Genomic DNA, 530,693 nt, shown 5'->3' with positions numbered 1-530,693 from the left:
AAAGGATTCTCAGTTAAGAGTTTTCTCATCTTGGTTCATGAACAACTACAAAATGAGGAATCCAGCACTTACACATATAAAGAAAGAGAAGGTAATAGAATTCTCTGTTGATTTTGCAGCCTGGCCTTTAACAAGATAGTGGTTTTACACAGCAGTGACTAGAAAGAAGGTTGAATCAAAATGACGCATATTATAAATCTGAGGTTTTGCTCTAGGTCCTAAGAGCTAAATGTAAAAATATCAAGGACAAAATTTATGAAGCATAAAAACGACAAGAACACTTGTCAAATTTAGGATTTCTGAAAATCAATGGGTGTCCCATGCAGGCAAATAATGTTGATAACACCTGCTCACAGAAACTGTCAGCAAAAAATGTCAAGAACACTTGTGGGAAACAATATTGTGAATAATGTCAATAACAGCAAATATAAATATATATATATGCACGACTTGCTTATGGCAACTATATATATTCCCAATGAAAGTTCATAGAACATATATGTCTAGGTTCTAGGTCAGATGATTTGCAGAAGTATAAGGAGTATCATGCATGCAATTTGAAGAGAGTTTGGCAAGAGCTTGGTGCATGCGATTTGAAGAGAGATTGGTGAGATCTTGATGCATATGATTTGAATATGTTGAGAGCTTCATTATTATTGGGTTTTTAGTTGCAGAGAAAATGGGAGCCTTGGTGAGTTTGTTAAGAACAATCAGAGAAAGAAGAAGAAGAGGTTAGGGTTTTAAGCAATGGGCATTTAAATGATGACATTGCCTTTAAAGATGAAGAGCTCGTTACGCAAGCAATTATTATTTTTAGCAACCAGCTCTTAATATTCCTGAACTTTCCTCCACTTGGACAAAAATTTTTTGTGTTGACATAGAACCGCCATTATAACAAGCGGTTCTATACCAGACCATTGGACACAGGAAATTTTGTGTTTACTTAACATCCATGCTGGCCCTTTCTCCAGCATGGCAGGAAAAGTGGAAGGCCGGTAAATATTTTTGGAAAGATGGTATTTTTTGCAATTTTTAAAAAGTGGAATATTAGTTAAAAAATTCATCTACGGTAAAGATGGGTAATAAAGTTATACTTTTGGCTCCAAAAACTACCACACCTTATTACAGAGAGGATTTCAAGATTTTGGTTGGGTTACAATGATGATGGTTGGAGGCCGAAAAACATTTCCAATTACGGTTAGAGCTTGAATGATTCTATTTAATGACACGAATAGGTAAGATTTTGACAATGTGTCTGGCTGGAAGAAGGTTGATGTTGTTGGTGAAGGTAGCCTGGCTAGTCTTGGTAATGGATTTGGTGGGTGCAAATACATTTACGCGCACTCTTCTGGTTGATCCACACCATCTTCTACTTTTGAAAGATATATACACTAGTTAATAGGCAGCCAAGTGCTAGATCAAAGGCGCAGAAAAAGAGCAGGAGGGCTGGAATGAATGGTGGTGGAGTTTCGGCAGTTCAAAAAGAAAGTGATTGGGTTTGGTATAGCCATCAATAGAAAGAAAATAGAATGACCTATTATAATGTGGTCAACTTCATTTGTTTCTTTCCATTAGCAATGTTAGATTACAAGGGTAAATCTAGCATTTGACATCATATTAAGGGTTAAAGTGATGATTTCTAGATATAGAGGTTCAAGTCACACAGGGTAACAATTTGAGGGCCCCGGAATTGCATGCCCTAAGAAAAATGTACTTTTGAAGAATCTAAAACACGTGAATTCCAACCCCACATAGCGCACGTGCATATTTGGCAATATTGCCCGAAGAATGAGGAACAAAGATAAAAAAAAATAAACAAGCCTGTACTTGTAAAGGTTGAGGGATGCTGGTTTTCATACATAGCCTTAGCTTACTATTTCCACAACTCGAGCATTTGACTTTCCAATCACAAAACAGCAACTTACCATTGTCACCAAAGTTACAAAAGTTCAACTCACATAATAAGGCAAATGATATTAGAAAAAAAAATGGTTATCATCAAATTTCCCTTCCATTTTTCACCATTTATCATCACTTCACTAAATATCAGAAACATACTATCAATTCTTCCGATAAAACCAGATTGCATTTAAATATCAGAAACATATCATCAAAATAAAGCAAAAAGGGAATACAATTTTTCCGGTGCTCCTTTACCTTTTACTCTTCCTCCACTAAATCCAAACTCCAAATACAGAGCAGAACGGCATTCCACCAAATAAACAGAACAAGTAGTATATATGACTCTCATAACTACAGTTAGAAACTAAAATCAGATTGCAGAAATTAATAAGTGAATTTTTCCGATAAAACTTTACGCAAAAAAGAAGCAAAAAGAAAAATTTGTTACGAATAATCTGAAGTCTCACAAAAATCAGATGAATGTATATTGGATGCGTTTTTAGGCCCACCTCTAGGGTTCTTGTTCCTGCCTTCCTTCGCCACCGTCGGCGGTGCCCCGCTCACTTTGCCGGAACGGGCTCGCGATCCACAAGCTTTACCTGCACATTTTCAAGCCCAAAACATTATAACAAAAATTACTGAGATTCACAGCACGAAATTCTCAACAATGAGGAGCGATATGTAAAGAAAAAGGAAAAGGACAACCAAACCGATAAGGGAAAGAACGAAAATTAGCTTACCCATCGGAGACGGTATCAGGTCTTTCCTCTTCGGGTCCGGCGACAGCGACCGAGCGAATACCAAATCTACGAGGGACCCTCGGTGGGGTTAGGGTTTTGGAAATGGTTTCTTTATCAAACAAAATTTCTGCCGTTCCAATTTATATAAAAAAGATGAAAAGATAAAATTACGTGTAATACCCTTCAGATTTGAAATAATTGCAAAAATTATATTTAATGTTTTATAAAATACAATAAATACTCATTAGATTTAATACTATATTGCAACTTTATCCTATAATTAATTAATTAATTTTAATTAAGTACTAGTGGTAAACTTGTGCGATAGATGAGAGAATTTAATTTAAAAATAAAAAATTAAGTTTATTATTTTAAATAATCCTAATAGAATTGATAATTATAATTTTTTTCTCTTAATACTCAATCTTTTATTAAAATTTAAATTTAATTAATTATTTTCTATTTAATATGCTAATGGTGAACACTCTTAATTTAATGTACCGTCATTCAATATGTTAAAAAATAATTAACACATTAAATAGGTTAATTGGTAAAATACTTATAAATTTTTTATTTATTATATTATATCTATTTATAAATAAATATTAAAAAAATTATAATATTCGTTTTTTTATTTCTTATATTATAAATATAAATTAAAATTCTAAAATGTGAGTAAGAATAAATTTTTTAATAATAACAAAACTTTAAAAATATAAATTTTGATTTCTTCCATAGTTTTAAAATGTGATATCTTAAATATTAATTAGCATTGAAAAATTCAAGTGTTTGACAACCTTAAATAATTTTTTATGAATTTGTTAAGATATCATATTTTCAAGACTATAATATAATTATTAAAGTAAAATTAATAATTAATTAATCACTACCTTTGATTTAATGTAAGTTTTTTGAAAAAAAATTCACCATTAATTGACACTTAACAAAATACTTTGTGTGATTATCTTATTTTAAGATTATATGTATATAGAATAAAGATATAAAAATAATATTTTAAATAAATGAACAATTTTTCTATTACTTAATTAATAGTTCAAGTAGTCTATTAATATTTCTCAAAAAATCTATGCAAATTTAATATAAATTTTAAAGACAAAAACAGTTTGATAGATTTTTGGAGGGAAAAAAAATTTACAAACTATTATACTTTAATATAATATATTATATATTATTATATATTTAAGATAAAATTTTATTTAATGGACAAATTTTTGTGTGTCTATTCATATTCCTCATAAATAATATTTATTTTTGATTTACTGATGAATTAATTAAATATTTACATAATAATATATTGAAAAATCCATGATTAGCATTGAAAAACTCATGTATTTAAATTTTATTATTAATTTTATAAAAATTAATACTTATTATTTCAAAGCAATTGAAAAATTTAAATTATTAATAAAAATTACTAAATACAAATTATTAATACAATAAGTACTAAATATAAATTATTAATACAAGTTTTGGGAGGAAATTTTTTTTTTCAAACTATCTTACTTTTATATATATAAAGATAAAGATTATATATTATTATATTATATAAAAATAAGATTTTATTTAATAGACAAATTTTTGTGACTTAATTAATACTTTAAATGTCTATTCATATTCCTCATAAATAGTATTTCTTTTTTATTGATTGATGGATTAATTAAATATTTAATATTCACATAATAATATATTGAAAAACCCATGATTAACATTGAAAAACTCATGTATTTAAAATTTATTATTAATTTTATAGTAATTAGTACTTATTATTTCAAAGCAATTGAAAATTTTAAATTATTAATGCAAATCACTAAATACAAATTATTAATGCAAAAAGTAGTAAATGCAAGGTTTGGGGGAAAAAAATTTTTTTCAAACTATCTTACTTTTATATATATAATATAAAGATAAAGATATTATATATTATTATATTATATAAAGATAAGATTTTATTAAATGGATAATTTTCTATGATTTAATTAATACTTTAAGTGTCTATTTATATTCCTCATAAATATTATTTATTTTTGATTGACTGACAAATTAATTAAATATTTAATATTCACATAATAATATATTGAAAAATCCATGATTAACATTGAATTAAACTCATGTATTTAAAATCTATTATTAATTTTATAGTAATCAGTACTTATTATTTTAAAACAATTGGAAAATTTAAATTATTAATGTAAATTACTAAATGTAAATTATTAATGCAAGTTTTGGGGGGAAATTAATTTTTTTAGACTATCTTACTTTTATATATATAAAGATTATAAAATAACTAAAACATTCTTATATTTAAAAAAACTTTATTTATCATTTTTCTTTTTCTTAAACTCTATTTTATATTTCTTTTATCTCTCTCCTAGGTTGTGTTTATTAATCAACATATAAATTGAAAAAAATAAGATATGAAAAACATTCTAAACTTTTATTATTTTTAATATGTTTGTTAAATTTATCTGGCCATCATTGAAAAAGATGTCACGTAACTTTTTATCTGGCGTTTTCCAAACATGTTTATCTTTACCTCTCTAGATAAGTATATATTAAACTTTATAGATAAGAAAAAATGACGCATATGTCTTTCAGTACATTTAAAAAAATTTAACAAATAATTTAATAAAAATATTAGAATGCTTCACGGTCTTATCATAATTAATTATTTTATATCTTACTTCGAAAGCATTCAAACTTATCTTGATACAACTTTATCTTACTCATTTTAACAAACATTATCTTAATTTATTAGAAGCGACAACAGTCATTTCTTTTCGACAACTACATTAGTTTAAAGTGGCAGCGAACCCTCCTTTTCAATTATGGTGTTTCTCCACCATCATTTCTTTCTCTTTATTTCTCTCTCTTTCTCTTTCTTAATTGAACCTCTTTAATTTGCAAAGACATATAACTTTTTAATTTGTATATAAAGGTTTGTGATCGTTCAATTTGGTTTTTCCCCAACGACAATGAGAAAGAGAAAGCTTTGCAATGAACCCATAAATCTCTCTCTCTCATCTCCAAACTTAAATTTGAGATTATTATTCATTTCGATCCTAAATTTGGATTTGAGATATGTATAGGTTCGTGATCAAACATCATATTATTGCAAGTCAACATTTATTGATACGAAAAACATCCCATGTTGGATCATGTTAACTAGTACAACACATTTCTACTAAAATATGAAAGTTAATCTCATGAATGAATTGATTTTCTAACATAACAATAAAAAATAGTGTAAGAAATTTACATGATAAGGTTGACTCCAATGGGTTTGCCAAATCGCTTGCCAAGCCAAATAATATCGAGCCAAACAAAAATTCTCACCTCTAATGTTGCTTACCATTGCCAAAATCGCTCGATAAAATTTTGGCAAAACCCAAAACCCTTGCCAGATTTGGTGATCGAATTCGACCAAGCCACCATTGTCATCTCTCCACCACAACAGTCATCAACGTCATAAAAGGCTTGACCAAACGCGGTAGAAGACAAAATTGGCTAGAGAAGACAAGTTGTAGACACGACGAAAGATGAAATCGGGGCGACGACCACCAGATCTGATGGCAACAACGACTAGCAAAAACGCCATCGATGATGACAAGTAGAATGAGCGGCAATGGGTGCGTTGCGTGGCGTGTAGCTCATCGTCTTGCACATATTTGGATTTGTGCTTTTGGGAAATTTTTTATTTATTTGCATATTGAATGAGTGATATTATATATTTGATTATTGACTTTATATATGTATGTGCGTATTGATTATTAATTTTTTGTATGTGTGTATTTGATTATTAATTTTGTGTTTGCGTATATTTAATTATTTTGTGTATAAATAATAAATTTTTATAGTATTGAAAATTATAGACGAGGTAAAATAAATAGAATTGAAGTTTATTAATAAATAAATAAAATAGGAAGTCAAATAAAGAGGAGAATAAATAGTGTAGTTAGAGCAAGTACAATTTTCAAAACAAAATTAAAATATGGAGTAAATTGTATATAATATAATAGGAGTTGTGTTAGAGTTAGCCTAACAAAGACACTAACACTTATTATTCTTCTAAATTGTCAAAATGATTTGCTTAATATGGGTTTTACTTTAATACACTATAATTGAATGAGAAATAATGAGAACTCATGCTTCAAATTTGCAACTACAAGTTCTTAATCTCTAGCTTTACTTAGAAAAATGACACTAGGAGACACAAGGGACATTGACTTTGTTATAATTTTGATATTTTTGATAAACCCTTTTGCAACAATAAGTTCTTGCTCTCAATTTTTGTCATGATGGTGATAGGGTGTAGAAAGAGAAAGTGAGGGAATGAGAGTAAGAGAAAGAAAGATGGAAGTGGAAAGAGAAAAAAAAATTGACTTGTCCGTCGTCCATCATCGTAATCCATGAAAATGATCTGTCATAGATAAAACTCATCGTAATCCATGAAAATGATATGTCATAGATGAAACTCAAACCCAATTATCCTTGTCTTTTTTTCTCTCTCGCACAAGCCAATTTGGGCTTTCTCTTGAATAGAAACCCAACTTAATTCCATCGTTTTCCCTATAATCTAGACTAATTTTTGAAGATGAACCCATATTTAGTTCCTCATTGAAAAGAAACCCAAGTCTTACCTCCATGTTTGTATACTATTCCCACATATATCTATCTTTCCATTTTTTTAACTTTCTACTATTTTTTTCTTTCCATGGAAGCCAACATTAATCAACATTTATTTTATTCTTTTAGTTTTTTATTTCTATAATTATAGTTGGATAAGTAAATGAAAAGTCATTTTGGTCATTTAAAAAAACTTAACAATCAATTTTTCATAGCGAGAGAAAGTCTTTACTCATTTTTAAAAGTCATGAGACTTTTCTATTAATCTCAACACATGGAATTTTGTGTTTTATCGCCAAATCTTAGGGTATTGAGTTGGATTTATCATGTTATATAACTAACTTCTACATAAATTTTAGTGAAAAAATCATTCTATTTTGGTGAAATTTCCAAAACCCAAACCCACAATAGACCTGTTAATGTATTACAACCCTGTTTAATCGGCCAAACCAACCAAGAGCAAACGTAGTAAAATAGAAACATAAATGAAACCCTCAAAACACAACTCACGCACACTGAATAACAACACAGCGAGATACGTGTTTGGATTCCAAAGAATCATACTCACGGCAGAGGCTCCGCCTCTAGTTAATCCACTAAATAGCTTTCAATTACAACCAGATTACAAGATCACAACAAAAACAAAACGTATTGCAAATACATAAACTGAAATCAAAAAACAAAATACAAATACAATAACAAGTATAGTATATGTTCTACCGATCTCAAGATCGTGTTAAGAATCTGATCTATCAGTTACACCAAAACTCTCACGCCTTAGGCGATTCAACAACAGAGATTAAAACAATACAACCTTACCGTGTGATCTTACTACAAACCAAAGTCAATCGAGTGAGAGAAGGATTTACAAGCAAAAGAGAGTCTCACTTCATGTGCGTCGAAGATAGGGTTTCAAAATGAAAGAGAAAACGATCTTAATCAACTAGGGCATGAAGTTGCCCTTATATAGCAATAAGCAACCAGGCTAGACTGAGGCAAATTGCATGGGCTGCATGAAAAAAATGGACTTGGCTCATAAACAGATCTCGGCCCAATGGCTTTTGGCCCACAAAATAATCAACATAACATATGCACATTTAAACTTCAATTAAATGTAAGTAAGATGAAACCCAAATGCATATATCAAAATGCAAACAGAATGCACATAACAAATAAAATGATAATACATTTTGAATCATAAATCCTAACAGGACCCATGACATGTTTTCCAAGTATTCACTCGGTAGCTATCTCTTGAGCCATACAAGAAAGAATTGAGACATTCCATAATGGGTAAGCTAATCGTCATTCTCTTTCTCATCAATTTAGTTTTCTTATTTCTTTTTTTCTTTACATATTGCTTGTAATGCATACTGTTAAGCTCAAGGGTAAGTAAATACGATTCTGATGATAACAAATTTTTTTTTATAATATAAATATATTTCTTTCTCATATAAAAGTAAATTTATTTTGAATTAAAAGTGGGTACAAAGAGTAAATTTATTTTGAATTAAAGGTGGATTGTCTTTAGACATGTTTTCTTATTTTGATAATTTATGTCTCAAAAATTTATTGATAAATGCATTTCTTACTTATGCAAAAAGTATATTTATTTTGAATTAAAAGAGAATTACTTTTAGACATGTTTTCTCTTATTCATACAAAAAGTAAATTTATTTTCAATTAAAAAGAATTGGTTTTAAACATGTTTTCTCTTACTTATGCAAAAAGTAAATTTATTTTGAATTAAAGGAGAATTACTTTTAGACATGTTTTCTTGTTTTAATCATTTATGTCTCAAAAGTTTATATTTGAATTTTCGAATCTTGAATTAAAGAAGAATTATTTTTAAACATGTTTTCTCTTACTCATGTAAAAATAGTAAATTTATTTTGAATTAAAGGAGAATTATTTTTAGACATGTTTCTTATTTTAATCATTTATATTTCAAAAGTTTATATTTAAATTTCAAATCTTGATTTCTCATTTAAAAAGTAAATTTATTTTGAATTAAATGTGAGACATGTTTTTTAATTGGTTGAGAAAGCCTAAACATTTTTTAAATTTTAAATTTTATATTAACATTTTCTTTAATGACTAGTGTGTTTGAAATATGTATATATATAAGGTAAGTATGAAGGCTCAAGGTAGAACAAACTTAATGAAGTATTCAAACAAGAGTGAGAATGTTCAAAGTACTGGAAATGTGTTGGTTGGTGGAATTCTCAACTGTTTGTGACTTGTTTGTAATTGTCTCTAGTTGTAAATGCGTTATTTTTACTCACTTGTTGTGTGAGGGATTTGTATTTGCTAGTAGTGTGATAGTGATTTTTGTTTAGGCAGGTGATTGTATGTTGGTTCTACCTCTGATTAAAAATTAGTGTTGATTTTCCTTAGTAGAACTTCAAGCTAAGTCTTGAGAAAGAGGAGTAGGCTCTTTAGAGCCAAATCTCTATAAATTTTTCTTGTTTTGTATGGTTGTGTGATTTTACTGTTTTCAATTCTACTACAATCATTACATATTAAGATCACAAATTTAAGAGTTTTCAAAAGAAATAAAATTATTAATTTTTGAAAAACCCAATTCACCCCACTCTTGAATATTTTTGTGGGCAACACATACAATTTCAAGCTTTGAATATAAATAACTTTTGTTATGATTTATCATAGTTGGAACTCATAGGTAAAGTTTGAGGATCACAAGGCCTAAAAAGTAACAAGAGCTTTTTCTTATTATTTCAAGAGCAAGAACCTTTTTTCTCACCATTTCAAGAGCAAATACCATTTTATTTCAATCCTTAAATCCTTTCAAAGTGACCAAGATTTTCATGCTTATCCCATTTATACTAAAAAATCACCACCTTGATCATTATTTTCTAGTCGATCTTGTTGGCGAAGCATCCTTAGGCCATCGATTGCCTAGCCCTATTACTATTGCAGCTATCACCTCAACTACAACAATAAGTCTTTGTTGTGTTCACACTACAAGTTCTAGAAATTACACTTTTATCTCCCAATTTTTTTGAATTCGTCTTGGCCCTTCTACCTAAGCCCTTAGTTTTCTCATATTTTCCTTAAAACCCAATTTACATGCACCCATATCCTTGGAAAATTGCATTTGCGTCTTTATCAAAGTACCTTTGGGATGGTAATCCAAATTACCAAAACATCCTCAAGCCATTTTTCTTTTTTAAAAAATCTCCATATCTTATTTTTTGAATATTTCTTAAAAATTTTGAGTATTACACGTTCTCCATATTATTTTTTGATGAATTTTTCTTAAAAGATTTTAAAAAATTTTATAATCACCATCGACGTCAATTGGATGAATTGAGAATTAGGTTACTTCAAAACAAAGAGACAAAAGTAGATTAAATTAGATTCTTTTTATCAAGAGGTTCCCCTTCAAATATGTGTTCAAATCAAAATAGAAAAAGAAAAAATAGATCTGAGTTCCTTTATGAAGAGAAATTCCAAATAAAAGACAAAGTGAGATATAGGGATAATGACGGAGAGACAAAAAAAAAAAAAAATAATAATAATAATAGATGAGAGGAAGAAAGATAAAGATAATTGGGTTGTTTCCTCATATATGATTGATTGTATCTATATATATATTATAACAAAATAGCCGCCAAATCTTTTTTCCCGCCGATTTTCAGTTTCTATTTTGATATTTTATTATGTTTTGTTTATTTTTTTTCTTACCCAAAATAGAATTTTTGTAGATCATTAATTAAGTCTAAATTTGTGGAAAACATGTAGTTCTTGGAATCTGTAGATAATTTTTTTCAGTTGAAAAATGCTTGGAAAATGTGTAAGCATGGTATATGAAGAGACAAAGATTTAATCCATATTATTAATATAAAATTTTAATTGAAATAAATTACAAAAAAATAAAAAAAATTAAATAAAAAAAATCTTGAAATATCAGGTAATACCATCACATACCGATTGCCAAGTAAATTTTTTTAAAAAATAAATTTAATTTTTTATTTTATTTTCCATAATTTATCTCTCATTATCTCTCAATAAAACCACCACTCAAAATTCTAAAACTTTTAATTTGTTTCAAAATCATGCAAAAAAAATACAAATCTTATATATGTATATGTTATTACTTAATTTTGAAAAATAATTAATTGGTAGGTTATGTTAAATTAGTTATTTAGGCAAAATTGGATTATTTTAAATAAGTCGTTTAAGTTATTTTGACAAAATTAATATTTTGTATAGATTATTTATATTTATCATATGTTGTTATATTTCTTTTGAAAAATTTATTATGTTTTATATTTTTATTATAGATAGCAAGAATATGTGAAGTCATATATAGATAATTAATTTTAAAATTTTGATTATTATTATTTATATAATTAATTGATTATTTAAATTATCTTTATTTTTTTATATATAGTTTAATTAATTTAAATTTATTTTTTTATAATCTTAAATGTTATAATTTTGTATATAACTTAAATATTATAATTTTATTTTTTAACTTTATTTTTTTGGTTGCTTTCTTAAAAATTTGACCTTTTTTAAATGTGGTAATTAATTGCGAGGAGGAATATGTAAAGTCATATATGGATAATCAATTTCAAAAATTTTAATATTATCATTTATATAATTAATTGATTATTTAAATTATCCTTATTTTATATATAATTTCATTAATTTAAATTTATTTTTTATAATTTTAAATATTATAATTTTATCTTTTAACTTTATTTTTTTTGTTACTTTCTTAAAAATTTGACTTGTTTTGAATGTGGTAATTGATTGTCAGGAGAAATATGTGAAGTCATGTATGAATAATCAATTTCAAAAATTTGATTATTATCATTTATATAATTAATTAATTATTTAAATTATCTTTATTTTATATATTTTTTAAATTAATTTTAATTTATTTTAGTATAATTTTATATATAACTTAATTAATAATTATCATTTATTTAATTAGTTTAACTGTATTTTCTTATTTTGAACTAATTAGTTTTAACCATGTTTCTAGTTTGTCAATGTAAACGAATTATTTATTATTATTTAGTTTAATTTTTTGGAAGTCGTCCCAGTATTAAAATTCTCAATTAATAGTTATTTTTTAACTTTAAGTTTTCTAAGAGAAATATGTAAAATTATGTATGGATAATCAATTTTGAAAATTTGATTATTATCATTTATATAATTAATTGATTATTTAAATTATCTGTATTTTATATATAGTTTAATTAATTTATTTTTTTATAATTTTAAATGTTATAGTTCTATATAATTTTATAGTTTAATTAATTTAATTTATTTTTTTTAATTTTAAATGTTATAATTTTATATATAACTTAATTTATTATTATCATTTATTTAATTAGTTTAATTAGGCTTTTAGTCGTCAATCAATTAATTTTAATCGTGTTTCTTATTTACCAATGTAAACAGATTTTGTGTAACAACTTAATTTTTTGAAAGTCATCCTAACATTAAGTTTTTCAGTTAATAGTTATTTTTTAACTTTATTTTTTTTGCTTTTTTCAAAAGAATTTGACCTACCTTAAATGTAATTAATTGTCAAGGAGAAGAGTGAAATCATGTATAAATAATCAATTTTAAAATTTTGATTATTATAATTTATATAATTAATTAATTATTTAAATTATATTTACTTTATATATATCATTTAATTAATTTAAATTTATTTTTTAAATAAGTCGTTTAAGTTATTTTGACAAAATTAATATTTTGTATAGGCTATTTATATTTATCATATGTTCTCATATTTCTTTTGAAAAATTTCTTATGTTTTATATTTTATTATCGATAGAAAAAATATGTGAAGTTATATATGGATAATTAATTTTAAAATTTTGATTATTATCATTTATATAATTAATTAATTATTTAAATTATTTTTTTATATATATAGTTTAATTAATTTAAATTTATTTTTTTTATAATTTTAAATAAAAATATTTTTTATAGGCTATTTATATTTATCATATGTTATCATATTTTTTTTGAAAAATTTATTATGTTTTATATTTTTATTATTGGCAAGAAAAATACGTAAAGTAACTTATAGATAATTAATTTTAAAATTTTGATTATTATTATTTATATAATTAATTAATTATTTACATTATCTTTATTTTTTATATATACAGTTTAATTAATTTAAATTTATTTTTTTATAATTTTATATATAGCTTAAATATTATAATTTTATTTTTTAACTTTTATTTTTGTTACTTTGTTAAATATTTGACCTACTATCTTGAATGTGGTGATTAATTATAAGAGGAATATGTAAAGTCATATATGAACAGATTTTGTATGGATAATTAATATGTAAAATTATGTTAATATGAACAGATTTTATGTAACAGTTTAATTTTTCAGAAATCGTCATAACATTAAGTTTTTTAGTTAATAATTAATTTTTAATTTGTTTTTTTTTTAGTTGCTTTCTAAAAATTTTGACTTATCTTGAATCTGGTAATTAATTGTCAAGAAAAAGATGTGAAATCATGTATAGATAATTAATTTTAAAAATTTGATTATTATAATTTATATAATTAATTGATTGTTTAAATTATCTTTATTATATATATAATTTAATTAATTTAAATTTAGTTTTTTAATTTTAAATGTTATAATTTTATTTTTTAACATTTTTTTTGGTTGATTTTTTAAAAATTTGACATGTTTTGAATGTGGTAATTGATTGTCAAGAAAAATATGTGAAGTCATGTATGGATAATCAATTTTGAAAATTTGATTATTATCATTTACATAATTAATTAATTGTTTAAATTATATTTATTTTATATATAGTTTAATTAATTTAAATTTATTTTTTTATAATTTTAAATGTTATCATTTTATATATAACTAAATGTTATAATTTTATTTTTTAACATTATTTTTTTTATTACTTTCTTAAAAATTTGACATATCTTGAATGTGGTAATTGATTAACAAGAGGAATATATGAAGTCATATATGGATAATTAATTTTAAAATTTTGATTATTATCATTTATATAATTAATTGATTATTTAAATTATCTTTATTTTATATATAGCTTAATTAATTTAAATTTATTTTTTATAATTTTAAATGTTATAATTTTATGTATAACTTAAATGTTATAATTTTATTTTTTAACTTTATTTACAAATGTAGTGAAGTTTTTAGTGTGATGAAGTTGGTAATTAACCTTAATTTGATCTCTAAGTGCACGTGTATGCTAGGAGTAACATTTTTTTTATAATTTTAAATGTTATCATTTTATATATAACTAAATGTTATAATTTTATATTTTAACATTATTTTTTTATTACTTTCTTAAAAATTTGACATATCTTGAATGTGGTAATTGATTGACATGAGAAATATATGAAGTCATATATGGATAATCAACTTTAAAAATTTGATTATTATCATTTATATAATTAATTGATTATTTAAATTATCTTTATTTTATATATAGCTTAATTAATTTAAATTTATTTTTTATAATTTTAAATGTTTTAATTTTATGTATAACTTAAATGTTATAATTTTATGTATAACTTAATTTGCAAACGTAGTGAAGTTTTTAGTGTGATGAAGTTGGTAATTAACCTTAATTTGATCTCTAAGTGCACGTGTATGCTAGGAGTAAGGTTTTTTTTATAATTTTAAATGTTATCATTTTATATATAACTAAATGTTATCATTTTATATTTTAACATTATTTTTTTATTACTTTCTTAAAAATTTGACATATCTTGAATGTGGTAATTGATTGACAAGAGGAATATATGAAGTCATATATGGATAATCAACTTTAAAAATTTGATTATTATCATTTATATAATTAATTGATTATTTAAATTATCTTTATTTTATATATAGCTTAATTAATTTAAATTTATTTTTTATAATTTTAAATGTTATAATTTTATGTATAACTTAATTTGCAAACGTAGTGAAGTTTTTAGTGTGATGAAGTTGGTAATTAACCTTAATTTGATTTCTAAGTGCACGTGTATGCTAGGAACAAGTCAAATTAGTATAGTGTTTAAAGTTTTAATGTTTGCAATGTGTTAAGAATGATTACGTGCTAAAACATGTTCTAACGTGTTATGCTCACCTTTCTCAACAGCAAGAGTCTGATCTTTATTGAAAGATTGAAAAGACCAAAATTGAGTGGAAAAATGTACTTCATCAATTTTCAAAATTTAATATTTATATTTGTAAAATAAGTTTGAGGATTCCTAATATGTATGACATAAGTACTAATTAATGACATTATATTCTAAATTTCTTCATCTAATGATGAAGTTACTATGTTGTTGAAGTCGGGTTGTAAGTTATACATACATTGGAAAACTATGAAAGGTGTTTTGCCAAAAGGGCTTTCCTTGACGATTTCTTGACTAATGCAACTAAGAAAATTCAATTGATGATCAAGGAGGAGGATAACTGAAAAAAATTTATTTGATTGGTTTCGAATTACAATGTTTTTTTTTTCTTTGTTATGACCTATTCCTATAAAACTTTTGAGGTTATTTTGTTAATTGCTACTGAATTTTATTTGTTGGCTTTTGTTATAATTTCTTACGTAAGGCAAACTTGGTTTGCTAATTTTTTATTTCTAAATATTTTGGTTGTTGTTGGATTTATATCTAGGCAATTTATTTGATCTACATGTTTTTGTTTTCTTTTATTATTTAGTTTTTTTTTTTTTTTTACTGATTCACACTTATGTATTTACTCATTTTTTATATTCTTTCACTTCTATTTATTTGTATATTTTTTTTAGTCCACTAATTTATAGTGGGTGTTTAATGTTCCTACATTCTTACATGCATTCTTTTTCTTTTCTTTTTTCACTGCACAAATTATTCTTTGTAGCATATTGCACGAAAATTTATCATAATTGAGCTATAGTTTAATAACACATACAATATTGAAATCATAATGAACGAGAAATATTTTCAATCAAATAATTAATAAAATGAATCGAGAAATCACCATTTATACTGAGTAATCAATTACCTTGCTACTGAGAGTTCAAAATAAGACATGTCATATTTTTAGTATTTTGTGCATCAAAGTGAAAATAGTGTGTTAGAAATAGTAGACGTTAACCTCACTGTAATAAGTCACGAATACTATAGACGTTGGATACAATCTCTAGTTAAAGGCACACATATGTGTTAGTAAAAATACCATAATAAAAGCATAAAAAATGTCAAAAAATAAAAAAAGGTCAAACAAAAAGGGGCATACATATTCTGGAATAATTAAATAATTAATTTTGTTATATGTTTGTTCATTTCTCATGATTGCAACATGATTATTTTCTACTTCTTTATTATGATGTTAATTTATTATAATTACTAAATTATATAACTTCCGCATTAACGATTTTTTTTTTCTTGCGATATCCGTGCATCTCACGGGTGATCCACTAGTTTTCCATAATAACGATAGTGGTTGTGGCAGCAAATCAATCTCTCATTCTTTCTCCTTTATTCTCTTTGTTTTTATTTCTCTTCTCCATTCACTTTCCTTTCTACAACCCCAATACCAATATTGAATTAACACATCCGACTTGGATATTTCTTATGGCTTGGCCAGGGAGCACATAAAACTACTTTCATAATGTACTTCCTAGCTAAGCCTAGTGTTCAGGCAATGAAGGAGAGCAACATCTTGAAATGAACGAAAAACAAGTGTCAGTAGTTAACTAAAATATCAAATAAGGCCCCTTTTATCTGTTCAGAATTACTGCAGAGGCATGGATGGTAAACTGTATCAGCAGCATTGGTTGCTTCTGCCCAAGTCTGTCGCCACCTCATCTGCACATTTCCTGCCACCATATTAGCCCATTGGTTTGCATCCCCATCTCACCATTGTGGCTGACCCCACGTGCATCAGAGTGTGGTTGCTGCTTTTCTTCATCTGCTGGTAGGATACGAAGGATCATGTCCTAACTGGTGCATAGCTGAGCTAATCTGAACGAGTGTTGGCATATATCCCTCGGTACATGTGCTACCGCCATAGCAATTGCCAAGACCTTCCATCTGCAATACCTAGTATGCAACAAAATACAACTTAGAAATGTAACAAAACATGCATAATGGATATGTAGATTAAAAAAACAAGAACCCCATACCATACCAAGTTTGGCCTCTTCGCAACTGAATGCGGCACAATATGTGTATGTCAATGGGGCTTGGGCCATGCACATTGTCTATCCCTGCCATGGTGCTATAGTTATGTAGCTGTGGGTTGATAGACTCAATTCCTCTCTTCTTCGTTGTCAGATTCTTCTTGTACTGGTGGTCTGTATTGATGAGGAGGATCTCGTTGGTGGTTTGGTCGAACCTTCCTCTACTTTGTCTTTGGAGATTTTTATGGCATTCTGATGTGGCACCAACTGAAATTACTAGAATATCCCTACGCGCTGATAGTCTCACCTGCCACGCGGATCACCTGAGAGATCGACACGTGGCAAGTCAACACTCCGGAGCGGAGTCCGGGAAATCCAGGCCGAACCGCAAGACTCGTTCCAACTTGACCGGGATTCTCGGGAGTCGTGCCCACTCATCTCGGGTACCCTAAAACGGGTTCGCCTATAAAAGACAAGGACTCTCGTCAGGTACATTAAAGCTCTACAGCTCTCTCATTTACTTCTACTCGCATTTACTCTACTAATTTGAGTGTCGGAGTCCACCCCGGGGGATCCTAGCCCTGGCCCCCCATTGTCTTGCAGGTTCTACACCCGAGGTCCGACACCCCCAAGTTCGAGGTTCCATTCCTGAGATCCAGTCGCAGAGGTAGCACGTGGTGGTCGATCTCAAAAACCATAATCACATTCCATGAAATCTTCTTCGTTTAACTGGTTGCCTATATATGTCGATGTGAAAGGTGTTGATTAGCATGTCAATCACGAGCATCATCCCTGGTACCATTGATCCCACTATCATCACGAACCTGCTAGCGTCAAGACTTAAATTGGTAAGGAAGTCGTGAACCTCTGGGAGTTCCCAGGTTGAGCTCTCCTCTTGAGCTTGCGACGTCACCCATAGGAACTGCACCACCCCATCACCATGTTTGGGATGGTTTCCATGGCCTCTACTTTGGTTGCCACTAGTAATGTGAGTTCCCTGGTTGAGCTCTCCTCTTGAGCTTGCGACGTCACCCATAGAGCCTGCACCACCCCATCACCATCTTTGGGATGGTTGCCACTGGTAACGTTATTGCCCCCATTACCACTGATACTTTTGTTGCCGCTATTGCCTTGACCAGACCTCATCTAGACTGGCTTATAATTGTGATTAATTAATTAAGTTTTTTGATGCACAGGATCCCCTATGAGCGGCAAGTGCAGGGAAAATTCTATTTGCAATCATACGTTTTGCTTTTCACAACCCATTTTTAATATTCCTAAAATATCCTGAAATGAAAACTCATATTTGCCCTTCATTTAAATCTTTAACACTCAACCACCCATCATTCCTCTTCATGCGCATTCACTCACTTTCTCAATCACGATCACCATAGCCACTTTACTCACCCACTGAACATCGCACAACCACTATTATTCAATACTTAACATTACGTAACCACTATTATTTAATACTAAATATTGCTCAGGCTAATTCTCCTCGCCATAACCAATTACCAGTACTATCAGCAGTTACTACTAGCGATGGAAGATTATTATCCATTATTATTTACGTAGAGTTTGACGAAGAAGATAACGAGTATTCCTATTCATGTTTTGTAGAGAAACAACACAATTTACAACATCTATCACTAGTTCAATAACATAATTTACATATATATAGAAGATGGATGAATTAAAAAAATAAGATTAATTAAAAAATAAAAAATACGCCTTGAAACCTACTCGAACTTCGGGGTTCGGGGTTGGGGGATGCCCCCGAACCTCGGGATTCGGGGGCTAGGGGATGCCCCGAACCCCGGTGTTCGGGGTGTTCGGGAAATCCCGAATTTCAAGATTCAGTAAGCACCTCGAATTCATAGATTCGGGAAATTTTTTTTCTCCCAAATCCATAAATTCGAAAAAAATAATTTTTTCCGAAATTATGAATTCGGGAGAGTTGCATTCCCGAATTGCATTATATAACATATTATATAATTAATATAATGTTATATATGTTATATAATAATATATAATATGCATACTATCCATTCTCTCGAACTTCAGGTTCGGGAGAATGTAAATGTGTATAATATATTATATATTATAATACTATTATATATATTATATAATATATGTATATTATACTATTATATATTATAACTATATACATATATATATAATGATTTTATATAAATAATTTCAAACGTATATAAATTATTCTGAATGATCGTGCCCCAAATATTTGGATTAATATTATATATTTTTTTGAATTAATGTTGCTTTAATTTTAATTTTTTTTAGTTAAATACAAATCGTAATAAAAATTATATTTATTTTTATTTATATTAAATTTATGATATTTTATTATAAATTAAATAAAGTTAATTTAAATAAAATCTAACAGCAAATACTAAAATAAAATATTATTACAATGGGATAAAATTATTAAATAAAGTTAATAAAATATTATTACAATGAGGTTCGGGGAAGGCCCACCCCCCCCGAACAACGAGTTTCGGGGGGCTGGGGCTCCCTCGAACCCCACTGTTTGATGTTCGGGGGAGCTAATTGCCCCCCGAACAGCGGGGTTCGGGGGAGCCCCAGCCCCCCGAAACTCGTTGTTCAGGACTTGGGGGTTCCCTCGAACACTGAGATTGGGTTCCCCCGAACGCCTAGGTTCGGGCGGTAACCAAGCATCGGCCGGCTTCTAGAAACTCCGATGAGTCCCAACACTATTGCATCTATATGAAATCAAACTAGAAGTCAAAATTTTTATCTGGTTATGCGATTTGGGGGATTCCAACAGGCTATATGAGACAAGCAAAGTGGGCGAGGCAAGCAAAGTCGACGGCGCTGTCACAGAAGAAGAAGAAGAAGAAGAAGAAGAAGGAGAAGAAGAAGAATAATAGGATTTGATGCGTGTGGGCGTAGTTTTTAAGGGTTGAGTATGTGGAGGGTATATTTGGCATGTAAATGGTTGCAAAAAATAATAAGTGTGGCTGCAAATAGTAAAATTTAATATTTTAATTAGACTGGTTACGAATAGCAAATTCTATGGTTGCAAATAGAATTTCCCCAAGTGCAAAGCACATGACTCAATTAATTAACTAGCGAAGCATGGGTGGATTAAAAAATCTATTTTGAAAATACTAAAATTTTAAAAAATTTATGTAATAAAATTTTTATATAATCAAAAAGTTAGTACAACAGGTTTTCAATAAACTTGTGCTCAACGAGATTTTGAAATAAAAAAATTCATTTATAGCAGAATTTACATTTATTGTGATTGAATGATTGTAGAATGTCATACAATCAGCAAGGAAGTCATCTTCCATTTTGTTACGAAGTGGTTGAATTCAATTTACTTCATTATTGTTGGGTTTCTCTTCTGATACTAAATTAAATGTGGAAACTAATATTTGGATTTGTTTGAAATTAATGATAAGATTTGAGTGAGTTTGGTCTTAGATTTATAAAAAAAAATTTAATTCGAGTTCAGAATTGCACATTCTAGATTTTAGGTGCGAATTATAAATTTTTTTTGACCTGGATTGTTATTAATTTTTTTTTACACTAAAAAATTGAATCTGATAGTAAAGCTCATGACAGCTCACTAATAGACCCGCTCCTGTAGCCAAGCTTTCTGATACATAGGCCCCGTTTGTTGCAGCTTAATTAAAGAAATTATAGCTTATAACTTCTAAAACTTATAATAAGTTGTGAACCTGTTTGCTGCAGCTTCTCAGAAGTTATAGTTAAGTAGTTGTGGTGTTTGATATCATAAGCTGTAAAATAACTTATTTTTGTATAATTGTCCATAATACCCTTAGTAGTTATAGAATGATAATTTAAAAATTAATTAATGTATATGTATAAGTTTCAAGTGTTATAAAAAAATTAATTAAAGTATAAAGAGAGAGGAAGATGACGAGAGAGAGTAAGAGATTTGAAAATGGAGATGGCGGTGGAGAAGAAAAATCCATGATTGCGTAGATAAGAGGGTAATTCTTTACTAAAAATAAGGGTAAAATTGTCATAAAAATGTAATTATTTAAGCAGAAGTTGTAAAAACTGAAGTACCCCAACTTTGAAAAAATCAGCTTCTACCCCTTCTAAAAGTTAGTAGAAGATATAAGTTATAATTTTATAAGTTAAAACAAACACTACATCCCAACTTTTTTGAAACTAGAAGCTAAAAGTTACAGCTTTTAAGTTGCAACAAACAGGGCTATAGACTCTACTACAAGTGACAAGTGCAGAACATATGATTCGTTAATTATAATATCTAAATTGACCATTGAAAATATACTTCTAAAGATTAGGGATAAGTAAAAATTTTTAATCCAATGAAACCCAAAATCCAAAACACAAACTAAACAAAATGACTTTGGGTGAGTGGGTTTCTAAAGTTGCTAAATCATACTCGATAAATTGTTTTACAATATCACAATTTAACGATTTAAGTTGGTTTACTATAATTAGTTTAAGAGGTATCATATTTTCTTGTTCAACCCTATTATTCATTTTCAAAAATAAAGACCTATTATTATAAAAAAAAGCTCGTTATTGTGAGTAACGAGTCATGCATATACTCTATTTAAAATAACACATTAGAGAATAAATAAAATTTAACCAAATATCAAGCTTTATGAAACTTACTACTGAAACTAGCTAGAGGCAGTAGTAAGTTTTGATCGTGTAAATTTCATGGATATGATTTGCAATAGTTTATTAAATTATTTAAAAAACATGGTATTGAGTTAAGGAAAATACTAGAAAACTCGACAAGTTTATCGAAAGGGGGGCAAAAAAACTATTTTGCCCCCACGCCTTGCTCTCTCCCTCCCCCTTCCATGGATTCTCCACTGCTCTGTGTGTCTCCCCTATCATGGCTATCGCCTCGCCTCTCCATCGCTCCTCGCTGCAATCGCCTCGTCTCCGTCGCCTCTCTGCCATCACCGCCTCATCTCGCCCGCGATGGTAGAGATGCGACGGAGGCGAGGCCAGACGATGGTAGCGAGCGCGATAGAGAGGCGAGGCAGCAACCATGGTAGGGGAGACGCGCAGAGCGGGGGTAGTGGCTTGCTTTGTAAATTTGTAAAGTGGACATGGGCAAAATTGTCTTTTTGCTCCTTTTTTGTGAGCCGTTCAATAGACTCGTCGAGCACTGTAGAACGACTTGAGGTAACCAAGTTAAATATTTATCGCCAAACACACCTTAAGTTTCAAATTGCAACCCATATCCATTTGCCAGAAACAATACCTACTATTTGCCGCCGATTTGTCCCGGCGGCTACTGGCGATGGCGAGCATACCCAACCAAGGACTTCGACGCCTCAACTCTCGTCCATGGCTTCCAAGCTTCCTCGCAACTCCGCCACCATCATCTTCACGTTCCTTTTCTTCAGTAGTCGCTCTCTCTTCGTCCTCCATCGAAGGCTCAGAACAGACTCATCAATCGGATAACCTCGCCGAACCCTACGGCGGTAAAGATACGAGGGCGAGGGAGAAGAAGAACAACACCGAGTCGTCGTATTTCCCGAAGAGAGGGCAGACTCTGGAGCTGGTATGCGAGAGCCTCGCCTTCAAAGGAAAGGGCGTTTGTAAAGTGGCCGGCACTGGCTTCGTCGTCATGTGCGACCGTGCCCTCCCCGGCGAACGCTTCGTCGGCCGCCTCACTCGGAAAAAGGACAACTACGCCGAGGTTCGTCGCCGAATGTTTTTCTTTCGCTATGTTCTCTTTCGATTTTGCTGAAATTCGGAACTATGATATCTCTGCCCTGGCACGAGAGTTCTGACCTTTGTTTTTCGTGGAGAGGTTGCTGTTTCTTAGTTGAAATTCACTCTAGAGTAATGGGATTTTCTTTTATTTTCTTCGTGCCACAGTTCGATGTAACTCTGAAGTGGTTATATTCCATATGTTCAAACGCTGTAATCATTAACAAAGCCGTCAATTTCAGTAATTGTATTGGCAGATGCAGAAGATGTTCTATCTGCATTGAGCTATAAGCAGTGCTGATAATTCCCAACCCCATCTCATCCTTCATTTTTGCTGCCAGCAGCAGACATGTGGTGCTGATCCCCCTCTATTCTAAGCCTGGTTGGGTTTCTCTGCTCGTTGGAGGTCAAAGATCACATTCCAACAATCTGGGGCTAACGTTGCCTTTTAGCTAGAATATTGAGATTCTCTCGTCTTCTTTGTGCAACAAATAGGTTTGCATGTGTAGTTAAATTCCAAGAAGAAAATTTATTTCACAATCATGAGACTGGCGCTACTTATACCAAAAGATAGACCATTTGAATTGAAGGTTATGCTTGGATGTACCTTTACTCCTGGTCCCGATTCTACTCCATTGGCTTTCTCATTATTCTTGTGTTTCAAATTAGCAAAAAGGATGAAAATACTGGCTGTCTACTTATATTTATTTTACTGGTCATGTTTGATATTTCCTTACTGTATAATGCTATGCAATATAGCTAAATTATTTCATAGCTCCGTTCCCATTGATACTCTCATTCATTACAAGTGCAGGTAACTAAACTGAAGACAATAACACCTCACTGGGATTTTGTGGAAGCCCCATGTGAGTATGCTTCAAATTGTGGAGGTTGTAAAACTCAAAATCTGTTGTATGAGGCTCAAATCAGAGCTAAAGAAGAACAAGTGCGTGATTTGGTTATACACGTGGGGAAGTTTCCTAATAAAGACTTGGAATTTTTTAACATCATGAAGCCCATAATTCCCTGTGATATCCAATTTCATTATAGAAACAAGGTAAGTTCAGATTACCTTTGTTTGACTGTTTGATTTGGTAAAGTTTCCTAATACAGGTATCACAAACCAATTTGTGGCTGCTTTCTTAAAGGGTTCCACCAATTGCACTTGAATTCTCCTAATTTTTATGTCATATAGTTCACTTACCATTACCTTTTCCGTAATCCAAAAAGAATTTTTTTACATTTAGAAGAGCAGCGATTGTGCTTTTCTTTCTTTCTTTTTCATTTTTTTTTGTTTTTATATTTTGTGCTCTGCAGATGGAATTCTCATTTGGTAGCCAGTCATGGCTACCCAAAGACATGTTACAAGAAAAACAAAGTGGTGCTGCTGGCTATGCATTGGGACTGCATGCTCCTGGCTTTTTTGACAAGGTCCTCAATATCAATAAATGCTTATTACAGAGTGAGCCCGCCAACCAGGTATGTGATGTGCTATTTTTCCCCTTGAATCAATACATGATCAACTTCTTTTTTAATACAAAACTTTGTTCTCTTTGTGTTTTGTGCCAGACGATAGTTTCAGCAAGAACTCAAGGGTCATGTCTTAATTAGTGTAGTTCTACGGTTACTACCCAGTCACAATTTTTGTTTTAACTACTGAAATGAAAATGCACAACTAAAGTCATTGCTACAATTCTGCTACCATGCAGAGATTATGTCATTTTGTTTCCAATTGTTGGAGATTGAAAGAGTTGATTCTCATATAAAGCAATGTAAGAACAAGATAAATTGCTGAAAAATGATCATTTTTGCGGGGACCAAATATATTGGGCTATACGCCGTAGATGTGAACATGAAGCTTCCACATGCCATGATAAAATTATCCAACTCTGCTTTGTGTGTGTGTGGGGGGGGGGGGGGGGTTCTTTTTTCACTTATTATTATTATCTGTTATTATCTGGTTCGTTTTAATCTACCAGGGTAATGGTATATTAGCATAAATTCTATACAAAATCTTCATACAAAATAATGTGGATCATCGATGACCATAATTACAAAAGCAGACCTGCCACATCATTCTTGTAGCAGTTGTTTGTACATAAAATTTTTAAGGACAAATAAGACATCCAAACGTTGCACTAGGTTTATGAAACTAATCATACCTGATTCAAGTCTCTGGGTTTCCTTGATGTGGCTATTCCCTGGTGAAGATCTGGAATATTCAGCTTGTCAGAAGAAAGCGTTGGTGAGGCATTCAGGTTGAGGAATAAAACTTAGGATGCCCTCATCATCTCCTAGCTAGCAGGGAATATGGGACAAATAAAACATTTGTGCACTTCTCCTCTAATGTCATCCAGTTTATGTATATCATATCTGTCTCCTGACATTATAATTCATGATTCGGGGTACTCAGCAAGTGTGGCCATGGGCAGGGAATGGTACTTTCTTAATTTATATGGGTGATGAAAAGCCTCAAAAATTGAGCTCAAGCATTTAGTGTCTTAAACATCTAGCTGATTAGTTTATACAGATGTCTGGAGGTTTTGTACACAATACTTGGCTTAAAGTCTGTCATTTATAAGATTATTGATAAAAGATAAGATAGAAAACATCTGCTGCTGTTCGGAATGTACGAGCAAATTTTCCTGTTTCCCGTCTCTCTGATTTTCATTTCTGATTTATAGGTTCTAAAATCTGTTCAAGATTGTTGGCGGGATCCAAAATTAGGCCTTTCTCCATATGATGTTCACTCTCATGCTGGATTCCTTAAGCATCTAATGCTGAGAACAGGCAGGTACACTGAATTCTATTATTTCTCCTATGGTCATAATTGCTTCCATTTCAACCATTTAAGCATGCTTTACTTTTCCATTCTTTTTTGTATGCAGATTTTTTTTAAATATAAACATATATGGGCTCCAGCAGCCTCTGTGTCCATTTTAACTAGATGATGGTGAATTTTTATACTGTCAGACCAGTAGAAGAAAATTGTGACAAAGAAGAGTAAGAAAAAATAAGGAGGTGATAGAGATCAAGGACGATAAAGGTGTTCTAGGATAAGGAAAAGAGAAATATAATGAAGTATAACCACACAGCATAGTCCCAAACAAATTGGGAGACATATATCTTATATCAATATCAAAACTAATTTTTCCAACTTGATGTTTCATCAGAATATGTGCGACATAACATGTATGCATATTCTGACGAGGTTGCATGAAAGAGGATATCATTGGATCCCCCCCCTCCTCCCAAAAAAAAACCTTTGTTCCTTTGTTACCACTTACTGCAGATTGAAATATTCATTGAAATGTGGTCTTTTTTGTACCTTTTCCATAGATTGCATGTGCATAGAGCTCTATGCAATGTTTTTCTCTCATCTATCTGCCTTCTGCTGATTTTCTTTTCTTGGAATTTATATAACTTCCCATATCCTTCCAAATTTAACATGCCAAAGCAACAATTAAAAGAAGCTAACACAGAATTAAAATTATTTTCCAGGGATATTGATAGCGGTCTCCATGAACTTATGGTTAATTTTGTGACTTCATCCTACAAACCGGAGCTCCTAAAGTCCCTTGTTGAGAAAATTTCATCCATTCCTGAAGTGGTTTGTGTGACACATCTTTTTTCATTTAAAGGTCTAATGGAGTTAAAGTTTCCAATCTCTTGGTTGAGCAAATTGTTTTTGGTGTTTCTACAAGCTAAAGTACCCTATACTAGGTTTTAACTGCTATGATTAAAATGTGTCAAGGAGGGTAAAAGGCCTTCTTTGTCCTTTCTTATTCATGCATATTCGATTCTGTCTCTCCAAATGCAGAAGTGTAATAATGCTATAAATCTATCATTTGTGGGTGTATGTGTGTGTGTTTCCTTTCTTTTGGAGTTAACATGCTTAACTTCTATTCTTTGAGTTCTTTGAACTTATTGTTTTCAAAAAATTTAAAGAACTGGAGATCCTTGGTCAAGTAAAAGTCATGTTTTAGATGCAAGTTATTTCCATTTGCTACTGCTATTAGACTTGCCAAATAATAGTAATAATAATAACAGCAATAATAATAGTAACAATTACAATGTTATGTTTTGCATCGAGTATAGAAGGTCTAGAAGAACTAAAAAGAGCCCTGATTAGTCCCTTGCGACAGTTAGTTAGTTGTTTGTCTAACGGTAGCTTGTACTTTAGGGGTATTTTAGGTATTGACATATCTTTTATATCTCCTTGCCGTCCCAAATATATGTAATCGAGGACTGCCAGTGCTCCCAATCTAACATACAACAATAGTAAATGATAGAAGGCCTCTGTTGAAATTAGCACTGAAGTTTTTTATCAAATATAAATTGTTGGCAATATTCTTCTTTCAAATCATGGAGTTTCAGTGTTCCCTGGATGATTAAATTGACTAGCGATCTATCTAAAAGCATGGCGATAGAAACCCAAAAGTTAGGATGTGATATTCCCATTAAGTATTTGGGAGATAGACACAAGGCATAAAGCAGTATAAGCGCATGCTCATTTCTTCTATGCATACTCTCGCTGCAGATATTCTAGGGATGCTGGTTGTTATATCTGTGACTTCCTGTTTCTCTTTTATGTGCCACCAATCTTGTCGTTGCAAGTTCCAGCACCTTGAGGTTTGAAAACTTTTTTAGGAGTTTGCCTTGACTTGTATATTGGATGAACTGAAAATGTTAACATGTATATTTGGCAACCCCAAAGTTACAATGATATAGGAGGACATTTGAATAATTTGTCAAATTCTAACTAATATTGGAGCTGGACCACTATTAAAAACCAAGTTAGCCAGTCCATTTATTGACACCAGACTTGTGTCTTACTGATGTTGCCTTGTCCATGTCCAATTGTATCTGTGACACATCAATATTAGCAAAGCTCAGGCCTGCAACCATGTAAATAATCCAATTTCTTAATTCTTCACTTCTTGAAATGCTTTTTCTGTTTCATCACGCTTTGACTAAGCTAAACTAACTTGGCATTTCTATAAATTGAAAATTCAAGTTCTCTAGTATCATGTGACTGATGCTATGACATTTTCATAAATTTTATGCACCCGGTCCTTGATAAAAAAAAAATACCATCATATTTTGTTGTAACTAATGCCACATCCACATGATTCTGGATGATGTTTTCTGTATAAAATTTCTATTTGGTAACATTCTCCTAAACTGTTGATGTCACTAGTCAAACCATTGTCTTGGATAATCATTTTCTGTTTCTTGTTGGTGCTGACCAATAGGTGAGCATTGTAAACAACATAAACTCCTCTGTTGGTAACACCTCTGTTGGTGAGGTTGAGTTCACTTTATATGGCAAGCCAACCATCACAGAGATCCTAAGGGGGCTTACCTTTCAAATCTCAGCCAATTCTTTCTTCCAGACAAATTCGCTGCAGGTAAAATAACCCATGATTTGAATGTTCTGTCAGTCTATGGTTTCTTGTGTTTCATTATTCCTATTTCTTTGTCATTAATATTTATCACATTAAATGACCTTAACTTCCAGGCTGAGGTTCTTTATGGAATCATTGAAGATTATGCTAATCTCAGAGGGGATGGCTCAGAAGTTATCCTTGACCTCTTTTGTGGCACAGGCACTATTGGCCTGACACTTGCTAAAAGGTAACTTACATGCTCTCAGTTTGAGATGCGTGATTTTGCAGGTCTTAACACTGCTTTTGACTCTACTGGTTTTTATAGGGTCAGGCATATTTATGGCTATGAAGTAGTTCCTCAGGCTATATCAGATGCTCTTCGGAATGCAGAGCTGAATAATATCCGCAACACCACATTTGTCCAAGGGGATCTTAACAAAATTGACGAGAACTTTGGCAAAAATTTCCCAAGGCCTGACATTGTCATATCAGGTTACCATTTATTATCTGATGCCTTGATTACCTATGCACTTCACTTTTTTTTTTCTTTTCTAAAATGTGACAACCATCTTGGAGTTCCTAAGAAATTTCCATGTAACAAAAATGTTCCTTCGGTGAAGATTATTAACATTAGTTGTGTTGCCATGCTGTACAAATTGATTTCATAATTTCAACTATGTAATGAAACACAACTATATCAATTATTTTCATTTATTGTCATCTCATGGAATTTTCTATATAAAGATGATGTACCATCTCATCATTCCTTATGGATTTGTATTGTCAACATGACTTTTAGAAGTCAATTGACATTATGAATGCCGTGCCACTGACTACAAGTAAGTTGGTTAGGATAAAGTGCAATTGATGTTAAAGGGTGGTGAAAATTATTAATGTAGAAATGATGTCCTTTAAATTTATTTTTTGAAGTTAGAATAGGGACCCATACTGCCTGTTATGCACCGAATGCTTAAGTTCCACTACACTATTCATTTAACTGCTAACAGTGCATTTAGCACAGCACATGGTTATTAGGCATCCCTAGTGCACTAGACTCCCTGCTTTATAAGGTTTGGAGAGGGTCGTATTTGTACGCAACCTTCCCCTTTTATATATATACATATTTTTTTCTTCTGCTAAGTTGTTTCTATATCTCAAACCTGTGACCTTTTGGTCATAGAGAAGCAACCTTAACACAACACATAGGAAGTTCCATAAATTGCACAGCATAGTTTGGTTCAAGACTTAGTCCGAATTAGGTTTTGAACTTCCACTTAATTTTGCAAACATGTAGCACTCTGTTGCCTGCCCTTTTTTTTATGTGAGAAATTCTGCAGATCCCAACCGTCCAGGCATGCACATGAAATTGATAAAGTTTTTACTGAAGCTTCAGGCCCCCCGGATTATTTATGTGTCCTGTAATCCTGCAACATGTGCACGGGATCTCAATTACCTCTGTCATGGTGTGGTACGTATATGTAGCTTGCCTTTTCAGCAGGGATTGCACCTTTATGACTTCAACCATCTGAGTCTCTTTTAACACTTCTCAGGTGGAGCAAAATATAGAAGGGCGCTACAGACTAAGAAGTCTGCAGCCCGTGGACATGTTTCCTCACACTCCTCACATCGAGTGTGTTTGCCTTCTGGAGCTCCGATGATCCCTTTTTGAATTCATATGCTAATTGAACTGGTTGGTTCTAAATTCTTTCCCGCTCTTTCAATATTTTGCTATTTTAATTTTCTCATTTTCTCAGGCATATTATAAGAATGTCTCAAAATTTATCTTCCCAGGGAGCTGGTCTCAAGCCAATTATGATACTTGAACATGAAAGCGACTAGATAAAAGACCGCCATATGGCTCCCTTGAGGTAAAAATAACTTCTAATGACATGTCTGGTCTGCTTATTACGTCGGAGAAGTTAGTAGTACCATGAAGTAATTATCCGAGTAGTTGCCGGTGCAAAGTAGAGAACTTGTTGGGGGCATCAAGTCATTATAGCCAGCTTACAACAGAGTGTTATTCTGCAGAGATAGTAAAGAACTTGCAGTGATATTCCTGCAACTTTATCGGCTTAATGGATTCTGTAATCAAAGCTTCTAGTTAGTTGGATTAAGGATTGTGATTGTTATTGTTGTTGGCAACCTTAGTTCCACCATTGAAATCCTCCCAGTAATGCTGCCAAGTTTTGATAGAAATGGTTGAATAGCTATTGCCTGATAGGCATTCTAAAGTGTGTTTTTGGTTATGTGGGAGTGTTAGGTTGCGTTCTTTTTGCTTTTCAATTTTTAGTTTTAAGTTTTGAATTTATTTTTAATTTTTTATTTTGGTAGTCTGTTTTTAAAAAATTGAAAATGCGTTTTTTTTTTGTTATTTTGAAATACTATTTTTAAAAATAAAAAATTAAAAAACGCGTTCTCTTTGAAATTTTGAAAATATTTTTTTAATGATATTTTATTCAATAAATTTGATTATTAAGTAAATTATAAATATTTAATATTAATATATTATTAAAAATATATATACATTTTAAAGTTAATGAATTTTATAATATTTTTTTATTACAATAATAAAATATGAATAAATAAATAAATAAATATGTTTTGATTTTTGAGTTTGTTTTGGATGAAAACACTCAAAAATAACTAAAAGTTGTTGAGTTTTCTTTATAATTTTTTTTTATTTTCAAAAATACATTTTTAAAAATAACAAAGAGAATACGTTTTCATTATTTTAGAAAATTAAAAATTAAAAATAACTTGAAAACAATAAAGAGAACACAATCTCAGGCTACGTTCTCTTTACTTTTCAATTTTCAGTTTTAAATTTTGAATTTATTTTCAATTTTTTATTTTGGTAGTCTGTTTTTAAAAAATTAAAAACACGTTTTCTTTGTCATTTTGAAAAATTATTTCTCAAAACAGAAAATTAAAAAACGCGTTCTCTTTGGAATTTTGAAAATAATTTTTTAATGATATTTTATTTAATAAATTTGATTATTCAGTAAATTAAAAATATTTAATGCTTATAAATTATTAAAAAAATATATACATTTTAAAGTTAATGAATTTTATAATATTTTTTTATTATAATAATAAAATATGAATAAATAAATGTGTTTTGAGTTTTGAGTTTGTTTTGTATGAAAATACTAAAAATAACTTTTTGTTGTTTTGAGTTTTCTTTATAATTTTTTTTTTGTTTTCAAAAATGCATTTTTAAAAACAGTAAAGAGAATGCGTTTTCATTATTTTAGAAAATTAAAAACTAAAAATAACTTAAAAACAGTAAAGAGAATGCAACCTTAGTTTTTCAGTTTTCAATTTTTTTTTTGTTTCTATTTTTATTATTTAAAAAATAAAAACATAAAAGAACGTTTGAGTACTTGTTTTTGTTTTTAATAGTTTTGAGAACTTTACCACTGTGACCAAAGTTTTGTAGACGCGTTGGTTTGGTTGTTTACAATCTTTGTGTTTTTTGTGTTTCATTTACCTTTTCTTTCAGCTTCTTTGTTTTCAAAACCAAAAATAAATAAAAATTTAAAATCACATTTAAGTGTTATTATATAAGTTTTGTTTCTTTTATGAAATTCATTCTTGAAACAAACAAAAATAACTTTTTGTTATAAGTTGTAACTTAATAGTTTTGAACAAATTGTTATTTTTAGAGCCATAGCCTAATATAGCGTGAGATTTGTGGGGGTAATCTGGCCTTCTCACCATGTAGTTATTGTTTAATTCATATACATTTATTTGAAAATTTGATATATTTTTATGGATCATGTTATTTGTACATTATTTATGTATATCTTGGATTATGCAATGCACATAAATGACATAAATACCTCTTGTCTTATTGCGCCTCACCACTTTGGGTGAGGGTATTTTAGACATTGATACATCATTGTGTAGCCTAAGGTGTACACAATGATGTATCAATAGCATTTTTCTATTTTTATATGATATTATAATAATTGGGTGATAGTCTAGTACTAAATAGTAAGTGTAATATCCTGCATCAAGTGATAGGAATGACTAAAACAACTTACCCTGATGAGCCTACGCGAATTTCCCAGGGGGTCGCCCATCCTTGAGCTTCCCCAGCTCAAGCATGCTTAATCCAGGAGTTTCTTGTCTACATTCAGCTCAAAAGGTATCCAACTAGTGTTGTTTCCTTCCTTAGTTATCCTCGATATATACTACCTTCTCTAGGGAGATTTAGTGAAAAATAATTAAGAAATGTGACAAAATAATTAAAGATAATAGGTGAAATAATTAAAAAATGTGAGAGACAAAGTAAGGTGTGGACAAATAATCAAAGATAATAGATAAAATAATTGAGAAATATGTGAGACAAAGTAGAGTGCGAACAAATAATTAAAGATTATGGATGGGATTTAGTGAAAAATAATTAAGAAATGTGACAAAATAATTAAAAATAATTGGTGAAATAATTGAGAAATGTGGGAGACAAAGTAGAGTGTGGATAAATAATCAAAGATAATGGGTGAAATAATTGAGAAATATAAGAGACAAAGTAGGGTGTGAACAAATAAGTAAAGATTATGGATGGGATTTAGTGGAAAATAATTAAGAAATGTGACAAAATAATTAAAGATAGTGGGTCACTACAATTATACTAAGCTTAATTCAACCTTTTATAAATAGAGAAAATTTAAAAAATTGGAGAACTTAAATTAGAAAGAGAAATGTTGTAAGAAAGAAAGAAAGAGATTGTGAAAAAGAAATTAAGCTTGTGAAAAAGATTTGGAAGAAAGGAGTAAAGAAGAGAAATTTAGGTACATCAAAGAGAAACTTGAAGAAAGTATTACAAGGTAAGTGTAAATATCTCAAATAGATGGAAGTTGATAATATTTTCTTTTATCTTATTATGTTTAATTTTTTAAAAAAATTTAAAAAAAAAATAAAAAATCATGTGTTTTATTTTATGAATTATTATGGAAGAAATTTATGGAGAATATGAAAGGAAATTTTTGGGAAAAAAATAATTTCTAAAATGTGCCATGTGATTTGATAGTATGCCTATATGTTAAATACGATATACGTTCAAAGTATGCTTGGGCATGTTGACATGATATGATGTGTGCATATGTCACGTAGATGCATTTACATAATATGATGATGATAGGCATATGTTCACGTGTAATCCATCGTTGCTCATGCATCGCATATGTTTGAGAGTACGGGCGAGTATCGCTGCTTTACCAAGGGTGCACCCATACACCTTGGCTTGGAAAGAGCTAGTCGTAGAAAATGGTAAGTGGCATATGAAGTATGGATGTCCGTCGGCTCAAACAGGCCAAATGACAGGATATTATGCATTTACATTCATACATAAATATTATACTCTTATTTAAATGGCTGACCATCTAACTGGGCGATGCCCCTAGAATATTTAATGTTCCAGATGGTAGTCATAGCAGAAACGAAAGAAATGAAGGCATGTTATGGCACTCGTTGAAGTGCGTAAATGTATCGGTTATGCATATAACTTGTCATGTTTATGTCCTGCTATGTTGTCCATGATGTTGATTATGATATTTTCGGCATGTAATATCAAAGGATGATCATGATTATGTTTAAATTAGAGATGGCAAAATGGGCCCGGCCTGACGGGCTGGCCCGGGACCAGGCTAGGGCCAGCATTTTGCTAGCCCATTTAAGGCCGGGCCGATTTGGCCCGGCCCGCTTGGCCCGACGGGCCAAATGGTGGCGGGCTAAGCTGGCCCGCTAATCAGCCACAAAACCCCCCATCAGCCTGCGCCCTTCGCTCTCGCCCTCCATCGCCCTCGCCCGCGCTCCTCGCTCTCGCCCTCTGTCTCGCCCTCACCCTCGCCCTAACCCGCGCCCCTCGCCCTGGCCCTCGTCCTCGCTCGCCCGTTTGGCCCGCGGGCCCATGTAGGGCCAGGCTAGGGCCAACAATCTGCTGGCCCATTTTTAAGCAGGCCGATTTGGCCTGGCCCGCTTGGCCAGTGGGCCACTTGGTGGCGGGGCGGGGAAGGCCGGCCCGTTTGCCATCTCTAGTTTAAATACTAGTATGTTTGAGAATGATGTTATGATTTTGTTATGTATATGAATCTACGATTTTGATGTTATAAGCTTGTTAAGTATTAGGTTATGATCTATCATGTTTTCGCTATTAATTATGGTTTACCCCAATGAAGAGAATGAATATATATATATATGAGGTAGAATTGATAAAGTAACTATTAATTAATAAACGTCAGGGTAAGAAACTCTTCAAGAAGAATGGGACGTTACAGTCATGTAACATCCCGCATCGAGCGATAGGAAGGACCGGAGCAACTTACCGTTATGGGTCTATGCAAACTTCCCAGGGGGTCACTCATCCTTGAGCTTTCCCAACTCAAGCACATTTAACTCAGGTGTTCCTTGCCTACATTTAGTCCAAAATGTATCAAACTGGTGTTGTTTCCTTCCTTACTTATCCTTGATATATACTACCCCTCTCTGGGCTCTCGAGGTATTACAGTAAATACTAGTGAGTTTAGAGTCTCCAGTTTAAATCTAATGAGTTAGTCGTTGCCCAAAATTCATTGTGGTTTTTGGCTACTATTACTTGAGTTTAAAGATGATAGGACTAATGATGGTGACACAAAATAAAAGCCTAATAGAGTTTACTTAATTTCTTAAATCATCTTCTGACATCGCGTGAAGTGTATGTGTAAAAAACACACATAAAAAAACTCTTAAAACAATAAGTTTTAAGTACCCTTGAGAGAACAAATTTCAACGACCAAAGCTGGGCTCTCAACTAGGCGTAAGAACTGAAATTGCTTGTTGAAAAAAATCAAACTGGTTTGTTGGAATTTATTAAATAAAAAAATTGATTACAATCCTTAACTTCTAAATATATTTATAGAGTTTGGTTCATCCATCTAATACTTGTAAACAAAATCTAACTAGAATCATCCAACTAAAATTCTAATAGAAATAAAATCCTAATCAAACATGAAGTAGAATCCTAAAATAAGTAAAATCCTAAAACTTATGAAGTTTCGCTACTATTCTGATGCTAGTGTTTAGGCCAATTCTAGGTTGCCTGGTTTGGGTCGGGTTGGCCTTGGTTTTTGATCGATAACCACATCATTCAGCTCCACTTAAGAATAATTCGTTCTCGAATTATGATTCGGGTATGACAACTTAACATTCGGTAAATACAAAAAAGATAGCAACATTGAATATTTTGGAAATACCCATATAATTAGGCAAATTCACAACATAAATATTGTCATTGATCTTCTTTGTAATCTTGTAATAATCATACTTCTTTGGCTTGAGCTTGTTTTGCTTTCTTATTAGAATCCGTTCATTCTTCAAGAATATTGTCCGGCTAATTCTATCCCGCAAGTGGACGGATCGTGACAAGTAATACAGTGATGAATAGAGTGTCGTACCCACGAGGACTAACTTTTGACGTTTACTCTAATTGATCTAACCTTAACCTAACACACACATTAACAAAGAATTCAATTGTAATAAAAACTAATTTATGAATAAAAGATGCAAACAAAATAATTGCTTTGATTTAAAACTCACAAGACTAAGGCACTAGGGTTTGTGAATCCACCGTCGACCTCTATGATTCAATTATTCATTACTCGGGTGTTGCTATTCCTTATCTTAGGTTGAAAATCGATAATCCAATTACAACCAAAAGCCTCTCTCGATGGTCATTTAGTTCTATGTATATATATGAGATTAACTATCTTTAGTTAACCTTCGAACATATAAACATGCATTCAATCACGGAGATCATCACATAATGATTTCATAGGGCATAACGTTATCTCTACCTATTATCGGACCCTACGTTGTTTGCTACCATATCTAATCTGTATTGAATCTCTCGAAAGCAATACAAATCACAAATAAGTTTCAATGGTGATCAAGCATCAAAACAACATTATAAACATAACAAACAATCAACCCGGATAGATAAGAAAATAGCAAACCAAATAACTTTAAATCAAACCATTAGAAGTCGAGGTTTCATCATTCACCCTAGCTATAAACACTTAGCTATGCATGCTCTCAATCAAAAGAAAAAGAAAAGAGTTGGAATCCATAGAAAAGAATTGAAAAAGAAAAGAAAAATACAACCTAATAATAAAGTCTTCAATCTTCTGCCCACTTCTCTTCTCTCCCCAAAAAGACTCCCAAATCTTCCAAGAATAAGTCTTTATATAGTCCTCTTTAGGTTATCAAAGTCCTGCACCTTAAAGGAGTCTATTTCTCTTTTATTTGGATTGAAACGGGCTTAAAACGGCCTTTTCCCGAAGCTTTGAACCCTACCGCGGTATGCTTGTTGCTGCAGACCCGTGAGCTCCAGAAACTAATTCCTAAAGCGGTCCTACAGCGGTATGCATTCCGCTGTAGGACCATGAGCTCCAGAAAGCAATTCCTAAAGCGGTCCTACAGCGGTATGCATTCCGCTGTAGGACCGTGAGCTCCAGAAACTAAACCTTATAGCGGTCCTACAGCGGTATGCATTCCGCTGTAGACCACTAGCCTTCTTATTTAACCTCTTGCTTTATCATTTTCAACTTCTTGCTCTCGATACTCTTTTGATTTCTTTTAATTTGATACCCGACCATGCCTCCAAGCTTTATTTCACTTCCATAATGCACCAAAATAACTCTTTTTGCTCCATGTCCGCTTTAACACATGCTCCACATCTACATAACCATATATAAAACCAAATCAAGTAGAAATCATGCTCATTGAATGTATAAATGCTAAGTTTATAGACCAAAATAAGTGTATAAAAGACACTTATCAAATACCCCCAAACTTAGACTCTTGATCGTCCCGAGCAAGATTATCGACTCAAATATATCACCCCTCAAGTAGAGAATAGTTAATATTTCAAAATCACTTACAAGTTGGACAACCTTCAAGGTAGTTTCAGATTTTTGTATCATTCATAATTCACACAGAGTTTTCTAGTAATGCTACACAACTGTTTTGGACTTATTCCATGTTTTGACGTGTGTGTGTGCAAATCCTGTCAGGTACAATATCATGCATAAGGTTGTTGGTATCTCGACCCTTTGATGGTCTTGTACACTTTCTCGCTCGTAATATGCACTCCACCCCCAAACTTGGTCTTTTCATTCAGTCCCTAGGTGCTCTTAATCACTCTTTTCTTTCTTGTTCAAGTTTGGTTGAACTCAGCTAAAAATGGCGTTGTCTTGGTTTGTGAAGACTCTCTTTTATTTTGAATGCTTCGACATGCTAACATCTACTAGACAGTCAAACCCACCAGTTTTCTCAATCCCTAAGAGTTACAAACATCGGCACCATTATTGAGATTTTTTTTTTTTTTTTTGGTTGAACGAGTGCATTTTATGCTCCATCTTGTTTTTTTTTTTTTTTTTTGATATCTTATGTGAAGCCTTCACTCCATTAAGCTTTCTGAATGACCCTTGTAACGAGCTTTCAGCCGATGACTCCCAAGCCAGATGACCACGGGGCACCAGGTTTTAAGATACCTCTACGGGCATAATCACTCAAGTCATTCAGGCTACAAAGAAAGGTATAAGATATATGCAGGCTCAAATTTAATTTGGTACACGACATAGTGACATAGGGATGAGATCACTAGCCTATGGTCATTGCCTAGCTTCTCTTAGTATGTCTAACACATTCCACACAAATTTTAATATGCACGGAATCAACACATTCCTCAACATTTGCCATCATAGCTCAACCTTCCCCAAACTTTTCTTTTCATAATGTTTGATGATTGAGTTGCTTATAAAGTTGGTTTAAGGGCGAAAGTCTAATTGGAAACCTAGCAGTGTAGTCAACCTATGCATTGAATCTTCTGACACATGTGCTCAAATTAGTCTAACATGGATAATGGATCTCAAAACGAAATGAGTAGCATCACTATCTTTACTCTTTGCATCAAAATGGTACCAAATAAACTTCATCATTGATGGCACGTCTACCCAACAAAACAAGATAATTTTTTTTTTTTTTTAATAAAACCATACAACTAGACCGTACGACATATGCAAGCTGCCCATAGTGAACCTCCCCCCAAACTTAAACGTTTCATTGTCCCAATGGAACAAAGAGAAAGAAAAGGAAGGAGTGTACCTGGACTATAGTGTCAAGGTTGTGATGGTAGATAGATCAACACATGCTCGTTTTGAGGTATTGAAACTTTCGGCAATGGAGTTGCCCTTGTAAGCAGCTGGTGTAGGATGGCTCTTCAATTGCATTATCACTTTTGAAAATGTACCTACAATGCACAAGTTTGAATATGAGAATGCAACAATGAATAAGAATGACATGAAGTAGACAGAGTCACATGGATGCCCAAACTCCCCCAAACTTGAACCTCACAATCCCAAACTTAAGGTGCAATGTGCAAGTTAACATTGGCTGGGGTATTTTATCAAAGACCAAGTGCATGCTGTTATGATGACCTCAACATTGTTTTTGTGCAAAAATCCTAAAAAATGACACCCTAACCTAACTCAAAGTAAAGAAAAAAAAAAATGCAACATGCCAATAAATGAAAAAGATAGGAAATTGGGTTGCCTCCCAATAAGCTCTTGTTTAAAGTCATTAGCTTGACTAAGCCTCCATCTTCAAGGAGGCTTGAATCCTTTTTCCATCAATATTTTGTGGGTGCCATTTAATGAACTTATTCCTTGAATGTTAGCAACCTTTAATCCAATCCCCTTCTTTTGCTCCTTCAACACCCTTACCAACTTTTCCTTTTCATGACTTGGTGGCTTGGCTTTTGAAGAAGAAGAAACATCCAAAGAACACAGTTTGTCTCTTTTTGATGGACAACCTTTTTGCTTCTCTCCCAAAGAGCCCATGACCACAACCTTGTTCTTAGCATCCAAACTTTGTTCCTGCTCATCAAAAGAGTTAGCAATGCAATTTTCTTTAAGGTCATCAGGTCTCTCTACTAAATCAACAATGCCATCTCTCATTAAGACTTCTTTTTCATTGCCATTAGAATGTTTCATAGCCTTAAATACATTAAACATAACTGTCTCATCATAAATTCTAAGACTAAGTGTTCCTTGCTGGACATCAATCAAAGCTCTTCCTGTGGCAAGAAAAGGTCTCCCTAAAATTAAGGACATATCATAATCTTCTTCGATATCCAGAACAAAAAAGTCAACAGGAAAAATAAATTTATCCACTTTTACCAAAACGTTCTCCACTACTCCCCTCGGATATTTAATACTTCTATCAGCCAATTGAAGAGAAACAATAGTGGGTGTTGGTTCTTTTAATCCAAGCTTCCTGAAAATAGAGTAAGGCATTAGATTTATACTAGCACCCAAATCACATAGAGCTCGTTCAAATAATAAACTACCAATAGTACAAGGAATAGTAAAACTCCCTGGATCTTTAAGCTTCGGTGGTAGTTTGTTTTTCAATATAGCGCTGCTCTCCTCCGTTAGCATAACAGTTTCATGCTCCTCCAACTTCCTCTTATTTGATAAAATTTCCTTCATAAATTTCGCATAGCTAGGCATTTGAGCTAAGGCATCAACAAATGGGATGTTTATGTGAAGCTTCTTGAATACCTCTAGGAACTTCTCAAATTGCTTATCCAGTTTGTGTTTGCGCAACCTCTGAGGGAATGGAATTGGAGGAACATATGGCTTAACCGGTGGTGGAATTACCTTCTCTTGTTCAGCTACTACTTCAGGCATTTCAAGTTGATCCGTTGTCTCCTGAACAATACCATTTTCTTTTACCACACCTGGCCTTTTAACATGAATTTCTGGTAGTTGCACCCCACTCCTTGTTGTGATTGCATTTACTTGCTCCTTTGGGTTAACTTCTGTATTGCTCGGCCATGTGCCCGGTTGCCTTTCCGTTAAGATTTTTGCTAGTTGTGTAATACCCCGAGAGCTTGGAGAAGTTAGAATATATCGAGGATAGTGTAAGAAAGGAAACAACACCAGCTGGATACCTTTTGGGCTAAATGTTGGCAAAGAACTCCCAAGTTAAGCGTGCTTGACCTGGGGCAATCCAATGATGGGTGACCCCCCTGGGAAGTTCGTGTAGGCCCATCAGGATAAGTTGTTCCGGATCTTCCTATCGCTCGATCGGGTCGTTACAGGTGGTATCAGAGCCGACCCTTGGCGAAAGCGGTCCGATGAGGGCGGGGAGTGGCGCCGGGGCTTGAGGGCCTGTACAAGGAGCGGCTTCTGGCAGGCTTCTAGGATGGCAGCCCCCAAGGGGAGAAGGTCTGGGACCAGTTGTAAGGTCGCATGACGAGGACGTCATGTGCTCAAGGGGGGGAGAATGTAATACCCCGAGAGCTTGGAGAAGTTAGAATATATCGAGGATAGTGTAAGAAAGGAAACAACACCAGCTGGATACCTTTTGGGCTAAATGTTGGCAAAGAACTCCCAAGTTAAGCGTGCTTGACCTGGGGCAATCCAATGATGGGTGACCCCCCTGGGAAGTTCGTGTAGGCCCATCAGGATAAGTTGTTCCGGATCTTCCTATCGCTCGATCGGGTCGTTACAGGTGGTATCAACATTGTAAGCACCCCCGCCCGGATATCCCAGCCACCCGGACTACCCGAACGGGAGCGCCTACGGGAGGAGAAAAGAATGAGACACCAGACAAAGACCACCCCGGCATGCATACACAAAAATGAGAACAGCGGAAGCAAAGCTCAAGACATGCATGCACTATGGGTACCCCGCTAATACAGCGGTCACAAGATAAATAAATAAACACAAACTCCTGTGCCGACATACACAAGACTCGAGAAAACACCTGGCACAGTACAAAATAATAGAGCAAATTCTACTTAGACATCAGAGTGGATAGGGATTGACGAGACTGCCTGTACACCACACCGACTCTGCCGTTAAAGCTGACTCCCTTGCTATGGCCCACGTCGCCACTACCTGGAATGATGGAAAGCAAGGTGAGTCGAGAGACTCAGCAAGCATAAGGAAAAGAAAGGCTGTAGGCTGAGTATAACCAGAAAACTCTCCCCAAAATAAACCCCCAGGTACACACAAGCCATGAGACACTACAACACAACAGCTCAATAGCATAACAAAATAAAAGCACATACCGGTCCTTGGGGCCCACATAAGACACTTGGCACCCAAGTCCCATACCAACCTGCCGCTGCCCTGAAAGGCAACAAATGTCTCCACAAACCTGCGCGCGCTGTCCCAGGCCGGTACTCCCGTCACCTGTATCCGTCGGTACTCCCGACAACCGAGCCATAGGCTCCCTCGGAACGGTACTCCCGTCCGAGAACTAAATACTACCAGTATCCATGCAATGCACATAAAAATGCAATGGCGTAGTGAGCATCAACGTGATACAAGGCGCCCATACATCCAGGCATCAGGCCATGCTCCGCCCACATAGTAAACCACACGCCATGCATATGCTCGCGGTGGATGCAACCTAACCAAACTAGAATGTTCGTGTCCAAGCATACTCAATAAATGAATATCCCAGCATGCGTCCCGTACCCATGTGCATATCAAATCATGAACAGTAATACAAGATATCTAATCATGCAGTAAATCACATACCGGTAGAGCTAGTCAGCAGTGCCCGGCACCGGTCAACGGCCAGTGACTAGGGGTGTCCACCCGACGGTCCACATCAGGGCCGTACCATAGTCTACCCCAACGTCACCAACAACCGACCCTTGCCCCACTGCTCGATAGCTCTAACCGAACCATAAATAAATTTGAGAAAAACTGTAAATAAATCCAATAAAATCGTAATTAAACCCTCACGTCTAGGAACCTAGTCCCCAAACTGGTTCAGCATCATTCCCGAAAGGAGTGGGGGCGGTACAAACCCCCGTAGGCTCACAACGGATAAAATTATAGAAGCCTCGAATTTAATTTAAATTAGAACAAATGAATAATAATTTAACAAATAAGGTTAGGAGCCGAATTAAAGTAAGGGAGAGAATAAAGTACAGGAAATCACGGGGTCTTCCACGGGAATTAAAGATCAGGAAGAGAGGGTTAAGAGCTTGCCTTTACACGGCCGTTCCTTGCTTTTCTTGCGCACCCGCTGCGAAGTAAAACGTTCGCTGGCAATAAATAAAATCGCAGCTTTAATTAAATAAATCTACCGTGTAATATAAATAATTTAACCGTCTAAAATCCCTCGTAAGCGCACCACAATTAATATCTCAACGAGTCTCATATTTATTTTAAATTAAATCACGCTAATAAAGCCAGCTTAATAAATTAAATTTAAATCAAACGACTCCAAATTCTATAATTAATAAACGAGTCGAAACAGACGAAGGGAGGGTATAAAATACGAGAAATCACAGGGTTTCTCACGGGAATTAAAGAATACGAGGAAAGCATTAGGTACTTGCCTGAAATCAGCTGATTTCGACCTCACTCGAGCTCCCGATGCAAATTAAATCATTTCCTAGCAAATAACACAATCGGGACTCAAATTAATTAATTTTAATCGCGAAAAATTTATAATTAAAATATAACATGCTTCTATTAATTTTTACCCACGTACCTGATCACTTCCCTTGTCGAAAAATCCCAAAATTCCTTTATTTTCCTCTTATTTTCTTCTCCTTTTCTTTTTCTTCTTCTTCTTCTTCTTCTTCTTCTTCTTCCCTTCTTCTCCCGCGCACTGCTCTGCGCGCCCTCTTCTTCTTCTTCTTCTCTTTCTTCTTCTTCTTCTTCCTCTTCCTTCCTCTTCCTTCTTCTCCTTCTTCTTCCTTTCTTCCCGCGGCCGCTGCTTCCCTCTTCTTCTTCTTCCTGCAACCAGCGCACCAGTGGCGCGGCCGAGCTCCACCGGCCGCCGCCTCGACCAGCGGCACCACCGGCCAGCCCCGCCTCCAGCTCCGCCTTCCACGACTGTGCGCGCCACCGCTGCTCCGTGCCGCCGCCGCTGCCGATTGCTCCGTGGCCGCGGCTTCTTCAAGCCGCAGCTGCTCTTCGTCGGCCATGGCAGCGGCTGCCATGGCCGATTGGCCTTCTCTCTCTCTCTCTCTCTCTCTCTCTCTCTCTCTCGCGGCTGAGCTCTCCCCCTCACCCGATCTCTCCATCTCTCACTCTCAGCTCACTCCCTCTGTCTCTCCTCTCTGTTTCTTCTTCACTCGGCCAGAAGCTTCAAGAAGCTTCAATTTCTTTTGATGCACAGCACACTAACACACGCGCACAGCCACAAAATTTTAAAACATTAATTTTAGTTAATTAATTAAATTTAATTTCAATAAATTTAGTTTACACTTTTATTATTTTTATTATTTTTTTTTTTTTTGGGATATTACAATTCTCCCCTCCTTAATAGAATTTCGTCCTCGAAATTCGCGTTTAATCTATCTCCTCAAGATACGCTCGCAACGCTCATGATATTACTCAACAACATCTCGAGGACATTTCATATCATCATTTTCCAGTTCTCACAAGTCCAAGTCCACGACATATCCTACTTGACTTAATACAGTAGCACATCTCCCTAATCCATCACTGCAAGTGAACCACGATATGACCACTAATATCTTAACCAGCTTAAAGAACATCATTGATCATATTACTCATAACCACAAGGTTCTCCTATTACCACACCATAACTCAACCGTTCCCCAAAGCTATCTCGACCACATATCAACCTAAAGGCAACTCAAAATTCAGCGATATTCAATCCTAATGATAAACTGACTCGCAGCACCAGGCTCAATGCAGACGCAACTAATTCCGGATACAACCGGTAGTGACAGGAGTGGAGCCACCTCTTTGTATGTCAAGAAGCTAATACTCGATAACGTGACCGGAACCTGCCACATACTTACAATCCATGGGAACATGGAAACGATACGACATACTCAATCAAGGATTCAGCAACAATATCCTTTAGTCTGACTTTTGCCAACTGATTCTTAACCAGATACACATCATTTTCTCGGCAGTACTTTCTCTCATAATTTGCCGCGAATGCTCGGGGTCTCGTTCATAAATACGGGTAGCCGTTTAGTCAGGACTATCAAGGAATAAACACTCTCCACTCAATACATCTCGGAATCTAAAACGTCACCAGATCTCCCCTCCTTATAGGAATCAAGATACCCAATTGCGGTTTATTCAATGACCACCAATCCTAAGTCTTGTCCTTGCTACTGATCTTAACTCCCAATAGCTAATTGGACCGTACCTCTTCTTGACCGTTAATTACGAATCCTGAGCTCCTCGAAGACTCAATAGGCTAGCTAGAACACGAGCTCTAGAACTGGTGTTATCAACTCCGTAGCCTACTCGACTGATAGCACATCACCGTGTCAACAACTGTTCTAATTCCTAAGGCATCTCATAAGTCGCCTCAAAAACGAAAAGCAACTTAAAGATGTGGTTAAGCGTTCATCTGACTGGCATAACAAGTCATCTCATGTTTCTGCCGATGTACCACTTGACCAGCACCCAAAGGAGTCTCATCTCCTCTCTCGGTCAATAATCCGACCCTAGGGCATGTGGTCCGTGATTAGCACCGCGCGTACTCCTAGCAACTACTATCCTTGCAGCAGAACCCAATAGTTACTTAGACCTGTATCCAATTTCGGCCGTGGCCATACACCGGGGTATCTCCCACAACACCAAACGTAGAGGGGTTTTCCTTACTTCTAATTCACATTATCACGGATGCACCACGATAGCCTAAAACACCTGTTACCACCTTTACTTTACCCTATTTGTTACAGAACCTCACAGCCTTAGCTCTTTGTCACGCCAACCGCGACGTCACCTGTACTCCGCTCCACTTGTGAAAACTAAACACCTACACACCATAGCCAGGTCGTGATGCTAAATCTCCAAATAGCATAACCACTGTAAACTCCAAGTTCATAAGTCCATAATAATCCCTCAATAAATTCCCATCATAGATCTCTCTTGGGACTTCGTATTAATGTTCCAATTTATCCTTCTAGATTCGATTAAACTTAGGGTGGATGCCCTAAACCTCCAAGAAAATGCAAACCCCTCAGAACCTCAATTTACCTCCATACCTCATCAAATAACACGTCTCTCGACCAAATATGTACAGACAATTTAACTGTTACACACGAGCTACCGCATTACCCAACCTTCAGTTTCTCATCTCAGTACACCCTATACACATCTCGGTACCTACGGATCTACCATTTACCATCAGACTCCTATAGCACATTTTCCACCATGTGGGACCTTCCCGTACCACCCCTAGCAAAATCCAATCATGGACCTCCATCTCACATTTTACCATGACCTCATCTCTCATGACATTGACGCTAGCCTTAATAGGACGTCGACAACACCTAGCGAGACCAAGGAACTCCAGACCTCTTTAGAAAACACCTCAGAGTTAGCCCGGCAAATCATCTGCCAAGTAAGCTAAGTCCAACAAGTCCCTCCGGTGGTTATGACGACACCCTCACAGTGGCTCAGACTGACTGAGTGTCAGGTAGTGTTCCAATCCTGGGCACACTCTGTATCAATCCCTAGTAAGGCTCCCATCATTCATCACTGCTTTAGTCAGTCGCCTCCACATGTCTTTCATGTGCTCGCGGGCGAACATGACTTGTCTCTCTGACAGTCCCCAAAAAGATCTCGTGGATCATCTCTTGAGACAACTCTTCAAGCCGATACACATAACCCACTAGGTACTCCTCTTCGTCTTGCCCGCCTCCCCATCCAGAAGCAAACTCCTGTTGCCACTGACACCATAAACAATGCAATTCTGGGAAGGCATCCAAATTGGGTAGGGGTACACTGGGATCTAGGCCTTCGGGTTCCATTGGGAAAACTCAAAATCTGTATACATCACCAAACATCAGGCAGCTATATTAAGGCGAAACCACCATCTTACCCAAACACCTAGGGATAGGCACACGTCCTAAAGAAATCTCATTCATGCCACTTCACGGTCCCTTCCTAACATGCATTTATCACCCCTGCACGAGTATAAATTGGGACACGATCTCTGGCTCAAATAAGCAAAACTCAACTTAACGCAGCCTGACCCTATTTAATTAGCCTAAACCTCCCTAACTATACCCGACAACCTTGGTGTACAGGAACTTGTATCAGAAAATTGACTCAAATTACGCTCTGATACCAACATTGTAAGCACCCCCGCCCGGATATCCCAGCCACCCGGACTACCCGAACGGGAGCGCCTACGGGAGGAGAAAAGAATGAGACACCAGACAAAGACCACCCCGGCATGCATACACAAAAATGAGAACAGCGGAAGCAAAGCTCAAGACATGCATGCACTATGGGTACCCCGCTAATACAGCGGTCACAAGATAAATAAATAAACACAAACTCCTGTGCCGACATACACAAGACTCGAGAAAACACCTGGCACAGTACAAAATAATAGAGCAAATTCTACTTAGACATCAGAGTGGATAGGGATTGACGAGACTGCCTGTACACCACACCGACTCTGCCGTTAAAGCTGACTCCCTTGCTATGGCCCACGTCGCCACTACCTGGAATGATGGAAAGCAAGGTGAGTCGAGAGACTCAGCAAGCATAAGGAAAAGAAAGGCTGTAGGCTGAGTATAACCAGAAAACTCTCCCCAAAATAAACCCCCAGGTACACACAAGCCATGAGACACTACAACACAACAGCTCAATAGCATAACAAAATAAAAGCACATACCGGTCCTTGGGGCCCACATAAGACACTTGGCACCCAAGTCCCATACCAACCTGCCGCTGCCCTGAAAGGCAACAAATGTCTCCACAAACCTGCGCGCGCTGTCCCAGGCCGGTACTCCCGTCACCTGTATCCGTCGGTACTCCCGACAACCGAGCCATAGGCTCCCTCGGAACGGTACTCCCGTCCGAGAACTAAATACTACCAGTATCCATGCAATGCACATAAAAATGCAATGGCGTAGTGAGCATCAACGTGATACAAGGCGCCCATACATCCAGGCATCAGGCCATGCTCCGCCCACATAGTAAACCACACGCCATGCATATGCTCGCGGTGGATGCAACCTAACCAAACTAGAATGTTCGTGTCCAAGCATACTCAATAAATGAATATCCCAGCATGCGTCCCGTACCCATGTGCATATCAAATCATGAACAGTAATACAAGATATCTAATCATGCAGTAAATCACATACCGGTAGAGCTAGTCAGCAGTGCCCGGCACCGGTCAACGGCCAGTGACTAGGGGTGTCCACCCGACGGTCCACATCAGGGCCGTACCATAGTCTACCCCAACGTCACCAACAACCGACCCTTGCCCCACTGCTCGATAGCTCTAACCGAACCATAAATAAATTTGAGAAAAACTGTAAATAAATCCAATAAAATCGTAATTAAACCCTCACGTCTAGGAACCTAGTCCCCAAACTGGTTCAGCATCATTCCCGAAAGGAGTGGGGGCGGTACAAACCCCCGTAGGCTCACAACGGATAAAATTATAGAAGCCTCGAATTTAATTTAAATTAGAACAAATGAATAATAATTTAACAAATAAGGTTAGGAGCCGAATTAAAGTAAGGGAGAGAATAAAGTACAGGAAATCACGGGGTCTTCCACGGGAATTAAAGATCAGGAAGAGAGGGTTAAGAGCTTGCCTTTACACGGCCGTTCCTTGCTTTTCTTGCGCACCCGCTGCGAAGTAAAACGTTCGCTGGCAATAAATAAAATCGCAGCTTTAATTAAATAAATCTACCGTGTAATATAAATAATTTAACCGTCTAAAATCCCTCGTAAGCGCACCACAATTAATATCTCAACGAGTCTCATATTTATTTTAAATTAAATCACGCTAATAAAGCCAGCTTAATAAATTAAATTTAAATCAAACGACTCCAAATTCTATAATTAATAAACGAGTCGAAACAGACGAAGGGAGGGTATAAAATACGAGAAATCACAGGGTTTCTCACGGGAATTAAAGAATACGAGGAAAGCATTAGGTACTTGCCTGAAATCAGCTGATTTCGACCTCACTCGAGCTCCCGATGCAAATTAAATCATTTCCTAGCAAATAACACAATCGGGACTCAAATTAATTAATTTTAATCGCGAAAAATTTATAATTAAAATATAACATGCTTCTATTAATTTTTACCCACGTACCTGATCACTTCCCTTGTCGAAAAATCCCAAAATTCCTTTATTTTCCTCTTATTTTCTTCTCCTTTTCTTTTTCTTCTTCTTCTTCTTCTTCTTCTTCTTCTTCCCTTCTTCTCCCGCGCACTGCTCTGCGCGCCCTCTTCTTCTTCTTCTTCTCTTTCTTCTTCTTCTTCTTCTTCTTCTTCTTCCTCTTCCTTCCTCTTCCTTCTTCTCCTTCTTCTTCCTTTCTTCCCGCGGCCGCTGCTTCCCTCTTCTTCTTCTTCCTGCAACCAGCGCACCAGTGGCGCGGCCGAGCTCCACCGGCCGCCGCCTCGACCAGCGGCACCACCGGCCAGCCCCGCCTCCAGCTCCGCCTTCCACGACTGTGCGCGCCACCGCTGCTCCGTGCCGCCGCCGCTGCCGATTGCTCCGTGGCCGCGGCTTCTTCAAGCCGCAGCTGCTCTTCGTCGGCCATGGCAGCGGCTGCCATGGCCGATTGGCCTTCTCTCTCTCTCTCTCTCTCTCTCTCTCTCTCTCTCTCGCGGCTGAGCTCTCCCCCTCACCCGATCTCTCCATCTCTCACTCTCAGCTCACTCCCTCTGTCTCTCCTCTCTGTTTCTTCTTCACTCGGCCAGAAGCTTCAAGAAGCTTCAATTTCTTTTGATGCACAGCACACTAACACACGCGCACAGCCACAAAATTTTAAAACATTAATTTTAGTTAATTAATTAAATTTAATTTCAATAAATTTAGTTTACACTTTTATTATTTTTATTATTTTTTTTTTTTTGGGATATTACAAGTTGCCCAATCTGATTTTCAATATTCTTAATGGCTGCGTCCGTCTGGTCACTTCGTACTTGAAGCTTTAAAAGTGCTTCCTCCCATCCTTCTTTTTCCTCTTATGGCCGCCCTTGTTTTGGTGGATTTTGGATGTTCTGAGTATTACCATAAGAAAAATGAGGATGATTCTTCCAACCCAGATTGTATGTTTGTGATAATGAGTTACTCTGCTGCCTTTGAAAATTTTGCTGATGTTGAAAATTCTGTGCATAAGCAGCTTGCTCCGTGAATGGTGGATTTATGAGCAGCAGACATCCAGGCAATAGATGAGTTGCTCCACAAGTTGCACATATGGGAAGTGATCCTTGCACCATATTAACATTCGAAGTATACTTTAAGGCTTCCATCTGCTTTGATAGTGCATCAATCTTGGCTAACATCAATGTGTTAAGATCCACCTCATGCACTCATGCTACTCTTTTATGTGAGTTTCTATCTGGCCACATCACCAATTGCTCACTCATTGTCTCGAAAAGGTCATGAAGCTCCCCGGCTGATTTGTTTCGGATTGATCTTCCTATTGTAGAATCAACTGCAGAGCGGCTGTGAGGAGTAAGTCCAGCATAGAAAATGTGATTTTGAGCTGGTAGTGGAAAACCATGACTAGGACACTTCCTCAATAGCTCCTTGAACCTCTCCCATGCTTCATGAAAATTTTCAGACTCAGCTTGCTGAAAAGTTGAAATCTCATGCTTAAGTTTGGTAATCTTGGCCGGTGGGAAGTATTTGAGTGTGAACTTCTGTACCAAATCTGTCCATGTAGTAATACTACCCGGTGGTAATGAGTCTAACCACTCTCGAGCCCTATCCTTCAGAGTGTGAGGGAAAAGGCGCATCTTGAGTGCCTCTTCATTAATTCCTTGATACTTGAAATTTTCACAATATTCCAGAAACCGAGACAAGTGATAGTGTGGATTTTCCTCGCTCATTCCATAAAATGGTATGTTGTTGGCAAAGAGATTGATCACATCTGGCCTCAACTGAAAGTTCTCATGCCCGTAGGAAGGATAAATTATACTTGACCGATTCTCAATTAGAGGGGGCATCATGAAATCTCCCATCAGAATGTCTCTTTCATTAACTTCAACAGGCTGTGCCATTGAAACAAGTTGGTTTACGTTGTCACCCATGTTACTCAGTTGTTCTTCCCTCCTTGCTCTTGTTCACGACGCCTTTGATGGAACGTTCTTTCTATCTCAGGATCAAACTCACAAATATCCGAACGTTCTGAACGGCTCATGCACTATCTCAATCCCTGCACACACACACAAATTGAAATAGCTTAGCCCAGAAAATAATGAAAACAAAATATAACAGTTAAAGCTAATATCAATCAAAGAAATAATCAAAAGAGTTAGTCCCCGGCAACGGCGCCAAAAACTTGTCCGGCTAATTCTATCCCGCAAGTGGACGGATCGTGACAAGTAATACAGTGATGAATAGAGTGTCGTACCCACGAGGACTAACTTTTGACGTTTACTCTAATTGATCTAACCTTAACCTAACACACACATTAACAAAGAATTCAATTGTAATAAAAACTAATTTATGAATAAAAGATGCAAACAAAATAATTGCTTTGATTTAAAACTCACAAAACTAAGGCACTAGGGTTTGTGAATCCACCGTCGACCTCTATGATTCAATTATTCATTACTCGGGTGTTGCTATTCCTTATCTTAGGTTGAAAATCGATAATCCAATTACAACCAAAAGCCTCTCTCGATGGTCATTTAGTTCTATGTATATATATGAGATTAACTATCTCTAGTTAACCTTCGAACATATAAACATGCATTCAATCACGGAGATCATCACATAATGATTTCATAGGGCATAACGGTATCTCTACCTATTATCGGACCTTACGTTGTTTGCTACCATATCTAATCTGTATTAAATCTCTCGAAAGCAATACAAATCACAAATAAGTTTCAATGGTGATCAAGCATCAAAACAACATTATAAACATAACAAACAATCAATCCGAATAGATAAGAAAATAGCAAACCAAATAACTTTAAATCAAACCATTAGAAGTCGAGGTTTCATCATTCACCCTAGCTATAAACACTTAACTATGCATGCTCTCAATCAAAAGAAAAAGAAAAGAGTTGGAATCCATAGCAAAGAATTGAAAAAGAAAAGAAAAATACAACCTAATAATAAAGTCTTCAATCTTCTGCCCACTTCTCTTCTCTCCCCAAAAAGACTCCCAAATCTTCCAAGAATAAGTCTTTATATAGTCCTCTTTAGGTTATCAAAGTCCTGCACCTTAAAGGAGTCTATTTCTCTTTTATTTGGATTGAAACGGGCTTAAAACGGCCTTTTCCCAAAGCTTTGAACCCTACCGCGGTATGCTTGTTGCTGCAGACCCGTGAGCTCCAGAAACTAATTCCTAAAGCGGTCCTACAGAGGTATGCATTCCGCTGTAGGACCGTGAGCTCCAGAAAGCAATTCCTAAAGCGGTCCTACAGCGGTATGCATTCCGCTGTAGGACCGTGAGCTCCAGAAACTAAACCTTATAGCGGTCCTACAGCGGTATGCATTCCGCTGTAAGACCGCTAGCCTTCTTCTTTAACCTCTTGCTTTATCATTTTCAACTTCTTGCTCTCGATACTCTTTTGATTTCTTTTAATTTGATACCCGACCATGCCTCCAAGCTTTATTTCACTTCCATAATGCACCAAAATAACTCTTTTTGCTCCATGTCCGCTTTAACACATGCTCCACATCTACATAACCATATATAGAACCAAATCAAGTAGAAATCATGCTCATTGAATGTATAAATGCTAAGTTTATAGACCAAAATAAGTGTATAAAAGACACTTATCAAATATCATAACTTCATTTTCAACCTCAAATACCTTGTGCTTCCTATGCTTATCAGCTCATTCACCTTATGCAACTTTTGCTTGACATCCTCTTGAACCGCTTGAATTTACTCAACTAAGTCACTAGCTGTAACATTGAAACCTAGTTCCTTTGACAACTTTACCAAATCCAATGCATGATTAGGAACTTTCATGTATACAATAGAAAATGGTGATCTTTCGGTTGAGCTATGCACGATGTTGTAGGCAAATTTCGCTCGAGCTATGATTAGGTTCCATTGTCTTGGCTTGTCTTTGCAAACACTGCGAATCAAATTTCTCAATGTACGATTCACCACATCTGTCTGTCTATCAGTCTGGGGATGCACTGTGTTGTTGAAATTCAAAGATAAATCGAACATCTTCCACAAGATAATCCAGAAGTGACTCAAGAACTTTGCATCATGATTTGAAGTAATAGTTTTAGGGACTCCATGTAATTTAACAATTTCCCTGAAAAACAGTTTGGTTGTATCTACTACATCTGTCGTCTTCTTGCATGGAAGAAAGTGCGTCGTCTTGGAAAATCTATCAACCACTACAAAAATAGAATCCATACCTTGTTGGGTTTGCAGTAGACCCAACACGAAATCCATAGATAAATATTGCCAAATAGCATTGGAAATAGGCAATGACATGTAGAGACTGACGTTAGAAGATTGCCTTTTAACTGTTTGACATATATAACACCTAGTCACAATAATAGAAATATCTCTCATTGCTCTTGGCCAATAATACCTTCCCATAACAACTTCAATAGTCTTGTACTCATTGCCAAGATGCCTTGCTAAGCCACCACCATGCAAATTCCAAATAATTTTCTCACAAAGGGATGTGCAAGGGATGCACAATTGATTTCCTTTCATAAAAAACCCATCATGCACGTGGAAATCTCCTGACAATTGTTGAGACATGTATTGTTCCCACACATGTTTGAAATCATCATCTGTTGCATATAATTCTTTCAACCACTCAAACCCAACAATCTCAACACTAAGGGTCTTGATCAAATCTACACGCCTACTCAAAGCGTTCGCCACTCAATTATGCTGTCCTGGCTTATACACAATTTTATATGAAAATTTATCAACAAAAGCAAACTATCTAGCATGCATATCACTCCTTAGCTACCTTTGGCTACTCAAGTACTTAAGAGTTTGGTGATCCATGTAAATAACAAACTATTTGGCAATCAAGTAATGTTCTCATGTTTTAAGAGCCCTTACCACTTCATAAAATCCCTTATCATAAGTAGACCACTTTCTTCTGCCTTCTCACAACTTCTCACTGAAAAATACAATTGGTCTCTTCTCTGGGGACAACACAACACCTATACCCACTCCACTCGCATCAGACTCAATCTCAAACAATTTTTCAAAGCTTGGCAAAGCTAAGACAAGAGTGATACATAACTGCTCTTTTATCAAGGTGAAACTCAGCTTTTATTCTTTACCCCATTGGAACTCTTCCCCTTCTTGCACTTAGTAATTGAAGTCATAATACTACTAAAGTGTTTGATAAACCGCCTAAAGAAAGTTACTAACCTATGGAAACTCCTCGCATCACTAACATTTTTAGGGGTTGACCACTCTCTGATAGCTTGCATTTTTTCCTCATCTACCTTTATGCCCTCTTTACTTACAACAAAGCTTAAGAACAACAAGCTCTCACTCATAAAAGTACACTTCTTCAAATTAACATAAAGTTTGTTTTCCCTCAACACCTCCTAAATATGCCCCACATGTTCATCAATAGACTTATTGTATATCAAAATATCATCAAAATCCACCATAACGAATTTACCAATAAAATAACGTAGTACCTGATTCATTTGTCTCATGAAAGTGTTCAGTGCATTGGTTAGTCCAAATGGCATGACTAACCACTCAAACAACCCATCTCTCATCTTGAAAGTTGTCTTCTACTTATCTCAAATAACCACTTTTAAGATCAATTTTGATAAAAATCACAACCCTATCAAGTTGATCAAGCATGTCGTCGAGCCTAGGAATTGGAAACTTGTACCCAATAATAATCTTGCTGATGGCTCTATTGTCAACACACATCCTCCAACTCCTATCTTTCTTTGGTGTCAATAATACTGGCACTGCACATGGACTCATGCTAGTTTGAATGTGTCATTTTCTCAACAATTCCTCTACATGTTCACGCAAAATCTCATTCTCCCTATGACTCATCCTATAGTGTGGTAGGTTAGGCAAGTTAGCACTAGGAATCTAGTCAATGCGGTGTTGAATATCCCTCATAAGAGGTAGCTCATTAGTTAACTCCTCAGGTACCACATCATGAAATTCTTCTAACAATCCTTGCACCTCCATTGGAATTTGATTCATTTTCAGTGGCTCACTCACACTCTCTCCCTTGATAACCAACAAGTGAACCTTTTTGGTATCCCTACACTCCATGTGCTTATGTGTAATAGTAAGAAAATTTTACCCCTTCACTTTAGAAGCTTTGGTTTGGTTCTTTTCCACTATAGGTAACAAAGTATAATGCACACTCTCTTTTTCAAGCTGATATGTGTTCTTCTTACCCAAGTGCTTAGCATCCACATCAAATTGCCAAGACCTCCCAAATTAAATATGACAAACATCCATATCAATAATATCACAATAGATTTCGTCAGAGTATTTACCAATAGAGAAAGACACCCTGCAACGTTCATCCACACATATTGTAAGGTCCCATATTTGAAACGAATAATATATATAACATGTTCTGTTATTTCATTAACGTTAGAATAGTCATATTTAAAGATTTAGAAGATAGATTGCCAACCTTGGTAAGCCAAATCGATGTAGGGAAATACCCAGTATATAAACACCCAAAAAGAAAGACATATCTATGGCAAGTGATTTAAAGTAGGATTTTTGACACTGAAAGAAACCAAATCGGAGACATTTTTCAGTACAGTTGAGTTTCGGGATGAAAAAATTGAATTATCGTAGGAGATATATGGGAAGTCAACGGAAGCCTGAAGGGGCTTTGGTTTTATGTGAAGAACAACCCTTTAAATGGTTTCAGGGAAAAACAAAAGGATTTGTGATTAAATATAAATTCGAGGATTTAAGTTAATTATTTTGGGGTAAAGTGTAATTTTTCATAGTCAATGGGCTAAGGATAATTTTCAAAAAATCTAAAGACTTGAAGGCAAAGGGCCAAAAGTGATAGGGGTGAAAGAGAAAGGACCAAATTGCAATTTGGGCATGAAAACATGCCAGAAAATTGGGAAAGCCGGTCGGCTGCCGGCCATTGGCGTCCCATCGCCGATTTGGGGAGTAGGCTGGCCATCATGACCCTAGGAGTAGGTCCAGCGACCTGGGGTGACCTGATTGGTCGAAAAATCGGTTGGAAACGATTATAAATTGTCGGGTATGGCCGAGTTTGGTTAAAAAAAATTGGGTTTCTAGATCGTTGGTTTTGGGAAGAATCGAAAGGAATGGTTAGAGGGCTTTCGATCCTAAGGTTGCAAAGATTGTTTTTGGAAATTTTGGAGTGTTTTGGTGTAGTTTTTAATGAGTTATAGGAGTTGGCCAAAAAAATTGCGTTCGTTGGAGCCGAGATTAAACCAGCCATTTGACGGTGATTTGGCCAGAGGTTTGAGCTGAGGGTGCTTCCAATGGATTCAGGAGGTCAAGTAGCCCATGGATGAAGAAGAAATCATGAGAAATCGAGGCATTGCAAGTCGCCGGCAGCGAGCAAGCTCGTCGAAGAAAACGCATGGGTTGCACGCGAGCGCTAGACGCGTAAGGTAAGGGAATTCTGGAAAAAAAATAAAAATGGAAAAGAAATAGGAAAAAAAATTAAAAATTCAGTATAATAGAAATAAGATTTTTATGAGTTATTGTGAAGAAAAATTGAAAAAAAAAAAAGCGTTGAGGAGTTTTTATTTTAAGAGAAATAAGGTTTAGGGAAAATAGGAAAAATATGAGGAATTTGAGAAAGATTTCAAAAAAATAGGAACATGATCTTATGAATTTTCGTAGAGGAAAATTGGAAAAAAATGTTGTGGAAGTATTTAATTTGGAATTATTTTGGAGGAAAATAAAGAAAATTAGAAAAAATAGGGATAAATATAGGAAAAATCCAAAATGTTGATTTGGTGGAATATTTATTGATCAAGAGAATCTTTGGCTATAGGATTTGGAGATTCGCATGTTTTTTTAGATCGACACGTATTTCAAGGTAAGACACAAGTATCGAGGTAGCTCGATAAACTTGAGAATGTAAGTGATACTACTCAACTGGATTTAGTTTATGAAAAGGTCTTGTAAGTGGTTCAATCTAAAAACTCAGTTTCATGCAAACGTTTTGTTATCATGTTGTCATGTCTTGGTATATTATGCATCATGTAGAGTGCATTTACATTTTTTTATGATGAAATATGCATATGAGCACGATGAAATTTACTGTCATACATTACATGGGTTTGGGATTAGGGACTGACGTCGTTGCTTTGCCAAGGGTACACCCATACACCTTCGTTTGGCAGGAAGATTGTAAAAATTAAGGGTAACAGTTGGGTGCGATCGACCCAAATATAGAGTAATGATGTTATGTGCATTGCATTCATACACATGCATTAAATTATGTATCCTTATTTAGATGATTCAGCATCTAATATGGATCTTGCCTCTGGAACATTCAAACATTTCAGATGAGGTTTGTAGCGAATGCACATAAATGGATGAGATGTAACGACTCAAGGCGTCATGGATGCAATAAAGTTATTTATGCATTTTGGTTTCTATATGAAGATCCAAATATTTATCAATCATGTTATGTTTTCTGTCATGATAAGAACTTATGTTTCATCGGCAAATCAATTTGTATTATGGAGGATGTTTAAGGAATGGTCATGTAATGTTGTTATGTCTCGATGTATGTTCAAGTTCGATTCTTAGCTTTCACATTTGATGTTTTTGATGATTCTTTTTCGAGATAGATGAAAATTTTGGAATAGATATGAGCAATTATATAGTTTAGTCGTAATTTTAAATAGAAAAAAAATTATTATTCTAAAATTGTCCTAAGTTATAACACGTCCGAGAAAGTGGGGTGTTACACATATGCCACCAATTTCTTTGATCAATCCAATCATGTAAGAGGTTGGATGTTTCTCAGGAGTTAGTTACATCTTTGTCACCACATCTCTTCCTATGATGTTCTCCTGACCTTCGCTATCAATAATCAACTCAAAGATTTTTCCTTTTATCGTACACCTTGTGTAGAAAAGCTTATGTCGCTGATTAGTATTTTCATTCTTTTGAGATAGCATTAATTTCCTCACTACATAGGTATACTCTCCATGTCCATACTTTTCTTCGTCATCCTTCCCATCAAGCCCGCAATGTACTTCATCTTCAACAACATTTTCCTCATCCCATTCTATAATATTAACTAATTTTCTCCTTGGGCAATCACTAGACTAGTGCCTAACCTCATTGCACTTGAAACACTTTAAGAGAACATGTTTTGCTCAAGGGTTCTTGGATTTTGGAAGATTAGAAGTAGTACCTCGAGTGTTTCCCCCAGTTGTAGCATTATTAGGGTTGACTGTATTAGGTGGATTAAAATGTTGCATTCCCTGAACCGACTTACCTCTATCAAAAGTTGCTTGTTTATTTTCATTCTCGCTATACCAATGATAGTTGTCGTTACAGGCTCTCTCACTCAACGTTAACTTAGTCTTTAAAGCTAAGTTCATTGCTTCTTTCATACTCAAAACCATCTAAACCCCAATTTTATCATAAATAGCAGTCTTCAATCCATTCAAGTAACGAGCTGCTTGTTAATTGTCACTTTCTGACAATTGGTTTATTTCCTCCAATCTTAGAAACTCAGAGGTATATTCATTCACACTCTCCATTCCCTGTGCACATCTTTGATATGCTTCAAACATGTATTATTCATAATCAGGGGTAAAAACCTACCTTTTAACAGCTATTTCATTTATCTCCATGTCTGAACTGCGTGTCAGTCTTCCCTCAATCTCGTCTCTCTCAATCACTCCCACCAAACATATGCATCTCCTTTCAATTTCTAAGCCACTAACTTGACTTGTTGTTTATCTGGGATCTCCATGTATTCGAAAAATCAGTCAACCTCAGTGATCCAATTCAGGAACCCCTCAATATCAAGATCTCCACTAAAGGTAGGAATATCAATCTTTAGTTTATATTCACCGTTGCCCCAATAGTTGTGCTGATCCGCATTCCTCCTAACCTCTCTACCACTAGGGTTAGCTATTGTTCGATCAAGATAATCCTCTTCATCGTTATCTTTAATCATTGGTCTTCTAGGATTAACAAAGACATAATTAATGGGTGGTCTTCCCGCTCTGGCTTTATTCACCTCATTATTCAAGTTCATATCATCATCAACTCGTAGTAAGGCGCCTAATTGGTTGCTGATTTGCTCCAATTACTGCTGGATGGTACGAGTTACTTCCCGTTGTTTTTCGATTGCTCTCCAAATCATGAACAATCCCTAGTCACCGCCACGAGGCTGGTTGCTACCGTTATTTTTAAAATTGGTCATATAATTAGTTGGTTAACCATTTTGATACCACCTAATGTAGCATGTAAGGCGTGTGTAAAAAACACATACAAAGAAACCCTTGAACAATAAGTTTCAAGTACCTTTGAGAGAAACAAATTTCAACAACCAAAGCTAGACTCTCAACTAGGCGCAAAAATTGAAGTTGCTTGTTAGAAAAAATCGAACTGATTTGCTGAAATTTATTGAATAAAAAAATTGATTACAACCCTTAATTTCTAAATATATTTATAGAGTTTAGCTAATGCATCTAATACTTGTAAACAAAATTCAACTAGAATGATTCAACTAGAATCCTAATAAAAATAAAATTCTAATTAAATATAAAGTAAAATCTTAAAACAAGTAGAATTCTAAAACTTATGAAATTTCACTATTGTTCTAGCGCTAATATTTGGACCGATGTTGGATGGCCCAATTTGAGTCAAGTCGGCCTTGAATTTTGATCGGTGACCACATCATCCTCTCATGATCAATTGAGTGAGTATAAGAGGTTGTTTACTCCTTTACATCTAGCAATACACACACACAGACACCCCGCATTATATAATCACTAAATAAACAAAGGGATAACTAGTGTAATTTCTCATCCAATACTCTCCCGATTGGGGTAGAGTGAAATATTCTCATTGCTTGCTTAATCAATCACTCAATTTCTTCATATTTACACAAGTTAGTACATGACCAGAAGAAACATTAACATTTTAAGTGCATTTCCAAATGTTACAAATAGAGAACAAAGAAAGTACAGAGAAAATGGTAAGACTCCTGTTGGGTAGCCTCAGCTGAATGGAAGCCATTTGCCACGATCCTGAGACAAACTAGTCGTGTTGTGTCCTTTCTTCTTGTATGGACCGGAATATCCGGGCAGCCGACTCCGACGCTGATCTCGGGTTGTGCGGTACAACCCGGATCACACGTGTCAGCTGCTCAGCGCTCCGAGCCCCCTCCGGCTGGTCGGAATCATGAGCTATTGGGGCAGTGGGGAAGAGAGGCAGGGCATCAGCATGCACCCTCTCAGAACCGCTACTGGCTGTACTAGCCTGCAATTCACTCTCTTTTGATGCATGCAAATTCCCAGCACAATATGAGTTCGCCCCACTCTTCTGGGTTGACATGTTAACTGAGTTCTGATAGGAAGGAATGGAGACATCCATGTCTTCGGCGAATCGGTTAGCCTGCCCGTTCTGCCTGGATGTGGCAAATGGATTCATCCGGTCCACTGTTCCAGTGGAAACTACAGGGTGGTTCATCAATGGCATCCCGTATGGTGGAAAGTAGGTCTGACCGAGTGGAGGATTGCTGGGAAGAATGCCAATCCCTTGCTGGTGAGAGCCAGGAATGCCGTAAGCCATGTTCAAGAAATCTCCGCCTGCTTGAGATAGGTTCACCGGCCCACAACTACCATAAATTGGTGCCATGAAGCCGGCTGCTGGAGGGCAAGGTCCTGTGCAGGGCTTGTAGACAAGTCCTTCAGAAGGTGACATCACAGGAACTAGCCACTGGTTTCCGGGTGCTGGCTGGAAGCACCACGGTGCTGGTCTAGATTCCGTGGCAGCTGATTCTGGTGGTGCATTTGGCAAATAAGTTTTGTAATATGGCTGCTGAGAATCAATTATCTTGTTGGTATCACTGTTGAGAGAAGGAAGATGAGGCTTCGCAGATGCATTCTCTGCCAAGCAATTGGTGTCGGGGTTGCACTTCTGAGGATCATCACCCAGTTTACCAATAAAATGAGGTGCTTCTGGTACCTTATCAGGCTGCAATTTCTTCTTCATAGGTGAAGCTGCAATTGAGGGCTTTCCCAAGAAGAGTTTACTTTTGAGCAATAGTTCTGGTGATGCTGCAAACAACCTCTGTACCTGTTTAGCATCACAAAAACACACAGCTCTCCTTCCTCAATAGTTGGTCAAAAACTAAGAAAGAACATGCTATTTCAAAATTACCCAGCACTTAACTCACAAAAAGTATAAAGGGTGTCCCTAGTGCACGAGACTTCCTACTTCAAAAGGATCAGGGGAAGATCATTCACATGCAACCTTCCCTCGTTTTTGCAAAGAGGCTGTCTCTATAACTCAAACCCGTGACCCTCCAATTACAAAGGAGCAACTCTGTTGTTGCTATCAAGGCTCACCCTCTCAAGCCACAAAAAGAACGAAAATAAATAAATAACTTAGGACTTCAGCTGAGAAAATATGGGTTACCTTTATTAACCGATGCAACTCAAACACTTGGCCTGCAAAAACTCTCTGCTGACTGCATATAGCATTGAAGTTGGCTTAAGCACTTAAAACCAGATATTTAAGGAAGAACAGAAACACTCGTGCAAACAAATATTTCACCACTTAAGAAGCATCAGATGCAATTTGCATCCATTTCCGTATCAGACAATATATAAACCGTAAATATGTGGTCTAAAATGAGCAGTTTTCAACCAAAACTCTTGGTGATATATTCTTTAACAAAATACTATAGAAAATTTATACTAAAAGGATAAACTGAATGTATTGCAGATATTACAGATCACAAATGGGAAGAAGGGGTTGCATGACAATTTGTTCACCCCCCCCACCCCTCGCATTTTCTGTTCACTATCTTGCTTCTAGGCTTTCAAATAAACCAAATCCCTTTTAATGCACAACCAGATTTCGGTTTCCAATTTTCTTACCTTGTCTTTGTGTGCCAACAAACTACCTGTTATTTTACGAGGGCTGCAGCGAGAAGGATACATTAATAAGGTCTTAATTTGTAAGCTAGTAACGATTCAACCTTTTGACCATAAATGGGAAAGCATAATTACCCTCAATCTCTGATTTTCATTTTCGAATAAAGCATAACTTTAGCTAGATTGATTAAGCATAAAAAGTCAGGAACTCACACAAACATCAAGGGATGACACTTAGGAGTCCAATAATAACCCTCTAACTTTCAGAGTTCAATTCCCTTAATGGAGTCCACAGGAGGCTCTATATATTGTTAGTCCTCAAACTGCTAACCAAAGAAATAAGTTAGTTCCGAACTATTGGTCACCAGGACCAGAGATTGAGACACCTACAATTCTTGATCAAAATTTGTAAGTCTGAAGTGTACAGCCAGTATGATTATAACTTCCTCCTTCCCAGCTTCACATGGCATATCCACCAAGAAATTAGGAAAAGAGCAATCAGGATCAGACCCTGACCATATTCCCACTTCAGGATAGCTCCACAACATGGCATGAGCAACAGTTCTTTAGAAACCAAAAAAAAAAATATTTGTCCTCTCACTGTCTTGACCAATTCAAATGAAGGAAAAAGCTTGCTTCTTCTAATATTCACCTGATTAGATGATGATAATAAGACCCAAACTTACATTTTTAGAATCATTTATCCACCATAAAAGGCATTTTAAATATTCTCATTATTAAAAGAAGACATACATGGTTATGCATTAGCAAAAAGATAAACGATGAAGGTTGCACTTGGGCACATGCCAATATGTGCTAACCAAACTATGCGCCTGGATTGAGCAACATTCACCTTCATTTGCTAATAAAGTTCAACGGACAACCTTACACAAAAGATTGGTGAGCCAGAATACATTAAAGACTGGAAGGGGGTGGTGATATTTTTGTGGATCATCTTAGGCACCCTGTTGAGGGAAAAAAGAAAACACACATAGCATAATAGCAGCCTCGCAAACTAAATATTAATGCCCTCAATGGGACTCTTCAAAATACTATATCCTTTTGCTGCCTAACATGAAGATCAAATTTCTCAGCTTGCTTATGATCAACATTTGCATTCAATTTTAAAATAAAGTCACACGAACATGTTCAGGAGCTTCTTTTGTCCTTTGTTATAAGAACCAGATGCACTACACACCCAGCTTCATATTCTTCTACGGTAAAGGTAATATTTATCAATTCAGATTATTCTCAACAATTAATTGATTAAAAAAAATCCACGGTATGTCATGTAGCCAAGTTCTACATTTTTTGCAGAGAAAAACTCACAGTTCGTAACCAACAATTAGATTAAGTTCTTGTCAATCTTAAAGGGAATGATCACAAATACCAAATTTCTGGATTCTTGGAACTACCCAAAAGAAAATAGCAAATAACTTACACTTAGCATTACAGTGCCAGGAAGAACCAATGTAGTAAGAACAGGGGAAGAAAGGCCAATTTGGTCCCTTAACTTTTTTTATTTTGCTTAGCCTAGGAATTTTTTTGGTTGGCTCGAATTCACCCCCTGTGTATTTTTTGAATAGTTTAATTTAGGGGTGAATATGAGCCCCCCCCCCCCCCCCCCCCCCCAAAACAAAAAAAGAAACACTAGCATTTCAGGGGCGAAGTAAACCATGTCGAAAAGTTCAGGGGTGAATTTGAGCCAAAAAAAGTTCACGTCTAAACTAACCAAAATCGAAAAGTCAAGGGGTTAATTTGGCCTTTTTTTTTTCTCCTAAGTACAGCAATATGAAACAACAAAAGAAAAATCCAAAAAAAGTAAAGTAATTTTGCAGCATGGTTTTCCACAAATTCTAATCCACATGAAAGTTTCAAATCAAAGGAAAATGGCTAAATAGATGGTTCAAATACATGGAGAAATTAACACGTCAACTGAAAGTCTACAGTTACTACATATTTAGGTGCAGCGTGCATTCTGCTTCACATAGCATGCAAGATTCCTTCATCTCAGTATTGTTAAGTTGTAGTGAATTTACAATTATTCATCTTAGCATGCATGATTTCTTCATTTCAACATAGTTCAGCTGTAGGAAGATGTACACAGTTACTACCAATCATAGATACTTACTGAGAAATGGCTCTTCTTGCCCTCCAGAATTGTTTCTGACCAATGACTCCAACAACATCATCAGGGGATATCTCAACATGCGATATAGAGTCCACAATGGAAGTGTCTGAGATATCAGCATTTCTGTCAGCTTGTCTTACTAGTAAAGACCCACACTGATCTTCATGGCACCCATTAACCATTTCAGTTGCGTTAGGACTTCCATGGTTGTCACCATGTGAAGTTTGGGTACATGACAAACCATCCCTATCGAGAACATCACCTGTAAGGGCAATTTTTTCTTGCAAAGCTCTATACCCCTGATGTAAATCACGTAATCTGCTTGAGTTGTCAATTAAACTTCTTCTCTTTTCTTCACTCAATGATACCACTCCTCCCCTTTCCAATCCAGAGATTCTATCCCTAGCAAGAGGACTCGAAGATGAATCTAACAAAAACTTATTATTACTGGTCAAAATTGGAATAGGCCATCTGGAATGGTCTTGACAACTTGGGAACATTTTTGAGTCTCCTTCAGTCTGATTCTTCCCGTGCTGCTTTGGCATTAAATCTGTAATGCTAGTTTGCTTCAGCTGCTTTACATTACCAGTTTGAAGATGCCTGTTTGGACTTGAGGTGGTGGTTTTTTCTTTCTCCATGTCATGCTGTCCATTACTAAAATTCAGAGTACTTCCCGACTGGACAAAAGCTAAAACCCTAAAATTATCCTCCTCTCCAAACTTCTTTGCAGATGAGTTTTTGGAGTTAGAGGTACAGTGTACTTGAGGAAAGCTAAAGTTGGCTGTCAGTGAAAAATTCCCTGCAGCCTTTAAAGCCTGACCATTTGTAGGTTCCATTGGTTGCCAGTCAACATGCATGGATGTTGCATTCAAGTTCATGCCACCAGAAGGATAAGAGTGAAATCTCTCAGCAAAATTAGAAGCATCAGGTGAGTTGCAGAATGAAGAATACATACTCCTTTTCTGGCCTGCACCCTACAACCATGCATCAACTCTTGTAAGCTGAAAATATAAGAGCACCATACATCATGATCTTGGAGAACCATATCTTTCCATCTCAAAAAAATAAAAAATAAAAATCATGTCGCCCAAGTGTTCATAGCATAAGTAGCCTTATCGCAATAACAGAAATAATTGGAAGCCACAAAACTAATTTACACAGATGCTGATGCTTGTGAAAAGCGAGGGCAAATTCTCATGAATTGGAACAACTTACAGGAAAAGAGTGATCAATGAGACAATAAACAATTGGATCTACCAAAAGGAAAGAAGTAAAAGAAGAGGGAGAAAGAAGAAAAGAAACCGTGGATATTAACCATACATTGACATAAAAGGAAAGGGAAGCTTAGCCACCTGAAGGTCATTGTAGTAAAAAAAGAAAGGGGCGGCAGCATTCAAGCCCCTATCAGCTCCCAGGCATCTAACTGATCATGTAATATAGAAATTGGGCATTTCTTTCATTTTTATTTTCAGCTGAAATATAAATTGAATCACAGAAGGGAAAAACATCAAAACAAAGCCAACTTAAATTCAAGTAAAATGGGAAATCAGTGAACAACACAATTTTTTAAAGCTGCAATCACTTTTAATAAGGTTTGAGAAAGGACGAACCCAGACCATAATCCCCGCCATTGGAGGACTTGCAAACAATACCAATTGTGAAGTGCAATAAAATCACAATTCCGTAGAGAATAGGGACAGTACTCAAAAGGGAGGTAAAGAAAGTGAAAAACAAGAAGGAAATTAATTAAAATAGTATGGGAAATGAAAAAAAAAAATTCATTCATACACCATCTAGCAAGCAAGAACCACAATTCCCAACTCATAATTGGAACCAAAGACAGGAATCCAGAACAAATGGTATAAGCTTCAATAATCTTGGAAAATAACAAAGGAGGGCAAATAATTCATATGTTAGACAAGGTCACTGCAAACATAAAATGCATTAGATGATTAGATGACAATTATAAAATCCTTTATCCTGAACAGGCAATCAAATATGTCATTCATGGTTGAGAGCTAAAACACTATAGAATCTTGAATTCACCTGAACAGATGATGTTGAGGGGATGAAGCAGCCACTATTGTTGGGAGGAAGGGGCAACATTGACCCAGATCCAGAGGTAAATGCCTGTGAAGGGATACTGAGCTGTTCATAAAGAGCCATCTTATTCCTTGGAGGCGCTTTTGGCCCTCCTTTGTCTGCATCACTGATATGGAGCCTAGGAAACATAGGACCCATAAGCTTCTCTTCTTCTTTGGCTCCTTTCATTCACCTTTTTCTCAGTCTTTCAAGACTTCAAACCACGAACCCACTTTCAAAACAAACTTCTCCTGTCAAACGAAGAGCTTGATCCCACGTCAACCCTTTTCCACCAAAGCCCATCACCAGAGACACAGACTCGCTTACCCAAAGTCACAAACAACCAGACTCAAACCACCTCAAGAAAACACATCCGTTGGCTGGACATCAAAAGCCCACATCAAAACTGTTATGAAAAGAACCAAATTGTAACCAACTGAAGATATCAGAAACTGGAGCAGCAAATCAAGACAAATAAATAATCTCCAGTCAACAAATGACACAATTCTAGCGGAACCCAGACCAGACGAAACATTAATTTTTGTAAGCCAAGCAACAACAACAAATGCAAAGGAATCTCAAGTGAACACCATTTCAGACAAAACCCAAATTTGACCCACCTCAAAAGATCAATCCCATGAACTGAAGACCAAGCAAAATCAGAAACACGCTTTCACAATCACAGAATATGATAAGACAGAAATCTAACACTCTCAGAGAGAGAGAGAGAGAGAGCGAGAGAAAGGAAGGGGAGGGCCGGGGGGGGGGGGGGGGGGGGGGGGCTAGTGGAGGTAGGGATGGAGAAGATAGATTCAGCAAGAGAAAAGGATTACCCTGGAATTTGGGAAGAGGATCTCATCAACAAAAGAGAGAATAAAGATGGTAAAAGATGTGGGCATCGCCGGACCCAAGTGGAGAGAACTGGAAGATGTTTAGGCAAAAGGAGTGCCTTGGGCCTAAAAACAAACAAAATGTGGGCATTTGATTTGGGACACTGTGACCCAGTCTCTCTCTCTCTCTCTCTCATGTAGCATTTGCCAAACCATCTTAATGCGTACCCACATGCAACGATCTCTACGCCTACAGTACACACACACATTTGTACAAAGCTCGGCCAATCTTTACCTAAAAATCCGTAAAAATCCTTTCCGAAAAATCGGGTCTTTCTTCAAACATCAGGCAAGTTCTGTTCTTGCAGGTGGAATTGCAGCGCGTAGGGAACACGGTCCAACGGTATCGCCATGTTCGTTGCCCAAACTCCAAAGCCTTCTCGCGATGCTCTACAAGGCGCGTTTGGATGACTCTGGTCCGCGCTCGCTACTGACAATTAAGTCTCCTAACATAGATAATATTTAAATAACGTTCAAAGTCATTTATAGTTACCTGAGCTAAATTTAAGTCCAAATTAGTAACTAACCCCAAATCCAAACCAAATTGACCCATTACAAATATGTTAGGGTTCTTGTGTTTGCAACTTAGGATTCCTCTATTGCTCATGCAACTACAATTGGTTGGATGGCAAGTTAGGGCTCGATTTGGTTCAACATGAATGTGAAAATCTTACCAAATTTATAATGATTCGATCTGGAATTTAAATTTAGTTCTATTAATAAATTATAAAAAGTGGTTGATATTATTTAAGTTTTGGTAAATTATATTTAAATCTCTTGTAATTTGGTTATTTTAAATGGAAAATGACCCTATGTGGCTTAAAAAAAATTATAAAAATTCTTATAATTTACATTTCTTACTCAAACACCCCTTTCGTCAATATAAAAATATCTTTAAATGAGAGACGTCTAATCAAAAAAATTAAACATAAGAATATTAAATATCTTTTAATTAACCCTTTTTTTATACACGTTAAAATATAAATATTAAATTGACTCAAAAATACAAATATAAGAGTGTAATCGAAATAATAAAAAAATTGAGTTATCACATGAAAAAAAATTAAAGTACAAAAGTTAAATTAATTCAAAAATAAAAATACAAAAGTGTGATTGAAATAATAAAAAAATTAAATAATTATTAAAAAAAAAAAACGTAAAAGTAGATAGGCCCATTATTTTCCATGCTTTTGCCAACTTGTATGAATTTCTTCCTCCATCTTAATTTTGTGCCAATAAGATTGTACAATTTTTCATAAATATTTTACTAATCCCACCTCAATAACGGCCTACTTTACCTCCTTTCCAACCAAATGCCCAAAACTTCCTCTTTTAGCTTTAAGTACACAAAATCTTAAAGCAAATTCCCCTCCTCTTAACCACTATGTATATTACCCTTTGGCTTTATAGTTTTTAACTTTATTTAGATATCCATTTACCTTTGGGTCAACCACTTTTCCCACATTATTACATTAAAAAATATTATTTAGATACCTATTTACATATATAACTACTTGTTGAAAAAATAAGATGAGAAAATAAAATATCCAATCACACTCAAACGCAAGATATTTTTACATGAAAAACCCTAAAAGGAAAAAATTACAGCCATCAGGACGACAGAGAAAAAATATCACTATATAGTAAAGTTTACAATTACAAAACTCAATATTTTCTTTTCAAACCCAAATCTCAATTATACCTAATTTCTAGATCTCACTGATATCTCACAAATGATTTGCACTTTGAATAATAAGTCAAGCATCATATTTATAGACTAGTTTATTTGTTCATCAAGCCTAATATTTTCTTGCCTAATAACAATTAATAACTGACTAGTAAATAGAATTACACACTAAACAGGAAACCAATATTAGGAATAGAAAATAATCTTCAAGATTAATTAGAATTTCTCATTGAAAATCGCAATAGATATCAATGTAACGTGTCATTATAAATGTTAAATTTAATGTCTAAATTACATTTTCATAATTATATAATCTACAAAAAAAAAATTGAAAACTCAAACTTGTGATCCACTCATTTAATGTCATCTTATTTTAAGAATTAATATTTTGGGAATATTTTTTTATTTTATAAATTTTTTGGGTCAGGTTATGGACTCAGACTTGTGATCTGCTCATATAAGTTTGGATCTATTTAATTCATAAATCTCACTTAATGGATGATGGATATATGAAGATATTTGTTTTTTTATATAAAATATATTTTTTGTCCATAATAATTAGGAGATAATCTCTCCCATCAAGAGATTGTCTATAAACACAGTCACTTTCCCTTGTCATCTTGAGTTTGATAATACAATTTTGCAAGACTTCAATTTTTATTATTTATTTTTCTCAGATTCATTAAAGATCATTCTCCTAAATAACGTTTAGGAAGATTTATCTTTATTGGTATCATATTTTCACCCGAATTCTTATGGTTGGTTTAGTTTATCAAAGCAAAAACTATGTGCATAATACTGAATTAATTTAATTTGTATCTCATATTAAGAAATTCAAATTTTTAATTCGTTTTAAATTATTGAATTTAAAAGAAAAATGGTTTTTTGGTATCACAACCGAAAAATTCTTTAAAATCCTTAAAATAACTTTTTAAGTCACAATGACCTACGTATGAAAATAAAAATTGTTTATTTTTACTAAAATAAATGGCATGCCTTAAATAAAAATTTAATTCATTCGATGGGTATATTATGCTTAATGCATTTGATATCATTCCAAAAGAATATCTATGCGTGCTTTTAGTACTTCATATATATAAACACGCATAGCATCTACAAAACATGACATGCCACAAAAAAAGAAAAAATGAGAGTGCGTTCTCTTTGTTTTTCAATTTTTAGTTTTGAGTTTTGAATTTATTTTCAGTTTTTTGTTTTGGTAATCTGTTTTTAGAAAATTGAAAACGCGTTCTTTTTGTTATTTTGAAAAACTATTTTTCAAAACAGAAAATTAGAAATCGCGTTCTCTTTCAAATTTTGAAAATATTTTTTTAGTGATATTTTATTCAATAAATTTGATTATTAAGTAAATTATAAATATTTAATATTAATATATTATTAAAAATATATATAGATAGTTAATAAATTTTATAATATTTTTTCCTATTACAATAATAAAATATAAATAAATAAATATGTTTTGAGTTTTGAGTTTGTTTTGGATGAAAACACTCAAAATAACTTTTTATTGTTTTGAGTTTTCTTCACAATTTTTTTTTTTTTCAAAAATGCATTTTTAAAAACAGCAAAGAGAACGCGTTTTCATTATTTTAGAAAATTAAAAACTAAAAATGACTTGAAAACAGTAAAGAGAATGCAACCGAAGCTTCCAAAATTATGTTTCAAAAACTTCATTTCTTTTCGAGTTGTTTGGCTCGCTTAGAACGTTTGTATATTCAGAGGACAAATCAAGTTAGAAAATGAACATTTTAAATGAGAAATTTCAAAAATAAAATATTTATATAAAATATATGCATGAAAGAAAATATAAATTTATACTCTACACGATATCATTTGTGACAACATCAACATGCTTCTAACAATTTTCTCAACCAGCACCTTAAGCAGTTTTTGGAAGGTCCCCAACTATGTCACATTAGGCCTAAATGGTGTAGAGCAAACTAAAGTGACCATAAATGATCATTTATGCATAAAAAAAAAAGTTAAATATAGTATATTTTTAAAATTAATTTCTCACACAATATGAAAAATTCACGAAATAAGAATTTTGTGGGCGAGAGAAACTCATCTTAGAGTCTTTTTTTAGAAGATCTCATTGATGAAAGCTTCTTCTTTTGGTCATTAGATTTCCATCTTCTTTTCTTCCTCTCTATTTTTTTCTTTTTACTTTCATCTTTTATTCACTTGTTTCAAGTCTCTCGAGTAGCAAGTCAATGGGGATCAATAGTCATCCCCTTGGAGCAGCGAGCAGCTGGCAGCTCCTTGTTGCTATCGCAGAGATGGGCCGCTTAGACAAACAAACAAGAGCTCTCTCTCGTCCTGTGGGCCTGTTTAATTAAGCTGGATTTGGGCCCATTTCTGTGAGGTCCAAGTCCACTTCGCTTCAGGCCTATATTTCCTTTGAGAATCCAATCTTTGGGCTTGGGCTTGGGCTTCTCCACATTCCTTCACATCTAAGTGGTGTTTCCACCTTCTATGCCGCGTTCGTTTTAGTCTCTTTGTCTTTTTTTGATAATTTTTTAATATATGTAATTAGAAGAATTAAATAAAAAGTTAATATACATAATAATGATATTATATAAGAGAATAAAAAGGAGGGTGGGTTCCATTATTCTTGTTTTAATATTTAAATAACATTTGTTAACCAATATACATAGTGAAAAATCTAAAATATAGAAAGTATTTCAAATAAAATTATTTTTTATTATATTTATTAAATTTTTTAAAAAGAAATCACATGATTTCTTATCTTAAACTTTCAAGATAAATTTATCTCTTCCCTCATTCATATAACTTATCTTGAATTCTACAGATAAATTATCTTGATAGAATTTTATCTTACTCATTTTAACAAGTACTACCGAAAAAAAAAAAAAAAAACTTTCTTGTGAAGCTTAAATTCTAAACCTTAAGCTTATTTGATTTCAAAACACACAATTTTAGAAAAAAAAAAAGTAAAAAAAAGGAGATTGGGTTGAAAAAAGTAAAAATTTGATTTCCTCTCCATACCCTTCCCTTCCCCACAATCCAAATCACCCGGTTGGTTGTGTTGTGACATAGAAAGTCACAAGGTCTGAGTTACCATTTATGTTTTTTGTTTGTTGATTGAATATGTTATTAGTTTACAGAGGGGGGGGGGGGGGGGGGGGGGTGCAGTAATTTGCATTGAAAGAAAGGAAGGGAAGGGGCAACTGGGTTGATAGAGGACAGTCACAACCATCCAGTTCTAGAAAATGCTGGGAAAGCGACGGGACGGACCTGGAAGTGATGACGCCCCAATGGTGTGTCTTGTCTTCGCCCAAAACGCCATTCAATGCGTCACAATCAACTGCAGCAGAGCAGTACTACTTCATCCATTCATGTATGTACGTGCATCAAATCAACTGAAAACCTCGCCACCACTTAAATTTTTTTTTCAAAAACCTTTCTCCCCACCCCCTCATCCGTCTTCATCCATCGCCATTAATGGTCTTTCTTAAAGCTCCTCCTCTTCCAAATCCATGCTAACACTCTTCCCCCCACTCTCTCTCGTGCCGACATACTGGGGATGGAATTAGAGGCCGTACAGCAATATCCAGCGCAATGCTCTGTGATTTCCAGTTGAGATGGTTCATGCTCTCTCAGCTTGACATTTTATCGAACAGATGGCGGACATAATAAATTTGATATGAAATAAATGTGCCAATTACAGGTAGAAGATCAGACAGCTGCCAGATCAATCCACATTTAATAATTATAATCTAAAATTATTTTGCGATGAATAATGATAGGAGCCATCATTGATAATATCGTCGTCAATCATAGGTCATACAGTACCTCTCCAACAGATACAATGTATCATTATATTCTCTGTCTATCACTTCTTTCAATAAGAATATAACACAAAAGTGATGACATTCATGACTCTTATCATTACTCTTTTACGATAAATAAATAATAATTTATTTTTATTTTATTTTTTAATTTGGTATAAAAGAAAAAAAATGATAATGACAAAATTATATTTTTATTCTTGTACTTTTATATTTTTTTATAATTATTTAAATTTTTTATTATTTTAATTATATTTATATATCTATATTTTTTAGTCAATTTAATTTTTATATTTTAATTTTTTTTATAACAATATAAATTTTTTATTATTTCAATTACACTTATAAATCTGTATTTTTGAGTTAATTTAATTTCTATATTCTTTTGTGTAAAAAAAATAAAATGAAATGACAAAATATAAATTACACTTTATTTGTGTCAAAATAAAAATGATTAAATTGTTTCAAAAATATAAATCTATAAGTGTACGAAAAAATTTAATTATTAATAAAATTAAAATATAAAAATTAAATTCAAAAATATAATCAAAATATTAAAAAAATGAATAATTATAAAAAAAAATACAGAAACAAGACAAAAATATAAATTTATCTACGATAATTGATGAGTCTATGTGGTCCCTCCCAGGTGAGCTCCCAATGGGATGGAGCCACGTGTGAATAAGAGCCGGGGGTTCACGTGAGTGGGTGTGAAATAATTGGAGGAGCTGTGGGCCCCACGTGAAGAGCGTGTTGCCTTGGGACCATGAGCCGAGCCGACGGTTCAAGCTGACGTCACCATCCAAGCCGACAGCCGACAGCTCATGTCCCCGTTAGCCACGGTAACGCGGGCGTAAAGAAGCGGAAAAGCGCATTCATTTCAACGAGCATTTTTTTTTATAAAAAATATTATAAATTTTTAAATAATTAATAAAATTTATATATTTAAACTATTTAACAAACTATTACACTTTCCCTAAAGAATCATGCCCCCCGTTGGAATGAATTTTTTTTTTTCAAGTTAGACCCGTTATCGGGAGTAACAAAATATAACAAAACACAATACTCTCGATAATATGTTTAATTCACTCTAATTTTTATTTTTTATACTTATTTTTTAATATTTAAATAAATTATTAATTTTTTTCAAACTCTTTATTAATAGAGACGAGATGAAACAAAACACGTTATTTTCAATAATAAATTTGAACAAATTAAAAATTAACTTAAGTATCAAGCAATAAATGTAGAAAAATGATGAGTATGATGAGAAATTAGAATAAATTAAATGTGTTACTCTTACTAGCAAGTTTAATTTTTTAAAAAATTTGGAAGAAATATAGTAATTTACTAAAGGTAATAAAAACTTAGAAAGATGAAGGTAGAACCCACTAGATAGGGTAGGGAGAGGGGGTGGACCACTGTATATTGTGGGCCGAAAAGGGTCAGCCTTTCACACAGAGGTCAGCAAAGGGTGGCCCAAATTGAATTTTGTCAGCTAAAAGAATGTAGTTTCTGGTTGATCCATTCAAACATTTCATCCACTCTGGTCGGTTGCAACAAATTAAGGGTTTTGATTCCTAGTCTTGTAGCTGCTCTCATTCTAATTAATAATTATTTAAAGATTAATTTAAACATCAAATAATTTATGCGTTGAAAATTCACCTGTGCCTTAATCAATTTTTTTTTTTTTCAAACAAGTCATCCATCACTCGAAGAGGTCGTCCATCACTGTCATTTCAACTCGAGAGAGGCTAAGGCACTGTCTATTTTTCATGATGATATATCCAAAATGATGAATGACTCTCTCGAAATGGAATGATTATTGATAAAAAATAAATAATGTGCATTACTTAGGTGTTTCTTTTGAACAACCAAATTACCTTTTATAATGGTAATACTTTTTATGATTAATAAAATTACTTTAATTAGTAGTATATATTCAAAAATGTGCTCGAGAGTATTGAAAATGAGACAATTATACAACAATTTTAAAATATTAAGACTCGTAAAAGACAAGTATTGAGTAAGTTTTTAAATTCTTTTGAGAATCTTTATATTATGACTTTGTGTTATTAAGATATTTGTAATATTTATATAATACATAGTTTATCACTTCACTTTCTTTATCACCATACAATTTTCACTTTCGAATCTAGAATTTTTATTTTACTATCAGATAAGATTTTGTACATAAAAATACAATTATCTTTTATACGAAACTTAGTGCATTAGAAATCTTAAATTTTGTATACTCTATAAGTAATAAAAAAATTATACATAAATAATCATAAAAGGTTAAACCCTAATTAAAGAAAAAGAGATTATGATAAGATGCTAATCCTAAATAAGAGATGATGTTGAAAGTGAGAAAGGAGGCAATTAATATTATGCTATGGGAACCCATTAATTCACTGAGCTGCAATGATGGGGGCCATGTGATGTGGGCATAAGGACTCAGAAGCCAAATCTCTCTCTCTCTCTCTCTCTCTCTCTAACAACTAAGAGAGAGAGAGAGAGATGCATATCAAGCAAATTCAATTATAAATTTGAAAAAGGAAAATAAATTATTATATTATAATATATATATGGAGGATGTATATATTAATTAATTGGTGAAAAGACAAAGTCCTAGCTAGGAGCAAGTTGCTTGTGTTATCTGCCCTTCTGATTTCTTTGCTTGCCAGCCAACTGTTCAAATTCTTTTCTTTTCTCCTTTATACAACTTTTATACATATATATATATATATATTTTTTTTTTTTTAAGGTTTGGAAAGTAATAATATTTTTTTATTTTATAACTCTAATTATATCTATTTTTATTTTAAGATTGGTAAAATTATTAATATAACCAAAATATCGATGAATTTTCTCACTCCATTTATTCATCCAACAAGTTACCTCTAGGGTACCTCTAGGGCACAAGACAGTCTCCAAGGCACATGTCAAATAGTTGGATCATGATAAGTTGAGATTTACACCAATAGGTCATGGATTCGATTTCTTGTCTTGCATAATGAGCTAAAGTCTTTATCTGCGATTTATCTCATTCGTCAAAATCGAGAACATGAGCGACAGAGGACTGCGCAAGGGCGATAATCCCAAGTTACCCCTAAGGTATAGGTCGGGCAATCGATATGCTAGGTTCAGACCAGTGGGTCGTGAGTTTGATTCTCACCATACGCAGTGAGGGAAAGCCTCACACCTGCGATTTATCTCTTCTGCCATAATTAAGGGCATGAGTGGCGGGAGCTACGCAAGGACGATCATTCCAAGTTATCAAAATCCAAGGCCCCTAGGGCATAAGTTGATCGATCAAGCAAGCGATATGCTGGGTTTGCACCAGTGGGTCATGAGTTTGACCATCGCCCTGCGTAGTGAGGCAAAGCCTCACACATTTGATTTATCTCCTTTGTCGAAATCGAGGGCATGAGCAGCAGAGGCAACATAAGGGCGATCATCCCAAATTATCAAAATCCAAGAGCGAGAAATAGCCCAATTTCACTTAATTTGCTATATGATAAAGAGTGTGAAAGAGAGAGAAAATGTAAAAGTATTTTTATCGTATTAAAATTTTTAACATTTGTGCAGTAACATATAAATAGAGGTATGCAATCAGTTATAATCGAACTAAATCGATCAAAAATCACTAATTGGACAGAGATACAATCGAATCGAATCGAGTCATCTAAACTAACTGAAATCAAAGTAGCCGAATTTTGAGCCGTTGTAACCGAACAGAAATTCTTATCAAAAAAATCGAACCAAACCTAATAAAAGAGGATTGGGTTCGTTTAGTTCGATTTTTCGGTTAATAATACTAAACAAATTGAAATAAATAACATAAATTTTGGGGGGAAATTCTTGAACCCAATCGAATCTAATAATCGAACCGAACTGAATAATAAAAAATCTTGAAGGAAAAAATCGAACCAAACCATTAACGGTGAAAAATTGAACTAAACCGACAAATTCGATCGATTCAGTTCAATTAGTTTGGTTTGTTCGAACTCTTGTTCACCCAAGAGAAAAAATGGAAAAAAGATAGTTAAAGTATCGAGAGGGGCCTATCGTTTCTCAAATATGATAGGTTTCTCCTTTTTTTTTTTTTATTAAATTTCAAGAAGAATAAGTAATTTTAATGCTTTATTTTGATCCACATGGAGGGGTATGTATTATTTAATTTTATCTCTAATAATTTGTCTATAAAAGGTAATGATGCTGTGAGAGACAAAAGTACTACTTGTCCCTCGTAATTGGCCTCCAAAAGTTAATGTTTATTGATTTTTAGAATCAAAGTACGACTTTCTCAAATAATTATTTATTAACCCATATATGTACATATAGTAAAGATGTTCTGATTAAAAAAAGAAATAATTTATTAATTTTGATAAAAATAAGCGATGTATGTGTGGACTAATGAGAGATTTATGAGAAATTTTGAGAAAAATTCAGAAAAAGATCCTAAAAAAAAAATTTAAGATAAAAGGATCCACCCAATAAATACATATCGACCTAATCACGAAACTTATAAAAGACAACCCCATAAACTAAAGGTAGAGCATAAGCAACAAAGGAAAAGTTTTACACAAAACGCTTGAAAGGCCTTTTTATTTTAGAGGATTTTGAAAGAGTCTTGACATATTCTTTTAAAAAGGTATCGTGATAGTGGTAAAGTCTCCCAAAAGAGTTTTCCATGGGATATTTCAAGAATTAAAAGTAGTGTTGTACCTGAGATTTTAGGGCCCTAAGTCGAAATATAAAAAAAGCCCCCGAATCACATTTAAATTTTATTTTTTATAATAAAATATAAAAAAAAAAATATTCATTTAAACAAGAGCAAAATAGTGATTTACAAATTTTCATATAGACACAAGGACAAAAAATAAACAAATATTCATTTAGACACAAAGAAGAGAAAGAGAGTTCATTCTGCAGATTTTGGATTGGGAGGAGTGATTTATATAGGGGCAAAATTGTCATTTAGACACAGGGACAAAATAGTCATTTTCTCTCAATTTTATGGGTCCCTTAAATTAACATAATTTGTGGACCCTAAGACAATGGACTCATAAATTACACTATAGGTTCGAGCCTAATTAAAAGAGCAAACAAACATTTTCAAAAACCTCTTCACAACTCACATAAAGAATAAAATTTATTCATAAAAGTTCAAATTTTAATCAATTTCAAAATACGAAAAATAATTATCAATAAACCTCCACCTCCCCTATAAATAAGTGAACCTTCCTTTCACAAATGTAAGTTACTCTTATTTGAAAAAGTGCTCTGCCAACTCTTCCAAATATAGGGATTTGATTTAAGTATTAGAGTGTATGCAAGAAAAAATATCTTATACCATCTAATCATTTGTTTTCTAAAATCTTGACTAATTAAATACAATTATCTAATATTTAAATTTAATATTATATCTAGACAAAAACAGTAAGAAAATATCTTATAAAATATTTATTTGACGAGTCAACTTTTCACGAAAATAATTCATGCACCTTCACACACACACGCGCTCATATATATATATATATATATATATATATCGACTTTCTAATCTGTTCTTAATTTTTTATTTGCCCCCTATTTTTTAAATCTTGTAAATATGACTTTCTAATATGTTCTTAATTTTTTATTTGTCCCTATTTTTTAAATCTTGTAAATATGATATTCTATATATATATATATAATATTGAGTTGGCTTCTCTTATAAACTACTCTTCACTAAGTTTAGCCTCAAAGATGAAGCACAAGGCATTGAGCTTAATTTTTATGTTTGTCAATGGACCTAGTCTAATTGAGAATTGATTCATTTATTTAGGGTTTGTTGTGTTTATATAGATATATATATATCATCAATATATATATTCGGTTATTCAAACTTTGGTACCAATATGATTAAGATTCATATACTTATTTAAAATCTTGATTTATAATATATTTATATAAATGTATATTAATTATACAAAAATGATAATAATAAATGTACATAATTAAATTAGATCAATTAGCCGATTATGACCAATCTATCCCAAAGACCCGGATTCATTAAGAGTTTGGTTGTTATTGTCTTATATCTCAAATTCATTTAATTTTCATTTACGTACTTGCACAAAATAAATCCTAAAGTGACATTTCTCTGTGTTATTACAATGACGTAAATTTATCAATAAATTTAGTCTAAATTTAGACCAAATTCAGTTCGATCTATCTTGGGTATAGGCTAATGATATCTAATTATCTAAAACGAATTCCAAAGAAAATATGAACAATCGTCATTAATGGATATTAAAAATTTATTAGAATTTTTAATTAAAAGGGTAAGTCTAAAGTTGAATGACACTTGTACTTAGGACTAATTCCTACCCTCCACTCTATTTATGAAGTTAGATTAGATCATACTGGTTAAGGCAAATTAATAATTAGCTACACATGCAAAAGAATCGGCAATACCTTTACTAGGGTTTTAGTGACAACATATATCAACCTCTTCACTCAAAGAGCGCGACAAACCACTAGCTAGAGCTCAAATGACAAAACTAGGTGACCCATAATTAAGAATCCAACTCGTCTTCTTTCACTAGACTAACACTTGGATGGTTGGTTAATGTAGTTAGGTCTTGGGAGGTGAAAGTGAAAGTTGATGGAAATTAAGAGCATCGATGGGTAAGATGAAAACTATGATTAGTGGAAATTAAATGTTGTTGAAAACAGAGTGATTTCTGATAAAGATGCTCACTCTCACTGCAGCAATGGCCTGAAACTCCAGAGAGTCAGAGCGCATGGAAGGGCATGAGCAACCAAACCAAAAAGGGGCTCACAGCTTTCCCCACTAGATTAAACTATTCCAAAATTTGCATTAAACTAAGCACACAACAAAGCCACTGGATTGAGAAACAAACCTTTCTTTAAGATTCAAACAAATGCTCATCTCTGAAATCTCATGCTCCCCATCTGCACAAATATACTCTTACAGCCCCACCAAACTGACCAAAACGCCTTATCTTTTTCCCAAAAACCATTATTATATCAAGCCCCCCCCCCCCCCCCCCCCCATCCATATATATTTATGTATGTGTGTGTGTGTTTTTTAAAGTACTCGTAGCCATTGTAATGTGTTCTTCCTCCCTATATATGCAAGTTTGTTCTTCATCCAACAAACACAATGCAAGAACAAAGATTGATCCTTCAAGGCGGCTTATATAAGTAAAGGTTTTGCTCATGTATATATATATATATATATATCATTGTTTAATTTTTGGTTGTCTTGTGATCATTGTAACTAGTGCTGCAATTCCTTTCTTATTTACTAGACTTTGAAGGTGATGGCTTTTAGATTGCCATATATAGCTATGCCCTGGGATAATTGTTCTCTTGTCCATCTTTCTTATTTGTTTGGGTTCTATTTTTTTGTTGACTTTGGTACTTTCATCCCGTCTTCTGTTCGATCCTATGGTTTGCAGTCCCAACGATCAGTTTGGCTAATTAAGCATCCTCTTCTCGACGTTTATTACTTAACACCCAAAAAAAAAAAAAAAAAGTACGGCAGTTCCTTGGCGTTGTCTCTACTTGGATGTACATATATATATATACATATATGATGGACAAAGTTAATTTAGTTGCCAAAACTGACGTTTGCAGTGGCTGTTTGTTTGTGTTGATGATCACAGATTTCATTAAAGATGGCGGTTTTTGCTGGCACCAGCTAGTCCAGAAGGCGATATACAGCTGAGGTTTGATCAAACTTTGTTCGTTTAATTTGCTTCAATATTAATTATTAGAAGCTTCACCCCCCCCCCCCCCCCCCCCCCAAAACATTAGTTCCTCCATTCCCATTGGCTTCTTTTTCCCGGATCTGAACTACAATTGGGTAAGTAATACTGTTTCATATGTGAATGTAAGAATCGTTAGTTTCCTTTTTGCATAATGTGTTCAAACCATGCAACATTTGTGATGGTAAATCTTTATACACATACATATTCTGCAGTCGACCGATTCGTATTGAAAACTAAGGCATTAAGCAACATTAGATGGATAGTGTTGGTTGGGATGACATTGAAGAGAACTTCATGGCTGCCTCCAACTCCTCAAATTGCCTCTCCAATGGCGGCATCTTCTACCCAATCCATCCCAATTCAAGTTCCCAAATGGTTCAGCAGCTGCCGCAGGCGACGGAGCTGGAGCCCCGAGAAGCCATAAGGGTGGCTGCCGAATTTTGCCCTTCTCCTCTGATCAACATCAACTCGTCACTGGATGGCCTCATGGCTGCTGGCCTTTGCTTGCCGGAAAAACTAACCAAAGCTTCATCATCAACAGGCTCTCTAGAGTCACTTGATTGCTTGATTTCGGCAACCAACAGCAACACAGACACCTCAGTGGAAGATGATGGGGTCTCCATGATTCTTTCAGAGCCCAAAAACTTGTGGAACTTTGGCTCCATTACTAACAACAATAATATTGGTGCCAAGAGAAGAAATGCTGCTGATCATCCAAGTGAATTCAAGTTTGGAGGTAACTGGTCTTACTTCGATTGGAACAATATCGGTTTCCAGCTGATTTCAGAGAACAATCCACCGAAACCGAAGAAACCCAGATCGGAGAAGCTGGGTCCGAGCTCGTCAAACATCAGTTTCCAGCAGCCGAGTTCGTCGGTGTCGTCGGTGGAGGAGCCGGATTCGGAAGCCATTGCACAGATGAAGGAGATGATCTACCGGGCGGCGGTTTTCCGGCCGGTGAACTTGGGGGCGGAGCTGATGGAGAAGCCCAAGAGGAAGAACGTGAAGATATCAAGCGACCCACAGACGGTGGCTGCGAGGCTGAGGCGGGAGAGGATCAGTGAGAGGATTAGGGTTTTGCAGAGGCTGGTTCCCGGCGGGAGCAAGATGGACACTGCATCAATGCTTGATGAGGCTGCAAATTATCTCAAGTTCCTCAGGTCACAAGTCAAAGCCCTCGAAACCCTAGGCCAAGCTTCACCACCATATCCATTAAACACCTTCCAGATTCAGCCCCATTTTCCACTTCTCCAAACAGCTCCTAACCCGATTCACCACCCCGAGAAGTACTGACTCCAGGGTGGCCATTTTTACAGAGTGAAAACTGTTACTTGCATATCGTAATTTTGTTAGAAAAAGACAAAGACCTTCAAATCCGACCGTACAAGTCTTTTTTTAACACCTATATATAATGTGTAAGTCTCAATTTTCACTAGACGAGTACTATGGCGACCCTAAATTAAAACCCATAAAGCAAAACCTCGCCCTTATCCAAGAACATTCAGCCACCCAAAACCCTAAAACTTGCAGTGCCATGCCATCATAACCTCTATCATCAGGTCATCATCAAGAGCAGAAGACGAGCATCACTAATAGCATAACATGTTTTAATCATAGTTAACTTTGTGATTGTAGCAGAAATTAATCAGTGGTGGCGGTAATTATGCCCCTATGATTAATTGAGATCAAGGGCTGGAAAAGCCAGTGTCGGTTCATAACTTTTGTTTAACAATACTTTTGAATTAATGTCAGTTTGGCGTACTTGATGATGATGATGATGATGATGATGATGACAAGATGATGAGAAGTAACATAATTAAAACTCACTTTTTTCAAGCTTAATTAATTAACTAACGATCAGCAGAGAGACATTCTCTTAACCTTTGTGAGCATCGGCCAGTGGTCCTGTCTCCTTGATTCAATCCAAAGCGTGCCTCTTGGAAATCACCCATTCCTCTCAGAAAACCTTATTGCCAAGCACATGTTTATCCTTCTCTTTTGGCACATATTGGCCTTTGTTTTTACGTGCCCTATTTCTATTATATACATATATATAATATGCATGAAATTAAAAGCATATTAATGTACCCATCTACATATCCAGATCTTCTTACCATGATCATGAAGTGGGTTCATCAACTTTTCTACTTTTAATTTCGCATCTAAGGAAGTTTGAATGTCAATATAGTAGAAGTGACCAGCCCGTCTATGTATTTTGATCGCTTTGATTAGGATGATGTTTGATGAACTTTTTGATATCTCAGTTTTGAAACTTGGGAGTAATGTTTAACCAAGTTCAAACATTGATCATAGAAACAGTTTAATCTAAATATATCGATATCATGAGATTAATTGACAAACTTCTCAACATTTTTAAATTTTATTCGAGAGATTTGAACTCTAATACTGTAGATCCAACCAACCCATCTACATGTACCAATTTTCCTAATCACGAGATCAAATGATAAATTTCTCGACATTCAAGTTTCTGCTCAGTGAGATTTAATCTCAAAATATAAACCCAATTAATTAATCTTAAACTCTAAACCCCTAAATCCAATAAATTCGTCTACACATACCCACCGATCTTACTTTTCAACATCGGGGTTGGGGAGAGGTTTGAGCCCTGGTAGCAAATGCGACCAAGCAATGGGTACATGATCTCACAGGGTGCATTTTCTTGCGCGGTTGGGATTTGGTTGCTAAATATGGAAAGTTCAGTTGAGAAAAGAAGGCGGATCTGTCGCTTGGCTTTAGCTACAAGGTCATTGCCCCAAGCTGATGCTGCTGCCATTCAATTGCGTGTGCCTAAGAGTACACTACTGATGATGAGAACATAACATATTATTGGTTGCCTCCAACGTATGTACAAGATTTTGACTCTTATAATAAAACTGCTTTTGTAATATTATTATGTACATAAATTAAATATAAATACTTTTGTGTGGGTGTTTGTTGGGGAGAGGCTACGTATCTCTAAGATGGATCTTATTTGGATTGTTTATTTATTTAATTTATTTATTGGGTATGAATGGACGGCCCTGATTGATTGTCAAAGACAGATAGCTGTGATCGATTGGCAAATGAGGTCATCATTTCCGCGTATTTGACCTGCCATGAATGAGTGTGGAAGTGTACCAATACACCCAATGACCCTCCCCTAGTGAGGGCCCCTACAACTCTATTCTCTAGTCAGGGTTGATTTTACAAAATATTCTATCTAATTGTGATATTTCGATTAATGTGATATTATAAATTATTTTATTTTTTTATGGGTCACCATGTATTCAAATCTTGAATACATACAGCAGCTGTGGGTAGTTTTTAAAAAAAAAAAAAATTCAAAGAGTGTTGGTGTGAAAGTACAATTCTAGTAAGAGAGTCAGATCAAATCAGTATATAAATATTGATTGGAACCAGACTATGTAAATTAAAATAAGTTCAACAACTAATCACAAAATCTTGGTGATCCTTTCTATCTAATAAATAGGGAGTCTACTTTAAAACCATCTACTCTGCACCCACCACCGAGTACATGCTTTAACCGAAATCGTATAAAGATACATTAGAAATTTCTAGAAAATGCTTACTTATAACCTATCAAGAATTAGCAACTTGTCCATTAAGTGACTTTGGCACTAGACATTCCCCAAATGAATATTATGAAATGCTCTAGTAATAATTTACTTCTCATGATAAATATAAAACTGTAAAGTTCTTTTATAAGATAGCCTGAATTAGGTTTTTGCTCGACAAAAAAGGACAAAAAATATATATTTTTACAAAATGAATGTTACTAGTGTAACAAGAATACTAAAGATCATCTGGTAGTGTAACTAAATAGGCCTAATAATACCATATAATATATGACAAATTGTTAAGCTATACCAACAAAATATGGTCATATTTGGGCCCAGATCTGGCCTTTCCCCACTGGCCCACAACCAAAATGAGCTCCAACCCCAACAAAATGCTCTCTCTATCAGGTGGGCCTTTTTTCTTTTTTTGGGTCTCCAATGGAAGATAATGAATGAAATAAAAATTGGATATGAAAATAAACAGATGGAAGAATATTATTTAACAACAAATTACAATTAACACTATTTACTGTTTCGCTCATATATTTAAGCCTGCTGCTGATATACTCATACACATAAAATCTAGAAAGAAATATATATTTCTTTCATCCAAAGTATGTTCCAACCTTCAACATCTCAAAATATATGTAAGTTTTGAGATCATCATCCTGGCAACATTGAAACGTATTGAAACATAACAGTAGTTCATCGGATATGTCTCAGACAACAAATGATCAATATTGAATTTTTTTCAGCAGCATCTTCTGAGAATATATAAAAAAATTCCACATCCTATGGCCAATCTTGATTTTTCCCATGCCAGGACAAGGGTACCTTTTTGCTCTAAACTACAGTTCTTCCAAGTTTCTCACCAAAGCATGCCAAGCCCATCAAACAATTCACTGAATACACCTAGAGTAAAGAAAACTGCTCCCACAAAATTAGGGTTCTAACCAAATGAAAAACTACCCAACTCATAGCATAAGTTTTCACCAATATCAAATTTCTCCATGATACAGTTAATGAGAAGAATAATACAGCTACCTCAGTACACACAGCATAAGTTTTCACCAATATCAAATTTCTCCATAAATAGATAAAGAGCCTATCAACTACTTAGTTAACAAACAAAACACAAGATATTACAGTTGAAGGACAAACACCACATGAATATAAAACACATATAAACATGAAAGCACTATAACAAAAAACAGGGGGGTCCAAATCATAATTAGGAAATCAACTACTAGCATTGCTGCAATGCCACGCCGTTGTTTGATTCTGAAGCAATGCTGCAATAAGGAACCAACTATATCTTTTTCCCCCAAAGAAACTTTCATTAACAGGAGCCAACTATAAAATCAAAGTAGATTGAAGACCTTGTCACAGTGCAATAAGAAGTGAACTCTCAATTAAATCCCACAATTCATCCATATAATTAGACACGTTGAAAAGGGGGGAAAAAAATCTTTATATGTACCTTCCCTTCTTCATCAGAGCACCAATGGCGAACAAGCCCATTGAATTGATCTTTGTTCACTAGAGGGTCATCCATGCATGCCACCATTTGTTCCGCAGTCATATCTTTATCAGAACATTTGCACTTTATCTCACAATCCCATCTTATCAAGTTTTCGTGCATATCCTTTGTTATTGATTTCTTGGCTACTTCAGTTAGGTGTGGCTCAAAGGTGAACTTTGACTACAAAGAAAGCAGTGATTGATTTTTCGATCAATGAAAAAGCTATATACATCAATCACATGCATATTTGTACCTCTATTATCTCCCACAGCTCATCCATATTGCTTTTTGGCACCAAATTCCAAGCCAGGTAATTTGTGTTGTAGTATATTTTTTTATTATGGACAAAAATGTTTCTTTTTGAAATTTTGATAAAAGTTTCGAAACTTTGTTTAGGTATTTTGAAACACATTTCAGAACACCTGTATATTGTTTCAAAACATGTATATTTTAGACATGTTCTGAAACCTGCGTATAAAAGTTTCGAAACATGTTACTATTTAAGAAGTTCCTAAACCTACTCCGAGTGTTTCGAAACATTTGTCAATATATTATAGAAAAATAATAGAATTCTACCAAAAAGTTTTTGTATAGTTTTATATATTTATTTAAACTAAAAAAAATCAATTTTGAAGCCAAAACATGCAGGCATGGGTGCTTTTAATTGGTCCATCTAATCTCATTTATGAAGAATTGACCAATCCCATCATTCCATGTCAACACCTGCACCAGATAGGACAGTTTTGAAGCAAAGTTTCAAAACATGGGCAAATATTTCGAAACATACTTTTCAATGCTTCAAAACATATGACAAAAAAATGTTTTGTGTCACTTCTTTTCAGTCCAAACAGCTTTTTTTACTCTCAAGTGTTTTTCAAGCTTGTAAGTAGCAGGTTTGGAGACTTTTTAAGGGTTGATGAACTTACTCTTAAGGCATTCTTCCAAAGCACTCAAAGAGATACAAGCTCTTCAACCGCTCAAACTTTTCAATACTTCCCAACAAAGTTAACCATTGTTTCATTCATTCATCTGGGAAAGTAAGATCCATCCTTGAGCTTGTTTTACAATTGTGTATTTACACTTAAATTGTACCATCTTGTTTTCTTGTTTCAAACCGGTTTGTAGCTGAGCCTAGGTTTGAAAAACTACAAGATTTGCAAAAGATTTTGAGGTGAACCATGAAAACCACTATTGTATGTTTTTTAGGGTTTTGATTGATAGTGGAAAAAACCTCCAAAAGGGAAGCTTGGAGGGAGTGTAGGCTAGAATCAAATGTTAGGAACCCAAGCCTAACTTGTGATTATCTTGACGATATATTCAGGAGAATAGGAGAAATAAAGAGAAATGGGAAAGGATCAGACAAAATAATAGATAATAACACAGAGAGAGAGAGAGATGGAGAATTAGACAGAAAAAGAGAGAGAGAGAGAGAGAGAGAGAAGGAAATAGATGGGAGATAGGGAGATTTAGAGAGAAATCGAGAGAGAAATGGAGAATTTCAAAGAAAAGGGAAAAACTTTTAATTCATCCAAAAAGCATCCAATCGACCAAGAGGTTACAACTTTATATAGGAAGCTAACCAATAGTTATTTGTGGTAGTTTCCGCTCCTCCATTAGAGGTAATTGCTCCTAAACACTACCCAGCTATCTCTAATCTATAAATAACTAACTAATACAATTTTGCATAAATAAATAAAAAAATATAACTAACCTAAACCACGACACCAAACCACTATAAAATCCTTTTGTCTATTTACATATTTTGCTTTACCAATGCATCTATCTTCTATATTGCCAAGTAACTTAAAACATTGCATATCAAATATCAAAGTGAGTTTGATTACATAGCCAAAAGCATAAAAGTTTTGGTTTCAATATTAAAACCAAGTTCTTTCAGTTCAAATTATTGCCTTTAGATTCTCATAACAATCACCTTAAATCTCTTTTTAATTTATACAAGTTAAAACTCTAAGTTACAAGATCTTAAAACTCTATTCAAAATCAATAGTGTAAAAGTTTCGAAACTTAGAACACAAGTTTTGAAACATACTCGAGAAGTTTCAAAACATTGTCTTACAAATTTTGGAACATTGAAAGATTATGTCATAGTTTTTGAAAAGTGGACATTATTTTCTAATGAGACAAGCAAACCATTGAATATATTCTACCTAATCAATCACCATCTTTGGATCCTACTCAAGGACAATTTACTCCATGTAGTAAGTACTCTATCCCATTTCTAATATCTCATACCAATGATTGGGATATTCATATTGCTCTTACAAAAGGTGTTCAATATTGTACTCAACATCCAATATGTAATAGCGTCTCGTGCGGTTTCTTATCTCCCTCCTATAGAACTTCCATTTCATCTTTATCGCCTGTTTCTATTCCTAAGAATTGGAAGGAAGCACTTTGTACTTCAAAGTGGAAGGAAGCCATGTGGGAAGAGTTTAGAGCCTTAGCCAAGAATGATAATTGGGAAACTTGTGAATCTTCCAATAGGAAAAAAGGTGCAGGATGTAACTGCATCTTTGTTGCTAAACATAAGCCTAATGGCACAATAGCAATATTTAAAACAACGTTTATTCCAAAAGGAATCACCTAGACTTGTGGAGTAGACTACCAAGAAAATTCTCCCTTGTAGCAAAGATTAACTCTATTCAAGTTCTTTTGTTTTATGTTGCTAATATTGGGTGGGCTTATAAAAACTAGACATGAAGAATGCCATTCTACATGGAGACCTAGGACAAGAGTGTATATGGAGATACCTTTAGGCTTCTCTACTCAAATGACAAAAGGTAAGGTATGTAGACTAATGAAAAGCCTTGTGTGGTTTGGTCATTAAGTAGCATGAAGCAAGCTTTGTATGTCAATGAGTCAATGACATTGACTTGACAAGGAATGCCCTATAAAGCTATCAAAATTGAAAGATTATCTAGCTAGAGAGTTGGAATCAATTTGGGAAGATTATGACACTTTCTTAGAATTGAAGCTGCACAATCTGACAAGACAATCTTTATTTCACAAAGGAAATATGTTTTGGATCTCATAGAAAAAATTGGTACCTTAGGGTATGAACCAACAAAGAAGCCTAACAAAACAATCACATCTTAAATTTGGAGATGGTGATAAGGTTGACCTCGAGGCATTACAGATCAAGGGGAAGGCGGATTTATCTCCCTCACACTCATCCAAACATAGCATACAATGTTAGCGTGATAAGTCAATCTATGCAATATACCCTCACACAACTCATTTGGAAGCAATCAATTGAGCCTTGAGATATTTGAAATTTGCTCCTAGAAACAAATTGTTATTTGAAAAAGATGGACACTTGAGGATAGAGGCCTAACCTAATACTGGGCATGCTCACCAAATGATAGGAGATCTACAACAAACTATTACATGTTCATTGGCAACAATTTGGTCATTTAGAGAAGCAAGAAGCAAATTGTCATAGATCAATGACTCAATCAAGTGTTGAGGCAGAATATAGGGTGATGGCTCATGGTGTCTATGAACTTTTGTGCCTTAAGAAAATCAAGAGAGACTTAACGATACTTAATAACAGACCACTTATCCTATTTCGTGACAATAAGAATGTCATTAATATTGCAAATAACTTAGTTCACCATGACAGAACAAAGCACAGTGAGATTGATAGACACTTCATCAAGGAAAAGTTACACAAGTGGTTAGTTATGCAATACCTTTTGTGAAGTCTGAACATTAGTTGATTGACATCTAGACTAAGGATCTTAGTGGTAAATTTTTTTCATTCTAATCTGAACAAGATGGGCAAGAAGAATATACATACATCCTCTTGAGTCGGAAAGTTAACATCTATAAATATGAGATGATTGATAGTTTCAATCTTTAATTGATTGATAGTTGCAGTTGTGCTATGAAATTGATAGCACATTGACAGTTATGTAATCTTTCCCATTTGAAGTAATAGCAGTGTTTAGAAAACTAGATGAGGGTACCAAATAGATGAGAGGTTCAAGTGTCAGTGGTTGGGCTGAGGTTGTTAGACCATGGTCAAATGAAGATGCATTTTCATCAAATAAATGATAGGCAAAATTTAAAACTATGATATAAAAAATTTAAAGAACTAAGAAAGAAGCACTTGTTGTATAACATATACATGATGGTTCAAAGCAACTGCCCAAAGGATATTTTGAAAACCAACCTGTTTACCATCTTTTATTCAAGAATAACATATATTAACAGGATATTGTGGTGCCACATTGAACTTATTTTGGTGCATACGACTATTCTACTTAAGTAACTTAACTTCTTTCATGATAAGGGATTGTCTAAGGTGTCACTGCAGAACCATTTACATCTTGAGTTGATCAAGCACCAATTAGCCATGTCTAGTAATTGAGTTTACCGTATAGCAGAGCATAAAACTCTCCCACAATTGCATTACAATTTCTATGCTACCTTACCTTGCACACAATCCTTTAGACTACAATCCAAGTAAACATAAAATAAAAATAAATAAATAAAATAAGATCTAGCAATGACTTAATACTCTTGGGCACAAAATTTATTGACAAATCTGATATTCAATAAACCTTTTCTGCAGAATGATTTCGTTACTAATGAACATATATAAGGGGGAAAAAAAGACTCACTAAAACAGTTTATAATTACAAAAGGTTACTTTCATACCACTTCAATAATTTTTTGGTATAGTATTTTGGAAAAAGATCATTGTCCAGTGTCCAATTTAATAGATAGCACCAAACACTTGCATTTAGGCTCATGCCGCTCATCCAATAACTAGATGCCCCACAAAGCACACAACCGCAGGTAATATGCAACCCAATTGATACGCCATCTGTTATTCCTTTTTTTTCCGATTGTCTTCACCCCAACTTTAGAAGATTTTGTAATCAATTTATCAGAAATCTCACACAAATGAACCCAGGGATTGAGAAGCCAAAAGCCGGAAGCCGGGCATTTTTGTAATCAATTTACCTTGATTATGCCTCTGAGAGCGACCCCGACGTTGATGGCGTCTCTGAATCCGACCGGCGCAGATAGGGCTAGTGAGGTGGGGTCTGACGTTTCCGTCTTTGCAGAAGATGAGCTGTGAATGGTGATGGTCTGATAGAGAGGGTTCTACGCCAGGGCTTCGGTGTCCGCAGAGGCTGAAATGGCGTGAGGAATGGGGGAGATTTGGGTGGTTTCAATTCAATCGCAGGTCGCACGGGGATGAGGGTGAGTTTGCTTTGGCTTTCCCCAATCTTCTGTCTGCTACAAACATTTCATTTCCCGCCTCTTCAATCTTCGTTCATGAGTGCAATTTTGTTCACCCCTTTTTAACCGGGTGAACATGACCCTCAGTTCCTTGGGGGTGGGTTAAATATAACAGAGGTGCGGTCAATTGATTTGATATTTAACTAGTGGATCACCATGCGATGCATGGATGAATGGATATTGTAAAAAAAAAAAATATTGTTAAAGTAAAAATTATATAATTTAATAGTTACAATAAATGAAAATCATAATAAAGAAGTAAAAAATAAATAAAATAACCGTGTTACAATCATGAAAATACAACAAAAAAATTATAAATTTTGAAAGATTTCCTTATATGCATTCAAGGGTAGACAAATAATTAAAAGCACATAACTCTATCCCGAAACTATGTAAAAATAAACCTAAATTAACATGTAATACAATAAGCAATGCGTAAAAAATAAAAAAATTACACAATAACAGAAAAAAAAATAAACGATAACCAACCTCTTTATTTTGAAATATGCATTCAAGGGTAGACTTTTTGGGGGGGGGATTTTTACGTGTATTTGTCTCATATGTGCATACCACACGAACCCTCAAGGCCTAATTTTTCTTAGTTGCATTCACATCACTCACTTGACAGAATAGTGGTGCTATGTTACACCAGAAGACCAAATTGGATAAAAAAATACGGTTAAAATTTACTAAATAAAAGTAAAGAATAAGAGAAAATTTGAGAAGAATAATCGAGAAAGGAGAAGAGAATAAATGGAAGAGTTGAACGGGAATGGAGAGGAAGAAGAGCAAGATATTTACTTTCTTTTATTAATTTTTCTTCATTCAAATTCTCCTATTTTCTTCAATTTATCAAATCACATGCCACCATTAAATTTCTCTTTTTTCCCACGCTTTGCCACACAATTTGAATCTTACTCACTTAACATAATTTGCAAAACACAAATTTAATTTGTATTTAATTTCTCCAAGTCCAACATATAACACATCTTCAGTGTAGACTAATGGAAAAAAGGAGAATTAAATAAATGACAATAATCAATTAAGTTGAAAAATAAAATTATGACATTTAAAATTATAAAAAATAAATTTAAATTAATTAAATTGTATGTAAAATAAAGATAATTTAAAAAATCAATTAATTATATAAAATAATAATAATCAAATTTTCAAAATTGATTATCCATACATGACTTTACATATTTCTCCTAACAATTAATTATCACATTTAAGACATGTCAAATTTTTAAGGAAGTAAAAAAAAAAATATAACATTTAAGTTATATTTAAAATTATAAGAAAAATAATTTAAATTAATTAAACTATATATAAAATAAAGATAATTTAAATAATCAATTAATTATATAAATGATAATAATCAAATTTTCAAAATTGATTATACATGACTTTACATATTTCTCCTCGCAATCAATTACCACATTTAAGACATGTCAAATTTTTAAGAAAGTAACAAAACAAAAAGTTAAAAAAATAAAATTATAATATTTAAATTATATATATAATTATAACATTTAAAAATTTAAAAAATAAATTTAAATTAATTAAATTATATATAAAATAAGAATAATTTAAATAATCAATTAATTATATAAATGATAATAATCAAATTTTCAAAATTGATTATCCATACATGACTTTACATATTTCTTCTGACAATCAATTATCATATTTAAAACAGATCAAATTTTTAAGAAAGTAACAAAAAAATAAAGTTAAAAAATAAAATTATAATATTTAAGTTATATATAAAATTATAACATTTAAAATTATAATTTAATTAAATTTAAATTAATTAAACTATATAAAATAAAGATAATTTAAATAAATAATTAATTATATAAATGATAATAATCAATTTTTCAAAATTAATTATACATACATGACTTTACATATTTCTCCTTACAATCAATTATCACATTTAAGACATGTCACATTTTTAAGAAAGCAACAAACAAAAATAAAGTTAAAAAATAAAATTATAACATTTAAGTTATATATAAAATTATAACATTTAAAATTATAAAAAAATAAATTTAAAATAATTAAACTATGTATAAAATAAAGACAATTTAAATAATTAATTAATTATATAAATAATAATAATCAAAATTTTAAAATTGATTATCCATACATGACTTTACATATTTATCCTAGCAATCAATTATCACATTTAAGACATGTCACATTTTTTAAAAAGCAAAAAAAAAAAAAAGTTAAAAAATAAAATTATAACATTTAATTTATATATAAAATTATAACATTTAAAATTATAAAAAAATAAATTTAAATTAATTAAACTATATATAAATAAAAATAAAATAAAAAATTTACTTGACAGTCGGTATTCAACAGTATTACTTAATATCTCAAGATTTCTCCTGATTTAAAAAAGTCTCATTTTTTTGTAATTTATTTTAATTAAAATTTTATGCTAATATTTAAAAATTAATAATATAGATAAATTAATAATATTTATCTTGGCTCTTCATATACCAACATGATTACACATTCTCCAAACACTATTTAGTTATGAAAAAACCATTTACATGTTCCAAGAACTATATTTCCAAGACTTAATTAATAACCTATAAAAATTCTATTTCAAGTAAGCAAAAAAATTAAAAAAACATAATAAAATATCAAAATAGTAATCGGAAATGGGCGGGAAAAAATTTGACGGTTGTTTTGTTATAATATATATATAGATTGGCCCTATGTTACATTTAACTCTTAAGGGACTGAGGGTTGACCGGCTCTATTACATTTAACCCCCAAGAGACTGGGGGTTATGTTAACCCTCGTTAAAAGGGCGAACAAAATCACACTCCATTCATGGAGGAAACCAAATGCACCATCGCCAAAGCGACAGCCACTCCAATCTTCCTTCGTCTCGTAAGTACAACACCTCATCCTCTACTGACGGATCCTTCTTTCGTCGCTATAAAACAACTTCATTGCGCATATGTCATATGAACGCAACATATATTATAATGGAAAATCCTTGAAAACCTGACAGACTTACCGACGACCTTATCGAATGGGAATAAAAAGACAATTTTACCGCATGTCTTGCTCTCTCCTTCCCCCCTATGGATTTGCCTCGCTCTTACTGCTCTCGTCTCCCCTGCCATGACCGCTACCCTAGTCTCGCCGTCACCCTCGCCCGATCGTCATTGCATCTTCAACGACGATCGGCGAGGTGGCGAGGGCGACAGTAATGCTAGGGCAGCGGCCATGATATGGGAGACGAGTGAAGCAGGGACGAGGGTAATTTTGTCTTTTTGCCCCTTTTCTATAAATCTCTCTGTGACTCGTTCTGGCTCTGTAGTGGAGCTCTACTATAATATATATTATAATAAATTATTGTTATAAAATGATTAAAATAGATGCAATAAAAAACAAAAATGATAAAACATTATTTAAAAAAAAAATAAAATAAATTTCATAATATATTCAAACAAAAATGTATAAATATAGGGATCTTTTGTAAATACAATTTTTAATATATAAATTTATAAAAAAATATTTATTTAATCTAAGAATAAATATAAATTTCATAATACATTTAAATAAATTTTAAAACTTAATTATATAAACAAATTAAAAATTTTGAATTATAGGCTAAAAAAATTGCATCTATGGATGGAAATAGACTTCTAAATCAAAAATGCATTTTTAATATTTTTTATGTTATAAAATGATTGAAAAAAAATTAAAAATTGTAAAAACAGCCTGTAAACATTTATTAACATTTAAAAAATATAAATATTTTAAAAACACTGAAATAGCACCTCAAAAAGTTTTCATGCATCATAAAAACGCCATCTATAATAAATTAAAAAAATAAATTTGTTGTAGCAACAAAGTTGTTAAAAATTTAATTATTATTTAGAAGCTATAAGTTGAAATATTGTTCACGTCATTCATTATTATTTAGAAGTTATGCATTTTATTAAATGGTATTTAAAGTATTTTATATTTTGAATTGTAAAAGATTTGAAATAGTTTTATTTTCCTATAATTATATTATACTATATATTATGTATGGTAATAATAATCATTGCTCAAGGATAATAGTTAAGTAACGATAAATATATTATTTTTAGATAAAGTATATTATTTATACTTTATTTTTAGTGAATAAAAAAATTGTATTAATTAATGATCAATATATCACATAATATATTTATTACATTTTATTTTTAACACTCGAATAATTTTATTAGTGTTAAAAATAAAATGTAATAAATTATAAAATAAATAAAATACATTTATTACTATTTAACCATTGCGTTAAGATAAAATTGTTATTACTATAATACAATAATTAAATTTATATGCTATATGAGATAGCTTGATAAAGAAGTAAAGAGTATGGTCTGTGCCGACAAGGGATACTATTAGGCATCTAAATGAATGATGGCTCGATCCATTGTTCAAGATAATAGAATTCTTAAGATTGGCATTAATTTGTTGTCTGGGTCTTGAGTCTTCAAATGGATGTTGGGCTGAATAGTCTTTAGAAGACTTATTCCTCGAATATTTGGGTATTTGACTAATTAGTTTTTAGATGACTAAGTTTTAGAAAAATTGGGAGAGTCTTCAGGAGGTGCTACGCTTTAGAGTTTATAGACGAGCCTGTGACACAAACACAATAGAAGGCACGTGAAAAGCTTTTTCGCACGGGTCATTCAATGCCAAAGTCATGTGATGTTGTGATACAAAATAAAGTATTGAGTATATGCTATATGAGGCTTTGGGCCAATGTTTTTGAATGTGTTTGGATTTGAAGTGTTATGTCTAGGCATTAGAGTGCTAGATTTAGATCTTAAAGGTGCGAACTCATGACACATGGCATGCTTGGGTTAGATTGACTATTCGAGTAAAAAGTCTACGGATAAGGCCGGAATATTTGAAGATATATTTGGGGATAGGATGCTCCAAATAAAATCTTTCGAATTAAATTCCCTTAAAACCTCTTTTAAGTCTTTGGGATTAAGGGGTTGGCCTCGAAGACTCTTCAAGGTGAGTCTTTGGGCTTAAGAGTATGGCTATTCTGAAAACTCTTCGAAGTCATTGGGAGACTTATGCCTAGAAGATTATTCGGGGTCTTCTGAGTCTTCAACCTTCTTGATACTTATTTGAAATTTTGGATTTTTAGTTTGATTTTTTTATGATACCCCCACAATAATAATAACTAAAATAAAATGAAAAAATGATATTATTATTAAAGGGATAATGCTAATAATTATTTAATAGTTAAATAATAATAAATACATATTTTTTTAGACAATATATATTTATTAGATTTTTTTTATTATATCAAAAAAAATTATTAGTGGAAGTTAAATGTATCGTGTTTTAAATTATATAATTAATTAATAAAATTATTTAAAAGAAATAAATATTATATATATTTTATCTAAAAACAATATACATTTATTACTTTTAAACATTACCCTTATTTCAAAAAATAAAAAATCACTTTAAAATTGAAGACTTAATAAAAGTGTAATTTTACTTTATAATATGGTTAACGTCGGTGGAAATTCTATTCGCAGCCATATTTGTACTCTTTGTAATTATATTTTAATATATCTAAAATACCCTTTTTTGAAAACTCATTTTTACCTTCACACTCACTTTCTCTCTCAATCAATTACCCGCCACCCATCTCTTCCAAAACGAAGACAATATAACAAAAAATACCACATATGTTGCAATCAAAAATAAAAAATAAATAAAAATATAACAATAGAATAACACACACATATATATACATTAACACTTGCACTATATACAAAAATATAAATATACATATATATACACACACATATGTATATATACGTGCACATAGACACATATATATATATACATACATATATATACACAAGAAAGAAGCTCAACGGCCATGGCCGCGGAGCTTCAAGAATCACGCTCCCCAAACCCCAATGTTCAGGGGGATTGAAGGCTCCCGAACTCCAGCGTTCACGATCATGGCTGTCTTCATGGGTATCGCTTGCTTCCTATATATATATGTCTGCATGCGTTGTGAAATGCGTATATATATTTACGTGTGTCTCTGTGTATATTTGAATATATGTGTCTATCGTTTTTATTTGTTTATGTATTTCGGAGGTGTGAGGGTATTTTTGAAAAAAATAATTATAGAGAGTTATCACATGACTCAAAAAAAAAAAAAATTTTTTTAATACGAGTAAAAACGTGACTGTAAATAAAATTTTCCTAACGTTAGTTGCACGCCCATTCGCCGCCTCATTTTAGCTCTCGGCACCCCAAATCGACGCCCCGATGTCGGAAACAGAATAAGTTTCCTACAAGGTTTTAACGGGGCAGGGAACCAGCCGCTCAACTTTGGAAGTTGGAGGGGCGGCGGCAATGGCGACGACGCCGATGATGCCGGCTGCGGGGGAGGGGAATCAGGTGGCGGTGCCACAGCCTCCGGGGACGGACATGACGGGAATATGCTTCAGGGATCAACTGTGGCTGAACACATACCCTCTCGACCGAAACCTAGTCTTCGACTACTTCGCCCTTTCTCCCTTTTACGACTGGACCTGCAACAACGAAAACCTCCGCATGCGCTCCATTCATCCTCTCGATATCTCTCACCTCTCGTATGATTTCTTTCTCTCTCTGTGACAATGAAAACCTAGTGTTTCACTGCTTGGAATACTGAAATTTCTAGCCATGCTTGATATTTAAGGATTTTAACTTCGCTGAGTTTTAATTGCAGCTTGCCTTAGTGACTATTCTGTGTTCAAATTGAAGCTCTTGAAATGTTTTTGCCAGTGTGTTTGCCCAATAATTATTATAAAGTGTGCTGATACCCCTCTTCGAGCATATACGAAAACCTAGAAATTAGATCAGAAGCTTTAATTAGAGAATTTGAAAATGCATTTCTGTTTAGGCAATTCAAGCATTTCTACAGTGCCCAGAGGGGAGACTAGATTAAAAGTTAAAGTCTGATGAAGGTTTGTAGTGAACACGGGGATTTTGGATAAAAAGTTACAAGGATGTCATCATTTAGGTTGAAAGTTGGATTTTGTATTTGATGAAACTATTCCCTGGAAATGGCACCTTTTTGGTTGTGTATTTGAACATGGTACATGTTTGTTCAAGCTATCGGCCACTGTTGTAAAGACTTGCCTGACGTGCCTTCCAGTGAAATTAGCTCATGCCATATATTCTTTCTTTCTTTTTAAATAAGTAACCATGACATAGATTTCTTGACAAACTGTTAAGTTTGGATTTCTTGACAAACTGTTAAGTTTGCTTATTAATGAAGCACATCAAGTATCATGGTCATGATAATTCCGGTTGCATGCCCCATATAATTAGGGAAGGCATCACAAGGGATAATGATTATTTTCTTCTATAGGAAAATGACAGGCACAGAATACATGCTGAGTGACGTTATGGAGCCCCACCTCTTTGTCATCCGTAAGCAAAAGAGGGACAGCCCTGAGAAAGTCACACCAATGCTAACATATTATATCTTAGATGGTTCTATATACCAAGCACCACAACTTTGCAATGTTTTTTCTGCTCGAATAGTAAGTCCTCTCTCTCTCTTTCTGTCACATTTTGAAATAATACTGTTTAACTTTGAGGTATATGATGTTGTTGTTCAACATTTGCAAAGACTTGATTAGATGATTTTCAAGTTTTAAGTATCCCATTTGCCAATTCAACATTTTGTACAGTGGCAGCTTCCCTCAGGCCATATTGGTTCCGTGCCCCCCCCTCCTCCCCCCCCCAAAAAAAAAAAAAGAGTTTACTGTCTAGTTGTTCTGTTTGATTTGTTTACAGAATTTTTCTTTACGAGTGGGACTGGCTCCATTGTTCTTCTTTTAATGGGACAACATCTGGTCATTTAGTAATTGAGTTCTGGACATTCTGTCACTGCTTTTTTTAATGGGACAACATCTTTTATTTTATTTTATTTTATTTATTTTTTATTTTTTTTAATGAACCTTGCTTTGGAGATTTCTTTCCAACTTGGGATTTTTGATTAAAGGTCCTTGCAAAATAGTGCAAGTTCTTGAGTTGGATAGTATTTTTAGGAGATTGATGTTTCATTTTTGTTTTATTTTCTCTTATAGGACTTCAAGAGTTTCTCCTGTTTTTGGTTAGTATTATTTGGAAAAGGCAGTTTTGGTCTGATTTCTCATGAGTTCTGAAAAAGCAACTCTTTTTCCATTCTTGTTGCTAAGCAAAGTTACAGATTGCTGCATGGTTGATTAAGTTAAAATTTTAATGCTGCTCTTGATACTTGTCATTGGAACTGTAAAAGGAACTTTGAAGAGAATAGAATTCCTTGATCTTCCATTCCGTGTGTAAGCTAATAAATATACAAGAAATCTCCTAATAATTATCCTAAAAACTAGGAACAGATTACAATCCTAATTAGTAGGACTAGATAACTTTATAATTTACAGATTCACATAAGAGATTAAAAAACTTAAAACAAATAAGGCTTTATCTTCTAATCGGCTCCTTATCCTTTTCTATTTGATAGCCAATCATCCAGCTTTAAACTTCAATCGTTGACACTCCCCCTCAAGATTGAGAATATCATCCATTCCAAGCTTGCTAGTCATCTTTTAATAAATGGTTGCGGGTAACCCTTTAGTTATAATATCTGCAAGCTATTCACAAGATGATATATATGGGGTACAAATCAAGCCACTATCCAATTTTTCTTTGATAAAATGTTTGTCCACTTCAACATGTTTAGTTTTGTCGCGTTGAACTAGATTGTGAGCAATATTTATTGTTGATTTGTTGTCACAATAGAGTCTCATAGGTGCTACCAAAGTGATTTTTAAGTCATCTAGTAGTATTTTCAACCAAAGCAACTCACAAACTCCTAGAGCCATGGATTTGAATTTTGCCTCCGCACTTGACCGGGCCACTAAACCTTGTTTCTTACTTCTCAAAGTCACAAGGTTACCCCCTCGGAAGGTACAATACCCAGATGTAGATCTCCTGTCCACCACTGACCCTGCATAATCTGCATTAGTATAGACTTCAAGTGTCATGCATTCTCCCCTTTTGAACATAATGCCTTTTCCCGATGTTCCTTTCACATAATGCAATATTCTATAAATTGCCATTTAGTGAGTTTCTTTTGGATTATGCATGAATTGGCTAACCACCCCTACTGCATATTGTTGAAGAAAATGATAACATATAGTATACATTTCTGTTTCTATCTAGCTATTGTTTCAGTTCAAGTTTGTTAGTATTCTGTTAGCTTGTTTTGCTGTTAAGGCTTAGTGCCTTCTCTATCAGCTGAGTATATATATATATATATATATATATTAGCTGGTTCATATTTGTAATTAATTAATACAAGATCGAGGCATTCTTCTCTCTACTTTTCTCTCGTTTTATGTTATCATTTCTTACATGGTATCAGAGCCACTGGTCATGGCTTCCGATCTGAATTGCAGCGCTTCATCTCTTCCTCGATCTTCTGCATCTTTTCTTTCAAATTCACAACTCGATTTTTCTTCAGTTGCCAAAGCTCTTAATTACAGTCCGATCAAGCTAGGAACAAGCAATTATTTGTTCTGGAAGGCACAAGTTCTTGCTACGGTTAGGGCGTATGATTTGTCGGAGTTTCTCAACAAACGTACTCCTCCTCCTAAATATCTTCCTACTTCAGAATCGAACTTAAATTCTGAATCAAATCCAATTGGAGAAGATTCAGATGCATCGGTTCTTAATCCAGACTATATGAACTGGATCATATCGGATTAGCTGCTGCTTGGATGGCTGTTCTCAACAATTGATCATGAAGTACTTGCGCAGGTAATCCACTGCGAGTCTTCATTGGAGGTATGGCTGTCTCTTGAGAATTTATATTCTCAACAAACCGTTGCAAAATCTTTCCAGTTGAAACAACAACTACGATCGGTAAAGAAAGACTATGTCCATTAATGACTACATTCTAAAAATTAAGACAATTGGACATGCCTTGGCTGCCATTGGCGAACCTCTAGGTGATAAAGATTTACTACTATCCATATTAAATGGATTGGATCATGACTATGAAGCCGTTGTCAGCCTAATCACCTATCAAATGGATGAAATTAACATTGAGAAAGTTCAATATCTGCTGCTTATGCATGAGCAACGTTTAACTGCTTAAAAATCAGTCCGTTTTGTCTACTGTTAACTTTGATACGAGTAGCTCAATGAATGTTAATGTTGCATCCTATGGATCAAAATCTGGTGATAGATTTTCTAATAATAGAGGTAGTTTTACTCCTCGAGGAAGTGGTTATATGAATAGAGGAGGTCGTGGCCGTGGTGGCAGGTCCGGTGGCTACTCCGAGGACTACTTAAGGATGGTTTGTATCAGTTGACCTCAGCTTTTGATCCAGCTGAGTCCACTCATGCTGTTTTATCGCAGCCTTCCAAGTCTTCAAGTGTTGTTATACATCCTTCTGTTTCTCTTCAATGTAATCGACAAAGTCAACTTGTTTCTGATATGTTGTCTAACAATGTTGATGTTGTCTCTATTAATTCAAAGAATATTGTTCAGCAGTGGCATGCCAAGTTGGGACACCCTGCTTTTCATGTACTGAAACATGTTTTGAATAAGATTCGAGTTTCTTGCTCAAATTCAAATTTAGCATTTTGTGATTCTTGTAAACTTGGTAAGCTACATCAATTACCATTTTCTTCTTGTCCAATAACAGCAACACATCCCTTAGGATTAGTGTATGCTGATGTATGGGGTCCGGCACCTATTCTCTCTACTGAAGGATTTAGATACTATCTGATCCTAGTTTATGCTTATTCACGTTATTCTTGGCTGTATCCTCTTAAGTTGAAATCTGATGTTCTTTCCACATTTACTACCTTTCACAAATTAGCTGAGCTGCAATACAACTTCAAACTTAAAAGCCTTCAAACTGACAATGGTGGGGAATTTAAAGTTTTGTTGCCTTATCTTCGGTCATGTGGTATACAACCTCGGTTTACATGTCCCTATACACACCAACAAAATGGTGTTGCTAAAAGAAAACATAGACATATTGCTGAAATTGGACTTACTCTTCTATCACATGCTCATATACCTCTTAAATTCTGGGTAGAAGCTTTTCAAGTGGCTGTTTATACCATTGATCTTTTGCCCTCAGCTCCTTTGAAGCTAAAATCTCCATTTGAATTACTTTTTCACAAAGAACCCAACTACATGCATCTCCAACCTTTTGGTTGTTCATGTTTTCCCTACTTAAGACCTTACAATAGACATAAGTTTGACTTGCACTCAGCTAAGTGTGTCTTCATTGGATATAGTTCAATTCATGCCGAATATAAGTGTTTGCATCCTTCGGGTAAGATTTATATCTCTCAACATGTTCAGTTTAATCCTACTGATTTTCCTTATTCGAAATTGTTTGTATCATCTATAAATAAGCCTATTCAACCTTCTTCTTCGTGTCCCTCTACTGCTATATTTCATTCTCTTCCTTCTTTTCATTCTAAGAGATCTCGGGTAGCATAGTCTTCAAAGCCTTCTTCTCCTGTCACTCAAACAACACTTCCATCTTTGCCTTTGGAAAACTCTGGTTTTCCTTCTTTGTTACCAGTTTCTTCAGACATACAACAAGGTCCTTCCCTTTGCTCGCTTCCTCCTCGTCCTAAATTTGTACCTCTACCTTCTGTTCATCCCATGATTACTCGTTCTAAGTCTAAACAACTGTGTTCTTCTCCTCATGCCCTCCTAAGTGCTCTAGAACCTAACTCAGTTGATGAAGCTCTCTCTGATCCTCGTTGGACTCAGGCAATGGAGGAAGAGTTTTCTGCTCTTTAACGCAATAATACTTGGGAATTGGTACCAGCTTCTCCATATATGAATTTAATTGGATGTAAATGGGTGTATCGGACTAAATACAAAGTTGATGGATCCATTCTAAAACACAAGGCCCGTTTGGTTGCAAAAAGTTTTCTCTAAACTCCTGGAATTGATTATTTGGAGACCTTTAGTCCAGTTGTTAAAGCTCCTACCATTAGAATTTTGTTCTCCTTGGCAGTTCATTTTGGCTGGGATATTCAGCAAGCAGATATAAATAATGCTTTTTTGAATGGAGAACTAATAGAGGATGTTTATATGACTCAACCAGCTGGCTTTGTTGACTCTAATCTTCCTTCTCATGTTTGTAAACTGAAGAAATCATTGTATGGATTGAAACAAGCACCTAGAGCTTGGTATCTTAAGTTGAAATCTGCGTTGCAAGATTGGGGGTTTTCTAGAGCAGTATCAGATGCTTCACTCTTCATTAAACGAACTGACACAACAGTTTTATTTCTTTTGGTGTATGTTGATGACATATTAATCACCGGATCTAATCCTATTATCTTGCAGAAGTGTATTCAGGATCTAGATGATCATTTTGCTCTCAAAACTTTGGGTTTTGTCAGTTATTTTCTAGGCTTTGAAGCTCATAGAACTGCTGACGGTTTGTATCTTTCGCAATCAAAGTATGTTTTGGATCTCTTGAAGAAAGCTTTTATACAGGATTGTAAGCCTTGTGATACACCTCTGATATCTGGTTTTGTTTTTACTGACAAGGGAGAGCCATTTTCAGATCCTACTCTTTACCGGACTCTAATTGGTTCTCTTCAATATTTGACAAATACTAGACTTGATATTTCTTTTGTGGTAAACAAGCTTAGTCAGTTCCTGTCTTCTCCTAAAATGGAGCACTGGTTAGCTTGCAAAAGGCTTCTTCGATATCTTAAGAGTACTATCGGTTTGGGGCTAGCTTTCCGGCCTATGGAACACGGTCTGTCTTTGATTGTGTTTACTGATGCTGATCATGCTGGATGTCAGCTTACACGAAGGTCGACAAGTGGTGTTTGTGTGTTTCTTGGTTCTAATCTGATAGCTTGGAGTTCTAGAAAGCAATCAGTTGTGGCTCGATTGGTTGGTGAAGCTGAATATCGCGCACTGGCTCAAGGAGTGACTGAAATTCTGTGGTTAAAATCTTTGTTCTCTGAGCTGGGCTATTCTATATGTCATACTCCTATTTTGTGGTGCGATAATATGGCTGCCAAAAGCATAGCAAAGAATCCGATGTTCCATTCCCGCACTAAGCATATAGAAATAAATGTGCATTTTGTGCGTGAGAAAGTTGAAAAATGTGTGGTTGAGATTAGATATGTGCCCACTTTATATCAGGTTGTTGATATCTTTACTAAGAGTTTGCCTCATGATCGATTACAGTTTTTGTGTAATAAAATTGGTTTGCAGTTTTCTCCTACTATAAAGTCACAGCTGATTGTCAATACTGCTGTTATAAAGAAACAAAGGAATTCCAAGTCTGAAGGGAGGTCTAAACTGAAGGGAAATGTTGAAGAAAATGATAATAGATAGTATACATTTATGTTTCTATATGTTTCTATCTAGCTATTGTTTCAGTTCAAGTTTGTTAGTATTCTGTTAGCTTGTTTTGCTGTTAAGGCTTAGCGCCTTCTCTATCAACTGAGTATATATATATATATATATATCAGCTAGTTCATATTTGTAATTAATTAATACAAGATCGAGGCATTCTTCTCTCTACTTTTCTCTCGTTTTATGTTATCATTTCTTACACATATGTAATATTCGGCCGAGTATGAGCTAGGTAAATTAGTCTTCCCACTAGCTTTTGGTAGGACCTCTTATCAATTTCATTATCCTCTGGGACTTCCCCCAATTTATGATTGGGTTCAATTGGAGTTTTAGTTGCCTTACAACCTAGTAGTCCGATTTTTGTTAGCAAATCCACAATATATTTCTGCTGTGAAATAAAGATGCCTTCTTTTGAGTGGGCAACTTTTATGCCTAAGAAGTATTTTAATCTTCCCAATTATTTAATTTCAAACTCCTTGATTAGGCATTCCCTGAGTTTATTCCTACCTTCTTCATCATTTCCGGTCACAACAATATCATCCACATACACAAGTAAAGCTGTCACTTCTCCTGTGGTTGAGTGATGTATGAAGAGGGTATGGTCTCCTTAACTTTATTTATACCCTAGAGTAAGCATTACTTTTGTAAACCAACCAAACCAAGCCCCGGGAGATTGTTTAAGGCCACATAAAGGCTTCTTCAATTTGCACACTACATGATCTTGAGTAGTTGGACTATATCCAGGTGGTAAATCCATGTGAATTTCCTCTTCTAGGTCTCCATGCAAGAAGACATTTTTACATCATATTGTAGCAATGGCCAGCCTAGATTAGCAGCTAGAGATAGGAGTACTCGAACTGTGTTTAGCTTTGCAATAGGGGCAAATGTGTTTAGGTAATCTATGCCATATACTTGAGTGTATCCCTTGACCACTAGTTTGGCCTTATATCTATCTAATGTCCCATCAGAATTATATTTGACTGTGTAAACCCATTTACATCCCACCGGGTGTTTTCCTTTAGGTAATTGAACCAACTTCTAAGTTTGGTTTTTTTCAAGGGTTGCCATCTCGACTTCCATGGCATTCCTCCAATTCTTGGTAAAGTGCTTGGGAATAGGTATGGTATGCAGGCTGGTCAAGAAGGTTTTATGTGGGTTAGATAATTTGGAATAGGACAAAAACATATGCAATGGATGCTTGGTACAGGTCCTAGTGCCTTTTCTAAGGGAAATAGGTCATTCAAGATCACTTTGAGAGATTTCGGGCTCACTCACATGTTCAATAGGTTCGGTTATAGATCTAGAGGGATTGATAGGAGTTTATCTGATGAGATTTCAAGGAGACCGTCAGTGCTCTTAGCAGCAGGTTCAGGAGATGAATTGGATTCTTGGACATGCATAGGGCTAGAAACTAGCTGCTTCTGTCTTGAATAGACCTATAGAGGAGGAGTACTTGGAGTAGGGTCCTCTTGAGTCATATTTGATGAACCCTTAGAATTAACTAGATTAGAATAAGACAAAGAATAAGAAAAATCTAGATTAGGCAGGGATGAAATTGGGTCTCTGTTTGTGACTGTTTGGCTGTTATGAGAATGGTCAAAATAAGGCATGTTTTCCACAAAAGTCACATCAGCTGACACAGAGAATTTTTTTGAAGGGGGATGGTAACATCTATAGCCTTTTTGTGTAGATGAGTATCCAATGAAGATGCATTTTAGAGCTCGGGGGTCTAACTTGCCTTTATGAGGATTATGAATATGGACAAATGATAAACACCCAAATTTTTTTGGTTTCCAACAACTAGGGATATGAATATCAGGGAAGTGTTTGGTTAGGAGCTGCCTGGGGCTAAGAGAGTCAAAGAGTTTGGGAAGGCAATCGATTGATAAGGGATGTGGTGGTTAGAACTGTTTCTCCCTAATAGTGTTTAGGAACATTATGGTGAAAAAAGAGTGCTCTAGTAACAGCCAATAGATGCCCATTTTTCCTCTCGGCTACCCCATTTTGTTGAGAAGTATAGGGACAAGAGGACTCATGGATAATCCTTTTTTGTTGGAAAAAAATTGATAGGGTTTGGTTAAAGAAATCTTTGACATTATCAGATCTTAGTCTCTTGATTTTCACTCCAAATTGAGTACTAATCATGTTATAGAAGTTAGGAAAAATAGTGCTCACTTCAGATTTATTTTTCATAAGGAATAACCATATCACTTGGGTGTAATCATCCACAAACACTATAAACCACTGTGCCCCAAAAATATTGGGAACGGTTGCAGGGTCCCAAACGTCATTATGAATGAGAGAGAATGGAATAGAAGTTCTTTTATTCGATGAAGGATAAGTCACCCTCTTATGTTTAGCAAATTCACAAACTGGACACTGAAGTTTTTTAACATCAAGACCCCTAAATAAAGTTGGAAACATGATCCTAAGAGTAAAAAATGAGGGGTGACCAAGGTGATATGATGTAACAAGATCTAATCTCTACTAGATTGCACCAAACGTGACACAAAATTCACCTTTTCCTTTTTCTCCTACTCATTTGGTCCCTCAAGATAGTATAGGCCAGCCCTAGACTTAGCAAGCCCAATCTGTTAAGAAAGATGAAAAAATGCTTCTCTTCAATCTTATTTCCCTTAGACGGGTATGACAAATTATATACAAAACTTTTTCCTAAATCAGGAGATTCCTAATAAGAAAGATTGTATGGATAGGAAAGTAAAACCAATCCTAAAATACAGCAGCTAAAAAAGATACAATCAATAATAGGAAATATACAACAGATATCTAAATTAAAAAAATACTATCTTTATTTTAGGAAACATATCAATCAATCACTGATTTGCTCTTGACTGAGAATAGGAACCGGATCTGGTCCTTCATTGCTGACACTCCCCCTCAAGATTGGGAGTGGATATCATGCATCCCAATCTTGCCTACCATCTTGTGAAACACAGCAGCCGGAAATCCCTTAGTTAGTACATCCGCTAGTTGCTTATTTGAAGAGATATAAGGAGTACAAATCAAACCATTATCCAACTTTTCCTTTATAAAATGTCTATCCACCTCAACATGCTTTGTTCTATTATGTTGAACCGGATTGTGGGCAATGCTAATTGTTGATTTATTATCACAAAACAGCTTCATGGGTGCTGTCCATTGAATCTTAAGATCATCCAACAATATCTTTAGCCATAGAAGTTCACACATCCCTAGGGCCATGGATCTAAATTCAGCTTCTGCACTTGACCGAGCAACCACAATTTGTTTCATGCTTCACCATGTTACCAAATTTCCTCATAGAAAAGTACAATAACTCGACGTTGACCTCTTATCCACCATGGATTTTGCATAGTCAACATCCGTGTAAGCTTCAAGGGTCATGGTTTCTCCTTTCTTGAATAAAATACCTTTCCCAGGTGTCCCCTTCAAGTAGTGTAGGATCCTATACACTGCCTTTAGACGTGTCTCCTTTGGATTGTGCATAAATTGGCTAACTACTCCAACCGCATAGGCTATGTCTGGTCGAGTATGAGCCAGATAAATTAATTTCCCAACTAGCCTTTGGTAGGACCCTTTGTCAACCGTATCATCTTCCAAGGCTTCTCCTAGCTTGTGATTTGGTTCAATAGGGGTTTCTGTTGCCTTGCAGCCAAGTAGCCTAGTGTCTTTGAGAAGGTCTACTATATACTTCTGCTGTGAGATGAAGATTCCCTCTTTTGAATGAGCTACTTCGATTCCCAAAAAATATTTCAACCTCCCCAATTTTTTAATTTCAAACTCTCTTACCAAACACTCTGTTAGCTTACGTATGCCTTTCTCGTCATTTCCAGTGACAACAATGTCATCAACGTACACTATAAGAACTGTCACTCCCCCTACAGCCGAGTGATTAATGAATAGGGTATGATCCCCTTGGCTTTGCCTATAGCCCATACTAAGCATCACACTTGTGAACCGGCCAAACTAGGCCCTTGGGGACTATTTTAGTCCATACAAGGCCTTCCTTAGTTTGCTAACTACTTTCTCTTGTGTTCTTGGACCATATCTCGACAGTATTTCCATGTACACTTCTTCCTCTAGATCCCCATGCAAAAATGCATTCTTCACATCGAATTGTTGTAATGGCCAGCCTAGGTTAGCAGCCAAAGATAAAAGGACTCTGACAGTGTTTAGCTTGGCAACCAGTGTAAAGGTATCAAGATAGTCTACCCCATACACTTGAGTATATCCCTTAGCCACTAGCCGTGCCTTATACCTATCCAATGACTCATCATATTTATATTTCATTGTGTACACCCACTTATAGCCCACTGGATGTTTCCTTTTAGGTAATTGCACAAGTTCCCATGTTTGGTTCTTTTCTAAGGCTGCCATCTTAGCCTCCATGGCATCCTTCCAATTCTTATCCCTTATTGCTTCAGAAAAGGTCTTGGGTATAGGAATTGTATGGAGATTGGTAAGGAAGGCTTTGTGGGTCGATGACAACTTAGAATAGGATAAAAATAGATGCAGGGGATGTTTAGTGCAGTTTCAGGTTCCCTTCCTAAGAGCAATAGGCCAATCAAGGTCACTCTTAGAAGTATCAAGATAGAGTTCGGTAGATTCAGCAGGGCTATCAGCAGGTATTAAAGGATTAGGAAGAGAATTACCTGGTGATTGGTCAGAAGGATTGGTTAGATTGTAAGTGTTGTCTGTGGTGAGACCCGAGCTAGCCGTGGATGATGAGGCTTGCATAGGAGTAGATTCTGGTCTTGTCTTTGTTGAATATACCTGCAGTGGTCTAGGAGTCTCTGGATTAGGCTCCTCAGATGTCATACCTAGTGGACCCTCTGGAATAGGCAATGATGTAGGGAAGGATGATAGGTCCACTGAAAGAAATGGGAGAATGGTCCTGGTTAGAGGATGATAAGTTCTGTTCCTGAGCATTAGAGTATCCAAAGTAGGACTCATTTTCTAAAAAAAGTTACATTTGTTGACACTAAGAGTTTTTATGAAGGAGGATGATAGCACCGGTATCCCTTTTGAGTAGGAGAATATCCAATGAACACACATTTTAGTGCATGAGGGTCTAATTTTCCTCGGTTGACTGTGGGGATATGAACGTAGGCCACACACCCGAATACCTTGGGGTTCCAACAACCGGTTACATGAAAATTAGGAAAGTGTTTAGTTAACAGTTGGATTGGACTCTGAGACCCAAGAGTTTTTGAGGGCAGTCTATTGATAATGAAGGTGGCTGTTAGAGTTGCCTCTCCCCAATAGTGTTTAGGGACATTATGATGAATCAAGAGAGCTCAAATAATAGTTAAAAGGTGGCCATTCTTCCTTTCGGCCACACTAGTTTGTTGAGGAGTGTAGGGGCAAGATGACTCATGTATAATACCATTCTGTTGGAAGACAACATATAGAGATTGGTTGAAAAAATCCCTAGCATTATCTGACCTAAATCGTTTTATTCCAACTCCAAATTGATTTTTAACCATGTTGTAGAAAACAGGAAACACGTTACTGACTTCAGCCATTGTTTTCAGTAGATATAACCACACTGTCCTTGTACAATCATCTATAAAGATAATAAACCATCTTACCCTAGAAATATTGGGAACATTTGATGGACCCCAAATATCACTGTGTATTAGAGTAAAAGAAGACTCGGTTCTTTTATTAGATAGAGGAAATGACACTTTTTTATGTTTTGCAAACTCACATACAACACAATGTAAATTCCTAATGTCTAGATCTCTAAATGGCTCAGGAAACATCACCTTAAGAGTTAGAAAAGACGGATGGCCAAGTTGATAATGATGTAACCAAACTAGATCTCGGTTGGACTGAGCTAAGTATGACACAAGAGAAGTACCCTCCTTATTGTCCTGCCCACTCGGTTTTGCAAGATAGTAAAGTCTAGCCCTTACCTTAGCAAGCCCAATCATCCTCTTCCTGTAACTCATAGACATTTGAATGAAAAATTACACTGCAATTAGTGTCCTCAATAAATTTCTGGATGAGACTTGTAAATAGTTTAGGAATATGTAGGACATTTTTAAGAGTAAGATGTTCATTGAGAAGAAGATCTCCTAGGCCAGCAATAGTGGTCAGGGAGCCATCTGCCATCATGATCTTTTTGGAGCTAGGACAGAGGTTATAAGTAATGAAAACATGAGGAAAATGGGTCATATGATCTGAAGCTCCAGAATCTAAGACCCAAGAATTGTAGTATGCAATTTTTGAAGCATGTAGGGAAAAAGAAGGGGAAGAAGTACTTGTAAGGGCAAGAGAGCAGGTACTTTTCTCAGCTTTTTTGTCAAGGGATCCCAAAAAATTCCCCAGCCTTTCGATCTTAGCTTTATTGAGCTCAGAACCATCTCCTTGATTTGGATCTTTAGGTTCAGGTTGTTGTTGGCAATTAGCTATATACACCTGCCCTTGTCCTGGATTTCGTACTGTTCCTCCTTTTGGTGGTGGCCTGCCATGAAGCTTCCAACACCTTTCTATGGTGTGCCTAGGCTTCTTGCAGTGGGTACACCATAGAGTGTCTATGTCCACAACTTTCTTTTCTTCTTTATACCCTTTATTAGATTTCAAGGATACTAGAGCAGAATTTTCCATTGGATGAGGTTCCAACATGACACCCGTTCTTCCTTCTTCTGCCCTTATTAAAGAAATTACTTCATTTAATGAAGGTAAATCTTCTTTTCGTAAGATTTGTACCCTTACCGCGTTGAACTCTATGTTGAGGCTGGCTAGAAAGTCATATGTCCTTTCTTTTTCAACAAATTTTTTATGTTGTGCTGCATCCTTGCTGCATTTCATTTGCAAGCACTGATAATGATCCAGTTCTTGCCAAAGGGTCTGCAACAAGTTTGCATACTCTGTAATGGTCTTTGTACCTTGTTTGGTTGCTGCCACCTTTGGCAGTATCTCATAGATTTGAGCCGCATCTTTGATCTTTGAATAAGTCATCTTTATGGCGTCCCATATATCTTTGGTTGTTGTCAAGAACATAACAGTGTCGCTGATCTCTGGAATCATGGAATTTCAGAGCGAGGACATTATCAAAGAGTCTTCTTCATCCCATGCCCCAAACGCCGGATCATCCTCCTTTGGGTCAGTTCCCAGCAAGTAACTAAGCTTTCCTTTTCCTTTGAGGAAAGTTCGAATTAACTATAACCACTTTAGATAGTTCTTACCATTCAATCGGTAAGCAACTTGAAGATTTTGTAGTTCCCCTCCGAAGCCACCATTTTGAGTTCTAGCAGCTGGAATTTCCGAAGTATGGCTGGAATCTGCTGAATCAGGTGTAGAATTTTGGATAGTAGACATTGTAAACTATGCCTTTGAGTGAGGAATGAACATAGAGAAGACTAGAAGAGATAGGCAAAAAAATGTCCCAAGGAATCTGTAAAGAAAGAAACCTAGGACTCTGATACCATGTCAAGAAAGATGAAAAAATGCTTCTCTTCACTCTTATTTCCCTTAAGACGGTTTGGACAAATTATATACAAAACTTCTTTCCTAAATCAGGAGGTTCCTAATAAGAAAGACTGTATGGATAGGAAAGTAAAACCAATCCTAAAATACAACGGCTAAAAAAGATACAACCAATAATAGGAAATATACACTAGATATCTAAATTAAAAAAATACTATCTCTATTTTAGGAAACATATCAATCAATCACTAATTTGCTCTTGATTGAGAATAGGAACCGGATTTGGTCCTTCATTGTTGACACAATCATCTTCTTCGATTCCTGTCTCTGAATTTCACAGAAAGTAGGATAAAAGTTAGCATTGCAATTGTTGTCCAGGACCAGTTTTTGAATGGAAATAAGATAGCGAATAATTTAGGGACATGGAGAACATTCTTGAGTGTAAGATACTCATTGAGACTGATATCTCCTTAGCCAACAACGGTGGTTAAAGACTCATCTGCCATGATTATTTTCTTGGAACTTGAACAAGGGTTGTAGGTAATGAAATAATGGGAAAGAGGGGTCATATGATCTGTTGCTCCAGAGTTTAGGATCCAAGAGTTAGGTTGGGTTATTCCTGAAGCATGTAGGGTAAGAGAGTGAGAGGAAATACCTGTAAGTGCAAGAGGCCGGAGTTCTGACAAATTCAATACGATTCTTGGGAACTGTTCAAGGCGAGTGACAGGTTGTTGTTTCAGAAGCAAATTTTCAAGGATGGGGATTGGGGAGATGGAGAAAGGATTCAAGGGGAAAGGCGATATTCTCAGTAAAAAATTAGATGCATTAATGATGTTGATTTCACTGAAATTCCAGATCCCTTTACCATAGGAATTTTTTCCAAGATCCACGGTGGAAATGATTCCAGTAAAAAATGGAATCCTACCCAAAACCTCTGACTTGCAAGAAGTAGATGAACTACTTGCAAAGGATTGGATAGGAATTGAGAGTTGCAATGAAGAATTCAATACCCCTAATTTGTAGCAAAAAGTTGATAAATCACCTACAGAGAATCAGGTAAGTTTGGATGCCAAGGAAGGAATGGCATATACTGGAGACAACAATGTGACATCCTTGAAAGAGGTAACTGTGGTAGAAGAACCTGCGATTGATGCTAGAAATCAAGAAGTCAGAGAGGTAGCAAAGTCAGATTTGAAGATCTTAAATCTGTTTCTCTTGAAGCAACAAGACTAGAAGACATTGATTCCTTAGGAAAAATAACCGCAACACCAATGACGGAGAAGCTTGCTGAAGAAAAACTATTGGTGAATGGGAGCAAGCAGGAAAAAGCTACAGAGGAGCAAAGGAAACAATTGAAGCGAGTCTATACTGCTCAATTGTTGCATCTGGGGGAAATTACTGATATTGTGGCAGTGGAACTGGTCTTAGCAGAGGTTAAGGAAATTGCTGGAACTAACAAATCAAGGGGAGAAGAGATACTTGGCACGGAGATCTTCAAGGTATACATTTTATGTTTGTAGAAAAAACAAAAGAAAAAGAAGGTCAGAGGAAGGAGGAAAAGGCTGAAGAGGAGAAAGAAAGAAAGAAGAACGGAACAACTAGTGAAAGTTGGGATTGGATGACAAACAGGACAAGTCAATGTGAGTTCTTGAGGACAAGAACTCTTTGAAGGGGTGGGGATTGTTAGGAACCTAGGGGGTATAAGGGACAAATGGGGCTATAACTAACAAAGGGTTGTGTTGTAAGCTGTTAGGGGGTTAGGAGTTAGCTGAATGATTGTTAGGGAGTTAGGAGAGAGCATATAAGAAGGCTTGTGTAATAGCTGAAGGGATTATTGAATAATACATGAATGTTTTCCATATTCTCTCTCTCTAGTCTATCTTTCTCCAATTCTTCATACATCTCCCTCTCGTTCTCCCTCTTTCTGTTTTGTTTCCCTCCCCATTCTGTTCTTCTTCTTCTTCTAAATTCCTATTTAAACCCTAGAAAATCCTAGGGTCTTAACAAACAACTACCTTTTTCTTTCTTGTCAAGAGATTCTAGAAAATTCCTTAGCTTCTTGATTTATGCCCAGTTGAGATCCAAGCCTTCTCCTTTTTCTGATCCTTTTGTTCTACTTGCTGTTGGCTGCCAGTCATATTAGCCATATAGGCTTGGATTTGGCCCCCCAATTGTCCTCCTTTGGATGGTTTTCCATGTAACTTCTAGCATTTCTCTATGGTATGCCTAGGTTTTTTACAAAAGGTACACCATAGAGAGTCTCTATCCCTAGCTTTCTTCTCCTCTTTGAGACCCTTGTTAGGAGCCTTTAGTGATACTAGTGCTGATCTCTCTATTGGAGAGTTGTCTAGCATCACTCCCCTTCTCCCTTCTTCAGTTCGGATTATAGAGATTACTTCATTTATAGAGGGTAAATCTTCCTTACCAAGAACTTGAACTCTTTCATCAAACTCCATATTAAGTCTAGTCAAGAAATCTTAGGTTCTTTCTTTCTCCACAAACCTTTTCTATAATGTTGCATCTTCACTGCATTGGCATTAGTAATGATCCAATTCTTGCCATAAAGTTTGCAGTGTATTGGCATACTCAGTGATAGACCTTACCCCTTGTTTGGTGGCAGCAATCTTGGTCCTTACTTCGTAGATCTGTGTAGCATCTTTCACCTTGGAATAGATGGCCTCCCATGTCTTTTGCAGTTGTTAAGAACATCACTGTATCACTTATCTTCGATACCATTGAATTCCATAGCCATGACATTACTAAAGAATCCTTCTCATCCCATGCTGCAAACATAGGATCTTCCTCCTTAGGACCAGTCCCCAAGAGATGATTTAGTTTTCCTTTTCCCTTGAGAAAAGTACGGATCAACTGGGACCACTTCGGATAATTTTTCCCATTCAACCGGTAGACCGCCTGGAGATTTTGCAACTCTCCTCCATTGCCTGTACTGCCCATTCTAGCAAATAGAACCTTTGTGGTGCTGTTGGTTTCCATCATCTCTGGTGTTGGATTCTTATTAGAGGCAGTAGACATCCTATCCTATTGGGTGAAGCGATAAATGATCAAAGATTGGGAAAGAAAAAAGAAGCCAAAGAGGGCTTATCTGGTGAAGAAGAGAGGCAAAGGAGGCCTTGATTATCCACCTAAGGTGGTGGTAGCTAAGAAAGGCACTGGAGGCCGGAAAAAGAAGCCCCTTAGAAGGCCGGCTCTGATACTATGTCAAAAGGAACTTTGAAGAGAATAGAATTCCTTGATCTTCCATTTCGTGTGTTAGCTAATAAATATACAAGAAATCTCCTAATAATTCTCGTAAAAATGAGGAACATATTACAATCCTAATTAGTAGAACTAGATAACTTTATAATTTACAGATTTACATAAGAGATTAAAAAACTTAAAACAAATAAGGCTTTATCTTCTAATCGGCTCTTTATCCTTTTCTATTTGATAGCCAATCATCCAGCTTTAAACTTCAATCGTTGACAAGAACTTGTGAGAAACTTAAAGACTATTAGCCTATTGGATAGGGTTAGCAATTGGGGTGTGTTAGGACTGATTTAGCTTAACCTCACCCTCTGTCTTCTTATAAGGAACACTTTTTGATGTTGGCGAAGCATCCTATACAATAATTGATTGGATGGAATCATCTTGCCTAAGTAAGCTCAAGTTCATTAGGCTGAGACAAGTTAAGCCTACATGATACTCCAGAAAGGAAAAGATTAAAATTCAAACTACTCAAGTGTATACACAACATAAAATTATTATAAAAAGAATTCCCTAAATGATTATTATTCTTATTATTATGATCATCAATATTTAGCATAAATGCCATTTAAGGTATAGAGATAAACAAAAGTATTTGCATATGGTGTTTAGAAATCTAGAAAAAACCTATGACAATGTTCTTAGAGAAGCTTTATGGAGGGTTTAGAGAAGAAAGGAGTATGAATTGCTTATATACAAGTCACTAAAGGCAGGTATCATGGAGCAGAAAAACATTTCAGCATGAGAAGGAGATACTGGGGCTTTTCCAATTATAGTGGGATGAAAACAAGGATCTACACTAAGCCCTTATTTATTTGTCCTAATAATGGATGGACTAACTAAGCATATCTAGTTAGAGGTGCCATTATATATGCTATTTGCAGATGACATTCTATTGGTGGGTGAGACAAAAGAAGGCATGAATATTAAGCTTGAGATATGGAGGACCACTTTAGGCCGTAAAGATTTTAAGTTGAGTGAAAATTGAACATATGTACTATAAGTTTAGTAAATATATAAATATAGATGTTTTTATGGTAAAACTTGAAGATTAAGTCATAGCAAGAAAAGTTCAGTTCAAATATACTAAATCAATCATCCAAAAAGCTGACAAGATTAGTGAAGATGCTATCTATAGAATTAAGGCAAAATGATTAAAATGGAAAAGTGCATTTAGAGTTTTATGTGATAGTAAGATTCCATTAAAACTAAAAGAAATTTTTTAAAGATAGTTATGAAACCAATTTTGTTGTCCGGCATAGAATATTGGGCAGTAAAGAACCAATGTGCGAAAAATGAGAATTGTCCTGAGATGGACTTGTAGCCATACAAGAAAAGATAAAATTAAAAATGAAGTTATTTGTAACAAGGTTGGAATGGCTTCTATGAAAGATTAGATGCTTGAGACATGATTAAGATGGATTGCTTATGTGAAAAAAAAGATCAATAGAGGCTCATTTGAGGAGAGTGATAAAATGGAACAAGTGTGGCAAAAGAGGTAGAGGAAGATCAAGGAAAATTTGGTGGGAGACATTTAGATATGATTATGGTCATCAGCGCCTTAAAGAAGATAAGACACAATAAAAATGATTGGAGAGCTAGAATCATGTAGCCAATAGTACTCCCTGTTTTTATCTACTCTGTTATATAAACAAATACCAAATTTGGTGTTCAAAGCTCTGTCAGGTTTCTGATTTCTGGGAATTCCCTTCATATATTTTGTTTAAAGAAAAAGATAAAACACAAACTAGAGAAGTTTCCTGACTTGAACTTATGTCCTTCAAGTCACAATAGACTTTTGAGTAACCTTACCATTTCACCAAGACTCATCTACTAATAAGCAAACATCGCTTATGGTGTACTTGAGCCTTTTTAGGTCCCCATAATGCCCCTTTACAACTTTTGTATTCCAAATATGCCCCTGAGGTTTACTTTTGACATCTACCTACCTATACCAAAAATCATTTGAAAGTAAAATTATACCATGTCAAGTTTAAAATTCAAACAAAATCTATTTGAAATTAAAATTATCCCATGTTCAACAAAACATATTGATCAAAAAATTTTAACATGGGATAATTTTACTTCCAAATAAATTTCAAAAATCCTCTTTTTAATTTCTATACCGGTGAGTTTTTTTCTACTTTTTTATCTAATTATTTATTATTATTATTAGATGGTAGAATAAACTTAAAAATACAAACAAATTAAAATTAAAATTATCCCATGTTAAATTTTTTTAACCAATGATACATTTTTTTTATATACTTAATTTTGAACATGGGGTAATTTAACTTGAAATAATGTTTCAAAAAACTAATTTGAAATTATTTAGTATTATTATACAATTTGAAGTTGGGGTAATCAGTAGTTTTATTATACAATTTCTTAGTATTATTAGATATTAGAATAAACTTAAAATACAAACTGTTGTTGTTTGAATACAACAATAATATTTAGAGTCTCGAGAAATCTTTTAAGTCTGTAAATTCCTGCAAGGAAGAACATCATCAAAGGGTGTAGGGTGATCCCTGTGCAGACACTTTGATGTTTTAGTCAGTAGATGGCAGATTGTTGAAGAATTCACAGAGCACTTGATATCAATAAGAATGAATTACTTGGGGGGTAGGGGTTGTCCTCTATTTATAAGAATGGTTTCCTGAAAGAGGTAGGACTTCTTGTTGTTGTGGGATAAGGACTGTATTAGATAAGCCTTATTTGTTGAGAGATTTTTGAAGTGGACATTAGAGGTAAAACTGCAAGTTTCTTCGTAGGATGCCCCACAACTAGTCACCTGGAGACTCAATTGAGGGAGGTTCTTGGCTCTCCCAAGAGGCAACTTGGAAGGTCGACACAGGAGGTCTCTTGGAGACTCTTCCTTACCTAGGAGACTCTGTCGGGTCCCTTGGCCTGGTCTTTTGCCTCTCTTTGTTTATTTTCATTTCCTTCTTTTCTTTTCTTTTATTTATTATTATTTTTATTCTATTTTTTTGTTTATTATGCACATCACAAACAACAGACTAACTTGAAATTAAAATTATCCTATGTTAAAATTTTTTGAGCCATGAGTTTTTCTATGCATTGGTAGTTTGAACATGTTTTATTCTATTATTCAATTATTTATTAAATATTATTGATTAAAAGTGTTAGTTTCCATATCAGAAAGGTAAAAAGAATAAAACAAAAAATTATCATTTTTTTTAAATTTAAACAATCCCCACTCATCCACAATGATGGATGAATGGCAGCAGTGAACGCCTACTTTCTCTCTCTCTCTATTTTTTAATTTTATCATACAATTATTTACTATTATTAGATATTAGAATAAATTTAAAATAAAAAACAAAAAACTAATATGAAATTAAAATTATCCCATGTTCTAATTTTTTGACCAATGATGGTGTCATGGTGTATGCTATTTGCAGATGACATAATGTTGGTGGATGAAACAAAATGAGTGAACACTAAGCTTGAGTTGTGGAGAAACAATTTAGAATCTAAGGGATTTAAATTAAGTAGAAAGAAAACAGAATATATGGATTGTAAATTTAGTAAGAATACAAGAGTGGAGGATGTTATAATAAGATTGGAAGGCCAAATTTTATAAAGAAAAGACCATTTTCGATATTTGGGATCAGTGATTCAAAAAGATGGAGAAATTCATAAGGATGTCCCATATAGAATTAAGGCAGGTTGGCTAAAATGGAGAAATGCATTGGAGGTATTATGTGATGGTAAAATCCCATTAAAACTGAAAAGAAAATTCTATAGGACAGCTATAAGACCAGTTTTGTTGTATGGCTCGAAATGTTGGGTAGTCAAATACCAATATGAGCAAAAGACGAGTGTAACGGAGAAGAGGATGTTAAGATGGATGTGCAGCCATACAAGAAAAGATAAAATTAAAAATGAAGTTATTCGTAATAAGGTAAGAGTAGTGCCAATCGAGGAGAATAGACTAAAATGGTTTGGTCATGTGAGAAGGAGACCAAGAGACACTCCTGTGAGGAGAGTTGATGAAATGGAACAATTAGTCAAAAAAAAGATGCAGAGGCAGACCCAAGAAGACTTTGGGAAAGACATTAAAGTTTGATATGAAGTGTATGAACCTAAACGAAGATATGACAAAAGACAGAAATACATGGAAGTCTAGAATTCATGTAGCCGACCCCACATAGTGGGATAAAGGCTGGATATGTTGTTATTTTATTCAATGTTTTATTAGATATAATTGATTAAAAATATTTGTTTATTTATTGAAAAGAATGTTTACATCACATACATATTTCTTCAAAATTTGAAATAACAAAGCCTATCCATATTTCAAAAAGTTATATATAAAAATATATTGGATTTTTCATTTCAAGAATAGTAAAATAAAATAATTTTTACTGTTGTGTTCTCAAAATCTTTTTGCTTTTGAATTTCAAACTGGGTCTTTGTTATCATTTGATTTTGTTGATAAATTGTAATTTATTTTTATCATCATAACAAATATTTGCATTTACATTTATAATTAATTGTCATATTCTTATGCTTTGTTTATTGTAAAAAAAGTGAAAAAAATTGATTGAATTTTTCATCACAAGAATACTAAAGGGAAATAATTTCTCTTAGCTAATTTCTCTAAAATTTCTCATTTTTGAATTTCCTAATTGAGTCTATGTAGTATTTCATTAAGATTAATATTTTCTGATTTTTAAAATAAACTATATGTATAAATAAATAAAAATTTCAAGAAAAAATTCTTGAATTAGTGTGTGGATAATCAACACACTAATTTATAATTTTACAAAATAAATGTCAATCAACATTTATATAATTTTATAAAATTAAATAATGAAAATATTTATACAAAAATCAATTAAAGATTCCTGTGGGCATCATCACTAGTCTTTGTTTAATATCTGCCCAAAAAACAAAAAGCTAAACTGCAACCATCAAGTGCCACACCTTGAAAGTGAGTTAGGCTTCATTTGAAATTTTCTACTTTTTACTTGCAAGTGCATAGCAAAGGCCGCCCCTCTTGTTATTGTTATTTTATATATTATTATTTAGTAGTGGCTTGCAACATATTCTATTACATTATTTGGGCGGAGTGACCTAACCTTTACCTATGCTAAACACTATTCGGGTTACAACTGTCTCCTCCTCTTTCAGGTGATGCTGCCATCCTTAGTCTTGGAGTTTTGACTTTGCTCACTTTTATGAGCAACTAACAAGGATTGCTGTTTTTGACTCAAAATACTTCCCTAGTTTAATTTTGCTTTGTAAAGTATACCTTGTGTATTTGGATACTGCAACTGCTGCCCACAGTTGCTCTTTGTTTTTAAAACTTTTGGTGTCACCTTATTGAAGAGGCCTAGTCTTCCAAACCATTTGCTGTTGTGCATATCATAAGTTTGAGAGTATTTGGAAAAAAGGCCAGGCTAGAGCTATTATAAGAGCCAGAATTATGCTAGCCTGGTCAAGAAAAAAAAATGAATGTATTAATTTTGTTGTTCAAGTTAAAACTCTGCATGATAGAAGTTTGGTAGAATGGACAATATATAGGAGTATTTTTATTAGGTGATTCATGTGTGGTGCTTATCCATGGCGTTTGACTCTTTAGTTGTCTCTTCATCTTCTTTTAACTTTTTCTTTTAATGTGTTATCTTTGTCCTTGTTCTTCTCTCGTCATTAGTGGAACTATCATTATGTTTTTAATGCATGTAGTGCACATAGCATTTCCCAACTATGATTTGAACCTACAGTTGGGGGAGACCACTGAAGTAACAGCTAGTGATTAGAGAGACAACTGTACTCTTTTATGCATTAAGAATCTTTGGTATTTTCCTAGTAGCTAATTCTTTTCTTACTAAGGAGCCTCATGTATTGGGTTACCCTTTTTAACGAAATTGCCTTGTGTGCTTACTTCATCCTGAGAACTTCTGCACTTCCACTGTCTTGGTGCATTGGTTTTTGGGAACTATTTCATTTTCCCCCTTATGCTAAAAAGGGAAGTTTTAGTGGATAGTTGTAAGGCCAACCTTATTGTATGGTACAGAATATTAGGTAGTTAAGCACCAACATGAATATGACCATAAATAAGTTGGCCATACAGTGGATCTGTTAATACATCATTAGAAAGAGATCATCTGTATAAAGCTGGACTGATGCTTGTTAAAGAGATGCACACGACGCATTTAAGATGGTATGAACATGCGCGAAGAAGAATATAAACGTACCTGTAATAAGAGTGGATGTAATAGAAGATATTTATAGTGAGAAAGACCAAAGAAAATTTGATTAAAACTATTAGGCATGACCTGAGATGTAATGGCCTTGCATCAGACTTGGTCATGAATTATTTTAATTTTTGATATTAGAATTTAGATTTTGTTAAATGATATAGATCTAATAACTTTTATTTATTTAGATTTGAGGCTTGATGATGCTGTAGTTTTTTTCTCCTCTACTGTATATAACCCCTATTTGGTTTCTTTCATCTTTGTACCTAAAGTTGAGGTTGTATTTGTCATTGTAAATTCTGAATGATGATAATGCAGGTGATTACATATATGCACATGCATATTTTTTATTCCCATGAACTTATCACCATGGTGTTTCGTTATGTGACAGGGGCGGGCTTTATATCATATATCAAAAGCTTTTACTACGGCAGCCTCAAGGTTGGAGAAGATTGGAAATGGTACCTTAGCATTCATGTCTTGATATAATAAGAAGATAATCATTATTGTTCAATCCTGAAATTTATAGATGTTGAAGATAATAAATTGAAATTATTAGTTGCCTTGCAGTAAACTTGTAGTAGTAAAAGTTTCTAAAACAAAATAGGGTGAAGGCAAAGGGTAATCCTGATGCACAATGCACCTAGTAATACAAAGATTGGGAGTTTAAATACATGTAGTCTTATCATGCGTGTGGAGAGGAAAACTAAGCGGGCAATCATATAATGTTCTTTGGTGTGCCTTCACGCATTTCCTTTCACAGCCTTTGCAACTGAGTTCTTAGTGATATTCTAACTTAGGCATTAGGTGGATTACTAATTCTATTTGTACATAATGCTATTTCTACCTATATTCAGCTCACTTAACTGAATTTCACATGGTTCTTTGTTTAGCCTATGTAATTTAAGATGCCTGCTATGTTTAAAATTTCTCAGATATCTATGTTTCATAGTGTTGCTTGTGAGTTCTAGATACTGTTATGTAGGGTAAAGTTTGTCTGATAAACATTCAGATGTCTTTGTTGAAGTCTGAAGTAATCACAGTGTTTTAGATTGATTTTGAGATGCCTGTCACTGGTAGGAGTGAAACAAAGTTTTCTTGCTTTTTTCTAACATTTTGTGAAGTCAAGACTGTGGACCATGTGAATATTCTGTAAGGTTTATTTTGTTTCCCATCATAGTTTTTTTCCCATTGAGGTACTGTCACGGTTTAGGCTGGTTATATATATATATTTTTTATATCTGCAAAATTGTATTAGTTAGTTAGTTATAGATTAAATATAGTTGTGTAGTGTTTAGGAGCAATTATCTCTAGTGGAGGAGTGAAAACTACCACAAATAACTGTTGGTTAGCTTCCTATATAAAGCTATAACCCCTTGGCCGATTGGATGCTTTTGGATGAATTAAAAGTTATTCCCTTGTCTCTGAAATTCTCCCTTTCTCTCTTGGTTTCTCTCTAATTCTCCCTATCTCCCATCTATTTCCCTATCTCTCTCTCTATTTTTTTGTCTAATCCTCCATCTCTCTCTCTCTCTTTGTTATTCTCCCTTATTGTCTGATCCTTTCCAATTTCTCTCTATTTCTCCTATTCTCCTTATTCTATCTTCAAGATAAACACAAGTTAGGCACGGGTTCTTGACAAATTGATATTAGAGCACCCAGTTCTTGGCTGGACTCCAGCAACCCTAGCAATTGTAGTTACTGGTTTTTGGAGATTGACCAAAGGTAGTTACCAGCTCTGACATAAGATTTGAGGTGGTTACTGAAATTCTAGAAGCAGTTTCATCGCCTGCCAAAGCAAGATAGAAGAAACGAACCAAGGCATTGGCAGAGGGAACCCACACAAAACAGACAAAAACAAGGTTGGACATCCTAGAGTTGGGTTTGCGACGGACGCAGGAAGAACTGAGCTGTTGCCGAAGAGCACATAGCCACCAACATTGCTACTAGAGAGGTAGTGTAGTCACTGGAAAGGAAAGTGGCTAACATGGGCCAGAGGTTGGATGGGCTCCTGAAGATGTTTTCCAAGATGGCTCAGGCCAGCTTGTCAGAAGATTTTTCTCCAAGAGTTGTGTCAGAACAAATCTTGACACGAGCAAGCATTCCCCCTCATGCTTCCATGTCACAGGAAGATGAGGAACAACCAGCAATAGACCAGGCCATCTAGGACCCTACCCAAGTCACCTATACACACCCCTACCTAGGTTGGAAATTCCCATGTTTGAGGGTGCTAGACCCAGGTGATGGGTTAGGAGGTGTGAGAGGTTTTTCCAATATTATCATGTGGCTGAAAGTCAGAGAATAAACCTTGCAACAGCCTACTTCAATGACATGGCTGATGCATGGTTCCAAGGGTGGAACAAAGTGAGAGATGAGACAAATTGGGAAGACTGTGTAGGACTTTTGTGTAAGGTTCGGTGTGAAACCTATGATAGACACAATCAAGGAGTTTAATAAGTTGAAGTAAGAAGGGTCAGCGATAGACTACCAAGTCTGCTTTGAAGAATTGAGGTCTCTAATGATGAATGCACATCCTGCCTTGACTGAAGATTATTTTGTTTCTAGTTTATCAACGGATTTAATGAGGAATTGAGGCTAGTGGTTAAGATGATGCAACCTGCAACTGTCAAGTAGTCAAACGGGCTGTTGAGAAGGCAAGATTACAAGAAATGGATTTGGAAGCAATCTTTAAAAGGCACCACATCCCAGCAGAAATTCAACCTTCAACAGGTCAGCAATTGGAAGGAAATCTGGGGACTGCAACATCAGGATGGAATCCTAGGGTTAATATTTCAGCAAAATCCCTGGCCATGGATCAGAGGAGGCAACTAGGATTGTGCTACAGGTGTGGAGAGAAATTCAGCCCAGGCCACCAGTACAAAAGGCAATTGCTGTATATGGAAGGATTGGATGAAGGTGAAGAAGGGAAAGATGCTGCAAGGATTGGCTGACGTAGTGGGCTAGACGATGAGATTTCTTGAGGATAAGAAATCTTTAAGAGGGAGGGAATGCCACGGTTTAGGCTAGTTATGTTTTATTTTTATATCTACAAAATTGTATTAGTTAATATTTACCGTTTAGAGATAGTTGTGTAGTGTTTAGGAGCAATTACTTTTAGTGGAAGAGCGAAAACTAACACAAATAACTGTTGGTTAGCTTCCTATATAAATATGTAACCTCTTGGCCGATTGGATGCTTTCAGATGAATTAAAAGTTATTCCATTGTCTCTAAATTCTCCCTCTCTCTCGGTTTCTCTCTAATTCTCCCCATCTCCCATCTATTTCCTTCTCTCTCTTTCTATTTTCCTGTCTAATCCTCCATCTCTTTCTCTCTCTATTATTCTCTCTTCATTCTGCCTGATCCTTTCCCATTTCTCTCTTTCTCCTATTCTCCCGATTCTATCTCCAAGATAAACACAAGTCAGGCCTAGGTTCCTGACAGGTACCAAGTTACTGATCAATTCTCTAATAATCCATCAGTTGTATTTCATGAAATTTAAGTAAACGTGATTTAGATTGATTTTGAGGTACTTTGTCCAGTAGGAATAAGTAAGTTTCTTGCTTATCTTGAGCTACAGTGTCCTGTAGGAATAAATGAGTTTTCTTGCTTTTCTCAAGCATTTAAAATGTCACGACTCTAAAGGATGTAAGCCTTTTGTCAGGTCTATTTTCTTTCCCCTTCATAGTTATTTTTCCCAATTGACCTACCAAGCGTACTGATCAATTGCCAAGTAAAATGAATTGGTGGACTGGTCACCCTTTAATTTTTAGACTGCTTGATCAGCACCTCGGTTAGCTTTTTCATAAATTAAAACCCAAAGCTATTTCAATTTGCAATGTGCCCTGTTTATTGGTTTACACTAAGTCGGTCAACTGTTGCATGTACATCAGACAACCTCTAAGTCACAACTGTTGCATGAGGATTATGAGTTCAAATTAGGTATATTAAATGTACATACTCATCTGTTTTCCATTTGTCATGTGTTCCTTTTTGGCAAAGCATGAAATGTTAGTATGAGGAAAGTTCGATATGGGCTATCTGTTCACTACACAATTTATTATTCTGTCATTCTAATCAATCTCCTATAACTGAGGGATACAGGAAAGATCATCACCAACAACCAAGCTTGTTATGAGAATATGACAAGACCCCAATATTTGGTTTCTTCAATCATTGTGTTTGGTCATTCTACCATCTGAACTTATATCGTTTCACATTTAATTCCACCACTTACTTTTGTTCACAGATCTAATAATATTGTTTGAGATAAGTATAACCCTAAGGTGTATTGTTTAAATTATCTTCCATCTTACATATCAATACAACCTAAAAATTTCCAAAACAGGGTGGTAACACCAGTAAAAACCATTACAGATTGTATAGAAGCTGATGCAGAACATTGTCCTTTTTTTCTTTTTACCCTTTTTTTATCGGTAGAAAATATACCCAACCAACATTGGACAATATTAACATAAACAGTTCACAAAGATGCTTATCCTACGATTGAATAATAGATTTTTCACTGTTCTTATTCATGTTTCCGTACTTGCTAAGCACTCTCTCAAATGCGCATGATGAAGCATGACTTTAGTATCACAATGATTTGTGTGGCATTTAGTATCTAGCAGAGTCCTTTCCTAGAACACACAAATAAGAGAACTGTTATCCATCTGTTGTAATTGCTAATCTGCATTTATGTACTGTGTAAATTTGGAAAATTTTGTTTTTATCATCTTATTAACAACTTTTTAGCGAAGTGATTTTATTTTATTATTATTATTTGTTATTTTGTTTTCTCTTTGCCAACTAGCAAAGTTATGCTTGTGAGTGATATGATTTTCATCTGTACTTGTGGGATCCTAAAGCATGCAGTTATATTATTTAACTTTGTATAAACAATCAACCTATTGAGATATGAGTTTTTCAATGTTATATTTCATGTTTTTTATTAAAAGAGAGTAGTGGTTAACTAATCATATCCTGAAGAATATTGACACATTTGCTACACTATTTACCTAGATACTTAAATTATAATTTTTATGTACATTCTTTGCAGTAGATGCTGAAAATGGGAGCACAGCTTTTGAACCAAAGGTTGGGAAAGAGACAATTGACTTTAAGGAAGTAAAACGGATAGATCATATTCTTGCTTCATTACAGCGCAAGGTACATTGATCCATTTCAAAATCTTTTATCATCATCATTATTGTCTTTTTTGTCTGAACAGTAGGGTAGCAGGCAGCAACCCTGTTGTGACTCTGTTTGAAAGTGACCATAGTTGTCTCTTACTTGTTAGGGGACGTAAGGAATATGCAACATTCTAGTTTGAGCCATATTCTAACCCCCAGTCCCATTAGGTGCAACTGAATCCAATAGCCTTAAATCACTGTAGTAGATGCAAGGGATAAAATTGAAGCCTTGACTGTAAGTAACAAGCCTTAGACCAGTTGGAAATATAAACTTAAATCATAAATAGTAGTCATAGATACAGGGGATGTGCAACATGGAACTGGAAGTGATGAGTGCTTTGATATGTGAAGGATACACGTGTATGAGTCTAAAAGTACCTAGTTAGGAAGTTGTGTTCAGTAGAGTGGAGCACCATATGCTCTTGAATGAAGAAATATTTCTTATCTTCCTTTCCATTCCGTAGAGTTTCCTTGATGCATTAACCTACAAGCCATGGTGAATAAAATTAGCTTCTTCCAAATATTCCTCTTCCTCCAGCAAAGGGGTATCAGAGCCCAATTATACTTCCAAGTTCCAACAAAGACCATTTGGCCAACCACCTTTGTGATTCAAATTTTCTTGGTTGCTTAAATTAATTGTGACAAAGGAATAGAGGAAGGTGTGACAAAGAATTTTCATATCTAAGATATTGAGTAAAGCTCTCAACAAAATGGCAAAGAAGTTGGTGTCATGCACCTAATGTTTGTAAGGGTTTATTGGTATTTTACAGCAGTTGTACTTTGATTAGCTGCTCATAGTTGTACTTTGAACTTTGTATTGGCAGCCTTGTTGGCGCCAAACTTAACTGCCTGGATTAGTACATAAACCTAATCCAGCTGAATGCAAAGGTACCGAAAAGCTTATTTCCAGAATTCTATGTTTCTCTCTCTCTCTTGAGTCTGTTTTCTCTCTTGCCTATTTCTGTTTCCCTCTCTTGCTCTGAAACTTCCTCTCATTTCTCCCTAAATTCTGCCCTAATTCTCTCAATTAGAAGAGAATTGACCTTGTGAGATCTGAGGACCTGACAGTTGGTTGATAACACTTAATCAGAAAATAGAAAAAAAAAGAGGAAAAAGGGTAGTTGTTTGATAGGTCCAATCTTTGAGCTTGGTTTGCTGAAATTAGGAATCATGAAAATTGACTGTTTTATTCCTTAAGAATCAGAGAGCTAATTGGCATGTATCATCTTTTTCTGTATGTTTTGCAGCTACCACCAGCTCCTCCTCCCCCACCTTTTCCAGAAGGCTATGCACCCCCTCGAACTGCAGAAGGAGAGAATGACTCTGAAGCGCAGCAAGCAGCAGAGTCCCAAGTTCCTACAGTTGATCCAATTATCGATCAAGGCCCATCAAAGAGGATGAAAGTTTGAGCTAATTTACAGCACCCATATCTGTAAAAGCAGATTCTTCACCAATAGAAAGAGTTATATCTATCGAAATCAGTTTTCCGTGTCAATATTAATCTAGTTTCTAGCCTTTTCTTTTCTGAGATGGTATCTAGCCTTTGCAATTTCACGTTGTGTTTGTAGTCCCAGTACCGAATTTAGGCCATGAGGTTTCAGTAGAGAATGATAAATGGCTGTGCCATCATTCCAGGAGTGCCCCATGGATGAAGAAGGAGACAAGCATTTTCCATTCATACTATTGCCTGGAAGAAAACATCACCACCTACGTAACCCATTTTCATAATATGAAAATGAAAATGGGAAGACAACTTGACATTAAAGAGATAGATAGATGGGTGCACTTGTGTTCCTTTCGCTCACTGTCCCTAGTTCTGGACATGTAGTGCCAAAAACTAGATTGTCACTAAGTGCCCTTTTCTCTTTGTTACGGGATGGGGAAAGGTGTAGCTTTTTCCTTTGTCGTTGGATGTGGATTTAGGGCTAGGATTTGTATCAAAAGACCATCCGAATGACAAAAGTGAAATGGACTAGGAGAATAGGTCTTTTGATTCACAACTATAATGGTCATTTGAGTCTCACTTCTCCCACGAAATTGAATTTTGATCTTTTCAGAAAGCTAACGAGAGGAAATTTTCACCGAACATGCGAGGATCTGATCACATTCTTATTCATTAGATTGTTTCTCCCTTCGCATGTATGTTGCAAGTTTGGCTAGGTCACTGCCAGACGTCTGAACTAGTTTTGGAGGTGGGTCTAGGACCTAACCTTGCGTTTATGGTTGTTTGTTTAAGAAAGCTGCTATAGTGCTTGCTGTCTGGCATTCTCTCTATGGAAACTGCCCGTAGTCTTGCATTTTCTAGTTGTGGTCGTTGTTTAAGGAAGGAAAGTTGCTGCTATAGTGCTATCTTGCGTGTTTAAGAAAGAAAGTTTCTATCTTGCATTTTTGTCTCTTATGGGAAGTGCCGACAAGAGGGTATTGTTTAGGTTCAAGTCCCCATCATCGTCTGGCTGTTGTTTATGCATAGAACCCCGATTTAGCTGTGGCGCCGTAGGGGGCCATGTTTCTTGCTGGGTACGTGAAAAAGACCTTATTTCAGTGCTATTTATCCATCTCTATTGCTATGAGCAAAGATACACGCATGTTATATTGAAAGGGTAATGCTGAATGAGAGTGTTGGTGTCACCCAGCTGGCTAGGGGTTGTGGGTTACTATTTGCTTTTTTTCTTGCCAATAAAATATCAATGAAGTCTTGTCTTTTTACTAAAAGCTTCACAAGTGGCTGGCTGGCTGCGCTGCACGGGTGTCCTTGTTTATCTGTCAAAAGTTAAAAGCCAGCAATTGGCTCACCAAGCACTGTCATTTCAACTTGTCGAGTCCCAACAAGCTTCAACTTCGAGGATATATTATTATTTTGCTCTTGGATTTCAAACTTTGGCAAGGCCGTGTTTGGACGTCACTTTCCACGTGCTTCTTGGTTTTTGTGCATTAGGTTTAGAAGAGAGTTTATTGAGTTTCCTAAATTTTGTTAGGGTTTAGTGAATTTTTGGTATATAATAATAATGTTTAACATTTAAAATTTAACATTTATTTAGACACATCAAAATTATCATGTCATTAGGTCGCCAAATTCGAGAGTTATTTTTATTAGGCAATCTTATGTTTATAAATAAGATTGAAAGTTAAATGGGTTTGAGAGTTGATTTTTAATTCAACTGGACTTAATTTAATTAAAATTTATTTGATTTAAAATTCGTAATTCATTTAATTAGACTTCATAATCCCGTAATGTTATCAAAATGAGCTAATAATATGAAGCGCACTTGAATTAACTTGTGAGTTTGATTTATTTAATCCAATTTAACTTAAATAAATTTAAATTGGATTAAAATAACACCAATTTAACTTGGGAAAGAAAATGTATGGATAAAAAATGTATTAAATTTTGAATAACAGATTATGTGTAAATTTATATTTACTATTGAATATTCATTAATGAGAAAATAAATTCCTAATCATAAAAAGGTATTCTTTAATAGTTCAAATTTTAAGACTGAAAATTCTTTTAATTTATTTTATTATTAAGATAAAACATGATATAACATGATAGTATTATTATTATATATTATAACATATAATTCAATTGAACTGACTCAAAAATAAAATAACATATAATATAATTGAATTATATCATAATATATAATTCAATTAAACATATAACACTTAATGACATATCCAAAACTATCATTAACAATTAATGATGTCCAAAATACAACAAATGTATAATGCCTATACAAGATGCCACGCTATATGGTGTGTGACTTTTCAGATTCGTTGTCCACTAACAAATAGATAACACCAACACTCTTCATTTATATCTCTCCCTCTTATCTTATGAATGACTCCCTAGACTTCCTGGCAGAGTTCCTACTCTCAAGTTGTTAAGATTGTGTGATTTGGATTTCTAGTTCAAAATTTCTTAAAGATATTCCCAGTTCTTAGACTTGGGGACTATGATTAGTCGATTGATACATGAGCTACTATTATTGTTTAGCATGGAGATGCTAATGAGATAGGGTGGTGAGTCACACATCACATTGCATGGTATACATATAGTAGACATATGGGTTGGTGTTGGAAAAACATCTACTGAATGTGACATTTGCAATAGATCACATGGCTAGAAGATTAATGATTTGTCGCTAGCTCTCGATTGTGTATCTAGTCTTTTGACTAGAGGCGACATAGTGTTTTGTGTACTGATGTCAGGGATTTATCGTTGAGCGAAACTATTCGGTGTAAGAGGTGAGAATGCTCTTTGTGTGGTCTCTATGCAGTGATGTATAGAGGCATATGTGCATCGATGGGATCCATTGACCTCTATTTGTTGGGGTCAAACATCCTATGTGACCTATGTAGCTGATTGTGATTGGAAATTCTCTAGCCAGGGTGAGCATGAGATTTGAAAAAGTTTCAATGTTAGATTAGATCTGACATGATACCTGTATCACACATTGTATTGGATCTGTCATAGTTATCGAGTTTTGTGAGTTTAATCAGTCCATGACTTGCACTCGGTCGGGATGTTAGTCAGTGGAATAACTATAGTGCATGGTAATCGAGGAGCCTTAATAGATTCATATGAAGTTCGACTTCATTTCCATTAGGATATTTTTCTTGAGTTCTGGCTAGATGATACTCAAGATTTTTTAGGGTGCTCTGGGAATTTTGAGAAATCCTCTTAGTAGGTCAACGGGGATTGACCAACATTAAGAAGTTGATATGTCCTGATTGTTACATGGCTGTGAACCTAGAAAGTCATATGCATACCGTGTAATGTAGCGGATTAGTGATTCATTGTTCTTAGTGATTTTCTCATCATTGTTAGTCAGTGATGTTGGTTGCTTGTGTGTGCGAGACTTGTGGATCTATGGTTATGAAAAGCTGTTATCGGATAATAGGGCCTTAGTGGCATTTGGACAAAGTTAGAGCTTGGCAGTTAGAATCGATCAACAGGTACATAGAGCGATTGCCCGTTTGGAACAGTCGATCGATGCTCGCATGTTGTCGACCTATTAACTTCTATCGACCAGTGCATAAGGAAAGTCGACCGCCTAAAAACAATTGACTGGGTTCTTTATGTTGTCGATTGTTTCTGTTATTTATCATGTCTCAGCTTTGTCGCATCAGAGCATTTAATGCTCTGATGCAAGCGATGGGCAAGGCATGCAGAAAAGGTGGACTACAAGAGGAGAGAAGACATGGGCTTGGTAGAAGGGTTGTGTGATAGAAGAGAAGAGAAGTGATATTGAAGAAGATGAAGAGGCTCACGAGCAACTCCTTTTTGCGTCTCTTCTTCCTTGTTCTTTTTTTTCCATTGTCATTGCTCTTGTTCCTGTTTGATGTCTGTTTCTTCATTTTCCTTGCTTGAGCTATGGCCTTGCTCATTCTTGCTCGGAGCTTGGCCGACACAGCTTCTTCATCACTCTCTTCCTCATAGAGAGATCGTTGGACAACCACTGAGCAACTGAGGAAGGGATCGCACATAGCTTTGGGTCACCTCCATCGAGAAGGTCCTAGCACGGCTCTGTTGAAGGGTTATGTGGTAGCTGAGGTATGGATCAACTAGGTCCTCTACACTTATGGAGGTAGGCTGGTCACTCGGGTGCTTGCAGGGATGAGGAGTAGACAAGGAGATTGCTAGAAGCTTGCTGATCAGCGAGAAGACAGTCATTGCGTGGACAATCGGGATCGGATCTTTCTTCAAAAAGTATTCCTTAAACCCCTTATGGCATTTTTTTTTTTTTCATTTGTTGCATATAGATGATAAATATTAAGTCTTGCAAGGACGATTTTGATTTTCGTTGTATATGTTTTATGCTTCTGCTGTGCTATATTTCTATTAAAAAATGCTTTGATTATAACCTTTACACTGATCCACATCAAGTTGGTGGTTTTGGCACATTTTCTACCATTGACTTTCATTTTTAACACCAACTGATATTGCTCGAATTGTCACGAGAATATCTCTATATTCTAGTGATGATTTGAAAGGCCTTGGGAAGCGCCTAGCAATGGTCTAGCACAATATAGAAGGCAATGAAGTCAAAATTCAAATGAGTCTATTACAATTGACTATTACCGTGTAATACAATCCTTCTATCACCCAACGTCTTGATCAAGCGAGATTCATAGTACATTAAACTTACAAAGTCAATAACTATGTGTCAAATCTTATCAGCGTGATTAGATGACACCTCAAGAAACACTTTCTTGATTAATCATATTGTCTTGGCCAATGACTTTCCTATCACACTAACAGTAGACCACATAGGATGTTCGTCTCATCAGTGATGACGAGGGAGACAAATCGTATCCCTGAACACCTGCCTCCATGCACCAACAATATGGAACCACATAAATGAACGTCCACATCTTGCAATTGAATGGTTCGACACATTAGCAAATCCTGCACACAAATACACAAGACAACTGTGTCAGTTCAAGTCTAAGAATTAGTTATATAATTATAACTTGATGACTAGATCATTATCTACAATACCATGTGATCAGTCATTGGTGTCACATTTAGTGCGTTATCCTTTAACAACCATCCACAAGTTTACTAGAAACATTATCATGTCATATGACATGTGACTCACCGTCTCTAACTATTAATATCTCATACTAAACAAGGTAGTAAACTCCGTACCAGTCCATAATTGACTAATAAGAGTCCTCATCCAACTAATCTAAGAACCATGAATATTTAAGAAATACCGTAACCAGAGAATCTTGTCACATATTTTTAACACTTTAGGAATAAGACTCTCAAAGAGAAAATCAATGGATTCATTCGTATAACAAATTGGAGAGTTTAATGAATAATGATAAATTTGTCTTTTATTGATAGGTATACAAAAATATATCAAATGTACTTAAATTACAAGCATGCCAAACATCATCTAAATTTAGCATTATGACACATCACTAATAATGGACCCTTAATCCATCGTTAATCTGTCGCTACCAATGTATATATGTGTGTGTGATATTTTAAATTTAATTTTACAAAAGGTAGGCACCAAATGTCCTATTTAGTTTTTCGATTTGAGCATTTATTTAGTTGGTTCGGTTTCAATTTAAAAAAAAAAATAGTTTATTTAATTTAAGCAATTTGATTACCCTTTGCCATTTTTCTTTTCATTTTTTTACAAGAAAAAACAGTTTAGAACATATTTTAAGCCTAATAATTGTGAAGACAATTGCAAATCTAAGAACTATAATTAGAAAAGAACAAATTGTAAACTGATTGATAATGGAATGAACCCTTAATCCATTGTTAATCCGTAACCACCAATGTACACATGTGAGTGTGTGTGTGTGATATTTTAAGTTTAATTTTACATATTGGGCACCAAATATCCTCTGTAGTTTTTCGATTTAAGTATTTATTCAGTTGGTTTGGTTTCAATTTAAAAAAAGAAAAAATTAGTCTATTCAATTTGAACAATTTGATTACCCTTTATCCGTCTTCTCTTTTATTTTTTACAAGATAAAATAGTTTAGAACATACTTTAAACTTAATAATTGTAAAGACAATTTTAAATCTAAGAACTACAATTACAAAGAACAAATTGTAGACTGATTGATAATGGAATGAACCCTTAATCCATTGTTAATTCGTAGCCACCAATGTATACATATGTATGTGTGTGTGATATTTTAAATTTAATTTTACAAAAGGTAGACACCAAATGTCTTCTTCAATTTTTTGATTTGATCATTTATTCGATTGGTTTGATTTTACTTTTTTTTAAAAAATAATTTGTTCAATTTGAGCAATTAGATCAGTTTGATTACCCTTGACGAGTCTTCCTTTTCATTTTTTACAAGATAAAATAGTTTAGAACATACTTTAAGCCTAATAATTGTGAAGACAATTTTAAATCTAAGAACTAAAATTAGAAAGAATCAATTGTAGAGTGATTGATAATGGAATAGACTCTTAATACCAATGAATACATATGTGTGTGTGATATTTAAATTTAATTTTACAAAAGATGGGCACTAAATGTCATCTTCAATTTTTCGATTTGACCATTTATTCGGTTGGTTCGAGTTTAATTTAAAGAATATATATTATATTCCATTTGAACACTTTGATTGATTCGATTATCTTTCACCCGTATCTCTTTTTTATTTTTTATATGAAGAAATAGCTTATATTATACTTTAAACCAAATAATTGTGAAAACAATTTCAAATCTAAGAACTACAATTAGAAAAAAACAATTTGTAGACTGATTGATAATAGAAAAGACCCTTAATCTATCGTTAATATATGTCAGCATCAATGTATACATGTGTGTGTGATATTTTAAATTTAATTTTAAAAAAGGTAGGCACCAAATGTCATCTTCAGTTTTTTGATTTGAGCATTTATTCGGTTGATTCGGATTCAATTTAAAAAAAATATATTCTGTTTAATTTGAGTAATTTAATCGATTCGATTATCTTTTATCCATCTCTCTTTTTTATTTTTTACAAGAAAAAATAGTTTATATTATATTTTAAACCTAATAATTGTGAAAACAATTTCAAATCTAAAAACTACAATTAGAAAAAAAAAAATTTATAGACTGATTGATAATGGAAATGACCCTTAATCTATCGTTAATATATGTTGGCACCAATGTATACATGGATGTGTGTGTGTGTTTGTGATATTTTAAATTTAATTTTACAAAAAGTAGGCACCAAATATCCTCCTTAATTTTTCGATTTGAATATTTATTCGATTGATTCGGTTTCAATTTTAAAAACAAAAAGTAGTTTGTTTAATTTGAGCAATTTGATCGGTTCGATTACTCTTTACCCATCTTTCTTTTCATATTTAAAAAAAAAAAAAAACTTGAAATATACTTTAAACCTAATAATTGTGAAGACAATTTTCAAATCTAAGAACTACAATTAAAAAAGAACAAATTGTAGACGATTGACAATGGAATGGACCCTTAATCGATCGCCACCAATATATACGTATGTGTGTGTGATATTTTAAATTTAATTTTACAAAAGTTAGGCAAGAGATGTCCTTTTCAAGTTTTTTATTCGAGCATTTATTTGATTGGTTCAATTTCAATTTTAAGAAAAAGATAATCTGTTCAATTTGAGTAATTTGATCGGTTTGATTAGCCATGTTACTTTAAACTTAATAATTATGAAGAAAAATTTAAATTAAAAAATTATAATTAAAAAACAAATTATAAACCGATTAATAATGAAATGGACCCTTAATTCTCGAGTCACAGTCAAGTGGTAAAGAAAGTGGTCGTAAAGAGCAATCATGCTGAACGTTATTATCGTGAGATCAATTCTTGAGAAAAGTAATTTATTCTGGGGGTGGTATTTTATAAATATCAGTGGACGCAATCTTTAACTTTGACAATTTAGGTATATTTCATGATTTATCTTTTTTATGATGATCTAAGTGTGGGTTCGACGAGGAACGCAAGTAATGTCACGTAATCCAAATAATGAAATGGATCCTTAATTTATCGTTAATCCGCGGCCACCAATATATACGTGCATGTGTGTGATATTTTAAATTTAATTTTATAAAAAGACAGTCACCAATTGTCCTTTTTCATGCAACTTGTGCCCGAGACAACTTGTGCCGGCCGTCATTTTTATTAATATCATAAGACACCACCGACAGCCCAACCTACTATATATATTACCATTAACTAATAAATATATCATTTTTATGGTCCCTATCCGATGCTTTTGTTGATTTTTATGAGCCACACCCATCCCCACCTCTCCATTACCATTTTATCTTATTTAAATTAATTTTTTATATTAATTGTCGACGTTTGATTTCGGCCGACCGTGATTCGTTTTGGGCCGCGGTGAGTCAATCCAAAAATACCGAGAAGGAAAGAAGAAAACCCTTCCCCCGACGTTCCAAGCGTGTACACTAGAATCTTTTACGTGGTTCGGCCAGAACGATGCCTAGTCCACGGCCGCCATCTCCTCATTCTCCCAGAGTGGCGGTATCTGATTATATTTTTCTTATCCTCCTCCCTTGCCCCTCATGGTCTCTTTGATTTCCATTTATCTTGAGGGGCTTTTACAATCTAGATAATATATAAAAATACAGTGTTTGTATAATGGGGGACAAATAGTTCTTACCGCCTTCGCAAGACCTGGAGTGGGATCCTCATTACGAGGGGCATGGGCTGTTACAGATAAAGTGATCGGACCCTACCTCTGACTTCTCAGTAGCTTTGCCGCTCATGCGAGCTGGAGGTTTTAGGCGAGCGACCTGGATGGTCCAGCGATCTGGAGGATATTTCAGGAGCTCGTTAGTCGATTGCTCCGAGCTCGTTGGGGGATTACCGGGAGCTCGCCATATGCTCTCTTTACGAGTTCCGGATCTTTGGTGGAGGCTGGACCTTCCTTGACGAGGTCGTCCGGGCCTTCTTGGCCTTGGGTGATTGGGCCGGTCTATCGGACCGAGTCTGGCCCATGCGGGGTGATGCGGGAAATACATATAACATTAATTAATGATATTAAGATTTTAAACACGAAGGCGATGCTTTTTGGGATGATCTTTCTTGTGAAACCCTAACGCTCAATCTCTTAATTTTGTTAAAAAAAATAAATTATAAGATATGTCTTGGAGAGGTCAAATTTTGAACTTACTCACAAAAATAATATCGACATATCACGACCACTCCTTTATTATTCGAGTTATTCCTCGTGGGACTATGGTAATGTTTTCCTTGTTATTATCAAAGTGTTTTTAGTTTTTAAGATAATAAAAATATATTTATTTTCATATTTTTAAAAATAAAAAAAATTAAAACAAAAAAAAAAAAGTTATTTTAGTTATTTTGATCTCATACACGCTCATAATTTTTGAAACGGAAAAAACATTACAGACAAAAAAAATGCATTTTCAATAATTTCAAAACAGACACAAAGAATTAAAAATGAATTTAAAATTAAAACTGAAGAATAAAGAGAACAACCCCTAAGGTGCTCTTATCTTTGTTGTTTTCAAAATGTTTTTATTTTTTAATTTTTTTAAATAGTGAAAACATGTTTATTTTTATATTTTTAAAAATTAAAAAAAACTCAAAATAACCAAAAATCGTTTTGCATGTTTTCATCACAAATAAGTTCCAAAATTTTAAAACGCGAAAAACGTTACGGACAAAAAGAACGTATTTTTAATAATTTTAAAATAAATACTAAAAATAAAAATAAATTCAAAACTCAAAATTAATAACTGAAATATTGAGAGAATAGTGTTTAAAATATTTATTTTTTTAAAATATATTCTTATGATTGAGTTAGTGTTGGATATTTTTTAAAAATAAATAGAAAGAATGGGATACCGCTTCATTCCTTTACCCATTTTAAAAAAATTAACACTTATATGATCCGATCTAAGCCTGATTTCTATGAAATTTTTTTCGAAACGTGATGTCTGTCTGGGCATGGCGAATTTAGAAATTTATGTACGGGAAGCTAAAATTTTATTTTGAGATATAAAATTATACATCATAAATTTTGGAGTGGATTGAAATTTTTTTTGACTGAATTATGAAAAAAAATTTTATTATTTCTTACATTAAAAAATTAAACTTTTATATTAAAAAATTATTTTTAATTGTGAGCTGGCCATGCATGGATCCGCCCGTGTCTGCGTATCCGATGTACTATTTCATGGCCATTCCTCGGACAGCTACAACGTTGGTGACAAGTGACACCTTGTTGCATGTGTCACCCTAAGATTAAGGACCCTTGCCTTCATCGATTAAATATTTATTATGATATTGAAAATAATAAAAAATATATAATATTATTGTTGAGTTTTTTGAAAATAAGAAACAAAAAAAGAGAAAAGATTGAGGAGATTAAATATGATATTAAAATTATTGAATTTTTTATTAAAAAAATAGAGCTATAAGTATTTCTTTAAAATAAGATAAATTAAATATATGAAATTGTGGTAATTAAGGTGGATGGGAGGAAAGATTGTGGTAGGATTAGATTAATTTAATTAGTTTTTTTATTTATTTAGTGTTTATTAACTAAGATATAGTTCAGAAAATATAAGATATGAAAAGTATTATAAATTTTTATTATTTTTAATATGTTTGTTAAATTTATTTAGAATTTTCTTGATATATTTATTTCTCATCTCTCTAGATAAATATATTTTAAATTTTTAAATAATAAAAAATGATAAATATGTCTTTCAATATATTTCAAAAATTTTAACAAATAATTTGATAAAAAAAATCTTATCTTAATCATTTTATATCTTTATCCGAAAAATATTTCTATTTATTTTGATAAAATTTTATCTAACCTATTTTAAATTTTTATCATTTCTAATAAATTTGTTAAACTTATCTGACGACTCTTAAAATAGAAATAATGTAATTTCTGATTTGATATTTTTTAGATATACTTATTTTTCTCCCTTTCAAATAAATATATATTAAACTTTATAGATAAAAAAAATAATAATATATATGTCCTCCAATATATTTTAAAAATTTTAACAAATAGTTTGATAAAAATATTAAAATAATTTTAAATCTTATTTTCATCATTTTATATCTTAATTTAAAAAATATTTTAATCTTATTTTAATAAAATTTTATCCTATCCATTTTAATAAAAGTTAGCTTAATTTAGGTAGTTTAATTAATGTTTTTAGTGAAGGAGTTGACACGTGTTGTTTGTCGTAGACACGTGTTGTTTGGATGGCGACAAGGGAAGATGAGGACGGGCTGCCGGTGAGCCGTAGAAACGCTTGCGTGGTACGCAGTAGATTTGATTTGATCTGACAACTGCCCTCACACCACCCAACCGCCACCGCCGGCCGCCACACCCACATGGTGGGAACGGGCTCTTGAAATAAATACTACCGAGTATTGTTCTTTCTCTGGATAAGAATTGTGCGATTTTAGTATATTTTCGCGGGGAGTGTGCAGTGCCAGGTGTCAAGATCTGATTAGGTGCGGACATGAAAGTCAGGTGGTACAAGCAAGTACGATTGACTGTTTCCCTTTCTGTCCTATGACGTGGCTCCGGATTTTGTGGCCGACGACTCCACACCAAAGGCCGCCGCCGCACGCAATAATTTCTCAGATGAGCGTAAGTCTAACACGTGTAAAGATATTAGGCGGTCAATGTAACACGTGGGTTCCACAGCGCCCCCCTCCAGGAAAAAAAAAAAAAAAAAATCACCGTGAGCGGTAGTATCTCGTGATCGAGCGTGGAACTGTTCAAACCGGCGTGGACTTAGCAATTCCCGTACATCCAACCAGCCCCTCTTTTCATATATATATATATATATATTTATTATGAATAAAATTTGTTTAACTATGAATCTCTCTACCTTTAAAAATATATAAATATACATAAAGTTATTAGACAAACTAAAACTTACATAATGAAATTAAAGGTTCATATATATGTTTGGTGATACATTCATATGATTACTAATCTATTACTAAAAATATAGATAATATTTGTTAAAATGAGTAACACAAGATTATATTAAAATAAGATTAAAATACTTTTCAAGTTAAGTTATAGAATGATCAAAATAAAATTAAAAAATATTTTAAAATTTTTATCAAAATATTTATCAATTTTTTTAAAATACTCTTGAGGACATATGCATCATTTTTTCTTATCTGTAAGTGTTAAAATAAATTTATTTGAAGGAGATATAAATTTATTTAAAAAATCTCATATAAGAAGTCATGCGAGATATTTTTATCTGAAATATTTTTTATATCCCACTTTTTTCAATATATATCCTTGTTAACAAACACTATCTTAATATATTAATCTGTTAAATAATAACAAACTTTGACACTAGATCACTAGACTTGATAAATTGGAAAAACAAATGGTAAGATTATCTCAAGCTAGTCAAAAAAGTCACTTTAATGTCTATATCACTTGTGGAGTGATGGGGATAAAGCAAGAAACTTAGTTTGCGTTCTCTTTACTATTTTTAAGTCATTTTTAGTTTTCGATTTTCTAAAATAATTAAAACACATTTTCTTTACATTTTTTTAAAAAAAAATTATAAAGAAAACTCAAAATAACAAAAAGTTATTTTAAATGTTTTCATCCAAAACAAACTCTAAACTCAAAATACATTTATTTATTCATATTTTATTATTGTAATGGGAAAAATTATTACAAAATTTATTAACTTTAAAATGTATATAATTTTTAATGATATATTAACATTAAATATTTTTAATTTATTAAATAATCAAATTTATTGAATAAAATATTATTAAAAAATTATTTTCAAAATTTCAAAAAGAACTCGTTTTCTAATTTTTTGTTTTGAAAAATAGTTTTTCAAAATGACAAAGAAAAAATGTTTTTTATTTTTTAAAAATAAATTAATAAAATAGAAAACTAAAAATGAATTCAAAATTCAAAACTGAAAATTAAAAAATAAAAAGAACGCAGTTTTAATCTTACACTTGAGAATGTTTATCTCAAAAGACAAAGTCTTCTATTTTATATTAACATAGATATAATTCTCAGTTTAGAGTTAATTTTGTTTTATAGACAATGCTTGATAATTATACTAAACAAATTTAAATAATTAAGTTTTATCCCTAAGAGTTTATTGAAATTATTATAAATTACTAATTTATAAGAAGAAATCCACAATCGCATGTTTAATTTTTAATTTTAGGAAATAATCCTAATTGAATTAGATAATTCAATATTGACTAGGATTGGTTCGCACTCAGTTTTGGAGAAGACTCATTTACTCAAATTGAGCTAAACCTAAATAAAATATCGAGATAGAAGATGACATGTAATACCCAAAAATTTTGTAAGTTATTGCCATTTAATAAATGAAATACTTTTCCAAATTTTTAAAGGTACTCGGGACACATGGCATCGTAGGATTGAAAGTAATAATTAGGGTGTTAATCTCAAGATCAAGGAAGCTAATTAGGTGATGACAAGTGGCATGTGAATGAATTTCAAATCTAAGTAATGATGGTAAAGTTTGAATAAAACACCTAACCTTTACTTAATCTCCAAGTATGGGACACTTGGCACCCTAAGATTGGAACACTTGGTGGGATCATCATGAGGCACAAATCCCAAGTTAAATGGCTTCATCTTGGAGTGACATGTGGCATATCCTGATTTAGCCTTGCTCTAAGGGTAACACTTGGATGAAACTTGTAGCAAAAGTTAAAGGAGTCATCATAAGTAATAATTAAGGTGACACATGGCAAAATGTGGTTAGCCAAGCACTTCTATAAATAGGTTATTGGGGGAGAGATTTTGTCATTTCAAAAGGGTGAGGAAGAGGGATTTTTGGAGAGAAAGTTCTCGAGAAAAAGAGGCGAAGCGCTCCCAGAGATCAAGGAGGTAGAAGGCTTTGACGAGTTTTCGAGCCAGCCTAGTAAACTGGGCAAAATGTCTTCGAAATCTTGAGGTAAGTTCCAAAATTTTTTATAATCTTGTATAGCACTGAAAGAGGAAGGTATATGAAAAAATGGGGGTCGAATCGGAGTTAAAATGGCCGAGTTATGGCCTAAACGGTGGAGAAGGCAGAATCTGACCGAGGCAAAGGGCAGGCGCGTGAGATTCACGCGCCAGAAGAGGCTGCGCGTGGCAGTGCGTGAGGCCTCTTCTAGGGGCGCGTGAGGGCGTGTCCAGCCCTATTTTTCCTTCAAATTTTGTATTAGTTCTCATATATTCAATCTCTACCATTCCATATAGAAATATTTGTCACCGGACTTATGAAATGTCATAATTTGATAGAAAACAGCTTTGGTTTGGGTGAAATTAGCGTTTTTAGGTGAGCCCGAAGGTGAGTGGTTTCTAAAACTGTATTTCTTACATGTTGAGCATATCCTTGAGCATATTGGAGGTGATTGCAAGTGCATATCATGTTTATTTCATTTGATACGCATGTTTCTTTCCATTTATTCATACATCACTACGTGTGGCTTGTGACTAGTTGTGAATATCATGGGTGAAGGGAGTCTTCACTTGGCCGTGTTGTTAGGCCGTGTTACATGATAAGGTTGGCAGGGGTGATTGCAACACCCTAGCGTCACATCCACCTAGAGCATGCATCTCTGCATTTTGCATTTGCACGCATGAAGTTAGTTTTAACTCTCACTTAGATTTAAGGATCTAACCCGAGTGTTCATACCCCTAGAATATTCAAATGTTCCAGATCTGTCAGGCTCGGACTCAAAGGGATAAGGCCTGGAGGCGGTGCGAGTGTAGTTATCTTGTTTTAGCATCTCTTATGATATTGTAGTATGTTACAAGATTTGTACTCTAACTTTGACAATATTTTGTCTCATAGAGAATGAAGCTATGAAGCACGAAAACGGCTCGGAGGTGCCGTTTCGGCGTTTCCGAACCGTTTCCTGTTTCGAAAACGCGAAGACGGCCTGAAACGGCCTTCAAAACGTTTCTGTAAATTGCGAAATGTTTTGGGGGCCGTTTCGCAATTTACACAAAATGTGGGAAACGCGTTTCACACTTGAAACGTGTTTCCAGCGACCATGGTCGCTCACCTGCAGGAGGAAGACAATGGTCACCGAGAGGCGAGGCGGCGGCGGTTGGCGGCGAGGCCAGATATGGAGTGTGCAGCAACGATCGAGGCGAGAAATAGTGTACGACGGTGGGCGGCAACGAGGGTGAGAGGCGAGCGACGATGGTAGAAACACTTCGACTGTGAGAGAGGCGAGATCGAACGCGATGGTGAGGGCAAGAGACTTGTCAATGGCGAGAGAGGCGAACGACGGTGGCAGAGATGCTTCGACTGTGAGAGAAGCGAGACGAAGACGAGGGTGAGGGCTGATGTTCTACCCTTGTGCTTAGTTTTGATGATGAAAAACATATGTTATTAAATCCCTAAGTCATGAATCAAGGTGGTGGTTTTCAACAAAATAAATTTCAAGTGCATTGTTAAAATGAAAACCAAAAAGATTTATGATCTTTTATATTAGTTGGAGATTAGCATAAACAAGTTTTAAGATCTAAAAAGAATCTCCTTAAAATCGTTGGTCAAAACAATTCTAAGGCAAAAGACCAACTAGAACATGTTTTTTAAAGTGTGTTCATTTTAGAAAACTATCTCTTGGTATTTTGATATCTCTTGGAAATGAAATGGTTTTGATAAATGTCTATATGAATGGTTTTTGATAAATGTTTATATGAAAATCAATTTCTACTATGTGGATTATATGAATGAGAAAATGAATTTTTAGTATATAAGCTTTGAAGCAAGATATGAAAACTTATAGAAGAAATATTGAGTATGGTTGAGAGTGATTTGAAAAACTTGCTTGTTGAGAGTGATTTGTTTCAAAATATACTTTTGATAATCTCAACTTGCTTTCAAGATAATCAAAATGAGGTTTTAAAAGAATCGAATAAGGATGTATTGAAAATTCAAGTTTTTCTAAAGAATAGTCGACTATCAGGTTCATTCTGTTGACTTGTGAGCATGTTGATGAAAATTTACAGGTTAAAAATTTATTGAATCATCAACAAATAGAGGAGAAAGAAAGTTCCCATACCTCTAGTGAAGAAAGCTCAAACACGTGCCTCATGGTAAATGAAGAAGAGGAGGTAACCTCTACTTCTACTGTCAATTTTAATGATTGTAATGATATTGAAAATGATCATGAGTCTAGTTCTTCGTATGCTTATGTTGATGATAGTGAGAATGATTTTTCAAATGGAGAGTTATTGAATGCTTTGAATGATTTATATGAAAATTTTGAAAATCTATGTTTGAAAAATAAAACTGTTAAAAAGAAATTAGATTTACTGACAAAAGAATTGGAAGTTTTAAAATCTAAGAATGAATATTTGATTACTTCCAATAAAGAATTTTTAAAGGAAAAATTTTTGGAAGAATTTGAATTGAAATCCTCGAACAGTGCATTAAATGAGAAATCCATTTTAAAAGAGGAGATTTCAAATTCTTGTGATCATGAAATAGGTGTTCAAAATTTTATTAGTCAAAGAGCTAATGTCAAAAGCTCACCTTCACACACCTCTCATGATATTAAATGTTTTTATTGTTGCAAGAAAGGCCACATTGCATTTTGTTGTCCTTTTAAAAGGAAATCAACTAGTGGTCCTAATTTGAAATGGATTCCTAAGGGAACTAAGGTGTCTACTGTTTCCAATATTAAACCCCAAGGATCCAAGTATGTTTTGAAACCTAAAAATGATCATTTTAAGAGGAATGTGCATAAGGATAAAAGGAAAATGAATTTCAAACGAAAACCCTTTGCTACACATCCTAGTCTTTGGTATCATTTTGAACATAAAGGTTTCATAGCAAAACATCCACATAAGCTAAAACAAGTTTGGGTTCCTAAGGAGGAGCTCTATGCTAACATGGGTGAACCCAAGGTGGTTTGGGCACCAAAAGCTTGTGGATAGTGTTTATGTAGGTTGCTTGACATCCAAATGAACTTTAAAGAGAAATCTTTATGGATGGATCAAGCATGAAGGAAGGAGGAAGTGGACAAGAAGATCACTCCTCATTTTGCCAACCAAGTGTAAGAAAGATTTTATTAATCAAAATCTTGGTGGTATGCTTCTATCCCTTAACTCCCTATGCTTATTAGTTCTTGATAAAAATGAATGATATGCTTGCACTCTATTATGTTTTGATATGTGCATTGAGTGAGGGAAGAACGAAGTTTGTTGATATATGCTAGAAATACTTTCTTGATAAATGCTCCTATGCATAACCTAGCTAGCATAAGTCAATTATGTGATAAAGATTTGAAGTATGCTTTAATGATAATTCATGTGAAAATATCTTGTCACAAATAAAATAAAGATCATAGAAAATAGGATAGAATTTGTGCATAGACTTATTCTTGTCTAGTATAAGAGAAATGCCCAGTATAATCCATATCTCAAATATTTATCTATGGCATAATAGACTAAGTCATGCAAATATGAATATGCTTCTATAATCTATCCAAACATGATCTTGTTGAGAAATTGCCTAAAGCTTAAATATGAAAAATATTTGTGAGGCATCCATGAAAGGCTAACAAATAAGTATATCATTTAAGCCTTCAAAACTTGGCTATGTCATAAAAGACTAGGTCATGTGAGCATGAATGTTGTTGACTATCTATCCAACGTGATTTTGTTGAGAGATTGCCTATGAACAAATATGAAAGAAACCACATTTGTGGTGCATGAATGAAAAGCAAATAAATAAGTTTATGCTTAAAAATGAGGGTTCAACCCTTAGGCCTGTAAGTTTACTTCATTTAGATATTTGTGGTCCTATGAGAACTCTAAACTTAGGTGAAAAATAATATGTGCTAGTTATTATGAATGATTACTCTAGGTTCACTTAATAATATTTCATATATCTAAGAGTGAAACATTTAGCCCATTTGAAATATTTTCAAAAGATAAAAGTATGTGTATTTCAAAAATCAGAAAGTGAACATGGCGATTTTTTGAAATGAACAATTCAAGCACTATTGTGATGAAAATGGTATTGGTCATAATTTTCTAGTGCTAGAACAAAATGAGGTAGTTGAAAAGAAAAATAGATCTTTACAAAAAATGGCTAGAATTGTGCTATGTGACAAAATTCCTTTTTAGTCTAAGCCATTAACACCTCATGCTACATGTTGAATGGGATTTTTATAAAGCCTATCTTAAAGAAAACCCCTATGAGTTATAAACCAAATATTCCATATTTTCATGTTTTTTGCAGTACATGTTTTATTCTTAACAATGGTAAAAACTCTTTAGAAAAGATTTGATGAAAGAATTTTCTTAAGATATTCTACTCAAAGTAAAGCATATAGAGTATTTAATAATATGACTCTAAAAATAGAAGAATCTATTCTAGTTACAGTTAATTATGTGAGGGTTGAAGTTCCAAAACTCAAGGAAAGTGGTGATAAAGAATTAGGATAAAGATTTGAAAAATTCTCATTAGATCATTAGAATCAAATCTATCAAATGATAATAAGCTTAATTGCTTAATGAAGAAAATGTAGCTCATAAAAAGAGAAAATCATCATTTCTAAGAGAAAATGTGTGCAAGATAATGAGATCATAGAAAATGTTTCTAGAAAAATTAAAACAAGATCTTCTCATTAGAAATAAGTGTTAATATGATGTCTTTATATCTCAAGAAAGCCAAAAAGCATTAAGAAAGCCTTGAATGATGAAAATTGGTTTATGGCTATGTAAGAAGGGCTAAATAAATTTGAAAGAAGTGGTGTATGCGATTGGTTCCAAGACCTAAAGATCACCCAACCATATGAACCAAATGATTGTTTAGAATCAAAATGGATAAAAGAGGAATAGAGCTAGATTAGTAGCTTAAGGGTATAGTCAAGAAAAAGGAAAAGATCATGATGAAACCTAGGCTCCCGTAGCAAGTCTAGAATCCATAAGAATGTTGTTGGCATTAGCATGCCACAAATCCTTTAAGCTCATCAAGAGAATGTCAAGAGTATTTTTAAGTGGTTATAAATGAGGAAGTGTATGTGGAACAAATTCCCAATCTTAAGAATCCTCAATATGAGAATTATGTGCTCAAACTCTCCAAGGCACTATATTGTTGAAAACAAGCCCCTAAGTCATGACATGAAAGTCCTAGCAAGTTTATTCTAGAGGAAGAATCTAAAAGAGGTCAAATAGATATAACATTATTATAAACCTTATATCAAGGGCATCTTATGAATCTACAAATAATCTATGTAGATAACATTTTATTTGAAACCTCAAACAAAATCCCTATGGAATCAATTTGTCAATCTAATGCAAAGGGAACTTGAGATAAGTATAATATAAAGAAGATGAAGGGATCCTTATGTCTAAGCAAACATTATATCTTCTTAAGAAATTTAATATTTTTGAAAAGCTGCATCTCAAAAGAATTGTACATCAAGCCTAGACAATTATGAGAAATGCCAAATGGTGGAAATTGAGCTATATAGAAATATGATTGGACTTTTACTACATTTGATAGCTACTAGGACGAACATCATGTTTAGTGTTTGCCTATGTGCTAGACTTTAATCCAATCCTAAGAAATCCCATTTTGGAGGCAAAATAGCTAAAAAGAACACTAGTGATCCATGTCAAGTTATGAGAAATTTCCTAGTGTCTTTGTTTAGAAGGAAGTGAATTTCCATTCAATTATCTTTCACTAAAGGTGAACATGTAGTTGCTCAAATCCTATGGATGGAACATCAAGACTATGGCATAAGACCCCACAATATTCCAAATCAAATGTGCCAATACAAATGCTATAGCCCTAGCAAAAATTCAAGGAATCTTGCTGAAAAAGAAAATATCAAATGGTATCATGTCCAAATCTATTGGAAATCAAACTCTAGATAAATCCCCATCAATCCTTGAGTTCAAGTGATTTTATCTAAAGAAGTTTCGATCCTTCATGTCTCTCAAATCTATCATTGGTTAAATCAAAAGGCTTTGCCGTCAATTTCTTAGATCTCAAAAAAATTGATAAATGATATATTCTTGATGGCATATAGTATTCATGTCTTGAATCATTTATAATGCTATTTTTCTTGTATGAAATAGCTTGATTATCTTTGTGTGACAAATGAATACTTGAGTATAAAATCATGCTTTATTTGCTAAAGGATCATCTTGCTTCTTGAAGTTATCTATATGTAATGATCCTATGTGATTACAAGTATGGCTAATATTATCAAAAGACAAATGTATGTTCTTAAAGCCTATCCTTAATATGTCTTGCATTAAATTTGCCATAACTTGTTTGGATTTATGTTTTTGGATGACCACTTATTCTTTGAATATATATGTGAGTGCATGTGGTTCATTCCTCAAATTTATGATCATTGTTATATTTTACTCTTGTGAAAATCATTTGAATTGAGACAAATTACTATTCTATTTTTATATGAAAAATGTCTTTATATCTTAAAACCTCCCATATAAGTTTAAGGGGGAGTCTTTTTCAAAGAGAGTCTTTCTATTTGCTCGAAATGATTTATTTCACTCCTATATTGATCATTTAATGTATATGCCTCTTATATGATGAATGGCTATGCATTTGATCTAGTGCTTTGATTGTTTAAATATGAGTGATTACTTTGAAAGATATAGATTGGCTCTGATATGATCATGAGTTTGCAATATGGTATGAAAATTTTTTTTGGCATCTCATGAAAAATGTTTTTTTTATATATATGACACATGCTGAAAAATTATATGTGTTTGATATTAACAATGTCATCTTAAGGGGGAGCTATCTCTAGTTTTGAAAACTATCTTTACTTGATTCTGTTTATCTCCAATTCCTTTCTATTGAAAAGATTTTGGTTTAAGGGGGAGATTATCTATTTTAAGATTTGTGAAATCGTTTGAAATGTTTTTATTTCAAAATGAAGTTTTTCAAACTATCGTTGGGGGAACGTTAAAAAAGGGGGAGAGATATTATCTTTTGGTTTAAGGAGGTTTCTATTATTTTTTTTAAGTATTGCCTTTTTGATTTATGACAAAAAGGGGGAGAGATTTGTGAAATTGATTTTAAGTTTTGTCATCCTCAAAAAGGGGGAGATTGATGTTCTACCCTTGTGCTTAGTTTTGATGATGAAAAACATATGTTATTAAATCCCTAAGTCATGAATCAAGGTGGTGGTTTTCAACAAAATAAATTTCAAGTGCATTGTTAAAATGAAAACCAAAAAGATTTATGATCTTTTATATTAGTTGGAGATTAGCATAAACAAGTTTTAAGATCTAAAAAGAATCTCCTTAAAATCGTTGGTCAAAACAATTCTAAGGCAAAAGACCAACTAGAACATGTTTTTTAAAGTGTGTTCATTTTAGAAAACTATCTCTTGGTATTTTGATATCTCTTGGAAATGAAATGGTTTTGATAAATGTCTATATGAATGGTTTTTGATAAATGTTTATATGAAAATCAATTTCTACTATGTGGATTATATGAATGAGAAAATGAATTTTTAGTATATAAGCTTTGAAGCAAGATATGAAAACTTATAGAAGAAATATTGAGTATGGTTGAGAGTGATTTGAAAAACTTGCTTGTTGAGAGTGATTTGTTTCAAAATATACTTTTGATAATCTCAACTTGCTTTCAAGATAATCAAAATGAGGTTTTAAAAGAATCGAATAAGGATGTATTGAAAATTCAAGTTTTTCTAAAGAATAGTCGACTATCAGGTTCATTCTGTTGACTATGCTTCAAAATAGTCGACTATTTTTGATGTTCTGTCGACTATTTAAGCATCTGTCGACTATTTTAGCATCTGTCGACTATCGAGTAAAAATAGTCGACTATGCCTTTTGATCTGTCGACTATTTTTGTTCATAAGTTTCAAAAATTTCTTCATATCTCAGCATCTGTCGACTATTGGAATGTGTCTGTCGACTATTTAAATTTTGTGTTATAAAATAGTCGACTATTCGTTTTGTCTGTCGACTATTTCTTGCTTTAGTTATAAAAATAGTCAACTATATATTTCTTCTGTCGACTATTTCTTTTTGCAGGAAGTTCCAACGGCTATTTTTTCAAATCCCAACGGCTCCAAACGGCTATATTTCTCTTCAACTTCGTGGGACACTTATATATACATGTCATAGATGATCAAGAGAAGGCTAATGGACGGAAACGAGATGATCTAGAATTTGGAAATCATTTTATTTGAGCTTACAGTGTTTTCTGTGCTTTCAATTTTATATTTTTCTATGCAAGGCTTCGTTCTATCATTGTAAATCTATTCTTAAGCCTAGTTTTCATTGTGAGAGAACTTGTGACTAAGAGTGTTAACTCTTAGCTTCTCTCTTTCATTTGTATCGTTGTTATTTTCCTAACTTGTGTAGCTAGAGGGCCCATTTGAGTGGGAGGTTGTAATTCCTAGTTTCGGACTAGAGGACCTACTTGGTTTAAGTAGGGGGTTTTAGTGGATGGTTTGAAAAATCCTTAGTGAGGAGCTAAGGTAGTGGATTAGGCTTGGGTTAAGCCGAACCACTATAAATCATTTGTGTTCTTCTCTTGTGCTTGTGGTTTTATTTCATTTATTATTTCAAGCAATTCAATAATCCCCACTTGCATCGAATTTTCCATCAAAAGGATTTCAAAGTTTTAAATCAAGTTTTTAAAATCACCAATTCACCCCCCCTCTTGGTGTGTGCCATAGAACCTACCTGTTCTAACAAGGGCAAGAGACTCGTCGATGGCGACTAAGAGAGGCAGCAACGATGGCAGAGATCGACTGTGAGAGAGGCGAGATCGACGACGAGGGCAACAGACACGTCGATGGCAAGAGAGGCGGCGAGTCGACGACGGGGGCAGACGGAAGAAGTGGCGTGGGTCTAGGGTTTGCAAAATCGAAACGGCCATTGACAGCAAGTTGCAGGTAATACTCTAGGGTAATCTTGTAAATTACATTATTTATAGTATTTTTAGGTTTGCAAAATTATAACTTAATATTATTTATAGTATATAAATTATATATTAATTTCACATACACCCCTATATTTTTTAAAATTACAGTTTACCCCGCGTTTTCGTTTCTTAACTTTTTTGAAAAATACCGTTTTCGCGTTTCCGTTTCCGCGTTTCCCGTTTCTGTTTCCATGCAACATAGGAATGAAGTTTACTTTTCTTGCTGTCTTGATAAATTGTGTGTGTGAATGTTTATTTTATGGAAGTCCCAACATTTCAGGTTACAATCCTTATTGTAGTATATAGGATTTTTTCTTAATGTCCGTGTAAATATTATAGTACCTTATATACTGTCTTGGGTTGGGGCGTTACCTGACATGTGAGAGGCTTGCGTGTATTAGTTGAGTTAAACTTCAATTGTCATTAATGTTATTATTTATGTTTTCTAAAGGGAGTGTCAAGTAGGTCTATGCATTTTTTAATTGAGAGTCGGATTGATTATTATTTTTTAAAAATAAATAAATTTGAACTATGTAAAGTTATTTGAATTTAGATTTGGGGATCGATTTAGATGGTTTCAACTATATGGGGGCTCTTATCATAAATCGACAAATTATGCAAAATAAATATTTTTTTAAATTAAAAATAGTTTACTGAGAAAAAAACTAGAAAAATAATTTAAAATAATGGAATAAAATCGGGGGAGGAGAGGAGTGGCAAGTGCGTCCAAGAGAGTGCCCAAAGTAATGGAAGGAAGAGAAGGAAAGTCACGGTCCTTGACTAGACTCCACGTCAGTGAGCCCCACTCAACCCCTGGTCTTCATTCCGGACCGTCCATTCCCACGATCAGATGTGACCTCCCGATCGATGCTGACTCATCCCTGATGAGGACGTGGGCCCCACCCCCTCATAAATATCCAAGCCGATTTACATACATACAGATTGCAGATATAGATATAGAGAGAGAAAATAAAAAATCTAGAGAGAGAAGTAAGTTGGCAGCAGCGAGAGTACTTTTCGCCTAATAATCGCTGCCAACTTGCATGGCTCTGTACGTATATACATATATCTATATATTATACGTACATAGAGAGAGATAGAGATCCGCACGTATGCATGCATGTATGTATGTATCTATATATGCGTGTATGTCAAACCCACTTGCAAATATAATGAATAAATGAAATTGAAAAAGAGGGGATAGAAAGTTTTAGATTTTCAGGGAAGGACTCGGAGGCTCCAAATTCTCAGGGAAGGACTCGCCGGCTATTATAAATACGGATCTTTTACCAAACCCATCAATGCATCAACTGCTCTACCAGTACTACGTTCCTTTTTACTGCTTTTATTTTTCTCCGATTCGAATTCGCCCTCTTCTTCTTCGTCTTCGACATGACGATCATCATTGATCAGCCTGATCACTTTGGTAATTTCCTTGTTTTTTTTTTTCGCCTGGTTTTCGGTGATTTAATTTTTCTCGGTGTTTCTGAGGATTATGGCGTTTTCTTCCCTTTTTTTCTGATTTTTTTGATCGCGAACTGCCGGAGATCTGCTCGATGTTCGTTCGTCGGTGAACAGATCTGGGTTTTGTTTTTTGAAAATTTGTTGGACTGTGAAGTTGTATTTATTTTCTTTTATATTTTTGGAATTTTGGATCGTTTTATTTATTTATTTATTGAGTTTAATTTTAAATCCAGGCATTGAGGCGGAGGAGAAGATCCAAAACAACGAAAAGGAGTTGGTGTTGGACGGCGGTTTTACTCTGCCGGAAGGCAGTTTTCTGGTGCCGGAGAACAACTCATTCGGCCACGGCTTTAGGTTACCACTCTCCTCATCAAAATCGTTAAATAAAAATGTTAATAAGTTGAACATACGAAAAGGATTAAGCGCTAAGGACTGTTTGGCTGAACGGAAAGCTAATGAAAAGGATGTATAATGATGTTTCTCTCTAATCCCCAAACCCAAACCCAGAGCCGGTAATGGAACTTTGACGATGGACTCCTGAACCAGGCCCAAATACAGTGAGGCCCATAAGTGGCCCAGCCCTTATATGTTCTTTTATATGTAAAATAAAAATCTTAAAAAAAATAAAATAAAATTGATCTAACATGAAGATGGGAAAAACAGGGATTATGATGCGGAAAGTGCAAGGCAAGAAGGTGTGGAGAATTTCTACCGCATCAATCACATTAGCCAATCAGTGGACTTTGTAAGCAGATCTATCTATCTATCTATCTATCTATCTATCTATCTGTCCTAGAAATTTTCATTTTGACCAAACACCACCTTTTTCGTTTTCTTTTTCTTTTTCTTTCTAACTGATTAATTTGTTGGGTTGGGTTGGGTTTAATTTAATTGGATGCAGGTGAAGAGGATGAGAGAAAATTATGGGAAATTGGACAAGGTGGAGATGAGCATATGGGAATGCTGTGAGCTGCTTAATGATGTGGTTGATGAGAGTGATCCAGACTTAGATGAACCCCAGATTGAGCACTTGTTGCAGACAGCTGAAGCCATCAGAAGAGATTATCCCAATGAAGATTGGCTGCACTTGACTGGCCTCATTCATGGTATGTGCCCTAATTGTTCTCACACTAATTTTACTCTGAAAACTGTCACCATCATCATCAACAAAACTGTTGTTTTTTGCATTATCAAGTTTTGTGTTAAAATGTTAATGGGGTCACATGTTGAACCTTATTCATGGCCCAGGCCCAGCCCAATCCACAACATGGGATTGAATTTATTGGGTCAGATGCCATATTTAGGCCTTTATTTGAAGTGGGGTGATCATTGATTTTGCAGATCTTGGAAAGGTTCTTCTTCATCCCAGCTTTGGGGAGCTTCCTCAATGGGCTGTTGTAGGTATGTCATGTGCCATGCCATATCTAATTAAGCTGTGAATCTTTGATCAATCATCCACCCTTCGTTCAGTGATTCTTCCCATTTTCCTTAGCCACTTACCCACAATCAATATCTCAGGTGATACCTATCCGCTTGGATGTGCATTTGATGAATCAATTGTCCATCACAAGGTGCGTCTTCTTCCTAGTTTCTGCCTCACGATTGGAGTTGAAAAACTGAATTTATTTCTCCATTTTAGATTTCTCTCTCACTGTTTGGCACATTTTGGCCTTGGTGGTGGTGGTGGTGCAGTATTTCAAGGAAAATGCAGACTACAACAATCCTGCTTACAACACCAAATATGGGATTTATTTCGAGGGTTGTGGGCTCAACAATGTCATGATGTCATGGGGGCATGATGACTACATGTATTTGGTACTTCTTCCAAGCCTTTTCCTACAACAAGAGCTGTGTTTGAAGCTAGAATTTCCGAACATATGCATGAAAAAGAAAACATTGAAATCTGATCTTTGTGGGTCTCATTCCTGTAGGTGGCTAAAGAGAACAAAACGACTTTACCCTCAGCAGCTCTGTTCATCATCAGATACCACTCATTTTATGGTATGTGAAAACAGAAAAGATGAGAAAAAATCTAACCAAATTAACATGAAGGTTGAGTTGATTTTTGATACAAGAGTTGCTTCGTTTTCATGCAGCCTTGCATAGGTCAGGAGCATACAAGCATTTGATGAATGAGGAAGACACTGAGAATTTGAAGTGGCTCCAAATCTTCAAGTAAGACTCTTCATTTTCCTTTTTTTGTTCAAGTATTACCACTTAGTTTTGTTAGCGCTTAACAAACAGGTAATCACTCTTTTTCTTTTGGGTATTTTTCTCTTTATTTCAGCAAGTATGACCTCTACAGCAAGAGCAAAGTTAGAATTGATGTAGAAAGAGTGAAACCATACTATCTCTCCCTCATTAAAAAGGTAGGTCAGCTCTACATCCTTTCTTTTTAATAGAACAATGATGCAAAAATGATCCAAAATGACATATCCAAAGTATTTATGGTTCGTTTTATTGATTAACTGAATGATGCTTGTTGATTTGATGCAGTACTTCCCAGAGAAGCTGAGATGGTGAGGAACTGGAGCTGCTGCTCATGAGAGTTGGTTGAAGATGGATGGGAATGGGTCCCCTGCAGATTAGATGAGTCATTAATGTCGGGACATGTTTTTGTTTTATTAGGTTTCTCTTTATTTATTATCACTTCTTTTGGGGGGTTGGTTTTTGTTTTGTGAGCTTCTTTGAAGTCAGATGGTATGAGCATATCAGTGTGAATAATGGCAGTATGTTTGTGCAATAATATGCTCTTGTGGAATAATCTCACACACATTGATTGCATGATCTTTGCCACGAAATAGCTGGGTTAGGCATGTACTCAAAGCTAGTCATTTAGAAGTTGACATTTCAAAAAGAAATAAATAAATTTGGATATAAAAAATAAAAGATTTTAAATGTCATCTAAATAGATGTGATTTTAAACCAAGTTATTGTTCTTGATCTTGAGTACAAGCCCATTTCAACCAAACAAAACCATCTCTCTCAGACGAACAGAGAAGAAGAGGGGTCTAAACTTAAAATTTAATGTCAAAGATGCATTTGGGTGGGGATATTTATGTGTTAATTTCAACATATCTTATCCAAGGGATTCAAATCCAAATTGAATTTGAACTAAAAAATATTAAGCATTTAAAATGATACATCTAAGGTGTTATTTTGAATAAAAAATAAATTAATATATACTAAAAATTTTACCAAACCAACTAAGTAAGAATTTTTTTATGGCGAAACTTATATTTTTACCTTGGATTTTTTTGATAGAATTCTCTAGCAATAGCATCACACATACAAGAGGGCGGTGACTTAAGTGATTAAAAATTTTGGTTTAGTTTGAAAATTTTCTACCTCAAAGTAAGGATCTAATGCAAATGATGTTAATTAATAAAAATACTTGACAAGAAAGGTACAATAAAAATAAGAGTAAAGAAGACATAATCAATTTTTGAGTGGTTTAGCCAAATGACCTAATCCATTACTTTAAACGACACTAAAAATTTTAAAAACTTCACTAAATCCTCTTACTTAATCACAAGTAGACTCTTTATTCCCCCAAATTAGAATATACAACCTCTTATTATTAAAGTAGACCCTCTAACACTCTTGTTAGGAAAATACAAAATGATTATAATAAAAAATGATATGAGAGATAAATCTCTCAGTTACAAATTCTCTCAAAAATGATATAAGACTTGAAGCAATAAATACAATTGAAGAATAAAGTTTTAAATGAGAAAATTTTGAAACAATTGAGCACTTGAGAGGGTTGAACACTTGAATACTTGCAATTAATTCTCTAACCCTCTTCAATGCTCTACCAAATCTGTATTTATAGAATTTGACGAGTCATTTGAAAAATTTGGCCATTGATGGTAATTAAGAGCATTTAATGAACTTCAAAACTAGTTGTTAGAGAAGTCTGGAAAAAAACGGTTGACTCATTTTAAGAATTGGTCAATAGGTTAATGTATAAATTTGAAAAGCGGTCGACATGTTAAAAAATAGTTGATCGATTTTTATGTGATGATTATTGATCGCAGTTACCTAAGAGTCATTTTTTAATCAGTCGAAAAGCTATGAAAGCCGATCGACAGTAAAAATAAAAACGGTCAATTATTTCTTAGAATTAGTCAACAATTTGTCCTTAACTTTTAAAAATCTTACTTAACGCTTTAAAACCAATTTTGATAAAAACAAATTTGATTGAATCTTATGACATCAAAACTTGATTCTTCGAGTGCCCTTCAAATATGTTTTGACATTGGAGTAAAAATGTTTGAAATTGATTTTCACTTGAAGCTTAAACAATTTATAAAATGATTCAGATAATAAAAACAAAAACAAAATATCTCTATTATAAAAAAATATTATTTTTTATCATCAAAATTAAAACCAAAATCAAGAGCAAAACAACACTTTCACGTTTTTTTATATGAGCACTTAAATTTTTTATTATTTTAATTAGGCATCTCATCCTACATTTTTTTAATCAATTTAACTTTTTTTTTTTTTTTTTTCATATAACAACATAAACATCTCATTCTTTTATTTACTTTACTAAATTTATATTTTTTAATCAATTTAACTCTTATATTTTGATATAAACAAAATTTAACAAAATACATATGTATTTTATCATTTTATTTTACTTTTTTTTACAAAAAATATAAAAGATTAAATTGACTTAAAAATTTAAATTTACAAATATAATCAAAATAATAAAAAAAATTAAATAAACATACAAAAGGAACATAAAAATACGGGGGAAAAAAATATAGATTTGGCCCGCCCTTCACGGTACAGTGCAAGCCAAGAAAGCATCCGAGCAGTATATCAAGCTTGGCCCTGGCAGCATCCTAAATGATTTTCAAGCAATTCCACATGTAGCTGAGACAACATAATAAAGAGCAAGCAAGCAAAATAATAATAACAACAAATAATGTCTGAAAGGGCTCGCAGGCTCAGCTGAAGCAAATAGTTGCATTAATTAATTTCAAGTTCCAACCACTTTGATATTATAAATATGGAAAATATCTCAAAGATGAGTCAGTAATCAGTATCAAGGAGCAGGAACATCCAGACAGGTAAGTCAATCAATCTGTTTTTCTGGTTCAAAGATTATTCTACACTGGCCAGTTTGATTTAGCCCCAATTTTTTTTATGAAAAATAATACAATTCTAATTTTGCAAAGTCAACATCACCAGCCGCTTGAAATCCAGAACTATTACCCCCTAGCTCAATCAAGACATTTAAAATGTGCTGCCTCATCAGAGCATTGGTACATATATCACCTCACCTGCTTGAAATCCAGAACCATTCCCTCAATCAAGACATGTAAAATGGTAATCCTTTCCAATGTCATTTCATAGTTAAAGCATCTTAGGCCACAAGCAATCCCTACTTGATGCACAAGCTGGTTCCTCTGCTGTGCTACACGCTGCAAGACATCTATCTTACCAGAGTGTGAGAGATTACATTAAACACTTGATCAGGCAGCCATACCACCCGATACACTGCTTGCTTGGCCTTTCCGGTTCCAAATCGGTGACGTCTCAATAAGCTTATGGGGAACAAGCTGTCTTTCCCGCTTAGATAGCTTGCGGAAATTGCTAACTTTTAGTTTAGCTATCTCAGCCTCCTCTTCAGGGGTTATTTCCCTCACCACCACTGTCAGTCTACACTCAGGTCTTACTTTCACCCCACATTTTCCTTTGGCGTGGTAAGAGACTCTCTTTTTATAGAAACCCTTTCCAATAAACGCCTCAGCTGCAAGACATGAGAAAATGTATGTACAATAAGCGGAGTTCAAGCAAAATCAAGAAAGACGTTATTTTCCATCATTACCAACAATGAGGCGATCCGGATCAAACCCATGATTGTGGGTTGCATTTGCCCTGGCTGAGTGTATCACCTGCAAATTAAAGGAAATATTTCGATCACATTTAAATGCAAGTACTTGAGATATTCAGAATTTGCAGCACTGTCAAGAAAGGCACCCCCCCCCCACCAACACCCATCCCTTCGTGCATGAACAAACAAAACAAAAGGACATCGTTCTTTGCTCATTGGTTGGTACTTGGTACACATGAGACCTAAATTACAAAAAATGAATTCAATTATTAGAATAGTTGAACTATCATAAAAATGTCATGCTTCTTGTTATGTTGCTCTTAGGGTCCATTAGACACTAACTTCTTTGATTTTTGTCCTTAAAAAGAAATGATAAAGGTGATTGGTTGCTCACCGTTTTGCTCCAAAGAAATAAGATATTTGGACCAAAAAATGATGTTATTTTACCCCCTATTTCACTATAATGAAAGACATAAGATATTTTATGTTTTGAATCAGCTCTTTCTATATGGTATATTATTTGTCATATTTCAGGAATGTTAATATCCCCTTCTTAATAATGCTACTACAAGAGAAGAGCCGGTCTGGTGCCAAAAGGAACTTTAGAATACCTGGAAGTTGGGAACAGAAATCTCCATATATAAGAAGACTACAAGTTTCCCCCAGAGTTGAGTAGTTATTTTTTCTTTTTCCCTTTTCTTTCTCACATAATTGACATGCATGAGATGTTAAACAGTTTTGCATCACCTGATATACAGTTTTAGAAGCTCGCTTTACTGTCACCTGCAACTGCAGTAATGCATCTTCCACACGCATGCCACGAACTAATGCAGCAACCAAGTTCATCTTCTTAGGACTCTGTTCAAAATAGAGATTAGTAAAATAAAAAGGTAGCACAACAGAAAGAAAGTTCCCTTTTGTCAAAATTTTTGAACCGTTTTGACAAAATATCCAGTTTGACATGTTTTATAAGTACAGAAATGATCAAATGAAATCTTCCAATGGCTTACGGCCCATATGGTAGAATTTTCATTTTCACTATTTTAACAACTAAAACAGAAAAAGTGTTTGGTTACTCAGCATTATTTTCAAAAAATTTCAGAGAGGAGGCCAGTGAGACTTCCAGATTGATCTGGGAGTCCCACCAACTTTGTGACTCCAGAAAACCCAGCTATCAACACCATCGTGTGTTGATCTCTGCCTTTGAAGAAGACAACCCATCCTGCAGCAAGCTTGCACAAAGAAGCCATAGTTGTCATGCAGCATGCTACCATAGAAGACATCACAACAATTGAATGAATGGAGCACTCATGGATTGGAGAACACAACTGTTGTTATTGACCAAAAAGGGAGTCAACAAGTTGTTGGCAACTGAGAGAAGGCTGGAGGAGTTGCTGGAAGCTCCAGAATCTCCTCATTTGTCAGCAATGTTAGGAATAAGTTAGAAGATAAGAGAATAAAAAACTAAAAATGAGCACAAAGTTGTCAAACACCATGTTTTATTTTTTTTTAATTGAAAGTAAAAACAGAAAACTGAAAACCCTATCAAACAGACTCTAAGATCTTAGCAGCTCTACAAAAGCGCAAGCACACCAAACATTCAGTTAATTGGTGTTATTCAGTGACTATTGTGCCCTAATGCTAGATTTGATGACATCTAGCAGGTGTGTAACATTTGATGTATCTCTATACATATTAATGGCAAAGTTATCTTTATTCATTACTCTCCAATTTTCTGTATGAATAAGTCCCTAAATTTCCTGTAAGAGTTTTCATTCTTAAGTTGATAAAAATATGTGACGAGTTTCTCTGATAATAAGATTTCTTAAATGTTCTTGGTCCTTAGATTTTTTAAATTGGGACTCTCATTAATCAATTATGGACTGGCAAGTAAGTTTACTACTTTGATTAATATGAGATACTAATGATAAAAGATGATAAGTCACATACCATAGGACATATGATGCTCGTAGGTGGTTGTTGGAGAACAACGCACCAAACGTGACGCACATAACAGATCACATGGCATATTGGATAATGATCTTGTTATCAAGTTGCAATTGTGTAACTGATCCTTTGATTTGAAGTGACACAGTTGTCTTGTGTATTGATGCGCAAGATTTGCTAATGTGCGATACTATCCAATTGCAAGATGAGGATGTTCATCTTATGTGGTCTTGTATTGCTAGCGCACAAAAGCAAATACTTGTGGATAAAATCCGTCACCCTCATTATGATGAGACGAACATCCTATGTGTTGGGATTACATATGGATGTGCACTGTTGGGATTCCATATGGATGTGTATGCAATTTTTTTTTTTTTTTTTTTAATTTTACATCAGGGATGCACAACAAAATTCTACACAAAGTATATGTAACTTAGATGTTTAAGCAATGCAATATTACATCACATGTAATAAATTTAATGCATACCTAGTTAGAAGATACCAATGAGGTGTAGAAAAAATTTCTACGTGGAGACCTCTTCCTCCTCAAGCTATGGAGGGTCTAGTCAATTAACCAAGCAAGCAACCACAGAACCCTTTGTGGATTTTTTGTGCTAGACAAAATCAACACAAAGGTGAGCAATAACTGTTATCATTCTTCTAATTTAATTCATCACACGAATTCAAAGACGGAATTAAAGAAACAGTTGGACGACCGTTGACAACTTTTGCCTATTTTTTGCTCGTTGAAAACGTTGTGGCTCGCTTGTTGTCTGCAATTAATTCCGCTCGATTAATTGCTCTTCTTGTTCCGTTCCTTTAATCTTTTCAAGCACCTTTGATGAGGGTGGAAATAAAGGGAAATGAATAATTTAGAGTTAGGCTAAATTTGACTCCACAAAGTTGGGATTAAAGAGAAATAGATAACTTTGATTCTCAATATCTATTATCAAATAAAGTCTGCCTTTACTCTCAAAGTATTTATAGGCTAACATAATTTAGCAAGATAAATAAATTCAGAACACTAAAAACCAGACACTTCAACTTTCAAAATGTAATTCCCAAGGCGTCACTTTGAAGCTCCATAACTCTCGATTGACTTGGAATCTGATAGTGCATAATAGCTTGTTGGAAAGATAAATGAGTCTAGTTTCCAATGCCACCAACCAAGCATGAACTGGAGTTTTCTAGAGAAAGTTATGATGAAAACACTGGACACTGCCCAGTTCAGCAAATCTGCCATCTTGAAGCACTACATCAACCTTCCTTTTAATATATTATATTAATTGTCAACTGTTTTATTATTAAATTGGCACCATATATACATATTATAATATATATATATATATGATGAAGCCAAGGCCTTTTGCCTCCATTTTTCTCTTCCTTTATTATATGTATATATATATATATAATATATATACATATACACCTTGCCTCCACTTTCTCTTTTTTATTAATTAAATATATATATTTTATATACATGTCAAGAGATAAAGAGAAGTAACGTTTGCAAGGGTTTAATTAAATGTACACAGAGAACGTTTCTCTGATGTATTAATTTTAATTCTGCCAAAACTCCATTAACACTTAATAATGTTTTGTTTAGCCATTAACTTCTAATGGAGGTGAAGAATAATATACTAGCTCAAACTCACTAATCTGGTCACTTTGCTTTTCGATATGTGACTTTCTAGGTTTACTGCCTAATAGCGATTAGATAACATCAAACCCTTTTTGATGCCAATTGAACACTTCGAACCATCTCAAGAGTCTCTCCATCTTCTCGAAACATTTTGACAGTCCTCAATAGCACCTAACAACAACTCAAGATAATTTAAAAGTCAATGAAATCTATTCATATATAAACCTATTACAGTTAATAATTAACATATAATACAATCATTCCATCACTTAACGTCCCGATCGAGCGAGAGCCATGGAATGATAAACTCACAAACTCAGTAACTATGTGTCCGATCTGATCAGTGTGACTAGATGACACATTGAAAAACTCTTTCCCGATCATTCATTCTGCCTTAGCCAAGGACTTTCCTGTCGCACTAACAATAGATCAATTGAAGCATACCTAGTAAGAAGTTACTGATGAGGTATAAAAACAATTTCTACGTGGAGACCTCCTCCTTCTCAAGCCGTGGAGGGCCTAGTCATTCCGAAAAGCAAAGTGACTAGATTAATGAGTTTGAACTAGTATATTATTCTTCACCACCATTAAGTGTTTATTGAGTTTTGGCAGAATTAAAATTAATACATCAGAGAAACATTCTCTATGTACAATTAATTAAAGCCTTGCAAACTTCACTTCTCTTTATCGCTCAGCATGTATATATAATATATATATGGATATATATTTAATTAATAAAAAAGAGAAATTGGAGGCAAAGTGTATATCTATATATATAAGATATATATATAATAAAAAAGGAAGAGAAAAGAGGTGGCAGAAGGCCTTGACTTCATCATATATATAATATGTATACATATAATACAAAGAAAGTGGAAGCTTCTGTGAAGACTTCATCATATATATATATATATATACACACACACACACACACACATATATGGTGCCAATCTAATAATGAAGAAGCAGCCAACAATTAATATAATATACTAAAAGGAAGGTGCCCGAAATGCTTTAAGAAACAAAACAAGAAAAGCAATTAATTGAGCGAAATTAATTGCAAATAGCAAGCGAGTGTTATGACCCAAGAATCCATAGAGGGGCAATAGAGTAATAAGCCTATAATAGTTGTTAGAGGATATTTTAGCAATTAGTTAGAAAAACATGGGTGTGTTGTGCATGCTGTTAGGAGTCATATATGCCTATATAAGACTATTGTAAGCAGATGGGATTCTCATGCTTGAATTGATAAATGAAATTCTTATTTCTCTCCAAATCTCCCTCTCATTTCTCTCTACAATTTTCCCTCATTTCTATCTAATATCCTCCCCCATTTTTGTTCTTGGTCCCAAATAATTCGGATTCTTTCGATTTACAATCCAACCCTAGGCTAAACCCTAAGTATATGACAGCATTTTTGGCAAGCAAAAAATCAGTAAAATTTGTCGACGACTGTCAGCTTTTTCTTTAATTTTGACTTTGAATTCATGTGATGGATTAAATTAGAAGAACGATACCAGCTATTGCTCACCGTTGTGTTGATTTGTCTGGCATAGAAAATCCACAAAGGGTTCCATGGTTGCTTGCTTGGTGGACTTACTAGACCCTCCATGGTTTGAGGAGGAAGAGGTCTCCACGTAGAAATTGTTTCTACACCTCATCGGTATGTTCTTACCAGGTATACATTCAATTTATTGCATGTGATGTAATGTTGTGTTGCTTAAACATCCAAGTTACATATGGTTTGTGTAGAATCACAATCAATCTTCAAGTTTGGAACAGTAACAAGATGTTTGGACACTTGGAAATTAAATAATTTGAAGTCAAATTTATCTCAACTTGCCTCTTCCAACTCAGGCACAATATCAACTTAAGCATCAGAGTGTTTATCCCTTTGCATCACCAAGAGTAACCATCTATTAATTGGTTGGAGGTATTTTGACCATTGTCACGCAACTCATGTTTTTGTATTTCAATTTTCAATCATTTGAGTTGACTTTACGAAACAAGTTGCAGATTTCAGCAGCAACATTTGGCACCATTGTCTAAAGTCAGGTATCACATCTCTCACATGCATAAGAATGGATGCCTTCTGCTTCAATCCCACTAGGTAACACTCCCTTGAGATGTTCTAATCACCCTTTATTTCCCCTACACTTTGTGGGGTAAAAAAGTTCACCTTCAAGTGTAGTGTTGACACAATTGCTCCCAACATGTTAAAGTAATGATCAGCCAAGGATGACATTGTACGCGCTCGGCCTAAAAGCTACTTAGTCATATCGAATTAGTGAATTGTACTCTAAACAGTATGGGGGAAAAAAATTTGGGGCGGCCAGACTAACATAAAGCTCACAATATTCATGAGTCATGGCAAGTATTTACAAGTCATCAATTGCCATCCTTAACTCATATAGTTATATTTAACAGATATGAACCAACCTTTATCGATTTTGATGATTGGGCCACAGTTCAATCATGCACTAAACTAGCAAGGTAAACCAGTAGAAGAAAAGTGCACCAAATTCAAAATATTATTCATTTCTGATGTTGGCATGTTGTTGTGTTTAGCATATTGATTTAAAGGGTTGAAAGGCTTGATGAACCCTCAAACTGCTTCCGTGTTTTTTATGCATCTCACACTTTAGGGCACCATAAAACAAGAATCAAACCAGAGGACCTGACAGTCTGAGCTCCCATTATGTTGTAAATTTGTAATTACTGAAGAAACATATAAAGGAAACAGCAGATCGAAAAAGAAAGCAGAGGAAGGACAGGAAGGACGATTGTGCATTGTGAAATGATTCAAATGAAGCACTACAACTCTTTATACATAAAATGTAATGGTATAAAAAATTTGGATTTCTTCTTTCATGCCCTCTTCAGATTCACTAGAAGCTCTAGATTTTGTGAGGGACTAATGGATTTTCAATTGAAAAAGTCACAGAACAGTGGCATATCATACCTGTTTTATGCCTTTCAAAACTGCTTGAACCTTTGAAGGTCTAGAAACTAATTTCTGGTCTTCAGATTTTCCACTGTTTAATGCAAGAACAGGTGTCAATGGAGAAGAAATAGGTGATGCGTCAGATGAATCAGCAAGCAACCTCCCTGAACTGTAAAAGCCCTGGAATCATACAAGATGGAACAAATTTGAGGAGCTCTAGAAAACCAAAAAAACAATAGGACCTAGGGAGAATTTATCAGAAGCAATATAAAGAAATAACCAAAGGAGCCTGGGACTAATCTGGCCGATTGGTTTTGATAATCCAATTGTAGGTCAACTCATTCAAAAACATCCCTAAAACCTGAAGCTAACTGATTGCAGAAACATAAATCCTACAGTAGGACCAGAAATGAAAATATATCATGGGAATAAAGTAGAAATAAGTCTTGCTCACTGGCTAGCATGTGTTCTTTAAGAGATAGGTCATAGATCTGTAAGAGAATACTATTAGGTAATCAAACAGTCACAAGAGTGCAACAAGATTCTAAGATATAGAATGCTGTTTATGGTTTTTCTCACCACTTAATTGGTTTCGGTCAAATAAAGGAGAATATGTTTGAATATGATAAAAACTTGTCCAACATGAGGTAGGGTAAAGTGTGTATGTGTGGGTGTAGGTGAGCGTGTGTGCAATGAGTATGTAAATAAGTAAAACAGGTACATGTTAGCATTACCAGCTGTTGTAAATATTGATACAATGGCCTTGAGATGTTTATGGAAGGTGAAGTTTGCAGGCCATATAAATTAGGAAACACCCCTGCAAAAACCTTGCAATGTTATCTCAAAGAAGTAAACAAGATTAATCTTTCTATTTTTTTAATTCCCCAAGTAAATCTTCAACACCAACATATCAAGCCTTAATCCAATTAGGTGGGGTTAGCTACATGAATTTTACCTTGCCAATAAACAATATGATCCAAATGCATAAATTCTCTAGGAACACAAATCCACCAACAAATATGGATATGGAAATACCAGGTACAACAGAAGCCTTTGAGTGATGACAAGAGAAGCTAACAGCAGCACTGTAATTGTGATGCAATCTTTTCCCAGCCTGTCGGAGTACAGACTGCAAATGCCTATGCCAGCCTACCATGATTTATATCAAAAAGTTCTCTTCAAAAGGAGTTTCCAGCTAGATTACTACAAAAGAAAATAGATATCATTGTTTCGCGCCCATCATAAAATGGAATAAAATTAATTTGCAAAATCAACATATGATATCACAGGAAGTTGACAGTAAAGGATGAAAGCCATGAGGCAATACAAATCTGTAGCAACTTATATGCAGAAAAAAAAGTTATAGGACCCTTAAACCCTCCACATTACATCAGCAAAAAGAAAAAAACTCTACATTAAGAAGATACTCAGCATTTAAAACCTTGGGACTGCACTAATATCTTCGAATGACTTTTAACCAAATACCTACAGCGCACAGGACCTTGAACCCTAAAGATTTAAATCAATATCCTGAACAAATTATTTCCAATTGTAGACAGATGAGTAATTCACAAGATATCAAATGCACAGCAAGTATACTCAAAACAGATACATTAGATATAAGTAATGTTTGGCAGGATGTAGAGTGGACTACTGATCTATTCAATCCTGCTGTGTTACACACAAAACTCAAATATCTATTATCCTGGAGGGGCCAATCTTGGCAGGATGCTATCATAAACACCAATGGGGAAGGCAAAAAAAAAAAAGGCCTAAACATGCATCCATTTATATTGGACCGAGTTCCAACTCCATAACTAAAATTCCTGTAAAGAAGATGTCATTTATTCTTGACAGTGGCTGGAGCAAAAGAAATAGGCAATGAAATCAGAGAGAGAGAAAGGCACAACGAAAGGATAATCAAAGGCTTTACACAATGAATAGGTTGAGAGAGATTGGAGGGAAGAGAGGCACAGAGAGAGCTTGACGAGGAGGAGACGCTGAAGGACTTCTGGCAATGGAGTCTGTACTGCCATAGAAGAAGCAATGGAGCATGTCTTCGATGAACTGTGTAAAAGCAACAAGCAAAGCCCATTAAGTGGGTGGCCCAGGCCGAGTCCTAGCCCTAAGGACCGAACACCGAAGGCTCAAAATAGAAGCCTCGAGCCCAATCTATCAATTAGTTGGACCTGGGCCTCGTCATATCATAACCCTTCTTTTCTTTTCTTTTTTTTTTGAAAATATAACTTGCTCCAATGAGATTTGCTGTAACAAAATTAAATAATGTCTTGGAATTTTAGAAATTACACTGAGTGCATTTATTATTCAAAAATTATACTCCTTTATTAGCAATTGAAGTTGTAGAATTTTCAAGATAGTCATTTTATAAAATTAAAAAAAAATTACATGCAAAAATAACTCTATCCACTCTCCATGAAATAGAGGGTATCTCGAATGCCTTTTTTGTTATTTTAGAATAAAATTTAAAATTTTAAGTACCATTGAAGTCCTAAAGTTTTGATTTTTATGTGTGAAACAATTTTTTAAGTTGACATGTAACACCTCAAAATAGTTTTAAAATATTTGGAGACTTAAGGAAATAAACCAGAATTTAGATTCGAGAATAATTTATTTGGCAAAGTGAATGGGTCATGTGATTTAAATATATGCGGATATATGTATATCTATATATATATATATAGAAAGAGAGAGAGAGAGTTTTAATCTCCTAAGTAATGTTGTTTTGTTTATACCAAGCAATGTTGATGTAGCAACTCAAATATAATGATTATGTGAGGCCCGCCTATTTAATTCTTTCAACACAACAACTTGATAGGGTGGGCCCCACATCATTATATTTGATTTGCCACATCAACATGTTGTTTAGGAGATCAAAACTCTCCCCCCCCCCCCCCCCTCTCTCTCTCTCTCTATATATATATATATATTGTAATAATGTATAATATGTGTATAACTAAATATAAAAAAAAATAAAAAGGAAACGGGGATCTTAATGCACTGGTACTTCGCTAGCTCCCTCTAGCTTGAGGTCCCTTTCGATGAAAAAGACCCCACGGTTGGGGGAAGGGGCAAGGGCAGGGATGGAGCTAGGATCTTTTACTTGGGGGGGCTTCAAAAATATTTCCCAACTATAAGCTTCACCAATAGGAGAAAAAAAAAAGGACAAAAAAATGCAAGTTTAACGAGCTTTACATGCATATTTAATATAATTCATTAACTTAAAAGGAGAAAGCAAAAAATACCAAAAATGTGCAATACAAATACCTTATAAAACTACACAATTAATAGACCTGTATATCACAATTAACAAATCACAGTTAACAAAATCCCAACCAGGGCAATTCAAATATTCAATCACAATTAACAATCCCAATCAAGACAATTCAAATATTCAATCACATTTAACAATCCCAGCTAGGACAATTCAAATATTCAATCACAATTAACAAATCTCAACCAGGGCAATTCCTAACTAAATGCAGTAGTCAAATAACAATTAGCAAAAAGCCAAATGCAGTTGTTAAACCCAAAAGTCCTAATTCCTAAACCCATCATAGGTGTTAATTTAGCCAAAACAAAATAGAAATACCCATTAAATAGAACATAATCAAATAAATTAACCTACCTCTAGTCTCTTAGTCTCTAGAGTATGAAGGGATGCCCACTGCCAGCCTGCCAAGAACAAGAACACAACACCAAAGATTGAACTAAAAGATTTTTTGCCACGAGTATTGAACTCGAACACAACGCCAAAGATTGAACCAAAGTGTCCCAATGGCAATGCAGAGAGGCGAGCGACCCAACGAGAGCAAGAGAGCCACAGATGCAACTATCACGAAATAACTGGTCATTTCCGCATTTAATTCCTTTGCATTTTTTAAAATTCCAGCACTACTGTTCGGTAGCAGCTGGTAGGGTGATACACTGCCATTTTGGATGGTTAGGCGTTAGCTAAATTAAGGTGGTGAACGGCTGGGTAGGAAGAAGACAAAAGGGAATATAGTTTGTTAGGAGTTGTACCAGGTGCGAGCCCACCTCTAACAGGGGAATATCCCCCAAACAGCCTATATATATATCTGTACACCTCCATCGTGAGGAACAATCATTGAGAATTATCAGAATCTGTTTCCTTTCTATTCTCTCACTCTCTAAACCCCTCCTCTCGTCTCTCTATTCTCCACTCTTACTCAGCCACTTTCCCTTCACGGAACTCTTACCAGAGAAGGATTAATTCCTTCCTCAAGAGTGGGGTTGTGACATTCTGGTATCAGAGCAAAGATTCTCGGCCAGAGCTCGGTGGCTCAGAACAATGGCGGAAGGAACTCGCATGAAGGACATGGAGACGCGGCTCCAGCAGCTGGGAGCGACAGTGACCGAAATCCATAATAGAATGGATACGACGGAGTTGGAAGCTAACAAAAAACATGAGGCAGTGATCGCCATGGACCGAAGGATGGAAGACTCCATGGAAGGGCTTGAAAGGAGATTAGAAGGGTCGATCGCACGGGTACGTGAAGAGTTGGGAGCTCAAATTCAGTAGTTCATGATGATGTTTACCCAGCAAAATCGGGTCAAGTTAGCTCTAGACTTTCCACCTAAAGGGGAGAATGAACCTCTCTTGCAAAGGGTTATGATTAACCCGGAAGAAAGAGGTCGGGAAGAGTTAGAAATAATAGGAGGAGAGGAGCAGAACCATCACCCTCTAGGATTTCCTATGCCTCGGATGGAAATCCCGGTATTCGAAGGGATACATCCTCGGTGGTGGCTGAGGAAGTGCGAGCGATTGTTCGAATGGTATAACGTCCCTAGAATGCAAAGGGTGGGCCTAGCCGCTGCATACTTCAATGAGGTGGTAGACGCATGGTTCCAGGGGTGCTTGAGTCTAAGGAGAGAATACACCTGGGAGGAATTCTCTGAAAGGTTATGTGAACGCTTTGGAGAGAGAAGTGTGGCGGACACCATTGAAGAATTCAATAAGCTACGGCAAACTGGGAGCGTGGGATCCTATCTCAAGAAGTTCGAGGAGCTTAGATCATACATGGTTAGTCATAACCATCACCTCTCAGAAGCTTATTTTGTATCAAGCTTCATGAGTGGACTGAGCGAGGAACTCAGACCAATGGTTAAGATGATGAAGCCGCGGACAGTTGAACAAGCTTCAGAAAGTGCTCGTTTACAAGAAATGATGGTGGAGGCCTTGATCAAGAAGCAAAGGCAACTGCCCAGAGGAGCTAACACCGGGAAAACTGGTATGGGGACAAAAGGGTAACCCCGTGACGCTAATAGGGGAAGGCCAAATACGAATACGAGTTCCACTCCCTATGGGGAGCAGCTACGTGAACAAAGAAAGATAGCTGGCTTGTGCTTCAGATGCGGGGATAGATATCACTCGGGCCATCAGTGCAAGAGGCAGATCTTACTATTGGAAGGAGAGGAAGAAGGGGAGCAGGACGAAGCCAAAGAATAAGGAGTGGAAGGGGGTGATGAAGAGGATAATGGAGAGATCTCCCTACATGCCTTAAAGGGAGTGGCCGACAACAAGATCATCAAGGTGGGAGGTCAAGTTAAAGACTGCAATCTCATGATTTTAATTGATAGCGGAAGCACTCATAGCTTCCTCGATGAAAGCATGGCTGAGAAGTTGAAATGCCCACTCACGGGAACCATTCCCCTGAGCGTGACAGTTGCCAACGGCCAGAGGGTGCTGAGTAATTTCACCTGCAAGGGCTTCTGCTGGGAGATGCAGGGGGAGAAGTTTGAGACAGACCTGAGGTTGCTTCAACTAGGAGGGTGCCATGTGGTTTTAGGAGTGGACTAAATGAAGGGGGTGAGTCCCATCAGCTTCGATTTCAATAGAATGGAGGTGTCATTTGAAATAGATGGTAGAAGGATGACACTGACCGGGAAGAGAGAGATGGGGGCCTGTAAGATGATATCAGGAAGGAAGCTGCAAAGAGTGTTGAAGAGTAAGTGGAGTCAGATAGCCCACCTCTTCTCAGTGGTAGTAGCCGAAGGGGATCACACAAAAGCTGCGACACAAGGGGAGATGGGGTTGACAGTAAGCACACCCCAGGGAATGCAAAACTAGGTATGTCACTCGGATGCCCTTAATAAATTGTTGGTGGATTACAAGGATCTCCTTAGGGAACCAAAAACTTTACCCCCTAACCGAATGTTTGACCATAACATTAATCTTAAACCTGGTGCCAAACCCATCAATATTAGAGCATATTGATACCCTCCCAACCAAAAGAACGAAATTGAAAAATGGTGAGAACCATGCTTGAACAATCCCTCATTAGACCCAGCCAAAGCCCATTTACTTCTCCCGTCCTCCTAGTCAAAAAGAATGATGGAACATGGAGATTTTGTATCGATTATCGGCAACTAAATGCCATGACTATTAAAGATAAATTTCCTATACCCTTAGTGGAGGACCTATTAGACGAACTTAACCATGCCAAATTCTTTTCTAAGCTGGATCTAAGGGCCGGATACCATCAAATTAGGATGAAGATTGAAGATATCCCAAAAACAGCCTTCAAAACCCACCATGGCCACTTTGAGTTCCTAGTGATGCCCTTCGGGCTCACAAATGCCCCGACAACCTTCCAATCCCTCATGAACAGAATTTTTGAACCCTACCTCCGCAAGTTTATATTGGTTTTCTTTGATGACATACTTGTTTATAGCCCTACATTCGACCAACACCTAGCCCACCTCAAAATCACCCTTGAAATCCTAAGAACCCACCAGCTTTTTATTAAGGAATCCAAATGTGCTTTTGCCCAAAGACAGGTGGAATATCTCGGTCGCCTCATATCAGATGGCGAGGTTAGTACCGATCCCAGGAAGGTGGAAGCGATGTTGTCTTGGCCAAGGCCCACATCCCTGATTGCTTTGAGGGGATTCTTAGGGCTGACCGGGTATTATCGAAGGTTTGTGCAAAACTACGGAATTATCAGCAAGCCACTGACCAACTTACTAAAGAAAGGAGGATTCAATTGGGGGCAAGAGGCAGAGGAAGCATTCGAGAACCTAAAAGGGGCTATGAGCAAAGTACCGGTGTTGGGCCTCCCAGATTTTGACAAACCTTTCACTCTAGAAACAGATGCGAGTGGAACCGGGGTAGGGGCAGTGCTGGCTCAAGAGGGAAGACCCCTAGCCTTCCTGAGCCAAGTGTTGAGTCCAAAACACTTAGGACTCAGCATTTATGAAAAGGAACTTCTAGCTGTGCTCATGGCGGTAGACCGTTGGAGGCACTACTTGGAGGGCAACAAGTTCATCATAAAAACGGACCACGAGAGCTTAAAATTCCTACTGCAATAGAAGCTCCAAACGCAACTACAGAAGAAGGGAATGACCAAATTAATGGGTCTGGATTACAGAATTCAATACCGGAAGAGAAAAGAAAACAAGGCAGCTGATGCACTATCCAGACGTCATGAGGAGGGAGACTTAGCAGCCATAACCACCCTAGTGCCTGAATGGTATCAAGAAGTGATTGACAGCTACGAAGGAGACAGCAGAGTTAAGTCAATGGTGGAAAAGCTGGCATTGGGAGCCCAGGAGGTAGAGGGCTACACCCTGAACCAAGGGTTACTGAGGTTTCGCGGAAGGATTGTGATTGGACAAAACCCGAGGATCAAGGAAAGGATCTTTCAAGCACTACACGAGCCTCCGCTGGGAGGGCATTCGGGAGAACAGAATACTTACCTCCGGGTTAAGCAAGTGTTCCAGTGGCCGAAAATGAAAACAGAGATTAAAGAGCTAGTCCAGAGATGCGATACATGTAGGAGGTGTAAGTCGGAGACAGTGGCCTACCCGGGGTTACTACAACCCCTACCCATCCCCGACCAGGCCTGGACTAGTGTCTCGATGGACTTTGTGGAAGGACTTCCTCGATCGGAAGGGAGGGACAGCATCCTGGTCATAGTTGACCAGCTAACTAAATTTGCCCACTTCATCGGGCTGACCCATCCTTACACGGCTCAAGATGTAGCTAGGGTCTTCTTGGATAGGGTGATCAAATTGCATGGGGCTCCTAAGACTGTAATCTCGGATAGGGACAAGATTTTCACCAGCTTGATGTGGCAGGAGTTAATGAAGTCCCTCGGAACAAAACTAAATTTGTCCACAGCGTATCACCCCCAATCCGATGGGCAGACCGAGAGAGTGAACCAGAGCCTTGAAACATACCTAAGGTGTGTCTGTTTGCCACAGCCCAAGGAGTGGCATAAGTGGTTGTCACTAGCGCAGTAGTGGTATAACACCAGCCACCACTCGCCAACCAAGATGTCCCCTTTCGAGGCCTTATTCGGGTACAAACCACCCCTTCTACCAGCAATGGGAGGAAGCTCTAATGTGGCCTCAGTGGAGGAGTATTTGCAACAAAGGAGGGAGATGACACAGCAGTTGAAGCAAGAGCTAGCCTCGGCCCAAAACCGCATGAAGCAGAACACGGACCGAAGGAGAAGCGAGAGGGAGTTCGAAACAGGGGATCAGGTGTATCTTCGACTAAGGTACAACCACCTAAAGTCAATTTCTCGAGGGAAGGTCACTAAACTTAGCCCCAAGTATTATGGACCGTTCCCTATTGAGGCTAGAATCGGGAAGGTAGCCTATCGATTGAAGCTTCCCCCAGGGTCACAAATTCACCCTGTTTTCCATGTTTCACTCTTAAAAAAGTCGATGGGAGCTCAACCAACAAGTTCAGTGCTACCAGCCCTTCCCAAGGAGGTCAGCGTAAGGACCGAACCAGAGGTTGTTGTCGATAGGCGGGTGATATACAAGCACGGGGCGCCACTCATCCAGGTATTGGTCAAATGGCGAGGGCACACTTTGGAAGACAGTACGTGGGAATACCTTTCGGAATTCCTTAATCAGTTTCCACAAGCGGCCAACCTCCTTAGCATTTCTCGAGGACTAGAAATGGCTAATGAAGGGGGTGTTGTCACGAAATGACTGGTCATTTCCACATTTAATTCCTTTGCATTTTTTAAAATTCTAGCACTATTGTTCGATAGCAGCTGGTAGGGTGAAACACTGCCATTTTGGATGTTTAGGCGTTAGCTAAATTAAGGTGGTGAACGGCTCGGTAGGAAGAAGACAAAAGGGAATATAGTTTGTTAAGAGTTGTACCAGGTGCGGGCCCACCTCTGACAGGGGAATATCCCCCAAACGGCCTATATATATCTGTACACCTCTATCGTGAGGAGCAATCATTGAGAATTATCAGAATATGTTTCCTTCCTATTCTCTCACTCTCTAAACCCCTCCTCTCGTCTCTCTACTCTCTATTCTCCACTCTTACTCAGCCACTTTCCCTTCACGGAACTCTTACCGGAGAAGGATTAATTCCTTCCTCAAGAGTGGGGTTGTGGCAGCAACCTCCCCAACAACCGACCGAGAGTGAGAGAGCGAGGGCAAGCGAGAGCGAGAAGGGGTTGTTTGGAAGAGAAGGGTTTGCAATAGATTTGGGGTTCGGTGCTGATTGGGGGTGGACTTGGATTTTTTAGGCTGAAAAGTCCATTTTTTAAAAAAAAATGGGTTGGCTTCATGGGCTAGATCTGCCCCTGGAAGGGGGGAGGGGAGTAAGCAACGAAGCGCCAAAAGGCTGCTTCGGGTAGCCCCCCTGCAGGTAAAGAGCTGCATTGGGCAGCCTCTTACACCATTAGGGATGGCTCAAAAGCCATCCCCCCATTGATCCCATTAACCCCTTTTCTATTCCTCCTTTCTCCCATATATATGTGGATACAATTTACAAAAAAATAAAAGTTTCAAAAACAAAAATAAAACACAAATCTCCTGGTTTTTTTTTTTTTTGAAAAAAATTATGAGTCCTATAAACTAGATAATAGTCTTCCACTTAAAGAAGTTGAAGCAAATGTAAGAGATGAGAAAAAATAAAGATGAATAAAGAATAAATGAAGGAAAATAAAACTAATGAAAGAAAGAAAAAGCTTGTCATCGAGGTAACCCGTAAGAGATTTGGAAGTTAGGAAGAGTGAGTAGGACTTTCTCTAAATACTAATAGACCCCAAGATGAGTTTTCCCTACCCACAAACTCTTACTTTATGGTTTTTTTTTCATATTGCATGAGAAATTAATTTTGGAAATATATTATATTTGGCTTTTCATTTGTATCAATGATTATGCATGGCCGTGTTCTTTTTGCTTTGTGCCACTTAAGGCTGAGATGACGTGGCCGAAGACCTTCCAAGAGACACTTAGGATGTTGATTGAGAAAGTTTTTAAAAAGATGTCGACATGGTCACAAATGGCATCTAGTAGAAACTTGCATTTTATTTAATGCATGCTTTATATAAATGTTATATTTTTAGGGATCTCTCATTTAGTCAATTCATCTTTAACTTGAGTTTATCTCTTAGAATATTCAAACGTTTCAAGCGAGGCAAGTGGCTCAAAGGGAAAAAAAAAGTTCTTGAAGCATATGCTAAATGTGTTCAACGTGACCAGGGGCGGATCCAGGAATTTAGGTTGGGGGGGGCTGAAATTTAAAAAATTAATGTAATAAAATTTTTATGTAATCAAAAAATCAGTATAATAAATTTTCATTAAACTTGTGCTTGACGAGGTTTTAAAACAAAAAATTCATTAAACTTATGTTAAATTGATTTTGCTCACTATGAATTGAAATACTTTCACTAGTGTGATGATCTCTCTTTCTGAAAAAATATAATAATATTTTTCCTTTCTTATTGTTTCATTCTAAATTCTAAGGATAAACAAACAAAAAATAGCACAATTTAATAATCCAACAATTAAAATATTTAATTCAAAATTTGAGGCAAATGCAAGTCTAATACAACAACTATATTTCTAGAGTTTAAACAAGAGAAGGCAAAAGTATGGTCGATTCAAATATTCAATAACAGATTCACAATAACAAATTTTAGGCTTCCAATAACAAATTTCAGACTTCGAGCCACGCCAATTTCTAAGTTCCTAACTGAATGCAGTAGTCAAATAGGTAAGCAGACACAAAGTTAGCAGAAAATCACTTACTTAAAACTTGAAAAAAGGCAGCGATTTCAACAACAAATCAAGCATAAACAAGAAAAAAAAATATGGGCGAAAAATAAAAAAACTATCTACATTTAGCTATCAATCGAGAGAATCAAACAACTGAAAGAATAGAAAACATACCTGGGCAGCTGGGCTCGAATGAAGCAAATCTGGAAGCTTGGGAGGGTAAAACGAAGACCTGAATCAGAAGCAGGGCATCGAGCAAGAGGGCGAAGCCGACTGGCCGAGCGAGCGTGGGGGCGAGGGCGAGGACGAGCGAAAGCAAGAGAGAGGCAATCAGGCAGAGAGCGAGGGCGAGCGAGAGCGAGAGCAAGAGAAAGGCAGCGAGAGCAAAAGAGGCAGAGAGCGAGAGCGAGGGCGAGGGCGAGCGACAGCAAGAGAGGCGGAGAGCGAGGGCGAGCGACAGCAAGAGAGACCCAGCGAGGGCGAGCGAGAGCAAGAGAGAGGCAGAGAGCGAGGGCAAGCACGAGCGGACGAGCAAGAGAAGAGGAGGCAGAGAGCGGGAGGCAGAGAGCGAGAGGCAGCGAGGGTGAGCTGTGAGCGAGGTCGAGAGAGGAAGGAGAAGAGAAGGGCTTGCAGGCAAGTGGGTGGGCTGGCTGAGTTTGGGCTGGGTTAATACTAAATAATTAAAAAATGTACTCTATAAATTTTATTTTGTTGTGAACTATCCTGACTTCATCCCAGAGCAGCTAAAACATATAACTGCCCCTAAACGTGACACACTAAAAGCATGTATAAGTTTTATTTTAATCAAATCAAATGTATCAAATATGCCAAACTTTTTGTACGAGATAAGTTTATATTTAAAGCACATTATTTTATTTTAGTGGAGATAAACGACTTTTATGTTCATATACTAAATTGTAGTAACCTAAACATTTATTATAAGAGTCTCTAAAGATTTATGTCCTACACGTTTAAAAGGTATTTTTTTTTTGCCTTTTTGAACTCGGTATCTCAAAATAAATAAAAAAACATGACATCCTTAATACAAGTTATGAATTAAACTAGATTCAATTAGTAAAAATGAGCGCAAACAAATACCCCATCTTGATAACATAAACCGAACACAATAGTTTAGATGGAAATGTGAGGCCACTAGAGGTAAGTCTTTATCAGGGCTGTACTTGAGATTCTGAGGCCCTGAGTCGAAATGTAAAAATGATCTCTGAATCTAATGAGTGATGATTGGTGAGCCATTCGACAATTGAGAGGCAACTAGTGACAGTGAACGACGGAGTAAGAGGCAAGACTAGAGCGAGCCACCGGGCACGAGGACGAGCCGACGAGCGATGGAGCGAGAAAGAGGCAACGAGAGCGGGGGCAAGGGCGAAGCCAGGAGTGATAGAGTGAGAAAGGCAAGGCAACGAGCGAAAGCGAGAGAGGTAGAAGGACAAGGGCGAAGCCAAGCTTGCAGAGGGGGAAGGGGTGGGCGACTGGCCAACGAGCCTTTACAAAGATGGAGGATTTCCAATTTTATGGGCCCAAATAATCAAATATTCATGGTCCTGAGGCAACAACCTCATAGGTCTCATAAAAGATCCGGCCCTGGCCTTTATAAGCATCACTTGAGAAAATAATTTATAGTGAATTTGAAGAAATAAATAATAAAAATAAAATGTGAAACAAATGGAAATTTTGGAAGGAAGACGTAAATCACAAGAGTTGGCCAACAACCTTTATGAGAAATGTTTTCAAAACAAGAAAAAAAACTCAATTATAATATAAAAACACAATTTAAAGAGAAAGGGGTTTTACTGCCAAAACAATTATTGTAATAGTAATGTTATTTATCTTCAGTTTAGTTGCCGTATTTTTATTAAAAAATAAATATATGTAAGTGTAAATAAATATATGTAAGTGTCCATATTTATATTATACTTTTTTTTATTTTTTAATGAAAATATGCCAATTATCCAATCTAAATAAATAACATTGCTCTTATTGTAATTTGTGACAAACTAATTGAAAAACAATTATTGAAATCAATTCATAACTAATTAAATTATTCCAAGTTCATCCAAATTAAAACAAAAAATCGTATTTAATGTTCTCATTAATTTGTTCACCCAATATCACAATGAGCCCCACTGGCCAAATCTTTTTAAGTGATGCCAATAGGCCCGATTCCCATTAAGTTGATTCTATCCATTCGCCAGAAATTAGGGAAGTTAAGTGGTCAATTTAGGACAGGTACCTAAAGCTATGGCACCTAATTCTCAACTATATGCGATGAATGTGTATTGTATTAATTATCTGCACAATGGTTGTCTAAGGAAAACTTAATTAAGATCAGTTTTTGGGATAATTGTGACTGAAATTTAAATTTAATTGTGATTAAAATACATCTATAATTGATGATTATCTTCGTGACTATTAGAATATAAATTTATTTAAATATTCCTTTGTATAAATTTATAAATAAGTAGTAAGTATTCAATACATTAGAATTATTGTAGAAATATCATTATTATGGTAACAATATCATTATAAAAATATTTTATTATTTCTGTTTATAATTTTTTTTATTTAATTTTTTATATAAATTTTATATGTATATTTATGTGTTTAATGATTTATTTTGGATCATAAATCCTAACAGTTTTTGAGATATATGCCAACATCATTATCGACTCTAAAAGGAATGACAAACGATTACCCAAGCAAACGAAAGTTTTGAAGGGGGCACCAACGCCATGCTTGGGCGCCAAGCCATTGACCTGGTCAGGAACTAAACTGCAAACTTGAAACTTACTTTCCCACCGGTGGCTGCAAGCCTGCAACTCCCAATGCAATGCACCACTCATTCATTTATCCTCCCAACTACTTTCGCAGCTCTTGCCTACCCATAATTGTGCTTCCCATTTAATGTATCCATCCATTTATAACAACTGAAATTCAAATCTTAAAGCTTGAAAAGCTTTACATCCATCTGTACTGTACGTGCAAATGCATGTGTGTGTCTGTAGTCTCTCTGTGTGTTCTTGTTGATATTTTCCTTAAGCCTTTAATGCCATGGAACCACTTCTATCATGATCTATGAGCTGCCCAACTTTCATCCGCCTCCTTTAACACAGCCTCCCTCTATTGGGTTCACATTTATAAGCCCAGACACCCAGCTTGAAGTACACCATTTGTGGCTTCAAAATGGGTTGTAAGTTTGGTGGAGCACCGCTGGTTCTGGCCTTTGCTTTGGCCCTTTTCACTGGCTCCAGCGCTCAAGACCTGCCAGAAACCCTTGTGCCTGCAATCGTGACATTCGGCGACTCGGCTGTCGATGTCGGCAACAATGACTACATCCATACCATCTTCAAGGCTAATTACCCACCTTATGGCAGAGATTTCGTCAACCAGCAGCCAACTGGGAGGTTCTGCAATGGAAAATTAGCCACTGATATCACTGCTGACACTCTGGGATTCACTACTTACCCACCGGCATATCTCAGCCCCCAGGCTTCCGGGAAAAACCTTCTCATCGGTGCCAACTTTGCTTCTGCTGCAGCTGGCTATGATGACAAAACAGCCATCTTGAGCGTAAGCTAGCAATTTTCTTTCCAGTCTTGTTTTCTCAGGAACCAAACAGTAATTTTGTCTTGTTCGCAATTGCAGCATGCGATTCCTTTGTCACAGCAGCTGGAGTACTACAAGGAGTACCAAGGAAAGCTAGCACAAGTAGCAGGTAACCAGAAAGCAGCATCCATTCTGAAAGATGCTCTATACATATTGAGTGCTGGAAGCAGTGACTTTCTTCAGAACTATTATGTGAATCCTTACCTCAATAAAGTCTTCACCCCTGATCAGTATGCCTCCTACCTCGTCGGCATATTTTCGAGCTTCATCAAGGTGAACATCAATGGAAAATCAGACATCAATTCACAACAAACGAGTAAGTTGAACACATATATATGATATGTAGCTAATTAAAGAAGAATATATAACAGGACCTCTATGATCTGGGAGCGAGAAGAGTAGGGGTGACTTCACTGCCACCGATAGGTTGTCTTCCAGCAGCCATCACTCTGTTTGGATTTCATGAGAGTGGCTGTGTGTCCAGGATCAACACTGATGTTCAAGGGTTCAACAAGAAGATCAACTCTGCTGCAAATAGTCTCCAGAAGCAACTACCTGGTCTCAAAATTGCCATCTTTGACATTTTCAAGCCCCTCTACGACCTAGTTCAGAATCCTTCCAAATATGGTATGGAATCGAACAAGAAGCTCAAGATTTTCTGTTTATAGACCTAGCTATGACGTATTGCTTTGATACCACTTATTAGGGTCGGTTTGTGCATATCACACAATCTCACAAACACGTGATGAAGCCACTTTATATGTAGTTTTGCAGGGAAAAACTAAAAAACCATTCCCATAACACAATTTTTGCACGAACAAAACTGACAACAATCGACATCACTGTTCCAGATAGCTAGTCACACATACTCCGAGACTTCATTTATCTCGTTGTGGAACAATTTGGACATAAAACCATAAAAATTTGGCTACAGCTACATCTAGGGGTGAGCAATATTTTGGTTAAACTAAAATAATCACACATACTCCGAGACTTCATTTATCTCGTTGTGGAACAATTTGGACATCAAACCATAAAAATTTGGCTACAGCTACATCTAGGGGTGCGCAATATTTTGGTTAAACTAAAATAATAGAACCGAATAGGCAATTTGGTTCAAGCTGTAGATCAATTAAGTTTGGTTTCCAAGTTTGACGTCTTTTTTTTTTTTTTTTCTCAGCTTTTTTTGGTTTTTCAATTGGTTGGGTTTTTTCAATTTTCTTTTGGTTATTTGATTTGCACATCTATTTGATTGATTCAGTTCAATTTTTGGAACAAGTTCAGTCTATTAGGTTTGAGCAATTTGATTGGTTTAGTTACCAAAATCGACTAAATGCTCACCCCTAGCTATATCATGTCATGTATATTGGTATGGTCAATAAACAAGGGAAATTATTTATAGGCGACAACTCTAATAAGATTAGTTCTCCTATACCTATCAATGCCCCCTGCAGATTGGGTTTTATCCAAGGAACTCGATCTCTGTCATACTTGAATTTGAGTTACCTAGTACAAGCCAATACTAGTGCATTTATCTTTGTCGCTACTTCCACAATGGTGCAGGTTTTGCAGAAGCAAGGAGAGGTTGCTGTGGTACAGGGACAGTGGAGACAACATCATTGCTGTGCAATCCCAAGTCGCTGGGAACTTGTAGTAATGCTACGCAGTATGTGTTCTGGGACAGTGTTCATCCATCTCAGGCTGCTAATCAAGTTCTAGCCGATTCCTTGATCACCCAAGGAATCAATCTCATTGGCTGATTGAGCCTAAATTCTCTACATTGATGCATGCTAGGCCACAAGACTCTCCGTAATACTTAATTTTCCCATCCTTAGTTCATAGGAGAGATAAAGGTTTGTGTGATGTATTGTTGCATGTGTTTATTGTGTAATAAGGACTTTCAAGAGTCCAAAATGGCTAAGAAATGCACGGGTGAAAAACTATCTTCCCACAGTCAAGAGTTGATGCTTATAGAACAAGCTTGATAAATGGAGGAGGAATGAGAAAGTTGGAGTACTCAAATTTGTTTTTTAGTGTTGTATGCAAATCAGGTATAAAAGTCAATCCAAAACCTCTTTTATACATCTCGCACTATGAACAGATAAGAAAAGGCTTGTATCACTAATGAATAAGATCTAAAAGACTTGTGTTTCAGGCTTTGTAGTAGTAGTAGGCATGGTAGGTTCATATGACCAGTGGCTAGGAGCACATAAACTTGAGTGGCTGCATAATACACCCATCTGCAATGGTCCAAAAATTTGCACTGATCTTTCATCAGTTGGGCAGCTTTTTCAACTTGCCTTGCCAAGGATTTTGGCGAGCTACCATTGTTGCTTGCACAGGCTGCTGGAAAAGAAGAGAGACGAATCAATAGATACCATAGAACACATGTAGATGCCTACAGAAAGGATAGTTTCCCAGCAGATGAGAGTGTCTGGGGAGTCACACACCTGAAACTTCTCAAACAGAGGGTAAAGAAGTTTCCCAATGTTCTTGTTGGAGTTTCCAAGGAATGAAACTGGAGTGAGACCTCTAGGAGCCACCGATGATGCATTGGAGGAAGCTTCTGCAACATTTATATTTTTTTGATGCGTGCAATTACTATAATTGAGCTCTTTAGTAGACACCGGGTTGGGATATTCAATTGGCTGTGAATAAAAGTAAAAGCAGTGAGCACAGTGATACTTATAACAAAAATTCTTCTGCCTAGATAGGCATGAAAGCAGAAAGGAACTTACAAATTGGCAAAAATGGTCAATATAGGTCCCCATTTGTGAGTGTCCTACAGGAGTCTGCAATAAAATTTTCTCCAATTATGCAAATGAAAACCCAAAAAAAAAAAGAAAAAAAGATAAAAGCATGGCAGAAATGATAGAACACCAAATGAAAACTATGAAATTGCCTTACATATGTGGAAGCACTTTTTTGGTAACTCAGTGGGATATAGGTATACGGTGCACCCTCAGTTCTACAAAAATGTGGATGCATCATATATTGACTTGAATTTATGCTTGATAGAGGACTATCCATGGGAGAAGGAGGGAAGCTGTAAAAAGATGGATGGAATTTGGGGCTAGGATTATTTGAATTAGAAGCAGAGAAATACTGCAGATGGGACTGTGGATAGAACTTCTGCTGGCGTTCTTCTTTACTTTGAGCTATAGCCACATATAAAACCCTTCCTTGGACAATCTTTCCTGTCATAAACAAAACTTGGATTAGTGACCCAAAAAATTGCTTCCAAGTGCAGGGAAAAGAGGGAAGGAGAGGAGACATTGCTACCATTAAGTGCATCCAAAGCCTTCTTTGCTTCTTCAGAAGTGGAGAAACTCACAAAGCCAAATCCCTTACTATTCCCATTATCATGTTGCATCACTTTTGCAGAAGTGACCTTCCCAAAATCAGTGAACATTTCTTCTAATTTTACATCATCAATTGATGTATCGATATTCTTCACATACAGATTTGAAGCCCTTACCCTTTCAGTGTGATTATTTACTGTCCCGGGTTCATGTTTTAGAGGCTCTTCACCTTCAGATTTCTTCTGAGCCTTCCTAACAACCAGCTTCTCTGATCCTGACCCATAAATGGTACATGCATTTAAATTAATCTTCACAAACCATTTAAGTCAAAATCAAGGGAATAAAAAGGAGAAGGAATCAACTTTACCTAGTAATGCACCATTTAAGGCCTCCAAAGCCTTCTTAGCATCTTCGTGTGACTCAAAGTTGACAAATCCAGAACCCTTTGATTTTCCCTCAGCATCTGTCATGATGAAGACACTGTTGACCTTCCCACATTCAGAAAACTTATCTCGAAGGGCATCCTGTGTCACATTGTCATCCAGATTTTCCACATATAGATTTGTAAATTTTGGTTCTTCAAGGATATACTTCCTCTCAGTTTTCTTGAGAAACTTGGACACATATCTGAAAGTATATTGAATTGATAGAGTTGACAAAGTTAATACCTGTTCTAAATAAAGAAGGGCTAGAATTTTAACCCAATTATAACAGAACTATCTTAATAAATTAAGTAGCTGTTAGGATGGGTAATTCCTCAAAAGAATGACAAGAGCATAAAGGAGGAAATTATTGATATGCTTTGGAAAGGGAACCATTGAAAGATCATTCATCCAGAAATTGCAACAAATTCCTGACATATAAACTATAAAAAGAAAATCCTGCTGTCAATCTAATTGAAGGAGTAGATCACCTTAAAACATGTGAAAAGATACAACACACAGATCACATTCACACAAAAAGTGATGCATGAAAAAGGAACTAAAGCTTTCTAACACAAAAATTAGAACAAAACATAGTCTTAGTCCAGAGCCGGGTTCTAGATGACATGGTTTAATGAGTAATGCTGATTGATGTTAAAGAGCAAGAAAAAATAACTAAAGCGCAAAAGAAGTGGTTACAGAATAAATGACAGGAGTTCTATGCAAGAAATCAGAAATAAGTTCCAGAAAGAACTTATGTTTGGAGATTAGGAAGATAAACATGAAAAATGGCACTAATGTAGGAAAAGGCAGCAAACATGGAAACCTGCACATGAAAGAAAAGAAACGGAGAACACAACTAGACCAAACTAAACACGAAGCAGAACACATAGAAATATAGGTTATTAACTATTCAGGGAACTGGCGAAGCAAATATAGGTCACTTGGAAGCTAAGAATTCATGATTGGCGAAATATATACAAACACTCACAAAAATGAGAACCTTAAAACTAACCCTTCTTCAATCTTCAACCTCATCAGTGATAATTGATATCTCAACCCTTATCGGTGATGTCACCTTTTGTTGTCAATGAAATAAGTTAATTTTTATTTTTTATATATAATTATATATATATACGTACACATTTGATCAAGATTAAACTTTTTTTTTTTTTTTGTAATTAACAGGAAGGAGTGAAAAAGAACACTATCAACATCAATATTAATCTTTTGTATATTAGGGTATCATGTCAATTACTTGCAAGAAGAAATCCCTTTCCATACCTTCAATTATCAGTTTCAAACGAATTCATTAAATGAATAAATTACTAGAAGAATATTGAACTTTTAATTCTCTTCTAATTTTAAAATAATTTTTTAATAATATATACAATTTATTTTTCAATTTCAATTGTGAAATACAGCTACTTTCACTTAATGTCTGTCATTAAAATGTTGATGTGGAATTATACAGAAGAGCTTACTGTAGGAAGATGTGGCTGACAGCAAGAAGATCTGATGAAAAACATAAAACCTAATTATCCAATCCTCCAATATAGAAAAAAGTTGAAATTCTATGCAAGCAAGTGCAAGTGCACGCACACACAGAGAATCAGTTAATAAGCATAGATCCCTTTTTTTTTTCTAAATATAGATCCAATTATTGCATTCATCCACTAGTTAAAGAAAGTTGAAGTTATAACTCTTTTGCTTAACCAAACTAGAAAACTATGAAAATCACCAGTCCCCAAAAGAGTGTCCGGTCAAGAAACAAAATCTGAAGGTTATTGTGGGCTAATCAAGTCAACCATGATTTGCATAGGAACAAAGAGAAAAAGCCAACAGTGTTCTTACAGTTCTTTCCCTTCAAGCATGGTACCATGGAGAGACCTAAGAGCAGCCATGGCTGAATTTTCTGACTTGAACTGAACAAACCCAAAACCCTTGCTCTTCCCATGTTCCTCGGCCACCTTGCAAGAAAGTATACATCCAAATCTGCCAAAAATCTCCTGCAACAGAGCACTGGTGATAGAAGGGGCAAGGTTTTTGACAAAGAGATTGCCAATACCAGTCTTTCTTGCAATAGGGTCTCTTTGGCACCACATTATTCTCATTGTTTTTCCCTTAAGTTCAGTGTGATTCAGAGAAGTCAGAGCCTTACAAGCTGATCAAAACAGAGAACAAAGCAAACAAACAATTGATGAGACAACAGCCATATTGTAAACAATAAAGTAAAAAAATATCAAAATGACTAGTAATAAAATGAGAATCACGAACCCTTTAGTAATAAAATGAGAATTATGGACCCTCTTAAGAGTTGTAGAGTATGATCAAGTCAAATAAATAGTGCAAATATCTGGTTTCAAGAAACAAAGAGAAAGCGAGGGACAGATTTTGAAGAATATAACACTTGACAATCAATGCAATGATATCGAGAAGATTTACTGGATCAAAGCACAGCAGAAGAAGAAGAAAGTAAAACCATTTTCCAAGAGAATTTAGCAAATTGCCTAACTCACCATTTGTATAGGAATGCAGTAAGCTAAAGAAAAGAGAAGAAAAATTAACCATTCCCTTCAAGAACCTATAATAAGATGACAGATATGTCCAGAAAGCCGTGTTGAAGTGTAAAGGCATAGCCTAGTAAACCATGATCAAGCAGAAGAAATAATAGAAAATCTGGTTAAGAAAAATAGAGTAGAGAATATGTCTATTTCATCGAATGAAACAATAAAGATACAAACCAATAGACATCAAGAAAACCCTAACGCTTTTCTTGGGCTTAAATATACAAATTTATAAACACCGAGAACAAGAATAAAAACCCCTTTCGAACATAAAACATAACATTTACCGAACTCTGAAATGACATCACACTGAATCGGCATGCGGTAGAACATACCTAAACATTCTTTCAATCAAGAACCCTAAAAGGAAAGACCAAGAGAGGGGAAAAAAAATCAAGATGAGAAACATGGAGGGAGTGAATAACCATCAGATGGAGAGAAGAAGTTGACGTAGCCGTAACCAAGAGAGCGGCGGGAAATCTGGTCTCGGCAGAGTCGAACAGAGGCCAATGGACCCACCGGACGAAAAGCTTCCACGAGGTCGGCCGCCGTCACTTCTGGGTCAAGGTCTCCGACGTAGAGCGACGCCTGGAGGGCATTCTCAGATTGCAGCGATGCCATCCACAATGCCATTGATGGAGGCGAAGCCACCGGTCGTGCCGCCATTGTGAACTTTCCGAGTTCAAGAGAGAGAGGGGGAGGAAGCGCGCGCAATCGAGTGAGTGTGTTTGTTATAACCGACGATACGTGTGGGGTACGGTAATTATATTTCCCGCTCGAGGGTGCTGGAGTGGCATACTCGCGGCCTGTTACGAAACGACAGCGTTTGGGACTGGAAAATGTTCCTGCGACAGAAAAGTGATCCAATGCATTTATTTTCATATCTTTTATTATTAGTAATAAGTTAGTTATTATATTTTAATTTTTGTTATTATAATTATTAAATTTGAATTTGTATTAAAATTTAATTACTATTTTAAGCTTTCATAAAATTTTATTAATAAAAATTAGCATAAAATACATTAGTATAAACTTAAAAATTATTAAGATTCAAATTAACATAAATCACACAATCAAATGATTTTAAAATTTATACTAATGTATATTCTATTACTTTTTTAATTAAAAAAGTGACTAAATTATAATAAAAATAAAAATTTTGTGATTGTGATTGTGATAATAATAATTATAGTATTACAAAAGATAAATTTCAGAAATTTAAGATACCCTTTATTGCGGGGATCTCTATCGCTCGATCCTATAATTTTCTACAAGAGAGATAAATCTGAATCTAATTTACAATGGTTGCGCAAAGAACAAATTCGAACCTAAAAATCTAAATCGCTCGGAGTGCTGATAAGTGAAACAATCCCAAGGAACATAAATTTTAAAAACTTTAACAATATAATTTACGGATATATCTTCTACTTTGATAAATGATCATTTGCTTTGATATCTTTACAAAAATAGTACATTTATTTTTGGAATATATTCATATAACCTAAACAATTATATTATATGTGATATAAATTTCTAAATCAATAATTCAACAGTGAACCACCAAACTAATACCCCAATTGGTTGGACCAATTTTAACAATTATGAATAGAAACACAGTAGACCAAAATTAATAAAAAAAATAATTAATTCTCCAAAATATTTAAAGCACTTAATGCAATAACATCATTATTATTACAAGCTTTAATCTTAATTACCGAAGCCCATGGTGTGAATTTTAACAACAATATAGACTTAGATAGAAACAGATATATATATATATATATATTTTGTTTGAAGAACAATTAATAATGAAATGAAATGAGATGAAATGAAAATTTTGTCCCCTCCAAATTGGAGGAGAATGAATGGAAAGAAACACATCTATTAATTGTTTCCATTATATTGTTGCTTAAACACGACTTAAAATTTATTTGTTGGAAAATTTGTCGTTAAGTCACACGGAATATATAAAAGAATAGAATAATCAAAACATATGAAATATTTCATGTGCAAACATTTTGTTATTTAAGTAAGACACAAGAGATTGTTGAATAGTTGAATGCATAAACTTTATTAGTATCTAAGGCGTACCATTTTTAAAGAGAGAATTCACCTATTTATAGAAAAGTATGGAAATTTAAGATAAGGACCCATGGTATTTTGAAATTGACTAGAATTATAGTTTCTAACAATAAGTTATATTATACGTTATATCTTTTGAGATATTTTTGACCATTAGAGTTATTTGTTTGAGGGTCTTTTTGGAAATATCCTGTAGGAGATATCTCCAGTAGAGGAAATTCTATTTGCAACGATAAGGTTTGCTCTTCGCAACCCACTTTTAATATTCCTAAAATGTTTTGAGATAAAATCTCATATTTACCCTTCATTTAAATCATTTACACTCAACCACCCAATATTACTCTTTCAAGCACGTGTATGTACTTTCTCGTCCACCATCGTCATAACTCACCACACCTGAACACCTTTACTCACTCACATCGCTCAACCATTATTATTCAATATCGAGCATTGCACAACAACTATTATTCAACATCGAAGATTGCTAAGCACATTTCTGCTCGTCATAGGCAAGTTAAGCATTGAAGATTATTATAGACAAATGTTTACAGAGTTTTACAAATAAGATAATAACTATTCATGTTCCGGCAAGAAACAAGATGATGAAATCCATGAGGTATTTGAAAATTTGTTGTATTTATAATTTTGTTTATCATCAATAGGCGAGAACCAGGAGTTGAGACACTTGGAGTACCGACTAGAGAATGATCCCCTGAATCCTTGGATTCGGGAGAGTTGATACCTCCCAAATTGAAGGATTCGGGGACTCCTTGAGTATCCGAACCGAAGGATTCGGGAACTCGAGGATGCCCCGAATTCTTTGGTTCGGGGGAGTCAAGTAGTTCTGAATCCAATGATTCAGAATATTTCATTGCTTCAAATTATTTATGTTTTTTATTTATATAATTTTTGTTTATTTCAACAGTCATTTGATGCTGTTGAACCATTTACTAACAATCAGGTATTATACAACTTTCATTTAATTATTATTTGAACAATGCTTTCAAATTGTTTATGGTTTTTATTTACATACCATTTTTTTTTCATTTCAACAGTCATTTGATGCTATTCAATCGTTTACTACAAATGAGGTAACGTAAATTATTAATATTTCTAAAACACACAAATTATTAATATTTATAAAACACAAATTCTCATTATTTATCTGCACAATTACACTAAACACACACAAATTATTAATATTTTTTAAAAACAAATTATCATATGTTGCATTATTTAGGATTAATTAAAAATTAAGAAAATACACGATTTATGTTTAATATTAATTAAAAAAATAATAACATAGTGGTTTGAACCTCGTGATTCGGGGAACCCCTAATCTCCCGAACAACAAGATTCTGGGGATTAGGGGTTCCTCGAACCTCGTTGTTCGGGGTGTAAGTGGTTCTATGAACCCCGCAGTTCGGGGAACCCCTAATTCCCCGAACATTGAGATTTGGGGGTTAGGGGTTCCCCGAACCTCATTGTTCGGGGGGTGAGGGGTTCCCCAAACCCAGCAGTTCGGGGAACCTCTCATCCCCAGAACAACAAGTTTCGGGGGGGTTTGAGGTTCCCTAAACCCAAGGTTAATCCATAAATTTGGAAAAAATCAATTCTCCCGAACCTATACTATTATATGTATATAATATATTATGTACTATTATATTATATGTATATAATAATTTCTCCCGAGTCCATGGGTTCGGGAGAAACTATATTATATAATATATAATATAAATATATATTATTACAAGTATATTATTATATATATTATAATTATATACATATTATAACTATAAACATATATATAATGATTTTGTATATAAATTATTCCAAATGAAAGAGTTTGGCATGTGAAAATTACAAATGGTTAAACCCAATCAAATGCAGCAACATTTTATAAGAATAACTTCATATTACATGCATACATATATACGTGGATTCGAAAAAAAATTATTTTTCTTGAATTCATGGGTTAAGGAGAATTATATTTTCCTAGAATTATGGATTTAGGTGCTTTCAAAACTCTCAAATCTTCGGGTGCAATGATGGGCAGCCATATTATCTCGCGAAAAGCAAAATACACTTGGCTGCAAATAGAATTTTTTTTAAATCTTTCTTGCTTAGTTTCCATGATTCCGACGAGAAAGCGAGGGACTCCAACGAAAAGGGCGGGCGAGGTAAGCGACTCTAGCGAGATGGCAATGGTCTGAAGATAGTTTGATGTGAGAAGTGATGTGAAGAGAGTTTGTTGTGCGTGAGGCCATATTTTGAGGGATGGATGTTTAGAGGATATGTTTGGAATATAGATGATTGTAAAAACTAATCACTCTGGTTATAAATAGCAAAAATTAAAATTTTACTTCCGTTAGCTAAGGAGAGTAAAAATTATGGTTGCAAATAAAATTTCCCCTCCAATATACCTACAAGTCTTCTAGGTCGTCCTCCCTTTCCCTTATGCGGAATCTGTTTAGAAAAGATTTATGGGACACTTTTCTAACGAAAAAGTGTCCTAAAATATTCTAGCGAGGATATTCCATTACTACTTGTTCATATCTTCTCCCAGTCGAAAGAAAGTACTGGTCTTCCATTCCATCCCTTTATAAGAGAGCATCAACAACAGATGGATGGAACAACAATCCAAGAACAAGTTGAATCCAAATGCATGCTAAGTTGTGTTTTATACAGCAGGCTTCCTTAATTTTCACAAACAATCCGTAACTCCTCTAAACAGTTTCATGGTAAAATTGGGAGCCGACAAGCAAGCAATCCCAAACCACAAACAGAAACTGCATTTGAAGGTCTACATTCTATAACAGATATCTTAGGTGTACAAAATCTATCAACCAAAGCTATATATACAAAATGTCAGAATCGTTCAAAGCTTCTGCATATTTCACCACTTGAGATTTCTGAAAGGTTACTGGGCTTCCATGAAGTTGGTTTTTGGGCTGCAAATTGCCAGCGCTATAAACGCTCAACTGTCCAATGTCACTGTTTCTGGAACTACCTCGCGGATCCTTCACATCCTCTGTCAGATTTGCCGTGCTATCGAGTTGCACAGAACATGTACACGAATCCACAGACGTACTCCTCAACAGATTACCTTGTCCATTACTAGAATTAGCCATCATATATTCTTCGGTTGCAGTTCTTCCCTGCGATGAACTCTGACTACGGTGACTCCCCTTTCTCCGCATCAGTCTCCTCAGCTTGCTCAAAATTTTTGATTTGAGAGTATGGGCATTTTCAGTTTTTCTAGAAGAGGAATTATCAAGAGATGAATCGTCATACTCACCGGAATCTGTAACATAAGAATGAGAGGATGATGACCACTGGTCGAAATCAGAGTCTGTAACATTCATTTCCTTTCCTGTCCAGCCCTCTCTATTTGCATATTCGACTATTAGCTGCTTGGCTTTCTGCTGCGACGAGGGGCTTAAGGTTTTGCTAAGGTCCCGAGCAATTGTCTTTCCAGGTCCCGGCTGAAAATTTCTCAGCTCATAACGTAAGCAAGCATTTATCCAACGCAGATACACTAGCTCTTCGACATCAGAACTTCGATCTGCTTGAAGTTGCTCGATTTCCTTCAACAAATCTTCATTTTGACGTCTTAAATGGTGGACTTCTACCTTCATAGCTTCTGCCTATAACGAAAATCAAGATCAAAATAAACCCACCGGGAAGGGAATGGAATGGAAGAAACAAGATGAGATTGATGGACCTGGAATGAACTCAATACCTCTTTATCTTCTAAAACAGCATGTGCAAGAATTTGAGTGCTCTCCAGCCTCTGAGACAAATTGGAATTTTCAACCTGTAAACTGTAATTAGAGCATCTCAATTCCGCAGCTTCCTTCTGCAGATCCTTGAGCTGCTGCAGTTTCACTTGAACATTCCAATTATTTGCGACAGCCTCTCTTTCCTGGTTCTGCAGCTGTCTGACTCTTTGTTGAAGAGTTAAAATTTGTTCCTTGGTCTGTTCAGTTTCAAACTTTAGCTTCTTCTTCAGCATCTTTATTTTCGTTCTTGCTGCTTCAAGCTCTGCAACAACTTTTACATAATCGGCCACCTGTGCCTCTAATCTTCTATTATCTCTATGCAGTGCCTCGATCTTAAGAGTGAAAAGCTTAGCCTCAATGTTATTTATCTTCAATCGGTTTTGAAATTCCATGACAGCAGTTTCTTGCTCTTTAAGACCATAATACTCGAGCAGTTTGATCTCATGGCTCCTCTCCTTCTCTCTAAGAACTTTGACCAAGTTTTTCAGGTTTCTAATTTCTTGCTCACACTCCTCCGGGTAAGCAGGCTCAAGTGCTCTAGGCGTTTCTACATCTGAGGAAGGCATCTCCACATTTTTTTTGGGAGACAGGCCAGCCTTTGTGTCACCCATGTTAAACTCTTTCACAAGGTCATTGAACTCCGGCAAGAGGATCCCATCTTTATCCGCACCATCTCCACTGCTTGGAGAGAGACAGGCAACAGAGCCATCAGGAGGGACCTTATGTTTATGGAGACACGATTCCTCCTGTAACCAATAACAGAGGTTAGATAGGTTCGTACACATTAAAATACAGCAAGCTTGTAAGCAACTAATTCGGCTTTCCCTGCAGACAAACAATGTGATCAGGTCCATATCAAAAAGTAACCTCTCAATTTGATTTCCAGACAGTTGTCTCCCTAATCAATTAAATGTGATGACCATATTAACAAAGTGATGAGGGATACAGGATTTTAGGAAAACTTAGTATAGTTTTCTTTCTCAGATTTCTATAAACAGAAGTCTCCTTCTCTATCTTCATTTCTTCAACATTAAATCAATGAAACAAAACCCAAGTGTCTTAACTACAACATATTAGCAGATACAGGCTGATCACGGATATAATACGTAGCTCATAATTCCCCCAAAAAACACAGGTGAATATAGGTTGCACGGGTATCAAAAACTAAAAAATGACATCAACACCAATTAGAGTAACTTAGAATCACACATCCACAGACAAACATGCACACATCTGTAAACAGGAAAATTACAGATCAATTAAGAATAGGAAACAATAAGCAATAGAAATTTAACAAATAATAATAATAATTTCTGTTACAAAGAGCCGTTGAAAGAATCTTACATGTGTCTCTGAAGTTGCGGTCCGTGATGCCTGAGGCTCATTTTTTATCTCAGCTTTTCCCCTGTCTGTATGAAATTGATAGTCAGAATCTGAACGCAGATTACACAATCTATGATCAAAACCAAGATCAAAACTCAAAACGCACATCAACTTTGACAAAAAGAAATGTACAGAGAAGCAAAACCAAGACCAAAACTCAAAACCCGTATCAATTTTGATGCAAGGATGAAGTACAAAGAAGCAAACCAGAAGAAGGAGAGGCCGGTAGAGGAGATTGAGACCGTTTGATCCTTTTGGCTCTGAGAAACGAATAGAGAATCCCACCGAGAGAAAGAGCCACAGCCACGCCGAATTTCAACAACACGGGCCTTATATCTCTCGTCTCTCTCGACATCATAAATCCAAAACGTTGAAAATCGCGAGACCCATTTGAGACAACCGATTAACAAGCAAAACCCCTCTCTCAGTTCTCGAAACAAATGCCTGGCGACGAAAGACCGCGCGATTCAACCCGGGAAAAAACGGGGAACAGAACGAGAGGGGAAGATATTTCGGAGACGATTCGAACTGCGATTTTGTCTTTCCCGAGAGCTCAAACAGTTGCACACGAACCCGCCCAACATGAACCGAACAAGGCGACAAAACGTTGATCCTTGTCTTGTTCCGTATCGGTTGCGAATTCATCGAGTGCAATCGACACGTATTAACGGAGACGTAAACAAAATAGGCAAAGAGAGAGAGAGGGAGAGAACCAGATTCTAGATTCCAGGCGTTCGAATTGAAGGGTTTAAGAATTTATGCTTTTACTAATCATGGATTAGGAGTGGCTTGCAGACAATAATTAGCCTAATTAATTAAGCACTCTGCCGGTCTGTATTTTTTGTGGCCCTGTATTGCTTCACGTGTATTGACTATATAATAATTAGGAATCGTTGGATTTTCTTTTGTTTATTATTATTATTATTATTATTATATTGGCCATTGTTTTTTTCTTTTTCTGCGTGTAAGACTCTCCATTGCTCGAAAGGTATTAAGAGAAAAAAGGTGACAATTAATCTTTATTTGAAATTCGCAGGGCAAGGGCCTGATGTCAGTGACGTGATACGATTCGCCACGTGCGCGCTGAAGTCACGTGGTTCCTTGCCTTTCGGGTAAGGCTTGTTGTTACTTCACTTGCTTGTTATGCCAAAAAGGCAAAGCGGAAGGTCTTGACGCCACCTCACGTTCTTCATGCCTCCCGCCTGCTTTGCTGATTTTGTTTTTTGTTTTTGACAAAATATAAAATAGGTCCTTATATAGTCCAGTTGACCGCTTATTAGTGTAATTAAAAAATAATTAAGTAAATTATTATATTTCTATATCTTTATATATCTCCAAATCTTGCCTTAATAATTTAAAATTTTTAATTATTTTAAAATAATAAGTATTAATTACTGTAAAATTAATAATAAATTTTAAATATATAAATTTTTCAATGCTAATCATAAGCTTTTCAAAATATTATTATGTGAATATTAAATATTTAATTAATTCATCAATTAATCAAAAATAAATACTATTTATGAGGAATACTAATAGACACTTAAAGTATTAATTAAGTGTCTATTAAATAAAATATTATCTTTATATAATATAATAATATATATTATTTTTATATATATAAAAGTATGATAGTGTTATATGTATTTCCCGCATCACCCCGCATGGGCCAGACTCGGTTCGATAGACCGGCCCAATCACCCAAGGCCAAGAAGGCTCGGACGACCTCGTCAAGGAAAGTCCAGCCTCCACCAAAGATCCGGAACTCGTAAAGCGAGCATATGGCGAGCTCCCGGTAATCCCCCAACGAGCTCCAAGCAATCGACTAACGAGCTCCTGAAATATTCTCCAGATCGCTGGCCCATCCAGGTCGCTGGCCTAAAACCTCCAGCTCGCATGAATGGCAAAGCTGCTGAGAAGTCAGATGTAAGGTCCGATCACTTTATCTGTAACAGCCCATGCCCCTCGTAATGAGGATCCCACTCCCGGTCTTGTGAAGGCGATAAGAACTGTTTGTCCCCCATTATACAATTACTGTATTTTTATATATTATTTAAATTGTAAAAGCCCCTCAATATAAATGAGAATCAAAGAGACCATGAGGGGCAAGGATGAAAAGAATAATCAGATATCGCCACTCTGAGAGAATAATCAGACGGCGGCTGTGGACTAGGTATCGTTCTGGCCGAACCACGTAAAAGATTCTGGTGTACACGCTTGAAATTTTTTTTTGGGGGGGGGTTTCCTTCCTTCTCGGTATTTTTGGATTGACTCACCGCAGCCCAAAACGAATCACGGTCGGCCGAAATTGAACGTCGACATTTTGGCGCTAGAGGAAGGGGCCACTCTGATCAATAGTCATGGCTAGGGGAAGGAATACTTGAAGTTCCGAGGCGGCGGTCGACCCACCTGAAAATCACCACGACCGACCACGAGACTTACCACCAAATGGAGGACCCGTTGCCCCGGCAGCTGATACTCCTTTGCCGCCGCCTGCCGGAGACGCTCCCGGCATACCACCACGAGTCCCTGTCTAGCCTACTGTCCAAATCACTGGGACAGGGATGATCCGGGATTGGCAGCAGCACCAGGAAGCATTGTAGAATACGGTAATGCAACTCGCTGACGCGGTCAGAATTCTGGCCCAAGCTCAAGCACGGGCTGTCCACGACCCACTGGCATCGCCTCGCAGGGTCCGCCAACCGCGGGAGGAGAGACACCCACCCGCGGAAGAGGATATCGGGAATAACTATCCGTCCCCAATTCACCGCTCCCCAGTCCGAGAAAGAAGCAGGCGATCGCAAGCCCAGCAATCAGTAGGACCGGACTCAACTGTGGAAGAGCTGTATTAAAGGGTGCGACAGCTGGAAGAACGACAAGGAGTCCGCAGCCAGAATAATGGCCGTGGGGATAGGACGCCATTCCCCAGAGAAATTGAGCTCGAACCCCTGCCGCGGAGGTTTAAGGTCCCGAGCATGCCACAATATAATGGGGACAGCGACCCCTATGATTACCTGGATGCGTACAACGTGCAAATGGATCTACAGACAACCAGCTCGCTGGCTAAATGTCGTGCCTTCCCAGCAATCTTAGGAGACATCCCCCGAGCTTGGTTCAGGAGCCTTCTGCCTCGTAGCATCAACAGTTAGGAAGAGTGCCAACAAAGGTTCCTTAACCAATACAGGGCTCTAAGGAGGCAGCTCGCGCCACCTTGCCATCTCGCCACCGTATTCCAGAAAGCAAACGAGCCACTGAGGGATTACATCGCCAGGTTCAGGCGCGAGGTGAGTAACGTCAAGGATCCCTCGGATGAAAGTATCCTAACGGCGATCTCCGCCGGCCTCCGAAAAGACGGAAAGCTCTACGAGAGCATCTATCGAACCCCGGTCAAAGACCTGGGGGAATTCTATGAACGAGCTTCCAAGGAAATCCGATGGGAAGACGCCTTCGGGACGAAGAAACCCGTCGGGTCGAGAGAAGAAGCTGGGGGCTCCAGCCAGAATAAGAGAAGGCACAACGGAGACGCCAGAAGAGAAGCTCGGGGGGAGCGCTCGAGCAATGAAGTGTTCAAGCGAGCTCGGAAGGCAGAGGGAGATGAGCGACCTCGTAGATCACAGCGCTTTGACAGCTACTGTGCCCTGTCAGACCCCCAAGAAAGGATCTTCGCCATCGAAAGGAACAAAGAGGAATTCGGGAAGCCCAACCCGTTAAAAACCCCGCGGTGAGTCAATCCAAAAAACTCAGCTAGTTGGAGATCTTATTAGCAGGACTCCGCCTGGCAAAGGAAATACGAGCTCAATTCTTGGAGATCTTCAGCGACTCTCAGCTAGTTGTCAACCAGGTACGGGGAGAATACCAGGCCAGAGACACGAAGATGGCAACATACTTACAGAAGGTACGCGAACTTTTAGACACTTTCGAAAAATATGAAATGCATCAAATCCCCCATTCCCAGAACTCTCATGCGAACGCTCTGGCTCGCCTAGCAACTGCCCGGGACGCAGAATTCTTGGGAGACATACCTGTCGATTTTTTGGCCACCCCGAGCACAGAACAACGAGATGAAACGCTACTGATCACGGCGCCACAAAACTCATGGATGACCCCCATCTTGGAGTATCTGCAAGATGGGAAACTACAGGAAGACAAGCTAGAAGCACGTCGCCTGCGAGCTCAAGCCGCCCGATATTGCATCTACGATGAAAGACTATATAAGAGGGGGTTCTCAGCCCCGCTCCTGAGGTGCATTGACGGCACCGATTGCCAGGCTGTGCTAGAAGAAATTCATGCAGGCCACTGCAGTAATCATGCATGGGCACTCTCTCTGGCACAAAAGGCCCTCCGACAAGGGTTTTATTGGCCCACCGTGAAGCAAGATGCCATAAAGACGGTCAAGAAATGCGAGAAGTGCCAAAGGTTCGCTAAGGTTCCGCGAGCTCTGCCGGCTTACCTGCAGCAGATGAGTAGCCCTTGGCCCTTTGCCATTTGGGGCATGGATCTAATCGGGCCGCTCCCCACGGCTCGCGGAGGATGCAAACATGCCATAGTGGCAGTTTACTACTTCACCAAATGGGCAGAGGCCAAAGAGCTCGCACAGATCACCAGTGCGAAGACACAAGCTTTTACATGGGATAACATAATCTGCAGATTCGGAGTGCCACAGTAAATAGTAACGGACAACGGAACCCAATTCACCAGCGAGCAATTCATCCAATTCTGCGAGTCAATGGGGATTCAAAAGAGTTTCACCGCCGTTGATCACCCCCAGGCCAATGGGCAGGTCGAAGCAGTCAACAAAATAATCAAGCAGACCCTGAAGACAAAGCTTGAGGCTAGAAAGGGGGCCTGGGTGGATAACTGCAAACAGTGCTATGGACCTATCGGACAACAGCCCGAAGCAACATTGGAGAAACCCCATTCTCAATGGCGTATGGGTCGGAGGCTATGATCCCCACTGAGAATAAAGTGGCCAACCACCGAAGGGCCACCTTCAGCTTAGATCGTAATAACGAGCTACTGGCGGCTAATCTGGACCTGCTCGAGGAATCAAGAGATGTAGCTCGCATAAGGATCGTCATTTATCAACAAAGGGTGGCACGATACTATAACAGGAAGGTCCAAATCCGACGTTACAACGTCGGAGATCCGGTACTACGCCTGGTACTGCCAGGAGCACGGGCGGCAAGCGATGGCACCTTAGGTCTTAACTGGGAAGGTCCATTTATCATCAAAAAAAATTTGAAAAACGGAGCATATCATCTGGCAAACATGGACGGTCTCTCTCTCCCACGAGCTTGGAACGCAGAACACCTTCGTCCTTACTTCAGATAAATGTAATCGTTCTTGCCTATGCTCCGTCTTTTTCATTACGAATGACTTTCATGATTCTGGTTATAATTTATGAACTTTCATTGCACTTTATTCTTATTGGTATTCGATTGAATGCCCCCGTAACGAGGGGTCGAGAAGTCATGGTTTGCGAGCCGAGGCCTAAATAACCTAGCCACGGCGCTACGATCAACGGCTTAACCGAGCATTCACCTTGGTCCCTCCCTCAGGTCGTGGTTTGCGAGCTGAGAACCAATCATCTGGACTTTATGTCATGGTTTGGAACCTACTGAGCAACCACTTCCACAAGTAACCCCGAGCTTGGGTTCGCTAGCCGAGGTCCTTTTATCTTGGCTTAAAGCCATGGTCTGCAACCTACCTGGGTGTTCCCTCTTAGTTCAAATAAAACTTGTAGAAGCCGCTGGGTGTTAGCTGAGGCCGTAACGCGACCTACCTGGACACATATCCTGGCCGTACAAGTCAACGAGATAATAAGCCATGGTGTGTTAGCTGGGGTCACTCTATGACCCGCCTGAACATATAACTTGGTGGTACAGGTTGCGCTTTCACTAGCTGAGGTCCTCCTATCTTGGCTTAAAGCCATGGTCTGCGACCTACCTGAGGTCCGTCTTAACTTGGCTAAATAAGACCATTCGCGACCTACCAGGCACACACCCTATAACGAGCTTCTCAGCCACTACATGTTAGACGAGATCACAAGGCCATCCGACTTTACATATATCTCGGCAAGACTCTCGTTATTTCGTCAAAATATGTTGAACGGGGTTTCCTGAAAATTGCCTAAGTATGAGTGTTCGCGCTGATTATTACAACTATCATCAACGAGCTAGTTAAAGAGCGTTAGTCTACGAGCTGATAAAACTCCGGATCTACCTGGACCTATGTTCGAACAGTTCGTTATCAAGTTACATACTCAAAAGTTTCTTATCAGTGAATCTTTCAAAAATACGGGAGCCTTGTTGAAATGATTTTCAAGTTATACCATGAAGAAGTTACTTTCAAGTCACCTCATCGAAATTGGTTCAAGAATCGTTATGCCAAAACCTCGTCAGAGTTAACTTGAGTTCGCGAAGAAATTTGAGGCAACGTGCACAAAATGCCAATTTTTATTATTAGATGAAGCTCACGTTACAAAAAATATATATATATATATACATGTGGGAATCCTAGCTAAGAGGGGCGTTTGGTTCTACAGGATCAACCTCGACAGGGCCAGCTTCAGTAGATAGGGTCGGCTGGAGATCGACCTCGACAGCCCCGGCTGGACAAACCTCGGTAACCTCCACAGGAGGCTCCTTGGCAGTCTCACCAGACTGAGCCGCGGCAACCCCGAATAGCTCGGCCTCGACCTGAGGAGCTTGCGTTGCGACCAAAAACGAGTCAAGGGGACTGGCATCGTCAGCATCTTCCGCGGCCTCGGCAGCATACCGAGCCACCTCCTCGACAGCCTGCGCACCAAAGAAGGAGAAATCCATCTCATGATGGTTCACCCAAAGGGTGTACAGAAATGCCGAGCAGGTGTCGGATCTGGTCTCCCTACGCGCCGCGTCCATCCGCTCTCCGACCTCCGCCCTTATATCGTCAATGGTCCTCTTGGCAAGCTCCTCGCATCGAACAGCATGATCATCCGCTCGTGTCCGCTCCTTCTTTGCCGCCCTAAGCTCCGCCTCGGTTGATTTGAGTCGCTCCTCAGCCCTCCGCAGCTCCGCCTTCGCTCCATTTAGCTCGCCGGTGAGCCCGGATTTGGCTTGCTCCCACATGTTCTTCGACCTGCAAAGCTCCTCGTCGAGATCTTTATTCTTATGGACCTCCATCCTCAGACGCGTCAAGCAACCCTCCACCTCCTTTTGAGTGGCAAGGAGCTCGACCTGGAGATCTTTCTTCTCGTCCGAGAGCTTCGTTATTTCGACCTTTTGGGCGTTCTTCTCGTCCTCAAGCTTCGTTATTTCGGCCTGACGGGACATACTCACCGACTGAAGCTGCTCCTCAAAATCTTTGTACTGAGCTCGGAGCTTCACGGCAGCAAGAGAAGTCTGCAAAAGAAGAAATGTTAGCTCATTAAAAAAGTAGGCTAAGAAACCAAGGTACGAAGAATTCCCACTTACCACCAGGCTGTGACGGGCGACAAAATCACAAAGGGGGATTCCCTTTAACTTCGGGTCGTCGAGGGGCTTCGAGTTCGGACCCAGGAAGTCGGGCATGGAATCCAGGAGGGGACCAACAAAGACCCCTCCTGGCAGGGCCTCCAGGGCCAGCTCCTTCTCACGGACCCTGACCCGTTTGGCCCTGATATCCTCCCCCTGTTGCAGCTGGTCCGATCTCCGTTTCGAGCTGGCGGCAGGAGCGTCTCGAACCTCCACTGCGACCTCCTTCCCACGGGCTCCACTCGAACCATGGTCTCGGGAGATAGGGGGCCGATGCCCCAGCTGCAGATGAGCTTGCTTTGGCTGTTGGGGCTGACGGGGCAGTGTTCTTTGCCGCTGCTCCTGCTGCCCCCCTCCCCACGACTGTTGGGTTTGCTGCTGCTGAGGGCGTGATTGCGGCTGCGGCTGCGGCTGCTCCGACCTGCCATCCCGCTAGCTATAGCTCGGGGTCATGGAGGACGTAGTGCTCGACCTCGCCCTATGACGCTTCGGTTGGAGGAGATCGAGATCAACCATGTTATCGTCTTGGTCAGCTTCCCCTATTGAACTGTTTGGTTCAGCGACCTACAAGCCGGAAGGGAGAATCTCCGTACCCAAGTCCCTGAAATGATCTCCCTCGATAGTCTCGGTGCCAAGAGGAGGGGCGAGCTCGTATTCGCGAAGTAGCTCGTCCGAAAGTTCAAGAATTTTCGAACTCGACTCCGCAGCCACAAGTTTGCCAAGGATATCAGTCTCCTCGGCCGATAAAATCGGTTTCTTCCCCCCAAAATCTGCATCAAAGCATGAGCAAGTTAAAACAAGCACTCTCGAAACAAAGGAAAGATTTATGAGAGCTCATATTCTCTTACCAGGGGTCAGTGCGAAGCTACAATTCCTAAGTAGAGAAAGGGAAGGGCAAGACACGAAGAACCAACTGGACTTGTAATCGCCCACGTTGGACTTCTCCTTTGCTTTACCCTGAGGAAGGGCGGCCTTGTACGGGGAAGGACGAGCCGCCAGGTAATACAGCCCGTCCTTGGCATTTTTGAAAGAAAATAAAAATCTTATCAGTTTTGGCGAAGGGAGAGGAAGCTTGTTTATAAGGAATAAGACGGCCAAAGAAGTGAGTTGGGCATACGAATTCGGTGTTAGTTGAAAGGGGGCGAGCTTGACGTCGTTCAAGAGGGCAATAAGGTACGGGGCTACTGGGAACCTAAAACCAGACTCGAGGTGTTGGGGGCTAATAGCTATGAAATTGGCTGGCGGGTAGGCTGCGTGGGAGCTCGAAGCAGGGATGTATATTCGGCAGGTCCTGGGGAGACGAAACTCCTGAGCACAAGTCATCACCTCGTGAGGCTTGGCCTTGGATGAGAATCTCTTGAAGACCGCAAGATCAGCACTCCCACCAGCGATCTGATCTTGAACCTTCAGCTCGGTTTCCGGAGAGGTCGGGACGGCGACCTCCCTACACCTCGAGCTCGCACCCTCAAGATTTTGGCCCTCCATAATGAGACAATCTTCAGAGCTCGAAGTGTCGTTTTCTCCTACGATATAATTGCAGCGCTTTTGACCTGAATTTCCACGGTGTTGGTCAGACATCTACAAAGGAAAAGAGAGAACAGTCAGGTCGCAAGTCGCGAACCAGACCTCAAGAATCTAGAAAAAAAAACCCTAAAACGTCCCCTAGGTCTTCCAGGCCGAGCACTTCGCAAAGGGGTACCGCCTAGGGCGGAGGGGCTGCAGCCGCAAGCCCGGTGTTCCATGAAAAGCTAATCCTAAGGTCATTGGACCCAAAAGCCCAGCAAACGCCAAACTGAATCGTGCCATTTCTCAAAAAATGAGAACGACATCGATCGAAGCCAGAGAAACCACCGACGGCTAACCAACGGTGGACGGCCTCACAAGAAGAAAAAGAAAGTCACGACAAACTTACCTAAAAGCTGCGCCTGACGTCTGAATGGAGACTCGTACCAAGCACCGGACGAGAACGGTAGACGTCTGAAAGCACGGCGATAATGGAGGCCTCGAGAGAGGAAAGAGAAAGCAGGGAGGTAAAGGTTTGAGGGAGTTTCAAAATAGCGTGAAAGAAGAAGCGGGTGGACACTCCCCACTATTTATACTGACGGCTTGGTCCATCCCAACCGTTGGATCAAATGACGACTTATCACATGCTCCGCATCCAGCGGCCGCACAACAGCTTATGGGTCCCACGGGCGTAATCATGCCCAGAAATGGGGAGGGGGCGCGCATTAAATGCGCTGCCGACAAAGCGTGCTGCATGGAACTACGAGACTTAAAGTGATTGGGCAGAAGTCCGAGGGATGGAAGAACAGCTGGCACGCATCAGTTCCCAGCGCGAAGATCGCGCCGCGAACTGGGGGCTTATGTTATATGTATTTCCCGCATCACCCCGCATGGGCCAGACTCGGTCTGATAGACCGGCCCAATCACCCAAGGCCAAGAAGGCCCGGACGACCTCGTCAAGGAAAGTCCAGCCTCCACCAAATATCCGGAACTCGTAAAGCGAGCATATGGCGAGCTCCCGGTAATCCCCCAACGAGCTCCAAGCAATCGACTAACGAGCTCCTGAAATATCCTCCAGATCACTGGCCCATCCAGGTCGCTGGCCTAAAACCTCCAGCTCGCATGAGTGGCAAAGCTGCTGAGAAGTCAGAGGTAAGGTCCGATCACTTTATCTGTAACAGCCCATGCCCCTCGTAATGAGGATTCCACTCCCGGTCTTGTGAAGGCGATAAGAACTGTTTGTCCCCCATTATACAATCACTGTATTTTTATATATTATCTAAATTGTAAAAGCGCCTCAATATAAATGAGAATCAAAGAGACCATGAGGGGCAAGGACGAAAAGAATAATCAGATACCGCCACTCTGAGAGAATAATCGGACGGCGGCCGTGGACTAGGCATCGTTCTGGCCGAACCACGTAAAAGATTCTGGTGTACACGCTTGAAATTTGGGGGGGGGGGGGGTTTTCCTTCCGTCTCGGTATTTTTGGATTGACTCACCGCGGCCCAAAACGAATCACAGTCGGCCGAAATTGAACGTCGACAGATAGTTTGTAAAATAATTTTTCTCCCCAAAACTTGCATTAATTACTAAAAGTAACACTAATTAAATGCTTGTGTTTTTTAATAAATTAACGATAATAATTAAATTAAAAAATTAACCATGTGTTTTGAATACTATTTATAATATTTATTTATAACTTAATTTTAAACTCAATTAATCTTCTCATCAATTAATGAAAAAAAAGTATTATTTTTTATCAATATTATTAATTAAAAATATTTATAATATTATTTTGATTAATTCCTCAATTAATCCCTCAATCAGTCAAAAATAAATATTATTTTTGAAGAATATGAATAGACAATTTAAACTATTAATTAAGTCATAGAAAATTATTCATTTGTATAAAATAAAAATAATTTTCCCTAGTACTTATTATTTCAAAGCAATTGGAAATCTCCTATAAAGTATCTTGGAACTTTTTATTATCAATTAAATAAATATTATTAATAGAAAATTTAAATTATTAATTAAGTCACATATAGATATATAATTTCTCAATGAATTAAAAATAAATATTTTTTTATAAATATTATTAATCAAAAAATATTTATAATATTATTTTTGATTAATTCCTCAATTATTAAAAAATAAATATTAGTGTATGGGTTTTTCAATGTTAATTAAGATTTAATAGATCACATTTGCAAGACTATGCAAGAAAATTAATACATAGTGAAAGAAAAATAAGTCAAAATTCATATTTTCAAAGTTTTGTTATCATTGCAAAAATTAAATTTTAAAATTATAAATTAAAATTTTCAAATAAATTTTTAATTAGCATTGAAAATTTCATGTTTCCCCTAGAAGTTTTAATTTATATTTATATTTATATTTATAATTTATAAATAAATATATAATATAATAAATAATTTTATTTTAATAATTAATCAATCACTATCTTTAATTTAATGCAAGACCAATGCATGAGTTTTTCAATACTAATTAAGATTTAAGATATTGAATTTTCAAGACTAATATATAAATTTTTTAATATTAATTAAAATTTAATTTTTAAATTTATTGTGATTACACCTCCCGTACATCGCATAGGTGAACACTAGTTGGAGATAAAATTAGTCATTGTATTTTTTAAATATTAAATAAATTATTATAATTTAAAATGATATGCATTTATGATCAATGCCATTTTAGTATTGTCAATAATGTTTTAATTCTATTCGGTGCCGTACTTGAGATTTTGAGACAAACGAAATATAAAATGGACCCTTGAATCGGCCACTAGGGCGACGGAATGAGAGAGGCAGAGCAGCAAACGAATCAGCGAAAACGAGACAAGGAAAATGACTGAGGCGAAGCTTTGCAGAAGGGGAGGGTGTGGCGATTGGGCCTGTGCAATAAACCCTTACAAAGAGAGATATTTCCAATTTATGAGCCTTAAATAGTCAAATTTGTATAAGCCCATAGGCAACCGTCTCGTGAGCCTCATGAAAGGTCCAACCCTGATTCTATTAACTTTATATATATCTAAATTCATATTTTTTATCATATATTTTTATTTTTTTACGTGGTCATTCAATTTATCAAGTTAGTTAACGTGTCAAGCAATAAAAGTCTGGCAAAATAGTTTTGACTCCCATTAAATCTTAATACACAATGTATATTAAGATTTCATCGTGCACCTCGATTACCTGGGTTGTTTTCATAAAATTTAACTTATATGCGTGCTGTAAGCACCTCTGCCCGGATATCCCCAGCCACCAGGACAACCCGAACGGGAGCACTTACGGAAGGGAAAAATAATGAATCACGAGACAAAGACTACCCCGGCATGCATACACAAAAATAAGAACAACGGAAGCAAAGCTAAACACATGCATGCACTACGGGTACCCCGATATCACAGCGATCACATGATAAAGAAATAAACACAGACTTATGTGCCAATATACACGAGACTCGAGAAACGACCTGGCACAGTAAGAATAACAGAGTAAATTCTACTCAACCATCAGAGTTGACCGGGACTGACGGGACTGCCTGTACACCATACCGACTCTGTCGCTAAGAGATGACTCCCTTGCCATGGCCCACGCTGCCACTACCTGTAATGATGGAAAAACAAGGTGAGTCGAGAGACTCAGCAAGCATAAGAAAAGAAAGGCTGAAGGCTACACAAAACCAGAAATCTCTCATCAGAATAAACCCCCAGGCACACACAAGTCATGAGACGCTACAACACAATAGCATAGCATAATAAAAGCACATACTGGTCCTTGGGGCTCACATAGGACACCTGGCACCCACATAGGACACCTGGCACCCAAGTCCCATACCAACCTGTCGCTGCCCTGGACGGTAACAAATACCTCCAGCCAATCTGTGCGCTATCCCGGGTCGGTACTCCCGTCACCCGTCCATGTCGGTACTCTCGACACCTGTCCCTGTCGGTACTCCTGACAGCCGAGCCATAGGCTCCCTCGGAACGGTACTCTCGTCCGAGAACTAAATACTACCAGTATCCATGCAATGCACATAAAATGCAATGGCGTAATGAGCATCAACGTGATACACCGGCGCCCATACATCCAGGCATCAGGCCATGCTCCGCCCATATAGTAAACCACACGCAATGCATATGCCCGTGCTGGATGTGACCTAACCAAACTAGCATGTCCGTGTCCAAGCATACTCAATAAATGAATATCCCAACATGCAACCCGTACCCATGTGCATATCAGATCATGAACAGTATAATAATGAATCTAGACGTGCAATAAATCACATACTAGCAGAGCTAGTCAGCAGTACCCGGCACCGGTCAACAGCCAGTGACTAGGAGTGTCCACCCGACGGTCCACATCAGGGCCGTACAATAGTCTACCCTAACGTCACCAACAACCGACCCCTACCCTACTGCTCGATAGCTCTAACCGAACTATAAATAAATATGAGAAAATCATAAATAACCCGCACGTCTAGGAACCTATTCCCCAAGCTGGGTCAGCATCATTCCCAAAAGGAGTGGGGGAGGTATAAACCCCCATAGGCTCACAACGAATAAAATTCTAGAAGTCTCGAATTTAATTTACATTAACACAAATGGATAATAATCCAACAAATAAGGCTATGCGCCGAATTAGAGTAAGGGAGATGATAAAATACGAGAAATCACAGGGTCTCTCACGGGAATTAAAGAACACGAGGAGAGGGTTAGGAACTTGCATTTTTTTCTAGCGGATTCCCACCTCCTGGCTCAACCGCTGCACAATTTAATACATTTTACTATTAAAACTAAGCTTCGATTTAAAATCCCTACGCGTATTTTCGATAACCTAATTAAATCGATATAAAATCGAAACTATTACGGGAATATGAAGCCACTAAAATTTAGATGGTAAAGAGAGCTTGCCTTATTTTGCAGATTTCTGGCCTTAAATGCTCGCACACTGTAAAATAATATTAACGCTAAAATAAACCAAAATACAGCCTAAAAATACGATTTAATCCATAGAGAATGTTAAATACAAGTTGATTAACTTACCTCGATCTTCAGATTTTCACTTGCACAGAGAAAAATTATTTTTCCTGAATTTCTCTTCTATTTTCTCCAATTTTTTCCTCGTTGCTTCGCGTCTGTTATCCTCTCATTTTTAATCTCCAATTAAGCTTCAATTGAAGCTTTAAATTCAGCCCGAACCCCATGAAAATCGGCCAAAAATAGGGCCAATTTGGCCTTAAAATGCGAGAAACACAGAGGGCGTGGGAGAGTGGCAGTGACTGCACTCTCACCCTGCAATTAAAACACAATAAAAACAAATCATAATAAAACTTTTATATTTTTTTTTATTTTAGTGAGAGGTTTATACTCGCCAGTGTACGAGTGCAGTTGTAGTCCAAATTTAAATTTATATTTTCTGGATGAATCCAGGTCGTCCACTGAGAGATTTATTTATGGCAAAAGAAAAAGAATGTCACACACGCACACGCATTTGGATAAATTGACAACAAGATTTTTTATGGTTTTGTTTTTAGACAACAGATACTAGAAAATAAAGTAAGACAAAAATTGAAATAAACATTAAACGTAAAAATATGAATTTGGATAGTGCTTGAGTTAAGACAATTTCAGTACCAACCCGTTGATTCCCAAATTTTAGCATAAAAAATTAGCAACATTAATTTAATTTCAGATATGAGGGTTTGTTATTAAATGCAATTAGAGATGATGATAGTTCTAGGTTAAGCAATCCCCATACATGATATGCGAGATTCTAATTTAAGCAACCACCATAAATCCAATTGCAATTAATACACAAAACAACTAAATTAATCATATGGGTTTAGGTATGATAGCGTTTCCAGTTTTAGTAACTCTCATACATGGCATGAAAGCTCTAAGTTAGGCTTACGCTCCAATCCAAACCTAGTGATTTTTTAATAATTAATACACACTCATACTGAAATTTAAATTAATGTTACTTATTTAAAGCGCAGCTTTCTTTGGGAATCATTGGCGTTGGACACTGTCCTTGCCTTAACCCAAGATTAGATTTAACTACTCATTTTTATTTGAAAGTTAATTGACATAAATTTAAATGACGTAATTTAAATAACAGAATTTAAATGACAAGAAATTTAAAGGCATAAACTAACCGGCCATTTAGGCGGTAGATAATTAAATGACAAGAATTAAAATTGCAGAAATTTAAAGGCATAAACTAACCGGCCATTTAGGCGGTGGATAATTAAATGACAAGAATTAAAATTGCAGAAATTTAAAGGCACAAATTAACCGGCCATTTAGGCGGTGAATAATAAAGTAATAATAAATGACATAAGAATTTAAAAGAAGAAAGAAAAAAGTAAGATTATAAGAGAAAGTACTAAAGAAAATGAGAAAGAACAAGAACAATTCTCAAAGAGAGAATTATAAGGAAACAACTAAACTTTTATTCAAGAATAATAATCACACTTACAAATGCAATCAAGTGAGCTATTTATAGGCCACAAGATGCAATACAAACCACACAATTTCAATTATTCAATTAGACATAATTATATCTAATGGGCACTCACACACTTAAAGTTAAATGGATTTTAGCTATAATACACACCTAATATTAAATGGATTTTAGCTAAAATACATACCTAATAAAGCATTCATAAAGTTAAATGGATTTTAGCTATAATATCCACCTAATAGAGCTCTCACATAAATAATAAAAATAGATTTCTATAAATTGGTTTTTAATCTTCATTAGGATTAAAAATAATCCTTGGGCCTTCTCCAAATAATATTTTCCATGGGTTGCTCAAATTGGGCCTTAATTCTTCATGGGCTTGAATTCTTCATGGACTTTAATTTTTCATGGGTTTGATTTCTTCATGGACTTGATTTCTCCATGGGTTTGATTTCTTCATAGACTTGAATTCTTCATGGACTTTAAGTCTTCATGGGCTTGAATTCTTCATGCCTAAAAAAATAAAAATAATTTAATGTTATTAATAAATTATATATTATATATATATTACATGCATGCATATAATGATATATATGTATTATATATAATTTTATATATTATTATTATTTACTTTAGAACTTCATTTCATTCATCTTTCAATTTAAATTTACATATAATCATAAAATATATATTAATATCTAATTTAAACCATATTTAAGATCGAAAGAAGGGTATAATTATAATAAAATTTTTACAAAATTAACCACTAATCAGGTAGCGCGGACGCACCAGCGCGCGCCACGTGGCAGCCAAGGGTTGCCCACCGCCTAATCAAAACGGCGCCGTTTTGGCGCTTTATGGCTGATAAAAATCAGCCAATTTTCTCGCGCGCACGCACGCCTCAGCCAAGAATCGATCCCTCGACCCCCCTCATGCACACGCGCACGCGTAACCGCTCGGCTGGCCCTCACCTTGATACATGTATACACATTTAACTAAATTTAAGGTGTCTTACCGCCATTTCCAAAATTTACATTTCAGCTCCCACATTTTCTATCAATTACACACTGGCCAAACTTCACTTTTCTTCTTATTACACTCAAACCCCGAATTCTCCAAAAATTCTACCAAAGTAATTTAGTTAACCCTTTTATAAATACTCCCAATAATTTATTTGAATTTCCTACTTCCTCAAAATTACATAAATAAATATTTTTTTTAATTCTCCAAAAACCCAAATAAATTAATATTTCCTTTTAACCCACAAATATTCAATAATCACCACAAATACAATAATTAATAATTATTAATCATTTTCAAATTTCGAGATATTACACGTGCGGCATAGTCTTAAATTTCATGGTGTTTTGAACAACAAGAAAGCTTCGCATGATATAGGCTAAATTTTCACGGATCTTATCCATGAAATAACTTATAAGAGTATTTTTTATACTTGCATGCATCCTTGTGCCCTGTGAACACAAATAATTGATATTTCTATGATAAATGTTTGAATAACAATATAAAAAATTATGATATTTTATCTTTATACTGCAATAGTAATATAAAAAAAAATATTATATTTAATTCCAGGGTAAAAAAATTCTCACTGCTATCCATCGTATTTGTATATATAGTCTTGTAAACCGTAGGAAAAAAATAATAATATCAATTTAAATAGTAGATCAAAAACCACACAATGAGTGCTTTAAAAGATGAATGAAAACATATTGAAAAAAACTAAACAACCAATAATATAAAAAAATATCATATTTAATTGCAGTCTAAAAAATCCCAATTGATATACATGATATGATATTTGTGTATATAGCCTTGTAAACAGTAGGGAAAAAATAATTATATCAATTTAAATAGTAAATAGTAGGGGAAAAAAATAATGACATTTGTTTTTGCCATGACATTTGTGTATATAGCATTGTAAACAAGAGAGGGGGAAATAATAATATCAATTTAAATAGTAGATCAAAAACTACATAAGGAGTGTTTCAAAAATATTAATGAATAAATATAAAAAATAATAATACATATTGTGAAAACAATAGTATAATTTTTTTTTTGTATTTAATTTCAGTCTAAAAAAATCCTAACTGATATACATGACATTTATGTATATAACATTGTAAACAGAAGGGGAAAAAAATAATAATATCAATTTAAATAGTAGATAAAAAATTATGTAAGGAGTGATTTAAAAAAATAATGAATATATATCGAAAATAATAATACATATTGATAATCCTAACTTAAATGTGTGCAACTTGCCATGTAAATCTTAATAAAAAAAAATAATAATAACGATTTAGATAACTGAACAAACACTACATAAGAACTGCTAAAACTAAAAACGATATAATAGCCACACATTCTGCCGATAAGAGGAAAATAAATATATCACAATAATAATTTTAACTGGTGAATAAATAGCATGTATGCATGACACTAAAAAATTTGCGAATATCAAAATTGTCTAATATATATATGGTTTGACGGTAATACTTTACTTTGACATTTATTAATGTTAACATAACACTTGCGAGTTGATTTACAATTTAATAAGTGGCTACAACAATAAGGTCATTAGACAGAATCAAACAAATGAACACTATTAATGAAGAAGATTCGGAATTAAATAGGATGTAAAAAAATATAATAGTTGTGACTTTTACACACATAACAATGGAAAAAAAAAAAAACTTACCTCACGGTCTATTAAGATTATTTCCAAGGAGTTAATTTGAGACTTGTCTTCGAATCTTGATAGATCCCACTTGCGCACCACGCGTACTTTGATTGTTAGTTAGCTCGAGTAGAATCCACATACTTTAGCATTGGAACAAATGTGCCATTTCAAGACCGGATACATTATTTATGTATTTGATCAAATTAGGTGATATAAAATAGGATTGAACAATGTGCTTAATTCAAAAAAGGGTTGTTGTGAGTATGTTAAAATGAAGTAATATTTCAAATGGAATAGGATATATTTTACACACACATAAATTTATCTGTATAATTACAAATCAGAAAATGTGTGAGTACACAAAGAATAAAAAGTGGGAATTGCAAGAGTTGCATTTTTTTTGCTAGAAAGTAACACTTTTCAATTCTCAATATTAGATAATATAGCAGCCTATGTACAAAAACCGAACAGTCCAGAATCTAAATATTGCATAACACGTTTTCAAAATAATTCAATAACATGTTTTTAATTGTAAGGAGTATTATATCTTGGAAAAAAAAAGAGAAAAACTAAAGGCTATTTTTTGGCGGGAAACAACGTGCTTATCTAAGAAAAATGTTGTTATGACTACGTCAAAATGAAGTAATATTTCAAATGAAACCGGATATATTTTACACACATGAATTTATCTGCATAATTACAAATTAAGAAACGTGTGAATACATAAAGAATAAAAGTGGGAATTGCAAGAGTTGCGTTCCTTTTGATAGAAAGTAACACATAACATTGGTTATTGTTCATACACACTTTTTAATTTTTAATATCAGATAAGACTTTACTAAATAGATATAATCTACCCAGATAGGAAGCCATTTAAGACTCGTTTTATATTATTTTATTATATTTTAATGATATTTAACAAAACAAAAAGATAATTTTAACCTTATAAAAAATCTAAAACAAATACTAAAACTTTTTCACTCATATGCTTCCCTCCTAAAACTATTGCTCAACACATTAAAGCTGCAGATTTAAAGCAAAAAAATTAGTTATGAAAATAGCTATTATTGGTTTATGGCTACCCTGCTGACTAATCTAACCAAAAATAAGCATAGTAAAATAGAAACAGAAATTGAAAACCCTACAACCACAACTCACACACACAAAATATCCGAAACAAAAATACATCATAAAATGAACAAATTTAAGCTGCTATATGCATGAGTGTCATCCATATTACCAAAATCAATAATTAAATCCGAGACAAAAGTACCAATAGATCTAACACTGAAACTTCTTTCTTCATTTTGATTCCCATCAAATAAATCATAGAACGCACCAACAACTTCATCCTTAGTTTTGAATGACTTGTATAAACTTCCACTAAAACCAATCGCATATGGTGCACATTCATTCCGATTGGAATATACCCCAGGTCGATTTCCTTTGAAAACAACATAAAATTTTTTTCTTCCATTTGCAATTCCCAGCTATAGAACGGACATAATCAACACCAATGTCGTTGGAAAGTGTTTCTTCATTCAACTTTCTTTCAAATAAAGCTTGATACATTTCAAAAGCCTTTTCCTCACTTTTGCAAGACTTGTATAAGGTGCTTCTAAAACTAGGCATATGTGGTGCATATTTTTCCTAAGTTGAATAAATTCCACGTCTTATACCTTTAAACACAACATATAGTTTCTGTTTTTTCTTATTTTTTATTTATACAATTATCTATAAAAAGAGGGAGATAAAGAGGAAGATATAGAGATAGAGATTGGATGAAGAAGAAGCATAGGATAAAATAGAAATTTAAGTTGGACTTGGACGAAGAATAAACACATAATAGCTTATTGGAGAAGGCGATTGTTAATATTGATATATTCTAAAAATTCATTAAATAAAATGATTGATTAAAATTTAAACTTTTAAATTAATAAAGAAGAGAAAAAATAAAATTTTGACTTGGAAAGAAGCACATAATAGTTTTTTGGAGAAAGTCATTGTGATTCTTGAATTTATAAAAATTCATTAAATAAGGTGAGAGACTATATTTAAATTTTAAATTAACAAGAAAAAGAGAGAATGAAATTTTAAATTATGATTGAAAAGGGTATTATTGGTAAATAGATTCTATCCGAATAGATTTATTATATCAGATAATAAAACAGTCTATGTGCGAAAATCAAACAATCCAAAATTTGAATATTACATGACACGTTTTTAACTAGAAGGGATATTATTTTTTGAAAAAAAAACTAAATACAGCTTTTTAACAATAAATTGTGTGCAAGAACTCTACTACTTTAATATATATTAAGATTAAAATTAAGATCTCATATTATTCCCTTCGGACAATGTCTTCATTTTATTAACGGCGTTAATTATATCCCTCATCAAATCATAATTTAAAAATTATACCCAAGTCAACATTTAAACGTTTGTTAGGATTATCATTGCATTAGTGAGTTGAATGATGGAGATGGGAGTGACTATTTTAATTATTCAAACAAAGCAAAGGCAAAATGACTAAATTGAACTTAAAATAGAGATTCAGATAACACGCACTATTATGCTTATTCCAAATGTTATTTTAGAATTATAATTTAACTAATGATGTAATTGAAGCCACTGATAGAATTAAAATACCATCCACAACTTTAAAATAACATATACTGACATGATCTTAAATTATTTGAAGTATCTAATAATAAAATAGTAAATTTGCCATTTGACCAAAGCACAATAATAAATTTGACACCTTTATATAATGATGTTTATCATAATAGCTAATATGATTTGATTTTTTTAAAAAATAATAATTTATTTATTCAAATTTGAGCATATTTTTTAAAATTAAAACATATTACACGAGATTTAAAATTATAAATATATTAAGTGAAAAAATATTATTTATATTTATTAATCTACATAATGTAATTAAAATAATAAAAATATTCTTTACATAAGATAGTGAGAAAAGATCGTGTCAAGTGTATAATTAAAATATTACTCATCTAAGATGGTGAGACGCAATGAATATTTTAATTATTTGTATATGTATGTGTAAATTAAGGTGTAACTCTAGATGTACAAATAGCATGATCTTATTAAATGATGCTAATTATCTCATAATTAAATTTTTAAATAATAATATAAATATGAATTTATGATGAAAATAAAATAAAATGAAAAATTAAATATTTAAATTAAAATTTATTCATATATTATCAAAATTAATATATAGCATTTAAATAGTAAATATCAATTATTTTTAAAAATTGCAATTATTGATTATTTGTAATACTTAAAAATAATAAAATAAAGACAAAAATCAATGAAAATTTTAATAAAAAAGTGTTTAATTATAAATCAGACCGATATTTTAACTAATATTTATCCAATCGGTGCGACTCGCCGATGGGGTCGATTCTCATGCCCATGAGTCCCGGATTATACTACATTTCAAAATGTCTTTTCGGTTGCAGTTCCAGAAACCGGGCGCGTCTGGCGAAACGATTCGTGCCTCAGGCGTTTGAACTTGGCGGTCTTCTTCGTGTTTTCAATACTCCTCCCTCCCTTCCTCCCTCTCTCTCTCTCTCTGTGCTAATGGTAGTCTTAGACATGCGAGCAGTCAGAGGAATCTACGCTCAGAGAAACCTTCGCATTTTCAGCAATCAATCACTCCCATCATCTCCCACTCTCCTCTCCTATAAACCCTCCCAAAACCCTAATTTTCCTCGCCGCATTCACTCCGCCAACCGCCTCCTCCGCGAGCAGTCGAGCGCCGAACCGGATGTCTTAAACGAACGCAGTGGTTCGGCTTCCGGGACCGATGACACTATCCCGGAAAATGAGAGGGACCCCGGTGTTTACACTGTCTATGATCCCGCCACAGGCCGTATCGTCACTAGAAGAGGGGCCGCTAAATCCGAGGCGAGCAACGGTGACGGAGATGGACCCGGGGATCGCTGGAGCAGCGGCAGAGGTTTTGGCGTTGTTCGGGGGGCGAATTTGGGGTTTAGGGAAGTTGGCGGGAGCAGGAAGAAGAAGACTAGGTTTTCATGGGTGTGTTCGGATTGTGGGTATTCGGATGGGCAATGGTGGGGGAGTTGCCGGGCCTGTAATGGCGTCGGCACCCTGAAAAAGTTCGTGGAAGGCGAGCCTGATGAACGGAAGAAAAGTGGGTTCGAGGTTGCCAAGAGGGTGGTGGGGTCGTGGTTGGCGCAGAAGTCGGCCGAAGCTGTGCCTGTGAGGTTGATGGATGTGAATCGGGGGATCAATATATCGGATTGGCGAATTCCCTTGTGAGTTCTCTTCTTCTTGGTAGTCTCTGTTGAATCGTGCACTGGTTAATAAAATTATAGGAGTGTTTTTTGTTAGCTGCTATCCAATCTCAATATTGGCTATTTCTGTTTGGCTTGTCGCTAAAGGTATGTATGCCTTCAACGTGATTCAACCGATGTTTTGTAGCACTGAAACCGCAAAAAAGAAAAAATTGCTAGAGAAAATCCATCTTTTGGTGGATGAGGTTGTTCCATGACCAAATGGTGAGGGTAATGGGTCTAAAATGGATGAAATCTAAATGCTGAGGTGCAAAAACTTTTTGGCTAGTTTGAGCTAGAAAAAGCTGTTTGATAGCCTGCTTTCATATGGACCCCATCGAACTTGGTTTTGGATTAATCTTATTATTGGATTAATGACTTTGGCAAAATATGCTTTGAAAAAATTTCAAAGAACGATACAAGTGAGAGAATTTTCAAAACTGAAATTGCATGAGCAGTAACTGGATCAAAAAGCAGAAAGGATTTTTGTGCTTAGATCTGTTTGGATCATGTAAGAAAGCTTTAGAGTAAGGAAGCAGCATTATGATTTATAAAGCCTTTTGCACTGCATTCAAACAGCTAGACCACAAGAACTTAGAAAACTGTTCACATTGGATGCAATTTCACCGCCTAAAGCAGATAATCTCATGGGTGTTAAGTGTTAAGCCTTCAGACTTCAGTGCAAAACTGTCTTTGTTTTCTGATATCATAATTGCAAATGTCAGGTTTTCCATTCCAACTTCCTCAACACTACGGTGTGGATGTTATTCTTTTATTATGTTATATTGGTTATCTCTTGTTTAGGAGAATATGTTCTTCAGTGTATTCTTTTTTGTCAAATAAACAACTTGCTTTAATTTATAAAAGAAAGAACTGCTTTGGAATTTATGTAAACCCTCATTTCATTGTTGAAAGTTGATTTCTTGTAACATTGTTTAGTTTAGGATATACATGGCCCTTTTTAGTTTTATTGTATGTCTGTTTATATATGATGTGCTTGATGTTTAGGCCTGGACTCTTCGGGATGGAAGTTGCTAGGGTGCTTGGTGGGGGTCTTGTTCCAGGTATAAAATTTTCCTGATTGCAAAGTTGCTTGAAGCTTATATTTGACATCTGAATGTGTACCCTTTATATAATATTGTTCTATATTTACAGGGCCTAGCTGGGGAATCAGTGCGCTAGAGTTCCAGTGGAACTTTAGAAAGTTAAGACTGAGCTAATATCTATTGGAGAAAAGCTCTAGTTTAGTTGAGCTGAGGGCTAATAACTTTGTTCATTCTGATCTGTTTAAGAAATTGTGATTATTGAGGGTTGAAGAAAGGGACTGTTGGGGAAAAATCTAGGATCCCTATATGATCTGTTGGAATTTAGGGAGATACAAAATTAAAGGGAAATTGCACTAACAGAAAGAGAAAAAGCACACAAAGATTTAATCTACTTGGTGGCTATGTCCACAATCCCTGAAAGGGCTACAACTCACCAAAATTACATATTTTGAATGAAAAAATGGTAAAAACCTTTTCTTAACATCTGCATAGAAAATTTTAGGCTGCATCTTTTCTCCTATCACAGCTACACTATTTTGCGAATTTCCTTGACAAGCCACTCTTTTGCATGCCTGAGCATCAAACTGTTAGGACCCTAGGTTTTGAATCTTGGATTTCTAGTTGACAGTCATGGAAGAAGAAAGAAAGAGAGGGAGAAATGAGAAAATTTAGGGAGAAAACAGAGAGAAGAACAGAGGGAAATAGAGAATAGAGAGAAAAAGTGAGAGAAGTTAGGGAGAAAATAGGGAGAAGAACAGAGAATGGATAGAGAGAAAATGACAGAAACTTTGTTATCCCAGTCCTCCGTCTCACTTATTCAAACACTCAACCCTCAAGAATAATAGGAAACTATCCACACATGAAAGAGAAAACAGAATATGGAAACAATAGAAAATAGATGAACACACACACGCAAGAAGACACAGAATTTATCCTGGTTCATTTCCCTTGAATGGAAACCTACATCCAGATTATTTTAGGCCTCTTCTCTACTATCTTGAATCACAAGAACAATTACATGCACTGTAGAACACTCTCTCACAGCCCTATCCTCAGGCAATGCAGAGTTAACACAAGATTACAAAGCACTCAATAGCTTTTCTCTCACATGGCATATACTCGCATAACTCTCTCAAGATAGGATGTAAAAACTGAATGATAAAGGAGACCTCACAACCCCCTATTTATAGAACATAAGGGGTGGACGAAACAAGACATAATCGGTCGTTACAACTAATCAAATAACAGAAAAACTAACTAATGAAATACCAAATACATCCTTGACCACTAACCTCCCAAGACTTTTAACTAATCTAAGACAAATGATTTAACAAGCTTGAAATAATTTCTTGATTCTTGATTATCTCGGCACTGTGGTATAGCTTTATAGATAAAGTTATCTAGTAGTTTTATAGAGTGGTTACCATTACTCCACTACTTCTCCATTACTTGATAACTGTAATACTACTTCATAACTGTAATACTTCACTGTAAATAACTGCTCCTAATTGAACAACTGCTCCTAATTCACTCTCATTCCCGACACTAACTTTGATTTGTTCTGATTATCCCATATTTATGCTTGTTAGTTGAATTTTATAAATTCTTATGTGTTGTGAAATTTGCTGGGTTTCATAGGTTCTTTGGTTTTGGTTGGTGGTGATCCGGGTGTTGGCAAGAGTACTTTGTTGTTACAGGTATAAGCTTCATACAATGACAATGACCATTTCCTAATACATGGTGTAAAAATACGTGACTTTGTTCCATTATCTTTGTTTTGAATTAAATTCATTCTTCTCAATTGAACTCATGTTTTGCCTCTTCTTTCACGATAAGTTTATGCTATGTTTTTTTTTTTTAATCTTACTTTTGAATTTGAAGATTGCTGCAATAATAGCAGAAGGGCGTAGCATTGGGGGCCAAGCTCCAGTTGTTTATGTCTCTGGTGAAGAGGTTAGGTTTTATTAAGCAATATAAATAAAATGATTGAGTCTGTGACATGGCTGATTGGTTTCTTAAATTCTTTTTCATTTTCCCCTTATTCATTTTTCACACATCCTATCTTCTTGTTATTATCTCTTCCCCCTTTTGATGGATAATGCTTCCCCTGGAAGCACTAGTTCAGGGGCACCATTTATGTCCTTTACCTTTCTTGATTATTGTTTTCTTCTTAGGCTTTCTTCCTTTTATTTCCTTGTCCTTTTCTTTCGTTTTCTAAGTAAGGGGTCTGTGGGCACTGTTGAAAATGTATAGGCTGTTAGTTGTATAAAATAAAACCCCAGTTTTCCAGAAAATTACTCCAAAAAAAAAGGAAAATTGGAAAGATTGTTCAAATACAAAAAATTTCCAAATAGAAAGTGGAGATTTAGAAAATTCAGTTTTCCAAAATTGAACTAAACTTGGAAAACACTTAAAAATGAGTTTTCTATGTTTTCTTTATTAATTTGGAGATTTGGAGAATGTGGTTTTTCAAAAAATATTTCCCAAACCATTTCCATCTCTTTCTCTAAGACAAGTTACACAAAAGAAATTAAAACATCTATCTCTTTTTTGAACATATGCTCCAATTTTCTAGTTTGGAAATTAGTTTATTCTATTTCTAACATTTTAACATGTTTTTCAAATTTTCTATGGAAAATGAAAACTAGAGATTATAGAAAATTGGAGATAGAAAACTGGAAATTGTTTTCTACAACTAAACAGACTCAATTTTTTTTTTCTTTTTTTAATTTTTGGCAAATTTTGTTTGAATTGATTCAACTTTACTCTACATCCCAGACTAAACTTTTTCATGACACTTTGCAACCTTGTTTGTTTTATCTTTATTATGGCAGAGTGTTGAACAAATTGGAAACAGAGCCGATCGCATGAGCATTTGTACAGAAGAACTTTTCTTGTATTCTAGTACTGATATTGAGGTGCATTCTCTGCCTGTATCTCTTTGATTAAGGCTTATTGGTTTATCTTGTACACTGCTTCAGGCCTGAGGTTGACTAAAATTTGATCAGAAAAGCAATTTTGCTGATAATTATTTTCTTCTAATACGTCACATAGTGAACTGTATGTCGCTTGCTCTCTCTCTTTTACCTCTACCTACCCAAGTTATTTGTATTCAAGTCAGCATGAGTTTCAATTCATGGCTGTTGAATAGATGTTGGGTTATATGATGTTTGATTTCATGCTGTCTGAATTCTACAGGAAAACCCAATTCATAGAAAATGTTCGGTTTTTATTTTGGTGGATAAAATGTTCATTTCATTATGCTGATTTTTCTTCAAATGAGAAAATAAAGTGCATGTAAAAAAATTTAGAAGTTCATTTATTGGTCGCATTCCTTGGTACACTGAAATCAAATTCATGTTTCTCACTACATCCAATTTGAAAGAAGGTGAGTGCTTTTGTAATCTATTGTGTCTTAGTGCAGATATTATCTTGTAATAGAGGTCAGATAGATTTTTAAAAATAGCACCTGTATTTCGTATTAAATGTGGTAAAAAGGAAAAGGCCCCATCAAAACGTTGAACTAATCTTCATGCATGATTTAAATCCCCAACTTTATCTACTAGTATTGTAAAAGCAGGATTGTTTGCTTTGACTTTTTTAGTGCATGTCCAAGCACAGTTTGTCAATCAGTAGACTAATTTTGGGATTCTAAGGTCAATCTGGTTGGGAATACTTTAAAAATTTTTATTATCTACACAAAGTAAAGGTTTTGAATGAACTATTCCCAAGCAGAGAAACAATTTTGGGATTCTAAGATAAAAAATTAAAAATTGGTTTTGAGAAACAATTTTAATTTATAAAAGCAATCTAATAAAAGGCTTTGCTTTTGGAATCTGCCAATTCTACAAATAATGAAGTTACCTTTTACCTTTTTACTTGGTTAGAAACCCAACAGGAATATGTAGCATTCAGAATCTCATATAAATATTATTTGTGAAGGATTTTCATTGATTAAATGTTTTTGAGATAATAACAAAAATCTAGCGATTTGAGTCATAGGGAGTCCTAGACAATCATTGTGTCAAATCTTAAAACTTGATGATAATGAACCAAAGAATTCCTAAGCTTTCATTGTGCCTTGTACACTCATTTAAACATGTTGGTGGAAGATAAAACTAGGGCTGGCTCGTGCTAAGGAATAAACCAAGAGATACCAGATAATCTCATTCATCTCTTCTTATCTCTTGTTGATAATTATCTGTTTCAGTTTATAGTTAATTATCTGTTTAAGTTTGATTATTTAATTTGCTTATGTTGTAATCTAGAGCTATAAATTAGGAATTATCTAAGAGCTGTAAATTAAGAGATATTTTAGGAGTGAGTTCAAGTAGAATTAGTAATGAGCTAGGAAACTTGTGTACTTATACTCAAGGAATAATCTGAAAGCAGTGAGGTAGAATTCAATCAATCTACCTAATTTTATCATGATATTAGAGCCTGACTTGTGAGGTATTTGATTAACAAGAGTTCTTCTTGTAAGGAAACTCTTATACAATGGCGGAAAAACCTCAAACCAACGAGGTCTCCGCATCAAGCCCTTTTCTGGCACCCAGCAGCTGAGTTCCAGCAGCAAGGAATATTCAAGCTCCAGCGGCAACGACAAGCTTTGATGGATCCTCCCTACAAATCACACTCCATAAGTTGAATGGAACCAACTTTCGTGAGTGGTTCCAATCGATTATGCTTGTGATAAAAGGCAAGGTCGGATATTTGACTGGTGAAACAATGCAACCCAGTACAAAATCTGCAGAATATGGATTATGGGAAGCCGAGAATGCCATTGTGTAGAAATAGAAGTATTTTGAATATAGAATATTCTTTGTATATCTTAGAAGGTATGTATATTCTGTGTATATTCCTCTTTCCTTTTTCGTTATTTTCCTTTTGTATTATTCTCTTCCTCTATAAAGAGAAAAGGGAAATCTTCATATTATTCTAAGAAATAGAGAAATATATTTTCTCAATCTTGTTTAGATGGTATCAGAGCAGGAATTAGGGATTAAATCACATCCGTTCGCTGTGAAACCCTAATTTCTCCTATTCCTTTGCTATACCCAAGAAGTGCCGCTGTCCTTCACTGGCCGCTTGTCTCCGTTGCATCCTCAGGCTGCTGCCTCCCTCACATCGGCCGCCGCCTCTGAGATTCGGCCATGTTGACCGTTGCCGCATCTACAGTTGTCGTTGATCTCCAGTGGGTTCCCACCTTTGGAACGACTGTGACCTTCGAGCCTCTCACGAAGGTCGGCTTCCATTAGTTGCACCTGTCATTGTCCTTGGTCGTGAAGGTCGGCATTGCATCACCCACCAGAGCCGCCCCTATCCGTCGTTCGTGCTGCTTCTTCGTCATGCATCAGACGTTTGCACCTGTTGCTGTCGTGAAGGTCGGCTCTGCATCGCACACTAGAGCTGCCTCCATTCTTCGTTCGTGCTGCCGTTCGTTGCCTCTGTCCCTCAGATAAGGTCTGGCCTTCTATTGTTTAGATTGGGCAACTGGGTACCCAGATCCAAGTATCTAGATTCGTGGGTCACTGCTAGGGTGTCCAGATCCGACCACTGTGTACAAATCCAAATCCAGTTACTAGTGGGTTCTTGCTTCTGCTGCCTTGATCTGTTTATTCAACCATTATGACTGACTCTGCATCTTCAGTCATTTCGACCTAGCAATCCCAGTCTCCTTAAGACCAGTTTTGAGTTCCCCGAAACTCCTCCGACTCACATCCGGTACAGATTATGACCATTCATCTCAATGGTACTAATTTCCTGCGTTGGTCACAATTTGTTCGTATGTACATTCGAGGTCGGGGAAAGATTGGCTATTTGACTAGCGCCACATTTGGGATGCCGAGAATTCTATGGTGATGACGTGGCTTGTTAACTCCATGGAGGAAGAGACAAGTTCGAACTATATGTGCTTTTCTACAGCAAAGGAACTAAGGAATGAAGTCGCTGCCATGTATTCCAATTTGGGGAATCAATCCCAAATCTACGAACTCAACTTGAAACTTGGTGAGATTCGACAAGGTAGTGATACTGTCACTATTTATTTTAATTCTTTAAAGCGCATTTGGTAGGACTTGGATATTTTCAATACATATGAGTGGAAAAAAACAGAAGATTGCAAATATTATCAGTAAATGGTCGATGCTAACCGAGTATTTAAGTTTCTTGCTGGACTCAATGTTGAGTATGATGAAGGCCGAGGGAGGATCGTCTGTAGAAATCCACTCCCGTTTCTTAGTGAAGCTTTTTTCTGAAGTTTGGTGTGAAGAAAGCCGAAGATTGGCTATGTTGGGCAAGAAAAAAAGAGCGGTTAAAGTGGGCTATCTGAAAATATGGCGCTTGTGACTGCTGATGCTAATGTTGGTGGATTGCATATTGCGGGTCAACGAAAGGCAGAAGAAAAACCTCGTGTTTGGTGTGATTATTGCAATAAACCACGCCATACTCGAGAAACTTGTTGGGTGCTTCATGGCAAGCCAGCCAATTGGAAGTTTAGATCGAAGAGATCCTAACGTACTGCCCATGAAGCTGATGCAGGACCATTCAACAAAGAGCAACTTGATCAACTTCTACGATTGCTAAAGCTTAATCTGTCCCCTGGTACACCCAATTGTTCTTTGGTCTATTCAAGTAGAAATTCCTTTGCCATATCTAGCTCTTTTCAATCTGTTCCATAGATCATTGATTCAGGAGCATCTGATCATATAACTGGTTTATCGCATCTATTCAACTCGTATATTCCTTGTTCTGGTAGTGAAAAAATAAGAATAGCCGATGGTAGTTTTTCACCTATTGCAAGTAAATGTCTCATTAAACTTTGTGCCAATATTGATCTTCAATCAGTACTCCATGTTCCTAAATTTGCCTGCAATCTTCTTTCTGTTAGTAAACTCTCCAAAGACTCTAACTGTCGTGTTATCTTTTTTGATTCCTATTGTATTTTTCAAGCCCAGAACTCGGGGAAGACGATTGGCAATGCTAGAGAAATAAACGGGCTCTACTATTTGGATGGGGATGTCTTGCGTAATAAAAAAGCTCACGGGCTGAGTGGTATTAGTTATATTTCTGTTTCTAATCAAATAATGCATTGACATCTTAGGCTAGGCCATCCCAATTTTTCTTATTTGAAATATTTATTTCCTACGTTGTTTAAAGGAGTGGATCATTCTATGTTTCAACGCGAGAGTTGTCATTTATCCAAAGATCTTCGTATTAAATTTCTTCCAAAACCCTATAGTCCTTCAAAACCATTCTATTTAATACATAGTGATGTTTGGGGTCCTTCTAAGGTCTCTACTTTGTCCGGAAAAAAGTGGTTTGTTACTTTTATTGATGATCATACTCGAGTTTGCTGGGTTTACTTACTTGCAAAGAAATCAGATGTGCTTAGAACTTTCAAGGATTTTTTCTTTATGATTGAAGCTCAATTTAACACAAAAATTTGTATTATTCGATCTGATAATGGCATTGAATATTTTAATGAATCTTTGGGGTTTTTTTTAAAAGAAAAAGGAATTTTATATCAATCCACTTGCTGTGAAACTCCCTAACACAATGGTATTGCTGAACGGAAAAATTGACACCTACTCGAGGTTGCCAAGGCCATCATGTTTTCTATGAATATCCCTAAATACCTCTTGGGTGATACAATTTTAACTGCTTCCTATCTCATCAATCATATGCCCACTCGCGTTCTATAGTTTCAAACTCTCTTACACTCTTTAAAACAACACTTCCCTCTTTGTTGTATATATTTTGAGTTACCCTTAAAAGTTTTTGGATGGACTTGCTTTGTTTATATTCCTCAAATATTTCGTTCCAAATTGGATCCCATAGCTGAAAAATGTGTCTTTTTGGGCTATGCACCAAATAAAAAAGGGTACAAATGCTTTAATTCTGTCACAAAAAAAAAATTATATTAGTATGGATGTGTCTTTCCTCGAAACTCAACCCTACTTTCCCAGAAATCATCTTCAGGGGGAGCATATTGAGAAAGAAGAAGATAATTTTTTGAATTCTAATGTTGAGGATGATAATTACTTAAAACTCTATGATCCTCATCTTACCATAATTGGTGCTCTGCCCCACTCTGATAAACAACTCAAGGATCTAAATGTTCCAAACATTGTGGAATAGGATGTGTCTGGTTCACAGGTGCCTAGCGTAATAGGATTGGAACCAGGGGGAGAATTTTCACAAATGGATCAAAATATTCCAAAACCGGAGCTTTAGTTTTATACGAGAAGGCAAACCCTAAAGAATATTATCAATCCGAATATTCCTCTAACCATTGAACAATCGACGTCTTCGAATGATGGGCTTTTCGATAGTACTTCTTCTCATGGTAACTCTAAACTCGTTCCTTCAGATTATTCTTCTTTTGACTTGTCTGATCTTGATGTCCCTATTGTTGCTAGGAAAGGAGTGAGATCTTGTACCAAACACCCAATTGCTAAATACATGTCATACCAAAACTTTTCAATCATCATAAGGCCTTTCTTTTAAATATTTCTAACCTGCATGTCCCCAGAACAATTCAGGATGCCCTTGGTGACCCAGATTGGAAGTTAGCAGTCCAGGAGGAAATGAGTGCTCTTAGAAAAAATGAAACTTGGGAGATTGTGAAGAAACCAGAAGGCAAAACAACACTAGGTTGTAAGTGGGTTTTTATTATAAAATGTAAGGCCGATGGGAGCATTGAAAGATACAAAGCAAGGCTGGTTGCTAAGGGTTTCACCCAAACATACGACATCGACTATCAAGAAACATTTGCTCTAGTAGCTAAATTAAACTCCATTTGAGTTCTCCTCTCCCTTGCAGTGAATTTTGATTGGCTACTCCACCAATTTGATGTAAAGAATGCCTTCCTAAATGGTGATTTAGAAGAAGAAGTGTTTATGGATCTTCCACCAGTGTTTGAAAAGAGCCTCGGTACAAACAAGGTATGTCGTTTAAAAAAATCTTTATATGATCTAAAACAGTCTCCAAAAGCATGGTTTGAAAGATTTGGAAAGGTGGTGAAAAGCTATGGTTACATTCAGAGCCAAGCAGACCGCACACTATTCTTCAAGCACGCCAATGACGGTAAGAAAGCAATCTTAATTGTCTATGTGGATGATATAATAATGACTGGTGATGACAAGGGAGAGATTGAAGAGCTTAAGAGGAGATTAGCTCATAAGTTCGCGATCAAGGACTTGGGTCCTCTAAAGTACTTTCTTGAGATGAAATTTGCAAGATCTAAGGTGGGGATCTTTGTCAACCAATGTAAGTATATTCTGGATTTACTCAGTGAAACAAGAATGCTTGGATGTAAGGTTGTTGAAACTCTCATTGAACCCAACTTAAAACTTCAACCTGCCGAGGCCAAGAAGGCGGTAGAAAGGGAGAAATATCAAAGACTTTTGGGTAGACTTATCTATTTATCCCATACTCGACCAGACATAGCCTTTGTTGTAAGTGTTGTAAGTCAATTTATGCACTCACTTGGTTCACAACATTTTGAAGTTACCTACAGAATTCTGCAGTACCTAGAGAGAACCCCTAAGAAAGGTCTATTTTTTAGAAAACATGGACATCTTCATGTAGAGGCTTATACAGATGCAGACTGGACAGGTAGCATAACTTATCGAAGATTTACATTAGGGTACTGTACTTTTGTGGGAGGCAATCTTGTTACTTGGAGGAGTAAGAAACAAAATGTAGTGGCCAAAAGCAGTGCTGAAGCCGAATTTCGTGCAGTTGCCCATGGTATTTGTGAGGTCATGTGGATAAAGAGGATTCTATTAGACTTGAGGATCTCCACTTCTTTTTTAGCTAAAGTTTACTGTGATAATAAAGTTGCAATCTCTATTGCTCATAATCCAGTTCTCCATGATAGGACGAAGCATGTAGAGGTGGATAAACACTTTATTAAGGAAAAAATTGATAATGCAGTAATTTGTATGCCCTACATTCCAACAGTTGACCAAGTGGCTGACATTCTTGCAAAAGGAGTACATAGAACTCAGTTTGAGAAACTTGTGAGCAAGTTTGTCATGGAAGATATCTTTAAGCCAGCTTGAGGGGGAGTGTAGAAATAGAAGTATTTTGAATATAAAATATTCTTTATATATCTTAGAAACTATGTATATTCTGTGTATATTTCTCTTTTCTTTTTCCTTATTTTCCTTTTGTATTATTCTCTTCCTCTATAAAGAGAAAAGGGAAATCTTCATATTATTCTAAGAAATAGAGAAATATATTTTCTCAATCTTTTTTAGACATTGTCATAGCATGGCTTGTGAATTCTATGGAACCAAAGGTTGGACGGACTTATCTCTTTTATCAGACTGCTAGTGAAATTTGGAGTGCTGTCCAAGAGATCTATTCAAATCTTGCAAATACTGCTCAGTGTTTCCAAGTTAGATCTACCATTCGATCCACTAAGCAAGGTAACAATTCTGTAATTGAGTATTTCAATATCTTAACTGAGTTATGGCAAGAGATGGATCTCTTCCTTGAGATCACATGGGAATGCTTAGTTGATGGGAGGAAATATGATCAAATGGTGGAGAAAGAACGAATATTTGACTTCCTACATGGTTTAAATCCGGATTTAGACGAGGTAAGAGCAAGATTGCTTGGAACCAAGCCTTTTTCCTGTATGAGAGAGGTATTTGCTAAGGTTAGAAGAGAGGAGAGTAGAAAGAAAGTAATGCTGTCCAATCATTCAACCAATGAAGGATTATTACAGAATTCTGCCTTGAATACAACTCGTTCAACTCGAGGAAGGATGTCTACTCCAAGTAAAGGTGACAACCAGCGAGAAAAACAATGGTGTGGTTATTGTAACAAGCCATACCATACTAAAGAGACTTGCTGAAAGCTGCATGGAAAACCTCCTAATTGGAAACCTAAGAATCAAAGGAAAAGTGGACAATCAGCTGCCTACATGATGGAATCTGACAAGAGAACTCTAGCACTGGTTTCTTTAACTCAAGAACAACTGGAAGTCCTTCATCAGTTGTTGACTCAAACCAAGATACAAAAGCCTGTCGAGTGTTCAGACAACAATAACAATTCTGTGGTATCTTTGGCCAAACAAGGTAAAATTAGTCATTCTCTATTCTCCAAAAGATTGTCAACTGGTGTTTGGATCATTGATACTGGACCTTCATACCATATGACAGATGATATTGATACATTATCAGATTATAATCCATGTAATCAGAATATTACAGTTTTTATGGCTGATGGTACTAGGACTTTTGTTCAAGGAACAGGGACAACACATGTTGCAAGATTAAGCCTAAAATCAGTCCTTTATGTACCTAATTTAAGATGTAATCTTCTGTTAGTAAGTAAGATTACAGTAGAAAAAAACTGTTAAGTAATAATTTATTCCTCTCATTGTGTTTTTCAGGACATACCTTCGAGGAGGAGGATTGGCAAAGCTGAAGAAAAGGATGGTCTATATCGAATATCAAGGCTTGATCGCCAAGAAGAATTTAGGTCCTTAGTTCTCTCCTCTCTGATTACTATTTCTGGAAATAACTTGATGCTATGGCATCAAAGATTATGACACCCTAGTTTAGATTATTTTCGAGTCTTGTACCCTTCAGTTTCTATCAATAAAATTCAAGGTTTCTCTTGTGAACATTGCATTCTTGCAAAGCAAACTAGAAGTACTCACTCCAAACATACCTATAAACCTTCACAACCATTCCATTTGGTGTGTAGTGATATTTGGGGTCCAGCTAGAATTCCTAACCTAACCAATACTCAGTGGTTCATAACTTTCATTGATGATCACACAAGGACATTGGATATTCCTATTGAAGGAAAAATCTGAAACTTATTTGATATTCAAGAAGTTTCATCAAATGGTCAAGAATGTCTTCCAATCTATTCATATCTTAAGAACTGACAGTGGCCGAGAATACTTGTCAAACCTCTTTGATGATTATCTAAATGAGCATGATATTGTCCACCAAAGTTCTTGTCCATATAACCCCCAACAAAATGGTATAGTCGGGAGAAAGAACCGACACCTACTTGAGATAGCTCGAGCACTTATGTTCACTTAATCGGTTCCAAATTCATATTGGGGAGAGGCGATACTTAAAGCAGCTTATCTAATCAATTGCCTTCCCTCAAAGCCCCTTTAATTCAAAACACCTTTGAGTGTATTTCTCGAGTCTTTTCCTCATTATACCAAAGCCTTAAATCCACTTCCTCCTAAAGTATTTGGGTGTACCTCTTTCGTACATCACAACCAGCAAACCAGTCTAAACTTGATCCAAAGGCACTTAAGTGTGTATTTGTTGGCTATTTCCCAACTCAACAAGGATATAAGTGTTATCATCCTCCTACCAGAAAATTTATTGTGTCATGCGATATTTCCTTCTTGGAAAATAAGTCCTTTTTCACTGACACTAACATAAATAGTGAACCAGCAGATTCTTGGACTTCAATCATATCAGTTCCTCCTAACCCATCCATCTCTAGTTCCTGAACCCCATCCAAGTTCAGTCCCAGGCACTGAAATTGATCAGCCTAACCATAATCACTGTTCAAGCCTAGAATCCATCTCAGAATTCCTAAATCAGCAAGAGGGGGAGAAAGAGGAAATCGGGATTCAACAAGGTGGTCCAAGCTTGCACAAACCTCCTCTTAAGGTATATTCAAAAAGACCTCTAGCACTTCAGGCAACCAATCCTTCCAACCAAGAGGTAAGTCTAAATCAGCAACTTACTGACAGCATGACTGCACAACAGTGTGAAGATGATCTAAGTATTCCCATTACCTTAAGAAAAGGGAGAAGGACATGTACCAAGCATTCTATTACAAATTTCCTTGGGTATTCTAAACTATCTCCTACTTATAAGGCATTTACCCTCAGCCTTGATAATGTTGTTATCCCAAGGAATATCTATCAAGCACTGCAGGATAATAGATGGAGAGAAGTAGTTATGGAAGAAATTGCAGCCTTGGAAAAAACAGGTACATGGAGAATTGTGGATCTTCCTAAAGGAAAGAAGGCTGTTGGGAGCAAGTGGGTGTTCACATTGAAGTATAATTCAGATGGAAGCCTTGAGAGATGCAAGGCAAGGCTTTTAGCTCAAGGGTTCACTCAAACCTAAAGCTTGGATTATGAAGAAACTTTTGCCCCTGTGGTAAAACTCAATTCAATCTGAGTGTTGCTATCCTTAGCAGTAAATTTGGACTGGAAATTACATCAATTGGACATTAAAAATGCCTTCTTGAATGGAGAATTGGACGAGGAAATCTATATGCGTATACCACCCAGGTTTGAGACTGATCACACAAGAAACAAAGTATGCAAGTTAGAGAAATCCTTATATGAGCTAAAGCAGTCACCTCGAGCTTGGTTCAAGAGATTTAGCAACACACTATACAAGTTGGGATATAATCAAGGACAAGCAGACCACACTTTATTTACTAAGATTGGGAGAGATGGGAAGAGAACAATTCTAATTGTCTATGTAGATGATATCATCATCGCTAGAGACAATCATCAAGAAATTCAGCAACTGAAACAGTAGCTCAAACAGACATTTGAAGTAAAAGAGCTAGGGGAATTACGGTACTTTCTTGGATTGGAAGTAGTAAGAAGCAAGGAGAGTATTTTTGTATCTCAAAGGAAATATACTCTAGACTTGCTAAAGGAAACATGCAAGTTAGGATGTAAACCAACAGTACACCACTTGAGGCTAACTGGAAGAATAGAGAAGGAGAAGAAGACTATCAAGTAGACAAAGGGATGTATCAACGACTGGTTGGCAAACTCATTTACTTATTGCACACAAGACCCGACATTATATACGCTGTAAGTATTGTTAGTAAATTCATGCATCTTCCAACTAAAAGACACTTGGAAGTAGCCTATCACATCCTTAGATACCTAAAGTGAACACTAGGCAAAGGGCTATTGTTCAAGAAAAGCCAAGACAGAGGAATAGTCGGGTATGCAGATTCTGAATGAGCAGGCGTAGTGGAAGATAGTAAATCAACACCTGGATATTGTACAAGGCTATGGGGTAATTTGGTAACTTGGAAGAAAGAGCAGGTAGTAGCTTGCAGTAGTGCTAAAGCCGAGTATCAAGCTATTGCTCAGGCAATCTGTGAAATAATATGGGTGGAAAGGTTGATGGGAGATCTTTCTATGCAAGTATCATCTCCTAAGTTACTCTATAGTGATAGCAAGTTAGCTATCAATATAGTTAATAACTTTGTTCAACATGATAGAATGAAGCATGTCCGAATTGATAGACACTTTGTGAAACAAGAAATGGAAGAAGGAGAAATCAAGTTAACCTATATTCTCACTGCAGATCAGCATGCGGATATTCTGACCAAAGCAATGCAGAAATAGAGTTTTGAATCAATTCGAAGCAAGCTGAGAATATTTGATATATATTCCTCAGCTTGAGAGGGGTTGTTGGTGGAAGATAAGGTAGATAAAACTAGGGCTGGCTCGTGCTAAGGAATAAACCAAGAAATACCAGATAATCTCATTCATCTCTTCTTATCTCTTGTTGATAATAATCTGTTTCAGTTTGTAATTAATTATCTGTTTAAGTTTGATTATTTAATTTGCTTATGTTGTATCCAGAGCTATAAATTAGGAGTTATCTAAGAGCTGTAAATTAGGAGATATTTTAGGAATCATAGTTGAAGTAGAATTAGTAATGAGCTAGGAAACTTGTGTACTTGTACTCAAGGAATAATCTGAGAACAGTGAGGTAGAATTCATTCAATCTACCTAATTTTATCAAAACATAATGAGTGGATAACCATATATAGCATAAATAAAGTTCGCCAAAGAGTAGACACTAAATTTAGAGTATAGAATAGAGATGAATTTTTTGATCTAAAATAGAAATTTATACTGAAAAATCAGGTTCATCCCTAGCATAATTTTACTCCTTTAGGATAATTGCCATGTAGACACTTCACAACAGGGATGTGGCTAGATATTAGCAACTCCATGACATGCTGATCTAGAATCCTCTAGATATTTCTTTGTCACGGCCTAAGCATTACAATGGTCTTCTTCCTAATTCGATATAAATTAGGAAGGCATAGAACAAATAACAAGGAACAGAGAGCAGATTGTAGAATGAGAGAGAGAGAGAGAGAGAGAGTTATCTTCAATATTTTGGATGCCCTAATCCATGAGGATCATTGGGGATTTATACAAGATGTTAGGAGGGTGGTTCCTTGCCAAGGTAGATTCTACACTCTTCCATGGTTATAACAACCCTCCACCATACTCTAACCACTTGCATGTGGCTACTCTCTATGCTTAACAAACTTATAACAACAGAAGTTGTAACGGTAAAAAAAAAAAAAAAATCCCATAAACCATGGTCTTTCTCGTGACAATTCTCCCTTCCTTAACAAATTTCTTGTCCTCAAGAAATGCTGAGGAGGTTGGCATACCTAGGAAATTGCTTGAACAAATCGAGTAGATACTCTCAAGTACTGCTATCTGTAGGGTTGTTCTACCATTTTACTAGAACTTGTATAAGTGGTGACCCTTGCTTGTATACCACCCGCCTATCTATTATGGCCTCAGACTCCATTGTCTTGTTAACCTCCTTAGGACGTAGGGGTAATGCAAGTCTCACCTATTGTGTGCCCACAGATTTCTTCAGAGAAACATGGGACACAGGGTGAATTTGTGATTCCTTTGGAAGTTGCAAATAGTAGGCCACCTTCCCAATCTTAACAATTATGGGAAATAGTCCATAATACTTGGGGTTGAGTTTGGACACTGACCCTTGAGTGATGGACTTTAGATGAGGATACCTTAGCCTTAAATACACCTCTTCCCCTATTGCAAACTCTCTCTCACTTCTCCTTCGGTCAACAAATTGTTTCATTCTATTATGAGCTGAGGCTAACTCCCTCATCAGTTGTTGTAATACTTTCTTCCTATGCTGTAGATATTCTTCAACTATTGCTATAGTAATGTATTCTCCTATAGCCGGCAAAATGGGAGGTTTGTACCCAAATAGGGCCTCAAAAGGGGGACATGTTGAGGGAAGTATGGTGGTTAGAGTTATACCACCATTGAGCTAAGGACAACCGCCTATGCTACCCTTTAGGTTGTAGGAAGCAAATACACCTTAGTAGATTTCCAAGCTTTAGTTCACTCTCTCTTTATGCCCATCATATTGGGGGTGATAGGTTGTGGACATGTTCAACTTGGTTCCCAAAGCCTTCATAAGCTCTTGTCACAACAGAATAGTAAAGATCTTATCACGATCTAAAATTATAGACTTAGGAGTCCCATGTAATTTCACCACTTGATCTAGAAAAACCCTAGCCACCTCTTGGGCTGTAGAGGGATGAGTAAGCCTTATAAAATGGGCAAATTTTGTTAGCTTATCAAGAACCACTAATATGCTGTCCTTTGTTTCTGACTTCGGTAAACCTACAATGAAATCCATAGACACACTAGTCCATGTTTGGTTAGGGATGGGTAGAGGCTGGAAGAGGCTCCGGTAAGCCAGGATCTCATATGTACCCCTCTTGTAGGTGTCTCAAGCTAACACAAACTCCTTTACCTCTATTTTAAGCTTGGGCCAATAAAACAATTTCCTTACTCGAAGGTAGGTATTTCGAATCCCAGAATGCCCTCCCAATGGAGACTCATGTAGGGCCTGCAATATTCTCCTCTTGAGATCTTCATTGTTCCCCTTCACCAACCTGCCTTGATACCTCAACATAACTTCCACCAAGGTGTATCCATCTCCCTCATTAGGACCCATAGCCAATCTTTCCAACAATTCCCTTACTTTTTCATCTCCCTCATATTTGGCTATTACTTCTTGGCACCATTCAGGAACTTTAGTAGTTATAATTGCTGAGCTTCCTTCCTCGTGGCACCTTGAGAGTGCATCTGCTGCCACATTTTCCCTGCCCTTCTTGTATTGTACAGTATAGTCCAATCCCATCAGCTTGGCCATTTACTTCTTATGTAGTTGAGTATGCAATTTTTGTTGCAACATAAATTTTAAACTCTCGTGATCCGTTTTAATTATAAACTTGCCTCCCCCTAAATATTGCCTCCACTTTTCAACAACCTTTAACATTGCTAGGAACTCTTTCTCATATATACCGAGCGCCATGTGCCTAGGACTCAAGGCCTGGCTTAGAAATGCCAATGGCCTTCCTTTTTGCATCAATACTGCTCCAATTCTTCTCCCACATGCATCTGTCTCCAAAACAAAGGGCTTGCTGAAATCAAGCAACCCTAGGATAGGTACCTTGCTCATAACCCCTTTTAATCTCTCAAAAGCTTCCTTTGCCTCTTGTCCTCAGCTAAAACCTCCATTCTTTTAGAGCTTTGTCAGGGGTTTATTAATAATCCCATAATCCTTCACAAACTGGCGGTAGTATCCAGTTAACCTAAGAAATCCCCTCAAAGCCCTTATCGTAGTAGGTTTGGGCCAAGCCACCATGGCTTCCACCTTTCTTGGGTCTGTGTTGACCCCATCCCCTGATATTAAGTGCCCTAAATACTCCACCTGACCTTGACCAAAAACACACTTAGTCTTTTTGATAAAGAGTTGGTTAGACCTGAGGACCTCAAAGGTGGTTCTTAGGTGAGCTAAGTGTTGGTCAAAGGTAGGGTTGTTTCGTAGATAGGGCTAAAAAATTCGGTTCATAAGGGACTGAAAAGTGGTTGGTGCATTGGTGAGTTTTAAAGTGTCCATGGTGTGGTTTAAAGGCTGTCTTGGGTATATTCTCGGGCTTCATTTTGATTTGGTGGTAGCCTGAGCATAAGTCAAGCTTAGAGAAGGCATAGTGTAATTCATCCAAAAGGTCTTCCACAAGGGGTATAGGAAATTTGTTTTTGATGGTCATTGCATTAAGTTGGCGATAGTTCACACAAAAACGCCATGTTCCATCATTTTTCTTGACTAATAAAACTGGGGAAGCAAAAGGACTTTGGCTAGGTCTAATGATAGATTGGTGTAGCATCTCCCTAACTATTTTCTTAATCTTTGTCTTTTGGATTGGGGGATAACGGTAGGATCTAATATTGATAGGCTCAACATTAGGTTTGAGGTTGATGGCATGGTCAAACACTCGGGTGGGATGAAGGGTTGTAGGTTTAATAAAAAGGTCCTCAAATTCTACCAGCAATTCATCAAGAAGGTCTAGATGGTGTACTTGATCATGCCTTCCCAGGGGTGTGTTGACTGTTAAGTAAAACTCCCCTTGCATTGCCTTGCTGTTGTGGCCCTCCTCCACTGCCAAAGTAGAGAACAATTGTGTCAGTTGGTTCCCCATTTTGTCGCTGCTGCGCAGCTCCTTATTTATGTAGGAGATAGTTTTGGTGAGTTTTCTTGTGATTCAGAGGACTGCCGTTTTAATCTCTCTTAAACATTTCAAGATCGGTTAAACCATATTGATCTGTCATCAATACGTGTTGCTGACATCATTCTATATTGTCATATCGGTGCATTTAATTCCGGTCGCCAACGTGTCCTACTGGTGCAGACATTGGAAAGTGAACCGTTTTAATATTAAATTCTCTTAAATATTTCAATATATCGATTATACGATATCGGTTGGTAATCGATACATATTGCTGACAACACTCGCCTTTGTCATATCGTTGTACAGATATCGTTTATATAACCGATATGTACACACCGATGTTGAAATATTTATTCACCGATGCAAATGATGTCGGTCAACAAAATCGATTTTATTACCGATCAACATAATCGATATCCTAATAGCCACATTGGTTGATATGAAAGAAGTAGAACTTATCCAAATAATATCGGTTATACCATATCGGTTTTGATATCGATATGTTTGACATATATCATTATAAAAATTTGAATTTTTCTTGTTTGCACTGCTCAATGTCTGCACCGATAGGACTGTTATTTTATTGGACGCAAATGCCCTTCCTGCTAAAACGCGAACTCTTGATCTTGCTTCATTCAATCGACTGCTCGTCCCTACGTAACTCTCGACGTCGCTCTTGCTTCCCATTTTCGTTGATTGCGCCTGCTTTTCAAGTTCTCATTCGGTTACATAGTCTCGTACCATCTCATTGTTTGCGTATTGCTTCTGATGACAGGCTCACGTCGTGTGCCGTTCGAGAAGAACACAAGCGTGAAGATGGTTGAGTCGGCGAATAACAAGAGCGAGAAGAAGACAACAAAAATAGATAAGAAGTTGGAGGTCAGTAAGTTTTTCACCGCCAGAATCACGAGACTTGATCATTTTGAAGGCACCGTTGAAGGCATTCGGAGGACGCTAAATTAGAAACCTCACCTAGAGGAAATGTTTAAAGCATCTGCTTTTAACCAAATTGTTTATGGGGTAGAGGGACTAAAATGGAGCATTTAGTTAGGTCACAGACTATTGTTGAGTCTGTTGAAGCAGACAGACGAGCAAAGATCATTGTGTTTCAGGCTCAGAGGTCAGGATATAAAATTTGGGAGGGATGGGTTTATGCTGATCACGGGGTTGAAGTTTGCAACAGCGAAGCGAAAAATCATATTGAAGGAGCCTTCGCAATTGTTTGTCTGGTTTTTCCCCGAATGGAACCTAAAGATGGGGGTTTCAGGCTCTAGGTTAATTTAGGTGTTTCATCAGGATATTGTTAGCGGAAAGGTGGAATGTTCTGATGACGAACTCTTATCTATATTATATCTGATGATGATGTGGGAAATCAATTCCAAGGTTGCTCGAACGAGGGTGGATATCCGATATTTTCACCTGGCCTCTCACTGGGATGAGTTGAACCGGTTCGCTTGGACAATCGACTCTTTTATCACTACCACAGAGAGTGGCAGAAAAGACATATTGAATGGGTTCAATCAGCAGAGCAAGAAGGAGACGTATTCAATTGGAGGTTTCCTACTCACCTTACAGGTATGATTTTATTTTGTTAAAATATAGAGATTTAGTATCGTTGTGGACTTACCGATACGAATGTGGGTATTGGTAATTAAATATCGGTTTAATAACTGATATGTATAATCGATGATATAAACCGATATATCTGTTATTAACCAATATGTATAACCGATATGTCTACTTTAAAACATTATGCTTACTATATGTCGGTGGAGCACTGATGTGGACTAACCGATACGAATGTGGATATCGGTTATACCATATCGGTAAGTGGCCGATTCTTTTATCCGACATGTCTTTGATTTACTGATATTTATAATATATATGTATATTTTAGAACATTATGCTTAGTATATATCGGTCGAGAAGCCATGCAGACTAGTCGATACGAATGTGGATATTGGTTATATCATATCGGTAATTGACCGATTGTTTTAACCGACATGTATTTTATTAACTGATATTTATAACCGATATATCTAATTTATATCGGTTTTCTTACCCAATTGCAGATTTTTTTTTTGAGGTCATGCCACATTTGGTTGACTAGAAAATTGTGAAAAGAATAGGAGAAGGCCCTCAAGCTCTAAGAATAAAGAAATGGAGACTTTTTCATCTTCAGATCTCCCAAGAACAAATTACGGAGGAGGGAATTTTTAATAAGGATGTTATCTATATGGTGCTAACAGAAGAGGAGAGGCGTGCAGATTATTTTTACAAGGCATATGATATGGTGGTTGAAGAAGAAGAAGAAGATGAAGCGGAAGAAGAAGAAAATATGGTTGAAGGAGAAGGAAGGGGTGAAAATGTGGTTGAAGAAAAGAAGAAGAAGAAGAAAATGGTGAATCACATAATCAAGTGGGAACAAGGCGTGTGTAGCCGAAAAAAATTAAAACATTAAAGAACTATTTACAAGGTATAAAGAATGAAGTTGGGGAAGTTAGTAGGGAAGTTCAGGAGTTGAAGATAGAGATCGGATTGATGAAGATGGAGGTGAAGATAGGGATGGAGGAGAGGGAGAAGGTGGAGAGGGAGATGGAAGTGGAGGGGTCGAAGGTGGAGGTGGGATGGAAATGGAGGGGGAGAAGGTGGAGGTGGGGGAGAAGGTGGAGGTGGGGATGGATGTGGAGATGGAGAAGGATGAGAAGAAGGAGAGGGATGATGTAGAGGAGAAAACCGAGGAGATGAAGGATGGGGTGGAAGGGAGGAAGGATGGAAAGGATAGGACAGAGTGTCCTTAGAATTAGTAAGTGCGATAGGTACTGTTAGGGAGACATATAAAAAGTGACGTACGCATAAGGGGCAGAAAAGAAAAACGATCATTTAATCAAATATTAAAGCCTCTTGCTGAAATGGAGGACAAATGACCGCCCACATACACCTCCAGGCTTCACAAGCTAAGTCCCCTAGAAATAAGTGCTCCAACCGATAAGATTTGGGAGTATTTCCAAAATTATCTAAAAAAGCCAAGTGGTAGGACATCAACTGTAATAGGAAGCTGCTGTTCAATGAATAAGGACTTTTTTGAGACCTTCACCATACCGTACAAGTGGCTCCAATCTGAGGTAAGTAATTATCTAATTGTATCAGTTTTGTTCTATAGTAATTTTGTTATTGGTATTTATACATCGGTGTATCGGTATACGTAACCGATAGTGTTTTTGTGATTATATATCGGTTATGAAACCTTTATCGAGATTCATATATTTGTATTCATATATTGGTATATGATCGATATATGTTACCGATAGTTGTATTGGTAATTATATATCGGTTATGAAACCTTTATCGACCATTCATATATCGGTATATCGGTATATGATCGATATATGTTACCGATAGTTGTATTGGTATTTATATATCATTTTTTGATGTCGATTGTAAGCATTTTTTTATAACCGATAGTTAGTTATGACATTTTATTTAAATCCTTGCAGCACATGGACGCCTCCGTGTGCATGCTTAGCAAAAAAATGAAGGAATCGGAGACACACAATAAGGAGTCAACATTGGTTGATACAACATTTGCCATAAGTTATACAACAAACAATAAGTTATCAAAGTGATAAATATATACATTGTTAAGTTATCACTTTGATATATATTGTTTCTTGTATAACTTACGGCAAATGTTGTATCAACCAATGTTGACTCCTTATTGTGTGTCTCCGATTCCTTCATTCTTTTGTTAAGCATGCACACGTAGGCGTCCATGTGCTGCAAGGATTTAAATAAAATGTCATAACTACCAATCGGTTATAAAAAAATGCTCGCAACCGACATCGAAAACCAATATATAAATACCAGTACAACTATCGGTAACATATTCAGTCATATAATGATATATTAATACCGATATATGAATGTCGATAAAGGTTTCATAACCGATATATAATTACCAATACAACTATCGGTAACATATATCAGTCATACACCGATATATGAATACTGATATATGAATCTCGATAGAGGTTTCATAACTGATATATAATCACAAAAACACTATCGATTACATATATCGATACACCGATGTATGAATATCGATGTATAAATACCAATAACAGAATTATTATAGAATAAAACTGATACAATTAGAGAATTACTTACCTTAGATTGGAGCCACTTGTCCGGTGTGGTGAAGGTCTCAAAAAAGTTCTTATTCATTGAACAACAACTTGCTATTACAGTTGATGTCTTACTTAGCTTTTTCAGATAATTTTGTAAAGACTCCCAAATCTTACCAGTTAGAGCACTTATTTCTAGGGGGCTCAGCTTGTGAAGCCCGGAGGTGTATGTGGGTGGTCCTCTGTCCTCCGTTTCAGCAGGAGGCTTTAATATTGATTCAATGGTCGTTTTTCTTTTCTACCCCTTGTGCGTCTCTTTTTATATGTCTCCCTAATAGTACCTGTCGCACTTACTAATTCTAAGGACACATCCGTCCTATCCTCTCCATCCTTCCTCCCCATCCTTCATCTCCTCGGTTTTCTCCTCTACATCATCCCTCTCCTTCATCTCATCCTTCTCCTTCTGCACATCCTTCCCCTCTTCCACTTCCATCCCCACCTCCATATCCTTCCCCACCTCCACCTTCTCCCCCTCCTCCACTTTCCCCCCCTCCACTTCCATCCCCACCTTCACCTTCTCCTTCTCCACATCTTCCCCATTCCCCTCCCCCTCCCTGTCCATCCTCTCTCCCATATTCTCCACCTTCTTCGAGATTATTTTCAAAAAGTTCATCATGTTACCAAGATCCCTCTTCACCTCCATCTACATCAATCCAATCTCCATCTTCAACTCCTGAACTTCCCTCCTAAGTTCCCCAACTTCATTCTTTATACCTTGTAAATATTTAATGTTTTAATTTTCTTCGGCTCCACACGCCTTGTTCCCATTTGGTTATTTGATTCATCCCTTCCTCCTCCTCCTTCTTCAACCACATTTTCACCCCTTCCTTCTCCTTCAACCACATTTTCTTCTTCTTCTTCTTCCGCTTCATTTTCTTCTTCTTCTTCAACCACCACATCATGTGCCTTTTAAAAATAATCTGCACGCCTCTCATCTTCTGTTGGCACCATATGGATAACATCTTTATTAAAAATTCCCTTCTTCGTAATTTGTCCTTGGGAGATCTGAGGATGAAAAAGTCTCAATTTCTTTATTCTTAGAGCTTGAGGGCCTTCTCCTATTCTTTTCACAATTTTCTGGTCAACCAAATGTGGCATGACCTCAAACAAAAAGATCTGTAATTGAGTAAGAAAACCGATATAAATTAGACATATTGGTTATAAATATCGGTTAATAAAATACATGTCAGTTAAAACAATCGGCCACTTACCGATATGGTATAACTGATATCCACATTTGTATCGGTTAGTCCACATCGGTGCTCCACCGACATATAGTAAGGATAATATTTTAAAGTAGACATATCGGTTAATAACAGACATATTGGTTTATATCATTGGTTATTTATACATACCGGTTATTAAACCGATATTTAATTATCGATACTCACATTCGTATCGGTAAGTCCACAACGATGCTAAATCTCTATATTTTAACAGAATAAAATCATACCCATAAGGTGAGTGAGAAACCTCCAATTGAATACGTCTTCTTCTTGCTCTGCTGATTGAACCCATTCAATATGCCTTTTCTGGCACTCTCTGTGGTAGTGATAAAGGAGTCGGTTGTCCAAGGGAACCGATTCAACTCATCCCAGTGAGAGGCCATGTGAAAATATTGGATAACCACCCTCGTTTGAGGAGCCTTGGAATTGATTTCCCACATCATCATCAGATATGACATAGATAGGAGTTCGTCATCAGAACATTCCACCTTTCCGCTCATAATATCCTGGTGAAACACCTGAATTAACCTAGACCCTAAAACCCTCATCTTTAGGTTCCATTTGGGAAAAAACCTGGCAAACAGTTGCGGAGGCTCCTTCAATATGATTTTTCGTTTTGTTGCTTCGTTGTTGCCAAACTTCAACCCCGTGATCAGCGCAAATTCATCCCTCCCAAATTTTATATCCTGACCTCTGAGACTGGAGGACAATGATCCTTCTTCGTCTGTCTGCTTGAACAGGCTTAACAATAGTCTGTGGACTAACTGAATGCTCCATTTTAGTCCCTCTATCCCATAGACAATCTGGCCAAAAGCAGATGCCTTAAACTTGTCCTCTAGGTGAGGCTTCTAATTCAGCGTCCTCCGAATGCCTTCAACGGTGCCTTCAAAATGATTAAGTTTCGTGATTCTGGCGGTGAAAAACTTATTGACCTCCAAGTCCTTATCTATTTTTGTTGTCTTTTTCTCGCTCTTGTTATTCGCCGACTCAGCCATCTTCTCGCTTGTGTTCTTCTTGAACGACACACGACGTGAGTGAGCCATCAGAAGTAATACGCGAGCAATGAGATGGTACGAGATGATGTAACCGAATGAGAAGTTAAAGAGCAGGCGCGATCAACGGAAATGGGAAGCAAGAGCGACGTCGAGAGTTACGTAGGGACGAGCAGTCGATTGAATGAAGCAAGATCAAGTGTTCGCATTTTAGCGAGAAGGGCATTTGCGTCAAATAAAATAGCAGTCCTATCGGTGTAGACATTGGGCAGTGCAGACAGGAAAAAATCAAATTTTTATAATGATATTGGTTAAACGTATCGATATCAAAACCGATATGGTATAACTGATATTATTTGGATAAGTTTTACTTCTTTATATCAACCAATTTGGCTATTAGGATATCGGTAATAAAATTGATTTTGTTGACTGACATCATTCGCATCGATGAATAAATATTTCAACATCGTTGTGTACATATCGGTTATATAAACGATATTTGTACAACGATATGACAAAGGCAAGTGTTGTTGGCAACATGTATCGATTACCAACCGATATTGAAATATTTAAGAGAATTTAATATTAAAACGGTTCACTTCCCAATGTCTGCACTCGTAGGACACGTTGGCAACTGGAATTAAATGCCTGCCAACGTCCATATACTCTACAGATATGCGAATGATGTCCGTTCAGTTCTCAATGTTTGTCCATTCAGCAAATGTTGTCGCATATATCGGTTAACATTAAATTAAATTAAAAGCGATACAATGACATCAATATATGGTGTTGGTATATACTTAAGATTGGTATGGCTACCATGATATTGGTAATACACCGATTTGGTTAGCCGACATATCGGTTACATGAAAGAATTAGTACACCGATATGACAATATAGAATGATGTCGGCAGCATGTATTGATGACAGACCGATATGGTTTAACCGATCTTGAAATCTTTAAGAGAAATTAAAACAGTTGAACTTCCCAATGTCTCCAAGAGTTATCGGTTCAAATGTATCGGATACAAACCGATAAGTTTAACCGACATCATTCGTTTTTGTTACTATATATCGGTAACTTAATCGATATGTTGACACTGATATTTAAATGGTTAATGATGAAAAATTAAATATTTGTCCATTGCACTTCCCAATGTCAGCATTGATAGGAAAGGACTGCTCTATAAATATGATTTCATCACGACGTTTGAGAAGAACACAAGCGAGAGTTCGGGAAGACGGCAAATAAAGTTAGTGTTTACTTTGTATGTAAGCCTAATGTTTTTCTCCCTATTTATTTTGGAGATTCACCTTGAAGATGTTGTGTTGAATGCATTAGCAGGAGATCCTCCAACTGAATGTTAATGATGGTATTCCCAATGAACTGAAGCAGAAGCCAAGGAAATAGATCACTTTCCTCGGCCTTCTCAGATACTAGAGCAGGTTCATTCACAAACTATGATTGCTCTGACCATTCTGGATTCTTCAACCTCCAAACTTTCCTCGGCCTTCTCAGAGCAATCAGTGTTTGTGAATGAACTTGCTCTAGCATCTGACAAGGGCGAGAAAAGAGATCAATTTCTTGGTTTCTGTTTCAGTCTCCCACCCATTGGCCTTCTATAGAAGGAGGACCTGCAACACAAGAGAGACACCAAATTTATTTATTTATTTTTATTGAATTAATGATTTGTTATTCCAATGTAATGGTATTTGTATATAAATATGAAGTTTGTGTGAAGTTTTTGTATAGTACGACATTAGTCTTTGGCATCAAGTTAAACTTGCAACGTGTATAGAAGGTGACAAATTTCCAATAGAAACTTGTATCAATTATAATATAAACGGAAATTGAAAATACTATCGGTTCCATTACATCGGTTATAGACCGATAAAATGTATTCTATCGGTTATCGATTGTACTAAATTGGCTATAAACTGATAAAATGTTATCGATATATCAACTGAAAACACTATCGGTTCTACTAAATCGGATATAAACCGATAAAATGCTATCGATTTTCATCCAATATACTACAGGTTATATTAACTCGGTTATAAACTGAGAAAATGCTATCGTAATTTAAATGAATATACTATCGGTTCTATTAAATGGGTTATAAATTGATCAAATGATGTCTGTTGCACTTCCCAAGATATATCAGTTCCTCTTTATCGGTTATAAACCGACATGTTTAGCCCTCTTCGCCAACAGAAGTGTCAAACAAATAGCTAAAACATTTTTGGGGATGCTTCTGTTTTGAACCTATATCGGTTTACATATATCTTTAGAATGCAGAACCAGAGCGACGTTCATTTGAAGACCCATTATGTTGTCATTCAAGAAATCGCATCGAAGAGGATAAAAGACTCTTCAATCACCCGAATGGAAGTAAAAAAAAGTAAAAAAAGTTATCGGTTGTTTAAGGTTATATCGGTTTCATATATCGGTCGAGAAAGTATATATTGGTCATTATGTATCTATTTACATTAAATTAAAATCGATACAATCACACCGATATATGGTGTCGGTACATACTTACATATCGTTATATATATTTTCGTGACCGATATATGAATCGAGCTGATATAAAACATTTTTTGGGTATGCTTCTGGTTTTAACCTATATCGGTTGACATATATCGATATCTATCCGATACATCAGCCGATAGATGTTCAAACCAGTGAAATGCATACCCTCAACCAATCAAGTTTTAGAATGCAGAACCAGAGCAAGGTTCATTTGCATACCCATAACGTAGTCATTCAAAAAATCGCATCGAAATGGGTAAAAGACTCCGAAATCACCCAAAAGGAATATCAATCGTCTTTGGCCAAAAGGTTTTCAAAGATAAGAAAACGAATACATGCCTGCAATGGCTTTGAAGGCGACAAATCGACGAAAAAACAGCAAACCTAGATGCAGACAATAGAGGACGACCGAGAGAGATGTTCTGGCCTACGGCCAATTGGGATGTGCATGAGAGAGGAAGACGAAGGGATTGGGATGTGCGTGCGAGAGGAAGACGGCAAAGGGATCCTAGGTCCAATATAATTCGGGGGTATTTTTGTCCATTCAACTCTCAAAAGTTCTCGTTTTGCAAAGATTTTTTAAGAGTCCTATTTTTGCTAATTTCTTTATTGGCAGTCCTATTTTTGCAAATTTCCCTTGATTTGATTTGGAATCTTTTCTATTATTTCCTTTTGTTGACAGATTTTTTTCCTATCCTTTAGTATAAATTAGTTGTAAACCTACAGCATTTGATATAGGAGAAATATCAGTTTCTTTATTTTTCTCTTCATGAACAATAGAATGTGAGAGAATTAAATACAGAAATATTCTTCTAATTTATTTAAATTTGAGAAAGATAGTAAATTAAAGTAAAATACATAGTATGTAAAGGTGTTTGTATGTGTATTAGAAGTAGGAATAAAACAAGGGGAAAATTCTATTTTTGTGCATGAGATTTGCACAAAAAACTAATAATTTCTCTGTCATTTATAACCTAATGGTTGAATTAAATTGTATTGCAAAAGAATCAGTTAGATTGAGCAGTGTAATTGACACTTATATATTACTGTATAATTTGACTAAAAAATAATTGAACTTCAAGGGCTCAAGACCATGGAGATTGGGGGGATATTAGTCTCCTGCTTTTTTATTGTTTACCAAATTTGTTATGCAACTTTTGTTTGTGTGCTTTAGTCTGGACTGGAATACAAAAGGATTGTGTGTCAACTTCTATTGACAGCAAAGGTTGGTAGGATAGGATATTTTGAAGAGGAGAAATATGCAGGAACTATATGAACCCTTAAGACTTTTGAAATGAAGATTTAAGCATTATCATTAGAAGACAGGAAAGAAAAGCAACAGAAAAGGATGAATTTTAAGCAATGATTCTTGCCATCTGTATTTTGTACAGTCGTCTCATTTTATCAATTTGCTACCCTTTCCTTTCAGACTAGTTGTTCTTTTCAAGTTATTTCTTGAACCTTGAAATTGCTTGTTGATAAATGTGCTTGCACAACTACCTGGTAACTATTGTGCAAATTGTTGAATTACTTTTGTTTGTGAGTGCGGATTACTTGATAATCCAAAAGTTTATTTTGATGCTATTATTCACATAAGCAAACCACTAGGCATTTAGGCACCACTTTCTTAGTTGGTATCTTTCCCATGTGAACATATGCAAGGTTGATGGTGGTTTTTTCCATCATTTTATTTTAATTTTATCCGTGTGTGTTGATATCTAGCTAATTCAAAAGAAAAATTGCTAAACTTAAGGATATTTATTCAGATCTTCAAGTGTGTATTTAGTTTTTTTGAAATAATATTAAATAATAAAAACCATCCAGTGACACTTGCGTATGAATGTTTGTAATGTTTACTTTCCTGAGATTGATTGTGGCTTTCTTTCAGGACATTCTGGACAAAGTTCAGGCTCTCTCCCCTCGGGCTTTAATTGTTGATTCAATTCAAACAGTTTATCTGATGGGAGTGACTGGAAGTGCTGGAGGACTTTCTCAGGTTTGACTTTTTTTGAGTACTATAGTTAGTTCTACCAATGGGAAGTGGCTTGTAACTTTAGCATGATTGTGAGTTTCGTATGTTTCTGTTTCGATCCTTGACATAAAAAACGATGGAACTTTCATTCTTTACAATCTGATTTACATTTTAGGTTGTTGACCTAACTGATACTTAAAAGTGGCAGCTAGTGTATCTTCCACAAAACTATCTAGAAAGCAGAAGTGGTTATAGGGTGAACATTGTAATACCCGAGAAATTGTAAAGGACTCAAGAGAAAAATTATCTTGGGGGCAAAAATGAATTTAAGGATAAATGATGGTTATAATGGTAATTTATTACCGTATAGATGACCGAATCAACTGCCGGGAGTGTCCTGGAGCCGAGATGCCAAAAAAAAAATGATGTGGCATTAACAAGCACCCCGAGATAGGATTTATGGCATCAAAAGAAATGAGATCGGGAATAGTTTTCGGTATAACAAGAAATGCAGCTGCCAATTAGGCTGCAATACCGAATTGTTATAAGCAACTTTCGGGAAGTCAATGGAAGCTTGAGGGGGCTTCGGTTTTTCATAAGGAATAACCCTTCAGTGGTTTTAGGAAGAAACGAAAAGGTTGAGGGCCAAAACGAAGATTCAGACCTAAGTGCAGTTTTCTGAAATTGCTAGAATGAGGTCAAAATGATGTTTTTTTCGGAATCTTCAGGGGTCAAATGGACGTTTTAGGACTTGAGGGACTTATATGCAATTATCAAAAGTCGAGGGGCTTGGTGAAAGATGGCCAACATGAGAAAACCAAAATCAATGGGGTAAAAGTGCAAAAACTCAAAAATGGCAGCATGGGGAAATCTAACAAGCACATGGCCGGTCGGCCATGGCCGAATTTGGCCAAAGGGTTGCATGAGGGATGGTCAGGGGAGCAACTTTTGCAAAGGAAGATCTGACAAAGGCCATCGGGGTGGCCGGAAATTAGGAAAAAAGCGACCGAAAGTTTGGTCGAAAGCCTGCAAGTGATAATTTGGTCGGCCAGGGTTGCTTCCAGGCCGATCTAAGGGAGGGGGAGACTCCTAAGGCAATGGGTTGCTCGGCCAAGGGCATTTTGATGCCCGAAAATGCCTATAAATAGGCGTTTAGGGTGGCCGATTTTGGAGCAGAATTGAATCTCCAAATCGAGGCCCTTTTCGAATAAATTGAGAGTAAAAACCATGGGGCTTTTGTTGCCCATGGCTTGAGGTTTATTTCTGTGCAAATGGAAACAGATCACCTGGCCGAGCCTTCAAGTGGCCGGTTGGATGTGCTCCGATGCTCCTTTCGGGCCTCAAGATAGATAATCGTGATCGACTTGTCAAGAGGAAGAAACTAGTGGAGAGAACCAGCATTGCCGGCATGGCCATCGTCGGAGAAGACGACTGGCGCGTGCTGGTCACGCGCTGTCCTTCACGCACGCCACTCGCTCTAGGCACATGCGGGCGCGTGTAGTTTGGGAAAATTCTGGAATAATGTTGAAAATCCAGAAAAATGTTTTATGGAGGTTCGTGCAAAAATATCTGGGTTTGGGCTTCCTGATGTCTCGGTTTTAGCATCAAAGAGCCTCGTTTTGCATGAAAATGCAACATCTGGGTAAGTTCAGTATTTTTCCTTTGAAGTTCATAACCTATGATGAATTGTTGTGGAATTAGATTTGAAAAAAAAGTCTCGATGGTATTTATTGGGATTTTTAGAAGGAAAAAAGAGAGGAAATGAAGGAAAAATAAAATAAATGGAATATTGAGGATATTTAGTGATTATTTATCATTTTGATGATTGAGGTGATTGAGATGATGTAATTGGTGAAATTTTTGAGAGTTGACACAAGAATCGAGGTCGGGCACGCATATCGAGGCGATGTGCGCTTTTCAAGGTATATTGATCTTTGGGAAAATGTGAGTTTTCCTATCCTAACTATGGTTTGTGAGTGGTTTTCTCACAAAAATTTATATTCATGATATGTTTGTTATATATGCATGTTTTTATGAATGCAATATTCATTTTGTCATATTACATGGAAAGTCGTGATAATTGCATGACATGTGTTACGCTAACTAGTTGTTAGTAGAGATAATAGTATAATTGCACTATTAGAATGTAAATAAATCTTTGTGCTTAGCTGGGGAAACTGTCCCAGCATGCATAATCGCGTGAAAGCGTATCCAGCGCGCATGGAAACCACTTGTAAGTGCACATGGCCACTTGTGCGTTCACATGGGCAAGCCCAACGGCTTTTGGCGCCTAATTGATTTTGATCAGTATATAAACTGATCAAGGCGCCTTATTTGAATATGTTGAATGAAATCAGGAAATCAGTTTCCTCCTTAACTCAATTCCCTCCTAAATTTCTTTTTTATTTCCCTCTAATCTTTCTCAAGTCTTCTATTTCTTTTCCCTCGTTGTTCTTGGATTATCTTGTCAGATTTGGAATCTGACAAATTGGTATCAGAGCAAGCTCCGAGCCAGATTGTTTGAAGGCCATCGGATTAATGGCGGATGGTACGAGGATGCGTTAGATGGAGATGCAGCTCCAACAGGTAACAACGACAGTATCAGAAATGCAAGGAAGAGTTGATACAGTGAAAGAAAGGATCGAATCGGCGGTGGATAGGAAGCTGGAGACTCTAGCCGATCGACTCAGGGGGGATATGCAATTGCAAATCCGAGAGGAATTGCAAGAAGTTCGAGATCAAGGAAATTTGTTGCGGGATCAGCTGCAACAATTTATGTTGATGTTTGCAAATCAACCGTAGGTAAGGATCTGCCCTGATTTTCCACCTAGAGAACGAACGGAACCAATTATGCAAGGAATTGGTACACCACACCGACAGGCAGGAATTACCGTATCGGAAGAAGAGCCGACGATTGGCAATGAATTGGTAGTAGACCGGAGGCGTGGATTTCCAATTCCTAAACTGGAACTCCCAACCTTCGAAGGTACTAAACCGCGATGGTGGTTGAGGAGGTGTGAGAAGTTGTTTGAGATTCACCAAGTACCAGAGATTCAGAGGGTGGCCCTGGCAGTAGCATATCTTCACGATGAAGGAGATGTGTGGTTCCAAGGGTGGTCTAGGGTAAGAGCGAACTATAATTGGGAGGACTTCACTCAAGGCCTTAATGAAAGATTTGGAGAACGGGGATGGTTGGATATAGTACAAGAATTTAATCGCTTGACACAAGAAGGCTTAGTGATGGATTATCAAGCGAAGTTCGAAGAGCTCAAGTTCTTGATGCTCAATTGGAACCCCGGCCTCACTGAAGATTATTTTGTATCCAGCTTCATAGGAGGATTTAATGAGGAGCTTCGATCAGCAGTCCAAGTTCTTAGGCCCAAGACGGTACCGGAGGCAGCGGAGGGGGCTTACCTACAAGAAATGACGTTTGACACGTTGCTGAGGAAACAAAAGGGACAGATCAGAGGAACCCAAGGAGGAATGGTATATCAGGGTGGTAGACCACCAGGAAGAGAGGCAATCAGGACGGGCCCTAATACTAGGTATTTCGCGTTACCTGCACCCCCTCTAAATACGTTGAGCAGAGACAAGTTGTTGGGGCAAAGGAGGATAGCAGGACTGTGTTTTAGGCGTGGGGAAAGAGATGAAACAATGTAGAAAACAATTGCTGTTGTTGGACGGAGAAGGGGAAAGAGATGAAACAGAAGAATTGGCAGTAATAGAAGAAGATGAGGACGAGGGCAGTGGCGCCATATCATTACACGCTATTAAAGGAGTGGCTAACAACAAAGTTATTAAAGTAGAAGGGGAGGTGCACGATAGCTCTCTCATTGTGTTAATCGACAGTGGGAGTACCCACAGTTTCATTGATGAAACAACGACTAAAAGAATGGGGTGGCCAAGAGCGAGGACACATCCATTATCAGTCACAGTAGCTAATGGAGATAAAGTTCTCAGTAAATCAGCTTGCATGGGGTTCTGTTGGGAGATGCAAGGGGAGGAATTCCAGGCTGATCTTAGACTACTCAGATTGGGGGGCTGTCATATTGTGTTGGGGGTAGATTGGATGCGGGAAGTGAGTTCCATTAGCTTTGACTTTAATAACATGGAAGTAACGTTGGATAAAAAAGGGAAAAGAGTGGTACTGCAGGGCCACATGGAGGTAGGAGCATGCAAGTTGATAAGGGGCAAGAAGTTACAATGAATGTTCAAAAAGAAGTAGGCACATGTGGCTCATCTATTTTCCATTGAGGCCAGCGATCAGCAAGGGAAACAAATTCAGACAATAAGCTCAAAGTCTTCGCAACAGGTACTTGAACTGACCCTTTTAGATTCATTGTTGAATGAATATAAAGATCTCTTCGTAGAACCTAAGACTTTACCTCCTAAACGTTCCTTAGACCATACTATACCCCTCATACCCCAGGCCGAACCTGTCAACATCCGATCTTATCGGTACCCGCCTAAACTCAAATCCGAAATTGAGAAAGTGGTCAGGGAAATGTTAGATCAATCCCTTGTCCGCCCAAGCCACAACCCTTTTGCTTCCTCTATTCTATTAGTAAAAAAGAAAGATGGAACTTAGCGTTTTTATGTTGATTATAGACAGCTTAACGCCATAACTGTTAAGGACAAGTTTTCTATTCCCATCATTGATGATCTACTTGATGAACTCAAACATGCAACCATATTTACTAAGCTAGACTTAAGGGTTGGATACCACCAAATTAGAGTCTATCTTGATGACACTTTCAAGATAGCCTTTCGAACACATCATGGGCATTTTGTGTTTACCGTAATGCCATTTGGCCTCACGAATGCCCCAGCTACATTCCAAGCCCTCATGAACCAGATTTTTAAACCCTACCTCAGAAAGTTTGTGCTGGTTTTTTTTGATGACATACTAATATATAGCCCATCCGCTGACCAACACCTTAACCACTTTAGGGCTACATTTGAGATCTTGCGATTCAATCAGTTATGTATCAAGCGGTCAAAATGTGCCTTTGCACAGCCCCAAGTCGAGTATCTCGGGCACATTATATCAGGAGCAGGAGTGGGGACTGATCCGAAGAATATTGAGGCAATTATGGCTTGGCCCATACCTGCCAACATACGGGCCATAAGGGGTTTTCTGGGTCTTACTGGTTATTATTAGAAATTTGTGAGGAACTATGGCCCTATAAGCAAACTGTTGACAGAAATGTTAAAGAAAAATGGATTCCAATGGAGTACTAAGGCAGAAGAGACCTTTGAGCAGTTAAAAGCAGCTCTAAGCAGCGTGCCTACACTAGGGTTGCCTGATTTTGATAAGCCCTTTACATTAGAAACATATGCAAGCAACACAGGCATAGGAGCGGTATTGACTCAAGATGGAAGACCCTTGGCTTTTCTTAGCCAAGCCTTGGCCCCAAGACATCTGGGCCTTAGTATTTATGAGAAAGAACTGATGGCAGTGCTAATGGCAGTGGAAAGGTGATGCCACTACTTGGAAGGAGGAAAGTTTATAATCAAAACAGATCATGAGAGTTTGAAATACATTTTACAACAAAGGTTGCACAACCAATTACAGAAAAAAGGTATGTCTAAACTCATAGGCTTAGATTATGTGGTCCAATATAGGAAGGGCAAAGAAAATGTTGCAGCAGATGCATTATCTCGTTGTCATGAAGAAGGAATGGCCGCAACCATATCTACAGTGGTACCCGATTGGTTCCAAGAAATTACCGACAGCTACCACACGGACAGATGGACTAAGAATCTTCTAGAACAGCTAACCGTGAGCACCACCAGCAAACCAGGGTACTCACTTACCAATGGAGTAATCAGATACAAAGGCAAGATAGTAATCAATGATTGTAAGGAGCTGAAGGACAAGATAATCCATGCGTTGCATGGATCTCCAATCGGAGGACACTCGGGTATCCAAAACACATATCACAAAGTCAAACAATTATTTTTCTATCCGCAACTAAGGAAGTATGTGTGGGAATATGTATTGAGGTGTGAGGTTTGTAGACGTTGTAAGCATGAAACAGTGGCCCACCTCGGCTTGCTTCAACCTTTAGAGGTTCCAAATCGCGCTTGGACTAATGTTACTATGGATTTTATTGAAGGTTTACCAAAGTCAGAGGGAAAGGATTGTATCCTAGTAGTTGTAGACAGATTCACCAAATTTAGCCACTTCATCGGCTTAACCCATCCGTTCTCAGCTCAGGAGGTGGCTCGAATCTACTTGGATAATGTGGTAAAGCTACATGGCGTCCCTAGATCAATTGTCTATGACAGAGACAAAATATTTACCAGCCTGTTTTGGAAAGAGTTGATGAAAGGCCTCGGAACCAAACTCCTAATGTACACCGCATACCATCCTGAAACGGATGGCCAAACCGAACGCGTTAACCAATGCCTGGAAGGTTACCTACGGTGCTTCACTTTTGTGCAGCCCAAAGGACGGCATAAATGGTTGGCAATGGCACAGTGGTGGTACAACACGAGCTTCCACAACTCACTTAAGATGACTCCATTTGAGGCCCTTTATGGTTACAAACCAGATTTACTTCCTGCACTAGGAAGTCACACAACAGTAGCCACTGTGGAAACCTACCTCCAACAGAGACAAGAAGCATTAAGAATAGTGAAAGAGAATTGGCCAAGGCATGTAATTGAATGAAACAACAAGCTGATCGAAAGAGGAGCGAACGAGAATTTGCTGTAGGGGATGAAGTCTACTTGAAGCTCAATCCGCAACATTACAAGGCATTGACTAAATAGTCCACTTCAAGGTTGAATCCTAAGTTTTATGGCCCTTTCAAAATTTTAGAGAAAATCGGCGTTGTGGCCTACAAACTGAAACTACCGGCTGAAGTAAGAATACATCCAGTCTTTCATGTATCCTTGCTGAAGAAGTTAGTGGGCAGCCACAGCTCTACACCGAGCTTACCTCCTATAGTGAGCGAAATACCACCGGAGGTTGTTCCCATGGCCATCATAGACAGACGAGTGACCCACCACAATGGTGTTCCTATGATTCAGGTGTTAGTTCAATGGTCTTCTTTGCATTCCGACAATAATACTTGGGAATACTTATCGGAACTTCTCCAGCAATTTCCCAATGTGGCCAGCCTACTCCATATTTCTTGCGGACAAGAAACATTTTAAGGGGCCAGGATTGTTACGCTAACTAGTTGTTAGTAGAGATAATAGTATAATTGCACTATTAGAATGTAAATAAATCTTTGTGCTTAGCTGGGGAAACTATCCTAGCATGCATAATCGCGTGAAAGCGTATCCAGCACGCATGGAAACCACTTGTAAGTGCACATGGCCACTTGTGCGTTCACATGGGCGAGCCCAACGGCTTTTGGCACCTAATCGATTTTGATCAGTATATAAACTGATCAAGGCGCCTTATTTGAATATGTTGAATGAAATCAGGAAATCAGTTTTTTCCTCAACTCAATTCCCTCCTAAATTTCTCCCTTATTTTCCCTCCAATCTTTCTCAAGTCTTTTATTTCTTTTTCCCTCGCTGTTCTCGGATTAGCTGGTCAGATCTGGAATCTGACAACATGATGTTATTGTGATATTGATGTTTGTGCATGGGAATGGGATGTCGCCCCCAAAGTGTAGCCGTAATTTTCCTAGAGCAATGATGGAATAACGTTAGGCTTATTCTGCGGAAGTTCTGGATTTGCCTAAGATTCCGTGCCGGGCTGGTAGGCCTGAGAAGTTACATTAAGGGCAAATGTTGTTCATGTTATTGAATCATGCATTCATATATATATGTTTTTGGACCGTCACTGGAAGTTTCATCTTCTAATGGGTTATGCCCTTGCAACATTCAACGTTCCAATTTAGACTTGCAGCTTAGGCAAGGAGCAGGTTGAGATGAGACGGCATGTGATGGCGTGGCCGATGGATTCAACGAGATGATTCGGATATGTTTTAGCTTATGCTTTATTGATGATTAGTCTTGTTAGAATGTTTATGGAATCTCTTATGTATTTTATATTTGAGAAGATGATGTAATATATGGTACGGATTCTTTATGTAATATAAGGTGAATTCAGGTATGTACCATATCAGGTTTCGATTATCGTTTCCGTATATTGTGAATGATTTGCTGGGGGTTTTGTTTGGAATTCGGTACTTAAGGTTTAAGTTATGTACCGAGAAAGAAAGAAAAATAATTTATGTATATTTTGGACCCCAGCATAGTGACATGCTTGGTAAGAGAAAAGCGGGGTGTTACAAACATAGATTACTGTATTTGCTGTAAATATAAAGCATCTGTATTTATATATATATATATAATTTTTGTCTATTTTCTATGTTGATTTCTTTCAAAAGAATAATTTTCTTTATTGTATTCAAAATGTCTCTCCATATAGTAGTTTGTTCATTTAATTGCAAAAAACTTGTGCACAAATTCAGGGAAAGGTGTTTTACTTTATTGTTTTTATGATGCTACAACGTGACACATGGCAACTTAGTAGTAGTGTGAACCTAATTCACTTATAATTTGAGGATTTAATGTTTGATTTGCGAATTTGACTGGAATTGCTACCAAGTTGCGAATTTTAGGATTGGAATTTAATTTGTCTATTTACCTATAAAAAATGACACCTACCCAAAAGTGGAGGCTATGATTTGTGCTGCCCCCTAATAGGGCTGTGGGCCACACTAGGGTTAAACAAGCTTCAACTAATATCAAGTCATATCTAACATGCATTTCATATACATGATACAAAAATGAATAAGGATATACAGTGTGTAACTGAATAATTTCGTATATTATTGTTATGAATAATGCTTCACTGAATGATATATCATTGTTAGACAAAAATCTAAATGAGAAGATACATGCCCAATGTTGCATTGTCTAAAATCTAACCATACACCTGATGATGAGTGTCATCCTAATATTAGTAATTGTATCCTGTAGCATGTTTATGCTGATGTCACATACCCCAAAGTTAGTGGCATCCTACCATGATTAGCTGTAATGGTACAATCATTCTAACTTAGTTTGTCAATCTAGCAAATGGTAAATAATATAGAGTAAGTCCAAGGATGAAGTGAGATGATAGCATTTACTATGCTGTAGGAAAAGCTAACATCTATGCAAGTATGCTATAAAATGGTTAATGTGAATGACATGCAATAATAAACAAGAGATATGCATAAGGGAGTCTAACTAGAAAACATGTGATGAAAAGATATAGATATAAGGGAGTAGATAAGGAGAACAATAACCCAATACAGAATGGACAAAGCCATGTAAAATAAATGGAGCTGTGTGCGGTGCGGACACATGGGCTGAGCAACTTCCCTATTAACTGGGGTGGAGCGTGATGCACCAATGGCTCACTTCGCTTGCTGTTTAACAAATAGAGTTCTAGAGGTTACTCCTATTGATATGCGATAAAATAATCATAAATTTCTATACTACTAATAGAAAGGAATGAAGCAATGCATGCAACAGAGATGGTCACAAGATCAATATATAGCTGAATCGATAATCAGACACGAATACAAAATAAATGTCCAATTGGCCCAGGAGAACAGAAGTACGCCAAATAAGGGGATGTTCTCTTCGTATTCTAGTTTTTAGTTTTGAGTTTTGAATTTACTTTTAGTTTTATGTTTTGAGTGTCTGTTTTGAAATTGCTGAAAACACGTGCTTTTTGTCATTCTGAAAAATTGAAGAAGAAATCGCAGAAGGAAGAATGGTAGGAAGAAGAACAATTGGAAGAAGAGCTTGGAATTCGTTACCAAGCCTTGAAGAGAAGAAAAGAGAGAAGAGAGCCAATGGGGTTGGGTCGGATTTGAACCAGATCTGGGCTAGGATTTGGGTGAAGCTTGAACTAGCCAACAATGGTAGAGCACCAATTGACGGCGGCTTGCAGCGATGGGCAGTGAGGGTGAGGCAGTTGGAAAAAGATGTAGACGAACGGCTGCAATGGTCGGCCAAGGACGAAGGTCGGCTGGCGATTGTGCAAGATGAACAGGCGATCGAAGACGAATGAACAGAGGGGCTTGGCGAATGATGGTGAAGGCAATGGCAGTCGTTGGCGATGAGGTGGTTGATGGCAACAAAGGGGATCAGATCGACGATCGTGGCGGCTAGCAGTGGTGATGGCGGCGGCGGCTAGTGGCGGTGATGGTGGCAGCGGTTGCTAGGAGCCTTATCCAAAACAATGAAGAACAACTGTAAATGAACGTGTTCGTGATGAAAACAACCAAAATGAGATTTCCTTGTTTTTAGTTTTGTGTACAATTTTTTTTTTGTGTTTTGGAAAAGACAATTTTAAAAGGACCATGCTGTTGGTACATCATTTATGTACACTTTAGGCTACATAATGCACACAAATGACAAAAATACCCCTCACGCCTCGCCTTACTGCGCCTCACCACCTTTAGTGAGGGATATTTTAGTTATGCGCCTCACCGCTTCACGACGCCTCATCGCCTCACCTCACTGCTTTGGGTGAGGGGTATTTTAGATATTTTAGCATATTGTGTAGCCCAAGGTGTACCATTATGATTGACACAATGATGTACCAATATTATTTTCTATTTTAAAAATGGATAAATAAACACGTTTTCACTGTTTTAGAAAACTGAAAATTAAAAACAGCTTGAAAACAGCAAAGGGAACAGGGCTTAAGTGTTTCTACCAGTTTTTGGACTGAATAGTTGGAGTGAATGTGAAAATCAAGGTGAAAAAGTGGTACGGTTAAAACTGATTGGGCCTTGCTGACAGTAGTCATCATGGTGATGTCACCACACTGACCTGGTCAATGGTCAGGTCTCTGGTCCAGGTCATTGGTAAGTGGGCTAAGATTAGGGATGGGCTAGGCTTGGCTGAATTGAGTTGGGTCATTATTGTGCCCTTAAAACTGGCCTAAGTAGGCCCAATTGCCCCCCTCTCATGACTAGTACCACCAACTGTTTCAAACCATCACTGGTGGTTCAACCTTGCTACACAGTTCACCTCATGAGTGAATGAGTGTGTATACAAACAGAAACTAGGGTTTCCTCCTGTATATCTGGAATGTACCAATAGAGAGAGAGAGAGCCGAATGGCTCTTTGTTTGTTTTTGGTGGTAGCCCCCATTGCAAACCCTAAAAGGCCTTGTGGCCCACTAGGTTTATGCAGGTAATGGCTGGCCTCCTCCAAAAATGTGGGCTTAACAGTAGGTGCCTACCCACCTAGTGGGACTGAGGTTTGATATGTTGTACTTAAAAAAAAGTAGGTGAATTCATTGTTGATGAGTGGGTTGTGCATGCACGCGCCTGTGTGCGTATCCGCTATGTTTTTGGAAGTAGCAGTTTTGTCTGATATCAGCTTCAGAAGACATACTTTTCAATTTGCTTATAGCGTGGTTTCAGTTTCAGCATCGGCATGTAATCCCCTGTTTTAATTGAGGTTTCATTTTGGTCTCTGTCTTTTTTGTTGCTGGGTTGGTGAATTTGTGTTGTGTTGGGGCCAATGTTTATTGGTTTTGATGTTCTGAACTTTATCTGCTTTAAAATTTTTACCTTCTTTCAATATTTATATATATATATATATATAAATTTTGGTAGCTTTTCTTGGTTCTCTGGCTAAATGGTGCAATTATTGGCCAAGTTGTTTACCCAGAATAAACTATTTTGGTGTTTAATCTAGTGGTTTAGGAATGTGCAATGACTGATTGGATCTATGACAGGTGAAAGAATGTACATCAGCTTTGCTGCGTTATGCTAAGAAGACAAATATCCCTGTTCTACTGGTGAGCTTACAGTTGCAATATCTAAGTAGCTGACTGTTTACATTGTTCCAATATTTAAGAGCTAATGACTGGCCTTGGCCCTCAGTTAGATCTAAATTTGCTTCATTCTGATGTTATTGTTTTTTCAAAGCTATATTGGCTCTTTTGGCAGTAAATCCTTGCAATTAAATTAAAATGCTGAACTTGTTGAATCTTTAATTTATCTTTTACTATTGATGAAATCCACATCTTTATGTGTATGCACCTATAAGTAAATACTGTTGAAGTATAATTAAGGGTTAATTACCAAAAAAAGACCACCTTTTACTGTGTTTTCAATTACGTATAAAACTTCTAATTTTTTCAATACCAGGTCTAGCCTTTCAATTTGTTTCAAATTTGTACTTCTGTTGTCTTCCATTAAAAAGGTAATGTTGCCGAAGATAAGGGAGAAAATTTAAGCTATAACCAAGAGGATAAGAACAGAAGATGCTAAAGATAAAGATGAAAGAGATAACCAACTGGAAGGATAAGGATATTCCTTAAAATCAGATAAGGAAATCCTGGTTTATATTGATCTTAATCTAATATATATTGTTGTAATCTATACCTAAATATTAGAAGTGTAATCTAGTTCTAAATTTTAGGAGATTTTTTTTTTTGAAATAAAAAACATGGGTAATTTTTCTTTAATAGCTAGCATGCACATTCTGATGTCAATCGTAATTGTACCAATATTTTGTCTTTGGGTATTATATGGAATGGAAACAGCCTAGCTAGCTAATGCATTTTTATCAAAAAATTGAATCCAACTCATCCTTCTCCAACCTTACAAATGAAATGCCAAAACTACCAACCATTGTGAGCATATCCCCAACCTTCAGCCCGTAGCGTTGCATCCCTTCCCCCAGTCTCATTGATCTCATTTACAGTGAGTGCCCACAATGCAAGCTTCGAGTAGTCGTCCTCATCCAGAGAGACAATTGTGCGAATCCCGATTAGTGGCACCTCTATCAACCTGCTGAAATCTTCTCAAGTCCTTGTGCAAAAACCACCATGGAGAAGATGACAGAGACTAGACTAAGATGGTTTGGTGATGTGAGAAGAAGATCAAGAGACGTTCCTGTGAGGAGAGTTGATGAAATGGAACAATTAGTCAAAAAAAGAGGTAGAGGCAGACCCAAGAAGACTTTGGGAGAGACATTAAAGTTTGATATGAAGTGTATGGATCTAAATGAAAATATGACAAAAGACAGAAATACATGAAAGTCTAGAATTCATGTAGCCGACCCTGCATAGTGGGATAAAGGCTAGATATGTTGTTGTTGTTGTAACCTAGCGGCCCAGAGCAGAGGTTGACCTGATAACCTGATCCATTGAGTAAGGGAAAGATGGCTCCACAGCCCTCACCCAAGCGACTAACCTAGCAAGCACCAAGTTAAAAATATCAACTGCACCTGACCCTCGATCTTTGAAAATTAGCCTATTCCGCTCCAGCCATATTGTTCATAACGTTGAATAAAAGAGAGACTTCCAAACCTTCCTTTAACCTTTATCCCGAGCAAAGAAATCCCACTGCTCAAATAGGCACCCAACCGATCTCGGACAAACCCACTCAAAGCCCCACCAACTAAAGATTTGCTGCCACAAGCACAAAATAGCCTCACAATGGATGAAGAGGTGGTCCATAGACTTCGAAGCAGAGCCATAGAAGACGCACAATAGATCATCCCCTTGCAAGATTCCTTTCCTACCTAGGTTTTCCTTTGTGTTAATTTTACCCCAAATGACCAGCCACACAAACAGCTCCACTTTTGGAGGAGATAGGCTGCCCCAAACACGAGCTGCCATTGAATTAATATGAGGAACATTGGAACCAAACATTAAGGAGCAAAGCCTCTCATTGAATGAGTGGGACGAAAAGGAACCAGCCGCTTCAAGCGACCAAAAAATCGTATCCCTCCTCCCCTTCACCAAATGAACTTGAGAGATAACTCTCAATAGCTCAGCCCTGATGGGCTCTTCTCTGCCAAGAAGCGGCCTTCTCCAGCTAAGGCTCCAAAACCAATTGTTATTCACCCAAAACCCCAAGTCTGTCACTCTCTTCCCTTTATCTAGGGACATCGAATACAGCCGAGGGAACAAACTTGACAGGGAGGAGATACCCACCCAAGTGTCTTCCCAAAACCGAGCCAAATCGCCCTTACCAAACCAGATTTTAACCCCTTCCATGGCCACAGACTGAGCCTCATCACTGCTGGAATAGGAGTCAACAATGCCCCTCCACCAAGAATTGAAACTTCGCTTAACCTCCACATCATTGATTCCAACGAAGATACCATTATGCCTAGCCGCAATGACTTTACACCAAAGCTGATCCCCCCCACTAATCATCCTCCACAGCCATTTAAAGAGCAAGGCTTTATTTTTGGCCAACAAAGACCCCACCTCTAGCCCACCCAGCTTCTTAGGCAACTCAACCAATTCCCATCTAGCAAGAGTCATTTTTGCCATGCCCTCATTCTCAGACCATAAGAACTTTCTCTGCAGCTTCGGGTGGCGAATTCTAGGAAATTTGTTAGGAGTGTAATCTAGTCCTAAAGTCTAGGAGGTTTCTTAGGAAACTTTGTCTATATATTTACATACCACAGATAAATGAAATTCAGGGAAGTTATTCCATTCATTAAACTTCCAGAAAGTTTACTTTTCAAGTAACAATCTTGGATGCTGTGTAATGTCACTTTGTAGAAGGTATCAAATTCTTGGTTGGCATCACCAAATGTCTAATTTGGGCCATCTCATTTAGCAAGTAGGGGATTTGGTAATTAACCCTAGAATTATCTTCCGTCTTGTGCACTGATATATTGCCTTTTTTATTCTAAATCCATTAGACTATATTACAGTGCTGAACCTGTTGGTAGTCACTAATTTTGTTTTAGTACTAAAGAAAAGCGAAACAACCTCTTCGCAAGGCAAGGTCAAAATTGCATAGAAAAATGACTGTCAAATATAGAAATCTGACGAAGAGCTCTCGCCAATTATGGTGAAAATTCGAGAAGAACTAAGGGGGGAATTTAGGAGAAATGTAGAGAGAATTAGAAGAATAGAGAATGAGGGAGGAAGGATCGAGAGAGAAGAGAAAATTAACTAGGAAAAGAGATCTCAATTATGATATTCGAGGATCTCAATTAGGTGTGGTCAGTTGTAATATACTGATCCAACAACCCATATGGCGCCCACAGTCCACCAAAATTCAAGAGAGTACAATCGCCTTAACCTATCACCTGAGCACAAACAATCATTGCTATATCTACCCATGTACAAAACTACTTGCTGGTTGTAACTACCCATACAAGGTACCGCCCTTTATTAGCAGTGGGTACATGACAATGACCTCCTCCCGACTCTTTAAAAGCGGGGAGCCTTGTGTATTAGGGAATAGGGATGCCCTTTAGTTCTTTTTTCACACAACTTCTATATTTCTACATATGTTATCAGTCTCACACAGCTTTATATTTTTCTATATATATATATATATCACAAATCAATGGAAGAAGTAATGAACTTTTTTTTTTTTCTTTTTGATAGAGCATCTTGTATAAATAAAGAAGAAAACAATATAAGGGGGGTGAACATTGTACAAAGGAAGGGGAAGCGTCGAAAACTAAACTTAAGGTCTCTCTAGGCAGTTGGCAAAGAGTGGTGAAGGATGTAATCAACAGACTACTCCTACCTATCCAACACCACTTTCCTCCTCTTCCTAAAGTCAACCATAGTGAGAGTTGCTCTTTAGCCCAAATAAAACCACCTTTAAGGGCACCCTTGTTGTTAAGATGGCTTTTAAAGGAAAGGGAGAGGGATCTTTAAAAGTCTCTTTGAGCTTGGGAGGAGATCTATTTGTTTCTTTCTAATAATCCTCATGATAGAATCGAGGATCAGAGACCACAACTCTGTATTACTGTACAATGTGTAAGTTGGTTAAGAGCTTCACCTTGTTTCCCTGATCCTATCTTCTCTTGATCAAATTATTAATACTTAGAATGTAGCCATACACCACAATCACTAGGAAAGGAATCCTCAACAGAGCTATAAATCCACGACTATCTCCTAGGAAAAGAGTTATTACCTATATCCACCAAATACGTGCCATGTTTGTAGGGATATATAATATATTGCTCATTTCTATTTGGACAGATGCTAACAGGAATAAGTATGTAGTTGAATTTGACTCTCAAAATATGCATAAAGCATTCATTACAGTTGTTTGTAGTACCTTTTTTTTCTTTTGAAAAGTTCAAAAAGTGGTTAAATGATATAAATTCTAGTTCTGTTGTGTGATCCTTTGACACGAGAATGCATGTAATCATATTTAGACATACTTATGATACTCGACGCTCGGCACCCATAGTTGATGAGTCCACATAAAAGAGCCTTTTGTATGTCTTCTTGTTTTTGTATAGCTTCTCACACCTTGTTTCTGGTTGCTAATTCATATATTTGAATTTTCTTTCTTGTAATTTATTCATCTTATTTTTCTCTGTTTGGGTTTTCTCTTTCTTGATTAGTATTTGGCTCTTGCTTTTTCTTTGATCATATCATTTGATGGTTGAATGTATTCCATCATGAGTCATGGTTGGCTTGTGTCACGACCCTAGTTCTAAATAACATTTACTTTGAAGATAGAATTGGAATTGAGAGAGAAGTAGGAATAATTGAGAGAGAAACAGACAGAATGATAGGGAGAATGGACAAAAATGAGAGAGAAAACTGACAGAAATGTAAGGAGAGTTTTGAGAGTAAGAGAGAAATTGAGTTTTGATATTCCAATAGTTCTAATTTGATTCTCGGAACTATGCATAGTCTTATATATAAAGTTATCTGGTAGTTACTTAGTTGCAATTACCACTACACCACTACTTTCCCATTACTCCATAACTGTAAATTGATTGTAAATAATACCCAATTACTCCAAAAACATAATTGTAAATAACAACAAAATAAATATATAATTACCTAATTCACTTGGGGTCGTGATAGCCTGTAGTATCCATCTTTTAGGATTCTCACTAGTAAATATAAAAATTTTCGTAAAAGAAAAGTATTGCTATTTTTCTTTTTTGACATGCATTGTTATTATTATTAATTGACCCCTTGTTCCGCTAGCAACAATTTTTACTCTAGGTTCCCAGCTGGAACATCATGTGCACACCAATGTGGTGTTGGACTCACCATTGGTTAGAATTTAGGGTGTCTTACAATTAGGTTGGTAGGCAAAGATATTAGTTTTTGAGGTCTGTTTGTGGGGGTTTAGGGTTGTCTTGGGTCTAATACAAAAATGTTTAGGCTTTGCTGAATTTTCCTGCATAGAGACGAATCTGCAAGGGATTAATAGATGTGATGGTAGTTGAGAACTATTATTTTATGTTAAAAAGCTAGGATGATAAGGATTAAAGGCTCTCTAGGAATCTCACCCAGGAAATGAAAATTTGGGAAACCTTTATTTGCAAAAACTTGAATAATATATTTTCAATCTGGCTTCGAATGAGAACTAGAAATGAAAATCACTAAACTTCTATTTAATTCACCAACTCAACCAGATTATAGGAAAAAAAATTGGGCATTCGAGAGGTCCTTAACTCTCCCTAAGAACTGAATCAAAATTCTTTCTTACCCCCTACCAATTTCTCCCCCCTCTAAATATTCTCTTCCCTCCTCCTCAACCGAATTCTGTTTCGCACTTATTGGGTTGTGTGATTTCCCCACTCTACCCCTATGCACATGGCTGGCTCTTATGCCAATTAGCCAATTTACAACCCTGCCCCTTGTACCTTCTTTGATAAGTCCAGTGAATTGAGAGCCTATCTATCATTACTCCCCCTCCCGACTTTCTCCTTGTCCTCAAGGTAGAAAAATGAAAATTGCTGTTGGATCAGGTGGTAAAGCTCCCAAGTAGCTTCCAATGAGGGTAGCCCTTTCCATTGTATGAGCACCTCTAATCCCCGTAGGTTTTTCTTGGTTCCTGATCGAAATCCAAGCATTGCCTTCTATTCCACCAGCATCTTAAGGTCTTCATTCAGCTGTCGAGGAATCTCCACATTAGCTTCCAATGCCCCTCTTGCCTCTCGTAGTTGGGACGCGTGAAATACAGGATGGATTGGGCAATGAGGTGGCAGTATCAACTTATAAGCTGTCGGACCTACTTCCTTCTCAATTTCAAATGGACCAAAATATCGGGTAACCAACTTTTCATTTGCACGGCAGCCAATGATTTTTGCCGATATGGCCTCAATTTCAAATAAACCAAGTCTCTTTCTTTGTACTTCACCTCTCTTCTTTTCATATCTGCTCCCTTCTTCATCATTGCTTGTGCTCTCATCAGTTTTGCTTTCAATTCCTCAAGGATTAAATCTCTCTCAAGCAATTGTTGCTCCACCATTGAAATAGGGGTAGTTCCTTTCTCAAACCTCAATAAGGGTGGTGGTTCTCGCCCATACACTCCTTGGAATGGAGTCACCTTGGCAGCAGGGTGGTAGGAGGTATTATACCATAATTCAGCCCAAGGTAGCCATATGTACCTTGCCTTAGGTTTTGAGGAAGCAAAATAGCGTAGGTAGGTTTCTAAAGTCTGGTTAAGTACTTTAGTTTGCCCATCCGTTTGAGGGTGATAGGATGTGCTTCTGTTGAGTTTGGTATCTTATAGTCGGAACATCTCCTCCCAAAATTTGCTCATAAAAATTTTGTCTCTATCCGATAGGATGGATCTTGGCATCCCATGAAGACTCACCACTTCCTTAATAAAAATTCCTGTCGCGTCCTCAGCTGTAAATGGGTGTTAGGCCAATGAAATGCTCGTACTTACTAAGTCTGTCTACCACCACCAAAATTGAATCCATCTTGCCTGATGTTGGCAATTTCTCAATGAAGTCCCTAGCAATGCCATGCCAAATTTGGTTTGGGATAGGAAGAGGCTACAAGAGTCCCCTTGGTGCTAAGGTCATATATTTATTTCGTTGGCAAACTGAGCAATCACTGACATACTTGTATATATCCCTCTTCATTCCTTGCCAACAAACATTTGCTGCCACCTTCTTGTAGGTTTTTAAGAATCTTGAGTGTCCTATACTCCCATCGTTCCCCTCATGAAGTAACAATGGAATGAGAGTGGATCACTCGGGTAAATACAGCCTGCCCTTGTAAAGGAGATGGTTGTCCACCAGCTGGAAGTTAGGGTGTGAAGTAGGATCAGCTTGGAGCTCGTGGATAATTCCTTGCAATCTTTCATTAGCCCTTACCTCACTAGCTAACTTATCCATTTGGACCACTTTAGGCACTCTTAAAGCCATTATTGTTGCTGGGTGGCAGATTCGTGACAGGCCATCAATAGCTTTATTCTCCAAACCCGGTCGATATTATATCTCAAATTGGAACCCCATCAATTTCACCATCCATTTCAAATATTCTGGACTCACCACCCGCTGTTCCATCAAGTATTTGAGACTCTTTTGATCTGTTCGAACCACAAACTTCAGTAATGTCTCCATTTTTGCACAACAAATACTATGGCGCCATTAGTTCCCTCTCATAAACATATTTTTTCCTCCCTAACTGACTGAAGGCATGACTAAAATAAGCAATAGGCCTTTGCTCCTGCATTAATACTGCCCCCATACCTTGAGCTGAGGCATCAGTCTCAATGACGAAGGGCTTCCTAAAATCCATCGAGGCTAAAACGGGTAGGGATACCATTTTAGCCTTAAGTTGCTGGAAGGCCTGCTCGGTTGTCACATCCCAAAAGAAATTCTTTCCTACCCCTTACCAATTTCTCCCCCCCTCAACATATTCTCTTCCCTCCTCAACCGAATTCTGTTTTGCACTTGCTGGGTTGTTACACAACCTAGCAATTTCCCCACTCTACCCCTATGCACATGGCCGGCTGTTATGCCAGCTAGCCAATTTACAACCTTGCCCCTGCCTCTTGAACCTTCTTTGATAAGTCCAGTGAACTGGGGGCCTATCAGCTTCTAAATGAACAGAAAACTAGGATGGGATTGCTAAATTGCTATTGGCAAATGGTTTCCATACAACTAGGAATCCAACATATCTCCAACTTAGAGGATGTTGCAAAGAAATGGCTGTCCTAATCTTGAACATTAGGCTTCTGTCACTGCAGGATCTGGAAAGTTTACTTTTAAGAAAAAATAAGATGACTGACATAAGAGATGTACCTGGTCAATTATTATTGTCAACTGGATGTGGCGCTTTACATTCTCATTGTGATGCTAAAATGGATCTCTATCCTCTGCTTGTTTTTGAGCTACTTGGTGCTCCATGATTTGTATGCTTTGCCCGCAGAATTTATTTATTTTTACTTTCTTATTCAAAAACCTACTGGCTTTGTTTTTCAGGGAATGCATCCTTAGTTTTCATTTTTAATCTTTGTTATTTTATTATCATCAACGGTTATTCTCCTTGCCTGAGGTATGCCCAGTGATTAACACACAAGCAAGGAGCAATGCTGGCTTGAAAACTACTTTTTAATATTCTATTTTCGATTAATAACTCACTGCTTTATTATTAACATGGGTGGTAAGGCTGATAGAATTTTGCTACTCTATTATCGACTAACATGTTTCTCTAAATGGCCACCTTTATTCTTGACCAAAGATTCACGTTTTCCTTTTTTCATTCTTTAGACCTTTTCTTCCTTTTATCCGTTCTTTCATCTATGTAAATTGATGGTTTGTTTCTTATCTAGTGCTCTTCATGTCTTTTTTTGTAAACATGGCCAACTTATCCAGAGTTTTTTCTGCCTGTAAATCTATCTTTTTTTCTTTTTTTTTCTGCAAAGCTATATTTGGAGTTATACTGAATCATCTCCTCTTGTGCAATTCAGATTGGACATGTGAATAAATCTGGAGATATAGCAGGACCTCGTGTACTGGAGCACATTGTTGATGTTGTCTTATATATGGAAGTTGGTATCTTGTAGCATTTTCTGCTTCTGTTAGTATGAATTTGGCTTTTTTTGTCTTGATAGTCCTACCTGTCCTTATGTCATCATCTTACTGCCAAGATGACTATGGAGTGTCAATCAGCTTTTACAATACTTGGCCTTTTTGAATTAGGCCATGTGGACAGTCTCATTGTTGTATTTATGGCACTGCTTTTTTTTTTTTTAAGTTGTTTAACTGCCTGCTGTCCAACTTACCGTATTTATATTTCAAGATTGTTATTGTTTTGGTCCAAATTTATGTATACTTTCAGTTGTTTTCTTCCTTGTTTCTTTACTAATCAGTAATTTGTAACTTAAAGGGTTCCAAGTGATTTGAGGTTTTGCTTAGCTTGTGCTGTAGTCTGAGTTTATGGGCCTTATCTTAGGGTTGTTTGTGGAGTAAAAATATGTGGCTTTTAAGTTGAAGTAATCCTTATGGACAGTGTGAGAGTTTCATCTTTTGAGCTTTGGTCCTAGTTGGAATAGGGATTTTCAGAAAGCCTGTTACAGAATTTCACATTTTCAATAAAGAGGAGCTTGTGGGAATGTGAGATTTCTGTGTTTTTTTATCTGTTACTACAGTAGATAGAACATTTTGTGACTTAACAATTTCCATGGGTGTTCTTAATGAAACTGTTGTTTTTAACAATTAGAATTTACTTGAATGCTAGTTCACTGTTATTTTAACTATTTTTTAGGGGGAGAAACATTCTTCTCATCGCTTACTTCGATCTGTGAAGAATCGTTTTGGATCCACTGATGAGGTATACGGTTATGCTATGGCTTCATTTTTGTTGTCACACTTGTCTACATTAATTTGTACCTCATCATGCTATTTCTCTCTGCATGTTGATTAGTTGCTTTCTTTTACTCTTTTAGGTGATTGAATTGTTAGTATATTCTAAATTGTATAGGTTAATAGCATAGTCCCAATTTCTTTATAGTCTTTGTATCTCTAAACAAGATTGAGAAAATATAATTCTCTATTTCTTAGAATTATACAATGATTTCCCTTTTCTCTTTATAGAGGAAGAGAATAATACAAAAGGAAAATAACAAAAAAGGAAATAGGAATATACATAGAATATACATAGAATCTAAGATATACAAAGAATATTCTATATTCAAAAAATACTTCTATTTCTACACTCCCTCTCAAGCTGGCTTGAAGATATCTTCCATGGCAAGCTTGCTCACAAGTTTCTCAAATTGGTGGAGTGGCCAATCAAGATTCACTGCAAGGGAGAGGAGAACTCGAATAGAGTTTATTTTAGCTACTGGAGCAAATGTTTCTTGATAGTCGATGCTGTATGTTTGGGTGAAACCCTTAGCTACTAGCCTTGCTTTGTATCTTTCAATGCTCCCATCTGGCTTACATTTTATAGTAAATACCCACTTACAACCTACTGTTACTTTGCCCTCTGGTTTGTTCACAATCTCCCAAGTTCCATTCTTTTTAAGAGGACTCATTTCCTCCTGGACTGCTAACTTCCAATCTGGGTCACTAAGGGCATCCTGAATTGTTCTTGGGACATGCAGGTTAGAAATATTTGAAAGAAAGGCCTTATGATGATTGGACAATTTTTGGTATAACAGGTATTTAGCAATTGGGTGTTTGATACAAGATCTCACTCATTTCCTAGTAGCAATAGGGGGCATCAAGATCAGACAAATCAAATGAAGAATAATCTGTAGGAGTGAGTTTAGAGTTACCATGAGAAGAAGAAGAACTATCGGAAAGCCCATCACTTGAAGACGTCGATTGTTCAATTGTTAGAGGAATATTTGGATTGATAGTATTCTTCAGGGTTTGTCTTCTAGTATAAAACTGAAGCCCCGATTTTGGAATATTTTGATCTGTTTGTGGTAATTCTCCCCCTGGTTCCAATCTCATCACGCTAGGCACCTGTGAACCAGACACACCCTGTTCCACAATATTTGGAACATTTATATCCTTGAGTTATTTATCAGAGTGGAGGAGAGCACCAATCATGGTAGGACGAGTATCATAGAGTTTTAAGTAATTATCCTCCTCAACATTAGAATTCAAAAAATTATCTTCTTTCTCAATATGCTCCCCCTGAAGATGATTTTTGGGAAAGTAGGGTGGAGTTTCGAAGAAAGACACATCCATACTAATATAAGTTTTTTTGGTAACAGGATTAAAGCATTTGTACCCTTTTTTATTTGGTGCATAGCCCAGAAAGACACATTTTTCAGCTGTGGGATCCAATTTGGAACGAAAAATTTGAGAAATATAAACAAAGCAAGTGCATGCAAAAACTTTTAAGGGTAACTCAGAATATATATGACAGAGAGGGAAGAGTTGTTTTAAAGAGTGTAAGGGAGTTTGAAACTGTAGAACACGAGCAAGCATACGATTGATAAGATAGGAAGCAGTTAAAATTGCATCACCCCAGAGGTATTTAGGGACATTCATAGAAAACATGATGGCCCTGGCAACCTCGAGTAGATGTCGATTTTTCCGTTCAGTAATACCATTTTGTTGGGGAGTTTCACGACAAGTGGATTGATGTAAAATTCTTTTTTCTTTTAAAAACACCCCCAAAGATTCATTAAAATATTCAGTGCCATTATCAGATCGAAGAATACAGATTTTTGTGTTAAATTGAGCTTCAATCAAATGGAAAAAATCCTTGAAAGTTCTAGGCACATCTGATTTCTTTGCAAGTAAATAAACCCAACAAAGTCGAGTATGATTATCAATAAAAGTAACAAACCACTTTTTTCTAGACAAAGTGGAGACCTTAGAAGGGCCCCAAACATCACTATGTATTAAATATAATGGTTTTGAAGGACAATATGGTTTTGAAAGAAATTTAACACAATGATCTTTGGATAAATGACAACTCTCGCAGTGAAACATAGAAGGATCCACTCCTTTAAACAACGTAGGAAATAAATATTTCAAGTAAGGAAAACTGGGATGGCCTAGCCTAAGATGCCATTGCATTATTTGATTAGAAACAGAAGTAGAACTAATACCAATCAGCCCGTGAGCTTTTTTATTACGCAAGACATCCCCATCCAAATAGTAGAGCCCGTTTATTTCTCTAGCACTGCCAATCGTCATCCCTGAGTTCTGGGCCTGAAAAATGCAATAGGAATAAAAAAAGATAACACGATAGTTAGAATCTTTGGAGAGTTTACTAACAGAAAGAAGATTGCAGGCAAGTTTAGGAACATGGAGTACTGATTGAAGATCAATATTCTAAGAAAGTTTAATGAGACTTTTACCTGCATTAGGTGAAAGACTACCATCGGCTATTCTTATTTTTTCACTACCAGAACAGGGAATATACGAGTTGAAGAGATGTGATAAACCAGTCATATGATTAGATGCTCCTGAGTTAATGATCCATGGAACAGATTGAAAAGAGCTAGATAGGGCAAAAGAGTTTCTACCTGAATAGGCCAAAGAACAATTGGGTGTACCAGGGGACAAATTAGGCTTTAGTAGTCGCAAAAGTTGATCAAGTTGCTCTTTGTTGAATGATCCTGCTTCAGCTTCATGTGCAGTAGGTTGGGATCGCTTTGATCTAGACTTCCAATTGGCCGGCTTGCCATGAAGCACCCAACAGGTCTCCCAAGTATGGCGTGGTTTATTGCAATGATCACACCAAACACGAGGTTTTTCTTCTGCCTTTCGTTGACTCGCAATATGCCGTCCACCAGCATCAGCATCAACAGTCACAAGTGCCATATTTTCAGATAGCCCACTTTCTCCACTTTTTTTCTTGCCCAACATAACCGGTCTTCGGCTTTCTTTACGCTGAACTTCAGAGAAGGCTTCACTAAGAGACGAAAGTGGATTTCTACCGACAATCCTCCCTCGGACTTCATCATACTCAACATTGAGTCCAGCGAGAAACTTAAATACCCGATTAGCATCAACCATTTTCTGATAATACTTGCAATCTTCTGTGTTTTTCCACTCATATGTATTGAAGAGATCCAAGTCCTGCCAAATGCGCTTTAAAGAATTAAAATATAGGGTGACAGTATCACTACCTTGTCGAATCTCATCAAGTTTCAAGTTGAGCTCGTAGATTTGGGATTGATTCCCCAAATCGGAATACATGGCAGTGATTTCATCCCATAGTTCTTTTGCAGTAGAGAAGCACATATAGTTTAAACTGATCTCTTCCTCCATGGAGTTAACAAGCCACGTCATCACCATTTAATTCTCGGCATCCCAAATGTCATCCAGTGGGTCTTTACTGTCTGGGGCTAATGTGGCGCCAGTTAAATAGCCAATCTTTCCCCGACCTCGAATGTACATACGAACAGATTGCGACCAACGCAGGAAATTGGTACCATTGAGATGAATGGTCGTAATCTGTACCGGATGTGAGTCGGAGGAGTTTCGAGGAACTCGAAATTGGTCTTGAGAAGACTGGGATTGTTGGGTTGGATTGACTGAAGATGCAGAGTCAGTCATGATGGTTGATGAAATGGATCAGGGCAGCAGAAGAAAGGACCCACTAGCAGCTGGATCTGGATCTATCAGTGTTATTAAAGGCGCGCCTAGGTGTGTGCCTAGGCGCGCCTTGATACCAGGCGCAAGCCTAGCGCCTAGAACCCGCCCTGGCGGGCGAGATCTGCCCAGGCGCACCTGGGCGCATCCATGCCCTCAGGCGCAGCCTTGGGCTTAGGCGCCCAAGGCTGCGCCTAGTTTGTTTTAATTGAATTTCAGTTTAATTTAGTTTAAGTTTAGTATTTCTTGCAATATTTTAATCAAATCTAATCTTATTTCAAATTATACCTAAATAAAAGAAAACAATATATTCTGAAAAGCTGAATTCAAAGAGACTTAAAACAGAAGAAATCCCAAAAGTCTGCTGCTGTCCTCTCCTCTCCCTTCTATTCTATTCTCGACTATTCCTCTCCACGGCAGTCACGACACAGCTCCAAGACAACCAGAACTCCTCCCCCCTTCTCGGCTTTCATCTCCCTCTTCAAACGGACGGCTGCAACGGCATAGCCCTCCTTTCTCGCTCTTCTCTCCTCTCCCTATTCAAACAGATAGGACAAGCTGCACAACCACCCTTCTTGGCTCTCCTCTCCCTCTTCAAACGGACAACACCCTTCTCGGCTATTCTTGCCCTCTTCAAACGGACAACACAGCTATAGCTGCTACACAACTTATCTCCCTTCTTGACTCTACTATCTCTTCTTCAAACGGACAGCCGACAGCATAGCTATTAGCTACTAGCGGCTAGCCTACTGCATCATCTCCCTTCTCAGCATAGCTATTAGCAACGGGAAACAACAAACATCAAACAAAGGAAACAACAAACGGTTTCCAGGTATGTTCATTGTTGTCTCCTTTCTTTATTTATTTTCTAGTTTCAAGTTACAAGTTTCAACACAAAGAGCAGCAAGCCAGCTGCCAGCAACTGCTGATTTCTTATTGTTGTTGGATATTTATTTGTTCTTGGAGGAGTTATTTTATTACTCCTAAGTTCCTAACAGCTTATTACTATTCTATAAATAGAATAGTGGTCAGCAGCTCTTAGTAGCATGAGTTGCATGGCTCCAATGACCCTTAGGCCTTAGCAATTCTGCCAGTTCAATACTGTTCATAAATAGAACAGTGGTCAACGTCAACTGCATCAGCACTCAGCCCCATGAGCTGCATAGCTGCAATGACAAATGACCCTTTGCGGTATTTTTTTTTTCCCTTAAGATGGTCTTTAGAGTGAGTGGTATTGTTGTTGACATGTTGTGTATCTTGCAGGAATCAAAAATTTAAAATGACATCCAACACTATTAATCCTAATCTTGATAGTAGTTCTGCTGGTAGAAGAAAAGATCCAGCATGGAAATATCATAGTTTGGTAAATCCCAATGACCTTAACACTTTCAAATGTAATTTTTGTGGGAAATTAACCAAAGGAGGTGTATACCGAACCAAACAGCACCTTGCTGGAGGTTATAGGAATGCTGAAATTTGTTCAAAATGTCCTCCTCATGTTAGAGACGAAATTATAGAGTTTATGTCAAAAAAGAAAGGGAAGAATGACTTTGATGATATGCCAGATTTTGATGATATAGACACACTAGGAGATGATGTTGATGATGAAATGGACGTAGGGGCCTTCCAAAACCGTGGTAAAAGGCCTATGCAAGGACAAGCATCATTTATGCAACAAAAAAAACAAAGGCAACAGCAAAGAGGGCCTCTTGATTTGTTTTTATCTGCTAAACCTAAAGTGAGTAATCAGAAGGATGCAAAAGGAAAGCAAACTACAATAGAAAGTCATGTCAATAAAGAGTTGAGAGAGAATGCATGTGTTTGGTTTAGTAGATGGATGTATGAAGCTGGTATACCATTTAATGCAGTCAATTACCCTAGTTTTAAGCCAATGATGGAGGCTGTTGGGCGAGCTGGTCCTGGAATGAAATCCCCAAGTTTTCATGAGGTTAGAGTACCTTATCTTAAGAAAGAGGTGGAACACACAAAAGAAATTATGAAGAGTCATAGGGAGGAATGGGCAAGATATGGATGTACAATCATGTGTGATGGTTGGAAGGATAAGCGAGATAGGTCTTTACTCAACTTTTTGGTAAATAGTCCGAAGGGGAGTGTGTTTATTGAATCTATTGATACATCTTCCTATGCTAAAGATGGAATGAAACTTTACCAATTGCTTGACCGATTTGTGGAGGAGATAGGAGAAGCAAATGTTGTTCAAGTTGTAACTGATAATGCTTCAACGAATGTTCTAGCTGGTAAGTTTTACTTTTACTAATTTATTTTTTTCTTTTTAACTTTTACTGAAATTAAGGACTATTTTTTTCCTTGAATTAATGTCTTGCAGGAGAGTTCTTAATGACTAAGCACAAGAATTTGTATTGGACGCCGTGTGCTGCCCACTGTTTGGACTTGATGTTGGAGGACATTTTTAAAATTCCTAGACTTAAGAGCACATTTCAGAAGGCATGTTCAGTCAATGGGTACCTATATAGCTCTGCACAAGTATTAAATATGATGAGATCATTTACACAAAAAAGAGAGATGCTAAGACCTGGAAAAATAAGGTTTGCCACAGCTTTCTTCACCCTTTCAAGATTTCATAAACAAAAAGCTAATTTGAGGAAGATGTTCACTTCAGAAGAGTGGACTAACTCTAGATTTGCAAAGGAAACACGAGGTAAGCAAGCAGCTCAAACAGTGCTCCAGGAATCATTTTGGAAAAATATTCTTTTTGCTCTCAAGGTGTCTGGGCCTCTTGTCAAGGTGCTTAGAGTAGTGGATAATGAGGATAAACCTGCTATGCCTTATATTTATGAGGCTATGGATAGGGCAAAAGAAGCCATTGCAAAATCTTTTGATGATGAGAGCAAATACGAGAAAATATTTGAAATCATTGATGAGAGATGGAATCTTCAGTTGCATCGTCCTTTACATGCAGCTGGATATTATTTGAATCCAGCATTTTTTTACTCAAATGAAAGTATTAGAGAAGACAACGAGGATATTGAAGAGTTGTATGCTTGCATAGAGAGGCTGGTTCCCACCGCAGAAGTGCAAGACAAACTTTCGAAGGAGTTGAGCTTTTATAAGAATTCTGAAGGGTTATTTGGCAAACAAATATGTATTAGAGGAAGGAATCAATTATCACTAGGTAACACGGTTTTCTAAATTATCTAATTTAGATTAGAATTAGATCAATAATCTATATTTTTAATTGTTAATTTGTATGTGTTTTTCTCAGTTGAATGGTGGTCTCAATTTGGCACTGGAACCCCTAATTTGCAAAAGTTTGCCATGAAGATTTGTAGTCTCACTTGTAGCTCTTCAGGTTGTGAAAGAAATTGGAGTATCTTTGAGCATGTAAGCATTTCAATCTTATTAGTAATATTAAGTATTAACTAGATGATTTCTTATATCTTTTAACTTACTAATTCTAATTTAATTATTATGGCAGCTTCATAATAAAAAGAGAAACCGATTGGAGCAACGACGTCTTAATGATTTGGTATTTGTGAAGTATAATAGAGCTTTGAGACGTCGCTTCAATTTACGTAAATCAATAGATCCCATTTCCTTGGATGAAATTGATGAAAGTAATGAGTGGTTGCTTGGGACAATTGACCAACTTGATGATTTAGATAATGAACTTGTACATGAGGGCGATGATTTAACATGGGCTGATGTTTCTAGAGCTTCTGGTGTTGAAAAAGCTCACTATGCAACTAGATCAAATGCTCCAACTCTAAATTTGACAAAGAGTAGAAGAAGGGCTACTTCTACTTCAAATGCTCCAATTGAACCTGATGAAGATGAAGAGGAAGAGAGATATGATGTGGAAGAAGAGGATATTGGAGATGATGTTTCTGATGATGGGAATATGGAAATGTTAGATCTTGATGTTGACAATGAGGATGATTTTTAGATTATCTAATCTTAATTAGGATTTAAGATCTACAAACCTCTTTTGGATTTAATCTAATTTTAGTTAAAGACTTTTCTTCCAAATTTTTTGAACTTCCGTGATACTTATATTTTGGTTGTTGAAATATGTTTGGATTTGTTGTGCTGGAATTCACAGGTGTGTAACTTATTTTAATATTTATTTCTCTTAGTAGTTAGCATATGTTGAATTTTTTATTTTTTTTATAACATGCTTGTTAAAATATTATTAGAAGTTAGGACTTATTTTATACCTTTTTCTTTAACTAGGACATATATTTTTATTTTATTTTATTTTTATTAATTTGCGCCTAGTTCCACCAGGCTCACGCCTTGCCTTGTGCCTTGCGCCTCAGGCTCCAAGACCCTTGTGCGCCTTGCGCCTTTAATAACACTGGGATCTATACAAATCTGGAGACCCTGGTAGAGACCCACGGATCTGGATACTTGGATTTGGGTACCCAGTTGTCCAATCTGAACAATAGAGGTCCAATACGATCAGCAGCACAAACCGCACGAACGAGGCACGAACGAAGCAGCAAGAACAAAGGATAGGGACGGCTCTGATGCGCGATGCAGAGTCAACCTTCGCGACAGCAACAGGTGCGAACGTCCGATGCATGATGGAGAAGCAGCACGAACGACGGATAGGAGCGGCTCTGGAGTGCGATGCAACGCCAACCTTTGCAACCAAGGATAGCGACCGGTGCGACTGATGAAAGCCGACCTTTGCGAGAGGCTAGGAGATTGCGACTGTTCCAGAGGTGGGAACCCACTGGAGAACAACGACGACTGAAGATGCAGCAACGGTCGGGATGGCCGGATCTCAGAGGCGGCGGCCAATGTAAGGGTGGCGGCAGCCGAAGGATGGCCAGTGAAGGACGGTAGCACTTCTAGGGTATGGTAGAGGAATAGAGGAAATTAGGGTTTCATAGTTGAACGGCTGTGATTTAATCCTAATTCCTACTCTGATACCATCTAAACAAGATTGAGAAAATATAATTCTCTATTTCTTAGAATTATATAATGATTTCCCTTTTCTCTTTATAGAGGAAGAGAATAATACAAAAGGAAAATAACAAAAAAGGAAATAGGAATATACATAGAATCTAAGATATATAAAGAATATTTTATATTCAAAAAATACTTTTATTTCTACAGTATCAGAGTAGTTATACCAGCAGTTTTATGCACAAAAGGAGATCTATACTTTACTGTGCATGATATTCCCCTCGCGGGGAATTTTATTGTTTCCATTTCCAAAACATTATTTTGTCTTGAATTTTGTAGCTTGTGAGCATGTTTGTCCTATTCCTAAGAAAACCATATAAAGAGAACATGTTAGACAAAGAGATGCTTTGGTACATGAAAAAGTTTTGCATTTACTTGAGAAAAGAACTTTCTCATCAAATAATGCAACCTATCTTCTTTTAGAAATAATAGAGTTATACATCCCATCATAGAGGTTATAGTTAGAAAATGTTGTATACTAGAATTGGACGCGGTTTCTAGAAGATTAATGTGCTTTGGCATCTACATCATATATGCTTATATCATCAATTCTTGTTATACTTATTTGATGTCTGCGCAGGGTAGGGGGGGGGGGGGGGTGTGGGAAGGTGGGGGAATGAAGCTGCGAATTAGACATTAGTTCATCTTAAAGCATTCTAATTTAGTTAAAAAATGGGTATAGTCCACACATCCCATGTGGTTTGGGTAAAAATTTGGAGACCCTCTTGTGGTTTATTTGATGTCACAATGATCTTTTTTTCTTTTGACAACCCTTTTTGTTAGGTGGAGCTACCAATTCCATTAAAAAAGAGTAGATAAATTCCATTCAAACCTCTTGTGATTTAGTTATAAAGACCCCTTGTGTGCATCCACTAGAAAAAAGAGCATACAGGATAATGATCGAGTGACTGTGTAGAGGTTAAAGAATAGATAGGGACCAAGGGACAGGTTTTACTAGTTCGAATAGAGTTTGAAGGTGTGTGGCAACATCGTGTAGGTATTAGTGATTTCTCTAGAATGTAATTCCTGTCCTGGATTGTCTTTAGGAAATTCTTAAGTTTAGTAATCTCCTCTGCATTCAATTGAGTGAGATCAGATCCAAAAGGATTTGTCTTTTTTGCGGGTCCATCTTCCTCCTACTCCTTGCTGGAGATATAGGCCTAGTTCTTGGGTGATAGGTTCTTAAAACCTCCCATTCTTCTCAAAATAGCTTCTTTCCCATGGAGTTTGAAGCATGTATCCCTTGTGTGCCTTGGCTTCTTGCAATAGGTACACCACATGCCTTCACGACTAGAATTCTTCATTGACACCTCTGATTTTCCTGCTCTAAATCATGTCCCTTCTATGTTACTTGACACCATAACTGAACTTTTTGGTCCATGTTCATTAAGCATAGCTCCCCTTTTGTTTTCTTAACTTCTAACAATGGAAAAAACTTCATTAAGAGCAGACAATGTCTCCCTACCAAGCACTTGGATTCTCACTTAATCATATTCTTGATTTAGGCCTGCTAGGAATTCTACAATCCTATCTCGTTCAACAATCTAATTGAGAGTGACAGCATCCTCTTAGCGCACCATTTTGATATTTTGATAGTGGTCTAGTTCTAATCATAATCCTTTCATCTTATTGTAGTACTCTGTGATAGTTAAGGGCCCTTGTCTAGTGACACTAATCTTAGTTTTAATCTCAAAAATAACCAAGTCATCTTGAATCTTAGAATAGGTTTGCCACACAGTCTCCCAAATATCCCTTGTTGAAGTTAAAAACATGAAGTTTTTACTAACCTCTAGCTACATGACACTCCATAGCCAAGTCATTATCAAGGAATCTTCTGTATCCCATGCTACGAAGATGGGATCTGAAACCTTTGGAGGAGTTCCTATCAAGTGGCCCATCTCTCCTCATCCTTTGAGGAATGTCCTCACAAGTTGAACCCACTGCAAGTAATTCCTATAGTCTAACTGGCAGGAATGGTGCATCCTGGGTAGCTCTCCTGCTCTAGTTTGTTGATTGATTGGGGTTGATTCAGCAGTGGTCATGGTAGGTGCAGCTTTAGATATTTCAGACATGATTATCGGGAACAAAAAACTGTTGAACAAGGAGAAAACACTGCAGGCTTGGATGGAACGAACGAACGAGAATGTGCAATGAAGGCGCACTAGGTTTTAAGATGAACAAGAGGATATTGCTCATGTAGGAGATCAAAATAAAACTCTCTTATTCCTTGAATGTACATGGATACATCCTCTTATAGAGGAAAAGGAACACAACAAGGAAACTAATCTAATTACAAGAAAGGAAAGAATAGCAAATAAGAAAGATACATATAAACATTCTTAGGAAAGTTTCCTAAGACGAAATTAGGTAATATCCTATTTCAGTTTTGGAAACTTCTAAAGATCTTTTTCCTTGGACATGTCTTCTTGATCCAACAAATAGTGATAATCTTTAATTTTTAAGAAGAAAAAAGAGAGAGAGAGAGAGAGAGCGCACTGAAATAGAAGAAAAAAAGAAAGAGAGGGATGAGATGAGAGAGAAAAAGAAGAAAAACATACCTATTTCAGTGGTAGATGGTCCTTTTCTGTTATTGGCCGGCCAATCCTGTTGGAAGAAGTGTAAACTGCTCTTTGGTGTTGCAAGAAGGAAGAGAAGCTTTTAGGGCTTTGGGTCCATCTCCCTCGGGTATTTAAGATTGTGTTTTTTCATATTTTTTAACCTTTTTTTTCCTTAAAACTATTGAGGCGCGCGCCTCAACAGATAAACGTGCACCTCTTTAAGGCCACCTCACCTTGGGGGGTCTAAGGTGCAGGTGCTAACGCCCCTTGCACTTGTGCTTGAGGTGGCCTGAGGCTCAGCTCTCACAACTATGGAGCAGATGTTTGCTTTGCTTGCTAATGGGACTTGGGAGTTGGTTCCCCTTCCTTCCTAGAAATCTTTAGTTTGTTATCGCTGGGTTTTTACTATTAAAGTTGGTTCTGATGGTTCTATTGACAGGTTGAAAGCCCATTTGGTGGCCAAGGGTTATACACATATCTTTGGTCTTGATTATGGAGATACCTTTTCCCTCGAGGCTAAGATTGCTCCAATTCATTGTTTTCTTTCCATGGTTGCCATTAAACATTGGCCTCTTCATCAACTTGATATAAAAAATGCTTTGCTCCTGGTGGTGTTATCTACTTGGTTGTCTATGTAGATAATATTATCATTATCGGTAATGATGAGCAGGAGATTTCACATTTGAAGTATGTCACATTCCCAAGGGTAATAATGTAATTGAGCTACAATTGTTCGTTAGGAGATATTTTTAATTTCTATTGAGAGCACATAGGTGTTGTTCCTAGAATCTGCTTTTAGTTGATAGCATGTAGAGAATGGTACGATGAAATGATATATTGAATTCAGACTTTTCCCCTTACATCTCTCTCTCTCTCTCTTGTTATCCCCTGTTTTCCGTTTATTCTCTCTATTTTTGCTTAGTCTCTCCCTTTAATTTTGCTCTCTCTCTCTCTCTCAATTTCCTTTCAAAACCCTAGCCTGACCCTAGGTTGTGACATTTGGTATTAGAGCCGATCGTTCCTCGGCTATGAATTCAAGCGATCTTTGGCGATTAAAGCAAATTAGGAAGTCAATGACGGGAAGCAATTTCCTACGCGATTGTTTAACATCAGTGAGTTGCTATCATAGGCGATTCTAGCGAATTCGGTGATCTAAGCGATAATCCATTGGCCAACCCTTCTTGGTGTGATTTCGAGCAGAGTCAAGCAATATTCAAGAAGTGAAGCTAGAGGCAATTCTCTCAATTCCGACTGGACAAAGGCATAAAGCAAAGCCAGGCAATTCTCGGCCCTTGATCTAGCACAAGTCGATGGCAAGCAGCAAACTAGTGCGATCGGCATTCATCCAAGAGGTGATACTAGAGGCAATTCGTATCTAGTGAACTCAGCAGCGAACTAGAGCGAGGCGGTTCTTGGCCTTGCGACAGAGATCAAGACATTGTTGAGGAGCAAATCAAAGAGACCGGAGTTCATCGTAGTTGCTATCCAAGTCGATTCCTCTAGGGATTACAACAAAGTAGTTTCGTGGCCTTTGACTTCTCCTACTCCAATTTTTCGAGGTCTCACATTGAAGGTGAAAGCAGATCTATTGCGTAGTAGTTCATTTTGATTGGAAATTGTAGGCAAGTTGCTGACTGGTTACAGGCGATTCACAAGGTTGAATTAGGTCAGTAGCCTAGTTGTAATTTCTATTAGAATTTAAAGGTTGATTCAGATCTAGGCAACTGTTAGTAGCAATTTCTGAAGTGGATTAGGTTTGTTGAACTGAAAGCAACAATTGCAGTGGCTTGTGTGGAAGAGATTGTGTTGACATAGTATAGTTGTTATTGCTATACAATACTCTTGTGTATTCTCTTATGTTATTGGTTGGTTGTACTGTTAGTTTGTATTTGTAATTGTTGAGGATTAAGTCTATTTAAATGCTGATGTATAAGGTGTGTATGAGGTGATTAAGGCTAGTATATAATCTAGCCTCTCGGTTGTGTTTGTTATTGAGGTTGAATTTCATTCAGTAATATTTCAATGAGTTCTCTCTTCATTTTCAACTTTTCTTTTTCTGTTTCATGGTATCAGAGCCTTAACTAGCATCCATGGTTTCTCACGATTCAACCTCATCTTCTTTTTCGTTGTCCTCTGCCTCCTTGTTTGATTTTTCTTCAATTGCTAAGAATTTTTGTTTCATTCCTACAAAACTAGATTCGAGCAACTACTTGTATTGGAAGGCACAAGTCCTAGCCACAATTAAGGCTTTTGACCTGTTGTCATTTATCAATAAGATAGATGTTCCATCGAAATATATTGCTTTTGAAAATGACGAACTTGTTGTTAATCCAGAATTTCTCAATTGGATCAGATATGATCAACTCTTACTAGGATGGTTGTTTTCAACAATAGACAGGGAGGTTTTTGGTCAAGTGTAATACATTATGAGTCTGTAGCTGAGGTATGGATTACTCTTGAAAGTCTTTATTCTCAACAAATAGTTGCTAGATCTTTTCAGTTGAAATAAGAACTTAGATCTATTAAGAAACGTGATATGTCGGTGAATGATTATATCTTGAAGATCAAAACTATAAGCCATTCGCTAGCAACAATCGAAGAACCTTTAAATGATAAGGATCCGTTGATGTCCATTTTGCATGGATGAGATGAGGATTATGATGCTGTTGTCAGTCTAATTACATATATCAAATGGATGATATAAACCTAGAGAAGGTGCAATATCTACTTTTGATGCACAAACAACGGTTAGCTACGAAAAATGTCATCTAAATGATCCTGAAGTTTCTGGTTTTCATGCATTTTGAAATTGAAAAACCTGGCTTTGAGAAATAACCGGTTGGAGAGGGTCTTCTTGAGGTATAGATCCTCCAATTTCTTCCAAACTTCTGCCACAGACTTCAGCCTAGATACCTCCCTGAGCACTTTATCTCCAAGGCTCAGAATGAGGAGGCTATAGGCCTTCTTCTTGATCTGCACCCACGCCTCACTCTGTTCAGCGGTTAGGGTTTGAAGTTCTTTCCCGGTTGATTCTCCCTTTTTTGCTTCTTCTTGTTTTAGTGCATCCTCCAGTCCGAGATTGCAAAGTAGTGCCTCCATCTTGATTTTCCATAGGCCGAAATCATTGCTCCCATCGAACTTGTCAATATCTGACTGAGAGGCAATTGGCGCCATTTCTTGATTTACCTAAGATTGCCTCCTGCGACTTGAGATTCTTGAGGCGTTGATCCAATCCAAAGGTGACTAGCTCTGATACCAAATTGTTAACCGAGATCTCACCCTTATAGGATCACTTAAAACACTCAAACGAAATCACTCCTTAATTCGCAAGTGACCAGCAATCAGAAACCAAATCAAGAATCAATCAAGAACATACAAACACACAAGAATTTACCCTGGTTCGGTCTTAAGAAAGACCTACATCCAGCTTGGCTTTCGCCTCCACTATCTCCATTATCTTGAAAGATAATACCAGATTACAAAGCACTCAAACTCAACTCACACCTAGCCCAAAAACCTGAAAGCTATATTGAGATGATACAAGAAAGATATACCCTCTTCCTCTTTGCTTTAATCTTATCCCAAGACAGATCACTAACCCGTGAAAGAAAAGCATACCCTAAAGTCTTCCTCACGACCTATATTTATAAGCATATAAGGCGGGAGACTTTAGCCTGACCGACTGCCCAAAAGCAGTTACAAGAACTCTCGGTCAGCCCTAGAAGAAAAAATAATAAAACTTTCTAGAAACATAACAACAAACATATTACATAAAATGCCCTTCATATTGCAAGCTCTAATCTAGAACAAATGCTTTAACAAAAACATTTCGAAACAAGCATAAAAACGTAGCAGAACAATGTTTCGAAACATGATACATGAGCTTTAGATTTTTCAAACATTTGAACATTCGCGCCAAACACTATTCATGCATGTTTTGAAATATGAAAAGCTTATTTCGAAATATGAGATTCACATAAAAGATTTTTCATTCTAAGAAAGGTTTTTCATCAAACATATTTTCTCATATATAAAAAAATATGATACAAAAAGAGTCGGGTCTTAACAATGGTGTTACAAGGTAGGTCTGCAAGCTAAGGAAAACCCTCTATGGATTAAAACAATCCCCAAGGGTTTGGTTTTACAGATTTTGAAAGGCAAGGAAGACCATGGGATATTGGCAGAGTAGGGGAGACCATGCCCAATTTATCAAACACTCTAAGAAGGGAAGTCTAACTACATTATTGGTATATGTAGATAATATCTTGTTACAGGAGATGATATTGAAGAGTAGTAGCAGCTAAAGGACCTGGCTCGTGAATTTGACATCAAGGATCTTGGTAAGCTTAGGTATTTCTTGGGAATAGAAATAGCCTACTCTTAAGGATGGTATTTTTCTCCCCCAAAGAAAATATACCATGGAATTACTGGAGGAAACAAGGGTGTTAGGTGGTAGGATTGCAGGCACTCTTTTAGAGCCTAATCTAAAGTTGGGAAATTCTAACAGTCTGGTTGTGGAGAAAGGAAGATATCAAAGATTGGTGGGACATTTGATTTACCTCTCTCACTCCAGGCCTTACATAGCATTTGCTATCAGTTTGGTGAGTCAGTTCATGCATAATCCAACTAAGGAACATATGCAAGCAGTAAGGAGGATCCTATTCAGCTATGCTACCTAAAGACAACTCCTAGGAAAGGCTTGTTGTTTAGACTAGGGAAGGAAATGGAGGTCGTAGGGTTCGCTGATGTTGATTATGGGGGCTCATTGGTGGATAGAAGGTCAACTACAGGGTACTGTGTCTTTCTTGGAGGCAACTTGGTGTCCTAGAGAAGCACAAAACAAAGTGTGGTGTCTCGTTCTAGTGCAGAGGCTGAGTTTAAAGCAATGACCCTTGGTCTATGTGAGCTATTGTGGCTAAGGATAGTGCTGGAAGACCTAAAAATCCCTAGGACCAAACATGTTGAGATTGATCGTCACTTCATTAAAGAGAAATTGGAAGCTAAGGAGGTTTGTATACCCTTTGTTACTTTAACAAATCAGATTGCTAATGTATTAACAAATGGCCTACCTATCAAGAGATTTGATGAACTTGTAAGCAAGCTGGGAATGATAGATATTCATTCACTAGCTTGAGAGGGAGTGTTGAATGATTTATGAGATTGAAGGAGAATTAGAGGAAAGGATTGTGAGCTGACTTTCCTAAAATCAATACAGATATTCTCCAAGATTTGGAAAGTAATCCTGATTTGATCCTGATTTATTTGTTTCCTAATTCTGTAATTGTATCTTCAGTTTCCTTGTATAGTGTACAGCTTATTGTTTTTTCCTTTTCTATAACTTTTCTATGGTGTAATCTCCTGCCCTATTAATAGGGAATGTATTCAGAGTCTATACAATATAATAGAATGATTCTCCATTATTCTTCCTGTCCAATCTATACCAAATTCTACAAATGACAAACTCATGCAATGCATTTACACACACAAGGCGTGTTTAGATGTTCATAATATGCCAAGGTTGCATGCAATACAAGTAAATGCAATCTGATAACACTAAAGAAAGATAGGCACAAAATCATTTAGGCTATAACCCTACTGGCTAGATCTTGTACTAATATCGAGCTTATGTTGGTGATCTAACAAGGTGGTAACTGAGTTTCAAGAGTTTCATGCATTTAAACCAATATCAAGAACAAGACAATAAGCATGTGTGAACCATGTAATGCATAGGCACAAACTTCTCGCTTCCCTTACTAGTCACAAGAGACTTCTTTCTCTCTTCTTCGAGTCTCCAAGTCACCCTTTTTAGCCGAGATTTGGTTAGCGCTTAGTGGCTTCTTTTCACCGCTTTACGACTTTTTCTGACCTTGGGTAGGGTGGTCAAACTCTAGGCTTCCTTTTGCTTTGTTCTTCTCATTCATTTTGCTTAATGCCTTGCTTGATTCAAACTTCTATAGTCACCTTGCTTAATGCTTTGCTTGGTTCAAACTTCTATAGTCACCTTGGAAAGTGCCTATTTGGTATGCAGTGCTTTTTATGCGCCTTTTTTTTTTTAAAGAAAACACATTTGATATAGAGTTGCTGTGTTTTTAAAGCCAAACTGCTTCTTCCCAAAAAGCAGGTTAAGTTGCTTTTAAGCAAAAACAAGGGACTTGTTCTTTATGAAAAACACAATTGCTTTTAATGTGACCCACAACGATTAATAGCCTATTACTTTTATAACCATAATCTCTTCGTAAGATGCCACTTTCCAAAATAACTATTTAATATCTAGTGTCTTTTTTAGTCATTTGACATCTCTACAACACAACAATAAAATATTAACCAAACACTTATTACTTGCTTTTAACATTAATAAGCACAACACCACACTTAGTTACCAAACACTATTTTATCAACATTACTTTGATGACAACACAATAAAACACAGTAGCCACAACACAACACATCAAAATACCAAACAGACCCTAAACCTCCTTGGATTCAATTAGCTATGGCCGAGAACCTTAATTTTTTCTTTTCAACTTACGTTCCAATTTCTTCAATATCTGAGCACATGCATGCATAAATCAAGGTTCTAGGAGGTTAGATTTAACCTTTGGGAAACAAAAACTCAAGAAAGGAGATCGACCTCAAATTATACCCATTTATGTTTTGATTGGGGCTAGCTGAGAGGTTCCACAAATTTTCTCCAAGCTTTACTTCATGTTTCTACTTCAATCTTGCTTGAGTAAGCTTATATGGTGGAGCCTTAGCCTTAATCTTTGAACTCTTTTGATTTCCTTCTCAAGAACACTTGAAAAACTTCAAGCAAAATCTTCCCCTTTTTCTTCTAACTTCTAGCCAAGCATTGGAGCAAATGGGCTGAATGTTGCCCAAACTCTTCTTGGCTTTATCTCTTCTCCTCCTATCACTCTCTTCTATTTCTAACTCTCTGTAGCTGCAACTGCCGAAACCCCTCTCAAAGCCTACAACTTTCTCTATTTATATTCCTTTCGATTTTATTGTTGCCTCATCAGGTTTTTAGAGAAATTGGCCACCTCAAAATCTCTTAGTTAGATATTGTTAATTGATTGACACCACATCAATCCTAAAGCACCCTTTAATTTGGTGAAGACACCTAGCATCTAAGTGATGCCACCTTTAACCTGAGAACTGTCAAAATCCACCATTATTCTCAATTTTCCCAAATGATACTGCATGGCATGCTGATTTTTTTTTTATCATTATTACATGCTAAATTGCCACCTTGCCTTGTCAACTCCATGGTAACCCACTAATTGAAACCTAACACTTAAATCTCTCATTTCCCAACGCATGCATGGTTGAAGCAATACACCTATTTTTATCTTTCTTTTCTTTTTTTTTTAAATTCTAATTCCAATTGCAAAGATCAAACATAGATTTTCCATAAGCATACATGCCAACTAAGCACTAATAAACATAAAGTATAGTCACTTCATTAATTTTCTATTAATTTTGATCCTAAACATCACTAGGATCACAGGATATCTTAGGGTCACTAAGTAATTGACCACTTGTATCTTGCTTAACCACCTTCAGTGAACGATATCCAAGTCATCTCTCTTAGGGTCACTAAGTAATTTTGTTAGCAATTATTTTGTTGGTCTTACTCCATAGGCTCATATCGCATCCCTGTGCACTTACCGGACCTTCGAGTCACCCAAAAACCTCCTTAGGATTACTCCTTGCACTAAACGGGCCCCTTTCAGGGTTCCATTGATTTTCTCGACACCATTTCGAATATTCATTTGTCAAGTTTGAACTTCTTGTTTTTTAGTTCTGGTTCCCATTTCAGAGTCCAATTACACTGTTGGACTTATTGCAAGTTCCTTGGCTTCACCCTATTTTTGCATGTGACTCTAGGGTCCAAGGTGATCCCTACAACTCTTTTGGTACTTTTCCTACTTATCGATCATTTAACTTTACAAATTTCCATTGTAAACCACGAGATATCACAATCCCAAATTTGGTTCTTACAAGGAAGAATGAACTTCCTTTCATTTATTAAATTATCCCAAAATTTGTACAAAAGACGGGGTGTGACAGCCGATGCAGTGGCCCTAGCTCAGTTTCAACTACACTCAATCAATGCAATGCTTTTCTAAAAGGTTATGCCTCCATGGTTTTCTAATTTGTCTAGAATTATGATGTTTTGATTTGGCAAGTCTGTTATGTTGGTTGTTGGCTATGCAAGATAACCATCCTTTATTTGGGCTTGGAATTAGTTGTAAATAGTAAGAACACTTTCAACTTTAGAAGGTTATGCCACTGTTGTATTTATATTAAAAGAGTATCAGTTTACAATTATACTTCTATGTTTGCTTCTTGTTAAGAGAATTTAGGAGTCTTTATATTTGGGAATTACTCCATTTTAAATGTACATATATACCCTTTATTGTTATGTATATATATAGGTTGATTATCCCTAGTCAGGGATAATGTGATTGTTGATTCATTAATAATCTTCTCCTTGAACTACTTAAATACCATATTAACGTATAACTGGTTTTTGCTTTCTTCTTGATCTTTTCTTTCCATTTTTGGGCATTTTTTGTTGGTTTTTGATAATGGAATCATTTCCTCTCAGCTTGGAGTATTTGAAATGTCACAAGCGGGATTGCAAGCTGTGTCAAACCCTAGTGAAATGTTTTTAACTGAACAGCAATCAGATTCAGAGTTTTTAGCAGGACTAGCTATTGCTGTGATTATGGATGGATCTCGAAGTTTTCTTATTGAAATTCAGGTAGTAATATCAATGTCTTTCTTTACACCTTTTTTTTTGTCTGACCCTCTCTTACGAAATCTTAAAAACTGATTGCATATACGTGTTGAGATTTTGATGCTGTCATATAAAATTAACAAGTTTATGCACTATTAATTGTGTATGTAGGTTTTAGTTTTCTTTTTGACCTCCATAGATAATGAACTTATGCATATTCACGAGTACGACAATCAAGGTAGTTAGACGTGAAAGGTGCCCTTAAGGCACTATGACATTATATTGCCCGAGGTGCTAGGTGCCCATAGAAGCGCTCGCATGAGTGAAGTAAGGTACTAAATTGACAAAAATTAATAAACATCTGCAACATGAAAAAAGATAATCAGATAATATACATAATAATTCTAAAATACTCTCAAACATGTATTCTTTTAATAATGATCAAATAAGTAGGGGTTGTTCTTTCCGTGTTTTAGTTTTTAGTTTTGAATTTTAAATTCATTTTCAGTTTTGTCTTTTGAGATTGCTAAAAACGCATTTTTTTTGTTTGTAGTGTTTTCTATGTTTTGGAAATTTTGAACATTGTAATAAAAATAGCCAAAACGACTTTTTGTTATTTTGAGTTTTCTTTATAAATTTTTTTCTTATTTTCGAAAATGCGTTTTTGAAAATATAAAAGTAAACATATTTTTACTGTTTTGAAAAATTGAAAACGAGCTGAAAATAACAAAGAGAACAGCACCTTAACTTTGAGATCTTGAAAAAAATGAGTAATGTTCAAACAAACACCATGTGTAGGACCTTGGGAAAAATTATATTTTGTTGCTCTCCGCCCTCAGACAGGTGTCATCTCATGATCCCATTCCTTGGAGCCGCAAGGGACTCTTCCCATGACTAGATAGATGTCTCTTTGATACCCTTGACATGTGGTTAGGCCATCATTTCGCATTTTAGTCTCAGTTCTAGTCTTTGTTATCATGTTTTTTCACTTTTCTCTCATCATAACATAAAAAGTAAGGTAATGCCTAGTTGAATTTATCATAATACCCTCATGATGTAGGACAGATTTGGGATCCTACTAATACCAACTGATCAGAGGCTTATGGGGGTTATATAATGCTTGAGAAAATTGTTTGAAAAGCTAGGGTTTAGGTATGTAACAGGTTGGTAGGCAATTTAGTGGCAAGATATGGCTCAAAAAATGAGATTTGAGGGATGAGAATAGGGCTTGAAGTAGGGTTACGAAAAAAAGAATTTCAAATTGAAAGTTCAAATAAGGAAGATATATTTTCTAGGCATTGCACCTAGAGTTCCATAGGTCATCACACCTAGGGTTAGAATTGCATCACACAATTCAAAAAAAGCATCAATGCTTAGAAAAAACTGAAATTCATTCATTCACTATTGGGAAAGAGAGATTACAATGGTATTAGAGTTCTAGTAACCCTATTTTTGCTAGTATCAGGAAATCTGTTCCTATTAGGAAACTAAACAAAATGGAAATATTTCCTTTTTGCTATTAGGAAACTGAACAAAATTGAAATCCTTCCTTTTTCTATTAGGAAACTAAATAAAATCTAAAACTATTAATAATAAGATTAGAGAAAAAGACTAATTATTGTTACTAAAAAAGACTCTAGGAGGGCTGTTCTTCATAAAAGCATCGAAATCAATGCTTGGGCCGTCAAACCAATTTTAAAAATACATATATATCACGTGTGGCTCTAATACACCAATGTACTATTGACACACTTTAAAAATACATACATGATTTTATGCAACCTTCCAAACCTTTTCTCACCCAAGCTGGTCCTGAATGTTAAATGCAATGCATGAGAACATAAATTCTTAATAAGTCATGTCATGGCGATGCAATCACACATCATGCTTGTCAGCCGCATAATCCATGAAGGTAGCCACTAACCATGACCTTTTCCCTTCATCCACTCCTAGGTTCAAGTCCACCCTTTTTCCCTTGGCATCATTCAACGATCTGAAGGCTCCACCCTTAGCCAAATATTAACAACAATTGCACAAGGGTCATTACAGAACATTTATAGCTTGAACCTTAATTGTTAACACATGCTTGACTCATACTTTCATGCAACATGCGTACATTTTGCACACATTTCTTAAATACAAGATATTATTTTCTGCATTAGGCGCTGTAAAAATCAGTCATAATACCAGCATAAAATAAGCATAACCGTGCACTCACCACAAGCTAGCCCTCAGTTTCTTCAAACTTCTCTCATCTTTTTTCAGGAACTGCCTTATTTCTTCAGCTTCTTCCTCACTTTTTCAGCAGAATTTCCTTCCTTCAACTTTCTTCCTCTAGGACTCTTTTCTTGTAGAGAACTTATCACCCTAATTTGATTTGTGCCTGAAATGGAGGAGGTTTGACCTATTTATTGGCCAAGGAAGCAGCTGAGCGTGTGGCTGCCCCAATTGCTTCCACTTAGCCCTTGTTTGGTGGTATTTTCCTGAAGAAACTACCAGCATCTGCTTCAGCTGAAGTAGCTGTCACTCATACTCTCATTTTTGGCTATCACCTAGTCATAAATCCACCTCCAACTTTTTTTTTTTGCAATAGCTCCCCTATCACACTTGTTAGAACTAGTGTTGTACATATATTTTATATATCCTAGATAGTGTCGTACATATATATTAAGAAGATATGTTGTCTTATGCTTGTACCTTGTACATTGGTATATATATATATATATTGTGAATAAAATATACAGAATACTTTTTTTCTCTCAAAATACAACATGGTATTAGAGCCAACCCAAGATCCCTAACCCAACCCTAGATACAGTCGCCGTCACTGCCGCCAATCGATGCCGCCACCACCAGTCACTTCGTCTGTTGTCGGTTTCTCAGATGTCCTGCATTGCGGCCGTTTCTCAAATCTCATGGCTGGTTCCATCTGTCGTCGCTATTGCATCGCCTATCTACCATTGTCGCCGCCACCTTCTATCACAGTTTTAGATCTCGCCTCCATAGCCATCGTCAGTCACCGATCTTCTGTCATCGTCACCGTTAGCCACCTCAGTCTATCTCAGATCTCTTTGGTTTGCAGCAACTCTTTGATTTCAGATTTGGGTTTTGCAGTTTCAGATATGGTTTGTAGCAACTCTTTGGTTTCAAATATGGGTTTTGCAATTTCAAATCTGATTTGCAACAACTTTCTGGTTTTAGATCTAGGTTTTGTAGTTTCAGATCTAGTTTGCAGTAGCTTATGATCTATCTATCTGGTTGGGCTTGGGTTTTCCGCTATGGACTCTTCAAATCCTGGAGTGGTGAGTTCCTCTTCGACTGTGACTATACCTGTGACCGTTCTTGTTCCGTCTTTATCTGGTATTATAGCCATTACCACTAACAAATTAAATGGTAAGAATTATATGTCTTGATCAACATCTGTTCGAATGTGGTTTTGTGGGCATGGTGTTAGTGATCATTTGACTACGAGGCTTTTTGACATTGCTAAAGCAGATATAACTATATGGGTCACATAAATGCACAGTTGGTTACATTGTTGTAGCAGTCAATAGATGTTGATTTAATCCCCTTATTTCGTGTCTACGAGAACTATTTTGATATTTAGTCTCATGCTCAACAGCTATATACTAATGATATTGTGCGTTTATACACTATCATTAGTGGTTTGTTCTGTATTCAGAAGGGAAACTCAGATGTGCCTACTTACTTGGGTCGTATTCAATCTGTTGTGATAGATTTTAACACTATGCTCTCGGTTACAACAGGTCTCAATGAGCAGAAGAAGCAGAGGGACAAGTTGTTTATGGTGCTTACCCTTACAGGCCTTGGGCCCGATATGGAGTGTGTTCCCACTCAGATCTTGAGTAATCCCATTATACCTATCATGGAAGAGATATTTACCCAGATCTTTCGTAGTACACAAACATTTTCTGAAGTTTCAGTTGGAGAGTGATCTATACTTGCCTCTCAGACTCTTTGATCTTCCTTTGAGGTTGGACCTGGAGGTGGTCGTGGTAGAGGTGTTGGGCGTGGTTGCAGTGGTAAGTGCCCTTATTGTAAATTACTCTCATTTAGCTTATGCTAAGTAATTTGTAGATGGTGGTTATCAATAGGTGTTGTAGAGAGATTTGATGAAGACGGAAGTGGGGGAAAGGTTCTTGGAGAATTGGTGGTTGGGGCTTCGGTTAGGGTTCAATTTGGGTTTGTTTCGATCATGATCAAAACTGAAAGAAAATCATTACTACTTCTGATCGAACCAGCAACTCTGATACCATGAAACAAACCTTAGGAAATCGAGAATGCTTGTTTAGATTGATATTGAGATAGCTTTTAAAATATATACAGGTTACAACTTAATCTTTTTTCTATAAAGTAGGAAAGGATTTTGAGTAATCTACTCCTAAAAATTAGGAACGACTATCTCCTAAAGTTTAGGAGATAAAATAGATATAAAATACAAATTTACAACAACTAAAACATAATTTAAATAACTTAAGATAATTTGATTTAATCTCTTTGTAAAGCTTCCACACTCCTCTTTAACTTAGACTTCTCCTTCCACTTGAAACCTCATTCTCGTCCAATAGATCCTAACGTCAAACTCTTACCAGGTCAGGGGGAGCCATTGTCAAACCCTGAGAGATATTAGAGACTGGTGGGAAAGCTTAATTACCTCATAGTAACGAGACCTGACATCTCTTTCATTGTGAGTGTGGTCAGTCAGTTTCTCAACTCCCCATTTGACTTTCACTAGGATGTTGTTCTCCTTATTTTGAAGTGCATCAAGAGTGCACCAAGGAAAGGATTGCTCTATGAGGATAGCGGACACTCTGAGATTTGGTGGTATTTAGATGATATGATTGGACAAGATCTCCTTTTGATTTGAGATCTACTTCAGGGTATTGTGTTTTGATTGGAGATAATTTGGTTTCTTGGAAAAGCAAAAAAAAGAATGTGTCAGCAATTTTAAGTGCTGAAGCAAAGTATTGAACCATGGCTAATGCAACGTGTGAGCTTATATGGCTCTGGCAACTCTTACAAGAACTACAGTTTTGTTGAGCATCTCCTATGAAGCTTGTGTGTTATCATCATTGCACTCCATATCACCTCAATCTAGTATTTTATGAAAGGACCAAGCATATTAAGATTGATTGTCACTTTATCAAAGAAAAACTAGCTGAGAGTGTTATTATCACTGGGTTTGTTAACTCCAATGATCAACTAACAAATGCCTTCACAAAGTCACTTAAGGGTTCTCAAATAAATTACATTTGTAACAAGGTGGGCACAGATGATATATATACTCCAGTTTGAGGTGGAGTGTTAAATTTATTTCCTTCTACGTATTTAGACATGTATAGAATGTGTATATAGTTAACTGGTAATTAGAGTAATTAGTTTCCATAATTTAAGCTGTAATTATCTCCATGATTAGCTCCATTATTTATGACTCATTTATTGTAATTAGCCTATAAATAATAGAATTGAGAGACTAATCTCCCACATTTTCTCTCCCACTCACTCACAAAAATATTTATTTAGGAATTTTTTTGAAATAAGGATTGTTTTAGTGCTTTATTTGTAATTTTATATATTGTAATTTGTAAACTGAAAATTTGTACATACTTTGTAACTCTTTATTTTCGATATTTTGAGATGATAAAATAGCCTTAGATATTATTTAGTAGATAGCATTATCTTAATGTATTATTTTAAATTTTGCAGATTGAAAATTTTAAGTTTTGTAATTTTTTATTTTGTTATATAAAATGGAAGCTTGGCGGGCCAGCCCATGAGAGGCCTTCTGGGCTGGCCTGCAAAAATTCAAACAGCCTGGCTCTAAAATTTGGCATTCCCGTTTGACATGTCTACCATTCGCATACCACATACTATGTCCTTAACTAGGAGTTACTGTTGTAAAGCGCTTGTAGATTGTAGAGTAGCTGGCGCTACTATGAGTTGTGGGAGCTCTTAAGATAAGTAGGGTTTCATAGCCGTACTGTCAGCCATAGATGGTCACATTTGAATAAGTACCTTTGCAGGACCTTGCACTATCCAGTCATTTAGGGCAACGCTGTTTTTCTCACAACATAACTACACAAGTCTGATCCAATTCCCTTGCAGTCCTACCTTAGATTTTACAATCTGTTCAGTCAACTTAATGCATGGATTCAGGCCCTTCAAACTTTTCTTCCTTCTTCCTTTATTCTCTCTCTCTCTCTCTCTCTCTCTCTCTCTCAGGAACCTTTGCAAATTTAGAAGCAAATCTTACTTGGCTTTTTCATTGGAGATAAATGAGTTCTTCATTCCCAGTGTTTGCTAAAAGTTTCTGTGATTTGTCATGAAAGAAAAACATGTATTTCTGCAGGAAAAAAGTGCTAACCTTCTCCATCCCAATTAATATGGAGTATTTTATACTACTACTATCATGTGAATTCCTTAAAACATTGGTCTTATTACTTAATATACATTAGTTGTTTGCACTGATTTATGGCTCATCATTTGGCTCAAGAGAATTCCTGAAGTACTTTCCCCTTTTTCCTTATTCTGCTGTATCTAGTATCACTCTTAACTATTACTAAGCAGCTGATGAATTTGTTATTTTGCTCCTCTGTTTTATTATTCCCTCAGTTTTTTTCCTTTTTCCTGGGTCCATTTGCCATGGACTTCAAACCTGTGATGATGGAAGAAATTGAAAACTGTTTTGGCAGCTAAACTAAACCCTTTGCATGACCTGATAGCAATGCTTGAAACCAAAACATTAGGTTGCAAAATTTGGTTTCGTCCTATGCATATACTATAAGATAACTCAAATGTGATGTTGTTTTAGGTGATGTCTTTTGATCTTGGTTCTGGCAGGCATATTGTGCCCTTTTGAAGCAATTAAGTCTTAATTTATGTCAATCAAGTGTTTTACAGTACTTTTGGCCTTTCTCAGTTCTGTTGATTTTGGAAGGTAGTTGCCATATATTGGAGTGTTTCAAGAGAACAGAGTATTCTGTATCTCTTGGCCAAATATTTTGCAGGTTGTGTTGCTGATAATATCCTATTGTTTGAATTTCTGTGTAGGCACTGTGTGTCCCTGCCTCATTATCAGCTTCAAGACATGTAAATGGGGTCCAATCGAGTCGTGCAGACATGATTGTTTCGGTTAAGTAATATTTTTGAAGATTTTGTGCCTATGCATGTTCTGGATGCTTATCATTATTGGAATTTATGGAGTACTATTGCCCAATGTACAGAATCCAATCAAAATAGTGATAATAGATAGTTGGAATGAATTTAGTTGCATGAAGATTTATCCAGTCTGTTAAGATATCATCATATTTAAACATGAGATGCACTGGCAACCGACCAGATGCCATGATCTAGATTTAGGACATAGAAAATTTTCATCCAGATCAAACTATCTTTCACAGCAATTTGGTTTATAGAGGTTTGAGTGTACAATTCAATTAACTAGGAAGACTGCTCCACATAGAACATATTAAGGGTTACTTACAAGCTGTGAGCGTTATTTTTAAACTAAATTACAGTTGCTGATTGCATGGTATGAAGTTAAATCGTGCCATTAGCATTTCTTCATGCTGGTATTAATTCAAAAGTGTTAAGTAGACTTGGGTACTGGAAGGAGGTGGAAATAATATAAAGACTTGTATCCAAGATTCTTTGCTTTATGTTTGGGACTTGGATTTGTGGAAGAAAATGGAAAGGAAAATAAAACAGAGTTATTTATGTATATGAAAGAATAACAACATACCAAGCCTTTAACCCATTATGTGGGATCGACTATATGAATTCTAGCTTTCTGTTCATTTTTATCTATGGCTTCATCTTCTGTAAAACCTATATAATTAATGTGGATCCTTGATATAATCCCATGGTAATTGGGAAAGGCCTCGGTATCTCCTTCTCATGTTCTTACACGTTTTTTTCTCCATGATTCATGTTTTCTTTAGTAACTTGCAATTTGAACTCTTTTCTTCTCTAAAACTCTGCATAAGAATTTGCTAGGAACTTTGTCCTAACCTTTTTCAAGACCTATAAAAATCATATGTAAATTCTTCTGTTTACCTCTATATGTTTCCATTAGGCAGCTCAACAAATTAAAACTTCCATTGTTGACCTCTCCGGCATAAAACAAAATTTGTTTTTGAACACCTTGGTTTCTTAATCTTTGATCAATCACTCTATCCCTAAGATTCATAGTGTGGCTCATTAACATGTATATGAAAGAATACTTAGATATAAATAATGTCATTTTATGTTTATTTTCCTTTTCATTGTTTCAAACACAGCCTAGGATTTTGGGATTTTAGAATACGATAATATCTGTGCTCAACTGGATCTGCCCTCTCGTAGGCTTGGGTTAAGTTATTGATGGCTTAACATATTGTAAAAATTAAAAATACATGATGCACTTGTTATATTGTAATTTACACTCTGTTAGCTGTTGTACTTATTCCAAGTGAGGGAGGAGGCAGTAAATATATCCAGGCTCTTTTTTCCCAGAACGTGTAAAGCATCAGGTCTTAGTCATGTTGCTTGCTCACTCTATAAATCTTGAACTTACTTGCATCTAATTCATTTATAGGTTCTTAAGCGGCAGGCTGGTTTAAAGCTTCAAGATAATGTAATTACTCTTCCTTGGTTATTTATGCTCTCAAATTTCCTCATTTTAGTTAGAAATGTATTAAGTAAATTTTCATCATTGTTGTTCTTTGCACTTTTCTGTGCCATCCAATTTGTTTCTCCATCATATGGATCATGTTGAATAATTACTAATTAACCAGAGAAGCAAAAGAAAATCACGAAAGTGGTGACAGTTGTCATATGAATATTACTACAACAATATAGTGGTTTCCATGGACTTGTCAAATATAAGTGGCATGTAGATATGTGTAGAAATAGAAGTATTTCTTTTATAGAATATTCTTTGTATATCTTAGAAGCTATGTATATTTTGTGTATATTCTTCTTTCCTTTTTTGTTATTTTCCTTTTGTATTATTATCTTCCTCTATAAAGAGAAAAGGGGAATTAAGATGTAATCTTAAGAAATAGAGAAATATATTTCTCAGCTTTGTTTAGATGGTATCAAAGCAAGACTTAGGGATTAAATCACAACCATTCACTATGAAATCCTAATTTCTTCTATCCCTCTGCTATACCCAAGATCTGTCGCCGCCCTTTCACCGGTCGCTTGTCACCACTGCATCCTCAAGCTGTTGCCGCCCTTACATCGGTCGCCGCCTCTAAGATCCGGCCATCCCAACTGCTGCCGCCTCTACAGTCGTCGTCGTTCTCCAATGGGTTCCCACCTATGGAACAGTCACAGCCTTCTAGCCTCTCGCAAAGGTCGGCCTTCTAGCATCTCTGTCATTCGTGCCGCTACATCAGTCGCCCTTATCCGCTGTTGCGAAGGTCGCCCCTATCCACGGTTTCGAAGGTTGGCTCTGCATCGCACACTAGAGCTGCTCCTATTCGCCGTCCTTGGTCGCGTTCATGCTGCCCCAGTTCGCGCATCAGAGCTGCCCTTGGTCGCTATTCTTTGTTGCTTCTGTCACCCAGATACAATCTGGTTTCTATTGTTGAGATTGGACACCTGAGTACCCAGATCCAAGCGCCCAAATACATGGGTCACTGCTAGCGGGTCCAGATCCGGTCACTGTGTGCAGATTCGACTACTACTCCGCCTTACTTCTACTGCCCTGGTTTATTTTTCAGCCACCATGACTGAATCTGCATCTTCATTCACTCTGACCCAGCAATCCCAGCCTTCTCAAGATCTATTTTGAGTTCCCCGAAACTCCCATGAAGCTGATGCAGGACCATTCAACAAAGAGCAACTTGATCAACTTCTGCGACTACTAACGCCTAACCTATCCTTGGTACACTCAATTGTTCATTGGTCTATTCAGGTAGAAATTTCTTTGCCCTCTCTAGCTCTTTTCAGTCTATTCCATGGATCATTGATACAGGAGCATCTGATCATATTACTAGTTTATCGCATCTATTCAACTCGTATATTCCTTGTTCTGGTAGTGAAAAAATAAGAATAGCCGATGGTAGTCTTTCACCTATTGCAGGTAAAGATCTCATTAAACTCTCTGACAATATTGATCTTCAATCAGTACTCCATGTTCCTAAACTTGCTTGCAATCTTTTATCTGTTAGTAAACTCTCCAAAGACTTTAACTGTCGTGTTATATTTTTTTATTCCTATTGCATTTTTCGAGCCCAGAACTCGGGGAAGACGATTGGCAGTGCTAGAGAAATAAACGTGCTCTACTATTTGAATGGGGATATCTTGCGTAATAAAAAAGCTCACAGGTTGAGTGGTATTAGTTCTACTTCTGTTTCTAATCAAATAATGCAATGGTATCTTAGGCTAGGCCATCCTAGTTTTCCTTACTTGAAATATTTATTTTCTACATTGTTTAAAGGAGTGGATCCTTCTATGTTTCAATGCGAGAGTTGTCATTTATCTAAAGATCATCGTGTTAAATTTCTTCCAAAACCCTATTGTCCTTCAAAACCATTCTATTTGATACATAGTGATGTTTGGGGCCCTTCTAAGGTCTCCACTTTATCTGGCAAAAAGTGGTTTCTTACTTTTATTTATGATCATACTCAAGTTTGTTGGGTTTACTTGCAAAGAAATCAAATGTGCCTAGAACTTTCAAGGATTTTTTCCATCTGATTGAAGCTCAATTTAACACAAAAATCTGTATTCTTCGATCTGATAATGGCACTGAATATTTTAATGAATCTTTGGGGGGGTTTTTTAAAGAAAAAAGGAATTTTACATCAATCCACTTGCCGTGAAACTCCCCAACAAAATGGTATTGCCGAACGGAAAAGTCAACATCTACTAAAGGTTGTTAGGGCCATTATGTTTTCTATGAATGTCCCTAAATACCTCTGGGGTGATGCAATTTTAATCGCTTCCTATCTCATCAATCGTATGCCCACTCGTGTTCTATAATTTCAAACTCCCTTACACTCTTTAAAACAACTCTTCCCTCTATACCATATATATTCTGAGTTACCCTTAAAAGTTTTTGGATGCACTTGCTTTGTTTATGTTCCTCAAATATTTCGTTCCAAATTGGATTCCACAGCTGAAAAATGTGTCTTTTTGGATTATGCACCAAATAAAAAATGGTACAAATGCTTTAATCCTGTCACCAAAAAAACTTATATTAGTATGGATGTGTCTTTCCTCGAAACTCAACCCTACTTTCCCAAAAATCATCTTCAAGGGGAGCATATTGAGAAAGAAGATCATTTTCTGCATTCTAGTGTTGAGGAGGATAATTCCTTAAAACTCTATGATGCCCGTCCTACCATGATTGGTGCTCCTCTCCACTCTGATAAACAACTCAAGAATATAAATATCCCAAACATTGTGGAATAGGGTGTGTCTAGTTCACAGGTGGAGAATTACCACATTGTGGAATAGGGTGTGCCTAGCGTGATAGGATTGGAATCAGGGGGAGAATTACCACAAACAAATCAGAATATTCCAAACCCGGAGCTTTAGTTTTATACGAGAAGGCAAACCCTGAAGAATACTATCAATCCAAATATTCCTCTAACTATTGAACAATCGACATCTTCAAATGATGGGCCTTCCGATAGTACTTCTTCTTCTCATGGTAATTCTAAACTCTCTCCTTCAGATTATTCTTCATTTGACTTGTTCGATCTTGATGTTCCTATTGCTACTAGGAAATGAGTGAGATCTTGTACCAAACACCCAATTGCTAAGTACCTGTCATACCAAAAATTATCTAATTATCATAAGGCCTTTCTTTCAAATATTTCTAACTTGCATGTCCCAAGAACAATTCAGGATGCCCTTGGTGACCCAGGTTGGAAGTTAGCAGTCTAGGAGGAAATGAGTGCTGTTAGAAAGAATGGAACTTGGGAGATTATGAACAAACTAGAAGGCAAAACAATGGTAGGTTGTAAATGGGTATTTACTATAAAATGTAAGGCAGATGAGAGCATAGAAAGATACAAAGCAAGACTAGTTGCTAAGGGATTCACCCAAACATACGGCATCGACTATCAAGAAACATTTGCTCTAGTAGCTAAAATAAACTCCATTCGAGTTCTTCTCTCCCTTGCAGTGAATTTTGATTGGCCACTCCACCAATTTGATATAAAGAATTCCTTCCTAAATGGTGATTTAGAAAAAGAAGTGTTTATGGATCTTCTACTAGGATTTGAGAAGAGCCTCGGTACAAACAAGGTATGTCGTTTAAAAAAATCCTTGTATGGTCTAAAACAATCTCCGAGAGCATGGTTTGAAAGATTTGAAAAGACGGTGAAAAACTATGGTTACATTCAGAGCCAAGCAGATCACACACTATTCTTCAAGCATGCTAGTGACAGTAAGAAAGCAATCTTAATTGTCTATGTGGATGATATAATAATGATTAGTGATGACAAGGGAGAGATTGAAGAGCTTAAGAGGAGATTAGCTCATGAGTTCGAGATCAAGGACGTGGGTCCTCTAAAGTACTTTTTTGGGATGGAATTTGCAAGATCTAAAGAAGAGATCTTTGTCAACCAACACAAGTATATTCTAGATTTACTCAATGAAACATGAATGCTTGGGTGTAAGGTTGCTGAAACTCCCATTGAACCCAACTTAAAACTTCAACCTGCTAAGGCCAAGAACCTGGTAGAAAGGGAGAAATATCAAAGGTTTGTGGGTAGACTTATCTATCTATCACATACTCGACCAGATATAGCCTTTGTTGTAAGTGTTGTAAGTCAATTTATGCACTCACCTGGTTCACAACATTTTTGAAGCTACCTACAGAATTCTGCGGTACCTAAAGGGAACCCCCTGGAAAAGGTCTAATTTTTAGAAAACATGGTCATCTTCATGTAGAGGCTCATACAGATGCAGACTGGGCAGTCTGTATAATTGACAGAAGATCTACATCAGGGTACTACACCTTTGTGGGAGGTAATCTTGTTACTTGGAGGAGTAAGAAACAAAATGTGGTGGCTAGAAGCAGTGCTGAAGCTGAATTTAGTGCAGTTGCCCATGGCATTTGTGAGGTCATGTGGATAAAGAGGGTTCTATCAGACTTGAGGGTCTCCACTTCCCTACCAGTTAAAGTTTATTGTGATAATAAAGCTCATAATCCAGTTCTCCATAACAGGACGAAGCATGTAGAGGTGGATAAACACTTTATTAAGGAAAAAATTGATAATAGAGTAATTTGTATGTCCTACGTTCTAACATTTGACCAAGTGGCTAACATTCTTACAAAAGGATTACACAAAACTTAGTTTGAGAAACTTGTGAGCAAGCTTGCCATAGAAGATATCTTCAAGCCAGCTTGAGGGGGAGTGTAGAAATGGAAGTATTTCTTCTATAAAATATTCTTTGTATATCTTAGAAGTTATGTATATTCTGTGTATATTATGCTTTCCTTTTGTATTATTCTCTTCCTTTAAGAGAAAAGGGGAATTAACATGTAATCTTAAGAAATAGAGAAATATATTTCTCAGCTTTGTTTAGAATATGATAAAACCTTATTATGAATGTGCCTAAATTTAAAAAGTAGTAACAGAATTTCAAAGACCCAATCTGTATGTTTTTTATTTTCTCATCTTCAATTGTTCACTTCATCTCTAATTTTCCTTTTCCACAGAAAATTTGGAAAACACATTTAATTGTTAAATATAGAGAACTAAAATGGATCCAAAATAGTAACACAGAGCATGTATTCTATTTTTTATAATGCAATATCTTATTTGATAATATTAATATAAAAATAAAAAAAATAATTATATTATTATAATTAAATTAATACTATCAAGACAATATTCATCATATTGCTGGGATTGTAATATTAATGATAATAATTTATTAGTAATATCATTTAGATTATGAATAAATTAGATTTATAATATATCAATACAGTATTCATGATATTGTTAATGTTAATGATAATGATTAATGATATTGATTATTTATTTTAGTTATTTTTTATAATTTTTATTTTTATTTTTATTATTAGTCAATGTTATATTTATTTAATTTATGTAGATTTTACTTTCTATTAATATTTTTACTACTAATACTAATATTATTCATATTTATATTTTACAATTTATTTATTATTTTCAAATTTTCAAATTTATTTTTTTGTATTTATATTGATATTAAGATAAGCACAATTAATATTGATTTGGTCAAATTAGGGCCCATTTTGGTTCTCTTTTCATTCTCAATTTTCTATTATCATTTTTATGATTTCGAAAACAAAAATGGAAAATGGTGTTTGATTGCTTGTTTTTTATTTTAAAATTTTGAAAGTTGTCAGGACCCTAGTCCTAACTAATGTTTCCTTCGAAATCTATCCATAAAAGCTTCGACTGTCTGGTAACCTTCAGCCATGAAGAAAATCTGAAAAGAGCTAGATTTGAAGTCGAGAAATTGTTATTCAGATACCAAATGGCAGGACTCTAGTCTTAACTAATGTTTCCTTCGAAGATAGAAATGGAATTGACATGACCATTATATCCTTCGTCATATTTAAGACTTTCTCACCAAGTTTTATTTGGTTTTTCTATCTCTCTCTCTCTCTCTCGCTAAAACTCCATTTTGTTCACTCACTTCATAGGTGCACATATTGCTTTTTTTCTCACATATTCAACCTTATCTTAATCACAATCCCTGCACCTTATTTTCAATAGCCCCACTCTAACCTTATTATGTATAATCTCATTTCTCATCTTGTCTTTTCTTGTTTGTTCGAATTTTCACTATAATATTCTCGGTTCAGCTATGCTCACATGTTGGTGCTTAATAGCGCAATTTTTTGGGTTATAGGACAAATATGGTCTTACAGTCATTCAACAAAGTTTCCTTTTCTAGCTCTATTTTAACTATTCTTCCTTTATTCTATGAGCAACATCCTCCTTAATTTTTCCTTCTTTTTAAACGATATATCCAAGATATCGAAGTTGATATTCTTTTTTAAATATCTACATTTTGATTTTTACTGATCTTACATTCCACATACTTAGGTGTTGATTTACTTAATTTGAAAGCTTTGGATTCTAAGGTATTTTTCCATAAATCAAGTTTATTATTCACTCTTTCTTTGGTCTTATTTACCAAGACAATATCATTTGCAAATTTCTTGTATCAAGACACTACTACTTAGATGTTTGGTGTGAGTTTACCCATCACATGAGCTAAGAGGTAAGAGCTCATTGCAGATCCTTGTTGTAATCCAATTGTAATAGCAAAAGTTTTAGCATCATCTCCATTACAAGTCCTAACACAAGTTTTTTCTTGATGATGTATGTCTTTATAACTTGCATATTAGCTATCCAAATTTGTTCTTCTCCACCTTCCACATGACTTTTTTTTTTTTTTTAAAGACTGTCATAATAGTCTATAAATATCATATGCAATTTCTTTTGTTTATCTCTAGACCTTTCCATTAGACGTCTAAGTTGGTAGCTTTTGTTGTTGACCTACTAAAGATCTTGGTTTCTTTCTTTAACTTCATTCAATTACTCTCCCAAAGTCTCATAGTGTGGCTTTTTAGTTTGATCCCTCTATAATTTTCACAACATTGATCATCTCCTTTATTCTATCTACCTTCATTCAATTTTATTCTTAATGTGGTTATAAAAAAAATCACGTTTCACTAAATATCTACCAAACATTTAGCATTTATTTACAAATTATGTCTAGTTTATTCTTTTCTTTCTAAATTTTATTTAGTTGGGATCTCATTCATATTTAAATATCTATCTATTTCTGGTTCATATAATTTATTTAACCCATGTTGAATTTACCCCCAAATTATTTTATTGTACCCTAAATGTAGAAAGATGTATGTATGTCAAAAAATATTCAAATGTGGAATTGTTTACTTACACAAATTTTTACACTATCAGTTTCTGTTTCCAATAATTTTTGTTGTTTTTTACAATTTGCATCCTGTTTTCAAAATATTCCAATTTCCAAGCTAACTGAAACAACACATCTGGAAAGAAAATTTGATCCTTCTTGTTGACAACTTGACCTTTACATTTATCATGGGTCAATTATTCTAGTTATGGATCTGCATGTTATTCACTCCCCTGAAGAGGACTCGAGGATAACTGTTTCATGTAGACTGATGGTTAAGTTTTTGGTACCTTGGTGCATATGGCTTCTTTTTATTGACTTTGGTTGCTAGTATAAATGGCCTGGGAGTGAGAAAAGTTTTCTTTAATTCTGCTAGAAGTTACGGTTTAACTAGGAGGTACACGAGAGGGTGTAAACAGGAATGTCAAGTGAGAGCTCATAACTTCTAGTAGTTCATAGGTGACATACCACAGGTTCAGAAAACTTGGATAAGGCTGCATCCATATATTGCCCAAGAATGACTGTTAAATTGTCCTATACAATACTAAGAACCATTCAGAAAGGGTGTCCCCAGTACACAAGGCTCTCCACTTTGCAAGGGTTATGGAAGGGTCATTATGTATGCAGCTTTACTCTTACCATAGTGGCATTACAGTCACAAAGGTGAAACCGGTGGACCTTATAGTCACAAAGGAATTCCTAGGTAGTTCACTGAGAATGTTTGTAAGATCAGGGGGAAAAATAAAAAAACTTCATCCATAATGTAACTATGGGCTGTATTCTATTGTTAATTATAAATTACCAATATATCCTTCACTGTCAAACTTATAGATTATAATCTGTCCAGCAACTTACCTGCTTCATTAATGTGATAGAATATGGGACCCTGAATGCAAAAACTACCATGGACACCTTTTATATAACAAGGCTTCATCATTTTTGCGGAGCCCATAGTAAGACGGTTGCAACCCTTTCGAACTTGTGCAACTATTTGATGAACACGGAATGAATGGGTTCCAATTTGAAGATGTAAGATACTTTATTATTTGTTCTTTATTCTTCAACCTTTAAATTCCATTTTCTTGTGGTTTTGTTGCTTCTGGAAGTAGGGTACTTCTTAAATCTTCCAACAATTTGAGTCATGTCTTTATTACAAAATCATGTATAGGAAATATCTGCTTCTTTGAGTCGCTCTTCAAATTTTCTCTCCTCTTTGTAAGATACTTCAATCATGACAATTATTATGTATTGGAAGTATCTGCTTCTTGAGTTACTCTGGTAAGAGACTTCAATCACGACAACTACCATGTTCTGCCTTCATTTTGTGTGCGGTACCTTGAAGTTGGCTTTGTTTACCATTTTAATTACATGTTAATTTTTCCCCTTATCTTTAACTAGTTTTTCTACTGATCTCAGGGCATCTTTCTAAATGTTGTTAGTGGGGTGGCACTGACCGAAACTGCCGGTGATCTTGCTATAGCAGCTGCTATTTGCAGTAGGCATGTGTTCTTCCATTTTCTTCATTTCAAAGAAAGCATTGGCATTCATTATCTTTGTCAAACATGCTTTTCCTTTCGGTGTGTTTTTTCTTTCACTTGGTACAAACAATGTAAATGTTATCATGGGTTCGACAAAATGTTATTTGTTTAATTTTTATGTTTCTTGGTTTACAGCTTGATGTAATTTGGTTTTGTGGGGGCCAATTGGTTATCTGACCACCTATGGTGGTTAAGATGTTGAAAAAATTTGCAAGCACGCCTAATTACAGCAACCACTGCTGCCATTGGTTATCTAATGGCAGCAGTGGCTGTTGTAATCAGGCGTGCTTGCAAATTTTTTTAACATCTTAACCATCATAGTTTGGTTTTATTAGGCTGAAGAGGAAGTTTAGATTGTTTTTGTACTTCTAGTGGATGGAGTAATCACCTTTGTACTTCTAGTGTTGAAGGTATTCCTCCATGTCATAGGCTCTTAGCCACTGTAAAGCCCAAATAAAGGAAAATGATTGTGGTAGGTAGGTGTCAGCTAGCCATAAAAATTGTTGGAATTCTCATCTCAAATTCTGGACAAAATATGATTGAAGACTTGTGATGTTATTGTTGTTTGGTAGCTTTTTAGCATTATCTGCCAAATTCTATATTCTTAGCAATACCAACCAGTGTTCTAAAATACGCTAGGCACTAGTCGGGTGCCAGATGAGGGCCTAGCGCCTAGGGTGCCTAGGCGGCGCCTAGGAAAAATGTTTTTTTTTTTAATTTTAGCAAGCAGCAAGATGGCTTGCTGGCTGCTGCTTGTAGAGTAAGGACAAAGATGACTCAACAAGGAGCAAGGAGGAAGATGGCCATATGTACCAGAGGAAGAAGAGCGAGAACTGGCTGGGAGAGAACGGCGAGAGAGAGAAAGAAACGATGAGATCGACAGCGACGACAAGTCCGACGAGAGAGAGTGAACGTGAAAGCGGTGAGAGAGAGTAACGACAAGAAAGAGAGAGGGAATGATAATCGGCCCAAGCCGTGCACGACCCAGGCTACCTAGGTGCCGATCAGACCCGATTAATCGGGCACCTAGGGGTACCAATTTGGCCTGAATAGCAGTGGCCAAGGGTTGCCTAGCACCTAGGCGACCGCCTTTTAGAACACTAATACCAACAATTAGATGGTATCCTGTTTCAACATGGAAAGAGAGGGGGGGGGGGGGGGGGGTGCATGCAATTCTTACTAATAGCCAAGAGTAGTGGTGCTTAGGACGAATTTATGTCAAATCTTTGGTTCTTAGGTAGTGCATAATAATCTCTTACACATAGTCGTTATACATTTGTTTATGTGAGAATGGAATAATCTTTGTCCTTCTCATTATGATACAGCCCTAGTTATAGGGTTGAGTATTTACAACTGAGGAAAGATTACAACAACACAACTTAGGAAAGTATCCTAAACTGGAATTAAGAAACTATCCTAAACTGAATTTAGAGATTTCTAAAAAACACAAGATTAGCTTCCAATACTCTTTACACACATTAAGGCAGCTTTCCTTTTCTCTTTCTCTTGAGCTTCTTACGGGAATCAACAGTTTCAGTTTTGGGTTTAACCAAATGCCTTAGCCTTAGGTATCGAATTGCAAGCAAGCCTGACTTTATGTAAACTCTGAATTTCAGGCCCATTGTCAATCCTGTTTCAACCTTTCCAAATTGAAGCATGTTTTTGTGGCTAATTCCTGTATTGCTTCTTTGGTCTTTCTTTTTTTGGTTGTTATTCATCTTTTTATAGCTTAGTTTCTGTTTTAGATCCATAAAACATTTGATTAATTTGTTTTCCAGTTTCTTGGAATTTCCAATACCAAATAATGTAGCATTCATTGGAGAGATTGGCCTTGCTGGTGAGCTTCGCACGGTAAGTGTATACTTCCCTTGTTATTTTGTGAAATTTTACTTTCAGTTTCAAATTCCTAGTTTCTGCATGACCTCTCCTTGTGGGCTGTGTGTAATCTTTGTTTGTGATGATAGTTTGTCCTTCAACTTTACAAGCCAATTTACTTGCTTCTAGGCATATTCTTCAAAAGATTATTTTTATGCCAAACCAGAACCTCCCTATGAAGTGTGAACCAATATGCTAAATATAGTTTCATATCTACACATTGGGTAATTTGCTTGTTCAACATCTCCAATGTGTCCATACATGTATATGTGTGTGTGTATTGTTAACTTGTAAACCATCAAAGGCAAGATTTTCTTATGTGAAAAGACATGTTTAGTGCAGAAAACATTAGGGAGAAGAACTAATTGAATTTTATTGAATCCGAGTACGGGTATTTATACAAGTACAAAATATTTATACTATCTCTTAGAAAATAGGAATAAATTCAAATTTAGATAACAATAACGGATATTTGAAATGCTGAATTATCTTCCTCTTTCAAGCTTTATCATTTTCTTGAATTTTGGAGCTTATTTTATCTTCTATGCTGCCTCATCTTTTAAATCTTGAATTCTTTCAACCACCCTATCTTTTCTTTTTAAACTTAAACATCCAATCTGCCATCTTTATGATCTCCGACAATATTCTCATAATCTCTACATTTAGCAATAATTTTTTTTCTGTTGTAGCCTTGGAAAATTTTACATCTTGAATTTTCATTTTTTCTGATTCCATATTTTCTAGTTAAATTGAGAGTAGGTGTACAACATGAAATACATTTTTATGAGCTATGATTTAGTAATGGATCTTTCAAGAAGCACAATAAGTGGTGTTGCCAGGGAGAATATTGTAGTAAAGGCAATTGAAGAGTACTCTATTACATATAGAATCAAGATGACTACTGGAAAGTAATATATTTGTAATAACCTGCACTAATGCCTATTCTAAATTGAAGTTTAAGGCATGCTCAAAGGTAATTTGAGGATTAAGGCGGATCACCAAAGGTCAAACTTGGTAATCTTTTAAAAATCTTGAAGCACTAAGAAACTTAAGCATTAAAAGTTTGGGTCCAAAGCAGGAAATTAATAAATGGCAAGACTCATTGTAAGGGCATTTAGGGAAATGCAAGAAATGAAATGAATTCATGTGAAATTGTGGAAGGTTATTGTTAGAACTCAATTCTGACAAGAGATTCTCTCGCAATTCAATGGGAATTACGCAGGAATTGAGGGTTCGAATGAGAGAATAGAAGAATAGAGGGAGAGATTGAGAGAAGTTTAGAGGGAAAACATAATCAACGATTTTCCTTTCATGCCTCATATGGGTCGCGGGACTTGGTTTATATACCAAGCCTTGGTGCCACATTTGAATTACAATCACAATTTGAATTATTCTCTAACTACCTCCTAATCTTATTACAATAATATCTAGCCTCCCTTGTACAATAATGCCCTCTTCTACTCCCACCTTAATGTTCCTAACTACAGAACCATGACAATTGCCCCCCTGCTTGAAACACTACTTGTCCTCAAGTTAGTCAAAGTAGCCCGATTGCCCTAGGAAATTGCTTTAGGAAATCAGGCAAGTACTCACATGTATTGTTCTTTGGATGGAGGTTGGACCAGCGCACTAACACTTGTGTAATTGGCATCTTCTGTTTGTAGATAACCCTTCTTCCCATAGTAGCTATAGGTTTCGCCATTTGTTGGCTATTCTAGGCTGCTGGAGGTAGGGTGGAACTCACCGAGTTGGTGCCAATTGAGGGTTTAAGGAAGGACACATGGAATACGGGGTGGATGGAGGATCCCTTTGGAAGCTGTAACCTGTAGGCAGCCTTTCCCACCTACTCAATCACTTCATAAGGACCATAGAATTTGGGGTTGAGCTTGTTTACCTTATGGGGCGATATGATGTTCACCCGGGCTTGCCTCAACTTCAAGTATGCCTTGTCCCCAACAGAGAAAGTCCTCGCACTCCTCTTTGTATCAGCGAACTATTTCATCCAGTTCTGTGCACTAGCTAACTCCTTTAGAGTGTGCACCATCTGCTATTGTTGGACCAAATAGTCATCCACTGTGGCCACTAGGTTGTGGCCCCTGCCCACTAGTAATTGAGGTGGTTAGTACCCAAAGAATGCTTCGAATGGTGTTATTTTCAGGGAGTGATAGCTGGTGTTGTACCACCATTGTGCTAAAGGGAGCCATTTATGCCAACCGGTTGGATACATTAAGCACACACACCTTAAATAGGTTTCTAAGCACTGATTTACTCGCTCCATTTACTACCCATCGGTCTCCAAATGATAGGAAGAAGACATATGCAGTTGGGTTCCTAGGGACTTCATGAGCTCTTTCCATAGCAAGCTTGTGAAAACCTTATCCCGATCTGAAACAATCACCTAAGGCAACCCATGTAGCTTACCAACCTGATCTAGAAACACCCTAGCCACCTCTTGTGCAATAAAGGGGTGAGATAGGCTCAAGAAATGAGCGTACTTCGTGAGTCTGTCAACCACAACCAGCACACAATCCCTACCTTCTGACTTTGGCAGCCCTTTCACAAAGTGCATGCTAATGTTGGTCCACGCCTGATCTAGTATAGGTAGGGGTTGTAGCAGCCCGGGAGGGTGGATGTTTTCATGTTTGCATCTGCTACAAATATCACATGCCTTCACATAATCTTTCGCTACCTTCTTCAACCCTGGCCAATAAAACAATTGTTTCACCCTGTTATAGGTATTTACCTCCCTCGAGTGGCCACCCACAAAAGAGTCATGTAGAGCCTTCAACACTCCTCTCTTAAGGGATTCTTCCTCCCCAATCACCAACCTCTCTTTATACCTTAACAACCCATTTTTGTGAGTGAAGCCCGATCTACTATCAAGGTCAATAGTGAGTTGCTCCATTAGTGTTTTAGTCCACTCCCCTTGACTATAAGTGGAGGTTACTTCCATGAACCAATCAAGTGTTAAGGCATTAATAGTAGTTGTTCCCCCATCCTCCAAGCACCAGGAAAGATCATTTGCAACCTTATTCTAGTTAGAAGAGGATATTTGGTGTGTAATATGGCTTGCGAATCACTCACAGCCTTCTTGATTATATTTATTTACAAGAACCTCAGTCAACTCCCTTAATTTTAGGGATTGACTGATCTAAATACAACAAGTAGTATCATCTAAATACGGCAAGTAATCAGCTAATTACAAGGAATATTTACAGGAAATATTAACACATATCAACACTCCACCTCAAGTTGGTGCATATATGTCATATGCATCTAGGTTGTCACATATATATGATACTTTCGATCCCTAAGAGACTTAGTAAAAATATCCGTCAGTTGATCACTAGAGTTCACAAAGGAAGTAGTGACTTCTCCATATTGAATTTTCTCACGAATGAAGTGACAGTCAATCTCTATATGTTTGGTCCACTCATGAAATATTGAATTGGAAGCAATGTGTAAGGCTGTTTGATTATCACAGATGGGCTTCATAGGGCCTATTTTGCAGAACTTTAATTCTTGAAGCAGTTGTTTCAACCAAACAAGCTCACATGTGGCAAGGGCCATGGCTCGATATTCTGCTTCTGCACTTGACCTGTCGACCACACTCTATTTTTTGCTTTTCTAAGATATGAGATTCCCCCTAATGAGAACACAGTACCCAGAAGTTGATCTCCTATCATTCAGAGAGCCTGCCCAATCTACATCTATATATGCCATAATATCAGTATGGCCCTTATCTCCATAAACTAAGCTTTTGTCAAGGAAAGCCCTTAATATACCTCAAGATTCGAATTACTGCATCCCAATGACTATCATGAGGAGAATTGAGAAACTGACTTACAGTTCTAACAACAAAAGATATATCCGGCCTAGTCATAGTGAGGTCATTTAGCTTTCCCGCCAGCCTCCGATATTTGCCAAGGTTTGAATAGGGCTCCCCCTGATCCAATAGAAGTTTAACATTCAGATCCATGGGAGTATCGACTGGTTTGTAATCTAGCATCCCAGTTTCTTCCAAGATATCAAGAACATACTTTCTCTAAGTAATGGCAATGCCAATTTTTGATTGGGCTACTTCAATTCCAAGAAAATAATGCAGTCGTCCCAAGTCCTTAATTTGAAAATGTTGAAATAAGTGTTGTTTAAGACCTTTGATGCCTTCATGATCATCTCCTGTAATAACAATATCGTCCACTTAGACCACAAGATAGATACATTGATTTGAAGACGAGTGTTTGTAAAACACAGAGTGATCTACCTCACTACGAATCATGCCAAACTGCTATATAACTTTACTGAACTTGCCAAACCATGCCCGGGGGGATTGTTTAAGACCATAGAGAGACTTATTGAATCAACAAACAGGACTTGACTCCCCCCTGAGCAACAAACCCAGGTGGTTGCTCCATGTAGACTTCTTCCTTCAAGTGACCATGCAAGAAGGCATTTTTAATATCCAATTAATGAAGAGGCCAATGATGCATGGCAGCCATAGAGAGGAAAAGACAAACAAACGTCATCTTGGCAACTGGGGAGAAGGTATCATCATAATTAAGGCCAAAGATTTGTGTATAGCCTTTAGCCACAAGGCGAGCTTTCAGGCAGTCGATCTGGCCATTAGGGCCCACTTTGACCGTAAATACCCAGCGACAACCAACTGTAAACTTCCTAGGAGGGGATGGAACAAGAGTCTATGTGTGATTGGAATCCAAGGCCACCATCTCATCAATCATAGCCTGTCGCCAAGCTGAATGAGAAAGTGCTTGCTGGACAATTTTAGCAATAGAAATGGATGACAAGGCAAACACAAAGGCATAATGGGATGATGATAAACGATGATAGCTAAGGAAATTATAGATGGGATGAGAATTACGAATAGAGTGTGTACCTTTACAAAGAGAAAGGGGCAGGTCAGCGGAAGGCTCAAGCAGATCCAGAGCATGTGGAGACGTTGGAGCAGAAGATGAATCAGGTGGATCTAGAGAAAGAACAGCCTCTAGACATGGATGTTGTGACCGACGTTGATAGGTGATAATTGGGCAAGGTGAGGACTGTCTTGGTGGAGTCAAGGATTTAGGTAAAGAGGGACCTGAAGGAGTAGAGATAGGTAGACTAAGGTAAGGAACTAGTAAGAGCTGAGAGACGGAGTTAGGTTCCACTTGTGAGGGGAAGTGGGGAGTACTCTCAAAGAAGGTGACATCTGCAGACATGTAAAATCGATGTGTGGAAGGAGAATAACACCGATACCCTTTTTGAACCTAAGAATTCCCAAGAAAGACGCACTTGATAGCACGAGCCGACAATTTATTAAGACTTGGAGAGAGATCACATACAAAACACATGGAACCAAAAATACAAGGGGGAACAGTGTAAAGGGGCTCCTTAGAAAACAAAAGAGAATAAGGTACTTTGTTATTCAACACAGAGAATGGCATGTGATTTATTAAGTAGCCAACAGTGAGGACAACATCACCCCAAAACTTTAAAGGAACATTAGCATGTAATAAAAGAGTGTGAGCAGTTTCAATAATATGACGATGCTTCCTCTCTGCTATGTCATTTTGTTGTGGAGTGTGTGGACAAATGGATTGATGAACCATGCTGTGAGATGCCATAAAGATTTGAAAGAAGCAGAAAAATATTCTTTTGCATTATCACTCCTTAAAATGGGAATAGGATGTCCAAACTGAGTTAAAATTTCATTGTAAAAGTTATGACATATAGTAAATAACTCTAAATGTTCTTTCATTAAAAATATCCAAGTGCATCTGGAAAAGTCATCTATGAAAGTAACAAAGTACCGATAACCTAAGACTAGACTGACACGACTAGGACCCTAAACATCAGTATGAACAATGTCAAAGGGTACTTTACTAGACTAACCTTTTCTTGGAAACGATGCATGAATATGTTTTCCAAGCTGACACGACTCACTCTAAGGACTGTAAAAGAGAGAGATGAAGGACCATCTTCTTTAGTTTATCTAGACTCGGATGACCCAGACGATGGTGGAGCAGACTAGGAGACTTCGTGATAGCACATATGGTAGAGGATGGAGGCTGTAGATAATAAAGTTGACGTGATTCAGATCATGCACCAATCGTTTGTCCCGTACTCCGATCCTATATAAGAAAGGAATCAACAGTAAAGAGTGCGAGTAAGTTAACTGACATAAATTAAATTAAAGGGACAACCAAGTATAAAAAGAACATTATTTAAGGATAGAGTTGAGATAGATTTGGCTTGAACAACACCAGTGGCGTTAGCTTTAGAGCCATCAGCAAGGGCGATGTGATGTGGTGTCTTGGGAGATAATGAATTTGAGAAAATGGAAGGATTACCAGCTATGTGATTGGAAGCACCAGAGTCCAAAATCCAGGAACCAACAGACGAAGAATGAGAGAGACAAACTGTGAAATTACTAGTATGAGCTACAGTGGCTGAGGAGGAAGTTTGACGTGCTTCCTTAAGCTAAAGATATTCCTTAAATTCAGTGTCTGATAAAACATTCTGACCATCATTCCCAGTCTCAGTCTACTTCTCATTACCCAACGCTTGAGATTGAATCACATTGGACGATTACCAATGCCACAACCACCTCTACCATTACCCCAACCACGGCCTCAACCTCCCCGTTCAGCCAAATTAGAGACAAAGGCTAAGGATTCTAAAACTATTTGAGAACCAAATCCCGATGTTGCCTCCGAAGAAAGAACTTGAAATAACCGATCAATGAGGTCCTCCACCATAGGGATATTAAGATTAGTCAGAACTTGGTTTCGAACAGATTCAAAATCTTTGTGAAGACCGTGGAGAACAAAGACCATATACATTTTGTCAAGCTTGTCTAACACCTTTTCGAGGGTATCTTCTGTCAATCTCAATTTGATCTCTTCAATAGTAGATTGTGCTTTGTTCAGATATGAAGGTAAGTCATGTTCTGTCATCTGAAGCATTGTTAGGTTATGAACTAAGTCATACAGACATTGTATGTCATTAGAGTAGATGCTCCGAGCTTTTTTCCATATATCATAGCATGTTTTATAAGACTGGAAGTACACCAACAGTTTGGGATCAATGGATTGCCATAATAAAAAGACTAACTGATAATCAACCCGCTGCCATTATTCTCTCTCATTATCAGGAATGTCTTTCACCTGTTTAGTAAGGTGTTCAAAGAGTTCTTGGCCTAAAAAACAAATATCAATAACAGCATGCCAATCCAATAAATTCTTTCCATTGAGTTTTTCTGACGTTATAGTGGGATTACTAGAGAAGGCAAGGGAGATGAGTCCCTTCTTTGGTGTTTTAGAAGTGAATGATAAAGTTTCTGGTGCGGAAGCCAAGGGAGGAGATGATGGAGATCTGACCCACGAAGACAGAGACCTGTGATTGGAGATTTGACCCTTGGAAGAGGACCAGGAGGTGTCGACGAGTCAGACGGGATTGGCAGCGTGGCGTTCTAGCAATGAGAAGGCAGCGCGTGGCTCTCACTTGCTGACAAGAAAGGAGGCACACGACAGCGCCTGGAGGGCTTTTTGGCGACGGGACTTCGGTAGGGTCAGCCGGAATCACTAAGGCATACGATCGGGACCTTCACTTGGACAGTTAAAGGTGTTTGGATAGCAGATCTAGCCTTGGACAAAGGCTAGTCGTGCATGAGAGATGAGGGAGACTAGCTGCTAGGGATTTTGCAGCCCTAGGATGAACTTGCTCTAATACCAAGTTAGAAGAAGATATTTTGTGTGTAATATGGCTTGAGAATTACTCACAGCCTTCTTGATTATATATATTTACAAGAACCTCAATCAACTCCCTTAATTTTAGGGATTGACTGATCTAAATACAGTAAGCAGTATCATCTAAATACGGCAAGTAATTAGCTAATTACAAGGAATATTTACAGGAAATATTAACGCATATTAACAATTCTCATAGCCTTTCCGGTATTGAATGACATAATCTAGCCCCATTAATTTTGATGTACCCTTTCTCTGGAGGTGGGTATGGAGTTTCTGTTGCAACAGAAACTTGAGGTTTTTGTGATTTGTCCTTATGATGAATTTGCCCCCCTCTAGGTAATGTCTCAACTTCTCTATTGCTATTAGGATAGCCAAGAGCTCCTTGTCATATACACTTAGACCCAAATGTTTAGGGGCTAAGGCTTGGATGATGAACACTAGGGGTCTGCCCCCTGCATCAAAACTACTCCCACTCCAAAATCACTTACATCTGTCTCCATTACAAACAGCTGATTGAAGTTAGGGAGACTTAGCGTGGGTACCTCACTCATGGTTGTTTTCAGCTTCCTAAAGGCTTCTTCAGTTTTATCACTCCGATGAAATCCCTCTTTCTTTAACAAATATGTCAATGGCTTGCTAATCATGCCATAATCCTTTACAAACCGCCCCAATAAGGCCCAAAAATCCCCTTAAGACTTTTACATTGGCAAGTCTTGGCCAAGCAGTTTTGGCTACTACTTATGGGGGTCTGTACTCATATCTGCACTAGAGATAATATCGCCAAGATACTCTACTTGGGGTTGTGCAAATGCACATTTAGACTTCTTAATGTACAACTTATTGAACCTGAGGACTTGTAGAGTGGTCCTTAAGCGCTCTATGTGTTGGGAGAAGGTAGGGTTGTACACAAGAATGTCATCAAAGAATACCAAAATGAATTAGCAAAGGTAAGGCTCAAATATTTAGTTCATAAGGGCATTGGTTAATCGAAAGGGCATTACCAAGAATTCGTAATGCCCTTGATGGATTCTAAATGCAGTTTTATGGATGTCATTAGGGTGCATACGAATCTGGTGATATCCAGATCTAAGGTCAAGCTTAGAAAAATGTTGGCTCCATATAATTCATCCAACAAATCTTCGATAATCGATATAGGGAATTTGTTCTTAATGGTAAGGGAATTGAGTTGGCGGTAATCAACACAAAACCACCAACTGCTATCTTTCTTTTTAACTAGGAGCAAGGGTGAGGCATAGGGGCTAGTACTTGGCCGAATGGTAAAGGAGTGTAACATTTCTTTAATCATTCGTTCAATTTTAGCTTTCTGTTTTGTGGCGTTATCTATAAGAATGGAGGTTAACTGGCTCAACATTGGGTTTCAAATTGATGGTGTGGTCTATAGGTCTTGGGGGTGGTAGAGCATTAGGTTCCTCAAACAAGTCCCCAAACTCATCTAAGAGTAAATTAAGAGAGTCCATTTAAGTTACCTCCCAAGGAGTGTTTGCTACATCCATGGAATTCAGCAAGAACGGCTCTCCTCTTTTTGTGTCTCCCTTTAATTCCACAACATGTATGGAGAAAAGTTGTGCCATTTGCGTCCACTTGTTCTTAAGTTGCTTATGCAACCTCTTGCCTGTGATCATTTTACAAGTCCCTGCCTGCCTCCACATTACCTGTAAGAGTCCTTCTCTTTCCCCCTTCTTGAATGTAGCTTCCATCTTATTAAAATCAAAATAAATGGGACTGACTTCTCTCATCCAATTAACCCCTAAGACCATGTCACATCCTCCTAACTTAAGAAGGTGTAAATCAGCCTCAAATTCTTCCCCCTGCATCTGCCAACAAAAGCCCACACACGCTGATTTACACAACACCTTCTGTCGATTAGCCACAGTGACCGATAGAGGATGAGTCCCTATGAGGCTGCACTTTAGCTTCTTGGTTGTTCCCTCATCCAGGAACCTATGGGTGCTTCCACTGTCAATGAGGATCATCAGACTATTCTCCCTTGCTCTGCCTTCCACCTTGATGATCTTGTTGGTTGTCGCTCCCCTTAGAGCATGCAGGGGATCTTCACATTCTCCTCTACTCCTTCCCTTGGATTGCCTTCCTTCTTTTCCTCCTCGACGTCTTCTTCAGTGCCATCCAATAGCAGCAGTTGTCGTTTACATTGATGGCCTGGTGTATACTTATCCCTGCATCTAAAACAAAGTCGGCCAACCTTCTTTGTTCTCTCAAATTTTCCCGCGAATGACTAGGAAGGAGCTAAAAGAGCCAACCCCTTACTGCTCTATCCCCGTGTTCCTCCTTCCTTGGTCCACCCACAGTTGCTTTGTTATTGGGGCACCACCTGCCACCCCTTGTTCACCCCTTTATGCTTCTTCACCAACACTTCCACAGTCATTTCCTACAACCTGGTCCACTCAGTGGCTTGTTGAACTATCGTTGGCCAGAACATCTTAACGGTGGGAGGGATCTCTTTGTTCAAGCCACCAATGAAGCTTGACACAAAGTATCCCTCGGTGAGAATGGGATTGGAAATTAGGATAAGGGCCTTCAACTTCTCAATCCTCTGCTAATAAGCTTGTACTGTTCCCCCTTGTTAAAGCTTATTGAATTCCTCCAAAACTCCCATTTTTCCCAAATCTTCCACATAGACCTTCCACAAATTCCTCCTTCATGCTTATCCAACCCTGGTACCATGCATCGCCCACATCGTTCAGGTAGGCCACTGCCACTGACACCTTTTGTTGTTCAGCCACACTATAAAGGCTTAACACCCTCTCATAACGCCTCACCCACTATAACGACTCGCTCCCACTTATGGGCGCCACCGGTAACTAATCGACCAGATTACTCACCCATTGAACCACAACTGAAGGGTTGGACTATGTTTCAACAAGAAACGCCCTAGGTGGGAACTAGGCTTCGTCTTTCCCTTCGCTCCACTCAGGAATCGGTCCCAACTCAAATAAGAAAACTCAGCGGACCGAGACCCGGAACCCGAGTGAGCTTCACCTCTCTCCAGCTCGCCTCATCGCAAGCCAAGGTGACCCAGGCACAAAGCTAGCATAACAACCACATCGCTGAGTATTGGGGGTTTATGAGAACATACCTCGCTGATCTTTACTCGGTCCGAAACTCGGCTTCTTCAACTAAGCCATATACCACAAACAATCTCACAATCATTTATCACACTACGATGATTTCAACAATTAAATACATTTAGTGCTCAATATCGTTTACATTCAATTACATGAATACATATAAAAAAAATTACAGGAGATTACACAACAACACATCTCGGGCAACAAGCTAATTGCCACAACAACCTCCCGGCACCATCAATGCTTGCATCTGGACTTGCATCATCTACACATGAGGTAAAACCTCATGAGTCATAAAGACTCAGTAAGGGTGCAATGCATGTAAATATGAGTATAATCATGTTTATGTATGCCAAATGCATGCAAATGAGGCTAGGCTTACACATCCTCACAACCCACTAAGGTTTGAGGCATCAACCTATCAGTCCCCATCACTAGTCCTCCATATGGCCATCGATCCACTAGCTCTTGCATCACACAAGATATAACCGCTACATACCAATGCAACATAAAAACATTATCAAACACATTTACCAACTTGCAAGGCCACCTCCACATGAGGCTGTCCCTTACCTGGCTCGAAGCCTTATCTGCCACGGCGAGAATTCCAGCCCGAACTCTGAGCTCTTTCTAGAATCACCATCTTCCCGGCCGAACCTAGATGCAAACACACACAAACCCAACTCCATTAACATCCGGCATTCAACCAATGCCCTCAACTACACCGTATACCGCAAAATCACTCGACAACAATTCAACAGAAACCACTCAACCATGGTCATAATCCAACAATAACCTATTCCACATTATCTCAAATAATAGAAATTAATTCGAAAAGAAATTTAATAAATTTACCTCAGTCAATTTAGAAACGAAAATCGGCCAACCGCCTATACCGGCATTGCCTCATTGACTGCCACCTTAAGCCCAAAATCCCATTCTCGAGCTTCTAATATGCTCCACAAGCCTCAAAATAATTTTTAGAACTTTCTAGATTTTTCTGAAAATTTTCTCCTATTTTCCCTCATTTTCCAGATTTGATTTTCTTTTCTTTTTATCATTTTTTTTTATTTCTTTCTTTCCCCCACTGTTCACCTTCTTCCTCGGTTCTTCGCTGCGCACGGCCACTGGCCGCGCCCGCCGCCGCCGGTCTGCAAGCCTTCGCCAGCCGTTGATGAGGGTAGCCTTGCCACCACCGGCCGCCTCCGCCACCGCACGAGCGCCATTGAAGGTTGCGCAACCACCACAGCCACCGCGAGCTGCCTCCCTTGCACGGCAGTTTCAGTGCTCCGCCATGGCCGATCGGCCAAGCCCTTGGCCGCCTTGCCGCGGCTGCCCACTGGTTCGCCGGACGCCCCTCGACGCTGCTGCTCCGTCCTGCTCGCCTTCGGCCACCGCAACCATGGCCGACTGCCTCGCGGTTGCTGCTCCAAACGTCGGCCATGGTAGCTACTGCCATGGCCGATCTTTCCTCTAACTCGAACCCTCACTGCTTTCTCTCTCTCCCTCGGCCATTGCTTGCCTTGGCCAAGCTCTCATGCGCCAGCTCTATCTCCCGATCTCTCTTACTCTGCTTCTCTGACTTGGCCATCAAACGGCAGCCATGGCCACAGCCGCATTGAGCTCTCTCTCGCTCTCTCTTTCCTTCTCTTTCCCGCGAGCTCTCTCACACTCTCGCGATTTCTCAAGCTTCGGGTCTTGGCTCCCTCGCAATCTCTCTTCTCCCTCTCTGCTTCATTGCATTTTAAATTTGAATTTTGATGGCAGCGAGCTTGCGGTTCCCTATATATATATATATATACACGCCTATATATATATAAATACATATATAAATTATTTAGACTCTTAATCCCCCAATTTCTTAATTATTTCACTTGGGATCTACTAATTACACTTAAGACTTTCAATAATATCATTTGGGCCCTCCAAGACCTAAATTAATTATTCTTAAGCCATTCAAAATCTCAATTTATTCGAAATTAATATACGACTTTTACTCGAAAATATCGATTTCGTCCCTACGCCCGCACGGGACATCTATTCGACCCGAAAACGCTTCAAGGCTACCTTACTCCGATAACCAAACCACCCCGAGGGTCCCCTCAGCTTCCAGGAGGTTCCCCTCCGATTATTCGGTATTAGCACCTACTCGGGCTTATACAGAATTTATTCCGAAAATTATTCCCGATCGGATTACTTCCAGCGCCATAAGCCTCGCTTCGAGACGCTCATCAATCCCTTGCCATCTTCCCTGGACATCCAAGTCCCGAGGCACTCCCTGCCGCCAATTCGATAATTTTTATTAATTAATTTATCGAGATTGACCCTTGGGCTTTCCGGACCACCCGAGATCCTTTCAAAATAATAAAAAATTATTTATTTTCAATACCATGTAATACCAGGGTATTACACCCACCACCTGGGATTATGGCCATCGAATAGAGGAATCTCCATCTTGGACATTAGCGAACCGATCGGATTCAATCTAATTGCAATGCCTTGCCTCCTTACCCCCACATTCTCCTTCATCACCAACTTCTTCGTCTTCAATTCTGCTAATTCCTCCAATCTGAGATTTCATCCCTAGCCATTTAGAATTGGCTCAGATCGCTCCTTAGGAGAGAACTCAAGTGAGATTCTTACCTAAGTTTGGTGCGAAAGCATCAGCATGAACTGACGCATGAGATCCCTGAGAGCCTGACCCTGCTCTCTCATCCGATCCTCCAATCAAGTAACCTACGTTATACTCTCGTCGCACCACACACTCACTGCCCCGTTGATCCTCCTTTCCACCGAATTCTCAAACATCTCCATGCGATTCTGCATCTCGGACACCATGGACGTAACTTGCTGGAGCTGCACCTCCATCTGTTTCATCCTCGTTCCATCAGCCATGGCCCAATCCAATCACCCAAAAACTTGTTTTGATACCCAATTGTCAGAACTCAATTATGACGAGGGAAAATCTCTCTCAATTCAATGGGACTTGCACGGGAATTGAGGGTTTGAATGAGAGAATAGAAAAATAGAGGGAGAGAATTAAGAGAGGGGGAGAGATTGAGGGAAAATAGAATCAACGATTTTCCATTCATGTCTCATATGGGTCGCAGGACTTGGTTTATATACCAAGCCTATTTGAATTATTCTCTAACTACCTCCTGATCTTATTACAATAATACCCTGACTCCCTTGTACAATAATGCCCTCTTCTACTCCTGCCTTAATGTTCCTAACTACGGAACCATGATAGTTATTTGGGGTTCATGTGAGATTATTTAAGGGAAAGTAGGAATAGAGGAAATTATAGGGGGAAATGTGTAATAAATCATATGTGTGTGTGTGTGTGTGTGGCATAGAATGGCCATTCGACGCACTGGAAACTTGAGAAGAGCTGAGAGAGATTGAGGAATCTAAAGAAGGGAAGGAAGAAAAGGGAAGGGGCTGTCAGTGGAGAGGATACATAACTGGAGAATGGAGATGAAGAAGCAGAAGATTCCAGCAGCAGTGTAGAGAGAACAGCTGTAGCAACACCCAATTCTGGTAGGTTCTTCTTCTTTGAAACTTTTAGTGATTTCTCCCACCAATCCACTGGAATTAAGCCCTAAGACTTGGATTTTTGGATTGCATGTGCTGGAAACCAAAAGAGGAGAAGCCAAAGCAGGATTTGAAGGACTAGCAGTGAACAACCTGCTACCCAAGGACTTGGACAGGTTGGGTTAAGTTTTTTTGCTTTTGATTAATAGCTGTATTTTGGTTGAACCAACTTCCTAGACCTCATAAATGTTTTTACACATGAAGATTTAACAAGAAAATGAGAGAAACCGGATGCCATTAAGGATGGAGTGTTCGGCCAGGGGATTTGTGAACTAATTTCAAATTTCAGGGGCCTAAATACAATAAAATTGCATGCTAGGACTGAAAATGGGATAAAGGAAAACCCTGGGGGCGTTGATGCAATTGGATCCAATGGTTTGGGATTTTGCAAAATTTTAGGGCTTTAGTGCAGATTATTGAAAGTTTTGGGTCTACTAAGAGATTTGGAATAATAGGGGCTTCTGTGATATTTTTGGAAATTTTAGGGTATAAAAGTTAGACTTGATAACCTTTAAGGCTTTGGAAATAAATGTCGCTTGGTTCTAGAACCGCAAGGCATGTCAGAAAACGTTAGTCCTAAGTGGACTTCCAGGAATTAAGTTATAACTTTTCCATGAGTCATAGATTTGTTTAGACGTTGACGTATTGTGTTTATTCTATAGGGACACCCAGGCAAAGGAGGATCCACAGTGAACGTGGACAGGAGGAAAAGGTAAGGAATACCCAGGGTGGGCACTAGGTGGAGTGGGGCATTGCATAAGCTTCTAAAATTTCATTTTATGCATAAAGTTGAATTTTGTTCCATAAAATTTCAATGTTGTATTTGTCCACAGACTAACTAGGACTTGGCCAAGGGTGCACATATTCTTACCAGTCTAGGAGCATAATAAGATTAGGGTCCACAAAGGCCTTAAACCGAGACCAGGCAGACTAACCAATACACAGTGAGATGCTATGCTGTTAAGTTCAAAATGTCAGGGGTTGTGATGAGGTAGGAACCTAAGGTGGCTGCTCTAGGTACATAAGTGCATAATCAACAAAATCCCAAGGCAGGCAGATAGGAAAATGTTATTTTGTGAAGTTTTTACAGGCATCTTCATGTTGCAGACCTTTGCACCCATGCACCTATGGTATACTATACTGAGTAAATGTACTCATTATATAGTTGACGCAAGATCCTCCAAGGGCAAAGAAGCCATGACAGACTGACCAGGTGGGATAGTATTTGAGGACAAATCAACATTGGGTGGAAGCAGTGGTTTGATAGTGTCATTTGAATATTTCCCACATTGAGTGTACATTTTGTATTTTGGGTTGTAAAATTCTAGCCTGAGGCAAGTGGATAACGATAAACGTTAATTTACATCTGTACAACGTGTGTACAAGGGTCGGAGGCTCTATAGTTATGCTTTCTTAAAGTTGCTCACAAGACAGGTTCTCTGTGATTGGTTTAGTTAGCAGGTCCAGGTGAATGTGTTGATGTGCATAGCTTGTAAATTTAAATTTCCCACAGGTGTAGGACCATGAAAGCTCATCTTCGCTCAAATGACATTTGAGAAGGGAGTACTCACCATGAAAGGTTTCATGTTTTTGTAGTCCTCTTCAGCCTGGTGAGTGGGAGGACAGTTTGGTGGTCCATTACTAAATTATCTCTAGCTGATAACCACCAATCTGAATGTGCCACCCAAGTAGGAGAGCTGGTGCTGCAATATTCTTCTAACCAACTTGAATTAAGCTATTTTAGCTTGAAGAAGCTAGTACATTTGAATGTCGGAGGGTAGATATCTGGTTTGAGAGCTCATGCACTGCACAACTAGTGCATCTGGATGGTCCATTATCTGGTGTGAGCTAAGAAGCACACCCACTTCATTTTGGATAAGTGTACTAGTTTTGACAAGTATTGACCATGGAGAAGCTCAGGCATGTAGTGTGTGTTAGATGCATAAATTACCATATCCTAATTTTTCATTATTAGTTTTTGTGTTTTGGAATTGTTCATGCATGATGACAATGAACAACATATGCATGCTTACAGGCTAGGCACACTTCAGGACAGGGCAGGGTTTTGAGTAGAATTCTTAGAACTAAATTTGGTGGATTCTATCTTGTCTATCTGGAGTAGCCTGTGTGGTAAAGCCTGTTATTCGCAATGGAAAGAACACCGCCACCTAGATCCTCTTTTTGTTGGGCCAACACACGTCTCTCTCTCTCTCTGACCAGGACTGGGAAAGAGATATTTAATGCTTCAGTCACAAAAGAAACATTTCCTATTTTCTTGCTTGTGCAAACAGGGTTACTTACTCTTAACGAGGAAGCTGTCTCTAAATTGAACACCCCTTTTATTTTATTTTAACTCCCTGAAATCATACCAGAAAATGAACCCTTTGCTGCCTAACCTAAGAAAATTATTATTACCGTAGGTTGTTGGGTGTATGGAATGGAAGACATAAAACATAGCCCTGATACCTGATTACAACTCTAGCTAAAGTAGTTTGTTTTTTCGTATATATAATGGTGTTTTATATTTTTGATAGTATATATTATGGGGAGCAGCAAATTGGATGGTGGTTGTATATGGCAGGTACCAAGAATGGAGAAGAGGGTGAATACAGTGGCGAAGCTAGGATACAAAACGTGCATTGTCCCTAAAGCCAGTGAGAAATCTCTTGCGGCTCTTGATATTCAAGGCACCACCATCCTTGGCTGTAAGAACTTGAAAGAGATGATCAATGCCGTCTTTTCAAACTCCCATCAAATGGAAACATCATGAAGATCCTTATTGCTCTCTGTCTCTCTCTCTCTCTCTGGTTTTTCTTTAAAGAAGTTTTACAGATAGATATAGACATATACTGGGTGGCTGTAAGTATGTCCCAACATTTCCGACATTCTTGACCCCGGAATAACAACTTTTATGGGCATTAAAATTTGTAAGCACTCGAAATGTTTATATTTTACCCATTATGGGTATGGTCATTGTAGTAGGGCTTTCGCCAGCCGAGGATGCTTCATTTTCGTGTTAGGCTACCTACCATCGGCAAACCTGGCTGCTAACTTGATGGCTGGCTCTACAAAATAAAGAGAGGATCCACATTTTGGTCTACGACTATGATTTTGGATGTAAATATCATTATATTCAAAAGTTAAAGGCAAAAAAATAACTCCTCAAATTAGTTGACATTGTGAGAAACTGGAATGTGGCAACTGTTTGAGAAAGGCCTTGAAAATTTTATAAACTGATTTCTTATTTACTTCAAAATATAAAGTTCGTTTCATATTTTTAAATTGTCCTCGAAGATTTTTTGCTGCAAACAGCTGTGGATACCTTGAAGGTTATTGTGAGGTATCGCGGTGCACAGTAAATTATTTGCAATAGGGGGGAAAATTAAATCTTATAAAAAAAGTGAACTCCTATAAACCAAAATTTGTATGTATTTGGTTGTTTATCACCCAGAAGATTATCAATTGTTGCGCATTTTGGAAAACCTACTTCCACAAAGACGGACAAGACTTTATCGGCAACTCGAAATATAGGTAGATGCAATGAACCACGCTTAAATACACATTATGAAACTTGTCCACAAAACCCTATAGGGAACTGGCATCCATCTTCCAATCCCGTCGCTCTTATTTCAACTCCTAAGCCTACCTACTGTCAAGAAAAATGGCGACAAGAACACACCTGCAGTAAGCCAGTAGACAACAATTGCCAGACCCCGTCCCCGCCAGCCAGCTTTGACCTCACTACACTAGGTCTTGCTTACAAACAAGGGGATAAACAACCGGTATTGATTACAAGTTGGGTGCAGACACCATCAACCTAACATTTCTCACCATTCAAGAGCTTGAGTGTGGTTGTTCCTCTTTCTTCTTCTTGCCTTGGAGCACATCTTTAGGGTTTGCGAAGCTTGGCTGATTGGTCGAAGACAGAAGCCTGGCCCACATTCTATCGGTTATCACAACATTGTTCTGCCTCTCTATCACTCGCTGCAATCAAGTATCCAAAAGTATCTCAGGAGTTGATTATTTATGGATATTCAACCATTCAGGAACAGGTATGAAGAACCAGACAAATGGTACATTGGACACAACATAATGCTAAACTAGAACTATAAGAGCTGCCAAATGTTAAAACTATCTGCATGTATAAATCTCTGCATTGCCAATAAAAGACGCAAATCAGTGACCTAAAAATTAAGTTAGCAAAACCAAACCATATTTGCAATTTTTCTCTTTCTGCATTCAAAGGCTTTAGCAGCTGTTCATGTCAATCGTTTCAATCTGTTCTTAATTAAATTACGTCATTCACTAAATTTAGAACTTAGTTTTTGATTTTAAGAAAGGGACTGAAATGCACATGATTCCCAATACTACGGAGTTTGGGGAGGATTGGACATATGTAGGTTTACCCTTGTGCACAAAGACGTCATTAAAATGTACATTCTAAACATCATCCTATTCCCTAGTATAATCAAGAAAACTAGGTTTATTAGAGACTTACAATCAACCATTCCTCAATTGCCCCTAGTATGATCAAACTAGGTTTTATTAGAAACCTATAGTTAACCATTCATTGATTGCAAATGAGGTCTCATTGCATTCTTCATCGTCTCCAGACTTTCATTCATGTGAATATCCACCCACTAAGTACACAAACTGTATTTTTTGCTATCACATGCACAAAAGAAAGAACCTCTGCTAATATCAAAATCACACAGCATGCTTTTATAAAAAAGAAGAGTTCAAAGAATGACCTAAATGAGAATTCTCAATCCCCCATCAGCAATGAACAGATTGAAAACACTCCATTAATATTAGATATCAGAATTATTATTAGAAAACCTTCATAAATCATAAATCCACACACTGATCCACACAGCAAACCAAATGCAAAAGCAGTAAGCTACATGCCCATGAGTCCTTCACGGGGTCAAAATAAACACTTGAAAGCTCAATTTTTGTTGATATTTTCTCTTTAGAAATGCACATACTTTAACAGGTAATTTTTAATGGCAATTTTGTATTTAGTGCTCCAAAAGACGTCTTCTATCTTTTGAATTTATGTATTTTCATGTCTTTCCCTCAATCACGTGTATGTTACATTTTAGTATAGCTTGTATGATAATTGGAAAAAAGCATCCTAAGTCTGAAACACATTTTACCACTCATTATCATATTTACCTAGCAACCAAATATGACCAAAATAATCTGCTTCATAGAGATATACACCTTTGCTTATTTATTGATTAGATTCAGTGCAATTTTTGACTCGTACTATTGTTTGATCAATCATGATTAGTTAAAATTCTTTTTTTTTTTATAAGATTAGGAAGTACTAATTATCAGAACATATGGCACTTGAATCTTCAGTAACTCTCAACTGAGGACTTTTGATCTATGTCCTCAAATTTGTACAAATGGAAAATAGCACAATTAGCTTCTATTAGTTTCTTGTATCCCAAACTTTATTAATAGACTTAGAATTAATAATACATAGGCCAATTATATGCAGTATATTCCTGTTATATAGAGGATCTTCCAACCCTTGATTTAATCCTGAAGGTCAAATATTGATTAGAACTAAGATTTTGATGTCAACTTGACTCCAACCCTTTAAATAGGTTATAAGATTTTACTGTCCACTCAACACACTAGAGCGAAACCAAACAAATTGATGCAAAAGAAGAAAAAAAAAAAATCTAATCTTAATGAGCTTCTAGCAACTTAATTTCATTATTTATTATGGGAAAGTTCAGTAGTTTATTAGAGATAGAGAATACATGAGAAACATAGCATCTCTGGCTTCTTTAAGAGACCAGATTTCAGAATCATGCATGGCATGATCAAAATCCATAACTTCAACAGATACATTGTTTATAATCCTCCATGGTCAACAAGCTCAAAGCTCATTCTCTAGTGTCCAAGAGCATAGAATCTCAGGACATGGGGGAAGCTATTTTACCATCATAAACTCAAACCTCAAATGAAAACCTAATTTGTATGCAGAAATACTTCTTGCATATAGACAGACATCCTGTCATATTCTGCCCTTACTTTTCCATCTCTCTTTTATTATTTATTATTTTGTGTGTTTATTACAGTTAATGGCTTCAAGACCTCCCGTCCAAGCAACATTACAACCTTATAAAAAACAGCTCCATGACTCAAAAGCCGCTACAATTCCAAATATAGGCATGCAATTATTTATCATGTTCTTTCTATTTTCTTTTTAGTAATCCGGATTTCTTTTTAGGAGCATCTTGATGTGTCATGTTTAACTACCTATTCTATAATCATAGACCTGGGCCAAAATTCTGTGCCTTGTGAAGGTTCCCTACCATAGACATGTTGCTATATCATCTAAAACCATAAGCCAGATATAATTTTTAAGATAAGTGGGTAGTTTGTGAAAAAATCAGGGGTTTATTCTCTAATTTGCTTCTCTTTTTTTTTTTTCCAAGTACGCGCTCCGAGTTCCTGTTTCAGAGAAGTTACCCACACCCAAATAACCAATCAGGTTAGTTTTTCTATTATTGACTTACTTGGAACGGTATATAAGCATGTCTTCCATTAACAGGGCCAACCGTGAAGCCAGTGTATCCTGCCATTGCACCATGGGTTGCACTATGGGCAAGGAGTGTGCAGTACACATTATCAGATGCATTGCCTGGAACAGCCCGGATCATGTAAGTGGGATCTGCCAGATAAGACAAGAGACTGGCTGGTTATACCATTGCTTCATACTTCTGGAGTAACCAACTAGTATGTAAACTAAACAAAATCAGAGGGGAGGGAGACATATCTCAGGAAAGTTACCTATATATTTAAGATTTATCGTCATTTTATTAAGTTTAGCAAAATGATCCTGCAACACAAAAAGACTAAACCTGTAAAATTTATGATACTAAACTAGCAGTCATAGGAGTAAAATCATAAGACGCCTGACTTCCTTCACTGTGCAGTTACCTTGATCTTATGGGACATCCATAGCCCAACATCTTGGAGTAGCTTATTTCCTGATGCATCTTGTTGGTCCATGGTGCGGATGCATTCAGAAAGAAGTTCCTGTCCCGCACCTTCTGCTATTACAATAACCATGTGACCATTTTCTTTGAGTTTTTTCTCTATATATTGAAAAAGTCCACCAGGTCCTTCCAGATAGAATGGTGATTCTGGAATTAAGCAACAATCCACATCTCGGCTAGCAAGAGTGGCATACATTGCTATGAATCCTGTTAGCAGGTGAAATAAGAATTGCTTTAGGGCACGGGAAGTAGCTTCTCATTATAACAGTATTGCAATAATTTGTAAAGAAACTTTGCAGTTGAGGTAAATCACTCACTACCTTTTTTTAAGAATATAAAGATGGGGCTTCTGCTGTATATTGTAGACAGAAGTACAAAGTACAGGATGTTAAACTAGAGGAAGAAAACTTACCACTGTAGCGACCCATTAACTTGACAAAACCGATGCCATTTTCCATGCTTTCAGACTCAACATGAGCTGCATTAATAGCTCGTTGTGCCTCCTCAACAGCAGTATCAAAACCGAAGGACCTGTCTATAACCTGAATCAAGTACACTCATGTATCAATACAAGAAATATCTCATGACTAAATTATCAGTTCACATCCAATGATTGGCTACATTTGTAAGATGAAGAGATTGCAGAAGGAATGAGAAGTACCGGAATGTCATTGTCAATTGTCTTGGGTATTCCAGCCACAGAAACTTTTAGACCACGTCTTCTTATTTCCTGCATGGGAAATTGTCATATAAATCATGAATACCATCTTCAACAAATGATACGGTATCTGAGACTGCAACCTCATTCCAGTTATTAGGAAATAACTCAGCCTACTCTGTTGGTCTAAAGACAAATTACACAACCTGAAAAATTGCAGCAGCCCCTTTTTGAGTGCCATCTCCTCCAATTACATAAACCTGGCACATAGAAAGTAGGCATTCATCAGAATTTTCTGAAATTACAACCCAAGGCATGCACCATCAGCTTGCTAAATTTTTACAAATATCCATGCACTATCATCTTATTTACATATGGCTACCTATATGTGCACAAAAAGTGTTTAGCTGGAAATATTGAACTTTCAGAGTATGAAAAAATAAAATGAAAATACAAAATCATAATAGTAAGATCCTTTACCAGATTAATGCCCCGGTCCTGAATGCTGTCAACTATTTTTGATGTATCGTGCCCCCCACGCGATGTTCCAATGATGGTACCACCACGTTTATGAATGTCATTCACAACTTTTGGTGTTAAAGGAATTGTATTTCGGGCATAGAAACCCCTGTATCCCCCCTACATGCAACATAATCCATTAATAAGGACTAAGGAGAACACCACTGTCAAATTTATGAAACAAACAAGGTTGAGGTGAACTGTAAGAAGAAACTTGAAAAGTGAGAAGAACACCACTGTCAAATTCAGAAAAATATCTCAATGCCCATTTGTATGTTTCCAAAGATTGAGATGAATTTGTTATGGGGAAAAAAAAAGATAAGATAATTATTTCATCCCACTATAGGCATCAAAGCAAAACAAAAAGGGACATACAATCTGCAAGTCGAACTTTTGAGTTTCCACAGCCATATGATAGTGTCCTCTTTAATAGGATAAGGGAGGCAAGAGAAGATAGCATACAGTTCACCACCATATCCCAATAAAAACCATGCATCCGATGGGTGTGAGATATAATTATCCAGGGGGATCATATAATCTCTTGGGTATTAGGGACAGTGAGATAAGCAGACAAAATGGCAGAAAGCCATCACCCACTTAATTGGGTCATCCCAACTAAGAGATCACATCATATCCAACTTCCTCATCTCTTCCCTTCTTATTGGAAGACTGGAGATTATGGCTAGTTTCTCTTTCAATTCTCCTTCCTCGTCCCTTTGCTGGGCTCCTTCTATTCTAAGAAAGCATCATGAGAAGCACAAGGTTCTCTGTAATCTGACACTCCAATACTTCCTCTGAACACTCCTCAAAAAGATTTCTTAAAGTTAGTGCTGTTTTATTTTATTTATTTATTTATTTTCGTTTTTACCTTTTGGCATATCTGATTTAGGTTAAATTGAATAATGATTTTTTATTTGACCATCTGACTATTTTAAATTGTTTGTTATTTGGGGCTCATGGACTTGTGGGTCTGTTGTGTTTGTCGGTTTGAGTTTCCGGGTCCATAGGTTTGTCAGTTTCTTTTCTACCAATATGTTGGTTTTTACCGTGTGTGTGGACGGATATAGTCCCACAACCAAATAAATTTATTCAAAATGGAAAGAGAGTTTTTGTCACTTGAACGCATGAATTGACATTCCTTCAATTTTCAAACAAACACTTTGTAATTGTATCAATTACACATCTTCTTAAAGCATTTATACATTAAGGGCCAGTTTGATTTCATTTTCAGTTTTTGTGTTTGTTTTTAAATTTGTATGTTTAATTTTCCTTTTTAGATGGAAAATGAAAAGTGAACTTACGTGATTTTCGCTATCATGTTCAACAATTTGAAAATAAAAATAGAAAATATTGTTTGATTTGTCAATTTGTTTTTTAAATCCATGTATTGTAAATAATTTTATATGAGTTCATATAAATCCTATTTTTATAATTTTATTTTAGATTTTGTATAAATTGCTCAACCACTCATTGGCATTTAAACAAAAAATAGTAAAAGCAGAATCTTTTTTTTTTCAATAATAATAAAAGACTAGATCAAAACAATCATAACTCGGACTGAAACTGAACTTCTGCATCCTTGTCAAGGTCTGAAACTCATAACTCAGACTAGATCAACAATCAAGAAAAGGTTCTTTTGATTATGGCATCCCCCCTAGCTAGCACCCAAAAAAAAGAAAGAAAAGAAAAAAGAACCTTAGAACTTTAGAGCTCAAGGTCACTAATGCCTAAGCAAGATAGACAACAAACTGGCAGCTCAGAATCAATACTCGATGTCCTTCTGGTGAAATATGTCTTTAATCAACTTGGTGGGTTCAAGCACATTAAATTCAACAATTTCTATAATCACTTTTCACTAGAATCACATTGTGCATGGTATTCAACAACAGCACTTACAATGTAATAGTATAAGCACGTACCAGCAAAAAGGGGATAATAAACTTATTTCACAAGGTAACTTCATCAAGTCCATCCAGTTCAAATATAACTTACATGCGCCCTAACACTTGCAGATATCTACAATGTCAAAATTCACAGTGGGTAATTAATGCAGCAGTCCATGCCTCATGCATTTATGACCGCTTAATTCATTCATGACTGATGGAGGATGTTGGCAGCAGTCTCTTAAGGACATATAAGAGACATTCTAAACTGGTTCTAAGGCCCAAACATTGAATGAAGAAGGATCTTCCTAGTTGCTTGGTTAGACTTAGTTTTGATGTCTTATGCATTAGGGTATTTTTGTCATTCTACACGTCGTCTAACTCTAATAATATGTTTAGATTTTATTCATGGTCTTTTTCTAGTCTTCTTCTTAGTAGTTTCAGTTTTTGTTTAGTTTTCCTAGTAGGAAAATGATTTTCTTAACCCTAATAGGAACAACATTACTAAAGCTCTCTAAATATCATTTTAATATCTCTTTCTCAATGGTGAATGGAATAATTATCTACAGTTTTCTCTAAGCATGCTATTATGCTTTCTTTAAGTTGTGTTATGCAAGTCTAACCCTAGGTGTGATGCCTAGCAGCTTCAAGCCATGTCTCCCTCTTTTCCCTAGTCTTCAATTTGATATTATTATTGTCCTACCCTTGCTTCCATACTTATTTTCAGGCCCCGAAATTCATCTTTTCAGCCTTCTTTTACTTCTAAATTGCGCCACCCCCCCCCCCCCCCCCAACCAAAACCCATTACATATCTAAACCCTACCCTTTTCAACAATTTTCCCCAGCCTTCTACCATAAGTAAGCCTCTAATCAGTAGGCGATCTCAAAATACTAGATCTATCCTATATCAATAACACATACAAACCTCGGCTATAAGTACAAGTGGCATTGAGAAATTTTGACAGTGCAAATTATAGGTAAAAATGAGCATTTTAACTCTTGGCAAACCAGAGAACATCAAGCGTAATTTTTAGTCAAGATGCATCAAAAGAAGCATGCATACTTACCTCAATTCCAAGAACTTTGTTCACACCATACATGTAGTGCAGACCACATACTATTTCCCTAATTACAGTATTTAGGCCAGGACACAGACCACCACATGTCACTATACACGCGAGCACTTCATCAGATTTAAAATACACCTGTGAAAAATCAAAAAGCTATGAGATCATATGGAATTGCATCGAAGTAGGGACAAAGGATGTGCAGGAGAAAGTGTGAGACAGACCTTTTGGCGAGGTCCTGCACGGCGAAAATGCGTCCCTCGTGGACTATCCTTGTGAACAACAATCTGTACAAAGTAAAGGGAAGCAAATAATTTGACTAATTGATAATCAAGTGCTACACAATCAACTTAGTAGCCCTTAAGGCCAACTGTGTTGATTGCAGCCTGTGCGTGTAATATACCAACATGTGGTTAGACAAAGGTAAGAAACAACTCTTGATGACTTTCTACAAGAGCAAGTACAAAAAATTAAGTATGTTCACCTGCTGAGCAACAGTATCATCCACATTTACAAAATATTGCCTGGTGAAGAAGAAATTATTGAAAATGATTAACAGAAGCTCAGCCAATTCAATGAGAAAGACATCCAATTACCATTGGACATTCTAACAGAAGTCAATACAGGTAAATAAACTCACTTAACAAAGGCATAGGAAGGATTGTATTGCAACGGATTGGTATAGGTCTGCAAAAAATGTAATAATATTAAAATAAAATGAAATGAAAGCTAAAAACCATATAAAAAGACAACTATAGTTATTAATGCTCAAGACTATAAGCATTGGGTACAAATAACCAGCTTATTTAATTAAGATCTTCTAGTTGGAACGATAAATCTTGGTGCCAAAGTATTTGGGTGACATAACCTGCAGATGATATTGTTCTTATGCATGGAGACATAAAAAATTAATTGGATGTTGAACAAAATAGATCTAGTTGTAGTTTATCCAGCCAAAAATCTACAGATCAAGAATTTTAGCCTAGAGATTAAACCTTCTCAGCTCTAGTACACATCAACAGCTTGAAAGTTGTCAATCAGTCTCTTGACATAAGATGGTTAGTCCCAGAGCAGTAGAAAAATATTTACAGCAGTTGGAAACATATTTGTAGGAAAAAAGTAGAGTAATTAGAGTTGTTCCCACGACAGTATAATTTCCTTTATGCAGGGTTGAGTCTGATACGCGATACCTCTCTCCCTGTCCCTTCTCATGTGGTTTACCATAATTGAACAACTACTGTCCAAATTTTCCACAAGGCCTAAGTCAATCCAGTTACTCTGGCAATATTCCACCAAACAGTTCATTATTGAAGGCATTACCAGACTAAATCTGTATTTTTTTCTTTTTACTTCCCAACCTACATATAAGCCGAATAAAATCAAAATCCTAGGCCCTGCGATGCGATATAGTGGAAAGCTGAAGCACGCCCCCGAAAAGTCACCAAACCTCAGTACAATATGCCGAATTCGTGAAACTCTCATAAAAATCTAAGGAAGGAAAATAGAAACCGAATTTGATTTCACCAGAAACTAGATGCACCAATTTAATTGCAGAGATTTGAGCTATGTTTCTCTTTCCCCCTCGGATCCTTATAACAGCGACCAAAAACTTTAAATCACGACAACTAAATGCATGCCGTAATGGAATCATGTGTTCAGATCAGAACAATCAAACACAGCGACAGTGCGTCGCGCATCCACAATGCACAGAAGAAGTTGTTATCATTTCGCCTGAACATATATATATATATATAGAGAGAGAGAGAGAGAGATACAGGGAGGTCAGGGATGTAATCGGACAAATGAGGAACATCTTCGAGCACGTAACCGGCGGGTCCGGCGATATTAGGTTTATCTTCAACAACACTGTTCTCCATGGCTTGCTGCGCGGCTCTACTGGACAAGCAGATGAAACGAGAGAAGCGAGAAAGTCGGCGAAGGAAGGAAGGAAGGACGAGAAGGAAAATGGTAGAAAGAAATTGAAAGTGGAAGGAAGCGCGTGCTCTGGCAGCAGGCTCGTCCCCGGTGGAGTCGGCCTTTTAAGATTGGCGGTTTTGTATCCCACAGAGCGCCAGAAGCATCATCTTTCGGACGTGACAGCAGCAAGCCACGTTAAAAGGTTGCTGCGGGCTGCCTCTCTCTGCCCCTAGCTTTGCGTTTTTGGTAAGAAGAATAATAATAATTATTATTATTATTATTTTTATTATTATATTGTCACAAAATCGAATGGGTAAAATGTACCAGCAATGTACGTTAATTTTGATATATTTAATTTTATAAATGATTAATTATTTTTTAAATTGATTTTATTATTTTAATATATTAGTAATATAAAAGAAGGAAAGTCGAAGCAACGGCGGTGGGGAAAGGAACCCCCGAACCCGGAAAAGAGTGCCAGCACACAGAAATGAGCGGAGACAGAGCAGTTTCGGTTGGGATGGTGAATGGATTGAATTAAATTAAATTAAATTATTATTTATTAAAAAATATGATAAAGATAAGATAAAGACTACAAGAAGTAAACAGTCTACGCACGAAAAATAAAAATCTATAATTAGGAAAATTCTATTATTAGAGTTGGATATTTTTATTATTATTATTATAGATTTATTATTATTATAAATGATATATTTATTATGGTTTATTTTTATTATTTAATAATTAAATTAGTTGAACTAAGAGGCGGTCATTTTTATTCTAGGTGAGTTGCTTCTAGAAAATCAATAGAAAAGTCATTTTAGAAGAAACAATTGCTGACTAAGCCGTCTCCATTGGGCTAGTGGATTGAACCAAGTTATTCATAAGAAACATAATGGTAGCTTGCTTTGCACGGAGATGATTTTTCCTTTAAATTTCGAGGAGTTTTCAAGTATTCAGTTCTAGAAGCATTTTTTTTACTTTTTATTGAATAAACTGGATATTTTATTAGAAAATTGAAACTTTTAATCTTTAATTTTTGAATTTTATATTAAGATTTTATATTTTTTTAAAAATAAATACTATGACTTTCTAAATTTGACACCCTTCATTGTGTGTGTGACCACTACTAGACAAAAGCAACTGAAATGTTATAATTGTGATTCGTAATTTGAATTTGATTGTGATTAAAATTTTTAATTTGATCGTAATTATTACTTCAAATTTAGCTATGATTAGAATGTCAAATAAGGGCAGAGTGAGAATTTTGATTCAGCGGCGATGAACTTAAATACAAAAAATATAATTTTAAAAATAAAATAATAATAATATTTTTCTTTTTTTACAATTGGTCCTTACAACTTTTCATACTATAAATTGCAATTGTTCAAGAAAATTACATTAATTATTTGAATCTTTAGACTCGTCATGACCAGAAAAGCCTAATTCTTGTATTAGAAGAAATTAAATACAATCAATTGATACATTTAGATGAATTCAATAATCACACAATGTTTATTCTAACTGTCTGAAAAAAATTATCTCAATATTTTACTCTTGATTTATTAAAATTTCATAGTTGTTTTGAGTTTAATTGTGTGCACTATTAACATCTCCAACATAAACTTAAAGTCTATCTTTTTTTTAAAAAAATTATTAAACCATTATTTCATGAAAGAATTACCGTCTCCTTGTTCCCTATTATTTGTTTTAAAAAGATAACAGTATAAGCAAAATGCAACATCTTTGCTTATACTATATTCCAACCAATCACCAAATTTATTGAACCAAACTAGAATGAATTGTCTTGATTTTGAGGCTGACACTACTTCTTTGCAAGTAAGTTTTTCTAATTTAATTCTAAAAATTAACATTATAATCCATTACTGTAGTTGTTAGCCCAGAATCTATAAGAATTTGTGTAACATCAATTTACTCAATTCTTGCTTTGTTTATTTTTTTTCTAGTATAAATTTCCTCCATACTTGCTTTCTTTGCTTCATAATTTTCTTCAATACTTAATTTTATTTACATCATCATTGTAAAAAAATAAAATTATGAACAAATTGTAAAAAATGTTATGATGGTTACTACTAGGCCATTATATACTTACTTTTTTCAATACTTATTTTTTTTATTTCTAGTAATAAATTATTATAAAAATAAAATTTAAAAAAAACCTTGGTCCAGTGGGGGCAACTACTAGGCCTCAGATGGCTCCGCCCCCTTGACGTCAAATTTTATTTTTATTGGGATTTATCTTGATTAAAGATTTATCTCCTTAACTTATCTTATGATCAGAATATAATTTTCTATGTATATCTATCTATATATGAGTTTAGCTTTACAAATAGCCGTACAATGTCTTAAAAATTAGTGGCAGTTATATCATTATTATTATACTCATATCATCATAGTAATATTTTATTCTTTTTATTCGTGATTTTTTCTGATTTATATTTTTCACTTTAAATTCTATATTGTTTGTGTGATTGATAGTTTGATAGTGATTTATTTTCGATCGAAATTCGCAACATGGGCTTTTTTATAGGAGACTATAGTTACTAAAAACATGCAAGAATAGAGTAGGTGGGGCTAGATTTATAAATTAGAAATGCTATTAAAGTATGTGTTGAGGCACACATTTCTTCCTCATTCCAAGAATACATTGAATTATTTAAGTGAGTTGATGTGTTTATTGGTGAATCAAAAATTGCAAAGTTTCAAGTTGAATACCAATGGATTATGTCGCTATGCAAGTAATGTGGAGTTTTTGGCCATTCTTTAGCGAATTGTGTGAAGAGGGCCAAATAGGTTTGTTGTTTTTTGTTTTCCAATGAGACTTAAGGCTATGATGAATTTTTTTGGGGTTTATCTTTATAGGCTTCAGCTTGAGATTAAAGTATCGTCCATATTTCGTACCATTCATTGGCAGCCCATTAAAAAAATCGGGCCATAAGCCCTTAATTAAATATTTGGAGGAGAAATAGGCTGAGTCCATTTGCTCAAGGTTTAAGGAAGCCCAACCCCAAGCTAAATTGCTCCCCAACTGTGCCCTAGCACCGTCATATAAAAGACCCTTTTGCTTTCTTGTTGCCTTTATTTGACGGTCGAATTCTCTCCCCCCTCTCTCTTTGCTCTCCCAATATTTTCCTTTGATGGCCGATCTTCGTGAGTCAGTTCTTCCCTCTTCAGTTCAAGCTCCATTTCCATGGCAGTGGTCTTCCTTTCCTTTGGAAGCCCTTGGTCAATCGGTGAGTAGCCATTATTTATTCGGTTCGGCAGATCCTTTAGGGGTAATCTTTCTGTTACTACTCTTTGTCCCATATCTTCGTGATTGTTCTTGTTCCTTGGTGGATCTTGCTGTGAACGTAACCTGTGTGGTTTGGGGAGAAGATTTGGTGTTATGGCCAAGGGGGTTTAAGCTCCGATTTGGGGGTTTTCGTGGCTTGGTTCTTATGTGCTTCTGTGAGGCTTGGTGTCCCTATTTTTTGGAGTTACCTGGGTGGTACACATTGGACAGATCCAGATCTGAGCCTTGACGGGATATTTTACAAGGAATTCTCTTTGTTTACTCTTCTGCGATCTTGGTTGTTTCGATATCTCTTTAATTTTGCATATATTTTGTTCTAATCCTCTATTTTGGTAAGTGTTCTTCCGCAACAAGGTTTATATCTTAAAAGGGTGAAGTGGCCCAAGGCACTAATTCTAACAAGGGAATGATGGGTGGCAAGGCCTCTCTAGTTCCTCATCTAGTTGTGTCAGTAGGTAACGTTAGATCTCCTCAGTTGAGTGGTAGTTCTCGTGGTTATGTTCATAGCAAGGATCAATATTCCCCCAAGGCTCCGTCTTCTCATTCTAGCTTCATCCCTATTCCAGTGAATAATAGTTTAGTGGCTAATTGGTTTTGCTTGCTAATGCAAGAAGATCAGTGCATTCCTTCTGTGGGTAGGGATGGCAATTACAATCGAAATGGAATCGAATCGAAATTGAACAGGTGAATGCGATTAAAAATCGTTTGATTGGGTAATAATTTGATTTGGGGAAAAATCGAACATTGTTTCAATAGGTATGGTTTGGTTATAGTTTTCACTAAATTCAAATCAAAATCCGAAGCGAAATCGAACCGAATGTGTGGGTAATCGAACTAAATCGAACTGAATATACATATATATAATATATATTTATTTATTTAATATATTATATATACACATAATACATATATTGACTAATGTATTTTCTTACAAGTATTTTAACTAATGCATTACAAATATATAAAATATTTAATATTTATAAAGTAATTAACAAATAAAAATAAAACTTAATATTAAATTATTTTATTTTTATCAATCAAATAATTATATCCAAGAAGTTTGAAGTTAATTTGTAACTTTATTCAAAAAGAATGTAACTTTATTAGAGTTTGTCTTTGTTTGTTATGGAGTTATCAAAAATTTTTATGAATGTTATTTGCAAGAGTTTGTCTTTATTTATCGGGACAAATCAAACTAAAAAAATCATGGTTAAAATCGAAATTGAATGATTTAGTTATGGTTTTTAATTTTTAAAATCAATGGGTAATGATTTGATTTTGATTTTAGTAGTTTAAGTTTGATTTGGTTTGATTATGATTTTTACAAAAAATCAAAATCAAAACAAAGTATTACCAATCCTATCCGTGAGTGCTTCAAACTCCCAGGACCAATCTATTGAGAACCATGATATAAAGGATGTGATGGAGGTAATGTCTCGGGACATGCTCTTATCTTACTTTTGTGAACATATTTTCAATTTCTATACAATGAATCTCTTATTTATAGAAAAAAAAATGAAAAATGCTATTTGTGAATAAAGTTGGTATATTTTGTTATGCACTTAGTTTTATTATATTTTTATTAAATTAAAACTATAATAATATTTATAGTATTAAAATGTATAGTATATTAAAATTGAGAGTACAAACTCTATTTTGTCCATAAAAATGAAGAGAGAGAGAGAGAGAGAGAGAGTTGGAGTAGCCTTATCCCTTAATTTAAATAAGAGTAAATTGTATGTAACATTCCACATTTGATGCAAAGACATCAATTATTTTTGAGTTTTTGAAAACAATGGAAGCTTTCTTTGACTTTTATCAATCTAATTAATGCAACATTTTTACTCTTATCATCGTTACTTTGATGCGATGTTGGTATTCTCTCAACCCCCGTTTCGTTCTCCCTCATTTTTTTCTTCCATTAAGATAACTAAAAGCATTGGAGGTGGGTTTACAAAAAGAAAGAAAATTATAACAAGAGAAGAAAAAAGTTTTCGGCTAGGGCACGGTGAGATAGAGACACGAGAGAGTAAAATGGTTTTCTTAATTTCTTAATGGTAAGAAGGTGTTTGCTATTTATCAAAATACTGAGAAGTTAGTGTCTTTTCACCAAAATTTAGAGGGTCGTGTAAATTTATCTTTTTAATAAATTATAAGAATTCAAAATATTAAAAATTAACTATAAATATGTGTTTATAAATGAATAGTCCATGTGCGACTTAGGTGTATAATTGACCTTATATAGTTTATGCAATTATTTTTGTTTATATAAACATTATATGTTAAATTCTGCCTAGGTTTCATATTGTCAACGTTCGGAATTGGTCGACGAGATTTGTTGGCTCGCACCGATATGGTAGGTTCGAGAGAGGAACAGTGAAGTATCCAGTCCAATTTGCTGAGCCACCGGCTCGTCCCTACAAGGTACTCCGAAGCGCAAGTTAGTGAGCGAGCGAGCAAGTATATCGAGTGTTCGTAAGTTGGCAAAAAATGGTACATACCTCGGCCCTCAAAAGGGCTGGTTGATATATATATGAGCTGAAGTTTCTCTGCATGCTCCGTACTTGTACAGGCGATGGGATGGAATAGCCAGCGGGGGTGTCCCTGCCGCGGCAAGACGATGACGAGACATTCATTAATGAGGATAGGATCTCCCATTAATAAGGATAGGATCTGTCATTAATGAGGATGTGATCTGAGGTGGACGTCCGAAAACTCAAGCGCGGCTGTAATGATGTTGTCGCCAAAAAGTCAGGATGAGACTAGCATAGGTTCGCCAAATGGGCCTGAGAGAATGGGCCCGAAGAGTCCAGTCAGGGCGGCCCCTGGCCCGTCGATATGTCGCGACACATGCCCCTTCTACAATGCGAGCTGACGGGTTAAGCCGACGAGCTATGGAGATCGCTAGAAACTTGCTCAGAACATAGCTAGCGGCCTGCCCGAATACGCTAACGAGTTAGAGGCGCTACAGAGAGCTCGCTTGATCCCGACGTTTGATCCTGGGCTTCAGCATTATCTGAGCTCGTTTAGACGAGCTCAGTTCGATTTTTACTGGGCCTTAAGCATTTGGTTCGAATCATTACATTAAGTCCTGCCCACACAAAATAAAACGAGAAATACTCATAACACATATAGTTAAAGACAATTTCACACTAATACACCTGTGATTTAAATTTAGCATTTAAAAATTTTATTCTTTTAGGGTAAATTCTAAATATCACCTTTCAATAGTAAAATTGCAAGAAATACTCTTCGAAAATAAAAATATTCTAATCATTTCTTTTTTTTTTTTCTTTTTCGTTCCTTTCATTGAAAAAAAAAAAAAACAATATTCGTTAGCACCCATTGACCATTGGATATTTAGGTTCAATCAAGTATAGATTGTTGGAGTCGCACCAAAAAAATCCCATGTGGATTTCTGATGGAACCCAAATGCATCTTGAACCCAAATTTGGATTTGAGAAAGAACAAAAAATTTAGATCTAAATTTGAAAATATGAGATAGAGATGTATTCCTATATTGTCAATATTATGGAGATCATTGTTGATATCATGAAGTTCTCTCTCTCTCTCATCGAAAAAAAAAAAAAAAACCTTTTGCAAATCAAAAGGTTATAAACCCTTAGATGTAGATCGAATGGTTCAATTTCTATAAAGTAAAATAAATTAGAAAAAAAATGATAGCTAAAAGATATCATCGTTACAAAGAAGGAGTTGTCGTCGTTGTAAACTAAAGTTGTTGCCAAAGAGAAAGCACAACTGCAATAAAAATTACAACATAATATTAAAATTCAAGAATAGTTTTTGTAATTATATTAAATCTTAGAGATATGAGGTGTAATTTTTTTCTTTTTTAATGATCCTTTTTGTTAGGTTAAACTACCAACAACATTAAAGATTAATAAGATAAATTTCACAAAAATTCTTATAGTAATTAAGGTTTAGTTTTATTTAAATTTAGTATTTTTTATGGGTTTTTTTATGACTAATTTAGATTTAATATTTAATATTTCTTAAAATCATGTCATTTTGATAAGTTTGTTAACAACGTTATATTACAAATCACATAGACATCAAACACTAAATTTAAAGCACATTAGGTTTCTGTAGATATAACCTCAAGTCTAATGGAATTTATCTATAATTTTAAATAATTTATTATTGTTATTTCTATAATTAATAAAGTAAATTACATACACACCTTTGTAATTTGACACATTTTCATGACTACTCCATATACTTCAAAATTGATCTTGTAAGTTCATGTGATTAATTTTGATTCAAAATAAGGTAACTTTGTTTTTAATATTATTGTTGTCTAGATATAATAATAAATTTTATTGACTTTGAAATGTTGTCGTCAAGTTGTCTAAATCTACAAAAATAAAAAAAATAATCAGAAGGTGTAGGGAGGTCCTCGTGCAAACACTTGGATGCTTAAATCAGACACTAAATATGATGAAAAAATTATATTAAAAATAGTATAAGAGACGTTATATATTTTTCAGAAATGAATATCTGCTTATTTATAGAGAAATATGGAATGATTTAAAGTGTAACAGAATTAGCATTCTTGTAAATAACACTTATCTTGATTAATCCTAATTTGGCTGAGACTAGATTTTTTATATATGACATCTATTTTGTATAGATAATGTTTATCTTAGAATGTGTTTGATTGCACATTTTTTTCATGAAAAATAACCAATTTTCACTCAAGTTCTACCTTTTATAGTGTTTGATTAGTTGTCAAATTTTTCATGAAAAATATTTTCTCACTTAGACTCGCGTGACCCACTTTTCCCACTTTTACTGGAATTCATTTTTCCATGGAAGGGGGTTGGAATATATTTTCCAGGGAAATAGAAAATCAACCCAAGAAGAGATGCAACAATCTAGCAAAGGATAAGAATAATGGTCGATGATTGCAAGGAAAAAGAGAAGTGTTGCCGGCGGTCACGAGGATGAGATGGCGAGCAAGAGGCAGCGACCAAGGGGTGAACAACGATGGTGACAGGGGAAGCTCAGCAGTAGTGAGTAATGACGGCGACAATGTCAGTGGTGGCGACGGACTGAGCAAGAGCGGCGGCAGCGACCACCAGTGACGACAGCAATGGCGGTAGCAGCTAGTGACAATGATGGCGACGATGGGGGTAGCGACAGGGATGACATCTTCAAGCTGTGTATGTATATTTGTGTATATATATTTGATTTTTTAAATATTTTGTGTAGTATATTTGATTTATTTTTAGACAATTCCTTTGAATTCAATTAAGCATTCAATATCTTCAATTGATATTTTAAAATTCCACCATTGCAATCAAACACAACCTTAATTAATTCTAGTTTGACTGAGACTAGAATTACTATAAATGATATCTATCTTTTATAAATGACGTTTATCCCAATATTTCAAAAATCATTTCAAAATTAATTTTTTTTTATGGATAATTAATTTTTTTTCTTGGAGAATTTTTCGGATGTTAGACTTATTTTATTTGCGCATTTGTGTGGGACTCCCTTGCGTATAAAAAATTTATGTCTTTCAACCCAAAAAGATATTTTGGACTTTTGAGCTTTTTAATAAGTCTTTACTTATGATACAACAAATATGCTTTACTAAATTATATAAAATTAAAATAAAATCAAAATATTAAAGAGTCAAAGAAGAAGAATAAAATATGCTTGCTACTAGAAACCATTTTCTCACAACTATTCTTCTTCTTTGCCAATTGAAATGCATTATCAACTAGAGACTCTTCTTCTTGTGCATCTTTTGTCTTTCTCTTTCACTAGAATAGACTACCATGAATAGGTTCGATTTGATTTGAAATTCAAACCCTCTAGAATAAACAAAGAAAGAAAGATAAGGGGGAGAGAGAAGAAAAAAAGACAATGACCATTAAATCATTTTTAAGGTGAGATTAACTATGCAAAATCAAGGAACATAGCTCGAAACTTTACCTAGTTTGTTACATCGAATTGAAACTTTGTTGGTGGCTATTAGCGATTGAAATCTAAATTTTCAAATCGTTCCACATCTAACCATCACTAGATTAAGTGATTGGAAAAACATAAAACGGGAAGAAGAGAAAAAAGAAAACTAAAGAGAAAAGAGAAATGAAACACGTTTACTCATGGGAAAAGAAAATTCTATTTGTACCCACCTCTTTTGCTCTTCACAGTCACTTTCTACAATTGCAACAATTATTTTTCAAAAATACACAACATCCCACTCGTTATTCGTACACACCAGCATCGCACCTGACCATCATTGTCGGTAGTCATGTCGCTCCCACCGACGACTCGCAAACACGGTCGCCCATCATTGCAAAGCTCTCATCGGTGGTTGCGATGAATGTGGTGGCCCATAATCACACTTGAACCCCAAAGTTCGAGTGCTTTTAAACGCTTCCAAAGAACAGGGTTCAGGGGCTTTGAAAGCATCCCGAACCCCGATGGGCGGTCGTCGTCAATGGATGATGGGCGACCATCATCAATGGAAACTTTGCAATGATGGGCGGTCATGTTCCTTACAGTCGTCAATGATGATGGTGTGTGCGAATAACAAGTAGGGTGGTTCTCCACAACCACCTTCTACAATTATAGCAATTATTTTTCAAAAATACCCTTTAGTGGAAGTTATAGTAGTTTTCCATAAAATATCTCTATAGAAATAGAAAATTGAAAATTATGTTCAAAACGTTAGAGAATAGAAAGCAAATTTTATGTTTTTTAAAATTATACTAGACTTTAGAAAACATATTAAAGATGTTCTACAAGAAAAACAAGTTTTTCTAAATTGAGCTCCTTTTTGAATCTTGTCCACAACAATTTTTTCTTTTTTGATTATTTTTCTCCTAGTATTTCATTTATACCCACTCACCACACCTTCCTTTCCTCTTTCCTGCCACCTTTCACCTCTGCAACAACAAACACAATTGGCATTTTCTCTTGCCATCCTTCTTGTTGCCACTCAACGACACTCTTAACCACTATGATAACAAGCACCATTAGCGCCCTCTGCTTCTTGTCTTGTCATCATCATCCCTTGACTAATATTATTGCACCTCCCTCTACCATTATGACAACAATTCTTCTCTTCATCAAGTCGCCCTGACTATTCACCTCTCTCTTTGCCATTGAGCTCTACATCTTCTTCTTTTTTTGGCATGATTTTAAACATATTTTTTTCTTAAAGTCTAAAATTAGTTTCATATTTAATTGAAATGAACACTTTTTTTATTTTTTATAGAAATGAAAACACAAAAATATAGGTGAAAATTAGAGATAAGAAAATAAACAAGTTCTTGTATTATCACCACCCTTTATACGAGAATAAGAAAAAGAGGTGAAATTTGTAATATTGTATAAAATTTGATCATCTATATATATATTATAACAAAATAGCCGTCAATTTTTTTCTTGCCCATTTTCAGTTACTATTTTGATATTTTATTATGTTTTTGTAATTTGTTTTGCTTACCCGAAATAGAATTTTTATAAGTCATTAATTAAGTCTAGATTTATGAAAAATGTGTAGTTCTTGGAACATGTAAATGGTTTTTTTATGGCTAAATAGTGTTTGGAGAACGTGTAAGCATGCTGGTATATGAAGAGCTAAGATCTAATCTATATTATTAATTTTTAAATATTAACATAAAATTTTAATTCAAATAAATTACAAAAAAATGAGACTTTTTTAAATCGAGAGAAATCTTGAGATATCAGGTAATACCGCCGAATATTGACTATCAAGTAAATTTTTTATTTTTTTTTATTTTATATATAGTTTAATTAATTTAAATTTATTTTTTATAATTTTAAATGTTATAATTTTATATATAACTTAAATGTTATAATTTTATTTTTTAACTTTATTTTTTTTGTTACTTTTTTAAAAATGTGACCTGTCTTAAATGTGATAATTAATTGTTAGGAGGAATATGTAAAGTCATATATAGATAATTAATTTTAAAATTTTGATTATTATTTATATAATTAATTAATTATTTAAATTATCTTTATTTTATATATAGTTTAATTATTTTAAATTTATTTTGTTATAATTTTAAATGTTATAATTTTATTTTTTAACGTTGCTTTCTTAAAAATGTGATATGTCTTAAATGTGGTAATTGATTGTTAGGAGAAATATGTAAAATCATGTATGTATAATTAATTTTGAAAATTGATTATTATCATTTATATAATTAATTAATTATTTAAATTATCTTTATTTTATATATAGTTTAATTAATTTAAATTTATTTTATTATAATTTTAAATGTTATAATTTTATATATAACTTAAATGTTATAATTTTATTTTTTAACTTTATTTTTTTTATTGCTTTCTTAAAAATTTGATCTGTCTTAAATATGGTAATTGATTGTCAGGAGAAATATGTAAAGTTATGTATGGATAATCAATTTTGAAAATTTGATTATTATCATTTATATAATTAATTGATTATTTAAGTTATTCTTATTTTATATATAGTTTAATTAATTTAAATTTATTTTTATATTTTTAAATATTATAATTTTATATATAATTTAAATATTATAATTTTATTTTTTTAACTTTATTCTTTTTTGTTATTTTCTTAAAAATTTGACATGTCTTAAATGTGGTAATTGATTTTCAAAAGAAATATGTAAAGTCATGGATAATCAGTTTTGAAAATTTGATTATTATCATTTATATAATTAATTGATTATTTAAATTATTTTTATTTTATATATAGTTTAATTAATTTAAATTAATTTTTTTATAATTTTAAATATTATAATTTTATTTATAACTTAAATGTTATAATTTTATTTTTTAACTTTTTTTTTTTGCTTCCTTAAAAATTTGATTATTATTATTTATATAATTAATTGATTATTTAAATTATCTTTATTTTACATACAATTTAATTAATTTAAATTTATTTTTTATAATTTTAAATGTCATAATTTTATTTTTCAACTTAATTGATTATTGTCATTTATTTAATTCTCCCTTTTCCCATTAGTCTATTATGAAGATGTGCCATATGTTGGATTTGGAGAAATTAAATGTAAATTAAATTTGTGTTTTGAAAATTATGTTAAGTGAGTAAGATTCGAATTGTTTGGTAAAGCGTGGGAAAAAAGAGAAACTTAATGGTGGCATGTGATTTGATAAATTGAGAGAAATAAGAGAATTTGAAGGAAGAAAAATTAATAAAAGAAAGCAAATATCTCTCTCTCTTCTTCCTCTCCATTCCCGTTCAACCCTTCCATTTTCTCTTTTCTCCTTTCTCGATTCTTCTTCTCAAATTTTCTCTTCTTTTTTACTTTTATTTAGTAAATTTTAATCGTATTTTTTTACCCAGTTTGGTCTTCTGGTATAACATAGCACCACTATTATGTCAAGTGAGTGATATGAATGCAACTAAAAAAAATTAGGCCTTGAGGGTTCGTGTGGTACGCACATATGAGACAAATACACGTGAAAATCTAAAAAAAAAATCGTCTACCCTTGAATGCATATTTCAAAATAAAGAGGTTGGTTATCGTTTATTCTTTTTTTTTTCCCTATTATTGTGTATTTTTTACGCATTACTTATTGTATTACATGTTAATTTAGATTTATTTTTTATATGATTTCGGGATAGAGTTATGTGCTTTTAATTGTTCGTCTACTCTTGAATGCATATAAGAAAATATTTCAAAATCTGTAATCATTTTATTGTATTCTCATGATTGTAATATGATTATTTTATTTAATTTTTACTTTTTTATTATAATTTTCATTTATTATAACTACTAAATTATATAACTTAAACTTTAACAATTTTTTTGTTTTTAGGATATCCATGCATCGCATGATGGGTAATCCACTGGTTAATATTTATACAACTACAAAAGTATTTGAGTGTAAGTTGAGAGAATTGTAATCCCTATAATGTATTTTACCTCTTTTTATATAAAACCAAAATTTATTTATTAGGAAAGGAAAAAATTCTCTCGAAATAATTAATTTTTTGAGACGATGTCGTTCAACTTCGAATAGAAACCATATCGGCGGGGGGTTCACCTGTCAACTTCTGAACCAGGCGAGAGCCGCGAGACTTGAGAGCGTAGGGAAGGCGCTGACAATGAGGCACCATCGCCTTCGCCACCTCCAGCGCCGCCACTTCGCCACCAAATATAGCGGCAGAGTGGTGGTGGAAGCCGACAACGGCCGCTCATTCGCCGTTGAAGTTGTCGGACCCAACCTCCAAAACGACGTCCGAGGCTACTTGCTTCCGCGCCGCGACCTTATCGCCAGGGCCGCTAAAATCCTCCAGTCACAGCCCTCCGCGGCCTCAGACCCCTTCCTCGACCTCTCCGAGTACCTCCAAACCCTAACCCTAACCCTAACCACCTCCGAAGCCTCCGAAATCCTCAAATCCCTCAAATCGCCCACCCTCGCCCTCCAGTTCTTCCAATTTTGCTCCTCCTCAATCCCTAATTTCCACCACGACTCCTTCACCTATAACCGCATTCTCCTCATCCTCTCCAGGTGCTATTTGCCGGACCGGTTCGATATCGTCCGTCAGTTCGTGGACGAGATGGAGCGCTCCGGCGTGCGCGGCACCATCTCCACCGTGAACATCTTGATCGGAATGTGTGGCGGCGACACCGATGGGGTCAAAAAATTGGAGAGGTGTTTGGGATTGGTAAAGAAGTGGGATTTGAGGTTGAGCTGCTACACGTATAAGTGTCTTCTTCAGGCGCATTTGCGGTCCAATAATACGGATACGGCCTTCCAAGTGTATATGGACATGAGGAGGCGCGGATATAAATTGGATATATTCGCTTACAATATGCTTCTGGATTCTCTGGCCAAAAATGATAAGGTTTGGTCTTGGTCCCTTCTGTTGTATCCCAACATTGTTATTCGTTTGTTTTGGTAATACAGAACATAAGTACATAGATGTTATTACACATATTCTTCTTGTAAATATGAACGTGTAGATGTAAGATGTGGATATTTTTTATCATACCATGTGGATGTAAGATACATTTTTAAGAGCTCCCAGAGATGATTACATTAGAACCTTTGTGCCTGACAATATGTAAAGGTGCAACATTGTCATGGAAAAAAATAATTAAACTAGATCAGTAAGTAGAGAGCTTGGGGGGAAGACCTGAAGATGTAGTAAAAAACTTACAGGAATGAGAAAATCTATACGAGTCTAACCGATTATGCTTAAGCTTAACTTCCAAAACACTGATACAGCTTGAACATGCGGCTGCAGATGTATGTATTTTTCGTTATAATTGTCTGATTTGACGGTAACATCTAAATTATAAACTGCAGGGAAATGGTTTTGTCTGGATTGTGCAATGATGAGTTCGCCATTGTTTGCAGGAATCTTGGATGGCCCAACAGGTGTTGGGTCATTTTCAATGAGTCTCCCTATGGTTTAATTGTAGCAATTTAAGCTTTGTGCTTTACTACACACCCGACAAACTTGATCTCCAAACAAATCAAGCTTTCAATGAATTGTGAACTTCAGCCGAACCATGAGGGCACGTGAGATGAAACGGCATTGATTCTTTGTCATTTTCTTCTATGCTCTTTTGGGATGAAACCAGCTGCAATCAAATCCATTCCAAGGCCTCTTCTTAGCAGTTGCAATCAAATTTCAATTGGCCAGACTTTATTAGGGCAAATTGCAACTGGGGGAAGCTCAATTTGGGGATTAGGGTATAGATTTATTCTGAAATCGAAGTGGGAATCAAGGTTTATTTTGACCTACTACTGAAATGGATTTGGAGATTAGGGTTGTGGGGTGTGGTTAAGTATAAGCCAACTTGGATTTATTTGATGCTGTCTAAGGAAACGGTAACAGAAAGGGTCTCTATGAAAGAAATAAAGCTCAGGGACTTTAAATGCTAAAATTAAACCATAGGGGATTTCATTGAAAATGTTCTAAATCATAGGGTTCATTACACATGGCCCAAATTACAGGGGTTCTCATTGAAAATGACCCAAACCACAGGGGGTCCAACTGGAATTTACCATTTCAAATATGATGAGCAAGTAAATAGTCTTATAAATAGGTCTTCAAGCATTTCATTATTAAATAAGAAAATGGGAAAGAAATTATTGGGATTTAGTATGTAGTCTTTTGTTTTTCTTTTCTTCCTTGTTTTCTTCTGGTCTTCTGTTTTCAATATCAGTTCCAATGATCCTGATGATCTGATTTGCAGCATGTTGACAGGTTGACCATGCTTACAAGGTATTTGAGGACATGAAGCGCAAGCACTGTGAGCCCGACGAATATACATACACTATTTTGATCAGAATGTCCGGAAAAATCGGGAAACCTGATGAAGCAGTATCTCTCTTTCAAGAAATGCTAAGTAAGGGCTGTACTCCAAATTTAATTGCTTACAATACTATGATCCAGACACTTGCTAAGAATCGAATGGTCAAGAAGATAATTTTACTCTTTTCCAGAATGGTGGAAAATGATTGTCGGCCCAATGAGTTCACATACTCCCTCATCCTAAATGCCTTGGTTGCAGGAGGGCAACTTGATAAGCTTGATGAGGTTGTGAAAATATCAAATAAGTACATGAATAAGTCAATATATGCTTATCTTGTGAGGACTTTGAGTAAATTGGGCCATGCAAGTGAAGCTCACAGACTATTTTGTAACATGTGGAACTTTCATGACAAGGGAGATAGGGACGCATACTTATCCATGCTAGAGAGTCTATGCAATACTGGTAAAATAACAGAGGCTGTGGACCTTTTAAGCAAGATTCATGAAAAGGGTGTAAGCGTTGATACCATGATGTATAACACTTTGTTCTCAGCTCTTGGGAAATTAAAAGAGATTTCCCATCTCTGTAATCTTTATGATAAGATGAAGCAAGATGGCCCTCCACCGGATATTTTTACCTACAACATTCTAATAGCTAGCTTTGGTAGAGCTGGGAGAGTTGATGAAGCTTTGAAAATCTTTGAAGAGCTTGAGAACAGTAATTGTAAGCCTGATATTATATCATACAACTCCTTAATTAACTGCCTTGGGAAGAATGGCAATCTTGATGAAGCTCACATGAGGTTCAAGGAGATGCAAGAAAAGGGTTTGGATCCTGATGTCGTGACATATAGCACCCTGATTGAGTGCTTTGGTAAGACAGACAAAGTTGAAATGGCTTGCAGCCTGTTTGAAGAGATGATTGCTGAAGGCTGCTTCCCAAACATCGTAACATACAACATCTTACTTGACTGCCTGGAGAGATCTGGGAGAACTGCTGAAGCTGTGGACCTTTACGCGAAACTTAAACAACAGGGGTTAACCGCAGATTCAATCACGTACTCGATTCTTGAAAGGTTGCAGGGTGGTTCACATCAGAAAGTTAGGGTTCGCAAGCAAAATCCGATCACAGGGTGGGTTGTCAGCCCGTTAAGGTGATGAACGGATGCATTAGGGACTCATGATAGACATGAGTTGGATTTTAATTTAACCCCCTTGCATGTTCTTCCCCTGTAAACTACCAGAACTTCCTGGACTTGAGAGCATTAAACATTGAAACATTTTCAGCTGTAGAAGTTATGTTCCCTTCTTCTTTTGGAGGCAAGAACTTTTGACCTCTTCTGGCTTTAGCCATAAGCAATGGCCTTTCCTTGCATTCCACCCCCCACCCTCCGAATTGGTGCAACTTAAACTTCCTAGTATCTGTGTTTGAGCTTATTTAGTATTGTTATACTTGCATAATATTTTTTTATTAATTTTTTAAAAAAACATTTGGTATAGTGTAATTTTACTTTTAAAATATAGTTTTTTTTTTCAAAAAAACAAGATAGGCTATTTTAAAGCAAAAGTAAGGGCCTTTTTTTTTTTTTATCAAAAGTTAATAGCTTTTAGTGAGGTTTACAATTATTAATATATTAAGTATATTTTTTAATCATTTTATATATTTACCAAAAAAACTTGTACTTTATCAAATATGTCTATATGTTAGGGTAAATGTATAAAAATCTCGTACTTTATTAAAAAAAATCGCGTGACATCCTAAATTTTCTAAATGTTCCCTTAAACACCTCAACTCTAAAAAAATGAACTATTCAGCATATTAGCAAACAATAATTAAGGACAAAATCTTAACTTGAAATGCTTGCATAGTGAACAGAGTTTTAGGCATTTTATTTTAAATTTTTTTTATGGGTGAAGTCATAAAAATACTTTTGTACTTTACCCATAAAAAATCATGTGCCATCCCAAACTTTCAGAATGTTTCATTAGACACTTTTACTTTAAAAAAATAAAACTATTAAATAACTCAACAAACAATAATTATAGACAATGTCTTAACGTAAAATGCATGCACAGATTAGGGTTTTAGGGTTTCTATTTTAACATTTTTCTATTTTTTTCTTATTATTCTATTTTTTTCTTGTACTAGAACTGTAAAACCCATTAAGCCATTATGTTTTCATTGTTGAGTCATTTTGTTCCTATTGTCGAGTCATTCTCGTTGAGCCATTTGATTTACGTTATTGTCGTCATTTATGCCATCTTTCTATTCCTATTATCCATATTGTTTTCATTATCGTTTTGTTCCCATCATCCCCGTTGTTTTGTTTCTATCGTTATTCCATTCTCGACAGGGGCGGATGTAGGGGGGGCTGGCACGGGCTTCAGCCCGTGCCAGCCCCAATTAAATAGTAAAAATATATATAATAAATAGTAATATATATATATATATAAACTCCTAAGCATAGCCCAATCCCAAGCCCCCCTCTGCATTCGCCCCTGATTCTCGACGTCCAAGGCAATCAAAACATTGTTGAATCATTCCCCATTGCTCTGATCTCTTCAACATCGTCATCTTGTAGATCTTTGATCTTCTTGTTGCTCAAATTGGATTGTTAAATATAATGATCTATGAAGCCTTATTTTCAATTTTTAATTGCCCTCATACAAGATGTTGTCTTTAATAGATTTGCTGAGGATTATCAACTTGAATATAATGAATCATTTGGCTTCTTATTAATATATTCATTCGACATTTTTACTCCAACAAAAATAAAACTAATAAATACTCATTAGATATTAATTATAGATGGTTTGGAAGCGTGAAATATCCATGCAATGATGACATGGCATAAGCGATACAATGCGACATCCATGTAGCTAAAAAACTAGAAAAATACTTTTTTTAAAACATAAAATGTTATTACATCTTTAGTTATAAAATTAGAGTTAAAAAAAGAAGAATATATTTTCTAAAACTAAATGCAACATTAGTTTTCTATTTTTAATTATTTAATAATAAATTAAAATGTATTTAATAAATTTACTTTTTTAGAATAGAGGTGTTTAATGAAATATTTTGAAAATTAGGGTGCCATATGACTTTTTTGATAAAGTATAAGGGTATTTTAACACCTTCACTCAAAACAAGAGCCTTATTAAACACACTCGCTCGTGTATACTCTTCTTTGTTTTGTTGAGAATTTGAGATATTTAATAGTTTTACTTTGTCAAAGTAAAAGTATTTAATGAGACATGTTGAATGTTTGGGTGTCACACGACTTTTTTGATAAAATACATGGATATTTTTATCTCTTCACCCTAATATTAAAATATTAATAAAAATTTATCAATTATTCCTAACATTATAAGTTTAAAAAGCAAAATATATATTCGTTTTGAGATATGCCTTAAAAACCTATTTTTAGGAGCATTTTTAAATCATAGAGGTTGTTTGTCCAAATAGCTAAATCACGGGGGATTTAGGTGCAATTAACCCTTTTCAAAAAACAAGATTGTTTAGATCTGCTAGTATTTATAACATAATAATAAAAAGTAAATATTTTTTTAAAATAGATTTCTTAATTATATTTTTTTAATTTCAAAAACTGATTTATGTACAATTAATAGTGTGAAGTAAAAAAAATAACTAAACTTTATATAAAGTTCATAGAAGGAAATAAAAAATATAATTTTATTTGAATTTATATTTAAAATTATAAATCATTATAACTTATGTATATATTATTTACAAATACTTTTATATCCCTTTTACTAATTTTGTTATCTTAACTCACTTTAACTCAAATATTTATCAAAGGCTAACTCTTGAAAAGAGTTATGTTCATTTAATTAAATTTACCATTTAATATTAAATTTTAACATTTAATAAACTAATTAGGTGAATTTGAAAATAACCTAATTAGGCAGTGGGGATTGACGACGGTAGAATGAGATGAAGTCAGAGATAGAGGTGGACAACATGTCAACCAGGCTCTCACATAGGAAAGAAAGAGAGAGAGATTCAAAGGGCCGTCGCATCTCCGAAGGTTGAGGAACGAACGACAGGGGTGGAGCACCGGACGACCAGTCATGGGCTGGGAAAAATTAAAACTTTTCTCTTATCCAAAAATTGAGAGAAAGAGAAGACGTGAACCCGACCAAATTGACGAATTAACCCTTCAAATTGATGAAGATAACGTACACCTATGTTAAAGTAGGTGCACAAAATCGTACTCAAAAGAACTCTGTCAGTGTAAAGATAAAAGAGAAAGTGATAGCTAGCCAGCGGGCCAAGCAGGCATGATGCGCTCAACCTTAATTTAAAAGACAGATTTGACCCTTAATTTTTTGATAAATAATAAAAAAAATTAAATATTTTTTTACAAATTTTAAAATTTATTTAAACGTTTTAATTTTATCAACTATATCACAATTAATTTTATCATCAATGACACATGCTTTTTAAATTGATTTAAAATGTTAGATAAAATTGTATCTAAATGAGTAAATTGAGATACAATTATTAAAATTAAAATATTTTGATAAATTTATAAATATGCAAAACAAGTTAAGTTTTTTTTATTATTATTATTTGACTCTTGTCAATTGAATTTTTTGAAATTCCTTTTTACTTAAAATGTATTTTTGTAATTATGAATTGGTAACTAACACATCTTTCAGATGAATCGGGTGGTGATCGGTTTCAAAACATCATCAACTATGAGGTCTTTTAAAGCGATCAATAAATAAAAAAATAAAATAAATTATAAAACCCATTTTTGGAATTTTAAATTACCAAAAATAAAAACAAGCAACGGGAAGCCGTTTTTTATTTCAAGAAGGAAAGACAGATTGCCCACATGGACAACCCAGTTGGTCAAGAAGGGGGTACAAAGTGTCTTCCGTGGTGAATCTTGGACCAAGACCAAGGATCGAGTCTCGCAAGCGGCAGTGTAGGGGTACCTCTCTCCAAAGTGAGGGGAGTTCCTTGTGCGCGGTGAGCTCGGGTCTAGTCACTGCATCCGACTGGGTCACCATGATTAATCTCCTCCCACGTTCTATTAAATCAGGTGTGGAAGATGTTCGGGGTGAGCGATTTCACCTTTTAGAAGATCAATCGATTTCAAACGCTGTTTAAAAAGGGAATTATTTATTCTTCGGATAATAAATTTATTAGACACGTGGCTGATGCGATTGCGATCCCTTGGACGTTGGCAACACGTGACAAATTCTCTCATCATTTCGACGTGACATTCCACCGTCCGCCAATAATTTCAACATGGCCCCTCTTTTTCTATCAATTAATTAATTCTCCCAAATCAATGTCCAAATCTTACTTAAATAAAAAATAAATATAATTTTAAAATAAAAAATTGAAACACGAAAAAAATGGATAAATAAAAAATTATAAATATAATTTTTAATATAAAAATAGTTATTTAATTTAAAAATAAAGATAAATTTTATAATATATTTAAATAAATTTCAAACAAAATTAAAAATTTTAAATTAGAGACACAGCCTCTTCACAGACGGAATCATATTTTTAAATTGAAAATATATTTTTAATTTTTTTAATATTATAAAACAATCTTAAAATATTTATAAAATTATAAAAACGATTAAAAATATATTTTTGATATTTTTTAATATTTCAATATAAAAAACGTTTATAAGATGTCAAAACGATAAACTCAAGTTATTTTTGTGCATTATACGTAAAAACAAGCAAATATTTTGTGTAAATAAGGTATTAAATATTATGTTTTTAGGATATAAATCAAATAATTGGATAATAATAAGTTAAAATTCGTATCAATAAATTGTGGGTTCGATTCTTTGTCCTGCGTAGTAAAATAAAGTTTTCACCTACGATTTATCTCGTCTGTTAAAATCGAGAGCTCGAATAACGAGAGACTGCGTAAAGGTGATAATTTTAAGATATTAAATATTATATTTTAGTGTGTATATATATACAAATTTTTGAATATTAATACTAAATTATCGTAATAAATTTAAAAAATGAATTGCACATATAAAATCTGGAGTAATCAGTCACGTAAAGGTTGAATTGCTTTTTAGTGGTAAATGTACGACAAGAGCTCGTGAGACCGACGTGTACAAGCCATGCATCAATGATGTTGTTTTGAAGAGGACCATCAAAAGAATTCCATATAAATATTTCTTTGAAAATTTGTATTAACTAACATATTTTGGAAAGTGGCACGAGTGATATGAACCAACAAAGATTTACTTTGATAGTATGAAAAATATATAGAAAATGTCAAATCTAAAGAATTGAATTTTATTTTTGGTGTTTGACATACTATATTTTTCATGAAATTCAATTTCATAGTACAACTATTAAAGTATGTTTTCGACTATTTTTCATGAAAAATTTCATCTAAGGAGGATATAGTTTTTGTTTTTCATGCAAGTTGGAAAACACTTTCATTTCCAAGTAAATGCTATCAAACACACTCTTAGTAAAATTTGTGGAGTGATAAAAATCTACAATTATTAAGTGTTTCTTTGAGAGGCGACACTAAGATGGTGGAAAATTCTACAGTATTTGTTCATTTCTATTCAAAGAATTGGTCAGGCATGAGATTGAAGTTGGAGAGAAATGGATTTTGAGAATGAGGGGTTGTCACCTGCAAATATTTCAACGCTTAAGTAAGTGAGAGAATAAAATAGCAGAGTATTGGTAAGTTAGAAAATAACATATTTTGACTATTGATAAAGTTGGTTTATATAAAAGGATGAGATGTTCTTCTGCATGCATATTTGTATCGAGCGTTGTAGGGTGATGAGATTGAATATCCGACGTCGACGGAGCTCCCTAGCAATGGTATGACGTCGGCAATACCTTCATTAAATACGAATGAGATCTGTCATTAATGAAAATAAAATTTGGAATGAATGTGAAAATATTTATCGTGCATTGGTAATGATGCTATTGCAGATTGGAGAGGACCAAGATTAGGCGATGCGCTGAGATTAGATCGGGATCAAGCTATGGGTTGAGAGTTAAGGTTGGGCCGATATGATCTAAGTATCGAAGGACCATCAATACATTATTATAAAATACATATGTAGTATAATATATCATTCTTGTTCCAATATCACATCTTTTACATTAGATAGGATGCTTTGTGACGTGGCACTATAAATTTACTAAAATACCCTTCAAAATAGGCTAATCTAAACTCATCACGTGTTTGAATCTCAAGCCCTCAAGCGGATGACAGTTATTATGTCTTCTGGCCATAACTTAGAGATAAGTCTCAACTCTCAAAAGGAGACATGTGTCAACATAAAAATAAAGGCCTAGGTCCAAATCCTAAAGGACAAATAGGGAGGATTCGATTCCATTCTTAATTATTATATTAGATCTGAGAAATTCTTCTGAAACCCACTTAGGTACGAACTTGAGGATCTCAGAGCCCATGCTGTGTACCCCACCTCCAATCACCTATAAGAGGTGGAAACTCCTTCTCAGGTATTGTATTTGACCTGTGTCACTTTCAATTCTTATTTTTATGGAGTTACATATATATATATATTTTATTAACTTGAGTGTTAGAGATCAAGCCTAAAAACCTAGTCTCGCCTTACTGTAACTCCTGAGGTGTAGCTCCCGAGGTCTAAGCTTGCGTGTCTTTCTCTTACAAGTCCAGTCCCCTCAATGCGGATCTCATGGTCTGGCTGGATCTCGAGATGAACCGTGTTGTAATTATCTATTTTTTTTTAATAAAACTACTGTTTAAGGGTGGGACGCCACACCCCAATCAGTCTCAGCCTTTTTTTTTTCACCAAATAGCGTAAGAAAAACATGGCCAAAGCGGACAAGGCCGGAAGCACTATTTAACGAAGGATTTGCCATTTCATATGACATATCCAGAACCACAATAATTTCGAAGAAGATATGGCTCCTTTGCTCTTACTTATCCTTCTCGCCGGCGGAGTTCTCACAGTCACAGCAGCAACCAGTAGCACTAGATCGGAGCCGGAAATGCTGCACCAAGTCCACCCCCTCCGGCCGAGGTCTGGCGCCGGCGGGAGCCCTATTCCGGGGCTGTCCTGCCTGAGCTGGCGGCTGGGTGTGGAAACTCACAACATCATCGAATGGAAGACGGTGCCTCTGGCATGCAAAGACTACGTCGGCCACTACATGCTGGGCTACCAGTACCGGAAAGATTCGAGAGCTGTGGCGGTGGCGGCTCTGCTCTACGCTCAGAGCCTTAAGCTCGCCGGAGATGGCAAGGACGTTTGGGTCTTCGACATAGACGAGACCGCGCTCTCTAATCTGCCTTACTTCGCCCATCACGGCTTTGGGTAAGTGGAATCATACTAATTAACACTGATGTTTTTGCCTCTCTAATCAATCTCCCTTACTACGCCCATCAATCACTGCCTTACCTGTAGGCTATTTCCAGATTTGAGCTCCTAGTCCTTGTCAGAATTTAACCCGACCCGAGTGATTTAGGATGAATAGAAATTTTAAAATATTTAGTGTTCAACTTTGGCGACTCGGCCAAATTAAAGCTTCATTGTTGTATCTGAATAGAAATTTTATAAGACGGATATGATATGAGGAGAAGAGGGTGGGTGGGTTTCAGGGCGGAGCCGTATAATTCGACGCTTTCCAACGCATGGGTGATGGAAGGAAAGGCGCCGGCGTTGCCGGAGACGCTGCAACTCTACAAGAAGCTTCTGGCTCTTGGCTTCAAGATTGCGTTCATAACCGGACGAACTGAAGGCCAACGAAACGTCACGGCATCCAACCTCAACAACGTTGGCTACCATACTTGGGTGAAGCTCCTCTTAAAGTACGTACGTATAATTCTATATATCGTACCCATCCATCCATGCAAAGCCCTGCCGCCCGGCATATATCGTATATATTTTGAGAATATTTTCTGTACCTTGACTTGTATTCTTATCAACAACTTACAATTTTATTTAATTCTTTTAATACAATAACTTAATAAAAAATCAAAATTATGAAGAATGATTCGTTGCCATCCACCAAATGGGCCCATGCCCTTCTTCTGTCTCTTAATTTATTCGGGTCAGATCAATGTGATTTGATTAATTTGATGGGTACGGCAGGGGATCAGCCGAGCAGGGTCTGTCGACGATTGAGTACAAGTCAAGGCAGAGGGCGACGCTGGAGAAGGAAGGATACAGAGTGAAGGGGAACATTGGAGATCAGTGGACTGATATCTTAGGAACCCATCTTGGCAATCGCACTTTTAAGCTGCCTGATCCAATGTATTACGTTAGTTAAATTATGGCTAGGTTTTTTTTTTTTTTTTTTTTAAGTTGAGTAGTGTTTAAATTGTGTAATAGTATTTAATTTAGATAGCGTTTAAGATAGTAATATGACTGACAAAATGTACTTTTAAATTATTATTTAATAATTATATATTTAGTTTGAAATAACTGATAAATTATCAAATATAAACATGAGTATTAAATAATATAAAAAATATTTATTTTAAATAAAATTAATTATAAATTACTATTCTATAAATGTATATATATGTTAAAATTGATTAAAAATATATTAATATATGTATATATATATATTAAAATTACTATTATATATATACATATACAAAAATAGTGTGGAGAAGAGGACGAACGGATCACGATGGTGAATCCTGGGGGTGACGATGGACTATGGGGACGACAACGAACTATGGGGGTGACGAGATGAGACAATAGGGTGAGAAGACAGTGGATGACAGGGGCGATGGCTGAAAAAATTGGTGGCGACAATGGCGAGCGAGAGGTGAAGAGTTGAAGAAGAAGGGCAATGATTGAAAATAATTGAAAAGATTAAGGGTAAAATAGACATTTACTCGGTCAACCTAGTTTAATTAGTAGCAATTTTTTTCAAAAATTGATGGGTGGAAGTTTTTGTAAAAAATTGATGTATGAGCATTTAAGTTATATAAGTTGTAGTTTAAAGCTACTATATTAGCTTAGAAACTGTCAAATCGTTTAGCCAAATGGACCTTATGTGGGTTCTTTTTTTTTTAAGAGAACTCAATCAATCGGGTCATTATATCTCTTAAGTATGTACTAAATAATTTCAAAAATGATTCGATTGAAAGCATGACCTTAAAATTTTATGTTAGAATTGAAAATAGTTTTCGTCGCAACGAACCTGTTCAACTTTTTATTTAGTGTTATTAGTTATTGATCGCCTCCACTTGAGCATGGCACAATTCAAGCATTAGTGGGACTAGGATTTAAGTACATAGTATTGGGCTTGGAACGATGTATTTAGGAACTGTTTAGTTATAGAAAATATGTTTTAGATTCATTTTTTATTGAGGATAGAGAGAGTAGAGATGAAATTCTAAATAATTGATTACATTTTTCCATTATTTGCATTTGCATTTCAATCCTCAAATTTTTTAATGATCGATATCTTAAGAACCTTTAATAAAATTGTTAAAACTGGTATAAAAAGTAAAAATTATTAAAATTTAAAGAATAACAATAATATAGATTTAAAAAATTGAGTTATGTTAATGAGAGCCTACAACTAAAGAATTTTAAAACATAATATATTTATTATTATTAAATAAAAAAATTAATTATTAAAAATAATGTACAATTATTACACATTCTATATAAAAAAAAAAAAAGGTGCATTAAGAGTACCCGGACCAATACTTTTTGTAATTAATATTTTCTCTTAATTTATTAAAAGATACTAAAAATTTAATTTAAAAAACCTGGAAGCATCTACATACCAAGGCATACCCCAAGTATTAGAGCTAAAATCGAATAAAATACAAAAAATGAATCCAAACTACCATTATATATTGACATTCCTCCTAACATAAATAATATATATATAAATATTAATGAAAATCTTCAATCGATTCACTTTCAAACTCAAACTCGCAATCTCCATTTATCTTACATGTTCAAACATTAAATTTTAAATTTTTTAGGCAAAATTTTAAGAATAATGCTAAAAGTCATAACTGATGATAGTGTCATTAGTTATGTGACAATATTTGAAAAGACTAAAAAAATTATATACTATTATTTATTTTGCCTAACACATCTTCTAATAAGAATGCGACACATAACTGATAACATTATTATCAGTTATGATTTTTAATATTATTTAAATTTTAAATAAAATAAATTTTGATGTAGCGGTATAAGGTTGTTTAAAAAACTAGTTCTTAATTTAATGAATAATCCCTTATACTGTGTTCTCTTTACTGTTTTCAAGTTATTTTTAGTTTTCAATTTTTTAAAATAATAAAAACGCGTTCTCTTTATTATTTTTAAAAATACATTTTTGAAAACAAAAAATTTTTTTGTAAAGAAAACTCAAAATAACAAAAAGCTGTTTTTAGTGTTTTCATCCAAAACAAACTCAAAACACATATATTTATTTATATTTTATTTTTGTAATAGAAAAAATATTATAAAATTCATTAACTTTAAAATGTATATATATATTTTAATAATATATTAACATTAAATATTTTTAATTTATTAAATAATCAAATTTGTTGAATAAAATATAATTAAAAAATATTTCCAAAATTTTAAAAAGAACACGTTTTCTAATTTTTTGTTTTGAGGAATAATTTTTTAAAATGACAAAAAGAACATATTTTCATTTTTTTAAAAATAGACTAATAAAATAGAAAATTAAAAATGAATTCAAAACTTAAAACTGAAAAATAAAAAGAACGTAGCTTTAGTTTTTGAAATTACACTTATGTCTTTAAACTTAAAAATTGTACCTCTTTGACCTTTAATGTTAATAAATCATGGTTAAATTTTGAAAAACACTCAAAATAGCTCACAGATCCCATTTCCCAATCTTTCTTGTTGTCCTTCTGATTGTCTTTCCTTTTTTAAGTCTTTCCTTTTTTAAGCAATTTTATTTGAGACTTTTCAACAACCAATAATTTTTATTTTTTTTGAAAAAGAATTTCAAAAAAACAATAAATGTTTTGATTATTTTATTTTAATTTTTGTAATGATAAAAACACTCATTTTAAACTCTTAAAAAATAGAGATAAGTCCCATTATTAAGTGTAATATCTTAGAAATGATTATATGTTATTTACTCAAAGAATTGGCCAATATTGTAAGATTTTAAAAAACTCGAGGATTATTAGATAATTTTACAATCATTTTGATCGGAGTTAATCTTTTTTTTGGGGGGGATGAGGTGGCGGAATATGGTTGGGCGAGCAACGGCAAGGTGCGAGAGGAAAAGAGTGAATTTGGGAAGAGCGATGCGTTCAAACTAAAGCGCATCACCACACGTGTACTTCCTCGCTGCAAAGGTGCAAGACCAGCTAAGCAGGGGACGTGAACGGCACTCGTTTAATCATGCCGAATCAACGGTCCATTTGCCCTCAGATCGCCGCTTCATCATCATCACGCAGAACCCGGCCCCACCCGCCCTTCCGAACTTTCCAGACAAGTATTTAAACCCCTAGTCACATCCCCCGCAAACGCAACGACAACAGCCAGAAGAAAAAGAAGAAGAGGAAGGAGATCGTTGGCGACGACTAAAACAATCACCATGTCTTGGCAAACCTACGTCGACGAGCACCTCATGTGCGACATTGAGGGCACCGGAAACCACCTCACCGGCGCCGCCATCATCGGCCACGACGGCAGTGTCTGGGCCCAGAGCTCCTCCTTCCCTGCGGTCCCCATCTCTCTCTCTCTCTCTCTCTCGATTGGATCTGTGGTTTATGAATTGTGTTTTCCTTTTTGATTGCTGCTCCGTTTCGATCTGTTTTTGTGACCGCTAATCTTGTGAAACTGTTGCGATTTTGATTGGATCTGTATGTGTTTCGGCATTCCTTGTGCATTGTCATAGGAATTTCATTTTCATTGAAACAATTAGGAATGAGCGTAGATCAGTTCTTGAGATCGGATGGTAAAATTTTGTATGGATCCGACCGACGCTTGGGGATCCGAGGAAAAGATTTTATTTTCTGCATTTCGGCGTTGTTTGCTAATCGAATGACAACGCATTTAGATTGGCAATGTATTGTGGATGTTCCGATTTGCATTCCGGAAATGAGATTCTTTCCGATAACTAACGGGAATGGAAATCGGGTGAATGTGCATTGGGGATTTGAAGAATTATTTAGAAAATCATTCGAGATTCTATATGAAGTAATGATCGGACACGATTAGTTAGTATAAATATGAATTCCAGTTTCATTTCTGATCGTTGCTTCTTTTCACATTACCTAAAGAAACTATTGAACGTCGGATCGTCTTGCATTTTTTCTTGTCTTCCATTCTTATAATTTTCAGAGAACTATATAATTCATCGATGTGGCTTTTCTTCTGTAGAAGGATTCAACAATGAAATAAACCTTACCCGATCTTAACTTTTCCTTAATGTTATTGTGCACATTTTTATATTGGCTAGATTTGATTCCCCCTTTTTCCCTTAATTCCGATCATTGACTATGAGGTTGATTTGCAGTTTAAGCCTGAGGAGATCACTGGGATCATGAAAGATTTTGATGAACCTGGCTTTCTTGCTCCTACTGGGCTGCACCTTGGTGGGTCAAAGTACATGGTCATCCAAGGGGAGCCAGGTGCTGTGATCCGTGGAAAGAAGGTATTACATCTCTCTGTTGATGAAACCTTTCATAAATTTTTGAACAACTTTAGCTTTTCTGACCTGTTTTACTTTTTGTATCTGTTTGGTGGTGGGGAAGGGGCTCGTCACGATTCCTCCAGAATTATATTTTTCTTTGAAACCTGCCAAACTATCTACTCTATTTTTAATTCTACAGTGAATTTGATCTAATTTCTGCATTATCATTGATTCATCACGCCCACTTTTCCTAAATGATTCCATGATTCACATACATTTTCTATCTCTAGTTTTGCTTTTCAATTGAATTATTATTCGATGCCTATTGCAATCTTAGAAGTACAGATACGCCCATAGAGATATTGATATGGTAGTTTTCAAAAAAATTATGCCATCAGTAAGTTATATATATATATGGTAATGCATATATAAAAATATTTCACTTTCTGATAGGAAATAAGTATATGATTAAATGGTATTAATTGTATTCTAGAAAACTTTTATCATATAGAATTTTAAAATTTATGATTCTTAAAATTAAAAAAAAGGTTGAAAAATATGTAACCACTCAATTTAACTTTACATTGTCACTAATCGTCATTGATTTTTAGCTTTTTTTGAACTTATAGTATCGATTTAATTTATTTATGTGATGCACCTAGAAGGTATAACAATGGACATGGGGGTCCCCCAAGTATCCTTAAAGGATAATGGTTTTTGCACCGAGATGGTGCATTGAATCAATGATCCATGTAGGGTTTCCCCTTTTACCCTCCATTCTTCCTTTTTTAAATTTTACAATGGAAGAAATGTAGAGTAAAAGGAAAAATCTCCCTCCTTGGGTCACTGATTCGGTGGACCATCTCGGTGCTTGTATCAGTGTCTATCCTTAAAATTTCTGATGGCAAAAGAAATAAAAAAACTGAACGTGTTTAGGCAAGTCTCCAATAGGCATTTGGAAGTGTCAACGAGTGATGCTGTCCAGGCACAGGTTGTGCAACTTGGTATGGCACCATCATGGAAATATTAGTGCTTCTTAGAGTTCATGTCTGTCTTTCAACATCTGCCTCTTTTCCCCCTTGAATTAATTCCTCTCCAATATAGCAGTTATTCTTCTTATTTCTCAGTATTTTGCACCACTACACTCGTCGCATATTTGCTAGCCGGTCAGATTTGTGCTAATTTTGTTATAAGTTACATCAGAATTTTCCTTAAATTTGAACTTTAAATGACTTTCTAAGATTGTGCACTAGATGCCAAGTCTAACTTGTATACTTAATGATCAATTCACTTCTCACCAAGGAACTTTTGCTGCTAAACCTGTTCCTTGGAATTGAATTTCTGCCCAATTAAGTTCAATTTGTTTCTTGTTTACTGTGAGTTGTTATGGCCCCCTATTACCCCTTATCTGCATCACGGATGAATAGTCATTAGTATTTTGACCCAACATGACCTCCTTCTGGCCTTCATATTTTTGTCTTCTATTTGCTAGTCCATTCAAGGAAGTCTTCTTTTGCTTTTGCTTTTTCATAAAGTTGAAGTTATAGTTAGAATGCTTGTTTGGATTAGGTCTCTCTTATGAACAAATGCCATCCATCATGACAATTAACAAGGATAGACAGCCAACTAATCAAAGAGCTGGCTGCTTTTTTTAGTTGTGCTTCAGTGATGACACTGGACAGATCATCGAAATGGCAGGAATACAAGTCCTAATTATTCCCTGAGCCAAATCCTGAGAAATTCTTGACCTTTTTCTTTTCTCTGTTTTTGCACTCTAATTATGTTGTTTTAGTGTCACCCTCTTCATTAAAGAAAAAAAAAGGGATGGAACTGCAAACTTTGCAATAGATTCCATTACCTTGCTTGATCAGTTTTCTCACCCGCAGTGGACTTGCCCAATCGACTTTAAATTACAAATCTATCAGATAAGTAGTCACAGTTCAAGATCGATTATATTGATTTTACTGATTAGAGTGATTAGGTAGTGGCTTTGGCACAAAGTTCTCCTCTCCTTACAAGCCACTGTTGCATTGTCCATCTTTGCAGGGGCCTGGTGGTGTGACTGTTAAGAAAACTGGGCAAGCTCTGATATTTGGCATCTATGATGAACCTGTGACTCCAGGGCAGTGTAACATGATTGTGGAGAGGTTGGGAGATTACCTTATTGAGCAGGGACTGTAGCCACCCGAACTCAAGTTGTCTTGTTTTAATTATGGGGCCTCTGAGCTCGAATCTTCTCACTTCTATGGCCGCCGGCGGTGTTGTTTCAGAGCAATAACGATGAGATTGATAACAGTTTGTTTTGTTTTGTTTATTTTTATTTTTATTTTTTGGCATCTTAGAGCCTTTGCCATTTTTCCATTGCTTACATGTGTTACTTAATTTTGTGTATTTATTCTCAGCCTGCTTCGGCTGCAATCGAGTTTGAAAATTTGAGGTGTTCCCCTCTTCTTATTTGATCATATAATCATATTTTGATTTTAAGCTACTAGTTAAAAAAAAAAAAAAAAAAGTCCCTCACTTTTGTGGCATCAGCACTGAATGGCTTTTGATGACATGAAAGAAAGACTGGTTCTTGTACATTGAATACAGCCTACAGGCATTGCTGATGCTGATTTATTATTGCACGGTTCTATCTTCAGGAAGCATCTCTTATACAAATTGGTCGTTTGTGGGAACTTTGTCTAATTACTAATGGGTATATGATAATCTATCTCTCAGTAAATAAGATTGGCTCCATGGAATATGACTCATAAGTTCTAACTATAATGGGCGAATCCACTTATGGATCTGGGAGAGGGTTGGCACTCGTATCCAGAAGTCATTTCAGTTTTTAATGGTCTAATTCCCATGATAGATTTGGAGTAGGGTTGGAGCGGGCACGGGCTGCAGCCCGTGTCTACCCTCCTAGATCCGCCCTTACTAATTATTAATTATCTATGTTTCAGATAAGAGATGGGTTAGGTAGGGAAGGGAAAAATGAACTCATAAGAATAGAAAAGAAAGGGAAGTCATGCAAATTTATATGTTGTTTACTCTATTCTTCTTATCAGACAACAAAACACAATAATAAACTCATAATTTTGTCTCTCATCATTGAATTTTTTTCTTATTTAAAATTGGAAAACCAAGTTTTTTTTTTTTCTCATCCACTTTTACTATTTTGCTCTGATAACAACAATTCAAAGGTTTTGGATTGTAAAATGAAAAGCGAGAACATAATAATTTAACGACAAAAAGAGAATATTCAAAAAAATTGCTAAAAACTAAGAAAGTTGACATTATGTTTACAATACCAACTTTTTTAGAAAAAAAAAAAATAGATGCACTTAATTTGTGACAGTAATTATAAAATTTTAATTGATAAAAAAAATTAAAAAAAAGAAGTTAGGAACCGTATATAATTTTATTCTTGCAAGATCCAAAGGATTTGGGGCGTCTAGTCTTTTTGGTTAAGGTGGTGGTATCAAGTGAGATGGTGCCAAAGTTGAGGGATGGGTCCTGTAATTTGAGCCCCGTTCAATTTCAAACCAATCGCTTCTAGGGGCAGTTTAGTAAATCAAATACGAAGCTTGGCATGAGCAAAACCCTAGCCCCTCTCTATATAAGCCACAGTGGAGCCTCCTTCCTTCCGCCGCTTCTCTTTTTTGTCTTCGTTTCTGACGCCTGCAAACCCTAGGTTTCCAATTGTTGGTTTAGATTCAACGATAAGCACTACGCAGAGATTGTGTGTATCGGCGTTGTGCTATAACCAGTGCACTCTGCTCGAAAGTGTTCTCTGCGAGATCAGAATGTGAAGGTGGGCAGTTGCTTTTCCATTCTATTCCATGGAAAATTTCAACAATCATCTTCCCTACATCTTTCCTTCCCCTTCTCATGATGCTAACATCCGATCGAATCCGATAATCACTAAAGCATTCGATCTATTCCAATTTGATTTTGATTGTTTGGGAAATGTCGGTGTTCGGAACCTGGATTTGACATTGTTAGTTGCCATAGAGTTAATCTGTTTTGCGAGACTGAAAATTCGTGGCCAATTAGCAATAGATTTTCATTTTCCTTTGCCAAATCCTTCGACAAGTGATTTTCCGATTGATTTTTTTCATTGTAAAACCCTTTTGCAGCAAAATCGGTGGCTAATCATACGTTTTTCTTGTAGATTTTTTGCTCAGCCTCACATATACGTTTTCCTGTATGAATTGAGTGAACACCAGTATATACGAGTAATAATGCACAACTTATATACCAAAGCAAATGGATGTCAATGATTCTTCTGCCTGTTCTAAAAGAGACTGGTGCTAATCACATAAGAGCGATACCTTAATCATGATGTTCTACATACAAGGATATCGCTTTAACTGTAAGGGTAAGGGCGTTCCAATATTGGGGTGTACCAATTTTGATTCAGGTTAAAAAATCGGTTTAATCTGATCGAAATTTGGTCGAGTTTTAGTTTCGATATGTGGTTGGTGCATGGATAAAAAATTGGTTAAAAATAAATAATATTATTTAATAATAAATAATATATTATTAAAGTATCAACTGTACAGGATGTAAACTGTCAGTTCGATAAAAAAAAAATGCATATATTGAAAAAATTGAAATTCTATAAAAGATTAAAACGAACCGACGGAATAGATCGATAATCAAAATACTTAAACAAAAATTAAGAAAATTGAACCATTGAATAAATTGAACAAACTTAAACAAATTAAAAAAAAAAAACCTAAACAAGTAGAAAGACTAAACAAATTGAAAAAAATTTAAAAAATTGAAAAGCTGAACAAACTAAAAAAAAGGAAGAAACTGACAAAATTGAAGAATACTAAAAAAAATGAAAGGTGAAACTCACCTTTGTGAGCGCCGATCAAAAGGAAGGTGAAGGAGTTCAAAGGAAGGTGAAGGAGTTCAAGGGAGACTCAATTTTTGGATCGATTGGAGATGGAATAGACAAAGGGAAAGGGGAAGGCAAAAGGAAGGCCAAAGGCAAAAGTAAAAGGAAGGTTGAATCAAAGGTGAAAGGGTTAAGGGAAAACTTGATTTTTTGTAAGAGTTGACATGAGACAAGAATGATGGGCGAAGGGTAAGGTAGAGCTTAGAAGAAAGGTCGAATCAAAATCGAAGGGGTCCAAAAAAGATTCGGTTCTTCTGTTTGAGTCGGTGAGAAATGATGGGAAAAGGTCGAAGGTGAAAGCAGAATGAAGGTCGAAGGCAAAGAAAAGACTCAGTCAATTTTTCCTTTCTTTTGTTCTTCTTCTTTTTTTTTTTTAGTGCAATAGTGTGAGTCAAAAAATATCGTCATTTTAAAATTTGATCTATTCAATGAGTTCGGTTATTTTCAACGTAAAACCGAATCAAATCGAAATAATCAAAATTTTCAAAAATTATAACTAAATCGAATCACACCTTATGAAAACCAAATCGATCTGACAATTTCAATTGGTTCAATTCGCTTATTTCGATCAAATCAAATTTTTGTACACACATAATCAATTGATTTAATTTTTTTATGAAAATTTGTATTTGAATGATGTATATAAAAATATATGTATATTTTTAAAATTTTTATATTAAAAAACAAAGAAAAAAATTATTTAAGACTAGACCGATTTGGTCTTGACCTTAACCAAATCAATCTTATTTCAAAATTCTTAAGAATTGATCAAGTCAAGTCTAAGTCTAATTTAAATTAAATGAACGTCCATAACAATGATACCTTGTTAACTCTTATAAAAATTTAGCATGTGTTTATATATATGTGGTTGGATGGCATGTGTTTATATATATATACATGGATGTGGGCATGAACATGATGGATATGATTGGATGGCATCTGTGTGTATATATATGGCTAAAGTTATACCTAGCGGTCACCTTTCACCATTTAATCATTTGTCCCTTTAACTTAAACAAAGACTTATTAATCCTCTCAATTTTCAATTTTAAATATATTATGTACCTTAACTACTAATTTTGTAATAATTATATATCTTAGTGCAACAAGTATTATACATGAGTTACATGTGCGGTCTGATGTGGGCCTCACATTGACCAAGCCAATGAAAGCGTGCCATGTGTCTCAATTTGGAAGAGAGAAAGAGGGCATGCGGCCATCGGTGGCGAATAACCACCTGAAATGACCGAGGAGGAATACTATCGTCGATGACGAAAGAAGAAGATGACCGTCTGCACTATTGCCCACCCATTTCCTAGGTGTTGGACCAATCTCTTACGCAGCCGCATCGCTATCTGCCCAACCCAATCGAAGCCATCATCGACCCCCCGACCCCAATTGACGCAATTGCCGGCCCCTTCGACATCATCATAGGCCACCAGTACGAGGAAGGTGAGTGATCGCTCGTCTCCTATGCCACTGGCCCAAATTTGCCTGCCCACACCCAACTGCTGCTATCGACAACCCCCCAACCCCAATCAACGCCTCCCACGCTGCTAGCGACCACCAACAAAGAAAGAGCAATAGTGAGAGAGAAGTAGCAAGCGGGAGGTTGTCAACGACATGGAAAATTGGGAAAGAGGAAAAAGAAGATGATGGTACTGCACGCATCTTAATCGCATGTGTAACACACACGCTGACCCAGGTGTCTACCAAGTTTAAAATTGGAAATTGAGGTGTAACACACACGCTGACCCAGGTGTCTACCAAGTTTAAAATTGGAAATTGAGGAAGCTAATTGGTCCATATTTAAGTTTAGAGGGAAAAATAGTTAAATGGTGAAAGATGAAGGACTGGTATACCTTTAGGCTATATGTATGTATGTATGTATATGTGGTTGGATGTGTATATATATATACATGGATATGGGCATGAACATAATGGATTTATGGTTGGACGGCATGTGTGTATATATATATATATATATTATTCATAAATAATAATAATAATAATAATAATAATAATAATAATAATAATAATAATAATAATAATAATGTAGGGGCTAAGGAGGCCATCGATCAATGTCATTGTTATTATTATCAAAGAAACATCTACCTAAATCTTCAACTTTCTTATCGTCCTTTTGGTGGTCCAATGTCCAATAATGACCCACCTCACCTCACTCCCTCCCTCATGTTTATCCCTTCTTAACAAACCCATTCAAATTCATTCATTTCTCTTTCAACATTCCATCTTCACTTGTCTACTTCATTTATTTTTTTTGTAATAAATCATTTAGGGCATTTGTAAAAAAATCATATATAAACCCTAAAAAAAAAAAAGAAAGAGAGAATTGGGTGGGTCCCCTACAGAGAGAAGCCCCTCTAGGGCTCTTCTTGGACCTCACCTCATCAATTAATGTTTTTCTAATATATCCTTTTACTAAGGATGCTTTATGTTGCATGGATCTTTGCATTTGTAAAAGTGTTTATCTCAAAATGGAATAAATACATATATTTAATTCAAATTGAATGAATGCATGTATATCATATATATATATCCATTACCCCATAAGTAAAAAAATAAACAACTTAAAATATTATCTTACACGTATGAGTATGAAAATGAGATATAGTTTAAAGTAAATGTCTTTTGAAAAAAAAAAAAATTATTTAAAAAATATTATATATAATTTAATATGTTGATTCAATTTTAATTGATCCTAATGCCCATTCTTAATATTATCTAGAAGAGAAGATAAAATTAGTCTCTACTAGTCCATGCCACCTTAAATTAATTAATTAATATGCCCTCATTAAAGTCCTCTCTCTATCTCAATCTCAACCTCAATCTCTTGTACAAATAAACACATGGTTTGGTTTGGTGGGGGTGAGATGGTGACTAGGATTTGGATGCGGATTTGGATTTGGATTTGGATTTTGATTTCTTCCCATAGAGCTTATCCCCTTCTCTCAACTTTTAGCTCACCCCTCCAAAAGTCAAAGAATTCAAAACCATATATATGTGAAGATAATGTCGAATTTTAAGATAAAGTTATAATGGAACCCAAAAACCACCACATTGAATTATTCCTTTTTTTGGGGGGGTCTTTCTAAGAAGATGATAAGTAAGTAGTCAGCTCAAATATCAATTTTATTAAGAATATATGACACTTTTATTTTAATTTGTTACCACTTGTTAGGTAACGAATTTTATATTTTATGAAGAAGTAAAATACCCAGTATTTATAAAATGTTATTTTTGTTCTAATCTATATATGTGTCACTTTTTAAGCACAATAGCATGGAAAAATCCATGTTTCCGTCTGTAATGGGGAATTGATTTCTCCTAAAGACACCCTAGCTAGCTAGCTAGAACCCAATCCACAAGCAAGCAATTATATATATATATATGTTCCCTGTTAATGGTCCCAAGTTCATGTGTGTGAGATAAATAGGGAACTCTTTTGAGATAAAGGTTATCACAACCATCCTGCTCCAGGTCTTCTTTTCTCTGTGTTTGTAATCAATGGGGGAAGGCAAGAGAGAAATGCACAGAAGCCCATGCTTGCCATATGCAGGTGGGGATGGGAAAGAAGGAGATGATCGGTGCTGGGAGATGGTGATGGATGAAGAAGAAGGAGGAGGAGGAGGAGGAGAAGATGAAACCTGCTGCAATCCAACGTCTTCTGCTTCATCCTTGGGAGAAGACTCAGCAGCATCTTCATCAATATCAGACATGGTGGATGATGCTTCTTCTTCATCGACTTCATACTCGTCGCCGTCCTCAAATGGATCGGCCTTGTATGATTTATCAGATCTCATGGCTCAGCTACCCATCAAGTGAGTGACTCTCTCTCTCTCTCTCTCTCTCCCCCCTCCCCCCCGCAAAAAAAAAAAAAAAAAATACCACTCAGGAGTGGGAGAGCAAATTTAGATCACAAGACTGGAATAATTGTTGCTTTAATTGTAAGCTTAATTAATTTGGAAATGGATATATATGCAGGAGGGGGCTGTCTAAGTTCTACCAGGGAAAGTCTCAATCGTACACATCACTGTGGAGTGTGAGGAGCATGGAAGATCTTGCGAAGAAAGAAAGGCCTTATAACAGTTACAGATCAATTAGGAAAATGAAGGAATCGAAGAGCTATGGAGGAGGCTTAGACTCCTACAAACTGTGCACTCTTCCCAAGCCAACTATCTCGAAGAAGCCTCATTCAAGAACTATTTCTTCTCCTTCTTCTGCTTCTTTTCCCACCAGAAGAGCCTCTTTGTTGAGCGGCTCCACCAGGCCCCCCCCTCTATTTCCACCACAAAAAAACTTGTGATCTTTACTCCTGTAGAAGATGATCAGTTGAGAGAACAAATTAATTTGTTGAGTTGACTTGAGAGAGAGAGAGAGAGAGATGTACAGAAGAAATGTTTTGATTTTATCTTGAATATATATAGATATATGGATCTTGATCTTTTTGCTTGCCAAGAGAAGTGATCGAGATGTATGTGTGTGTGTTTGTATGCATGGACATACAAAACTTCTTTGCTTTTGATTTAGTGAATATAGTTTCCTTAGTTAATTTAGATCTGGAGAGAAGTAGAGTTTGAAATGAATAATATTGTGGTAATTAATTATGCATGGAAGATGCATGGTGTTAATTAGCTGTATGTGAATCTCCATATATAGGCCCTCAAACTGTGTTTGCAACCAAGAAATGGCTCCTATCATATAAAGCGAAGGATGATCTGTATGTATCCACACAGTTGACTCTTTCCCATGAAACCCTAACCTCCCCAGTGTATATTCATAATGGATGAAAGGGCCACTCCACTTCATTTGCCTCTTAACAATGGGCATACCATAGGTCCCTAGGTATCTTAGATTCTAGCAAGTAGGAGGCATTTCAATGGGTACCCACTCATCAGGTACCCATCAAACCACCCACTTCATTTGTGGTGGAGTTGGATAAAAGAAAAAAAAAAAATCTCAACGGGATATGGATACAAATGAAAGAAAAAATGTTAGGAGTCTTAGCAGATCTATAACGAATGATTTGACTATATTCTAGCAAGTAAATATGAAGGAAAGCAAGAACAAGTACTAGCAAGTAATGCTTACATTTTTTTATACGTTTGATATCTTCATTTAATTTTGAATCTTGCATGGTGGCCGAGATCAAGAAGGAAAATGGGATCCCAATTTTGTAAGAACCATTTATATATTTATGTTCCATTTTATCTCTTAAAGATGACCCTTAGGTTGTATATGTCCAAATTGGAAAATGCTACTTGTATATAAAGGATGATATTAGGTTGTGTTTTCGAATAAGGTCAGTGATGATGTTTCAGGCGGGTATAGCCTTCATGGGCTTTAGCCCATGATTGAAGTGTAAGCCATATCACCATTTATTGGCAGTCTAATATAGAAGTCAGGCCACTAATATTAGTCATTTCTTTGGAAGAGAAATGAGTCTTAGCCCATTTGCTTTGTGCAACCCTATTTGTTGTGATGCCCTAGTTGGTAAATTAGAAATCACAAAAGTGTTTTGAGAAAGCTTGAACAATTATTTGTGAAAAAATCCACTCCAAATAAACTTTTTTTACTTGAAAATTTTTTCAGTTTTAAAATTGACTCCTCTAAGAATTTAGATGACAATTTAGATATCTTTAACAAATTAGTGTAAAATATTATAAATTGTGGTGAAATAGTGTCCGAGGAATATAACACAATCATTTTGTTGAATGTTATTCTTGATATTTATAAAGAAGTTAAAAATGCCATTAAGTATGGTAGGAACAGGTTAACACCTGAAATTGTCATAGATTTTCTTAGGAGTGAGGAATTGGAATTGAGGAGTGAGAAAAAACATGGTGAGGTTGACATGATGAGGGGTAGACCTCAATTTAAGAATCAAGAATAAGGTGGCAAGAAGAAAGGAAAAAGTAGGTTTAAATCCAAAATCCGAGAGAAGAGTAAGAAATGTTAAAATTGTGGAAAAATCGAACACTTCATTAAGGATTGTTATGTCGAGAAAGGCAAACAAAAAGAAAATGATAGAGATCATGAAGAGATAAATGTGATTACCTCTTATGATCCAAATGAGGTATATATGTTCTTAAATTTTAACTCAAGTGAATTAAATGTTGCTGTTAAAAATCATATTCATGAATGGATTCTTGATTCGGGTGTATTCTTTCATGTTACATCTCAAAAAGATTGGTTTAAAAATTTGCATGAATCTAAATGTGGTCATGCAATTATGTGTAGCAACATTGCATATAAAGTTATTGGAATTGGGGATATAACTGTTAAATTAGACACATGTTATGTCTTAAAATTACAAGATGTCAGGTATATTCCCAAAATGGTTTGGAATTTAATTTCAATATGTGAGTTAGAAAAGAATGGCTTCACAAGAAAAATAGAGAATGGTATATTAAAAATGATTAAGGAACTATGGTGGTGTGTAAATGAGTTAGAAAAAATGAAATTTATGTGTCTATTTCTTAATTAGTGGGTGACTCTCACGTTGCTTCCATCAACAATAATGACGCACACAAATGGCACAATAGGTTAGCCTATGTTACTGTTAAGGGGCTTAAGCTTCTAAATGATAAAGGAGTCTTTGGTAAAGATTGTGTATTTGATATTCCTTTCTGTGACCATTGTGTATTTGGAAAGCATCATAAATTGTCATTCTCATCTAGTGTGCATAAATCCACAAGGGTCTTAGAGTATATTTACTTAGACTTGTGGGGATGGGCTGCCTATCCCACATTTGGTGGGAATACATATTTCTTGTCCATTATTGATGATTTCTTTAAAAAAGTTTGGGTGTATCTACTAAAAGATAAATATGAAACCTTTAAGAGTTTTAAGATTTGAAAAATTTAGGTGGAGAATCAAACAAGTAAAAGGATAAAATATCTTAGAACATATAATAGTTTAGAATTTTTCAATGCTAAGTTTGATAATTTATGTAAGGAATGTGGGATTATTAGGCATAAGACAGTTCCATACACTAATAGAATGGGGTGGCGAAAAGAATGAATAGGACTCTTCTGGACAAAGTTATGTGTATGATGATTAGTTCAGGTATACCTAAGTCCTTTTTGGGTGAGACAGTCATGACTGCATGTTATTTAATTAACTTAACTCTATATGTTGTTTCAAATGGTGACACTCCATATAAAAAATGGCATGAAAAATGTGCTAACTATTCAATTCTCAAGACTTTTGGGTGTGCTACATTTTCTCACCAAAATAAGGAAAAATTAGAACCTAGAGCTAGAAAATGTGTTTTTCTAGGTTGCCCTGAGAAAGTCAAATGTTATAGACTCTAGGATAGAAACCAAAAGGGAGCGAGAATAATTGTGAGTAGAGATGTCACATTTAATGAGTTTGAGATGCCATGTTTAAAATTAGAACATGAAAAACAATAAGAAGAGGAGAATGAGAAACCCCAAGAAGAGTAAAGTAAATTGAACATCCACATTCCCACCACCTCGAGTGAGGTGAACAATCAAAGCCAACCTCTATTAAATGAGGAGAGAGAAACAATAGTAGATGAGCACCCCATTGATCAATCAGCTTTGATTGATTACCAGTTAACCCGAGATAGAGAAAGTAGATCTTGGAGATTACCTCAAAGGCTAGAAGATTTTGATATAGCCTATCTTAGCTGCCAAGAGCTAGCTAACAATGATCCAAACACATATGAGGAGTCCATTAGGAGTGAACACTCTAAGGAATGGCTAGAAGCAATGAAAGAAAAGATGAGTTTCCTCTCTAAAAACCAAACATGAGAGTTAGTGACAAAACCTAAAGACAAGTCTATTTTAGGATGTAAATGGATTTATGAGGTTAAGGAGGGCATTAATAAAAATGAACCTATTAGATTTAAGGCTAGATTAGTAGCCAAATGATTCACACAAAATGAAGGGGTTGATTATAAAAAGAATTTTTCGTCAATTATTAAATATACCACTATTCATGTCATGCTTGCATTAATTGCATATTTTGATTAAGAACTTGAACAATTTGATGTGAAAACTATTTTTTTGCATGGTGATCTAGAAGAAAAAATCTATGTCTCAAGCTAAAGGTTTTGAAAATAAGAGAAAACTTGATTTTGTGTGCTTCTTAAAGAAATCTTTGTATGATTTAAAATAATCTCCCAGACAATGGTATAAATGTTTTGATTCATTTGTCCATTCAATTGTTTTAAAATAAGTAATTTTGATCATTGCTTATATTTCCAATATCATAATAAGAACTGTGTGTTTCTTTTATTATATGTTGATGATATGCTCATAATTAGCTCAAATATTAAGATGATTAATGACATAAAAACAACTTTGAGTAGTGAATTTGATATGAAAGACCTAGGGATTACTAAGAAAAATTTAGGTGTGGAAATTGAAAGAAATAGGTCAAATTCATTGTTATTTCTGCATCAATCATCATATTTGTTAAAAGTTTTGAAAAAATTTAACATGCCTGATAATAGACCCGTCTCTTTACCACTAGCAAACCATTTCACTATGTTAAAAGATCAATCTCCTACTAATGAAGAAAAAGATGAATATATGAATAAAATTTCATATTCAAATGCAATAGAATCTATCATGTATCTTATGGTGTGTACTAGACTAGACCTAACTTATGCCGTTAGTACCCTTCGTAGATTTTCGACAAACCTTGGTCTCATTCATTGGAAAACGTTGAAATGATTACTTAAGTACTTGATGGGTACTCACAATATGAGCTTAGTGTATAAGCATCATGCTAATAGTGTGAAACTTAAGGGATTTACAGATTTTGATTATATATGTTGGTGATAGAGACAATAGGAAATCTATGTCATCCTATGTGTTCACTTTGTGTGATTCGTGCATTAGTTGAAAATCTCAACTCCAACATATAGTTGCACTTTCTACCACTAAATCAGAATATATTGTTGCCACAGAAACTACTAAGGAAGCTTTGTGGTTTAAAAGATTGCTTAATGAATTGTGTGTTTTAAGTGATATTATGATTGTTTTCTCTTATAGTCAATTAACAATTCATTTATGTAAGAATCATGTGTTTCACGAACGCACTAAACACATTGATGTTAGATTGCACTTTATTCGTGATATTGTATCTTAAGATGCTATTAGACTTGAGAAGATGCTTTCAGATTACAACCCCTCTAATATGGGAACTAAGGTGCTCCTTGTAACAAAATTTAGAAGTTGCCTTGGTCTTCTAAACATTAGTAAAGGTATGTGATTACTTATGCATTTGTTGCATGTACATGTTTGCTTGTTACTCGTGTGTGTTGGCCTTATTTGGAAAAGGTTGTGTTTTTGAATAAGGTCCAAGGTGATGACGATGTTTCGAGAGAGTATAGCATTCATAGGCTTCGACTCGTGATTGAAGTATAACCCATATCACCACTTACTAGCAGCTCAATATAAAAGTCGGGTCATAACCCCATTAGTCATTTCTTTGAAGGAAAAATGGGCTTTAGCTCATTTGCTCAAGAAATAAGAAGCCCAACCCATTTGTTTTGCGCAAGCCCATTTGTTATGACGCCCTAGCTGCCTCATATATATATGTTGCTTGTCTCTTTGGAGACTCTCTCTTTCTCCCTTTCCCTAGTCAGCAACCGAAATGCTCTCTCTCTCTCTCTCTCCCCTCGTATCAGCCTCAAATATCTCTCATATCCGATTTTTCCTTGCCGTTTTGTGCAACATTTCCTTGCTAATTTGTGCAGTGATCTCTTTCCATTTATGGGTCGTGCCTCATCAATTTTCTTCTCTATATATTTGATATAGGCGATACTTGGGAGGTAAGCTTTGACGTTTGATTCATTCTTGCTTCTCGCTTTATCTTCATGATTCTTGTTCCTTTGTGGACTCTACTTTGTGTAGAGCATTCTGTTGGCAAGAGAGGTTGTTTTCGGCCTAAAGAGAGAGGGACGATTGGGCGATTCGGGGTTGGATTTTGTTAGGGCTTAGTAACTTTATTCTCGGTGTTGCCTAAGTGGTGATTTATTGTCCAAATTTGAGCCTTGAATGCATTCATCGTGACTGTCAGTGAATTTTTTCATATACTTTGTGTATACTTTCAAATTCTGTTTTGTCGATTATATTGCATTAACCTATTATTTTGTAGATCTTCCGCTCATAGATGACTAAAAGATGCCAAAATGACAAAAATGCCCTCACATGCAATTGTTTCCTTTTCCTTTCCCTTGGTCACCTTCTCTATCCTCTCTCTCCCCTGACGAAGTTCGATCGAACTTCATCCATGAAGTCTAATGGAGACTTACTCCTTTGATAAAGTCTGATCGAGCTTCATCCATTGTCGAAAAATTGTCTAATTTGCAGCCGAGATGCTCTTGGAAATGTCAGCGACGGTGGCGAGTGGGGGCAACGGTAGGTGCGATTAACTGGTGGGGGTGATGATAGTGCGAGCGACGGTGTGGGTAGGGGCGACAACAGTGTGAGCGATAGTGTGGGTGGGGGAAATAACGGTGTGAGCTGGGGTGCGGTTGGGGCAACGATGACGGTGCGGGGGTGACAACAATGGTGGGTTTTTCAAGATTGGAGGGTTGTATGGAAGTCTCTATGTACAAGTATTTTCATTATTTTACCATATGTGTAAGGTTGTATGGAAGTCCCTGTGTACAAGTAGCATTGTCCATCTAAGTTTTGGTCTTTGAAGGTTATTTTAGGGCATTTGAGGCCTTCTTGTGTGCGTTTTGTGTGGCCTCTTAGTTTACCCGATGCATGTTCAGAACTTCTTGCTTCATTGGAGAAGAAAAAATACTCACTGATCATGGATAAGAAATGGATACAGAAAAGGCTGCATCTTTCATCAAAGTAAAAACCAGTTCCAACAAATTAATTAAACACAGAGATGAAAATACTATGATCGATCGGAAACACACACACAGTGAACACAGAGCCTCGGCCAATTTTCAGCGGAAAAGAGGCTGAATTAACAAGGATGGATGGAAGTTGAAACAACAGAGAGAATGAATACATTCTCTGTGCATGGTTTCATGGAGATGATGAAGATGAAGATGAAGGGATCATTCATGGAGACAACACTGCCCGGTTGGAGATCCGGCTCGATCGCCTCACCGGCGTTCTGACCGCCGTCCTTGCTTCTCCATCTTCCTTCTTCTTCACAATCTCCTTTCCAGCAATGAAGCTTCCATATGAAGCAGAAGGAGGAGAAGAAGAAGACTTCACGGCTGACAACTCCGATACAGAGAGCTGGGCTTGACCGGAAACCGCCGCATCAGCTGCTGCTTCGTTGCTCCGCCGCCACCCCTTCTCACGAGACACGGAATCCTGGCTCTCTTCAATCTTCATCCTCTTGACTCTCTCACTGACCTTTTCAACCACAAATTCCCCAATCAACTCCACGGCCGGCGCTCCGGTCTGGTTAAAGTCCCCTGAATCTTCTTCTTCTGTTGGGCGGCGAATAGGACGCGGTGGCTTCACGAAAGACTCAACTTTCTCGATTAGTTCTTCCACATTGGGAAGAACTGGCTCTTCAGAGATGATTTTCTCTGCTTCCGAAGATTTCGGAGGAGGATTTCTGGTTGATACGGAATGCTTCTTGCGACAGAAAAGAAATCCCAAGGCTGAAGCAGCTGCAATGATCATGGAAACTACTAAGAATCTATCATCAAACGATGGGTCTGAACTCATCTTGCAAAATTCTGTGTTCTCGATGTCCAACTCCATTGTTTCAACTCCATCCTCATCTTTGGTTGCTTCATCTTTGAAGCTTGAAAAACCGTTGGCCTCGTTTTCTTCTTCAGAAGAACGATCAGAATGAGAAGTTTCCACCCCCTTGAGCTGATCAGAATCCAACCCTGATTCCGCCAAGCTGTGATCGTCAACATATTCAATTTCTCCATTTTCTGCATCATCATTATCCTCAAATTTCCCAGTCTCTATAGTGGCATCCTTCTCGTATTCAATCCCTTTAAACGGATCAGAATCTGCCCCTGTTTTCTCCAAGCTGTGATCAACAACATTTTTTATTTCTCCAGATTCTTCCATTCCTGGATGATCACCATCATCATCTTCGAATTTCCCAGTTTCCGCTCCTAGAAACTGCTCAACGACCTCCTTGGCTTCACCCATTTGATGATGATCATAAACATCTTCAACTGTCACTTCTTGAATCCATTCTTTCCGAATGTAAGATCCACTTCTACCTCTGCAAATCACGTCGAAGGTATGGTTTTGATCCTGGACAGCTTTTAGCCCAGGCGAAGAAGGAGAGTTCATGAAAGATATGTGAAGCGTAGATGTGAACAAGATGCCAATTACCAAGAGAAGTTTCATCAACCCCTTGAAAATCGAGTGCTTCTCCTCCTCCTCCTCCTCCTCCAACTCCTCAATTTCCTCATCAGAATCAGAAACATCATCTTCACCACTAATTTCATCTTCTTGTTTCATCGAATCTTCTTCTTGAGAAGCCAAGACCCAGGAGCTGTCTGCCTCATCCGGTAAAATATCTTGAACAACAGCTCCATGGGAATCAAAAGAAACAGTTGTGTTGACACCAAACCCATCTTTTTCTTCATCTTCTTGGCGCAGGAAGATCTCGTGGCGCCGGCTCGGATTGTACCGGAGGAATTTGGGCCTCGGCGAGAGGTAATTTGTCAAGGGATCGTAAGGCTTAGACGAAGAATCAGAAGGAAGAGTTCTTGAATCAAGATCAGGGGAGTAATGAAGCTGCGAGCCTGAAAAATTGGAGGCTTCATTTCTCTCGGCCAAGATTTTCTTTCTTGGAACAGCAGCCTTGGAAGCTGCAGATATGGTGGGGGACATGAAGTGCTTCATTAGTGACTTCTTTGGCGCCATTTCTCCATGGTTTGGATCATTCTCATCAGCTTCTCCTGCATCCAAACCGGACCCAGATTGGTTATTGCTCGTTTGGTTTCTGAGAAACCAAAGGAAAGACCAAGAAAATTAATTGAGAGGAGAAGATAGTAGTACCTGAGGGTGAGAATTTTCGAAATGCAGGTGGTTTACTGGAAGCAGGTGAAGAAGAGAAGCCATGGTCAGAAGGAGGAGTCATATCCTTGACGGAGCTTCGAGGTCGGTGGTTAATGGCGGTTGTTGTCTTTCCTTCTCTCTGTTCGCTGCTTGGGAGGGAGCTGAATGACGCGGAGATGACCGTTGGGGAGAGATATATATAATCAATCCGTTTGAAATTCGAAGCCCCTCGTTTTTTGACCGTTGGCTCTGTCAGGTGGTAACGGTTCAATTTTCGGTCATGATCTGATCCACGTCCACCTAACTAATTATGAGATATTCAGTTTTCAATCCTTCTTCATGTAAATGGTGGCGAAGAAAGATCAAAACTTTTGCGTGATTCTGTTGGGATGCTTAATTGCCTTCCTTAATTGCTTACTTGTATTTTCAAGTTCATGGCATCGAGATGAATTTCAGCATCATGCATCCATGATAGATATTTTTTTCTAGAAATATCATGAATAATGAACTCTAATTTTGTAAGATTCAAGGTTGTCAGAACTTTATAAATAATATTTAGTTTTCAGTTTAAAAGATATTTTGAGTGAGTATAATTTCTTTAATTATTTTTTTTAAATGCACTATCACGAGCGCCTCTTACTATTCGACCCCACGATTTCAGTAAGAGGTAAATTAGGGAATCCAGCAAGCAAGATTTCGACGTCTAACATAACCGCAAACGTGAGGGCGACAAGCACTTTTTATTTTTCTGAATTATTTCTTATCTACTGAACTATTTTCTACTCAGAGCTCGAACACAGAACTTAAGAGCCTAAAGAGTAACATCCCAATACATTCTTTCTTTGCAAGTTGATCTACGACCTGAAGACTTCTCCAACTATTTTTTGCAGCTTAGAGATGGAATGTATTTATTCTCTATTCACAAATATATATATATATTAAAATAATAAAAATAATTTTTTTGGCACTCAAGATCTTAAAAAATAGGTTGAGATGGATTTTTTTTCTTAATATTACAATAACAAAAAAAATATACTTTTAGAGACGAATTATTTTCTATTTTATGTATTTTTTCATGTAGTCCCTCAAACATAGACAAATTTCAAATTTTTAGTTAGATAGATTTTTTTAGTTTTAAAGACAAATTATTTTCTATCCCTAAGTGTTTTTGTTTACTTAAAAATGAATTTAAAAACGGACTATGTAGTTTAACTTAGAGGCAGAATTTCTTCCTCTATAATTCCATCTCTATTGGTTTTTTACGTAAGTCGTCTCGAATTCCATCTATAATAAAGACGAAATTATTTCCTTATCTAAAATTAGTCGCTAAACACTTTTTTTTTTAATGTTAAAGGTGAGAAGTATAGAATATTTTTTTAAATATATTTGTATTAGTAACCTTTTCACCATATGATTGTAGTTGTGAAGTTGATTTTAAAAAGAGTAAAATTATATTCACTCACAATTTTAAAACCTTGCAATCTCAGCTACATCAAATCATTTTGAGTTCTTGGAAGAATAATAGCCTTTGATGCTTATAACCTCCTTCCTTGTAAATTTGTTCACAATCTGAATGAATATTTAATGATGAGATATTTATTAGTTTTTAGTGTCTCATGTAAATGGTGTCAAAGGAAAATCATAACTTTTAGTGTTTCATGTAAATGGCCGCAAAGAAGATCATAACTTTTGTGTGATGCTGTTGGGATGCTTTCTTAATTGTATTCCCAAGATTCATGACATCAAAATGAATTTCAAGGCCATGTATCTATAATAAATAAATTTTTTTTTAGACAATATCAAGAGTAACGATCTCAAATTTTATAAGATTTAACAGAGAATTTTATAAATAATATAATAATATTTAGTAGTCAAACAAAATTAGTAAACATAATCAATTCTTAATCTTCAGGATTAATTAAAATATTTTTTATATATTTTTTTAAAAACTATCAATTCTTCTATAACTAAATAGGATTAATCAAAATATAATATTATATATATATAATTCTTTAGAACTGTAATACTATTTAACATGTCTACTATGATTGATCTTCAAGATCATCTATCATAACTTAAAATTAAGAATAAAAGACACCAAAATAATTTCAAGTATTTAAATAATGCATATCTTTATTAAAAAATAGAAAAATATTTATGCTTCAATCTCGTAGAGACTCTTGACAAATATTTATTTATTCTCTAAAATTATTTTTTATATTATATCATTGATAAAAATTTCAAGAGTACCATAAAATATAAATATTAATATGGAGAAAAATATAAATGAAAATACAACATAATTTTAAGAATAAATTATTTTTAAATTTTGTACATAAGTTAACATGCAGCGCATACCCATTACAAACAGGGAGGTGGATTGGGAAATCATGTAAATTTAATTTAATAGGGAAGGGAAGAAAAATGAGTTCAGGGGACTAAAATGGGGAAGTAAGCATCCAGGCAATGGCCATTCCTATTTATAACAGATAATTGCAATGCAGTCACCTGCAAATGGAACGTTTTGAACAACAACAAAATTGAAGTAAATTTTATAGTTTCTGGATAGTAGATGGTCAGAAAGAGTAGGGACAAGTAGTTGCAAAAGAAAACAAGAAGAATTTATATAATTAAGAAAAGAAAAAAACACAAGTAGTCCTAGTTATCTTTAAACAACATTAAAAATGCCAACCCCCGCTTGTGAACAACCTTTCCCTCTTCAACAAGCCAATCATCAAAGATGGCCATCTCCTACAAAATTCAAGACCGATCTCTCATTGGACTGCCCTCTGTCTTTCGTCCGTATCTTCATGCTCAACCTTAACAGACAAAAAAGATACCATGAGAAATCAGTATAAGCAAACTTGCAACATCTATATGAAAAAAGGCATCTTAATGCACGAAGGCTCCCATTTTGCAAGGATTGTATTTATGCACTACAACATTTCCCCTACTTTTTGCAAAGAGACTGTATCACAACTGGAACCCAAATGAGCAACTTTATTGCTGACAACATCTAACATAGCAACCAAGATAATATGCAATAGTCAAGCCGCCTCCTAGGGTTTGCCTGCTTGCCCATGATTCTATGCTGATTTTCCATTTTAGAGTAAATTACACTGACCTCCCTTTAGAGCATAAATCTCAGGGCGAGGGCTAATCTGATAAAGGGGGTAGTCACTGTAATTTCTTAAATGTAAGGGTATCTCTTTGTATTTATACCAAATCTCAATGGTCCACAGCCCATTTTACCCATTCTTTTATATAGCAACACATGCTAAAAGTTACAAATATGATGGAGACAAGGTACCAAACTGCAATGAACCTTTTTCTTTTTCCTGATCCTACTGCAACAACCACAGTGGAGCTGAACAGAAGTATTCTTGAAAAATACTGAAGATAGTGCAAAAGCTTTACCTCAACAAGCACTCTAGCTTTCTTCTTCAATTTGGCAGTGGGTTCCTCTTTCTCGAGCTTCCTTTGAGAATCTCTTCTTACTCTCTTGCTCTCAACTGCTACTGTTTCTTCATCTCCATCATCCATTCCATCATCACCTGTAACAGTGTCGTGAAACAAACATTCAATTTGTTAAGGTCCGTTGCAAAATAAGCACAACAATATAACCAGGCTCTTCAAGTGATTAATGACAACAGATGTAAATGAGAGCTTTGATGATTTCCTCTTGTTAGACTTCTAATTTTACTATGTCTGCCAAAGCCCAAAAACCCATAGTATAAGTTCAGGGGTATAACAAATAAGAACTAAAACAGAAAGATTATGATAGTCAACATATTAACTATGCATGTGCCGACAAATCCAGCGCACACACAGACATCGGAAAAAATCATTTCAACCAAATAGATCTATGAAGCTAGAGATACTTATAATCTTGTGAGAACTTAACCATTATCACCCTCAGTGCGATATTTGTTGACTGGAAGACCAACAAAATCTTCCATATCATCTTCCTCTTCAAGTTCTTCATAGCCTTCAACATATTCTATCTCAGGTTCCTGGATATTCCAATCAAAAATAGAGTATAATTAATTTTTCTAGCATTTTTCAGACTGCAACATTAAATTGATGAGGCTCATAAAAAATAAGTTAAACAAGCAGTACTTCCTCATCTTCATCTTCACTAGCAGCCTGAAGTCCTTCCATATCAAGAACTTTATTGTATTCTTTTACAGGGTAGTTATATATGTCTCCATAAACTCCTCTTTTAAGTCGTTCAAGCAGCTCATTTTCAATACTCTGCACAATCATAACACATTAGTAAGATTCCAGAACTGCTTATCAACCATAAACAAAATGTTCTACAACCTTATCCAATACTGCTGCCCTTTCAGCCTTCTCCTCTCTTCTAGCCTCTCTCTTTTTCTCTTTCCTAGGTGTTGTCATTATCTTTTCCCTGGGAAACAACAGCAAAGAAGGGACATGAACATTGTTAAATCTGGAAAGAACCACCAGTCAGCTAATAAAATTTACATGTCATTAGTTCAGTGCTCAGCAATGAACTAATCTACTAAAAGTTCTGCAGAACAACAATCTCTAGGCATTACACTATATTGCAACACAATGCAGATCCTCAATTTTCTTCATGCATATTCTAAACACTAGATATGAAAGAACTTCACATGGGGAAATCCAACAGAATAAAAATATCGGTCCATGGGACTAGCCAATAGCCATATAAAAGAAATATAAAGGCAAAGTACTTCCAAACACTAAGCACGAAAGAACTTTATGTGGGAAAGTCAGCAGATTAAAAACCAAACATTAAGGCAGAGTACTTTCCCTCCCTCTCCCCAAAAAACAATTTTGCTTGTTCAAAGCCAACATTTGGACCATGTTTCAAAAATAAGATAAAACATGTATGCAGTAGATCACTTTTAAGCATGTTATGTAGATAGCGCACAAGGTAAGAGCAAAACCTTGTCTTCAATGCAAGTTTCCTCATTCGTATCCGCATCTGAGTCATTTTGGTCAATCGTTGTTTTGTTTTGTGCACAAGATACTTGGGCCAATACATCTGTAGATAGATAAAATAACACATTAAGCACATTAAGCAATTGAGTATCCTTGAGAATTGAGATAAGCATATAATAATCCAAGACTTATATTAGAATGAAACAAGCTGAATATTGATACCATGTGCTTGTCAATAATTTCAAGGGCTTTCTCATAGTTTCTTGGCAGCTTTACTCTTTCCCACAATTTATTTGGCATATGAGACCTCTCTATGGTTTTCATATACAAGTAGAAGACTCCTGAATATCAAGATAAATGATACAATATAATCAGATCCACAATCAATTATGACAAGAGATGCATGCACATTCCATAGCATTCACAAGTGCTTCATATTGAGAATACAACATAAGATCCAATAAGATTCAAATAAACCACTTCCTTATTTCCCAACACACAGGTGCCCACAATGTTCAATACTTCTCTGCCCATTAGTGACGGGTTGTCCAACAAAATGAACAGCTATTAATTAAAAGGGGAAAAAAAGAGAACAAAAACAAAAAATTGATCAGTGGCTACATTGTCATGTGCAAGTCGCACAACATGATCACAAGACCGTATGTGTTAGCCTAAAAAATTGGGATATATAGGCAGCTGGTGGACACCTTTGATGTGGTAAAGATACAACACGCCCCACAACCTATGAATAGCCACATCAATACATTGGCAGCTCAAGAATCAAAAGCCTAACTAACAGATGCCCCAACTATAGTTCACATTCTCAAACAAATGATACCTTTTACAATGAGTGTATTGTCTCCAGTAGACAAAGATAAAGATCAAGAAGATTGGCAAAAGCACATTGTTCAATAACTACAAGGGGCAATGGTTCATTTCCCATTAATGATGCCCAATTTTTGTCATCACAAAGGGATGCTATTCTTTCAGATACTGGGAGGCCTATTAACAAAACTGTAAAAGGTCACTTTTGGTACAAGAACTTGTACGCTTTGGTCAATTTCATACACGAGTTTTTTGTGGTTAATTTGAATACATGAACTTACAGTTTTGGGTTTCATACAGATGAAATTGGGATAAGTTGCCCTGAGACCTCCTCTGTTTCTGCAATTTACAAGGAACCCCTGTGATTTAAAAATGTCTCTTAAAGTTTCTTGTGGTTTATCTTTTTAGATCAAACGCCTCCCCCATTTCAAATGACATTAATTACACTTTAATTTAATTTAATTTAATGTTAATTAATTATAATGATGTACAATAATCCAATGAAGAAACCAACCCGACTGCAGCCATTTAGCCTCCATTTGATATGTAGAAAAATTTATGTTTCGACAGACTTAATTAGCATATTCTATCAATAGAATCATACAAAGTTCAATCCTCAGGAAAGCAATATGGACCCATTTGTTTGGCATGAACCAGGAACCACAGGCCAGCGACACAACACATTAAACATGCAAATAACTGACATACATTTTCACAAAATCATAAAATCTTCCATCATAAATTCTGGACAAGACATTAAAGAAAAATGCTTATATATAACATGGGATATAATGATCTTATAAAAAATATGACCATAGATAGAAATGATAGAGAACTATAATTCATGTAGCCTACCTGACCTAGTGAGATTATTAATGATAATTTTATTGAGCAATTGCATTTGCCTATGGATGTATAGGTCCTTTCTCCATTTAATAATATGGAGGTTGCCTCTTGTGTTCCACCCATCATAACCATCATGCAATCGCATGCCATTCATGTATGTAAGCAAATTAGAGGCAAAAAGACAGATGATGAATTTTCTTATTTGAAGTCCAGAATTAGGGTCATAAATTAGTAACAGTATCATACTATCAGGTGACTCTTTTTGTATAATAATAACTGCTCCATGTTGAATGGTTCTTCTGTTATCCTTAATTGCTGTTGAATAATCCCTGATTATTAGGAAATATTTGAATTATTGTTGAGAGAATCCGTGTTTCTAGAGGATATTTTTTCTGTTTTCCTTTGTTATCCATTGTAGGCTATAAAGCCAACATCTTTCTCTGAATAAAGGAGTGTAGTACGATTTCTCTCTACATTGAGTTTTATTTGCAGTTCTCTTGAAAATTAACATCTGGTATCAGAGCTCCATTGGGGGCCTGACAATTGAAGAAGCAGCAGCTTTCACTTGAAGCAGCAAAGATCCATGGCATCAGAAAATGGAAGTGGCTTTGTGCAACCGGCAATTCCTCGCTTCGATGGTCACTATGACCACTGGAGTATGCTAATGGAGAATTTTCTTCGTTCAAATGAGTACTGGGGGCTAATTGAGAATGGGATAAAAGAGCCAAAAAAGGACGAAGTGCTGACGGAGGTGCAACTCAAGAATCTTGAAGCCGAGAAGCTGAAGGACTTGAAAGCTAAGAACTACCTGTTTCAGGCTATTGACCGTGCAATTCTTGAGACAATTCTCAAGAAAGATACAGCAAAAGACATATGGGACTCTCTCAAGAAGAAATACCAAGGCACAGCCAGAGTTAAGCGTGCTCAATTGCAAGCTCTTCGCAAGGAGTTTGAAATCCTTCACATGAAAATTGGAGAGACAGTGAATGAGTTCTTTGCAAGAACATTGGCCATTGCAAATCGGATGAGGATTCATGGAGAAACTCTGGAAGATGTGACTGTGATTGAGAAGATTCTTCGATCAATGACACCAAAGTTTGATTATGTTGTGTGTTCTATTGAGGAATCAAAGGATATTGACAATCTTTCAATAGATGAATTACAGAGCTCACTCCTAGTTCATGAACAACGAATGCTCAGTCATGTGGAGGAAGAGCATGTTCTAAAAGTGACTACTGCTGGTGAATCATCTCTAGGGAGAGGCAGAGGTCATGGAGGTTTTCGAGGTAGAGGAAGGGGTCGAGGCCGAGGCTTATTTGACAAGTCAAAATTGGAGTGTTATAATTGTCACAAGTTGGGGCATTACCAGTGGGAATGTCCTGAAAAAGAGAAAGATACAAAGGCAAATCTTGCTGAAACCGAAGAGGAGCTGCTCTTGATGGCTTACGTGGATGGCAAAGAAGCTTATGAAAACCATGCAGCGAAAGATTATGCAAAAGAAGTATGGTATCTTGACTCCGGATGTAGTAACCACATGAGTGGTAATCGAACATTGTTCTCCGAGCTTGATGAAACATTTCGAGAAACTGTGAAGCTGGCCAATAATTCGAGCATTAATGTTATGGGGAAAGGAGATGTGAAAATCATGATGAACAAAGTCGTGCAAACCATTAGTGGAGTGTTCTATGCCCCCGAGCTCAAAAGCAATTTGATAAGCTTGGGTCAGTTGCAAGAAAATGGCTTTGCTATTATAATACAGAAGCATAGTTGTCAAATATATGATCCAAGGAATGAACTGGTAGCAATGGTCAAGATGGCTGGTAATCGCATGTTTACTTTGGAAACTCAAACTGCAAGTAAAGATCAAGGTTGTTTTCAGTCAACTGTGCAAGATTCTACATGGCTTTGGCACTATAGATACGGACATCTCAACTTTAATGGATTGAAAACTCTGGAGGAAAAACAGATGGTGAGAGGGCTTCCAAAAATCCAATCTCCTTCGCGTATGTGTGAAGAATGTGTCTTAAGCAAGCAGCAAAGAGAATCATTTCCAAAGAGTAGCACCTGGAGAGCTGATCAGCCATTACAACTCATTCATTCAGACATTTGTGGACCTATAAATCCTACCTCAAATAGTGGGAAAAGGTATTTTATTACTTTTACGGATGATTTTAGTAGAAAAACTTGGGTATATTTTTTGTCTGAAAAATCTGAAGCCATTATGATGTTCAAGAAATTTCAAGTTTTTGTTGAAAAAGAAACAGGAAAGTTTATCAAAGCACTGCGCACTGACCGTGGGGGTGAATTCATGTCAAAAGAGTTCACAACCTGGTGTGAAATGAAGGGAATTAGGAGGCAGTTAACAGCTGCATACTCACCCCATCAGAATGGTGTATCAGAAAGAAAAAATAGAACCATAATGAACATGGTTCGAAGCATGATGTCTAAGAAGAAAGTTCCCAAAGAATTTTGGCCTGAAGCTGTCAATTGGAGTGTGCATGTGCTTAATAGAAGTCCCACTTTTGCTGTAAAAAAATATGACTCCACAGGAAGCATGGTCTGGAAATAAACCTGTAGTGAACTACTTCAAAATATTTGGAAGTATAGCCTATGCACGAGTTCCAGATGAAAGACGGAAGAAACTTGATGACAAGGGGGTCAAGTGTGTGCTTCTTGGAGTAAGTGAAGAATCAAAGGCCTATAGACTCTATAATCCTTTGACAAAGAAAATTATCATTTCTCGAGATGTTGTCTTTGATGAGGAAAGCTGTTGGGATTGGAGTGGTAATAAAATCAATGAAAGTGCTGTAGACCTTGCAGAAAATAGTGATGAACAGTCACACCAGGAGATGCAACAAGCTGATGACAGTACAAGCACTGACTCAAGTGACATCAATGAAGTACCAGAAACATTTGTTGAGCCTCTGCCACGTCAAGGAAGAAGACCAGAATGGATGGAGGATTATACAAGTGGAGGAGAGCTGTCTGATGAGGACCCTCAAGTCTATCTTGCACTCTTTGCAGACAGTGATCCAATTTTCTTTAACGAAGCAGTCAAGAACAAAAAGTGGAGACAAGCAATGGATGCTGAGATTGAAGCCATAAAGAAAAATGACACCTGGGAGTTAGTTGATCTTCCTAAAGGAGAAAAGGCAATAGGTGTCAAATGGATCTATAAAACCAAACTCAATGAGAAGGGAGAGGTTGACAAATTCAAGGCTCGGCTTGTGGCAAAAGGGTACACACAAGAGTATGGAGTTGATTATTCTGAGGTATTTGCACCAGTTGCAAGACATGATACAATTCGATTAGTGATTTCTTTGGCGGCACTCAATGATTGGATCTTGTTTCAGCTTGATGTAAAATCAGCTTTCCTGCATGGAGAGCTGAAAGAGCAAGTTTTCATCGAACAACCACAAGGATATGTGAGCAAAGGGAATGAACACAAGGTTTACAAATTGAGAAAGGCTTTGTATGGGTTAAAACAAGCACCCAGAGCATGGTACAGCCGAATAGAAGGGTACTTCACAAGGGTTGGGTTCAGGAAATGTCCTTATGAGCACACACTATTCATCAAAACAGAAGAAGGAGGTAAATTATTAATCGTATGTTTATATGTGGATGATTTAATATTCACAGGGAATGATGAATCAATGATTAGAGAATTTAAATTCTCTATGAAGGAGGAGTTTGAAATGACAGATTTAGGGAAGATGAGATACTTCCTTGGAATAGAAGTTGTGCAATCTGCTGCAGGCATCTTCATTAATCAAAAGAAGTATGCACAAGAAGTCTTAGAGAGATTCAAAATGAAGAATTGCAATCCTTCTCACAACCCAATTGTCCCTGGTTTCAAGATTTCAAAGGATGAGGGAGGAGTAAAAGTTGATTAGACCTTCTACAGGCAGTTGACTGGTAGCTTGATGTACTTATCAGCTACGAGGCCAGATATGATGTTTGTCATAAGCTTAATTAGCAGGTTTATGGAGAGCCCTACAGAGCTTCATTTGCAAGCTGCAAAGAGGGTCCTTCGATATCTAAAAGGAACATGTGATTATGGGGTTTTTTACAAGAGGGGTGGCAGTGATAAGTTGATTGGTTTTAGTGATAGTGATTTTGCAGGAGACTTGAATGATCGAAAGAGCACATCAGGTCATGTTTTTTTCTTAAGTGATGCAGCTATTTCCTGGTCCTCAAGAAAACAACCAGTGGTCACTTTGTCCACAACTGAAGCTGAATTTATTGCATCTGCATCCTGTGCATGTCAAGGAGTATGGCTGAGGAGGTTACTTGAAGAAGTTCATCATACTCAAAAGGGACCAACAGTGTTGTATTGTGACAATACTTCTACTATCAAGCTGTCTAAAAATCCTGTGCAACATGGTAGGAGTAAACATATTGATATCAGGTTTCATTTCCTTCGTGATCTGACAAAAGATGAGGTTGTGGAGCTGGTTTACTGCAAAAGTCAAGATCAGGTTGCTGATATCTTGACTAAGCCATTGAAATTAGAGACCTTTGTGAAGCATAGAGGACTGTTGGGTGTTTGTTCAATGTCAGAAGTAAACTAAATGCATCTAGATCATTTAGTTTAAGGGAGAGTGTTGAATGGTTCTTCTGTTATCCTTAATTGCTGTTGAATAATCCCTGATTATTAGGAAATATTTGAATTATTGTTGAGAGAATCCGTGTTTCTAGAGGATATTTTTTCTGTTTTCCTTTGTTATCCATTGTAGGCTATAAAGCCAACATCTTTCTCTGAATAAAGGAGTGTAGTACGATTTCTCTCTACATTGAGTTTTATTTGCAGTTCTCTTGAAAATTAACACTCCAAAGTAAATACGATTGAGTAAATATGCATGTTCACATAGGAAGTCCCTTGCTTTGTTCCTGCTATAATAAAAGATATAGCTGAAGAACCCAAGAATTTCTTGAAGAACAACAATTGCCAATTTCCCATCAGACAAATCAAAACCACTGTCCTAATGAACTCAGACAATTCAAAGCTAAATGCATCCTAAATTTGCAATCAGTCAGATAACACAAGAACAAATAAATGGGCAGAGACTTCCATTTGAAACGTTAGGAATCACGTCTTAAAGAGAAACAAAGAAAGGGCTCAATGCCCCAAATATGCAAAAAAGCACAACAAAAAAAAACTCACGAGAAATCAGTACCATCATGGTCGCGGATGGTAGCGTAACGACTGTTAGCGAGAGGGCAGGAGCTCCGATTACAAATCCCTGTCACGTTATACGGGTTTCGGCAAAAATTTCCCGTCGTTATTCTGACAAATCAACAATCCCCAAAATCAACACCAAGCAATCAATCAAAATAGAAACAGAATATGAAGAAAAGTCTGATCAAACAAAAAAAAAAGAGAGAAAGAACTGGTTGAGTGTAGAATACTTGGCCATGAAACTGCAGTGATTGTGCCTAATAACTTGCCATATCACCTCGTCGTGCTGCATCTTTACTTAATATAACAATAACCACAGCTTCTTAGGGTTTATTTCGCTCCAAGTCGAAGGTCTTGAACAAAAAAAAAATTCTCCCTAAGGGTTTATGGTTTCCGACTTCCAAGAGGCTGAGCCACTGCCAAGAGGCTTATAGAGAGACGGATGGCGGAGGCGACGGCGAGGGACACAGCAACGGCGGCGGCGGAGTCGACGCGAGGGACTGAGGTTCGACCTAGTAGGAGTAAAATAGAGAACGAATGAGGGGGTTCGTGAATAAAACCGATTCTCGTGTAGAGACGGAAATATTTCCGCTCCTAAGGCCGTCTCTGAGACATTTAGAGACGGAAAATTTCCGTCTCTGATTCGGTCTCTGAGACGAAAATATCCCAGTCAGACACCAAGCTGTCCTTCGCAATTAAAAATTAGAAATTGGGTTGAAATTGATTTTTTTAATTAAAAAATAGAAAAACTGTTTTCCATCTGTGAGACCATTTTTTGTTTTTTGGACAATTTTTCTATACATTTTTTTTACCCTTATAAACCGAATATGTTCCATCTCTTCTACTTGAACTAAATTAATTGATAGAAAATAAATTAATTAACAAAAAATATTATAAAACAAAAATTAAATATTATATAAAATAAATAAAATAAGGTTACAATAGTTTTTCTTCGACATTATATGCGTATTACAACAGTTTTTCTTTGTTTCTTAAGATACCATTTGTTAAAATTAGCAAAATAAGGTTGAAATAATTTCTGACTAAAATATGAAATGATCAAAATAAAGATAAAAGTATTCAAAAATTTTTATTAAATTATTTGTTAAATTTTTTAAAATGTACTAAAAGACATATGCATCATTTTTTTTTATTTGTAAGGTCCAATATATGCTTATTTAAGCATATCTAAAAAATACAAAATAAGAAGTCACACGATTTATTTTCTCAAGGTCGATAAATAAATTTAACAAATTTTAATGATAAAAGTATGGATCCTTTTTATATTTTACATTTTTCGATCTATATCTTGATTAATAAAGATTATCTAAATAAAACACTAGAGGTTATTTCAGTGATACCAAAACCTACCAAACCTTCTTTTTGAGTGAAAGCAAATCTAGTGTATCTATTTTATAACATAATAAAAGGATATATTAGTAATTGCATATATAATATACCTAATTCCGATATTATTTTCCATAATAATGCAATATATAATTGTTATCAGAATATCATTATTTTTCCAATGTCTATCCTTTTAATATAAATTATTTTCTCTTAATAGTCTATTTTTTTTAAATTTTTAAACTAATTTTATTCTATATACATGAATAATATAATTAAATCTTATAAGATATGACATGAGTGTTGTAATAATAATTTTGCTTAAATTACATGAATCCAACATCTTCTAGAATTTAGAAAACATATTGTACGATTTTTCGTCAGGTTGTATATATTTTTTTTATTAACGCACCATTACAAGCTCTCTCGTTGTTCAGTCCCACGATATCAGTAAGAGATGTAAATCAAAGAATTCAGCGATCAGTTCAATCTCTAACCCCGTCGCAAACGTGAGGGTAGCAAATAGTTTTCAACTTTTTGGATCACTCTGACTGCTGATTTTCCTCCCTGAGCAAAGTTTGAACACTAAACTTGAGGGCCCAAAGAGTAACACCCCAAAATGTACTTCTTTTGCCAATGAAGCTATGCCCTAAGGCGTGCCAGCCAAGTTATTTTTTCCCTCATAGCAGGGGGTAGAGACGAATTATGTATTTTTTGCTTAGAAGTCAGAGTATTTCGTCCCTATGTGAGATACATCTTCTCCTTCAGTCTCTATTTTTCTCGACCTGGGTCAAACTTGAGCCTCAATTTCGTCGACACTATTGTTGTTTCCTTCATCATTGTCTTCCTTCGATGACACGTCCTCCATTCAATGCAAAGTCACGTTTTGGCCAACTGGGACCTTGGCTCCAATTGATTTTTTAATTTTTTATATATATTACTATAATTTTTATAATTTGATCAGAGCTAAAATTATACTTTGGCCCGGATTAAAATTTTTTTTTAGCTCCGCCAGTGCCTCCATTTATCTCCCTGCCCGCTGTCATTCTTCTCCGCCCGGCACCTTTGAATGTACAAAAACTATATACAAGTTTTGTTTTTTAATGCAATTATTTATGTATTGTGATCTTGGATTTGCAGTTTTGCTAGTTTTTGTATTTACTTTTTATTGTGATGTTGAATTTACAGGTTCAGATTTCCATTTTTCCTGTTGTGATGTATTCTGATGTTGAATTTATGAGGAGTCCCAAAGACACCGTTGTCTACAATTAAAGTGTTAACTGGCCAATGAGCAAAGTTATAAGTGAGGGCATCACAATTCGGACGTTATCTCCATAAGATGGATAATAATATAATAGAAGAGATCTATTTTGCTCGACGAGGGCTAGTAAAAAAAAAAAGGGTGTGTGGGGTGGGAGGAGGGGGCTCACACTCCCCTTCTCACATTTATTTGCGTTAATCAAATGTTATGTTATTCGATACAAATAATATAATATTTTTATATAACAAAATATCAACAATATGATACTGAAATGAAAACTTTATGTTCCTAGGAGAGAGTAAAAGTTCGATTTACTCGAACTAACAGAATCAAACTGATTGAACTTATCGGTTCGATTTAGTTTTTTTCTTGTGTCGAAAGTTTGATTTTCAATTTCTAACCGAACTAATGGAACTTTAAAAAGAGATTATTTTGATATTCATAAAATAATATTATTTTATTTAATTTTATATATTTTTAATTATTAATTAATTTAATTTTTGAGTTAATGGTTGGTTTCGATTCGATTTTACTTCTCAATTTGATTTAATTGATGGGTGAATATCGAGGAATTCAATTACCCGTATGCACACCCTTCCTCCTATACATGTTACATATAAGCTGCAGATTCCATAGATTATCTTTTATCATCTTAATTAGATTATATCAAGAAATTTTAATTAGAATATGTTTCTATCTAATATGAATCTATGAATATTATTTTAATAAATAATATTAAATATGACAAATAATTTTAAATAATAGGGTTACTCTTGTTTTTTTTTTATTTATTTGAATTCTACATCAATTTCTTTGATATCGGATTCAACTTTATAATAAAACCTTTTCCCTGTATTGAGCTTTTATTATCATACAAAAAGTATGGTACTATTACTAATTTATAACCCTAATTCTGGATTTCAACTAAGGAAATTCATCATCTCTCTCTCTTTCTACCTCTTATTTTCTTACATACACAAATAGCATGCAATTGCATAATGGTTATGATGTAATCTACTATTCAATATTAAAAATAAAACACACTATCCAAAGAAAGTTAAAGAAATATTAAAATCTAAACCCATCTTATCTTTCCTTGAGCGAGTTGCTAGTAGGCATCGATAGATCGAATCAACACGAGAAAATTTATGTATTTTAACTAAATACTCTATTTCTCTCTCTAATATTTATACGATAATTTTTAATGGAACAAACAATTATAGGTTCCGATTTATCGTAGATGGAAAATAGAGACATAATTCTAGGATTTTTTTATTAGATTATTCTATTAAGTAACCCACTAACTTTTAGGCTCTTTACACCTTTTTATATTACATATAAATAAATGTTAAAGAAAGATTTTAGTTGAGAACCTAATTGGATCACTTTAAATGAGTTTATTAATCTGATTAATTCGTATTTCACAACTTAAAATTCTAATTTGTAGGAGCTCATTTAAGAAAAGGTTTTAATAATATATACACAAAATCTTGTCAAGAAATCGTCTTCAAATTGTCAAAACTCTACAAGAAAAAAAACGATCAGAGAACGCAGAGTATTTCTTACATAAATACTCTAATATTTAAGTTAGATTATCATTTTCATAAGAAATAATTAAACATTTTTTCTTTTTTGTAGAAGTGATTTTTCTTTAAAGAGCAAGGGCTCGTCTATTTATAAAAGAGTTTGAGAGTTGATAATAAGTATTCTTGATATATTTTTTTTTACGCAGAGTGTTTATTTTGTTCCCAAGTTGATGTGATTTAAATTTTTTTTATTCATAATAAAAATATATTTTTTATATTTATAATATATTTCGATAAATAAACAAATTGATTTTTTGGCAACTAATTTACATAAATATCTCATTTACAATTTAACATATTAAATGTGAGATTGTTATAACTCTAAGTGTCACGTTTTCTACTACACATAGGACAATATTATTTAATTCTATCACCATTTTATCTCATTATTTATCCATTTGGTCCATGTAGTAATGACAGATTGGTATACCCACCAGAGAGAATAGGTATTAAATTAGATATTGGTACATAGTACAATGATTGACCTTTCAACTTATTATTATTTTTCTTTATTAATTCTAAAAATTGCATCAAATCCATTAAAATAGAAAGATTAAATTAATTCGACGTGGCTTAAATTTTAATTATTTTTCTCAAACATTCTCTTAAATTTTAAAATTTTTCTAATTAATTCCCCAAACATTTTAAAGTAAGTTAGACACCACTTGAATTAGCTACAATACTCTCTCAATTTTAACTCTTTGAAAGTTTAAAATTACGGGTGTTCACGGTCCAATTTGATTGATTTTTAACATTTTTAGTACGACAAAACTGCTTGTACGATTTTTCTGTCAACCAAATTGCACGGTCTAGTTTGGTGTGCAGAAACCGCACCAAACCACACCTCAAAATACGGTGTGATTTTCGTGATTTGTCCAAAATATTCAAAATATTAATTTACCCATTTTCGTGATGCAATTTTTGCGATTTCATAAATTATTTTATCAACCATTTAGTCATGAACCAAAATAAATAAAAGATTAAATATAAACAGGCTGTTTATATATAAACATCAATTGTTTCATAATTTTTAAAATAAATTATTTTTATAAACAATTTATTATTTTATAAATTATTATTTCATAATTTTTTTATTATTACATTATATTCAGGCGGTTCAGTTCAAACCGAATCGAAAATTTCTCAAATCGCAAACTGCACGGTTTAAGGATTTCTCAAACCGTGTTGGACCGCCCCCTTCAAAAAATCGTGCGGTGCGGTTCGGTTCTGATATTTTTCGCGATTTGTCGATTTTTTTGAACACCCCTATTTAAAATTAATGTCTCATAGGCAAAAACATATTAAAAGATAAAAGAAAGCTCAAAAACTCAAAATAATTATTTGTGCTAAAAATATAAGGTGGTATTCTCTTTGTATTTCAGTTTTGTATTTTGAGTTTTAAATTCATTTTGAATTTTGTGTTTTGAGTGTCTGTTTTGAGATTTTTGAAAACGTATTCTTTTTGTCATTTTGAAAAACCATTTCTCAAAATAGAAAACTAGAAAACGCATTTGCTTTGAAATTTAAAAAACGGTTTCTTTTTTGTTATTATGATATTTTATTTAATGAATTTAATTTAAAATAAATTATAAACATTTATTAGTAAATTATAAATTTAATTCAAATATTTTAAATTATAAAATAAAATTTAAATAAAATAAAATAAAAAAATTAACAATCTTAAAAATATCATTAAAAAAATTAATACAAACAAAACATATCACATATTCAATTTAATATTTAAATAAAATAAAAAAAAAAAACAGAAAAAAAAAAAAAACAAATAAGAGAAGTGCGCAACCTATCTTCTTTCTACTTCCATCTAGAGTTATGCGCAACCCATCTTCCATCTTCTTCCGTCGTTGTTGTCTCTTCCTTTCATCGTCGGTCGCCTCTATTTCTCTTCCTCATCATTGTCGATCGCCCCATCTCCTTCCTCACCCATCATCACGACGGCCGACTTTCTCATCATCATTAATCGCCCCATCTCCTTCCTCAACCAGTTGGCCATGACAGTCAGTAACAGGCGAGGAGGAGTCGATGACAGTGGTGGCAGGTGAGGAGGAGTCGGCAATAGTGGTGGCAGGCGATAAGGAGTCGATGACAGTGGTGGTAGGTAAGGAAAAGTAGGCGATAGTGGTGGAGAATGAAAGAGAAGAGAGGAGATAGAGAGTGAGAGTGTTGCTTTGCGAGTGCAAAAATGGGTTTGGGGTTGGGAGGGGTCGGGGGAGGGGGTTTCCATGTTTTGGGATTATTTTTGGTTTTTAATGAGTTTTCACTAAAAACACCCAAAACAACAATTTTGTTGTTTTGGGTTTTTTTATAAAAATTTTAGTTGTTTTTGAAAACGTATTTTTGAAAATAATAAAGAGAACACGTTTTTAGTATTTTGAAAAATTAAAAATAGAAAATGGGCTGAAAATGTGAAAGAGAACATGCCCTAATTTTTTTCTTAATTGGGGTCCTAAATAAAGTGTATACATGATAATTTTGACTTCTTAAAATCATTCCAAGAGTTTTGCAAAAAGGATAAATATTATTTATAAGAATCTCAATTCTAGTAGATATCAGAATATCAAAATAAATATTATCTATAAAAATTCTAATTATATTGAATCTCGAAATGTGAAGATAATCGTCATTCATAAGAATTTTAGTCTTATTGGAATTCAGAATATTAGGATAAATATTATTTGGAAGAATCCTAACATTAGGGGATTTGAAAAAGTTCCATACTCATTTATAAATATATCTGCCTTCATTTCAAAAAAGATACATATGTAATATTAGTTTGAATATAGTCTTCAAATCTTCAATACTTGACATAAATATCAAAGTGTTTCCGCAAGAATTACCTTACGTTCTCTGATCGTTCTTTTTCTTTTTGACCTCAAATAGCTTAACGACGACATTTATAGTCAATAATTTTATTGTTATGTTCAAACGATAATAAAAATTAATGAATAAATCTTAAAATTCAAAAAATATTTAGATGAATGATTGAATTTCAAAAAGTATATTGTCATTTAAATAAAAAAAATCCTTAAGAACGGACCATGCACCCAACCATCTCTAATGACTTGGGCGAGATTGGAACCTCGACGTATGTAATGGCAACATTTACAGGTCTTTTAACTTAGTGCTTTGCAAATGACATTGGCGCGCAAACAAATATCCATGGAAAAAGATAATTTTTTAGGATTTAGAAAAATCATAATATTAAAAATGAATATATATAATTATAAGCTCATTCAAAATTTTCATAATTTTATAAGAATAAAAATAGGTTACATCACTAAGCTAACATTTGATAAAATAATTAAAATAAAATTATATTAAGATAACTTATTTATAAGGTTCAAAATAACTTATCCCAATGATGAAAAGATAAATTTATCTAAAAATTTAAAATAAAAAATTACATGACTTCTTTCTAAATAAATAAATAAATTTATTAAATATAATAGAAATTATTTTTATTTGAAATACTTTTTATATTTTATATTTTATTTATATTTTAATTAAAAAAAATAGTTAATAAAATACTTTAGTCATCGCTTATAGAATCAAATGGAAAGATATAATTCACTTAAAAGAATTATTCTAAACTTGAATTGAATTTAATTCCAATGTTTTTAATACAAAATTATATCAAGATATTATTTTTCTTTTCCCTTTAAAATTCCAAAGGCTGCCGTCCATCTTCTCAAGACGAAGCAGCCACAATCCAAGATGGTTAAACCGCGGCTTACATCCCACTTCCCCGGCCGATCGGAAATCGGTAATCGGACAAGCGATTAATGCCGAATTTGACCAACACAACCGGCCGTTACTTTCAAATTCAAAGCATCGCCTCCACTTAACGACCATAATTTAAGGTTTTTTCTGCGCCTCCTTCGATGCCTTGGCATATTTTATTAATAATGTATTTAATTACCACCGTTTTCTCATCGATGCCATGACGAAAGCGAATCCGCTCTCCCAACCAGATGACACCGCCATGTTCTCTCGGACGCCGCGCCGCCGATTAACAATTGATTTCCGATGCTGGAATCGGAAGAGACACGCCGATTAACGAGGGAAATTCTTTTTTCTTTTCTTTCTTTCTCATCGGCCGGCGTCCCAACTTCAAATCACGATGGCCGTCTATGCTATTCTGCAGATCGCAGAGGGTATATTTGTCAATTGTCACTGCGAAGTGCGCTTTGAACCGGCTATGCCGAGGCGAGGAGATTTAAATGCTGGATCAGCCAGAAATCGGACGGCCCAAATGAAATCAAACCTCGAACAGTCCACGTTAATTAATATTTTATATATTCATATTAACATGATATAAAATGTAACAGCTAATATAAGGTGTTATGTTTGAGCATTTAAATAATATTTATATTAATATAATTTTTTTTAAAAAAATATGATTATGTTATCTATGTTGGACAACTCTTATGTTACCCAATGACTTACAAGAGAGATATAAGTCTCACTTCCTCACTTATTTTGTCCATATAAGACAATATAAGAGTTACTAAGATCAACAAAACAAAATTGACTAATCATAAACCCTAAGCATGCGTTTGATTGCAATAATGAAATTTGGATGGAAAGAAAATAAATTTCAAGAAATTAAATTGCATGAAAAATGAATTTCTAAAAATTGAAAGTTTAAACTGTTTGATTAGTATAATTTTTTAGGTAAAAATAATATTATTTTTCATCTTTTAGTGTTTGATTGGTAATTTTTTTTTTAGAATTTGGTCGTTTTTATTGACATTTCGTGTTTGATAAGCATTATTTTTCATGAAAAAGACACATTTTTCATTAATTTCAATAATAAAAATGTATTGAAAAACATTGAATCCTATATAAAAAATTAAAATAATAACATATTTTACGTTAATTAAATCATTTCCCCAAAGAAATGAAACCACAAAATTAAAAATTTTTTGTTGTTCAAACTTATTAATTTGTATGTATTTTCTTACTTTTCATTTCTATACATTTGTATTTATCAATTATTTCTCAATATAAAATTTACAAACCCTCCCTCATTTCCTCTTACTCAACCACTCGTTGCTAGTCGCCGCCCACTCCCCTGCCATTCTCTCTCTCTTGCTTCGCTTGCTGTCGCTGCCCACCCCCTATACCTCTTTGGCCTCCTTGCCTTCATTGGACTACTCGATCTTTGTTTGGCTCCGTCGTTCACTGGCGTCGACTCGACCTCAACCTCGTTTTTGTTGCCTTGTCAGTTGTCCCCTGACCCCCTTGTCCTTGGTTGTCGTTTGTTTTCGTCGACGTTGACTTGGCCTTAGCCTCGCTTTGGCCGGTCACCCCTGGCCCTCGGTCGTCGCTCATTTTCGTCGGCTCTTTCCTCAATCTCTCGCTTGTTGCATTTCTGGCTCTCTCGCTCGATAAGTTGACTGCTTGAATTGTTTAAAAAATCAAAACTCCTTCCTTCAAGGAATTTTATTTTTTTGATTTGAAGAAAAAATCCATCACACACGAGTGTAAGTGAAAAAATGAGTCACCTAAAAAACATACCTATTAAATACTGTACGAGTAAAAAACTGAATGAAAAAAATGTCTATTCCTTGAAAAAAAAAAAAAATGACTATGAAACGGAGCCTAAAATCAAATGGTTAAAGGCCCATAAAAGTATTTTGTCCTTATTTCATATAATATGTACTTATTAGAAGTGGCCCCGCTCACAGAAACCCTAATTTTGAAGGGCGGTGGGGGCAATAATGGGAGACGAGAAACATTAGGGGAGACAGGATAGGGTATGCCCTTATCCACACACTGCACGAAATGTCCTGGGTGATGTAAGGCTAAGGATATAATGATGCAGTCAAGCGGGGCGCAATTTCCCAAACTGCCCTCATAATTGTGTTTAATTACCGAAGCTGCACAGGGAAAGGGCAGTACTGTACGAGTTTCAAGAGATCCCCAGCCCCACATCACATCCGTCAACTCGAGCCCCAATCATTACTGATAAGAAATTTAAGATCTAGTACATCTTTTAATTATAATATATATATATATAATTATAATATATATATTTTAATAAAATATTATTAATACACCTTTATATATAATTTAAACTACATAAAAAGTATATTAATGATAAAAAAATTCCTCATAAGACACATAGAGACGCATATAAGGCTAGGGATAGGACTACATAAAGATGTACCAATGACAAAAAAGTCCCTCATAAGGAGTATAGAGGCACGTGAGACGCATGTAAAACGAGAGATATTTTGTTCATAATACCCCTTATATATCGCAAGATGTACATTTAGTATGATTCTATATTTTAATATAGTTTGAAACAAATTTTAAAAACATAATATAATTACACTCATTTTGCCTTTAAGTTTACATAAATCACATGTGATACCCGTCTTTAAAAGATTGGTATAATTTTTAAAAATAAATGTCTGATGTAATTATCTTAATTTATAAATAACTTGTTTAATATCAACTTAGAATGACAATTAGTGACTTCAGATTAATAATTTCTATGAAGTTTATTAACTTAATGGAATAGGCACAAAATATGTAATAGATATTGGACAATAAAAATAATTTGATGTCATTTTATGAATAATAATGTAATTTTTGGCATTATTGCCCTTACGATATCCGCTGACATTCGTGTTCTTGATTTCGATAGAAGAAGTAAATCGCTAGTGAAAACTGTATCTCATTGCGTAGGATAAGAAATCGAATCCATAATTTACTGGTGCGAATTTTAACTTATAGTGGTCCAATAATTTGACTTATAATCCGGAGACAATAATAATGTAATTCTTGAATTATTTGTTGTAAAGGTTTAGGTAATAACCTATGTTGCACAGAAACACTTCATAGGAATCGTTTTTCTGTTTTCAAAACGTTTCTTATTCATGTTTCGAACCTTATTTATGTCTATTTTTTTAGAAGAATGTCCGTTTTCTCCCGTTTCTGTTTCCGTGCAACATAAGTAATGATTAGGTAAGGATGAGTAACATTTTGATTAAATTTAAATAACTAAATTAAACCGATTAAAATTGTCAGTTTAGTTTGATTCAACTTGTAGGTTTATTTGATTTAGTTTTTAAATTTGGCAATTTTAGTTCTTTTAGATTTGTATTAAAAATTTCAAAATAACCAAACTAATTGAAATATAAAAAATGACATCATTTTTGTACTTTTTTATTTGTTTAATTTTTTTTTCTTAATTTTTCATCTGTTCAGTTTGATTTTTTGATTCAATCTGTAGATTGATTCAGTTCAATTTTCAAGTTTAACAATTTTAGTTATTTCGATTCCATTCGGTTTCTGTATCGAAAAAAATCGAAATAACCAAATTGACCAAACTATAAAAAATAATATCATTTTAGTTTATTTCATCTTTTTTTATAATTTTTTTTATCGATTCGATTTTTTTGATCTTTTTTCATTTTTTTGATTCATTTGATTTGAAAATTTATTTAGTTGGTTTAATTCAATTTTTAACACAAATTTATTTTATTTTAATTAAGCATTTATTAAACTGACAATGCTCAGATTTGTAATTATAAAATAATGTCACTTTTACTTTATTTTTTTAAAGACCCTCTCTCCTTAAAATTAGATACGCCGAACCAAACACAACCTCCCATTTGGGGCTACAAACCTACATTGGAAGTTTCATGCTTGCATCACCTTTTCAAACAAAACAAGATTCACTATAAAATTTAAACCAAAATTAGTATAAAAGTAAGTATACCATCTTAAAAGTATGCACTAATGTCCATAACAAGTATATTAACATAATCACAACAATAATAGAAATTAGTCGAGGGGGTTAAGATCATTTGAAAAGTTGTACTTAGTGACATTCCCTCACACTCGAGTTTAAAACACTTTAATTGTCAAAAAAATATTGACAATACTCTCGTAGAGCGCTTGGTACATTAGATATATACTAACTTTTCCTAACATATCTTACGCACTTGATCCTCTAAAAATATGCACCCACATGTTTATCCATGCCTTTAATCTAAAATGTTCTACTTTATAACCCTAATACCATTCATTGTGAGATCTCATACACTAGTCATCGTGTTTGTGTAATACCATTTATCAATGCTTTTGTTCCTCTCCTATTGTTGTTAGTGGTAGTAGGGAGAACATAAATGCTTTGAGCTACGAGCTAAAGCATAGAAAATAAAAAAAAATATTATTAATATATCATGGTATATATCTTAGACTACATAATAATATTTTAATGTCTAAAATGCCCTCACTTGGGTGCAGTGAAACGATGAGTATTTATGTCATTTATGTGCATTATATAGTCTAAAATATATATAAATGATGCACAAATAACATGATTAAAAAATAAAACATACATTTGCACCCACAAGTGATGTGCCAACGTAGTTATAGATATAATAAACAATTGTCAGAGCAACTAGTTATCCCTATAAACGAGAAGTTATAATTCACATCAATTATGAATTATAATCTTTTAAGTTAATATAACCTTTTTGCAATAATATCGAATAAGATATTAAGCCTTACTTTAATTATATAAGATCGATTACATAAATTCTTCTAATTCGGCAATGGGGGCTTAACTTAAATAAGCTTGGTAACGGTATAAAAACATGAAATTGTGATTAACAGAGAAGAGAGGAGAAGAAAAACGAAAACTGGTTTTCATACATGGAGGTGGAGCATGACTTGGATCAAACACCTTTAGAGAATATACACAAACCATGCAATCTGCTCTATCCATCTCCTAAATTTTTTCTATGGAACTCTAAGGCGAAAAATCTCAATAACAATGGCCGAGCTTTCTCAGAAGTTCAAAGCATCTTGAACGGGAGAACAAGACCGCTGCATCCTCACGCCACTGAAGCTCGTCCGGGAAGCCATTATTTCATTCAGCGATAGCCTCTTCTTCGCCCCCGGCTCCGGCCGCTGCCTCGGAGCGCTCTGAGACCTCAGCTTCGCCCGGAAAGACTGAGTGTTGGCCATGTAGCTCGGGAAGTTGGAATACGGCCGGAAGAAGCTGTCACCGCAGACGCTCTTCGCCGGCGTTGGTGGGGCGACGGGGCGGCCGGAATTGGAGAAACGAGGCGTGCTTTGCGCGGTGGAGAACCGGCACTCGTCGCCGGTGAAGCACCACTCGAAATCGTGGTGGCTTCGGCTCTCCGGGATCGAAATCCGGGCCGGAATCGGGCACGGAAGCGGCGAGGAAATGGCTTGGTAATAAGGGTCCTCGCCGTAGTCCGATATTGAGGTGTTCATTCTCCGGGATCTTGATCTGGGCTTGTACGTGTCAATCTCAACGATCTTCGGGCTTTCGTCGAATCCGTTCACCGGATTTTCAATTGACGCTGAGAGCCTCTTGCTATGGAATTCACTTTCCTGGAAACAAGAGAGGAAAATGAGTTCGAGAGAGAGCGGTTCAAACCGCTATGGAGACGAGTTTACACAGAATTATTTTTGCTTACCATAGACCTTCGAGCTCGAGCCTCGGGCTGAGATCGGGGGTCCCGGTTGAGCGAACGGCGGGCTCGCTGGGATCGGACGGAGGCCTGAGCCCTGATCAGAGCTTGCATACTGTGAAGAGTGGCGGTGGCTCTTTTCCGGACGAGGTAGCCTCGGACAAGAGCTTGTAGTTTCACCAATCCTTTCAAAGCTCGAAGAGCTTTCCGAGCCTGAACGAAGAAGAAGAAGAAGAAAAAGAAAAAGAAGAAGAATCCGAAATGAGTTTGATCAGAAGATGATGAAGAACCATAAACGTCATTTACGAAGGAAGTACAGCTTGGAGTGACGCTTTCGAATTCAAACAAGAGGAAGGAGCCAAATGTGGCCCTGTTTTGAGAGAAAACAACATAACTGAAAGGTACTAATCACAGAAGCATGAAAAGATGAGAAAAAGAAATCAAAATTCAAACTTCAGAGCGCCATAACACAGACTGGACGAAGAACAGAGGAACGGAAGCTTCAAATGCCATTTGCCACTCTGTTTAATTGCCAAGCTTTTTGGCAAAGAAATGCATTGAACTTTACAGTTACAAGTTTATAACAGAACAAGAACAGAGAAAATTCAATTACTCAAAACTGAAAAATTAAACCCACTTACCAAATAGCTTCTGAAAATGGTCTGAATCTTAATGGCGGCCCACTTCTCCCTGCCGCCGGGGAACAGGGCGCCTCTGCCTTGGCTTGTAAGCCTGACCACCGCCACCGCCGCCTGGGCGGCCGCCACTGCTGCGTCGGCTGCGGCTGCGGTGGCGGCAGCCACTGCAATTGCATGCTTGCTCTGCTCCTCCTCTGTCTCAGCAATGTAAGATCTCAGCCGAGCAGAATCTTTCGCCGGAATGTGCCTCGGAACAGAAGAATCCCTGCTGGACTTGCCGAAGCTCCACCTCTTCTTCTCTTTCCGGTCGCCAGAAAATGAGTTCTCAGCCGGTTCCTTCTCCTTCTTCATCCCCAGCAAGCCCCTCAACCACCTTGTCGCTTTCCCCATTTTCTTGTCTCTCTCTCTTCCTCTGAGAAACTGGGGACTGAAACTGTTAAGAGAGAGAAGCAGAAACCCAAGTGGAGTTTATTGAGAAGAAAGGCTGAGACAGGAAGTTAGAATCTTTACATGTTGCAAGCAAAGAAGTGATGAGAGCAGAGCAGTGTGGTGGAAAAGATTTACAAAAGGCATCAAACCTTAAAATAATGGAGGGATAAAGTTCTGCTCTTTAATCTTTTTCCTTTCTTTCTGACAGTACCTCGTGAAGAACTGCATTATAAGACAAAAAGGCATCGCAGAAAGAAACAGATTTAAAAATAATTTAACCCGAAATTAAAACAAGGGTTTGAAATAACAAGAGTAGTTTAGTAATTAAGACCCAAAAGTTTGAAAGGCACGTAGGTAGACATTAGCAGCCCATTCCTCGGATTCAAAAATTAGGGTTTGAATCAAACACTTGACATCCAATGAGAAACTCAGAAAACCTACAAAAAGCACAATCATTTGCCCCTCTTCCCTTATCTTAGTTTCGCTAAAACAGAGCTTCCACAGTCAAACGAGCAGAAATTACAGACAGAATCCAACAGAATGAAAGGCCATTGAAAAAGGAGCAATAATCACAGTGGGGGAAAAAAGGATAAAAAAGCAAAGGTTCCTTCTCGACCCGACGCACCTCCTTCTTGAATTCAAAAAAGCACTCAAATTTCCACTCCCTCCAATCAGAAAGCCCCCCCCCCCGTCTCTCTCTCCTCTCCCCTACTGTGTGGAGCAACGTGTACAAATGCCACCTGGGTAGGGTGTTATTTTTCTCATCTTTTTTGTTTTCTGTTCTTTTCTACAACCCACCCCAAACAACCCATCATGATTCATGAGTAGCTTTCCATTCTTTGCATCTGCAATGCCCCTCCTCCATCGCCATCACCTTCTACAGAGCCTATTTTCTCGAGCTCTACAGACCCAACCACCCAGAACAGGACAAATAGCGAAATGGGTCTCTGAGTTGGAAGGAAAATCCCCTATGATTTCTCTATCTCTCTGGGTCTGGGGCTCTGCCTCTGAACTCTGAAAGCCACCATTAATTAAAAGGGTTGCCTTGCCTATAATGAGAGAGAGGTCAATACATCCAAGTGCTCCTCGTTGTACCAGCCAACAGGGACAACTGGTAATGGAAAGATCTTTGGAATAGGGTCTGCAATATCTCAGTGCGAGGAGGATCTTCAGAGCCTTTTCAGTTGGTTTTTTGGCGATTCGCTCAGAACGCTCAGGCATTGCTTGCGCCAGAACATCTCTGAAACCGATAGGGTATACAGGCGAGATAAACGCCAGGAGAGGAGTGTGGTTGCTTCGCCGCGGCTTGGTTTGGGGGTTGTTCTCGAATTTCCCAATTCTTCGGGTGGGATTAGTTCTTTAATCTAATCTTGTATCCTTATTCTTGGGCTTGCGTTTGGGTTTTCAAATTTTGAAACTGGCAGCCAGCCGATGATTTCGTTTCACTAAACCTAATCAGTCGTTAATTAATCCAAACAAAATCCTTAGTATAAAAGCAAATCAGTCTGTGAACTAAAAGAAATTCAATTTTATGAGAAATTTGTATTTTGATTGAAAAAATTTTTTTTAATAAATTTAGTTTATTGATTATTTTCAAAATATATTTTTTTTAAATTAAAAAATTTCATACTCAAACATATTTTCAAAATAATTAATTATATTTTTATATTAGTTGAGCATATTATAAAATTTATGAGAAAACTTTTATAAAAATTGAATAAGTATGAAAAAGTTTTTGATAAAACTCAATCGAGTATTGCTCAGCATTCTTTTAAAAACAATCAAGGATATGAATTGGTCCAATTGAGTATGATGCTTTTGAAAACGGGCAAAGATATTTCATCAATCAAGTATCTCTAAAGTTATATAGTTTGAGCATCTTTTTACTATAGTGAAATTTATTTTTCAAATTGACTAATGTATTTATTACTCAAGTGCATTACATAACTCTCTGTATCTCAAAATCAATCGAGTAAGAGTTTTATTAATAATCAATTAATGTCTTTTTCTACTCGAGTGAATGATCATATTAGTCTTTGGACTTATAGCTAAGTCTTTGAACTTAAAAGTTAATTGAGTATCAAGCGTTTGTACTCGAGTAAATTTGTTTGTTAGTCGAGTAATTTTACTCTTATAATCGAGTGAGTAATGTAAGTTTTTATGGTTTTTGAGTTAATCGAGTAATAACTTAATCATACTCGAATAAGCCTGTTACATAATCAATTATATGAAATACATAATCAATTATATGAAAACTCCAATCGAGTAAGGTGCTATATTGGTTGAGTAAGCCTAAAACTTAGTCAAGTATGTTATGTTAGATTTTGAGTTTTATAGCCGTTACTCAAAAAAGAAAGAAATGACTATTTTTGACTTTTTGAGTTTTATCTCTTTATTTTAAGAAGTCTGATTATATTCTCTTATAATAAAATGATAAATATGCTTATGTGTAGTGTGGAAAAAGTTTTATCTTCATAACATGCATATTTTTCTTGACTAATTTGACTGTTATTAGTCAAATCAAAAGAAATTGAGAGTATGTGTAGGTAATTAGGCAAAACCCAAGTCTCAAAACTTCTTGATTAATTTGACTGTTATTAGTCAAATTAAAAGAAGTTATGAGTATATGTAGGTAACAAGTCAAAACCCAAGTCTCAAAGCTTCTTGACTAATTTGAATGTTATTAGTCAAATCAAAAGAAGTTGTGAGTATATGTTGATAACAAGGCAATACCCAAGTCTCAAAGCTTCTATAAAAGGCTAAGTATTGCAAAAGATCATGGGGCTCTTGTTTGAGTAATGTCAAACCAACCTAAACCTAGACATAGAAAAATTGAATTCATCTCTAGCTAAAGTTCATTGCTTGAGTGATAAGTCCTTTATACTCATCATCTTTCATTTCAAGCCATTATCTGGTAATGCATTATGTAGATCTTCTTAAACAAAAAATTATGAACAAGAGAGTTGAGTGGCTTATTATTCATATTCTTCTCACTTCTTTTGTCTATTCTTTCATGTACTATGTATTTTTTATTCTTTGAGAGTAATTCTTGTTGTAAGCTTAATCTTTATTTCACCTTCTAACAAGTATTTGTAAAGGTTCTACCTTAGCCCTTAAAATGTATGTTTTAGTTTCTGTTTTGTTCATAAAAGCAAAGATTATGACTTATTCTTGAAAGACAATGGTTATGGTTGAGCTTTTTGAAAAAATCGTGTTTATTGCTTAGCCTGTAAAAATTGAGGTTATAGTTGCTCCTGTAAAAGCTATGGTTCCTTCTTAACCCATAAAAAAGAGAGATTTTAGTTGAATCTGTAAAAACTATGTATTGGTTATAGTTAATCCCTAAAACCTAAAATTCCTTGATGGATATTTTCAAAATCATTAGTGAGAAATTAAGATAATGGACTAGACTTATTAGCTGAACCATTTAAAATACTATGTTCATTTGGTTTGACTTTTATGTCTTTAATGTTATTATTTTTCTCCTACCATAAAATACTTTCTCATTTGATTTAACCTCATTAGCATCATGCATGATTGCTTATCTTTTCATTACATGTATAAATGACTTTTAATCTTTCATGTTTTATGTTTACTTCTCAAGTGCATATATTTGTTCATAAGATTTGTATATTAAAATTTAGAAAAACAAACAAGATTCTATTGCTGTCATTCTCTTCTTCAAATGTTGTCTTTCATCTATACAAATTTATTCTATCTGAAGTATGTCAAATAAATCTTTATGAAAAATGTTTTTAATGCATATAAATTTATTAAACTATTGCAACTCATTTTACACTATGAAATTTATCTTTTTGGATAAATCATAATATATATTTTCTTTATCATCGCAAAAATGATCAAAATATCCAATTCACCCCCCTCTTGAGTGATCTTTCACAATTCATCTTTGAATCACAAATGTAAATTACTATTCAATTTTATTTTTGAACTAGTTCTTGACCCGTGCGATGCACGAGATACAATATTTAACAAATATATATATATATATATATAAAATAATAGTTCAAAATATGAAATGCACATTATAGTAAATTTAATATACTATATGAATTAGTGAAGAAACAACAATTTTATTTCATTGTGATTAAAATAAATTTTGGAAGACTTCTTTGTATATAACATTTGTGGTCAAAGTTGTTTGTTCACCCTCTTTATCACATATTAGTATCTTCAATCCACTGCGACTTGTAACTTTTGATATTGCAACGTATAGTTGCCCATGACTGACCACAAGTTTCTTCAAAAAAAGACCTACATAGGTCAATTGCATGCATTTGTGTCCCCTACACAACATGATAAATGACACATTACACATATTATATATTGGCAAAAACAACAAAAGTGCATGGTAAGAACAAAAAATAGCATTTTTCGAACTTACATCTTTGTCAAACAATACTAAAATGATGTTGTTAACCTCGTTCTGGTTATGATAACTGTAAACTTCTCACTTCCGGATGACTCGTATCTTGAACGCCCAATTTGCCCGAGTGTTGTCAACATATCTCAGCATATGCAGTATTTGAGCCATGGCAAATATTGTGTCTCAGTTTTAGTTTGCAGAGAAATCGGTTAAATGAAGAATATTTATCTGTTGTATTCCTAAATATTTATCTGTTGTATTCAGATGCCATTTAGGGAGCAAATAAATTTTTTTGTTCGACAAACAAATTCCAAAGACGTTCCACTCGTTTGGAGGGGTAATTTTATATGCTGCTTAATGTGTAAGATATGTTTTTTTATTTCTTAATTCCTAAATATTTATCTATTGTATTTAATAAATTGAATAACTTATTTTTTTATGCTTTAGAACTGTTATATTCAATAAATTGAATAATTCATTTTTTGGTGCATTGAAACTTGTTGTATTTAATAAGTTTAATACATTATTATTGAATAATTTATTTTTTGATGCATTGGAATTTGCACCAAAAAATATTTATCTGCTGTATTCCTAAATATTTATCTGTTGTATTCAATAAATTGAATAATTTATTTTTTGATACATTAAAACTGTTGTATTCAATAAATTAAATAAATCATAATTGAATAATTTATTTTTTGGTGCCTATATTCAATAAATTGAATGTAAGATATTGAATTAACATTGAAATCATCGTCAATCATATTTATTTGTTGTTTAATGTGTAAGATATATATTTTTATTTTTTATTCCTAAATATTTATATGTTGTATTTAAATGCCAGAAGGAGCTTGAAAATTTGTTTTTTTGACAAACAGGTTCCAAAGACAGTCCACTCGTTTGGAAGAGTAATTTTATCTATTGTTTAATGTGTAAGATATATTTTTTTATTTTTTAATTGCTAAATATTTATTTGTTGTATTCAATAAATTGAATAATTTATTTTTTGAAGCATTGGAACTGCTATATTCAATAAATTGAGTAATTCATTTTTTGATGCATTGAAACTTGTTGTATTTAATAAATTTAATAAATTATTATTGAATAATTTATTTTTTGGTGCATTGGACCTTGCACCAAAAAATATTTATCTGTTGTATTCAATTTATTGAATAATTTAATTTTTGATGTATTGAAATTGTTGTATTTAATAAATTGAATAAATCATAATTAAATAATTATCTATTTTATTTAATCACTATATGCTGTATTCAGATGCCATAAGGAGCTTGAATTTTTTTTTGTTTGACAAACAGGTTCCAAAGACGTTCCACTCATTTGTAGGGGTAATTTTATCTGCTGTTTAATGTGTAAGATATATATTTTTTATTTTTTAAATATTTATCTGTTGTATTTAATAAATTGAATAATTTATTTTTTGATGCATTGAAACTGCTATATTCAATAGATTGAATAATTTATTTTTTTTTGATGTATTAAAACTTGTTGTATTTAATAATTTTAATATATTATTATTGAATACTTTATTTTTGGTGCATTAGAATCTGCACCAAAAAATATTTATCTATTGTATTCCTAAATATTTATCTGGTGTATGCAATAAATTGAATAATTTATTTTTTGATGCATTAAAATTGTTGTATTCAATAAATTAAATAAATCATTATTGAATAATTTATTTTTTGATGCCTGTATTCAATAAATTGAATGTAAAATATTGAATTAACACTGAAATCATCATCAATCATATTTATTTGCTGTTTAATGTGTAAGATATATTTTTTTATTTTTTAACTCCTAAATATTTATATGTTGTATTTAGATGCTAGAAGGAGCTTGAAATTTTTTTTGTTTGACAAATAGGTTCCAAAGACAGTCCACTCGTTTGGAGGGATAATTTTATTTGTTGTTTAATGTATAAGGTATATTTTTTTATTTTTTAATTGCTAAATATTTATTTAATATATTCAGTAAATTGAATAATTTATTTTTTGATGCATTGGAACTGCTATATTCAATAAATTGAGTAATTCATTTTTTGATGCATTGAAACTTGTTGTATTTAATAAGTTGAATAAATTATTATTGAATAATTTATTTTTTGGTGCATTGGAACCTGCACCAAAAAATATTTATCTGTTGGATTTCTAAATATTTATATATTGTATTCAATAAATTGAATAATTTATTTTTTGATGTATTGAAATTGTTGTATTTAATAAATTGAATAAATTATAATTAAATAATTATATATATATTTTAATCACTATATGCTGTATTCAAATGCCATATGTTGGGTTTTTTGCATGGAAGATTAACTCTAGAAGTTGAAGAGAAGAACCTGTTTTAGAATGAAGATATTTTTTCTGACTGTTTTTATTCTAAGTTAGATTAGATAACTTAGTTATTTTATTATGAGGGGTATGTTGGTCTTTTGTAGAGGCTAAGTTTTTTAAATCCTTTGTAATTGCCGCCTCCCTATAGTTTATAAATAGGAGGCGAGTGCTAGCAGTCGGATATAACATTCTCATTCATTCTGATTGTTCTCAAGATGCAAGTGATGCTGTCAAGATAGCGAGAGAGAGGGGGAAAGGCTTTGAGATAAAATTAGTCTTTGTATTCTCTTGAGAGTGCAACGAACTTGTGTGAGGGAGAGTAAGAGAGGTTCTTGTATCTTGTTTCAACTGGTTTCTAGTGGATTTATTCTCGGATAGAAGGCTGGATGTAGGATTGCTTCATAGCAGTCCGAACCAGGATAACTCCTTGTCTCTTTGATGGTTTGATTGTTCTAATCCTTCATTTACTTTCTGCTTTACAATTGCTGTAGATATATTCTGTTATTTTCTTGTTTTTTCCGGGTGAGGAGTGTTGAGAGATTGGCAAATCTAAGACTTGAATAAGTTTCTAAGAGCTCCTAATCATAACAGATTGGTATCAGAGCCAAGAACTTATCAAGAATTGCCAAGAACCCTAGAAATCTTGAGTTTAATCCCTGTTATGGCTTCCGCACCTTCTTCCGCTAGGTATGACATAGAGAAATTTGATGGATCAAATGATTTCGGTCTATGGAAAATTAAAATGAGGGCGCTGTTGGGAAATTTGGGATTAGAAGAGGCTTTAGAGGCAGAACCGAAACTGCCTAAGAGTGCCTCTGATGAACAGGAGAAAGATTTCAGTGATCGTAGGAAGGAAATCAACAAAAGGGTCTATAATACTCTAATTCTAAGTTTAGGAGATAAAGTTCTTAGGGAAGTTTCAAAGATGGAAACGGCTGAGGCTTTATGGTCTAAATTAGAGAGTTTATATATGACAAAAACCCTGTCAAATAGGCTGTATCTAAAGGCAAAGTTTTTCACATTCAAAATGCAAGAAGGGCAGAAACTGAATAATCACATAGATGAGTTCAATAAAATATGTCTCGATCTAGAGAACATAGATATAAACTATGATGAGGAAGATAAAGCCCTTGTGTTACTGCATTCTTTGCCCAAAACATATGAAACCTTTGTTGATATATTAAAACATGGTAGGGAAAAGTTATCCCTAGAAGATGTTTTTGGAGCATTAAACTCTAAGGAGTTGCAACAGAAAGTAGAAGGAAAATCTGCTGGTGATGTCCTTACTGCTAGAAGTAGGACTGAAAAGAGAGAGTTTAAATCAAAGGGGAAATCAAGAAGCAAGTCTAAAATTGGCAAGAAGCAGTTTAAGTGTTATCATTGCCATGAAGAGGGGCATATTAAGAAATTCTGCCCTAAGAGAAAGAAAGACTCTAAGAAGAAATCAAATACTGATATTACATCCTCTATATGCGAGTATGACTATGATAGTACAGATGCATTAGTTGCATCCTACCTAGAAGATAAGGATTTGTGGGTTTTAGACTCAGGTTGTTCCTTTCACATGACATCCCATAGAGAATGGTTTTTAAACTATCAAGATATTGGTGGTGGAAAGGTGAGGTTAGGGGATAACCATGAGTGTAGTATAAAAGGGATAGGAGACATAAAATTAAGAATGCATGATGGATTGATAAAAATACTAAAATCTGTTAGATATGTTCCAAAATTAAAAAGGAACTTGATATCCCTAGGAGAGTTGGATAGAAGTGGTCATTCCTATAAAGGGCATAGTGGAGTCTTAAGGGTATCAATAGGATCCCTTATCTGCATGAAAGCAGCCCTTCACAATGGTATATATGTGCTGGAAGCAACCACTTTAAGTGGTGAGGTAGCAGTAGGTGAAAATAAAACCTATGATCAAGTAAAATTGTGGCATTATAGGATGGCTCACATAAGTGAGCAGGGACTTAGAGAATTGTCCAAACAAGGTATCCTAGGAGTTGAAAAATTAACAGATTTGGTCAATGTGAAACATGTATTTTTGGTAAGTCTTCTAAAGCAAAATTCCCTAAGAAAGCAAATCACATATCAAAAGCCCCTTTAGAATATATTCATTTTGATTTATGGGGCCCTAGTCAATCCTTAACTCATGGTGGGGCAAGGTATTTTTTGTCAATCATAGATGACTTCTCTAGGATGGTTTGGGTATTTACAATAAAATCAAAAGATGGAACTTTTGAAGCTTTTAAATCCTGGAAAACCTTAATAGAGAATCAAAAAGGTATGAAAATCAAGATTATTAGAACTGATAATGGTCTTGAGTATTGTAACAAAGAATTTGCCCAAATGTGTAAAGAAAGTGGCATCCTTAGGCATCTAACAGTTCCCAGAAACCCCAAACAAAATGACCTAGCTGAGAGAATGAATAGGACCCTTCTAGAAAGGGTAAGATGCATGTTAATCCATGCTAGGTTGTCCAAATCTTTTTGGGGAGAGGCAGTTACAACAGCTGCCTATGTAATAAATAGGTCTCCTTCTACTGCAATAGGGTTTAAAACACCCTATGAAATGTGGCATGGTCATAAGCCAAACTTAGCTCATCTAAAGGTATTTGGCTGCATTGCTTATACTCATGTTAAGCAAGGAAAATTGGAGCCTAGAGCCAAGAGGTGTCTGTTCATAGGTTATCCTAATGGAGTTAAGGGATATAAGCTATGGGCCTTAGAAGAAGGACTGCCAAGGACTTTGGTCAGTAGGGATGTGATTTTCAGTGAGGATTCCTTCTTAAAGGAGGATAAGGTAGATATTCAAAAGGATAGGATAGTAAAAGGAAAAGCTGGTGAAATAGATCAGCGAGTCCAGGATGCTGCCATGCAAAATCCCATGGATCTGGCATCAGATCAGCACACTGACAGTGCTGAATATCCTATGCATATGGACCAGCATGATGCTGATCCTTATTCACCTACCTTAGAGAGCTTTCCACAGAGTAGCAGTGATGATCCCTCTAGTTCTGAGAGGTTCCAGCCTTTTGACAGTGCTGGACATTCAGGATCAGATAGTTCCCCTAGTATAGGTAGGTATAATGTGGCAAGGGATAGACAAAGGAGGGAGGTTAGACCTCCTATTAGGTATGGATATTCTGATTTAGTCTCATATGCACTGTTAAGTGCAACAGAGGCAGTAGGTGATGAACCTCTTACATATGAAGAGGCTATGAGATCAAAAGATTCCAAGCTGTGGTTGAATGTAATGAGATCTGAAATGGATTCTCTAAATAAGAATAATACTTGGGTTTTGGTTAATAGACCCTTAGGCAAAAGGGTAGTAGGCTGTAAGTGGCTCTATAAGATTAAAGAGGGTGCAGGTAAGGAGCAAAGACCTAGGTATAAGGCTAGGTTAGTAGCAAGAGGATTCACCCAAGTGGCTGGGGTGGATTTTAATGAGGTTTTCTCACCAGTTGTGAGACATACCTCTATTAGAATCCTGCTTGCTATGACTGCCCATTTAAATTTAAATCTAGAGCAAATGGATGTGACCACCGCATTCCTCCATGGTGAGTTAGAAGAGGACATCCTAATGGATCAGCCTAAGGGATTTGAAGTTAGGGGTAAGAGGGAACAAGTATGCTTGTTAAAGAAGTCCTTATATGGACTTAAGCAATCCGCTAGACAATGGTATCGAAAATTTGATACATTTATGATCAACCAAGGTTTTAAGAGAAGTGCCTTTGATTGTTGTGTATATCTTAAGCATATTTCATCTAAAATTTCTATCTACCTCCTTTTATATGTGGATGACATGCTGATTGCTAGTCAATCAGATGTGGAGATTCATAGATTAAAGCTGAAATTGAATTCAGCCTTTGAGATGAAGGAGCTAGGAGAGGCTAGAAAGATTTTAGGGATTGAAATAGAAAGAAATAGACAAAAGAGGTTAATCAAGTTATCTCAAAAGGCATACCTAGAGAAATTGATTAAGAGATTCCAAATGCATGATGCAAAGGAGGTAAAAGTTCCTTTTGCACAACATTTTAAGCTATCCCACAATCAATCACCTACTGATAAGGAGAGCATAAGAGAAATGAGCAAGATACCTTACTCTAGTGCGGTAGGTAGTCTCATGTATTGTATGGTGTGTACTAGGCCGGACTTAGCTCATGCTATGAGTGTTGCTAGTAGGTTTATGGCTAATTCGGGTAAGGATCATTGGGCTGCAGTAAAATGGATTTTTAGATACCTCAAAGGATCAATAAACATGACTTTAGTTTATGGTAGAGCTTGTGTTGAAGATGAGCCTAATATACTAGGATTCACTGATGCTGACTATGCAGCAGACTTAGATAGGAGGAGGTCATCTACTGGTTATGTATTTAAGCTATGGAATGCTACCATAAGCTGGAAAACAAATTTGCAATCGGTAGTAGCCCTCTCAACCACTGAGGCTGAGTACATAGCCGTTACAGAAGCTATGAAGGAGAGCTTATGGTTAAGAGGTTTAGTGAGTGAACTCCTAGGTAGAAAGGTTAAGGTAATCTTAAATTGTGATAGCCAAAGCGCTATTCATTTGGCTAAAAATCAAGCTCATCATGAAAGAACTAAACACATTGATATTAGGTATCACTTTATTAGAGAAATCCTTGATAGGAAGGAAATAGATTTAGTAAAGGTAGCAGGAGAAAATAATGCTGCAGACATGTTTACAAAAGCAGTTCCAATGACAAAATTACATCATTGTTTGAGACTCTTACATATTTTTTCTTGAGAATGATTAGTTGTTTTGCAGGTCCGAGAAGATTCCAGTTTGATGGAGCCAGATTCTAGAAGATAATCATGCAAAAATGGTGGAGATTTGTTGGGTTTTTTGCATGGAAGATTAACTCTAGAAGTTGAAGAGAAGAACCTGTTTTAGAATGAAGATATTTTTTCTGACTATTTTTATTCTAAGTTAGATTAGATAACTTAGTTATTTTATTATGAGGGGTATGTTGGTCTTTTGTAGATGCTAAGTTTTTTAAATCCTTTGTAATTGCCGCCTCCCTATAGTTTATAAATAGGAGGCGAGTGCTAGCAGTCGGATATAACCTTCTCATTCATTCTGATTGTTCTCAAGATGCAAGTGATGCTGTCAAGATAGCGAGAGAGAGGGGGAAAGGCTTTGAGATAAAATTAGTCTTTGTATTCTCTTGAGAGTGCAGCGAACTTGTGTGAGGGAGAGTAAGAGAGGTTCTTGTTGTAAGCACCCCCGCTCGGATATCCCAACCACCCGGTCTATCCGAACGAGTGCGCTCACAGAAGGGAAGAGGAATAGACAAAAGACAAAAATGCCCTGGCATGCATAAATAAGAAATTTAACAGCGGAAGCAAAACGATAAACATGCATGCCCACAAGCACCCCGCTGATACAGCGGTCATGGAGTATATAAAAATACATACAGACCCTATGCCAACAATAGGAGGTACAAATGACAACCTGGCACAGTCAAAAATAAAAGACAACGACTCTAGCAAAACATCAGAAATGACGGGGGCAGCTAACTGTACACCTTACCAACAAGGCTGGCTGCTAGGTGGTGCGATCCTCGCCCTCGGCCTTCGCTTTACCCTTACCTGGAATGATGGAAAGCAAGGTGAGTCGCAAGACTTAGCAAGTTTATATGAAAAGGAAGGCTATAACATGAATCGAAGAAGAGATCACTCCAAATACAAACCCACATGTACACACAAGCCATGTGACGCAACCAAACAATAGTGCCGCGTAATAAAAGCACATACCGGTCCTTGGGGCCCACATAAGACACCTGACACCCAAGTCCCATACCAACCTGCCGCTGCCCTGAAAGGCAACATATATCTCCATAAGCCTGTGCGCACTGTCCCGGGTCGGTACTCTCGTCACCCGTATCCTTGCCGGTACTCCCGACAGCCGAGCCAAACGCTCCCTCTGAACGGTACTCCCGTCCGAGAACTAAATAATACCAGTATCCATGCAATGCACATAAATGCAATGGCGTATTGAGCATCAACATGATATAAGGAGCCCATACATCTAGGCATCAGGCCATGCTCCGCCCACATAGTAAATCACACGCGATGCATATGCCCGTGCTGGATGCAACCTAGCCAACTAGAATGTCCGTGACCAAGCATAACCAGATCATGATAATCCCAATATGTAGCCCGTACCCATGTGCACATAAAACCATGCAACAAGAATAAAATATAACATGCATGCTATGATCACATAATGGCAGAGCTAGTCAGTAGTGCCTGGCACCGGTCAGCAGTCAGTGACTAGGAGAGACCATCTAACGGCCTAAGACAGACCGTACGACAGTCACACCTACACCGAACAGCCAATCCCTGCCCCCACTGCACAACTGCTCTGGCCAATAAATAACCAAAAATCCAATAACAATACCCAACAGCTAAGAACCTAGCCCCGGGTGAGTACGACATCATTCCCAACAGGCAGGGGGTGGCACAAACCCCCGTAGGCAACCAACGAATAAAACCCACGAGATCCATTTAATAAATTAAATCTTAAACTAACCGTTTAAAAACTTCATAATTAATTAATAGCCGAAACAAACGAAGGGAGGTCCAATAAATCGCCAACGAAAGAAACGACGAGATAGGTAAGAAGAACTTGCCTTATCAGAGATATCCTTAGGCTCGTTGGGTTCAAAAGCAGTAAAAATTATACAAACTGCAATATCCCAATTATTTGCCAAAATTAACAAAATTGGACGCAAAACGAAATTCTGACCGTACAAAATATTAATTACTAGCTGCTCTACATACCTGGATAATTAAATCGCTGATTAAACTTGCTTTAATCCAATTTTTCAGCACCCAAAATCTCCCAATTCGCGTCGCAACGCACTGGAATTTTTCTGCAATTGTTTGCTGATCACTGAGCGAAAATCGGGCAGAAAACGGCCTTAAATTGGCTTTAAAATGAAAGGAAGAGGAGGTGCCACGTGGCAGCGCTAGAGCAGCTGCTGGAGGCCACCGCCTCTTAAGGGAACGGCGCCGTTTGGACTCCAATTGGCTAATTAAAAAAATCAGCCAACCTCCAGCCTTGCGTGCACAGCCATACTGGTTACATCTTCAATTAAATTAACATCCCACTTTAGTTTTAAATGCTAATTGAGGCTGCCTTTATTAATTTCCAGCAACTCACGCCACTTCCCTCACCAATTCTTAACCTTATTATAATATACTCACATATCTCATGTCTTACACATAGTCCTACACCAACCACTTACTTCATTTGCTTATACTAACTCATTATTCTTATTATTGTTAATATTTTAATCTTATTATTAATTAACACATTAAACCAATAATTAATTTGATTTCTAATTATGGGTCACTACAAATCCTTCCCCCCTTAAAAGAATTTCGTCCCCGAAATTCGTACCTGGCTAGGTAAATAACTGAGGGTGAAGTCGCCTCATATCCTCCTCTAGCTCCCACGTAGCCTCCTCAGGAGTATGTCGCTGCCACTGGACCTTCACATAGGGAATCGTGCGGCTACGGAGCACTTTTTCTTTCCGATCCACAATGCTAGCAGGCAACTCAACCTATGACGCGTCCTCTTGCACCACGAGCGGATGATAATCAATGACATGCCCGGGATCTGCCACGTACTTGCGGAGCATAGAAACATGAAAGACATCATGTACATGGGCTAACTGAGGGGGTAAAGCTAATCGGTATGCCAACGATCCGACTCGCTCCAATATCTCGAACAGTCCCACGTAGCGAGGACTCAACTTGCCAGATACTCCGAAGCGTCGAACACCCCTCATCGGCATAACTCGAACGAAAACATGATCACTCACATCAAACTCCAAATCTCGGCGTCGTCTATCAGCATAACTCTTCTGACGGTCCTGAGCTGCCTTCATCCTAGCCCGAATCAACTGGATCTTCTCTGACGTCTGCTCTACCAACTCTGGTCCAAGTAGTGCTCGCTGCCCGGTCTCAGTCCAGCATAAAGGTGATCTACACGGCCGCCCATACAACGCCTCAAAAGGTGCCATCCCAATACTGGCCTGGAAGCTGTTATTGTAGGCAAACTCCACTAGTGACAGATGATCATCCCAACTCCCATGGAAATCCAATACACAGGCGCGAAGCATATCCTCCAAAGTCCGTATGGTCTGCTCCGACTGCTCGTCAGTCTAAGGATGGAAGGCTGTACTGAAATTCAACTGGGTCCCCATAGCACTCTGCAACGTCTCCCAAAATCATGAGGTAAATCGAGGATCCCTGTCTGACACAATACTAGCTGGGACTCCGTGCAGTCTCACCACCTCATCAATGTATAGCTTGGCTAGTCGATGAATAGGATAGGTCTTCTTGACAGGTAGGAAGTGTGTTGATTTAGTCAGCCGATCGATAATCACCCATATCGAATCATACCCCCGGCTGGATCGTGGCAATCTTGAGACAAAATCCATAACTATGCGCTCCCACTTCCACTCCGGCACAGATAAAGGTCGTAACAATCCTGCGGGCCTCTGGTGCTCAGCCTTAACCTGCTGGCACACTAAACATCGCGATACAAATTCTGCTACGCTCTTCTTCATGTCGCTCCACCAATACTGACGCCGTAAGCCCTGGTACATCTTTGTCGCTCCAGGATGGATAGTATAGGGAGAACGATGAGCTTCCTCTAGGATCTTCTATCTGATATCACCGTCACTCGACACACAAATCCGCCCACGGAATAATAGCAAACCATTATCCCTCTGGCTGTACCCCAATGGGCCAAATCTCTCCATATCAGCCATAATCTTGCCAAGCTCCACATCCTGTCGCTGTCGATCGCGAATCTGACCCTCTAGATCTGAATGGATACTCATGGCAGCACAATAGAGTGTAGGATTGTCTGGTGCCACAGAGATAGTAAGATCGCTCATCTACTCCAGTAAGAACCACTCCTGCACTATCATAGCTGCAACTGATGCTCCACGACTACTCAATGCATCTGCTACCACATTGGCTTTACCTGGGTGATAGAGGATCTCGCAATCATAGTCCTTAAGCAGCTCCAACCAACGTCGTTGTCTCATATTAAGTTCCTTCTGAGAAAATAAATACTTGAGACTCTTGTGATCTGTATATATCTGGACTCTCTCACCATAAAGATAATGCCTCCAAATCTTCAAGGCAAACACGACAGCCGCCAACTCCAGATCATGTGTGGGATAATTCTCTTCGTGCCTCTTCAACTGCCTGGATGCATAAGCATTCACTCGGCCGTCCTGCATCAAAACACATCCCAATCCTGCATACGAGGCATCACTGTAAACAGTAAATAACTCACCACTCTTGGGTATCGTCAGTACTGGCGCCGAAGTCAACCGCCGCTTCAATTCCTGGAATGATCTCTCGCAAGACTCATCCCAAATAAATCTGGCGCCCTTCCTTGTCAACTTTGTCAGGGGCGATGCAAGCCGTGCAAAACCTTCTATGAATCGTCGATAGTACCCGGCAAGGCCAAGAAAACTCCGAATCTCTGTCACTGTCATTGGTCTCGGCCAATCCATCACGGCTTTAGTCTTTTCTGGGTCTACTGAGATACCCTCTCCTGAGACCACGTGTCCCAAGAATACAACTCGGGTCTGCCAAAACTCACATTTAGAAAACTTGGCATACAACTGCTCCTCTCTGAGCTTCTACAGAACCACGCTCAGATGTACCTCGTGTGTCTCAAGGCTCGGTGAGTAGACTAGGATGTCGTCAATAAAAACTATGACAAAAGAATCCAAATATTCCTTGAATACCCTATTCATCAGATCCATAAATACTGCAGGTGCATTGGTCAGCCCAAATGGCATGACCACAAATTCATAATGGCCGTAACGCATGCGAAATGCGATCTTCGCAATATCCTCATCTCTGACTCGCACCTGATGATAACCTGACCGCAAATCTATCTTGGAAAACATCGATGCACCATGCAACTGATCCAGTAAATCATCCACACGGGGTAGGGGGTACTTATTCTTGATTGTTACCTGATTAAGCTGTCGGTAATCTATACAAAGTCGCATAAACCCGTCATTCTTGCGCACAAATAATACTGGGCCCCCCATGGCGATGTGCTCGGCCAAATAAAACCTTTCTCCAAAAGATCTTGCAATTGCACCTTGAGTTCTTTCAGTTCATTGGCAGCCATAGGGTAAGGAGTCTTGGCATCAGATCGATCGCAAAATCAATCTCTCGGTGCGGAGGTAGTCCAGGCAACTCATCTGGGAACACATCTGGAAAGTCTCGCACCACAGGATAGGCAGCCAACTCCTTCTTCTCCCCCGCTATCACGGTCACGAACGCAAAGTAGGCTTCACACCCACGTCAAATAAGTCTCTCGGCGTGCATAACCGATATCATCGGCGTAGTCACCACTGGCTTCACACCCCGGTATGTAACTACTGGTCTCCCCGGTTGCTCAAATGAAATTACCTTCCGACGACAATCAACCCGAGCATAGTTCGGTGAGAGCCAATCCATACCCAACAGTAAGTCAAAATCCTGGATCGCCAAAACAACAAGATCCCCCACAAATACCTGGTCGTAAATCCCTATCTCGCAATCCCTGACCATCTCACTCCCCAACAACACCGTCCCTCCCAGTGTCGAAATAGATAAATCATATGGTAAGGGGTTACACGGGATTGAGATCTTATGCAACAAATGGGGTGCTATGAAAGAGTGGGTGGAACCTGTATCAAATAGGGCACGTACGTCATGGCTATAGAGAGAAAGTATACCTTGCACTATATCACTGCTCTCAGCTGCCTCGGCCGCTGACACTGCAAATGCCTGTCCCTGCATCTGAACTCTCTCTGTAGGCCCTGGGCGCTGTGCTGCTGGAAGAGGTAATGGCACTCCTGAACCCTGCGCCCTAGGTGCAGATTGTCTCTGAGCTGGTCTAGGCCCCACACCTCCAGTCCGTGGCCCTCCACTCTGTGCTGGCTGGGTGCACCTGTTCGCTCGGTGACCTCTCTGTCCACAGCAAAAACAAATAATCTCCTGCCCTATGGCCGGTGTAGGTGGTGGGGCTGGTGGGGTGGGTGTAGTCGGTCTAGGCACCTGTGGACAGTCTCTCCTCAAATGCCCCGGCTGACCACAGCGATAACATACGTCCCGACGTACATCCCGGCACTGCCCCTAGTGTCTTTGCCCGCACTACCGGCACTGTGGAAGCCCTGAACTCTGGCTACCTGCATCCCACTTCCTCTTCTTACTGCTGCTCCCTGCACCCTTCAAGACTAACTGCTCTGCTCGGGCCTCCAATCGATCCCTCTCCACTGCGTGGGCTCGCTGAACAGCCGTAGGGAAGTCAGGGGCCTCAATACCAGCCATGGCATGACGGATCTCTGGTCGTAACCCCCTCTGAAACTTGCTAACTCGACGCGACTCAGGGGTCACTAACTCAGGAGCATAACGAGATAATGTCACGAACTCAGTCTCATACTGCGTAACTGTCTTACTGCCCTGCTGTAACTCGATAAACTCAAACACCTTCTGCTCTCTGATCCAAGCCGGTACATAGGTCTCATTGAACGCCTCGACGAACTATGCCCAGGTCGGGCCCTCATCCCCATATCGCTGTCTGGTGGTCTCCCACCATCGCTCGACGTCACCTTGTAACAAGAAAGTCCCCAGCCGAACTCTGTAGGCCTCTGCACAGTCTATGGATCTCAAATGCTTCTCCATCGCTAGTAACCAATTCTTAGCCATCGTCGCATCAGCGCCTCCACTAAACTCTGGTGGTTGCAGGGCCATAAAATCTCTAAGCACTGTAGCACCTGAACCGTCCCCTTCTCGCGACGTACCTGAATGCGACGCCTGGGCCGTAGCGGTCCTATCATCATGTCTGCGCTCCTGTCGCAACTGAGATGCTGCCAGTACATCTACAGCTCGTAAAATACCCAATTGGCTAATTAAAAAATCAGCCAACCTCCAGCCTTGCGTGCACAGCCATACTGGCTACATCTTCAATTAAATTAACATCCCACTTTAGTTTTAAATGCTAATTGAGGCTGCCTTTATTAATTTCCAGCAACTCATGCCACTTCCCTCACCAATTCTTAACCTTATTATAATATACTCACATATCTCATGTCTTACACATAGTCCTACACCAACCACTTACTTCATTTGCTTATACTAACTCATTATTCTTATTATTGTTAATATTATTAATCTTATTATTAATTAACACATTAAACCAATAATTAATTTGATTTCTAATTATGGGTCACTACAAATCCTTCCCCCCTTAAAAGAATTTCGTCCCCAAAATTCGTACCTGGTTAGGTAAATAACTGAGGGGAATGTACCAAGATGAATGCTTAGTTAAGCAGCAAACCATAACACAATGGCTAAGATGAATGGGCTCCAGTTTGCAAACCATGATTTCTCACCCCCCCAATTTCAAAGATATTCAATCGAACATCAATTAGAGTAAGTGCAATGAATGAAAATTCATAGGTTCCAATCAGAATTATGAAAATGACTTGCAAATAGAAATTTGGAGCATGAGTCAGAATAATTACATTCACTGGAAGTAAGGACGGAGGTGCTCTGCATTTCAAGCTCGCAAGAGAATAGCTTCATCCATATTTGCCAAGTGATATGCTCAATTTCCTAGGTTTTCTTAGATGCTGAAAGGTCCTTCCTAGTTCGAGCCTAGTGTTTCGTCGTTGGCCTTGCGAGCTCCAAGAGGGACAAGGCGCAACACGAGATCACCGACGTTATAGCATCGAACTTGGACCCTCTTGTTGAGATACCTCGCGACCCGTTGTTCATAGGTGGCCACCCTCATGTAAGGTAGCCCCCTTGTCTCCTTGAGTAAATGAAGGTTTGTGGCCAGTAGCTGGTCGTTGTTCTTCGGGTTAAAGGTGGCTCTTCGCTGACCTATCACCTCGTTCTCTGCTGGGATTATAGCCTCAAACCCATATACCATTGATAACGAGGTCTCCTCCGTGCTACTCTGAGCTGAACACCTCCAACCAGATATCCTTGGTAGCTCGTTCATAGAACTCCCCCAATCTTTGACAATGGCCCTGTAGATTCTCTCATAGAGCTTCTCATTCTTGCGAAGGCCTAAGAAGATCGCAATCAAGACCCTTTCATTGAAGGGATCTTCAATAGTGCTCACCTCGCGCCTGAACCTGGCAATGTAGTCCTTCAAGGACTCGTTTGTCCTCTGAAACATCGTGGTGAGGTGGTATTGCGGGGCGAGTGCCTTCTCAACGCCCGATATTGATTGAGAAATCATCCTTGGCACCTCTCCTAACTGTCGACGCTGGAAGGATAAAGGCCTCTGAACCAAGTTCGAGGAATATCACCCAAGGTTGCTGGGAAGACACGACACTTGACCAGCGAGCTAGTTGTCTACAAATCCATCTGAACATTAAACGCGTCCAAGTGGTCACATGGGTCACTATCCCTATTATACTATGGCATACTCGGGACTTTAAATCTACGTGGGAGAGGTTCAAGCTCGACTTCTTTGGTGAGTGGCGTCCTGCCTTTACGACCATTATTTTGGCCGCGAACTCTTTGTTGCGCCTCCAATTGTTAGACTCTTTGAAATAACTCCTCAACAGTAGAATCCGGGTTTGTAGATAATTGGACTTGCAATCATCTACTTCTCTCCTGTTTCAGGGAATGATGATTTGGGGGCGGATAATTATCTCCTATGTCTTCCTCACTCGATGGAGGTCTCTCTTCTTGCGACAGGCGAATCATTCGAGGTGAGGCCGGTGGATCATGGATGGCCTATGCTTGAGCTGGGGCTAAGGCCTTGACTGCGTCAGCGAGTTGCATAACTATATTCTCTAACGCCTCTTGACATTGCTACTAGGCCTAAATCGTCTCCATCCTAGTGGTATGAGCAACAGGTTGGACCGGAGCCCTTAGGGGCATACTGATGGTGGCTCCAACCGGTGGTGGAACATCCAGCGGTTGATCACGATGATTTTTTAGCAAATCGACCATCGCAGTAGAGCTTCGTGCGTTCCTTCCTCTTGTCATGGCTATTGATCAGATCGGGCCCTTCCTCTAGCGCCAAAATGTTGACGTTCAGATTCAGCCGACCGTGATTCATAGCCTGCAGTAAGGAGATAAGCCAAAATGCAAGGAGAAAGAACAAAATAAAAAGAACACAAGGAAATTTTTATGTGGTTCAGTCAGAATGATGCCTACTCCATGACTGTCCTCTGGGTATTCCTGCAGAGTCACAGTATGTAATTTTTCTTCTTCTTTTCTCCTTTTTACAAAGGTATTTTGACCCTTATTTATAGTGAGGGGTGTTTATAATTGCATAAAATACAGAAGTATAAAGATGCTAAAATGGGGGACAAGTTGTCCTTATCATATGCATAAAACTGGGAGTGGGATCCTCATTATGAGGGATCTGGTTTGCTTTAGATAAAGTGAGTGGGTCCTTATCTCTGGTTGTTTAGCAACTTTGTTGTCTATGCGAGCTGAAGGATTAGATTAGCGAATTGAACGGTTAAGCTAGCGAGCTAGAAGCATTGTTGGGAGCTAGTTGGATATATCGTTGAGAGCTCGCTGGAAGCCTTACCAGGAGCTCGCTTGGTTCTGCCATCCGAACTCGGATTTTAGCGATGTATGAGTTTTCCCTAACGAGTTAGGCTAGGCCTACTGGGCTTTAGGCCATCGGGCCAGCCTATTGGACTGAGTCTAGTCCATAAGAAGTGGTGCGGGAAATATGTATAACAATTTGAGAATCAGTCCACTGATTATCAAAAATAGTCGAATGGTTTTGTCGCAGAAATTCTAACGATTAATTGTACTTAATCTCTGTAGTTTGGATCTCTCAATTCTTTTGTCTCTAACAGCTATATCTTCAAGAAGGGACAACAAAGTCTACATATAGAATAACTTTTGAAGGTTGAGATTAGAGATTGATGTTGTTTTTCTTTTGATAATGTTTTGATGATAAAAAAAAATTATAACTTTGAAATTTAAAAATGATATATTTTATCTTTGAAAATTGAAAATGCAAAATTCAAAATTCAAATAATGCCAAAGGATAAATGAGTTTTTCATAATTAAATACTATTGACAGTTTTTTAAAAATGTTAACAATTTTTAGCTTTAGGTGAACGTGCTGGGGAAACAAGTCGACAGTTTTAAAAAAAGAGTCGACCATTTTTTTAAAGGTAAAAAAGAATTGCTCGTTTTTAGCCTTAGGTAAATGAGTTATGCAAAGACAATCGACCGTTCTCTTGAACTATCGACATGGAAAATTTTGACTCTTTATTTTTTTCATTCAAGTTAAAAAAATGTTGATCGTCACTGTATAATGTCAACTTGTTGTCAAATGGTTAATCAAGCCAAAATACCAAGCCAATGATGCATTAGAGAAATTGAAAAGAAAAGCACTATTGAGAAAAATAAAAACACTTGTAGAAAGCTATGAGTTATAAGCAAGAAGATAGAAAACAAACCTACATCTACTACTTTAGTTCCCCATTAGAGATTCTGAAATCCCTTAATGATTTTCATATAGCAAACCATAACTTTTTGAGATTAATTTATTAAATATTTTTTATGCATCATATGTATTATCAAAAATATTATTTCCTATTAAAAATATTTTTTTTAAATATTTGAGATTAATTATATAATATTTTTATAACGTACATATCTCAAAACATATTTTAACAACTACGTACATGGTCTTGGATTTGAATCCAAGACCTCTACTTAGCTAAACCTCTCATTTGCCAGATGTTCTATAAGCCCCCTTGATTATTTGAGTGCACATATTCAATTTAAATTATACTAAACTTTTCTTGCTATAACAGTTAGATTTTTTATCGTTGGAAAAATGGCTAAAATGCCTATAAATATCCCCAAAACTCATTTTTTGAGCATCCAAGTGCTTCCATTGCATATTTAAAGCACTCGAAAGCTCTTAAACACTCTCAAGCAAAACATCCAAACAATCCGAGACTCTCAAAATATTATTGCACATCCACCGAAGAGCCATAAGGCAAGAGGAGAAAAGTTATTCAAAGTCTTCTACGATAAATCCGAACTTCTCTATTTAAGATTATAAATTTATTTATTTATTTAAATATTATTATCTTGTATAATTTGTTCTTAATTACTTATTTGTGTCCAAGTGTGGACAGATTATTTGTAATATTTAAATTACTATTGTGGATTGTATAAGTTTCCTAAAACCGTTAAAATCTAGGTGAATCTAGTTTCTAAGATAAGGTAGGGTGAAAAACTTGGTGTAGTGGTTGCCTAGAACTCGTTGTAATCTAGATGTGTATCTAGTTTTCAATGTGAGTTAGTGTGAAAATATTGGTGAAATTATTTTAGTGGAATCTCAAGGGTGATTAGACCTTGGGAGAGTGGACTAGGTGTGTGTGAAGACACAAAATCACTATAAATTGTGTTGTGCCTTATTGTATTTATTTTTGTTATGTCTTGTGTCTTACATTAATTATTAATCTCAAACATAATTTATAATATTTATCAAATATATATTTGTAAATAAAATCATTAATCAATAATATTTATTAAAAAGGAGAAAAATTTTAATTACTCAATTCACCCCCATCTTGAGTAGCCATACCCTAAGGAACCAACAATTGGTATCACAGCAGCCTTCTAAAATAGTTAAATTCTTAGTTTATACTTTAAGTTAGAAGAGATCTAGATGACCGCATTCACCAACCAAGTTATAGCCAAAGGACCCTCACCGTCAAAACCACCATTCTTTGATGACACAAATTTTGCCTATTGGAAGATGAGGATAGAGTTATATTTATTTCAATAGATTATTATTTGTGAAAAATTGTTAGATATGGTTTTACGTCATCGTCAAACATAGAAGAAAATAGACCAAAGAAGATATTAGAAAATATTAAATTAATCATAAAGCTAGGTACATAATATTATGTCCAATCCTCCCTAGTTAATTTGAGAAACTTTTTGCTTGTTCTACATCACATGATATATGGAGAAAATTAGAAATAATCTATGAAGGAACAGACCAAGTGAAAGACACTAAGATTAATTTGCTAATGTCCCAATATAAAAAGTTTAAATTACTCCAAAATGAAAACATTAGTCAAATGAATGATAGGTTCTAAAAGATCAAAAACAACCTAACAATGTTAGGAAAAATAATTTTGAAAGTAGATCAAGTTAAGAAAATTCTTATATCCCTATCTGTAAAATGGCAGCCTTTAGTGACTGCAATATCCCAAGCAATAAACCTTAAAGAGTTAACAATGGAAAAGCTCATAGGAAATCTATTAACTCATGAACTAGTATTAAATAAAATGAATGAAGACATGAAAGGTAAAAAGGACAAGAAAACTTTAGCCTTACAAATAAATGAAAAAAAAAGGCAACATGTGTTCTATATGGGTATAGAAGAAGAAGATATGGAGTTAGAAGAACTCCAAGAGACATATAAAGAATTATATATAACATTTCAATCCACTAAGAAAGAATTAAAAAATTCTAAGAAATTCCACGAAGAAGAAATCAAGAAATTGAAAAATGAAATAAAGAACTTAGAAGAAAAATCACAAGAGTTGAAGATGGAAAATGAAAATAAGGTAAATGATCAATTAATCAAACTTCAAGAAGAAAACAAAATATTAAAATCTCAAAATAATAAATTATTAATAGAAAAGAATGCAATTGAGAAAACTTTAACCACATTAATTTCAAAGAAAAATTCTAAACCCAAACCAAGGTACAAAGTGCCTAAGAGGAAGTGAAAACAATCTAGGTGGAAACCTCAATTTAGAAAGAGCAATGACGTGCAAATGTGGATACCCAAAGGGGTAATACAAATTATGAATGATTTAGATTACAAAATTTTAAATGTTGCTCCTCGTCCACATACATCAAGAATAGTTAAATCATTTGATCTTAATGAAGAAAGATTTAAGGGACCCGTTTATAGATGGGTACCCAAACCTAAACCCTGATCTTATCAAATATGTAGATGTGCGTGAGGACCACAATGAGAAACAAATTGTATATTTATAGTGGAAGCTCACCGCACATGACTAGTGGGAGAGATCTATAGATCTCACTCTCAAAGAAAGAAGGTATGTCACCTTTTAGAGATAATGCCTAATATTTAATAATGATAATATTCTTTTTGTGACATAAAAGATATATTAGGTTATGCAAATGCAAACCTAATCAAGGAAATTTTGATCTAGTTGTTAAGCTTTCTAAGAATGAAATATCAACCAATAATCCTCTACAACTCTTGCATTTAGATTTATTTGGACCTCCACAAACTAGAAGTTTAGGTGGAAAATATTATGTATATGTTGTAGTACATAATTTCTCTAGATTTATTTGGTTTATGCTTTTGATTTTAAAGGATGAAGTTTTTCAAACCTTTGTCAAGAAAGCTAAAAGAGTTCAAAGACTGTAAGATAATAAAATTATCTCTCTAAGACGTGATCATGGTGAGAATTTGAGAATAAATATTTTGTGGAGTTTTGTGAAGCAAATGGTATTCTTCACCAATTCTCCACACCTAGAACTGCATAACAAAATGGTGTTGTTAAAGGAGAAATGTGACTCTTCAAGAAATGGATAGTATTATGCTTTTGGAGAATAACTTGCCAACATATTTTTGGGCCGAAGCGATCAATACCGCTTGTTATATCCTAAATAGGTTTAATCTAAGACAAAGTATCAAGAAAACACCATTTGAATTATACTATAACAAAAAGCCTAATGTATCATATCTTAGAGCCTTTAGATGTAAATGTTTTATTTTGAACACAAAGGACAATGTAGGAAAATTTGAGGCTAAAAGTGACCAAGGAATCTTTCTTGGATATTCAAATACTAGTAAGTCTTAAAGAATATACAATATTAGAACAAATACCTTGGAAGAATCCATTCATGTGAAATTCAATGAATCTCTTGAGACAAATAGAAAATGTGAAGATGAAGAGTCGATAGATCTATCTAAGGAAATGGAAAGGTTACATATACAAGAAGAAGCTAAGGATTATCAATCTAGAATCCAAAAGAAACTATTAGATAAAGATGATTTAGGTAAACTTTTCAAGAGTTATAAATTTGTCTAAGATCATCTAATAGATCAAATAATTGGAGAACCGAGTTAAGGTGTAAGGACTAGAACATCCTTGCATCAATATTGCAACAATGTAGCCTTCATATCTGAAGTTGAGCCAACTTACATAGATCAAGCCTTAGAAGATGAATTTTAGATCAATACTATGCAAGAAAATTGAAGTTTAAAAATTAGTTCCAAAACTAAAAGATAAATCTTTAATTGTAATGAAATGGGTTTTCAAGAATAAATTAGATGAAAATAAGATTGTAGTAAGAAATGAAGCAAGGCTTGTAACCAAAGATTATTGCCAAGAGGAAAGCATTGATTTTGAAAGAATTATATGCCCTTGTGGCTAGGTTAGAAGCAATTGGAATGCTTTGAGCTTCTCACATTAATTTCACGATGTATTAATTGGATGTGAAAAATGCATTTTTAAATAGTTATATAAATGAAGAAGTGTATGTAGGTCAACCCCATCATGTGCGATAACACAAGGGCTATTAATCTTTCAAAGAATCCAGTGTTACACTCTAGAACAAAACACATAGAAGTAAGACATTACTTTCTAAGGGACCATGCTCAAAACCAAGAAATATCTCTAAAATTTGTCTCAATCGATTTGCAATTAGCCGACATTTTTTTACAAAACCCTTTCTAGAGGATCGATTTAATTATTTTAGAAGGAAATTAGGGATAATAAATCCCTTTGGGTAACTTAGAATATTGAAATGAATTTTTTTTGTGCAAATTTCGTTTGTGTCCTAAAAAAAAAAAAAAGACCCACCCAAATAAGGTCGACCCTTCATCTCTCTATTCTCTCTCTCTCTCTCTCTAGCTCCCTTTCTCACTCTTTGTCTCCCGAAACCCATCTCTCTATCTCTCTCTTTCATCGCCCTCACCACCGGTGTCTTTTCTATTGGTATCGTCTCCCTTGTTCGCCGTCTCCTCTCCATCATGCAGCCGATCAGATCCACGATGCCAATCGGATCCACGTGTCCCGAGTCTCCCTCATTCGACTTCATGGTGAGCTCCATTTCATTTGCATTTTTTTTTAATTTTTTTCTATCTTTGTGATTGTTCTTGTAGGGTTTTACGGTTATTCGTTGTTCATTTTTTTTTGTCTTTGTGTTTGTGTTTGTTTGTTCTTGTTAGGGTTTCATAGTAAGCTCTAGTATCCCCAGCCCCCAAATCCTCCAAACCTTCACCTTCAACCCCTACCATTATCCCCAGCCCCCGTGAGCTTCCTACATTTTTTCCTATCGTGACCAGATCTACCCAAATCCTACCTTCAAATCGGTCGCCTATAGCCTCTGTAACGCCCCAACCTCCATTACTGGGTGTCACTGTAATCCATAGATACAACTTAGGCCAATTTCGAAGGATAGTTATGCCCTGCCAACATAAATTATTAAAATAATATGGGCACCATGGGTGGGGTCCAGGCTTCGCCGCCTTCGGCTGTTGAGAAACTCGGGTGTAAAATGCATAGGTTTTTCCTTCCCAACCAAAAAATGATGATCGGAAATGAGGGCGGGCTCTGGAGACAGGTTCTTCCGGGGGGCGACTGGCACCTACACGTACTCCGACGCTCGAGTAAGTAAGAGAGTAAGGAGAGACAGTGTATCAGTAGGTTAAAGGTTAGAACATACCTTGGCTCTAAAGAGAGCTGGCTAATATAGGAGGAGGAGATATCATCCTACATGCATGCGTCGTGCGTTTGCAGGTGATGGGACTGACTATCCGACGTCTGTGGAGATTCCCAGGTGGTAGCATGGTGGCGACAAGACCCTTTTTAATGTGGATGGGATCCACCATTAATGAGGACAGGATCTAAGGTGGTCGCGCAGATCTCCAGTGGAAATCACAATGATGTCGTGGCAGGCTGGCGCTGGGCCAAGGCTGGGTCCAAATGGAGGACTAGGATTGGGTTGAGATTGGGCCTTAGGGAGAGGGCTGAGATTGGGCCCGGACGGTCCATAGCCCCCCAAGTCAAATGCTCGAATAACGAGCATTTGAGCTAAAAAAAGGAAGCCTGGGCAGTTTTTGCTACATGTGCTAGTTTTGGAGGGTCAAATTAAGTGTGACCAAGGCGGTCGGTAGAGCTGATTTTGTCATTGCTGGAATGGCGATCCTAGAGTCCTTCCGAGGTCGACCTGAAATGAGTAAACATGGTAGTATTTTCTATGTGCTGACCCGCGATGCACGAGGTCGCGGGATTCGAGGCTGCTCCACTTAGGAAAGGAAGGCGTTATTTGGGTGACGTCCAAGTGCGAAGGACGACTAGCTACCATAGTGTGTGTTAGCAAGCTCTCGTACTGCCGTCGGGACACGTTCGGGGTATGATCGAGTCCTTGTTTGTGTATCCTATCTAAGTTTGAGAAGGAAAGGTCATGCTTTCCTCGGTGAGGTTTTGATTATGCTTCTGGGGCTTTGCCTGTAGCTAGATTTTGACTCTTTGCAAGGTGGGGATTGACTCCAACAGTAGAGGGAAACCCATGATGCGTACATAGCGCGAGACTTTGGGATATGGAGCGTTATATCGAAAGGGCGCACTATCGTAGGTGTGCAGGACGACTTCTAATTTCCCTTGAGGCGCTTGAATGTGCAATAGATGCGTGACGGGTGGCGTGTCTCTAGTGTTTTGTTAATCGCCTGATGGCGTTTTGCTTTCTTCTGGACGCGACATGCGGGGCAGTATAAAAGGTGCGTCCCCCTTGCTTCTAGGGTTTTCATTGTTTCTTTTTCAAAGGCGCATTATTTTTCAAATCTTTATTCTTGTTCGTTCCTCACAGGTAAAGGCAGTTCCCTGTTTTAGTAGGAAGATGTTGAAGGTAATCCCTGCTGGTCAACGAGGGAATGCTAGCAGCAACGCTGAATGAGGAGTCATTTTTTCAACCGTAGGTCCGATATCCTCCATTGCTAGGCCCGTTCTTCCAACTACTCGAGATGAAGGGCGATCGCCGGCTGGGAAGCGTCCGAGGGGCGCCGAGGGGGCTGAGTCATCCGCTGGGGTGCCATCTGTGGGTATGTCTGATCCTTCCACCTCAAGGAATCGTCAGGCAGCGTACTGATTCATTGTTGCGAGGAGGTAGAGAGTGTCTAAGAGGCGGTGGAGAGCAAAGCGAATGAGAGGGTGGCCAAGGAGACGACTAACTTGTGTTAGCGGCTGGAGGAGTCGAATGCATCACTGATTCATTGTTGCGAGGTCATAAGCAGTATCGACTGCTAGCGAGATGATGCCAGGGCGACGCTTCGTGAATCAAAGGCGAAGGTTGCCTATTTGCGAGCGACGCTCGAGGCCACTCAATCGATGGTGGAGGTTGGCAGGACTTTGGTTTTAAAGGCCGTGGATGAGTATCTGGAGGCTACAAGGAAGCACTTCTCCATATTTGGACTTTGTTCCCTGGCCTAGACCTGCAACCCTGCAAGTCGTATATGAGGGTCGAAGGCGGTCGTCTTGTTGACCCGACTAAAGGGACGCGAGCCGAGACTTCAAGGGAGACTCCCGAGGTGGGCTGAACTAGAGAAGGTACTACCGATGATGCTGAACCCCTAGCCGAGTTGGGCTAATTTATTGCTTTCTTTGGTTATAGTACTGTAGGTTTTTTCAACGTTTTCTTGATTTTGTCTGGTCTTGTGGTATTGTGACTTTTTTATGTCTTTTGTCTTGCCATTTGTGATGGAATGTCCTATTTTTTCTTTTTCACAAGGCGACTTCCTTATTTCTTTCTGGCATGTCGTACTTTTTTTTTTAGTTGAGCTGGGGCGCTTGAGTGCGGATGTGGTGGTTCCTGAGTTGGATGGTATGGTTGGTACCCAATTCTAGAACTCGGGGTGCCAACTCTTTGAGTTTAGCAAAGGTTTGGGGGGCCTGTGCGCTAGCACAAGCTTCGAGGTTATATATAAGGCGACATTTTGGCGTTGAACGTGTTATTTTGATGAAATGCTTCGTCTGTAGGGCGCTTTTATCAATACGTGGAGGGCGTTGATTGGTCATGGTAGGAGTGGCTTTTCATTTTTCAAGGTAGGGATATGACTGTATTGATGGGGTGATTTTTCGGAGCCTGGCCGTATTTAATTTTTAGGAGACGGTGAGGGTCTTTTGACCGTTGGGCAATTGCGCTTATAAAAGGGGAAAGGAAAGCTCTTGGTTTCTTTCTATGCTATCCTTGCTTGTTTGTGTCTTTGTTCTAGGAGACTAGGGAAATATGGTTAGTGTTTCACGGTGGGAATTTTTCACCCAGGTGGGGTGTTTTTGTTGGTGACCCTACGGGTGGCAAGAGGTTTGTTGTTGAGCGTCTTAAGACGAAGGTAATACTAGGATGGGTGAGACCTGTCGTGTCTAGAATGGGTGACGTGGCTTTCTCGAAGTTCACCTCTGGTGGAAGTATCGTGTTCTAGCATCCAAGGGCTTGGGTCATTAATGTCGGCATTAGCAGGCTAAGGGCGAGGAATCGTCTGCCAGTTCCAAGGTTGAAAGTTGAAAATGTCGGGGTCACCTAGGCGGCAGGTTGTCCCAGATTTTCTTCAAGAGCAACTGTCGTGCTAGCAAAATTCGACCCTTTTGAGGGCAAGATGTCAAGTAGTACAAAAGGGTTCCAATCTTTTCTTACAAGTGATCAACACCAAAAAAAAGTTTTATTCGATCAAAGGCGGGGCACGGGCGAGCTCGTCTACCCTCAAAGGTTGGTTTTATTTTCATTTTTTAGTTTATATTCATAAAGGATTATATATTTACGAATTAGATCCATTTAATTTATATTTAAAGAATTTGATTGATCGAAATAAGTTTTAAGTTTTTGCTGTATTTTGTTCCTTGAAACCCAACACTTAATATACACAAACCTAACCATATTAGTTTAATAGACTTTGGTTCAATAGTTGTTAAATGAATTTTTATTTTTGAATAATTTCTCAAATGAATGGAGTTTAATAGATTTTTGATATTGTTATATAAAAAATCTACAATTTTTTTAAAAATAGAAATAAAAAATTAATTATAATCCACTTAATCTCTTTAAAAAAATTTAAATTCTAATAATGTTTTTTTAAATATTTTGTTTATAAAAATAACAATTTATCTTGCAAACAAAATTTGAAGTCGTGATTTCTCACATTTAAGATAAACCAATTATATCATTACACCCAAACTCATCTTCAAACAAAATTTGTCTAAAATTTTTTAAACAAAGTAAATTTTAATAGTCTAATATTTGTTTTAATTTATACGCATATGACATAATTAATTATACTTATAATTCAGATTCTAAGTATAATTCTTATTATACATTAAGAGTTAAATAATAAGAATTATGAGTTCTTTTTAAGTACATCCTATCAATTGTGCAATGGATGATACTTAATTAGTGATGGCAATGCCTCCTCTAATAGCCCCTCAATTACCTATTTAAAAATTAAAATAAGTATAAAGTTTAAAATATAAACATAAATTTTATTTAAAAATTTATTAAACTTATTATTTAAAAGAGTAAATTAATGGTCCACCCATTGCCATCTCTATACCTAACCCAAAGAATATTATATGATAAGAGGTGTGATGAGTTGATAGTATAGAAAGTATATAAAATTAAAGGATAAATCTGAACATTTTAATTTTGATAATTGTATTTTAATTAATTTAATTAAATATAATTTTATTTAACATTTAAAATTAATTTAGGAGACATGTATCATTACTGACATAACAAACTACCTATCGTGTGTAATTGCTCACTAATTAAATAATCTCAAGTCATTTTGATGCAATTAACATATCTATGATTTTAAAATTATTCAATGGAATATAATTATTGAAAATTCAAATTACAAATTATAGAATTATAAGTTAAAAGTAATTAAAGAAAAGAAACTGTCATTAAATTGGGAAAATCGTGATGGTAGAATTTGAATCTCAAACCTTAAGATACAAATTAATAATTATTCAATAAAGATAAGGTTCTAATTCAATGGATAGTGTGATAATAATAGAATTATTACACTTTAGACATCTTTAAAATTTGGTAAAAGGATAAATACATCTCTTAATATTTAAAAAATAACATTTTCCCCTTATTATAGTAATTACTTCACAAATATTAGAAATTTTAATATGATAAAATATTCTCACATTTTTTCCCTCCTTCCCTATCTTATCTTTTATGGTGAACTAGCTAAAATTTAGTTATCGATGAGTCCCTTTCTCCCTATAGTCGAGCCAAAGAGAAAGAAAGAAATCGATAAATTGCTTCCATAGCACAAGATAAGTGGTTGGGCCACGATAAATTAGAATTCGCACCAATAGGTCGTGAGTTCGATTCCTTACCATGCACAGTGAGACAAAACATTCACCTGTAATTTATCTTCTCTATTGAAATCGAGAGCACGAGTGATAAGAGAATGCGCAAAGACGGTTATCCAAAAAAAAAAAAAATTGACAAATTACAAGATTCTAACCATTCTCGAGACACAAAAGGAGGATAATGAGAGGGGAAGAAAAAATGCAATGCCATTTTCATCAAATGTGTTTGTCTATTTTTTAGCAAATCTCAAGAATACTAGAGTATAATTTACCCTTATAAATAAATGAGTAACGTTAATTATTATTCTAAGATTAATAGTTAAGTAACAATAAATGTATATTATTTTCACATAAAATGCACTGATTGCATCTTGTTTTCAAGATTTAAATTGGATAATTAAATTGTTCAAAACACAATATAGTTATTACTAGCTAATAAAATTGTTGAAATATTAAAAAATAGGATACAATTAATATATGTTATCTAAAAATAAAATATATTTATTATTATTTAACTATCACGCTAAACTATGATGTATGAAAACATCTTAGGGTGCCGTTTTAACGTTTCTAAAACGTTTATTGTACAAAATACACTCAAAAAAATATTTTTGAGCCATTTCTACAATTTTATAAATATTTTAGGACTATTTAGTAATAATAAAAAATATTGAATCCATCCACCAAGAGGATAGCGACGCAGGTTAGAGACAAAAAAATTTCAAAAAAAAATTTCCCTATTTTATTTTATATTATATATTCATTTTAAATATTAAAAATTATATTTATATTTTTTATTATGCATTTTTTCCACAGACCCATTTCTTTTTTTTTTTTTTTAAGAAGTGTAACTTCCCGTTTTATATCATATTTATTTTTTGTTTCTATTTTCGTACAATTTAGACTCCGTTTAAAACGATAAGTAAAGTTATTCTAAAAAAATAAATGGATAGATGGGAAAGATTTGAGACGAAGGGCGTAGATTATATATAGTAGAGGTTTAAAAACATAGATTGATATGGATATGGATTTGGATTTGGATTTTGATTGAGTGAGTGAGTGAGTGATATTACAGCTTCCACATTTGGGACCAATTTTGAAACCAAGCCGAAAGCCGTGTATATATCTCTTCAACTCGAACGTTAAAAGAGTTAAAAACACTATGCTTCTCCACCACGCAATGATTTTCTTCCCATAAACAAGCGGGTTTCTTCGTATTCACTCTTCCGTTACCCTCTTTCTTCGCTCTCAAGTTTCTGGTTTACTCTCTCCCTTGGCGGAAGTTGAGTTCTGGTCTTCTGACTTTGACGGAATTGATTACCGTTTTGTGAGCGTAAACAATGCTGAATTCAACGTGTTCGGGCGCTACTGGTATTAGTATTGTGCATTCGCCGAGGCGGTGCGGCGTTACGGGGCCAATCTCCAGGGCTGGCCCTACGAATGCTGATTTGCGGCGAACCAGGGAATTGGAGAAGGTTTGTGTGTATTATTGTCGGACTTGATTTTGTGGCTTCCGAAGTTTTTAAAGTTCTTGCTTTTTTCTTCTCTGAATCGGTTTGTTCTGCATGCAAGTTTTTGGTTGGTGCTGGGGTGTACGAGAGCAAGGAAGAAGACGCTAAGAGAGAACAGGTTCTTGGTCGTATCAAGGAGGTAATTGATTCCTGGTTTTTTCCATTTACAAAAGGTGAACTTTTTTTTGGAATATTTAATTGAAATTAGTCTTCGAATAGCAACGAATCAGGTTTGCACTGGACCTTTTTAAGTTCTTATCTTTCCGGTCAATGTGGTACCAGAGCCAACTCAAAGTAGTGTGAATTGGGGACACTGCACGTGAAGTTCATATAATACTGGCATGATAATTTTCAAATATATATATATATATATATATATATCAGAGAGAAACAACACGCTGATAAGTTTCTTGCATGTTGTTATATATATTCTATTATATAAAAATAATAAGAAATTTCTTTTCGTGTACTAACATTTCACAGGAGAACTTGATCAAGAAGTTCTAATATTCAAGTGTTGTCTTGTCCTGATTTATCTTGGATCAGGAGACCTTGGAACTTTGGGGGCAAGAAATCTAAATTTGAGTCCATGATTAGATTAATTTTATTGCATGTAATTAGTAAAATAACATTCTTCTAGAAATACCTTAATCTCTAATGGTAACAAAGAGACTTGAATCAGAATCTACACTTGGTACTTTATGTTTCAGCCAACCTATTTTTTCCCTTTTCCTGATTTATTCGTGTATCTATTTAGATTGTGAAAGACTGGGTGAAGCAAGTTACTCGCTTGAGAGGGTACGCTGGTCAAATGGTGGAAGCTGCAAATGCTCTTATATATACTTTTGGTTCTTATCGACTTGGTGTAAGTATGTTTATTTTGGTTCTTTGCTTCAATTTCTCCTGCCTCCTCTTGTGACTATCTGAGGTTGTCCTGCAAAATCAGCATATAGCAGGTTCAGATTGTGGATTATGATTGGTTTCTCCTGGGAATCTTTAATTTGTTATTTATGTACAGTTTAGATTCTGCTATGTGGTTTTAGTTTTTATTTTTCGGCGCTGTTATGTAGATTAATATTTTACATAATAATCTACATACGGATGTTTGGACAATTTCTTATTCACACAGTCATTCTGCTAAAAGACGGTCTAATTCTTCTCCTGCAATTGCACTCACAAAATTCATCTTTTGCTAGTTGAAGGCTTATTTACTTAAAACCTCAGTTGCTTGTACGTATGCCAGAAAAAGAAAAGAAAGAATAAAAAGGTGGCTGGATTAAGAGGTTAATGGGAAATGCCATAGATTTTTTAGCCAATTCTTGATGTTTGAAATGGTTTGGTTTTTTTATGAGGGTTTGTTTTTGGGTCTGGAAGACTGTGTGTGATAGCAAGTTTTTACTTCACATTTTTTCTTTCGGATTTTACTAATATTTTAGGTTTTACCAGTTCTTTTTCTTTTTTGGTGGTGGTGAAGGAGCGAGGGAGAAATGTTTCTGAAATTCCTTTCTTCCTTGAGTTTGGAATTTGTTGGCTTGCTCCTTTCATTTGAATAGAGGGTATCAGCGATTGTACATTCAATTAAATTAATTAGTGTTTCAGTGGCTGAGGTCTAAATCAGATTTATTTTCTGATCTTGTTTTTTTGAATGAGCGTTACATCTAGCAGGTTTTGGGTGTGAGAGTGTAGATAAATTCACCTTAGATCCCATCTATGAAAGAGTACAGAGTTTCTTCACAGCTCCCTTTTTTTATGGCCCCTCCAGTATAGTAAACTTGTGCTTTGATCGCTATTTGATTAATTAGGGATTGTCTAGACAATTGAATTAATTTGTGTTCCAATGACTGAGGTCCATAAATTTTCATCTTAGATCCCATTTAGGAAACAGTACAGAGTTCCTTCACAGCTCCCTTTTTTTATGGCCCCTCCAGCTTTGATTGCTATTCAATTAATTAGGGATTGTCTAGACGATTGAATTATTTTTTGTTCCAATGACTGAGGTCCATGTCCAATGGCCCCTGCAATGTAATAAACTTATGCTTTGATCAATATGGATTCTTTTCTTTCAAACATGTATTTTTCTAGTTTTTTGCTTTAATTTCCAGACTTGAAGGGTGTTGGTACTGCTGCACTTCTTCTGGCCTGAAAGAAAAAGTCTTTATTTGCTTGTTGCCTTTTTGAAGATAGATTCGCTGTCTTTTGGTGATTTTGTTGTGTGGAATTCTGTTGTTGGTCATTCTTATTGAACACATGTTCTGCATAGTAGGATACTTCTTTAATGTTCTGGTCACAATGTCATATATGTTATGGTATGTTTCCTGGTGGATATATAAGCTTTTTCTACTGTATCGGATGAGCTAGCAATAAAGTTGGTTTCTGCGGTTCTTACAGGTACATGGTCCTGGAGCTGACATAGATGCCTTGTGTATTGGGCCATCCTATGTGAATCGGGAGGTAAATCATGATCTGTGGTGATGTCTACTGCTTAGGTGTTATGGGATTGGGTTGTGTCACATTGTGTCTAATATTACGTTGGCTTTAACAGGAAGATTTCTTCTTCATGTTACATACCATTTTTTCTGAGATGGAAGAAGTTACAGAACTGCAACCAGTTCCAGATGCTCATGTGCCAGTTATGAAACTTAAGTTCAATGGAGTATCAGTTGATCTTCTTTATGCAAGCATATCCCTTATGGTCGTGCCAGAGGCAAGTACTAATCAAATTATGATTAGATATGCTGGAATTTTTTTGTTGTAATGCGAGTTACATTGCTAAGTTTTTCTGGAGTCGTGAGGTGGCATTTTATGTGGAGCTTGATTGCATTTTATAGACCTTGTTTGAACCTTCTTTTACATTTTACAATTTGATTCCTGAGGTCAATTTATAGCTAGAATATCCTCCTTTATGATGAAAAGAGTTCCACACAACTTCAGTCTCACAAGGTTTGGGTGAATTATCTTCTCACTTTGCAAATATGTGCATAGTGCAAAATCTAACTTGCAAAGGTGTTCCAAATTAAAAAATCATGTACTTCTTATGGTGATGGACCGATGGTTGAATCTTTAACTCACTTGTAACTTCAAATGCACCAACTAAGATGACATGTGGTTGTAAAAGTTTCCTTTTCTTTGTTGTAAATTTGACATCTGTATGTCATTCACTGAAATGCCATGGAGTTTCTGTACTTTTGTAGTTTGGTTTTGCAATGTATAATGTTGTTATTTCATTATGCGCAGGATTTGGACATCTCAGATGTTTCTATATTGTACAATGTCGATGAGCCAACGGTTCGGAGTCTTAATGGTTGTAGGGTGGCTGACTGCATTCTTAAGCTTGTGCCAAATGTTGATGTAATCATTCTGAATCCTTGCTAGTACTTCTTTAAACTTCCTTCTGGAAATAGTATAATGTTGTCTTCTGATCCCTTATTAATGTCTACATTGTCCTGTAAATTCAGCATTTTCGCACAACACTCCGTTGTCTTAAATTCTGGGCCAAAAAACGTGGTGTCCATTCAAACGTGAGTGGGTTCTTTCTTCGGTATTAGTTTTCTACAACTGATCCTCCAGCTTGTGTTTCCATATTTCCTTGCTTGCCATCTTCCGCCAGCTTGTGTTTCCATATTTCCTTGCTTGCCATCTTCCGCAGGTGATTGGTTTTCTTGGTGGTTTTAGTTGGGCTCTTCTTGTAGCTCTGGTGTGTCAGCTTTATCCTAATGCTGTTCCAAGTACGCTGGTTTCCAGATTTTTCTGGGTTTACACACAGTGGCATTGGCCGAACCCTGTGATGATTAGTGCAATAGAAGAGGAGAATCTTGGATTTTCTGTGTGGGATCCTCGCAAAAATCCCCGGGACAGAGCTCATCATATGCCTATTATAACGCCTGCCTACCCTTGCATGAACTCTAGCTACAATGTCTCAGCAAGTACTCTCAGCATCATGATGGAGCAATTCCTATTTGGTGACAAGATCTGTCAGGTGAGAAATGAAAATTTGTTTTCAATTTGGTTGTGTAATCCTATGATGAATTATTTTCTGATATTTCTACCTTTGGTGTTGCTTGGTTAGGAGATAGAGCTGAACAAAGCCCAGTGGACTGCTCTGTTTGAGCCATATTTATTCTTTGAAAGTTATAAAAACTTTCTGCAGATTGACATAGGTGCTGCAGATGATGATGATTTACGAGCTTGGAAGGGCTGGATTGAATCCCGACTGAGGCGCCTGACTCTGATGGTAAATGTCCCTTTTGAACCATCAACGCCGGGAGATGGCTTTGCCTAACCCTGAAGTTGTTCTTCTCTAAGTCATCCTCCCGGAGAACAACACCCCCCCGCCACACACCCCCCCCCCCCCCCCCCCCCCCACACACACACACACACAAAAAAAAAAAAAAAAGAGTTGTGCTTCTCTATTCTTTATTATTTTAAAAGATATTCAAGAGGAACTTCCTCCTCGTGTAGTTTTTCTTTCTTATTTATGGATTTAATGCAAAATGTGCAGATAGAGTGTTGCACCAAAGGGAAGTTGCAGTGCCACCCATACCAGCACGAGTATGTTGATAATTCAAAGCCGTTCTCCCACAGTGCCTTTTTTATGGGTTTGCGGAGGAGGCAAGGTGAAGTAATTCAGGAAGGTCAGCGGTTTGATATTTGTGCTACAGTTGACTACTTCAGGCTTTCTGTGAACTCGTACCAGTATTGGAAGCCAAAGATGGGAATATCTGTTTCTCATGTCCATAGAAACCAGATTCCTTCTTATGTGTTTCCGGAAGGCTATACCCGAAACTGGTCATCAAGGCCAATTAGCGAGCAGCACTCTCTAAAATCATCTTCTGCAAATGGTGAACGTTCAAATTCTGGGTCCAGTGAAAGATGCCTCAAGCGGAAAAGAGATTATCAAGGAATAAAAGTGAAGCAGAAAAGTTCAGAGATGAAACAATCAGTTACCCCTGAGAGGAAGCACTCAGTTTCTCCTGAGATTGTTAGCGGTGTTTTAGGCAGTGCATCCAAGGACTGTTTGGTATTGGATCACGGGAGACCCAAAGGAAGTTCTGATAAGGGAACTAGCCATGCTGGTGAAGCTGTATCTCTTAACTCGAATATTATCAAGATTGGATCAACTAGGAGAGTGCTGCAGCAACATATGGACGGTGGTACAGAGGCCGGCTTAGGCCTAGTTAAATCTGACAAAGAGATCTTGCTTGCGGAACATGATGAGGCTGAAGGCTCAAGTGTCAGTCTAAGCCTGTCGAGTGTGATGAACTCGTGCGAGGATGTTCGAGTTGAACCCGTTGCAGGTAACAGTGAGTATAACCGGGTGACTGTTGCAGGGAGTCAAAATGAGTGATCTTCGGAGTGGGGCTCTTACAATGGGGCACACGGGATTGGTTTCCCCTAATAAGTGTCAAAAGGATGGATTGCTGCAACCGTTAAGAGGTTCTTCTTTTGTTTATGTTACCTTGTTTATTCTATCTTAAGTGAATTCCATCCTTATTATACTTCCATCCAGGGTGTTTTTAGCTGTCTCTTTCTAGCAGGGCGAACATGACATCAACAGTGTGATAGACAGGAAGATGCATCAATCGAAGCAAGGGGCTTGCGGGAGACAAAGCCAGCGGTTTGGGTAAGTAAGTTTTTCATTGCCGGCTGTCTTGTGTTTCTTTTTTCCAGGAATGCCTGGAAGTTGCACAGCGTGGCTCATGCTCATCAACCTTACCGCCAGCCATGCCCGTGCAAGGAGCTGAACTCGGCCGACGGACAGTGCTGTGGAAGATGGAGGGGGGTTGCTCTCTAGCCCAGCCAACAGTAATTTGGTCAGTCCTTGCTGTCTATAGCCGCTGTCCTAGGTTTCTTTTCATTGAATAGGTAAGAGTACCTTACTCAAAAAGGCAGGGCATTCGGCAGTAAGCTGTAGGGTTCTTTATCCTTTTTTGGGGGGTTCCATTTATCGGGCCATTGTATACTTTGCTGCCTCATCAAAATGAGGCACACTTGATGATGTAGTTGAATTATGATATTGATTGCCTTAATTCTTAGTTCAAATTTTGTGAATGTTATCTGACTGATTGGACAGCATATGAAGGGTAGTGAATTATTTTTTTGTGGTCGAATGGGTTAAAAGGCAAGTTAATGTGTCATCCTATTTTGACACCTCATGCATCAGACAAAAATATGAATGTTCTGGATTGTCCAATTGCTAATTCTATGTGCTTTCGATGAATGTTTCTCTTAGGGTTGTTCAAAACCCAAAGCAATCCAAGCAATTCAACCCAAATTGTTGGATTGGTTTGGCTCAAATTTTAATTTGGGTTGGGTTGGGTAGGGTTGGTTTGAACCTCTTTTTTTTTTTGAAAATTTTTTATTTCACTAGTTGAAATTAATAGAAATTTTAACCAAAAATAATGCAACTCAACTCGTATATTTTTTATAATAGATTATCCAAATTCAAACCCATAAGCAATGATAATTATCTTATGAAAACTCACTTTTGTTACGACTTCATAATTTTTCTTAACAAAGTCACTGTCTATGACTCTCTTTTGTTTGCAAGTCTCATCCGTTGAGCAAAGATGAAAGTCGGCCTCAATGATTAGACGATGCTGAATGAAAGCGTCGTCACTCAACAAATAAAATTTACTTTAGGGATAATAGATTGATTTTTCCTTAATATTTTATAATATATTAATTACTTAAAAGAAGTTAGAACATTTCATTCTTTTTTTATAAATATATTTATAATATTTTATAAACTTTTTTTATTTAATTATGCATAATATAGTCATTTAGTAAAATTAAATTATAAGCAATTATTTTTTTTTTACTTCAACACAAGGTAATAATTTAATTATAAACAATAATTAAAGAGGGTTTTACAAGATAGTCAGTCTAAGAAACCAACCCAACCCAAAAATTCATAAGTTAGATTTGGGTTTAAGTTTAATCCAAACCAAACCAAACCAACCCAACCCATGTTGCCCCTTGAGTGTTTGAATATCTATTCAGCAGCTTGGCAATAAAGTCTTTTGATCCATAGCCATTTGATTGTACCATAGCCATCCATAAAAGTGTTCTTGGCATAATTATCTTGCACGGCAACTGCACTCATTCTTAATTTTATAAGAGGATATTAATCGCACAATGTGTTTTGGAGATATCAGAGTTCGAGTACACGATTTATGAGGACGACACCGACGTATCACGACCCGTTCTTTGTCATCTAAACTATGTCCAAAGGCATTCATAAAAATATTTTTTGTACATACATTATTTGTTTACTATTAACTTTTTACCAAAATACTATTTAGATGGTTAAATTTAACATTTATGATGATCTTTTGTATTAATAATTTATATTATATGTTATATTAATAAAAAATATATAAAATATTAATATAAAGGTCAAAACTTAAGTATCCAAATGATTTTTTAATCTTTACTGTTGTATTATTTTAACATGTCTTATCAGGAAAAGAGCCCAATAATGGTTGATAGCTCATGTAAGGGTTGTTTTTCGTTAAACAAACAAACAAACAAACCAATGGTAATCTTCCAAACTTGTATTTTTCTTTAATAGTAAAAAAGATTTTGCTAATGAGTGCACGTACATTTAAAGTTCAGCATTCGAATATTTTTATTAATTAATAAAATATTTTAAAATATTATATATATTTATTTTTTAAATAATTAAATACTAAAATCGAGATATAATAAATATATATTATTTCAAAAATAATAATCATTTATTACACCTTAATTATCACTTTAAACCGTAAATAATGCAATGGTTAGCACAAGGTCAATGGTTAGTATTACTTAAAAAAAAAAAATAAAGAGAGAAGAAAACATTGAAAATTTTCCGAGAAAAACAAGTCCATACATACTGGGAAAATACAACTATTAGCTGCAATATTTTAACTACAAACTGCTCTCATTTTCCCACCAAACTTTCCCGAGAATTCTAGAGGGAAACGCATACACAGTTGCTCCTCCCCGCATGTCACGGTGCAACGCCAGCATCAACTGTGATCTTTTCCTGCTTGCTGCCACCTGCAAATTCGAAAACACACCCAGATTCCCAGAATCAGCGGCCAGAACAGAAGCGGCAAATCTTGTGCAAGAATCAGAGGGAATTCGAATGGGGAAACTCACAGCGCAACGAGGAGAGCTCCGAGCTCTTCAACACGCGCAGCCGTTTCACAGTCGACACAAACATGCTGCAAATCACCCGAAAGATGAAACTTTTAAAGACGGGTTTTCCAAGTTCATACATACATGCAAAGATGGAATGGAGGAAGAAACTGTTATGAATGAGATGCATAGAGATCGGAGGCTTACTGCCATGGCACATCCCCGACGAGCATCCTGTCTCCTTCGTTATCCTCGTAAACGAGGGTATATTCCCCGCTTCCATCCAACAATCCTGTGATCCCTTTCTCGCCCTCTTGCCCGTTCGGGATTCCACCGGCTGAGGAATCTTTTTGAGCTAAACAAGATCGACAAGAGACAACCGAGTTAGCATCTCCACTGCAAGTATCAATCGGAAACTTTAAAACTGCAAGCACAATCAAAGTCCTTGAGTATTAGTATTTGCAAATAGCGTGAAGAAAGTGTGCAGTGATAGATTTCATCGTTCTGAAGCCCGGATATGATGCAGCTAACAAATTACCATTTACCATTTACATAATAAAGGGATCAAACTTTCAAATTCTAGGGCAAATATAGGAATATCGCATCAGATTCTGCTTGCAGCAGGGGAAAGAATCGATTAAGTCTTTTACTTATGAATAGGGTTTACGAGTTGACTAGGTAGGCGATTTATACCGGCAAGTAGGCCTCTGAAGAGCTCATCAACAGCAGAGGAGAGCTTTTCGTAGCTGTCAAAGGCTTTAAGATCCACTTTCCTTCCAATGGGAACTCCATCCATATTGATCTTCACAAATAAACCCTTCTGGAAGCTTTCAGCTGGTTTTTCAGTGGGAGGCTTGCTTGGGACAGCGTTTTGCGGTTCATTGATAGGCTTGGATGAACTGCTACTTGCAAGATTCCTTCGAAATGATCGAATTGGAGGCCATCCCACTACTGGAGCAGGGGCAGTTCTGTTGTTTTCAAATGTTTTTGGGCGTCGATCAGAAGAAATTAGATCAGAGAACATAGATTAGTCTCTCAAGAGGCAATTAACTAAGAGGTCTCTTGAGAAACACCCATATTTGCCAAAACAGATTAAATTGATTTTTCATACTAATGAAAGCAAACAAAAGCATGTAACAATGAAACATTGCCAGTTCTTTTATGATTTCAAAACCTGTTGCCTGTCTCAGAATGACTTGTTTAAAGGAATTTGTCCAATAAACTCAGTTTCAGAAAACAGCAAAACATAAACAGAATTAAAAAAAAAAAACAGAAAATGGGTTCCAAGTTTCAAGAATCATTGTCATATCAAAACAAAATCAAAGTTTGTATTAGTTTTTATTCCAAAAACTATATCCAAAAGGGTCAAAGGAACTTAACTAACAATGGAAGTTTCATTAGGCAACAGAAGAAAACAAGACAGATAATGGAGTTCCCTGTTTCAAGAATCATTATCATAACAAAACAAAAATCAGAGTTTGAATTATTTTCTAATCCAAAAACCATATCCAAAGGGTCAAAGGAACATTACTATCATTAACAGAAGGTTGAAAACATGGCATTCAAGATTGATAATTTCAACAGAGTACAACTATAAAACAACTGTAGCAAACTGCTGTTATTAATTAATTAATACCAGGTAAGAGTACAGTGTGTGAGAGTAAAAGGAAGATGAAAAAGGGGCTATACTTTCACAAAAGTGCTTATAAAAGCTAGAAAATAAATGAAAATAACAATAATATCCAAGGAACCCAGTTGGGAAACATTGAAAACACAAAGCAAAAAAGAAAAATAAAAATGCTTGGACCACAACTTCTAGCAAAATGTGCCTGAGTGTGAATATCCTCTGTCCAAAAGGGAAAACAACAAGGCAAGAAAAAAAGCTGGGGCTACCTTTTCTGAGAACTGCTGGGCACAGCTGGATTGGCAGAAGCTGGTGAAAATGCCTTCTTTTCTGCAGGCAAGTCTAAGGCTTTAGAGCCACAGGGCTGTGATGATTCCTTGGCCATAACAGGCAAGTTTTGTGGGTTTGATTGGAGATGAAGAAACGGAGCACCATTTGCCTGATTCAAAGATGACCACCCTGTGGTTTCTGAGAAAGAGAACTTGTGGTTTTGGCTATGGCTGCCATTTTTGTTCATCACCCAGCCATTCTCTGCGAATCCTCTCTTTGCTCCAGAGGAAGTATTGAGGTTTTGGATAGTATTGTTGGAGAAATAACCTTTTCTTGTGGTCCAATCTTCCCCTGGTGGAGCAAGCCTCAACTCAAGGCTTTTCTCCTCTGAAGATCCGTGGCTTCTCTCTCCATCTCTGTGAATAGCCCATTCTCTGTCTTTGTCTATCAAATCCAGCAGAAGCTTGTTTGGACCTCCCTCCATTTCCTTCTACAAGAAAGGACAAGAAAAACAAGAGAAAAATCACAAGAAATCAGAAAGAAGATTGAATAAACATCCATGATCCAAAACACGAACTTCTGTCCACAAACAACAGAAGAAGGAATCGCAAGAAAATAAAGCCAGCACCTGATCAAAACCTAGTGAACACCCAGATCTTTAAAGCAGGTTTGTTGGCACGAAGAATTGAACACCCAGATAGAAAAGTTGAAAGAAACCTCAAGGACTTCAACCCATCAGAGAGATGACAATCCAAGCACCATATAACAACGGCCTAAAGAGAGAGAGCTATAATAATAGCTTGTAGATTACAATCTTGCTGCTTTTCTTTGATTCGTCTCGCGTTAGTGAGTGGGTTGGGTTCTCTTCTCTAAAGAAATCTTTTGTAGGCTTCTCTGGCTATACAAATAGAGAGGAAGAGAGAAGCACGAGAGAGAGAGAGAGGGGGGAGAGATTCCCTTTGGCTTTAGGGACCCAGAAACAGGGATGCAATTAGAGCGTAACGCACGCAACCGGACGTCCCGAAAACATGTCGTTGTTGGGCTCAGCAAGCAAAAAAGCAAAGCAAGGCAGAGATTAAACTACTATTCTTTCTCTCTCTTATTTCAGCCCTGCCCTAAAGCCTACAACCGGCATGACATAATCCTGGAGCGAATTAGGCTTTGTTAAGCATAAGCAGCACACTACCCCAAACCTGCTCTTTATTATAGAGTCCTGTGCCGGAGAGAGAAGCAGCACCAGCAACGCAAGCCCATGCGAATGGCTAGCTACGGCGCTTAACCAAAGCAAAAAGCGCGCTATATATTTGTCAAAATGAGAGAGAGAGAGAGAGAGAGAGAGAGGGGGGGGGGGGGTGGGGGAGGGGGGGTCGAGGGGGAAAGGGATTGGGTGATTTAGAAATGGAGGGGCTTCCGCTTGTGCAATAAACAAGGAGGAAGAGAGGACCCATTGTTGCTTTTTCTCTCTCTAAATCAGCCTCTCCCTATATCTCTCTCTCTCTAGGTTAGGATGATAATGGAATTGGAAGACGTCACCGGTTTGCCACCTCTGGATGTAGATCATTGTGATGAGCACGGAGCCCCCTACTTAAGACCGTTGGATTAGACTTCTAGAGGTTGAGCTTCTACCTTTAAGAAGTAACTTATTGGGTTTTTTTTTTTTTTTAAAGATTCTTCACACAATAATAGCGGTTGAATTTACAATAATAACCATGTTATTTGTATTTCTTAAAATATAGAAAAGGTTTCACAAATATCAAAATAACGAAAATATCCCTCTTTTTCCTGTAAATTTTCTTTTCTCACCCAAACCCATGAGAGGCACCTCACTTCTCTCTCTTTCATTTCTTTGACCGCTTCCAACAATTGTCTGTTGTTGCCATCTTGTCATCGTCTTTGCCTCGCCTTATCTTTTGCAAGCAAATTGTCGCTAAGGATGGAGTAGCAGTCGCACGTGAAAGATGAGGCGACAAGGCAAATGCAACAACAAACAATTATTAGAGGTGGCCATGGGAAGAGAAGAAATAGAAAATAAAAGGATAATGTGATTTCTAGAGTCAGCAAATAAACCAACACGTCTGAAAAGTAGTTTTGTGTTCAGTTCGATAAAAATTCATTTAATTTTGTTCTTTAACATAAACGGGTTAAACTTAAGTCTAATTTTGAAACTTTTGCAAACAAATCGATCTTAATTCAATAAAACTCGTATCATTAAAAATGACTTGATTAAATGTTCATGAATACTAATAGACTCTATTAAAGTCTCATATATATGTTCAATTAGAAGTTTTCGAATAGTTCATAACCAAACTCATTTATAAATATATAATTTAATATAAAATTAAATTATTATAATAATATAATTAAAATAAATATGTTTAAATTATTATATATTAATTTAATTATTTAATATAATATATATATATAATAAAATAAATTTAAACAAAATAACATATTTTGACAAAATCTAACCTACTAGCGAGCCCCAATCTCGAACTTACCAACACACATTCGAGCTTATGTTAAGATCGAGCTCAACTTGTCAAAAGTTAAAGAGCCTAGTCGGAGCCTAAATTCTTTCACATGAATTAAACTCAAGACTAAAAACTCACTCACAAAGCAAGTCTATTTCTAACAAAATAGCATTTAAATGAGAATACTTTAATGTTGATCCTATTATTTTACTAAAAATATATCTCTAAGTAAATACAAGCCTGTATTCTTTTAGGTCAGTAAAACATGAAATGACGATAAAGGCCTTGAACAGGGTCACAAATTACAATATAATAATAATAATAATAATAATCAAGTAATGCAACCGAAGGTCAGTGGTGGACGGGGGGTGGGTGGCATTGCTTGGCCGAAGTCAAACCTCTAAAACTCTAATTAGCGACAACTCACACGTGCACCAATAGTCCCACGCAAGTAAGTGACATTAAAAGAAGACAGCTTCAATTATTAATATTAATATTATTATTGGTAAGTACCAAACAATCTCCCAACCCAACACTCCAAGCTTACCAATTATGTAACGTTGAAATGATGCTCCTTACATCTTACTGCAAATCCTAGTCTTGGGCCTTTGGTTTGTTCGGTGGTTTGTTTTCTTAAGGTTCCTTGCGCCTCAAACGTTTGACAAATCCAAGGGGCGCCGGGCTGTGTTATCGTTGCACATCCAAATCTAATTTGCCCAATTGTATCCCTGTCTGCCCAACAAACAAGTTAATGCTAATGAAAGCTTTTGTCTTTCTCAAGGCTATTAAAATATTTTTTAAATTAAAATAAAAAATTATTAATTTTTTATTTTTAATTAAAAGACATATATATCATTTTTCTTATCTTCAAGATAAATTTATTTTAAAAAAATTAATTTATCTAAATAATTTTAAATAAAAAATTATGAGATTTTTTTTAAAAAAAATATATTAAATAAGATACATATCATACTCTATTTAATAAAATAAATATTAAATTTTAATTAATAGGACACGTATCATGTCGAGGTACTTTCTTTCTAAAAAAAATATATATATATATATATATGGAGGGTATGTTTATAAATATGCATAATTTTGAGGGGTTCCTTGTCAAAATTAAACATTAATATTTTTAATTAATCTTAAAAAATAAATTTTAGATAAAATTTTCTTGTTTTGTTAAAATTTAAATTACAAAAATATCTACTAAAATGGCCAAATCAAGTGAGTCAGGGAGTAGCGTGGAGATAAACATCACGCAAATTCAGGAGGGTAATTCGGTCAATATGCACTGTCCTCTTGGAGTGTGCCGAATGAACCGGCGATGCTGTCGGGTGTTGCAGCCAAGTCCCAGTCATCCACGCATGCAGCGGTAGTGGACGCGTGTCAGCCCTCGAAGGCCGTCACGTGTACAAGAGGGGGAGTGGACAGGAAATCGCCAACGCCAAAAGTACAAGAATCCCGCGCGTGGTAAAGGTGACGATGTCACTTTTGGCGTCCGACCACCCAACATGCTCGACCTTTAAGGGTTGGTCGGCAGGGGAATGTTAGTCTCACCCACTTTCTCATAATTTAACCTTTTTCTTTAAGAAAAAAAATAAAGGAAACAATGGCAATAAGCAGCATTATTCCACAGCCAAATTGCTTAATAGGGTATGATAAGCTCTAAGTTCCTGTTTTTGAATCAGCCTTATTCTCTACCGTTTGTCGTTAGCGGACTCGGTGATATTATTTTACTGTTTATAGATATTATTTTATAATAACGTTACAACTAAACTTTCATATAAATATATATTTAAAAAATTATAATAACTCAGAATTTAATCCAATCCTATCCTCATCTTATAACCACAGTAAATGGATAAGAATGGGAACGCAATTTGGAAAGACGGCGCGCGTGCACCAATTCCCTTTTTTTTTTTTTTAAACAAAAAGGTTATTATTTTAATTAGAAAAACATTATTATTTTGAAAATTAAATTGGGTTAGGAGTCAATCCTATCGGCTGTATGGAGTGGAAGTCAGTCAACAGATTACTTTATATTTTTCTTCCAAATAATAAGGGTTTATTAGTCCTAGGAAATATTAATATTTTTTATTTCTTAATTTTAATTGTTATTAAATAATTAATTAATTTTTTCATTGAGAAGTATTTTAATTTTATACTATGACTTAAAAAATATTTAAATATTTGTCACAAACCATAAATAGTCACTTAATTAAGGAAATAATTGAAAATTTAATTATGAACCAAACTAATTATGGGAAAAAGGAAAATTTAATTATGAGCCAAACTATTACTAAATTTATAAACCCAATAAATAAGCTTACTTTTCCCCTATTTGTGTATTTGTATTGTACGCGTGGCAAAGGATAAAAGTCGTGCACGAAATGATGGGCCCCACTTTGTAATGGAAGTCAGTCAGTCACTCAGTCAGTCAGGGGCGCACTAGTACTACCGTGTGCCTACCGACCATCACAACTTGCCCCCCTCTTGTCAATTACAGTCATCCCCTGTTCTCATCCCCCCTCCAATCCCAGCCGTCCATCTCTCCACCCATGTCCACCCAACACAATTTCTTATCAGAAATTAAATTAACTTTTAATTAATTTATTTAGCTTACAATTTCCTTTTTTATATGACCAAACAATGTATACCCAAAAAGAGTATTTAATATCGTGTATTTAAATTTTATAAATTAATAATATATAATTAATTTATAATATCACGTCAACGCAATAATAACATAATATCCCGACCACTCAAAGTAGAGGTCTACTCGGCTGCCTCTTTTCCTTTCCTTCATGAGTTATTTCTCCACGTTTTCAACAATTTCATGTCTTTTAGGCTATCCACCAACATCATCTCAAAATGCCCTTTTGTGTCCATTTTCTCGTGGGACCTTTCCTTTGTTTTATACCAATTAAGATGATTTTAATATATAAAGGAAGATAAATAGATGTATTTATAAAATGAATAAGTCTATAATAAAAATTAAAAATTATAAAAACACTTTAAAAAGAGTGATTTGAAAAAGAAAAAATGATTTGTGGTGGTATTATGAGATGCTATTTTTAGTAAAAAAAAAATGATTAATATGAGAAAAGCTTGATTCGAAAATAAGTGAGGCAAAGAGCAATGATTATGCTTTTATGGCAGGCAGCCGATGATGGGTCCGGGTCGGGCCCAGGCCCGGAGTTTGTTCTTCGCTTCACTGATTGCAACCATCACTGTTGTTTGAAAGATATTAATGCATCATAGCTATCTGTTCTTTCATTGTTCTTCTCTGTCCCACGCGCCGCTCCCATCTACAGTTTGTGCGTGGGCTTTGGGACCCATCTCTTTTTTTGACCTTATTTTAATTAATAAAAATGATTTTATATATTTATTTAATATAAATAATTCCCCAATCATCGTGTATGTTGGATGAATTTATTTAATATATATTTTAAAAATAAAAATTTAAATTTGAGATATGTGAATAATAATAATATTAAAGTCATATTTTTGTTGTATTATAGTCTAAAGGGCAAAAGAGTTGACTCGGGAAATGAATTTAAAATAAAATGAAAAATATAAATAGAAAATTGGAAAATATGCTTCATTTCTAGATAATTTATGAGAAATAGATATAAATGTGATTTAAAATTCAACCCAAATTAGGGTCAAATTTGAGATGATTAGAAGCATGCCCAACATTGATAGCAACGACTCGGAAGCTTGTCTTTGTTTAAAGAAAGAAATGCTAGGATTGGTGGTTCTCTCACTAGCTGTGGCGGGCTGGCTGGGATGCAATGAACCTAGATGCAAGGCACTGTTTGGCCATGCCAAACAAGTCACTCTGTTCTTTTGTTTTCCAACCCTAATAGGAGGGAGATTATTCTAGTTAACGGCCCCCATGATTATGGGTTTAAGGAGTCTACTCACTTTTGATTGAGGGGTCACTTCCTTTTCAAATCCCGAGGGAGGGTTAAGTCAAAGATTACATCGATGACAACAATGATAGATATCATTCTACATAAAACTTGAAAAATATACCAAGTTGCCAAACAGTGCCTGGTTTGCAGAGCATCCTTAATAATGAACCTTCATTTCTCCATTCTAATCTACACTCAACTTTACCCCCATAACAAATTAATTATTTATTTTAATTCTTATTACTACAATTATTATTAAACTTTAATTTTTATTACAATTTAATTATTCGTGAAATTCTGTTAAAAAAAAGTGAATAATACCCATTAATATAAACCCAAAAATTAATTAATGTTTAAATTAACATAAACCTTATAATTAAGCAAAGGGAGCACTAGGATCATAAAGGGTCTCTTTTGATATTCTTTTTTTACAAACTTTACATAAAGCCCTTATGCACGGATGCATGTTGTGATACAAAACAAACAACATCGAATTTATATCCCAATCCCATTCCCAAAACATGATTGAAGATGCTAATTGGTAAAGATGGGTATTGCCTTGCCTTATTCTCCACCCTTTCTTCACATTTATGCTCACTTAACTAAACCCTCTCAATTTTCCACCACTTTTTCATTTATTTTTTTATTTTGGGAATGAAAGGTGCGACGACAGGGTCTATAAAGATAAATAATTCAAGAGAATCATTATCGTATGATATGTTATGAATTTGAACTTTTTAAACTCATTAATATAGAAGCTGGCGAATGATTTGCACGTGTCAATAAATTTGTGGTAGTGAGAATGATTCTACAAATAGGGTTAATTGTGATAATTTTATGTACCTGTATCATTAGTTGATTATAAAAGAATATGAATCGAGTAATGACATAATTTAGTCAAGTAATTATACTCATTAATTAAGTATGAAATGGGATTAAAATAAAAAATTTCTAAATTAAATCATATAATTTTAAACTTGTAAAAGGAGGGACCAAATGTGAAAAGTAGAAGCATGGATGGATAAACATTAATTAAAGCAAGGGCAAATGAAGGGTCCCAATTTGGCTTGGGAAATTGGGGGAGTTTAACGTAGACATAAGTATGGGCTAGTGGGGTTTAGTGACTTGTCCACATAAAAAGCTACCCATATTCCCCTCTGCGCATGTATGTCCAATTTGGGTTTAAGATTTACTTCAAAAACAGTATTCTACTAAAATTTCTTACCCAATATATATATGTATGTATAATTTTTTATAATTGTAAGTTTTTATTTCTTAATTTATGATTAATTATTGATGATAATTTGAAGATTAATCATCAAAATCTACCCCGATGAGCATACTTACAAGAAGATGGAGGGCTAAAGTTTTTTGATTTAACCTCTAATGTTTAAGTTAATAAGGAGTATCAACAAATAAGATGTAAAAAATACGATGAATTAAATGGCTCTACATAAAGCGTCATGCTCTCTCTATGTAGGTTAGGCAAAGTAAGATAGCTTATCTCATTTTCAAGGCTTTTGAATTTAATATATAAGGGTCGATGGAGAATCTCTCAAGCTAGAGCTGAATTACGATGAATCTCCCAAACTAATTTTGATTCCTTCAAGATTGAAATATAAGAGTTAAATTTATTGACTTATTTATTAAATTTGGGTTAAATAATAGATCACACATTGATTTATGATTGAATGGACCAAAAATTAAATTCTAAAAATATATTTGCAAAGTAAAATTTTACATTACATACAAAGATGAACGTTTTTTAATGTGAAAGTCTTGTGTACTTGAAGTCATTTTTATATAATTAATTATGAATTTAATTTTAGTATAAAAGCTATATTATATTAGCCAACTCTCAAACCCCAACTACCTTCCCCAGGAGGAAAGGGGTACAATTAAGATCCATAAATTTCCACCCAAATGTTCATTTATTTCTTCCATCTTTAGAATGTTGGGGTCAAGCTGCATCAAGGGAAGAGGTCTTTTGGGGGTGTTCCTAGAAAGTACCATGCCCATTTGGTTGAGGGTTTCATTTATTTATTAAAAATCATAGTCTTCTAAAGTTTTTATATTAACAATGTTATCTAAATAATTTAAAATTAATATCTTACTAATATCAAATGTCATGACAACTTTTGGGTAAATCACAACTAGACCACTTATGATTTTAGTTGTTTACAAAATCCATTTTTGAAAGAACATGACTTTCGTACTTTGATGGGTTTTTGAAATTCTTTCGATGATCTATATTTTATAATAAAATAAATGTGAGAATGGTTTGTTAAAAATCTAGAATTTTTACTTGATTCTGAATGTATTAGGATGGTTGATATCATTAGATCTGAGAGTTTTTTAAAAACAAAAAATATATTTAAAAATAACCCAAATTAAATAGAATTTACATGCAATTTATCCTAATTTCCACATTTTTAACAGTTAATATAGAGAAAATATCAATGGTTTTGCATAAAGCTTGAGTGCAAGAATCATGTTGATGAGAGGTTGTTTCAGTTCTGGAAGTAAGTGGCTTAATATCATGATTGCTAAGGGTTTAAATTTTCAACTTTCAAGTAATCTTTGTTCTTTCTTTAAGAGTACATCACTTCCATCCCTTTCACATCCTTTGCTTATGTCTACCCTCCAATTAAAAGGACTCCATTAGTACATACATACTTCTACTAATTCAATAATAACCTAATATGATCAATCTTGTTGGTCATTTTTCTCCATTTTATAATTTTTATCTTATTTAATTTTATAATAATTTTTCATTAAGAAGTTTACCTAAAGCTCACGTAGCAAACATGCACTATATTTCATCACCAGACGTAATTGACCAATATCTTATTGTGGTAAAATTTTGTTAACAATGTCATTAATCTCCAAATTAAAATCATGGGTGGTGTGGCTCCAGACCATCCAAAGATTGGTGAGTTTAAAGATCGAACACATAACACCCAACTTACTCATAAGATGATTTTCCTAAGGCTAGCGTAGCAAACATGCACTATATTTTATCTTCAGACATAATCGATTGGTCTCTTATTGTGCTAGGATTTTGTTAACAATGTCATTAATTTCCAAATTAAATCATGGGTGGTGTGGCTTTAGATCAATGAAAAATTAGTGAGTTTAAGGATCGAACACATAACACCCAACTCACTCATTAGACGATCTTCCTAAACTCTTTTCTTCTGACGATGATTTCATGCTTCAAGACTACGGGTAAAATATATAAATGGTGATATTATTGTCTCTCAATTTATGGGCTTGTAACAATAGATACACTTTTACTCATTTATTAGGTAATATTTTGTTGTTTTTGACATCTTTAGTGAATTTAGTGAATTGAATTGCCCGCGACATGCACAAACTAAGAATTTGAACCAAATTGAATTGAAAATTTCGATTCAATAAGTTTAATTTTTTTTTTATTTGGCTTGTTTTGGATCTCTTTTGAGAGAAAAGAAAAAAAAATAATAAGTTAAGTTCGATATTTGATTAATGTATTTAAAAATGAAGCCGAATCGAATGAAGTCTTGTGTGAAAATGACAAAGACGAACATAAAGGGGGGTAAAAATTAACATCTTCCACGGCATCATCCTTGAAACTTTGAACTCTCAAATTGGTGCAGGTACCTTTTGTCTAAACCATTGACCAAATAAATCATTATTTTTCACAGACTGCATCAATTGATAAGGTAAAATATCATGGTTATCTTGAAAAGTAGCTTCAATGCTTAAATTAGCTGATTAAATAATCAATAGGAAAATCAAGAGGGATGGTCCTATCACAAGTGTATTAATTATAGGCCTAGTGACATGATTTATATATAGAGCCCATGGCCCGCATTAAATTAATTAATATAAATGTCCATTTATGTTTTTAAATGAGAAGTCCAAGCAAAACTAAAAGGTAAATTAAGCCAACTACTTTTGAGATTTAATAAGATAATAATATTGATTCTTTTGACATTTCAAAAATACATGAATTTCCTTTGAGGTTATTGGTCGTGCATGACTTTCCTTTGTTAATTCTTTTGACAAAGAAGCCGACATTTAAGCTCATTCAACTATAGAAGCATGAAAAAGATGGAACTTATCAACGTTACATTTTTTTTATAGGAAACCTCAAGCATATATATATATATATATATATAAAACCCATTAATAATCAAGTTTTCTCGATCGAATTGAGGATTGGTTTTCGCCAATAATATTTTTCTCAACCTTATTAGCTTAAAAAGAAAAAAGATATAGTGAAAATAACAAGAGAAATATAGTAAATAGAGAGAGAAGAGATGAAACCTATTGGGATAGTTTCTCTCAATCCAATTAGTAATGGGCTTTCATCAATGGGATTGAGAGAAACCCCAAGAATAGAAATAGAAAGAGAAAGAGAGATGGATTGATTGATAGAGTGAGAAAGAGAGAGAAAAGAAAATGAAACATTAGACAATCAAGTTTAATTTCTCTCAACTTTATCAGCTTAAAAATAATCAAGAAATAATGGAGAGAAAGAGAAAGAAACACGTATATTTATATTATTGACACCGTGTTATTCTTTCTCTCTTTCTATCTTTTCAACATGATCAACAAACCGTTCCCTAACATTTGAGGTTTGATTTGCAAAGAAAACCCTTTATTTGAAAATCGAAAGGTCTTTGTTGTTGAAAGAATCGAAAAAGTCAATTTGATTTTAAGATATTACGAGAAAAGAAAAGGGATAATAGCGAAGATGAGGTTGACGTCATGATTGAAAAAAATTGATTATTGTCTTATAAGATGGATAGTTATCAAAAAAGATCTAATTTGCGAGGGAGAGAGAAAAAAAGAAAATAAAGAGAAGAGACTTAAATATCAAGGACAAAATCATCAATTTACATAATAATTAATGACAAGGAAGTTTTTATCATTTTTAAAATGTTAAGAGAATTTGTGTCATTTTGTCAAATCTTGGGAGTGCTTAATGTAATTTATCAAAAACTAAATTATGAGATTGGCCCAAGTGCTTTAATTGGGCCAAGGTAAGTTGTAAGGGCCCAAGGTAGATGTATTATATTAGGCCCAAGTTAGAATAAGACCATTAAGCTCAAAGTGTAGTTATTTGTACATTAAATTTGATACTTATAAAATTATAAGTATTTTTTCAACAAATTAACAATATTTCTTCATAAATTGTTAACTATTTTTCAAAAATTAGAGATAATTTATCAAGAAGTATTGTTAAATCATTGAAAAAGTACTAATAATTCTACGAATGTCAAAATTAAGTACACAAATAATATTATCGGGTTTAAAAAAAGACCATTTTTAGTTATCTTATGATTTTTTTTCCTTTCCTTAAATTTATACACATCTCATATGCTCAAATCGGGTAATTGAGATGCCCACTTTGAACTTTCTCTTTGATAAAGTCCAACATTTGATTTATGATATTAGAAGGCATTGTTTCTTGTTTTTTTCTTTTGTGTTATAGGCAATAAAACTTGAGCCCATTTTAAAAGCCCAAAGACTGGCCCAAATGGCCAGCCTACCCGCAAGCAAAGGCCCACTACAAAGCGGGTTGCAGCCCCATTATATAATGGTATTTGGGGCAGTAGGGTCAGACCATCCCATCGCTCAAAATAACAGGGTCCTTTCTCATTCAAAACTCTAGGTTTGAGCAAATGATAATTCGGTTGAAATTTTCAATTGAATTAACAAAACCATATTTTTTTCCTTGCATTAACATTCATGGGTTTTGAGGAGAGTTTTAAGTCCAATCACTACTTGATCAATCCGTGATATATTTTATTTTTATTTAAATATAAAGGTCAATACGAGACATGATGAGATTTACGTGTATAATCAAATTTGATCATTTAAATAGATCGAGTGAGCCAACTATAAATGCAAACTTGGGATTAGGGATGAATTGGTAGTTGTTTGAATTATCTTTTAAGTCAAACTTTTGAGCTGACTCAACATTTTAGGTCTCTAGGTGTCAATTTTAGATTTGGGTTATCCTGAAGGACCATCATAGGCTTTTCTTGGCCTAGGTGAGCAAATTGCATCAACCAATGACTAATGCCATTGGCTATAAAATTAATATAAATAAAATAACTATTTTACTTAATTCAACCTAAAATCTCACTCCACCAAATTGGGTAGGCTATCATTACGGTTGCAAATAAGCCGAATCATTCACGAGCAGTTTAGTATTTTATTAGACAAAAATTCATTCAAGTTTATTCATTTATGTAAATAATATGAACTTAAGTATAATTTGAATATCACTTTGTAAATCAGTCAAGTTTAAACTTAGTACAATTTGATTTTTTAAAACTCGTGAATATATTCAATCAGAGACTTGTGAATGTTAATAAATTTAATTAGAAACTTATAAACATACTCAATTAAAAATTCACAAATAATTCATGAACAACTTCATATATAAATACATTATTACATTTATTTATAATTTTATAAATATATTATTTGACATAAAATTATTAAATTTTAAATTTATATATATTAATTTAATTATTTAACATAATAAATTAAAATAATAAATTGAATTTAAATAAAATAATAAATTTTGATGAACTCGAACTTGAGCTTCAACCCAGAGCCAAATTCAAATCTAGTTTCAAACTTGAGGCTAAAAACTGACTCGGCCCAATTCGAGATCGTTTATTTTGAGTTGTAATACCGCCTATTACAAGTAGTTGGGCCGCCACAGTGTATTCGCCTGAACCCTAACGCCAGTTTAATTACTTCGCTACTAGACCGTCCTTTTACGCCTAATTATTCTTTCCGATCAACGGAAAGAGCAGCCGAAAGCTAGTGATCCTATCGTCTATGGAGGCCCATCGTCTCCGAGCCCTAATCTCCAACTTCGCTTCTGCGTATTCTCTGCAACAAAGCCTACGCAGTCTGTCTTCGGCCTCCGTGAGCCCTAGGAAATGGGGCTTCTTTTCCGACGATCCGGCGGAAGGCGACAGTTCGGTATACCATCACGCGCTCAAATTCCAGCGCCCCTCCACCATTACCTGGCGGCAGCAATTGTGCAACTCTGCGAGCTTTATCGGCACAGTTGATCGTCCTCTCAAGCAATTCAACACCGCCACCGGTGGTTTGGGTGCTCATACCATGCTCAGCGTCAAAATTTCTCCCAATTCCAAGCGCTATTTCAGGCGAGACACTTCAAATTAATCTGCCTTTCGTTTCGTTTGAACCTTTGTATGTTCCTGTGATTATCTGGACTTCGTGTTCTGATTTTGTGAACTTCTGTTGGTTGACAGTTCTTTGAGTTTTTGCTATTATTTGTCTCTCTCAATAATTGTTTAAAGCTTGAATTTGTTGGATGATACTGTGAGGTTGAATCTATATTTACCATGTTCACTCCTACATTAACTTAGAAGGCAAGATATAGAAGATTTAAGTCGTTTTACTGTCAACAATTTACTTGATTAAATTATTCTTCGTGACGGGATGAACTGACAAACTCTCTTCTTTTACCATTTGAAAATTTGAAAGATTTAGTGGAGGGTTCTTCAAGGTGCCCGCTCACCATTTGAAAATTTGAAGACTGTGTTAGAGGCCTATTTCAGGTCGTTCCTAAAAGGATGCAAAAATTTGATGTGAGCAGACCTGCAACTGGGAGGGTGGGAGGGAGAGAGGACAAAGGAACTGTCATGACTCATGACCCAAACCCACGTTGGTAGTTTACTGGGGAGATCTTTGATATATTACTTGATCCTAAAAGCACATAAGTCATCTTTACCTAGTACTTTTTAGTGAGGACCCTTGGTGTTACAAGAACTCAACAACACAAACGTATGTTGCAGTGATGCCCCCTCTGTGGAAGGAAATAGAGGGGTGGAAAACATTTCGGGGTTCAACAGGTAACTTGAGGGGTGGAAAACATTTCGGGGTTCAACAGGTAACTTCAAAAAAAGATCCTTTTCATAACTTTCTTCACTTTGTTTTGTTCTTACTTGCTTTTTCTATTGTTATACACTTTCACTGTAATGCTTTTTCCTGCCATCTTTTTTGAACATTAGCTGCCTCCTCTTTTACCACTTAGTTCTTCTTTTACTCGAGAGTTTTCTTTTTGCTATGCCATAATTTTTCTTCTATGCAATGTCACTTTGCAATTCTTTGGATTGTGAAGGAATATCTGTTCTTGGTAGGCAGGCTTACATTCTACATCTTGTGAACAGGATTTTTCTGAAGATGTGGGATGAGATGGCAGAAATATCTATGAAACATCTGAAACCAAATGACTATATTTATGTTTCAGGTCATTTAGGATCATACACAAAAGCTGTTGAGAATGGAAAGCTCAAAACAAATTATCAGGTACAGGATGATATATGTATTCTGGAAAGTTGTGTTTATTTGTTTACACTACATCAATTGTCATCTACTGAAGAATAACATGTCAATCACGATAACAAACCATTGCAAAGTTCTATCCTGTTGAGAATTAGTCTTTAGACATAGCAATAAGTGGTTTTATTTGTATCTGTAGGTGATAGTGAAGGAATTGAATTATGTTGTACGATGTGGAAGCGCAATCAATAACAAATCTGAGCAATCAGATTCAAGCGAAGGTACTTTGCTGATTTCTAATGGGTGGAAATGGACACTGTAATAATTTTCTATTCCTGCTTCCAACTGCCTGTTCATAGCATTCAAAACATTTGAAGCAGTTTGAAAAATAAAAATCTGGTACTCCAATGTACGAAGGAGCAAGTTTAGCTGACTTAGGATATGGCTGGATAGGACTTGCAGGAATGTGATTACTGTTAAATCACATATTTAGGTGTTTTTCAATGCATATGGTCCAAGAAGCCCTCACTTGGCTCTTGATTTGGGGACTCAAGAGTAATGTCACGGAAGGCCCCTAAGAACCACTAATCCGAGTAGCTAGGAGTCTTAGTTTTTTTTTGCTTACTAATGTCATTTATCTATTGCTGTAATTTTGTTCTTTTTACTGCTGTAACTCCACTATTAATATTAGTAGTAAGCTGGCAGATTCTCCACGTGGAGGGGGGACTAGAATAGGACAAAAGGGCAGTTATAACCGCATGGAGAAGGGATCTGCTATGGCAGCCCTCCACCTATCAGTTGCATAAATATTCGTAGGCTTGCTGGGAATATCATCATTGAATTAAATATCAGAAACGATTCTTCCTTTTATTTCTCTTACCTCTCTCCTTCTTCTCTCGCTTTCTTCACTCTCTCTCTTCCTTGCTTTGTTATGTTCTGTTTTGGTAGAAACTACCTCCTAATCCATTATGGGATAGGAGTGTTCTAAATTCATGGACGAGCCGTGACATTTTGGTATCAATGCGCCACCTTTCCTCAGCCGGTTAAGGAAGAAGACGGTGATGGTAGGAGGGACTTGCATGAAGAATTTGGAATCCCAACTGCAACAGGCTAGCTCGGCTATGACCGATTGTCAAAATTGGATCGACTAGCTAGAATTAGGAGCTACTTGGAGCCATGAAGCGATCATGGTGTTGGATCGCTGAGTGGAGAGCACCATGGATGGATTGGAGTAGAGGCTTGAAGGGTCCATTACAAGGGTGCGAGATGAACTGGGTGCTCAAATGCAATAGTTCATGGTCATGTTTGCTCGCCAGAACCCGATAAGGTTGTCTTTTGATTTTCCACCTAGAGAACATACAAAACCAATCCTGCAGAGGAATAGGACTAATAAGGGACATGGAACTTCGGAGATTGAGGTGGAGTCGGAGGAGGAGATGGCCGGACTGATGGACAAGGGTCGGGAAGGCCTTGTCAATCATCAACACCCAGGGTTTTCAATGCCCTGGATGGAGATTCCCACTTTCGAGGGAGTCAATCCTCGATGGTGGCTGAGGAAATGCGACAAGATGTTTGAGTGGTATGGTGTTCCTGAGAGGCAGAGTACCACTGGTTGCAGCCTATTTCAATGAAGTGGTTGATGCATGGTACCAAGGGAAGCATTAGACAGGGGAGGGTTTACACTTGGGAGGAATTTTTTGAAAGGTTGTGTGAAAGGTTTGGGGAGAGAAGTATGGTGGACATTATAGAGGAATTCAACTAATTGAGGCAAACCAGTAATGTAGAGAGCTACCAAAAACGTTTTGAGGAGTTGAGATCTCTCATGATCCAACATAATCCGCACCTATCAGAGACCTACTTTGTCTCAAGTTATCTAAGTGGCCTTAATGATGAGCTTAGGTCAATGGTAAAAGTGTTGAGGCCTCAGTCAATGGAGCAAGCCTCAGAGAATGCTAGGTTGCAAGAGTTGGTGGTAGAGGCCCTAATGAGGAAACAAAGACAACAAACGAGGGGAGTGGTAGTAGGGTCCTCTAATGTCGTTGGAAGACACCCTAAGTAGGATCTGATGAAAGGAAATAGCGGGGCGAGAAGGGTGGTAGGCCCTAATCCAGCTCTTTGTCACGAACCTAGGGTTTATTCTAGGATTAGATCGGAAATCGGAAGGATCCGATAGGTTTAGAACTAAGCATTGCCTGGTTTGAGGGAGGAAATGAGAAGAATGAAGGGGAAAATCAGAAGAAGAAGGGGGAAGAAACAGAAGAGAGGGAACAGAAGAACGAGAGGGAGAGACGGGGGAGGGAAAGGAGAATTAAGAGAAAAATAGAAATCAAATTTTCATTCATTCAATAATCTCCTTCCCTTCTCCTACCAACAGCCTTATATAGGCTTCCTCTAACAAAAATAACAACATCCATGTGCTGTAACAGCATTACAAAATATCCCCTAACAATTTGCTAAATCTATTACTATAATGCCCTTCTATGGAATCTTGGGTCATGACAATTTCCCCCCCTTGAAATGTTTCTTGTCCCCAAGAAACTTATTACCATCTAGCCGTTGCTTCTTTATCCAATGCCCGCCTTCTCTATCTAATTTTTCTTTCTTTCTTTTCTTGTCCTTCTAGGCCTTTTCTTCTTCCTCGCTCTTAAGTATCCAAGATCAATCCCCGTCGTAATTCAACCTAGAACTTCAATATGAGCAATTTGATAGAGTTCAAGTTCAATACCAACAACAGTTGTTCCTACACCTCCATGGTGCACCACAGCTGCACATTGAAAGATACCATCAGCATCCTCGAAATGCAGCAATGGAAGATTGCAGATTTGCCTTGGACACTCATACCAAGGCTGTTTGTGAGCATTAGCCTTAGGAGCTGCTGCAACTTCAATTTCAGCCAACAAATCATCCCTCCATGCAGTAGACAGCAACTTGGATTTGCTAGTGGAAGTAAAAAACAACACAGCAACGGATGTTTTGTTTCCTTTGGCAAAATCTTCGACTTCTTCAGCTATCTCCCTTAGCCTTCTTGCCAAAACCAGCACTGGGGGTTGTCTGATACCTATTTTAACCCCAGCCAAGGATGATTCAACCTTCTTTGGATCCAAAGACAAAGGAGCAATATACTTAGGGCCTTCTTTAATTGCATGTGGTCCATCACAATCTTGACCCGGCCTAGGATAAATGTTGCAAGTATTCCCACTCTTAGCTTTCGGTAGGTCCAGAATCGGAGGGAGAATTCCAGCTCCAATATCTGTATAAATTGCTGATCCTTCAATCAGATTTTGCTAACCCAATGCTATTCCATTTCTCACAAACTTTTGATCTGGAACACTACCAAATCCTTCCGCCCATGCACTAGCCACCCGGGGTAATGAGCTAGCTTTGACTTCCTCTATCACTTCATCAATTGCTTCCCTATTATTTCCTTGCAGCCTTTTAGTAGATGCATCTTGGGGTATTATTTTTTCTTCTAACTTCTCAATCACTGCAACTGAATCCCCTTCCTGCCATCTTGACTTCTCCTTCGGTTGGTTCATTTTGAAAAATTCTTCTTTGTTAAAACTTTCGTGATAATCATCGAAGTATTCTGTTGAAAAATTGTAATGATACTCCTTAGATAGTATCATTGCAAACTCTTGCAACTTCTCGCGAAACATTCGACCGAATTCCTTGCACTCTTCATCAGACCCACTGCTGCTTCCTTTGTCCCTTCGGCTAGTCTCATTCTCAAACCTTTCCCAAATTTGATGCTTCTAGTCAACTAAAAATGTAGCATTCTTTGGCTGCCATTGAAGCTCCATTCCAGCTAAAAATGAAGCATTCTTTTGCTGCAATTTAGGGCTCATTTGCTCCATGTATGCACTGCTCCCCTTGGCTGCCTTTGTTTCCCTTTGCTCACAGCCTCAAGCACCAACAACCAATGAGCTGGAAGAATCCACTTCTCACACAGAATTCGCCGAATCCGTTGCGCCACTCTGATATGCAACTGAGTTGCCACTTAGAGCTGACTAACACAATGGATAAACAACCTCTTGACTCGCCAGCTGCAAGCAGTCTCTATACTTGCTGGAATCGCGTCGGTAACACCGACCGGAATGGTAGCTGAATCTGATCTTGCCTTCAAATTCAAACCGAGAACTGTCGAAATGTTGCCTATGAACGATTAGAAATTAGTCATGAAGCGTTGGAAATTAACAGCGATGGAATGGAGCAATCACAACCTGAGGATCCTTGCACTCACCACCAAAAATTGGTAGGAGGACTCGCCTGGCCTACTTCCCTTCCTAGTGAGTGTCGGAATTCACCGCCCAATCAGAATCGACTAACGCGAGGGATAACACCCTCTGGACTTGCTTGTTATCTTCTCGTGATAGCTATAGCTTCTAGATCACCTGGATCTGGGTCTATTTCACGCCTTCACTGCTTGCTGGAATTGAAATGATTCAGTGATCTTCCCAGCCATGCAGCTACCGCCCAATCACCGACCAACAACAGCATCTCTGTTGTTGCTGGCCAGAATCGATTCTGCTCGCGATTGCTGCGGGTTCAACAATCTTCTCCGGCTGACTCCTCCTTCACCCAATCACCAACCAATTCAGAATCGCCCAGCAAAATCCGCACTCACTATTAAATTTGTTTTCCGTTCCGAGCCGATTCAATCGTGATTGCTAGGATCCTGATCACTTGAATCTGTCTCTAAATTCCTCAATCCTTCCTCGTTTGACAAGGGCTAATCACCTAATCCGTTCGAATTGGTTGCGACAGCCTTCCTCACCCCTGTCGTCAACTCCAGCGGAGCTCCTGCAACCTATCTTCCGCTTCAGTCGCACATGCCTAGGTCGTCTACTTCACCTTCGACGAACTCACGCTCGCCTTGGACAGTCGCCACACTCCCAAGTCCAAATCGCGACCACCTGGCCGTTCGCATCAACACCAGTGGACTCGCTATCACCTCGGAACTTCTGTCTATTCACGAACGACTGGGTTGCTCGCCTTCCTTAATCAGTTCTGTTACTCAGTCAGCGCCACTCTAAAATGTTAGTCGACTCTAGCGTAACTCACACTTCCTGAATTCGCGATCGAGAGTCATGGCGGACTCGTCTTCAATATTCCAACTCAAATCTACTGCAATCACGAAGGCCGAGAATTAATCCTCCGTCGAGATACCCTCCAAGCGCGCTGGAATACTTGAACTCGCCTATTCCGCTGCGCTGAAATTGATTTCATCAGCCTTTGAAATGAATCGGAACCACAGCCAAAAATTGTTGCTCTGCTTCGACTCTAGCTGGATTACCTCCAAATCGGATCGGACACTATTGAATTTCCGAACTCACAGCCAAGGACGACTGCTCTGATACTAATTTGTCACGAACCTAGGGTTTATTCTAGGATTAGATCGGAAATCGAAAGGATCCGATAGGTTTAGAACTAAGCATTGCCTGGTTTGGGGGAGGAAATGAGAAGAATGAGGGGGAAAATCAGAAGAAGAAGGGGGAAGAAACAGAAAAGAGGGAACAAAAGAACGAGAGGGAGAGACGGGAGAGGGAAAGGAGAATTAAGAGAGAAATAGAAATCAAATTTTCATTCATTCAATAATCTCCTTCCCTTCTCCTACCAACAGCCTTATATAGGCTTCCTCTAACAAAAATAACAGCATCCATGTGCTGTAACAGCATTACAAAATATCCCCCAACAACTTGCTAAATCTATTACTATAATGCCCTTCTATGGAATCTTGGGTCATGACACTCTTTTTGGAGAACAACCGAGGGAACAGAGAAGACTAGCTGGATTGTGCTTCCGATGTGGAGAGAAGTACCATGTGGGACATCAGTGCAAGAGGTAGATACTATTGTTAGAAAGGGAGGAATCTGACCTAGAGGTAACATAAGAAGAAGAAGATGAAGAAGGGGCCAAGGAGGACAATGGAGAAATATCAATCCATGCCTTGAAAGGGGTAACCAACAACAAAATCATAAAGGTGGAAGGGCAGATTCAAGGAAGAGGCTTGATGGTCTTAATTGACAGTGGGAATACCCACAATTTTCTAGATGAAGGCACGACCAAGAGGTTGAAATGTCAACTCACAAGCACAGTGTAACCGTGGCCAATGGCCAACGGGTGATGAGTACCTCGACTTGCAACGGGTTCTGCTGGGAGATGCAGGGTGAACAATTTGAAGCTAACTTGAGATTGTTACATTTGGGGGGATGTGATGTAGTATTAGGGGTGGATTGGATGAAAAAAGTAAGTCCAATTAGCTTCGACTTTTACTGAATGAAGGTGCCATTTGAAAAAGAAGGAAGAAGGATGAAACTGACAGGAGGTAAGGAGGCTGGAACATGCAAGATAATAGGAAGGAGGTTGCAGAAGGTACTAAGGGGAAAATGGAGCCAGCTAGCCAACCTCTTCTCCATTGTAGCAGTTGAGGAGCTCCCGTGCCTACCTAACTGTCAGCTCAATTGGAAAACTCCCTGACTAGGTAAATCACTTATATTGTATTAATGAATTGCTGGCAAAATATGAGGAGCTTTGCATGGAATCCAAATCCCTACCTCCCACCAGATCATTTGATCACACCATTCACCTAAAGTCAAATATTGAACCCATTAATGTAAGGTCTTATTGATGCCCTCCACTTCAAAAGAATGAAATAGAGAAAATGGTTAGGGAAATGCTTCAACAATCCCTTATTAGACCTAGCCAAAGCCCCTTTGCTTCTCTTGTCCTATTAGTAAAAGAGAAATATGGGTCTTGACGATTTTGTGTGGATTACTACCAACTTAATGCCATGACCATCAAAGACAAATTCCCTATACCTTTGACCCTAAACCCACCACGGGTCTTGGTGATTTTGTGTGGATTACTACCAACTTAATGCCATGCCATCAAAGACAAATTCCCTATACCTTTGGTGGAAGACCTCCTAGATGAACTTCACCAAGCCCAAATCTTTTCAAAGCTTGATTTGCGTTTGGAGTTCCACCAAATTAGAATGAGGTCGGAAGACATACATAAGACAGCCTTTAGGACCCACCACGGGTACTTTGAATTCTTGGTGATGCCATTTGGGCTCACCAATGCCTCGACCATCTTCCAATCCTTAATGAACTGAATATTTGAACCCTACCTTCGAAAATTTATTCTTGTGTTCTTTGATGACATACTAGTCTACGACCCTTCCCTTAGCCAGCACCTAATTCATCTTAAGACTACCTTGGATATTCTCAAATCTAACCAACTTTTCATTAAAAAATCTAAGTATGCATTTGGTCTAGGGCAAGTGGAATATTTGGGGCACATCATATCCAAGGGAGGGGTTAGCATTGACCTAAAGAAGGTGGAGGCTATGGTGTCTTGGTCGAGGCCTAACCTAGGATTGACTGGGTACTACTGACGGTTCGTAAGAAACTATGGAATCCTTAGCAAACCACTAATAGAATTATTGAAGAAGGGGAATTTCAGCTGGGGCCTTGAGGGTGAAGGGGCCTTTGAGAAGTTAAAGGAAGCCATGAGTGGAGTGCCGGTGTTAGGGTTGCCCGACTTTAGTAAGCCCTTTGTCGTAGAGACAGACACATGTGGGAGTGGTGTAGGAGCGGTTCTAGCTCAAGAAGGTAGGCTATTGGCATTCTTAAGCCAAGCTTTGGGCCCAAAACATTTAGGACTTAGCATATATGAGAAGGAGTTTCTCGCAGTGTTGATAGCTATAGATAAATGGAGACATTACTTGGAAGTGAGAATGTTTATAATTAAAACGAACCATAAAAGTTTGAATTTTTTGTCACAACAGAAACTACAACACAGTTGCAAAGAAATGGCATGACCAAATTGATGGGTTTAGACTACTCGATACAATACAAGAAGGGAAAAGAAAATGTGGTTGGAGATGCACTTTCAAGGTGTCACGAGGAGGGGAGTATAGCAGCTATAACTACAGTCATTCTCGAATGGTGCCAGCAGGTGATAGAAAGCTACGAAGGAGATGAAAAAGTGAGGGAATTACTAGAAAGGGTGGCTGTGGGACTTGAAGGGGTCGAAGGGTATACATTGGTGGACGAAATGTTGAGGCATCAGGGTCAGATTGTGATTGGAGATAATGAAGATCTCAAGAGGAAGATCCTACAATCATTGCACGAATCTCCATGCGGGTGGGGGGGACTCCGGGATCCAAAATACTTACCTACAGGTGAAGCAACTCTTTCATTGGCCAGGGCTAAGAGAAGAAGTAAGAAAATTTGCGTTGGGCTGTGACATTTACAGGAGATGCAAAACTGAGAATGTGGCCTACCCTGGACTTTTACAGCCCCTGCTAGTGCCTGAGCAAGCCTAGTTTAGTGTCTCTATGGACTTTGTCGAAGGGTTGCTTAAGTCAGAAGGAAAGGACAGTATAATGGTTGTGGTAGACCGGTTCACCAAATTTGCTCATTTTATAGGATTGACCCACCCTTATACAACCTAAGAAGTGGCTAGAATCTTCATGGACCAGGTGAACCAAGGCTAGAATCTTCATGGGGTTCCTAAGACAATTATCTCCGATCTTGACAAGGTCTTTACAAGCATTCTATGGAAGGAGCTCATGAGGGTGTTGGGCATTAAGTTGAATATGTCTTCAGCCTATCATCCCCAAACAGATGGGAATATTGAGCAGGTGAACCAAGGCTTGAAAAATTATTTAAGATGTATCTGAATCTTGCAGCCAAAGAGCTGGCATAGATGGCTATCCTTAGTCCAATGGTAGTACAACTCCAACCACCACTCTTCCTTAAAAATGTCTCCCTTTGAAGCTCTCTTCGGATACAAACCTCCTCTATTATTGGCTATAGGAGAACATCCCACCATAGCCTCAGTGGAAGAATACTTGCAGCAGAGAAGGGTGGTATTACAACAACTAAAACAAGAATTGCCTACAGCTCAAAATAGAATGAATCAAGTTGCAGATAAGAAAAGAAGTGATAGAGAATTTGAGGTAGGGGAGAAGGTATACTTGAGATTGAGGAAACCCCACTTGAAGGCTATCACTCAAAGGCCGGTTTCAAAGCTTGCTCCTAGATATTTTGGTTCATTTCCCATACTGGAGAGGGTGGGAAAGGTGGCTTACCATCTACAGCTCTTGGAGGGGACCCACATCCACCCGGTTTTCCATGTTTTCCTACTAAAGGAAACAACCAGGTCGGAGCAAGTGAACCGAGCAATGCCCACCATTCCTGAGGAGAAGGGTAAAATGGAAGAACTGGAAGCTATTTTGGATAGAAGGATAGTTCAGAAACGAGGGGTTCCACTCATCCAAGTGTTGGTGAAGTGGCAGGATGGAGCAACCGGAAGTGATACTTGGGAGTACCTACCTGATTTACTCAAACAATTCCCAAGAGCTGCTGGCCTCCTCAGCATTTCTTGAGGACAAGAAAGGTGTTAAGGGAGGGGGAATTGTCACAGAAGGCCCCTAAGAACCACTGATCTGAGTAGCTAGGAGTCTTAATTACAACATTTACCTATTGCTGTAATTTTGTTCTTTTTACTGCTGTAACTCCATTATTAATATTAGTAGTAAGCTGGCAGATTCTCCACGTGGAGGGGGGGGACTAGAATAGGACAAAGGGGCAGTTATAACCGAATGGAGAAGGGATCTGCTGCTGCAGCCCTCCACCTATCAGTTGCATAAATATTCGTAGGCTTGCTGGGAATATCATCATTGAATTAAATATCAGAAACGATTCTTCCTTCTATTGCTCTTACCTCTCTCCTTCTTCTCTCGCTTTCTTCACTCTCTCTCTCTCTCTCTCTCTCTTCCTTGCTTTGTTCTGTTCTGTTTCGGTAGAAACTACCTCCTAATCCATTCCGGGCTAGGAGCTTTCCAAATTCACGGACAAGCCGTGACAAGTTATAAGTTTAATAATTGGTGCCAGTCATTTCTGGTAAAGAAAATTATTTTATTATTTTGATATGAATAAAACAAAGTGGACTTGTTCTCCAACTGGAGTTTATTATTCAAGTTGATCTAAATCAACGTCTAAGAGAGCAGTTGAGCTTTGGTAGAATTTTATTTGTTTGGGCTGCAGGGACAGTTTTGCAGTTGAGAGAGCGATGTTGTTTAACTATCATTGTTTCTTTCCTTTTTTTAAAAAAAAAAATTATAGTTTCATTTTCTCTTCTAATTAATGAAGTTTGTTTTCTTGTGCTTATATCTGATACTAATACCTTTTTTTTCAAATTTAGGTGAAACTGGTTTAGGGAAATACAAAAACCGCCTTCACTTGTGGCAAGTGTTCTTTGCCAACCCATCTGAGTGGAGGGATTACAGAAGTAGTAAGGTAAACGCAAACCATCCAGATTTTAAACACAAGGATTCTGGTGAAGCTCTCTGGATCAATCCCAACGATCCTCCATGGATTAAGAGGCAACTTCAACTGTACAGTTCCTCTTTGGCAGAAAATGATTGTAGTAGAGAACATGCAAACTCATCTGCTTCATCTTTGTCCAAGTGCTTGTGATGTCTAGGAAAAAACTCTAAACGAGGAGCACCTGTGGAGCTTCAATTTGCTGGCTGTGCATGTATATAATATATATATATATATATATATATTTGTAGCTCGCAGATAATATTTGAAAAACATATGGTAAATACTAGGCACTTGATGGAAGCCTTTGTATAGCATTTTCGCTTCTGTTACAGACCTTAAATTAGCTTTCTAATTCAAATATTTTGTGATGGGAAATTTCAAGTTATTGACCTCCAAGATCATTTTAAAATTGCATTACAAGTGGTCAGGCACCTAGTCAATAAGTGTTTGCTAGTTTACTAAACTGGTGGAAAGATTAGTTATTATTGTCGAACTGTTGAGCATTCTCACTTCTCAGCTACGCTTTTAACAATTACTTGGAATCTGTCAGACAGTTTGAGTTGACACTTCCAGTTCTTTTAGCACACCCTGTACAGACATTTGACCATTAGCAGGAAGGAATTGACATTTAGGTAGGTTCGGCATCTAACTGTCACTAGTTTTTGTTCCCTGGTTGGTACACCAACTTTATGCTCTGACTATCTCAAGTTTTACAAGATACTGTTGACAGTTTTCTTGCATCTATTGACAAATTGTCCAAGTTGGTTTCTGACTATCAACTGTTTTGGTTTCTGCCTAACGTTTCAGGTGTAATCTGTCTGATGCTCATCTGTCTACAGTTTTGCTGGTTTCCTGCAACTACAGAGACTCAATTCTTCTTCATAGATTGGTAAGACAAAGTCCCCACTTATCTTCACTAGTTCATTCACTCTACAAATGAATTACACACACTTTAATTAAAACACCATTACACTTATCCACGAAATACCAGTGTTTGAAATCCCAACTATATATCACTGAGCAAAAAAACAAGCAACTATCAAAAAGTATATGCTGGCTATGCGTGAGGTTTACAAAGTGATTCAACAATGTATATACGTGACCCTCATCTGAAAATACAAAGATGAAAGAGGGTTATTGCTACTTGATCTGCATATTTCATGAAAGAAGAATGCTAACACTTAGTGGATCATACAAGGGATGAGACGGGTTTTTAAAAAATTTTAAAAAACACAACATATAAGCAACGGAAACATGAAGAAATACCCAGACTCGATATATAACAATCATATTCTTATCAAAACATCCAATCTTAAGGGGTGAGGTATATGTTAGGTATCATATACCTCAAAGGATGAATAAGCTATTGGTTGTTTGATGCACCTTTGGCTCATAGCTCTCGGCCTTTTGTGAAGTTACCACGAATTGTCTTGGACAACTCTCAAAACCTGTTTACTTAGATGACCAGTCCTTTCTTACAAGTGCAAGGGACTAAGTCAATCTACATCTAAGCAATACTGAAACTTTTTGATGGACATGTGCTAGTCTATCTAAGCTATACCAAGGGTGGGGGTTTGTTCTTTCGGATGGAAGCTGGTCGTCTGACAACCAAGGATCAACAACAATAACGAGGGAGCAGGGAGAAGATGGTGAATGGCTTTTGGAGCAAAAGGAATAAAAAGCACCATGAGAGAAAGGAGAAGATGAAAAGGCTGATTGCTTGCATGAGAGATCAGTTCTCTGTTTCTTTTCATTTTAATCTCCTGCACATCCCTTCTTATTTAATGCCCTGCTTACTAACATTCTAATCGAGTAAGAGCCATAGATTAATTAAACTCACAAAACTCGATAACGATGCTAAGATCTAATATGATGTGATTGAGATAACACATTGAAACTCTTTTTGACATTGAAAACTCATTTTTGATCATGTACAAGGGTTGACAATCACAAGCTAATTATGATTGCATAGGATGTTCGCCTCACCTCTCACTTTGGATGATTCCATTTAACGACAAATCTCCAATACCATCATACAGGATAACCATATTACCTCTAATTTGAAGATTAGTTACACAATCGAAAACTAGTAACAATTCATTAGTCCTCTTAGCCAATAATCTGTAATAGGCATCACATTCAAAAAAACGTTCAACTAACCTATCCACATGTTTACTATTTGTATCTCGTGCAATATGGCATGTGACTTAACATCTATTATTATTATTAGCATCTCATTAATCAATGGTAGTAATTCATGTGTCAATACGTAATCGATTGATTATAATCCTTTTCGAAGAAATTTACAAATAGGGAGTCACTTTAAAAAATTCCTAACTAAAGATTTATCTCATATAATTATGGTGAATTTGGGATGATTAGAAGCATGGAACGGAGGTAGCTATTTTCCGTAAGAATGATGGGAGATGTTCATTAGTAAAGATGGGTTGCATTATTCTCTACTCTTAAAAGAAGGGTGTGATGGACCTCAAGACCACCTTATCAAAAACTCATTTCGTGGTGACTGGCTCCACCACCCCTTTACCTCTGTTTAGGAACCGTTTTTGGTGGCTAAGCAAACTAACTTTCCCTTGTTTAAATTTGTCGAAAGTTCTTTTGAAGGTATTATATAAAAATTATACCATGATTTATTTGACGTGTGGGTTGCGGTGAAGCCCACCTCTTCGGGAGCTAGTCGGGCACGGGCCTATAGCATTGTACGCACTCTGGGCCCAAAAGTGCCCAATTAATTGCTTAGTAATGCTTCGTTTTCTTGGACATCCATCCTCGAGAAAGAACTTATTGGGCTAATTGACAAGCAGGCCCATAGAACTTTCTTGCAGAATGCATTAGATGATTCTAGTTGAACGCCTTGTTGGATTTCATGTAAGATGCTAGAAGTTATTACGAGGAGGAGCTCACATCTTAAAAATAAAAATAATTGTTATCTGCTTTGAATTTGAATTTGGTTTCTTTAATAAAGCCCACAACATTAGTAAAACAAGAGTAATATTACTTTGCCCAAGGGATTTATCGAATGAAATTAAAAAAACTTAAATACCTTCGCTCAAAATATAAATTTGCAAGGGATGTCACTGCCTTTACCTCTCCCTTTCCATGGCCAATCGCCAATTGCCAAGCGCTATGGGCCTTTGCCTCGCCGCCTCACCTCTTCGACCGTCACTTACCAATCGTCGTAGGATGCAACAACGATTGACAAGGCGATGGTAGCAAGGCGACAAGGCAAAGGCAACAGTAGTTGGTGGTCACATCATGACCATGGGAAGAGAGAGGAAAGAGCATAACAGTGGTCTACTTTGCAAATTTGTAAAGTGGACAATGATATTTTAGTCTTTTTACCCCTATTTAGTAACCTTCTCTGTTATTCTATTTGGCCTCTAAAAGAACTCATAAAATAATGATGTGGGTCTCATTTTAACACTACACTACTGCATAATTATGATCACTATCACCAGATCAGGCTAGAAGCATAGGCCACTAAAGCTTATGTCTAGGGCTCTAAAATTAAAATTAATTAAAATTTATTTATTTTTATTTTAAAATATAAAATTACTAATTCTATTTTATGATAATTTTATTTGAATTCATATTCTATTTATTTTGTCATTTCATTTAAATAAGGAGACCCCTAACTTTTTAAGTTCACGAATTATTTTCTAATATTAGATAATATATAATAAAATATCATTTAGGCGAGGAGGCTCCTAATTTCCTAAGTCTACGGATCATTTTTCAATAGTAGACAATAAATAATATTGTGCAAACTAGTAACATAATAAAACAAAAAAGACAAAAAGTGATATTATTTTAAGAGAATAATTTAATAAGATGATTTTTTGCAAGAAATCTATACTTATCTAGGTATTAAAGAAAAAAATAAATTAATAAATTTTTAATCTATAAAGTTGGTTGTAAACTCTTCACATTTTTTGCTTATTCAATTTTTACATTTTGAGATATTTTGTTCTTATTTATATTATCAAATGAAAAAATTTTATTTTTTAAATTATGATATAAAAATTTAATAAGTATTTTTACATCTCAAAAATATAAAAATATTTTTTAAAAAATCACTAAATTAATTATCATCCAAGATTCACTAACCCTTGAATCAGCACTAATAATCAGCAAAGCACGAAAACGACTCGAAAATATTGTTAACGTTTCAAACCTATTTTCGAAGTGGAAATATTTTCGTTTATAACTGTTTACACATATTTTTTAAAAAAAGTATTTATTTTCTAATTTTTATTTTATATTAAGAATATTTTTTAGTTTTGTACAATCCAAATGACAATCCCTAGCGGAGTAAAGGGACAAAGGGGCGGGGCCGGACTTGAAAGAAGGAAGAAAGTATGGTGGGTTTGGATTAAAGATTAAAATAATCTCTTGGCATATTGATAAGTGTTTGATGGCGAACGTGCGAATATTCTATTTCTGTAGTACGATGATGACTGATAAACACCACTCGCCAGTCTCGAATCATTCATTTATTACTTTTAGATGCTACTATCTAAAATAAGAATTATAATTATAATTATATATATATATTACTTTCAAATTAATAAAACTTTTTATATTATTATTTTCCAGCTAATCCACGTGCATCTGACGTGGCACTCTTCGGCAGGCCCCTCTCCCTTTCCCCCCTCCCCCCCTGTCTCTTTCCCTTCCGTTCAGCTCCAGCCTATTTGCCGTGCCCGGAATGCTGACCTGTCGCTTTTCTGTTCTCTTCTTCTTGATTATTATTAATATTTAATACCCAGCTGTAGCAGTAGTAGTAGGGTTAGGGAGTTTTGAAATTCGAGGTCCACCTAGGCGATCAGGGAATTTGTGAACGCCGTGACGTGTAATAATATATATAATATAATATAATATACTTGAATATTTTCAAATAATAAAATTGAATGATATTCTCGTATTAAACATAAAAATATACTAAAGTATATTATAAAAATAGTTCTTTATTTGTTTTATTTAAAATAATTAAAAAATAAAAGTTTATTTTTTTCCATTTGATTATATTTAGCATATATATTTTATGCAAATGGTCCACGGTGTTGTTCAGATTCAGCTGTTTCCCCGCTGGATTTCATAATCTCACAGTTGTCTCCCTGCCCCACGTGCGGCCCTACCTTCAGTCAACTGTCAACCCCTACCTGCTATTTCCACTCCTCCTTCCTTCTATGCTACACTTGGCACCACTGCTCCATCTTGCTTCTCCACATCCAAGCCCGTCATTCTCATCAATCATCGTCACACATGATGGATGAGGCTGACCCATCAACCACAATTGTTGATTCTCCATGTCACTCGTGGTGAACTTTTTTTTTTTTTTTTTTATATAAAGTAATATTAAAAATCATGATTTATAATGATATTATTATTAATTATATGATGTCTTCTAAAAAAAAAATAATAAAGAGATTACTCATAATATTACTCTTTTATAAATTATATTAATTTATAATAAATTATTAATTTATAAATTTATAAGGCCACCCCAATATTATTTGAGTCATTCTATAGAATCTGACGGGTTTATCGAACGACTCACAAAGAAGGGGTAAAAAGACGATTTTGCCCTATCTTGTCGGCGAGACGAGGCGACAGAGATAAGGTCGAACGACCATAGTGAGACACGATGAAAAGACGAGCGACGACCATGACAAGTAGGGGAGACACACAAAATAGAGGGAATCTATAACAGAGGGAAAGGGAGAGGGAGAACAAGGCATGGGGCAAAATGATCTTCTTGCCCCCTTTTAGTAAATTTGTCGGTAAGCCCGTTGGCTCTTTAGCATTTTCCATATTATTTTGAAAGGTTTGTGGAGGCTGACGTGGACGGCCTTGATTGCTTTGTACGAGATTATCTGTGTGCAGGTTGGAGCAGTGGATTATTATTTCCGTATGGGTTGTCGGTCGCCTGGGTCATTTGACGCTGTGATTCAGTCAGCGTTGCCGCCATGCTACGGCATTTGTATGGCCGAGTAGTCGGCAATTCATCGTCGATTTGGGCCGTGAGATTTGGCGCAAAACGACGTGGGTGGGGCCCGACCCAACTGTCACTCTCATCTTTTACCCAAATCTGGCGACCTGCTCTCCTCCCATTTCCCAAAATCAGCCTTATCTTTGCAGTTGCCGAAATTTTTTTCCCATTATGACCCTGCTAAGCTTACTCTTCCCTTTCTTTCTTTTTTTCTTTTAATCCTAATTTATATACCAATTAAAATTTTACATAATATTTACTTTCTATTAAATGTTTGAGGATGGAAGAGAAGGGAGATTTATATAAATGAATAAAAATATTATTATAATATTTGAAAATGCAAAACGATTTGGTACAAAAGCTACATAAAAGAAAAAAAATAAAATAATGTAGCGAGGAACCAACCTAGATTTTTATTTGGCAAGAAAGCGGCAAGGGACATCGGCAAATGGGGAGCCAAGGGCAATACAGTAATTTCAGTGTGCCAAAAATCTCCAGGCAAGGGGGGTTCTGTTATCTTCCCCTTACCGTGACGCTGTCACTTTCGCTTTTCTTTTTGCTGACATAATAACGCTTAGCAGAGCGAGTGATCCATGTTTAAGACGAAGACAAAATGCTCCGTTCCCAGTCCCCTCGGTCTTTCCTTCTTCCTTCCTTCAAGCCCCCTTGATCTTCATTCGCTTCACCTTTCTTCTTCTTCTTCTTCCTTAAATTTCACGCTAGTTCTTCGTTAATCTCAGTATCGTCATTGCGTTTCTCTCTGATTCACGAGCATGTAATGCTATTTTGCTGATTTTTCTGAGATTTGATCGCTCCACGATGAATCTCGGGACGAAATCTTTCTGGTTTGTTCTGATTCTCCTTGTTCAGTCGCAATCTCTGATACTACGCACTTCTTCTGCTTCGTTCTCCGCTCCGCTGAACTGTACGGATACCAACAGGCTGTGCTCGTCGTTCTTGGCCTTCAAGCCGAGACCGGACCAAACCCTCGCGGTGATTCAGAGCATGTTCGACGTCTTGCCGGGGGACGTCACCGCGGAAGGCAACAGCAGGGACTACGTGTTCGTTCGCAAGAACTGTTCCTGCGCTCCGGCTATGAAGAAGTATGTGACCAACACCACGTACACTGTGCCGCAAAATGGCGGATCTGTGTATGATATGGTGGTGGAGGCTTATGATGGATTGGCCTTTTTGCCGAATTCCTCCCGTTCGGCTCGGGCAGGGGCGGTGGTGTCGTTGCACTTGCTCTGCGGTTGTTCGAGCGGGCTGTGGAATTACTTGATGAGCTATGTGTTCAGGGATGGGGATACCGTTGAGTCCTTAGCGAGTAGATTTGGGGTTAGTATGGATAGTATTGAGACTGTGAATGGGATTGCTAGTCCTGATAATGTGACCATTGGTGCACTCTACTATATTCCGCTGAATTCAGGTTTGACTCTCTTCTGTTTGATTATAATATCTTGGGTTGAACTGCTTTTGGTTAGTTGACCTAAGTTTGATTTTTGGCAGATTTGAATGGATTTTGACTTGCAGTGCTAGTTGGCACAGCAAATTATTGACTCTGATTGGAGGAAAGAAATCTAATTAGCCGCCTGTAAATTAGGATTTTCTTTATACGTCTTTGGCTAAGTTGATAATAATCTGATTAAAAGATTTTCGGTATAGACCAATTCGTGACCAATTCATGATCAAGCGTTTGAATTTATTGCTTAGAACCATATATTTCTCCAAATATATTGTGAGCAGACTGGTTTGGACACGTGATACAAAGTAATAATCGACACAAGTATGTGAAACGGAAAAAGTATGCTTATAGCAAAATAAGTAGGAAAAAAATGGTAGGAAATTATTGTGCATGCCATAGGATGTACAAAGATGGTTGCCCACTTATTTGACTACAACACAACAACCAAAACAACCCTTAATTCCACCAGGTGGGGTCAATTAAATGGATTCTAGTAAGGAGCCATATATATGTACGTGGGTAAAATGCATTAACATCTTTAAGACCCTTTTTTCTTTCCTTTTGTAAGGTGGTTTCTTGTTTGCATGCCTTTTTATAAACCTTGTTTTTGGGTTTATGTTGGTAAAGCAGTTTACTGATACTATTGTAGTAAAGATACGTTATGGACTGCATTTGAATCAGCATTTCCTAGATGCTTTTTACCTAAGATGTTGAACTGATATAACCAGTTTATAGATCAACTTATTGAATAAAGTCATATATGCCTAAAGTTTGCATATGCGTGCAGGTATGGTTTAGAACTGTCCCAGAAGTTAGTTTCCTGTGGAAGTATAAGGCTTGGTATAAAGTATAAACTAAAGCTAGTTTACTAGGGGCATTAGTTTTTCCAAGAAATATCAACTCTTTCTTCAGCAATAATATGGGAAAAGTTTGAAGTATCATTTAACAGTTATTCCTCAGAAACAAAATGTCCATAATGGCATATAAAGCAGTTATATAGCTTGGGTATTCTAATTTATTTGTGTATATTTGGAATTTTAAGGTTGCTAGTAATTTCTTGCCTTGTGACGCCAATCCTTCCAAAGGGGACAGCCTTGTTTGTTCAATTTTGGCTATATTCTGGTTTCTCTTTTGAAGCAACTGGACATTTTGCTTGACCCTCCTGCAATATGATTATTTCTCATTTACTCTATTCTTTGAATCTCGCTGTTTTAAGCAAAAGTTTCATTTATTCAATTGACTGAATAAATGCAGGAGATCTGCTGTCTGGAAAAATGAAGATATTAATATTGCCTTGTGGATTTTACTTTGTTAATATCATCTGGATATGCATACAGAACCTTGTTGCATTTTGTGTTCTTGTGCAAGTTTCAAGATGCTTTCTGTGACCAATCTCTTGTTTCCACATTGATAATTAAATGCCTTTGTTGGGTTTATTTATGCATGTCTTTTTCATGATGTAAGTTACATCTTTGGGATAGAGCATGGTTATCTTTTTTATACACCTTCTCTGCCTCTTCTTTTCTATGGGCATAGCTTTTTGTCTTTCTTGCTTTCTAGCCCACTTCTCTTTTTTGCCTTTGAACCTTTGACCTTTTACTTTTGACCAAATAGAATTTATTTGTTTGCTATGTGTTAGCTATCTGCCTATCTGGTACAAAACTTAGCCTACTTTGTTATCTTTTTCTTCTCCTTTAATACCTAGTTTTCTAGTACTCTGTTGAACCAAATGGCTGTCTTTTCAATCAAATTGCTCCAAGGAGATTTCCTAGTTTTCCTTCATTTTCTCATCCTCCAAGCAAGAGAAGAGCAGAGAGGGTTTCTATTATCTCCTTGAGTTTATGTGATTGAAAGGAGAACTGTGGTGTGGTTGAATCCTGGCAGTTTGAGTGTCTTGAATTGCCGCGCACTGTCATTGGCTCCAAATGTTTGCTAATCAATCTTCAACAACAACCATGGGCACGTCCTAATAGCTTGCGAGATTGTACTCTTGTTTCAAAATCTTCAGAGATTTGTCGTTATTATATGTATAACTATTTTGGTAGGGCTACACTTTGTGCACCTATTCAATAAATCAATGCCAATAGAATTAACATGCACGTTGTTTTGTTTATCCATTTATTTAATTATCTGCTTCTTGTAGTTCCTGGCGAGCCATATTCTATAGAGAATAACATCCCTCCAGCTCCTGTTCCTGTGCCATCTGTTGAAAGTGTTACAGGTAAGAACAGTTCTGGTTTTATCTATCAACTTTAGCCCATTCCATTAACTATGATTTATTTGGCCATTAGCTACTGCCTAATGAGCACAATTTATTTGCAAATGAAACTAGCCTCTTGAATTGCATGTAAACTCTGTTTATTATCAGCTGCTGATTAATAATAAAGATGAATGCTGCTTGGCATTTGTAATGACCACCATATTGCTGATAGGTTTGAGATTAAGATAATAAGAGCACATCAAATAAATGATAAATGCCACATCTCTTGCTTGCAAATCTGGAGAATATAAGTTGTTTCAGATTTTGTCTTCTAGTCCTGTGAACTATGGTGCTCATGAATAGATAGCAACAATAGGATGCAAAATGTTGCAATAAAGAAGTAACTAGGAATGATCTCACTTTAGACGCTTACAGGTAACTTTTCCCTTCATGGTTTATTGTAATATTGAATTTCTCAAACACTAAAATAACTTATAGCTTTATATGCATCGGAAGTTTTTGAGGAAAACAAGACTTTTCAAATGCTTTCACTTCCATGAATGTCCCTTTTTTCTACTAATTATTGACAGAGATGTCATAATAATCTTCTGTCTATGAGAACTATTAGTTTGTGTCAACACATATTGATATCAGGTTAGAGTACCCTTTTTTATTTCTTGGTATGAATTACAATAAAAAAAATTATGTGTTGCCTTGTATTATTGGTTTTGCAGAAAATCATGTGAATCATAAGTCTCATGTGCCATATGGGTGGATCGTCGGAAGTTTGGGATTTGGTTTGGCGCTGATCATTCTAGTTATAGTTCTTTTTTTCTCTTTAAGATCTTCAAGGTGCTTCTCTGAAACCCAGGGATCTGGAGGGAAAAATCTTGATCAGAAAATCTCTCATAAGTTCCATATTCTTCGTAACACAAGCTTCTGTTGTGCTTCTGGGAGGTACATCTGTGGCAAGTCTGGAGATATCAAGCATACTAATGGAGAATCTAGTGACCACCAGATAAATATTCCAAAAGGTTCATACTTTGGATCTTATTAGAGTCTAATTGTATTTATTTAAAAAAATGATTTAAACTAGCACGATCAAGCTGCTCTGATCTTTTTGTCATCAGATCAGGGAATTGCACCCCATAAGTTTCTATGCATGCTATGCAGGCAAAAATTAAGCTTATGGTGTCGCATGTCTGAATCAATTGGTTCTAGGTGTTCTTTGTGCTGTTAATCTTAGTTGGATGCTCTTCTATAAGCTTTTGTAGAGTCTGCATGCCTCCTTATTCATTTCCCATTGTTATATTTGTTCTTTTTTGAGAATACACCTTTGCTGCCTGTGCAGCCAACAGATGTGTTTACCTGGCACCTTGACAAATATAAAGGTGTGCTTAAGAACATAATGGAAACATGCATCCATCATTTTTCATGAGTTTACAAATAATTCAAAAGTCACATTTTGCCTTTTGCCCTTCATAATAAAGCAACTAGAGAGATTTTTTTTCCTCAGAAAAATAATGTCCAAATTGCTTCACCACATCAGTAGCTTTGTGTCCAAGCATGCTTCTTCTTTTTCTTTCAGAACATCCTCTGATTATTATCTATACATTTTTTGTTTAATAGTCAGCCGTACTCTCAGATCACTGTACAAAGCCAACTTAGGTTCTGACACTGGAAGCATTAAGGACAAAGATTATGCAAAAGTCATGACCTAATATGATTTAACCCATGTTGTTAGCCTAATACAAGATGCTCAGATCCATCATAAATGATTTTAGGTTCATCTGCAGAAAGGCAGAGAACAGCTTCAAACAAACTCTTAGATAAGGGACCATCCTTACTGATTTCATAGCTACCATTGGAGTAGGCCCATGACAGTGCCCCTCCGAGCTGTTATGCCAGGAGTTTCTCTGTGTCGGCCAGTCTAGTACTGGTTTGTTCTGTTGTTTTCAGTTTCCACATTACCCAAAAGTAAAAATAAATAAATATGTATATATAGACAGTAAAACAATGGAAATAAACAATTGATGTAATATGTATTGCAGCCAAATACCATGTTACCTACAAAATGAATAAACATTATGACATATGTAGTATACTTGGTTCATAAAGCCTTTCTGAACTCTGAACTTCATATTGCTTCCATGGACCAAGATTCCATTTTGCATGCATAACAATAGTTGCAAGAGATTTGATCTGTGCATCTGATTTGTTGACTGGCAAGTTTCAAATAACAATCCTGAAGTTAGGAACCAGTTTCTCCTTCATTGTTGGTTTGTCTTGCATGGAGGGATACTTCATCTATTGAGAACTAGAAACTTTTTTAGTTCACAATTTCAAAATTTTTTTAATTTCCATTAGGGCTATTAAGGCAAAATTGTTAAGATAAGCATGGATTGGTGTTTTCAGTGCTCTCTCTCTCTCTCTCTCCCGCTCTCATGCCTGCCTACATGGATGTATAAAACATGATGGTTCATTCGTAATATTGAGAATGCTTATCTGCCTTACAATTTATTTTAATACATTCATTTTGCAGTTATCAGCAATGATGTTTTTGAGATGGAGAAACCTGTGGTTTTCACCTTTGAGGAAATTTTATCTTCTACTGATGGCTTTTCCGATTCAAATCTTCTGGGTCATGGAACTTATGGCTCTGTGTATTATGGCCTTCTCCGAGACCAGGTCACAGACTAACTTGGTTTCTTCTCATTATTATGTTACTTTTTCATAGAGTAATTTTGACAATTAAACTCTCAGTTTTAATATGTGAAGTTCTTTCAGGAAGTTGCAATCAAAAGAATGACTGCTACAAAGACCAAGGAATTTATGGCAGAAATGAAAGTTCTTTGCAAGGTTCATCATACAAATTTGGTAACTTTCCTCAATACTTTAAATTGAAATCTCTTACAGCGTATCATTACTGCCTCGGGAACTTTAGAGCTTTTGACTCTACTTTGGCTTCATTTTGTGAAGGTAGAATTGATTGGTTATGCAGCAAGTGAGGATGAGCTCTTCCTCATTTATGAATATGCCCAGAAGGGTTCACTTAGAAGCCATTTACATGATCCTACGAGCAAGGGTATGGTGTCAGCTTTATTTATTGTTATGACAATGTCATCCCATACTCTGCATATCTAGCTAGTTGCAAATTGTTGTGCTACAAGTTGCTTGGTGGTCTGCATATATTAAGCAGGAAATATACAGTACCAGTCAATAAATTCCATGTCACTGGAACAACGTTCATGAACTTAGCAAAAAGAAAAAGAAAATAAATAAACAATTTTCATGTGACGAGCATTACTGTGTTTTCATAGCTGCCCTACTACTTGTGTTTTCTAATTCAAGAAAAGACAGAATTGTGGCTATCTGTAATAAAGTTGTAGTGGCTCTTGTTGAGGAGAAGATGCACTGGACATGGTTAAAATGATTTGGTCATGTGAGAAGAAGACCAGTAGATGCTCCTATGAGGAGTGGATGAAACGGAAAAAGTTCAAACAAAAAGTAGAGGAAGACCAAGAAAAATTTGGTGGTGAACTCTTAGGTATCACATAGATTATAATGGACTTACAGCAGATATGGCCATGGAGAAAAAATTAGTTAGATAAAATCCATGTAGCCAATTCCACCTAGTGGGATTAAGGCTTGGTATGGCGTTGTTTGAAATATAAAATAAAATGGATTCAATGGATTTTGATCCTTTGTCATTTATTTCAAACCGCAGTATCAGGTTTGTGCTAGTTAGGAAGCCTGTTTGCCATTCTGGTACTAGTTCAAATTAAGTTAGAAGTTCATTATGCTTTAATCCTTTGTGCTATCTCTAGCCTTCGCTATTATAACCATTTATTTGAATATGCCTTCAAGGATGTCATCAGGCAAGATATAATAGTTCCAGGAAATACGAAATACTTCTAAGTTTTATTCTGTGTTTGCACTAAGGTTTTCCAGTTATTTATTCAGGTCATCCTTCACTTTCTTGGATCTTGAGGCTTCAGATTGCACTTGATACTGCTAGAGGTCTGGAGTACATCCATGAGCATACTAAACCTCATTATGTGCATCGAGATATTAAGACCAGCAACATCTTACTTGATGGTGCCTTTCAAGCAAAGGTGTTCATCTTTTTTGTCTCCTTGGTCTGTTTTGGTAATCCTTCTGTTTGCTAGCTTTATCTGAGTTCTTTTTCCCATTCCATGTAGATTTCAGATTTTGGGCTGGCAAAACTTGTTGGAAAAACTACTGAAGGAGAAGCTTCAGCAACAAGAGTTGTTGGAACTTTTGGTTATTTGGCTCCAGAGTAAGTGTACAAATACACTGCCAACTGGAAATGCAGAGTGAGAAGGCCTGAATTTAACTTCTATGTGCCATTCTTATGGTTCCTTGCAGATATTTGCGGGATGGTCTTGCAACAACAAAAAGTGATGTCTATGCATTTGGTGTTGTTCTTTTTGAGATTATATCAGGAAAGGAAGCCATAGCGCAAACAGAAGGCATTGTGATGAAAAATCCTGGAAGGCGTTCATTGGCTTCCATTGTGAGTGCTATTTCAAATCCCAGTAAGACAGTTCTATTTATGGGATACTAGATGTGAGTGCACATGAAATGCTTTCACTATGAAAGCAACTGTTGATTTGAACTAAAATGATTGCTGGATTCCTAGATGCATGCAAAATTGCTTTATTATGGAAGTAATTGTTGATTTGAATTAAAATGACATGATCTTGTATGTGCCTCAATTCACAATGATAAGTAGTATCTAATTGACTGAATCAGATGCTGATTAATTGCTATTTCAAATGAACACCTTGGAGGAAATTTTTCAAAGCATATTAAGGAAACAAAAGAACCAAAGTACGGCGATAATGATATTTTATGCATAGTTTGAATTTTGAAATTCTGGATCTTCATATATTTCAGGTTGTATTGTAGGATATCTAACTGAATTCGTAATATATGTCAATTATCTTGATCATTTAAGATGAAATGATGTAAAAGTACTCCAACCACTATGCCACCCCAAATATTGGGTGGGGAGGGGGGGGGGGGGGCGCTGAAGATCTCCCATACTGGTGGCAAAATGTGGTAAGTGAATGTTGTGATTCTCTTGGCCTTACATGTTGTAAAGTTAAAAAAAAAAAAATACCCATCATACAACAAGAACAACAATGATCACAAGCCTTAAACACATGAGGAGGGATTGGCTATATGAATCCTAGCTCTCCAACTATCTTATCATGGTAGAAAATTTCTACCAAATTTTCTTTTGTGTTTCTTTACCTATTTTGCTACAAACTCACTCCATTTTATCTGCTTGCCTCATAGGTCCATTTACTTTTCTTCTTACATGTCTCAATTATCTTAATCATATTTTGTTCATGTTATCTTCAATGTGCATTACTCTAATCTTATTATGTATACTCTTATTTTTAGTTTTTAATTTTTTCTTTTCTATACGTTCTCGCATTCACTGTAGCATTATCATCTTAGTTATGCTCGTATTTTATACATGTTGATACTTAAACTACCCAACATTGGAAGTCATCTTATATCTGTTCTATAAAACTTCATTTTTAGTTTTAAAGAGTTTTTGCAGTTGCTTAAAATGTTACACACTTCTCTAGTCTAGCCTTCTTGCCTTATTGTATGAGTTACATCCTCAATAGTTTCTCCTTTTCTTGAGCAATTAATCCAATATATCAAAATTGATCTTGTCTAGGAATTACTTGAAGCGTGAAATCTCACTACGACATCACCCCCAATACTTTTTTAACTGATAAAATAAAATATATACATTCATATGTACAATTATGAGAATCCTTGTATTCTTAATATTTATATTAAAGGTGGAGAGAGGACTGCTTGAGCCTATGCCAAACTTTCTTCCAGTAATTGATGTAGTTGTTTGTCAGATCCACAAATCTGACAGGAAAGCTCTCACCAATGGCGGTGAGAATTCGGAAGAAGGGAGGGGGAATTATAGAAGAATGTAGAGAGAATTAGAAGAACAGAGAGCGGGAAAGCATCGAGAAAGAGAGGGAAGAGAGAAGAGAGATTTAAGCAGGCAAAAGAGATCTCAAGTGTAGTATTGCCTGATCTCAATTGGGTGTGGTCAGTGTGTATATGTACTGATCCAACACCCCATGTGGCGCTAACTGTCCGCCAAGTTCTAGAAGTACAACTGCCTTAAGCTATTATTTTAGGTACAATCAACCAGAGCTGTAACTACCACCACCCACTGCTAGCTCCCTTATACACTGTCACCCCTTAATACCCCGGGTACATGACATTTTTCTATTGTTTGTTAGTTGTATTTTTCTTTCAACAATCATGGAGCAGACAATGGAATCTTCTTAAGTTGCTTTTGGATGGAGGTATTTCAAATGATGTCATTTGAAATTCCAAATATGACATGCTTGCATTTCACATTTTATCATTTGGGACATTATTTGAAATTTAAGTGTTTGGATAACTATTATACATGAGGATTTTAAATTCAATCATTCTTATATAAATACTTAAATACTTGTAAATACACATACGTACATATTTATATATATAATAATATATACATATATATACTTAAGTATATATACATATATGTAAGTATGTGTATTATATATGTTTAATATATATACTTACATGTGTAAGTATATATGCATGTTCTTATCTATACACACGCATATGTAAATAGTACACCATAATAATTTGCATACATACATATACATATATAAAATATGTATGCATACATATGTACATATGTACGTATGTACGTACACTTGTACATACATAAATATATGTACATAATATGTATGTATACTCACGTATACATGTATGTATATATGCAAGTATATGTATATGTGTATATTTTAATAAATATACACATACAGGTATTTGTTATTGATGAATGAGAATAAAATATTTTGTAACTAATGTATAATTAAATATTTTAGTCCAAATGACCCCCCTTGTGAAATCATTTGAAATCCTCTCATTTTTTGAGTCCAAATCCAAATCCTACCTATAAAATGGTAGCCAAACATTGGATTTGGGATTTCAAATCACAAATCCCAAAGATGGGTCAAATGACCCCATCCAAACAAAACTTTGATGAATTTTGTATAGCTCTTTATGACAGTATATAGGGATTAGAATGAGAATGTAGCCCCATAAAGCTTATAAAATAGCTGTTACTCTGAGGCTGAACAGTAAATGAATTATGTCATTCATTTACTATCATTAAGCAAGGGGGGAGGATCCAAGTGGCGATGGGTTGAGGCATTAAATGGAAAGGTGATTGAGCCACATGAGATGATTATATAAGTTTTGACTTTTTAGAGTTTTAAATATTTGATTTTTGAGAGATGTGGAGGGTAGAATTGGAGAAGGGATTGCCATGGAACATGTGATCTGTATGCGTGTTTTGAGGGGAGGGATTCTCTACAGTTCTTATTTGAAAGAAGACTTTGCTTCTGCTTCCTGTTGGGGGTACTTGGGAGTGGGAAAGAAGTATCCTGATGTTTGTGTATGCATTGAAGATACGTAGATGGTTTTGGTGGATAAAATGCGTAAATGATGACAATGGAAAGTAGTTTAGTTGGTTTGCAAAAAATATTTCCAGCTTGTTGCTGGGAACCACAGAGAAATAAGTGCGCTTAACTAGTGGTGGAACCAATTATAATCCTGGCCTCATTTTTTGCTTCAAAGTATACCCAACATTAACATGCTTTTTCAGTAGTAGTCTGCTTGTCTCACTTAACAGCCAAATGCTACTTGATTTAGGCTTTTCCATACCTCAGACAAGCAACATGGGGTCCATAAATGCCTTTTTTTCAAAATTATAGAAGTAATTTTCTAAGATTTTTGAGTTCAGCTTCATGTGTGTTCTTACAGAAGAAATGAATCCTTCACAGGTAATCTCTTTTGGAATTGTTTTGTAAACAGTTAAAAGAGAAGCAGGGGGATGAATGTGATTGTGATTGTACGCCCTTTTTTCTTTTTTTTTTTTTTTTTTGGGGGGGGGGGGGGGGGGGGGGGGCGCGATGAGTCAGTTCTTGATTCTCAGACCTGTCTTTCCTTCTTGATTTTCCATTTATTGAACCAATGAATAACTGTTTACACCATATTCATATATGGGTGGCCACCTGCATTTTGGAGATGCTTCAGATCAAATACTGATGTTCCTGTATGTTGCTTAATGTTTTCTGTTTATATGCATGTGCATGTGCATGTTAAAATGAGCATCCGATAAAAAGGTTTTTGCTTTGATCCAAGAGCTCTGCTACATGATACTTTACATGATTCTGGTACATAATGGGTACCTTTCTGAAAGGATGCTTGATGCCATAGTTGAAGTTAAACCATTAATGAATGTAATTAGAATATTCTAATGTAGTTCGGAAATACAATCCTTTTTTCTTCCCATTTGGTCATCTCTCCAGTGTATCTTCTGCAACAAGCATTAAAACAAGTCTTATTTCTGATTGCTTCGTTTTTATGTCTGTAAATTTCAGATGTTAGCAGCTCTCAGGAATTCACCTGACTCTATGACTATGTCAAGCTTGAAAGATCACATTGATCCTAACCTTATGGATCTCTACCCCCATGACTGTCTTTTCAAGGTAAAAGGGTTTTCCTATTTATGATATGATGTTGGAATGATATATAGTCAGCTGATAAAGCTGATGGTTTTTGCTGGGAGACAAGAATGCAGAAGTGGTCTTCAGGACGAAGAGCCACTACTGTACCCTCAGCACGAGGAAACAAGTTGTCCAGTAAAATGTTGAAAAACTAAATGAAAAAGCTGAAGGGGAGAATACCACTGATCCACCTTGAGATGACACCATGGTGTTTTCTTACCATGTTAAAATATTATTAACTGTTCTATCTATAAGCTAAAGCTATTATCAATACTGTTTTTTTTTTTTTTTAAACGCTAATGACATTGTACTCACATAAACCTGGTGAAACAAGCCTGCCTGCAAACAATTTGGTGTTATAGCTGGAAGAGATGAATTTTCAACTAAAAAAATAGAATTGTCTCCAATACACGAAGCTCCTTGCTTTGCAAGGGTTGTATTTGTACATAGCTTTCCCCCTGCTTCTTTGCAAAGAAGCTGTTTCCCAAACTCGAACTATCTATGTTCTCAACATTTCTTCTCACATGTGGCCTGGTTTCCCATGACCTGAGAGCAATCTGAGAGGGATTAATGTAGATCTCGTTGCTTTGATGCCATGTTATATTATTACTCATCTAAAAGCTGTGAGCTGTCAGGGAGTTCTTTAACTCCAACTAAATGAGAAACAAGCACTACCTGTTCTCTCAAGTTGGGAAGTGGTTATTGACGGTCCTTCCTCTGGTTTAGGTGGCCATGTTGGCAAAGCAATGCGTTGATGAAGATCCCATTTTGCGGCCAGACATGAAGCAAGTTGTGATATCCTTGTCCCAGATCCTTCTATCATCTGTCGAGTGGGAAGCAACTCTTGCCGGGAATAGTCAAGTATTCAGTGGTCTTGTTCAGGGAAGATAGATTAGCCGATGGAGCTCGTCCATACTGAGTCCTGCTGCTACCCTTTCTTTCTTTCTTCCTCCCTCGTTCCCTCCTCATAAAATACCTGTGCAGAGTTGTGTGTGTGTATAGTTAGTTGCATAGATTTTCCAGCTGTAAGTGGTAATAATTCCCCTATCACTCATAGGTGTAATCTATTCCCTTATGCTTGCTGCTTCCCTTTGATTGGTTATTCTTTTAGAACTTGGTTTAATAGCAATTTTTTCTTATGTAATATGTGAGGTGTAATGGCGGGAGCTGTCGACAGAATTTGTCTTCTCAACTTTTGAACAGAGATTGGTGAGATAATATCACGGGACTTTTTGTTATGATTTTAGAATACTAACCCACCCGCAATTAATTTTTTTTTTCATATTTGTTTTTATATACAGCTTTATTACTGTCTTCACTCTAAACTCCCCTATCATCGTCTAGCCATTCCAGCTTCGCCACCCATGCCATCTTATTGTTTCCTGGCCCATATATAGTGTCAATGACAATAATAACAATAATCTCAAGCCTTAATAATAATAATCTCCTAGAACAGTATAAAACCTAAATGGCATCGTCTGCTAAACCTTTCTAATCTATATCGCGCATTGTTTGATTTGTTACCAACAGAAAACTATGCTGCTACAGAGCTCCTGGTTGAATAAATTGGATCCAAAACCATGAAAGGAATGCAAGTGTTACTGTGTTTTGACCTAAAAAAGAACTTTCCCATTTTTCTTCTCCCCTTTGAGGCGATGGATATTAAACTCTTGGCTGCTATTCGATTGATGTAACAGACAGTCCACCTTTCCTCTGCGACACAATACATACTATTGTCTTTGGTCAAGGAGGTGGACTTCCATTCTTAAACATTTGGAGATGTAGGATCATTCCCTCCCCCCCGTGAACTAAACTTTGTCAATTGTCAGCAACCATTCCCTGTACTAAAATTAATTTTATTTTCGTAAAATTGATTTTTCAAATAATTAATTAATTTATTTTTTGTTGATGTGTATGGTTGCTGACAAATTCATGTAAACCTTTTTCTTTTTATTTGTTCTCTTTGTATAGGATAAAGTTTGGGAACTACCAAGTTTTTTTAGAATTTAGTAAAATTTCAATATTTATTTAAACGCATTAAAAATTACCATGTTACTGAATCTTTCAAACCCAGTAAATAATTTTTGGGGAGATGATCTCATTGTTGTAGGTCGATCTGCTGGGTGATTCTTCTGATCTCCGTGAAGAAGCTCAAGTTTTCCGGCATGATTTTCGCAAGTCCACAAAATTTCTCCTTAGCTGTTTCCCATCTTTTCAACTTACTTAATTACGAGTTATTCTACAGGGCTCGATGAGCCTACCGAGCTACTCATAGAAGGGGGCAAAAAAGATAATTTTGCCCCCACCCACTTTACAAATTTGCAAAGCGGGCCACTACTCCCCTCTCTGATGCGTCTTTCCTGCCATGGTCGCCGCCTTACCTCGTCGTCACGTCTCGTTGCCGTCGTCTTGCCTCACCTCGCCTTCGCCAACAATCGGCGAGGGCGAGGCGAGGCGCGGCGACAGCCATGACAGTGGAGACGCACCAAAGCACGAGGGGGAATCCATGAGAGGGGGAGAGAGAAAGCAGGGCATGGGAGCAAAATCAACTTTTTGTTCCTTTTTGGTAAATCCGTCGGGTTTTCTAGCATTTGCCCTTAATTATTGATAGCATTCAATTACGTACGAAATTGCCGTTATAGCTGATGCTTATGAAGGCAGACTTGCCTGTGGCTGTGGACAATATACTTTCATACTGTGAATGGATTGGATAGGGGTTGCTAGTCTTCAGTTGTGTACCAAATACATACAATAATGTGTATTAGTGTAGGAGCTCCATTGTTGAGAACCTTCGAGAGCCTTCAGTTCCTCTTCTTCATTACTCCTTGGGTGATTTACGATGTGAAGAACACCAATCCGAACTATTAGCACTGGCAATATAACTGAGATTTGCACTAATGTCTCATTTGCAGATCTGCCTTTTGGGGGGTCGGCTACATTTATTTAAAATCTTTTAATCAAAACAAGTATGAATATTGAAAGAAAGCTCCTATAAAATTTATTTAAATATTTATTAATACGAATAGATAAATAGATCTAATTGAGGAGCCATTTAAATTCTAATTTACCATGAATCGTTTTTATTATGGATCTTATATCTGCATGCTTACCTAGCCAAACTCTTTTATCACATTTATGTGTTGAAAAGTAGGGTAGACTCAAGAGATTAGAGGGTTTTAGGCCATTATTAATTTAAGAGCCTGTAATAATTTTTTTTATTTTTAATTTTTTATAATTATTTTTCTCTTTTTCTTTTCAATTATTATTTAAAAATAAACAAATTTTAAACAACAAACTCTTTTTTGAATAACAAACAGGGTTGATTTTGAAAATTTTTTGAAGCCCTTTTTTTTGGGGGGGGGGGTAGGCTTAGGCCTCACTGGCCTTCCCTTTAGCCAGCCCTATCGAAAACTCTTTATTTTAAAATCTATCTATTATTGCTTAGTTTGGAAAAGTGATTTCATCGCTTATAAATTGTATTAATAACTTATAAGTTATTGAAAAAAGTTAGTAAAATGTTTAGACATTTAACATTTGAAGACAGCTACGTGGGGTCAACTTTTGTAAAAACTCTAATACTTTAAAAGCTGAGTTGATTTATTTATTTATGGATTTACTAGATTCTTCTTATTTCCAACCCATACCCCCATCTTCTTCATCCTTTGCAAAGCCATTACCCTCGCCGCCAGACCTTCTCTGACAGCCACAGTCGCGTCGTCTACTATAATCTCCCTCGTTGTCACCCCAACTGTCCTCATTATTCGTTGTCCGTTGTCCAGCACCCCAGCCATCGTCGCCTCCTTTCATGGTCGCTGTCACCCCTATCTGCCAATCCCGTTGCCTCCATCTGCCAATCTCATTACCTCTATTGTTCGTTCATTGTATGTATATATAGTTAAATATATATATGTTAACATATATATTATAAATATTAATGTATTTTATATTAATATATTTAATTTTTTGTATTAAAATTTAATATATTTTTTAATTTTATTCCTATTATTGAACAATATGTCTATTTTAATTTTTTGTCAAATTCTGATAGCTTATCAGTTTTTACAAACCAAATACATAAATATTCACTGACAACTTAAAGTATATTTACCCAAACACGTTATCAGTTTAAACGCTATCCTACTTAAACGCTATCAACTACTTAAACGCTATCCAATTTAAACGTTGCTAAAAAAAAAATTTAGCCAAACTAGCCATATGTTGAGTGCACAATGACCTGTGGGAAAGGAAAGAAGGGTGTCCTTGTGCACAAGAGAGTTGTTTTTCATAGAATGAATTCCCACAACTACCACTCATCTGAAAATTCCAGTAGAAGAGCAATGGGAGATCAAATTTTGGACATTATAAAAGCCTTCTTGTTACTCCAAGTTTGTAATTATTAATTATTAGTGATATTTCACACCATAAATAAGGGTTTGTACCTTAAACCACATGGAGAAACTGCCAGAAGGAATGGCATTCTTCGCATTAAAGCTAGTATATCTCAATTATTTATTTATGATGCGCAAAGCTTGACAAGCCAGAAGAGGTTCCGTGTACAAAATATTGGAAGATTGCATCCCCTTTTTACTTGCACAGTGAGGCTAATACCCGGCGAGGAGGGTCAAATGGCCTGCGAGCATGAAGAACAGCCCAGTTATCCAGCACCATAACATCACCCTTTTGCCAGGGAATTGCAACGCTTTCCTCCTCAAGGGTTCTAAGGCAATCGTGGATGATGTTTCCCGGCAAAGGCTTCCCGTCCCCGAAGGTGACGGCCTTCAGAGGATCGTTCCGCTTGTCTTCCCAGCCTGTGTAAGCAGCCACCATACTGTTGAACCATATCTTGCGTTGCCTGCTCTTGTCTACTTTAATGGCTGGGATTGGACCCATTATTGTCTTCACTCCGCCATCTTCTAGCCATTCCAGCTTCATCCCCAGCTTCACCGCCCTGCCATGTTTGTTTACTGTCAGTAACACTGCAACCTTGTGTTTCAATATATATGGGCTCATAATTTCAATGACGATAACAACAACAATAATCCTAAGCCTTAATAATAATCTCCTAGAACAATATCTAACCTAAATGATATCTGCTAAAATAACATCTTGTTCTTCTTATAGATGCTGCATTGCCTTCCTTATCCATCATGCATCATTTGATTGGTTACCAACAGAAAACTATGCTGGTCGAATAAATTAGATCCACAACCAAGACACCAAAGGAATGCAAGTGTTACTAAATTCTGACAAAAAACTTTTCCATATTTCTTCTCCCCTTCCAGGCTATGGATACTAAACTCTTAGCTGCAATTAGATTCACAATGTTTAGTATTTCTTCATTTTCCAAATTACTGGTATGTGTTTCAAAAACTTGAATAGTGCAAATATGTGAAAGTAAAATAATTAACTGTGATAAATGGATCAAACAGTCTTACCTTTCCTCTGCCACGCTCTTGTCTTTGGTCAAAAAGGTGGACCTCCATCCGCGACCAATTGGTGATGTAGGATCATCCTCTTCCCCCAAAACTCGAGTATAGATCAGTCCATGCTCCTCCAATTGTTCGACAAACTCTGGGTACTTCTCTTTCATTCTATCATACACTATGTGGCTAAGAACAATGGGGGTTTCTCCCCCCTTTCCTGGTTCTACTTCACAAAAGAAAAACAATTTGGACGGGAACTTGGGGACCTGTTAAGAATAGTCCCAGTAAGTGGCAAGCAAAGAATGGGAAATCCAACATAGTGAAAGTTACAAATTGGAATCTTATATCCAAGCTGGCATATAATTAAATTCACCCCTAATTCCTCTAAATCCGCCATGACTGTTACATAATACGTACTATGTATAAGTTTATACATGAGACTCATTGCCACATAACAGGAAATTCTTGTCCAGTATGCAGGACATCATTATCCAATCACCCTAAAATTTATGGAATCAACTGTGGCGCGTGAAAATGAATGGACAACTCGATGATAATAACTATTTGATCAAGTAAGGATACAGAAATCTTAACAGAGAAGGAGCAACAACAAATTCATTGACAGCATAGACCACCTTAGAGATATTTGACAATCTGGAACTCCAAACTCTATTAGAAGATATTAAATTCGGTTTAATTTAACAACAACTGAAGAGCATTGATGAAGCCATGAGAACAAAATGATTTTTAGCCGTTTTCTGGGTGCACGTCTATTCATCCTCTTCATAGTTAACGATTCGAGCTAAACAAGAGGAAACAAATATATAATTTAAAAACAAAAAACATAACGCCCATCATTTTCCTTATACTCAGTTCCTTCCTCTCTGTACTCTCTCTTTTAGTCAAGCGCCGATAGAATCAAAGAAGTAGTTTTTACATTCACGATAATGAATAAACATACATACATACGCAGACAAGAACATTACGTGGATTTGTCACCATTCACATCAACAAATAATTGAAAATTAATAATTTAATATTGCTGATTAGCCGGTATGCTTCAATAATTCAACAATAAAGTTCGGTATTAATCTAGAATATATTACAGAGAAATGGAAATAATCTCAAACGTAAAACCAAAAAGGAATTAAAAGGCCGATACGGCCAAGAAACCTAAGGTACCTGAGCCATTTCGTGGTGAAAGGGGATTTTCTGGTCAGGCGGAGACTCGTTGGCTGTGAAAACCCTGCCGACGACGTTGGTCCGAGGCGCCGCGCCACCGACGTAGGGCAACTCCTCGAAGCCGAAAGCTTCGACGACGTCGTTGAAGTCGGAGGCCGTCCCTATAGGAAATCCCCTGAGGAGAAGAGCCCCGCTCACGTGAAGCAGCGACTCAAGCCAGGGCTTCTGCGCTTTAATGGCCTCCTTCAGATCGGAGACGTCCTGGATTAAATTATTGCCGCTAGGATTTAGAGATAGGACTTGCGGGAATACGATCTCGTCGTAAGCCTTCTGCTGAGGGATTCTGATCTCCGTGAAGAAGCTTTCCGGCATGATTATGGTAAGGCCTTGGAGTCTCCCTGAAACTGGTTCTGATCTCTTCAACTGTGCAGGTATATATACACATAGGTGACGTGACGAGTGTGAAGGCTTCCCCTTGGACAATAAAAGCGTCCAGGTTCGTCCACTCAATTCATGTTTATCTTTTACCTCATTTAATCCAATTCCAACACGGAATATATATATAATAATATAATTATTATTAATTAATCTATTGTAATATTGCATGTGCGTTTAAAGTAATATTTTAATAATGACAGATCAATACTGTAATTTAGGAATAATAATAGTAATCTCTATCGCAGGAATACAATAGTGAGTTTTGTACATATCGGACCTAATCAATCCATTGCCATTTTCCTTCATCCTTTTTATTTTTATTCACTAAATTGCATTTAGACCCTTGGTGGTTTAGATTATTTACGATAGACTATTTATATTTTAAAAATAACACTAAAAGTTTCTATAATTTAAAGTTTTTCATCGGACACCTCCTCTATTAGTAATTCTGTTACTTAAGCCTTAATCAAACTAACTTAAATTAATTAAATGTTATAAAGTTTATAAAGTTAACTTGAAATAATTTATAAAGTTTGATAAAACTATTAAAAAATTAAAAACACATTCTAAATATAAGAACTGAAAAAATAAAAATGTTTTTATTTTATAATTCAACACCTAATTACCATGCATGTTAATATATTCAATAATTTCATATTATTTTAATAATAAGTTCATGAGTAATAGTATTCAGATCTTGACGATTGGAGGTTCCTTAATGAATTAATTTTTTACTTTAAATAAAAATTTGAAGGATAAATTGTAGTAACTGCCTCTGAAGTTTAATATAATTATAAAAATATTTTTTACATTTTAGAAATATCAATAATCTTCTTTGTTATTAAATAAGTGGACAAAATAATCATTTTACCCATCATTATTTCTTTTATCTCCTTTTTTTTATTTCTCTTTTATCTTATCTAAAAACTAAAAGGTCTAATAGCCTAATTTATCCTCAATTTTAGATTATTTTTTAATTTTATCTTATTTTAAGAATTATTTCAATTTAGTCTTTATATTTTAAGATTAATATTAATTTTATTCTTGATCCACCTGACATGTGACCCAACTGTCAAGGTTACAAGGTGACATGTTAATGTGTCTAATAATTGACATATCAATAAAATAACATCATTTTATCTTGTTTTTATTACAAATTATAAGGCAAAATAACGTGATTTTACCTTATTCATATTCTTTCAATTTTGTATGGAGCTAATAAGCTGATTTATCCCAAATTTTGGATTTTTTTATTTTTTCTCATTTTATAAATTATTTTAATTTGGTCCTCATACATGATTTGTAGCAAGAATAAAGTAAAATGATGTCATTTTGTTAATGTATTAATTATTTGACACATCAACATGCCATCTCATCACTACGTTAGCTAAGCCACACGCTAGGTTGATCGAGAATAAAACTAACATTAATTTTTTAAGTATGAGGATCAAATTAAAGTAATTTTTAAGATGAGATAAAATTAAAAAAAAATATCAAAAATTTAAGATAAATAGGTTATTAGCCCAAAATAAAAATAAAAACATTAAACGACCAACAATTGTTGATGGCCATTAAATTTGAACTATCACGAACCCAAAACTTCATCGATCAAATATAGATAAACGCATTTAAGTTCAAATTTAACTTAAATAAATCTTAAATAAACTTATATGAGTTTGTGAATTGAATCTTTTATATATTGTAAATCTAGGTGGTGGCCAAAGAAAGAGAGAAAAATAAATATAAGTATATTTTAATTATTTAAAAATCTTTAATTATGATTAATCAACTACAAGGAAGAAATTTAAGGGTATTTGCTATATTTTTTCAAATGTCAGGAATAATTGTTATAATTAACTTAAAACACAGGATACCATCTGTAATTATTTCAAAATTTAAAAGACAATAGAGTTTTTTGTTTTCTAATAAAGTATTATTTTATATAGGGAATTCTTTCTTTAAATAACGGGTCCAAGTGCCCAGCAGAGCCAGTAAATAAAATTCAAATCAAATGCAGAGAGAAGAGCCTAGTTACCGTTGGGGAAGCGATTGGACGATGCCGAAGAACGAAATGAGATCGAAATCCACGAGGAGGCCGCTGAGAGACGTTTCAAATGGCGTGCGGCCCTCCAAATCGGTGAAGAACAAAGCACCCTCTGATAACGCCAACGATAGCGCCCTCTTCGACCGTCTCCTTCTCATCCACTCCAATCTATCCTCTCTCGTTCATCAGGTAATTTGTTTCGTCTTTATCAAACACAGATACTTAAAGTTGGAAGGGTTAAGGTTCGTTCATCCTCTAATCGGACTCTGTTCGGGGGAAATGAAAACCCTAGACTCATAAGAAACCCAATATGATATCCTTACGTGGTTATTATTTTATTTTATTTATTTTTCTGGCTTCATTTTCTCATTTTGCCTCGGTCAAATCCTATTTTACACAATTTCTTTCTTGTATCCCAAGATTCACAACTCGAGGTATCTCCGTCCATGAGTGATGAGCTACTACGGAGTGTTTTAGATAAATGCTTTGCTTTTGCTTGGCTACTATTATTTCTTCTCTTGTTCTGGGGTACCGAGAAGAATTCTTCTGTTTATTATTCTCTTGAACCATGGTTTCAGGTTGTACGTTAACTACATTTATGTATTAGCCACCGCATGTTTCATTTTGGACTTCATCAAATATACACGTATATTTATCAATACATATATATGGGTTACATGAAGTGTGTAATTTCAAACATTACAATGGGAGTATAGAAAGTTAAATGGGAGATTACTTTGGCTCATGAGCCTATGGCGTCATATATCTTCTGAGACCAGCGTACATAATTGGCATATGCCTCTCCTAGATAGAACTTATGCTCTTGCATATCAATGGTGTTCTTTCTTGCATTTAGATTTGAGTTGTGCTGGAGCTGGTGGTTGGAGGAGTGGAGGGGCTTGTGCATGGTGGTTCATAGAGTTGCTGGTGGTTGGCAGGGGAGGATGTGCTTTGGGCTTGGGCAGGCATTGGAGGTGTCAGAGAATGGCTGTTGGTTCTGCCCTCTTCCTTTCATCTCTCTATCACATCTCTTATTTTGCATGGCAATGTGATTGTGGGAATTCCTGTTATGGCACTCAAACAAGATGCGGGAGCGGCAATGACCACCATTGTCATTATAAAATTAGATGGCCAAGCCGAACAAGGGAATGTAATTGGATTTGGGAATAATGGGCACAAATCCAGCCCCATTCCCTTCTACCAAATGTGACCTGAATTTCCTGTTGTGTAAATTATTGTGGCTGCCCTAGAACATGTCGCTATGTTTGGAAAGCATAAGAACACTAAAATAAAGATGCAGTTGCACTTTGATCCAAACTGCCAGGATAGGTTCATTTTTGCAGCACAAAAATTTATGCAATCATTGAGGCAATATGTTAGAAACTACAGATAAGTAAGCAAGGTTTGACATGGTGACAAGGGAGATAATTTTAGCTGAACTGAATTCACAGCCTTTGATGCTAAAAAAACTGGAAGCTGGTCATTTGATATGTGTTTGTACCTCCTCCTTGCTTGCCATGTGGAAGCAACTTTCTAATAAAGGTGTTGGGGCCATTATTCACGTGTCAGCCTTGTCATAAAGAGCATGCGAAGGATTAATTGCATGATATAACATGACTCACCCATATGTAGTTCAAATATAGTCTGTGTTTGAATGAGTGGGCTGTCAACTGAGCCAAGATCCTTGAGTCTGGCTTGCCTAATCTCTCCCAATGTAACTTCCAACTCTGGATCGCCTCTTGAGTAGACTTTCTAACCTTGTCTTTTTGGGTTCTCTCCACAAATACTTGTGATGGCCTTGGGTAAGAGCCATAGCGAATCACATCTTGGATTTTATTTTATATTTTTATGTTAAAAGCCTGTTTTTCTTATATGTAGGATAGTCAGAGTAGCACCTATTAAAAATAAGATATGCTAGCTGTGACTAAAATGGTTTGAACATGTGAGAAAAGAAGACCACTGGATGCATTTGTGGGACAAATAAATGGAATGGAGCAGCTTGTAGCAAAAAGGTAAAGGAATTCTAAAGAAAACATAGTTGGGAAACCCTTAGACATAATATTGGATATAATGACCGAACAAAAGATATAGCCATTGATAAAGATTGTTGGCGAGAGAACTCATATTACTGACCCCATCTTGTGATTATTGTTGTAAGCCTGTTTTCCCATGACCAGATGTGACTTTTGCTTAAAACTTTTTAATCATCAATTTGTCACATGCTTTTCTGGTATCCTACACTTGCAACAGGGGCTTGCTATCTCCACAGCTACTTTGGGTGGAGTTGCAGCAGCCTCTTCACATCAGTTGGACCACCATTTTAGAGAGATTTCAATGCAGCTTCAGCAATAGTTCTCCCTTGATTTTAGGGTTTAGGGCTTGCTATCTCCACAGCTACTTTGGGTGGAGTTGCAGCAGCCTCTTCACATCAGTTGGACCACCATTTTAGAGAGATTTCAATGCAGCGTCAGCAATAGTTCTCCCTTGATTTTAGGCATTCTGTTACAAGTTCCAAAGTTCTGTTTGACTTGTACTTCTCCATTTTTATTGTAATTTGAATTCCATTTTATGCTTCATTTTCCCTCTTCATTCCCTTCTTTTGTATCTCACGATGGTGATTATGGTTCTTAAGATCATTTTCTCACATATTCTTTAATGAATTAGAATTAATTCTATTTGAAAATGCTTCACTATTTTTCTCACTTAGTCTTTAAAAGATAAGTTCAGTCTTTCCTTTAATCTGTTTTAGCTAGCGTTTTCAAATTATTTCCCTCTGCTTCCAGGATAAGTATAACTTACTTCAATTTGTGGGTATATAATGTGTTAATTGATACATACTGCAGATTGATGGATTTGTTGTGGAAGCACTCAAGGTTAAAGTAACAAACAGAAAGGCAAGGCATGAAATAGAATCTTTCACACAAGTTTTATCTGAAGTTGAGTCTTCTTTGAAGGTTGACACTCTAGTTAATTTCTGTTAGCATACTGTGTTTATGTTCTTCTGTTGTGCATCATGGACATTGTGTGCTGTCAATTGCAGCCATGGGCTCCCAGATTACAGAAAGCTCTCTCCAGTCACTCTATTGGTCCCACGAATCAGTTGGGACATTCTCTTTTGAGTAGCACTGCCGCTCCTACAAATGAAAATGACATAGTGTGGAGTCCTGAACAAACCAAACTTGATTCGCTGGTCTCTCCCTCACCACTAGTGTCCTGGCGTGTTGACTGTACTGATGAGGGTGTTAGACAACTTTTCCTGCTCACGCCTCTGCCAAGGTCAAAAGCATTTTCATCCAAAATTCATGGTTCATCCAAACCAGTAATCGAAAATATGACTTCCAATGTTACTGTTGAGCCACCACCCCTTAATGCTAATTCTGGGGATGCAAATGATGGTCCGGTTGAAGGTCAAGGGGTGAAGCAAACCCCAAGCAAAGTCTCTGATGCTATTGTGACTAAAGGGGAAAGCAGTCCAGCACATGGGCTTAAATCTCCACCAAAGTTTTTAAGAAATGATTGTTCTGTGCTTGTTATGACGCCATGCTTGAAAATGTCACCGCCTAGATCTTGTGTATTGCTCGAACCTATATCTGGTCAAGTTCACAAGCATAATCATAAGGTCTGGAAATCAACCCCATTTCCTGTTGGAATTCAGGATCTTACTGAGTCTCAAACTTCTGAGTCCTCCGGCAGTGAAATAACTGAGAATTTGGCTTTGAAGTACCCAGAACTATTTGGGATACAACATCATAAATTGCAGATTGGAAGGAAGGCCATAGAAGCATCACCGGATTGGTTAATGTCACCTCCTAAAACTTGTGTTCTATTGGAGCCACCTGATGAGAAATCACTGACCAATGGTACTAGCAATTGTCAGTTATCAGCTACCACCTGTGTCCAGAATCAGCAGATTTCTTTCGCAAAACAAAATGATGTTCAAAGCCATCATTATTTAACCAGGAGATCCTACAATGAAGGTATTATGCTTTTTTTTTATATATATAACTGCAGACGATAAGGTTCCCCGCCCAATTAGAATAAGGCTTGTGATTGTTATTGTATCTGTTGAAGATGACAATGATCATGATTTCAACTGATTAATTATTGTTAACATTTTTTTACTTCAGGACCTGTTGGTAGCTTAGCACTAATTGAGAGCACCCCCACATGGAAGGGGCCCAAAAGCACCATTCAAACTAAGAAGCATCCTGGAGAGAACACTTTAAAGAAAGAGCTATGGACAAGGTTTGATGCTGCTTCTACTAATGGAATACGTTTTAATGTCTCTGTTCTGCAAGAGACCACCCGGAAAGGATTTCTTGACAGATTGGAGGAGGTTTCTTGTGATGAGAAGTCCCCCTGTGAGAATTTTGAGATGATTAATGACTTCTGCATAAAATTTTAGCTTTAGGTGGTGATGTGCTGTTGTAGATTCGTGGGAGGTGTTTTGGGGGCTTTTGTTGTATCTTTACTTCACACCGCCCCCTGAAAAAGCAAAAGAAAATATTTGAGTTCTCTTGATTGAAACTTTTTGATAGTGTAATGAACTAATAATAACAAATTATAGGCTGACTTGGCTCAATAGTAGAATGATCAGGATCTTGTGGAATCTATCAAAAGTTGAAAGATGTCCAATCACAATAGAAAGTTGCCTCAGATTGTGTTTGGGAATAGTTTTTCATGAAGTATATGAATATATGAGCATTGCAAGATGCATAGAATATAGGGTAGCATTAAATAACAAGAGCACAAGTACGGGTGAGAGAGGTGATCCTTAATAGTGGGGAGGTTTTACCTTACAATTGAGGAAATATGGTCACATTAGGTCTACATGTGGTTCATCCTCATCATTAGAGAGATGGCTTGACCATAGATGTAATATGAATTGCTCTTTCGAATCTTATTAAAGATGAAGTAAAGCAAACTTCATTATCATCTTGAAATTTTCTATTGGCATCCAAATGTAATCTTTAGTAGCCACCTTAATATAGCATGTATATCAAGGGGCGTGCGCATGGTTGCGTTAGCTAGTCACATTAGTAATAAAGTGTTTAGATACTTATATGTGAGAGTGATTAGTGATGATGCAATGGCCGGTCACCTCTTTCTACCTCAGATAGAGTACGTACAATGGTGGCAGAGACTTGCTCCCCCAGTTTTACTCTGATGCTTAAGTCAGATTACCAGATCAAAAACGAGTTTTAGGTATGCAATTCAGAACTTTTTTTTGAGGAAGAAAGAGTTTGATCCCCTATCTCTTTTTGGCCTTTCCTCTTTTATCCTCTTGCTAAGGTGAGGATTCTTTTCAAATCACCGGGATTATCCTCCCGTTCTTCCCAAAATCCTATTGATATGAATTCTATAATTGCAACCGCCTCCAAGGAGTTTGAGGTAATTCCTATCTCCATGATCCTCGACGGGATGATCGATCCCGAGGAATTCGGAGAGTCTTCATCAAGTAACAAACCAGCTAGTGTGGTGATATGCATTTGCCATGTGTCCCCTCTAGACCCGAGTAGAATGACTTCAATGGAGTATCTCTTTGGCAGACATGGCATTGCTGCCAATGGCTATATTTCCGAGATATTGGAGTAATTATGAAGCCGATGGTATTTTCCCTTATCAATTAGATATAAGGTTGATTGATAAGCATATTTAAGGTGTACTCCCTTTAATAAGATATTAATGATATATAATTTTTGCTTTTGGTTTTGTATTTTCAACCTTTTATATTGAAGTTTTACTTTTTTTGTTAAAATAAAAAAAGTAAATATAGTATTTCATATAAATGTTAATCTATTTTTTTTTTTTAAATTTGGGTTTATATTTCAAAACTCTAAGCAATACACCACCTAAGTTTCTATAATATCTGCAATAGATCTCGATTTTGAGAGATAAATTTTATTATTTTAATTTTAAAGGTAATTTTTATTAAATTATCTTTAAATCGCTAAGACTAGCCTTAGTAGAGAAAGTAAATTTAAAATGTCAACACTATAAAATTGCACAAAAATATAGGTATATTTTTTGATATTTTGAAAATAATAATAATCTCTTATTTATAAAAAAAACTAATTATTTTCTCTTTTTTTAACTACCTTGTCTCTTTTTCTTAATATTTTTATATTTAAAATTTTTTTTATTTCTCTTTTTTTTTTTTTTTTTGTTCTTTCTTATTAAATCTTGTATTTGTTTCTATTTATTTCTCTCTTGGTCAATACCAGTATTGATTTATAACGATAGTGCTCTTTCTCCCTATTGCAATGAACCCAATTTATTTCGGTTTGTGATAACCTAAGGCCAATTTGGGTTCAGTTGCAAAGCATTTAGATGTCTTCTCTAGGTTCATCCCCTCTCTTTCTCCAAATAACCTAATGATTTTATGAGAGAGAGAGAAAAAAAAAGAAGAGAGATTGACTGGTAAAATAGTCATTTTGTCTATTTATTTTGAACAAGAAGATAGATTATGTCTATTTATTTTGAACAACAAGATAGATTATTGTTATTTTTAAAACATGAGGAATAGTTATTGTAATTATATCAAACATCAGAGTGATTTTTGCAATGTTTTTAAACTAAAATATATAAACTAAAAATATATTTGATTTTATAAACTAAAGACAGAGTCAGTCTTAGGTTTTCTAAGGCTCAGGACAAATTTTCTCAAGTGTACCCCTTTATACAAATTAAATAAAAAAATAAAAATTATCAACTAATTAATTTTATTAAAATTATAAAAATTTACAAAAGATAAAGAATAATACTTTTGAGTCTCATTAAGACCTTATTTGGGAAAAATTCAATGGGACAAATCTCAAACGAAGGAAAAAGAGTATCTCGCATTGTAAACATTGCATTAAAAAACGAAAACTACATATTTGAGTCTATATGTTTTCTCCTGAATCTCCGTATGCATTTCTTGATTTGATCAATCTTCCTTTCATCCTCCACAATTAATCGAAGCAAAAACAATCATTACATGTACCTACAAAATAAAAATAGCAATGAAATCTCAACCACAAAACATCATTTAAAATGTCTTCTTGTTGCATTTTTATATGCAAAATCATTAATTATACTATCATATTTAATGTTTTCTAACATATCCTTTTCAATGCATAATATCATTAATCCATTTAGCCTATAAGATTTTAATAATTTTAATTTAGAAAAATTTCTTTCAGCAGATGCCATAGTCACAGATATAGTCAATAATACCCTATAAGCAACCATTACATTAAGAAACATATCCACACTCTTTACGAACTCAAGAATTTTAATAGATGTCCATGGTTTATCTGTTTCATATGCTTCTTTTGGTAACATCACTTAAAACACCTGTAATTCTGAAAATAAGTCTCTTGCATCAACATCAGAAACATCACCATGTCTTAAAGCATTTTCAAGATTCACACAAAAAAATTTCAATTCATTATCATGAAACGAAGTCAACTTTGCAGCATCAAATAAGAACCCAAAAATAGATTCAAAACAATGCAATTGTTCAAACCTATTATTCAATTCACCAAGAGCAATATCCACTATAACAAGAAAATAATCAGTTCTAAATGATTCTTCAGCGAATTGTTGTTCCCTATCACTATTGGAAACCTCATCAAAATGTCTTTTTCTATAAACTTAACTTTTTTTAGGAAATACAGGCTCAATTCCCATATGAAGGGAAATTTCTTTAGCATCAATCATGGTAGAAATAAACCCATTTATTCTATAGTTTTCAAAAAATAAAACAAGTCCTTCTAATTGTCTTACAGCAGCATCAAGACACATGTCTTCATATTGTAACTTTTTACTAATTAAGTTAATCTTATGCAAAATGTCATGCCAAATAACTAAAATTAATATAAATTCAAAACTTGAAAGCTCTCCTAATGCAAACTTTGAGCATTCCTACTCAATTTGGCATCTTCACTAATTTCTGTTAATTTAAATAAAGCTTCTCTAATTTGGGAAGTTTGAGATTTTATTGCTTTGACATTTTCAATGTGACTTTCCTAATGTGTAGTTAACATTGATTTCAAAGTCAAACCAGCTATGTAATCAAGTAACATATTCCATCGCTTTGTTGAATTAGAGAATACCATATATATGCATTGACATGCTCCAAAAAAAAAGAGTTTGCTTTAACGCATGAGTTGACCATATTACAAACTATTAAATTGAGACAATGAGAACCACATGGCATGTAAAATACTCTAGGATTTATATCAAGTAATCTTTTTTATACACCTAGAATTTTTCATTTCATATTAAAGCCATTATCATAACCTTGTCCCCTCACATCATCAATATTAAGTGTAAGGGTCTCAATCACATTTTGCAATTCATTAAAAATTCCTAATCCAGATGTATCTTCCACATTTAAAAACTCTATAAAGTACTCTTCTATATTTATTGGAGTACTTGAAGTATCGACACACCTCAATATTAAAGTCATTTGTTCTTTGTAACTTGTATCAGGAGTACAATCAAGAATAACTGAAAAATATTTAGCCATTTTTATTTTTTCAATGATTGCATGTTTAACATTTGATGCTAAAATAGCTATCAACTCATTTTGAATTTTATGGCTAAGATAATGATAATGAATCTTTTTATCTTAAATGAGTTGAAAATGGTGTTGCATTACTGGATCAAACTCTACAATCATTTCAAGTAGGCCTAAAAAGTTACCATTATCATCTTCATAAATTTTTTCATTTGTTCCACGAAAAACCAAATTATGTATAGCAAGACATTTCACAACAACGATAATTCTAACAATAACATTTTTCCAGTGTAGTGTATCTTTTTTTATTAACTCTTGTAATTCTGTATCAATTGTTTGATTTGTTTTCAATCTAATTTGCAATTTAATACAAGACCTCAAGTTAGTGAGGTGTTCAATACTACTTTCATATTGTTTAAGCTTCTTACTCTAGTTCTTTCACTAGTTAACTGACTATTATAATTCATTGTTTTAAACAACTTACAACAGAAACAAAACACTTTATCCAACTCCTTTAAGTACACTAGCCATTTTCGATCATTAGTTTCCTTATTTGGTAACATACGACGATAATAATTTAAAGAAAAATGTCTATTGTGTTCGTCCATGGGAAATTTGAGATTAGTTTTTCTTATGGAACCTTTTTCTAAAAGTAAATCTCTCATTTTTGCATCAAGATTATCATAAACTCGTGGATTATAAATGTTCAAATCAAATCTTGTTTCGGGACATTCATTTTCATGGCAAGGTTCATCAATATTTTCATTTTACTCAAGAAAAGGTTCATCAATATTTTCATTTTCATCTAGATCACCAATTTCTTCATTCAATTCATTCTCATTTTCAACTAATTCTTCAAATTAAATTGGTTGTTCACATTCATTTGGTAAATCTTCATATAAATTTTCAAGTGAAGCATTGGTTTGTTTAACAAAATATTTATTCAAAGATTATCTTAAACTTTGAGCAATTTCTTCTTCTTTTTTCTTTCTTTGTCTCTTAAGATATTCGGAAAGTTGTTTCTTATAAGGAAACATTTTTTAATTTTTATAATAAACACAACACAATAAAAAAAAATAAAACTAATTAACAAAAAACAATAAAACCTGGATTTTGAGCATATTTTCTTCCACTTGAAACTTCCAATTATAAAGAACAAGAATCCTAATCAAGTTTTTTGTTGAATCAAATAATAATGAAGAAAAGGTCAAATAATAAAGAAGAAAATGTTTATACACAATAATTCAAATATAATACAAAATAATATAAACAATAAACATAAGTTCAATAATGCATTCAAACAAACCTATGAATTAAATTAATAAATCTGTAAGTAAATAAAAGAATAGTGAATTGTCAATAACTAGTGTTCATAATTTATAATTTTCAAGTCAAAGCCAAAATTTCAAATTAGCTATTAACTTTAAGATATTCACGGGCCTTAATGCAATATGCCATATTATTGATATGAATAATTTTGCAAGCACCAGTTTTGATATTGGTAGACTAATAAAAGAAAATTTTAAAGACTATTTCCTTATATGCTTGAGGTTAATAACACTTAAAGAAACCAAATCCAAACAAAAACCAAACAAATCGAGCGTCAGGCAACGGAGAAGAAACAACAGAATAAGGACAATTTTTTAATATAAAACACTATGTAATAGTAATGAACATACACACACACATACAGTAATAAATATATATATATAGAGAGAGAGAGAGAAAGAGAGAGCGACAGCAACCTGAGAATGAGCAAGCGACGGTGGCAATCGACTAAAGAAATGGCAAACGACGACTAGGTTAGCACCAAGAGCAGCAACTTAACTGAGCGTCTGGCAGCGGAGGAGAAACAACCAGAAAAAAGAAGAAGAAAAATGGGCATTGGGTAGAGGTCTTTTCAGGATGCGTGTGACGGCGGCCACTAGCAACAATTTCTTTTGTTAATTTTTTTAAATTTTTTATACACATATACATAGGCTTAAAAAAATTTGGGCCCCCCTTAGTTGTGGGCCCTAGGCTATAGCCCTGGCCCAAGGCCGACTCTGCACACAGAACACACACACACACATAGTCACATACAATAATGAATATATATATATATATAGAGAGAGAGAGAGAGAGAACATAACAAGCACACAGAACACACACACACATACAGTAATAAATATATATAGAGAGAGAGAAAGAGATAGAGCGGCAGTAATCTGAGAATGAGCGAGTGATGTCGGCAATCGACTGAAGGAACAATGAACGGAGGCGAGGGTAGCACAGGAGCAACAACTTAACCGAGTGTCGGGCAGCGAAGGAGAAACAACCAGAAAAATGAAGAAGAAGAAGAAGAAGAAGAAAGGAAAAATAGGCATTGGGCAGAGGTTTTTTCGGGATGCGTGCAACGTTGGCCACTGGCAGCAATTTCTTTTATAATTTTTTTTTTAAATTTTTATACACATTTATACATAGACTTAAAAAATGGTTTGAGCCCCCCTCAGTTGTGGGCCCCGGGCTGTAGCCCTGGCCCAAAGCCGGATCTGACTAAAGATGTATTAATATATTCCAAAAGTATACATACAAATGTAAGGATTTTAAATAAATATATTATTGAAATATAGAAACTAAATATATATATAAATATGTTTTCTAAAAAGACATCTACAAATATAAAGATTAAATAAATATATATAACGTATAAAATAAAAACTCCTTATTACTAAACACCTTAAAGATTAAATATATATATATATATACATACAAAAACTCCTTATTACTAAACTCCTTTATTTAACCTTGCAGTAAGTTGAGAGAAGTTGGGGAAAAGGGAGAAAAATCATGGCCACCATTACATTGTCGAGTAAGGGGATAAAGTTTTGTCGCTGATGAAGAAGAAAGGGAGTTAAAAAAGGGAAAGCGAGAAAGAGTAAAATTGAAGGGTATTTTTGACCATTTAAAATATTAATCGTGTCTTTAACAATGGGGATAAAGTAACATTTACATTTTCAAGATTTGTAAAGTCAAGGAATATGAGTAATTTTCAAGATGTCAGGTGTACCATCTATATTTTCACTTAATCTCGCGATTATCAATTGTAATTTTCCTATTATTTCACATAAAAAAGGTAATTAATCTATTTACATAAAATGTTGCGATCAAACAACAAACCTTAGGGCTTTTCACAGTATTTCAATCACTGAAGATTGATGAACAAAATCGAAAGCAGAAATAAACATACACGGAAACGAAACGAAAAGCGAAAAATGAGACACGAGAGATTTACCGTGGTTCACCTCAAAACGAGGTTACATCCACGTTGAGCTCTGGTGAAGAGAGCTCTCTGAACTATGAAAAATCAGAGATTACACCCACATATAAAACCTCCTCCTCACTCTGTACATACAATGGTTCGAGGAAACAAAACTTGCCCTAAAATCACTTAATACAGATTAAAGGCAACCTAATCGAACCATATAACATGCTCTATACAAAGAATTTACAGAAGAAAAGAAAACAGAGAGCAAACCAAGAAAAAAAAACCCTAGCCCGAGGGCGAGAGCCAGCAACCGAAAAATAAAACCCTCCTTTTTCTCTCTTGCTTTTCTTCTTCTCACATTTTTCCCAATTTTCGTCTGATTTGAACACATCCCGAGGCGAGATTAAAAGCTATAAGGAATGGCTGGGATTGTCTCTCATAAAGCACTGAAGAATGGCTAGGATTCAATCATGCAAGCATGATTAATTATTCCAACAGAAATAGTAGGGAATAAGATCAGGCAGGAGAGAGATCAACCGAGCGCTAGCAAAGGCTGCTGATGGTTGCCACGTGCTGCCATCCAGCAGCTGTCAATTGGCAAGCTGCGGTTCCAGCACGTGGCCCTCCAACCAGCTAAGAGAGACAGCGTCGTTTGATGCTTCATATCCAACAATCTCTACCTTAAAGCAGCAAACAGAAGGCAAATCCCACAGATTCTTTCAAGTTCAGCATGCATCAACCCTCACCTTCATAGCTCTGGCTGAGCTGATCAACCAATACCCACATGCAACAAGTCCAAGCAATGCTTGAATTTTGTTGCATTTAGCAACTTTGTACCCATATCTGCTAGGTTATTTTCTGTAGGCACTTTTAGTATAGAAATAGTGCCATTTAAAACCAAATCTCTAACATAATGATACCTGACATCCACATGCTTAGTGCGTTCATGGTAGACTGGATTTCTGGTCAAGTGAATCGCACTTTGACTGTCTGAATACACCTCAGCCTTACCTTGAAGCAGGTGAATTTCCCGAAGTATACCTTGAAGCCAAACAGCCTCCTTCACTGCATCAGTCATAGCTACATACTCAGCCTCAGTGGAAGACAGAGCAATCAGAGGCTCCAGCTGTGACTTCCAGCTAATGCAATTTCCACCTAAGGTGAAATATAGAGCAGTAGTGGACTTTCGGGTGTCCCTATCCCTTGCAAAGTCAGAATCTATATACCCAACAAGATCAAGAGTACTAAATCTTTTCTTGTAAATTAATTCAACATTAACAGAGCCATGTATATATCTTAATAAATATTTAAGAGTATCACAATGAGGTTTACCTGGGTTGGACATGAATCTGCTTAGGGATGATATAGCATAGGCTAGATCAGGCCTAGTACTAATCATAGCATACGTTGATAGTTCCAATTGCATTAGCATATGGAACATTTTCCATTTTAATGATTTCAGAATTGGATGATGGGCATTGGGATTTAGTTAAGACAAAATGTCCAGCTAATGGAACACTTACTGGCTTGCAATTGTGCATGCCAAACCTTTTAACAGCTTTCATTAAGTAATCATTTTGATGGACTTTTAAGCTGAAATTTCCTCTATCCCTTTCTATTGTCATTCCCAAAATTTTCTTAGCTGACCCTAAGTCTTTCATGTCAAAGCTTGTGTTTAGCATTTATTTCAATTCACTTATCTTAGACTTAGACTTACTGATTAACAGAATGTCATCTACATATAACAATAGATAAATAGGGACATTGGAGAGAATAAAATAGAAACAGTTATCATATTGACTCCTTACAAACCCAATCCCTAAGAAAAAATTATCAAACTTTTTATACCATTGTCTTGGGGATTGTTTTAAACAATAAAGGGATTTTTTCAGTAAACAGACATGCTCAGGCTTATTTGAGTCAATATATCCAGTAGGTTGTGTCATGTAAATTTTCTCCTTTAAATCTCCAAGCAAAAAAGCTGTTTCAACATCTAATTGTTCTAATTCAAGATCAAATTGAACAACTATAGATAGCATCATGCGTATGGTTTTAAATTTAACTACAGGGGAGAAAATTTCAGTGTAATCTATACCTTCCCTCTGAGTGAACCCCTTTGCCACTAATCTTGCTTTATACCTAATTGGGTCAGTGGGAGATATGCCTTCTTTTAACTTATACAATCACTTACACTAAATTAATTTCTGTTTCTGAGGTCTAGGCACCAACTCCCAGGTGCCATTAATTTTAAGTGAGGACATTTCTTCATCCATGGCCTGATGCCACTTTACACTTTCCTTGGAGCTGACAGCCTCCTTATACATGGAAGGCTCACTGCTCTTTAATTCCAGACCTGCCATAAAGGCACAAAACACTAAGTCTGAATAGGCATACCTTGCAGGGGGTCTGGAAACCCTCCTGCTCCTATCTCGAGCTAGATGGTAATCACTGAGATCTTGGGCTGAGCTGTGATGCTCCACCTCAATCTCAGGTTCATCTTCTTGTTCCTCTTGATCATCATCATGAACAGAGGTTTGATTTTCATTTGGGATGGGAACATCCTCTAGGTTGGATTCTATTGGAGCAGCTGGAAGGGAACCTTCAGCCTGCTCCACCTCAATTGGTGATCCTCCTAGAATGATAAAATCATTTGGACTTCTATTAATGTTGGTTTCTCCTGAGTTAACAGTTTTGCAAAGGAAGGTGGCTTCATTAAAAATGACATCTCTGCTAATAATGATTTTTATCCCACCAGATTGTCTTTCCCATAATCTAAAGCCTTTGGTTCCTTCTTGGTAACCAACAAACACACACTTAATGGACCTAAGATCTAATTTACCTTCTGATTTGTGAGCATATACTTCACAACCAAACACCCTAAGGTAATCAAGATTTAATTTCCTACCAGTCCATTTTTCTTAAGGGCATTTTAGATTTAGGGCAGTGGAAGGACTTCTATTCACTAAATAGACTGCAGTAGACAAGGCCTCCTCCCAAAAAGATTTTGGCATATTAGATGTGAATAAGGGGCATCTAACATTTTCAAGAAGTGTTTGGTTCATCCTCTCAGCTACCCCATTTTGTTGGAGTGTATACCTCACAGTCCTATGTCTAAGTATTCCTTGGGTATTGCAGAATTCATCAAACTCTTTGTTACAAAATTCCAGACCATTGTTTGTTCTTAAGATTTTAATCTTTCTATCTATTTGATTTTCAATTATGTTCTTGTAAGTTTTAAACTTCTCTAGAGTCTGGTCTTTAGTTTTTAAAAGAAAAACCCAAACCTTGCTAGTGAAATCATCAATAATAGAAAGAAAATAGATGTTACCACCGTAAGTAGGGACCTGAGAAGGCCCCCATAAATCTGCATGTATATATTCTAGGCATACCTTCGCCATGTGAGTTCCCTTATGGAAACTCAGTCTGTGTTGCTTGCCTAGAACACATGGCTCACAAAAATCGAGAGACCCCACTGGCACTGAACCAAGGTAACCTTGGTTAGATAGTGCCTTAAGACCTTTTAGGCTCATATGGCCAAGTCTCAGGTGCCATAATTCTGTCTTATCAGATTTGACTATGCATACAGAATTAACATTATCAGAAGGGAAATAACAGCCATTCAAAACATACAATCCATTTTTCCTAGCACCAGTTAAGATTATATCATCTCCTTTAAACACATACATTGACCCATTTTCTGCTTTATAAGAGAAACCTAGTTCATCTAATGTGCCAAGAGATATCAAATTTCTTTTTAGGCCATGAACATATCTTACATCAGTTAAGGTTCTGGTTTTGTTATCATGCAATTTGAGGGATATGCTTCATATACCTTTAACCCTACATGATTGGTTATTATCCATAAACACTGTTCCAGATTCATTTTTATCAAAATTATGAAACCAATCAATGTTAGGACACATATGGAAAGAACATCATGAATCCATGATTCATTCATTATCAATAGAAGCATTTGAAATAGTAAGAACCTCAACTAAACAATTTGAATTATTAGGATTTGTATTTATATTTCCCCCTTGCTTTTGTTTCTTGATGTAATCATAATAGTATTTCTTAATGTGTCATTCTTTCCCACAGTGATAGCATTTCCACTTTTGCTTACCCTTTTTATCTTTCTTCTTACCCTTTTGCCCTGACCCACTAGCATGATCATTATTACCAGTAGAGTGGTTTTTCTCATTCTTCCCCATTACAAAAAAATTGTTTCCAGACTTCTTTGATGTCCCTAGTTCCAGTTCTCTAGCCTTAATGCCTGAAATAACAAGGTCTAGACTAGGTACTATACTAGTATATCTTAATGCATGTTTAACAACGTCATAATCATCAGGCAATGAATTTAATAGAATCATAGCTTCACTAGAGTCTCCTAATGCTTGATCAATACCTCTAAGTAATAATGCAAGCCTAGTAAATTCGTCTATGTTCTCATCCATTGTCTTAGATGCACTCATTTTAAAATTAAACAGCATGCCTTTCAGATATACTAAATTAGGTGCAGTAATGATAGAAAATAAAGCATCTAGTTTATTCCAGAGTTCTAAGGGAGTGGACATACCATCTACTTTGCGTGTCACACTGTCACCCAGGTGGAGGAAGATCAGATTGAAGGCTTTTTCTCTGATTTCCTCTATCCTCGCAAGCTGGTCTGCAGACCATTTGCGATCATCCGCGTCTCAAGTGCTATAAGCACTTTATGATGAGAGAGTAACACTCTCATCTTCTTCTTCCAGCTTCCATAATCTCATTTTCCATCAAATATATCGATTTCCAATCGGGTAGAGTTCATCTTCGCCTTGCACGAAGGTAACTTAGGGGCTCTAAACTCAGAAAAGAATCAACATAGCACACACTCGCTGAAACAGACTCTCTCAGAGAAACCCTAGATCACCCGCAAGAATAGATGACTAAACCCAGAAATGAAAAAAAAAATCGAACAGATTGAAATTACAGAAACCCTAAGAGCCGAACTTATCAAGGCTTTGATACCACTGTTGCGATCAAACAACAAACCTTAGGGCTTTTCACAGTATTTCAATCACTGAAGATTGATGAACAAAATCGAAAGCAGAAATAAACATACACAGAAACGAAACGAAAAGCGAAAAATGAGACACGAGGGATTTATCGTGGTTCACCTCAAAACGAGGCTACGTCCACGTTGAGCTCTGGTGAAGAGAGCTCTCTAAATTATGAAAAATCAGAGATTACACCCACATATAAAACCTCCCCCTCACTCTATACATACAATGGTTCGAGGAAACAAAACTTGCCCTAAAATCACTTAATACAGATTAAAGGCAACCTAATCGAACCATATAACATGCTCTATACAAAGCATTTACAGAAGAAAAGAAAACAGAGAGCAAACCAAGAAAAAAAAACCCTAGCCCGAGGGCGAGAGCCAGCAACCGAAAAACAAAACCCTCATTTTTCTCTCTTGCTTTTCTTCTTCTCACATTTTTCCCGATTTTTGTCTGATTTGAACACATCCCGAGATGAGATTAAAAGCTATAAGGAATGGCTGGGATTGTCTCTCATAAAGCACTGAAGAATGGCTAGGATTCAATCGTGCAAGCATGATTAATTATTCCAACAGAAATAGCAGGGAATAAGATCGGGCAGGAGAGAGATCAATCGGGCGCTAGCAGAGGCTGCTGATGGTTGCCACGTGCTACCATCCAGCAGCTGCCAATTGGCAAGTTGCGGTTACAGCACGTGGCCCTCCAACCAGCTAAGAGAGACGGCGTCGTTTGATGCTTCATATCCAGCATAAAATATGAAAAAAATGTGTAAGTACATATAAATATGACTCTTTCTTTATTTTTGCAAAGCGACGAGTTATAAATAAACTCAAAAATTAAACTGAAGCAATGTAATTGTATAAATTTATATCATTTATCTTCTTCCTAATCAATCTAGAGTTTAATTACGATGAATTCAATTAAAATTAGTACAGTCATCAGTCTACACCTTTGGTGCATGAACTAGATTGAAACCAATGTGTATTATAAATAAATTTAAACAAAAAAATTGTACATAAAATACTAAAAATTAGAAGTATAAATAACTACGTGTGCAATGCAATGCCAACTGCTCTCTATCTTTATTGAGATCTTAACTATAAAATATGTCACATTCATTGTGTTGAACTAAACTTTAGATAAATTGTTGTCTTTTGTTTTATTTTTTTCAAAATTCATGCTATTAAATTAAGAGTTTATTAAATGTAATACAAATTAAGGATTTAACTTGACTTTTAATAGGTTGGGTTGATTTGCATTTATTTGACCACAAATCTCGAATATATTTATGTAATTATAATCTATTTTAAAAAACAACTAATTCTAGATGAATGATAAGAAAAGGGAAGCATTTAGCATTCAGATTATTTTTTTATTCCAAAAAGTTGGAGTTTATTTTTGAAATACCTCTTATCTAATTCACTTTCTTTTTTCTTCGATTTTTGAGAATATCCCTACTTATAGGTTCGAGATCTACATCTATGAATTAAAAAGTCCAAATGATAAATTCTATAATCAGTTGTTAAAATTAATAGGTCTTCAAATCATTTATTAAGAAAATAAAAATACATTTTATTGGATGAAGAAGATACTTTTCAAATATCGAAACTCTTGATCAACAGAAAAACAATATTACCATTTTTTTTCAATAAGAGTGATTTAAAAATGCTATCAAAATTTTTTATTTCATTTCATTTTTGCCATTTTCGTTCTAATATATTAAATTTCATTTCTACTAATAAAAAAAAAATTGAAAATGCTAGTGGATTTTGTTGTGAGTTGGTAAGAAAATGAAAGTGAAAATTGAAAACAATATTGTTGCCCAAATAAATACCCAAGAGAGAGGTGAATTGGATTTTTTAAAAATTAATAATTTTAACTTTTGTTGAAAACTCTTGATTTTTGTAATCTAAATAAAATGTAATTGAGCGAGTATATGAAAATTTAAAACAATCAATCACAAGGAACAATAATTTTTTTATAAAGATTTAACTCTTTAAAGACCCTAGTCCTCTATCTCAAGATTGAGCTTAAGGCTCTCAAGATTTAGTTTGACATTTCACTGTGGAGAATCAGTAGTAATTTTTAATTAGATTAGAACCAACTTACAATCCCTTGCCTAAACAAGAACCACTAGTTCATTGTTAACAAATACAATCCTCTCACACAACAAATGAGTAAAAATAACAAATTTACAACTAGAGACATTCTCAAATAAATGATTGATGATTCCACTAGCCAACACACTTATAGCATTTGAATATTCTCACTCTTGTTTGAATGTTCTCTCAAGTTTCTTATTTTTATTGTATCTCTATATCTTTTAATCCTTTATTCTCACCGTCTATTTATGCACAATATCAGAGAAATAACTGTTACATAGAAAAGATGAAACAACATTTGAATATCAAAAGAAATCTTCAGATTCTTCAGCTCCAGCTAGCATTTGTTGAAAATTTAGAACATAGTTGAGAGATTTTTATAGAAAAGTCAATTTGGGAGAGTTGAAGAAATAACATTTTGTAACAATAGATTATATTTTTTAACATGATGGAATCAATCTATGACTTTGAGGAACAAGACAAAAAGAAATTTGAAAAATTATACTTTAGGCGTGCAATAAAAAAATATATAGAAATCACGACATTCAAGAATAACCGTTGAACTTCAGTCGATTGAAGTTGTCCAGAGACTAAAAACATAACTTCAATCAAAAGTTAGCTCAACCTAAGTCAAGAGCCTAACAATTTACCCAACTTCGATCAATCAAACATAAACTTAAGTCGACCTAAGAGGCATACCACAAGAATCAAGCATACTGCCTTAGTTCAATCAGCTTAGACAAAATATCAATCGACCTAAAATACACAGGTACAAAAATATAATTTTCTTTATCACACAAGAAGCTAATAAAATATATTAATATCACAAAATTATTTTTTTTATCATCAAAATCTTATTTTCATACCCTTGAGCTTAATAAGTATTAATTTTCTGAATTTGTATTTAATATTGAATTCATGTTGTAATTAGAAGAAATTATTTGTAAACCTACAATCATTTAAATATTATAATTATTTATATGAATAATTTAATTAAATAATTAAAAATTTTAAATTATTATACCTAACAAAATAAATCCACATCATAGCTGGATAAAAAATTAGCTAAAGTGGACCACAAGAGTCAAAGTGAGATAAAATAGGCTGAGGGGTTGAAGAGAAGGCCAAGTGGGCCAAGTCGCAAGGGGGTCGAGTAAGGGTTACTCGGGCACAATCGAGTGAAGGTCATTCAAATGTGTGCCTGAATAAGGGTCACTCACCCTCTCTAGTGGAAGTACGCGACATGCCATCACATGGCCAAAATGTGACCACCCATCTTCGTGAGATCAACAATAGTGCCTATAACCAAGTGAGGGTCACTCGGCCATGAGCCTTCATTGCACAAGTTGCGAACTTGAGTACGTGCAAGCCGTGTAGACATATAAGCACTCGCACGATCGGGAAACAGACATTTAAGCAAGGTCACAAGCACACACTAGGCCACCACGTGGCCAAGAGGTGGTTAACCACAAACTACACTCGCATGGCCATGCCCCTACACAATTAATGGGTGACCATCCTTGCAAGACTGCAAGCCATATTTGGGCAGCCAACTGTGGGCCACGCTGAGAGACCTTCATCAGGTCGACACCGAGTGAGGGTTACTCGACCCATCCCATCTAAACACTTGTGTGGCAAAGTATGGGCCATACCTAAAGAGCCCACTTGGGCCCATAACCGAGTAGGGCTCACTCAGCTATGAGCCCCCCACTGCGCAACTTGCACGACCAAGTGTGCATAAGTTGCTCGACCATAGGCCCCCTATCCGAGCCAACATGCATAAAGACCACCATACTCATGCGAGCCATGCATCAAGAGCCACACCAAAGCCATGAGCCATGTGGAAAACACCTAAGTGACCCTTAGGGAGCCTTTCTCAGAGCATCACCAATAGACTCTTTTAGGGGATTTGTGTCAAGATCCAAAATTTCCTCAATTTTTTTCCTTTTAACAAGCTTTGATACCGATAAACATTTACATCACAATTCATTTAACACTCACATTAGGGCTTAACCACCCATACATCTCAAAAGGGTAACAAAATCTAAATAAAAAATCAAATCTCTTATTTTACCCTCAACACAAACTCCCACGAATCTTTTGGTAAGGACTACTATGTACACATAACTATCCCTCTAATTAAGATCAAGCTACACTGGCTCACCCAAATTCAAGTTTTTCTTTTACTTGGAATGATATAAAACAAATATGAGTCAGAAGACCCAGCAAGTATAATATACAATGAATGTGATCAATAAGCGTTGAATCAATGAAGAAATTATCCACTTACATTAAATAACCTACCGTGCCTCATAATATTATACAATAATAGGGAAGCAGGCAGAATCAAGCCAACGGAATAATAAGAGATGGAATCGCGACATGTTTACCCACTTACATTAAGCACCCCTTAATACGGTACCTTATAAATATCATAACAATAGGAAGCGATATAATAAGATTTAACTTTTTCTTTATTAGCCACAACCATGCCATTTTCACATCATACCCATACTATGATATACCACATCGTACACTCATGCCATGATTCATAACACTATGCAACTTATGGGCATGCTCATTTACTCACATACAGTTCTTGAGGCTCATACATAACGATTGCAACGCAAGGCCACAAAATACATGTAGCATACATAATTTCAATTAAATCTTTAACTTGTGGACCGAGTCCCACTTACTGAGCTCATAAACGTAGCTCGTATATATATTACATACAAGTAAACCATTTGAAAACATACATAATGACCATATGCTCACCAAATATTCCATGCAATGCCCACACATCTCCATATGCTATACATATCACTATGCCTATGTTATACATTCTCAATCCATATAGCTCCAATGACGTTATTGAATTAAATAATCAACATAACATGTATTATGAAGTTATACATACTGTTGGGGTAGAATATTATGAAATAAATATGATTCATCAAAAATTCAATAGTTAGGAAAGCATGAATCATCAAAAGAAGAACATCATTTCTTTAAAAATTTAGGGTGAATCAAATCCTGTGTACACTTTTGAATCAGATTCATCAAGTATTCAAGGGAGAACAAAAATTTAGAAATAATAACTAATTTTTTAAAATAAAAAAGAGGTTTAGAAACTTGCATGCAAAAGAAAAAGAAATATAAAAACTTGCATTCGAAAGAAACGATAAGTATAAAACTTGACTCTAAAAAGAAAACAAAAAAGAAGAAAAACTTGCATTTGAAGAGAAAAAGAAGTGAGAACTTGCCTTGAAACAAATGGAAGAAGATGGCCGAATAGAAAAATGGACAGAGCAAGGAGGGAGACGCACACCGCCGCCTTATGTTGTTGACGCCTTCAGCCTATTACCCATTTTACATATAATAGATATAATATATATATATACATGTTAAATTGGTAGAACATGCTTGGAAGATAATAGAAAAAGATGAGAAGTGTTGTGTTTTATAGTGTGTGAGTGTAAGTGTGTGTGTGTGGGTGGTTATCCCACATTGGTTGTGTAAAGAGATGGAGTGGGTATTTATACTCCACCTTCCCACTTGGGTCTGGGCCCTAAGGGGCACCCAAATTTTGTTAGCGGGCAAACCCCTTGGGCCTTGCATGCTGCCGCCGTCCGTCAGGTCGAACAGGCGAGTCAAGTCAACATGTAGATATTTATATATCTTTAATTTTATTTTTGCTTCTTTCTAGAAACGGTTCTGGATACCCGAAGTGGCATCATTTATTTTGTGTTGCCTGTTCGTCTTCTTGAAGCGTTAGGCATTCAACCCGACGATTAATGTCGCCTTGAAGGCTGCGATTGTTTGGTACCCCATCTCAGCCTATAAAAGGCTAGCTGAGTCTCGTTGTTGTAGTCAGTCTTCGCTTAGTTTCCTCCTGTTGTCATAGAGAGCAAGTCCTTCCAGAGTTCTGCCAGATCCGGCAGATTGTGGTCACCGTTCGTTGGAGATAGACCCTTGTAACCTGCGTTGACAGTCGTCGTAGCCTGCCAGTAACCGGACCAGGGCGTATCTATTTTCAGGCCAGCGCTTTTGGGCATGCCTTAGTCGTTCTCGCCTTCTAGCCTTCTGTCGTGTGTGTTTCTCTACCATTACCAAAAACTGGGTTTGAGTCTCTGTTACTCCTTACTTGCTATTGTTACTTTGGAGAATATATTGCTGTGGGTTTCTTGTGTTTTCCGTTTACTGTAATTGGAAAAACTTTATATATATTTCGTTGTTGTTGGGCGGTTTTGGTAGCTCCAATATAATTATTATTTTCCTTTGTTGCTGTTGTCTCAACAACCAGCATATATTTTGCACTACGGTTCTTACAATCTGAAGACAGATATAATCTGGCAACTATAAGGTTGGAAAATACATACCATTATGGCTGCCCCCAACCCTAATGTCTCTACTGTTACTGCATCAGCCTCTTCTGCTGCTGGTATCCTGGCTACTGTCCCGGTCGCTGCCATTAGACCAACTGTCCCCAAAGCAATGCCACATGTCGAGAAGCCCCAGCAATTCAATGGGGAGGACTTTAAGAGATGGCAACAGAAAATGGTCTTCTATTTGACCACCTTAAATCTGACCCATATCCTCAAGGAAGATTGTCCAATCACTCCCGAGAGAGAAGAGACGGTGGAAACACAAGCCGCAAAAGAGGCATGGCAACACTCAGATTTCCTCTACCAGAACTACATACTAAGCAGGCTAGCTGACTCTCTCTATAACGTCTACTGCACAGTTTACCCAACGTCCAAGCAGCTCTAGGAGGCATTGGACAAGAAGTACAAGCTAGAAGATGCAGGCACTAAGAAGTTTCTGGTCGGGAAATTTCTTGACTATAAGATGGTCAACACTAAGACGGTGGTCACCCAATTGGAAGAACTGCAAGTACTTTTCAGTGACTTGCTGAGTGAAGGATTAGTCATTAATGAGCCATTCCAGGTTACTGTGGTGATTAAGAAGTTACCACCTTCGTGGAAAGACTTCAAGAACTATCTCAAGCACAAACAAGAAGAGTTGTCCATAGAGGATTTGGCTGTCAGACTCCGTATCGAAGAGGACAATAAGAAAGAAGATAAAGTCTCTCTCAGGCTGGAAGCAAGAGCTAACGTGGTTAAAGCTACAAAGCCTCAACAAAAGAAATAATAAGGCAATAAGAAGAACGAGAACATAGGTCCCAAGAACAAGACCCTCACCAAGAGCATCCAAATGAGTTGTTGGGTGAGCGGCAAGATGGGCCATAGGGCCATTGACTACCGTCATAAGAAGGGACAGAGCTCTGGTAACAATCAGTGCAAGAATAGTCAGGCAACGTGATGGAAGAGGATGTCGACCTGATTGCAATTATCACCGATGTGTGTATGGTGTCGAATGCCAAGGGTTGGTGGATAGACACTAGGGCTACAAGGCACATCTGCAGTGACAAGGCTCTGTTTGCCACATATGAGAATGTTGACGGCACCGAGAAGCTGTACATGGGAAATGCATCTACATTTCCTGTGGTCGGAAAAGGTAAGGTCCTACTGAAGTGGACCTCTGGGAAGATACTCACCCTCAATGATGTGTGCCACGTGTCAAAAATCCAGAAGAACTTGGTGTCTGGAACTCTGCTGAACAAGAATAGGTTCAAACTTGTATTTAAGTCAGACAAGTTCACTTTAACTAAAGGGGGTATGTATGTAGGACAGGGTTATTTACTTGATGGTATGCTCAAACTTAATGTACTAGCCCAGGTTCCCAAAAATAATGAGAATAAGAACAAGGCTTCCGCTTATGCTGTTGAGTTATGTAATGTGTGGCACTCTCGGTTAGGGCACGTCAATTATCGTTCGCTCTAGAGAATGATAAATTTAAGACTGTTACCTAACTTCAATACTGACAAATGACATAAATGTGAAGTTTGTGTCGAGTCAAAGTTCACAAGGAAGTCGTTTCCATCTGTGGAAAAGAACAGTAAGTTACTTAGATTAATTCACAGTGATTTATGTGACATAAAAAGTACTCTTACTAGAGGTGGGAAGGAGTATTTCGTCACATTCATTAATGACTATAGCAAGTATTGCTATGTATACTTATTACATAGTAAAGATGAGACCTTAGATGTCTTCAAAACATATAAGGCAGAAGGTGAAAATCAACTTAGGAAGAAGATGAAGGTGCTGAGATCAGATAGAGGTAGTGAGTATGAATCACCGTCTCTCTCTGAGTTTTGTGAGGTTACTGGCATAATCCATCAAACCACGACACCTTATACACCATAGCAAAACGGTGTAGCTGAAAGGAAGAACCGAACTTTGAAGGACATGGTTAACTGCATGCTTAATAGTTCGGGTTTACCCCACAACTTATGGGGGGAGGCTTTGCTTACAGTAAACTTAGTTTTGAATTGAATTCCACATAAGAAGACTAAAAAATCTCCTTATGAAGTGTGGAATGGGAAGCAACCCTCATACAAAATCCTAAAAATATGGGGGTGTTTTACTAAAGTGCAAGTTCCTTTACCGAAGAGGATCAAACTTAGACCAAAGACAATAGATTGTGTCTTCATTGGCTATGCATTGCATAGTGCGGCTTATAGGTTCCTGGTGATAAAATCAAAAATTCCTAATATCAACACCACCACCATAATGGAATCTATAGAAGTCGAGTTCTTTGAGAACGTATTCCCTTTTAAGAAAGAAAGATACAGTGACGATGGTTCCAAGAGGAAGTATCAGTCTAGCTTTTCTGAGGGTCAAGTTGGTCAGGAGACTGAGGTTGAACCTAGAATGAGCAAAAGAGCTAAGAGAGCTACTTCCTTTGGACCAGATTTCCTAACATATATGGTAAAAGATTAGCCTCAAACTTTTAATGAGGCTATGACATCTTCTGATGCTCCGTATTGGAATGAAGCTATCAATAGTGAGATGGAATCCATTATGCAGAATCAGATGTGGGTTTTGGTCAACTTACCTCTAGGAAGTAAGCCAATTGGATGTAAATGGATATTTAAGAAAAAACTGAAGGCTGATGGCACTATTGATAAATAGAAAGGCCCGGCTAGTAGCTAAAGGCTATCGCCAAAAGAAAGGGCAAGACTTTTTCGACACCTATTCTCCAGTAACGAGAATCACATCTATAAGGGTGTTGATTGCGATTGCAGCGTTACATAATTTGGAAATCCACCAAATAGATGTAAAAACTGCATTTTTGAACGGAGATTTAGAGGAATAAATTTATATGGAACAACTCGAAGGATTTATCGTAAAGGGACATGAAAGAAAGTGTGCAAACTCATAAAGTCTCTTTATGGACTAAAACAAGCACCGAAGCAATGGCATGAGAAATTTGATCACACTATACTTGCAAATAGGTTTAAGATAAATGAATGTGATAAATGTGTTTATGTTAAAACCATAAATCGCGAGTGTGTCATTGTGTGCTTATATGTGGATGACATGCTGATTATGGGCACTGATAGAAGTGTCATATAATCCACAAAAAGGATGCTAAATTCCAATTTTGATATGAAAGACCTGGGTCTTGCTGATATCATTCTTGAAATTTGAATAACAAAGAATGGCGAAGGGTATATACTTTCTCAATCACACTATATCGAGAAAGTGTTGCGCAGATTTGGTCATTTCGAGAGTAAGCCTGCGGTTACTCTTTTTGATTCAAATTTTAAACTAAAGAAGAACAATGGTGAATGTGTATCTCTTTTGGAGTATGCTAGGGTCATCTGTAGTTTGATGTACATCATGAATTGTACAAGACCCGATATTGCCTACTCAGTGGGTAGATTGGCAAGATACACACGAGCAATCATGGACATGACCATTGGGATGCTCTAGTCAGGATACTTAGGTATCTAAAGTACACGTTAGAGTATGGGTTGCATTACACGAGATATCCACCTGTACTGGAAGGATTTAGTGATGTTAATTGGATATATGATAGCATGGAAACTAAATCGACTAGTGGGTATGTGTTTACCTTAGGTGGAGTTGTTGTATCGTGGAAGTCTTCGAAATAGACGTGCATTATGCGGTCTACTATGGAGTCCGAGTTTATCGCTTTGGATAAAGCAAGTGAAGAAACTGAATGGCTTCAAAATTTCCTTAAAGACGTTCCACTGTGGCCTAAGCTTGTAAATTTCATATGTGTCTATTGTGACAACTTAGCTACTTCAATGCGAGCTAAAAAAAAGTGTCTACAATGGGAAGTCGAGACACATAAGACGCATGCATAATTCTATAAGGCAACTGCTCACCAATGGAATAATTTCCATTGATTATGTGAAGTCAAAGAAAAATTTGGCAAATCCTTTGACAAAAGGAGTGACGAGGAAGCATATCATCTCTACATCGAAGGGTA

General features: G+C 36.1%; 26 protein-coding genes, 1 long non-coding RNA gene, 2 other non-coding genes and 1 pseudogene across 57 annotated transcripts in view; 18 read left to right on the top strand and 12 right to left on the bottom strand.

The window, feature by feature from the left end:
* Positions 1-2,771, bottom strand: part of LOC127795367 (uncharacterized) — a 15,376-nt gene extending 12,605 nt beyond the window's left edge. Inside the window, exons 1-2 of one of the 2 annotated variants that reach the window (XM_052326998.1) lie at positions 2,643-2,771; positions 2,412-2,501 (exon numbers count right to left, since the gene is read on the bottom strand). In XM_052326998.1, coding sequence (XP_052182958.1) covers positions 2,412-2,501; positions 2,643-2,646 — 94 coding nt within the window. In that variant the 5' untranslated portion in view covers positions 2,647-2,771. The remainder of the gene's footprint in view (positions 1-2,411; positions 2,502-2,642) is intronic. The other variant, XM_052326997.1, reaches the window with a different exon arrangement.
* Positions 2,772-22,690: 19,919 nt separating this feature from the next.
* LOC127793772 (uncharacterized) lies at positions 22,691-30,698 on the top strand. Of its 3 annotated transcripts, XM_052324484.1 has the most exons (11): positions 22,691-23,152; positions 23,981-24,223; positions 24,484-24,645; positions 25,851-25,960; positions 26,668-26,776; positions 28,422-28,577; positions 28,688-28,803; positions 28,882-29,048; positions 29,894-30,024; positions 30,107-30,246; positions 30,348-30,698. In XM_052324484.1, the coding sequence occupies exons 1-10, from the start codon at positions 22,751-22,753 to the stop codon at positions 30,212-30,214; spliced, it is 1,704 nt and encodes a 567-aa protein (XP_052180444.1). In that variant the 5' UTR covers positions 22,691-22,750; the 3' UTR covers positions 30,215-30,246; positions 30,348-30,698. The 3 variants fall into 3 exon arrangements, with proteins under 3 accessions (XP_052180444.1, XP_052180446.1, XP_052180445.1); XM_052324486.1 differs by lacking the exon at positions 30,348-30,698 and having other exon boundaries at positions 29,950-30,024; XM_052324485.1 differs by lacking the exon at positions 30,348-30,698 and having other exon boundaries at positions 29,944-30,024.
* Positions 30,699-50,107: 19,409 nt separating this feature from the next.
* Positions 50,108-50,214, top strand: LOC127796103 (small nucleolar RNA R71). The gene has a single exon (XR_008021934.1). It is a non-coding gene; the product is annotated as a small nucleolar RNA R71 (small nucleolar RNA).
* Positions 50,215-59,542: 9,328 nt separating this feature from the next.
* On the bottom strand, positions 59,543-66,917 carry LOC127795071 (protein EARLY FLOWERING 3). Of its 5 annotated transcripts, none has more exons than XM_052326513.1 (5): positions 66,467-66,917; positions 65,811-66,252; positions 63,765-64,738; positions 61,173-61,224; positions 59,543-60,830 (listed from the first exon to the last, which is right to left on the bottom strand). In XM_052326513.1, the coding sequence occupies exons 2-5, from the start codon at positions 66,033-66,035 to the stop codon at positions 59,790-59,792; spliced, it is 2,292 nt and encodes a 763-aa protein (XP_052182473.1). In that variant the 5' UTR covers positions 66,036-66,252; positions 66,467-66,917; the 3' UTR covers positions 59,543-59,789. The 5 variants fall into 5 exon arrangements, with proteins under 5 accessions (XP_052182473.1, XP_052182474.1, XP_052182476.1 ...); XM_052326514.1 differs by having other exon boundaries at positions 65,811-66,226; XM_052326516.1 differs by having other exon boundaries at positions 66,680-66,917.
* Positions 66,918-79,381: 12,464 nt separating this feature from the next.
* Positions 79,382-81,796, top strand: LOC127794158 (transcription factor bHLH87). Of its 3 annotated transcripts, none has more exons than XM_052325086.1 (3): positions 79,382-79,474; positions 79,939-80,001; positions 80,256-81,796. In XM_052325086.1, exon 3 carries the CDS (start codon positions 80,299-80,301, stop codon positions 81,334-81,336), a length of 1,038 nt encoding a protein of 345 aa, XP_052181046.1. In that variant the 5' UTR covers positions 79,382-79,474; positions 79,939-80,001; positions 80,256-80,298; the 3' UTR covers positions 81,337-81,796. The 3 variants fall into 3 exon arrangements, with proteins under 3 accessions (XP_052181046.1, XP_052181045.1, XP_052181044.1); XM_052325085.1 differs by having other exon boundaries at positions 79,395-79,480; XM_052325084.1 differs by lacking the exon at positions 79,382-79,474 and having other exon boundaries at positions 79,828-80,001.
* Positions 81,797-83,959: 2,163 nt separating this feature from the next.
* LOC127793914 (uncharacterized) lies at positions 83,960-90,503 on the bottom strand. Of its 4 annotated transcripts, XM_052324703.1 has the most exons (4): positions 90,136-90,503; positions 85,397-85,866; positions 85,102-85,323; positions 84,686-84,974 (listed from the first exon to the last, which is right to left on the bottom strand). In XM_052324703.1, exons 2-4 carry the CDS (start codon positions 85,553-85,555, stop codon positions 84,861-84,863), a joined length of 495 nt encoding a protein of 164 aa, XP_052180663.1. In that variant the 5' UTR covers positions 85,556-85,866; positions 90,136-90,503; the 3' UTR covers positions 84,686-84,860. The 4 variants fall into 4 exon arrangements, 1 of the variants encoding a protein (XP_052180663.1); XR_008021504.1 differs by lacking the exon at positions 84,686-84,974 and adding an exon at positions 83,977-84,548 and having other exon boundaries at positions 85,102-85,866; XR_008021506.1 differs by lacking the exons at positions 84,686-84,974; positions 85,397-85,866 and adding an exon at positions 84,063-84,548.
* Positions 90,504-96,709: 6,206 nt separating this feature from the next.
* LOC127795634 (mediator of RNA polymerase II transcription subunit 6) lies at positions 96,710-127,519 on the top strand. 2 transcript variants are annotated; one of them, XM_052327429.1, is made up of 5 exons: positions 96,710-97,076; positions 97,841-98,015; positions 121,196-121,265; positions 125,865-125,971; positions 127,242-127,519. In XM_052327429.1, exons 1-5 carry the CDS (start codon positions 96,838-96,840, stop codon positions 127,401-127,403), a joined length of 753 nt encoding a protein of 250 aa, XP_052183389.1. In that variant the 5' UTR covers positions 96,710-96,837; the 3' UTR covers positions 127,404-127,519. The 2 variants fall into 2 exon arrangements, with proteins under 2 accessions (XP_052183389.1, XP_052183388.1); XM_052327428.1 differs by having other exon boundaries at positions 96,711-97,076; positions 125,862-125,971.
* A 13,808-nt stretch (positions 127,520-141,327) lies between these two features.
* On the top strand, positions 141,328-149,970 carry LOC127793765 (uncharacterized). Its single transcript, XR_008021488.1, has 4 exons — positions 141,328-141,457; positions 142,343-142,832; positions 143,512-143,616; positions 149,557-149,970. It is a non-coding gene; the product is annotated as an uncharacterized LOC127793765 (long non-coding RNA).
* A 1,658-nt stretch (positions 149,971-151,628) lies between these two features.
* Positions 151,629-154,689, top strand: LOC127793764 (inositol oxygenase 1-like). Its single transcript, XM_052324472.1, has 11 exons — positions 151,629-151,880; positions 152,152-152,272; positions 152,582-152,663; positions 152,820-153,024; positions 153,260-153,319; positions 153,437-153,489; positions 153,611-153,733; positions 153,850-153,919; positions 154,015-154,093; positions 154,206-154,287; positions 154,415-154,689. Exons 1-11 carry the CDS (start codon positions 151,847-151,849, stop codon positions 154,439-154,441), a joined length of 936 nt encoding a protein of 311 aa, XP_052180432.1. The 5' UTR covers positions 151,629-151,846; the 3' UTR covers positions 154,442-154,689.
* Positions 154,690-156,905: 2,216 nt separating this feature from the next.
* LOC127795179 (50S ribosomal protein L22, chloroplastic-like) lies at positions 156,906-175,974 on the bottom strand. The gene is made up of 7 exons (XM_052326690.1): positions 175,496-175,974; positions 165,341-165,508; positions 165,040-165,122; positions 164,324-164,485; positions 158,517-158,627; positions 157,764-157,830; positions 156,906-157,685 (listed from the first exon to the last, which is right to left on the bottom strand). Exons 2-7 carry the CDS (start codon positions 165,459-165,461, stop codon positions 157,408-157,410), a joined length of 822 nt encoding a protein of 273 aa, XP_052182650.1. The 5' UTR covers positions 165,462-165,508; positions 175,496-175,974; the 3' UTR covers positions 156,906-157,407.
* On the top strand, positions 172,673-173,290 carry LOC127794843 (uncharacterized). The gene has a single exon (XM_052326099.1). It carries the CDS (start codon positions 172,673-172,675, stop codon positions 173,288-173,290), a length of 618 nt encoding a protein of 205 aa, XP_052182059.1.
* Positions 175,975-178,307: 2,333 nt separating the features above from the next.
* Positions 178,308-180,961, top strand: LOC127795588 (GDSL esterase/lipase APG). The gene is made up of 4 exons (XM_052327365.1): positions 178,308-178,909; positions 178,985-179,218; positions 179,317-179,572; positions 180,509-180,961. The coding sequence occupies exons 1-4, from the start codon at positions 178,523-178,525 to the stop codon at positions 180,703-180,705; spliced, it is 1,074 nt and encodes a 357-aa protein (XP_052183325.1). The 5' UTR covers positions 178,308-178,522; the 3' UTR covers positions 180,706-180,961.
* LOC127795587 (uncharacterized) lies at positions 180,713-186,078 on the bottom strand. Of its 2 annotated transcripts, none has more exons than XM_052327363.1 (8): positions 185,662-186,078; positions 184,524-184,833; positions 182,615-182,874; positions 182,228-182,521; positions 181,853-182,142; positions 181,684-181,737; positions 181,396-181,593; positions 180,713-181,291 (listed from the first exon to the last, which is right to left on the bottom strand). In XM_052327363.1, exons 1-8 carry the CDS (start codon positions 185,900-185,902, stop codon positions 181,220-181,222), a joined length of 1,719 nt encoding a protein of 572 aa, XP_052183323.1. In that variant the 5' UTR covers positions 185,903-186,078; the 3' UTR covers positions 180,713-181,219. The 2 variants fall into 2 exon arrangements, with proteins under 2 accessions (XP_052183323.1, XP_052183324.1); XM_052327364.1 differs by having other exon boundaries at positions 180,713-181,288.
* A 3,891-nt stretch (positions 186,079-189,969) lies between these two features.
* On the bottom strand, positions 189,970-193,219 carry LOC127793820 (protein CHUP1, chloroplastic). Of its 2 annotated transcripts, none has more exons than XM_052324561.1 (4): positions 192,691-193,219; positions 192,445-192,533; positions 191,061-191,846; positions 189,970-190,965 (listed from the first exon to the last, which is right to left on the bottom strand). In XM_052324561.1, the coding sequence occupies exons 1-4, from the start codon at positions 192,839-192,841 to the stop codon at positions 190,171-190,173; spliced, it is 1,821 nt and encodes a 606-aa protein (XP_052180521.1). In that variant the 5' UTR covers positions 192,842-193,219; the 3' UTR covers positions 189,970-190,170. The 2 variants fall into 2 exon arrangements, with proteins under 2 accessions (XP_052180521.1, XP_052180522.1); XM_052324562.1 differs by having other exon boundaries at positions 192,445-192,509; positions 192,691-193,218.
* A 20,884-nt stretch (positions 193,220-214,103) lies between these two features.
* Positions 214,104-323,655, top strand: LOC127795430 (uncharacterized). 6 transcript variants are annotated; one of them, XM_052327090.1, is made up of 15 exons: positions 214,105-214,978; positions 216,005-216,060; positions 217,681-217,739; positions 217,924-217,995; positions 218,877-218,960; positions 245,208-245,315; positions 257,008-257,070; positions 265,943-266,023; positions 266,740-266,805; positions 286,662-286,817; positions 293,865-293,945; positions 295,390-295,428; positions 304,110-304,192; positions 306,010-306,082; positions 323,109-323,655. In XM_052327090.1, the coding sequence occupies exons 1-15, from the start codon at positions 214,107-214,109 to the stop codon at positions 323,202-323,204; spliced, it is 1,989 nt and encodes a 662-aa protein (XP_052183050.1). In that variant the 5' UTR covers positions 214,105-214,106; the 3' UTR covers positions 323,205-323,655. The 6 variants fall into 6 exon arrangements, 5 of the variants coding, with proteins under 5 accessions (XP_052183052.1, XP_052183050.1, XP_052183051.1 ...); XM_052327091.1 differs by having other exon boundaries at positions 323,090-323,307; XM_052327088.1 differs by having other exon boundaries at positions 214,106-214,978; positions 323,137-323,655.
* A 408-nt stretch (positions 323,656-324,063) lies between these two features.
* Positions 324,064-333,825, bottom strand: LOC127795429 (ATP-dependent 6-phosphofructokinase 6-like; annotated as a pseudogene).
* A 13,171-nt stretch (positions 333,826-346,996) lies between these two features.
* LOC127795428 (pentatricopeptide repeat-containing protein At1g51965, mitochondrial) lies at positions 346,997-350,582 on the top strand. The gene is made up of 2 exons (XM_052327087.1): positions 346,997-347,807; positions 349,179-350,582. The coding sequence occupies exons 1-2, from the start codon at positions 347,064-347,066 to the stop codon at positions 350,382-350,384; spliced, it is 1,950 nt and encodes a 649-aa protein (XP_052183047.1). The 5' UTR covers positions 346,997-347,063; the 3' UTR covers positions 350,385-350,582.
* A 6,268-nt stretch (positions 350,583-356,850) lies between these two features.
* On the top strand, positions 356,851-358,642 carry LOC127795399 (acid phosphatase 1-like). Of its 2 annotated transcripts, none has more exons than XM_052327055.1 (3): positions 356,851-357,566; positions 357,851-358,064; positions 358,344-358,450. In XM_052327055.1, the coding sequence occupies exons 1-3, from the start codon at positions 357,157-357,159 to the stop codon at positions 358,374-358,376; spliced, it is 657 nt and encodes a 218-aa protein (XP_052183015.1). In that variant the 5' UTR covers positions 356,851-357,156; the 3' UTR covers positions 358,377-358,450. The 2 variants fall into 2 exon arrangements, with proteins under 2 accessions (XP_052183015.1, XP_052183014.1); XM_052327054.1 differs by having other exon boundaries at positions 356,860-357,566; positions 357,851-358,060; positions 358,344-358,642.
* Positions 358,643-361,736: 3,094 nt separating this feature from the next.
* Positions 361,737-365,307, top strand: LOC127796021 (profilin-3). Its single transcript, XM_052328053.1, has 3 exons — positions 361,737-361,941; positions 362,737-362,874; positions 364,900-365,307. The coding sequence occupies exons 1-3, from the start codon at positions 361,813-361,815 to the stop codon at positions 365,032-365,034; spliced, it is 402 nt and encodes a 133-aa protein (XP_052184013.1). The 5' UTR covers positions 361,737-361,812; the 3' UTR covers positions 365,035-365,307.
* A 1,261-nt stretch (positions 365,308-366,568) lies between these two features.
* On the top strand, positions 366,569-366,714 carry LOC127796088 (small nucleolar RNA snoR135). The gene has a single exon (XR_008021922.1). It is a non-coding gene; the product is annotated as a small nucleolar RNA snoR135 (small nucleolar RNA).
* Positions 366,715-371,059: 4,345 nt separating this feature from the next.
* On the top strand, positions 371,060-372,220 carry LOC127794036 (protein OXIDATIVE STRESS 3-like). Its single transcript, XM_052324900.1, has 2 exons — positions 371,060-371,589; positions 371,753-372,220. The coding sequence occupies exons 1-2, from the start codon at positions 371,276-371,278 to the stop codon at positions 372,072-372,074; spliced, it is 636 nt and encodes a 211-aa protein (XP_052180860.1). The 5' UTR covers positions 371,060-371,275; the 3' UTR covers positions 372,075-372,220.
* A 6,341-nt stretch (positions 372,221-378,561) lies between these two features.
* Positions 378,562-380,912, bottom strand: LOC127794083 (uncharacterized). Its single transcript, XM_052324976.1, has 2 exons — positions 380,755-380,912; positions 378,562-380,654 (listed from the first exon to the last, which is right to left on the bottom strand). Exons 1-2 carry the CDS (start codon positions 380,834-380,836, stop codon positions 378,829-378,831), a joined length of 1,908 nt encoding a protein of 635 aa, XP_052180936.1. The 5' UTR covers positions 380,837-380,912; the 3' UTR covers positions 378,562-378,828.
* Positions 380,913-383,276: 2,364 nt separating this feature from the next.
* On the bottom strand, positions 383,277-393,071 carry LOC127795822 (uncharacterized). Of its 2 annotated transcripts, none has more exons than XM_052327733.1 (9): positions 392,764-393,071; positions 392,532-392,641; positions 385,906-386,024; positions 385,689-385,786; positions 385,078-385,165; positions 384,874-385,008; positions 384,659-384,767; positions 384,172-384,308; positions 383,277-383,573 (listed from the first exon to the last, which is right to left on the bottom strand). In XM_052327733.1, exons 1-9 carry the CDS (start codon positions 392,823-392,825, stop codon positions 383,529-383,531), a joined length of 903 nt encoding a protein of 300 aa, XP_052183693.1. In that variant the 5' UTR covers positions 392,826-393,071; the 3' UTR covers positions 383,277-383,528. The 2 variants fall into 2 exon arrangements, with proteins under 2 accessions (XP_052183693.1, XP_052183694.1); XM_052327734.1 differs by having other exon boundaries at positions 392,519-392,641; positions 392,764-392,803.
* Positions 393,072-405,300: 12,229 nt separating this feature from the next.
* On the bottom strand, positions 405,301-407,934 carry LOC127793952 (protein IQ-domain 26-like). Of its 3 annotated transcripts, none has more exons than XM_052324780.1 (5): positions 407,605-407,934; positions 407,423-407,495; positions 406,848-407,277; positions 406,213-406,419; positions 405,301-406,126 (listed from the first exon to the last, which is right to left on the bottom strand). In XM_052324780.1, the coding sequence occupies exons 3-5, from the start codon at positions 407,232-407,234 to the stop codon at positions 405,554-405,556; spliced, it is 1,167 nt and encodes a 388-aa protein (XP_052180740.1). In that variant the 5' UTR covers positions 407,235-407,277; positions 407,423-407,495; positions 407,605-407,934; the 3' UTR covers positions 405,301-405,553. The 3 variants fall into 3 exon arrangements, with proteins under 3 accessions (XP_052180740.1, XP_052180741.1, XP_052180739.1); XM_052324781.1 differs by having other exon boundaries at positions 407,899-407,914; XM_052324779.1 differs by having other exon boundaries at positions 407,423-407,934.
* Positions 407,935-440,792: 32,858 nt separating this feature from the next.
* Positions 440,793-446,996, top strand: LOC127794842 (nuclear poly(A) polymerase 4-like). Its single transcript, XM_052326097.1, has 11 exons — positions 440,793-440,927; positions 441,025-441,102; positions 441,721-441,828; positions 443,352-443,414; positions 443,506-443,667; positions 444,198-444,311; positions 444,419-444,481; positions 444,610-444,939; positions 445,030-445,194; positions 445,462-446,396; positions 446,498-446,996. Exons 1-10 carry the CDS (start codon positions 440,793-440,795, stop codon positions 446,305-446,307), a joined length of 2,064 nt encoding a protein of 687 aa, XP_052182057.1. The 3' UTR covers positions 446,308-446,396; positions 446,498-446,996.
* A 1,790-nt stretch (positions 446,997-448,786) lies between these two features.
* Positions 448,787-452,325, bottom strand: LOC127795734 (auxin-responsive protein IAA26-like). 3 transcript variants are annotated; one of them, XM_052327601.1, is made up of 6 exons: positions 451,610-452,325; positions 450,981-451,468; positions 449,781-450,055; positions 449,295-449,511; positions 449,109-449,173; positions 448,787-449,006 (listed from the first exon to the last, which is right to left on the bottom strand). In XM_052327601.1, exons 2-6 carry the CDS (start codon positions 451,463-451,465, stop codon positions 448,957-448,959), a joined length of 1,092 nt encoding a protein of 363 aa, XP_052183561.1. In that variant the 5' UTR covers positions 451,466-451,468; positions 451,610-452,325; the 3' UTR covers positions 448,787-448,956. The 3 variants fall into 3 exon arrangements, with proteins under 3 accessions (XP_052183561.1, XP_052183560.1, XP_052183562.1); XM_052327600.1 differs by having other exon boundaries at positions 450,981-451,471; positions 451,610-452,323; XM_052327602.1 differs by having other exon boundaries at positions 449,295-449,442; positions 450,981-451,471; positions 451,610-452,316.
* An 11,738-nt stretch (positions 452,326-464,063) lies between these two features.
* LOC127795937 (protein OSB1, mitochondrial-like) lies at positions 464,064-476,416 on the top strand. Its single transcript, XM_052327918.1, has 4 exons — positions 464,064-464,553; positions 465,583-465,721; positions 465,894-465,975; positions 475,907-476,416. The coding sequence occupies exons 1-4, from the start codon at positions 464,219-464,221 to the stop codon at positions 476,179-476,181; spliced, it is 831 nt and encodes a 276-aa protein (XP_052183878.1). The 5' UTR covers positions 464,064-464,218; the 3' UTR covers positions 476,182-476,416.
* A 6,203-nt stretch (positions 476,417-482,619) lies between these two features.
* On the top strand, positions 482,620-495,434 carry LOC127794103 (lysM domain receptor-like kinase 3). The gene is made up of 11 exons (XM_052324994.1): positions 482,620-483,470; positions 485,650-485,727; positions 486,441-486,740; positions 488,249-488,394; positions 488,494-488,583; positions 488,686-488,791; positions 489,670-489,821; positions 489,909-490,006; positions 490,096-490,243; positions 494,220-494,327; positions 495,072-495,434. The coding sequence occupies exons 1-11, from the start codon at positions 482,861-482,863 to the stop codon at positions 495,234-495,236; spliced, it is 2,001 nt and encodes a 666-aa protein (XP_052180954.1). The 5' UTR covers positions 482,620-482,860; the 3' UTR covers positions 495,237-495,434.
* A 3,387-nt stretch (positions 495,435-498,821) lies between these two features.
* Positions 498,822-501,322, bottom strand: LOC127794105 (clavaminate synthase-like protein At3g21360). Its single transcript, XM_052324999.1, has 3 exons — positions 500,951-501,322; positions 499,781-500,034; positions 498,822-499,293 (listed from the first exon to the last, which is right to left on the bottom strand). The coding sequence occupies exons 1-3, from the start codon at positions 501,320-501,322 to the stop codon at positions 498,930-498,932; spliced, it is 990 nt and encodes a 329-aa protein (XP_052180959.1). The 3' UTR covers positions 498,822-498,929.
* On the top strand, positions 501,300-508,001 carry LOC127794104 (uncharacterized). Of its 3 annotated transcripts, none has more exons than XM_052324995.1 (5): positions 501,300-501,446; positions 503,335-503,621; positions 506,276-506,386; positions 506,473-507,409; positions 507,560-508,001. In XM_052324995.1, exons 2-5 carry the CDS (start codon positions 503,400-503,402, stop codon positions 507,835-507,837), a joined length of 1,548 nt encoding a protein of 515 aa, XP_052180955.1. In that variant the 5' UTR covers positions 501,300-501,446; positions 503,335-503,399; the 3' UTR covers positions 507,838-508,001. The 3 variants fall into 3 exon arrangements, with proteins under 3 accessions (XP_052180955.1, XP_052180957.1, XP_052180956.1); XM_052324997.1 differs by adding an exon at positions 504,289-504,426 and having other exon boundaries at positions 506,276-507,409; XM_052324996.1 differs by having other exon boundaries at positions 501,301-501,446; positions 503,406-503,621.
* Positions 508,002-530,693: the final 22,692 nt, after the last annotated feature.

Source organism: Diospyros lotus, chromosome 2 (assembly GCF_014633365.1).
Source record: "Diospyros lotus cultivar Yz01 chromosome 2, ASM1463336v1, whole genome shotgun sequence".
Taxonomy (NCBI): domain Eukaryota; kingdom Viridiplantae; phylum Streptophyta; class Magnoliopsida; order Ericales; family Ebenaceae; genus Diospyros; species Diospyros lotus.
Note: the sequence above shows the minus strand (reverse complement) of the source record. Positions and strands in the feature narration are given on the sequence as shown.

Excerpts from the sequence above, each read along its gene's own strand:
- LOC127795937 (XM_052327918.1), top strand. The coding sequence starts at position 464,219 with ATGGAGGCCCATCGTCTCCGAGCCCTAATCTCCAACTTCGCTTCTGCG. Across the intron at positions 465,722-465,893 it reads AGCTCAAAACAAATTATCAG|GTGATAGTGAAGGAATTGAA; the intron begins GTACAGGATGAT and ends TTGTATCTGTAG. Across the intron at positions 465,976-475,906 it reads GCAATCAGATTCAAGCGAAG|GTGAAACTGGTTTAGGGAAA; the intron begins GTACTTTGCTGA and ends TTTCAAATTTAG.
- LOC127793952 (XM_052324779.1), bottom strand. The coding sequence starts at position 407,234 with ATGGGGAAAGCGACAAGGTGGTTGAGGGGCTTGCTGGGGATGAAGAAG. Across the intron at positions 406,420-406,847 it reads CCATTTTCAGAAGCTATTTG|GCTCGGAAAGCTCTTCGAGC; the intron begins GTAAGTGGGTTT and ends TTCTTCGTTCAG. Across the intron at positions 406,127-406,212 it reads CTCGAGCTCGAAGGTCTATG|GAAAGTGAATTCCATAGCAA; the intron begins GTAAGCAAAAAT and ends TCTTGTTTCCAG.
- LOC127795634 (XM_052327428.1), top strand. The coding sequence starts at position 96,838 with ATGGCGACGACGCCGATGATGCCGGCTGCGGGGGAGGGGAATCAGGTG. Across the intron at positions 121,266-125,861 it reads GTTGGAGAAGATTGGAAATG|TAGATGCTGAAAATGGGAGC; the intron begins GTACCTTAGCAT and ends CATTCTTTGCAG. Across the intron at positions 125,972-127,241 it reads TTGCTTCATTACAGCGCAAG|CTACCACCAGCTCCTCCTCC; the intron begins GTACATTGATCC and ends TATGTTTTGCAG.
- LOC127794843 (XM_052326099.1), top strand. The coding sequence starts at position 172,673 with ATGGGAGGAAGCTCTAATGTGGCCTCAGTGGAGGAGTATTTGCAACAA.
- LOC127793914 (XM_052324703.1), bottom strand. The coding sequence starts at position 85,555 with ATGTGTTTCAAAATACCTAAACAAAGTTTCGAAACTTTTATCAAAATT. Across the intron at positions 85,324-85,396 it reads AGCTGTGGGAGATAATAGAG|TCAAAGTTCACCTTTGAGCC; the intron begins GTACAAATATGC and ends CTTTCTTTGTAG. Across the intron at positions 84,975-85,101 it reads GCTCTGATGAAGAAGGGAAG|TTGGCTCCTGTTAATGAAAG; the intron begins GTACATATAAAG and ends TTGATTTTATAG.
- LOC127795588 (XM_052327365.1), top strand. The coding sequence starts at position 178,523 with ATGGGTTGTAAGTTTGGTGGAGCACCGCTGGTTCTGGCCTTTGCTTTG. Across the intron at positions 178,910-178,984 it reads ACAAAACAGCCATCTTGAGC|CATGCGATTCCTTTGTCACA; the intron begins GTAAGCTAGCAA and ends TCGCAATTGCAG. Across the intron at positions 179,573-180,508 it reads TCAGAATCCTTCCAAATATG|GTTTTGCAGAAGCAAGGAGA; the intron begins GTATGGAATCGA and ends ACAATGGTGCAG.
- LOC127795428 (XM_052327087.1), top strand. The coding sequence starts at position 347,064 with ATGAGGCACCATCGCCTTCGCCACCTCCAGCGCCGCCACTTCGCCACC. Across the intron at positions 347,808-349,178 it reads CTCTGGCCAAAAATGATAAG|GTTGACCATGCTTACAAGGT; the intron begins GTTTGGTCTTGG and ends GCATGTTGACAG.
- LOC127795822 (XM_052327733.1), bottom strand. The coding sequence starts at position 392,825 with ATGCAGCACGACGAGGTGATATGGCAAGTTATTAGGCACAATCACTGC. Across the intron at positions 392,642-392,763 it reads CACTGCAGTTTCATGGCCAA|AATAACGACGGGAAATTTTT; the intron begins GTATTCTACACT and ends TTGATTTGTCAG. Across the intron at positions 385,787-385,905 it reads AAATTATTGACAAGCACATG|ATGTATTGGCCCAAGTATCT; the intron begins GTATCAATATTC and ends ATCTATCTACAG.
- LOC127794036 (XM_052324900.1), top strand. The coding sequence starts at position 371,276 with ATGGGGGAAGGCAAGAGAGAAATGCACAGAAGCCCATGCTTGCCATAT. Across the intron at positions 371,590-371,752 it reads ATGGCTCAGCTACCCATCAA|GAGGGGGCTGTCTAAGTTCT; the intron begins GTGAGTGACTCT and ends ATATATATGCAG.
- LOC127795399 (XM_052327054.1), top strand. The coding sequence starts at position 357,157 with ATGGCTCCTTTGCTCTTACTTATCCTTCTCGCCGGCGGAGTTCTCACA. Across the intron at positions 357,567-357,850 it reads TTCGCCCATCACGGCTTTGG|GGCGGAGCCGTATAATTCGA; the intron begins GTAAGTGGAATC and ends GGTGGGTTTCAG. Across the intron at positions 358,061-358,343 it reads TGGGTGAAGCTCCTCTTAAA|GGGATCAGCCGAGCAGGGTC; the intron begins GTACGTACGTAT and ends TGGGTACGGCAG.
- LOC127795587 (XM_052327363.1), bottom strand. The coding sequence starts at position 185,902 with ATGGCGGCACGACCGGTGGCTTCGCCTCCATCAATGGCATTGTGGATG. Across the intron at positions 182,143-182,227 it reads GGCTTTGGATGCACTTAATG|GAAAGATTGTCCAAGGAAGG; the intron begins GTAGCAATGTCT and ends TGTTTATGACAG. Across the intron at positions 181,594-181,683 it reads TTGACCATTTTTGCCAATTT|CCAATTGAATATCCCAACCC; the intron begins GTAAGTTCCTTT and ends TTTTATTCACAG.
- LOC127795430 (XM_052327088.1), top strand. The coding sequence starts at position 214,107 with ATGCCCATGAGTCCCGGATTATACTACATTTCAAAATGTCTTTTCGGT. Across the intron at positions 214,979-216,004 it reads TCGGATTGGCGAATTCCCTT|GCCTGGACTCTTCGGGATGG; the intron begins GTGAGTTCTCTT and ends CTTGATGTTTAG. Across the intron at positions 266,024-266,739 it reads ATGTTGTCTTATATATGGAA|GGGGAGAAACATTCTTCTCA; the intron begins GTTGGTATCTTG and ends ACTATTTTTTAG.
- LOC127796021 (XM_052328053.1), top strand. The coding sequence starts at position 361,813 with ATGTCTTGGCAAACCTACGTCGACGAGCACCTCATGTGCGACATTGAG. Across the intron at positions 361,942-362,736 it reads AGAGCTCCTCCTTCCCTGCG|TTTAAGCCTGAGGAGATCAC; the intron begins GTCCCCATCTCT and ends GTTGATTTGCAG. Across the intron at positions 362,875-364,899 it reads CTGTGATCCGTGGAAAGAAG|GGGCCTGGTGGTGTGACTGT; the intron begins GTATTACATCTC and ends CCATCTTTGCAG.
- LOC127795179 (XM_052326690.1), bottom strand. The coding sequence starts at position 165,461 with ATGGTAGGCTGGCATAGGCATTTGCAGTCTGTACTCCGACAGGCTGGG. Across the intron at positions 165,123-165,340 it reads AAAGGCTTCTGTTGTACCTG|GGGTGTTTCCTAATTTATAT; the intron begins GTATTTCCATAT and ends AGGTTTTTGCAG. Across the intron at positions 158,628-164,323 it reads TTTTGAAAGGCATAAAACAG|AGTCCTAAGAAGATGAACTT; the intron begins GTATGATATGCC and ends TATTTTGAACAG.
- LOC127794105 (XM_052324999.1), bottom strand. The coding sequence starts at position 501,322 with ATGCCGGAAAGCTTCTTCACGGAGATCAGAATCCCTCAGCAGAAGGCT. Across the intron at positions 500,035-500,950 it reads TTCACCACGAAATGGCTCAG|GTCCCCAAGTTCCCGTCCAA; the intron begins GTACCTTAGGTT and ends TATTCTTAACAG. Across the intron at positions 499,294-499,780 it reads AAGAGCGTGGCAGAGGAAAG|GGCGGTGAAGCTGGGGATGA; the intron begins GTAAGACTGTTT and ends CAAACATGGCAG.
- LOC127795734 (XM_052327601.1), bottom strand. The coding sequence starts at position 451,465 with ATGGAGGGAGGTCCAAACAAGCTTCTGCTGGATTTGATAGACAAAGAC. Across the intron at positions 449,512-449,780 it reads CTTCAGAGGCCTACTTGCCG|TTTTAAAGTTTCCGATTGAT; the intron begins GTATAAATCGCC and ends TTGTGCTTGCAG. Across the intron at positions 449,174-449,294 it reads GTCGGGGATGTGCCATGGCA|CATGTTTGTGTCGACTGTGA; the intron begins GTAAGCCTCCGA and ends GGTGATTTGCAG.
- LOC127795071 (XM_052326513.1), bottom strand. The coding sequence starts at position 66,035 with ATGAAAGGAGCCAAAGAAGAAGAGAAGCTTATGGGTCCTATGTTTCCT. Across the intron at positions 61,225-63,764 it reads GCAAGAAGAGCCATTTCTCA|TCAGCAGAGAGTTTTTGCAG; the intron begins GTAAGTATCTAT and ends TGCTATATGCAG. Across the intron at positions 60,831-61,172 it reads AGTTGCATCGGTTAATAAAG|GTACAGAGGTTGTTTGCAGC; the intron begins GTAACCCATATT and ends GATGCTAAACAG.
- LOC127794842 (XM_052326097.1), top strand. The coding sequence starts at position 440,793 with ATGCTGAATTCAACGTGTTCGGGCGCTACTGGTATTAGTATTGTGCAT. Across the intron at positions 441,103-441,720 it reads TTCTTGGTCGTATCAAGGAG|ATTGTGAAAGACTGGGTGAA; the intron begins GTAATTGATTCC and ends GTATCTATTTAG. Across the intron at positions 443,668-444,197 it reads CCCTTATGGTCGTGCCAGAG|GATTTGGACATCTCAGATGT; the intron begins GCAAGTACTAAT and ends CATTATGCGCAG.
- LOC127794103 (XM_052324994.1), top strand. The coding sequence starts at position 482,861 with ATGAATCTCGGGACGAAATCTTTCTGGTTTGTTCTGATTCTCCTTGTT. Across the intron at positions 488,395-488,493 it reads ATGGCCTTCTCCGAGACCAG|GAAGTTGCAATCAAAAGAAT; the intron begins GTCACAGACTAA and ends AAGTTCTTTCAG. Across the intron at positions 488,792-489,669 it reads ACATGATCCTACGAGCAAGG|GTCATCCTTCACTTTCTTGG; the intron begins GTATGGTGTCAG and ends TTATTTATTCAG.
- LOC127793772 (XM_052324484.1), top strand. The coding sequence starts at position 22,751 with ATGGCGAGCATACCCAACCAAGGACTTCGACGCCTCAACTCTCGTCCA. Across the intron at positions 25,961-26,667 it reads CTAATGCTGAGAACAGGCAG|GGATATTGATAGCGGTCTCC; the intron begins GTACACTGAATT and ends ATTATTTTCCAG. Across the intron at positions 29,049-29,893 it reads GCCTGACATTGTCATATCAG|ATCCCAACCGTCCAGGCATG; the intron begins GTTACCATTTAT and ends GAAATTCTGCAG.
- LOC127793820 (XM_052324561.1), bottom strand. The coding sequence starts at position 192,841 with ATGATGTCGAGAGAGACGAGAGATATAAGGCCCGTGTTGTTGAAATTC. Across the intron at positions 192,534-192,690 it reads ACCGGCCTCTCCTTCTTCTG|ATTCTGACTATCAATTTCAT; the intron begins GTTTGCTTCTTT and ends ATCTGCGTTCAG. Across the intron at positions 191,847-192,444 it reads CCGCAACTTCAGAGACACAT|GAGGAATCGTGTCTCCATAA; the intron begins GTAAGATTCTTT and ends TATTGGTTACAG.
- LOC127794104 (XM_052324995.1), top strand. The coding sequence starts at position 503,400 with ATGCAGAGAGAAGAGCCTAGTTACCGTTGGGGAAGCGATTGGACGATG. Across the intron at positions 503,622-506,275 it reads TATCCTCTCTCGTTCATCAG|ATTGATGGATTTGTTGTGGA; the intron begins GTAATTTGTTTC and ends TACATACTGCAG. Across the intron at positions 506,387-506,472 it reads AAGTTGAGTCTTCTTTGAAG|CCATGGGCTCCCAGATTACA; the intron begins GTTGACACTCTA and ends TGTCAATTGCAG.
- LOC127794158 (XM_052325086.1), top strand. The coding sequence starts at position 80,299 with ATGGATAGTGTTGGTTGGGATGACATTGAAGAGAACTTCATGGCTGCC.
- LOC127793764 (XM_052324472.1), top strand. The coding sequence starts at position 151,847 with ATGACGATCATCATTGATCAGCCTGATCACTTTG. Across the intron at positions 152,273-152,581 it reads TCATTCGGCCACGGCTTTAG|GGATTATGATGCGGAAAGTG; the intron begins GTTACCACTCTC and ends TGGGAAAAACAG. Across the intron at positions 153,320-153,436 it reads TCCTCAATGGGCTGTTGTAG|GTGATACCTATCCGCTTGGA; the intron begins GTATGTCATGTG and ends TCAATATCTCAG.
- LOC127794083 (XM_052324976.1), bottom strand. The coding sequence starts at position 380,836 with ATGACTCCTCCTTCTGACCATGGCTTCTCTTCTTCACCTGCTTCCAGT. Across the intron at positions 380,655-380,754 it reads TCGAAAATTCTCACCCTCAG|GAGAAGCTGATGAGAATGAT; the intron begins GTACTACTATCT and ends GTTTGGATGCAG.